Source organism: Alligator mississippiensis, chromosome 2 (assembly GCF_030867095.1).
Source record: "Alligator mississippiensis isolate rAllMis1 chromosome 2, rAllMis1, whole genome shotgun sequence".
Classification (NCBI taxonomy): Eukaryota; Metazoa; Chordata; order Crocodylia; family Alligatoridae; genus Alligator; species Alligator mississippiensis.
In genome coordinates, this window is record NC_081825.1 from 294,575,438 (window position 1) to 295,074,347 (window position 498,910).

The following is a 498,910-nucleotide window of genomic DNA, read 5'->3' on the forward strand; positions in this document are numbered from 1 at the left end:
TATTGGCAGTGAGGCTCACTGGAGCCCTGAATCAGCAAGGGACATAAGCCCATGCCTGACTTAAAGCATGAGAGCAGTCTTATTGACTTCAGTTGAAGCCAATGAGGTTACTCAACTTCAGCTGATGTCAGTGGGACCACTGATGTGTTATCATGCTGAACTGGGTCCTGGGTCATTGAACATAATCTTCCCATGACCTCCACCCAGTCATTCTTAGTCACCATGTTTCCATCAGGCTTTCCTGATTCTTGCCACCTGCTTGGCCCAGAACAGCTGTCTTCATCCCAAGCTGCTATTAGTCCATCCCTTAATCTAGTGCTACTAGGCATCAGCAAACAATGCACTATGGACTTTCTTCTGGGAAAGAGACAGGCTACTGCCTTCAAGCTGTATCTAACCTCCACCCGCTAGGGAAGGAGGACTCCTGAGGTTATTTCTGAACCAGCATCTCTGGTGTGATAACACCATCAACAAAGGCATCTAACAAATTCAGCTAACAGGTTCTTTCAAGCCACATATATATTGGAATATATATTCCAATAAACATAAAAAGCTGAAGATGAGCCATTAACTCGGATGGTGTTTTGTATTTCACAGACTTGGATCTGGTGCAGTAACTAAAGATCATGTTTTTTAATGCAAGGACCTTTCATTTTCACCGCTTCCTAGAGCACTCTAGACACCCGGGTGAAATCTAGACATTTTTTTAAGCCTTCAGTCATCTGTAGCCAGACATAAGAGGAGAGAACTAAAACCAATCCCTGCTCTCTTCCCATTGAGATCAGCTGGTCTCACTGTGATACTTTTGATTTTGTCTAGAAACCTATCTCTTCAGGATAATTTTTTTGAAGACAAAGTCTGTTTCCCGTTTGGTAGGTGACCTGTTTAATGTTTTCCCTGTGTCTGGGAACTCCTTAGTGTAATTAGCGACCTTTGAACTCCACAACTAATCCTGAGCTATTTTGTATTCCTTACTCATCTTTAAGGCTGGACCTTTCTTTTCTTTTGAGTCCGCTGCCACAATTAAAGAAGAAACAGCTGCATTTCAAAGGGATTCCGATTCCAGAAGCTTAATCGTGATTGACATGTTCTTATTCTAAGCTATAAGAAATTCTAAGAGTCCTTTCTTGGGTTAAAACTTCAATCATTTTCTAAAAAATTATCTCAATATGGATTTTATTCATTTGCTTTGATAACTATTCTTTGCAATTTTTTTAACTTGAAAGATGCTTTGAGTTGGCAATGAATATGAACTGTTTCCATTGAAAGACTGAATGGTGTCAGACGTATTCTAGATGCAAAAGTGGCGAAATTCCATTTAGTGTCAAAATCTGATTATGAAACCTGACGTTTGCCATGTAGCTAAACATTCTTCCGGGTGCCCGAAAGGTGAGAGAGGTAGAAAGTTTCTGAAAGTGAACCCCCTTGTTCTGAAGGTGATCATAAAACATATTCAAGGACTGTACATTTTAAATATTTTCCACAATTTTTAAAGCACAGGTTAAAAAAAAAATCCATAAAAATCCAAAAATCCTTGCTACAGCTATATTAAATAGCTTGCCTCCTGTACCATCTCTATTGCATGCTCTGCAAAAAAAAAAAGGGGGGGGGGCAATTTACTTGATTTTAAAATGCCATGTGCAATTGTACAAAAAGCATTGAACAGTACCCAGTGTCGGAAACTCTTAATGAGAATTGATTCTGGATTATAAGCATTGCGTCAGAAAAATGATGGAAGCCTGTTGCTTCCAATTTCTGAACTCTGCCTATCTCATTTATCTTAATATTAATTCAGGGACTTAGCAAGGCTAGCTTTAAAATAAAACTTTGGAATCATATATATATATATATATATATATTACCATAATAATCATTATATATAATATATAGATAATGTTCATTGTGTTAATCAGACTGATTTTGAGAGAACCTTTATTTATTCTAAATACAGATAGAGAGACTATATATGTACACACTTAATATTATATATAGTGTCTCTATATCTAGTTATATAGATCTATATGATTATATATATATAACTATATATATAGTTATATACCCAGAAGATATTAATATGTATGAAATTGTCATACAGGGCCCCACAAAGCAGCAGGTCCAGGATAGCTGTTTCTAAGACAAAGGTCAAATGAAAAAAAGGATGTTAATAAACAGCCCTCAGGTTTAAGGGACTTTTTTAAGGATTACATCTTAAATTCCAACAAATCAGATTTAGGAGTTACTACTGAAAGTGAAATTGATCCATCTCTCATCCAAACTTTGCAATACTTTACTGTTCTGACATCATTTAGATAGTTAGCTGTATTATCAGATTAGAAACCATTGTACAGGGCTGCTGAAAGGAAAAGGAGGCAAAAAGCTAAACACTGGATGAATTCTGAACCTTTTAACCTGGCTGAAGTACGTTGGTCCCTGTTATGCAAATACCTTCAATCCTCTGCTAAGTTCAGTGGAAATAATTTTCTTGAATGACAGGTTTATTCAGCAAGGATTCAGTTGGTGATTAATCCTCCTTTGATCTAGGGTATTTCACTTAACTACCAGTTACCTCGTTCTGACAAAGTGCAACTGAGATTAGGGAGATCACTAGAACACTACCAGGGTGTGCGTTTATTCTCCATAACCTTTCAAAGCAAGGGCCAAGAATGCAATCTATTTTCAGTATTTGAAGATGTAAAGTCCTGTCTTCTAAGTTAGAAAGTCAATTGAATACCAAATGAAGTTTGTTTCTTATATAATCGGACAAACAGCTCTTGCCTTTGACAACAAAGATTTTTGGAAACTTAGGTTTCTTCTGAACAAGACAGGCAAACTAGCTATGATTTTGGCTACATGCATTATGCCATGTTACATGTCACATGGAAAGCGTTTTGTCTTACAGCAGGAAATTGTTTCTATATTCCTACTCTATTCCTATGATATGCAATCCCAGTCCTCTACAGTTTCCAGTTTGTTACAGAATAGTGTGAGATATCTGTGAAAGAGTCACATTTTATAAAAATCTTTAGTAACCCCAAATTCTCCATCTTAAACTATTTAAACTATTTTTTTGCTTAGAAGGTTTCTTGGCTTGCATTGAAAAAAAAAATCCACCCAGATCTGTGCACACACAGTCATTGTTGTGTTAAGAACATGCACATTTCAATAATGTGTGCCATTAAATATTTTAAAAGGGAACTATACTGCAAGGCATTACAAAGCATTATTCCTTAAATCTTTTTGTCAAATCTAGTGCAACTGATCACTGATTGTCATTTCTCTGGAGCTATTTTTCTCCAATAGCCCTTTATCTTTCTCCCCTTCTGCTGATTTCTTATATCATTTTGTACATGTGTCATCAGCAAAGTGTTATGGAGATACAGATTGTATAGTAAAAAGGCCCTGATTAGCCAATGTGGATCTGAGAGCAGGATTGGAGATTAAGGCTGTATTTTGTAATGAAAGTAGAAAAGCAAAACAATCATAGTTACGACGTTTCAGTGGCAGTCACTGCCAGTAACTTCCATCCACTCTCTAAACATAAGGCTTTATAACTTAATAGCAATGAATGTTGGACATTTTAGCCTTGGAGAACACTTATTTACTCCAAATGTAGGCTTGATCTTTCAGCAGTTTAAGCACATGCTTAACTTTGCACTTTGGTGGTACCGCCTGCTGAAGTTTATGAGAAAATTAACAGAACCTCTGTTTGATCATTTTTAAAGTTCACAGAAAACCCTAAGAAAGTTTCTACAATACTAGTTTCTGCTTATATTACACTGCTGTAAAAAGTGTGCATTTTTAAATGTGAGGCTTGGCACATGCAGAAGAATGAACTGAAGTGTTGTATTTTTTCAGGTCCCTTCCTTAATTTTTTTCCAGTGCAAATTTCGAAAGGATTTCAGAAAACCAGTCTCCCTGCACACGCCTAGCAGCAGAAATGATATGATGGGTCCTGGAAGGCCCCATCACAGTCTATCAGGTCAATAATACACAAACTAAGAAGGATTTACACTGTAGACAGTAACAGCTTCTTAAGAGCCATTACAGTGTAGTGGGTTTAAAAAAGAAATCCCTTGTTAAGAAATGCCAAAATCTGGAGTTACACCATGGTTTGAAAAGGCTGGGAGGGAGATGTTAGGGTCTCGCTGGTATATAACGTTCCATGTATTCACTGTTCAAGTTAAAAAAAACCCCAAATGTGTGTATTAAAATGCGTTTATGTGTTGGGTAGAATGATTCCAGAAAAAAAACAGCTTCATAAAAATTATTTCAGCTGCATCAACACTTAGGGAGGGAAGAGGAGTTAAACCTAGAAAATAAGGCAGAAAATAAGCTTGTATAACATTATCACATAATAAATGTGACACACTGACCAAAAAAACCCCAAAACCCCTATCAACCCCATGTTGCTTAGCACACAGCATAGATGATTTTAGTGAATTAATGACCACATTCAAATAATGACTAGATTAAATAATAATACGTGTAGTTTGAAAAATAAAATTGGTTTTATGTATATGAATTATCCCAAATGCCAGAGCGGTGCCTTTGTCACATGAACAGCAAGCAAGGTGAAGTGGCTTTATTTGCAATCTTCAGATAAAAAAGATGCAGAAACATCTGATCTTGAAGAGCTGTACTCTTAACATTTTGGGCTGCTTTTCCACCAATGAAAACCACATTGAAACAATAATGAACCTCCAGGTAATATAGGATTATGGGTGATATTCTATATTTATTAAATTACCAGTTTATATCCCAATTGATTAGCTAAGACACTGTTTATTTTTTATGCCCTAAACACATTTAATGGAAATAAAAAATATAGCACAATGATTAGTGTGACGGTCTATTGCCTGTGCCAGTCTGCTAATTACACTTTCGTAAGACAGATCTTAAAGCATCTTTTTCACAGAGGTCACTCTTATAGGGTGTTAGAGCGCAAGGAGTCAACATACTGGTTTTAATGTAAGGATAATTTAGGAAAAGGGAAAACTTAAGTTAGTTTAGGAATAGTGTCTTTTCGCTCTACTCTTCAAAGGCCTTTTCTGCCCCCTGGTGGTGCTAGAAAAAAATATCCTCTTAAAAAAATGGTTACAGATGTGATCACTTCTTAAATTGTCACTTTTGTAATTTGTGTGACCATAGGGCCTCTGTTCTAGACCAGGATGCTCATGTGCTAGGCCAGGGGTGGGCAAGATGTGGCCCGTGGGCCAGATGCAGCTTGCCAGGCCATTCTGTCCGGCCCGTGGGGCCTCTAAAAATTTTAGAAAATTAATATTTATTTGCACCTGGCTGCCTGTCATGCGGCCCTCGATGGCTTGCCAAAACTCAGTAAGCGGCCCTCTGCCGGAAATAGTTGCCCGTCCCTGTGCTAGGCCCTGCACAAACAGAGCCCATTCTGTTTTCATTGCACGTCGAAGTTTCCAATTGAAGAACCGATAGTTGTTCATAGACAGCCAACAATCCTGTCTTGCCCAGGGCAGCTGTTCACTCCTGTGCTCTTTGTATGTTATTGGTGTGCCTGTTGCTCCTCAGGTGGAAAGGTGCTTCCTTAGACTATAGGAGGTATGGCTTGCTTAGCTTCAGGGTTCAGGGAAGGTGCAGAAAGGCCCCGAGTTAGCAAACATTCGTATGTGCTTAACTTTATTCCCTTGAACAGCCTCAGCAATTCACTTGCATAGAAAGGAAAAAGGTGGAATTCTTCTACGTCCCCATGTCCTGTCACCCTGGGCCACGCAAAGAGGATGTTCAAACAGACCTGCGTCAAAGAGACAGTGCTCTGACTAGAATAGGGGTGGGCAAAATGCAGCCCGTGGGCTAGATGTGGCCCACCAGGCCATTCTATCCGGCCCGCGGGCCCCTAAAAAATTGAGAAAATATTTATCTGCCCCTGGCTGCCTGTCATGCAGCCCTCGATGGCTTGCCAAAACTCAGTAAACAGTCCTCCACCTGAAATAATTGCCCACCTCGGACTAGAAGGCAATTGATATTATGCCAAAGTGTACGAAAGCTTTGGAAATGAGAGCAAGATTCCCATTCTCAAACTGCTCTGAATCCAAACCAGTCCTCCTATGCAAACTCACTAAAAACACAGGGCCTCAGAGATATTAGGCACTAGCTCCCAAGTTAACCCTCAAAGACCTTCCAAGTGACTTCAGGAGCAACATTTTCAATGGGGCTTGTGCTCCTAAGTCACTTAGGAGTTTTGAAAAGCCCTTTTATAGTTACATAAGTTTTAATTGTAAGCCCAAACTCTGGTTTTGTTTTCACCTGTTCAATGCAGGGAAAGGAGAAGGGGTGGATAACTTTAATTGGGGACATAACTCAAACATGATGTAAACAGGTACAGAATCTGACTGGTGTGACTGGGCCAGTAACTGGGCCAGTCTGCCCTGGAATCACTAAGAAACAATTTGCATGGATTTGATTTTATTTCTATTCTTTTTTGCCATTTTTATAAAATCATTTTTAAAAGAACTGTGCTTTAAACAAACTTAAAAGTTGCTCATTTTTTGTTATAGTTTTTTCAAGAACATGGCCCTGGTATAATGAATTCTAGAAGTCAGGCAAACTTAAAATGCCATTATTGTCTGATCTGTTTGAGGAGGGATGGCAATGCTGTTATCAAGGGGAATAAGGATGCTTTACATATAGTGCAGGAATGCCTCTGAAACAGTCAGTTATATATTTCTTCACCTTCTCAACAGGTGCAGCGTATCTGTTTCTGCAGCAGAGAGGAGCTGGTTTTCTCTGTGAAACCGTAGAACTGCATGTAGGCTTCTGGTGGCACTTCTGATTCAATTAACTTACTCAGTGGAACTGCCAAAAGAAACTAAATATGACGAGAACAAGAGAAATGACTGGGCCAAATTAATAGAACTAGATCCTTTTACAGGGTCTATAGCAATCCTGATCACAAACCTTGAAAAGCAAATTGGAACAAGCAAATTGGTGTTGAAAAATTCTTTCAGCACTATGCTGTTGCTACTCTGCTAGTCATTGCGGGAGTCAGAGGTTGAAAAATCCGGGTTTAGTATTAACAAAGGAGGCATTATTATGACTAACATTTAAATTCTATTTATTGAAGTGTTAGGGATTTATTAGCTGCATCTTCAAATGCACTGAACAGCATGTGGTATCCTGCAGAACTAATAACAGAAAAAAAGTATTTTATTTTGAAAACTATTTCTTCCCATTTCTAACCAAATGAAAGGCAGATCAGTATTTCAGATCGCACTTTGGACAAAGCTTTAGCAGCGTGTACTGTGAATGAAAGAGATTTTTTTTCCAAAGTAGAAATCAAGTTATCGTAAAAAAAAATCATATAATTTTTCCCCTCTGATTTTCTTTACATGGGCTTGCTGCAGTTGTTCTGCTGATCTTCTGCTTGGGAACTGGGCTACATAGCAAACAATCAGTTCAAAGAGATAAATCAAAGCCTTATATGGATGCAAACGAGTGTGTGAGCATTGTTTAAGTGGATGTGTAATTGAATATAGTGATCAAATATGCATGGGAAAACATCCTTAGTTAGCCTGTAGAAAGAATAATTACATGTTCATAGCTGCAATTTCCAGTGAACACTTTGACTGTAAATGAGCAGTAGGGGGGCATTGAAATGGAAGAGGGAAAAGAAGCAGCAAATCACACACACATCTAGAAGTGTCTTTCCACTCGTTTGTTTTCCCGATTTTATTTTACAGGTAATAACACTTGGCTACAGCCCATAGAATAAATGTGCCTGGGAAACATACTTTATGAGAAGCCCATTCAAATGGCTATTACTAATTCTGAAGTCTTAACTAGACTCTTAATAATGAAGACAACTCTGAACCCTTCATTGCCAGTTGTGGCTCTAGATAAACCTTCTGACTCCTGTTTCTGCCACGATGACAGGGTCCTGGGCAGGAGGCAAGTATACTAGCCAGATCTCCAGCTGCTAAACGGGCACAACTTCAGTGCTGTCAGCAGAAGCAGGAGTTTTCAGCTGGGTGGCAAGCTAGCCCGCTGGTATGTGAAGAGCGGGCCCTGGGTCTTGATACTTCACAGCTTCTCCAGCCCACGAAATGATTGATGTGGTATGACTGATTCTTTGTCAGCATGAATAGATTTCACTAGTGAGGATGGGTTTTGTAGCAACCTGCAGGGAACTTGTTAGCAGAGAGCTTGTTAACAGGTGGGAACAGGACTTGCAGGGAGGGCAGTTTGGAGGGTGATGCTAGTAAGCTTCCAGGAAGCTCCATGGACTCAGCACGATGTTCAAGAGCACTGAACATAATGTCCCACAGGCAGCACGGTACCTGGACTCCTGGCAGTCCCCGGGGCGAACTTTTAGTATCGGCCACCTGGTTCGCTCATGCCTGTGTCCAGCCCTGCCCACGGGGCTGGAAGCGGCAGCACTGCAAAAAGATCCACTCGATACAGTCCAAATGGAGCCCATTTCTTAATGCACAGTGCTCTGGGCATGAAACCATTCTAACTGGCAACAAGAGGTTTGAGAAACCTCTGGCATTTGTAGGCTGTGACCAGACCTCAAATTTACCAGGCCTGCCAGTAGCGCCCCCACACCCCCCCCGCGTGGCTGACATCCCCTGACCAGGAGCAGTATAGCTGCCCCATGCGCTGTGTCAGGCTCAAGCTAACTGGCACAGTCATCCAGAAGTGCTAACTAGCCTGCCCTCCAAGCTGCCCTGACACAAGTCTACTGCTTCCAGCTATGGGGCAGTCCATATTGCAGCGTAGCAGGACCCTGCTGCTGGGCAGCATAAGCATGTGGTCTAGGCTTAAGCCTTAAAGTGTCCTGCGATCTTTGTCCGTGCCTGTTAGACAGTAAGCCCTTTGGTGGCAGGGATGGTCTCTATTTTGTGCCTTGCGCAGCCCTTGAGTCCCTTGCGGGTACCCACCAAGCAATAGGAAGCACATACGTGTTGTACGCTTTTCTCAAAGAGGTGATTGTAAATGCATCTATGGCTCTGCATAATCTGGCAAATGCATTGCGATGCAAAATCCTTCTGCGTTCTCCATTCCCCGCCCCCATTCATTTGTGATGTCTCAAAGGCTTCACAAGGCAATGTAGTCTCTGTCAGTGGAAAGTAGCAGATTCTGGCTTAGACCTCGCTTCATTTTCTTCCTCACTATGTTTGCATCTCGGGGCAGCAAAACAGGGGAGTCATGTGAGGGTTGGTTGCAGTGCCCAGTCCTTGGGCTGGGTATATGCTGGCCTCAGCCCAAGCCCCACAGCAGAGTGGAGGTGAGCTGGGACCTTAGAGGTAGGCTGTATGCTGGGTGCTGACTGCTGGGCTTGGAGCATTGCCTGGAGCCTTGCATATCCCTGCCTTGGCCGATCTCTCTTGGTAAAGCACGTTGCACGTGGAAGTCTGACTCAACAGATGCGTGGGACTCCAAAAAACTACGCAAGTTGAAAAATGCTTTGGCTTCGCCTGGAGGTGCCATGGTAGAGGATAGTCCGTACCCAAACAGGATACAGTCCAAAGGTCCTGATGCGCTAGGAGTGGAAGCCTTCAGCCCTCAGAAGAAAGACCTGTGTTCCCTGAGCTTCACTGTCAAAAGCATGATCACACTGAGGAAAGAAGATCCAGGGAGATCCCAAAAAGATATTTAGGTGCCTACAACTAAGCAGTTATACTCACATTGATTTCAATAGGAGTTTAGGTTCCTTTGGCAGGCAGCTGCAACCAGGTCTGGCCCTAACTCCTTAGCTTCCTATTTGGGGCAGGGTTTAGATCCCATCACTCCATTCCCCTAAAGCAGTGGTTAATCTTTCTAGACTCAAGGCAGCCCTTGGAAAATGACACCTCGTTGTTTTCATTCATTTCTTGACTGTGGAAAAATAGTAGATTACATAAACATTAGGGCTGGAAGGGACTTCACGAGATCATCGGGTCCAGCCCCCTGTCCAAGGGGCAGAAGTCAGCTGGGGTCAGATGAGCCCAACAAGGTGAGCATCCAGGCATTTCTTGAATGTATCCAGAGTAGGTGCTTGCACCATTTCTGGGGGGGGTCTACACCAGACTCTGGAGACTCAGATGCTAAAGAAGTTTTTCCTTATGTCCAGTCTAAAACGGTCTTTAGAGCAATTTTTCTGTTGTATAGAACTCAGACCACAATGGGTCACAATGGTTTTGACACTGGATTCTGGTTTGGAACCTCTGGGCGCCTGTACCCGTACAGTGAGAGTGCTCTGACACACTGTAATTACAACGCATCGGAGCAGACTCAATTAATCGAGTCTGCTGGAGTGTGGCAATTACTGCGCTCCAGCAGACTCCAGCGTCATGTGTATCAGCATCGCTGTGCTGAAAAATGGCAGCAGGGAAACTTTCACTAAAGGTCAAACAATTTTGACTAAAGCTCAAATGGCTCAAACAAGCTTTAACTAAAGCTCGAACGGCCCCCACTGCCATTTTTCAGCACAGGATGCTGATACATGTGACGCTCCGGGCACTTTAATTAGAGTGGTTCTCGGAGCTGCTCTAATTAAAACACCCCCTACTGCCTCCCGGAGCATGTGTATAAATGGCCTCTGGGTCTGTCTTGTGAATCATGTGGAGGTGTTTGCATACCTAAGTGCTAATACTGTGCAGTACCCTTAAAAGGATCGGATGTGCCTTTGCCCCCTGACTGAGAATCACTGCCCTAAAAAAACTTCATTGGGTCTGAGCTCTGGGCCTTGATATGGGACTGTCTAAATCACATAAGATCTTAAAGAATAAGTGATGTTTTGTGAGCCTTCTTATCCCAGCATTTTTTTAAAACATTCAATATTTTCTAACATTTTTATTCCAACTTATTTTTAGCTTTTTTCACCCACAAAGGTACTGAAGCTGACATAATTACCACTTTGAATTCACCAGAGGCATGTATTTACCTATTTGTTAAAAGGCTTTTTCATGCTGCCATGCTGTTGCTGTGACAAGACGACTTTGAATGCACAGTAGGTAAAATAATATTGTATATTGCACAGCAACCCCAACAACTGAATGTTAATTTAACCAATAAAGTAACAGCATAGTAATTATAATAATCATCATTTCTTATCTCTTAACAGGGTTAAAAGTGGAATTCAGATTTGCCATGTAGTGTTCATTGGCTCAGAAATCACTACATAAAGCACTCAAAGCCATCATGCTCTTAGTGCTACTGGCGTCAGCTAATGCAGAAGTCAGGAGAGAAGTTAGATGGGGTCTCACCACCCACTCCTTTCTGCTCTAGCTCCTTTCTCCTCAGCCTCATGGTAGACCACCATTTCCCCAGGTGTGTGCAGGGAGGTTTTATATCCTATAATTTCTCCGGCAGCTGGCACCACAGCCCTCTACTCTGCACTACTAGGGATCTATCAAAAGCCTTCTTTACAGCAATGTGGCTTGCTCTGTGCGGGGTGGCCCTTTTAGGACATGGTGGGGTATGGTATAGATGTCCCTTTCAGTGACCTGCAAATCTGGAAGTGCTAGCTCAAGTGCTCTGTCCTGTGGGGAGATGCACTAAGGGAAAAGGCAGTGACTCCTTGCCAGGCTTGGAGTTATTGGCCCAGAAGAGCAGGGGATAGGTAAGACATTTGCTCCATCTTCAGCCAAGGAGTCTGCCTGTTCTCCCCATTCAGTCTGCCCCAGTTCTGGTTTTATAATAATAATAAAACAAAATCCACAGTTGAGATTTTTCAAAAACATTATATGGGTTTTAGTTCTCATTTGCCTGTGTGCCTAAATCCCCTTGTTTGGTCAAGATTTTCAGACCCACTTGCTTATTCTCCAAGGGGAAAAAAGGAAGGAAACTCCCCTGTCATCCTTGGAAAGGAGTTACTAAAATACTGCAGGCCGCATCTGTCGCTGCAGTCTGGAAAGGCATCTGCAAAGGAAGAAGACGTGAAGTGGAAGGGGAAGACGGACGGGGTAGGCGAGTCCATGGAGGTGGCAAATGAACGTGGAAATCATCGCCATGTTGAATTCGGCAAAAACATCTGTGCTAAGCAGCAAATCAGAGAGAATGTGAATCATGAAAGCTCTGGGTATGATGCTCTGAGACTATGCAGAAAAATCAGTCCATCTTGGGCTTTGGATGATTACCTGTCTGAGGTCTTGTGAATGCAGCATTCATTCCTGGCTGTGGCAGGGGGTCAGGCTAGATGATCTGTTCAGGTCCCTCCTGACCCTAGCTACTATGAAACTATGTCCTCTGCCTGTTGGAAGGGCTGGTCCCTGTGCCCAGCCTTGTGCTGTGGGTGCTGGACTTTGAAGGAGTTAAATCTGGAAAATATGCCAAGTCTTTTAACAGCAAAGCCCTGACTCAGCCGAGCTAAATGGGCTCGTTTTACTTCCATTATAAACGTGCCGGCCTGGGGTTTGGAAGGCCCCAGGTTCAGTTACCTGGGGTCACAGACTTTCTGAGGGTCTTTAGGCAAGTCACATCATTCCCAAATCCTCAAAGGTATGCAGGCATCTGATTCCAGTTGAAATAATATCCCTTTGGGGATCTCACCCTTGGCGCTGGGTATCCGTTTCCTTTCCCTCACAAGGAGGTTGTCAAACACTCCAGTGAGGAGGGATGGATAAGCTCCTCAGGTCTATTTTCTAATTTATATTCTATGTGCCTTCAATTGAAGATGCAGAGGGTATAAAAACAAAGCAACGTAGATTAGGAGCTGGATCCGATTTTTAACTCATTACCTAAGTGCAAAACGGGTCCAAGCTCATCTCTCCTGTAAGGCTGGGGCAACCCTCTCAAGGCAACTGCATCCCCTTAGATGGGAACAGAATTTTTTCCCCGGTTTTTCAAAGTGAGAAAATTGGTACGTTGGTTCACGGAGGTACATAGCAATCTCAGAAAGTCAGCCCCTATCCACAGGTGTGGCATGTTAGCATCTGAGCTACTATAGGATTTCCCAGGATGGCAGAAATGATAGCGTGTTAGGCAGTGTGGTACAGTTATGTCTTGGTACGTGTGGGCTTCCCATTCTCATTACAGCAACGCTTCCTAATCAGGGTCCCATGATGCCTTGGGGTGCCGTAATATCCTTTTAAGGGTGACCCTCAATATTAGCACTGTTCAGTGTGCAAACAGCTTCATATGATTCAAAGAATAAACCCAGAGATTTCAAACAGGAATTCATAGTGTTCAAAACAGTCTCCCCGCGGTGGTCTTTCTGAGTCCTTTGCAACAGAATTGCTCTATTCTTTTCCTGTAGTCCAAAAGGAGTGGAAGCAAACAACTGGCATTTTTCAAGTGCTGCCTTGAATCTAACGGGGAGTTCTTTAAATCTAAGAAGTTTGAGACGCGCTGTACTATGGCTGGCATGAACCAGGCCTGTGCGAAGTACCTAGTAGTCACTTCAGATTCAGATTTAGCTGATTCGGGAGACAGTGATTCAGTTCAGTGATTCAAATCACTGTCCCGAATCAATTCAGCTGAATCTGATACGGAGATTCGGCTGCTGCCGAATCTCTGAATCGTCCAGGCCCATCCCCCGCCCGATCTCCCAGGCTGGCAATGGCTGCCCTGCCCACCCCAGCTCCTGGCATTTGGGGGGAAAAAAGCCCTGACACCCTGGGTGCAGCCAGGCACGGGGCAATCCCCACTGCCCTCCGTTGCCCCACACTGCATGGGGGGCTCTGAATAAGCCCCACCCCCCATGGCTGCCCCGCCCACCACAGCTCCGGCTCTTTAAGAAAAAAAAAATCCTAGAAAACCCCCAGTCTCACTCTTCCTGCCAGCAAGGGGCAATCCCCGCTGCCCCCCCTGCTTCCCTCCGCTGCATGGGGGGATCTTCCACGGGCCCCTGAGGCCGCTGCAGGAGAGGTGAGTCCGGGGGTTTTCTCATTTTTTTTTTCTTAAAGGGCCAGAGCTGGGGCAGAAAGGGCAGCCGTGGGCGGGGGGGGCTAATGCAGAGCCCCCCATGCAGTGAGGGCAGTGGGGGGCAGAGGGGATTGCCCCCCGACCTGGCAGTACCCGGTGAGTCAGGGCTTTTTTTTAAAGTACCAGGAGCTGGGGTGGGCAGGGCAGCCAAGGGGCAGGGGCTGGGGGAGCAGGGAGGGGTAGGGGCTGCAGGGGTCTCCCCATGGTCCCCTCCCCCCTCTCTCAGCCCCCCCCGCCCAAGGTCGGCTGCAGGTCCCTGCTGCAGCCACTGGGGACTGCCCGAATCATCAAAGCTCTCCAAATCTTTTCCAAAGATTCAGAGAGCTTCAAATCGATTCGGACCTTTTAACGGGTCCCCTGATTCGATTCAGATTCGGAGATTCAGCCACCGAATCAGGTCAAATCTCCTCCGAATCAAATCACCACCCGGAGCTTCGCACAGCCCTAGCTTGAACCACATTCACCCCTAGTACAGAAGAAAGCAATTTGCACCAAGGCCCGCGGTCATTGTATCTACTTATGCTGAGACTGTTTTTACATTGCGAATGGCCCAGAATCACAGGTGAACTGCTTTTTATCCCATTTCCAAATTTATCCTGACTCTACAGCCCATATTTATTCTTTCTGGAGTTAGGGCAGGGGCTGTTCATTACAGAATTACCCGCTGCAGGTCTGTCTGCCTTGACCCTAATTAGCCAGTGTGCAAATGTAACTGGAACTCTTCTACCTTTTTCCAAGGTGGGGGGAGCCTCACCACTTCTGTGCGCCTGCTGGTGACCCCAGCCTCACCGAGAACATTTTGATGCTGCCTCTGACAGGCAGCGCTACACACATGGCGCATGGAGGGAAACGTTCATTGTTTCTCTCTCTCGTTGGCAAATGACACACTGTACATTATGGCAGCTAATGGTGAGAAAATGTAAATGTGACTCTCTCTAATTTTCTCTTCAGGTTAGAGGCATGTACATCACGGGGGCTAATTGTCAGAAACTTTAATTGTTACCCTATGAGCCCTGCTTTCCTTGTGTTTTAGTGGCACACTGTGTAGGGGCTAATAGTGAGAAAATTTGACTGCAGCTCCAGTACGCGCTCTTCATTAGGCTAATGGAACATTTTCCTCTCATTTTCTCCCTAGGGTGGCTGTAGGAGTACAACCTTATAATTGTTGCTCTTACTGTAATTGGCAGTAGTAGGAGTATATATAATCTCATTGTCTTTCCTATGTGGTGGTAGGTTTATTTATGACCTATTGACGATTCCCAGCCAGTGGCTGTAACTCAGTGAGCATAACATTAGCCTTCCCTCCTAGGAAAGTGAGGACTGCACAAAGGCTACTATTAACTGGAAAGAACATGAACTAGAGATGTCCCACAGCCACAAATGTTAACATTAGTAATAGCAAACAAAGGTGCCGTTGACCCTGACGGGTCACAGGCGTTTATTCGCTGTTGTAAACACCAACCTCCAACCTTTGTAGTAGCACTGGTTGGGACTCTGTTCTCTTCCTTACTGCACATTACTGTCAAAAACTGATGGACATGGCTTCTACGGAGTCACGCCAAGGGTGGCCTGGGTCCGATGTGTGCATCTGCCATCTTATATTGCATTGTGTTTGGAAAAAATGTCTAAGGTCTGGATTTAGCAGAGTGCTTATGCTCATGTTGAGCATCATCCATATTCTGCCTGGTATTAAAGGATGTGCTTAACTTGAAGCAGCCGCTGAAGTGCTTTGCTGAATTGGGACCTAAACGTATTGCAAAAGAAGGTAAGGATTGCTGTTCTGGAGCAGACCAAAAGTCCATTTAGCCTAGTCCCCTGTCTCTGACAGTGGCAAATATTGGATGCTTTAGAGAAAGAGGGCATGTGTCAAGTGACCTGTCCCTTCTTAGACCCTTCCAGTTATCATCAGTAGATTACATCTGTCACTCTTTTAATTAATAGCCCCTGAAGGATCATGCCTGAGGGAGAGGTTTAGGTCCAGGTAGAGCCTGGGTTTCCTGCATCCCAGGTGAGTGAGCTCATCACAGCTCCCTGCTGTTCTATTTACTTGCCACAGAAAGAGATGTGCTTTCAAAGCTGGAAAATTATGCCCCATAAACCATCCCTGTATCTTATCCCCCTCACCCACATTGAAGCAAGAAGCAGGTTCCTTATAGATGGCTCTCTGGAAATACAGCCAAATGGGCGTTTATAGACGTGCTTCAGGAGGTGGGGGTGCTTTAATTCGTGCAGCTCCGAGAACCGTGCTAAATAAAAGCGCCCAAAGTGTCAGGTGTCCCTGTGCTGAAAAATGGCAGTGGGGCGCTTTGAGCTAAAGCTCATCAAACAAGCTGTAGTTTAAAGCACCCCACCACCATTTTTCTGCACGGGGACACTGATACACATGACGCCGGAGTCTGATAGAGTGTGGTAATTGCCATACCCCAGCAGACTCGATTATAGACTCATAGAGTCAAAGGACCAGAAGGGACCTGTAAGATCATCGAGTCCAGTTCCCTGCCATGGGCAGGAGGTTATTGGGCTCAAACGAGCTCAACGAGGTACTTGTCCAGCCTCCTCTTAAACACCTCCAAGGATGGCGACTGCACCACCTCAGCTGGGAGCGTGTTCCAGATTCTAGATACCCTTACGGAAAAGAAGTTTTTCCTAACGTCCAACCTAAATCTTTCCTCAGTTAGCTTGTGCCCATTGGTCCTCATCCTCCCTGGGGGTGCCTTTCTGAAGAGTTGCTCCCCTAGATCTTGGTGTTCACCCTTGACATACTTGTAGGCAGCTATCAAGTCTTCTCTTGCTCAGACTGAACAAACCCAGTTCCCAGAGTCTCTCCTCACAAAGCCTCTCCCCCAGGCTCCTGATCATGCAGGTTGCCCTTCTCTGCACTCTTCCAGTTTATCCACATCCTTTCCGAAGTGCAGTGCCCAGAACTGGGCACAGTACTCCACATGAACGACGCGTGCCCCCGGAGGCTAGGGGGGCATGATAACTGCCCGCAGGTGGCAGCAGTGGCGGTGTGGAGGCGGCAAGCGGGGAGCTCCCGCAAGCAGCCACAGTGGTGTCAGTGATGAGGGGGGTGGTGAGCACCGACCAGCGATCACCTACAGACACCACCAGCAGTGGCGGTGGAGGCCAGCAGCTATTGGTGGCCACCCACAGATGCTGCCAGCAGTGGCAGCGGCAGCCAATTGCAGGGGGTACACTGCCAATCTCAGGGGGTACACGTGCACCCACGTGCACCCCCTATGCATCACCAATGGTACTCCAGCTGTGGCCTCACCATCGCCAAATAGAGAGGGAGAAGCACCCTGCTCTAATTACAGCACATCGGAGCAGCCTCCCTGCACGTATATAGGAGCCAATATGCCAGTCCTCTCTATCCTCCTTCACTGTCTTATAAGACAGCCTTTCTATCTGGGGACACTCTGGGTTGGTGCATTTTACTTCTAAGTCTCCTTTCTTCTTGCAGTCACTATTGGAAGAAGAATTCCTGTTGCTGTACAGGCCGGGCGGTCGGCACCCAGCACTGCATGTCATCCACATGGAAAAGCTTCACCTCTCAAGACACTATTAGACCCCAGATCTGCAAAGGCCTGTGCTTCAGCTGAACTTGAAGTTCTCATCCAGCTTATCTGTAGTGCTTTTCAGCAGTAGACTGCAGGAGCTTGATGAAGAAGGCCAGTTTCGTTATCCCCTGTTAGTTAAAGATGGAGAAACTGAGGCAGAGAGCATGGAAATGATTTGTATAAGGTCAGCTAGCAGCCTATTGCAAAGCTGGTGCTAGAAGCTGAGTATTCTGGGTCTCAGACCAGTGCCCTGCACATTAGGTTGTACAGCTTCTCCATATGATTGATGTCAGTGGAACCACCTGCCCAAAATCATGGGAGCCCATGCTGCAGGATCCGAGCCTTCGGCTAATATTGGCCCCATACATCAAATAAAGTTCTGCTGTGTTTCCACATCTCCTTCCCCAGGTCAGGACACTCGAAACAATGAGTGGAAAATCCCCACGTCTCCAAAATAAAATGCATAAAAGAGAGCGCTTGAAAAGCAAATCTCCCCCCTTCGTGTTGGTTTTTCTTTTTTTTCTTTTTTTCCCTCTTCTCCCTCAAGGTTTTAAAAGCAAAGAACACAACAACAACAAAAAGATAAGTTGACCCAGATTCCCCAGTCAGCAGAAATAATAAAATAGAGCCAAAGAACTAAAATAAAAGGATGCTTGCATTTTGTCTCCAGCCAGCAAACGACTTGTGCACTCCCCTACCAGGGTCCGGATCACCTTTGTCCTAGTTACTGATCAAGGGCATCTCTTCGCAGCAACGATTTTCTCTCGCTCAGGCATTCACCAGCTCTGCCCCAGAGTGTGACCCAGGTAATGAGCTTTGCTGTTTGCCAAATCATATGCAGTAGCTAGTCTGGGAGGCAAACCAGCTTTTCTGTGACACTGAAATGCTTTGAACTAGATGGGTTTTCTCAGGGTTGGCTAAAAGCATCATCGCCAATCTATACCAGGGCATATTTAGTACAATCCCCCTTGTCAGAAGTGCCATTCTACATGAGCGATATTTGAAGAGAAAAGAGAGGAGAAATACCCGCGGCCTTTGTGGAAACAGATTGAACTCACCGAGGTGCACGGGATCAAGGGAAGGGTTTTCCGAGCTGAGGCTCAGCTCAGCTGAGGCTGAGATTTTCAAAGGGGCTAAGCTGACATGTTGAACTGCAGTGAGAGCTGAAGGCCCAGCTCCCTTGGGCTCCTTTGAAAAGCAGAGTCTTCGAAGACTAGGGAGAGTGAGCCTGCTGGTAGGAAGAGCTACAGGGTACGTAGGACATTGTCCATCTGCTGCCGGAGACTGGTCGGGACTCAGCGAGAGATGAAAGGGCAAAATACACTTGGGCAGGTTGCAGGATGAAGAAAGTGTTCAGAGGCACCGAGCTCCAGCAACGCCTATTGACATGAATGGGGACATGAAACAGGTCCTCAAAGGTTAAAAATTGTCTTTGACTTCCAGTGGCAATGTTCAATGCCTTTGGAAAACTCCCTTTGAGTCACTGGAGAGGACACCTTCCAATGCCTTTTACAGGCACAATAAAAAAGCGTAAACCCGGGGTGTGATTGGGTTTAAAAGGGATAAAAGGGATGTTACAAGCAAGTGAATGAGGACAGAGAGGACTGGCCCATGGCTGTATTTCTAATGAGCTAGCTATGAGAAACCTGCTCTTGCTTTGATGTGAGCAAGTCGGAAAAGATATATGAATGGTTTATGGGTCACAATGTGTGATCATGCACCGTGCTTCCAGTTCCAGGGCTCCAGGCAGGTACCAAGGTTAGCCTATTTCAGGGGTGGGCAAAATGCGGCCCGCCAAGCCATTCTATCTGGCCCGTGGGACTCCTAAAAAATGTAGAAAATTAATATTTTATCTGCCCCTGGCTGCCTGTCATGCAGCCCTCGATGACTTGCCAAAACTCAGTAAGTGGCCCTCCGCCCAAAATATTTGCCCGCCCCTGGCCTATTTGGTTGCGACATAAGGCCCAATCTTGTTGGACTCAAGTTAGAAAACTCTTATTGGTGTCAGTTGTAGTTTGGCTGGCGTGAGAACTGTTTTTATTCGTGCCAGATAAAAGGGTGGCATGAATGTACAGGTAGCCTAGACTTCTGGACTAGGAAGAGTGATTTTTCTTATCTTTCGCTGCACACAGATGAGCTTATCAAAGCAAAGTAGGTCAAACCTATGATATCACCGTGTGACCTGTGTCAAAGGCATTGGAAAGTGTTTGCTATATGAAGACACCAAACTCCCAGCAAGTTTTTTTCCCTTTTTCTACACTCTGATATTGGGCCAAATCTTGCTCCCACGGAAGTCAATAGCAAAGCTCCTGTTGTCTTAAGCTTGGCCCATCTTTTTGAAGTCAGTGTAAGGATTGTCCGAGTAACCCTGTGGCAGGAGCTATTCTGCCTAGAAAGCAGGGATGCTACAGGAAAGGGAGGGGAACCCCACAGGTTACCTGACACTGGGTGCATCTACACAAGATGCTTAATGTGCAGTATCCAATAACACTGCACAGTAGCGTGCTGTGCAAAAACCGTGCTAATACGCAGTAATATTAGGCTACTGAGTGGTCAGCATCACAAAAAAACGGTGTGCAGATCCACTGTGCAGTAACTGTAGCTACTGCACATTTAGTTAGTACTTCGTTAAGCAAGTATTTAACTAAATGCGCAGTAACTACTTTGCATTAATTAATGTGTAAATGCACTCACTGAGAAGTGATGAGGAGGAAGCTTATTATTCTCTTTCTCTACCCAAGAGAGAGGACATGGTGTCCCTCATCACTGATTGACAAACTCTATCTCCAGAAGTCAATACCATATTTTCAGCAAGTTATACCCTAGAAAAAGACTAATTCTGTCCCCTTCCAGCTTCACTCAAAAGTGAAAATATCTTGCTGCCCTTTATAACATGTGCGTCAAACCGTGGCTGCATATATGCAGGCAGGTAGTCTAGGGCTGTGCAAAGCTTCGGTCCCCGATTCGATTCAGTGGAGATTCGGCCACCAAATTGGGCCGAATTGAATCTTCAGGTTTGGATTCAGCTGAATCGGATGCATCACAAACAGATCCAGGGAGGTGATCCTTCCCCTCTACGCGGCATTGGTCAGGCCGCAGTTGGAGAACTGCGTCCAGTTTTGGGTGCCGCACTTCAAGAAGGATGCTTCTGATTAATCAAATCACTGTCCCCGACTTGGAGAGAATCTGAATCAAATAGGGCCTGCTTTGCACACCCCTAGCAGGTACTAATGTCAGCTGCAAAGACCAAACCCAAGGCGCAGACATGCACAACAGCAGCAACACTGAAAGCAAAGAGGAGACAAGAAGACATCAACAGAACTGGGAGCAGAGTAAATATCAAAGAGAAAGGTTTCTGTAGAGCCTCTAGAGGCACACATATTGCCATTGGCAAAGACCAGGGGATTAAGCTTAAGAAATCAGCCATTTTGCAAACAGAAAGCCATCAAATAGTCAGTGTGCCAAGCCCCAGGGGCTACTGGGGCTTCCTGGCCTCTGGAGTATCCTTCTCTGCATTTCTATGCCAACAGAAATGTTTGAAAATCAGCCCGAGTCTTTTTAATGCATTAAGATCCCAAACACACAAGGCAGCAGCAGATGAAGCAAGTCATCAGCTTCCAGAAGAAACGTCATTTTTGGAATAAGACCTTGTAACAGGACGGTCTATTCCTTTACAAGGAAACAGCCCTGTTCAGATAGCCCAGCTGCAGGGCATTTGGACAGGCAGGGAGTGTCCTTCTAGGAGCTTTAAAAGCTCTCAGAAGAGGAACCAGAAGAGGAGGAAGCAAGCTATGAATACAACCACTTGCTACAAGAAGGAGCCAGGCTGCTGGGTAGGGAGCCAGAGCCAGGCAGCTCTTTGAATACCTGGGACAAGGCAAAAGGCTTTTGTTTTTTATGTTTCTTTATTGACATATTGGCATTGAGGGTTTGAAACAGGTTCCCCCCAGAGGTGGTACAGTCATCCACCCTAGCGATCTTCAAAAAATGTCTTGACGCCCATCTTGCAGAGGTCATTTGACCCCAGCGGTCTTTCCTGGCCAAGTGCAGGGGGGCTGGATCCAATGATCTGTAAGGTGCCTTCCAGCCCCTGACATCTATGAAACTATATTTCTTGCCTAAGGACTGAGTTACTGTGAGGACTTGCTGAGGAGCTCCTCAGGGAGCAGAAGCCTGCCTGCAAAAGCCAGCTAGCTAGTTAACCCATTTACAGATGCTCGCAGCGGATATAACTTGCTCTGCTGACCTCGGGGGAGTTGCATGCATTTCATCAGCAGCGGGCACGACCCGCTGAAGATAAATGTCTTCGGTAACACACAAATCCCGAGTAGTTCGAAAAGCAGCAAAAGCCTTGGATCCGTTCCCAAACGTGTGACTTGGAAAACACGCTGTCAGCAGACTCACAAGTGCCTGGATGTGCTAAATAAACTGTTGGGCAGCTGCAACATGGGTAGACTGTGATGTAAACTGCTACTACTTGGGGAAATAAAATCAGCTGGCAGCACGCACTACCCCCACACAGACGTGCCTGTTGATCGAGTAAAATGAATTACCTAGATCACCGTTCCAATGCAGTGCTTGTACTGAGAGTTATTCATACTTAACACAGAGCAAAAGCAAGGCTTTCTATTTCCATGATCTAGCCATGAGCACTAAAGACCCTTGTACACGTACTCGGCATTTAGTCACTAAAAATGTTCCTGGTTTAATTTTTCTTTCTTAGTTTAAGATGGCTAAATCAGTCATGGGGACGTGATTTACCACGTAAGGGCTATGACTAGTAAAAAGCGCTAGAGGGCATGCCAGAACAATTTTACCCTCATGCCTTTTCACTCCTACCTTATTTCAGGACAAGAAACGCCCAGCCACAGCACTTCTGCCACTCTCTTTTCCTGGGTGCAAGTTGTATGGGGCGCTCGGGGGGGGGGGCTGAGGTGCAAAATCTTTCCGTGCAAAGCTAACCCCCAAGCCCGGGTGCTCGGGTGCTTTTTTTTGGCACCAAACCTTTCTGTGTAAAGCCCTGCAGGGCTCCCCAAGTGTACGCAAGCATCTACTAAAGTTGGGTGGAGGGGGGGAACAGTTTGGGTGGCACACTGTTTCCACTGGGTGCAGGGTACCCTTCAGGCTACCCCCAAGTGTGCTCAAAGCATTGCCTCTCCCCTGGCTCCAGGGTCCCGATGGGTGTCACCCCCTGCCCTAACCCAGTGCCCCTCACTTTCCCTAGATGCAAGTTGCATGGGGCACTTTTTTTTGACCCCAAACATTTCCATGCAAAGCCCTACACATGTTGGCATGAAATTTCCATGCACTTACCAGGCTGGCACCAGACTGTCTGGGTTTTTTTTACACCAGAACAAGGCAGGTGGAGGGGGTGTCCAGCCCCTTGAGTCCCTATGAATTCATGGAGCAGTGACTGCCTGGGGTGCACACGTCGTAGACTTTTCAGGTGGATGCAAGATGGTAACACATCAAAGGCACAAGGACTCAGCCCTGCGGGATGCTTGCTCCTGGGTGGCACAGCACCTTTTCCGTAAGAGTGCAGCCTGCTGCTTGCTGCTCGTGTCGGGTGCAGTATTGCCTTCCAGTGCAGGATGAGGCAGCTTTTTGCGACACTCGAAAGAGGACACCCCGACCTATTTCACAACCAAGTGGGACGTTTACACACATAGGTAAGTGAGAACAAACACTTGGCTGTGCCCCAAGGGAGGGTGGCTTGCATTGTTTTCTTGATCTTTCATGTAAATGGGGTTTAACTGCCATGAATTGAAATTGCTAGGTACCCGTCATAGCAGGGCAATTTTCAAGTTGGGGGGCAGTAAACTTCCTCGCTACCCTACCTCCTTCTGCTCCCCCAACTCGCATACAGGAGGGCTACCCCCATTTCAGGGCTGGAAGGACTGTATGGTGGTTTTACAGTATAAATTTTTATGCTCTTAACTTCTCCCTCCCTCCTATTTCTAGTTCCCGAATGCTATGCTTTATATTATGCTACTACCGTTGGGCACAGCAGGCAAAAGAGATGAACACAAGCCTGGGAAAGCTGCCTGACACCACTTCCATCTCCAGAAAAAAGGATGGCAGTGTCACTGCCAGGTGCCTATTCAAGACTTTTAATATCCTTTTAGACTCCAAAAAAAGTCTATGGGAGTTCACCATTAGCCTCTCTCTGCCTCACTGTAGACAAGTCCTCATACTGTGTCAATACACGAGCAACTAAGCTTGCATTTTAAATAATCCCTTCATAATTTAAAAATTAATATTTCTGCTTCATATAGGAATATGCCAGTATTTATCAATGAATATCTTTTTTGTCCCTTTTTTGCCCTGCGTCTGAAAGCATGGCTACGTCCAGTGCAGAAATGACATCTGAATTGAAAAACATGTTCAACGTGTTAAAGTGTAGTGACCAAGTAAATTTTGAGGTGATGAATGCACTAGTAATGACATGGTACAATGTTTTAAAGAATTAAATCAGAAGGTTGATGTCATTTTGAGGGGGGATCAAAGGCTCAGACAGGAGTTTGTAACAGAGTTTCATGAATGCCGATGTACTGGGAGCAGCACTGAGAGTAGCCCACCTAAAAAAACCTCTCCAACCTCTTGCAAAGGAGAGCCGTGCCTCGTGTAGCTGCAAGAGGAGAGCCCCAAGGTGCTTCAGGGATGATGAGGAGGAGGAAGGGGATGCTGATGTGACCCAGGGAGGGTGCAGGAGGGGGGCATCTCATGGGAGAGCAGGTTCTCATGACTAGAGTTTTCTATGACCCCCCCAGGATTGGTATGCTTCTCTCTCCTTCATGTACTGCCAACCCAGTATTCACAAAACAGATTGCACTTCAATCTACCGCGGGCTGCGTGGGGGCTGTGAGACCCAAGTTAGGTTCACAGTCTCTCTCTCTTTTCTCTCTACGTACTTCAGGAATTTTTTCAAAATCTCTGATAACGGCATTGTTGGGGGGAACATGGGGGTGGGGGTGCCCCCCACCCCCAACTCTGGGCAGGAGCAGGGGAAAAGAAGTTTGGGGTCCGGGTGGAACGTGGCTGAGGCTGATAAGGACAGACAGAAGCAAGGTGCGTGCGAAACGGTGGAACATGGGTTGTTTTTGGAAATCGCATTTTTCATTAATTTAATATAAGCAATAAAATAATCAGTAAAAATTTGCAAGATTAGTACCTGGCGTCCAGTTGAATCAGTGCAGGAGAAATTAGATGAACTTCCATGGATCTCCGTGGATTTAGCAGTGAACCCAAGCAGCACCTGGTGGTGCAATAGTTGCAAAGCAGGGCAAAAAATCACGTTTTGGGGCATAAGTCAGATCCCCGTTACAAATTTTAAATGATAAAAATAACCCTCATGGAATAAAAGTAGAAGCTAAAAATAAAACACGTCAGCGGTGTTTTAAATTACCACGAAGAAAAAAACCCTAAAATGATCAAATGGGCTGATAACGTGGATACGCACATGCGATTTAGCTAGCTTAATGGTGATTTCTGTCACGTGGACACAGGAAAAGTGTAATGTGGTAACAGGAGAGGTGTAAAGTGGACAAGCGCCCTAAAAGTCTAACCTGGTGGCCTTTGGCTGATGGCATGAAGGGGCCATAAAGAAGTTATAATGATCCCCATGGAAAATCCCCCTTGTTCAAAAGTATGCACTGACCAGCACACAAGTCTACACTGCCTCTTCTTGCAGCCCCAGCAAAGGGTTGTGCTGGGGTTAAGGCCGACTCGTCATGGTACTCAGAGCTATGCAGCCCATAGGAGGCTGTGGAGAAGTTCCTACAAGTCAGAGCTGTCCTAGGACTGCTGCAACTTATGCTGGGGACCAGGCCAGCCATATAGGAGACACAAAGGAAGCCTAATATCAGCTGTCTCTCCTCCCCCTGCAAAGCCACCTGAAAGAGGTTAATGTACACAGGCCCAATCTTACAAGCATATAAGTGATAGATGAAATGCTTGCAGGATTTGTTCCATTCCCTCGGTGCTTCTGGTTTTCAAATCAAAAAGACTGCAATATTTGGAGGCTGAAGCAAGGCAGATTCAGACGAGAAATAGAGTGTAAAGTTTTAGCAGAGATGGAAATTCACTGCAAGAGATTACCCAAGGCTGCAGTGGATTCCCTATCACTTGAAGTCTTTAAATCAAGGCTTTCTGTCTTTCTCCAAGATAGCCTGTATTTTATGGGCTTGGTGTAGCAATTACCAGTACTATGTGAGATGCTACAGCTGGTGCTGTGTAGGAGGTTACACTAGATGCCCAGTGGTCCCTTTGTTCTTTACAGCCTATGGGGCTACGCACCTGACACTCCCAGCTTACAACCAGCTAACCCCTGGCAGCATGGTGGTCCGGTGTTAGGCGTACCCCCAGGGGTACACAGACAACCTGTCAGTGGTGCGCGTTAGCAGATTTATTATAATTACTTTATATGACAAAAATTTGCTGGTGGTACTTAAGGTTGAACTGGAACATTTGCTGGTGGTACTCAAGGTTGTATCATTTTAAATGGGTGGTGCGCAATCTGTCAGTTTGGGAACCACTGCATTCAACAATGCATGCGAGTGCCGCCGTGAAAGTCAGCCAGCCCTGCACGCTCACTCCCACTGTACACACTTCATTCCAAAAACATCACGTGGCTGCGCTTTGGTACATGCTCATCCTGCTGTCAGTCTCAGGCATGCTCATGAGAGCAAGGCTGGCTGCACCCAGAACAGGCTCCTTTGCGCCCAGAATCCCTAGGTACCTTATCTCTGCAAGGATGCCGATTTGTGAATGAGGCAGGGTAGACGGAGCCACAGCAACAGCTGTACAGGTGCCCTGAGACATTCCAGCTCTTTGCTGAGGTTTCCATTTCAAAGGAGGCTGCTTCTCTGATCAGCTGTGCAGGACCAGTGATGAGCTCCAACTGGGTGGAGAAGCAGCCGCCTTTAAAATAAAAGTTGCATCACAGAATGAAGCAGCTCCTTCCTAATTCAGGAACCCACTGCAAGCTAAGTGGGTTGCAAGCCATCCTGTGAGACATCCGGGTTCTTCTGTACCATCCTGCTGGGGGGCTGAAAGGCATTTTCAGCCTATGGCACTCAGGGAGTGCACAGGACTCGCTCTCCTAGCATTGTCCAACATGGTGTAGATGTGCCGTGAGAGTCAGCGTTACATTCAAGAGAATTCATCCTGGGCTCACGAGTGCAGGGCAAAAAGCAATGCCAGATAATCCACCAGGATTGTATGACTGACCCGTTCTCCATCCCCAGTTTAGTTAGAAAAGTCAGTTTGCTAATTGGGAGAAGTTTAATGAATTTTTGTTGTACCAAAAAAAAAAAAAAGTGATTACTTTATATTACCATTTGAGAAATTCATTACATTTATGTATTGTGTTTTCATGTAAATACCGCTGCCAAAATGTATTAGCAAAGAATACAATATTATGGTTCATGGTTCATGTAGTATATGAAAGGAATAATTGTATAACTAATCAGTGAAAACAAAGTAAATGTTCCTCTTGAGCTTCTACAATAAAAAAATGAATTAAAACTATTCAGGCTCAAAAATGCAAATATGGCAGGTTTCCCACTAGCAGGAAAATAAAAATTTAATATGTAGAAACCTTCTACAGGATCTAGAGTGCCTTGGATTTTTTTTAGCAATATCTTTGTGAGCCACTGGTACATTTATTGTTCAAATGCACTTTTAACTAAAGCTGTTTTGCAATAGTATCCAAAGTTTTGGAGTTTGCTTAAAAGTATAAAGCCAAACTATCTCAGTGGGATCTGTGAATAAAGAATACAAGCCAACACAACAAAGGCAACCTTGTAGGCTTTTTCCTGTCTCAGACAATAATGTGAGATTGTAGTGTATGCTGTTTTCAAAAGTAAATAGCCAACACTGATGTTTCTGATTTACAGAGTAAATCTCTGGGCCAACAGAAGCTAGGAGGGACCTGGAAATGGGCATTATTGCTGCACTGTGGAGGGAAAGCCTTGAAGCACTCCGTAACTGCCTCACTAAGAGACCTCAGGAGCTGTGCTGATGGGCCGGTCTGTGCAACTTAGCTGGCAAGTGGCATCTGGGGGGATAGTATCACTGCAGCTTTGCTTTTCCCCCAGGTGGGTCTTCCAAGGCTCTCTTGCCATTTTGATAATCATTGAGGAATGGAGTGTGTCTGTCTGCATTCAGGCTCACAAGTTCATGGAGGGTGCAAGGAGTTACCCACCTCAGCTTCTGAGATGAGGCCAGGAACAGGAAGTGTCAAATGGTGTGAAAAAAGGGAAGGGGGGAGGACTGATGTCTCCATGGAAAATGCAGTGCAGCTGATTGGAGAAGCAGCATGGTCTAGGAAACTGGGCATGAGAGTAGGAAGCAGAACCTCCTCAGTGCTAAACACAGCTCTGGTGCTGACTGGCTGTGTGGTCTTGGGCAAGTCCTAGGGTCTCAGCTTCCCTTTCTGTAAAACGTGGATCCCAATGCTGACCTACTTCACCAAGGCAAGGTGGATCCATTGATGCTTGTATGATGGTCATGTGTGTGTGCTAGGATCATAGAATTGAAGGACCAGAAGGGACCTGCAAGATCATCAAGTCCAGTCCCCTGCCATGGGAAGGAAGTTATTGGGCTCAAACGAGCTCAACAAGGCCTCGTTTATCTAGCCTCATCTTGAACACCTCCAAGGATCGCGACTGTACCACCTCCACTGGGGCATGTTCCAGATTCTGGAAAGCCTTATGGAAAAAAAAGGGTTTTTTCTTATGTCCAGCCTAAATTTCCCCTCAGTTAGCTTGTGCCTGTTGGTCCTCATCCTCCCTTGAGGTGACTTCTTGAAGAGTTGCTCCAGGATGTTGTTAGTCAACTCTCTATGGACTCCGCAGCACAGAAGGTACGGAAGAGCCTGGATGCACAACACACACCAGCGTAATCAGCTTTTGCACTAGTGTAAAAGAGAACCAGAGAGATGACAAACAGCCTTATGCCAGTATAACTTACTCAAATCTAGTCTAGAAGTATCCCAGGAGATAGGCCACTACTTGTTCTTCTGCCACCTAGCAGCAGTGCCTAGCATACACCTGGACTGTTGGTGCGTACTTTGTCAGATGTAGCCCTGGAGTAAAGGAAGAGCCAGTCCGTTCTCAAGAGAATCACTTTATTGGATGGTTAACATAAGTTTAACTACCTACAATTTGATTGGGCGTATATTAACGGAAGGGGTTGGTCATGAAGACCCTGCTGTGGTTGAAGGAATACCAGTAGTTTTGTTTATGGTCATATGGGTATTTTGCATCAGAAGAATTAAATTGCACCAGACTCTAAGTGCAGTACCAACCGCCCTGAGCTTGAGAAACGAGGCCAGCCACCTTCTGAGCCTTTCTCCAGCTTCGCCTAGTATGAAAAGGAAGGCTGATATAGCAACAGCAATACATTGAATGCCTTGCTTAAGACTTTTCTTCTTGATCCTGGGTTAGGTCTGGCTGGTAGAAGAGGGGTGTGATGAGCTCTTGGCACTGGTGGCACTCAGGCTGGAAGGTACATAACTATCGAAATCAGGGATGCTCAAACCCCAGCCTGAAGACCAAATCCAGCCTCTGGAGCCATAGCATCCAGCTCACAAGGCTCCCCAAAGGGCAGGAGATTTGACAGCAGGGGAGTGGTGGCAATGAATAATGCCACCCCATCCTCCCCACCACTTCCAAATTCCCAAACCCTGCAAAGCAGGGTGAGGGCCAGGCAACACCCCCTTCCCTATACACCTCTGGATCACAATTGGGTCATGCCCCCTCCTCCCACACAGCTGGATTGGAAAACACCCCCTCCCCTCCATGCAGCCACACCATGCCCACCTGCACACCTGGAAACACCCCCTCTGCCCATGCACCTGGCCATGCCCCCTTACCTCCACACAGCAGCATCTGGCCTACAGATGGACTAGGTGGGACCACCCATCTGGCCTGCAGAGCAAAAATGTTGAGCACCACTGCTCTAAATTGTTAGGAAAAATTCTGGAAAGCACACAAAATCTCCTGCTCAAAGTTACTGCAATGTCTAAGTTCCTTCATGTTCAACGGGAGTTGGGCATCTTGGAGGATCTGGGCTTAAGTGACTCAATCAGTCTCACTGTCTTTCTGGAAGAGGGCACCCGAAAGGGGCTTAGGCTTTGCAACAGCTAACTCACGGTGTCTTGAGCAACCTGTGGAGTTGCTCTGTATGGAGAGATTTAAGCTCTGTACTTCACAGATGTAAGACTGAATTTCACAGAACCCAGCAAGTCCATGAGGGATCTGCCAAGTTCGGTAGCAGGAAATGCTGAGAAGGGAGAGCTCCACCCTTAAAAGGTAGTAAATTATCTATTGCCACAGACATGGGCAGATCTAGGATTTTGAAAAGGGAGGTGCAGGGGGTGAGGTGCATCATCACCTATAACACAACGCATATTTTTCTCCAGTTAAAAAGGAACTAGAAGCTTCTCTAATATGCCAGGGGCCTAGGGCTATATTATTCAGTTTAAGATTGAAGCAAAAGCAAATATAACTTCACCGGAATGAATTGAAAACAATCTGCAGGGCTTTGAAATAGGAGCTTCTTTACCAGGACTGCGTAATTACAGCGTGTCAGAGCAGACTTGATTAATCAAGTCTGGTAATTACTTGATTAATGCATAGGGGGTAAAAAGAAGGTACTGGGTAATGTGGAGCCTCTGGAGGACACGCTAGGAAATCTGGTCGTCGCACCAGACAGCAAAGCTAACCTATTTAACAATTTCTTTGCCTCCATTTTTCTAACCAGGGACCGGGTCACCCCCCCCCCCCCAACCAGGACCCCCTCAGGCCCCGTGGGAGGTGCTGCCAGTCCCAGGGGTCATAAGGACCTAGTCAAGGAACTTCTGGATGGACTGGATGTATTTAAATCAGCAGGTCCTGATGACCTCCACCCCAGAGTGCCGAGGGAATTAGCAGAGGTCATTGCAGGACCCCTGGCATGGCTTTACAAGCACTCATGGTGCTCTGATATGGTGCCAGAGGATTGGAAAAGGGCCAATGTGGTTCTCATTTTCAAAAAAGGGAGGAAGGAGGACCCAGGAAACTATAGGCCAGTTAGTCTTACCTCGGTCCTGGGGAAACTTTTTGAGAGAATTATCCTGGCGCGTGTCCACAAGGGGCCAGCAGGGGAGGTTATGCTCAGGGGCAACCAACACGGGTTCATTAGAGGCAGGTCCTGTCAGACCAACCTGGTGGCCTTCTGACCAGGTCACAAAATCCTTAGACGCAGGTGTAGCAGTGGATGTAGTCTATCTGGACTTTAGGAAGGCCTTTGACACTGTCTCTCACCCCAGTCTCATTAAAAAATTAGGCGACTGTGGTGTTGATGCCTACACAGTCAAATGGGTCACTAGTTGGCTGGAGGGGCACACCCAGAGAGTGGTGGTGGACGGGTCCTATTCGACCCAGAGGGATGTGGGCAGTGGGGTCCCCCAAGGCTCAGTCCTCGGGCCTGCACTGTTCAACATGTTCATCAGCGACTTGGACAAGGGGGTAAAAAGCACCCTGTTCAAATTCGCAGACAACACTAAGATGTGGGGGGAAGCGGGCACGCTGGAAGGGAGGAATACACTGCAATCAGACCTAGACAGGTTACGGGGGTGGGCGGATGAGAACAGGATGGGTTTCAACACTGACAAGTGCAGGGTGCTGCACCTGGGGAGGAAGAACCAGCAGCAGACCTACAGGCTGGGGAACTCCCTTCTCATCAGTGCAGAGACAGAAAAGGATCTTGGAGTCATTATTGATGCCAAAATGAACATAGGCCAACAGTGTGGGGATGCGGTCAGGAAGGCCAACCATACCTTCTCATGCATTCACAGATGCATCTCGAGCAGGTCCAAGGAGGTGATCCTCCCCCTCTACGCGGCACTGGTCAGGCCACTGTTGGCGTACCGCGTCCAGTTCTGGGCGCCGCACTTCAAGAGGGATGTGAACAACATGGAGAGGGTCCAGAGGAGGACCACCTACATGATCAGGGGGCAGCAGGGCAGGCCCTACGAGGAGAGGATACAGGACCTGAACCTGTTCAGCCTTCACAAAGGGGGGACCTAGTGGCCGTTTACAAACTAGTCGGAGGGGACCAGCAGGCACTGGGGGAGTCCCTGTTCCCCCGAGCACTACCAGGAGTGACTAGAAATAACTGTCACAAGCTGGCAGAGGGTAGATTCAGGCTAGACATCAGTAGGCGCTACTTCACTGTCAGGGCAGCTAGGATCTGGAACCAACTTCCAAGGGAAGTGGTGCTCGCCCCTACCCTGGGAGTCTTCAGAAGGAGGCTAGATAAACACTTGGCTGGGGTCATTTGACCGCAGTACTCTTTCCTGCCATGGCAGGGGTCAGACTTGATGATCTGCTCAGGTCCCTTCCGACCCTACAACTATGAAACTATGAATTACCATGCTCCAGCAGACTCCAGTGTCATATATGTATCAGTGTTCCTGAGCTGCGAAATGGCAATAGGGGCACTTTAACTGAAGCTCATTTGACAAGCTTTAGTTAAAACACCCCTGCTGCCATTTTTCAGCACAGGGACACTGATACATGTGATGCCCCCCCCACCCTCTCACCAGTCCCGGGGCACGTGTATAAATGCCCTTTGCATGCAAAACATTTTGGAAATGGGCCTTTGTGGTTTGATTCCAGAATGCTCAGAAAGGATGAGTGACTTTCAATGCATTTCTTCAAGATGCCTGTTGTTTCTCAGTGCAGTAAGCACCCGTTCTCTCAAAATCAGGTCTCTTCAGGCACTTACAAACAGAATCAGTAGTCTGGAGTTGTAACACACCATTACATGTCTGTGCTGATTGATGACTGGAGGCCTAAAGTTATGCTTCAGCATTGATGTGCACACATGCCTCCATCTCCTGCTGCTTGAGTTGGTACCTGCTTAATCCACTTCACTGTCAACATTTGGGACAACTCTATGCCCAGAAACACACTTCACTTCTGCAGAATTGTGTGCAACAGCTGTGCTAAACTCTTAACTGGCCTTGGGCAAGTCAGAGCCTCTCCGAGGCTCTGGTTTAATCACCTGTAAATAGGGATGGAAATACTCCTCTGGCTTCTAAAGGGGAAAAAGTGCTACACAAGCACAATTCATTGGGATGAATGATTGATTGCAATAATTTATATAGATCATTATTGAAGAACATGTGCAAGTGTTAGCTTGATTTTTGGCATCTGCTCAATGAACCAAATCCAACGCAATTTTTTCTTCTTGCAGGTCGCAAAAGAGGCAGTACTGAGAGCAGACGTTTGCCAGTTTGATTCCCAGGTTGGACTATATGATTTCTTGAGGTCCCTTCCAGCCCTAATTCTCTATGAAATATGAACTGTCTACGACCTGTTTTGCTATGTAAAATGGCATCCCTCATACGCAGTTCTGCCCTTCGCCCACTAGAGTGTGCTTGCACTACAGTTTTGGGAAAATGCTGGCAAGGTGGTAGCAATCTGATAGGAACTTCATGGTAGGCCCCTATTCGTCTACCTTCTCTTCATATAGACTCCGATTGAGATGAGATGCTTTGAAATGTGCTCTTAGGATTTCATGTTTGGCACTTTCTTAAGAAACTTGCTGACTCAAGCCTCCCTAAATAATTGTCCGTGGGTGGGAATGCAGTATTAATAAACATCTAGGAGCCGAAATGCTTCTTTCGGTATTAACCCCTTCCAATCTTGTACCTCATTCCTTCCTCTTCTAAAAGTGCCTCCTCCCTTCTCATCTAGCAACCTGAACAGAGATGCTTCTACCTTCACTGTCCTCCCAACAGGCTGCCGGGGGGTTTCCTGTACACTGTAACATTGCCTTTCTGTGACCCAGTCTACTTCGTATCTTAAGATCCTTCGTTCTTCTTCACCAGATGGTGTGCAACTTCATCTCAAGTCCCACAAGCTTCTGATGCAATTTAGTTTGCAGTCTACAAACAGGGTGGCCACCTGGGTCATTTGGACAGCTCTGACTTTTGGCCTTTAAATCATGCCTTGCAAGGAGACTCACTTGACTGGATTTTCATTTTTGGTGTGTTGAGGGTTTGCCCCCTGTAGCAGGGTGGCCATGGTGCCTCCCTGTGGCCAAGCTAATCCTGCCCGTCCCTCCAGCTCTTCAGAGTACTCACTTTTGCTATCCTGTTTGCTATTCCCTAATGCAGATGTTATAGGGAGGCTGCTCCTGGATCTTGGAGTGATCCTGGTATTGCTGTCCATAGACCCCACCCCTTTCCTTACTTTGCCAAAACTTCAGTTCTCCTCATCACCGGACCCTCATCCTGCTGATAAAATTACTCATTGCCTAGCCCTACTTGTACCCTGCTGACACTAAGCTTGCCCTCTTTGCACTGATCTTGGCCCTAATCATGGCCCTCCTGGCCTAACTGTGCCTTAAGTGCTGTAGTCGCAGTCTCCAGACTCCCCCATAGCCATGTGCTTGCCTTGCAGGTCTTACTCCAATTCTGTCTAGCAGCTGAGGAATTGGCACTCCCTCTGGCCTGGGCATCAGCCCTCCTGGCCTCAGGCCCCTCTGCTGGATCTGCCCTCTGAACCCCTGGCCCTTGCAGGGCTCAAACACAAAGCACTCCTCAGGCATCCTGCATGTGGCCTACACACTTGCTACAGCCACAGCCCAGTCTTCCAGTTACTTAAACACAAAATACAGCCATAAGCCCATCACTCTAACACAGTCTTGCACCCCACCTTGGCTCTCTATGCACTGCAGGCCCCTCTCTGGGCTTCCCTGCAGCCAGGCCTACACATAGGAGCTCCTCTCCATCAGAGGATCAGGATCTAATTGCCTGCCTTGACTCAGGGCTGAGCTTTTATCTCCCTGAGCTCCTCCTATTTCCAGTCACATACCATCCCCCAGCTCCCTTACTTGATTGCAGAATGTAGCTAACTGCTAACCTACTTGCAGTTCTAAGATGAATGAAAAAAAAAAAAATCTGAGAGCTCTGTGGAAGATATCTGGGCACCCTATTCAGTTGGGCTATGAGTGGATGATCTCAAAGACCACTTGCCATCACTTCAAATATGGGCAATGTCAAACATTATCCATTGTCTATATATCTTTACCCATCCAGAAGCAATGGTTGATTTTTGTGTCAAAGGATTGAAGAAAGCAACAAAACGTGTGCAATTCTGAAGATGGAAAACAGTGTCCTTTGTAGCTGATAGCACCCCAATTAGTCATGAGAAAATCATCTCATGCTTTACCATGTGAAAGAACCACAACCAATCTTGCTGCGAACAAACTCATTTGCTGTACGACACAACGAAAGATGGATGGAAGCACATGAAGCACAATATGCAGAGTCTGATTATGGTGGAAATGTAGCTGAAAGCAGATTGTGGGGCAATATGTACCACCAGCTCTGTTCATTCTCCCCAGGAATAGAGTCATCCCAGGCAACTCTTGTTTTCTAGTCTCCTTATTGAGGCAGCAAGCGTGATACTATATCAAAATGGAGATGTATACGCATGTGAACCAGCATAGTATTCAGTTCATGTGGACAAGTACTTTCCCACAATATAAATGGGCACCTCCTTTTAATCAAAGAGAGATTACTCAATTATTCACAGCTGGAATATATCTTAACCTCATTTTTTTTTTAAACCCTCATTTTAGAAGCAGCTTCAGTTTTGTTGCATTACCATAGAAACGTGATGATGGCATAACCAAACAGATCATATACATATTCTCTCTGTGCCTTCAGCTCCCCATTGTAAGTAAGTTCTTCTGTCCATTTTTCTGACTCAGATAGTAGCTCAGTACTTTTTAAATTCACACAAAATGAATTACAGTATGTGCATGTGGGTGCAGGGGGGAACAGAATGTGATTTGGCTCTAATATTGAGGCATCATATCAAATTAAAGCAAGTTACTTGAACACTGGAATAAAGATGCGGTTGTTCAGCCAAGATGCTGGGGCAAATTTGTAGGGTACGTGCGTGATACATTCCTCTAGTGTTCAGTATCTAGCTGGGCTTGTCCATACCACAGCAGCAGCAAGTCTTGGAGAGAATAGGACTGAGCATGTCTCACCTGCTAGAGTTGGCTCGTGTGTGCCAGAACTGGATTTTCACCAGGCAGCCTGCTCTGCACTTGTCCCCCGTGCCTGTTCATGAGCCCTCAGTCTCAGGCATGTCTAACTGGGTCCAAGGGAAGAGCCTGGAGCACCTGCACAGATGAACTTCCACCTCTGGAGCAAGTTGGCAGGGCTTGTTCCCCAAGACCTGTTACAGCTGTGGTGTAGACAAGCCTTCTAGGAAGCACCAATTCCCTTCTCTGTAAGACCTCCCCACTGGAGCTGCTAATCTTAAGCTGTCTACCCCTCTAAGAATGATGTCACGTTGCCTACCAGGGCAAAGGTAACAAAATGCCACACTTCCACCCGAGCAGGTCACTACAGAGGCCAAGCTGGAACGCAGCAACCTAACTAGGGCAGGCACTGACTTGCTGGAGGTGGAAAAAATAGCAGCCGTCATCGCAGCCACACAGCTGGCCCTGCAGCATGGCAGCAGCCAGAGGTTGCTGCTGTCTTGGTGCGTCCCACTGCCCCAGGCACCCACCTGCTTTGTTATGCCTCTGGTGGAATGTATCCCCTGGGGCAGCCAGGTGCCTGTGGCAGGCCTCCACCTTCCTTTTCTTCCAGCCTCTGAGCAAATAAAGCAGGGTTGGATTTTAGGAGTCAGGAGAGAATCTCGCCAGCCCAGACCCAGGCTATCCAGTTCCATCAGGGTGTTGTTCACAATTAGCCATTTGTGCAGCGGCAACAGAAGCAGCATTAAAGCTACGTCCAGCTCTGAGTTCAATTTTTTTTTTAAAGGACGTTTTTTCTTGTCCCAAGTCAAATCAGCCAAATCAATTCCAAATCTGTGAGTCATTCAAGAACCAAATGTGGTTCTACTACCAGCAAACATTCTCCACCATCACCAGGGGCTTCAGATGTTTCCAAATCCTTTGCTGGGCATCCTATGTGCAGGCCCAAGCCCGAGGCTTGGGGTTCAGATGCCCCCTGATTTTCGCTTCCCTTCAGACATATGGCTGCAGAAGCAAGCTAGGAAGGAGTCTCCCATTTCCATAAAGTGGGCGTACAGCCAAGGTCTTCCCACTGGAAATGAAAGTGGGAAGTTAACTATTCGGGCTGTGAGAAATGGCACCGTTTCGTCTTCAGTTTCAACGGTTCGACGGTACAGCGTTCCCTTTCGAATTTCATTCTGATTCAAAACAGCTGTTTTGTTCCCTTCCATCGAAACAGAAAGGCTGTTTTGACGTTTCACTGGGGATGGGAAGTCAGCCCAGCTGGGCTGACTTCCCAACCCCAGTGCTAGGTTGCGCTGGGGGTGGGAAGTCAGCCCAGGTGGGCTGACTTCCCAACCCCCAGTGCTAGATCGCAGCGCCCCCCGCCCGATCGCAGCACTGAGGAGGGGAACAGAGCCTGGGTTCAGTTCCCTTCCCCTGTGCTGTTATCAGCTTCCTGCAGCCCGGCAGCAGTAGATGGGGAGAGCCAGGGCTACGCTCCCAGCTGGTGCTGGAGCGCAACCCTGGGTCTCCCCTGTCTCTCACCACCTCACTGCTGGCTTCAAAACTTAAAACTTTCAAAATGTTTCAACTAGCTTCATTTTGTTTTGAGGCTGTTTTGAAGCCCTTCATTTCGGTTCAATTTCACTGTTTTGAGCTCGAAATGAGTCAAAACAGTGTTGAATCAAAACAGCCAGCAAAATTTTGCACAGCCCTATTGTGCTGGAGAGATGCCTCCACAGGCTTTCAAAGGGGCGAAGGCAAGCTCTGCAGGTCCCAAACCCCAGAAACAGACCACCCATGCGGCGAACTCACCTCCTGCCGGCCCATCAGTGCAGGAGCCGGGACCGCAGCCGTGTGAGCTGGCATTATGCCAGCTGTTTAATCAGCTGTTCCCCATGCGGGGAACAGCTGGACCAATCGCAGCGGCTGTACCGGCCACTGCAGGGAAGTTTAAAAGCCTCAACAGACCCTGAGTGGAGGGGGAGCCAGAGGGAGAGAGAGTTGGTGGGCAGCATGCCAGACGTGCTGCGGCCCCTGCGGGGGAGAGGAACAACACCGGCAAGCAGGGCAGGGGAAATCTTCAAGCCCCCTGCCAGAGGCAGAGCAGGGGAAGCACTGCTGCTCCCTGTGGAAGGCAGACCAGGGGAAGCGTTCAAGCTCCCTGGAAGAGGTAGAGCAGGGGAGGCATTTGAGCCCTCTGTAGGAGGCTGGGGGAAAGAAGGTGGCTCCACATCCCTCTCCTCCCCAGGAGAATATTTCTTCTGAAGAAAACAGAAAAAAAAAGAGAGAAAAATCAAAGGGAGAAAGAAGGTTGGGGCATCAAGGCTGGAGGGACAAGAGCCGGCTGAGCCCACTCAGACGTGGGCCCCCTCACCTGAAGCAGGCTGCGGGCAAGCCCTGTGGGGCCAAAACCACCATCATACGATCACCAATCCGGTTGGCAAGTGGACAGGATGTAGGGGAGGCGGAGCCCTGTGGAACATTATGCCAAGCAATTGTGAGTACTGCCGTTGTCGGGAGGCCCTCCCAGGAAAATCTCCATTGAATCCCCTCTCTTGATAGCTTAACATCAAAGTCATGGCAGGTGAGCTGAGGGGAGAGGCTACATACCCGACAGGCTGTGCAACACATGAGGCCCCAGAGATCACACCTATTAACTATACATTACCTCTGCCTGGATACTACCCCTTGCCATAAAAGCAGTTGTCTGTCCCCTGCCAGTAGGAAAACCGCTTTAGTGGTCATGGTATTTCCCCTGCCAGGTAAGCTCTGACTTCAAGATCGTCAGCTCTATCACTAGGGACAAACATTTAAAAAGCCCGAGTCTGAATTGATTCAATATTTGCAGGTTAGTCTATCCTGGCTAAGCTACATCATTTTGTAAACTGTACAGACATCTCAAGCTATAAGCTGCGGGGCGCTAGAACAGCACTCCCTTCCCTTCCACAGCATGGAGCTGAGGTGGGGCGTGGCCAGGCCCTGGCAGGATGCTCTGATTAGCCCAGCAGAGACTTGATAACAGTGCTTATCACCTCTAACTCAGTGTTTATCACCCCATTAAGAAGGGACATTACCAGCTAAGCTACCTGTTGATTCTGCCTGTTGATTCTACTTGTTGACTAAGCACAGACCATCGCCAGCATGTGGCCTGCTAGCTAATACACAGACACCTCTCTGCAAGGCAGAGGGGAGGAGGGTATTCCTGCTTAGCAGGGAGTGGTAAGGAGGAGGAGAGGGAGCGGTCTGCAGTCTGTGTCAGAGCTCCAGCCAGGGAGCAAAGGGGAGGAGCCATCTCTGCTGTGGAGCAGAGAGTCCCACCCAGCCCAGAGAGGATGCTGGGATGTTGGGGGAGTCTAGTTTATTTTAAACCAGCAAGGGGTCTAGGACAGACATTGCAGTTTGATCCAAATCAGTTAAGTCTGATTCTACATTCAACCAGGTTTATCTCAAACTGGTTTCAGCCATTTTCAAACTGCACTGAACATCTGTTTCTGATCATTTAAACCAGTTTGTGTGTAATGTCTCTCCCTAGCCCAGGGCATTATTTCCCCCCCAGCAAAACTTATGTCTGGATCTGCTATGTGCCTGTCTTGCCCTAAACCTGCCTTCTGTTACTGGTGCACTCCCCAGCTAAGTACCAGGCTATACAGAGGCCCCTTGAATTAACAAAGAGAGGCCCTTGTAACCTGCTAGAAAACCATTGCTCTCTTAAAAAGGAGATTTGAGTCAGGGCAGAACCCAAGTAGTTTTTAATGTCTACATTGAGGGCAGTGCTGTAGCTCAGTTCCTTCTGATCTCATTTCAGCTCCTTCATTTGAATAAGCCCATGTTGCCATGATGCTCTGAATCATCTAGCACTGGCTATAGCCAGAGGCAGGAGACTAGATGTGATGGAGCAATGATTTGATACTGTATGGCAAATCAGAGCTTCAGCTTACATTCAGGCAGACAGTGCACTGAGGGCAAAACAGCTGCAAGGTCCTGCAGAAAGGCAAGCAACTCTCTTTCCCAGAGGAAAGATGGACATCAGCATGAGCCTCTTTGGGATCACTGTCTGGATGAGTGCTGCATTAAGGACTGAGAAAGTCATGGAAGTGACTGCCAGTCATTAGGGAGCACAGCAGATTCATAACAGCCCACTCAAAGTAATGGGAGTGGCTGGAAAACTGGATCCAGATTCAGAGCTGAACCTTCCTGTTTCCAGGGGTACTTGGTAGGGGTGCGTGAAACGGGACCTATTAGATTTGGATTTCACCCAAATCAAGGACAATGATTCGATTAGTTGATTTGGATCATTGTCCCTGATTCAATTCGGCTGAATCCGAATCTGAAGAGTCAATGCTGATTTAGAGAATCAGCAATTCGGACACAGACAGGGCTTTAAATGTTTTTTCTACATACCTCAAGGTAGCAGGTGGCTCGTGAATGCTGAGATGCTGGGGTGCATGGAGCGTTCCACAGGAGCGCAGTTGGGGGAAAGGGGGGAAGTAGACTAGAAGTGGTTATAGTTATAGTTATACGTATTTATAACCTGTAAATACTCACTTTAGTTCACTACCTTTATATATATATATCTCTATATTACATTTTGTACCTGGTTAAGACATCGCTTTCTGTCCCTCCTCTATTGACACATGATAGGTGGGAGTGACTGCAGTTTCCACCCCAGCACATGTGCCCTGCTGGCTTTTCCCTTCTATTGGGGAGGGGGGACACTCATTTTGGGGACACCCAGGTTACAAACATACATAGACTTCTGAATTAGAAGTGAAGGTCTCTTCACTTTTACAAATACAGAATAGTACAGACCTGTAATTTAGTCTTCAATCGTGGACTCCACACTGTAGAAAATCTAAATATTTTTACTTGCCTCTGAAAGGATGCAATAATGTTTTGCATTAATTTATTTTGCCAAAGATAAGCAGACTTTTTCTGTTAGTTGTAGGAGTAGTAGCTCTCCTGAGAAACGCAGACCTCAATTTGAAGGACTTTAAAGAAAGAATCTCCTGTCACCTAATACACTAAAGTTGTAAAGACAAGGCCACTTTCCATATATGACAATCACTGTAGATTTCCAATTTCATATTGACACAGGACCAAATCCATGATTCATTTCCAGAGTATTGAAATCCCTAGCATCAGGCAAAGTGGTGAGACAACACTTTTTGATAAGCTTGATGAGCTTTGTTTATCTTCCAACAAACTGTTGGTGATTAATGCATCTCATAAGTTTTCAGTCTTCAGCATGAGCTGATTGTAGGATCCCTTATTTGTCAGGAAGATGAGAATACTTTTAGTCAACTACCCCGTTGGAGTCTATTAGTAAGGACTTGTTGCCCGTAACCAGGCTGCCTTGTTACAGTCTTTTTCTTTACTTGGTTTTCAAGGAGTATCCTTCCTCCAAAGATGTGTTCTAAAGACTCATCTGCAAAGGGCAAACAATAGGTTGTTTACCAGCAAGCTGGAATATTAAACTAAAGACCTGAGTAAAGAAATAAAACAGCACCGACTAACAGAGAAAGCTAGAGATTAAAACTGCAAAAATAATTTACAAAATAGATGATTATAAATACTCAAGTTAGTGGCTAAATCTTTGAAAACAGAAACCAGGAAACAGTCATTATAAACCTCGGCAAGCCCCTCGCTCACAGGATTCTGAAGTTTTGTCTCATAGGCTGAAGGGCAAAGGAAAGATGGGTGAATAACCATGGAAACCAATATTGCACTGATGAGAAGATGCTGAGCATTTGGAGCAGAGACATGATAGCCAGGCTGTACCCAAATACGTTCCATGCTTGAATGCTCTTCTAGAACATACACATAGTAAAGCTGCTACCTAAAGCAAATAAGAAAAGGTGATACCAAAGCATTTGAATGGGTAGGCAGCAGGAGACCTGGTCCAATTTTTGTTTTGGAAAGAAATGAGTATATGTATCAAGACAGGGTGCAGGTGGGCCCTGAATGCAGGCTTTGTATAGCACACAGTCGTCAGCTGTCAGAGCTCAGTATTTCAAGGGAGCAGCTTACCATTTTGCTTTTAGAAGACTGTAGAAACATTGAATACCTAGGTTTAGTTTTGCCTTGCATGCTTATGGTTTGCACACCTGTGGTTTCTCCATCTTCACTGACTAAACCTATAAAAGTTGACATGTCCTAAAGCAGGGCTGTCCAACTGGTGGCCCACAAGGGTTTAATGTGTGCCCCTTTCCCCCCAGGGCACCTCTCTGCTGCAGCTGGGGTCTGTGGCCTCCCCCTCACTCCCTCAGCTTCTGCGTCCTGCTCCTACCCCAAGGGGCAGGCAATGCAGCCCATGGCACTGGGGCAGCCTGCAGCATGGTGCAGCAAAGGAGTTGAGGTGGGGGCTGCCCATGTGCATACGTGGTACAGCGTTGGAGGGCTGAGTCACCCACATGTGTGGTGCAGTGGGGTGAGGGTGCGGCCCAGAAGCCCATGGCTCACACTAATGCAGCCCCTGGGGTTTGCAGCCCCCACTGGAGTGGCCCGTGTGGCATGTGGCCTCCAGCTGCTTAGAAGTTGGACAGCTCTGCCCTAAAGCACCGTATGCAGATAGTAATTACCAGCACATTTCTGTCTTTGTAAATACAAAATGGTGGGTGAGATGCAAGGTCCCACATCAGGCCACCTTCTTCCCTCCCTCAAACCCAGAGGGGGAGTTGCGGGCTTGGGGCGCCTCATGCATACTCAGGACCATGCCACGCTGAATGCTGCTCCCCGCCCTCAGGAACTGCTCCGTTCCTGGGGCCCTTGTGGACCCACCACAGGGAATGGGTCCCAGACCACCCAGCCCCTCCCTGTCCTCCTGGGTCTTACACTCTGCAATGACTCATTCCACAGTAGCACTGACTCCCGTGCCTGGCCTCATGCTGTGGTTGAAGAACCAAGCCACCTCGTTGCAGCTCCCAGGGTCCTGGTCCTTCACGGACCCTCCGTGCAATGACTCATGCACCACAGTCCAGTCTCCTCCTGGGGTTGGAGACCCAAGCCGCCTCGCTGCAGCTCCCAGGGTCCCGGTCCCTCACGGACCCTCCATGCAGCGCCACCTGCGCTGTCTACTGCTTCCGTCCAGCGGCAGAATCTTTTGGGCTCTTCTGGGCAGCTGGATACACCCGTGGGCAGCTCTTCCAGCTCTTCTTGGTCCTGGGACCTCTTCCTTCATCTTCATCCCTCGCCGACTGCACCACATGCTCGACATGCAGCTGCTTATATCCCCTTCTGGGACTCCACCCCCACAATGAAAATGAACCAGTTAGGGAGGCTGCAACTGTAGTTCCCAATTAAGTCCGCTTCTCCCCCCACTTTGGAGTAGAGGGGGAGTGAATTCTCCTCTTGGCTCTTCCCCTGCCTGTCTCTGATTGGTGGGTTTTTCCCCACCAATCGAATTCGTGGTCTCCTAAGCCCGGAGAGCCAAGAGTAGCCTGGCGAGCCTGCCACATGTTCGTAAGAATGCACACAAAAATATATTTTCATATGTACTAATTAATATGTAAACAGAATGATGGAGAGAATGAGTATGTGTAGTGCCATTAGCGCTAAGAGTTTGGAATGGGCCCGTTAGTGACAGGCAAAGCCAAGGAGGTATTAGGCAATTCTCTCTCATCTGGAGAATAGCAGAAACTATAGTCTAACTTTGTTTCAATAACCGGTCAAAAGAGACGGCACAGAAAATATTCCTCTAAGGTAGGAATATACTGAGGAGTCATTACTACATGATCATTTGTTTGAAGTTTGCCACTGTCACATAATGGAGGTTTTTTATGTTGCCACATATGCATCATGTGTGTCCCTCTGCTATATAATGTCCTGATTATAATTAATGATCATCCACTGTTTCTGTGACCATGAAAAACTAGAAAGCTTAGCTGCAGGACTATTTACAAGAGTGTTATTTCTAATATCCACACCTGCCCAGGGCTTTTGCCAGGTTTCTTGTGTGATCATGTCAATTGCTATTAAAGTTTTAGTCACCATCCAAGAGTCCAGCATGAATCGAGTAAACTAGAAGTAAATGTTCAAGATCTAGATAGTGTCTAGATAGTGGTTTTCCACCTTTTTTCATTTGCAGACCCCTAAAAAGCTTCAAATGGAGGTGCAGACCCCTTTGAATTGTAAGTGTGGATATTCACATACTTTTGATTGATCATAGTCATCTTTTGTGGACCCCTTAGACCATGTTTGCAGACCCCTAGGGGTCCATGGACCACAGGTTAAAAACCTCTGATCTAGAAGATTGGAAGTACACAGTTAGTCAGAATTGTTTTTTTTTAGTTTTTGCAAAGTTGACATTTCATTGCATAAGACTCATAATATCCTCAACCTAGGTATCAATAAGATACTTATGCTCTTTCTCCATACATATGCAAAGTATTCAGGTGGAAAGCAGACAAAGGCTTAGTGTAAATATTAGAAAGTTCTGCCACCATAGCTAAATAGACACGGCATATGAAAAGGTCATACTCCATAAAGGACAAAGCTATGCTGACAAAACTCCCAGTGTGGACACACTTCTGCTGGCTAAGTTTGTGTTGCTTTGGGGAGCTGATGTAACTCTGGCAACAGAAAAAAAATCCTTCTGCTAGCCTACCACGTGTCTATACCAGAGCTCTGCTGCATAGCAGTACCAGCAGCAGTCCTAAAATGCAGACAAGTCCAAAGGGCGACACTGCTGTTTTGAAGAGCTTTAACAGTGCATCCCCAGGTAGTGCCAGTCAACGTCTGAATCCTATGGACTCAAGGTTTGCTTTTCACCCATCTAATATGCTGTCAGTAGTTGAGACTTCTATTAAGAAATATGCCAAGATCATAAGGCTATATTTCCTTACACCCCAGAAGTGTGTTTCTAACATCATCTTTGCTTCCAGGTTGCTGTGATGAAATATTTGCATTACTGCCTGGGCAGGATTAGGTTTTAGATACCAATACGGAAAGCACTGATAGATCATGCCAAACAAATTCTAATAACTTTGTTTTGCAATATCACACCATCCACAGTTTTGTGTACGCCTGGGTAAGAAAAGCAGCATTTATATTTTTTAAAACACTTATCGCCCAGCTGAGCATGAAATCACCTGCAAAAAATTCTACGGGAGTGGGAAAAAATAGAACAATTTTTGCCAGCCCTCCTCCCCTCTCCCCTCCCCTCCTCTCTCCCCAAACACACACCGTGGTACCAAGTAAGCTGAGGTCTAAACCTCCACGGGCACAGTAACCATAATTATTTACTACTTTTACAGGGCCACACAATTACATCTCTGCAATCTCAATAAAAGCTAATGGTGTGCCCTAGGGTCAGTGAGGGCAACTTCTGTCCAGCAAAATCATTATTAAGAATGATTAGAACTGGTCAAAAAAAGTTGTGCACAGTCCCATGAAGGCCTCTACAGAAGAAGACCAAAAAAAGTGTGATGAAGTTTCATGCCCAGGAGTCACAAGTAACTTCACCATGTATTCCCATTCACATATTTATCAAACAGCATCTTAAGAGTTTTAAAGGGGGGAGAGGGGGCTGTTCCATGCCTTGCACAATGGGACTTAAATCTCTGTGAATGTCCCTTGCTCCTCTGAAGCCTTCTAATTTGCAGTCTAAATTTATTCATAGCCAGTGTGTACCCATTTGTTCCTGTGCCAACATTGTCCTTTGGCTTAAATAGCTCTTCTCCCTCCATGGTGTTTACCTCCCACCCCCGCTGGTATGTCATCATGAGCAATTATATTCTCTCTCATTTTGCAAGGCTAAGCAAGCCAAGTTCTTTCATCTCCTTTCCTCTGATCTTTTTAGTAGTCCTGCTCGCTACCTGTCCTGGTTCAACTTCCCCCTTCCCAATCATGGGGTGGCCAGAACTACACTGAGTTTCATCCTGCTGGTTTCTGAAACAGGCAAATTGTTCTGCAAAGTTCAGCTGGATTGTTTTATTCAGTATATTTGTTTTTGGCTTTTGTGCTGCTTAAATATTTTTAACCCACTGTTTTTGTCTACAGCCAACTTGCACCACATGTGCCAAGCACTTCTCTCAGCTCTGACCTAGTCCATAGATGACTTTAGAGTACCGCTCCTCTGCTTATTTTTTCCAAGGGGGTGAACCTGCTCTATGAGATCAAAATTTAATGAATCAGTCATGGTAAAGTATTTTTCAGAGAGCTGGTGGTACGCAGACTTCAAATGCTTGTAATGAGAGTGAAATAAATTCTAATGCATAGGAGAAGTTGTAGAGTCGAGTGGAGAAAGCACTAAGGTCAGAAAGCTTGGGTCCAATTCCAGTGCTGTCCTGCCACTGCTGAGTGAATTTGGGCAACCCTCTTCCCATGTTGGTATCCCTGTGCCCTCTGCCCCCTGTTTTCTGCCTTCTCTCTTTGGATTGCAAGGCCTTCAGGGCAGACAGTGCCTCTTACTGTGAGACTGTACAGTGCCTCACACAGAGGGACCTCAATCTCAGTGATGCCCCTCTGTACCACTGCATTATAAATTAGAATATGGTCTTTGCAAGGCAATAGGAAAATGGCATGACTAATGACTATCTGTCATCTGGTTCATTTTTGAAACATTCTTGTATTGAGAGATTTTAAATAGCTTCCACTAAAAACAGGACACTGCCTATCTGTATTTCTTTCCCTTCCATAATTTTCATTCTCACAGACTCCAATATTATATGCTGATTCTATCTAGCAGAAGCACAGATGCAAATAAAATAATCTCAAAGATAACCTACTACAAAGGAAATGGTAATATTACTTCAGCTAGTCTTTTCATTTCCTAATGTTGGCTTTATGGGGGTTTAGAAAGCAAACCGGATGGCCTTCTAATCAGAGCAGAGTACCAGAAATTAGTTTAGCAGACTTCAGGACTGTATGAGGCATTCACTGTCCAGTGAGGATTCTATAAGAACAGACATCATGCTAGAGCTGGAGAAATAATGAAGCTTTCAATTTGGCTCTCAAAGCAAAAAAAAAAAAAAAAAAGTGTTAGGCGGGGGGAGGATCTTCCCTTTTTGATCAAAACAGCACAAAAAAAATCACTTTAGGTCACTCTGAAAGGTTCTGTTCCACTGAAAATGAAATGTTTTAATTTGGGGATTATCTGATTCTTTTCTTTAATTTTGGTCGTTTTTCAAAATGCAAAATGGAAAATTGAAAATCAAAATTCCTTCGTGAAACTATCAGGAAATATTTGGGGGACCTCAGAGAGTTGCAGCTCTGTTTAAGAAGAAATCATCTTATGGGAGAAATCTAAAAGAGAAGGAGATGGCAGGTCAGAAAGGAAGAGATTTTGTTCCATGCACAAGCATGGGAGTGCAAAAAAGGACACGAAGTCAGGAGTGAGAGGAGATAGAAGCTGCAAACATTTAACATACCCACTGGCAAGCCCTGTAGCAAAACCCCCAGTTTTTCTTTTTTTTTTTGTTTATTTTAAAATGCATTCCCTCCCCTTCCCCAACCATTTCTGACTTTTTCTCTCCCTCTCTAGTCCCTAGATAAGTATAAGTAAGCGAAGATGTAGGATAAGTTTTAACATTTTTATTCTGGTAGCAAGTTTTTGGTTTTGGATATCCAGTTTTATATTGTATTATTATTAGGTTTATATTGATTCTTGCTGTTGTATATTATATTATTATCATTTTCGTATTGATTTTTATTGTTTCATATGGATATTGTATGGTTTAGGCCTGTGTTTGTAAGTGAACCAAAGTCATGTCAAGTTTTCATTTTACTTGTCAAGCCTCCATCTTGTGTCCTCTGTGCGGGCATCCCATGTCGCCACTGTATGACTCACATACCCCTCCCATGTAAATTGGTTCCCGGATGAATGAGAGTGATTGGGAATGATTGAAATACAATGGTAGCAGGCCTCTACTGAATGGCCTGTAACGACCAGGCCATCACCTCACATTGATTCATCCAGGAACCACGGACCTTACCCAGGAACAGAGACAAGACCAGCATTTGAAAGACAAAAGACCCTGCAGAACCAGCAACTCTACCATTGTATCCCACCATTACAGACACCCGAAACTACACATCCCTGCATGGAGCACACATGCTCAGTACGCCAGGGGCTGACCCTTGCCTGGACATGCCTCCTGTCACTAGGGTCACACAAGGTCTGCCCCTATAAAGAGGCAGTGAAGACAGACCCAGTGGGACACCCTCGCCATCTGGACCAGCACCTCACCACACCACCGATCCACCCAGAGGCCCTGCTGGCGACCCCCTTCTGGACAACACCTACTGGACAAGGACCCCTTTCCAGCCTGGATAGGTAGCTATCACCCCCCCAACCTTTCAACCAAGGACTTGGACTCTGCTTCTCTTCCCTACGTGGACTCCAGCCCTTCCACTGAGTCTCTTTCTCCTGCTGCCGTTGTGAGTGCTTGTGTGTGTGTGTGTGTGTGTATGTGTGACCCAATAACTTCATAGGGCTGTGTAGTGCGTTGTCTGTGTAATAAACCTGTTATTTGGACCCCTAAGTTGGGTTTTGCTTTACTATGGTTTGGCCCTGCTCCAATCTCTGCCCCTCGCCCCTCTAACTTCTGTCTCATTTCTCCCTCTCCTGCTTCTGGCACACTGCCACCTCCAGCACCTGTCCTGAGCTCCTCTCTGCCTCCAAAACCCCTGTTTCTTTGCCACTGTCTTATCCCCACTGCCTTTTCCTTTTCCCCTGAGCAACCAGGTTTCTGCCTCAGTTTCTTTCCTGGCCGTCTCCTTCTTGCCATCACTTATCTACCCCCCCACAAATATTTCATCTGTCTGTCTCGGTTTCCAGCCCATCTACCTTAAGTAAACCCAAGCCTCAGATCTTCAGCCAGCTTCTCTGTAATCCACTGGTTCTAGTCCTGGTTCGGGCAACTTTCACTCCCTACACTTTAACTCTCTCTATCTCACCTGAACCTTCCCCCAGGTACCCCAAGCACACACATACATATCGTACCATCCAAGTTAGGAACTTACCTGCGTGTATGTGTAGGTGGGTTGTGTGTGTGTGAACTGGTGAGTGTGTATATATATATATCTATATATATATATATATGGCATTGTGTGCATGATATACAAATTAGTGATCTGTGTCTAACTTTTGCGATGTATAGTGCATGTGCTTGAATTGGTGATAAGTATTCATGTGCCTAAGCTGGTTTGGATGTGTATGTGCCTGTGCAGGTAGTGTGTGTGTGTATATGTGCAATTGTGTCACACCCTCCTGTCTAACAGCACAATATTGAGATCCTGAGAGTTGGCCTGACCTCACAGGGCAACAGCCCATGTGGTCAGGGGCCCCTGTACCTATACAGATGTCACTGGGCACAGAAGTCTATACTAGTGGACTTTCTCTGGGGAGGGAATAGGGGCTACAGGAGCAGCTGGGGAGGCAGACAGTTAAGAAGAATGTGGAGCATGAAGGGTCATATGACCCTAGACAGTGAAGGGCTGTGAGGAGCCTTAAAGGCATGAAGACAAAGAGCGTGATGTTGAAACACAAAAGAGGACTGTAAAGGGCCTGGCAAGTGAGGGGTATGAAGGCCTATGCAATAGGAAGCCTACAACCCTTCTTTGAGCAATAGATTTCTTATGAACGCAAATAAATTATGTTCAGTTTTAAAATATACTTAAAAAGCCATGGGAAGTAGGGCTGTGCGAAGCTTCGGTTGTTGATTCAATTCAGAGGAGATTCGACCCAATTCAGCAGCCAAATCTCCAAATCCAAATCGAATCAGGAGACCCATTAATTTTTCCAAATTGAATCAGAAGCCTCCAATTCGATTCGGAGAGATTTGACGATTCGGCCATAGACACAGCTTTATATGTTTTTTTTACATACCTTGAGGTATGTAGAAAAAACATATAAAGCTGTGTCTATGGCTGAGTCACTGATTCTCTGAATCACAATCCAATCTTCAGGTTCGGCTGAATCGAATCGAGACAGTGATCCGAATCAGCGAATCGAATCACTGTCCCCCAAATCGGGCCAAACCCAAATCCAAATCAAATACAGCCCGCTTTGCACACCCCTAATGGAAAACCAGGACTTTTCTCTTAACTGTAAAGATTTCCCACTCCGAGGGAAAGGTGTCTTTCTCCCATTCTTCTCAGCTGAGCACCACCCTTCAGTCAGAATACCTGACTGTGCACCATGTTGCATCTTTAAAACACTGCAGAAACAGTAGCTACTGAATCCTTCCCGTGTGCCTTTGAGGTATTATAAGGAGTCAGGTGTTATGACATGTCTTTCACAACGCCTTTGGATGCACCCAAGCACCTCGGGAGCTTTCTAAGCAAGTCCACAAACCACTTGCCCATCTACCTCTTGTTTTCTTGTTAGATCTCGGGTGGAAGAGGAAGCCCTAGAAACTGAAGTTGGAGGCAAAGGTGTTGATGTGGATTGTTTTAAAAGGCAGAAGGACGTAGGCCAAGAGCAGTCTAAATGAGCGGGATTAAAGGTGTCCTCCACAGGAATATACATTGATTTGCGCTTGAGGGTTTATTTTTTTTAATGTGTGAAGGAGGAGTAAAATGAGGTCACTTCCTTCTATTTTTCTGGTTTTAAATGTTAAATACTCACATCAAGATGGAAACAGATAGGTGTTCCTAAATCTGGACTCTTCTGGTGCTTTGTTTTTTACCCCAATACAACCAGTTGGGTTGGAGGAATTCAGAGATGGGCTTTGGGAAGAGTGGAGGATTCTGAGCAGATATCAACCTCTTGTATTTCTATGAACAGCCCCAGTCCTGGCTGGTTTAGAGAATATTCATGAAAAGTAGGTGCTCTCAAAGTCATTTAGGTGGTTTCAGAAGGCACTTTTAATGACTTATCTACATTACTTTTGTGCTGAGTCCACAACTGCCACCACAAAGACACAGCCAGGCCAAGCCTGGAAATGGGGAGATGTCGCTGGCTTAGAGAACGTATCCTAGTAGGTCTCACAGCACTTCTAGAAGATGTCCAGGCTTGGATTCTGGCAGGCTTCAAGGGGGAAGGAATTTCAAAGCTGACAACCTTCTCTGGGCTGGAAGAGGTTGAAAGGGTGATCTTATGTAAATCCAAAAAGTAAAAGCTGAGCAATGTAGAGGGAAGGGGATTCGGGGTCAGATTTTGAAGTTCTTTAGACTAGATATTGTGCTCGGTCACAGCCCTTGATGCTGCTTTAATGGGACAGTGGTGAGTTTGCAGGCATGGCAGGAATATGTCAAGGAGGAGGTCAGATTGTACTGTACTCAGGCTGATCCAGGGCCACGTAAGGGCTCCTACAGGACTGACAAAAGTTCAAGCAGCCCCTTAGCACCAGGGACTGTTCCAGCTCCTTACCAATAAATAGAGCTGGCCAGGGGATTCTTTAGAGACACCTTAGCTGCCCCCAACCAGCTGGGCCCCAGCAAACAGTGAACATGTTCATTGGCAAGAGCTAGAACAATGGATCTTCTCTGTCACTGAATTCTAGAGATCTGTAGGACTCTTTGTGCCCGCACAGATCTTTTTCTGTAACTGGGATGCTTGCAGAAGCTCATCACAACGATTTCATACATTCTTCTATACTATGGAGACAACTTCTTCTTGGTAATCATGAGAACCCCCACACACAGAGCCTCATTGGCTGGTGCTCACAAGGGCTTGCTCAAACCATTTTTGAAATATCTGGCAACAACAGAAAATAACTAAAGGCACAGACACATGGCACAATTACTACCAAGAAATATTTCGGGATTTTACTCTGTAGTAAGTATACAGTAAGCCATGGACACGTGGCTACGCTAGTCTGCAGGAGGTGCACTGTGCAAGCAGCTCCCCCATGACATTGAGTAGTGGAGGGAATGTAGGAGACACCCAACAGAGTAACCTTCCCACCTAGTAAAATTATAATAATACACATTTTTCCCCACGGGTTAACTTCTCCCTGGATTTATTATGTGAGAGGGTTGTGTATTGTCTGTCTGCTACACTTCTGCTCCATAGGGAAATCCATTTACTGTATAGTATATGTGTCGTGTGTAAGCACCAGAAGAGCCCAATCCTTCCATGAGTCCCATTCAGGAGGAGTTCTGTACCTCAGTTGACACTGTTAACTTCAGGGGTCTGTATCAATTTTGGATTCGGGGTCTACCATAAGGAAGTCATTTTACATCCTACTCGGGCACTGCTCCAAACAGAGATAAGGCACCCCCTGCATGTTTTCCTAGACACTGAGCACACCAGGTAACCAAACTTACCATTCAGAGTATAGAGAGTAAAGCAAATGTCTATGGTAAAAGTAAATGCTGCAGTCTATGTTCACTGTATTAATCATTGTTTATCACAGGACAGGCATTTTAAATACGTTCTTAGGTATTTTGTCATGTATTTTAATACCCTGGTATCCTGTCTTCTGTGCAGGCCGGGAGCGGTCCGAGGCTTTCGGGGGCGCGCGGCGGGCTGTGGCCAGCAGCCCTGGCACGTGGGTCAGGGAATTCGGCACGGCGGACTAGAATTAGGCACGGATGCGTAGTGGTTGATTAAAGATTATTTTACTTACACCGTAGATGGTCGCGGTGCAGGCAGGAAAAACGTCGCTTAAGTTGCAGTTACAAAACTCGCTCGAACAAGACCCGTAGAAAACTCGAGCCTCTTAAACCCGGAAAGAGCTCTGGATACACACACATGAAGTTTGTTAGGCTCTGTGGACTGAGCGCGCAGGGAAGGGTAAGTCGAGGGATCAGGCGGCGACGGGGAGAGGCTAGAGGTTGATCAGGCCCCTGTATCCTTCTTAAGGCACACGCTGGGTTTGTTAAGTTCCACAGCGCGCTTAGAGTTCTTCACGAGATGTGAAGTCCTCCTTCTCCTCCACCAGATGGTTGTGGAGTCCTCCAACTTGGGCGGAAACCGCTCAAGCCTCTTATACGGCTAGCAAGCCAACCGCTAGCCGCCACGTGGGAATAATTTAGAAACAGCCAATAGTGGGAAACAAATTTGCATGCAGGTGGCGGGAACTCCTTTGCACCGGGGTTTTCTCTATGCAACTGAGAATTGCACCGTGCAAAGAAAGCTCCTCGTGGCGGGAAATAATTCTGCAGTGCCGAAGCACACACAAAATCATACCCTTGGGTCATGACATCTTCTTTTGCTGAGCTGTGTAAAAATGATAGACCTTTAATAAATATTCCAAAATATTTTGCGAGAATGTTTGCACTGGTGTAGAGGAGACAAACAAAGTCTGCACATCATTTCAGTTAGGAAACTCTTGAAAGCATCATCATGATATTGGCTACCAATCACTGCCTCTCTAGAACTTCCACCTTTTGTGCAAACCTGGCAGTAAGTGATTTCTTTGCAGGGGTGGATATTGCAGCTTTAGAAATAACTTCTGAAACATTCGTTGGAAAGCCTGAATCTCCACGTAAGTGTTAAATACCTAGGAATTTGGCTAGTTTCTTTTCAGAATAACACAGGTCAGATTGAGACTTGAACACTGCACTTATGCAAGGGGTGTAAGGACTCCTCTTACCTGTGTGTGGGCTAGATCTGGGGTCTGGCCATCAGAGCTAGTCACCTGTTTGTTCCTGCTGCAGGTGAGACTGGGCTCCAGTGGGTGGAAAGTAGACAGAACTTGAGCTCCAGAGATAACACTCATTGGCTACGGTGGTTGAGTCTGCATGGGCAATTACAGTACTAATATACTGTCAGACAGCTGTAAATCACTACCCTTTGGCAGCAAAGAGGAAGAAGGAGAGGAGATGTAACTCAGGAGAAGCCTGGCTCTGACACACACAGGGTCCCGGGGGCTATTTCCACTTGGAGCGGTTTACTCAACACCAAACCCAGGGCTATAGTCAGAATCTAGCTGTGGTGTTTCTATTCCAAACATTGCTGTATTATCACCCAGCATTATCTTGTTACTTTTCTCATGTTTCTTGCAAAGTTTCAGCCGTTTTAAGGTATGCTAGAAAATATCCAATACAAACATGATGACTTTACTTCTTGAACAGATTTCTGTTTCACCTTTTTTTCCCTATGTGAGGCTTGCTAAGGGATTGTCTCCACAGGTGTGTTTTTCAATAACTTTTTTAAAACAAGTTTATTTTATCTGTGCTTTTTTTGTATTCACTTTCCACAAATATTCTAGTTAGTGCATTTGCTGCCTAGAGGATCTGCAGAAACACTGAACTGATGTTTGTGTTTGGGGATAAATGCAGAACATACATTCTAAGTTCATTAACACAAGTGTTCATCTCCAGCTCAGGACTGAAGGCTCAATCAGGGAAACAGAAACCTGTGAGTCCAAACAAATATCTTGAATATGTAATTTCTAATACTAAGTACTTGCCCTGACTGTATATGAATGAGTGACAGACAAGAAATTAGGCACAGAAATGATTTTGCAAACAAGTCTGAATAATGAACAAATGTAAGTCAATTACTACATTTATGAACAGAAAGTGAAGCAAGATTCATCCCATCAATAACTCATGATTTATTCACCGTGTTCCTTTTAGGTAATAATCAAGGATACTTCAGCAGCATGACTTGGATGAGACAGACAGGTCATGAACTATGTGATTTGGTAGTCTCTGAATATTCCTGTTTCTTTCAGAATCCTAGCATTTCCTCTTAAAGGAGAAATTATCATTCACTTCTAATGCGCGCACTAAAACATTATGTGAGTGCATGTTAAGAAATGTAACCAGTTGATTTTAGTTCAAAGCACTTTGGCTTGTCTTTACTTCTACACCAGAAAACAATTAACACTTGTGCCTAATCCAGATTGATTATTATATTGAAGTGATGTAAACTGTGTTTTGATTATCATTTCCCTGAACCTCATACCACCTCTTGTAGTGCTTAGGCTACTGTACAGAACTTTCTACGCTGTCTCACGGACATCCTTTCTTTTTACAGTGTCTGCTTTGACACTAGGCAGACAAATCATTGCTTGATTTGCTTTCAGTACCATATGCAGACTGTGCCAGCAGTTCTAGTTAGGAATTTGAATGCAGGAAGCTCTAGGTTCCTTGTAGGGTGGGGTCATTTCAAATATCTGACTGCTATATTCAACTGTACAATTAACAAGTTATGTCTTACAAGATTTATAAAGTCTTCCTATGTTCTGCTTCCAGCTGTATAATGGGTTTGTTATTTAAATAGGCAAAAAATCATGTCAGCTGTATCCATGATATTGAATATAAATTACTGGAAAATATGAGCCCAAGAGTAATTTAAATAAACAGATATTTGCATCCAAATATCTCCAAATATATATCTGTCAATGTGAATACTGAAAAGTCTAAAAGCAACAGTGTTTTTCATGCTCTTGCTTATCTTCTCTTCTCTCCAGAGTAGAAAGCAGGATCTTTTTTTAAAAATAAAGGACTCCCCAGCCCAAGAGAAAAAATGAGAGTTTTGGTTACTTCCCCATCTTCTTCTGTTGCTGAATATCTTACACAACAGAATTGATATCACAGCAGCAAACTGTGGGTGGACACTTCCTGTGTGAATATATATAGCTTCTGCTTGGCTAATAATGTTTAATTCAATTTTTATATGAGCTTTTGTGCACAGTTCTCAGGAAATCCTTGAAGAATAATAGGTGCATATATGGGAGAAAATAAGAAACGGAAAGAGATTCAAAAGAGCAAACCATTTGATGACAGAAACATATTTCTCCATTAAAGTTCACTGCAGATTGGAAGCTGTTAACAATAAAAAGATTGTAGCTTTAAAAAGATACGGCTTATTCCAGTCATTTCAGATGTGTTTGCCAGTTAATTCAATGGGCTTTAAACTGAGACTTGATTTCTAAGGTCTTTTTAAGAACCAAGTAAGGGCACCAGACTGCATATACAAAATGCAAAAGTGCTTTTATGCATTGTCAAGGATCTTTCTAAATGTCCTTTGACTAAAGTCATCCTGTCAGGCAGCAAAAATTTTCAGTAAAATATTTCTTGTACATTAAGCACAAGGAAAACTATACTCTTAATTTTGCTGAGCATAATAACAATGATATAGTTGCAAGGTTACTTTTATCATAACTACTCTTTGTCATTCATCTCTGATCATTTGAAAATCAGCTCTTGTTGCTATATACCGGGGTGTGTCACATATAAACCACAGGCTAGATCCAGCCCATGGAGATGGGTCATCTGGCCTTTGGGACTTCTTGCAGGCTGAACCACCCACCTCCGTGGGCTGGAATCAGCCCGTGGGGCTCATCACTGCAACAGCTGCAGTAGTGGCACTGTTAATCCCTGTGGCTACCGGAGCTGCTGTTCAGTGCAGTGCTGAAACCCAGGGAGTTAATGCTGCTTGCTTCTCCGCCCCCCACCACCTGCCATCAAAATCATTCCTGGCAACTAAGATCTGTGGCAGAAAAAAAGTGGGGGTTGAGCAGTATCAGCATTAACTCCCTGGGTTCCAAAGCCAGGCTGAAACAGCAGCTCTGGCAAATGCATTGATTAATGCTGCCCCGCACAGGTTGTCCAGCCCATGGGAAGCCCCACATTCTGTATCTGGCCTGTGAGAAGTGCCATGGTCCAGATTCAGCTCAAAGGGACAAATAAGTTTGACACCCCTGCTGTATACTTTCAGCCTTGGGTTTGAACCAAAGGAATTTTTTTTAAGTATTAAATATTCTGTAACCATTTCTAACCATTTCCTATTTAACTGAACAGCAACTTTGTGCATTAAGGAACAGGGACTTCTGTTGTGCAAGGAAATACTGATGATGGAGGCAGATCCCTGGGGGGTGTGGTGGTGCAGTTGCATTCTCTTTATTGCCAACAGCACCAGCCTTGGCAATCGGATGTGCATAGTGAACTCTTTGCAGCTGCCGCACCCTTTTTTCATCACTACTGCTCGCAGTTATTAAATCTTCAGATATCACATGATACAGGTAGGCCTCAATAATCTTTAGATGATATGGTCACATCTTTGTTCCGTTAAAGTCAATAGACATTGGGCTATTGGTTCAACAGAATCAGGATTTTGTCCTATGTGACTTTAAGGAGACAGTATTACCAATGTTATAAGGCTCTGATATGCTTTAATCCACGTGTAACTTTCAGTATGGGAGTTATTCCAGATGTAGTTTAAGTATTGGCCTTAATGATTAAAAATACGTTTATACATGCAGAGTAATAAGAAAAAATTACAGCGTTTGAAGTTGCCTGATTGCCAGAGGCCTGTTGGAGTGGCTGTATCTAGGTATCTTTTAATATCTACACAGTGCCTGAATGTAAAGCCTAGAGAATTACAAAACCAGGATTTCACAAATCCACAGAGCAGCACATCAAGCAACATTAATGCTGCAAATTTAAATGTGTGCAGTTTTTTAGTTTTTGCTTGGGACTGAACATGCATGTAAGAAAACATGGTCCCTTACTTCCTTCTGACTGAAGAGAACAATGATGGTAATGGTTTGAGTCAAAGGTAGCTCTTATTAAGTAGTATAATAAAAGATACAAAACAGCAATTCTCCGTTTGCCGTAGCTGTGGGAGAGGATATTTTATGTTTCTATTGGATCAAGCAAGAAACTACCTAGTCCCTGGCATTAATTAAACCAGTTTTAGGACTGCTCCAATAGATGTTCTGCTGCAACAGGCCCCTACAGGTCATTTTTTTAGTGGAGAATAGCAGGAGCACAGCAGTGATCTGGACATGTGCTCAGTCTCACCATGACACTTGAAAATATGAAGGGAAGTAGATATAGAACCAATTATGCCAGCAAATGTTATATAGGAAAATCTCACAGGAGCAGCATCAGTCCCACATGTCTAGATAAGCATTAACGATCATTTGCTTCAAGTGTGTAATGTTTAGTATAAGTATCAATTCCGTAGCATTCTTCTATCTCGGTACTCATTTTCCTGCAAAAAAAGTGTAGGTTACAGCATGACTAAGCTGATGTTATCTGTACCTAAATTTACAATAGAGCTTTGTACAAAATATACCCATCTATAATATGAAATTTACAGTTGACTACAACAGATAAATATATTGCTGCAATTTAAATAAGATTATGTGCAAGTTCCTTGAACTCCAGGCACTAAATTGCCCATCAGCTCAGTGAAACGAGCAGCCAGCAAAAGAGATTTTAAGGAGTATACTGTCCTTTGTTTAATAGCTGACTGTGCTAAATCTTATTTTAAACAGGTTTGTGCAGATGGACAATGAGTTTTTCAAAGGCCTTGATTGTTCGTCTATCTGTTGCCACTGATGTAACGGGCAGGTTTACCATTTCATTTAAGGAGAGCAAAACTAGGCCCACACTGCATCCTTTTGCAAATTCCACCAGAGAGTCATTTCTATAAAGTGGGAGATTTTTAATGTACACTGAGTTTGTAGGTGAGGAACATATTGTCTATTGTACCTTTTTCAGCAAATTAATGTAAAGGGTGCAGAGATTTAAAAGATTTTAAATTGTTTCAAATGCATTTTCTTTTGCTTTAGAATTGTAAAAGCATGCTGATTAACACGGCTGAACTCATTTGGGAACTGTTAATTGGCTTCATGTGAACAAAGTTTGTATTTGTATCTGATGCGTTTCATGTGGACATGTCTGTTTCACATGATGAAACAAAGCTGTGTACGTGGGTGTGGGTGTTAGTTATTGTGAGAAGATTAAGGAATTAACTTGCTCTAGTTAAAGTCCCTCCTTATGCAATACTGAGTACACCAAGCCATGAGGTAACAAGAAAACAGGTGGAGGAAAAAGCTGAATGTGAATTATTCATACTGCATTTTCATACCGTGTCAATAATTGGCTTTATTACATTAGTTGAGGTCTTAGCCACCTACTTTTCCTTCACAACAAATTATTGATTTTTCATGTACATCATCTCCACAGCTTCTTTTTTCCCCTTCCCTATTGCTTGTTGATAAAGTGGATGAATAAGAAGAGCTATTCCTGGTTCTTCACATGAAGTATGTGTCATTTTTAATCTGATCGCTCATCTTTCGCCTGATCATGGCTAGAGGCTGGCGGCAAATCATAGTGGCATTCTCGTCTAATAAAGTTAGTTTTTAATGGAACAGATTCACTACAAAATGCATTCTGACTAGGGTTGAAAGCTTACATAAGGCCCAAATGCAACAGAAACCCCAGGAGCATCCTTGCTTTCCTTCTTCAGCATCTACTAACTCAGAGGGGGCTGGTGTAGCCTGGGAGAGTGGAAAAAGCTAGTAGCAGTGCATTTTACAAGGGAGAAGTGTTGTCAGGCAGGAATGTTAATCTAGTAAAAGAGAGAGGTTGTCTGCTGTATAGTACAAGACCTAGGTATCAGCAGCAGCAGTCTCTACTGGGTTGTCAGGTTTTATGGACTACACCTCTTGCCCCTTCTTGAGGACCACAAGCGTTTCCTGCAACTGGGAATATCAGACTAATAAATCTGACAATAAGGCTAAAAGTATCCAACTTTGGTTCCCATGGAATCAGGTATAAAAGAAAAGCAAAGGAATGAACAATGTGCTGGCGAATTCACCCTTCGCAGAACTCTAGTTTTACTAGCCCTGCCAAACATCTTGTATTTTTCATTTCATTTCCATTTGGTGGTTTTAATACAGCCACCAAAGTGACAATGGCAGGTTTGCTGTGGTATTGATTATGAGACCAACACGTCCTTGTCTCATCTTCCCACAGTTTCCTGTCTGAGCAGAATGCTGACAATGATGTGAGCAGCCTTCTGGTAAAAAAAATAAGCTCCGTTTATAAAGATATGTCAACGCGGTTCAGATTTCACACACCAGAACGCTGTGTAACACTGCCCTCTTGTGATTTCTCTTGTTAAAGCAGTTACAGCATTTTTTCAATGACACTTGTAGAGCCCAATGTTAGACCTAAGGGCATTTGTACAGATCACATTTTTTGCCCTTTCTTGAAAGACCCCCTTTCTATAAAACACGTTTTAGAAGCACAAAGCCTACCATTTGGACAACTCATGCCCTGCTCTGTGATCTCCAATCAGATACTGAATAGGGCTGTGCAAAATTTGGCCGGCAGTTTCATTTCAATGCTGTTTTGACTCGTTTCAAAACAGCAAAATCAAAATGAAACAGAGAGATTCAAAACAGCTTCGAAACAACACAAGAGCAGTCAAAACGTTAAGAAATTTTTTAAATGTTTCGCGTTTCGAAGCTCAAGCTGGGCTTGCCTGCAGGGAAACAGAAACTAAAGTAAGGAGAGGGAGGATGGGGGAAGCGGGGGAAGGAGTGCTCTCATATTGACTGTGCAGCTGGCCAGTGACTGTCACTCTTCCCTGAGGTCTCTTCCAATCCTAGTGGTCTGGGGGGAGGGATGGAAAAACTGCATAAAAGGCAGCATTGTTTGAACTGCCCTGCTTTTTGCCTTGGTGCCAGTTGAGTGAGGGCACACCTTAACACACACACAGTGTCACCCACCCATGTCACGAGTTTTGCCTGTCAGCAGCTAGAGGTGCAGGGCCCCAGAACCCAGACTCCCCCTGCACCGATCTCCTTGACAGCTGGCAGGCTTTGTGGCCACAGCAGGGCCTAGCTGGCTTGCAGCTTTCACCCCACTGCGCCTTACCGTGTCACCCATGGCACGAGTTTTGCTTGTCCGCAGCTTGAGGTGCAGTTTCCCCCAAACCTCTGCACCTCTCCTTGAAACTTGGCAGGCTTCGTTGCCTCTGCAAGGGCTAGCACGCCTGCAGTTTTGACCCCGCTGTGGCTTAACACATACACGACATGAGTGTTTTGCTCTCAAGACTTTGAGGTGCAGTTTCCCTGAAACCCCTACACCTAGCTCCTTGAAACTTGGCAGGCTTCATGCCCTCAGAAGGGGCTACCTTTCCTGCAAGTTTCATTAAAATCAGGCCAGAAATGACAAAGTTATATACTGTTTTGAGCTTCCCCATTATAGCCTATCAGTGAAACGTCAAAAGAGCGGTGAAACCACGAAACTTTCAACACAACGAAATGGAACAGCAGTTTCGAATCTAAAAATTCAAAACGAAACAGTGTTCCATCGAACCGTCAAAACACAAGTTGAAAGGGACTGGTGCCATTTCACACAGCCCTATCAAAAAAGGAGCATTTGAGATATATGCACACACGCATACATATTTGCACTCATTTTGTTTTTATTGAATTCCTTACTTCCTACAGCTCTTACTTTCCATGGTATACAATTCCATGAAGACAGCTTTAGAAAGTGTTGTTTCAGGAGCTTAATTGCTGAAGCAGGTCCAGAAAGTCTAAATGTGCTTTTATACTTTTCTTTACTGTTTTATTAGAGGTAGGGAGCACTGGTTTTCAAAGTTCCTGAAGCCACTGAACCCTTTCATATCACTTCTGCTGAAGAGCCCCTACCCGAGCTCCACAGGCTGAGAACTGACACAGAGCCAAATGACTTGGCCCAACCACGGCACCACGGTCAGCTCCGCCACTACCTGCAACTTCTTTGTGGGATCCTTCTGTTCTACAGAACAGAGTTTGAAAACCACTGGTGTGGAGTACAGGAGTCAAGCAACTTAAATTTTATAGCATCCTTGTCAAAAACAATTTCTGAGAGACAAACAATAAATAGGTCTTACCTATGACAAAGATGATGTAGACGTAATATAACATTTCCAAAGGTGCATAAGTAAATTAGGCTGTGATGGGCCATAATTTCAAAGGTATTCATTCAGGCACCAATCTTAAAAATCTGGGCCTAAATCCTTCTCAGAAGTGGTTCAAGTATCTTGAAAACCTATGGAACTTAGGCTCCTAAATGGTTATGACTTTTTTTATAATGGTTCCCAAATCATTTAGGCATTTTTGAGGGGGGGGTTTACCCCGAACCATTAATTCCAAAGACGGTTTCAAAACATTACCTGAACTAGAAGATAAAGCAAAAAACACCATATCTTACCAGTTGCCTAAAGTTAAGGGTTTTTTCTTGTAGAGCAATGCTGACCACCTATTCCCTTCAAGTACTTTAGGAAGCAGGAGTGTACCACTTTTTGGAGATATCAGGAATGTCTGGGGGGGATGACAGCAGGATGCTTAGTTTAGTAGCAGCAGCAGTAGGAGTGTGGTAGCAGTAGGAGCATATATAATTCTTATTGGGTACATCAACACAGTTCCTGCTGGAGTCAACTGCTCCTGGGCACAGCATCTGCATGCGCACCCAGGATAGCAGCAATTTGAGCTGGGGTGGAGCAGGCCCCAGGCTGGCTGGGCTAACCAGGTGCAATTTATGCCCCCAGTCACTGTCTACACATGCATTTTGGCTCAGTAAATATTCTACTGTAAGATAGTACCGTCCCCAACAGTACTAGCCTACAGTGGAGTTAATTAATTTGCTGCATCCTATTACCAGCACGTGTAGACTGATGCTGTATATGGAGCTAATTAGCCAACTACAGTAGAGCGCACATGTAAATGCACCCATTGAGAGACCTGTAGCTATATATAGCTAGTGAACAAAGAAGTAGGAAGACAGTCTACAAGTGCATGGAGAAGGAGGCTTCTTGTAGGCTAACCCATGCGTCGCAAGAGATTGCAATAGAGGGCAAAGTGAGGCCATTCATGAAAAGGATAATCTTTTTCCCTGATCCACAAATTCCCCCTTCCTTTGTGAGAAGTTCTAGGCTTCTTTCCCCCACTGTGAGCTTTGTTTGGAGGTTGATTCTGTGTTTTATAAGAAAAACCAAAAGTGTTCTTTTTTCCAGTGTCACCATCAGAATTGAAATAATATTAATAAGTGCAACTTTTTTTCTTTTTTTCTGTTTTACACAAAGTGGAAGAATAATGACATTGGGGTTGAGAAACAGAGGAACTGAATAAAGTTATTTAGGAGTTCAAACAGCAGAGCCAATCTGTGACTGCCTTTTTGTAGGAGGTAAAAAGTGTTAATGCTGTGGGCTGGCATATAGGCTTCTCCACAAAGGAAGCTCATAGGCATTTCCACCCACTTCAAGGCTCTTTTATGGTGGCAGAATGGTGTAAAAGTTTATTAGTGTAACTGAAAAATGAGCTCTGAATTTCAGAGAGCAGAAGCAGCAGTTCAGTGCTTCCCACAAGACATCTTCAATGTGCTTAAATCTAGGAGAGAGAGAAGAGAGAGTTCATTTTTCAGACCATACATTTATTTTCCTCTGTGCTGAAAGTGCCAACAATAATGGTATCCATTCAGATCCAAAGGGATGATAATTATTTTGAAGTGGACACCTGTTCCTCATATATAATCCCTTTGAGAACAGAAATAACCTTCCTAATATATCTGAAAGTACCATTGCCATGTTCACACAGCCTGCAGAAGTCCCTTTCAAGATAAATACTAGAAGAAATAAAAGGGAGACTTCTCTGTAGGCACACTGCCTCAGTACTATGTCAACTAAAGTGTTTCTTTTCAGTGCAATTGATCTCATCCACACTGGCTGTATTTTTCTTTTTTTTTTTGTTACAACAATTTATAGTTTTATCTCTAGTAATGCGTGTGTGCTTTTTACGCACTTCAGATTTCTAAAAAGCAAGAAGCTCTCAATGAGGTAGGGAGCATTATATTTTATGATCTTTCACAGCAAATTTATGTGGGAGAGGAAAGTTGAACTTGTGGTTAAGGCACCGGTGAGATCTATTTAGTTTCTTGTTCTACTGCAGACATGTCTGACCTCGAACAACTCACTTGCTATTTCTCTGCCTCACTTCCCCAGCTCTGGTGATAATTCTGCTTCCTTTTGCCCCAGCCATTCTCTCTCTATGCAAACTTAAAGCCCTTTGGGACAGAGATTGTTTTTGTTTTTACATGCTTATACATTGACAGGGGCTCATTCTCATTACTATAGACCAAATAATAACATAAATAATACCAAGAAGACAAGGACAGTCACTGGATTAAAGGTAGGACTTTGTGAATTGTTTATTCATAACCATTGTCAGTAATAAGTCCTCACCTTAACTGGTGTTGAAAATGGTTTGGCGGCGAATATAGATGAGTCAAAACCATTTTCAGCATTATTGCTGAATAGATGAAACACATTATTGTCTGAGAATATGTTTCAGATGGTGCATTATTTTTTCCAGTAACAGCTAAATCATTTTCAACCTTGCTTGACAGCAACTGTCAACAATAGATTGCTTTTCTAACATGGCTGGGATTGCAACATTCAGAAATAAACATTCCCAATTCCACTCTTGCAAAATTGTAACTGTGAGTAAAATGTGTCCATTGGTACAATAAGACTTCTTTATACAATAGCTCAGTGTTTCTTTTTGTTCAAAGGGGTGAAATTCACCCCATCCGCATACAGTTGGGTATTTGGGCTCCATACAAGCACAATGCAAAGCAACTGTGAGATTTGAAAGGTCAGTGGTACTAGAGATAATATACGTTATTTTTTTTCTACAGGAAATCTAAAAATATATATTTAAATATAAATGAATATAGGTCCATTTTCATTCTTGAAGGTTTTCCATTATTCTCTGTGGTTAAAGAAACATTGAATCATTTGTTATAAATCTGGTATTTTATTTTTCTGAGAGCTCAGCAACTCAAAGACGGAAGCTTGAAGTACAGAGGGTTTTTTCCTAGTTAAGCAACCTGTTATGGCACATACAGCAATGACTAGTTTCCTTTAAAATCTAGACTTGTCATTTTCTCCAAAAAAATGACAGTACATGAAAATGAATGAGTTCTACATTCAACAGACCTGCATAGTCCCTTTTTTAATCTTCATGTCTCATGTATTTGAGGTAATCTTTAAAGGAACTCCTTGTTCTGAAGGATTGCTCTTAGTTTCTGAGCAGAATTTGAACTTTCAGTGATAGCTTCTTCCAACCTCCTTTGCTTGTATCCTCTCAAATTCTGTCACTTGCAAAAAACAGGCAGGGAAGTTGATTTCTATTTACATGCACTCTTTGAGGTTCCTCCACACGGCAGAGTTAAATGACTTTCTTTGAAACAACGACAAAGAAAGCTTACAACTGTCCCCACCCCACTGGAAGAAGGAGCGGTTTGGCTAGTATATTCCTTTGGTGGAATAATAACAATATTCATTCTTTCCGGCCAGCAGAAGAGCTGAGCTACTCTTAGTGATAACACATTACCAGCCGCAGGAGTTATCATGGCCACTCAAATGGCTTTGCAGAGCCCGATAAGGGTAATTAGCATCTTGTGGCCAGCTAGATATGATTGAATCCTACTAGGGAGTGTCCCAAGAGCAATGCTGCCAGTGTGCATCCCTGTTCCTAACACCAGTCCATTGAGTGACGGAGTGGCAAGGGAACAGGAGAGGCTGCAGATGCCAGCTATAAAAGTTTTACTGTTTTAATCCCAAATCCCACATGAGTTCTGTAAAGGGAGATCCTTCTGCCCAGCAGCAGGCAATACTGGAGTGTCAGTGGGCAAGTGTGGGTATGTTCACGTGGTATTATACAATGCGGTGATCCTCCACCACCTGGGATGCCCTGAGGTCCTTTCAAGCAGCAGTGGCCTTAGGCTTGTTGGGGCCCTGAGCAAGAGAGTCATTCGGGGCCCCTTACTGGCTTAATTTTGATGACCTATAAGCAAGTTGGACATTTGTTGCAAAAGTTTGGGGGCCTCTAAAGTGTGCCTTGCCGAAACCACCTTGCCCCATCGCTGCCCAAGTTCTTTGCAACAGACGGGCAAAGTCTTTTTCCAACGTGTTTTGAAATTTATTTTTGAGTTGCCAAAAAAAGCCCAGTGAACGCAAAAAGCTGGCATTTTCCTCATCTCCAACCCCGCGTCTCTCGAGTCTCAGGTGGGGAACCAGGGTGGTAACAGATCAGGGCCGGTCCAAGGGTAATTGGTGCCCTAGGCGAACTGTGTACCTCGACATCCCCACGCTTCAATAGAGGAAAAGAAGAAGTCTAGAATGAACTTTCACATGTGCTTATTTGATTTTCAAAATGAACAATAAAACAATAAAAACTAATTTTTGTTTTTAATTGTTTCACACTTTCCATGAACCCTAACACACTTATAACAGCTGGCCAGAGCTGTTACAGGCAATCCCCGCCTAACCCCGTTTCACTTCGCACTATTTCGCTGTAACGCTCGTTTGAAATCGATACCTGGTTCCACTTCGCGCTCGGCCAGTTTCGTTATAACGCTTGCGCTCGCCCTCTCGGGTCGTCAAATCCTGCCGGTTTCGCTTAACGCTCGTTTCACTGAACCCTCGGTTTTTCAGGAACCGATTCGGAGCGCTAAGCGGGGGACGCCTGTATTTAAAATAACGTTCCTGTTATTTTGTTCTGCGTCTCATTTTGGTGCCCCCCCACCCCAAATTTTGGTGAACGCTGCGTGCCCCTGGAGGCTAGGGGATGGTGAGCTCCTACAGGCGGCCACGGCGGTGTTGGCGACCACGGGAATGGCAGTCTGCAACCACCCGCAGACGCCACCGAAACCCTCTCAGCAGTGTTGGCGTGCCTTTTCGCAGGGGGTGCCCCGCCACGCCCAGGGGTGCCCGTGCACCCCCTACATGTCGCCAGTTTACCGATCCCGAAAGCTACCTCAGCACAAAGCCCTCAGGACCCCGTCTCACGGCCCCCAGCACCACGGCCGCGCTCGGCCGCCATTCTACGGACGGGTTGGCGACTGACTGGATTCCACCCTTATTCTCTGGGTCTAAAAACACGGGTGGGGGACGATCCCAGGGCCAGCTGCACTCACGTTGGCGGTGGGGCGGGGGTGACGGCCCCTTCCCCTTGCCTCTCCCGGAGGGGCTGAGGAGAACCCCGCGAGCGAGCGAGCGAAGGGTCCCGCCCCCACCTCCAGCGCGCGCGGCTCCTGATTGGCTGGCGCTGCCTCGCGCCACACCCCGCTCCCAACGGCTGCGCCCTGCCGCGCCTGCGCAGATCCCTCCCCTCCGCATTCTCCCGCGGCTCCCCTCGGCGCGTGTCCAGGGCCGGCCGCCAAGCGCAGCTGCGTCGCGACGCGCTGACAGGAAACCTGTCCGCGGGTCACGGCAGCGGCGGGCGCGCTTTACGGCCGCTGGATGAGTGGAGCGGGGAAGCCGCGGCGCTGAGGAGACGCGGGGGTGAGCGCGGCCGGGGGGCGGCGGCGGCGGCCGGGGGTGGGGGGAGGACGGGAGAGGGAGCGGCGCGGCCTACCTTTGTTCGCACCCCGGCCCGGCCTGACGCGCCGCCCCCCGGCCGCGGGCCGGTGTCTCCCGCAGGACATGGCCGAGGTACCGCCGGGGCCTAGCAGCGTCGTGGCGGTGGCGGCGCCGGGCGACGCGCTGTGCCCGCTGCCGGGCGGCGGCGGCGCGGGCGCGCAGGACGACGAGGCGGCGGAGGAGGAGGAGGAGGAGGAAGGCCCCGGCAAGGGGGGGCCGCCGCCGCCGCGGCTCCTGCACCCGCACCCGCCGCACCACAACCACCAGCTCAACGGCCTCCTCAGCCCCGAGCTGCGCCGCCTCCGCGCCTCCCTCAAGAGCAAGGTGCTGAGCGCCGAGGAGGGGCCCGTCGCCGCCGCCAACCACCTCCCCCCGCCGGGCAGGACTGCGCCCCCCGCCGTCGGGGCCGCCCGCAATGGACTGGCGGGGGGCAGCGGGCCCGAGGAGGAGGAGGGGGAGGAAGAAGAGCAGGAGGACGAGGCGGCGGAGGAGCCCCTGCTGCTTCTCACCCGGTCCTTAGCCGCCGGCTGCAGCTTGAAAGGCTCGGGGACGGACTCTCGGCCCGAGGAGGACCCCACGATAGGATACGTGCGCTACGAGTCCGAGCTGCAGATGCCCGATATCATGAGACTGATCACCAAAGATCTGTCTGAACCCTACTCCATTTACACATATAGGTATTTTATCCACAACTGGCCCCAGCTGTGCTTTTTGGTAAGTGCCGGGCGCGGCGGGGGAGGGGAAGGGAGCAGAGGCGAAGGGGAAACTCTTTTTCGGATGAGTCTACCGAGGCGCGCCTGCATTTTTTTTTTTTTTAGTCGCGCGCCCGGTCGGGTTCGAACCCGGGGTCTTGGAGCGCGTGGGTTACGGTCGCGTTTCTGACGTCGGCTTTGCGACCTGCGGCCGCTCACTTCGTCTCTTCCTATCTCGGTTTCCACCTTTGTGAAAATTGAAATAGCGCTTCGCCCACGTGCGTAAGTAAGGTAATGCCAGCATCGCCTTTGTAAAGCAGAACTAAGTCAGTCGCTTCGAACCGTCTGGGTTTGTTTTACGGATATAGCGGGGAGGGATGGGGGATCAGAGTTTTGCAGGTCTCGCGCTATTTGATTTGCCAGATTACTCTAAAATGCAGCTTATGCACAGCCGTATTTCTCGGTGCAGCACGCAGCAGGATGGCTGAAACCTAGGCAGTGTCATGCTGGGTTAGGATGGCTGTACTGTGCTAACAATGCATCTAATCTGGTATCTGGCCGACAGTTTTGCTCCAGTAGTCTGTTTGTCAGTGGCTGGCAATCTTTGTCTAAAAGAAGCAAGTTTTAAAGCTACTTTCATGGTGAAAAGTTTGGTGTTGCAGTCTATACGTGCGAACTTCCACACCTACATAAGCTGGCTAGGGAACCATACTTGCATGATTAGGCCTGCAGATATTTAGGTGCATATTTGAATTTTCTTTATGTGAGTTCTCACGTGTCTAAAAGCATACGTGGAGCTGTTTGGCACTTCCCTACTAACGGAGAGTTCACTACTTGATGCCTTAATCAAGACTGCATGCTTTTCCAGACAATACAAGCCCAACTTATTAGACTCAAAAAAGGGGTAATGGGTTGAAAAACGTAATGGTGAGGTATACAGGAGTTACATTTTTAAACTTTGTGTATGACTTCCATTTAACCTCTGTCACAACTTAACCGTCTGTCTCAGGGTTTCCAAAGCTGTGTGCACACCTTAGTCCTAAAAAAGGGAGTAGAGGTGGTTGTGGGGAGCTGTGTAAAACATATAAAGCTTTGCACAAACCAGACCCAACAAATGTAAAACCATAAGGGGAAGACAGGTTTATATTACGTGAACACTGACACTTGCTGTGGTGTTAAACGCTGGAACCGCAGTTGATGATCGGTTTGGTGTAGAATAGTACGAGAGCGATGGGCAGCAAGCTGCTGTAGCTGCTTATTGTAAAATCGTGTTAAGCCTCTACCTGGTGTGCATCTAGACTTGTCTTTATACCAAATAATCCCAGCCCTTTTTAAACCACTTGTGTGATATGAATTACAAATAATCTGTGTGCACACACGATACTGAGTTGGGACAGAGTCTATTTACAGATGTAAAAACCCCCCAAGAAAAGGTGCTTTAGTTAAAACTCGGCACATCCCTGCACTTTGCCCAGCACATGCCCAAAAGAGGCATTGCATTAGTTGGACCCGGGTCGCCCAACATCTGTATAGATCGGGTGCTTCAGCAGAACCTTTTTTGGCATTTTTATCTGATAGCTGATTGAATCAGCTATCAGATAAAAGTGCCAGAAAGCCCCACTAAAGCACCTGATCTCTATAGACGCTGTGGGACCAGGTCAAACCAGCATGCTTCCTCTTCCGGTAAAGCATGGTTCTGGATTTTTTTTTTCATGTCTGTCAGCAGCCTGGATGTCTCAGCTGTAATCAGTAAGGCCCAAAGGCACTGTTGAATACAGCGTAACCATATTAGATGCATCACTTAGTTTTTGTAGCTCAGTTCTTGGCGAAGAGTGATTTGGGAAGATCATTTTGTGAAAAGGACAATGGCATGCAGACCCAGTGATGTCTCAAAAAAATCCTAAAAATATAAAAATCTGGACAAATAATGTATGGTTTATATCAGCAGATTCAAAACCGGTGAATAGAGTGCTCTGAAATATAATGTATTCTAAGTAGTTTTGCAATATCTGTGGTGGTAGAAGCGAACTCAGATTTATCTTTCAGCAGTAATTTTTTTTCTTTTTCTTCTTTTAGTTTGAAGCCCTGAAAAAACCAAGAAGGCTTGATTACTTACATTGGCAATGTTAATGCAGATATCTCTTCTATATTTTCTGTCCCTGTGAGTCACAGAACAGTGTAAAACACATGGCTCATGTAAAAATCTTAACCTTCCCTGTCTAAGGGGTATATGGCTTCAGATGTAGTCTAAAGCAGAACTGAACTGAAAATATTGCTGTTATACAGCAGTGTTGTTTGATTAATAAAAAGGCCACAAATGTTGAAAAGGAACTTCTCAAAATTCAGGAAAAGGGTTATCTTAAGCTTCTCAATGTAATGAGTCCATATCTCATGTACAGCAGAGGTTCCAATATGCATTATTTGGTTTTTTTTAAAGAGGTCTTGAAGATTTGCTGTGCTGTAAAACTGTCCAGTACCAATATATACATAACTTTATTAGAAAATTTGAGACCTAGCAAGAACCTGTCAAATATTTGTTCCATGGGAGCAATTGGCATGAATGGTATCAGGGTGATGACAGAAAGAATGGTGAGCTGACCCCCCCGCATCAAAACATCCTGTCTAATGCCTCATTGCTTCAGTGTTTTTTCTACACGTGCAGCCAAATTCATGCTGCTAAGAAAGTGCCATAAGATACTGTACTGTTACAGCTCCTTTAAGATCACCCAAGTTAACTTCATTAAAAGTTGTCTAGGAATGCATTTGTCTGTGGTGAGTTGCTGGTATAAAGAACCCCTTTCATAAACAAAAGAGGTGGCTTTCATAATGTAAAGTGCTAACTTCATTTAAGAGCAGAATAGTACATTTTCCCTGAATTATCTGCAGTCGTTCCTTGCTTTCACCTAATCATTCTGAATGTGGTGGTATACTGCTCTTAAAGGAACAGCACTTTCTCAACAGGCCCTGTCTAGGAAGTGAGATGATTAATTGGAATACTTGGATAGCCTTGATGCAAAGGAAAATTTAATCTTGTTCTTGATTCATATTTAGAAGCAATTGACAATGGTGGGAAATCATCAGGAACTTTCAAGTTCCCCTGTTAGATTACAACTCTGCTGCTGAACTATTTCCCTCATTATATTTGAGTGGTGGATGTTTTAATTCACCAATAGTTCTGTCTAACATGCTGTTGCCTTGGCTGCATTGCCTGGGTTATTGCAAGACAAAATGCTAGGCCATTCCTATTACAGGATTCAGTCCCTAGTTGCAACTAGAAAACTCAATTTTGGCCATCTGTGAAAGAATAGTAATTCAAATTTAGATTCTTGTTCTTATCTTCACACATCCAATTTATCTTCAGTGCTGATAATTTTACAGATGAAGTATGAAAATTAATTGTCAAAGAACTGGTTGGCTTCCTTCCTTCCCCCTCCCCCCCCCCTTGGCCCTTCATGTTTTAATCAGAACAATAAGTTAATCCACCATGTTGAATTGTGAGTGTTTAAAAATATTCATCACTTCCTTGTAACTTTTTTTGTGGGGAGGGAGGGAGAGTTGCTTTTTATTGCCACTAATGGCTGATTTCAGGTGTTTGGGAAAGTGATTGCAAAGTATTTTATTCTGTAAGGTATACGTTTAGGAAGCCTTAATATAGGTCCAAATATTTGAAATTCAGCAATGGTACTTTCATAGAAGTAGATATCCATCTATCTTGGTTAGTCCTCCCTAACCACAATATATCAGTAAAAAACAGTATCCACATCTGTTATTTTTGGGTTCTTATCCTCTGTTGTTGCTAATCACAAAGTTGTGTTTACGCTATATACTGTACCTGTAACAAGTTCTAAAGAGAATGTCTCCATAATGCCAGGGAAGTGATTACTGGTATGGGATATAAATTTCAAATGACTACATTTTGAGATCCTATGATTGTAACTAATACCTTGCCCTTCTATATCACATTTCATTCAAGAATCTCAAAACACTCTTTGTATTAACCCTCATAAAACCTTTGGAAAGTATTATCATGCCTTATCAGTTTTGGGGGGAAACAGAAGTGTAGAAAATGAAGATGTAGGTATAGAAATTTTTAACGGAAAGACTTATTCTGTCTTTTGGAAATACTTGTGGTCCCCATCATTGTGTTATCCGTGCCTCACAATCTCTAATGTAGTTAGGCTTGCTTATGTTATTGTGAAAGAGGAATTACTGTTACTCCCATTTTACAGATGAGAACTGAGACATGTAGAGACTAAGGTGACTTATTCAAGCTCACAGCAGAAGTCTGTGACAGCTCCCAAGTCTCAGCCTAGTGCCCTAACAACCACTGCTTTTCCTCCCTTTGCACACTTGGAAACTTGATAGCTAGATGGGATCCAAAAGGTCCAGGTAGATCTGTTTCTATGATAACTTAGAATGGATTTAGATAGGTGGATAGTCTCTGTTGCATATTGTTCACTTAAAGGTACAAACCTTTCAGGGAATAGTATTAGTGACTGCATCTCTTTTTTTAACGGAGAAATATTTTTTGAAAAGTATTTCTAGCCTTTGGCCTCAGCAGTTAAAATTTACCTTACCTACTGAAACGAATATTAATCGCTTTGTTGTAAAAAGTGATGTTCTGGTTCTTGCGTGAACAGTGTTAAGGCAAGATTCAGACAATTCAGTAATAATTTTTTAAATATGCAGGTGAAGAGATTCTGCCTAATTTGTTTAAATATTTACAGTTTCTTACTTAAAATCCAAGTAACATACTTTAGTTCAGTTTAATCATTCTTCTGAGAATTTAGACAGATTCCAAAAAATAATCTCAAAGTATAAACACTTTATTAGAACTCATAATAAATAATACTTGTTTTTTGGTATCTTAGGGCCAGATCCTGGTAGTTCAGAGTAAGCTGTAATTACACATATGAAAGCAGAATTTGTATCTTAATGATCACTTCCCAAGTGGTGCTTACATAAAATTTATGCTTTTTCCCCTGTTTATTTTCTGATGTTTCACTTTCTCATTCAGAACACTTGGGAACTAAACTATCCACTTTACATGCTGGATTAGGTTTATATTCAGCTAAGGGGAAAAGAAACCAATAAGGGCTGGAGCCTGCAGTCCTTATGCAAATATTGTGCTGTGCCGTCGCAAGATCATTGGGTCCGGCCCAAGGGGCAAGAAGTCAGCTGGGGTCAAAGGATCCCAGCAAGATAAGCATCCAAATATTTCTTAAGAGTCCAGAGTAGGTGTTTGCACCACCTCTGGCGGGAGTCTATTCCAGGTTTGGGGGTTCAGACAGTAAAGAAGTTTTTCCTTATGTCAATATTTTGTTACTTACCACAGTTTTCTGGAAGTAACCACAATCAAACCTGATAAATAGTATTGCAAAGTTCTGTGTTATTTTTTTTCCCAGTAAAAAGTTTCAGTACATTTTTTAAGCAGAGGCAATGTTGGTATATGATCCATCATTCCTCTTCTCTCTTTCTCCCCCCCCCCCCCCACCCCTCCATTTATCTAAAATTTCACTTCTTACAATGCACACCAGGTATGTTATCTATGACATTCTCTGCCTGATTCCTGTGAGCAGCAGTTTGCACCATGTTCTCTTCAGGGAGGAGGACTATACTCTGTTCCTAAAGCATGGTGTGAGGTTACAGCTAGGTACTCTGCATAATTATAGCAGTGCTATTAAGAGTCTGATGGCGCTTCCAGTTTAACTCCCTGTATTTCTCAGGGCCTGAGCTGAGACATACAAAACTTGCCTTGGGCTGAAACTTGGCATACAAGATCTCAGTGTGGGTGGGGTTTTTTTTCTTTTAAAGAAATTGAAAGAAATCAACTCCATTTGCATTTCAAGGCAAACCAAAACAACTTGTAGGCTGACTGTTTCTCAACCCTAACCCACCCTCCTCTGTCCCTTTACCCCCTTCCCACTCTTTACACTAAGTCTGTTTAAACAATTTGTCTGGATTGCAGATTTGGGTACCGTAGAGAAAATTAATTCCTGCTTAATTTTAATTTATCAACCTCATTCTTTGCTAAATGCATTTTGGCCCAGTAGTAGTTGTCATTCAGAGTGAATATACTGCATATCCGTCTGTCCCACTGTTCACAGCAACATTTGGGTGTGTACAATTGTAAGCATTCTTTTTAAAACGTTTTTAATATTTCAAAGCAACTAAGTTACCATATGAGATCCTGGTTTCCTCTGTTTAAAAATCCCAAATTCTCTCATTAAAACCCACCAAATCTGCTTTTTTCCGTTACTAAAATGAAACGCCATTATATATATAGGTATCAGTTGAACACAATGTTTTATTTGTATATTTACAATTTTAAAGCAGTTTGGAAGCCTCCCAGTGCCTCAATCATTATAATAAAATAAATTCTAAATGCCTATATATTTTGGCGTTTGACATTGGTTTTCTTTATCATGGAAAATCGGAGCTCCTCCTGCTCCCTTTGCTTACTGGGACATGGGTCCAGCTGTGGTGGTCCTACCTGCTGCGTTGTGGCACTGAGCAACCCTGATATGCTGTTGCCCCTCACTCCCAACATGCAGTCCACTTCACTCCCCCTGGCCATGCTAGTGCCCTGCATTTCCAACCCACAGTCTCCTGCCCTGCTGGTGCCCCTGCTCCCAAGCCACAGGCCCCCACTCCCCCTGGTGCTCCCCAGTTCCAAGCCACGGCCTCCCCAGTCCTGCTGGTGCCCCTTCTTCTGACCCCCAGTCTCCTGCCCCACCCAGCCACATGTGAACACAGAATGGTCGTCTGTGGGGCTGGCCTTCAGCATGAGGTGCATGCAGTGCACCGTACATGGACGCACAGGCAGTGGCAGGGGTACAACATGCAGCTCCACACTGCAGGCTGGGGCTGGAGCTGCGGTGCAGAGGACAGCGCTGCAGTCCACAGCAGAAGCGTGAAGTGGAGTGTGGCTCTGATCCAGGCCATCCTGCCGGCAGCAGGAGGACAGTGAGGGGCTCTAGGCCCCATCCCAACCAGGCCAGAGTGCAGCAGTTGCGGTGGCCCCTGCAGGTGGTACAGAGCGAGTCCAGCCTCAGTGCAGGCTGGAACGAGGAGTACAGGAGGCCTGTGCCAGGCAGCCTAGCCATGGTCCTCCCTTTCCCCACTGATCCTCCCTACCTGGGCAATGTCTCCCAGCCACCCTGCCCCTGATAGCATAGGCAACGGCAACCAGTCCAGCTACCTAACTCCCCACTGCTCCTGAAGGACAACCCCCCTGCCCTCTTCCCCATACTGGAGGGGCAGGCACCGCCAGGTGGACCCCTCTGGCAACAGTGTGGAGCTGGGCTCGGCTTGCTGGCAGCACCAAGCACTGCCTCAGACTCCCCCCCCCCAGCTCCACCACAGCACCAGCACCCAAATACTTTCCCCCACCCTCCACACACACATCCCCTCAATGCATCACACCCCTCCCACCTACCCACACACATCCCCCAGACAGTCCCCAGTCCCTGGCCTTCCCCCAGCTCTTGCCCTGCCCTCTCCCAGAGATGCATACACATGGTGCCCCATGCCTCCAGTTGCCCTTCTACCACTCCCACCAGCCCCAAGCAAACCCTTGCAGGCTGGAAGGCTGCCAGCCTGCAAGGGGAAACCTGCCATTTCCCACAACTTTCTCCTTTAAGGAGGAAAGTCCATGGTTTTCCACAGCAAATGGGAAACCAGGATCCCTAGTTATCATGATTGCACTTCTCACTGTAGTGTAGTGTCACTGGGATTAACTGATGAATGAAACCTCTTAAATTCACTTGAAATGCATGGAACTACCTGAAAAAAATGGTTACATGCAATTAAAAGTGGGAATTTTAAAATATGAAAACACTAGAGATCATGAATTATTGGCTAAGTATAGACAGTCAGAAATCCCAAGGCTGAATTAATTCACTCTTTGCAGGTTTGTCTAAAATGTGTAGATTGAACCAAAAAACAAATGAATAGGCATTCACTTTTGATTCTGAAAATGTAGCTACATGCCTGCAGTGGCTCAGACCAGAAGCAGGGAGACACTAGTGCTTGGCTGGAGCAGACAGCTGGGGCCAAGGCTAACCTGCCCACCCTTCAAGGGAGAGTTTGCAGGAGAGCTGCAAAAGATCCTGGAATGCTGGGAGATTGTTAGTTAACTTGAATCTGGAGGGGATCTGGGACAGAAGTTCTATACACTAATTTAAACTAATTCAGTTAAGTCTGATATCCATCCATCCAGGTTTATCTTCATCCAGTTTGGCCATTTTGAAAGCGGTTTATGTGCGCTGAACTTCTGTTGTGTTATAAATTTGAACTGGTTTTGGATTACTTATACCGGTTTATACCGGTAACTTCTGTCCCTAGCCATCATGGTCTTGAAGTTAAAGATGCACTAAGATTTTAAGCTACATATCATCCATGATGACTTTCATAAGGCAAAATGGAAGTTGTCTACAAAAATAGGTTAAATTATTTCTTATATTCTTATCTTTACAAATGAGGCTACCTTGACTTTATTTTTAACATAAGTTTAAAAACCCCCTGCAAAAATAGGTGCTTCAAATGAATGTTTTTGTGTGTATAAAAAACAGGTTGAAACTCTGTCAGAAATGACTCAAAGATGTGGACCAGAAAAAATTACTAGAATTATATAAGGTTGTTACATTGTTTAAAAAATCATGTTATATCCAAAATACAGATAAGAAATTAAGGTTTGCTGGAATTCTATATACAGTTTCATAATGCAAACAAATAATTGTTACTTTTGTATATGCAAGTCTCATTTAAAATGCAAACAAATATTTGCTGGTTTTGCTCCCATTGTATATCACATGCTGAAAATATACACAGATATTTGTTTGTTTTTAAGGCCATGGTAGGTGAGGAGTGTGTAGGTGCCATTGTCTGCAAGTTGGATATGCACAAAAAGATGTTTCGCAGAGGTTATATAGCCATGTTAGCAGTGGATTCCAAATACAGAAGAAAAGGCATTGGTAAGCTATTTTATTTTCTTTTTAAAAGGGAAATAGCCCCGCTGAGATGCTTGTAAATTCTGGAGTAGATTGCTGCTGCAAAACATATTATCTCTATGTAGAGGTGAAAGAGGTTGTGGGAAAACAAGCAAGCGGTCTTTTTCTTGAATTAATTGAATATAACTTGATGTGTCTACATTTCCTAGTGCATCACAAATTGTATTTTACAACTTGCAATGGCTACTGTTAGCTAATGCCACTCTTCTTTTCATTAAAAGTGCAGCATTTTCTTTCCTGCTTATTTGAATTTTTTTTGTCGGTTATGAGAGACTGTTTAGGTATATGTTCTCTCTGGATTGACCATATACCTGAACAGTCTCCCCCTTCTCTCCCCCCTCTGTAAGACAAATTATCTTGCAAGAAAAATCTTATTTCTTTGGTGTCCCAAGAAACTATCTCTGAACACTTAATATGTGGCCTTTTAGGAGAGGAGTTATTGCACTCTTAAATTTCTGGATGTAAAATCTTGGAAGTATTGTATCAGGTTAATAAGAAAAGTGGCCACAAACCTCAATTTCCTCTGTAAATTATATTGCTACATAGCAGGAAAAAGAAAGTGCTTGTATTCTTGTGCATGCACACACCTGCCAATACCTTCCTTTCTACATGCGATCCAGGCAAGCCATTCCATTCCATTCCATTTTCTCTGGCTCCCCTCAGTCAGTTACCATCCCATGTGGATCCTTCACGTGGGCAATTACTGCATGCTTACTTAACAAAAACATTTCCAATTTTTTGTATCTGCTAGTCATACAGTTTTGGTACCAATTTTGGAAAATAAGCCTTCATGCCAAGAATTTCTTTCAGTATAACGCTGCAGTTCCCAAACTGACAGATTGCACATCACCAGTTCAAAACGATACAACCTTAAGTACCACCAGCAAATTTTTGTCATATAAAGTAATTATAATAAATCTGTTAAAGCGTACCCGTGACAGATTGTCTGCGTACCACTGGTGGTACCTCTGGCACTGATTGGGAACTGCTGATCTGCGGTATCTACACTTACTGAATTAGGTGTTGATCTGCCCATTTAAATAAGCCATCCTGAAATATATTATCCATATTGAAGCACCTGTTTAAGTAAAATGTAAATGTCAGCTTTTAAGGACAAGGATGTTCTATGCCATTAATTTGTAATGTATCAGATCCTCACTTTGCATGTTGTTAATTCCTGTTTTGTTTGTGAAGAACAGAAAATGAGTTATAGCTGGGAAAATACAAGGGAATGCAATAAGTATGGTGAAACTGCTACTCCTGTCCCCTTCACCACTCATAGAAAAAGAAGACAGTGTCACAAGTGATCAGACAATCTAGAGTTGCACTTTGCCAATATTTTGATTAAATTGGAGAACTTTAATAATAATAATTGGAGAACGCAATAAAATCTGAACACACTTCCAGATTTAGGAATCTGGAGCCAGCAATGGCTTCTGTTACAGGGTTTCTATAGAGCAGGGTAAAGAGGATACAGAGAAGTTGTCCTCACCCCCCTTGAGTATGGTCAGGTAGGAGACAACCATATTTTTAAGTTCTTAGGAGCACAAAGGAATGGCTACATGTGTTGTCTTCATGCCCACAAACATGGATGTTGGGATGGCTTTTTCCCTTCTCTTTCCCTCTGGTTGTCTGCTTCTGCGCTATCAAACTGTATTGGCTACATCTGGTTTTTTTAATAAAAACAAAACAAATTGGTGGTTTACTGTACTTTCCTCAGTAGCTCTCAGTGTAATGTCTCACAAAGAATGAGGCCACCCAAAAGATGCAGCTTCTTATCCTCAGCATGCTTCAGTCTTTGTATGACACACATTTATTGCTCTGTGTCTAGGTTAGTTGGCAACTGTTATGAGAGACTGTTAAATATATGGTCTCTCTGGATTGACCCCCCTCCCTCCTTCTTCTCCCCCCACTTTAAGACAAATTATCTTGCAAGAAAATGATTTTCTTCAGATAAGCTCAAGAGTGGCTTCCAAGCATAATTGCAACAAAAAGGAATTCATTTGGTCTTGGGATTCTTTGTCATGTAAAATGAGGGTATATTAAGCAAACATTAGAAGCCTGTTACGATGTTAAAGAAAGCAATCTTAACGCTCAAAATGAATTTTCATATGTCTTTACTGGCGATTTGAGTGCTCGAGCTTAAAAGCAGACAATGGATTTGCAGTGCATTTTTTAAGAGTTGTAAAAAATTACTATTATGTAGTATCTTGAGAGGGGTGGGCATGGGGTATGTGTTAGTTGCATATAAGCCTGCTTGAACTGGAATCTCTTGCATAATACATGTATTTTGCTTTTTTTTTTTTAATGTTTAAAATCTGTATTCCAGGTACAAACTTGGTTAAGAAAGCTATTTATGCCATGGTTGAAGGAGATTGTGACGAGGTAAGATTTTTATATCTAAAGTCTTTCTGAGAGAGTACTCTAGTGTTCTTTGCACTCATGGATTTATTTTATAGGCTTTCGGACATTTTATTTTGCTGTAAAGAACTTGTCTATATATTGTAGGAGCAAGAATAGCCTCAAAAAGGTAAACTAAATTATATTTCTGAAAATTATTAGTAAATATTAATGCAAAATGTCTAAACAGTTGAATATTTTGCTTCACTAAATAGCTGTCAGACTTCACTAGATGAAGCTTTCTAAAGCAATCCACGAATAAAGGCTACTGAATAATAAAAACTTGTTCTAGAATTTCTGGCTTGATTATTGCCCCTAATGCTTCATTGTATTCAGAATACATGAGGTTAAATGCTGAAATGGTACGTAGTGTAAGACTGGAATATGTTATTATCAGACTGTCATCAAATTATAAAAAAAAAATTAAAGCTCTGTCATATAACAGCATTATCACAATAGTAGCATGGTGTTATGTATGTGCATTGCTAATGAAGATTTGGGGTGGGGGGGGGGACAATTTCAGCATCGTAAAAATTAAATCTAAAGCTTAACATTCTTTTTTCCCCCCAACTGAATGAGAGCTTGCATTACTTCTTGAATATGTAGAAAGCTACTAGTATAGTCTGGATGTGATGCATGGAGGTGAAAATAACATTCCTCACAAACTACTCTATTTAGTCCAGTTAGCTATTCCACTGCTCTCTTGCATCTTCTCTGTAGCACTGAACCCTTAGCTTGTCTCCAGTTAGCCAGCCTTTTGTTTTGTAACCTGTGCCTCTACTGTTGCAGTATAAAGGTATCTTGGGGAACACTTCTAAACTACAACTTTCTTCAAATACATTTTCTAGGGCATGGTGTGTTCTTTCTCTCCGTGTACCATGTTATCCCATCCTTGAATCTATGCACAGGTGTCTGATTTCTTTCAGTAGCTTATTTAAACTTTGTCGTACTCTCCAGGACCCTGAATAGCTCCATAGTATTCATATCTCCTTTTTTGTACCACTTGCATGATTATAACTTTCATGCTCTGACACATACTGCAGCTTGGAAAACAATTTTCTTTTCCTGTAAAGCAGCTTCATGTGTTGTCTTACACCAGGGGTGTCAAACTTACTTATGGCCCCCCAGGCTGCATCCAGAGTTCAGGTCTTCTCATGAACTGGATCTGGAATGCAGAGTGCCTCACTGTCCAGATCTGATGGTGGTGCAAGGGTTAACACCGTTGTTGTTCGCCCCCCTGCCGCTGACATGGATCTCCTGTAGGGCTTCGTAACTAGAAAATGAGCAGTGCGCCACACCCTGAATTCCCAGCCCCGCTAGGAGCCCTGCAGGCCAGATCTTGGACAAGCCTGTCTTGGAGGATCCTGTCTGCTTGGAATCTGCTTCCTGATTCTGTCACTATATGTACTTTGACCTAGTTCAAATCCCTTTCAGTATTTCCTGACTTCTGGTCACTCTGCCATTGGTCATCTCTAGAGTGGCCTTGAATGTGTTAATCATTCACAAATAATTTAAAATATTGATATCCTGGCTCCCCAATCTTGCGATATCTGAGCACCTCACTATCTGTATTTTTTTTTCCCCTTGCAACACCACTGTGGCAGGAAGATACCATTATCCCTATGTTACAGACTGGAAACCAAGACACAGAAGTTGTGTTGGGCACCTTGTTGTTAACAATAAGACCTTTTTTTCCTTCAACTTGAAACTTATTTGTAAATTAGAGAAAATAAGACATGCATATAAGGGCATCATGTGACCTTTACCCTTGTAAACCCTGTTTGTCCATATTCAATTAGCCTTTTACTCTTTTCATTTCTGTATGTAAAATGTAATACAAATTGCCAGTTCCTTGGCTCGTGGACCCGGTAGATAGATGAGTGTGGAATATTAAAATCTAAATATAAATAAAATATTAAAAATGAGTACTGTCCCTGCTAAATGTCTCATTGTTGGGCTTCATCACGATTGATCTTTTTTTTTCTTTCACCATATACCCACTATCTCCAGCAATGTGGTAAACACATTTTCATATTTTCTTTTTCCTTGGCACCAATCTTACATTTTGGAGGTTCCTTCAAGCTTTTTGTGATGCAACAATATTGGCTTAACTGCTTGAACCTCCTAATAAATTGCAGAAGTCCTAGGGTATGGACGTTGGGTAACACTGAACTGTTCAAAGAATGTTACTGACTGGGAACCAGTTTGTAGTTGTCCTGGGTCAGAGGTGTGACATCTGTATACAACCAGTGGCTTTAAGTGGAAGTCATTTTTTAGGCACTGTTGTGCTAGCAAACTGCCACCAAAGGGTGGTAGTGAGTACCCAGCCCAATTGCAATTGTCTGCTCCCCCTTCTCACTAACACCGAGTTCAGTGAAGACCATTCCTGCATTTCACTGACATCTCCGTAGTGATACCGTAACTGGAGGTGCCAAGATTTATATGCTGGTGGGGGGGACTACCTGGACCTCTGCTTCTGCTTTCCATAGGGGTCTGAGTGCCTTGGGGGTATGTTTGGGGTCTCTGCATCTTGCTTTTAAAGGGACTTTCCTATAAAGTTGCTCAATTTACTTCCATAGCCTGTAATCAACAGTCTGTGATGTCCTAGGATGATTTGGGGGAGTGGTTAGGGTCAAGGGGGATGCTCAGGTAGGTAGGTAGGGGTTTTGCTTGAAAGCTGCTCAATTAACGCGCATTGGCAGCAGTTGCATAGGGATGTGTATGAAGGTTGGCACATCTTGGGCAAGATAGGTGGTGGGGGTGCAGTAAAGAGGGCAAGGAACAATTAAGAATTAACAGGCCACTTCACATTAACTGAGCATGGAATTGACAGCCATTCTCTGGTATTATCCACTGTACTATGGCTCAGTTCTTCCTCCCCCTGCAACTGGTGAATGTTTTCAGTTAAAGGTGCCATTGCCTACCAACCTTACAGCCTTCTGGAAACCCAGAAGCAGGCATCTAGGAAACCCACCCCATCCTAAATCAGGTTGGGACATTGCAGAGTGGGGGTCCATTGTCTGCAACTGAAAGACCTTGAGGAAAGTGTTCTCTTAAAGCTACAGTATAAGGCAGACACCATAGGCAGAACCTAGCCTTTGGCATGCAAAAAGCCAGGGGCCTGGGACCATAGACTTCAGTTAAGTAAATGCAATAGAGGTTGGCATGGTAGAGTTCTGGCTGTGTACTAAAGCAGCCAGCTGCTGTGAAAGGTTGTGGGGGGAGGGAGATGATAATGAGCAATGCAGGGTGGAGATGCCTGTAGGACCAGGCAGACACTAGTTATAGAAAGCTTGGTGTCCATACATAACATTGAACCAGTTCAAAATAACACTCAATTATCCAGGTACTTTTGAAAAATTCCAGGAGGTTTAAGTCATTCTACACTGGCTTATATGTCTGGTCGCTTGCAACTTAAACCTCATTTAAACAGATTGGTGCTATGTGTCCACACCCTTTATTCGTTGCTAGGGTTTGCAAAATCCAGGCAGCAACTCATTACTAGTGTCTGGTGTTTCCACTGATAAGCAAGGGAGCCCAGGTCGCAGATAATTTTAAGAAAAAAAATGAGATTTTAACCTTATATTTTATATATAGCCAGACAAGTATGAAAGTTGTACAGTATTGTGATTTGTCTTTTTCCATCTGTAGATAGCTCCAGTATCTCTACTACTATTTTTAGGTGTTCCTCCCTGCTACCCAAATTATAGCAAAATGAAATCAAAATAAATGCTCACTTTCAGTTGTTGCTGTTAATACACAGCGCATAGCAAGGAAGGACCCAACTTCTGATAAGTTCAGCTGTGCACTTGAAACATGTGTTAACTTTTTTGGAGACCCCTTTAAAACTTCTTAAAATTTGTGTTTTAACAAAAGTGAAAGAGCTGCCATGTTCCCAGTAATATTCTGGCAAGCATATACTAAATGTGAGAGGGAAGATCAACTTTTCCTGAAAAGCTGCACTGAGGCCCCCTCTACACCTTACAGGTATCACACAATTAACTGGCTAATTGCACAGTTGCCTTAAGACCAGCTACGTATGTAAAATAGCTATCATAATAAAAAGCCCCAACCAGTTATAAAGTTAGACCTCGGAAATGTTTATGAACTTTATAGCTGGTTGCTTTACACCTATAATTTGCACACATAGCAGGGTCTCCCTTTCAGCTGGGAGTCCCATGAGCTAACAGGGTTCCCAGCTTCGGGGATGCACCATGCCCAGCGCAAACCCCTGGGCCCAGTTGATTGCAGGAGCTATAATCCCCAGGGCCTAGGGATGTGTGAAACCCCTGGGTCCACACAGGCTGTCAGGACCAAGAGCCTTTTCTAGTACAAGATTCTTAGTCCCAGCTGTGCCTGGCCCCCAGACTAGGAGGTAATTGCGCAAAGGGGGCTCTCAGCCATGGGAGCCTCCTTCTGACTGATGCAGGGGGGAAGCCCAAGATCAGGCTTCCCTTATACTGGCAGTAAGGTGTGATTGGATCTAATGTGCGATCCCACAATTGCACTTTCTGTCGTGCACATGTAGAGGTGGCCTGAAGCGTCTAGCGTTCACAAAAACTTTTAGCCAGGGCCTGTTTTTGTCAGTGAGACTCCTTGGCATCATGCTGGGTGGGTAAAATCATTTTGGGGGGAGGGGAAGGGAAGTACACTTTTCTTTCTTTGAAGTAGTCCTGTTGAAAATAGTCAGAAATAATATCTATACAAATTTATAAACAGTACATCTTTGCTGTAGCTTTGGAGAAAGTCAGATCACTGAACTAGTAGAAGATACTGGCTAAGCACCTGGGACTAGTTTGTGGAAATGCTAAACAAGCATCTTACAGTAGTACTCTCTTCTGCTGGTTCAGAGAATATTTTCTTTGATTCATTTTATTCAGCTGGTTTAGCTCCAAGTGGAGAAACAAGTTTGGAGCTGAAAAAGTAGGAAGGCTTGATTTATCTCTTCAAACCTCTGAATGAAAACTAGGTGTGAGAAGAGGTGATTTAGCTGACCTAACATCTTAAAGACTATGGTAATTGGGAACTACAGATATTTCATTTTGTTTAATAAATCAGTTTAAAATGCTTAAACATTAATAGTAGGGCCGTGCGAAGCTTCAGGTGCTGATTCGATTCGGCCCGATTCAGTAGCTGAATCTCCAAATCCGAATCGAATCGTGGGACCAATAAAAAGGTTCAAATTGATTTGAAGCTCTCCGAATCTTCGGAAAAGATTTGGACAGCTTCTATGATTTGGTCAGTCCCCAGTCACTGCAGCAGGGAGCTGGAACCAGACTTGGAGCTGGTGGAGGGGGGCTGGAGAGGGCCGGAGGAGACCATGAGGGGACCCCTGCCAGGCCCCATCCCCTGTCTGCTCCCCCAGCCTCCCCCCAATGGCTGTCCCACCTGCCCCAGCTCCCAGCACTTTAAAACAAAGCCCCGATTCACTGGGTGCTGCTGTGCAGGGAGGCGATCCCCACTGCCCCCCACTACCCAATGCTGCATGGGGGGCTCTGCATGAGCCCCCTGACCCCAGGGTCCCCCATGGCTGCCCCACCCCAGCTCCGGCCCTTTAAAAAAAAAAAAAGAGCGAGAGAGAGAAACCCTGGACTAACCAGCTCCTGCAGTAGCCTCGGGGCTCCGGGGGGCTTGTGGAAGAGCCCCCCACATGGCACAGGGTAGCGAGGGGTAGCAGGGATTGCCCCCACCAGGCAGGAACCAGTAAGTGCAGGATTTTTTTTCGTTTTTTTTTCCTTGAAGGGCCGGAGCTGGGGGGCAGCAGGGATCGCCCCCCTGCCCAGCAGAAGCTGGTGAGTCAGCGCTTTTTTTTCCCAAAGTGCCGGGAGCAGGGGCAGCCATTGCCAGGGCTGGGAGAGGCAGCTGGGGATGGGCCTGGGTGATTCACCCAAATCAATTCAGGACAAGTGATTCAGTTCACCAAAATTGAATCACTGTCCCCCAAATTGGCCAAATTCGAAGCAACTACTAGCCGCTTCATACAGGCCCATTAAATAACATGGTTGATATCTAAGGAAGATTCTCTAACAAATAAAAGTTTTAAGATTTGGGGTTTTGTGTATTTTAACTGAATTCCAGTTTTCATCAAAATACAACTTGATGCAAGTAACAAAAATGATTAAGCTAATAATAAAAAAGTATCCTTTTCTATTGTAATAGAAAATGTCAAATTAATGCAACTAGGTTTGAACTATGTAATTAAGTGATTCTTTACTTGTACATTATCTTTCCAATTAGTAAATGTGTGCCAAATTTAGTGTAAAAGCTGTATTTATCAATGTATTTTAATGGCTATTGACCAACGAGAGTCAATATTTCTCGTAAGAAAATGCAGTGCAAATACGAGTTGGGGGGGGAAACCATAAAAATCAATCACATGATTAAAGCTGGTAATTAAAACTTACTTTGATTTAAGTCAGTCCACTTTGATGCCTACTGAATAAGAAAAAGCATAACCCTTTGCTGCTTTAACTGGGAATACAACTTTAATGACACATTAACATTTCTCTACTCTTGTCTGTTAGTGTCGTATATGCCTTGGTCTTGTTTCATTTTTTTGTATGTAGTAGAGGATGGATACGGTAGTATTTCAGATTGCTCAGAGGAAACTTGGTCTCAGAAACTTACTAAGTTGTTTGCCCCTGTACAGCAATATGGGCCATAAAGAGGCTGCATCTGGCTTGGAAAGGTCTGTCCGAGCCCAGAACAACCCAGAGGATCGGGAGGCATCAAGCTGTACTAAGCCACCCATCCCCTCCACAGCACGCTCCTCTGCAGCTGCCCCTGCTGCAGAAAGTGCTATCATAATCATTAATCCAGGCAGTATTGATGCAGGTAGACAGAGGCAGAGATTATTCTAGGTTATTAAAAGGATTACCAGGCGCGCTTGTACATGCAAAGCATACTGGTTGTGGGGGATTATAGGACATAAGTGAGTGAGATCACTGGACATATTGGGCTTGGTTTTGAAACGACGCACAGGAAGAGGAACAGTCTTTGCACAGCTGGGTCCATCTTTACATACAAGGATATATTTTAGCATCCATGAAAAAATCAGAGTTCAGGCAGGATGAAAGAGCTTTATTCCCCACAACATTTACAAGATATCAGTTCAGTGTTTAAAAAACTTTTCAACAATATGCCACATTTACTCAAATCCAAGATGGGTTTTTTTCCTTCCCATTCAGTGGAGGAGAGGGGAGCCCTCTGTCTTGGATTTGAATACAAGGCATGATGGGGGGTGGCAAGCAGCTGCTGCAGGAGCTCTGACTTTGGTACCAAGCCCAGGTTGGGGCCAGAGTCAGAACCACAGGAACCACCTGCTCCCCATCCCATCTACTTCTGCAGCCTCTTCCCCTGCCCAACCCCTATTACTGTCAGATGCTCCTCCAGCTCCAGCCCCATTCCTTCCAAGGGCATGGAGCACATGATAACTGTCCCCTGCCCAGCTAATCAACAGTGGTGACAGCTCCAGCTGCCACCTGGCAGGGGTTGCACTTCCATGTGCTCCATGCCCTGGTAGGGAACGGAACCAGAACAGTATTTGACAGTCGAGGGAAGAAGCAAGCACTGTGTGGGCGCAAGGGCAAGCAGTCTGCAAAGGGAAAGTGGGGTGGAATATGCAGAGGGCTGCCTTTCCAGTTGTAGCGGGGCAAGGGTGAATTTAAGATGACACTCCAGTAATTAGAATTAATACCTGGAAAATTATAACACGCGTATACATTTTCTATATAAAAAATCTAATTATTGAGAGGACATCTTAAATTCAAAGTCATCTTGGATTCAAGTAAATATGGTACTTGTTCATTTTCATGCTGTCGTTGATTGGTCTTCAAATATTAGCCTCCTATTGGACTGTCAGGAACGGCATTCCTGCATAATGCAGGGGACAGGGCTCCATCGGGGATTAACAAAACTGGGTTCTATTTTCGGATGCACCACTCGCTTGCTCTGTACTGATTACTTAATCCCTTTTCCTGCATCCATTTTCACCATTTGAGAAATATGGAGAAAAAATACTTGAATCCCAAGACTGCACAGCCATAAAAGAACCTAGACGCACCCAGACTGATGTCTGACGGCCTTTCTGAAAGGGCGCTAACATTCTTAAAATTTAAAGCTTATTAACTTACTTAATTTTGTCAGTAACTACTGCATTCATGTTATGAGGCGATTTATCTCTTTGTGTGATCAGACGAACACTTCTTTACATCACAAGACTTGATCTGTCTTTGCATTAAGCAGTACTGTGTTTTTATAATAGGGATCTCAAACTGTTAGTACATAGTTTCATCCTGAAAGCCAGTTCTTTGAATAATTGGGGTTTTGGCAAACCTGAATTTCAGCAGTTAAGTACTCCTTTAAATAGGTGACTTGCAAAAAGAGTGAAGAGCAATTTCCAAGGCCTTCCAGGCTAATAGCATGAACATGCAGGTTTGGAACTGGACACAGACATGTTATCTTACTCTACCAAGTTACTAAACTCTAATGAGGACGAATGCTGTTTGTAGACGAAGCTCAAGCAAGTTTCATTTTCAGTGCTAGTTTTGCCAGTCAGATTTCTTGCCCAGCATAAATGCTTTATTTTGATCTGAGCTGAGAAACAATTGTATCTTATTATGTAGGGGAAGAAAAAGCAACAGGACAAAAGTTGGAAGTCGGTTAATTTGAATTGATTAAAAAATGTAGGGCAAATTTGTTGAGTTAGAAGTCCTGATATTAGGATTCCAGTGAGGTAATGATGCATATTAAAAAACATAAACTCAATATCTAGTTCTTCACAGGAGGCAGAGAATCTGAATTAGCCCATTGCAAGAATATGGATACAACAAACTGACCTTTATATTTTAATCACCCTACTTTAAAAATAATAAATTTAAAAGATTTTGGTCTTTTTATATATTAATAAAATCTTATTTCAAGTTTCTTTAAAAAAATAATTTTAGCCTCTCCCTTTTCAGTTTTCCTGTTATGCATGTTCCATTGGTCTCTTAGAACCCCAAATCATTACATTTCTGGACATGATTTATCCATTGGGAGATTGATGTAGGGATGGATGGCTGGGATACGTGGTGAGGTTTTAGATTTGAATATGTAGTTTAAAGCGTGTAGAATTAATGGTATTTATTACACCTCTGTACATACATTTCAGAGATTGTAGTAGCTACATTTGAAGTAAATAAAAGGGGCTGGTCTAGTATTTTGGCCCTGTTGTGTTTGGGTTTTTTTCTTTTTGTTTCTACTGTACTACCTTGGGGGGGGGGGACACTGCTTGTTGCCATTTCTAACTATAGTAGGTATGAAATGCTACAGTTTAGAAATGTTAGCTGTGTCATGAGCTCGTTCTTGGCTCACTGCAAAAATTTAATTAAGGGTGTCTTTATTTTCTATTATCTTTTTATGTTATTGTCATCACTGTAGTATTGGGGGGATTGGGTTTTTTTGCATTTCATATGTGAAGTCGGGCACAGATTGATACATAGTGTAGTTGACCTGTTGATTCATCTTCATTCAGTGCATTCTTGAACCTGAACCACATTTGATGCCTAAATGTCCAGTCTAACACTAGAATTAAGTGAATAATGTATGTGTGTCAGTTTTACAAGGCTGGATTGGAGGGCCAGGTTTTTGTTCAGAAGAGCTGAAGAAGCAACACTGACTTCCAACTTTGTCCTGTTGCTATTCCTCCTACTGCCCACCCTGTGCCTGGGGCTGCCATGAGCTCTTATAGCTCATAGTGTAACTTGTACTTGGAGAACGTCACTAAATTTATACCTTGACTGTAACACCCATGACTGGTCCCTCTATTGCCAGTGCTTAGCAGGGTAGAAGGAAGAAGTGGGAGGGGGGGGGATGTTGTTCTCTTCTTCCAGACCCGTACTAGGAATAGCTGGGGGTAGTGTATGGCAAAATGTATGACACCCAGGGTTTTCCCCTTATAATACGAGAGCCTTTGTAAGGGCCTGAGCCTGCTTAGAATTTTGTTTTGAGTTTTCACAGTAAATGTTCATATAAATATTTATTCTAACAAATGTTCATGGAAAGCTAAATTTGGATATGTAGCCAAATCTGTGTAATTGCAAAGTAAAACTTGAGCAAACGGAAAAATGATTTTGCTCAGTTGTAAGTAGCTTATAACAGTTAAGTTATTCACCCGAGCAGCTGACTTAGTAATACACAGCTTGGGTCCTTAGCCGTTCAGCGGGGACATTCCAACTATCACATATTTGATTGAAGTAACGTTCAAGGCAGTCAGTGGCAATTTGACATAAGGTGAAATTTATTTGTACAAAGCATGAATCATTGTTGCATAACTGTTGAACTTAAAACTGTTTCTCTTTGTAGGAGTTATTAACAGGAAGAAAACATCGATTGCAAAATTGTTTTGATGATACAATAATTATAGGTGGCCAATTTAACGTAGAGCTTTAAATCTGATCAGATTGCTTTGTAAATATTTTTCTGCAACTATGTAAATCTCAAAAATGACTTGCCCTTTTCTTTTCTTTAAAGGTTGTCTTGGAAACAGAAATCACGAACAAGTCTGCTTTGAAACTTTATGAAAACCTTGGTTTTGTGCGGGATAAGAGGCTGTTCAGATACTATTTAAATGGAGTTGATGCACTGCGTCTTAAACTATGGCTGCGTTAAAAGAAACCACCACATCAAGCAACCAACTTCCCAACAGCGCAGAGTTGTCCTTTGCATGCATTGCAATTTGTACAGAATTGCTTTGCAGGTGGACTTAGTAATTTCCATGCAGCTCTTATCTGTCAGTGTCTCATTGAGTGTCGCACATATTTGTTGCACTTTGGCATGGCACATTTGTTCTGAATTAAACCAGATTGTTTCAAACTTCAAGTTCTTTTGGTACCAGCAGGACGTGCCAGTTGATAGCCAAGATACGTTCGTTCATTTGCAAGTCTACTGACTGTATTACATACACAGTGAACATTTTATCAAAGAACCTGTATGTGGAACACAGCGTTTGGTTCCAGAAAAAAAGCCAATGTAGATTGTAAAATTCTCTTAAGTATACTAACATTTCATACAAAACTTGCCATAGTTTTCTGGAAAAAAGGCTTCAATTTTAGGTTTTATTTTTCCATATTGAATTATCCATTCTTAAATATTGGTACCTCAGTGATTAGTGAATGAAAAAAAAATGTATTGTAGGGTGGGGTGTGTGTTACAATGAGTAACGGTAACAATTTAAATTGCGTCTGCCAGTGCCTGTATAGATAAGTATATTTGTCTTCACCTCTTAATTTTTTTGAGTGCATGCTTTTTTTTTTTTCTTTTACCTTTTTCGATTGTCTTTGCAAGAAAACTTTCTGCTTTTATTTAAATTCTGGATTTGATAATAAATTATTTTAGATTTTTATAATTTGGATATTTCTCCCAGACAAGGGTTTGGAAGGCCCTTCTTTTCTTATAGCAAGAAGTGTAAGCTATTTTGAAAACCTTGAGTAGCTGCTAAAAGAGAACCTGATGTTACCAGTAAATCTCTGCTGGTTTTGGATGCACTTTTTCTTTAAAAGTGAGGGACTTTTTACAAAAGAAAAAAAAAGAAAAGAAAAATAATGTAAATTGGTATGATTTTATTTAATCAAATTTATCACTCGGCACTCTGAAAAACAGCTGTTTTAAAATAGTTGGGACTTTTTTTTCCAGATTCATTTTGCTTTGCTTCAGTGTTCTAAAATGTTTCAATCTTCAGTTTTTTGGTCTTGGAAATAAATTTCAAGGTGCATTGTATCTATTTTTAGCTGCTCTCATTTTCTGTAAACTTACCTGAGTTAAGTTATCAGGGGATCCTTCTTTTTTCACTTCCCCCTATCCACAATAAGTTCAGCGGGGAAGGGACTTCCCTTTTTCAAAGTGGGCTTACACGGGTTTTACCAATAGCCATCTATTTATTCACCAGTTAGACTATGTCTACACTCTTGTGTGAACCTTGAGATATATAACTAGGTCTATAGATGAGCTGTTTTTCACTTTTGGGGGGTGGGAAAAAACACTGTGCTATTGGCTTGTTCATGTAACTGGAAGAACCTAGGTAACCCATGAAAAAGGCTGAACTCTCAATGAATCCGCTTTTCTGTACTGTGCATAATCCTCAAATTTGCCTTACTACACTGCGTCTGTTAGGGTTTGGTTTGAGTCATGTTTTTAATTGTTAATTACTGTACATTTACAAACCCTACCTCCAGTAACATTTGGAACAGGTCCCCTTGAAGGAAAACTGGATTTGAAGGAAAGTCAGCCTTATTTTGCACAGACCGAATGTTCACATGGTGATAAGCATTCCCCATGTTCTAACATTGTGAATTGTATTTGAAAATAAAGGTGTGAGTTTGTAATTTTAAATTGGCACTCCTGCGTTCTCTCCCTGGGGACACCATTAGTGTTTTTCATTTATCCACTTCTAAAACTTAATTTGGGGCTGTAAAATGGTGCCAGAATCCCAGCAAGATAAATAGAAGTAATCTGCTGTTCACGGAACAAACTCAACATGGTTCATGTCAGTGTTTCCACCTTGCAATGTAATTCAGACTTGTTCCAATTAGACAACCGTTAGGGATGAGTCTGTTGTCATCTCTCCTGTCTGTTGGTAGGTGCCAATTGTAGTTAAAATTTCAGCTCACATTAGTAAACTAAATCCTGACCATAGGCTAATTTCTCATAGGTGCTTTAGTGGCCTACGAAATGGAGATCTGTTCTGACTCATTTGAACCAGTGGTTCAGAAGAGAGTAATTCCACATCCTATTAAAAGCTGTTGTACATTGTACAAGGTCAAGTAATGGAAACTGCAAATGCAGTCTTTCTTTTGCTTCTCTTTTGGCTTTAACATCAGCATAAAAGTCTTCTATTGGTTAATATTAAAGCAGAGGGGCTTTCCAATTTCTTAAAAGCACATTAGAAACTAGCTTAATCTTTCATGTAGGTGGTGCCACAATTGTCACATTGTGCATGCTAAACTCAAATACAATTCCATCTGTTTAAAGCAAGAAGCAACTTTCACCATGCAAACTTTCAGGATACTGAGCAAAATGGGTGTGCCTTTCTTTTAAAAGAATAATGTCTACAAAATCCTAATATTGCTACTGTATAACACACAGTTCACCACCGAAGATACTGAAGCTGTACATGTTGTTGGTGTTCAGAGATACAGGTATATTCCTCACTTTGCTGCATGGGGTTGGATGTCACGGATGGATGTAATGTATTTTCAGCAGGATGAGAGCCTTGTGAAAGCTTAATTTGAATAGAATTTCAAACAGAATCTAGAAAAGTATCAGTCACTTTTCTTGTCTGTTGCTAAGACACATCCCCTTTTTTGCATTGACAAATCTGAACTATGGAGTTGGTATTAAGTTACTTTTATGTTTAACTTCTTTATGCAGCCCAAACACTGCTGTTGGCTGACATACATCAGAGTGGATGTTTGCATTACAATGTTTAAAACAAGAAGGGAGAGAAACCATCAGGTTCATCACTTTCAGAAAAAATAGGCATAATTTAATTGGCGTTAAGTAGTGCATCACAACTATTCTTCAGTGCACCGCAAGTCATCACAAAAACGGAGTGCTATGTTAAAAGGTTTTCAGGTCTTGTATAAACGTACCATAAATTATATTTGGAGTTTGGGTATCGGATGGGTATCTATAAAATATCAAGTGTATCTCAAAATATTGGACTGCTGTTTTGAGTGGATTATATTCTGTCCTTTTATCCTTTGGAGAGAATAAGAACATTGGGGTTATGAAATGTACAAGCTGTCTAAATAAGCTGCAGTCAAATAAAATATGGTTAAGTTGTTTACCTATTTCCTTTTAAATGCCCATGTTCTAATGATTACTTTCCTTGCCTGTAAATCCATACACAAATGATCTGCTTTGTCATCTAACGGAAGAATGGAAAAATATCAGTAAGGGAAAATGGTCTGATCTTTTTTTCCTTTATACAGCTATGTCATTGATTGATCACACTGAATGTCACGTGAACTTGATTTCCGCTGGTGTACTGAAGTATAATACCATTTACCCATGTATGCTGCCTGAGCCTGACCCTGCCAGTGGTTCAAAGGCCTCCTGTGAAGTAATGAATGCACTTTTTTCCCATTCAGGGAACCTGGAGAAGGCGACCATTTATAGCCTCTTCAAAGCCAGACTTCTGTTCTTCTATTGAAAGCACTTTTAGGTGCTTTTTAAAACTTTTTATAATTGAAGTCTTCAGTACTTTGCATTAGGTTTCTACTTAGCAAGACATGCGCAGGGCAGCTGTGATCAACATAAAGATTGCCTGAGAGAGCAGCCTCTTAATGACTTCCATTTAAGGTTTTTCCAGTTGGATTCAGCCCAGCTGGGTTATTTTGATGTTGGAGACAATGCAAAGAAACAGGGCAGGACAAAGCAGTTCTGAAAGATTTATTTTTATGTAGCATACCACAATGTTTTGTGGTTCTAATAGTGTTCCTTACATGTGTCTAGTACTGGAAGATATTGTATGTAAATGAAACACCCAGTTCACGCTGAAATTTCTGGCTGTTCTTTATCCTCTGTTAAAGCACCGTGGCAGAAACTGTACTAGTGCGTTTCTGCTGCTTTATTAGTAATTATTTAGTAACCTCTTGAATTCTGGTGGCAGTTTTAAATTCTGTTCCATGCTGCAATATAATTGCAGCAGAATAGTATGCAGTTAATGTGGGTAAGCCAAAAATAGGTTAGAGGTCTATCTAGCATTTGGGGTCTTTCAACGTAAGTCAGAAAAACTATCTGTCAGGTCCTAGTTTATTTGGATTAGATGATGATTTCCACTATTAGGCTTCAAAAATGCTATGTTTCTTTAAACTTTAAATTAATATTTGCTAAGCAGCTGAGTATTGAAAGCAAATGTAGATGGTCTTGATTTAGGAAACCTTTGTTTTACTTAAATCTGTAGCCCTGGGGGAGCATGAACTACCTCCATGCCTGTATAAATGCTGTGGATCAGGCAGTACAATCTGCAGCTCAGATCCTTTGAATTCCTGCAGGGCTGGTCAGCAGTTGTCACCTCTGCAAAATTCTCTTTGCCATCTCCCTGTTGTAGAAGGGCAAAATGTTAAGGCCTGTGTATTTATACAAGAGATCAGTTTAAGTGATCTGTTGCTCTCTCCTAGCCTCAAAATCTGAATTTCCTCCTACAGTGATCCTGCTAGGATGGAGCTTAGCCAGGCTTTAGGAGAAGTAGTGGTTTCTGCAGTCCTATCTCGTGTTACACAGCAGTAAAAAGTTCCCTGGGAGCTTTGTTACACAGATCTAACTTGTCTGTAGCTATAACAGGGAAGAGTGCACAGAGCCCTCAAAGAGAAGCACCACTTTGAAATACAAGGGAAGAACCCCAGCAGTAAGAGTCAGAAAAGACTCTGACCATGGAGGAGAACAGCTCTTGCTAAAGGAAGGTAGCTAAGGAATCAACTGGGTAAGCCTGGCTGTAATGGAGGCTGTGTTCATTTGGGGCCTCCCTGGAGGATTAAGGAACTTGAAGTAAAGGGGATTGGATTTGGGGGTGGGGGGGATTTAGGGAGAGAACTAGTGAACCTTTCAGGAGGAAATTGGCCCAACCAGGACAGACAAGGCTTAAAAGATACTAGGCAGAAAAGCCAAACTCAGCAAGCAGCATACCAGGGACTATACCTGCTGGCTAGACTCATAAGAATGAATTGCCATTTACTGGGTCAGGCCATAGGTCCACCTACCCACAGGTGTGGCTGCCTACAGTAAACTGCAAACAACTTACAGTGATAGTTCTGTAAAAAATCCTTAGGTTGCAGGAGAAAGCTCCAGATGTGGGACTGCATGAGCGTGCATTCAGTAGTAATACAGCGAGGAATCGTGTTGCCAGTGAAAGCAAGATCAGTAGCTGTTGCTTGAGGATAGCTGTCCCCTCTCAGTGGCGTTACATGGAGGATGGGTTCTTGTATAGAGACTCTGGAGCTGTGGAGTAAGAGAACAGATGAATTCAAGTTGTGCTCTTCTCCTTTGGGCAATGGGGACCTGGAAGATTCCTCAAGGATAATCGCATGGGATTGTCTTCACTTGTGGATTCTTCCTCAAACGCGTATGTCCTTGCCTTATGTCTAGTAGATCTTGGAAGAAGTACTGGTGATATTCAGCAGTCTGCCATGCAAGTACTGTACAATGGTATGAATGAACAAAGCTTTTCTTAAGCCTGCACCACCATGCAGTAGTTGACAGTCACTAATTCTACTGGCTAAGGGAAAATGCACAGCTGAAGCTTTTTCCCCGTGAGAAATTCATTGGATATCTGTTTGAATGTTGAAATATTACCCAAGAAAAGGAAAATATCTTGGGGGGGGGGGGGTCTTCTTGCCTGTTTCAACCACAAACACTACATAAGAACTGCCATTTATTGGGTTATGCCATAGGTCTGTCTTGTCCTGTATCCTGTGTCATGCTGTGGCAGAAAGTGGATGGTCAAAGGGAAAGTGAACAGGGAATGATTAGGGTTTTCGCCCTGTTCCTCTCCCACTTGCAGCCTCCAGCCTGTAAGTAACCCTTAGATCTTCTTGCTGTCTCGTGAGGACAGGAAAAAGATCTGACTCTTCTTACACATCTCTTCCCTGCTTAAAGGGTTGCTGCTTAAAGGGTTTTGTTTGATTGGATGTTCTGACTCTTAACAGCTGGAGGTAGGTCACTGGCTAACCCAACTAGTTTGATTTTTCACTGTTTTTATTCCCTCTAGGCCCCAGTTGAGACTTGTTCCTACAGTTCCTGGTGAGATAAAGCAGTTGTTTCTAGTTTAAAAAGAGGATTTTTTATTTAAATGAAACTATCAAAGATTATAATTTTGCAAAGAAAAAGGGGTCACAATTAAGGCTGGCTGGGGAAAAAGTTGGTTTTGTGAAATATGCTGAAGTTTAGGCAATTGGTATAGTGAGAGGTAAAGAGTACCTATTGCCTGAATTGCCAGCATCTCCGGGTTGGGGCCCTGTCCTGCAATGTAGGAGACCCAGGTTCAAGTCCCTACAGTGAATCTCCCATAAATCCTATCACAGACCTGACAACAGAGATGTCATGAGCTCCTTCAGTGCCTGGGGCAGTGAGGGGGGGTGGGATGCCAACCACTGAGGGGTAGGGAGTCTTACCTGCTCCAGCTCTCTGCAATGAAGGCTGCTGCTGCTACAGCAGCATTGACTTGAATGGCAGCAGCCCTATGGTGTGGGTTCCCTAGCACCCCATTCACGCCCCTCCCCCAGATATGCTATCGGGGGCAGGACTGCATCTGCACTCCTGGTGAGGGGGCACCATTGCACTTGTCCCACTCGTCTTCCATGCTTTCCCCTCCCCCCTGGGCTGATACACTGCTGGGTGCGGGGCTGTGCCTGTCTGGATCCTATGGTCAAGCAGCACTGCCTCTGCCTTGGCAAAAATTCCCAGGGGGAGGAGGGGGTTCTGGTACCCCCCTTATAGTCAGCACCTGGGGCTGGTGCCCTGTTCACCACCACCCCTCTATGCTACTGCCTGAGAAACTTTTCCAACAAAAAAACAGCAGGCAAAACATACCAGACCAGCACTAGTCAACAGTGTTTTCATGTAGAGCTGTAGAGCACCAGAGGAGTTGGTGGTGGTGAGAGGGACGCCGTGCTTCCTCTAGTACAGCTCGGCATCTTCATGGTTATATTTTGCTTTTATTTAGTGGATCAGCTTCATAGCTGTCACTGTTTGCTATAGCAGCCAGTGGGCATTGCAGTAGAAGCAGGGGGGTTGAGAAGGGACATGAAGGAAACCAAGATCATTGCAAAGGTGAGTTCAGTTCCTGCAACACTGGTTGTCCCCGTCGCTGAAGGAGGTGTGATTTGCATGGCCCATGTCATAGAGCAGCATCGTGATAAAATGCTCTCCTTCAAAACAGAATCAGGCAAGCCCTTCTCCGATATAATGCTGAAAATATGCATTCCGTCCTTAGGGAAAACTATTTCCCTACGTTCTTTCTAGCAAGCAAGCAGCTGGTCACATGTTCTTTGTAGCTTTCTCTCTCCAAAGTAGATGGGAGCAATGTCATGGGGCCTCCATGTAAATGAGAACTGAGATTTTGGCACTCATAAAAACCCTGTACTTGGGGCATCTGATGCGAATAGTGGAGGTGTCATTCCAGCATTCAATACCACTTGATTGATTTGAAGTCTTAAGAGCCTGTGGTGAGTGCTAATTATATTAAATGAAAGTCGACCACCCTTCAGACAAATTACAGGCTCTGTCCCACAAATGCTACATCTCAGGTTGATCCCTGCGTGTACATAGATCTCCACTGAAAACGCTGGGGCTGCCGGCATGAAGTCACTTATAGGTTTGGAATCTGAAACTCCATTTATTTATACAACATACCAAAAAAGGTGTTAGTGAATGAAAAAGTAATGCTTTGTAAACATATGTGTGCTTTATCCTCTGTATGATGCGCTAGGTTCATTTGAAGCCTCTGGGTTGGCCAGGAAGGGTAGCAGGCAGCTCTGTCAGTAAAGCCCAAGAAATGTATAAATGTATTTTTTTTTAATAAATTGAATTTTATAAATATAAAAGAGATGCTAATTCCCTGGTGCTTGCACTTGCTTAGCAGTTGCATTCACACTGTATTTGTGTCAACTTGTTAGTATCAGTCAGTTAATGTTGTGATAACACATTTTAGAGACAGATCTCAATTGCCTCTCGGTTGGCATGGTGCATATTTTTGCAGCTCAAAAACCATGTTGCTTGGTGCTTGTTAGCTGGACTTAATATCACGGAAAGTAAAACAAAGCTTAAACGGCAGTCAGTCCTTTTTCTGCCAGTGTGCACAGGACTTCTGGCTGCCTGAGCCTTGCACTCAATTAATTGCTCCCTTGGAGAGGGGGAAAAAGAGACGTCCTTGTTTCATTAGGGAAGCAGGACAGGAAAATACTAAAACAGAACTCTAATCGCCCTGTGTTCTTTTGCTTTATTGATATGAAAACTGAAGACCTGGCACTCTCTGGACCATAAAAGAAGTAGCAATTAATTGGAGTTCCATACATGAGCCAACAAGTGAGATAGGTATAATGCGCTAGCATATGTTTTAAGTTGTGCTCTTCGCTAACGCCCACTACGTATTCTCCAATAAAACACATCTTCTGCTGTGCTAGAACAAAATATTCTGAGAAGAATTTTATTAGAATGTAAACAGTCAAAATTTTGATGGTGATGCTCAGGTAGCTTTCAATTAAGGAGTTTTAAAAATTTGGGGGTGGGGGAAAGAAAAACTTTTAATATCCTTGCTAACTTCAGTTCTCTCGTTTCCAGCTCCTTGAAATGCTATTTTTCAACCAGCTGTGATAGCTTACTTAACGGATACTTGTCTTCTTTCTTTGTCAAGGTTAAAAGATGATTCCTTGGTTGGGTATCAAAACTTGCATTTGGAGATTCTTGTGAGCTTTATCCAGTTTGATAAAAGTTCTGGGCCCAAAGCTGCTCTTTAATACAAATAGTGTAGAGTAGGGCTGTGCAAAGTTTCAGTCCCTGATTCAATTCGGTGGAGATTTGGCCTGTTTTGGTGGCTGAATCTCCGAATCCAAATTGAACCACAGGACCCTTTAATCTCTCCAAATTGAATCGGATCCCTCTGAGTTGATTCGGAGAAATTTGGAAATATTTGGCGATTCGGACATAGACACAGCTTTAAATGTTTTTTTCTACATACCTCAAGGTACCAGGTGGTTCATGAATGCTGCGATGCTGGAGTGTATGGAGTATCCCACAGCAGCGCAGGGGTCTCCCCAGCGTGTTCAGCAGCAGACTCAGAAGTGGACCAGAAGCACTCCTGTTCCACTTCTGGGTCCGCTGAGGAATGTGCTGCACCCCCCCCAGCTCAGCAACTGGTGCCTCCTGGGTCCAAATCAGCATCGAATCTTCAGATCCTGATTTGGCCGAATTGAATCAGGGACAGTGATCCAAATCAAAGAATCGAATCCCTGTCCCTGATTCGTGCCGAATCCAAATCAAATTGGGCCTGCTTCGCACACCCCTAGTGTAGAGCACAGCAGAATTGCCCTGAGTATTTAAGATCAGCGTGTTGCCCCTACAGTACAGCTCTATGTCCTCTCGGGCCCTCTGGAAACCTCTTCATTTGTGCTCTTCAAAGCTGCCTATGGCATTGTGGAAGTGAGGCTGGCAGGAGCACAGTCGGTCTGTACTCTTCCCACTCATGGGAAAGCCTGGTATAACTGCCCATTAACTTCAAAGCTTGAAGACCCCACTTTAAGGCAGGCTGGGGAAGCAATTGCAGTCATCTTTCCAGAGGCAGCAGCACCTGGGAAATTTAGAAGCAGCAAAGACCCTTGGTGCAATTGAGGTCCAGGACTGAGATCTACAAGTTCAGCAAAGCAGAGAGGGCTCTTGCTACTTTGGGGGTGCCCCTGCACAGTGGGTTTCCCATGGAGGGAGGTGCCTGACTCCTTTGCTTCTTACATGAAAACAATATTTGACATAGAAAATTTAGCATATCTTAAAAGAATAGGTAACTGCTATTCCTATCCTCCGTCTGAGAACTCCCTTTTATGTGCCCCCGTTCATTCAGATTCATGTTAAACTGTGAGAAGGCAGAAAAGCATAATAAAACAGGAAGGATAAGAGCTCACCTGTGACCAATTCATGTGTGGCTCTTTTCACAATGGGCTTGAATGTTCATGATGGAAAGCAAGCAGGTGCAAGGCCTTGGTTCTCACTTCTGCTTGTTCTTCCCTTGATGTGCATTACCTAAGTACCCCTGGCTATAAAGAAACACACCCCAAGGATTCTGCTGCTTACTTATTACTCGATGTTCATAGATCTACATGGCGCTTTCCAATGCAGGCAAGGAGGGTATCTTTGCCCTGAACATCCTGCAGTCTAAATTAAGATGGGAACAAAACAGAGGTTGATGACATGGGTTGGTGTGGGGGAGGAAAGTTTGAGAGATGAGACCAGACAATGTCACTGAGAAGGGTGACGCGCACATCTGGGAAATGAGGAGTGATTTTGTATTTTTAAGAGGCTCTGGTACAGAGCTCTCCTTGAAATGGGTTTGGAGCAGAAATGGCTCAAAGGAGGCAGGAGGTGTGGGGTCAGGCTTGAAGTGCAAGATGAAAAAGAAGCCGTGGCGGTGACTTAGGAGGGGAGGGCACTTTTCCTAATAATGTGTGTGAGGAGGGGGCACATTCGCGACCAGTATCAGGTGAGTCATTGGTAGTGGTGGCAGTCCCTTGGAGTTGAGGACGATATCCATCAGGCTTGATGGGTCCTCAGGTAACCGAGGAGCCTGATTCTGGATACTAGGGTTGTGCGAGGCTTTGGACAGAGCTTCGGATTTGGAGAAGCTTTGGATGCTTCGGGGTCCGAAGTAGCATATCCGAGTCAAAGCGCTGGCCTTGTTAGGTTTCCCGAAGTGGTTCGGAGTTTCAGAAGCGCTTCAGATCCGCCTCAGAGATCCAGCCATAGGGAATGATGGGGAAACAATAAAATCTCTATTACGTTGTTGCTTTTTGTCCAATTTGGATGAAATTTTCAAATCCCAAACCCCTGCACCGATCTTCTTGAAACTTGGCAGGCTTTGTGGCCTTCAGTAAGAGCTACCATCCCTGCAGTTTTGACCCCCCTGTGTTGTAACACATAGACAGGACAGGAGTTTTGCTTTCAAGAATTTGGGGTACAGTTCCCCCCCAAACTCCTGCACTGATCTTCTTGAAACTTGGCAGGCTTCATGCACTCAGCAGAGGCTATCATCCCTGCAAGTTTCACCCAAATCAGACAAAACCCAACAAAGTTATAGGTATTTCATTGATTCCCCATTATACCCTACGGCTGGATCTCCGAGGCCGCTTCGGCCGGATCAAGGCGAAAACCCAGTCCGGAGCTCTGGATCGGATCATGGCCATCCGAAGCGGCTGGATCCGAAGCCGGATCGGATCACTGCTGACTCGTGCAGGCCTACTGGATACACCCGTTCTTTGGCAATGGGGGCAAGTTGTTGTGCGTGGGAGTATCAGGTGAGTAACGAGATGGAATCTCATTTAGATTATTTCCTAGTTCATTTCAGGCAGACCTCCTGGATGGTTTGTATATAACTGTGTTGTCTTAACTAATGTCAATTAAGTCTGCTGAAGATAAAGCGATGAGTGAAAACTAAAACCACCATTCTTAAACCTTGGGTCATACATCATTTATAGGATGTGTGCAGCTCATTTCCATAGGCCAGCCAACCCTATTTATTTATGAATAATGTTGTCTGTATTTAGAGTTCAAGGTAAAATTAAATTTTCTGCAATGTTATGGTACATTTGCTGAGTGCCAGCAAAGCTTTTGCTGTAGAGTCTGGGTGCTTCGGGAAAGCAAAATCCTCAGCTGGCATTGACTCCGGTGCAGAGATGCTAACATATACCAGCTGAAAAATCTCACCCCTTGAGAGAAACTTTCCATCCCTTCCACTGACCTGATGTACTGAGACTAATGGGGGCCAACCATTTTGGCAGGTGTGTCACAAATTAATCCCCATACCGTCCCTGCATGCCATTCCAGTCACCTTCCCCTGCCCAATCTGCTGCTCTGCTTTCTGTTTCCTGTCCTCTCCACCACTGTCTTGCCTGTCCCCTCCCTGACCCGCCATGTGCCAAACACAGAGGCTGTCCACACTACTTTTGACACCCTTGCCACAGGTTGGCCACCCCTTACCTAGACTATAGTATATACAACTGATGAATCTTTGCAGGATTAAGCTCCTAGATTGTATCATGGGAGAATGCATTTCCAGATATAAACTGGAAAAGAAATGCTACATCTAATGATAGGGCCCGAATATTCCTATTCAATAGCCAACAGATTCTTTCACCAAATGTGAGGCATCTCTGTAGTTCAGTGATTTCTATTAGACTGGGTATTGGTAAGATATTCTAGAAGAGATGGCCAGAAAAAGTTAGCTTGTGCTTTTTCAATCCAAGGTGATTTGGTTTAAATTCAAAAGAAAAGAAAGTAGGTCTGTAAATAAGGTTCTTTATTTCAAAAGGGAAAAAGAATGGTAAATTAAAGGTATCCAGGTTGTAGCCATATTGGTCTAGAGGCAAAAGGAATCAGGCCTCGTGGTAGAGGTGATATCTTTTATTAGACCAACTAGATTTTTGCAAAAAAAATTCTTTAAAGAATTACAATTGCAGTTAAAGAATTGTTTTGCAAAAATCTAGTTGGTCTAATAAAAGATACTATCTCTATCACAAGTCCTGATAAATTAAAGGAGCTAGTTGATAAAATCAGATGGACTAAGGCAACATGGACATTTCTTAAAGTCAAAGGTGCAGAAACTATGTGGAACTTTGTTCTCAAACAGGGGTGGTGGGGAAGCTTTTGGGGAGAGGGTTTCAGGCCTAATGGGATGAAACCACCGCATGTTAGAAATAAGTGGAATACCCACAGTGAGTAAAACAAGCCTTAGCAGCAAAGAACCTATCCTAGTCATCAAGATGTGTAGGGATACAGTGAGAATTACCAGAAGTCAAGCTGACTTTAAACCTTGCAAAGGAAATCAAAACAATAGCAAAACACTCTTCACCCATGTAAATAGAATAAAAAATAAAGAAGTGGACTATGGCAAGATTAAAGATAATCTGGATAGGACCTTAGAACTAAATTGCTTTGCCTTAGATTTTAGTGAGGATGAGGAGGAGGGTGAATGTATAGGTAAAGGTACAATGAGTAATGGGAATGAATGTCTGGAAATGGAAACTGCCACAAGAGAGGCAGAACTAAGACTCAAAGAGCACAATGTACTTGGGTCATTGGAATGGGATAACCTGCACCTCTGAAACCACCAGCACAAAAAGTCAACCACCCCATTAGAGACTGCAAGCCTCTGACAAGAGACTCCTGTGCTAGCCTGACCAGTCAGTCAGGTGACCAACAAAGGGGAAGAGCTGGTGGGCTTAAAGACTGGTCCCAGACAGCGAGCCCAGCTGGGGAGCCAGGACTGACCATCCTCATGAGGAAGAGGAAAGACACCCTATTGGAAGAAAGCAGGTTCTCTGAACAAATGGTGAGTAGATCTGAAGATGTGGGGATTTCCGTTGCAGTCGGTGGGTGGATTTTTTTTTCCTTTTGGAGCCCAAGTCGGTGATGTTTTGTGTACTAGGGTTTGTTAGTGACCCAGAGCGGAAAGGCAGTTCTGTTAATCTTTTGTTGACAACATACAGTAGACCAGGTGCAGCTATAAAAGGAGTTTGGGACCGGCTCTTGCTGGAGATGCACAGGTGGAAGTCCATCATGCCCCTAAAGAACTAAAGACCTCCAATATACCCTGACCCCACCCCCACCGTGGAGCCAAGAGGTAAGTGGAAACCACAGCGGGTAGGGAGCAGCAGCAACTGAACTGAGCCAAGGAGGGTCCTCCCAGCCCCCCCCACCCCCCCGGCTCCTACATAGCCTAGGCCCCCAGGGAGCTGCATGAACAGAGCGCACAAACAGGCACTCTCTGGGCCCAGCACCCAAGTTAGTGTGGGAGTTCACACCAAAGGGTGCATGGTAAGGGCATGAGGCTCCAGGCAGTGTACCCACAAACCTGGGTACTACACAGTAGCCAAGACTACACCGTAAAAGGGTGAGGACATGCCATACCCTGAAGATTCCCACCTCTCCCCCTGCTGGAGCTCCCCCTTCCCTACACCACTGAGGCCTCTACCCAGACAGAGCCCATGATACCATCCTCCACCCAGAAGGAGCCTATGGCTCCAGGCTATGGGGACTGCCTGACACAGCTGCCAGCGACTGGGAACAGGGGTCACACCCCTCCCCTGCTGCCAACAGTGCCAGCAGCAGTGTCTGCAGGAGGTCCCCACTCACCGCCACCACGCTCCCACTGCTCCCATCGCTGCCCAGCTGCCACGGGGGGCACGAGTCATTCATGGTCATGGGTACAGGAGGGATAGAAGAAGTAAACAGAAGACTCCGGAGATGGTGCTACCATGAGGGCTTTGGCTTCTTCAGTCATGGCATGCACCTCAGGAACTGCAGTCTGTTAGGAAGAGATGGCATCCACCTCAAACCAAAGGGGAAGAAGCTCTTTTTAGCTAGAATGGCAGACCTCCTGGATAGGGCTTTAAACTGAGATCGCAAGTATTGGAACAAGCCCGAGAAATGGCAACCTTGAAACCAGCATCCCTGGGTACAATAGGAAACATTTTCTGACACCAGCTAATGGACAAGCTATCCCACAGCTCACCAGGAAGCCTAGGGTCTCAAATGGCAGGTTTAATTGCCTGTACACTAAGACCAGAAGCATGGGGAACAAGCAGGAGGAACTGGGCCTCCTGCTAACTAACAACCAATACAACCTCATAGGGATTACGGCGACCTGGTAGGACTCCACCTATGACAGGACAACAGGCATAGGAGGATACACCCAGTATAGGAGGGATTGCATTGGGAAGAAAGGTGGAGGAGTTGCTCTCTACATGAAGGAACATTAAACCTCCCTAGAAGCAAAGGTTGGAAACAGGGAAGGGCAACTTGAGACCCTCTGAGTCGAGATACGGGGAGAGCATGAGAAGGGGATTTGACCACAGGAGTTTACTATAGACTTCCAAACCAAAAGGAAGAGCTTGACCAGGAATTCACTGGAGAACTGGCACAGGCTGCATGCTCTTGGAGCGTGGTTGTCATGTGTGACTTCAACTACCCAGACATCTCATGGGATAAGCACTCAGCAAGATCTGGTTGCTCACAAAGTTTCTTCTCTTGCATTGAGGATCTCTATCTAGCTCAAGAAGTCTACAGGCTGACCAGGTGCAAGGCACTCCTTGACTTGGTTCTGGCCAAAGGGGATGACCTAGGGAGCAATCTGAAGATAGAAGGGAAGCTGGGCAACAGTGACCATGAGATAATCACTTTCTCCATGCATCGTAAGTCAGGGAAATCAGCCAGTAGGTTAGAAATCCTTGATTTTAGGAAAACTGGCTTTCACAAGCTCAGGAGATTGGCTAGCAAGGCCCTGCAAGGCCATGGTCCGATGAGGAAGGGAGTACAAGGAGAGTGGTCATTCCTCAAGGAAGCAACCCTAATAGCTCAAAGGAAGTCCATTCCCTTCCTTATGAAAGGCAAGAAAATGGCTGGGAGACCCCCTTGGCTCAATAGGGAAGTCATGTACCTCCTGAAATCAAAATGAGAAGCCTGCAATGGAGGTCAGGATTAGCTACCAAACAGGAGTATACAGCAATAGCCTGCAGCTGTAGGGAGCTGATCAGGACAGCAAAAGCACAAACTGAATACAAACTGGCAACCGAAATCAAGCACAACAAAAAGTCCTTCTTTAGATATGTAGGCAGTAGGAGAAAAAATAAGGAAGGCATAGGGCCCCTGACGACTGAAATGGGACGACTCATAACCAACACTCAGGACAAAACCAAGCTCCTGAATGAATACTTCTTGTCAGTATTCCACCAATCCAAGGGTGTTAGCCTGCTTGACATGATGCAGGATGTCATGCCCCATAGTTGGCATAGATCTTGTGGGGGACCACCTACAAAGACTAAATATCTACAAGTCAGCAGGACCAGACGAACTACACCCGAGAGTGCTAAAAGAACTGGCCAATGTCATTGTGCAAGCTATGGCCAAGTTATTTGAAGATTTGTGGTGCTTGGGAGAGGTCCCAGAAGACTGGAAGAAGGCCAATGTGGTGCCTATCTTTGAGAAAGGGAGAAAGGAGGACCCTAGGAATTACAGGACAATAATTTTGACCTCAGTCCTGGGTAAAATCCTGGAAAAAATTATCAGAGTGTCCATCACTAACAGGCTAACAGAAGCTAGTATTCTGAAGGATAGCCAACATGGCTTCATTAGGGGCAAGTCATGCTAGAGCCAAACCAATCTCATCTCCTTCTATGATCAGGTAACTCACCACCTGAATAGGGGACATGAGGTTGTTGTCATATACTTGGATTTCAAAAAAGCCTTTGACTTGGTCTCCCATGATACGCTCATGGTTAAATTGGAAAATGTGACCTCAACTACTTTACAGTCCAGTGGCTAGGTAACTAGCTCCATGGTAGGACCTAGAGAGTACTGATAGACAGGACAGAGTCATCATGGTGGGAGGTGGCTAGTGGCATCCTTCAGGGCTCAGTACTCAGACCAGTGCTTTTCAACATGTTCATCAATAATTTGGATTCAGGCATTAAAAATGAACTGGCAAAGTTTGGTGACGACACCAAACTATGGGGGAGCATGGTCACACTCCAGGACAGGCTGGCACTATGGGTCAACCTGGACAGGCTTGCAAGGTGGGTTGACCTCAACCTGATGATGTTTAATATGGAGAAAAGCAAAGTGCTCCATCTGAGGAGAAGTAATCCACAACACACTTACAGGCTTGGCAGTGCTACGCTAGCCAGCACCACAACTGAATGAGACCTGGGTGTTGTGATAGACAACAAAATGAACACGAGTCACCAATGCGATGCTGTAGCTGGCAGAGCTAATCAAACACTGGCATGCATCTACCGAGGCATCTCGAGCAAGGCTAAGGATGTTATCCTCCTGCTCTACTAATCCTTGGTGAAATCACAGCTAGAATATTGCGTCCAGTTCTGGGCGTCACACTTCAGGAAGGATGTGGAGAAGCTTGAGAGAGTCCAAAGGAGAACCATGTGCATGATTAGAGGCCTGGAGACCAGGTCATATGAGGAGAGGCTGAAAGACTTGGGACCGTTCAGCTTGGAGAAGAGAAGAATCAGAGGGGACTTGGTGGCAGCCTATAAGTATATCAGAAGAGTACCTCAGAGCCTAGGGGAGCAACTTTTCACCAAGGCCCCTCAGGGGAGGACTAAGAATAATGAGCACAAGCTGATTGAAGATCAGCTCAGACTAGACATAAAAAAAACCCTTCTTTACAAGTCGAGTACCAAGGGTTTGAAACAGGTTCCCCCCAGAGGTGGGTACAGTGACCCGCCCTGGTGATCTTCAAAAAGCACCTTGATGCCTATCTCGCTGGGGTCATCTGATCCCAGCGGTCTTTCCTACCCAAGTGCAGGGGGGCTGGACCCAATTATTTGTAAGGTCCCTTCCAGCCCCTAACAACTATGAAACTGTGACTTGAGACTTCATGGCAATGTCTAGAAGCTGTACTCTCCAGTGATTGACCCTGGCAGGGTTGTGAGCCCACAGTAGAATAAAGTGTACTCACTCCAAGGTCTAACCTCTGATAGGATAAGAAAGGCAGGGAACCTGCCGGCCTAGCCCAAGGGTTAGTCTAATGTGTTGACTAGCTAAACAAAATGGGTCTGTGCATGAAGCAGAGCCGGCAGTGTGGAGAGCTGCCTCCAGCTGGTTAGTTGAAAGGGGAGAGAAGGGGTGTAGGGGGGCAGATCAATGACCTCCATGGTGAGGGAGGGGGCAGGGGCAGGGGCAGGCGCTGCCCAGCCAGGGCAGGCGGGGGGGAGGCTCGGGACAGAAGCGCAGCTTCTGGGGGGGCAGCTCCCACTGCTGCTTACACCCTGGGAGGACAGGGTGGGCATGTGCCCCCATATCTGCATGGGGCAAGGTGGGCGGCAGCTATGGGGGGAGCCAGTGCTGCATGGGGCTCTCGTTGCTGGTGGCTGGGCTCAGCGTGGGAGCCAGTGGCACAGGGAGGAGGATGCAGCCACCCCAAATTTCCCTGCAGCTCCACTCGCTCCCAGCCCCATGCCACCACAGCTGAATGCCCCACCTCCACCCAAGTGCCGGGAAAAGCCGGGGCTGTGCCAAGCGGTGGCACGGGGCTGGGAGCAGAGCAGTGGTGAAATATGGGGTGGCTGCAGCCTCCTCCCAGCACTGCCGGCACCCGCTCCGGGCCCAGCCACCAGTGATAAAAGCCCCCCGCAGCTGCAGCCTGCCCCATGCTGTGCGGATCCCATCCCCACTCTCCTGAGGTGCAAGCAGCGGTGGGAGTCGCCCCGCCAGGAGCTGCACCTCCATCCCACTGGGCAGCGCCTGCCCCTGCCCCCTCCTTCATCACAGGGGCATTGATCTGCACCCCTGCCCCCCCAATGCTTCTTCCCTCCCTGCTCCCATTCTACCGCAAGGCATTTACCATCTGGAGGCAGCTGTATCAGAAATAGGATCAGTATCAGTCAATATACCTCCTTAAAAATTGGCTATCGGTATTAGCCCCCAAAACCTCTATCGGTGCACCCCTAATTAAGAACATGATGGTACATGGCAGATGGGATAACATGCGGCAGGGTTTTTTACCCAATACTCGGTTGTTGACAAGGAACTAATTTTCTCAGCAAAGGAAATTCAGTTGATCCAGCCTATCTGACCTAAAGTATTTGATATGGTGCCACATGAGAAAGTTTTAATTGAAGCAATGAAGATGGCAATTAGGAAAGGGATTGTAAAATGATAAAGGATTGGCTACCAGGTGACAATAGATACTGTTGAAAGGGGAAATATTGGGTTGGAGGGAGATTGCCATTAGAGTTCCTCAGTGATGTATTTTGGGGCCTACCTTTGTTTAATACTTTCATTAATGACCTTAGCACAAACTGTAGGAGTGTGTTAATGACATTTGCTGATGACAAAGTTGAGAGGGATCATCAGTACCAAGGAGGATCCGGATATCACACAGGAAGGACTGGATGACTTTGAAGACTAAAGTAATAGGAATAGGATGAAATTTAATAGCACAAACTGCAAGGTGATACACCCAAGGATAAGAATCTTTGCCACAAGCTCAGGGCTTATCTGTTAAAATTGACAGAGGAAAAGGGAAGAAAGATCTGGAAAAAAAGTCCCTTAGCTGAGGACAGAATGACCAAGCCATAAACAAGATATGGTTGTAGAAAGGGCAAATGTGATCTTAGTATGCATCAGAAGCAGGAATCCTGGTTTTCTCTGATTACAAAAAATCCCCAATCTTCAGATTAAAAAAGTAACTCAAAATCCACAGTTTCCCATGAAACAGCGCTATCTAGCTTCCTGTCTTTCTATTAGTAGCATTTCCTTTTAATCATAGAAAAATGGATTTGGGGTTACTTTTTTTAATCTGAAAATTGGGGATTTTTTTTTTTTTTATCAGGGAAAACCAGGATCCCTTATCATAAGTGTTTTTTCTAGTGCTAACAGGACAGTACTGATGCCATGATATAAGGTGCTGGTGAGACTTTTCCTGGAATACTGCCTGCAGCTCTGGTTACCCATGTTCAATAAAGAGTGAATTTGTCTAGAGCAGGTTCAGAGAAGGGTGACTTGGGTGATGGGGAATGGAGAGCCTCTTTTATCAGAGAAGACTAAAGGCCACATCTACTCAATAAACTTCCCTGCTCAGTAGAGGTGCTTTCAGGTAGGTATGTTTTGCTCCAGGACTATCAAGTAACTATATCTGTGAGTGGCCTTTGATTCCTGCTCCACTAAAAGTTTCTAAAACAAACTGGCCAGCAGGGGAAACCACGTTTCTAGTTGGATGGAGCAGAGGGAGTCAACTGACTTCATGGTTTATTATTATCAACTCAGTTTCTACTAATCTCTTTACTCCATACGTGTTAACAATCTTTGATCTTCCTCTAATTGTAAGGAGTGGGGCGTAGGCCGTCTTGCCTAATGGTTAGGCCACTGGGGGGAGGGAAGGAGTTAAATCACAGACCAAGTCAAGTGGCAGAAACCAAGTTATTAGATCCAAAGGGACATCCAGGGGCAGAGTCCAAATCCCAGGCCAAGTCAAGGTTCAGGAGTCAGAAGCCAGTGCCAAAGTTGGGATGAGCCAGGAGCCAAGGGGCAGAGCCAAAGTGAGGGTGAGCCAAGAGTCAGAGACTGGGTTACCAAATACAAGGGGTGTTGGCAGTCAGCCCCCCAATAGACTCAGTTATATTTGTTTTTGCTTGGATCATAAACTAAATAATGCAGCCCGGGGCTCCTAACATATTAGCAAAGTCTCTAGTTTCTTTTTAATTGGAGAAAAATATGCATTGTGTTTTGAGACGATGTACCACATCCCCTGCACCCCTGGACATGGTCTAAGAAAAACTTGGCTTGTTTAGCTTAGTAAACCAAAGATAGAAAGGAGGTAGAAGGGTTTTTGTAAATGGAGCAGATAAACATCGCACAGGAAAAAGAGCTTTTAGCAGGGGACTTGGACAGGATAAATCCAAAGGTCCCTCTGAGTCTTGCATTCCTAAATCAGGCTAAGGAGATAGTAATGGAAACAGACTGAAGGAAAAGTAAGCTTAAAATGGCCTGACTCCTTTCACAGCACAACTAATAGAGCATGACTTGAGGCCAGATGAGGCCAGCTTGCACTCAGGTGTTTTTCTGCATGTGTTACCAGCATCCCAACAGTCCCCAAAATCTCCCACCCTGTTGTCACAGCCCCTTGCTCAAAATGCACTTCCCCAAATTATAGTTCCTTTTCTCAAATGAAGCAAACTGAGCACACGGCAACATGCTTTCTTACTGAACAGCAATTAACATAATCACTCATGCTGAAGTCTCATTCGTGAACGAGATGAAGTTTTACCCAGGAAACCTTAAACGATTCACCCTACTTGCCCCTGTGAAAGGGCATCTATTTGACTGATTGACACTTTTCTTGGGCATATGAGTGTTGTCTATCAGGCTAGTCTCTTTGAACGTGAATGAGAAAAGCCCACCAACCCTACTTCTAAAAATTCCACAAAGTCCTTTTTGCCTTGAAACTTTGAAACTATGGGCTAGCTTTTCACAAGGAAATAGTGAATTTTTTCATAGATTTCATAGACGTTAGGGCTAGATGGGACCTTGCGAGAACACCGGGTCCAGCCCCCTGCCCAAAGGGCAGGAAGTCAGCTGGGGTCACATGACCCCAGGAAAATAAGCATCTAGGCATTTCTTGGACGTATCCAGAGTAGGTGCTTGCACCACTGCTGGGGGGGAGTCTATTCCAGACTCTGGAGATTTGGACATTAAAGAAGTTTTGCCTTATGTTCAGTCTTCCAGCAGATACCTGATTTGAAACCCATTCAAGCAGCAATATTCTTAGGGGTATTATGCCCCACACTTTCTGATCATCAGATCCGACTCAAGTTTCTCAGGCAGGGGGAACCAGATTCATCAATCCTTCATAAAAATAGGATGGTGTACATTAGTGAAACCTTCTTCTCCCCTGGAATAAGTTCATAAAATGCTCACAAGGACATGTGGGGCATGAAGAAGAGAGAGGCTCTGCTTGTAAAATCCGTGGGATACTGCTGCAGCACAACAATTAATCAGGTAAAGTTGTTAGAATAAAGATAGCACGGGATAATGGCAATGGCAGGAAGGGAAGTGATCGCACAAGGTCACTCCCTAAAAGCATTTAAAGCAAGCTCCCCCTGCCGTCTCCGTCGTTCTAAGCATTTCGTCCGAGATCTCTTATCAGATGAGAAAATGGCTGGGTTTCTTGCTGAAGAGTGCTAATTGTCTGGGTAATGCACTTGTTTCATCCGGTGTTGGGTTACTGATGCTCTTTAAAAGGTGAGGACATTTTTTCATCACAAGTTAGAAGTTTGAAATTTATTAATTTGTTTGTTTGTTGAAACACAGTATCCCCCCTCCTCCCCCCCCTCGTTGGCCCTTTGTGGTATTCTCCCCTTCCATTAAAACAAAAAATAAGTAATTTTCAGTTTCTGCATTGATTGTTTTTTTACTAGGGCATAAAACATTTTGTCCTCCTGAGCAAGAACTTATTTCTTTCAAATCTACCAACTGGATGATTGTAAGTACAGGGCATATCCAGCACTCAAGTTTGATTTTTCTCTGGTATTCAAGGAAGCTAATATCACTGGATCATGATCATTTTTAGCATCATTAGGAAACAGTTAAAATGGAGCCAATTATATAGGCATTGTCCTAAGGAATTACATGTGCTCATTGGGTGCTATAGCACAGGAGTAACATTTCTAACAACATGCACTGCTAAGATTTTTTTTTAAACCCTCATTTGTGTCACTCTCTAATAGGAGACTGCAAATGTTTAGCATGATCTGCTATATAAGGGGAATTAGCTTTAGGAAAACACTCTCGTCAAAGTATTTGATATCTTTTGTTGAAGGAACTGTCCGAGTCGATTCAAATGCGTTACCAGTTCAAATGCTGTAAGCTCAACCAATTTCTTATACCTGTATTGCAAACGTTATTTTATGACCAACCTTCACATTTAATTCAAAAGCCAAGCAGCTTCAGTCAAAACACCAGAACAGCCCTCCCTCCAGAAATAGTCAGGTAAAATTGCTGAGTGGATTTGCCCAGCTAGAAAGTGGATTTACCCAGCTACATCGGCTAGAAAACCCAAGTTCTTAAAAGCAATAAATGAATGTTTCAAACCATCACAAATATTAACATTTCCTACATCAATACTAAATAGAAATAATGAAAAGAAATGTATCTTTCACCACATGCTCACCTTAATGCAGGACCCGAATACACACTTGGCAAAGTTAATAGGCTTTTGTGAGACAGAATTTTTTTCACGTTTGTCTTGGGAATTTCACTGGATTTTTTTTTTCTTACCCTTCATGGAGACAAATGAAATTACAGCCTGTAAAATGCAAACATGTGTTGGAGAAGTCACTGGTTAATTGAATTAAAGGAATGAGAGCGGCTGGCCAAGTTAACATTGGGTACCATTCATTTTCACTCGCAGCTCTGGACTTTGGGCACACATAAACACCACTATCCTGCTTGCAGTTCTCAAGTTAGCTCCCGTACCTCTGCAAGGAGGTGCCTTGTGCTGTGTAGACTCCAATACTATGTCCTTCGAAGCTGGGTTAGGGTTAGGTCTTCATGGTACTCCCTTGTGTCCATTCCTGCCTCCACTGAAGGTGCTAACAAAAGGACCGCAATACGCTGAGTATCACATTTCCAACTAGACTTTAGCTTGGAGAAAATTTGAAACGGGAAAGGAATAATGGGGAACCCATTTCTGAGTAGTGGAAACTTGAAGAAATACTAAATAAGTCAAAAACCAACCTAATATTGAATCAATGATTCCAAATTGCTTTAACTGAGTTCCTCTAGACTTTGCAGAAATATTCTCCTTTGCCTTTAAAATAACTGGCAGCTTTCAGGCCAAATCCATCTTTCCAGCTCCAGTTATAACAGGGCTTAATGATGGACGCTGGTTGCTTTACACTGAAGTGGTTACACTTGCGAGCAGCGCCTAGAAGTCTTACCTAGACTGGGGAGTTATTGTGCTAGACACCGCACGTAGGCAGATAAGAGACACTCCTCGCTCCCGGGAGTTAACAATGCAAGCTTGGAGCCAGCTACAAGGAAGGGAAGTAGCAAATAGCAGAAAAAAGAGGCTCCTCCTTCCTGTAATTAGGAACTATACCAGGTTTTCTGTCTTCAAAGCACTTTGCTAGCATTAACTGAGCTGCACAATGTCCCCCCGAGGTCGGTAATTAAGTATTATCTTCATTTCAAAGATGAAAAAAAACTAGAGTTGGCAATGTAACGTGCTCACAGAGACAGGGAAGAAGCATCAGAACTGGCACTCCAAGTCAACAATTCTGGCTCCTATTTCTGTGGTTAGGCAGCAAGACCAGGCTGTGGGCTTTTAGAAATGAAAAACAAGCCCTCCTGACATGTGATTTGGGGGGGTTAGGAACTATACAGAGTCTACAGTTGTAGACTTCCATCTTCCTGTCTGGTCCTGGATTTCTTGCCTGCAAGTAGAAGGTGGGATAGAAAATAAGAAAACTACATTGGTGTGTTGACATGGTAGAAAAATGGGAAATAAATGTTAAAAGGTTTGACATTTCCAAGGTATTTTTATTTACCCCCGTTTGAAATGGATGCACTTGGTTTTGTGTTTTACTGGGGGGATTCCCCCCTCCCCACCCAAATCTGCCACAATATGTATAAAAAATGACAGATACATCACATAATAATCACATGAAATTTTTCTCCTGTGAAACATTTTCAGTAACTATTTTAAAATATTCGGTTTATCAAAAATCAAGTATTTGGAAAATGAATTTTTTTTGAGAATTTAGACAGACAAAGTTCTTTGGGTGAATCAGATATCTTTTATTAGACCAACTTAAATAGTTGGAAAAAAAATTTCTTAGCAAGCACTTTTGGGTTTAAAAAACCCTTCATCAGGCTGAGGAAGCATCTGCAGTTGCTTCCTCAGCCTGACAAAGGGTTTTTAAACCCAAAAGCTTGGTAAGAAAATGTTTTCCAACTATTGAAGTTGGTCTAATGAAAGATATCAGATTCACCCAAAGAACCTTGTCTGCCTGTGTCCTTAGACCAACACGACTACAGCCTACACCCCTGTAACATGGAAAATTGAGAATTTAGATATTTTTTCCCCTGAAAATGTTGAGGATTTAAAATAAAGTGGTGATTTTTGTCAATGATTTTGAAAAAGCTTTTAAATACCACTCTAACAAAAATTTCTCACCTTTTCTCTTATTCAAAGGTCAAGCATGCAAATACATGTTGCACATCATCACCACCTACTGATTCTTCAGCTGACATTCACTTGTAGAAAAAAATGATGTGAGTTCATTTGGAAGCTAAGATATGCTCGCCGTGGCAATGTGAAGATGGCATAAATAGAACAAGAGTGCACCGTTTGCTTGAACTACAAACCTCTCTCATTTGGCTAGTATGAAAACTATGGACACTCTTTACTTTTCTCCTTGTGTCTTTCCAAGGCAGTAGCAGATAGAAAGCTTTGGTTAGTGTCTTACAGGCGTCTCAAAGCTCCAGTCAAATCCTCATGCATTAATGTGATTTAATTAATCACACCTAAATTTGATACTTGCATTTTCAGGTATCAAATTTAAGCACGATAATTTTGCCATTTTAAATGCACATTAAGGGTGTGCAAATGTGTAGACACAAGCCCGTAATGCGCATTGAATTAGGCTAATGCACATTAACATGTCTCATGTATACGTGCCCTAAGGCTTGTCTGCCCCTCCCAGTAGTGGTTGGAACTCACTTGGGAATTGCAGACCAGTCCTCCAGCAGCAATCCCACAATTCCCTTTCTGACTCCTGGCCTTACTGCACCCCACTTCCTATCTCTGCTGCCTATAACTGGATCTTAGTCCAAATGGAAAGACAAGTAGTTAGCAGATTAAATGCTAGAAGGTCCGGGCTTGAGGAACAAGAAGCAAAATGTGGACTCTTTGGTGAAGCCCACAGGGTAGATTGCAAAGAGCAATTCAGGCCAGTTAAATATCAGCATAGGTGCGTTGACCCTCTAACTTACTGTGTACCGCATTTCCTCTGCTCTCACCAAACACAGGAGGGAAGACGCTCAAGCTAGATGCATCTTAAAGAAATGTCACCTAAAGCATCTTGGTTCAAAGTCTTAGATGTATCAGAGCAATTCCCCAGCTCAGAAATAGAACAGACCCCGGCTCCTGAGAGTCTTCACTTTCTCAGCTTGACATGAAACAACCAGTTCTCTTTAGAATAAGAAAGATGAGCTTTCATAGAAAGCTGCTGACTTCAGGGTCTGGTGACTAGAAGGTGAAGTCCTCTGCTAATATCCCAGGAGCTACAAGAATTGAAACCAGCGGAGAATCTGGCCCTCTACTTATCTACTCATTATCCTGCGGCATGGCCTGAAGCAGTCGAGAGAGGACGGGGTTTTCGCTGAGTTCCAAAACACGTTGTGCGTTGCAACCCTTTCCATATGGGCCAGAGGCATGCAGGGGGAGTTGTCTGAAAGGGCACTTTGCCACCTTGTCCTACTTGCTGTCAAAACAGGTTTGGCAGGTAACTAGAGCTTCTCTGCAGAAATTTGCCTGACGAGACATTTCAACATTAAGTCAGTAGGTGGCAAAATCCTACAAGCCTTGTGCTCAGTTTGTAGCAAACCTATTCAGAAAGATCAGGGCAGGCAGCTCTGAAGTGTTGTAGAATTGGAAAAGAGGTTTCCCTTCCCAAAAATTCTCAACTGTGAATGGGGGGAAAAAAGGGGACACTTGCTTTCGATAAGGGGATTGCCCACAGTGGAGGTGTTGGTGCCTTCGTACCGGTGGTCACACTGGAAGGCTCCTGAACCTACTCCTGAAAGAAGGAGAGAGGCTGAGAGATGGTATATCTGCACCACAGCAGCAGCATGACCCAGCAAGGGAGGTCCCAAGTGCACTGTGCTCAGCAGCTCTGGCTTCTACACTCCAAATCTAGGAAAGCAACGGTAAAGAAATGCTGGGTGTCCTTTTGCAGCTGCTCTCAAGATCTCAGTCTCGATGTGCTTGAGAGCAGGGGCCTGGGAATGGCTCCAGAATGGCCTCACTCGCATATTTCTAGGCTTGGAGTATGCTTATGGGAGCAGGTGGGTGGAAAAGGGCTTACGGCTGTCCCAGTCTGGATACACTGTCACCACCATGTAGACTTGCCCACTCTCTTCCATGAACAGCTGAACAATTATTAAGTAAGAGAGAAACCATGCTTTCCCCTCCTCCTTTGTTTTTAGGTTATAGCTTGCCATGACACAGTATGTCCTATCAGAAGATCTCAAAGGGTTTATGAAGGTTACTCCCATAGGGGGAATATGGTACCTCCTCCTTCTCCCAGCATCACACAAGCAGAGGCAAGACAGAAGTACCTGAAACAGGGAAAACAGGTGTAGCAAAGTCCCATGCCACTTCAAACAGCTCTGCTACTTCTGTCCATGCCATGGGCTTCTCTGGTGGGTTCCCATACCCGCTGTACACAGAACAGAGCTCTCTTGAAGTGGCTCAGCCTCCGGAGGCAGATGTTAAGGGTTACCTATCCCAAAAGGTCTGCATAGGATCTTTAAGTAGTGAGTACAAGGGGGGTTGGGCTTGTTTTGAGCCTCCAGCTGTACTTTGGAGGTTTGGTGTAGGCAACCCCAGGACTCATGCTAATCTCTTTGGTCAGCACAAAGGTGCTGGGGTCTTCATGAGACCACACTGTCTCAGGAGGTTCCTGGTATTCCCTCCTCCCTGCCAGGATGGAAATAGCCCCGACAGATCATCTTTGCTGGGTATCACAAGGAAATTCAGAGTGGGAAACTAATGGCAAAGTGAAGGTTGAGATAGGTCAGAACTTGGCTGCCCTCTTTTCAAGCCAGAATCCCATTGATTGGGATGGGAGCAAGCAGCACAATAGCTTGGGCCCTAATGAGATATCGCCACAGGCAACCAACTGCATTGCTGCACCGTAGGTACAAATAGGACAAGACTGTTGTTGGCTCTTGCACGAATGTCTGGTGATATGTGAAGGCCGGTCATAGCTGGAATCCCTGTGCTTAGGTCTGCTCTCCACTGCATCCTCCCAAGGGTCCAGTCCTTCCTGGCAGGAAGAGTAATGTTGGTCCCATCCCACTGGATCATTGCACAGAATTGGGAGTAAGAGGCACCAGTCAGAGCTGTCTTCTCCTCCCCTCAGCAGCAGAGAGGATGTTTGGATGGGGGAAAAAGGAGAACAGGAAAGGTCCAAGAGCCCACATCCCTTAACACCTGCCCCACGCCCCTTCAGTGAATACCACCAGGTCCGCTCCCTTGTCTTCCTTTAATGGCTGCAACACTAGGGGATGGAGAAGGGAGAACCCTCATGGAGCTGCCAGGTGGCACCAGGAGAAAGTTTGGTTGTTTGTTTCCCAGGACAAAAGAAATCAAGCAACAGCACCATCCAGGGAGTCAAAGGAAGTTGCTGGAAGTTAGCAGAGAGTCAGGAAAGTGGCACTATCCAGGAAGTTCCCCTTCTCTTTTAAGACCTCTGACCTAGAAGTCAGGGTGCGTGAAGCTCCAGCAATTAGAGAATGAGTCGGCTGGGGGGGCAGAGAACAGATCTTGGGGTTGGGGTGCAAGGCTTGTGGCGCAGAGTTGATGTGGGAGGTTGGGTGCAGACATAGTGGATGCCAAAGGCAAAGTTGTTTTCCTTGCTCTAAATTGGTTACACAAATGGTTGCAGGTGTGTGCACACACATACATGTAGGCGTGTACATCGAGTATAGGCAGGGCAGTTCAAAACCCTTGTTATCGAGTGAAAGGCAAGGATTTCTCGGGGTGATATCTTTTATTGGACCAACTGCATGGTTGGGATAGGCTTAGAGACATAGTGTGAAGTCAAGTAGAAGCAGATTTGCACCTTTTAAATGAACTAAAGTAGATATATATAGCACAAGCTTGGGATAGATTTAGAGAAGCTTTCAAACACAGGGCATTATCAAGCAATTTTTATCTAGCATCTTCACAACATGTTTCCTGCCCTTCTATAGAAGATGCCATGCCAACGTTTTGAAAGAGAAGGGGAACTTCCTGGATAAGGCTGCTTTCCTAACCTCCGGCAACTTCCTTTGACTCCCCTGACGGCATGCCGTTGGTTGATTCCTCAAAGCCTTTTTATTCATTCTGGGAAACCAAACACAATTGCCTATCCCCACGCTGCAGTTATTTTAAGGAACTGGAAATCCAGAGGGCTTAGTCAGTGTTGATCCAGTGCCAGAGGCTGACACGTCGAGGCCTGAGGTATCTCTGCTTGATTTGAGGTTACATACACGTTACCTCCATTTGAGGTATGCTTGCCAAGCCCAATCTTTTTCAAAGGGATGATAATACTTTAATCTCCATTTACAGCCTGAAACACAGCTGTGCGGGTCAGCGTTTCCGATTTTTTTTTTTCTTTTATGCTTTCAGGATAAGGAGATTGCAGCAAGGTCAATTGTTCTACCACACACCTTCCAGGGCCCAGCTGAGATAAGAAGTTTAATAAAGCTTGTGACCACATTGTGGTTCCTTTGCCAAGTCTTTGATGATAACGGCTACATCTGTTTTCGATTGTGGAGTGTAATGGTGCCTGGTGTGGAGCCTTGTAGTTTCCCCTGTGTTCAGGCCTTGATATGTATCTAGAAGTGCAAACAGAGGGCGAGACCTGTACCTTTGCAGGAGAGAGCCCAGGAGGTTTTGGAAAGCACATTTATCCAGACTGTTTTGTGAGCCGCCGTTATGACACAGCTTCGGACTTCAATCAGAATTACTTTTTTATCTCCTTTCTTTCACAAGCACGGCTGAGCCATTTTTCATCTCCTTTAACAATAAAAGATATACTGCAACATCCCAGGTTTAAGACCCATTGAAACAACCTTTACATATTCATATAAAAATACACATGCTACGTCTATGGTTAAAGTTGACTACTTCCCATTATAAAACCCAGGTTTCAATTGCTTCTAGCTTTGCCCAAAAGTAACCATTTTGGCTTGGGAAATAATCAGGAAGGTGTCTGGGTCTCGTTTTGGCAAACGTCTGCTTTTTCTGAGAATGAGGTAGGGGAAAGATGTCATTTTGATCATGTTAAGAAGGTCGAGAACAGCGATCTCCAATCTCCAAGGACTAATAGGCAATGACACCGAACAACGATTCTGCATGTCCCGTAGGTGATTCTGCTCCCCATATTCATCTCAGGTTTTGAGTTTTTAATTTCTTGGGGGCCACACAACATTTGGGAGCCTCCTAGACCACCCGTGGGTAGTCTAGTACTGCACCAATGTGTCTGTTCTGAAATATGAACTGTAGATTGGTTCAGTCAATGATCAAAAAGATCATGGAGACTTGTGACTCGAGAATTACCCTTCTGGTAGGGAGGTGCTATTCCTAAGAAAATCCACCCAAACTCAGTCAAATTATAAACCTCCAAAAATCAGAGTTTGGTAGAAGTTTCTTAGAGACTGGTAACATTATTCCCCAGAGGTCATGTGTTAGCCATAGCTAATCCCAACATGGGCTCTGTGTAGAAATACATTTTAACCTGTTAAACATTTATTTTTTACTCTGTGAAATCTTTCCTCTGGTTCCTCCGGGTTTGGTAACCAGTCACCCTAGAAGACATTGTTTTGCAGCTTCAGATAACACAAATCACGTTGCAATCCATGGCATTTGTGATTATTACCAGTTAAACATCAACACATACCAACACTCACCACCATTACTTCCAATATACATGGATAAGCGCTGTTGCAGCCATGATGGTCCAGGGATAGGAGAGAAGCCAGATCTGTGAGTGGACATCATATCGTTCAATAACTTAACTTATTTAGTTGAGAGAGATGGCAGACAAGCTTTTGGGTTTCAAATGCCCTTCCTCAGGTCTGAGGAAGCAGTAGTCACAGTCCAAGCTAAGTACATGCTAAAACAATTGCCTTAGTTGGGCCTAATTATGTTAATGAAGTTGACCACTGAAAGAGAAGTGGGCAGCTTCCTTTGCCTCACAGATCATAACTTCCCCTTCACCTTTATTTCCCAGGTATAAATGGTACATGACACAAATAGTTAATGTTATCCATATGTAATAATAGATGATGACAATAGATCATAGAACAGATGTTATCTGTACAGAACAACAAGGTCAATTAAAAACTTATTGAAGTGCTCAGCGATGCAGTTCCCCCTCTTGCCTTCCTACAGGTGCTGGCTAGCAATGCTATTTACTACATAAATGGGTTTACATCCAATTTAACATTAAGATTGTACTTCAGTTTACAGGGGCAGATCAGGGCCGGGGGGAGGGTGCACTGGTGCACTTGCTTCCCGCTTTGATTCCTGCTCCACCCAAAGTTTCAAACCATCTGCCTAGCAGTGGCAGCAGCATTTCTACTCAGGCAGTGCTGAGGGAGTCAATTGATTTCATGACTCATTATAAGTGACCTGATCCCTACTAAACTCTTCATTCCACACGTGTTAATGACCTTCTCTTCTTTTTACTGCTCTTTGTGTTCCACCCGTCAAGCAGTCCTTTGTGCTGCAATGCTGTTCTCTGTTAGCTGCTCCTGGTCATGAAGCTCCTCTCTCACAGCCCTTAAGATTGTTTTTAACCCTTTCAATGAAGTTCTATGTGTTTATATTTGCTTCAATCCATCTTTAAGCCCCTGGCATATTAATAAAGCTTCCAATTTCTTTTTAACTAGAGAAAAATAAATGCTGTTTCATATGTGCTGATGCATTTCTGTCGTAGTAAATTTAGTTAAGGGGTGGGTGAATGGAAATAAAATGATCAGTGAGACACATAAGTAATACCTTTGCCCCACAGCAAGGCTTTAAATACAACACTCAACTTTCTCACTAGAAAGACAGTAAAGCACAGGAACAGGTTACTCAGAGAGGCGGTAGAGTCTCCATCCTTGGAGGTGTTTAAGACCCGGCTAGACAAAGCCTTGGCTGAAATGATGTCATTGGGGCTGGTCCTGCTTTGAGCAGGGGGTTGGACTAGATGTGACCTCCTGAGGTCCCTCCACCCCCCCACCCCCCAATTCTCTATGATTCTATGATTATGCTGTTAAAATTATGGACTAGTAGCAACCATCTGAAATCTGTATCTATTCAAAGCTAAAAGCTACTTTAAAGAATTTACTGTTGAGCTTCAGCTGACTTGCTTTCATTTTATTTTGCTTCACTTGTAGGAGAATCTATGTTCAACACCTAGTAATAAAGGGAATTTTTAATACCCAGTACCTGGAAAGCTGTTAGATGACATGGGAGTAAAATGAGCGGCAGTCTGCCATTTTAAAGGTTACACTGAATCGTACATATGAAAATGAAATGATCATTAGTATCAAAGGATTTGGCAGTGCTCAAATGAAAAAAAAAACCATGTTTTTGTATCAATAAGTATGTATCACATACAATAATTTGTATAAATTAATGTTATCATATATTTTTCCTCTCATAAAACCCATGAAGCGGATTGACTGTTTTAGGTATTCATATCCATCTGCAGCACTTTCAGATTCTGGCATCCTGACTATTGGAAAACGAATTGACGCTATCCAGGATAGATGGCATTTCCACCAATTATAGCTTAATTGTTGACAGATGGGAACACAGAAGGGAAATATGCGGCAATCATTCAGGGGACAGGTGTATTGTCAAGTGCCAGATCAATTGTTCCAGCCCATTAAATCATTGACCTTTCCTGTCTGTACTCAATATTAAATTCAAAGCCTTTGCAATGCTTTCTTGCACATGGTGGTTATGCAAGATCTGGAACGGATTCATAAGCATGTTTCTTAAATATATAATACAAGCGGAGAGTCATTTGCCACTAACTACCTTTACTGTTTATACAGTGCCGATCCCAAATTGATCTCATTGTTGTTGTTGTTCTTCTTTTTGTGGTTTGCTTGCCACTTCAGTGTTTGTGGATTTATATACACGGTAGGAACTTGTCCAGAAGCGACAGCAATAGTCTCCTTGAAGAATGCAGTTCCATGTATACACAGCAGACACAGGGAACTGCACAGGGAATGCAGTTCTGGCCCTGGGCTGGAAATCAAGATGAAAGAGTTTGATTTCAGGCTCTGCTACAGCTTTTCCGTATAATCCTGGGCAGGCCAGTGAGGCTGGGATTTCCGAGAAGGGCCTAAGGGACGCAAGGAAGCAGATCTCGCTGAAATCCAGTCAGCCTTGGTGTCTAACTACCTTAGGTTTCTGTGCAAATCTCTGCCTTCCCCTTCATCTATCTGAATTTCCCAAGGGAATAACAACACTGACCTACCTACAACAGACTGCAAGGATACATTCATTAGTTTGCAAAGCACTCAGAGAACACAGGGACAAGGACAGTGTAAGCAGATATAAAATAAATGCCCTAACGTGCAGAATAACAGAGGTCTCAAACTGCGGGCATGGAACGTGTCTGCAATGGTAGTTAGCTGTGCTTGCTTGAAATCCGTGTAGCCTCAGTCTTATGCTGGACTCTTGCTACATGGAGGAGGTGGTGATGCCACCCTCATATTTTTCTAAGCAGAGGTCGGTGCATCTGATGCCATCTTAGACACCAATCTGAATGCAGCTAAAATGACCAAAATCCAGCCCGGGGCCTTCAGATCTTGAACTACTTGGATGACCTGCCAGCAAGAGGAGGGAGGGGAGAGGGACTAATGAGAGTTATGTGACTGAGTGGCATGGTAAGGGTCAGCCTTGCACAGTTCCTCTTGTGTGCGCCCCTCCGTAAGAGGAAGGCGTATCAGAGGCAGGTTGGGGTCGAGGGGCTACTTGGAAGGGACGCAGAGAAGCAAGGAGCCATGCTCCTTAGTCTTGGGTCCCTTGAGCTGACAATCCAAATTCATGTCCTTTCTTAGCATCTGAGGATGTGAACTGTTGCTCATGGAAGCTTATGTATCCTTGATTCATTTAGTCTGTAAGGTGCACTTTTACCCCACCTGCTATCCGAACTCAGGCAAAGCTCCTGCTGAAGTCAGTAGGTGCTTTGCCTGTGTCAGGACTGCAGGTTTAGCCCTTTCAGTACTTGCCAGTGACATCCCCTTACCTATCTCATGCAGTATTATTAAAGTAGCTGCATGAAAAGTCACTTCAATCCAAGTGCAGTGTCATTTGCACTTGAATTCCTTGTATTTCTCTCCATAAAGCAGACTCAGCCTCGCAGCGTGGGTCCCCAGAGACTTATTCGAGAGAAGGGTAAGTTCTCTCCAGAGCTCGGTGAGATATTGTTTTGATGAATAATGTATTTGCAGAAAAATCAAGCTTCAGCAGGGACTGGACCCATTTGTGAGTTTGGATCAAATTTGGTAAATAATTTCAGCTTAAGAAAAGAGGGAATATTTAAAATGTAGAAGAAACATTTTGTTGTGACCTTTTCCCAGATGGAATGGTTCGTTTTGGAAATATGGATATGCTTTGTTTATACATTTTCTAAATGAAACCATTTCACTCCTGATACATTTAATTTAAAAATGGATTTAAATTACAAAAGAAAAGACTTTAAAAAAAAAAAAGGATTAATAACCCAACTAGGAAACAAAATATTTCATTCTGAGTCAAACAAAATGGTCTGTGTTGTTCCCAAATGAGATTTCTCAGTTATTTTGTTTTGCCAAAAAAAAAAAATTAAATCCATTTTGGTTTGGATCAAACTAATTTTCCCCCGTGATATCTTTTGGTTCAGCAACAGAACCATAAAAAAATCCATGATTTTGCATGTACTTATTTCCACATTGTTAAGATACTCATAAAAACCACATTTACTTCACAGGATAAGTCATGATTAATACCTTCAGTGTATCCAGCTAGGGGGTTTTAAAGCCTCGTGAGATAACTGCTGTCCCAGGGGATAGCTATGGTCCCATCCTGGCCCTTGGCGGTTAGAAGTGCTTATCAAAGAACTCATCAAAGAGAGAGATTCTCTCTGTCTTGGTCCTCACAAGCGCTGGTCTGTGATACAGCTTTCTCTCCCCGCTTTTCCAGTCCTCCGAGTCAGTGCTAGAGCTGTCCCAAAATAGCTCTTCTGCCGCCTGTTGCTTTAGGGACCACATTTCCACTTTACTGCTTTGCCTTAGATGAGATTCAAACATTTGGCGTTGCTCTAAGAATTCTCCATCCCAGGTAGTCCCTAAAAACAGAGAAACATCTTAATTATCCTAGCTTGCATATGCAATCACAGAGGCTTAGCAGATATTTGCTACAGGCTGATGGAATTGCATAAGATGGAAATCAGGCCCCATCAGGTCCTTCTTGCAAAGCCAAATGTTCTTGCTCTTTCCTCTCCTTATGACAGGAAGAAGTTTTAGTTTTAGTTTTCAGAGCCATTGTATGTAGGAAAAGGGTTGCATCTCCTTAAATTGTCCTGTAACAGCGCTCACTGTATTCTGGGTTTTGAGCAGTCACCAGAATCCAGTCAAAGCAGCTGTCTGCATGCAGCCTGCCTCCAATGTTTGCACGTAGTTAATAAATGCCGTTTTTTGGACCCAATGGTGCCCACGTGCTTTCCTCTGGTTGTCACAGTGCTAAGAGCATGGGACCCAACAGATCTCCTCTAGAATTATCCCAGGATTATAGCTCCAGACTTATTAGGCTATTTGTTTGCTTTGTTCATTGGACTTATTTTTAAAGGCAGAGATTTTAGACTTCTATATAAGATTTTTTTCTTATAGATAGACTTCTATCTATATATTTTTTTCTTTCCTGAAAGCCTGTTTTTTCCAATTAGCTTCTTGGGTTCAAGACTTTCCACAAAGCCTTAACCAAGCAAAGCACTTAATGGGTGTCTTTAACCATAAGCGTGTGAGTTGCAATAGGGAAGCCAAGCTCCTGGAGCAGCCCAGGGCACTAAACTTTCTGCAGGGTCAAGTCACACATGATCAGGTGAATAATTTTGAGCTATCCCATGTGACAAAGGGCATTGTGGTCTAGCAGATAAAGCACAAGTCTGGGAGTTAGGACTCCTGGGTTCTGCTGCTAAGAATCAGGCCTGTTTGAGGTCCATACAGCCCCCACTCTCCCCTTCCCATAGTGTCAAAGCACCTTATTATTTGTAATGTATTTATTCTCACAGTAGTCCCGCGTTATGACCCCCATTTCACAGATGGGGAAATGAAGGTTTGAAAAGACCATATGACTTACCCCAGGTTATTCAGGAAATCTATGGTAGGACAAGACCTGAACTCAGGTGTCCCAAATCCTAGATTAGTGTCCTATAAGCACTGAAACAGCAAGATTCAACTGAGACTTTAAAAAAAAATTCATTAGTGAAAAGCTGTAAGTGATAGCTGTTTTTATGCAGCATCAGGGTATCGGCAAGCAAGCAAATTGCGGGGACGTAAAAGTGGATGGGGAGGAGGTGAGCGACAGCAACTTCCTGGTAACCTCCTATGGGCCTGTTCTTACCCTGTGATAAGTAGCAACTAAGCTGCAGGAACGTACCTACCCCTCTGTGAACCAGGGCTAAGCTACCACAGTTAGCTTTTAGTTCTCATGAGATAAAAGCAGGCTCATGGACAGAGCAGCTGAAATGTAGTAAGTCCCCAGCTCCTTTTACCTCACTGCAATTCACTCAATTGTCCATGCCTTAACACCTAATTGGAGTAAATATGAAAATAGAGCCTTTGCCGCTGCTTGTGCTGTAGTGGGTCTTCACAGATCAAAAAGAGGAACACCAGCTTTACTTTTCCTATAAAAGAGTCTGGGACTCTGAAACATGAAGGCCCAGACAGCGAAACCAGGTTCTGCCCCCCAGCTATATCAGTGTGGGTGCATCTTCACGTGCACTTTACTGCAGAGTTGACTAAATAGCTCCGCAGTAAAGCAGCACCTTCTACACCTACCCAGTATTAGGGTGCAATAAATTAATTAACTCCACTGTAAGATAGTAGGGCTGTGCAAAGCTTCGGTCGCTGATTCAATTCGGCAGAGATTCGGCCCGATTCCGTGCTGAATCTCCAAATCCGAATTGAATCAGGAGACCCTTTAATCTCTCCAAATCGAATCAGAACCCTCTGAATCGATTCGGAAAGATTCCGCAATTCGGACATAGACACAGCTTTAAATGTTTTTTCTACACACCTCAAGGTACCAGGTGACTCATGATTGCTGCAATGCTGTGGCAGATGGAGCATCCCACAGGAGCACAGGGGGCTTCCCAGCACACTCGGCAGCAGACCTGGAAGTGGACTGCACTTCTGGTCCACTTCTGGGCTCACCAGGGAGCACATGGGGGGCCCCCTGCACCTCCCCTGCTCAGTGACTGGTGCCTCCTGGGTCTGGGGGGACACCCAGGGTCCCCCTGTGGCCGATCGCTGAGCTGGTGGGGAGCAGGGGGTTCCCCCAGTGCACTCCCCAGTGGTCCTGGAAGCGGACTGGAAGTACTGGAAGGGGAGATTATGCTTAGGGGCAACCAACACGGGTTCATTAGAGACAGGTCCTGTCAGACCAACCTGGTGGCCTTCTATGACCAGGTCACAAAATCCTGAGACACAGCGGTAGCAGTGGACATAGCCTTTCTGGACTTTAGGAAGGCCTTTGACACTGTCTCTCACCCAATTCTCATTCAAAAACTAGGGGACTGTGGCGTTGACACCTGCACAGTCAAATGGGTCGCTAACTGGCTGGAGGGCCGCACCCAGAGAGTGGTGGTGAACGGGTCATTTTTGACCTAGAGGGATGCGGGCAGTGGGGTCCCCCAGGGCTCGGTCCTCGGGCCCACACTGTTCAACATCTTCATCAGCGACTTGGACGAGGGGTAAATGTACCCTGTTCAAATTCGCAGACGACACTAAGATGTGGGGAGAAGTGGGCATGCTAGAAGGGAGGAACAGGCTGCAATCGGACCTAGACAGGTTACAGGGGTGGGCGGATGAGAACAGGATGGGTTTCAGCACTGACAAGTGCAAGGTGCTGCACCTGGGGAGGAAGAACCAGCAGCAGACCTACGGGCTGGGGAACTCCCTTCTCGTCAGTGCAGAGACAGAAAAGGATCTTGGAGTCATTATTGAGGCCAAAATGAACATGGGCCGACAGCGTGGGGACGTGGTCAGAAAGGCCAAATGTACCTTGTCATCCATCCACAGATGCATCTCAAGCAGGTCCAAGGAGGTGATTCTCCTCCTCTATGTGGCACTGGTCAGGCCGCAGTTGTAGTACTGAGTCCAGTTCTGGGTGCTGCACTTCAGGAGGGATGTGGACAGCATGGAGGGGGTCCAGAGGAGGGCCACTCGCATGGTCCAAGGACAGCGGGGCAGGCCCTACGAGGAAAGGCTAAGGGACCCGAACCTGTTCAGCTTCCACAAGAGAAGGCTGAGGGGGGATCTAGTAGCCGTTTACAAACTAGTCAGAGGGGACCAGCAGGCATTGGGGGAATCCCTGCTCCCCTGAGCACTCCCAGGAGTGACAAGGAATAACAGTCACAAGCTGGCAAAGGGTAGATTCAGCCTAGACATCAGGAGGCGCTACTTCACAGTCAGGGCGGCTAGGATCTGGAACCAACTGCCAAGTGAAGTGGTGCTGGCTCCTACCCTGGGGGTCTTTAAGAGGAGGCTGGATGAACACCTTGCCAGGGTCGTTTGACCCCAGTACTCTTTCCTGCCATGGCAGGGGGTTGGACTTGATGATCTGCTCAGGTCCCTTCCGACCCTACCAACTGTGAAACTATAAGACTACTTCTGGTGCACTTCTGGGTTCACTGCCAAGCATGCGGAGGGCCTGCCTGCGCTCCTGTGGGATGCTCCATCTGCCCCAGCATCACAGTGTTCACAATCTGCGCCTGGTACTTCGAGGTATGTAGAAAAACATTTAAAGCTGTGTCTATGGCTGAATCACTGATTCACCGAATCAGCATCAAATCTTCAGATTCGGATTCAGCTGAATCAAATCAGGGACAATGATCCAAATCAAGGAACCGAATCACTGTCCCTGATTCGGACCAAATCCGAATCGAATAGGGCCCGTTTTGTACATCCCTATAAGATAGTACTGTCTGGGACAAGTACTATCCTACAATGGAGTAATTTAGTGTGCCAAAACACACACGTAGACAGTGACCAGGGCTGGCTGAGGCATGAGGGTGCTACAATGCAGGGGCTGTCTCCTGCCCAAACCTACACTGTAGCACCCTCGTGCCCTAGCCAGCCCCTCTGCAGCATGTTGAGCCAGGGTGAAGCAGCTCTGACCTGGTGCAACGTGCTGTGTTCCCTGGCACATATATAAACGCTACACCTGGGAGCCATAAACTCCAGTGCAAACTGTGCCAGAGTTTATTGCTACGTGCTAATTGCATGTGTAGAGGCACCCTGTAAATCCCCAATTTTTCCAATGAAAACATTACTCCAGAGATCAGAATTCTGCCCAAAGGCACAGATTCGAAACACTGAGGCCGATTCACTCTAGCCTGTCTCCATTGGAGATCCTGGTTTATACCACTGAGAGCAAGAGCTAGATTTAATGGGGACAACGAAAGTGCTCAGAGGAAGTGGTTCAAAGTGAGCACCAATGAAGCAGAGAGGACAGGAGGCTTGCCCACAGGGTCTGTGTCTGAACAGCGAAGGTTGTTCCAGATGAAAAAGGTGATGAGTGGTAGGTTGCGGTGTATGCTGACAGGTGGCCCAAGAAGGGATGGCTCCCTGCATGAAGAGCACTGGGTTACATCACCTGCGCAGCGTGCCCAGAACACGCAGTGCAGTTCATTCACATTCTCCATCTCTGTAGAGAGTCAGCGTTCTGCTGTCTCAATGGCCTCTCTGCCCAACAGCCTCAATTTAGTGTTTTGCTTTGCTCTCCTCAGCTGACTCCTGCCTCAAGGCAAAATTTCAGGGCAGTCCATCAGGGGAAATGCAGAGCTCCTCTAGCTAGCCAAGTTGTCAAATATGTTCTTGCAGCAAACCAGTGGTACTTAACCTTTAGCCAGCAGGGCCATGTCATCCAGCCCTTGGGACTCCCCATGGATCCAGAAATTTGGCAGTGGGGGAGCAATGGCAGTATTAATTGCCACAGCTCTGAAAGCCATGGCAATTAGCATGGCCACCAGTCCCCCACCGCTATACTTTCCGACCCTGTGGGAAACTCTGCATGCCAGATGATATAGCCCTGTGCAGCAGATATCACCAGTGCATGGGGTTGTTCTGTGGCCTGATCCAGTATGCAGGGCTGGATGGGCATACAGGGTAAGACCATGGCGCACACAGCTGGCAGATGGGGTTAGACTGTTGCCAGAACTGATGCGTGAGGCCAAGCTGGCATGCCAGATCACATCCACACACTGACCCCATGCGCTAACCCCATGCTGGATCCAGCTCATAGACTGAGCCTTCTCCTGGGATCTGTCCTGCAGACTGACCCCACACCACTCATCTGGACTGCAGGGCCAGAAGGCTGAGCATCACTGCAGTAAGCTATTGTAAAGCCCTGAGCAATGCACTATGGCCGTGTTTAGGAATGCTGTGATTTTGGTTTCACTGTTGTGGAAGAAGGGAAAAATGGAGTTGAATCTCCATTGTGTGTAAAGGTGCAAAACATGTATTCAGCTTAGGCTATGGGAAAGTCAAAAAGACATGACCCAAAACTGCCAGACTAACACAGACAGCCCATCCTGTCCTAGTCTAGTAAAAAACAAAAACTTAGCACAAAAGTAACCACAAACCAGCCTGCTGAGTCAGCCCAAAAATGGAAGTGACCCCTGAGGTTACAAGTCAGAAGACCCTTAAAATCTGCTAACAAAAATAAATTGATGCTAACAAAAATAAATTGAAGACATGCGCATTACTAACAAAGTCATGGCAAATGCTGATTGGTATATGTCGTTGCTATGCTTATGATGTCATATTTTCTATATGAACTCGCCTCACCTGTTGTCCGGGGTCAGACCTCTTCACAATTCTCCAATTGTGTATGAGTCTGTCCAGAATGCATTCTCTAATAAACCAAGCTTCTGCTGACCTGACCTAAAGTTTGCTGCGTGTGTTTACCACGACACTGTAATACACTTATTCAGTAAAACCCACCTTGTGGGAGCACCCAAGAGGTCAATAAAAGCTGACAGCCTATTTGAGATATCATCTTCATTAAAGGTTTAACCAAAGTGCCGTAGAAGCCACACAGGTCCACTTTAAAATGGTTGCTTATGACAGTAAGTTGCATATAGGGAGGTGGCCTTACACCTCTAATTATAATATCTTTCACCAGCACTGTGCTGCTTCTGCTCCCACTGCCCTGCAGCGCAATGATATTCTTGGGTTTTTGAAGTTCTCCATCATCTTCCCCCACACACAGCAACTTTACACTATTGCTCTGTTGACTTCCCTGCAGCTACTCCTGATTTTCATCAGTGTAAGTGAGATCAGCATCCTGTCCAGTACCCTTTGATGAGCTAGATTCCAAGCACTCTGTGTTTTACAATGTCTTTCCCAAACTGTGTCAATGTATTTAAAAGAAGCTTTCAGTGTCCCAATGCACTAGCTCTTCTATGGATTACATAATATTCCTTCTCAAGTCGGAGCTATCTATAATACAGGAGCTCACTAGAGAGGTCTGTCATCTTTGAAAGATGAAATAGCTTTGAGTGGAAGCCAGATTTCAGATAACTGAAGTATCATTGTGCAATGGCTAGAAGCCACCCAACTAAGAAGATTCTTGCTTTAATTAGCACTCACCCAAGGGGATGGGAAAAGTGCTATGGTAGCTGAGTGGGCTTGGGACATTTGGAAGATGTTTCCATATAATGGCACTCAAAACACTGGACAAAATGTTGCCATAATCAAGTTGGTAATCTAAGTTATGAAGACTTTCACTGCACAGTCCCATGTGACAACAGATGACAATCAAGAGGGTGATAATACATACGAGTGTCATATTTTGGAATATGTTTCAGTAATTGAGCCAGGGAGTGAGCCATTTATTATTCATTGTCTGCTTCTAGCATCTGACCAAATAGGTTGTTGCCTGTGATGGCTCTTGCCCATGGGCAGACCTAGAATTTTGGAAAGGGGGGTGCAGATGGTGAGGAGCACAATCACATATTAAACGACACATATTTTTCTCCAGTTAAAAATAAACTAGAACTTTACTAATACACTGGGGACCCAGCACTGTATTGTGCAGGTTAAGGTTGAAGTGAAAACAAATATAATCATTGGAAATGAGTTAAAAACAACCTGCAGGGCTATGGAAAAGGAGCTTCTTAACCAGGAGCAGCGAACAGAGAGCTGAATGGCAGAACAAAAGACAAGTTTGATTGGTGGAACATAAGGCCATTAAAAAGAAGAAGGGGTTGTTAACAGCTGGGAATGACAAGTTTATTAGGGATCAGGTCAATTATAATGAGTCTTGAAGTCAATTGACTCCCTCAGAACTGCCTGAGTAGAAATGCTGCTGCCACTGCCAGTTGGCTCTAAACTTGGGGTAAGCCAGGAGCCAAAAGGGGTGGAAGTACACCAGTACACCCTGCCCTGGATCCACCTCTGCTCTTGCCTCTCTGAACCATAGTCTTGAATGTGCATCTTGCCCTGCCTTCCACCTAGCTTCAGACTAACATAGCTCCCTGGGCTTCTCTAGCAGAATTCCCTTTACTGTTGAACTGATTAACAGATGTACCCCAGCCAAGGTTTGCTCATCCTTCCAGATGCCCCAGGTGTGTGATCTATCTTTAGGCAACCAGCCATTTTCCTCCATGTAGAGCTCAAAAGACCCTTCCCTTCTGTTCCTCAGCACCAGATTCTAACTCACCTTAAGTTGGGCCTGACCCCTTCAGCACCTACTTACTTCCAGTTTTACCCCTCCAAAGTTAAGCGCATGCTTCAGTGTATTTCTGAGTCAGCCTGGGTGGCTCACTGCTCTACCTTGAGGAGAGCGTCTCCACTTCCTGCCAGCTATGGTTGGGTGCAAACAAAGGATAATGTTCATGGAAGGTTCCTGGGCACTGCAGCTCTGCAAAGGGAGGAAGCTTTACCCTCTAAAGGACTCAAGCCATGTCTATGCCACTTCCCCACCAGACCTGAAACCATGGCTGGGTAATCAGCCCTGCCCACTCACTCCCATGTGCAGCCCATGAGGTAACACATAGTTCACAGCAGCACTGAGACAGCCTGGGAGCAGCATGGGGGGCTGGGGCAGGTGCTGTACAGCTGGGGTGGGGCACAGGACTGAGCCGTGAGCGACTCGCTTGGGGGGGTGGCTCCTGCTGCTACATGCCCTCCAGGAGGGTATGGAGGAGATGTGCCTGGGATCTGTGTGGGGCAAGGCGGGCTTGGGCCGGAGCTGTGCCAGGCTCTTCCCAGCAGGGGGGCGGGGGGAGGCTGGGGCTGGACCAGGCTGCGCTTGGGGAGGGCAGCAGCTGTGCTAGGAAGGGGGCTATGTGGGGGGGCTATAGCCACCCCAAAAATTGCCGTAGCCCCCTACCTGTAGCCCCACTCCCAGTGCCACCATCGTCCATCCTGAGCACAGTGCGGCCCAGCCCCCACACTGGGAAGAGCCCGGCCCCTGCCCACAGCAGCAGCCTGTCCTCACCCCATTCACATATCCGGGGCACACGCCCCCCCATGCCTTCCTGGGAAGTGTGCAGTGGTGGGAGCTGCCATCACCTCCCCACACTGGGTGCACCCTGGACATGCCACTCACAGCTCCATCCTGCACCCCCCACTGGCTATGCAGGGCCTGCCCCTGCCCCACTCCCTCTCTCACCACTGTGGGGGGAAGATCGAGGCCCCAATGATGAGAGAGGGAGAGGGGCACAGGCAGGAGCAGGGGCTGGGTTGAGTGGGGCCTCAGCTAGGCCAGGTGGTGGGACAAGCAGAGGCCCAGGGGGCACGTGCCTCCTGATCTGTGTGCGGGCAGAGGCAGCTGCCGCTGAGCACTGGGCTTTGCTCCCTGCTGCAGCTGCACCATGCCCCCTGGGGGGACACACGTGGCATTGCACAGCTCTTGGGGCAATGGGGCAGTGTGCAGTGGCAGCTGTCTCTGCCCCATGCACTGATCAGGGCAGAGGGGGCATCTGCCCCCCAGGCCTCCACCTGTCCCACCACACGGCCTGGCCCCACTCACCCCAGGTCCTGCTCTTACCTATGCTCCGCTCTCTCCCTCACCACTGGACTCTTAATCTGCCCCTCCCCGCCCCCCTGGCCCTTTCCCCTCCCCCCAGCCCTTCCCCCACAGACTTACCTGCTGGGGGGCTGGGGCACATGCATTCAGCCCCCCTAAATAATTTTTCCTCCCTCTGCCTATGCTTAAGACTGCTCTGAGCCATCCATGTTGCCTTGGTGCCCAGGTTTGGTGCACACTGGGCACATGAACATGAGTCACTTTATTTGAGATTAAAGCAAATTACTGTGCAGTGTGGGTATCTACATGAGATGCTGTGCTATGCTGTAGTGACAAGCTACGTCGCTGTAGCTCACTGTTACAGCAATGTGGCATTGGGGGACACAAACCATGATGTTGATGGTACTGCACAGTAGCTCATTGCTACTGCAGAGTAGCATGGGAAAAAACCCATGCAGCATCGGGACTGTGCAGTAATGCCGGTTACTGTGCAGTCATTTAGTACTTGCTTAAACAAGTACTGAATGACTGCGCAGTAACAAATGCACAGTCCAGCGCATTTGTAGATGTGCCCAGTAAGCGTCACCGTCTACATGTGCTGATGCTTACTGCATAGTAATTTACTCTAATTATGAGTAAATTTGCTACCTGTAAACACAAGTAGCAAATTTACTCACAATTACTTACTGCACTGTACAGCACGTGTAGACCATGACTGGGAGCAAAAGTGGGAGATTGCTCCCTGCCCCTGGGATCTGCCTCCTGCCGGGATGGGTTCTGCCACCAGAGCCTAGGTGGGGACAATGTCCTTTTGCCCTGGCAGCAGGGAGCTCCAAGGCCCCACTCAGCAACTGCTAATTCGTCATGTTCCAGATGCTTTCACAGCAGTCTCATCTATCATTGCAAAGCTCCTTTCTCTCTCCCAGCAGAGCTAAGGGAACAAGAGCCCCAAGCATCCTCCAGAGTTCTCTCTCCCTCCTCCTGCTCAGCTTTCATCTTCATTCCTGTTCTCAGGTGCCCAGTCTGCCACTCCTACATAAAGGTGAGAGGGGGAGTGGTGTTGTGAAGCCACTTGTATCACCCTATATCCAGGTTCCTTGATTCGGCTTGTTCTGCATTCACAAATGGATCCCAGAAAGCTGCTGGGACCACCAGGGGAGAGGGTAAATCAGGCAATTATTTCATCTGGCGGGCCTCTTACCGAGTTTTGACAAACTTTTGAGGGCTGCATGGGTAGCCCTGCCTCTTGATAGGTGCCCCGCCCCTTGACAGGTGCCCCTGGTCACCATCTTGTGACCAAAAGTTCTGCCCTCTAACCCCTGACTTCTGCCACAAGAAGTTCCTCCTCTTTCCCCTGGAAATACTCCTTTCAGGAAGGGGTCTTGCCGTCTTGGAACCAGAAAAATGCCAAATTATATTCTAAAAATCAAGCATCTACAAAATTCATTCATTTTATTTCAAAAAATATTTTTGGCCTTACTTACATGTGTTTGCATAGTGTACATAGAGGTGATTGCACACTAGCTTAAAATAAAGTCTTACTCTTGTATATTGGGGAGGGGGCATAGGGGGTGGGTATAGGTTTGTGGGAGGCTGTGGGTGTGTGGGTATGTGGGGTGTGGGGTAGGGTGTGGGTGTGGGGTTTGTGGGGATGGATAGGTGTGGGGGGTGTGGGTGTGAGGTGAGGGAGCATGTGGGTGTGTGTGCGTATATGTTGGGTGTGGGTGGATATGGGGAATTGTGTGTAGGGAGAGGGTAGCTGGGGTGTGTGAGGGGGTGTGGGTGTCAGGGTCTGTGTGTATGGCAGTATGGGGGGGGTGGATGCATGTGTATGGTGGGTATGCATGTGGGACTCATCCTATGAACACACACACACATATATTCTGTCCCTCCCTCCCTCTCTCCCTCCCTGCACACTCTCTCTCTCTCTCTCTCTCTTTCTCTCCCACTCTCATTGCTTGGGTCCAGCAATGCAGCCAGGAGCCACGTGGTACTGGAGCAGCTGGTGGGCAGGCAGGGAAGTGCTGAAAGTGGTGGCAGGCAGGGGGCAGCGGCAGTGAGCGAGCATGTGGGAGCGCAGCAACAGCTGGGCAGGAGCACAGGGCCCACGCTGATGTCCTAGGGCCAGTGCTGGCAGGGCCCAGAGCAGGGCAGCAGGAGCACAGGGCTGGGCTGGGAGGGGCTCTATGAAGCCAGGTCCACTCCCCCCTGTTCCTGTTGGTGCAGCCCAGCCCAGCTCCATACAGCCCTGCCAGCTCATGCCCCACACTCCTGCCACCCCGCTCTGGGCCCTGCTGGCACTGGCCCCGGGACACCAATGCAGGCCCCATGCTCCTGTCCAGCTGTCATTGCACTCCCGCACAACCCCCATCTGCCACCATTTTCAGCACTTTCCTGCCCGCCATTGTGGCACTCCAGCTCCATGTGGTTCTCGCCTCCATGGCCATGACTGCAGGATTCAGCAGGAGCTGGCCTGGCTCTGAGGACTGCAGTGATTGACCACGGTCCTCCCCTGCCCCCCTCCTCCCACTCTTATCTGAGTTTCCCTCCCAGGCATAGGGAAGCAGGAACAGCCCCACAGTCCCAGGCGAGAAACCTGCTAGCCAGAGGCTACTAGTTGGGGGGTGGGGATTGAGGGGCTGGGCATTGCCAATGCATAGGGGATGCAAGTGGGTACACATGCACCCCCTGAGATTGGCGGTGCACGCTCTAACAGAAGTACTGCCAACACTGCCAGTGGCACCTGCAAGCAGTTGCCACACACTCCCCAATGCTGACACTGCTGCAGCGCCTGTGGGAGCTCCCTGCTCACCATCACCATGGCCCCACCACCAACACTGCCGCTGCCACCTGCGGGTGGCAGTGTACCCCCCCCCCCCAGCATCCGGAGGCATGCATTGTTCATGGGGCAGGGGGTGGTGCGGGATGGGGTAGAACTGGCGGGCATTGCTGTTGGGCTGCTGGGTCCTACTGCTGGCTTCCCCTGGGTCCTACTGCCCCTGGGTCCTGTCATCTTTGACAGGCAGCCAGGGATAGATAAATATTAATTTTCTAAAAATTTTAGGGGCTCCACTTGCTGAATAGAATGGCCTGGCAGGCTGGATCTGGCCCACAGGCCATATTTTGCCCACCCCTGGGGTAGATGTATCAGCAGGGAGGTTGCAGACAGCTTCCCATGTACATGGCCACTAGCAACTAATCACTGATCATACCCTGAGTGCTGGCAGCCTTCTCAATGCCTCTCATACCATCTGAAGCCTTGGTCAAGGGAGCCATGTGGCACAGACTTAAATTAGGAGCATGGGAAGGTAGAAACGCATAAGGGTGGGGCCTGCAAGATACACCAGAAATCCCCAGCGGGGAGGCAATGGTCTCCAAAAGAGCTCTGCTGCTCAGTGGGCAACCAGCTTTGACCTCAAAGCTACCAGCAGGTTTGAATTTTAGGACCATGGTCCCAAAGAATCCCGGAAAGAGAATGCTTGGCTGGATCCAAACCCAAATAGTCCCACTGTGCCAGGCAGGTTCCTAGTGACAAGACAGTGTGGCTCTTTCCGGTGTTACAGGAACGCAGCTATATTGCTGCCAGTTTGGGAGGAAGCCCCAGGCTCTGCATAGCCAAGTTCCCATGGTGTTTCTCCTGCCTCTCAACACAGCTAAGGAGCCCTCCTTGCTTCACAAAGAACAACAGGAAGTAATATTGTGACAAGTCTCTGCTCCAGTGGGGGACGAGTCATCCTTGTGGGAGCCAATGTTTGGCTGCTGCACTGGCAGGAAACTGACCCTGCCCCAAACCCAACCTTAAAGCCAGCAGGGCCGACAGTGGTATGCTGCCTGCATGTCTCCCAGGAAGCTTGCATGTTGTCCTGTGCCCCGCACCTGGCCTTGACTCTGGTCCCTTGTTCATTGGTGTCAGGCTTCTGACCCTTACCTTGCTCCTGGCTTTAGTTCTCAGCTCCTGACCCTGGTGTGATCTGTGGCTTCCTGACTCTGGCCTCCTGACACCGGTCTGTTCCTGACCACATCTTCTACACCCATTCATCAGTAGGATCACTGGCTCCAAACCCTAGCTGTGACCTTGTCTTGAGTCCCAACGCTAGACCCAAATTCCTGACCTGAGGCCTAAACACAAGGCTCAACTCCCCATGGCCCAGTTGTGGCAGGCATAGGCAACTGGATTTAGAAATCTGTGGAGTATCTGGGACTAGATTCTGCTCCCTGAAAGTTGGTTGCTTTGTCACTGCAGCTAGGCACTGAGGAGGAGGAGAAGGAGGTGAAAGAAAGATGGACCAGCAAAGGCTGATTAGCGGATGTAAGCAGTGAACAGACTAAAGGAAAGCAACCCAAAAGATCATTCCAATAACTCTTCAGACTCCCTGTTATACGGGCGTGCTTTCCCATCCCCTGACTGCTTTACTGCCCATAGAAAATGAGAGAAATGCAGAATACCTTGCAAAGCACAATGCAGAGAGGTGGAAAAGCCTGCTGCCATGCTCAGGCCACAAACAGGTACAGAATGGAGCCCCGTTCATTTCCCCTTATTTGTATCCTAACATTTTGAAGGGTTCCTCCCCATGCTGCATTTTTAGTCTCAGTTCCCTGAAGTTTGGGTTGAATTATTTCTGTAGACTTCACAGTCTGCAGCCCTGTTGCAATTTCAGTGGCTCTACAGAGGTCAGTGATACAATTCAGCTGAAGATTGGTCCAGGGGCTTAGCTTTGAGGTGGCCAACCTGCAGCATGGGTGCCTCAAGTGGCACCGGCAGCTTGTGTGTGTGGCATGTGGCGGATTAGGGAGCAGGTTGGCCACACCGCAGCAGACAGGACAGGGAGCAGAAAGCAGAGCAGCAAATCGAGCAGGAGAAGGGGACAGGAGTGGCACTCAAGGAGGGCATGGAGCTTAGGTCTAGCCCCCCACTGGTTTGGCGCACATGCTCAGATATTCACGTGAAAACAGCATGTGAAACTTTTACCATCCCTCAGGCGCTTTACACACCAGAGGTCCATGTTCTTCCACCAGGAAGGAACTTGGCCATTGCCCACAAAGCTAAGCCATTTTCTTTACTGATAAGTGGGTGCTTTGCTTTGTCTTCCCTCCTTGGGATGTCTTTCTGGTACAGCGAAGCGAGTGCCATGCTAGCTCAGTTCTGTGATGAAAGCAAAGCGAACCAAAGGTCTTTTAACAAGTAATGGATCGTCTTTATAAGCCAAAAGCTGTCATAGGGCTTTAGAGTTAAGAATATCTGACGGTGCCGCTGCATCACTCGTGTAGAGTGTTATCGGGCATAGTCCGTGGAGCCAGCCAACTTGTATCCAGGACACAACCCAAGAAGAGGGGGCACAGGAATTATATCACTCCTATAATCTCTGATTCCTTTGGGTGCTGCTGGTTGGTTTTAACCCTGGTCATAGAGTAAAGCAGCCTTGGAGCTGCTCTAATGTACACTGGCTTGGAAAAGCCCACCACATGCCATCACGCATGGTATGCATCGCTAGATTGCAAGCACTACGACCGACAGCATTAGCCCTTTCCTAGACATGTCTGCAACTTGCCATTAAGGTGGGAGGGCAAAGGAAGGAAAAAAGAAACCCTCAGCTGTCCTATTAGGGCAACTCTATGGTCCTTTGCATTGCCAGAGTGGCACAGAAAGGCTGTATTGGAACCAAAGCTCTGGCCGCTTAGCATTTGATGTCGTTGCTGCAGCATGTACTAGTATCTGTAAGGGAAGAAAGCACCCTGGATTTCAGTGTTTCCTCACATCTGTGTGAAAGAGGGGCCAGGCAAATACCATGAGGAGTCTCACTGCTGGCTCTCTCCAAAAGGGAAGAGTTTACACTCTGGACCTGGATTCCTAGAGAGGGCTTCAGGCTGAATGCCGAAGTCAGCAGATATCAACGCTGTATCCTTCACGATCCCTAACACCTCCACTCGGGGTCTCGCATGGATAATCCCTACTTTAAGCAGGCAGCACCAGGACAGGTGGCGAGACTGTGTGTACAGCTGTGGTGAGGACACAATGCAAACCCCTCCTGACAGCTTCAGCAGCCTGCCAGATGCTTTTTTCTCCCACAAAGCTGTGTAGGCCCTAAGCTCGGGCTCATGGTTCTCAAGAGGCACGTTCAGAAACCATTAGTATTGATATCTGCTGTCTTCCACCACTGAACACAGAGATCTTTGCCTTTCTGAGGCTTCCCAGCGCATTGCAAACCTACCGCATTTGGCTCTGCTTCCCTGACAGCCCTTTCAACCTCCATCTCCACAACGTGAGATGCCGGGAGACCGAACAGCTGCAGGTGTTTAGGGCTGGCAGTCACTGGCTTTCTCACAAGAAAGCTTATTTGACCGTGCTTAAAATGCTTGGTAGTTTTCAACAGAAAAGTGGCTTTACTTACTGTGGTCTTTGGTGTAAGCTTGAGCAGCCTCGACAGGGCCCCGGTCTTCGCTGTCAGAGCTATTGTTTCTCCAAATCCTCCCATGCACTTTCTCATGTTTCAGCTCTTCTGGTTTTTGTTTGAGTTTTGCTTCCCTGTGGTGCCCTCGCTTCATCTCTGCCTGGGTGGGCAAATGGTTCGATTTGGTATCAGCGGATTAAGTGGGTTCCAATGTTTAAACTCCGAATGGCAGAGGCTCAATTCTGCAAATCACTCACCCCTTGAGTAACCAGCAGGACTGAGGGTTGACAGCACCCCTTCAATGGAAGTATCGGTTGTTCCAAGTGCAGGCAAATCTCTTAAAATCAGGACTAATTACTGTGTTTTCTCACATACAAAGAACCGCTGCTGGGAGCCGAAGTGCGCATTATACATGAGAAATGTGGTAAGAGCAGTTTCTGCTGCTTGCCAGGCAAAAGCAAAAGTAAAATCTGCCTGTGATGTAAAAGGAGCAGAACAATAAGCAGGCTCAGCTCCCTAGCTGCTGCTACTCTGTGCCTTACTACGAGGAAAGGACTTTTCCCCCTTTATTCTGCCTTTCAGAAATAAGGTGCCTATCGTATTCTGGGGTGTGTTGTATGCAAAAAAATATGGTATTTAGCTTTTCTAGGAAATAAAAGCTGTATGGGGTCCCACAAAGCTGGGACACACCAGCAGGGGGGCTCAGTGACAATCTAACCTAAACAAAAAGCACCAAGAAATCTTTTCGGGTGTTGACATTTTCTCTACATTACTATTATATAATATCTATGTGCCCCCTTCCTTCTGCTTGGCTGAAGGTGCTGCACAGAAGAGGCTAGACTCCCCCATTTTACAGATGGAAAACTGAGTCCAAAACATTACTAAAGGTCAGAGCAGAGCTAGGAATGGGGCTTCGGTATGTGGAGCGCAGGTCAGCGTGCTACCCCTCCATACCACTCCCCCACCCTGGGCCTCACTATTTCTCATAAGGCCTAAGGACGGTTCATGCGAGGGAGGATGTAACAACTGCAGCAGCCACCATGGCTCATTACTTAGGGCCGGATCTGGGAACTTTGTGACCCTCTCCTAGTATTTGAGCTAAAAGAGCAGCTCCTGTAGCCACTCTGAATTAAAGAGCGATTTGGACGTGGGGCTCACACATCCAGAGGCAACACCATCTCCTTCCCTGCCCAATGGGTGTTTTTTGTAACTCAAAAATTAATCAGGGAATTTGACCCATGGGGTCAACTGAAACTGCATTTTCCAGAAAACAAACGATTAACAAGCAGAAAAACAGTCCGGGATTTAAGCTGGCATGTTCCCTACCAACAGCAGGAGACAGTTCGAGATGAACTGAAGCCTGTCAAGTGTCAGCACCACCCGATGCTGATAGCATGCAGTTATGGACATAATTGGACAAGACTCAAGACAATTGGGATAACCCAACCATGCGAGTTGCTGTTCAGGTACCAGGCATGGCTAGTGGAGGTGCCTGCTTCTGGGACAGAGGCTCTATGCTCAATGCTATCTGGAAACCACTCGTTCCACTTTCCCAGCCGAACACTGGGTGGCAGAGTGGTAACCAGGAAAGAGCAAAGTATGGAAAAATACACCAAAGACGGTGAGGATGGAAAGGCAACTCTTCAGGGAAGTGAAGAAAAGACAAGGGCTTGTATACAGACCCCAGCCAGCTTTTGACATGGTTGTCCAATAAGCATCCCTTATCTTGGTCTGAAGCCAGGCACTGCATCAGCTGAGCAACCTGCTGTATTGGCCTGCTTACAGCCTCATTAAACAGGCCTGGAGATTTTCAGTCTTGCTCTCTCTCTCCCTTTCAGATGCTGTAAAATCCAATGGGCACCTCTCCCCTACGTGGTGTCAGCCTCACCTCTTGTCGCTTGCGGTTCATTTCTAACATCTGCAGCTTGTGCAAGTGCTGTCGTCTTCCTGTGGCATGTGTCATGGCCTGTACCCTCTTCTCCCACTCCTTGCAAGGAATTAAAAAAAATACCATTAACAAGACAAAATAGTCTGCTAATTACTATAAAATCCATCCCCCATCCCTTCAATGCCTGAAGAGCATGCTTATCGGATATAGAGGAGTGTGGCTTCCTCAATATTGCCAGTTCTCACAATCTTCTTGCAATACTTTGGCACTTATCCTTACAACTCCAGCTGGTGGCATCTCATTATCACTGGAGGGCTTTTTTTATTTTGTTTTGGTTTTAAATGAGTATGTTTCTAACCCTCCTGGTTAGGGAGGAAAACTTGAAAATGTGACCCATAAACATACCTACACCACGTGGCAAATAAAAGAAGCCTTCAATGTATTTTATCAAATCTTGTCATTTTAAAGTCAACCTTATGAGTTTTTGCGGGGACAGATTCATCATGGCATAATGCTTGAGGTTGGCAAGACTGTTTTCTTGCTGTTCCATTATTGTGATATAGTCATTTCACTGTAGTTTATGTATGCTATAGCTGGATATGACTTTGCAGAGAAAGACATTGAGTCACCAGGAGCAAAACACCACTACCATTTCTGCATGCCTCGCTAGAGATTAGTGGGACCTGATTGTTCAAAGTACTGCCATAGCTATCAAAACCAATTGTTATAAATAAAAGAAGAGTTAAGTAGAATTAATCCTGTCGGCTGTACAATCCAGCCCTACCTCGTCAAAGTATGGTGTGAACTCTCACTGTCTACGGAAGTCAATTGCCATCACATGGAGGTCAAGGGACTTAGCACTTCTGCAAATTGGGCCTTAAGGTTTAGATCCTCAAAGCTATTTAAGGATACCTATACATGTGCCAGGTGTCTGCTCTGACACGTGCTAATTGGCATGCATTGAAGCAGACTGAGTTAATGGAGTCTGCTGGAGCGTGTTAATTAGTGCACTCCAGCGGCCCGTGTCATGTCTATTCAGCGTCCTCATGCTTCAAAATGGCAAAGGGGATGTTTTAATTAAAGCTCATCAAACGAGCTTTAGTTCAAGTGCCCCTGCTGACATTTTAAAGAGCAGGACACTGAATACATGTGATGCTGTGGGCACTTTAATTAGAGTGGCTCTCAGAGCTGATCTAATTAAAGTATCCATCCCTCCACCCCGGAGCACATGTACAGATGCCCCATGTGCCTAATTCCCACTTCGCTGACACCTTTCTGGGTTTGGGTGTGCAGAGCAGGAGTTGGTGAGTGGGACATTTCTCTTGGGGATGCCATAGAAATGGTCTAGATATGCTCTTTGGGTAGAAAAGCCACCCTCCTGTACTACCCTCCTGTTTTGAAGTTGCTAAAAGCAGGGCTTATCCAGAGCTCCCTGAAGTCAGTGGAAAACTCTCGTTGACTCTCGTTGGAGCTTTTAGATCGGTCCCTGTAATGAACTGAAGCACGATGTTTGGAAAGTGGCCCGCCGCTTGAATTTCCCAGGTGGTCGGCACCCCTGGAATGGGCCGATTTCCCCAGCGGTTCCCCCATGTTGCTGTGATACCCACCTTTGCTTTTTGTGCTGCTTCCTGCTCTTGCGGTCTCCAGCGTGCCTCTGAAGTGATCACTGGCGGCAGGTCAATAGGTTCAAGCTTCTACAAGCGCAATATTTATAAGGGTCAGACTTTCTCATTCCAGGCAATCATAAAACACCAAAGCCAAATGTAAACAGCCTCGACATCTCTCTCCAGCTCTGATTCTGGCAGCAGAGGCCCAGAGTAGACTCAGGAGACCTGCATCCTTGACAAATGCTCTCAGATCTTATGTGCATTTTGGATCACAGTAATAGTTGGAACACACTTGTGAAGGGCCATGGCTTTGTGAGCTGCCTGAACTGAGGAAATGCTCAAAATACAAGTTAAAGAGCATTTTGGCTGCCTTTTGGCTTCATTGCTGCAATAAAAGCTGGCTAATTCCTTACCCCATGGGGATTGGTAATGAGGACCGACTATGCAGAAGTGACTAATTATCAGTAGCCAGCCATTTTCAACTTCTTGTGAGATGTTTTCTGTATGCTCTATCCAGACACAACAAAGACTAATTTTCAACATTTATAATGAACCCAAAATACAGTACAAAAATGTTGTACTGTTGATGTTCCACCAATCGAGCTAGCCTTTGTTCTGCAATTGTGCTGTCTGTTAGCTGCTTTTGGTGATGAAGTTCCTTATTTCAAAGCCTGCAGGTTGCTTTAAACTCATTACAATTACGTTATATTTGTTTTTGCTTCAACCTTAAACTAAATAATACAGTGCTAGGCCCCCAGTGTATTAGTTTTGTTTCAAGTTATTTGTAACTGAAGACGTATATGCATTGTTTTATATATGATGATGGTCCTCACTATCTGCAACCGCCTTTTCAAACTTCTAGATCTGCCCATGTACATTTATGGGAATTGTAGGATGATTATTTTAAATCAAAGCTTAATGTACAAGATCTTGGGCAGTACACAATAGGATGCAGTATAACAAGGACATGTGCAGAGTGCTGCATCTTGGGTGCAAAAAATATCCAGCACACCTACTGGCTGGGAAGTGACCCTCAGCAGCACAGAAGCGGAAAGGGATCTCGGAGTCATAGCAGACTCCAAGATGAACATGAGTCATCAGTGTGATGAAATCATCAGCAAAGCTAACTGCACTTTATCGTGCATCAGCAGATGCAGGACAAACAGATCCAAGGAGGTGATCCCCCCCCACTTCTATGTGGCATTGGTCAGACTGTAGTTGGAGTACTGTGTCCAGTTTTGGGCACCATACTTCAAGAAGGATGTTGATAGACTCGAGAGGGTCCCGAGGAGGGCCACTCATATGGTTAGGGGCTTACAGGACAAGCCCTATGAGAAGAGACTGAGGGACCTAGACCTCCGCAAGAGAAGGCTGAGAAGTGATCTTGTGGCCACCTACAAATTCATTAGGGGGACCCAGCAAGGGATCAGAGATGCTCTGTTCACCAGGGCACCTCTTGGGGTAACAAGGAACAATGGTCACAAACTGACAGAGAGCAGATTTAGGCTGCATGTCAGGAAAAACTTCTTTACAATAAGGGTGGCCAAATCTTGTAATGGGCTTCCAAGGGAGGTGGTGCTCTCCCCTCCCTTGGGGGTCTTTAAGAGAAGGCTGGATAGGCATCTGGCTGGGGTCCCCAGAGCTCTTTCCTGCCTAGGCAGGGGGTCAGACTCAATGATCTGTTAAAGTCCTTTCCAACTCTAGCATCTATGAACCTATGAATCTATTAATCTCTTCACTGTAAAGTGCTCCCTACATAGGAAAGATATGGTTGTGAGGGAGTAAAATAATCAGTCCAATATTTTTGCTCTACACTCTCACATGAACTCATTGCCAGGATAAAAGATAATTCTGCAAAATGAAAGAGTTGATCATCTATGTCTTGTTGAGCCAAGAAAAGCTGAAGAGTATCCAGTGCTTTGAAAGCATCAGCTGGCTTGATGGGTGCTATGGAGGACACCAGTCTATGCTTTTTAGGCTGACTAATAATCCAGAGCAAATTCCAGTGTGATTTAGTATGCATCTGCATTTGGGAATGACTATTTACTCTTTAACAGGAGATGAATGAGCCAGTGTTTTGTATACAGATTAATAGGACTCTGACAGCAATTCAGTTCATCAGCTAATGGGACACTAGTGATAAGTTTTCCCAGTACCCAATTATTTTTTCCCACAATATTTGCTACTGATGACAATTTTCCAAGCACATTTGGTTCTTAAAGACATTTAATTAACGCTATAGAATGTGCTATTATCCAGCTGTTTGAGTATCCAAATACCTATCCTGGGTACAAAGAGGATTTAAAAGCTAAAGATTACTTCCTGGGCAGCTATAAATACGGAGTTAGTTTTTAAGGTATTAAGATACCTGCTTATCGTGTACCAAATGACAGAAGGATAATGAAATCCTCTATGGCTTGGGAACTCTTTGGAGGTATTTCTAGTGCTGGAATGCAATCTTACTCCCATAAAATCTCTCAATAACTGCAACCAGAAGAAAACTGGACTCACATTTAATACCAGACAGTAACCTCTGGGAGAATTAACACCATTTTGTCTTCCCGCCCCCTAAACCGTGACATTATTTTGGCCATAAGTTTTGAATCATGGCCAAGGACTAGGATTTTGAGCGGCATATAAGCAAATGGAGTAATCAAGGTACAGGTTTAAGTCTGTCACAACGCAAAACAGGAAATGCAAGGGGATGGGCCTGGGCAGGAGCAGACGTATCCTGCATATCAGTTGGAGGATTGGACCAAAAAAAATCTCATGAGGTTCGATAAGGACAAGTGAAAAGTCCTGCACTTAGGACAGAACAATCACATGCCCTGGTACAGCCGGGGGGCCGACTGGCTAAGCAGTGGATCTGCAGAAAAGGCCCTGGGGGTGACAGTGGACAAGAAACTGAATATGAGCCAAGAGTGTGCCCTTGTTGCCAAGAAGGTTAATGGCATCCTGGGATGCATTAGTAAAAGTGTTGCCAGCAGATGGAGGGAAGTGATTCTTCCCCTCTATTAGGCTAGGGTGAGGCCAGATCTAGAGTATTGTGTCCAGTTTTGGGCCCCCCACTACAGAAAGGATGCGGACAAATAGGAAAAAGTCTAGCAAAGGGCAATAACAATGGTTATGGGGATGGGGCACAGGACTTCTGAAGAGAGGCTGAGGGAACTGGATTTATTTAGTCCAGAGAAAAGAAGACTGAAGGGGGATTTAATAGCCACCTTCAGCTCCCTGAAGGTTGGTCCCAAAGAGGATGGAGCTGGGCTGTTCCCAGTGGGGGCAGATGACAGAACAAGAGCAATGGGCTCAAGCTGCAGCAAGGGAAGTTTAGGTTAGATATTAGGAAGAACTTTCTCAGGAGGAGGGTAGTAAAGCACTGGAACAGGTTACCCGGAGAGGTGGTGCAATCTCCATCCTCAGAAGTTTTAAAGCCCTGGCTAGACAAAGCGTTGGCTGGGATACTATAGTTAGGGCTGGTCCTGCTCTGAGCAGGGGGTTGGACTAGATGACCTCTTGAGGTCCCTTCCACCCTCATTTTCTATATTCTAAATCTCAGGATTAATCCACGATGCTTTGGTGTACCTATTATATCGCTTTTATGGCTCCTTCCAACCCATTAAAGGCGTATGATGGGTTTTGAATGTGGTCCTTTTCTTTTTGGGTCATACTCCTACAGCTTTCAATAGGCTTCAGATCAGCCCCATAGACATCTCCATTTTCATTTACACTGTTTCTGCTTTAGCAGGAAGTACTGGAGGAAATTGATAAACTAAATAGTGGCAAATTGCTAGGACTGGATGGTCTAGTTTATTCTCCGCAGAGCAGAGGGCGTGTTTTAATCTTGTATTTGACGTACAGATGCTTTTATTATTTAGGTTATTATGAGGTCCACCGTACCCTTCATATAAGGGAGGGGAAAGAAACAATTAAGCTTTTTTATGCAGACCAGTAGCTGAATAAATAGGGATCACCAACCAAAAAAAGGAATGAGCAAAGCTGTTTAGGACTTTAATTTTTGTGGGTGGGAAGGCCTGAGTGAATGTTATTTGAGTAGAGGGGAGGAGGGTGTATGTGTATGTATGCACGTGCATGCGGTGTGCATGAGTGTGTGTTTCTGAGAAAGTAAATATAAGTGTAAGTAAAAAATGGGAGTACATTCAAGAAAGACCTCGTTCCCCCAGCAATTCCACCACTGGCCTGAAACCTTTCACAAATCCTATATTTGTGCTTCACTGGTTGGATCCAAGGCAGTAACAGCATTTTGGTAACACCAGGGGCCCCCAGCCATGGTGAAGGCCCACGCTGTCAGTGCTGTAAAGACGTTGCGTGAGAACAGATGAAATGGAGATGAAAGAAACCAGCACCCTTGCAACCCAGCAAGACAAGGAGGGGAGGGGGTACCCTAAAGAAGTATCAGGTTTACACTCTGAATGGACAAGAGAAAAATATCCTTGTCACAAGTGGCAAATGGAGACTTGAAACACGGGGATCTCAAGGCAAACCTCTGCACACGGGACAAGATGCAAGTAGAGCTGAACTCAAACACATGCTTGGGGGCATACATGAATTAGGGCCTAACTAATGCACTCTTGGTCCCAAATAGCCAGGAGTGGAAAACTCAAGCACAACTCGGTGACTTGACACCCTCCCTGCCTTTCACAAGTTAGTTAGTCCCCATGGAAAAGCCTCCTAGGTTTTATCTTTCCTGGGTCTTGTGGTAGAAAGCTCACCCAGGGCCGACTACTCCCTTTATCATCCCAGCACCTGAAAAACTAATCAGAAGTTGGACTAATTTAAAAGATGACACTAGATGGCAGCAGCTGACACTGCAAATTACTGGCCAAGCTGTAAATCATTCACAGTGCCACAGAGGCAGTAAATAGGATGGCAGGCAAATAACTCTCTAATGTACTGGCTGCTCCCACAATGAGCTGGAGGGAGGGGAAAGCTTGGGGCTTGAAGCTAAAGTTTTCACTTTTTCTGCATGATTAGACAGGTGGGTGTCTTCCAGCACCTTTGGAAATTTCCAAAAGCTTTTCTCTGGAAACAGACGCCAGCAGGGATCTTCCGCTGCCTATTGAAAAGGAAGAAGCACTTCTAGCTCCATGTTGTTATGTAGCACTGAAAATGTTTCTGGGGAGGGTGGGGAGAAGTCACTGGCGCTTTGCTTTATATATAGTAGCTAGAAGCATCAGAAAGAGCCCATGGTCAGAGGAGCAAATCTTAAGTGAGAGTTATTGTTTAGTACTATTAATATAGATTTCATAGATGTCATAGACGTTAGGGCTGGAAGGGACCTCAGAAGATCATCGAGTCCAGCCCCCTGCCCAAAGGGCAGGAAGTCAGCTGGGGTCATAGGATCCCAGCAAGATAAGCATCCAGTTTGCTCTTGAAGGTGTTCAATGAAGGCGCTTGAACCACCTCCGGTGGCAGGCTGTTCCAGACCTTGGGGGCTCGGACAGTAAAGAAATTCTTCCTTATGTCCAGCCTGAAACGATCTTGAAGTAGTTTGTGACCATTCGACCTCGTCATCCCTGGGGGCGCTCTGGTGAACAAACCTTCCCCCAGATACTGGTGGTCACCCCTGATAAACTTGTAGGTGGCCATCAGATCACCCCTGAGCCTGCGCTTTTTCAGCCTAAAGAGCCCCAGGGCTCTCAGCCTGTCATCATAAGGTCTGTTTTCCTGACCTCTGATCATGCGCGTGGCTCTTCTCTGCACTCTCTCAAGCTTCTCCACATCCTTTTTGAATTGTGGAGCCCAAAACTGGACACAGTACTCCAGCTGCGGCCTCACTAAGGCCGAGTACAGGGGGAGAATGTTGTCCCGGGAGTTGCTTGAGAAGCATCTAGGAATATAAATAAATATAATGTGCTAATAGCAGAGGTTTAAAGGATTATGAACAGGGATCTGATCCACTCTGGCAGTTATTATCCACTAGGCTGCCTTTGATGGTGACCCCCGCTGCTGTCTCAGCCTTATCGGTTATCAGCACTATGTCGGGGGGAGATTGCTCCACATCTGCCCACTCTGATGCTTTCCTCTGAAGCATCTGTCGCCAGCCACTGTCAGAAACAGGACCAGCTGGACCACACCTCTTGTGCCAGTCAAGACTCATGCTCTCTGAAATGAAACCTTTTGTCTTCCCACTGTTTCCCTTCTCTATCTCCACTCAAGGTCCATTCTCCTTCCTCTCCTGCAGGAGCCCAATTTTGGTCTCCTCTTCACTTTTTCCATTGCCTTCTCCCTCTGAATCTCATTGTCCCTTAAGTCCTATTCCTCCTTTCTCTGATGCCACTAAGATCTGCCCTTCTCTTCACTGAATGTCTTGATAGCCTTTATCTTCATAACCACAAACCTCAACCTGGCCTCCCGAATTCTCAACTCTTACTATCCAGCCCATCCAAGGTGCTCTTGCCAGCCTCCTCTCGCACTGCTCCTCTTCCGTCACATCACATCCTTCTGGAAACTCTCTCTGGGCTACCTTCTAGTTACTACCTCAACATCAAATATCTTGGGCCCATCTCCAAGGTCTGCTCTATCTCCACCTGCTCTCATGTCCTCCTACTACACACATCCCAGCTCTACCCAGACCTTTCTTCTTGTTACTATCTCAGTTTCCCCTCACTCTCCCTTCATACTTCCTAGAAAATTGTTCCCTTTGCTAGCTTCAGTCTCCACATTAACCACTAATGCTTTCACCCTGCCATAGTCTTCCCAGTCATCTTTCCATCCCTCTTCCAGTGGCTTCTCCTTACTTCCTCTGTAATCTCCTCACCCTTCCTCTCTGTTAGCCCCTGGCCCATCTTGGTTTTACTTGCTGTGACATGACCTTGTGGGCAGGGCTGTGTTTTCAATGCATGTTTGTCCAGGGCTATTCAGATGCCCGGCATGACACAGATGACTGAAAGTAATCATCGTAAATACTGGCAATGGGGGACTGTACAGCCAGCTGTAGCTGCCCCTATGCGTGCAGCCAAGCCTGGCCCATTAGACATGGCTCAGCTGCAGTGGGAATTTAGTTTAGGACAACGGGAAAACATTTGGCAAGGGCTGGGAGGGGAGGGAAGGAGGAGGAAGGGCTTTTAGATGTTTCATGAAAGGTTGAAGGAATCAAATGCTCTTAGAAAATGCTCTTAGATGAATTCCACAGCTGTCTGCAAGCACCCCAGCCCAAAAACCTGGCTCTGTTATTTTAAGGGTATGAACAACCATTTAATTTGACCTAGTAGTGATTATCCTGAGGTTTGACCTGTATCAGAAGAGAAGCAGCAGTGTCATTCACACACGTTGCCCTTCCAAACTGCATCGCTACTCTTTTGCTAGTTGGTGGCCAGTGAAACTGGGTTGGCTCCTTCAAGTTTGGCAGATGTTTGCTCCATGCAGGTCCAAGGTAGAGCTGCTCTCCAAGCCTGGGGTGGTCAAGACCAGCATGGCCCTGGATGCAACTTGCAGCAACCACATGGCTGCTCTAAATTGCATGCAACTGCTAATGGACCCGAGAAACCAGTCTGCCTCCTGGGAATCACCAGAGCAGTGGGACACTCCAGCCAAACCCACCTACTCCGCTCTACCTAGGAGACCTGGGGGCTCCTACTCAGTTGTCCGCCCCCTGGGAACGCTTCTCAGCTAAGTAACTGAGCTGGGGCTGGGGCCCCTTTGGCCTGCCATAGCTGGCTCGTCATCACCGCGCTGTTGTGAGGCTAGAGGCAATGAGTCTCAAGAAGTTCAGTGGGCAGATCTTCCTTTTTTAAATGCTTATTGAATGCACAAGCACATGCCACTGATTTTAGCATCCCAGCAGTTCTCCGAGCCTGCTCTCCCCAGGCCCGTGAGGGGAGCAGAATTTGGCCCTTCAGAGAATCCATTTACATGTAGATTCTCGGGTTTTGTCCCTTCAAAGCCCAAATCGCCTTGAGTTGCAAAGTCTTCAGAATTGGGCCAAGAACAGAAAACAATTGGAGCAAACAGCATCAGGCAGGATGAGATCTAAAAGCAAATAAGAGAGGAGCCATATGAAAAGCAAGGGCTGGGAGAGCAGAGCCCTTCAAAGTGATCTTTGTCAGAGCAGCAGAAGGTTGCAGATGCAGTCCCCGTGGGCGCCTGAATTCACCGAGCTCTGTCACTTTGTCCACCTGGAGGTTCAGCGGAGACTGAAGGAGGCTGAGATGGAAAAGGAGGAAATTCCCTGTCCTTAGAGCTGCAGAGCCCCTGCTGAAGCCGGCAGCAGGACTCCCCTTGACTTCAATGGTGCAGGAGAGGATCCTGGGAGAAAGCAAACAAAAAAAGAGCAAGTTGTGCAGGAGGCTGATCTGCACTGTAGGCACAAAGCAAATGCTGCTCCTGCCTACTGCTGAGGCCATGCTTCGGGGTTCAGAGAGTCCAGAAAAGAGGACATTTGCCAAAACCCACTGAACTCATTGGGAGCTTTTCCACAGATAGCAGTGGGGCTTGGATCTGGCCTTTCAAATGCAAGAACCACTGAATGCAAGCAGAAGGCAGGGAGAAGCAATTACAAGGTCACAAGTCAAATAGCAATTTTTCCTCTTAAAAACAGTTTGCAGGTAAGGGGAAGAGGAGGGAAGAGTTCAGGGAGTTTTCAAAGCCAGCCAAGTACTAGATCAGGGATAGGAGGGGGACAGAATGATAATAAAGTGCAGTCAGTGGCCTCCTGCTCACTGTTTTTGATTTCTTTTAAGAACAGTCCAACCCTTGTAATTCAATTCCAATTAGGCTTGTGATCTGGGAATATGTGGTCTGAGCTACCCTTGTTTTTCATACTAGTATAAATTTGTCAGTCAAGAGAGTGTTTTTTTTACCCTGCATTGCTACATCCTCACCAAATGCAATTCCATGATACCAGTATCAATGTGTTTCACTTCCCATATAGGTACAAGTTAAACTGGGATATGCTACTTAAGGTTGGTTTAGTTAAACTAGCACACCTTTTGGGTTCAAGTACTCAGGCACTAAAAGAAAGTGCCCCGAGAGAAGAAACTTTTTGATAGCAATCTTACAGCAGATTGATTATTGCAGGTCATTTACCATGTGTCAGCTCAGCTGGGGGTGATGGGAAAAAAAACAGTGGAATGCTTTTTACATCCTTTATAATTAAGAGCTTGATCCCACAAACGTTTATGCCAGTGCATAATGTGGGTAATTAATTATAGGCCAGTTAGTTTGACATCATTTCTAGGCAAAATAACAGAAAAGCTGATACAGGATTAAATTAATTAAGAATGAAAGGCCTGGAATATAATTAATGCCACTCACTGTGGCTTTATGGAAAATAGGTCTTGTCTACTAAACCTGATTTCATTTTTTGATGAGCTTGCAAATTTGGTTACTGCAATCAAGGTGACTGCACAGATGTAATCTTGGTATATAAACCAACTGAAAGGCCTTTGACTTTGCGCCACACAGCAGTCTGATTAAGGCATTAGCACTACGCAGTATTACAGCACAGATTAAATGGTTTACCGATAAGTCTTAAGAAGTACTTGTTAATGGGCAATCATCATTCATCTGGCATGTTTCTAGGGGATTGGTACCAGGCCTAGTGCTATGCATGCTTTTCATCTATGGTCTGGAAATAGACATCTGTAAAATCACAGTAGAGAAAATGTGCAGATAGCAGAGACCAGGAGAGTGGTAAATACTACTGAGGACTGGGCTATTACGCAGAACGACCAGTATAGCTCTGAAAGCTGGCCTCAGTTAGAAATAATGAATATATCTTCAAGGCAAGGACATGCATCCAGGAAGAAAGAATGCAGACCGCGCCTGCAGAAATGGGGATGGGAGGCTGCAAGGCAGAGCCTGAAAAAAGATGGAGCTCACTGTAGTCAAGAAATGTAAGAATAACTGCCCGGTATGATGTTGTTGCAAAAAGGGTTAATAGGATCCTTGGCTGCATTGACAGTGGCACTGAGAGTAGGACTCGGGAAATGCCTTTATATATGATGTTGCTTTTTGGGGTGTCTGTGTGTAGCGTGTGAGTTCTCTTTGATTTACTGGATTCTCTGCATGTGTCTATCAAACAGCAAACTCCACTCTTTTCCCAAGGCTGGCCTGCTTGCCTTGCTGTCATTTTTTACCTTCATCTTGGACTGAAATAGCAAAGGGTAATGACACCAGTCTAACCATAGAGCACCATTTAAATCTTGTTGGTACTTTATTAGTCAACTGGAAGACTCTGACAAGGAGTTTGCTTTCTCCAAAAGACCGAGTTTGCTTACGTGTAGGGACCACTGTAATTCAGGCTCTGGCAAGGGGAAAAACAATCTCCCTGCAGGTTTGCTGGAGCCAATTTCAGGTATTTTTTCAGAGCGGGCTCTCCCATGCCTCTGATTGGCTGAGGGAGCCCACCATGGGGCTGATTACCATTGAATAGCAGCACATAGGCTGGTCTTCAGCTGTTTGAAGAAAAATAAAGCTCACCACTTATTAAACATATGGGGCTTCCACCGTAATTTTTTTAAACTTTTTTGCCCCAACCTTCCTCTCCTCTGCGGTTTCAGGCCATTTCCTGCAGCTTACAAGGGTTTGGGGGAAATGCTAAATTTCAGGCTACGTTTTCCTGAAATCCCCTAAAGCCGAATTACAGTGGTCCCTTCTTATGTGGCCAGGTAACCAAGCAGCAGGTCACATGAGTGGGGGATTTTGATGGTCTGATGAAGCTGACTGGGGCTGGTCCTGCTTTGAGCAGGGAGTTGGACTAAATGACCATCTGAGGTCCCTCCCAACCCTCATTTTCTATGATTCTGTGATCAGGAGGGTCACCTGACAGAGAAAGTTCATTAAAGGGAGAGCCTCTTACCAGCAACTTTATGGAGCAGAAGGAGGCGGCACATATTCAGAGGATAAGTTATATGCAGAACAAGGTGCAGGAGAAGGACCTTGGACCCTCAGATCCCAAAGAAAACTCAAGGCTAGCGAGGAAACTGAGGCAGGGGATGGTGCATAGGTTTGTTTGGTTGGTTGGGTTTTTTTTTTATCCAGATCAGTATATTTCTGATGCTGTTTAAAGACAGTTATCAGTTATCACACGAAACGCTTTGGCAAGAAATCTGCACCGGTTTGCTTCATCTGTCATGGGTTCCTGTTGTATTGTTTGTGGTCAGATACATAAACCAGTTGCATCTGTTAGATTCAAACAGCGCTCTCTCAAAATACTGTATTTATGGCCTATCACATGCACTCGTCCCCCAGCCTCCTCGATCAACCTTCCAAAATTGGGATACTTGTTATAAGTGGGAAAGCTGATTTTTCTGCCTGGGAATAAAAGCAGGGAAGACTGGAAACAAGCAGACACTGTGCTCAACTGCTGCTTCTCTGTGGCCCAAGCAAGCAGCAGGAGTCCTGTGTTGACCCTCTCACAGCTGCAGGAGCTACTGGCTGAACACTAGCTTGTGCCTAAAGCAGCGATTGAGCAAGTGAGCTGCTGCATGCAGTCTGCCGTACCTTGATGAGGCTGGCGCTGTAGAAGGCAACAGTTTAGGAACCATTTACAGTAAAGAAGCAACGGTCATGCTGCTGTCCTTGCAAAGGTCTGGGGCCCAGGCCACATCCTGCCACACCAGGAAGGCCCTACTGCCTCACCCAGACTGTCTCCTGAGATGCTGCACTTCACGGACACTGCGTTTCCAGGAGGATCTAATCGATGTCACGTAGTTGGCTGTGACTCTGGAAGGATCTTTTTCCTGCTTGCTGCTGTCCAGAAACAAGGTGCATGTCTTGTTTGAGGGTGTGCAATAGGCTAGAGGATATGGTAACCTTCTCTTTTGGCACTGAGGCAAGGTTTCACCAAATCGAACCAGCAGTGTAATAGCAATATACAGAGTCAAAGCTTTGGCTAATAAAATGGGAAAATGCAGAATCTAGCAGAACTTCTTTGTTTTGTTTTGTTTTGTTTATTGGGAGCTCTGGTAGCTTCAGAAATATTGAATTTGACTGCCGCGTGGCACCTTGCTTTCACTAGGGAAATTAAACTTGTTTTTACCGTTAAAAAAGGTCTTTGGGTTTGCACTGATTCTTAGTGAATCAAACAGTCCGCTTTCACAGAACACCAAAAAAGCAGTACAAGGACACCCTAAAGGTGTCCCTAAAGAGTTTCAGCATCGACCCAGAGTCATGGTAGCAAATCGCTCGCAACCAACAATCCTGGAGGTCCCAAATCCAAAACGGAGCATTGGCCTTTGAATAGCAATGCACGGTAGAAGCAATGAAGAAATATGCGGCCAGGAACTCGAAAACCTCCCTATCCAGTCCTCATCACTCTCCTGCCCCTGCTGCAGCAGATTGTTCAAAGCAAAGATCAGACTTACAAGTCACCTACATCCTCACATGACCTAGCCTCCACCCCACTTCGTTCTCTTCCCTTTCCCTTTTTTCTCCTTTTCTCTTTTATCCTTCTCTTTTTCTTTCCCACTTCTTTTCTCTCTTCTTCCCTCCCCTCCCCCCGCTGGATGCAGTCATCTTCACCCGTGAAGGACAAAGTGTGTATGAGTGTATGTATGTATGTATGTATATGTATGTGTGTATGTGTGTACATATGGATGGATGGATGGATGGATGGATGGATGGATGGATGGATGGATATGTGTGTGTGTGTGTATCTCTCTCTCTATATATACACATATATATGTATATATATATATATATAGATACACACACATACTTTTTGTATATATCTATATATATATTGATACACACACACATATATATATGTATGTATGTATGTATGTATATATATCTACACACACAGAGCTCTAATCCCAAAAAGGCAGGAAGGTTGGCCTGTGTAACTCGGGTACTAGCATGGAACTAATGGGGAAGTGCAGGACCTGGTTTCTGTTCCCACTTTAGCTCCTGCTTTAGGGCCTGACCGAGCAAGTCACTGATCACTAGTGACTCCGTTTCCAACGAGAAAATGGAGCTAGTGCATGGTGGCAAATTAGTGAAGGTGTCTCAGTACAGACGTGGACTGTACTGAGTTCAGTCCCATCTCTCCTACAAGTTTCTGGACTTGCAAGGGAGGCTACCCTCAGTCAGCCCAACTTTAAATGTGTATTTGATTGTTCATGCTGGGGAGTCAAGGGTACCTGGTCATGTTGCTGGCTGCAAGACTCTTTTGTGTGTTGTTGGCTACAGGAAATGGCTTGTCTTAACTACATAGGCCTGATGGGTCACTAGGCTTGGGATGGACTTCGGACTTTGACTTCCCTGCCCTGAGGGCAGGTGCTGAAATACTGCAGTGATGAGGCCACTTAAGAAGATGGACAGGAAAGGCATGCTAGTGGGCAGCATGAGGGCACCCCTCTTCCTGGGGTTAATCACTAGAAAATGACATGACCTTATACCCCAAGCAGCTCTGAGGGCCTATCTGATCGAGTGCAGGGGTGCAGACACTTGCAGAAGGACAGGTAGATAGAGGCAGCATGTTCTTATATAGACTGATCAGCAGCTTTTCAAAGTCTGGACAGTTTCTATTACACCAGTGTGAAGCAGAAGTAACTAAATCCCCAGAAGACAGTGGTATTATACTGTTATACAGCCAGATTAAAACCAAGTTCCATTTCTTTATAAAATAAAATAATTTTACACAAGGATGTTTTAACACACCAACCACTCACCATGAGGTAAAAGGGATGAGGCTTTACTAGGCCTCAACTTCTCTATCATAACTGCTTGTGTGTGCCCTCTTATCCCACAAAAAGTGGAGGTTAAACCCAATTTAACCCCTCCTTTACTGACTGCTGACATGGCTTCCACTTCACCATAGTTTTAGAGCATCTTCATGGGTAGTACAGTGAATCCCCGGCCCCTTTTATCAGGTGGTAGGTGTTGGCTAGAAAATGGTATTTAGAGGTTTGCTTTTGGGAACTGGCTTTTAGGTGAAGTAGATATGCATTAGAATAATGGTCTGAGGCAACAGCAAGGGTTAACTTATTTCTAAAAAAGCCTGTTTCTGAAAGTTTCCTCAAGGCCCACTGGTCTGATACAAACAAGCAGCGACACTCAGGCTGGGAAGTTGAAGGCATGTCCCACACTGTCCAATACATGAGATAAGGTGGCACCAGGTCACAGTGCCCAGCTGCAGAGCCCTTGGGATTTCTGGTTTTGGGGGAACAGACCAAATTAGGAGAAGATCAGTAAAGCCCAAATTGGGATGTGTGCATGTGATGAGTTTGTGAAACAAAGGATTATGCTGACAGGACAGAATGTGGACAGCATGATGACCACTGAGAGACCAATCAGCAATGGCCAAAAATGAAGTCATCAGGAGGGAAAAAGAATACAAAAGAAGGGATTTCAGAGCTGCAAAGTGTCCTCGAAAGGGGAACCGGAGGCCACCATGCACAGAGGTCATACCACCAACCCATCTCACCCACCCCAGTGAGGCGGGTAGGCCTCAACCTCCAACCTCCAAGCTGTTGACATCTGACATTCAAGAGAGAACCTCAGAGCAAAGCTCACGTACTGGCCAGATGTACCTTGACTCTGTGCAGCTCTAGGACTGGTAGGTATAGAATTGCTTGCATTATTCTTATCTGCTACCACTGTGTATCAATACAATGTGCCTATTATTGAATGGAAAGGTTGTGATCAGTCTGAGGGGTTTGGGTCCACCCAGAACAAGGTATGTGGGTCATAAATCCAGTGCCAACAGTGGGTTGTTCATATGTCTACCCCCCAAGAAGTAAGGGCCAATGCATCTCTGGGATATTATCTTGCCAATAATACTGCATTGTGATATCTTTCCTATGTGTGAATGCAGTTAAAACTCAATATACCCCCTTCATATGTTTACAGTTAAAATGGGAGGTTACCATTAAATCCAAGCATTTCCTTAGGAAGCCTTTAAAATTCATCTTACTTGAGGTCTTCGAGGGGGATGCTGTTTAATAATACTGGTTTCTCCCTTTTCCGGCATGATGTCAAAAGCCATGGGCCTCGGCACTTAAGGAAACAGAAAAGGAAAAGAAGCTTGAATAAAACAGCTTGAATTCAATATCATATTGATCATTAACATTTTGGTCATACTAAGTAAAAGCTTCATGATCTTCTAGTTACAGTTCTACCTGACTATCCTCCCAAAATCCCGCAGCACGTGGGGAAAAAAAAACACCTGCACTAGACAGTACAGCAGGTTGAGAACAGTCTCTAAATATTTGCTCACATTTTTCAGTCAATGTAGCCAATATTTGCATTCATTGTGTGTAAGTGCTTCTCACACAGGCATTGCTGCCCTCATCTTTTAGTGCTGCAAGTGAATGTGGAAAACTCTATTCACCCATAGTGGTGGAAACAACATTTAAGTATTCATATTCAAATATCTATGCTAGAAGGACTTCTCCACTCATTTGGGGAACAGAAATAAAGCCATGTAATCCTCTTGACCAATCACGGTTAGCCAAGGTCTCTATCCAATTCCTATCAAAGTCGTTCTATTGGTTTCAATAGGAATGAAATCAGCCTTGAAAAAGCAGTTCTCCAGGGAGTGGTCGTAGACATTTCTTAGGAACATTGGGTCTAAAGAAGATGTATTGTTCATTTATGAATAACAAATCCATTTGAGGAATCTGTGATCTGCTCACAGGTCTTATGTGACAGGGAAAGAGGCTTACATTTATTTGATAAATGATTCACTTAGCTCTGCTGGACGTGCATACAATGATTAACTACTGAATACGGGATTAAGTTCTAACAACTATTTAACAAATGAGGAAGTACATGCATTTGCTGATCTTAATAAGTTTTAGTTAGCAATTCTAAAACAGCTGACTTCCAAGAGAGAATGGTTAGCTGTTAGTAAGCACACACCAAAAAAGCCCTCTTACAAATGAAAAATTGGTACTCTGTTCTTAACTCTGCAGGGCAAGTTGGCACCCAAACTCTATCTAATAATTAATAAACTGCTGTTTTATATTTTACTTATTAAAATATTACTCACAGCATAACCGCAGTGCAGAGGTATGGGCTGGGGCTCAGGCGATGTGGGTTCTGTCCCATTTCTACCATTGATCTGACGTTGGAGAAACTTAACTCTTTATCCCTCTTCTATTATTATTTATTTGTACTCCTATAACCGCTAGGAGCCCTGCTTACAGGCCAGGCCCCCATTGTGCTAGGCACTGTACTAACACAGGAGGAAAAAGCAAGCCTAGGCACCAGAGCACTTACCACCTACGTCTATTTAGTGCGTGAGCTGCTTAGGAAAGGGACCATGCCTACATGTTTGGACAATACTGAACACAAACCCCCCAAATCTCAGTTTGGCTTCCTATGTAGAGCTATAACTCAAGGATTTTGCTTCAAGAAAATTGCAGATCCAAATTTAGGAAATCCCTAAGACTTTTTTTTCCCCTAGTTCTTTCATATTAACATACTTCGCTCAGTCACAGAAAGTCAAATTTAACCCAAGCTCAAACACCCCCCCCCCCAATACACTAAATAAGACCTTCTCTGCAGCTAGCATGCACTTATTTAGATGTGGCTCTGGCTAATTCATCATTCAAGTGTGATCCCTTCTCTTCTTATTTGAAAAACAGCACTGGTAATAACAAATGACATTTACGGAGACAATTTTTTAAAAACGACGCTCAATAAAAACCCAGTGCTTATCATCTGGCTGAACTGGAATGTTTATTTAAGTGCATTACTGTCATAAAGCACTCTAAATGTCAGGCTGTATATCCAGAGCTAATCTGTATTCAATCCAGACCCTTCTGCTCCTGAATTCAGGAGGTAGGGGGCATATTTGTTTTCATGGTAAGGTAGCGATCTGTATGAAAGATGTGAAGGAGAAACATCCAACTCCCAAGCCAAGTTGTACCAGTGATGGTTAGTTGAATCTCTGCAACTCACTTTTAGAAACCAGCTCCTGGGAGCTCTGTTTCATCTGAATTATTCTTCCACAGGTAAGTAATTCCCATAAGAATCACAGGAGCTCCCTCTCCTTTCTCATGATGTGTCAGGGTGAGGCCATTGTATGGTGTATTATTTAATTATGCAAGGCAATGCTCCCAGTTTTGCTCCATTATGTTGCACACCATGGGTTGCTCCCTAGCCAGTGTAAATCAGCTTAGCTCCATAATGACCCTCACTTCCTTTGTCAAGTGCTTTAAGATCTGCCGGGGCTGATTACTCATCATTACTCTGTCTTACACTAATGAGGATCTTGCCCCAAACCCTGATGTTAATTAACATCATTATTTCAGGATCTATGTGGATCATGCCATGATACACAGACATACACAATACAGATGCATGGTCTTGTGTTAAAGGCTTGCTATGGAAAGATACTTCAGGCCCCCTTCTGCAATTTGCATAGGTCGTCCCACTGAAGTCAAGGTGAATGGGACTATTTGGTGTGTCAAGATAGCTCACAGGAGCAAGTTGAGATATCTGATCTGGGCTGTTGAGATATGAGGCACTTCTCTAAAACAAACCAAGAACACAGCAATATTCAGGAAGTGGAAGAAACAGGCACGCTCGCGGAACAGCACAATTGCACACACCCAGGTCTGTCTAGCAACACCTTCTACCATTGGCTTTTAGGCAAAACTCAACCTCTCTCTTCAGAACCACCTTTGATTTTGGCAGTGAAAAGTGTTCCAACACCAAGTACAGAAGATGAGTCAATCCACTTGACCCTGGCTAACTCACCTGTGGAGCATCTCCCATACCACGTTTCTTTCAGAGGCGGGAGCTGTCTTCGAAACATGGGGCTTCTTTCCTCCATGGCTGCATATGAGCCCAAGCTCCTCTCTTCCAGAATGCCGGGAAATTGAGACAGGGTCGCAGAGCAAGGGGAGGCTGGCACAGCTTCTTTGGTTTGCACCGGTGCCACTTTTGTCACCTTGGGGCGTGTCTTGGAGTGGCTCAGGCCCATTTTACTGAGTTACAGCATTCAGTGGAAGAAACTGCTTCCCTGCAGTCGTCCTTGAACTTGTCCTCAACGCTGATCTGTGGCTTTCATGCTGCACCCGTGTTTGCAAAGCCTCTAGGCTCTTTCTAGGGCATCTAACCTGAACCAACACCACACACATTGCAGCCTGAGTGGCTGGTTACCTTGGATATTCCTCCACAAGCCCTTCCCTTCTAAGTCCAGATTTGGTGAGGCCAGTTAAACATTGACTGGACATGGTCACTCCCTAGAGGGGATGAGAGGTTGGCTGCTATTGAATATTAAGCAAATCCCGGACAGTCTGGGAGGGTAATACCAAATAACAAATTAGGCTTTTGGAAAGTTTTCCTTTTCCTCACCTTAACTATTTATGCCATAAAACACTTTTACTAAAGGCTCTTGCTTGGCTCCCCAGTGATCGACCTGAAGAGCTTTTCCTTTGCTTCTCTGCCTGGCTGCTTTGTAGAATCTGTGCTCTGATAAAGGCCGTTTGTCCCTGAAGTACTAGAGGAAACTTCAAGGAGCTTAGGAGATGCAACCTGTAATTGAAAAAGAAAAGAAAGGCTGGAGAAGAGCTGGAGTGACACTGTGCTGTGTGTGAAAAGCAAGACTCCTTCACTCCGGTGACCCTGGCTATATCGCTCTGCATCCAAGGGTGCATCTCCACTGCAATCCGAGTTAGCTTGAGCTGAACTAGCTCAGGTATGGGAAGCAGTTTTCTCTGACAAGGTGAATTACCCTGCATGAAGCTCCATGCTGCTGTGTTTCAACTGCTTCTAATCTATCAGCTGGCTCATTTCAAACCATCTCAGCTACCTCTACCCTATGCATGTTCAGAGGTGTCCTGAGAGTATATTTGGGATTGCTCAGACTTCCCTGAGCTTGCAGGAGGGTAACGCTGGGCAGACTACATGTGCACTTATGTCGCATTAAATTTACTGTGCAGTAAGTTACTACACAGTACGTGGAAATAGGCCAGTGTCTACACGTGCAGGTGTTAAAGTGTGTTAACACTGTGTGTGGTCTGACTTGGGACTAAACTTAGTCCCAAATCAGTCTGCACACACAGTGCTACTACGCAGTAAACATATACACATGCATTCTTGCGCAGTAACTAATCAGGCGTTAATTTGATACCTGCATCAAATTTACACCCAAGTTGGTATAAGTCACCATAGTTACTGCACAGTAAATATGCACGTGTAGATGTGTACCCATACTGTGCAATAATTTAGGTTACTGCGCAGTAAATGTGCATGTGTAGACATACCCATGGAGTAGAATTTGGTCCTAGGAAAGATTATCTTTCTGTTCACCCATTTTTCTTTTCCAGTCTCTGGGGATTCCCATACTAACCACAGCCTGGCTGACCCACCCTGAAAACATTTTCCACACTTCCAAGCGCTCACCCCACATTCTTCATTCAGTCCCTTCCCCGGGCCAAACTCTTTCTACACATCAGTGCAGGTTTTGCATAAAGAAGGACAGTATCCAAGTTTTCCATTACAGGAAAATCCCCTTGTAAATTGGCAGAAGTTGGTGATACTGAGTCTGAGTCATCACTGCAGGAATTGGGTGAAGCAGAACGCCCAGCCTTCTAACAGTAACTTGTATTTAGCCATTTTTCTGGTGTTTAGGATTACAATTAATTTTATCTATCTATCTATCTATCTATCTATCTATCTATCTATCTATCTATACAGATAGATAGATATTATATTATATATCCTACATATTACATATATCTAATATATATATAAAATATTACATAATATAATATATATATATATAATTACATATATCTAATATATGTAATATGTAGGACATGTAATCCTATCATATACATACAATATTTAGGATATATATAATATATGTAAGATGTATAATAGAATAGATACGTATGATATGATGGTAGAAAGTGAATAGATGATACAGTGAATTGTATGTAATATATGTAGTAATTAGGATATGTAATCCTATCTTATACCTATGACGATACGCAAAGAAACTTCTGTATAAGTCTAGATTCATCTTTTCAGCTCTGTGGGACAGATGAGTGGCGCATCGGCCTGATCCCATGCACTAAATCCAGCCATGTGCTGGTCCAACCTCGCACCCTGGCCCAACCCTGCTTGCTGGATCGGGCCACAGAGTAACCCCCACACACTAGCCCCCTAGCAATCTAGCATGCAGGAGTCATAGGGTTCCTCACAGGTATGCAAATTTGACAGCAGGGTGGTGGCAATTCATGTTGCCACTATTCCCCCCAGCGCCAAATTTGTAAACCCACGAGGAGCCCCATGGGCCAGATGACAGGGCTCTGTGGGATGGATCTGGCCTGTGGGCTGGAGGCTGAGCACCACTTGTCTACTAGGCTAATAGTGTTAGCATTATTTTACAGCATGAGTCTTGGGGTAGCTGGCAGGAAAGCAGATGAATAGAAAGCAACAAATAAAGGACATGTGTGTGTGTGTGTGTGTGTGTGTGTGTGTGTGTGTGTTTTGATTTTAGTTTCATTCTTTATAATTGCCCAGTTCAAGAGAAGAATTAAATGTACCTTTCTATTATAGGGGCAAATATGAACATCTAAGGGTGGAAACAGATGCTGCCTTTGTACCACCATAAAAAAATTGATGATGGCCCAGAGGCCAAGCAAACAGACATGCATGACTCTTGATGCATCATAGATAGTGGCTGTGGCAAAGGCGGTATCAATTTGTGCCACTATTTAGTGGCACATGGCTGTTTGCTTGATATGTGAGAGCGCTGGCGGCTTGGACCTAGCTGTGCTCTCCAGCCACCCCAGGTAGGTGCTCTGGGGGCTTTACAGACACAATCTTGTTCACGCCAGGAATTCCCAGGCAGGATCATGCCCCTCAAGCCCTGGGGATGCCTGCCCAATTTTCCCTGCTTACAGAGATGTTCTCCTGGGATCTCCAGGGCATATCTCAGTATATGGGGAAAGTCAGGCCAGGCACCCTAACCACTGGCTTAGACTCTCCTGCATTCTTCTCTGCATTTCATTGAAAAGCTGTGTTGCTAGATCGTTAGAAATAACTTCTTCACAGTAAGGGTTGCCAGAATCTGGAACGGGCTTCCAAGGGAGGTGGTGCTCTCCCCTACCTTGGGGGTCTTCAAGAGGAGACTGGGCAAGTACCTGGCTGGGTCATCTGACCCCAGCGCTCTTTCCTGCCCAGGGCAGGGGGTCGGACTCGATGACCTACTGGGGTCCCGTTCTGACCCTAACATCTATGAAGCTATGAATCTATACTCTCAGAAGCCATCCTTCTTTGAATCTGGGCCTGAAGTAATAAAATGCTATTATCTCTGTCAGGTAAGCAAGAGACAAAAGAATGGTAAGAAATGGGTCAGGAGCGAGGGGTCACCCTGACCAAACAGAAGTGTGATCTGGTTGGGAAGCAGTGCCCGGAGAAAGCAAGTGCGAGTGGGATGCATAGTATGAGCTCACAATGAAGTACTAGGGCTTCTGCTAAGGTTAAATGATGGCTTTTCCTCTTTGAACCTTTGGTGCAGAGCTGAAGCAGTGTTCACTAGCAAGAGGTGAGCAGAGATGATGCATTGTGGCCAGCGGCCGTTGATAGCTGAAGGACTCTGGTGAGAGCTTCCTTACCCAGTGGTCAATAGAAACTGCCTTCATATCAGCCAGTAGAGCTGCTGGGCTGGTCTACCTGACTGGCCTGGATTGGGCCCAGCAGGAAGAGGGAAATGACTGGTGCTAGAATGTGTTGCTTGATTCCCAACCACAAGGGAAGGATCCAGATTATTGCTGAGGTGCCTTAGGAGTGAGGGAGGGCCAAGACGTACTTCAGAGATGCAGCTGACTTTGTCATTGCCTGCTTTCCCAGGATAATACCTTGACTCTCTTTGTTCTGGCTCTAATAACGTTATCTCTGCTTCAGATCCCAGGACTCAGGGCTTATGAGCAAAAAGCAGTGCCTGGCAGGCAAGGTGCCCAGCAGAGGCAGTTTGGTTTTCCAGGTTTCTGGATGGCACGAGTTAGGTTTGCAGGAGCCCCTAGGTACTGGAATTCACCGTGGCCAGAAGCTGTATCTCAAATGATGTGGTAGAATATAAAGTCCTTTCTGTACTAGTAGGGAGACAGCACTGAGCTTCAGACAGGCCAGTTGTATTGTTTAGTATCCATACTTATACATTAAAACACGCTTTCTCGTTGTTTCAACCTCATCTTGACCTATTGATCCCTAAATCGCCTTGGATTTTCCTCCAGGAAATGCCCCTTCATTCTCTGTGCCTTCCTGCCACGTGCAGTGATCAGTGGGTCTTGTCAGCTGCTTCCCTTGTGGGCTGGAGGGGACTGGGGGTACAACACTCTTCAGAAGGGGCCTCCAGTTCGCAGCTAGGTTTTCCCCAGGCCTGGTTGGAAATGGTAGATGCCTACTGGGATTTTCACTTCACTTCCATTGACAATCAAAGCAATGAGTCCCACTGGAATTCAAAACACTCCAGCCCAGATCCTCAAAGGTGTAAATGCACTTAGGTAGCGGTCCCCTGAAAAACAAAGTACCTGGGAGGAGTGGGGGCTGTCTGCACTCGAGAAGGTTATTTTTGATCTGTTCAGCTTTAGGGCTTGCCAGAGGGTGTTTTTATTTCCACGAGCTGCTGTAGAGGGTATATATATGTGTGTGTGTGTGTGTGTGTGTGTGTGTGTGTGTGGTGAAATATGATGGATGACTAAAAAGGGGGATAAAAAGCCATTCAGGACACCCCAGGATTTCACTTTTGTTGGAGGTAGAGCAACTGCCAGTTTTGCATACCCCTGGGTCCTTGATTTAAGGTGCATCATTAAATTATAAGGAAGGCTGAGGCTGGATACTAAGAACTTTGACAAGCTTTGACAAGCTCAGGAAACTTGTTGGTGAGGCCCTAAGGGACCATGATCCAAAGGGGAGGGGAGTTCAGGATGAGTGGTTGCTCCTCAAGGGAGCGATCCTGGAAGCACAAGCAACATCTATCTCGTCTCAGAGGAAAGGCCCCCAAAGGGCACAGCAGCCCCCTTGGCTCTGCAAGGAACTTGTGGACCTCCTGGGTCTAAAAAGAAAGGCCTATAAAGGATGGAAGACTGGAACCACCTCAAAGGAGGAACACTCTGCACTGGTCCGGACCTGTAGGGAGCGAACCAGGAAAGCCAAGGCTGCGACTGAACTCCAACTGGCTACATGTATCCAAGACAATAAAAAGTCCTTTTTTAGATATGTGGGGAGCCAAAGGAAAAGCAAGGTTAACATTGGACCCCTGCTAAACCAAATGGGACAACTGACAACCGACTCCCAGGCAAAAAACAACCTGCTTAATGGGTATTTTGCATCGGTTTTTCACCAGCCCCAAGGGATAGCCCTGCCCAGTATGATACAGGACATCAAAAATTGTTATTCTGCATCAATGTAGACCATGTGAAGGAACACCTTGAGAGGCTGGACACCTTCAAGTCAGCTGGCCCGGACAGTTTACACCCCAGGGTACTTAAGAAGCTGACAGGCATCATAGCTCAGCCCCTGGCACGGATCTTCAAGAACTCCTGGCACTCAGGCAAAGTGCCTAAAGATTGGAAAAAAGGCCAATGTGGTGCCTATCTTCAAGAAAGGGAAGGAAGAAGATCTTGGGAACTATAGGCCTATCAGCTTGACCTCTATCCCCTGGAAGATCTTGGAAAAAATTACCAAAGAGACCATTCTTGACAAGCTGGCTGATGGCAACATCCTGAGGGATAGCCAGTGTGGGTTTGTTGTGAGTAGGTCTTGCCTGACCAATCTCATCTCCTTCTATGACCAGGTAACATATCACCTGGACAAAGGAGAAGAGATTGATGTCATATATATTGATTTTAAAAAAGCCTTCAGTCTGGTATCCCATGATCTCCTCATGGAAAACTTGGCCAACTGTGGCCTCGGCTACATCACAGTCCAATGGCTAGGGAATTGGCTCCAAGGTCAGACCCAGAGAGTGGTAATAGATGGAAGTAAATCACCGTGGTGCGCCATGACCAGTGGGGTCCCCCAGAGCTCTGTCCTTGGGCCTATTACTCTTTAACACCTTTATTAATGATGTAGACATAGGTATCAGAAGCGGACTGGCCAAGTTCACTGATGACACCAAACCTTGGGATAAAGCGTCCACAGCCAAGGACAGGAAGGTGATACAAGCTCAGAAAATGTGTGGAAGGAAACCTGATGGTGTTTAACACCCAAAAATGCAAAGTACTCCACCTTGGGGAAAAAAACCCACGGCACACTTATAGGCTTGGTAGTGCTATGCTTGCTAGCACCATGTCCAAAAGGGACGTGGGGGTCATGATTGACCACAAGATGAATATGAGCCACCAATGTGATGTTGCAGCTGGTAAAGTGAGCAAAACTGTGGCTTGCATCCATAGATGCTTCTCAAACAAATCCCAGGATGTCATCCTCCCACTGTACTTGGCCTTGGTGAGGCCACAGCTGGAGTACTGCATCCAATTCTGAGCTCCACAATTTAAAAGGATGTGGAGAAGCTTCAGAGAGTCCAGAGGAGAGCCACGTGCATGATCAGAGGACAGGAGAATAGGCCTTATGAAGAGAGGCTGTGAGCCATGGGACTCTTCAGCCTGGAAAAGCTCAGGCTAAGGGGGGACGTGGTGGCCACCTATAAGTATATAAGGGGTGCTCATCAGGATCTGGGGAACGCCTGTACACCAGTGCACCCCAAGGGATGACAAGGTCAAACAGTCACAAACTCCTCCGAGACCATTTCAGGCTGGACATAAGGAAGAACTTCTTTACTGTCCGAGCCCCCAAGGCCTGGAACTGACTGCCCCCAGAGGTGGTACAAGCACCTACTCTGGACTCCTTTAAGAGACATCTGGATGTTTACCTTGCTGAGATCCTTTGACCCCAGCTGACTTCCTGCGCCTAGGGCAGGGGGCTGGACTGGATGATCTTCCAAGGTCCCTTCCAGATCCTAATGTCTATGAAAACTATGAAATCTATTAAACTGTCTAGCTCAGAGGGGAGTTAAGCATAGGAGGAGATTATCCTGCTTAAAGCAGAGGGCTGGGCTAGATGACCTCCTGAGGGCCCTTCCATCTTTATAATTCTATAATACTTGTACCGTATTGAATTCAGGCATTAATACAAGCCAGGCAGTAATAAAGTCAACATCCAATGTGAATTAAGAGTAAATTAATTTAGAATTGAAATAAGACATCTGATATTCTCTAGGTCTGTAGAGCAAGTACTTTGAACATAAAATAATGAAGACCTGCTTGAAACTCATATGCAGCTCCTTGGCTGTTTACACCACAATACAGTGGTATTGAGACAGGTTGCCACAGCACCCTGGGGTGCTGTGAGATCTTTTTAAGGGTGCCCTGAGGTACAGCTCATTATTAGTTCTGTTAGGTGTGCAACCACTTAGACGTGATTCACGAGATAAACCCGGAGATTTCAAACAAGAATCCAGGAAATGTGACCCCTTGTGGTCTGAGTTCATTGCAACAAAAGACATACAAAAAACTAGAACTCTTGGTTCCAAAATGATACCTTTTATTAGACCAACTGGGAAATCACAAGAAAAATTAGTTCTAGTTTTTTTGTATGTCTTCTTGTCTCAGACCAAAACAGCTACCAAGTACACCCTTGCACGAAAGAATTGCTCTAGTATTTTTCCATAGTTAAGAAACAAGTGGAAACTAAGAGCTGGCATATTCTGAGGGTACCTTGAGTCTAAAAAAGGTTGAGAACCACCACCATAATAACTAGGTGAGACTTAAAAGAGAAAAAATAATCTCACCTGAGCTCCCGTCTGCAAGCAAAAGATTATTGTGTCTGGATCCACTATCTACCCGTTAGGCATAGTCTCTCATGTAAGAGCATAATGAGGATTGTCAATCTGCATTATTAAAAATGAAGGTTCAGATAAGTATGATTCTGGTCCCCTGTGCCTTCCTTTGTAGTTCTCTTGTAGTGCACGTCACTTGTTCGAAAATTAACACAGGAGGCACTAATTGCAGCAGCCCATTGTGTTGCAGAGTCATGCATTCTCCCTCATGTCTTGTGAAGGGATGTATATGAAATTCAGACACTTTCTTGTTAGCAAGGCTAAGAATATACGATGAATTAAGATGTGGATGCGACTACCCCTGCAACATCCGCTACAAAAAATAGCAGTGAGATGGCTTTATAATTAATCAATTATAAATATTTCTAATGAATTATTATTAATTCCTAATGAGTAAAACAAGAATAACCAGAATGATGCAAATGGGCTAAATTCTGTAGAGGGTTTGGTGGTTTTTTTAATGTGCATATTTCCATGAAACCCAAAAAGCGAAAAAGATATTCTAGTATGATTTCTTCAATTGGAAGTGCAGTACTACGGTTAATAAATTTCATTATTACACATCTGTAAACTCAAGCTGTATCAACACGATGCCTTTTCTCCCTCTGTTGTTTATTTCATATATTTGCAAGGGGAATACTTTTATACTAATAGTGGCCGAGTCTTTCTGCTATGCTGAAACAGTATAGTAAGTGTTGTCTTTTTCCTGAGCCTGCATTCTTGTATGGCTTATTCACTGCACGTCCTGTTTTCTTGCAAGAGAAAGGTTTGATGGGGTGCTCACGTGATGAGAAATCTGATAATGCTGCTGCCAGTTCGGCGCCTTGTTTGTAAAATTGTGTTTTCCATGGGCTACAAATGAAGTTGTGAAGCCAAAATACAATTATCCTACTGCTTCACTTGAAGGCTGAACATTTTATAAGAGAAATTCTAACAGACAACCACAATATAGAAGGCCTTGGAATTGTTAAACCCAATTGCCCAGTTAAAACAAATCTGCCAATTGATTTCTAAATGCATATAAAATAATAACTCACTCTCCTAATGGCTAAATGCTGTACTAGATGCTGTAGCTCTATTCTGTTACCTTGATTCAAGTCTATTACTATCGTTTTAAAAAGAGCTAAACTAAAAGTTAGGAATACAGACAAGCTTCAGGTCTTAAAGCGGCATGTGGTTTGGGATCTGCCTTAGTGCCTGAGTCACAGGTTTGCTATCACTATCTATCACAGACCAATCCAAAGTATCTTGACTTCAGTGGGAAACCTCTTATGACTCTAATAGTACCTCTAGAGATGACTGGATATGAAGCAGTTGCCATACCAGGAATGATTGGAAAGGTTCAGACCCTTTGGTTTGGAAGGGGGAAGACTGAGGGGGATATGACAGAGGTCTATAAAATCATGTAGGGTATGGATAAAGTGAATATGGGACATTTTTTCATCAGGTCCCAGGATACAGGAAATGTGGGAGGCACCCACTGAAATTGTCTAGAGGCAAGTTTAAAACAAAGAAAAGGAACTACTTTGCAATACAGTGAGAAATTAACTTGTGGAACTCATGGCCATAGTAAGCCATAGAGGCAGACAGTATAGCCAGGTTCTAGACGGGATTAGACAAAATCACAGAGGACAAGTCCATTGGGAGCTATTAAATAGAGCAGTCAGGGATGTATACTGTCCCTGGGGATATTCAGGCCTGGGGTTTTGTTTGCAATCCATCACCAGTTTTGAACATTCAGAATCTATTTTATGCTGGCCATCACTTTCCATGCATCTAAATTAGGTGTGGGTGATTATTTTGGTTGGAAGGTCACTTAATGAGTTTGGTGAGCTGTCGAGGGCCGCACACATAAAATTAATGGTGAAGATTGTAACGGGCCTGTGGCCATAACACCCCCTGGTGTCCATGCAGCCCTGCTCTAGCTCTTGCTCAGATGCAGCCCTTCCCTTTGATGGCTCGCCTGCCATGCCTTGTTCTTATTGAAGGTTATATAAGGAAGGCTGCCTGTGGGATCTGAGTGCACCAGAGCCTGTGCCTATCACCACTGGGCCAATCCTAGGTCCCCTCAGTCACCATCCTGCACCCCCACACTAGTATGCCCTCTCGGCCTGTCTGTACCTGTGCTGGGCACCCATGGGCTCCTTGCATGGTTCCATACCTCCCCTATACCATGCCCCATGCCTCATGGACATTCTCTCTCTATGATATTGTTTATTTATACGCTTAGTCCCCTTGGGCTCCCTAGGGTTGCCAACTCTGTTCGAATCTATTCCAGGAGGTTTCTGAAAGGCCAACGTGCCCATGACACAACGTGAATGTGCCTGCATGCTTGCGTATATCATTTATTGATTACAGTGCATAGATTTTACATCAGGAAGACAAATGCACATTACTCTTATATTTTAAAAACCCACTGAACTACTGTATAAATTGGTTTCAACATTTGGTATTCATTTTAATTAATGCCCTATCATTTATCTCCTGTGTGACTCTCAGCTGTCTCCTGGAGATTTACAGCTAATTCGTGGAGACTTTAGGGCAATCCTGGAGGGTTGGCAACCCTAGGGCTCCTGGACCCCTGGCTCTGCACACCGCCTCTTCTCTGGGCTCCCTTCTCCAGGCTCAGGGACCCTCTGGGGGTTCAAAATAAAACAAAGGCCACCTGCCTGTAAAACCCTGATTTCCTCTGCCCAGTGATTTGTCTCTGTTCCCAGGCCTGAAGGATTGTTTATACTTTCAGGAGCCCTGCTGCCAGGAGCTCTTCACCTTGTGGCTGCCAGGGAAAGACTGCCTGACCAGGTCAGGCTCTGGGCTTAGCTCTAGCCTCAGCCCTCTTCCCATCAGGTGAGTCACTCATTAGCTCCCTGCGCCACCTGCAAGCAACCCCACAGGCTGCTAGCTCCCTTAAAGGAGCAGGTACACCCCAGTGCCCTGCTACAAAGATTTCATTTTAACAAATTATAGATAAAAAACAAAAACAAAACATGTGCTGTAAAATACTTACTTTTATTTCAAAAAATAATTTTTGTCCTGATTTATGGGGTTTTTTGTATAGCTTATATAGAGGTGATGGTATAACAGCTCAAAATAGTCTTACTCTTGTCTATTGAAAGTTAGGTTAAAGAAAAACAAACTCAGTCACTCAATGGGAAGAATAAAGCCTCTGATGTGCATTAACCAGAGAATCAAAGTCAGGGACCATCTCCATTCTTGCAATGCATAGCACTGCTGCAAGGTGATCATTGTTCTTCGAAGATCTGTGTTTTGATTTATTGAATTTCATCACAGAAAATGTCTGCTCATACACGTACGTTGATGCAAACAGCACAACCATTTTCCAGGCATGAGACTTTGAAAAGTTCTGTTCACTGAGAGAGGCATAAAACCTAGGAAGTGGCACTGATTTGAATTGCTCTGCAAGCAATGCATCATATTGCAGGTCAATAAGCTCAAGTTGGAGGTCACGCAGAGCATTGTCAACGTTAGATGTGAACAGTGAGAAAACCCGAGATGGGTCATTTTCTCTCATTCAAAAATCCTTGAATTGTTGTGAAACTTTAGCATGCAAATTGAGTGGTGAAGACATGTATTTTTTCAGGTTTTGATCACAAATGGTAATCGGCCACAATATAGGAAAATAGGTGAACTCTTTGTTTCCTATTTAATGGGAGCAAAAGAGTAACTTTGTCATAAGTGACTTGACAGTGGGCATGTCTACACATGCATTTACGCTGGTTTAAATTTACTGTGCAGTAAGTTACTGAGCAGTAAGCAGGAATAGGCTGGCATCTACATGTGCAGGCATTAAAGCATATTAACTAAAGTTAGTCCCAAATCAGTCCACACACACAGCGCTACTGCTCAGTTAGGCATCTATGCGTGCATTACTGTCCAGTAACTAATCAGGCATAAATTTGATACCTGCATCATGATACCAAGTCAGTGTAAGTCACTATAGTTACTACTCAGTACAAGCATGCACATGTAGACGTGTGCTCATACGGAGCAGTAATTTCAGTTACTGCAAAGTAAATGCACACATGTAGACCCACCCAGTTAAATGTTCTTTAGCAAGTAGCCGCTTCCCTTGCAGTCTTGAATTCAGTTCATTTATGCAGCCCACGTTACCAACAGCAAATGCAAAATCAAAGAGCCAATCCTCAACGTTCAGCTGTGGGAAATCCAAATCTTATTCTTTCATGTTTAAAAATGGAGTCTATCTTACATTCAGCTTCACGCTTGCTCTCAAAATGCTGATTCCAATTGTATTCTTTGAACACTGCCACACTTTCTTTGCAAATTAAGCACACGGCTTTTCCATGCACATCAGTAAAAAAATATTTAGAAGACCATTCTTTGTTGAATATTTGGCATTCACTGTCAACCTTCCACATCTTTGATGAGCTCATTTCCAACTCAGGCTCTGGACATTTGGGGCAACCTACCGCAACTGCCTTCAGCACTGCCAGAAGCTCCTGAGCCACAAGCAGGCAGGGCACTGCCAACCTAGCCCAAACATGGCTTACGCAGGGCCTGCCGCACAGAGCCAGGCAGGTGAGCAGGCAGGAGTACTGCCTCCCAGGGTCCCCAGTGGTGCCAGCAGAGGCTGGAAGCATTGCCCATGCCACCCTCCTGCAGACTGGATAGAATCAATTGGCTGGCTGGATACACAGGCCATATTTTGTCCATCCCTGCTCTAAATCCAACTTACCCTCAATGGCCTGCCCACCACTGAGCCATAGAACTGTGCCTGGCCCTGTGTCTAGACATATATCAGGCACTCGTTAGAAAATTTCCCCTTCTTTGAAATAGTCCTTGCACTAACTGAAAAATAGTCACATAGCTTTATGACCATTGAAATTATCACATCACTCCCTGCCTTGCAGCTTAATTCATAACTGCTCTCACCTCCATGGTACCTGCTCTTGTGCAGAGCCTATTGGTTAATTATGGTTGATGCCAGGAAGGGTATGACAGGGAATGTATCACTCGAGAAATACCCTGTTCATATACTCTCCCTGTAGAGCATCTATTGATTGCCACTGTCAGAGACAGGCTATCGGTCTGACTGAGTATGGCACTTCCTATGTCCTGGCTTCTATTGCTGTGGGTGGCCAAGGTGATGGTTTTTATGCAAGTATATAACACAAAATGCAGGGATGCAGGACTGAATATAAGTGAGTCTTGTGGGATTGGCTTGGTGTGAAGAGGAGCATGTGACAGTGGGTTTGTATGGGAGAGAGAGGCTGGGAAGGTTGCTCCATAATAATATCTCATGTGTAAGACATAGAGCGGGACTGTGACCTTTCCTTGTGGTTTATTGGTAGTCTGTTCCACCCTAATTGATTTCCTCTCCATTACTGAGACTGTTTAGAGGGCACAGGTTAAGCTTCTGCTCCGGCAGCCTCAGGCCTCAGCCATGATTTGAATGCTAAAGCCTGCTGTCACTGAAGGCTTGCGCATGCCACCCTGGGAGATTGATACCAGGCCCGACTCTGCTGTCAGACACTGATAAGAAAATAGGCTCAGCACAAGAGCAGGTGGCACAGAGGTGAGAGGAATTGGGAATTCAGCTGGAAGAAAGGACATGATGTGACCATTTCAAAGGCTGTAAAGCTATTTGAACGTTCCTCAATTAGTGTCAGGCCTGTTTCAAAGTCGGGGAAATTTTCCAGTGAGTGCCTAATGGCTCTAGACCAGTGATTCCCAGCCAGCATGCCACAGCAGCCTGGGGTGCCTTGAGAGACTTTCAGTGGTGCATCAGTGTGTCACGCAACTTTAGCACTGTTGGGAGTGCAAGCATGATTCACATAATAAACTCATGGATTTCAAATAGGAATCTGCAGTGTCAAAACCATTCTGACCTGCCATGGTCTTTCTGAGCAATTTGCAACAAAAGGCTTACGCTAGTATTTTTCTGTAGTCAAAAACACAAGTGAAAACTAAGAGCTGGCATTTTCTGAGGGTTTCCTTGAGGCTATTCAGGGGATGGCTTGAATCTAAAAAAGCTGAGGGCCACCGTTCTAGACACAGGACCAGGCACACTTCCAAGGCTCAGTGGTGGGCAGACCAGGGAGGGGAAGTTGGATCTATAGGCATGGAAAGTGATGGCCAGTAGGCCTGTGTGAATAGGGAACTATTCAATTCGGGTTCAGATTCAGCCAACTCGGATGCCAGCGATTCAATTCAGAGCTCCGAATCAGTTTCCCACTTCAATTCGACTGAATTGGCTCCGAAGCTTCGGAGTCAATTCAGAGATTCGGCCATAGGGTATAATGGGGAATCAATGAAATATCTATAATGTTGTTGTTTTTTGTCCAATTTGGATGAAACTTGCAGGAGTGGTAGCCTCTACTGAGAGCATGAAGCCTGCCAAGTTTCAAGGAAATAGGTACAGGGGTTTGGGGAAAACTGCACCTCAAGCTGCTGACAGGCAAAGCTTGTGACGTAGATGACCCTATGTATGTTAAGGCACAGCGGGGTGAAAACTACAGGGATGGTAGCCCCTGCAGAGGACACAAAGCCTACCAAGTTCCAAGGGGATAGGTGCAGGGGTTTGGAGGAAACTGCACCTCAAGCTGCAGACAAGCAAAACTCGTGACACGGGTGACACCATGTGTGTTAAGGCACAGCAGGGTGACAGCTTCAGGGATGGTAGCCCCTGCTGTGGCCATGAAGCCTGCCAGCTGTCAAGGAGATCGGTGCAGGGGGAGTCTGGGTTCTGCGGCCCTGCACCTCTAGCTGCTGACAGGCAAAACTCGTGACATGGGTGCTTGTGCAACTGATTGTCTCTGTCTTGGGGCATGGTGGGGTGGAAACTACTGCAGGCCTGGCTGCTAAACCCTGCTGCAGTCACAAAGCCTGCCAGCTGTTAAGGAGATCGGTGCAGCGGGGTTCTGGGGCCCTGCGCCCCTAGCTGCTGACAGACAAAACTCATGACATGGATACTTGCGCAACTGACTGTCTCTGTCTTGGGGCAGTTGATTGTCTGTATTGATTATTTCCCTCCTTAGTCTGTGGTTTTGTACGTGTTAATCCTTGCTCATTAACTCGTTATCTAGTAGCTACTAGTTAGCTACTGTGTATTGAGTTGGTCCCTGAGTGAATCATGATTGATTGGTAACACAGCAGCTTAGCAGCCATGCCTGCAGTAAGAGCTACCATCCCTGCAGTTTTCACCCCACTGTGGCTTAACACACACATGACACGAGTTTTGCTTTCAGAACTTTGGGGTGCAGTTTCCCAGAAACCCCTGCACCTATCACCTTGAAATGCATCATGCTCTCAGCAGAGGCTATAAGCCCTGCAAGTTTCATCTGAATCAGCCAAAAAACAACAAAGTTATAGCTATTTCACTGATTCCCCATTATACCCTATGGCTAAATCTCCAAATCTTTTCCGAATCGATTCAGAAGCTCAAATTGATTCGGAAAGCCTAGAGCTTCCGGTGATTCGATTTGGATTCATAGATTCAGCCTGTGAATCATCCAAATCATCTCCAAATCCGAATCATGATCCAAAGCTTTGCACAGCCCTAACGGCCAGTATAAATAATGCAGAACCAGATTGAGCAACCCTGGAGATGTATTTTAAGCAAAACCACAGGCCTGAATACCTCTAGGGAGAGCTCAGACATGGCTCCAAAAATGTGTGTGATGCTGTGTTGTGTAGAAGCCTTGGCTTTGAGCTGATAAACAAAAGCACCCAAGAGCAGTGTGAAGATCATACCTAGGGAGCAGGAAGTGCACAGGATGAGAAATCAATGGTGTCAGATCTTAGGCCTAATTGGTGAACAAAACCTCTCTCTTTGTCTGCTGATTAAAATGAGCCTAGTGTATGCAGTTAGGACTGCACTTTTTTGCAGCACTGCTGTAAGCCTGATCAGGGGGTGGATCTGGGTGGGAGAGGGAGTGGGGGGTGTCAGGGATGCAGTTGCACCCCCCACACCCCTTTTTTAAAATCTTTAAAGCCAACTGCCTGGGAGGGGTAGTGGCATTTCTATTCAGGCAGTGCTGAGAGAGTCAATTGGCTTCATGACTCATTATCATCTCCCTGATCCCTACTTTGTCTCCACTCCACAGATGTTAATGACCCCCCAATCCTTTTAACAGTCATGAAGTTGCACTATTCAAACTATTCCTTCCTATGCAATTTTGCTGTCTGTGAGCCATTCCTTGTAATGTCTCTCTTCTCTAGCCCAGCAGACTGTTTTTAGCTCTAGCTAACAGCCTTCACTTAGGTATGATATTACCTCGGGTGTAGAAATGCCTGACAATGACACATTGGAGCTAGAGTCATGACAGTCAGGAAAGCTAGATTTTTCTTTCATGAATCTGAATAAGAGACATACATTTAACTATAATGACTACCAAACTAATGATGCAATAGCCTTTGACTATTTAGATGCTTTTTTGCCTAGTTTGTTGTGGTGTTTTACAAATTCTATATATGCCCTAGCAAATTAGTGCACATTTCAATAGTTATATATGTTTTTGCTTTGATCTTAAACTGAATAATATCGTGCCAGCACCTTGGCATATTAGTAAAGCTTATAGTTTCTCTTTAACTGGAAAAATATATATTGTGTTATACGTGATGACGCACCATACCACCCGCACCCCTCTTTTCAACATCCTAGATCTGCCCATGATCCTGAGACCAAAAAGGCAGTGAAAAAGCAATGTCTGAAGTAGCCCAGTGCTGCTGGCAGGTCTTTAAGTGGACCCCATCCATTCACCAGGCTGCAAGTCAGCATCAATGCCAGAAAATGATGCTATATTCTCTGTGTCTGCTGTTATCTTCCCTCCCTTCTTATGTGTCTGGATTTTCTTCAGGCAGGTAGGATCAGACTCCAAAAGCAGCAACACCTCTAGTACATCTCACTTTGTTATCCTGCCCGCAAATGTTTCCATCCTCAGTGCCCTCTAAAAGAGCCTCCACCTCCACCCCCTACTGAAAACTCTCTCCAGTTAAAGGGAAAGTGGATAAATTATGTTAACTGTTTCCGGCTTTCTCCGTGACTTTTGTAAAAGTTTGCTTTAGCAGTTTGTTTGCCAGGAAACTAAGCAGGCCACGGTTGGTTTTTGTACTCAGAAGCCCTTGTCTAACTCTGGAGTCTTTTAAGAAATGTTTGGAGTCTTATCTAGCTTGGATTCTATGACCCTAACTGACTTCCTGCCCTTCGGGTGGGGGGGCTGGACTCGATGATCTTCCAAGGTCCCTTCTAGCCCTAATGTCTATGAAACCTATGAACTGGTCAATGCTATGCAGGGATGAGGGGTGTTTAGACCTGTGAATTCCCAGGCTTATTTATTCCAGCAAAAAGCACAAAAGCTCTAAAGGGAACAGATGATCTTCCAAGTGCTCTCTCTCTCTCACTTCAGTGGGCCGTGGAGTAGGCCCTCCGTGGCTCTCTTAGATTTCATAGATTTTATAGATTTCTAGAGTCGGAAGGGACCTGGCAGATCATCGAGTCCGACCCCCTGCTCCAGGCAGGAAAGAGTGCTGGGGTTAGGTAATCACAGCCAGATGCCTGTCTAATCTCCTCTTGAACACCTCCAGGGTAGGGGAAAGCACCACCTCCCTTGGAAGCCCATCCAATATTTTGGCAAGCCTTACTGTAAAGAATTTATTCCTTATGTTCAATCTAAATCTATTCTCCTTCAGTTCATGGCCATTATTTCTGGTAACCTCGAGGGACGTCCTGGTAAACAGAGTGCCCCCTATTCCCTGCTGCTCCCCCCATCCCGATGAGTTTGTAGGCAGCCACAAGATCGCCTCTCAGCCTTCTCTTGTGGAGGCTGAAGAGATTCAGGTCCCTCAGTCTGTCTTCATAGGGTCTTACCTGCAGGCCCTCAATCATATGAGTAGCCCTTCTCTGAACGCTACTGAACCTAAATTGTTTGACAGTAGGTTCAGACTAGACATCAGGAAGCGCTGCTTCACAGTTAGGGCAGCTAGGATCTGGAACCAACTTCCAAGGGAGGTGGTGCTGGCTCCTACCTTGGGGGGGTCCTTAAGAGGAGGCTTGATAATTACCTAGCTGGAGTCATATAAGCCCAGTATTCCCTCCTGCCCAGGGCAGGGGGTCAGACTTGATGATGTACTTAGGTCCCTTCTGACCCTACATCTATGAATCTATGAACTCTCTCAAGGTTATCCACATCCCTCTTGAAGTGCGGCACCCAAAACTGGATGCAGTTCTCCATCTGCAGCCTCACCAGTGCTGCATAGAGAAGTATCACCTCCCTAGACCTGCTCATGATACTCCTGCTGATGCAAGAAAGAGTGTGGTTAGCCTTGCTTATGACCTTGTCGCACTGGCGACTCATGTTCATTTTTGCGTCAACCAGGACTCCGAGATGTCTTTCCACTGTTGCGGTGCTCATAATGGTGCCCCCCCAATCTAGAGATGTGTTGGAGAGTCTTTCTCCCCAGGTGCAACACCTTCCATCTATCCTTGTTGAATTGCATCCTATTCTGATCCGCCCACTTCCCCAGTCTGTCCAAATCTGCCTGAATTCACTCCCTGCCCTCCAGTGTGTTTACTATGCTCCATAGTTTAGTGTCATCTGTGAACTTGAACAAGGTGCTTTCAACACCATCGTCCAAATTGCTGATGAAGATATTGAACAGTACTGGTCCAAGGACCAAGCCTTGGGGGACACCACTGCCCACATCCCTTCAGGGAGAAACTTCCTATTCAGATTCATAGACGACGTACCAGGCCTGTAACACTGCACTTTCAGTGCAGGGACTCCTATTTTATCGGAGACCCACAAAAGGTTTGTAACATTGACTGTCATCTACTGGAGACTGGGTTGAACCCTTCTCCCCTTCTATTTTATGCATAACCTACCCAAGTTCAAGACCATTCCTGCCGAAAGGACAGGTTACTGCAGTAATTCACTATGGCCCCTGGCCATGAACATGTCTCATAAAAAAAATTACTTTGGAGCACCAGAATTTCCCATTGGGTTCCTTGTTTAATAGAGATGGAGATCCTCAACGAGCTGATGCTGTGGCTGAAGATGCTACAGTGTGGACTGGAGGTGCTTGGACTGTGTGCAAGTTGGCTTATTAAAAAGAGAGAGGTTATTTTAATATGTGGCTTTTTCACTAAACATATCACTTAAGGCAGAGCAATCAAGCAGGTTAGAAACCAGGTCAGGGTGGTTCCTGATCCATAGCTGCTGTTTATTATCCATTGATCCTTTCTCTTAGTAAAGTGGGCCCGTATTCACAAAGGTATTTTAGATGCCTAGCTGTTGAAAATGATAGGACTTAAGCACCTGAATACCTCTGAAAAGCTGGGCCTATATTCTCAAAACATTGCAGCAGAATAGGAGAGTAGGAGGTCAAATTTTCACGTGTGTGTGGTCAGAAGACAAGCCAGTTTATAAATAAAAAGTAAATTCATACAAGCTCTCCATATCAAGAAAGGCCCAGTGAAGTTAAAGGTCCCAGTCCTGCAGGATTGCTAATTCATGGCCATTTATCACGAGTCTCACTAGGTTTTCTAATTTCTTTAAGCCCCGGTTCCTCAAGCCATGTGATTATGAGGGACTCTTTGCTTTCATATGGAAAGGGAAAGTCTTTAGTCCTGAGCACTGTAGCAAAAAGCTTCAAAACATGAGCCTTATTGGCTCAAATACCAGCAGGAGACTAAAAGGACACCATTTTCATTTATATATATATATATATATATAAACAACCTCATGAGTTTTAATTCTAACTCTTAATGGTCTGGAACTTGACTTAGCAAACCTAAGTGTTAAAAAAAACCTAAGTGAGTGTGACCTCTGGTGCCTTTCAAGCAGCAATTGCAGCCGCAGAAGGAAGCCGAGGCAAAGACCAGGGCAGAAGCTTCAACATTTGGGAGAGTTGGAAAGACAACCAACACAGTTGGTCAGCCACCTTGATAAGAGCAGCCAGGCCCAGAGCCATGGCCAGGCTCCAGGACAGCAGCCCCATTCACCAGCAGAGGAGGGAAATACATCTGGGGAGGAAGCAGGCTGTCTAGGAAGGACAGCATTGTCAATGGCCTTAGCAGTCCGGCTTCTTCATGAGCCACTTTGCCTAATCCAGGGCTGGTGTGGCAGAGGCCAATACTGAGAGAAGGAGCTTTGGGTGGAGGACCTTAAAATGGAGCTCAGGCAATGGAAACTGGAAGAGTATGAGGTGTGAGTGAGGGAGACAAATCAGAGCTGGAGAAATCAAGGAACAATGGGGCATGTGAACCAGTAAGCAGTAACCAGCCTTCAAGGGGGCTTAGAGCCTAAATTAGGATGATCTATGCAACTACCCCTGCATGCTGCTTCTGAAAGCAAGTGGCATTAGCCAGAGATTTGCCCTCCAGACTGGCCATGGGGTCTTGCTTCCCTGCTGGGTCCTAAAGTCACGAGATGGAGGGGATGAAGTGGGCTAAGTTCAGAACTACGGCCAGGCTGAGCAGGTCCTACTGCTTATATTTGAACTGACTCCTGAGGGCCACAGGACAAAGCTTTGGGGCCCACGAAAGGCTTTAACATGCGACACCTCTGAATCCTCTGGATCCGAGCACAACCCACCCGCCGGCCGGTGAACTTGTGTACAATGGGTCTGGGTCAGAGTCCTTTAGGCAGGCAGCAGTGTAACTCAGAGGAAGCAACTGGGCACTGCATGTGTGCACGTGGGGAGGATGGAGGGGAGGTGGGGGCACAAAAACAGCAGGGAACAGCTGCAGGGAGAGTTCCCTATGGGAGACCAGGTCCCTTTACAGGGAACAGGTGCCTCCTGGAGAAACTGCATGTTGGAGGATCAGGAGACAGGAAGGAGGCATCAAGGTGTTTCCCAAGAGGTATCATTTGAGGCTGTATGCTTGGCCCATGAAATTTCTCTCTTGGGACATCAAGGGATTCAACACATCAAGAAGAGACTTCATTGCCCCTGCTCTGCCACCAGCTTTCAGCTGAGAGGCCTCCTCACTGACCAGGTGCCAGTCCTACTGTGCAAGAAATGCGGGGCCAGGCACGTCTAGGCCTCTGTAAATCACCTGCAGACCAAGGAGAGAATTACTGGGACTCTGAAAATGATGCTGGAGGCATTTCTGGATCAGCACCTGCAGAACTGAGATGAATACTTTCCCTACCTGTCTTTTGCTTTGAGCAAATTTCCCTCTGAATCACTTCCCCTGACATGGGAAGAGACAATGTGTGGGAGAAGAGATTAATGTCATATATCTTGACTTCAAAAAAGCCTTCGATCTGGTATCCCACGATCACCTCTTGGTGAAACTGGCCAATTGTGGCCTTGGGCCCACCACAATCCGCTGGCTGGGGAATTGGCTCCGTGGTCGGACCCAGAGGGTGGTGGTTGATGGAAGTCAATCATCATGGTGCCCAGTCACCAGTGGGGTCCCTCAAGGCTCTGTCCTTGGACCCATATTGTTCAACATCTTCATTAATAATGTGGACATTGGAGTCAGAAGCAGACTGGCCAAGTTCACTGATGACACCAAACTTTGGGGCAAAGCATCCACACCTGAAGACAGGCGGGTGATCCAGGCTGACCTTGACAAGCTCAGCAAATGGGCGGATGAGAACCTGATGGTGTTTAACACCGAAAAATGCAAGGTTCTCCACCTTGGGAGGAAAAACCTGCAGCATGCTTATAGGCTCGGCAGTGCTACGCTGGCTAGCACTACAAAAGAAAGAGACTTGGGGATCATCATTGACCACAAGATGAACATGAGCCTGCAATGCAATGCTGCAGCTAGTAAAGCGACCAAAACGCTGGCTTGCATCCATAGATGCTTCTCAAGCAAATCCCGGGACGTCATTCTCCCCTTGTACTCGGCCTTGGTGAGGCCGCAGCTGGAGTACTGCGTCCAGTTTTGGGCTCCACAATTCAAAAAGGATGTGGAGAAGCTTGAGAGAGTCCAGAGAAGAGCCACGCGCATGATCAGAGGTCAGGAAAACAGACCTTACAATGACAGGCTGAGAGCCCTGGGGCTCTTTAACCTGGAAAAGCACAGGCTCAGGAGTGATCTGGTGGCCACCTATAAGTTTATCAGAGGTGTTCACCAGGATCTGGGGGAACGTTTGTTCACCAGAGCGCCCCAAGGGATGATGAGGTCAAACGGTTATAAACTACTGCAAGACCGTTTCAGGCTGGACATAAGGAAGAATTCCTTTACTGTCCAAGCCCCCAAGGTCTGGAATAACCTGCCATCGGAGGTGGTTCAAGTGCCTTCGTTGAACACCTTCAAGAGTAAATTGGATGCTTATCTTGGTGGGATCCTATGACCCCCGCTGACTTCCTGCCCTTCAGGCAGGGGGCTGGACTCGATGATCTTCCGAGGTCCCTTCCAGCCCTAATGTCTATGAAATCTATGAAATCTCCAGGACCTGCTGAGGGAAGAATGGAAAAGGAAGGTCTTTTCTGAAGTAATGTCTATGGTGGAGTATATCATGCCTTGCTGTGTTGAAATCAAGTTCATGGGTTTAGCCAGAGAAGATGTAGGAAACAAAGGGTCTGTTTTGACCGTGCTGCATGTGCTGGGTCATACAGTATAGGGGGCCAGGTGGTGGTGCCCCTGCCAGAGCAGAGCAACAGGCTCCAGGCTGCCTGGGGTAGAGCCTTCAGGGTTGTCCAGCAGCTAAAGGACATGAACCATGGGCTACAGAGTCACATCAGTCACCACAGGATACCACTGTCTGATCAGATCACTTAACGCCTACACAGGGAGTCAGAGCTCAGAGAGATGCTGCACTGCTACAAGCAGGTAGTCCCTAGCAAGCCTGGGCACACTCACTTAGCTGTGTACCCAGTGAAGACAAGGTCCAAATCTCCTGTGAGCTGTTTTTCTGCCAGTCACTGAGGAAACAGCTCAAGACCCAGAAAGGAAAATCAAGGACATGCTGGCACTAAGCATGATCCGGCCCTGACAGAGTCCATGGGCATCACCTATGGTGCTGGTGCCCAAGGAGGGCTACACTCATGTTGTGTGTGGCCTACTGCACACTTAATGCTATCAGCAGGGCTTCTGCTTATCACTTGGGGGTGCCCTATGAACACTATGGATCTCACTAGGGGCTACAGGCAAGTGCCACTGGACCAGATGCCAGGCTTACATGAGCCTTCACCACCTCGGGAAAGCTTTTTGAGTTCCTGGTCTTACCATCTGGCCTAAAGAGGGTGTGAGCATCTGGCAGATCATTACTAAGGGAGTTGCTCTGTGTTGATGATGTTTCTATTCTTTTCTAGCATGTGTTGATGATGTTTCTATTTTCATCCAAACTGGGAAGAACATGCAACTTGGAGGGGACTTAACTGCCTTAAGGAAGCTGGACTGACCATAAGGGTAGAAGCATATAAAGAGGGGTTGGCAGCCATGTCACATCTAGGACACATCTGGGAATGGTCCCAGCCAACCAGAGCCTGCAGAAGTCAATGCTATTCAGGCCTAGTCTGGTCTCCAAATGAAGCAGCAAGAACAATACTTCAATGCGATGGTGGGATGTTATAGGAGGCTTGCACCCTGGTTTACCTCCATAGCTGTTCCTGTCACTGAGCTATAGCAAAAAGATAAGCCAGATAAGGTGGTCTGGACGGGAATTGCAAAAAGCCTTCTGCTGTTTAACCGCTCTGAGCCAAGGCACAGTGCTGGTGAACCGCTGACTTTGACAAACCACTTACACTCTTCACAGACACCTCAGAATAGGTCTGGGGGCCCCTTAATGAAGGCCAGTGCTAGCTGAGAGACACAGCCCATTATGTGATGCTGTAGTCAGAGCTGATTCTGTACCTGGAGATGCTGGGATAAGGAGTGGAGGCATGCGTGCTAGGTGCTGCTGGCCTATTAGAGAGAGATTTTTTTGGTTGGTTTTGGTTTATAACTTTTTTACTAACTGATGTTAGTAAAAAAGTTAGTAAAAAATGTTAAGATCGGCATAAGATAGTACCGTCCCCAACTGTACTATCTTACACCAGGGTAATTTACTGCAATTAAATGCATGTGTAGACTCTGACTGTGGGCTTAAATTGTGCCCCGTCAGCCCAGCCAGCTAAAGCCAGACCCTGCCTACCACCTAGCCACACAGCTCTGCACTTTCTGCACCCTTGTGTCCCAGCCAGCCCCTCAACCACCCCCCCAGGGTCTGGGGCTGACCCCCATACCTCATGCCAGTCTGGGCCTGCTCCACCTTGGCTCAAATTGCTGCTATCCTGGGCACAAATGTAGATGCACCCAGAAGTAGTTTACTCCAGCTCAAACTGCTCTGGAGTTTATTGCTTTGCATTAATTGCACATGTAGATGCATAGCACACTGCCTCAAACCTTGCTATTGCTTTTAACACCCAATGCTTTCTTCTTGACTAGAGATTATTAATGCCTCAATATCTGGGAGCTATTTGAGACACTCAGGACACATTTGGAGCTGGCTGAAGGGCTTGGATTACCATCAGTGTCTAAAAGCATTTGGGGAAGCAGCTTGACAATTCATCTAAAATTATGATAGTAAATAGAGCACAAGCCAATGTGTTTTTATTATAAAAAAATTATTGTAGCTATTTACACTGGTTCCTTTATAAGTGTATAAATGTAAACATTTATTATTGATGTATTTATCATTGATTTGTACAATTCATCCCCAGTTCAGAGCAATACTGTCATTTAGCATATCAGTAGCGAGAAAATTAAATTATATTCACAGAATATACATTCACGTGCAGTTAGAGGGTCACCAGCTTTACGCTAGTGGTATAGACACTGTCCCATTGGCTCTGCTTCTGCTCCTGGTATGCACGCTGGAGTCTGTGATGTCTTCTGCGTGGTCTTCGCTTTTCTTTTCCTTTAAGTTGTTGATGAATCTTAGGGTTATTTCATCCCACTCTTCAGGAAGCAGCATTAGCAAAAATCCAATGCAAATGATAATGGTAGCCCCCAGTCTTACGACACTGAAGATCACTTCATGCTTCAGGAGGTCCACAGCTACAGGGGGGAGAAAGGCAACGAAAGCAAAGACTGTAAAGTCATCTTGCGATGGTCTCATAGCCTACTAGGCTTCTATATTTCATACTAAATAGAATTGGAAACTCTCACTTCCTTCATGCTTTCTGTCCTAATGGAAATGTCTGCTGGGGAGCTATAAAGATTTATGGCTGGAGAGTAGAATTTATTTAAGCCTTGAATAAGGCTGAGTCACAATCTGGTCTTTGACTTCCATTTTTTTCCAAGTGAGACAGTCAGCTGTGCTCATAGGATCATAGGAAAGAAGGGCGGGAAGGGACCCACCAGGTCATCTCATCCTGGCCCTATGCTCAAGGCAGAATCATCCCTAATTAAGTCATTCCAGCCAAGTGTCTATCTAACCTGTTCTTGAAAATTTCCAGGGGTAAATCAGCAGCTTCTCTAGGTAGGCTGTTCCAATGCCTGACCACCCGCATAATCATAAAGCTCCTCCTAAGCATTAGCACTTTACAGATAGCATGTCCTTGTACCCAGGCTCAGCTGTACCACCAGCATTTGGGTCACAGACATGGAATCGAGGCTTTCCACCCCTGTCCACCAACTTCCCACCCCCCCAACAGGCAGCCTCCATAAGCACAGAGCTCAGCCCTCAGGCTACTTGATAAGCTCCTGCAAAATAATATATTTACTTTTTAATTACCCCAGTGGAAAGGACTAGAAAAAACTGCACTTGCAGAATTAAGTCTCTATTGTTATCAGCTTCACGTTTATTTAACTTGCCACTGAAAAAACCCTGGAAAAGAGCTTGAGAAGAAATAGGGCATGACGATGATCTTTACTCATTAACGGCACTAGGTGTACCTGCATTTCCAGGAACGCTGAGCACTGTCCCGATGGAAATCAGGATGGGGTACGTCAGCACAACTCCAACATTGACCAATATGTTGAACGCTGTCGAGACAGAGGACAAGGCACAAGAGTGTCAGAGACACAACTTCATAAAATGTCGTGAAATTACACCACTCGCTTTACTACGTTCTTACGCAGGACTGAGCCTGTATGTGCGGGAATGTGAAATGAATGGAGGGTCTGCACGAGGAAGAAGAAGAAGGTTGGGTATACAGATAGAAAATTCCAAGTGCACTAGTTTTCTATTCCAAAGCTTAAAGAAAAGCCATACAGACTTGCTTCCCTCCTCAAAAAACACCTTGTGCCCCATTTACAAAAGAAATTAGGATTGTTCTCCAATTGCACTCCCTCTCAGTTGCAATTCTGTGGTCTTGCTCTTCCGTGGGGGACTGAGCGAGCATCCCAGGGTGGGACCATCCTTGAAAGGACAGTATCAGCAAGCGGCACATACGCACCCCTGCCAGGGACATGGAGCCAGCCCTAGCTGTGCAAACAGAAGAGTCCTCTCCTCTGCAGGTTATGGGGAAGAGGGGAGAGCGGCACAGTAAGTAGAAAGGATATGAACTCCCCTTTCATGGGCTTTAAGACACTCAGGGACCAGAGGGACCCTTTTGAGGTGAACCATTGTCTATAAAACCAGTGTCCCAGCCTGAGATGTCCAAACTAAGCAGAAGCCTTTAAGCTACTTAGGCCAGATGCACAATGATACTTAGGCACCTAACTGTGATGGCATCGGTGAGCACAGGTACCCCAGCCAAATCCCCCTTCTCGACACCCCACCGCGGACACCCTCCTATGCTGGTTTCAGGGTAGAAAACTGCATGGATGGAGTGAGGCTGACTTTCTGCCTGCTCTGTGCAGCTGCTCCATTCTACCCTCATTTATATGTTCAACCATAGCTTTAGGTGATAAGTTATATCCACTTTAAGAATTCTCCTAAAGGGACCAGAGAATGGATGCAATTAGGTCCAGGGCAGGGAATGAAAGATAACCTGGCTCAAATCACCTCAGCCATCATGTCTGAATGCGTCTCTGAATGGCTGGGAAGCTCACCTAGACTTCTACAATAGTTTTTGAGAAGTGTTTCTAGACTACTTACAATGGAGATAGATAATCTGTTCAGCTATAAATTGATAGACACTTTAGTAATGGAAAGAGTCCTCTCACGCCTGGAGTATGAAGCATCTCTTGCTCCATTTCAACAGGTGTTTTCAAAAACTGAGCAGCAAGGGAGCTTTGAAAGAAGAAACTTCCTAAGCAAAGCAGAGAAGTTATATAGGGGACACAGGCAATACAGCCCTCTGAAGGTCATTTGTACAAAAGAAGAGAATATGGCATCTCAGCACTCAACACAGAGATGCCCCAGTTTAGCTGGTCTCTACATGTAAACCATAATTAATAGAGAAGGCTCAAAGAACAAATATTTGAATAACTAATCCAATGTGTGCTGTCATACCTAGTTTATTTTAAAGCAAACACATTGTGTAGGAAACAATAAGGTACCAGAATGGGGATGTTGGAACAAAACAGTGCAAACCTGTAAGACAGGGGTTGTCAACCCTTTTTAACAAGTGTACCCCTTCTGTCTCAAAGCTTCAGCTCATGTACCCCTTTATTTTAAAATTATTTGGGGGGGAAGAGGCTGAGCACATGTGTGCATGTCCCCCACAACCCACCTGCCCAGCAGGTAAGTCTATGAGAGGGGGTAAAGGGCCATGGGTGGAGGGCAGATCAAGGCCCCCGCAGTGAGGAAGGGAGTGCGGCACAGACGGGCAGGAGCCAGGCCGAGTTATGCGACAATCAGAGCCCGGGTGGCTCATCCAGGGATGCAGGGGGGCCTCCCACTGCTGCAAGCAGCCTGGCAGAGGACTGGGGGGCACATGCCCCCCCAAACCCCAATCTGTGCGCAGGGTGGAGGCAGTTGCCGCTGGGCTTTGCACACCTCTGCAGCTGCCCTAGGAGCGATGTAACGCCATGTGCATCCTGCTGCCAGTTGACAACCACTGCTGTAAGAGACCCAACCTTTTTTCTTTTGATGGGTTAAATTTTGTAATGCTTTTCCACTCAATTCTTTCCTAAAATACATTCATTGTTTTCCAGCATCCTGCACAGTAGATGCTTGTATAGAAAAGATTTCATTGATTTCATAGACATTAGGGCTGGAAGGGACCTTGGAAGATCATCGAGGCCAGCCCCCTGCCCCAGGGGCAGGAAGGCAGCAGGGATCACAGGATCCCAGCAAGATAGACTTCCAAATGTCTCTTGAAGGTGTTCAAAGTGGGTGCTTGAACCACCTCCAGCGGCAGCCTATTCCAAACCTTGGGGGCTCGGACAGTAAAGGCGTTCTTCCTCATGTCCAGCCTGAAACAGTCCTGGAGGATGTTATCTATGAAAGATCGCTGCTTTTGAAATGGTTAATGCAGCAGCTCTCAAATTCGTAAGCCTCAAGACACCCCTTGAAAAATGACAGCTCTTTGTTTTCACTCATTTCTTGACTATGGAAAAAAGAACAGTGATTTTTCAGTTGCAAATAGCTCAGAAAGAGCACAAGGGCCAAATGTTTTTGACACGATGGATTCCCATTTTATCCAGTGAATCTCACATAGGCGTTTGCACAACTAACTGCAAACATTGTGTTGCACCATGTGACACCCTTAAAAGGAGCTCACGGCACCCCAGGGTGCTGCGGTACTCCGGTTGAGAATCACTGGGCTGTAAGAAAGGGAATGGTCATGCTGGCGGCGGTTTATTTTGTGACAAATGCAAAACAACAAGAAGTGCTAGAGAAAATGAAGGCAACATTCAGCAAGTACCTAACCAGAGGCCGGCTACTCCACAAAGGTAACCCCACGGCACGGCAGAGAAGGGGGACCAATATTCCACCTTTGTAAAATACAGTATGACCGGGGTAAAGGAGATGAAAATTAGGTTGAAGAAGCCCAGCGTAGAGACAAAGTGAGCAGCTTCCCCGAAGTTCGCACTGCCGAGAAACATCTTGAACAAAACCTGCAGGGAAAAGGAAACGTATTAGCACAGTTACCTTCCACCCCATGCAAAGTTTTGCCATGCAAATTGCTCCCTGGGGACTAGGCAAAGCTTTGGGCATGGGAAAAGCAAACTCAACTGTGTAGCAGTGCAAGAGGTCTTCACTAAGGTTTCCACCCCAACAATGCCCTCCTGTGGGCTTGACACCAGGGAGGGATGACCTGACTTGTTCACATAAAACTCGGCCCTGGCTGCCCAAGTGAACACTTCTATTGCCTTCGGTGGGACTGTTGAGTAAGTGCTCAACCAGGGGAGACAGGGCTAAACGGTCCCACCCTATGCTAGAAGGACAGCCCTTATTCTAGCCAGCTTCTTGATGTACGCACGGTCAGTCCTTCCTGCTATTCTCTCCCCTGTTTGTCTCCTAGGAGTGAGCACTGTGCCATTGCCCATGCTTCCAGGACCCCAGTTCCTGGCCAGGCACTTAAATCACATCTGTCCTCACAGCACAAAGGAAGAATCACTGAAATCAAAGCTAACATATACTATGTCACAAGGAACAAATGCAAATAAGAGTCCCAGAGACTGCAAAGGTCACACGTGCAGTTACAGGGCTCAGCTCTGACCTCGCAAGGATACTCATCAGGAGCGACTGCACTGATTTCAACCGTGTCCTGCCAGTGCAAAGCTGATGTGTGAGGAACATGAAGTCCTCGTTGTTTCTGAAGTCACTGGTGTGCCAGGTTGTGTGAATCACAGTAACAATTGTCCCCACAAGATCCATTGCAACTAGTAAATATTCACAGAGAGGTATACCAAAGGCTGTAAGTAGGAGCCAGCTTTGGACCTCTCGTACAAAATGGATCCAAATTCTGCCTTAGTTTACAAATGCTGACCTCAGGGGCCCTGCATGCATCTGAAGCTGCACTTAATCCAATGCATTTCTGAAGGCGGAGACAGTACATCGAATTCACCCTTCCAAGCAAAGCCACTCGTTCCAAACCTTGGGCCAGAAGCCTCCCATCTCCCACACTCGATGCCTTTAATGCATATGCTGCATTCCTGGCCCGTGTGCTGATATGAACGGGAGTCCCAAGGCCAGAACGAGTGCGGAATATGCAATAGAGATCTGCAGTGCAGATCGGAGATGAGAAGTTTGCCACGACCAACAGAAACATGGCACTAGCTGCATTCAGCATTTTCTCATTGCTTTGTGTAACAAGCCCACTGCAAAAAGCATCAACTGCTTTGGCAAAAAAATGATGGACTCAGAAATGCTAATCTATTTGTCATACACTAATAGCAATTTCATTAAAGGTTCATAAAGCAAAACCACGCTGAACACTTGCCAGCCACAAACTAATTATCCCCGTAGTAACTTTTCTGACATGTCCAGCATGCTCTGAATGTAAATGATGCAACAAAGATGAATCTTATATATTTCACCGTGCTTTGCACGTGAGCGTTAATGAAATGTATGATCCATGGGATAATCGTCAGCTATTAACGAAAAAATTATGACCTACCTTATACAATGCGGATGTGGATGCAGAGCCAACAGCATATGCTACACCAATAATTGAATCACCATGGAAACCATCTGCATATGCCATCATAACAATTCCTGTGATGGCCATTATTGCTGCGACTATCTGTACAAGCAAAAGCAGAAGAAATTTCAAGCTCAGCACAACTTTATTGCTTGGAAAGACATCAGATGATCTCTGTGTGTTTTTATGACAGCTACCAGCTACTTTTCTCTAACTTTAATCCTTCTAGTTTCCTCTTAATAGGTGATTATGTTACTACCGGGAGGGATGTGAAATAGTAATGAAGGTGTATGTATCATGAGCAATATGGGTCTATAACATAGCAAATCCTCCTGGTGCCCATTGACAGAACTTTTATCTTAAATTATTTTTGCTTTAACATCCGCACTGCTGCAATAATCCCAAGGTAAGACATTTTAGCATTTCATTCTCTCTCTCTAACTAAACAAATGCTTTAACACAGTCCTTGATATGGGCTTGGGGTTTCAGGGCAACCAAGAGGGAATTATTAGGTGGCCAACTTTCCATGGAATCAAGTGTTTTATTCTGAAATACTGCTCTGTTTCCCCAGTTAGAGATGACCCAAGTTGTTTTGAACATCTCACATTTGGCTCATCTGAAAATTTGAGTCAGTATTTATTACTATTCTTCAAGTGTTAAACTTACACTGGAGCACAATGAATGTGGATTTTGCCTCGGTGGTCATGCCCTTCTTCCATTTGCAAAAATCTCCCACTATGTGTCTAATCGCCTTGACCAAAATTAGGTAAATAAGTGATACATAGTTAGCAAGTGATGAAGTAGTTAATTCATAGTTAATAAGTGGTCTGAATATTAAAGTTGCTTAGTCTTTGCAGCTTCCACTGATTTCAGTGAGCGTTACTGTTGCTTTATCTGAAAACTACATGGTTGTGTTTGAAAATGAGACGCCACTTGCATCATTTCACTCCGGTGGTAAATGCCATGAAACTAAAATATTCAGCACTTAGCAAAAAAAAAAAAAAAAAAAAAAAAAAAAAATGCCCACTGCACCAAAGATGTCAGTATTAAAACGCAACCTTTTGGCTTTTAGACCTTCCATTTGGAGGTATATTTTTGCTCCCAACTTTGTAGGCAAAAATCAGCTATTTTTTGTGTTTGCTAATTTGCATATCCCTGCCCCCTCTCAATCAGCAGATGGCTTGAAGCACCCTTGTAAAATCACGGTGGGGTGTTATTTGGCATAAAACGAACTGACTCCCTTAAAATAAGCTCCTGAGATTTGCTACTTCTAACTGGGAGCATCTACACGAGACATTTACTGTGCAGTTGACTAGTTAAGTAAATGACTCGGCATCTACACATGCACCCCTATTACGGCACACAGAAATAATTAACTCTGCGGCAGGGCAGTCTTGTAAAAGACAAGCACTACCCTGCTGCAGTTTTTTGTGCGCAGCCGTGCACATGTAGATACTGCCCTGGCTGGCTGGGGCACAGGGTCCTTCAGCGTGGGGCTAGCCGCGGAGATGGGGGAGCAGCCCTGGGCTGGCAGGCTGACTCCTAGGGTCCCCTGCCAGCCCAGGCTGCTCCAGCTGGGCTCCATGTGCTGTGCATGAATAAACTTCGGAGCAATACGTCCAGAGTTTCTTGCTTCAGCACGCACGTTCAAACGGCATGTCTGGGAGCAAAAAACTCCAAAGCAAGAAGCTCCAGAGTTTATTCGTGTGCTTTAGTTGCATGTGTAGACATGTCCACTGTGTATTAAACAGGCTGCATAAAACCGTTGCCACCATAAGCCTTGCCATGTCTTTATAAGAATGTTAAATAGCAATAACAACTCTGCTGTGTGGAACAAAGGATATCTTCCTGAATAAAAAAGCTTTAATATGCTTTGATGAATTTCAATTTTCAGCAATTAGACATAATTTCCTATGATCCTGTTCCTGTGATCCCGTAACTATTTCCAAAGAAGCTAACACTCTACATTTTCTGCTCATCTTGCAATTCCAATTTCAGTGAATTAAGTTATATGTAAATTGCTATACCAATTTAAAATCGCACATTAGACTTCCCAACCCTCTTTATGGAAGTAAAATGCTAATTTCCTCAGGCGTTCTTAACTCCAGGTGACATACTGCCAAAACAAAGCTACGTGCAGGATTTATTATGCAAAGCGGGCGCAGGGAACTGCACACAACCTGAAAGAAAAACAGCACGCTCAGTCGGCACTGGGCAGCATATGGGAAGCAATAGTGAATACTGGCAAGTGGCAATTCATCTTTACAGGAAAGACTGTTCCACTTGAGCCAAGTAGGACCTATGGTGTCTTATTACTGCAGTTACCCGACAGTCAGTACTGTGCACTACAGCCCAACGGAGAGTGGAAAAACCTAGGTATACAAGATGCACATTTCCAAATTGAGCATTACAGAACCACCAACAATATGTACAACATTAACAGCATTTCTCAGCTTTGGACATCAATAAATAATCCCCACAACAACCCTGTGAGGTAGGTGAGTGAGTTATAATTACTCCAATTATATTAGGAGGTGGGGGACAGACAGGAGCGAGAGGGCAGTTAGGTTCAGAAAAGCCAACTTGTAAAAGTGTTGCCTTCCTGCTTTGCTTGAATCAGGGTGACAGCTACAGAGCCAATGGTGCTGCCAATCTGAGCGTATCACCTGGTTTCTACTTTTGGTTGTCCCTCGGGAAGAGAATTGGTAACGAAGTTAACAGTGGAGTAATGTTAACTGCACCTTGCCTATTGCTTTAAACACCCTTGAACTGAGCCAGGTTTTCTGGTGAAGGAGCAGAGCCTGATGTTAATATGTCATCTACCGTTTGGAGGGGCTTGAAGGTAGGAGAAGAAAGAAAAAAAAAATATCAGCTACATTTTTACTTGTCAAATAAGTGAGTTTGATCCAGAGCCACTGACAGGTAATAACCATACAACCCCATGCTAGTGTTTTTATAGTGTATGTCTACACATTCATGAATGCACCGTAGTTACTGCACATTAAGTTTAGTACTTGCACAACCAAGGATTCAATCAATGTGCACTAACTGGTGCTACTGCGCAGTAGTGCCAGCGCACGGCTTTTTAGTGATGCTAACTGTGCAGTAGCCTAATACTGCTGCGCACTAGCATATCAGCACAGGTTTTCCCTCCAGGTTATTGCCAGTAGAATTAGGCTAATGTGCAGTTTGCGTCTCGTGTAGGGACATCCCAGCAATGGATGTATTGCTCCATCTCAGTTTGACACGCTCATATTTGCCAGAGGAACTGTGAGAAGGATTCAACATGGTTAGAAATGAGGAAATCAGGACTCTCAGGCTGGGATCACAGGTAACATTTTCAGGAGCTCCTGAATCACAGAGGAGACTAAGTTTCATTGAGATCCAAGGTGCCCCAAGGCCTGAGCCATGCATGCACTTGCTCTCAAGCAGCTCAGTCTTGACAGTGTGGAGCAATTGCAACTCCTCTGTGTTTTAGGCCCTGCCCCAGCCCATGTGCTCTGAGCACACCCAGACATCAGGCTGCACACAGACACGTGCAGGGGAAGCACAGACACTGCATTACACACGCACAAAGGGGGATGAAAGCAGGACCAGGACCCTGATGTGCACTCTGCCTGTTGCCTCTCTCATCATTAGGCTTGAGCATCACACTCAAACTTACACAGCAACTCTGCCCCTGGCTCGAGGACTACTCCACGTCCAGCGGACCAGCTGTAATAGAGCGAGCGCCTGCTCTCCCCACACCATCCCCAAGCTGCTATAGAGGGGGAGGCTAGGGCACGGTCATGGGAAATGTAGGTTTGAATCCCCTCAGACAGAAAAGGAAATTCAGCTTGCATCTCCCATATCTGGGGAGAGTGCTTGAAACACTGAAGTCATGGAAAGCAGGGCTGGAAGGGACCTCTGCACAGCAGGATCATCCCTATTCAAACCATCCCAGAAATGTCCTTGTCTAACCTATTTGTAAAACTACACAATCAACCATATTGCCCCAAGACACCAAATACTCTCTAAAGGCCATGCCCCCCACTACAGATAAAGGCTAACCTCCCCCGCAACAGTCTGTACCAATCTGACCATGGGGTAAAACTCCATCCTGATCCCCAATGTGACTGTCAGGCTGACCTTAAGCGGAGGGGCAAGACCCTTTAACCAGGAACCTGTGGGTTTATGTCCCAGCAGAAGCACTGGCACACCCCAGTCAAAATCCCCACCTTGCCTGCAGCCAATACCCAGGGTTTCTGAGGAAGGTGAAAAACAAACCTCTGACACCTGTAGCACCAGGAGAATAAAAAATTAAAAAAAAAAAAAATCCTTCCTGGCCCCAGGTGGCAACCAGCAAGATCCAGAAGCAAGGAGGAAACATAGATCAACCATACTTCATTCTGGTCTTCAACCGGGGGACAGCAAGCATGACTTCACACAGCACACCCTACCTGCACAGCCCTGGCTGTATTCCCTGCCCCATAAACGTATCCCAGCTGCTTCCACCTTCTTTCATACTTAAACCAACTGTGGAGCTCTTTCTTCTGAAGGGTATCACCGCCCCTGCCTATTTGATTGTTGGGGGGAAAGGGCTTCGGTGCCTCCTTTCATTTGAAGATTTAGGGCTGTGAATCTGGAGCGGGATGAAATGCCTCCCCACAGCCTAAAGTAAGGGCACCTGTTGCTTAGCAAGCGGTGGGATTTCAGACACATCACTCTCAGCACCACTTCTTCTTATCTAGCTTAGAAGGCCTCCTACTCAGCATGTTACCTGTTACAAATCCTACTCCTGAGTGTCCAACTCTTCCCATATATATATATATGGGGGAAAAATATACACACCTTTTCAGTTGTAAAAGCGAAGTGTGCTGCCAAGTTTAATCTAGAAAAATGTGTTCCCTGTGTATCAAAAGTTTGGGAAACACATCTATCTATCTAAGCATAGCCAAGGAACACATTTTTCTAAATTAAAATTGGCAGCACACTTCGTTTTTACAACTGAAAAGGTGTGTATATTTTTCCCCCATCCATATATGGGAAGAGTTGGACACTCAGGAGTAGGATTTGTAACAGGTAACATGCTGAGTAGGAGGCCTTCTAAGCTAGATAAGAAGTGTGCTGTGAGTGATGTGTCTGAAATCCCATTCTGATAACTGAGAAGGGGTGTGTGTGTGTGTGTGTGTGTGTGTGTGTGTGTGTGTGTGCGTGCGTGCGCACGCGCACGCTTTGGAATATGTTATATGCTTTGGAAAAAAAAACAACATTGTATAGGTGTGTGTGTGCATAGACACACACACACACGCACACACACACACACCCCCTATATAATATTTTTCTTTTCCAAAGTATATTCCTGCCAGAGGAAAGGGAATGAATGCTGAGATGTACTGCTAAAAAAAGGCACCAGAAACAACCCAAAAAAGGGTTGTGCCCTGCTCTTTCCACAGCCTGCCCCCTGCCAACCCCTGGTCTGTACCTCAGGGGCAAGGGCAACTCCCACTGTTGAGACTGCTCCTGCAGGGTCTCAAATGCTGGCAGCCACCCTTGCGGCGCCTCCTGCTAGCCCAGGGAGCACGGGAGAAGTGGAGGGGACAAGCTGAGCAGTAAAGTGTGGCCCCATCTATGTGTCCACCTGCCCGTCCACAGCCCAGAGTACTGCCGGGAGCACGGGCAGGGGCCAGCACAGCGGCTGCCTGGGGTGGGGAAGGGTGGGAGAAGGCAGCAGCGGCAGCTGTCGTCTCCAGAGGAGCAGCTGGAGGCACCACTGGAGCAGCTGGGTCAGGCACAGGTGCTGGGCAGGGGAGGAGAGCATTTACCTCCTCACACAAGCAGATCTCATGGCACACTTCCACTGCTCTCGTGCCACATCCAAGGGACTGGGATATCTGGCTCTACAAAGCAGTCCGCAGGCCTGAGTTGATTCCCAAGGGACTACTTTGTAGAGCCAGATAGCCCAGTCCCTTTATGGATCTAACCCAGCGTCACTACTGAAAATAAGATGGTGGGAACAATACAGGAAGTGGTTAAGGATCTGAAGATGGACAGAGCGTGCTTTCCAACAGCCACTGAAACGAACTGGAGTTAGGCACCTCCTTAGTTGTTTTTGAAAATCCCTCTACGCACTTAGCCCCCTGGTAGACGTTACACTTAAGACATGATTAGTCCGTTTATCACATTTTAAATAGTAACCCAGCTACACATCCTGGGAATTAATGTTGCTGGAAAAAGGGAAACCATCCATAAAAATATTACACAGAAAATGTGCAGTATTTTTGTAGCTGGTTTCCACTGTGCCTTAAATTGAACATGTGGCAGGATTAGGACCACACTGGGTCTCCAACCTCCCGGCTGGCCAACAATCAGCTGATTGCAACCGCACCAGGGCTCAAACTGGTGCTGGTGTGGTCTGCAGGGCCAGCCACCGATCAGCTGGTCATCAGTTGGCTCCAGGGACTGCAGTGGGGCCAATTCAAGCCCTGGTGCAGTCTCCAGAGCCAGCCAAAGATCAGCTGATTGTTGGCCGGCAGGGACCATGCTTGCACCAGCTGAAGCCCCAGTGAGGTCCTTGGATACAGCCAACAATCAGCTGATTGTCAGCCAGCTCTGGGGACCGCGCTGGGCTGGTTCAAGCATCGGTGCAAACCCAGAGCCAGACAACACTTGGCTGCTGGTTGGGTACCCAGCATACTTTTACACATGCTCTGGGGTGGGGCTTTATTTAGAGCAGCTCTGAGAGCTGCTCGAATTAAAGCACTGCAGTGTCTCATGTATCACCGTCCCCACGCTTATAAATGGCAGCAGGGGCGCTTGAATTAAAGCTCATCCAACGAGCTTTAATTCAAGTGCCCCTGCCGCCATGTTGAAGTGCGGGGATGCTGATGCATGAGATGAAGAGGCTGTTGGAGCGTGGTAATGCTCGTGCTCTAGCAGACTTTATCACATGTGATATGACGCGCTTTAATTACCGTGCATGAGAGCAGCCTCTGCGCTCATGTACAGGCACCTCCAGCTTTTCACTTGCTGGTGCAGGGGGAGTCCGGGAACATGACTGCAGTCTCCCTCTGCACAGGCAAGTAGAGTGTGATTGGGATCTGATCCCCAGTCCCAAAATTGTGCATCCTGCCACGCATGTGTGGCATGGCAGGAGGCACAATTGTCAGGATAGGGGATCAGATCCCATCATGCCTTTAACTGAATATCTGTCACAGTCTGAGCTAGACTGTTAGGTGGCTAAGAGCCTTTGGAAATTTGGCCGCTGATTCCTAAGGGATTTAGGAGTTTTCTGAAAATTGAGTATACATCTGTTTCTTCTGGACTGCCTTTCTCCTTGCAACACGATCAGGTGTCATCTATCAAGAGAAAAAGTCTGACTCACAAGGTACGTTGTTTCTTATCCTGATCCCTGAATCTGTGTTTCATTCCATCACGTAAAATGGTTGCTACTGTGCAAGAGTAAACCTCCAAGAAACAAAAACCTGCCACATAACTTCATAGGGTATAAAAGCAATGATTCCTGTAACAGTCATGCAATGCAGTGTACAAAAGCCAAAATACTGACAGCAATATTTCACACCAGATCTACATGTAAAAGGCATTTAGTAACAATGAACGGAACAATTCCTGAAATCTTCTTGAAAAGCGAAATGATGCCATTACTTAGCAGCAATAAACATGCAGAGAAACACTACACATTAATTTCCACTTATGCAAATACTTTCCTACTTGCTCGAGATGTGAAAGAATTTGGAATTTTTTCAACTCATTCCACAATAAACATGAAAAAAAAATATTAGCTGTCTAACCAATCCCCAGGTGAAAACAGAACCGGCTCTCAAACGAATGTGCTTCAAAAAGGAAACAAACAGTTGCACATTGTTTCATCTTGGGTGATAGATAGATAGATAGATAGATAGATAGATAGATAGATAGATAGATAGATAGATAGATAGATAGATAGATAGATAGATAGATAGATAGATAGATAGATAGATAGATAGATAGATAGATAGATAGATAGATAGATAGATAGATAGATGTTGTATTTTGTCATTGGTCCTTTGTGACATTGTAAACTTCCTCCCCACAAAATGAAACAAAACACGTCATAGTTATCATCCGTCTAAGGGCTCACATTAGTTACTAGCTCCCATTCCTTCTTACATTAAGATTCGTAGGGTAGGTCTACAGGCCCACCAAAGCAGCCAGCTCAAGAACCAGTAACAGAATACCCATGGCATTAAATCTCAGCACAGGTTAATTTATCCTGTTTCTTGGATGAGTTTTGATGGCCTGTGCTGGGCTCAGGGCCATCCCAGCTAGACTGTTCCCACTACCTGAGCTAACCTAGTTTAAAGCTAGCTAGGCATCTCTTCAATACACGGCAGTCAATGGGGCAAGTTCAGTACAGACATACCTTCAGAGAGTCTGGAGAATGATTCATCATAAAGCACAAGTAGAAAGGCACGTGTTTTTAGTCTGAGCTAGAAATACCATAATTATGACAGATCTTTAATGTCAATCAAAAACCTCATCAAAATGCTAGACAATATGCAGACATACTGCTATTTTAGAAGATGGCAGTGTAGCTTTGCACCACACCGACTAATCAAAGCAGATACGAGCTTCAAACAAACACGGTGAATTATGTCTCTATCCTGATATCTTATACAAATGTTCAGTGGTGTTATACCAGATTTGGCTTAGGAGCAGAATGAGGTCATATGAACCTGTTACCTCAATACTACATCAGTGCCTTTTCACTGATCTCAATGTGCTTCACAAAAGGGGGCATAGAAGACCTAAGAATTTCTGCTTCTTATATTCCTACGTATAGCTCCTACACCCCAAAGCACAGTTTCTGATAAACTCCATCACCATTCATACAGAGCCTTCTGCTCACTTCTTGAGCTCAGTCTTCCCCTTCATTTTATGAACCAGGTCATAACACTGACCCCATTCACCAGGTCTGGTCTCTTCTCCTTGCATCCTTTTTTTTCCTGAGTATGTCTGTATTCTTTTTCTCCCTTCTTCGATCCTTGGGGATAGCACATCATTTACTTCCCTTTCCTACATCTTTGAAGGAGCCGGCCTCACTTCCCTTTTCCCATTAGTTCTACCAAAGACATCTTCTGAGGGCTGAAGATCCAACTTGCCATCTCGCACCATCCTCCAGAAGCTGGGCCATCCCTTCTGGTAAAGCTGTTACACCTCTACTGAGCCTTCAGTGCTTTGCAGAGTCCACTCTTTTGTGCAGGAATAACCTTTACAGAGAGCAGCTTTGGTTTTCAGTCTTAGCCACACTGGCCATGACATACATGTCTACTGGCTGCCATTCTACATGGCTACATATACCATACACATTGGACTGATAGGCCATAAATTGTTCCTCATCATTGAATTTTGCACCATGAAACCTTATGCACGCTGTGTAATAGCATTTCAGGGCTGCCTTGCCCATTTATTATTACAACCGAAACAAAGATTCAAATACTGATATATTTCTAAGGGTGTGGACTACCTTCACGGTCATCTTGGCTACCTGTGGACAAAAAGGTTCACAATCCAAACCTATGTGATTTTTTGAGGGCCAGTTTTAAAATGTACCACACATTTCAGAAGGGCAATTCTTTGCTTCTAAAGAGGAGGCTACCTCACCTACACACAAACCTCATCTCCTGAGCTCTGGGATGAAGGAGACCTGACCTTGGAAAAGTGAATATCAGTATTTCATATTAGGTGCTGCTTCTGCAAAATGCATATTACAGCATTAGAGACAAGGACTTCTAAGCAGGCATTGGCTTATGCTGGCTTTAGAAGCCTGCATGCGTGTCCATCAGGCTATCTGGGTGCTGGCATATTGCAGCAAGGGTCTCATCGAAGCCAAGGGGAGCATTGCAGCCAACAGCGCTTGAAACAAAAAGTTACAATTCACGTACGAGGCTGGAAACCTTGTTATGGAGCTCAGTAGATAGCAATCAGAGCAAATTCCCATTTTAGAAGGAGAGATTGGCCAGGCAGAATTTCATCTACACCTGCTATTAATGCTATAAAGGCTTACTGTGCAGTATTTTACATGTGCACAGAGCCTACAGGGAGTCTTTAGGTGCTCCCTCTTGGGAGCAGATCTGCTCCCAATGGAGACAGCCAAGTACACAGCTTCTCCTACTCTGCTCTGGCTCCCTGCAGCAGCCAGGGAAAGCTCCTGGCTCCCTGGGGTGCAGGCCCAGAGCTGGTCCTGATGCCCACAGGGCCAGGAGAGCTCTGCTAGCTGCAGGGGCAGCTGTCTCCTGGCCCTCTGCACAAAGGAAAGGGTCTTGATGTACACAGGGCCTGAGCTCTCCCAGCCCTGTGCACATGGGGACAAGCCCCATGCCCAGCAGGGCATCTCCAAGCAGCCAGGGGCTGGCCAGGAGCGCTCCTCCTTCTGGGGCAACTCCCAGCCAGCCCCTGGCTCTGCAGGGAAACAGAGAGCTCCCCAGTCCCAGCGCTCCTCAAACCCCTGTGCCTGTGGGGAGCCAGGAGCTGAGCAGTGCCAGGACAAGGGAGCAGGCAGGAGGGCAGCAGAGAGCTACCCCATCCCAGCACTACTGGGCACCCAGCTCCTGGGGGAGCTGAGCAGTGCCATGACTGGGGGAGTTCCCCATCCCCTGGGGCTGACCAGGAGCAAAAATCTGCAGGTAGTTGCTAATTGTGCAGTAGACTAATTTACTGCACAGTAAATGATGCACACATGTAGATTACTGCTCAGGAGATTAAACTGCTGCGGAGTAAAGCATCTCGTGTAGACACCCACTAAGGAATACCATTGTCCATATGGAACCCAGCCGATTATTAGTAAGTACGGCAGTGAAACCAGCCTCCCACCTGAAACCAGCTGTCTGGGAGAACAAGCGCCCACCCCAGGTCCCCAAAGGTTTTTGTATTCAAAGATCAGCATTTGAATAAACTTCGGAGTGGAACACGAGCAAGGCTACAACCCTGCAAACATTGAGGCGCGTGCCGAATTCTAAGCATCAGAAACCACTAGGCCTTGTCACATATCTAGACTACATGGAAGTATTTGCAGCATTAGGTCCTGGCCTGAACTGTAGTCAACTCCATTCTGGGGAGACCTGGGAGGACACGGACAGCTGGCACGCTCCACTGAGCCGTGAGACACTCCTGGGTTTCCAGAAAAGCAAGAATGCTTCCACATGTGACACAAAGAGCACCCATAGGCCAAGTCACCCATGGAAGTTTTACCTGTTATACTCCAGTAGTTGCACCAGTGTCACTATGCCAGCAGAGTTCTGGCAGCATGTCCTCCCACAGAGGGAACAACGTGGGTAGCATTAACAGCCAGGCAACGCTGGCATGCCAGCCTGAACAACCAGGTGCCCGTTTATACCTGGGTTGATGAGAAACAGCCTTTGGCTTGAGCCGAGTTAGACTCAGATTCACACCTCTGGATGCCTTGATCAGGTCACCCATGGGCACTGTGAGATCTTTAAGGCAGAAGGAGCCAAGTGCAGGCTCAGGCTCCTCCCTAGCAGGTTGCTGCCTTGCCCCCTCTACAAAGAGGGAAGCACTGTAATAAATACATTCGTTTTGAAAATGGGGTGCTGCTCAATTCACAGAAGTTATTGGGGGGGGGGGGGGGGGCCTCAAATCAAACCAGGGATGCCTCGAGTCTCAACAGGTTGAGAACCACTGCCTTGACCTCTCTGCAACTGTAACACAAATACAGGGGTGGTAACTGCTTTATTTTGTTCTAGCTTAAACTAGTCCCCAAATAATGTCATCCATAGGAAAGTCACACATACTAGAGCATGATTCTCAACCGTGGTGTCGCAAGATGCCTTGAGGGATGCTGCAAGGCCCAGCCCGTGTGTGAAGAGTCAAGCACTCCCCTCTCCTGTGCAGCTCCCCATGCCTGCTGCAGTGTCTCACCAACCAGCAACGTCCCCAGCTGCTCGTCTCAGCCAGCTGCCAACTGCTGCCCTCCTCCACAGTTTGGCACCCCTCTGCTTTCTGCCCCTACCCTCTGACCTGTGCACTTTGCTATGGACAGACAAGCAGACAAGTGGATGGAGCTCCACTTTTCAGCCCAGTTCATCCCTGTGGCCTCTCCCACACTCCCAGAGCTAGTGGAGGGTGCTGCAGGGTCAGATGCCTCCAGATGCCAGCATACATGACCTCAGGGGAGTAGGTTCAACCACAAGAACTCGCCTTGCCCCCTTCTCCCCTAGGTATGGACTAGCAATGTGGAGAGGGAGCAGATGGTGGAAACAATGAGGCACAGCAGTGTGAGGTCCTGCTCCCACCATCCTCCTCTGGCACCAGTTAGATCAGTGTTCCTCAACCATTTTAGCCTCAAGGCCCCCTCCATGACTTTCCTGAATTTAGACACTAGCTCAGTAAATCTGAGCAGGCACCATGGGCTGCTGCTGAGTTCAGAACAGTTATGGAGGGCTGCCTTGAGGCTAAAAAAGTTAAGAACAACTGCACTGGAATAAGTGTCCACAAGGTACATCTATATGTACAATTAGGGTGAAAAAATAAACTCTGGTGCAGTTCACACCAGAGTTTATTTCTCCTGGACACAGTGTTTACATGTACACCCAGGACCACAGCACACGGAGCTGGGGCAGAGCAGCCCCGGCTGACAGGAGGTCCGGGGGGCCAGCCTCAGGCTCCGGGTAGTGGCGCTGGGTGGAAGAGGAGCTGGCTGGGGCACAAGGGTGCTACAGTGCAGGGCTAGCTGGCAGGCAGCCCCCACACTATACCACCCACATGCCCCAGCCAGCCCTGTCACTGTTTTCACGTGCGTTGAGGCAGTGCAAATTACTCCACAGTAAGATAGTCCTTGTCCTGGACAGTACCATTATACAGCTTTGGTAGCCGATTCAATTCAGAGGAGATTTGGCCCGATTTGGGGACTGAATCTCCAAATCTGAACTGAACTGGGAAACTAATTAAAAGCTCTGAATTGATTTGGAAAAGCTTTGGCCAATTTGGAGGTTTGGCCATTGACTAAACAGGAAGCTGACGGCTGCCACCAGCTGGTAAGTCTGCTGGGGTTGGGGGGATGGAAGGGACATGGGGGAGGGAGGGAGGGATTGGGGCTGGGACAAGCTGCCCAGCTGGGGCAGCAGGGTGTGGGACTCGGGGAGAGGGGCAAGGGAGCGGAGGCAAAGGATGTGGGTGCAGAAGCGCTGGGAGTGGGGGGTTCTGCCCTGCTGCTGCTTGCCCAGCCAGGGCCTGCAGGGGCAGGATGTGGGCACAGCTCGCTCCGAGCGGAAAGGGGCAAGTGGCAGCACGGCATAGCCCCTGCTCCCAGCACTGCCGCGCCTGCATCAGCACTGGGAGCATGGGCTCTGCCCTGCCACCACTTGTGAGCTGGGGCAGGGAGGCGGACACTGCCGCTGCTTGCCAGCCGGGGTGGAGGGGGGCACAGGATGCAGGTGCATCAGCACTGGGAGAAGGGGCTCTGCCCAGCCACTGCTTGCCAGTTGGGGCTGGGGAGCAGGTGCTACTGTCGCTTGCCAGCCGGGGCGGGGAGCGCAGGATGTGGGATGCGGGTGCAGCACCAATGGAAGCGGGGGCTATGCCCTGCTGCCACTTACCCATTTCCGGCCGGAGCGAGCCACACCCGCATCTGGCTCCCCCCCAGGCAAGTGGCAGCAGAGCATACCCTTCCGCCCGGAGTCAGCCACGCCCACATCCCCCCGGCCCTTTCTCTGAGTCCCTTGCCTACCTGCCCCGGAGCTGCTGCCTCTTGCAAGCTGGGGTGGAGGGTGCAGGCACCGCTCACTCCGTGAAGGGGGCAAGTGGCAGCAGGGCAAAGCCCCTGATCCCAGCTCTGCCACGCCCACATCCTAAGCCCCCCCTACCCGGCTGGCAAGTGGCACCAGAGCCCCCAGTCCCAGCACTGATGTGCCTAGAATGCAACCGGCAGCAGCAGGGCATAGCCTCCCTCCCAGCACTGCTGTGCCCAAATCAGTGCTAGGAGCAGGGGCTCTGCCCTGCTGACACTTGCCAGCCAGGGTGTGGGGGTGTAGGATAAGTGCTCCGAGTGCTGCCGTGCCCACATCCCGCACCTCCCCGCCCCCCCTCCCTAAGTCCTGTGCTGCCCCACCCCAGCTGGGCAGCTTGTCCTAGCCCCAGCCCCAATCCCTCCCTCCCCCATGGCCCTTCCATCCTCCCTCCCCCCAACCCCAACAGACTTATCAGCTGGAGGCAGCTGTCAGCTGCCTCTTTAGTGTATGGCCAAATCTCTGAAGTGGCACCGAATCGTTCAAATCAGATTTGGCCAAATCGAATCAGGACAGTGATCCAAATCTCCAGATCAAATCATTGTCCTCCAAATCGGCCAAATCCAAATCAAATACTTGCCACTTCACACAGGCCTATTCATTAATTTACTCCAACCTAATATGAGCACATGGGTAGATAGTGATGCTTTACTATGGAGCTAATTAGTCAACTGCAGTAAAGCTCATATGTAGATGCACCCACAGTCACTCTAATTATAGCAGGATAAGTATAGCAGTTTAACTGACCATTTTACCTTTGCTAGTACAACTTTTCTGCATAGATAAATGCTAACGCCATGTAATGCATCACGGAGCATCATGGCTAAGTTTATTAATCTGCCTGACTATTAAGACAGAATGCCCCAGGTTTGGGAGTTGGACTAGGTGACACTTGAGTTCCTTCAAACCCTATGTGTTTATTAAGCATTGTGTTTTGTAGCTGGGTACGGAAAGGTTATTGTGGGCATGGAAAGGTATTGGCTGGCCTGAGAATTTTTTTTTTTTTAATCTTGCACAGATTTCTCAGCCCCATATGCTCCAAAAATAAGTTTGTCAAAGGCATCACCAAAGGAAGTCAAACTGAACCCTTCTCCCCACATAAATCCCCAGCAAATGAGTAAAAAGACAGCTTAATACTACAGAAGATAAAAACATTATTTTGCAGCTGAGAGAGGCTTTGCATTTATCCGTGCAAGGGCTTTACAACTGTTTTCGTGAAGCCTGGACTCCATCGGGCAAAAGAAACATTTTGTGTGTAGTGGCCTTTCGTTTAGACCTAAACAACAGGGAAACAGTTGCGAGCTGCTAGATCTGCAGTGATCATGTCCCACATCCTGGAAACGTCGTGACCTGTATGTTAAAGGCTCTCTGAAATGTTCAATTTGTAACATTTTTCATTCATTGTTATATTTCTTGGAGGATCGAGATGAAAGAGATGAAGCACAAGTAATCATTTGCAATTCAAATGGCAACGTGACCCAGTAGCAATCTTTCCTTCAAACAGAAAGAAGCCAAATAGAAAAATCTGTTGCAGTTCCACTGACCCTTATTCAGGAAAGCACTTACAGGTGTGCTTCTCTGACTCTGAATCACCGAGACATAAACACATGGGTAAAGTTGAATATATACTTAACAAAGGTCCTGAATAAGTCTAGAGTAGAAATAGGGGACATAAAATGAAATAATTTAGCAGTAAGTTTAAAACTAACAAAAGAAGGTTCTTGTTCAGACAGAGAGCAATTAACTTGTGGAACTCACTGCCACAAGGTGTTACGGAGGCTGAAAGTTTAACTCAATTAAAAGAGGATCAGACACATTCATGAATGAAAGGTCCATCGGTAGGTATTGAACATGGTAGACAGGGATGCATCCTCTGAAACAGAACTTCTTAAACCTCTGAAGGCTGGAAGATGCAATAAGAGGAGCAGGGGCTGGAAAATTTGGGACATGATTCACCCTTCTCCTCAGTATTGACTTTCTGCCATTGCATGAGACAGGACACTGGGCCTGATGGACCTATGGTCTAACCCAGCAAATGTGCTTCTGACTTGTGCACATGCTTAAGTGTCTCACAAAATAGAGACTGTAGGTTCCAACCTAGAAAGACGTAAAACCATGCTTAACTTGATGCACTGTAGGTCTGTCCACTGACCCCAAATGGAAATGCTTGGTAGGCAAAGCATATGCAGGAAAGTCTTTGCAGGAGCAGAGCCTTTGTGTGCAGTGTTTGAAGGAAATGCCCAATACAATCAGTTGCGAATATAAAGCCTGCACAGAGTAGCCACATTTGCTGAGCACATTTTCACAAGAATTCATTGCACAGCAGCACTCACTGACAGTGGTGTCTATGGACATGTCTGTGGTTTCAAAGGGAGCGCCACAGTGAAGCAGAGCATGCCTGCACTATGCAGGCTGCTTCCCCAAAGGATGCAATGTAATGGCTTGGGTGCAACACTTGGTGTGCACCAACAAACATGCCCACAAGCATTTGGCACATGCCTCATGCTGCAATAAGAGTGACATTACATCCTTCTGGAGAGTAGCAGGTGTAATCAGGTATGTCATGCTCCACTGCAGGGGCCCCTAGCATGACTCTTTAATGGCAGAGGCATGCTCTACATGGCAACTGGTGATATGACTGCATCCCATGTAGACTTCTTTAAGATAGTTTTAATCTACCTACATCGAGTACGATAGCAGGATAGACACAGCATCACAGGCTTCAACATAGGCTGCCCAAAGCCATGGGTATTTAGAATACTTCAACACTGGGCGTGTCTACACAGGCACTTAACTGTGGAGTAGCCTAATCAGCTGTGGAGTAAAGTGTCACCATCTACACGGGTGACAGTATTATGCTGCAGTAAGATAGTACTGTCAGGGACAGCACTATCTTATGCCAGGGTAATTTACTAAGATTAAAGGTACGTGTAGATGCTGACCACGGGCATAAATTGTGCCCATCAATGACTGGTGCCTCTCGCAACTGGGGGGGGCACCCTGGCAGCAAGCGGGGACCGCCCACAGCCACTGCTGGCAGTGTTAGCAGCGGGGAGGAGGGCAAGCAGCAAGTGGTGACCACCCACATCCACCACGGACAATGTCAGCGGCGAAGGGGGCGGGTGCAGGAGGTAACGGCCCACAGAAGCCAGCAGCACCTTCAGCAGCCGCCAATCTCAGCGGGCGGCACATGCCCCCCCCATGTCTCCCTCTTCACATCACCTATGATTGTGCCCAATCAGCCTAGCCTGCCAGGAGCCAGACTCCTGCCCACTGCCTATACACACAGCTCCACACTTTCAGTACTCTTGTGCCCCAGCCAGCTCCTCCACCACCCAACACCGCTGCCCAGAGTCCAGGGCTGAGCAGCCCTAGCGTAAACTGCTCTGCCCCAGCTCAAATTGCTGCTGTCCCAGTGCACGTGTAGATATCTCACCCAGGGGTACTTTATTCATGTTCAAACTGCTCTGGAGTTTATTACTTCGAATTAACTGCACATGTAGATGCCCCCACTGATACTTAGGATCTCCTTCACCAGCCTGAGCCACATAAACAACCCACTCCCTATTTCTGCTACTTTGTGGCCTACAAAAAGCTATCCACATTGTTTCCTGTTCTTTGAGTGGAGCCTTTCAATTCACCTACTGGCTGACTAATTCTCTCCTGCACATGGCTTTACTAATGGGCAGTAGTAACAGGAAGGAGGATGCAGAGGGCTAGAAATCAGAAACAGGAAGATGTGGGATTGCTCCTAGTAGATCTCCTGTGCTCAAATGGCCAAGGAAGTGCCAAATACATTGAAAGGAGGGATAGGGTAGGGTAGGGTAGGAGTCTGGTTGGGCAGTACCGATTCCTCTGAAGTTCAGCAGTCTCTAGTGTCAGGCTGGGCTACAGCTAGGGTAGGTGGTTGGTAGGTACTGGCTTGCGGGCACCCTTAATGTTGACCCTAAGTGCTGCAGACATTAAGTATGTAGCTAACTTGTGCTGCCAGTGCATCTTCACTGATATCAATACATGGTCCAGCTAAACTCAACTAAGCTACATGGGGCTTTGTTACACATTAATTTTAACATGTGCTATATTTAAATTATAGTAAGCATTAATACTACTTGGATAGGGCTATGAGCAGTTGCATGCTAATGTTTACTACAATAATCGAAATAGAGATCGCAGCACTGCATGGGAGACTCTCAGCCCTGGGATCACAGGGAGTCTTGAACTGGCTCTGTGTCTAAGTGCTGATTTTCAGGTCTCAGCCCTGACAACACACCAGAGGGCTCAAGACCCCCTGATTTCCAGGTCTCAGCCCAGGGACCCGGTTGGAGATACCCATGAGGTCCTGGGGCTGGGCCTCACAATTGATCATATCATCTCCATGTATCAGTCCCATAATAAGCCAACACGTTACATAATACAATTGGGAAACAATCCTCCCTGGAAAAGGCATAACTTTACTATGATACCAGAGCCCTTAGCATGTGTTATCCAGAGTGAAAGTTCAGACACTAGCTTTTTAAGTGAAGTTAACACAGGCTGTGTGTAAGGCATAGCATAGGGATGTGAAAGGTTAAACAATCATTTAACGTTTAACCGATAAGTGCAGTGATAACTGGTTAGCTTACCGGTTATCCTTTAGCTCTGGGTGGGCGCAGTCTGGCAGGGAAGGTGGGAAGGGAAGCCCCGCGGTGCCCCAGCAGGAATCAGAAGGCAGCAGGGTGGCTAGGAAGGAAGAAGGAGTGAGGAGGAGGGGAGGAGGAGGGGACTACTACCCACAGCCTAAGAGGAAAACAGAGAGCAGCCTATGTAATGACTTATCAATTAAGCAATTAGCTGCTCCTTCACAGATGCTCCCTCCCTCCTGGCACAGGGCTTCACCAGGGCTGTGTTGTCTGGCTGGGCTTGCCCCCTCCCCATCTCTTCCCACAAAGGGCTCCGGGCAGCAGCTGTGTCATCCGTTAATTGTTTAACTGATATAATTAGAGGAGGTCAAACAAATATTTTTTTAAACAATATTTACATCCCTAGTGTAGCAAAGTCACAACCTCTGACTGCAGTGTAGACGCAGCCTCAGGCTCTTGAACAACCTCATGAGAGTTGCTGGGAGCAAAGACCTCCTGATCTGGGGGTGCAGAGTATTTTGCAAAAGCAGGCTGAGAATTTGTTAGTTCTTTATATTTCTGTCTCTTTATTTCTCAAACAACCTAATTATACTGCTGGCACAGTGTCTGGGGAGTGGAAGCACTGCAGACACTGCCAAAATGCAAAAGACTGGATGTGTGTTGGGACTTCTCACCGTCCTCTGTCACATTCGATTTCCCAGGCATTCACCTGCCTGATTATCAACATCATTAAAAATCTTCTCGTGGAAGTGGTGCTGGGAAATGGCATTAATTACCCCTTCAGTGTGGCACCATCAGAAATCTACCAGCTTCTACCAGTTAGTGGCAAAACCACCTCCTTTCATGTGCAATTGTTTGACATTCATTTCTTCAGTCGTGTATTGTCATGCAAATGGCACTGCATTTATAGCATTAATACCGCTGTGTATTTATAGCAAAGTTTGACACCGCTTCCCTCCCCTGGTCCTGTACTTCTTATTCCCTAGTAAAATGAAATAAATTATAAAAATCAAAACCAGCCATAACACATTTTCACGTGAAATTTCTTTATGCTGCCTTCTGCGGGGAATCTATCGATCGTATTTGCCCTTTGCGGTAACTAGAAAGGGGAATAGATTTTCTTGTAGAGTCAAAGAGCCGTTGGCACACCAAGGGTCCAACCCCTTCATGAATGCTGCTTCTAAAACATGCTTGTCCAATACTTATTCAGCCTCCTCTTGAAAGCCTCCAATAAAAGAGATGTCATGACTTCCCTGGGCTGTTTCTCCACTGCTTGACACTGCTAACAGTAAGGAGGTTTGTCCTGAGCTCTAGTCCAAATCTACCTTGCTGCAATTTCAAACCACTGCTTTGTGTCCTGCTCTCAGCTGCAAAAAAGAACAGTTATTCCCTCTCTTCTTTATAGCAGCCTTTCAAATATGCAAAGACTGCTATCGTGCTCCCCCGCTTACTCCCCTCTTCTTCATGGTAGACATGCCTGGGTCTCTCACCCTCTCCTTGTGCAGCCTTGCAACCCCGGTAGCATTGCTGCTGCCTACCCCTGGACCCTCTCTTGCTTCTCCATGTCATTCTTAAAGCATGGAGCCCAGAACCGCACCTAGTATTTTTGGATGAGGCCGCTTCATGCAGTTACCCCGATGTGCACAATGAAGCTAGGCTGCCCCAGGAGCAAACTACTGGAACTGCCTCACAAATGATTCCCTTTGAATTTCCCTCCATCTAGCTGTAGCCTATGTCTCCTGAAGCTGCTACTTGGTTATTTACAACTAGCTGCGACCTGCAAAGCACGTGCGATTAAATTTTTATTGCAAAAGTATTTCTTTAAATGCAGGATTTCTAGTTATCCTTTGACCGAATACTATAACGGAATCAAAATGTCTCACCCTTGAGAGGCACTGTCCCTGCCGCCCCCCTGCCATCTTCCCGGGGCAGCCAGCCCGTTCCCAGGCAGTCCCAGGCAGCGGGAAGACGGTGAGGATAGTGCATGGGGCGCTGGAAGCTGAGCTTCCCCAAGCACACCCGGGCTCCCAGCGTCCTGTGCACCACTGGATCCAGTGGGCTGCCTGCGAGCTGGGGTTGCACCCGCACAGCTAGCGCCCTGCCAGGACAGAAGTAAACTGGTGCCTACCCCATAGGGAATACTATCGGCTCACTCTTCCGTGCCACCTCGGAGGACAGCTGGTACACAAGTGGGTGGAGGGGCACAGCCAGGGGTCTACGTGTCCTTTGCCCACTCTCCACCCCACTGCCATACCACCAGCTCAATTCTTTCACACCTTCCTCCATATCCGAAAAGCAGCTTGCAACAGAGCCCCGCTTGTTCTTTGTGCTCGGAGAGGGATCTTTGCAGACGGGTTTTTTCCATGCTGCCCTCTGCAATCCCTTTCACAAACCCACTGCCACAACCCTGCTCTCTCTGCACTCCCATCTTCCCTGAAATCAGCCGAGTCATTCAACTCAGGTTGGGCACAACTGATGTTTCTTGATTTAATTTTTTTCAGTGGCACAGGTAATATTGATAACAACTGTATTTATTTTGGCCCTGATTAGACTTACTATTTGAATCCTTCACTTTAATCAGATGACTCACAGGTACAGGCTCAGGGGTGAAGACATCTTGCTAGCCAGGGGCGGGCAATTATTTTGGGCGGAGGGCCGCATACTGAGTTTTGGCAAGCCATCAAGGGCCGCATGACAGGCAGCCAGGGGCAGATAAATATTAATTTTCTCAATTTTTCAGGGGCCCCACGGGTCAGATAGAATGGGCGGGTGGGCCACATCTGGCCTGCGGGCCGCATTTTGCCCACCCTTGTGTCAGACACTCCAGAAGTGTGAGTTCAAGTCTCGCTCTAGGTTCATACCCCCCAGTCACCCCAGTTATAAATGGCAACCTAGTTATTTGAGCTGGAGAATTATTATAAAAGGCCTGTGCCCAATTTAGGTCCCACCTAATGCCTCTTTTTACTGGGAAATGCCAGTTTATTGTAAGTAAGAACATACAGTCTATTGGGAAAAGAAAAGAATAATATTAAATGCGGTCAATTTATTATCTACCCAGCAATGTAAGCAGAACCATTTTGAAAAGCACTTAGGGAATTATCACAAATGTAAAAATAAATCTGTAAAACAGCACGTTTCCCTTCACTGACTGTACTTCCGAATTCTACGCCCAAGTCCGAACAGCGTGACAGAGCCATTGAAAGCTTTTTTTTAGCTCAGTTGACTAATTCACCATCAGAGTATCGTAGTTGTCTTAAACTTTTCACCTCCTGTTATCCTGGAGCCTGAAATTCCTACTTGATCTTCAATCTTTGATTTGCAGCACATAGTTAATGAGAAATGATTCACAATGCATACATGATTGGCAGCATAATGGCTATCTTTAAATAATGGATTTCAGTTTGATTATGAAAATCAAGATGGTTGAAAATTATATAGATATATGTTATTACCCTTACGCCCATGAACCTGTCTTTCAGCACAATCCAAGAAAGCAAGAAGACAAATGCTTTGTTACAACAGAACAGGGCAGAGACGTCTGTGGCTGTCAACTTCTTTAAAGCCAGTAAATACAGGTAATTAGTCAAAGTCCACAGAATAGAAAAGGGAGCAGTCCTTTTAAGAAAGAGTTTCAACGTCAGACCATCTTCACCAAAAATCCGACTGCATTCCCTAAGAAAAGAAAACAGTTTTACACTCAGCTGGTATTTGCGTAAAGTTGGCTCGAGCAAGGAAAACAAGTTCTAGACTTTTATCACGTGCCAGGTTTAGTCATGGACATTTTTGAATAATCGGTACACCCCAAGAAAGGACTGTTTGCACACTGACAGGTTATATACAGACTGTAGCCTGTTTTCCTGGCTATTGAAAGCAGTGAAATATTACAGAAGCAACTTACCTGCTAGACCTACTCTCTATACAATAAATACATCAGAAAAGTACTGTCACATGCATAAGTCAGGGGTATCTATAATACTCAGAGCTTTTAAGCATCAGTCCCGTATATTCAAAGCGTAACACTGCAGTTCTTTTGGTGACTTGAAAAATTCCCGCTGCTTCTCCTTCTCTAAGGTGAGTCTCTTTCTTTTATTAACTGGGGCATAATATTCAGAAACACCCTGCTTTTCACTGTAATGCAAGTACTCTGAAATCTTGAAAGTGTTAACAACAGAGCATAATACTTCCAGACAGCTCATTGTAGGTACATGGAAACGTTCTCGCCATCAGTAAAACTGACCAAAAGGAAAAAAAAGCAAAGAACTGGTTTTGCAAAACAGAACACGCTTGATTTGGGGGGTCCACTATATGAAAAGCTGCATTCACTAGGATAAATGGAGACTTTTTTGCGGATAAAAATTGCAAACAAAATACAAGGCTTTGCAAATACTACATGGGAACTTGTAGCTTCATTCAGCTTTGAAGGAAGCTCTTGAGGCTGGTTCATATTGGGTGATGCAGGAATGTCAGTGCTTTTATAGACAACCTAAGTGACATTATTGAAAATGAATTCCTAGATTGGCTCAGAAGACTGCTTAAGTAGTTAAATATCCTGTTTGCTTAAAGGCAGATGACTGTATTGCCTTTGAACTTTCATGATCGTTCCTAAACCAGGTAAGCCTGTCGTTAGCAATTTTACTTTCTCTGTATTCTAGGTCTATAGGATTCTTTAACATCTTCAAAAGCGTACTGATGTCTGAACACAGCAGGCACTCTCATACTATTATATCATGGCATGCATTACCTCACCATTAAATAAATCATAAAGCTCCATTCCCATTTGCCCGGCCTCAGCTACCAAGACACTGGATCATCGTTAGTACACGGTAATATTAAAAGACTTAGACTAGTTTCTTGAGACCTTAAACTCACATTGTTCCAAACCCATCATGGTAATGCTTTGCAGACTTTATAGACACTGGATGTATGCAGGTTTTATTAGCAACTCAAGGGAAGGCGTTGTAATCAGGTTAAAATGATTGGTATGGTTAGAAGTAGCCAACTTTCCAAATATTTTTGGGGAATCTTTTAAATTATATTTTCGGACTTTTCCACATTTTTGCTTTTGCCAGGCAAAATTAAAATGGACTCCTCTTGTGTTTTTATAACCCGCTGTTAGTAAAACCATTCGGTCCTCAGTCAAACATTTCAGTTTCAAAAACCAAAACTAGAAACATTTGACTTGGCCACCGCTTGTATTACTGCAAGATATTAGTCACTATTACATTCTTTCGATTATTATTAATCATATTAATTTAGCCACTTGAATCTCTTTCTTTTTATCCTGCAGCTGTTACCTGCAGAGTGCACCAAATCCAATAATATGTTTCTGTTATTGGTTCTTAATATCCTGGCCATTAATGTGAGCGGTCCCTCTCTTAAAGGGACCTCATTGATCATTTAGGGGTTGCAAGGGATCTCATGGGTCATCTAGTCCAACCCCCTGAACAGATGTCCCTGGAAATGAAGCAAAGAGTAACAAAAGGCAAGCTTATTTCTTGTCGTGCTTTGAAGAACTCATTCACATCTTTTCTAACTCCTACTGCCTTGGGCTAAATGTCTCACAGAGGTGGGGTTTTTTTAATTTTGCATCATAAAGAAGTCCCACCAGTCTTCCACCTTATTGCCCTTCTTACTGCCTTTCTAATCTTGCCTCCAAAAGTTGTTGCTTTCTTCAATTCAATTTCTACTAACTGCAGTTGTTGCTGCAGCTAATAATCCACTGACATCACGATTTTTAGAGTCTGCCCATTTACAGGTCATTGTTACGTTGATCTCCCTAGAGGAAGACCTGCCATGATGTCACTTAAACTAATTTTTACCCAGGGGAGCACCTACCTTCAATTCCACTATTCACTCCCGCACACCATGGAGTCATCGCTCCCTTTCCAGCCTCTGAAACAAGCTGTTCCATAAAGCAGCAGGTTTTGGTAACAGTAAATTGCTTTTCCAAACAGTGTCCTGCTTCAACAAGTCAATGCCAGGCTACTGCAAGTCATTAAGAGCTCATTTAGTTCTATTGAATATCATTTTTCTTACAATGTAGTATCTTTTGCAGAGATCGGGTAAAATGCTAGCCTGCTGTGTGGAAAGAAACGGTTTTGTTTCCCACAATTTCTCCTATCGCGTATCCATAACAAAATGATCTCTGAGGATGCATGTAAACCCATGCTGAATTTTAATCATGTGCTTATGTCTCTTTGATTTCAATGGGAATTAAATGTGCTCAAATGCTTTTAGTGAATGAATAGGGATCAGCTCAGGCCTGCTGTTAAAGATGACCACACACTTAATTATTTTGCTCCAACTAGGGATGTAGCAGCTACACTTCTGTGGTATCCCTCATGCCAGGGAGGCAGACAATTAGACGCCTTGATTCCAACTTCACTGAAGGCCTGATGTTGCAGCACAGAAATCAAAGGGAGATTTGCCTCTGATCCGGTTCTAATACAGCCACAAACTCAATATGCCTCAACAGCATCCCTTCATTCCTTGTGTGGCTGAAACGAGACTCTCCCCTTGGTACCGTATTAAATATGAGGGTAGCCTGTGGGATTAGCCTGAGTTGGGATGGCACTATCCCAGCGCTGGTGCCACCAGCCTGTTAGGTAGGTGGTACAAAGCGGGTGCCAATGAAACCACCCACCCCCTCACATTACAGTATATCCCCTACGAGCCAGACAGATTACAGGAGAAGCTATTTCACGAATGTGTCGTGCAATGTGTCAGTTCTGGCCATCCTTCATCACTGGGGCACTGGATACCAGCAGAGGAAGCCAGAACCTGCAGCTAAAGAGAGGATCGCTGAAAGGAAGCTAGCCCTGAAAAGAAGGTGCTGGGAAAGGTGAGAAGGGACCGGAGGGTACCCTTTCTCAAAGGCCCCTGCGACTTCCCCAGGCAGGAAGACTAAGAGGTAAGCTGGAGAGTATCTGAGGGATGGACTCCAAAAGTCCAGTAAAGCAGATGTAGGTTGCTGGACGCATGGGACTTTGGGGACTATTAAAGGAGATGTTTCAGACTCCACAAATGCCTGGGATGCTCAATGCTGTCGGTGTTCTCCACCTTTAAGTCCCTGGAAATGCTGCGCGGGGGGGGTTGATTTATCCAAATTCTTGGGCAAGTAGACAAGTCTAGAGAAGCCCCACTTCCCCGCCACCTGGGGACAACTGCACATGTCGGTTAGACCTAGCGGAGGAAGGCAACCAAGCCAAGGGCAAAAGAAGGTATAAAATGGCCAGCCAAAAATGGATGGGAGCCTGGGACAGGGCATCAGAGAGGAGCAAAGAACTGATGGACTTGTCTGTGCTTTCCAGGATCCCGTGTGGCTGACGGGTAATGCCCAGTTAGCAAGTGTGTAGATAATAAGCATTGCTTTGTGATGTCTTCTCGGAGGCACGTCTATGCTAAGATAAGTAGCACTGTGCTTTTTGACCACTGGCTGGTCACAGTCCCCGAAACAGCAGAGACAAGGCAGACTTGCAAAGGTAATCCGAGTGCATCACAGGGGTCACCATATAATTAGGGTGATGGCTGGGGTGCGGAAACTGAGCGTGGTGCCCTGCACGAAGCCACGGGGGTGTCAGGACCTAGCTGGCAGCAAAATTGTGACACAGATCATCTCCAAAGGCAGGCACGGTCTATTTAAAGCCTGCCCTCTGGTAAAAATAGCAACTTCTGTTGTGCATGTAGCCCTCGGCCTTCGGCAGCGTGCCACATTCTCAGGAGTTCTGGCACCTCAGGCGATCATTTAGTCCGTGCCCTTGGAGCCTCCTAAATATTATGCATTGCAAAATATTATGCATTGCACATGATCCACTATGTGCTCATCCCTGCAGAGGAACCGGTTCACATGCTACTGACACACAGCAACCTCTGGAGTGTAACGCAGCAGCAGCTGCTTTTAAATTGCACTCGGCAGTACTGTATATAACTGATGTGAACAACAAATCCAATTAGGGGAAGTGCAGGCAGGGAGACTGTATCTAAAGCACCCAGGTTAGGATTTGCATAAGCCTGCAATTTTGTTGCTCTTTCAGGAAATTTCATGGATCTTCAATGGCCAAAAATTATCACCCCCCTTCTTCTGGGTCTCGTGGGCACAATGCCTCCAACACTACTCTGGGACACGGACCCAGAAGGCACAGAGGTGCTTAGGATGCAGAAAGATCACATTTATCCCAGGATAAACCATTTTATTCCAGAGCAAAGCGTGATCATACAGAGGTCCATATCCATTGTCCCAGGATAAATCATTAAAAAGTTCCTAGATAAGAGGTAGTAACAGTTTATCCCAGGATACTGAAAAAATTAATCTGCATTTTTATCCTGGGATTGAATCAAAGGCAGACGATAGGCACTGCAGTCAGCCACTCACTCAACCCTGATGAGAAGGGCAACGTGTGCATACACTAACCCTAGGGATCCTTTTGTTCTGGGACAAACATAGGCATCATTTATATCCAGGGATGAATGCAACATCTGTTCCTAGCCTTACTGATGGCAAGAGCCCTCAGTTCTTCCACGGAAGTACTGACTCAGCCTGACTTGGTTTTGACTGTGAGCCCTGAGAAGGCCACAACCTGCATGCGTTTATCCAAGACTTGGTGTAGAGGGTGAAGGTAATCGTGTGCCTAGCCCTCAGGCCAGAAGCGCTCCAGGGCTGTGACTTCAAGAAGGCAGATCCACAAGCATCCCTTCAGCAGAAGCTGCCCAAGAAGGGCACTGAATCTCTGCATCTCTTAACTGTCTTGCTCCTGCCTTCTCTCGGACCTGGCCCTGACAATCTGGGGGCTGCACCAGGATGAGAGTCCAGGCAACTTTCAGAAATCAGGATTTCTGTGGGCCTGTGCAGCACCCAAAGAGCCCTGGCAAGTCAAGGTTGAGCTGCTACAGCGAGAGCCGGCAGAGGAGTGTGCAGAAGCAAAGGGCACAAGACAGTGAGCGTGACAAACTCATTTCTTTGGAGCGCCGCTTCTGCTTGGACTGTTGCCCACAGCTCATTACCTTCCACTGTCCTTGTCACTAGAAATTCAAGACTTCCCAACAAATTCATCTCTCACTGGTGCCTGCAGCCATCAGCGTCTCTACTCCAGACCCCAAGGCTACTCCGAACCTGCTGCCTTTCTCTTCCCTCCTCGGCACAATAAATATCCCGCATTAAGTGCCTGAGGGAAAGCGCTCAAAGTCTGCAGTCTTTGCCAATAGGGAGCCAGGGCTTAAGAACTACTTAGAGGTATCCAAGTGCCGTGCAGCTATTTCATATTCCCAGCCTAGAGACCAGCTGCAACTATCGCTGCGTGCGGACTATTGGCAAGGGTGGGTTTTCTAATAACAAGCTTTCCAAGCATTAGCAGAGCTTGTTATTCAATTGTTAGGAGTTTTGCCTCAGTCCTTCATGTGCACTTTGAGTTCTGTCGCCGGTGACAACTTTTCATCTACAAATCGCAGGAATGTATTGAGATTTTTGTTAACGTTGTCTGCCTCGATAAAGCAAAAATTGGGAATTGAGTCAAAAGACAGGTGATGCCGGCAAGTCACTTCCAAGACCCCCTCCCCCCCAAAAATTTTTACTCTCAGTAGTAAACTCAGTGGACATAGTCTTTCTGGACTTCAGTAAGGCCTTTGACACTGTCTCCCACCCCATTCTCATCAAAAAAACTAGGTGACTGTGGCATTGATGCCTACACAGTCAGATGGATTGCAAATTGGCTGAAGGGTCATACTCAGAGGGGGGTGGTGGACGGGTCATATTCGACCTGGGGGGAAGCGGGCAGCCGAGTCCCCCAGGGCTCGGTCCTTGGGCCTGTGCTGTTCAATTTCTTTATCAGCGATTTGGATGATGGGGTGAAAAGCAACCTGTTCAAATTTGCTGATGATACCAAGATTTGGGGTGAGGTGGGCATGCTAGTAGGGAAGGACAGATTGTAGCATAACCTGGACAAGTTACAGGGGTGGGCTAACGAAAACAGGATGGGTTTCAATACTGACAAGTGCAGGGTGCTGCACTTGGGCAGCGGGAACCAGCAGCACACTTATAAGATGGGAAACTCCCTTCTTGAGAGCACGGAGGCAGAAAGGGATCTTGGAGTCATCATTGACTCCAAGATGAACATTGGCCGACAATGCGAGGTCACGGTCAGCAGGGCTAACCGTACCTTGTCGTGCATCCACAGGTGCATCTCAAGCAGGTCCAAGGAGGTGATCCTCCCCCTCTACGAGACACTGGTCAGGCCGCAGCTGGAGTACTGCATCCAGTTCTGGGCGCCGCACTTCAGGAGGGATGTGGACAACATGGAGAGGGTCCAGAGGAGGGCCACCCGCATGATCCGGGGACAGCAGGGCAGGCCCTACGAGGAGAGGCTACGGGACCTGAACCTGTTCAGCCTTCACAAGAGAAGGCTGAGGGGGGACCTGGTGGCCGTCTATAAACTCACCGGGGGGACCAGCAGGGTTTGGCAGAGACCCTGTTCCCCCTAGGACCCCCCAGGATAACAAGAAATAACGGCCACAAGTTGTTAGAGAGTAGATCCAGGCTAGACATCAGGAGGAGCTACTTCACAGTCAGGGCGGCTAGGATCTGGAACCAACTTCCAAGGGAAGTGGTACTGGCTCCTACCCTGGGGGCCTTTAAGAGGAGGCTTGATGCCTACCTGGCTGGGGTCATTTGAGCCCGGTTTTCTCTCCTGCCCAGGCAGGGGGTCGGACTTGAAGATCTACAAGGTCCCTTCCCACCCTACTTCTATGAATCTATGAATCAGGAAGGTGAGAAACATGAAAAGTTGGCATTTCAAAGCAGTTTTAATGACTAATTCATGCAGTCAATTGGTCCCAAAGCTTTTATCCTAGGAAAGACGACTTCTGAAGAAGCAGCAACACAGGCTGATTGGCTTTGAGCAGTCGGGGTGCTATAGGGAAAGGAGATGACACTGTCATTGTTTTTGGAAGATACTTTAGACCCTCATGTTTCATGTTCTGTGGGAGGTTCCCATTAGACAAAACAAGGCTCCTCTACTCCACCAGTGGATCACTCCCTATTCCAGAAACACAACCCCCCTGCTAAACACACAACTTCCCTAGGGAATCCCTATGGGCCAAATTTATTGAGACAAACAACTTAGGTTGCAAAAAACAAATCCAGAAAAGGAAAAAAAAAAAAAACAGATGGTAGAAAATCTTTGTGAAAACTCACTAACATGACTAATGCTTGGAGTAAACTATGGACTTTAAAAAATATATATTGCTATTTTCAGTTTCTTTCAATAATAACTTCTACCCCAAGAATACTGAAGAGACAAAGAGAAGTCAGGATTGTGTTATGGGCAGATTTTCAAGTACGTGCATTTCCCGGCACTCAGACAGATTTGGATTCAGCTCATTTATTCATTCAAACAACTGGGTGCTCCTGCAGTTTGGATGAATTGGTTACAGCTCTCAAGTGACCACCGCTAACAGTTACCACCTCTCTGGAACCCCAAGATGCAATAATCAGATGCAATCATTTCCCTGTATAGCTTAAATCACAAGACACCCAGAAACTAGGCAATATTCATTGGCCAATTTTAGTAGCAAACACTTCTGAAGATCCTGGTACCCAACCTGCCATTTGCACACTTTCAAGCCCCTGATTTGCCCACACTCATCTGGTCGTGGTGTACATATGGGTGCATACACCCAATGTGGGCTGTTGGACCTTTAAGGTGTGAAACTATCTTTTATCAATGGACCTTTTGTGAGTATGAATGAAAGCTCTCAATGAGCTAGTTACACTTAAGTCATGCATTTGAGGGAGATCCCTGGGTGATATTCTGTAAAGGAAAAATGTGTCAAGGTGGGCAATGATAGCCCTTCAGTGCACCGGGATGCTACATCGGATTTGGTGGGCAGAGGCATCAAATTCCAGCATCAAGAACTATTCAGGCTTATGGCAGAGGGCAGGGAGCAGATCTTATAAGGTGCTGAGAGCCCCTATAAAGTCCTGAACATCCTCCACTCCCATTAAAATCAGCAGGAAGTGACGGCTGTCACCACTCAGCAGTCGGTGCACATTCGCTTCTGAGATCCATAGGGCACGTCAGCACTGCCCAAGTATAGCGCTGTTGGGCACTGAAGTGAGACACATGGTACCATGTCAAGTCTGCTTCACATGCAGTAACCCCTGCCTGGAAGTAACGTGCCCAGCTTCATGCAGCGCTTAGGAAATTCAGAGGTTCCTGCTGGAGGGTCTTACTCTTTCACTAAAGGCCATAATCGCCATCAGATTTGGGCTCAGGAAGGCATTTTGCCCTTACGTCAGATTGGTAAGGACTGTGCAGGTTTTTGCCTTCCTTGGTACCATGAACCACGATCCACTTCCTAGGATCGTCTAATCATCTATAAACCTACCATCTGCTCATCGCTGGAGTAGCTGAACTTCAGCTGTGCCCTTGTCTCCCTTGTTTCTACCTCTGGCTGGCTGGAGGGAGTTTCTGGTCTTGTGCCTTGTAATTGTGTGTGAGGGTCTGAAGTGGTGATTTTGGGGGCTCCTTATGTAAACGGTTATCCACAAATACATAAGTACGTACTAGCCGACAAACTCTCCTGCGAGGCAGGACTTACTGGGCAGGTCCAGATGAGTGCATACCTGTGGTATGAAGCCTCACAGACCCATCCGTGGCACCACACACTGCACGTCACACATACAGGCAGTCCCCACGCTGCCCAAGGGGGCAGGCGGGTTGACACTGGGAGATCCTGCTGTCAAAAAACCCAGCCTGAAAAAGGCAGTATGTGCCACCCGCAACTTGAGCCTTGCTGACCAAAAACACACTCTGGCTGCTGGCCAGGATCTGCACCAGATCACCGCCGCTGCAACCCTAGGAGGCCCCAGGACCCCAGGTTAGGCTGCTGGGGCCAGCCCAGGTGCTGGTCTCAGCCTTCCCTACTCCACCTGGGGCAACTTGCCACGTGCACATACTGTGCACAATATTGTGCTGCTGCTGTTTTTCCCTGGGGAAAATCTGGGTGCGCACACTGGTGCAAACCCAGAACTGCACTGGTGGGCATGTGGATGCGCCCACTGGTGCATACCCAGAACTGCACTGGTGCGCATCCGGATGTGCCCACTGGTGCATACCCAGAACTGCACTAAATCAGCATACTACTTCTGGTTCAGGAGGCCATCCATGAGGAGAAAGCATGGTACATCTCACTGCAGCGCTCCCCCAGGCCAGGCTCAGGCAGTGTGGACACATCCATCATGTCTACATTCAGAGGACACCCATTATAGTCAACATCAACCAAACATCTTCCTTTTTTAGGGCTTGATCCCAAGCCCAGTGGAATCAAAGGAAAGACTTCCATTGGACTTTAGACTGGACCTAGAAAGGTCTATGATATAAATGAAGCAGGAAAACACTGTCTTTGTACAGTCTCAAGGCCACACTTCAGGCCACATATATGAACCTGGAGTGTGGGAGGGGTGGAAAGTCTTGCTAGAATTTGTGCTTTGAGGCCACATAAAGACTGCATTATTATTCGACATGGTCACAAAGGGTTATTCACATAATTTGGTGCTGGTGGAGATTTAATGAGATGATTAACTGCATTATGGAGGCTTAGTTTACACAGATAACCACCCAACATCTATCCTCACCTCCTTCCATTTGCTCTGCATTTGTCTAGTACTCCTGGATTGTGGCCTTTTTCTCAGCCTCACCCCCAGAATCAAAGCTGCTAGTGGTTAACGCTCTCCCAGACCACTCTGCTTTAGAAACAGCTTATTCATGCGCAAAGCCTTGGGGGCCTCGGAGCAGCAGTGACTTAAACACAACCCTCCATTCCAGATAAACTGTTTAGATAGAAATGATAACTTAGGGCCAAATTTAGACCTGGGCTCAGAGCAATTGCAGCTGAGGGAAGAATTTGGCTTCTATTCCCCAATGCTACTGCCCTTAAACAGAACTCCCACTGTTTTCAAAAGAAGCCTCCGTCTGACAGACGATGGGGCCAGGACTTGGAAATCAATCACACGTTGAATAATGGCTTATTCCACAGACGGCTGCGCTGAAGCCAGTGATGTTGTTTCTGGAGCAATCTGCTATTTATCAGGAGTTGGATTACCAGGATCTGGATCTTGTTTTTTAAAAATCCCACTAAGAGTGTTTTGAGCAAGACAATGTACCTTCATTTCAGTTCCTTGAGCAGTTAGACATTAACTGTCAAGGTGGTAACTCTGGGACTGCCACAGGAGGCTGTGAAATCTCCTTTGCTAAAGGTTTTCAGCAACTAGTTAAGCAAATATCTACCAAGAACAGTCTAGGAGAGCTTGGGTACTGCCTCAGTGCAGGGAGATGGACTAGATCATCTCTTGAAGTCTCTTTCAGTCCTACATTTTTATGGTTCCATACAGGGGTTACTGGACAGGAACAGTAGTTTACAGGACACTGCCTGAGCAGCCTAAAATTATAACTGCCGCTAAAGCCTGACGACAAGTCTGCTCCCAGCAAAAGCAACTCCCAGCAAGGGGCAGTATGCAGCTGCATGTTAAAAGAAGTAGAGCATAGGGAATGCCACTCTACAGGTTGCAATTCTTTCCTTGGATGTCCCAGCATAGGGGAAGGCAGCCATAGGTATGTGCCCCCCCTGCCAGACTATAAATTTTGCAAGGTAGAGCGCAGCAACTGCTCTGCCTCCATGCCAGTAGCTGGCATGCAGAAGGCAGGGACACAAGCAATCATCCTAGTGAGCACCTATGGCCACAGTCTTCTCCTAGGATGATATCTCGGCAGTTTTGAGCTAATTTAATATGGTTGAACTACATATTAAAGCTCCATTTATAACTAGTTGATAAAGGCAAGTGGGCACTTAACAGAAGCATGTTGCAGACAGGAGTAGAAGGTATTATACAGATGGCTACAAGAACTTCAATAGAAGGTATTAGCCACAGTTTATAACCATGACGAACCGACCTGCTGAACCCAACAACAAAAATCTATAAGAACTGATTAATCATTTATTTAAACATATATTAATAATCTATTCTCTCTTTAGAAGCTATTTAGGAAGGAGACTTTAATAGAAAGCTTGACCTTTACTCCATCTCATGACCCCAAGAGAAACCAAATGAATGTCTAAGAACAGGTATGTATTTGGGAGCCATGTTGGTCTGAGACAAAAAGAAATGCACAAATCTAGAACTCTTGGTTTAGAGATGATACCTTTTATTAGACCAATGAGGAAATCGCAAAAAAATTTAAAAAAATCTTTTTCTGCAAGCTTTCGGGCTTGAGCCCAAAAGCCTTTGAGACCAAAAGCTTGCAGAAAAAGATTTTTTTGTTTTGCAATTTCCAAGTTGGTCTAATAAAAAAGTATCATCTCTGAACCAAGAGTCCTAGATTTTTGCATTTAAGAAAAGATATGTCACTTGAGCCAGCAATTACTAAGCTATGCAAGGCAATATTACCACAATAAAGCATACCTGAACTTTTTGATTGGAGATTGCTTTTCCTGTGCTGTCGCAAGATGCCCAGAATAATAAATAGGGAAAAACATAATGTTCCAATTTGTTGAAAACCAAGTCATGAAAAATGGATAGTCAAAGTTCTTATATGTGATTTTCACAATCTGTGTGGTTCCAACCCAAGAAGACGAGACTGACAAGATGATCAGAAATCCCCAGACAATCTTCAGAAATGTAGATGTGCAAGACTGACACCGTGTCTGTGGCTTGTTTTCTTGGCTGTTGCCCTCAGGATGAGTTTGTGTCCCATCTTCTCCTGAAAATAAGGAAAAGGAGAGTTATATACATAATCAATCCACACCAAGGATTTGATCATTCTTCTCATAGTATTGATTTTCTTAGCACCCCTGGCTCCCTGACTGTAACACAATATACTAGGGGTGTGCGAAGCGGGCCCTATTCAATTTGGATTTGGCCTGAATCAGGGACAGTGATTCAATTTGTTGATTCGGATCACTGTCCCCCATTCGATTTGGCCAAATCTGAATCTGAAGATTCGATGCTGATTCAGAGAATCAGTGATTTGGCCATAGAGACAGCTTTAAATGTTTTTCTACATACCTTGAGGTACCAGCTCAGCTTGTGAACACTGCGATGCTGGGGTGCATGGAGTGTCCCATAGGAGTGCACGGGGGGCAGGGGCAGAAGGGGGGCACATGCTCAGTGACGAACCTAGAAGTGGACTGGAACTACTTCCAGTCCACTTCCAGGTCTGCTGCCGAGCATGCTGGAGGCCCCCCCCCACACACATATCTCTCCGGCTCAGCGATCGGCCATAGGGGGATCCCGGGTGCCCCCTCAGATCCAGGAGGCACCAGTCTCCGAGCCAGGGGGGCACAGGGGGGCAGCAGACCTGAAAGTGGACCGGAAGTGTTTCTGGTCCACTTCCGGGTCTGCTGCTGAGAGCGCTGGGGAGCCCCCTGAGCTACCATGGGACGCTCCATCCTCCCCAGCATCGCAGCATTCACGAGCTGCCTGCTACCTAGAGATATGTAGAAAAAACATTTAAAGCTGTGTCTATGTCCGAATCACTGAATCTTTCCAAATGTCTCTGAATCAATTCAGAGGGTTCTGATTCGATTTGGATAGATTAAAGGGTCCTCTGATTTGATTCGGATTTGAAGATTCGGCCACCAAATCGGGCCGAATCTCCACCACATCAAATCAGGGTCTGAAACTTTGCACAGCCCTACCGTATACCTCTCTCTCTAACTACCAAAAATAGAAAAGCTGCAAAGAAATATTTCAGGACAAATATGACAGTAGTTTCAAGGTGATGGAAATATAATACAAACACATTACAGTAAAGCAAGGTACCAAAACTATGGCTAAGCTCTTGCCCCTGTCTGGACCATCAGCCCTTCTCTTTTGTTAATCCAGATGTTCTGTATCCCTTGTTCGGAGCCAGCTGTGTTATAAAGTCAATGACTGTGCATGCTTGCACCATCCAAAGCTATGTGAGCCTACAGGTTTACAGTTTGGAACAAACCCTTACTATTCAGTATCTTCACTATAACTCAGGAGCTACCTTCTTATTAGTGAGCTCAGGAGAGAAAAAAATAGCGTAGTCATTTTATTTTTTAAAAGTTCACTACGTAATCCAAGGTAATCGATTTCTTAATTCAGACTTGCCTTTTTGTATCTTATTAAGTAACAATGGAAAAGCCGCAGAAACGTAGAACTATGGACAGGGCAAATAAACTGCTATCTATAAACCAAACAAGAAATTTGTATTGATCATCTCCTCCTCTAGTTGTTCTGAGAGCTTAAAAATAAGGAAAGAATTAGTGTAGTTACCGTCTACCTTGTTCTAATGGGCCAGTAGTGAGCTCTACCTGTGTCACCTCATTCGAATGCACTGCAGTGGTTTTGGTAGGAGAAACAAGGATAAATGTCAGTGCAACAACGCAGACTTGGACTTTACTGTTTTACCATCCAGGGGTCTGATCAGCAAAGGTTATTGCACCCCACAGGTATAGAGGCGTCCATTCAAGTTAATAGGGTTATGGACCAGCTGTGATGACTGGATAAGCATTTCAACATAACAGCAGGAGAGAAAAGAAAGCAGGTCCTGAAGACCTAAGCTTGACTTCCTTATTATGGAACGTACTGCCTCAAAAGCAGCAACGGAAACTTAGTGGACCAACTTAATAGAACTACATCAGAGATGGATTTGACCGAGGGAGCAATTATTTTAATTGCATTAGAGAAGGCATTATAAATCAAGAGCTTTATAATGATCTCTGTGTGGTTTCCTGAAGTAAGGTATAGTATTTTGCTGTTCTATTATTTGATAGTGAATAAGGATTTCATATAAAATTAGAGGTTTATTAAAAATAGGTAGACGAGATTCAGAGAGTGCTTTGAAGAGACACGCAGTCGCTTTCACTTCTTGTTGGCTGATGAATGAAAACAAGGCTTTTCATGGCACTAATGACTGACATCTACTGTTCAAATGGAAATTATAGTTTATTTGCAAACGAGAAATGCTTAAAAGAATGTTATGTAACATCCACTGTTGCAATTATTTGCAAAGCAGAGCTACCGTGCAATTAATCCTCCTTATTCCAATAGTACAGTAATCAAATAATGACAGAATGCTGAAACACCTTTGCATGCGCCCTATATTTTCCAATTACTAAATAACTATAATTATCATCACTGTGCGCAGCACTGGCATTAGCATTTGATTTGGATTTTCTCATCTTAGATTTGGATGTCACTAAAAGATACAGATCTCTATACTCCTCCTCAGTTTCAAATGCTACATGAGCCTCAGTGTGACTAATATGATAATGGTGGCATTTTCAGAAGTGCCAAAATGATGGAAGTAGCTTCTGTCAGTGGGATGTGCGCTCCTAAATCACTTGGGCGGTACTGAAAATCTCATCTGCAAATACACAGACCAAGACAAAGAACAAATTTTGAAGAATGAACCAAATTGCAGAGGTTGGGACTCCAAGTGCAATTATTCTATGCTAACAGGATGGAGGTCTTATATAGAGTCTACTTGCATCAGCTGTGAGGTTACAGGGTAGGCAATTATTTTGGCTGGAGGGCCACTTAGGGAATTTTAGTGAGCTGTTGTGGTCTAGGTGAGCCTTCCTCGCTCCCTCAACAGCTCACCAAAACTCCCTAAAGTAACTCCCAGGGTCATGCGGGAAGTAGATCGCGGCACTGACCTGGGCCCTGGCCCCATGCTGTCACTGCCCTGCAATCCCAGAGTCTCCAGGAAGACCAGCTGGGACCCACACTGGCAGGGTGCCCAGCCAGCTGGACGAGATGGGGCTGTGAGTGGACAGGAAGCCGCGTATGGGAGTGGTATGGGCGGGCAGGACTGGGGATTGGCATTGCAGGGCAGTTACAATGCAGGACCAGGGCCTGGGACAGAGCCATGATCTGCCCCTGCCCACACAACTGGCGCCCATTGCAAGGATGTGCGGGCAGCAGATTGTGGCTCTGCCCCAGCCCCAGTCTGTCACTGCCCTGTGATCCCAATCCCCAGCCCCACCTGCCTGTCTCACTCCCGGACAGGAAACACAGTCCAGCTGCCGTGCCACCCCAGCCCAGCTGTGCACCCAGGGACAGTGGGATTAGTTGCGTGTGCCATGGCCTGGGCTGCCCCCCATGCCTGGGCTGGGGGGAGGGTGGGGGGCAAGTGATCCACTGCAAGCCGGACAAAATGCCTTGGTGAGCCACATCCGGCCCTGGAGCCATATTTTATTCACTCCTGGGTTATGGCCAGGCATGGATGGAGAACTCAAACCTAAATCCTGGAAGTGAAGGGAAGCTACCACAAAACATATCAAACACATCAGGCAGAGAAACCAGCAAATAACATTTTATCAACACCAAAAAGATACAGCTTAAATTTAAAGCTAATTAGTGATGCGGCAATCAACCAGTTATGGTTATGGACCCAAATTTGGGGAATCCTCAAGAACAAAGGGAAAGGGAAAGAAGTGCGGCCAGAGATCCCTGGCATTCGGAGGTGCTGGCAGCCAGAAGTATCCAGGACTTCTGTCTCTAACTTGTCCCTGTTGTTAACACCACCTTCTCCTGAGATGCCATATTGGCAACATAACAACAGAAGAAGGGGTTTGTAAAGGTGGAATGGCTAACTTATATCCTTCTCTTTTAACACATCACTGTCTGGCGTCCATGCCCTAAAGGCACAGATGATAGCTGTAGCAGAAGCAGAGGATACCAGGCCTTCTTTCTGCATATTCTCTATCTACAGCTATACCACCCCTGTGCAGACACATATCTGCTCAAGGGAATCCTCTTCAGGCTTCAGAGCTGCGGGAGGGAGGCCCAGAATAGAAAGGGGATAGAAGCAGAAGTGAGAGGATGCACATTTCAAGGACAGTCAGGCACTCCAGATTCCCTAAGAGGACCAAAGTCTTCTCTTAAGAGAACTCAGGACTGATACCAATTTTGGTTTTACACCCATATCTGCATATATGGAGCGACCTCAGATTTACACCGATGTAAATGAGATCAGAATCAGACCCCTTGGGCCTGAAGTAGGATGCTACTCCCAACCCCACTTCTTGTCTTAGCATCTTTCGTGTATTCTTCCAGGACTCCCAGCTGTTCTCTCTGTAGCTCCCTGTTGAGAGCTTTTTTCCCCCAGTCTGTGCTCTCCTTCCACTGGACTCCCTCTGTTTATCCAGCTGTTGGTGACACTGAAATAGGCTGCCTCTTGCCCAGATTTGACAGTGGAGAAAAAGCAGAGGAGACTTATCTCCCACACTTTCAGTGCGGTTAGGAGATCCAGCCTGTCCCCCCTTTCCAGTTCCCTGACTGGTCTCCTCCTCCTCTTGCTAAAAGGTTCAGCCAGCAGACACACAACCTTGCCTTAGGCCAGTGGCTCTACTTGATCCCCCCGCCCCCATCAACGGAGGATGCTGATCTTCTCAGGAAGAGGCCAGAGGGCTCACCATACCTAGATGCTCACTTGAGCTACACTCCTGCAGTAAAGGGAAGGCTACTTTCCTGCTGTTTGCCCTGATGTCTTCCTCAGCAGCTGACTGATGATCTGGCCTGGGATTGATGGTCTTCCCTAGATAGCCTTCCACCTCTTGCTCTTTCTCTTTCTCTTCCTCTTCTTCAGAACATCCATGGTATGAAATGAGACTGCCAGTGGCTTTGAGAAGGAATAGAGCTGGCTTTAAGGGTCCCTGGGCTTTGGCCAGGCTGAAGCTGAGGAAACTCAACCACTTTGTAAGACTACCTGAGTGTTATCGTGATTCATCCTTAAGGGTCTTCTGAGCCTACTGGGCTTAAGCCTCCAACTTCTCAGACACTAAAGTATGGGTTCCTATTAGGGACCAGGCCTCTTTTTTCCCCCATCCATGCTTCCTTCCCTCCAAACCCCAACGTGCAACAGACAAAGGAAGAGCGTCTACGTGGCTTTGCTGCTCGCAGCACAAGAAACCAAGGTCAAAGCATTCGGATTCTGCATCTTTCAGACATGGATGGAAGTGGCCTTTGGCAGGCATCGTATTATGCCAGTGATGCGGCTGTCATGCCTACCTGATCTGCTTTGCCTCTCCACTCTGCTGTGCCGACAAACTCCAGAGGGGCTTCGACTCTGCAGCTCAAGAATGGGAGCAGCAGAATCCTCAACAACAGACAAAGGGGAGAGCTGCCTACTCATGCCACTGCGTGGGCTGGGGCACTTGCCTCCGGCTTTGCATCGGATGACAGATGATCGGGAGGCACCTGAGAAGAAAGAGTTTGCATCAGTGTGACTGTAAACTCCTGCAGGAAAAAGGCGCTCTGGGGGTTTTCAGACCCCTCGACAGGGAAATGCATACACACGTTTCATGGGGGAGGGAAGCACATTGCAATAATTGTGGCCTTGCCTGGCCAAAGAAAAAAAAACAATTCTTAACTCTTCCCTACCTTATACCTTACGATGATACCTTTATCCCACGGGAATAAGAGCCCTACACCGTAGTATATTCTTAGCTACCAGGTGCCATCCATTCGGGCTGCACAGTCAGTCAAAGGCATTTGTACTCACGTGGGCCCCTCCTGGGTGCTGGCACTGAAACAGGCAGCAGTAGAGGACACTATTTCCTCATGTGGCATTGGGAGGCAGTGCCTTGAGATGACTGTCTGCTGGTGTCACTCTTGATTGCTGTCCGAGAGGATAATTTCCTCTCCGTATCCTTCAGGATGTTTCACCCCCAGTGTGTGGGGTTCTTGACAATTGCAGGGAATGAGCTTGCGGCTCGTGATACCTCGGAGATGTGGATGACTTATGTAGCTGGAAGCGGTTCAGTTTTAAAGCTTCAGGGCACCAGAATGCCTTCTGGCATGCTAGGCTGGAGTCCCTGTGTCCTCAGGGAAGTCTCCTACTGCTGGGTGCAGACAACATCACAATGGAGTCGGTGCCTCTCGCCGGGGTTGGAAAAGAGGTGGAAGGTGGCAAGTAAGGCCCAGATCCATGAAACATTGGTGGCATGGGAAATTCAGTTTGCCGCTGAGGAAGACACCGTATTCTCTAAGCAAGAGCTCGAAGGAACGTGTTAACAGGCAGATGGCTGAGAAGGAGAGCATCCGCCCGGCCGTCTGAATCTGGCTGTCATCTATATGGTGAATATGGGGAGTGTCTCATACAGACTTGCAGATTTATTTTAGCCTGGAGGCTCCTCAGGGTTGTCAACAGACAAGCAACACGTAACAGTCTCCATCTCAATCACAGATCGTGGTATTTGGGTAGATTTAAGACATGCCTTTGGTGGGTAGTTGTGGCTGCACTGCACGCATTTGTGCCATCATTCATGCCCAGAGCAGGAGCCCCCAATTTTGCCATTACTGAAAGGGCCGTGGTATGACAATTATGCCAGCCTTCCTATTTGAATATATACAACCCACTAGTAAACTGCCAACAGTGCCACAATGCAACAGACTCACAGAAAAATATCTTCCTTTACCTAATCGGCACACAGCACTCTAGCAAGTAATTCCATGCCAATCAGGAACATCCAGACATGCAGATGCAGACAAATGCATGCAACAGGGCCCTTGCTTGACACAAGTTACACACTTATCTCATGGGTGAGCTGACTGTAGCACGCTTGGCAAATCTCAAGTCATGCTTATAGAATCACAGAAAATGAGGGCTGGAAGGGACCTTGGGAGGTCACATCTAGTCCAATTCCTTGCCCAAACCAGGATCATCCCCAGCTAGACGATCCCAGCCAAGGCTTTGTCTAGCCAGGTCTTAAAAACCTCCAAGGATGCTGTAGTGCCACTACTAACATACAGCAAAACACTGGTTATTTGTGCACAAACAGGTTCACAGCAGGTTGCTAAATGAGGGACACGCTGCTCAGCTGTTTGATGCAGCTTTTGCTTCAAAAGGCCCCATTTCTATGGTCAGCTGGAGCTTGGTAGTGCTCCCGTGCAGCTAGTCTGACTGGGGATGCTGCACCCGCCGAAACAGAAGCTGTAGGAATTAGCTGGAGCATCTCAGCAGCACTGTAAAGCTATTTGCTGCAGCTCTCCATGTACCTCTCCAGTTTTGTTGCAAATCCTCATCTTTGCAGTAGGCTAAAGAACCAAACCCTATGAAGCATCTAGTCCCTAATGCATAACACAGTAGAAAACAGTGCCAGAACTCATCATTGTGCTTTGTATGTAAAATCATGCCCAACCCTCCTCACTTGAGTTTGCAAGTTCAGCTATCATGCATTAGGCAAGCAATAGCAAGAACCATCGGCTACACCTTTAAAATGATGATCTTCCTCAAACACAACCTTCACAGATGTTAACCAGCCTTCCATTCCCCAAGTCTAGGTATCCGCGTTCTCGGCTGGAGAGTGAAACATAGGGCTCGGGACTGGAAGTGATCTCCTGGGTCACAGAGTCTGACCCCCTGCAGCCATGACATACAAACCCAGGACCTGTTTGAAAGGATCAAGTGGGAATTAACTGGCATTTAGGCCTTACACCGCTGCTTTGCCCCGAGGGCAACGTCACTTTGAAAATCTTCCCTGGAATCCAATATTCTCCAATACTTTTAAGAAGCCTCCAGTCTTTGTACTGTCCTCTTTTAATGGCCAGAACCACGATCGAAGCATAGCTTGGTGTCAACAACTCCTAGTTGCCTCGACTCTGACAACTACTCTTTTTCCTTCTCTGTAGCCCTGGCCAAGTCTCTTCACCTCTCCAGGCCTTCTCCTGCTCCTCTTCCTCATTTTACAAGTGGGGAGAATATTACTTTCCCCATGAGACAGTAACATTTTGTAAGCCACTTTGAAGATGAGCTGCCCTAAGTGCAAAGCACCACGACGGACCTGGACGTGTAGCCACTCAACACCCGACTCTATAACACTCGACTCTTCCAACACTCACACTTTGAACGCCATATGGCTAACCTGATAAATAATCCTGAGCCTACGTTTTCAGGAAGGCACTAGTGCTTTTCAGGCCCAGACCTTGAGGAACTTGGTTTTCAGAAATAACTCTTGGTTAACAAAACAAAACATTGGTTTTTAAGGGTGTCTTATTCAAAATCACTGGTCACTCTGGAAAATGTTGGCTGGGACTTTCTTTTTTTTTTTAAACCAGCTATGAAAAGGGGTATTCTGTAGAAGTACATCTCACAAAGGTATTTCCTAGACGGAGAGACTGATCACACCTCAATTCATGACCTCCTCTGTAATGCTAGACTGAGATGATTGCACTTGGCAGGAGCTTCACGAATGATCTCCAAGCAAAATCTTCACAAAATGTTTTCCCCCTTCACGCAGATGAAGTCCCTGATTATTTATATCCACCATAACAAAGCAGAGCCAATTTTTTTTCTGTGTGTTGAGAAGCTCAGCAGCTGAGACTGGAATTGCAGTGTAGGAGACCATATTTAATTTGAAGTCACTGTTTAATCTAGTGAAATCTTTCTGGACATTCAAGAGCAATTGGGTCACACAACAGTTTATTAACACTTCTTTATTATAGCCAGGAAGTCGCAGATTATGCTATTTCGTGCTGCTGGTTCTAAATATGTTTCAAGGATCTACTCTGACAGGAAAGTAAATATGCATGCCAGATAATTCATCTATACATACTGCTTCATTACTGGCAAGGGCAACAACTTGCAGTTTATACAACACACCAAGAAGGCTCTGAAAATAATTTTGGAGACTGCATACACCTGAGTGCACCCTGTTACCACTGGCTCACATGCGAGGGGTCAAAAGCAACGTTTGTATAGTTACTACTCTTTATTTTTTTTTTCAGAAGTAAAAACAGATAAGTCAGGCTGGAAGGGACTTCATGAGGTTACTTAGTCCAGCCTCCAGCTCCAGGCAGACTGTCCCAGGCTCAACCAACCCAGCGAAGCATCTGAAGACTACAACTTCTCTCAGTAGCCGGTTTCATTGCTTGGCCACCTTCATAGTCCACACATTCCTCTTAAACTCCAACATACATTTCCTCTGCTGCAGCTTGCTGTAGATTCCTCTGCATTCCTCTGCAATGCAATTCCTCTGCATTGTTTCTTGGCTCTGTCCTTTTTTAGTAGGCAACCATCGACCCTTCTGGATCACGGAGTATGCATGAGGGGTCACCAGGACCCTTGATGCATACGCTTAGGCAAGAGTATGGAGGAGTGGAGGCTGCCCAAACCTTCCATCCCTCCTTTAGACCATTGAGACATAATCCCCAAAGGCCAGACTGTGTTCAGACATTCGGTACCTCGATGGCCATAGTTATATGCACATCTGGGAATTGAACCTGGCTTTTGTGTGTGGCAGACAAGGCTTCTACCACTGAATTACAACCCAGGTGCCGGGAAAGAATCCATGGTGCACAAAGGGATTCATACTAGCATGATAAGACCCATGCTTCATGGCATTACATACAGAAAAAAAGACTATTTGTGGCTCTCAGGTACTAGATTATGGCTCAGGCTTTGCAGCTGTTGAGGAGCCTTGGTAGCTCCAGGATGAGATAGAAGCAGAGGCTGGCTGTCCTAACAAGCAAGTGGGTAGAGAGCTGAAGTCAGGGCTCGCTCCTCGCAGGCAGAGGCCAGAGCTTGCCAGGTACAAGTGGGGAATAAACTGTGCATCAAAAGAGAGCAACATGATCTACCATCCTCTGAGATCAGCCTGGAATGAGTGTAGCTTTAATAAGCAGCTATCCCCCAGCACACTACTATCCCCCACCTGCTTTGCACTGAACTCAGTCTGCCTCCCTAGGCACTTCTGTGGCTGACACAGCATCACCACTGCATCTTACAACACTCCTATGAAGCAATATCCCCATTTTGCACCTGGAGAACAGAGGCACATTGGGCGATTGTAGATGTGCAGGGAAGCTACTCCAATTAGGGCTAAGTTACACACAAGGAACTTGGGCCTCAGCTGGAAAGTCAGCTAAAGTCTCCTGGATCCTAAACCAGGGCCTTACCCATTACCCAAGCCTTCCTGCCTTGACTCTATTTAGCCCCAAGTGAATAGAGGTGGTTGACTCCTTTCACCTATACCTGTGAACACATAGGAAATCTTTCCTTTTTTTTCCCGTGGAGTATTCTGTTCAAGGTGACAAACCGACGTGCTGACCATTACCAGAGCTCCATGTCATTCTGGACCAGTATCCATCACACAACTGCGTTTTAGCTCAGCTCCCTGAGGAGACATCTTCAAATCTCCCTATTTCTTACGAGAGCTCCTCATGCAATCCCGTACATAACACACCTCATTGAGCATCTCTAAACATCTGACAAATTCATAGTTTCATAGTAGCTAGGGTCAGGGGGGACCTGAACAGATCATCTAGCCTGACCCCTGCCACAGGCAGGAATGAATGCTGGGTTCACAAGACCCCAGACAGGTGATCGTCCAACCTCCTCCTGAATTTGCCCAAGGTAGAGGCAAGGACCACTTCCCTGGGAAGTTGGTTCCAGATTTTGGCCACCCTAACTGTAAAATATTGTCTTCTGATCTCCAACCTAAAGCTATTCTCCATCAGTTTATGACCATTGTTCCTTGTCACCCCAGGTGGTGCTGGGGAGAAAAGGGCTCTGCCTATTTCCTGTTGATCTCCCCTGATGAGCTTGTAGGCAGCCACCAGGTCTTCCCTCAGCCTCCTCTTGCTGAGGCTGAACAGGTTCAGGTCCCTCAGTCTCTCCTCATAGGGCCTGTCCTGCTGCCCTCTCACCAAGCAGGTGGCCCTCCTCTGAACCCTCTCCAGGCTGGCCACATCCCTTTTCAAGTGCGGTGCCCAGTACTGGACACAGTACTCCAACTGCGGCCTGACCAAAGTTGCATAGAGGGGGAGTATCACCTCCTTGGACCTGCTCGAGATGCACCTTTGGATGCATGACAAGGTATGGCTGGCCTTGCTGGCTGCGGTCTGGCATTGGCGGCTCATGTTCATCTTGGAGTCAATAATGACTCCAAGATCCCTTTCCGCTTCTGTGCTTTCAAGAAGGGAACTCCCCAGCCTGTATGTGTGCTGTGGATTCCTTCTCCCAGGGTGCAGCACCCTGCATTTGTCTATGTTGAACCCCATCCTATTCTCATCTGCCCACTTTTGCTCAAATGCATTTAAGTCAGCCAGGCCTGATAAAACTCACCCCAGGGTACAGGAGGAACTGGCTGAAGACACTGCAGAGCCATTGCCTACAGTATTTGCAACTTATGGATGCTGGGTGAGATCCCAGAGGACTGGAAAAGGGCTAATACAATGGGCATCTTTAAAAAGGGAGAAAAGAGAAGGTCCTGGGGAATTATAGGCCTGACTTCAATACATGGGAAATAAGTAGAGCAAAATTATAAAACAATCTATTGGTAACTATCAGGACAAAGGGACAATCACTAGCAGCCAGTGTGCATTTTCTAGAAACAAATCATGTCGAACCAACTTGAGTTCCTTCTTTGACACAGGAACTGTTTGGGTGGCTAAGGGGAAACCAGTGGGCGTGCTACACTGGGATTTCGGTAAGACTTCTGACATGGTTCTGCATGCCAAACTGGAGAAAATGGGCTAGACAGAATCGCCATGAAGTGCATGCATAACTAACTGAATAACCACAAGCAAAGGTTAGCTATTAGCAGAGCAATGTCAGAGTGGCAGGAAGTCTCAAGTGGCTTCCACAGAGGTCTGCTTTGGGCCTGGTGCTGTTTAACATGCTTATTAATGTCTCGCATGCAGCAGACGACCCCAAACTGGGAGAGGCTGCAAATACTTTGTCAGAGAGGTTTAAAATTTAAAGGAAATTTGATAAACCGAGGCACTGGGCTACAGATGACAATGTCAAATTTAACAAAGACAAATGTACCATGTTACAACCAGGAAAGAGAAAAACACAGGCACAAATATAGATTTGGCAGTTGCTGGCCAGATAGTAGCAGTAGTAAGAAGGATCTGAGGGGTAAGGTGGATCACAAACTTAACACAAGTCAATAAGATTATACTGTCACTCCCCCCACAACTAAACAAAATACAGTATTTGAGTGCATTGATGTAAGACGCGTATACAAGAGATTGGAGGTGATAGTGCTACTCTGCTACTCAATTCAGTGCCAGGTAGGCCTCAGTTGGACTATTATGCTCAGCTCTGGATACCACATTATAAGAAGGTTGTATAGAAACCGGAAAGAATCCAGAGGCAAATGACAAAGACTGGAGTGGTTGGGATGCAAGCTGCATAAGAAAAGATGGAGAAAGCTAGGTTTGCTTGGTCTGGAGATGGAGAAGAGACAGAACAGGGTATGTGATATCCATTTTCCAATAGTTCAAAAATCACCATGAAGAGGATGAAGGGAAAAAAAAGTCCTCCCTCTCCACCTTGGGAAGAAAAACCTGCAGCATACTTATAGGCTTGGCAGTGCTACGCTAGCTAGCACTATGGACGAAAGGGACTTGGGGGTCATGATTGACCATAAGATGAACATGAGCCTGCAATGTGATGCTGCAGCTAGTAAAGCGACCAAAACGCTGGCTTGCATCCATAGATGCTTCTCAAGCAAATTCCAGGACGTCATTCTCCCCCTGTACTCGGCCTTGGTGAGGCCGCAGCTGGAGTACTGCGTCCAGTTTTGGGCTCCACAATTCAAAAAGGATGTGGGAGAAGCTTGAGAGAGTCCAGAGAAGAGCCACACGCATGATCAGAGGTCAGGAAAACAGACCTTATGACGAGAGGCTGAGAGCCATGGGGCTCTTCAGCCTGGAAAAGCTTAGACTCAGGGGTGATCTGGTGGATACCTATAAGTTTATCAGAGGTGCTCACCAGGATTTGGGGAAACGTCTGTTCACCAGAGCGCTCCAAGGGATGACAAGGTCGAATGGTCACAAACTCCTCCACGACCGTTTCAGGCTGGACATAAGGAAGAACTTCTTTACTGTCCAAGCCCCCAAGGTCTGGAATAGGCTGCTGCCAAAGGCAGTTCAAGCATCTACTTTGAATGCCTTCAAGACACATTTGGATGTTGATCTTGCTGGGATCCTATAACCCCAGCTGACTTCCCGCCCCTGGGGCAGGGGTTGGACTCGAAGATCTTCTGAGGTCCCTTCCAGCCCTAATAGCTATGAAATCTATGAAAAAAAGGGCAGAACACTATGCAATAGGTTTAAACTACAGCAAAGCAGATGTAGCTCAACTCTCAGGAAAAAAAAAGTTCTAATGCTAAGATCAGTAGGAGACAATGAAACAACCTGCCTACAGAAACCATGAAATCTCCCTCTTGGAAGAGGTAGGGTGGGCATCTGTCAGGAATGGCTAAGGAACAGAAAATCCCGAGTCTGTGCAGTGATGGACTAGACAACCGCGGTGGTCTAATCCAACTATATGACAGAAAAATAATGATTTCTAAACTCGGGACGACGACCCTCATATTTATTTCTACTGCAGGTTCAGAAGTTTTCCCTCCAAAATGCATGTGATTTTCCTCCAGAATCTCTCTATTGCCAATTATGCAAAGGAGAGAAGTTCAGGCAAGCACTGAAGCAAAAAGCTATATTCTGTCAAGTTCAGCTCAGTGAAAAGCAGCTTTTCACATGAGAACATGGATTTGCTAGAATGACATACACACTCTGTCTACCATTACTTTATGCAACGTGTCCACAATATTCCAGGTGAAGACTCACCAATGCCGAACACAGTGAAAAAAAATCATCAATGTCTGTAACTTGTACATAATGTGACTGTTAATACAGTCGAATATGCACTTCCATTTTTTTTCTTGCAACAACACTACATGGTTGGCTCATATCCAGCTTCTGCTCCACTATGACTCCAGATCCTGTTCTGCAGCCTAGCCAGTTGTTTCCCATTTTGATGTAGGTGTTAACTTTTCCACCCTACTTGTAATACTTTGTACTGGCCCTTATTGAAGTTCATCCTACTTATTTCAGACTCCCCCCACACCCCAGTTTATCAAGGCCACTTTAAATCCGAATCCTACCTACTATAAAGCATCTGCTACTCATCCAGCTTGATGTCATCCACAAACTTGCCAGATCTACAAGTGGTTAACAAAGTTATTCATGGGCCTGTATTCATAATACAGGTGATTAACAAAGATATTCATGGGCCCAGATTGACCTCTGAGGAACCCCACTTGATACCTTTTCCCAGTTTGACATTGAGGCATTGATGACTACTCTCTGAGCACGATGATCCAACTAATTATACCTTAGAGCAATTTCATCCAGACTGTACTTCCTTAGCTTATTTATGAAAACGTGGTGGGAGATAATGGAAAATTCCTAGCTAAAGTCCAGGTATGTCACAGTCACTACACTCATTCACATCGCCCGTTACTTGTCAGAGAGAAAAATCAGATTGGTAGACATGACATACTCTTAACACATCCATGTTGGCTGATACTATCACTTTGTTCTCGTCTTCCTTAGAAACTGATTGATTGATGGATGCCACGCTCCAGTGTCCTTTTAGGTATTTAAGTTAGACTGACTGGTCTGGTCTATTTTTCTCTGCGTCCTCTTCCATAAAGATGAACATTGGGAGTGACCTACTAAACAGGCAATACGCTGCATAGCCATGTCTCTCGTAGTTTCATAGCTGGTAGGGTCGGAAGGGACCTGATCAGATCATCAAGTCCGACCCCAAGTAGTTCATGTTTCTCGTAGTAAGATAGACTCGCCAACCCCAAATGCGAACAACTAAATATTTAAACAATAAATAACAACTGGGATTAACAAATAACAGAAGGAAGAATTGGGAGAGAGGATGTGGTTGGTGCCAAATTCAACAAGTCACATTCAATGAGATTGCTTTAAATTACCAGATCAACAGGAAATCCTTAGCCTTTCCCCATCTGCAATTTTAAGACATGTATTTGTATTATTGTGTTTTAATAGCTGTCTGCCAGTGCATGAAGGCCCACTTCAGGAGAAACGATGCTATTCTCCTTCGTGGAGGGAAGAACCTGACAGGGAACGCATGCAAAGGGACTCCCCATCCCTCTGCGCATCGGTAACTAAATCTGTCCTCGTTCACTGTTCGCTGCACTGCTGGGTTCCAAATTAGCTGAAACGACTCTTTAAAAAGATGTAAGCTTTATTGGAGACAGCAAAACAGTAATTGGAAAAGCAAACAGCGTATCCTAGATTTCTGCTTCTCTTCCCCGCCCCCCTCACTCCCACCCCGCAATATCTCTAACAGCAGGACACCTAGGTTAAATGTAATACACCCTGATTATTCACACACTTGGGTACTGTGCTGAGTCAAGGTTCAAGGCTGTTTGAGAGAGGCGGCTAGCCATGTTAGTCTGAAGCCAGGCAGGCGTCAGCGCAGGGTGGCATCGTTCTGAATGAGACTCGTTCAGAAAGGCGTAAGCTTTGGTAGGCAGCAGCCCACTTCATTAGCATGACGTGGTCGCATCTGAAGTGGGCCGTTGCCTATGAAAACTCATGCTTTCCTGAACAAATTGGTCTCTATGGTGCCGCCCTGCTCTGCCTTCTGCCAAAATCCGATGGTAAAGAAACCGAGCTTGAAATCTAAGAATGACTTTTATTTCCAGTTTTCCATAAGGACAGTTCTCCTCCAATTGGAGCTGCAGATCCCAGTTAAAGCTATGCCGCGCCAAAGGACAACTAAGGGTATCCAATTATAACGAACCAGAAAATAAACTTCTTTTGCTCCCACCCATTCATAACAATCTCAGAGTGGGTCATATGTTTCTCAAGTTGTGTGCGCCCATCATGAGTTTTGAAAGAGCAGAAAATAAAACCCCCTAAAACCCACAAGTTTTTCTTGGGGGAAATAAAAAAGCCCTTCTTTGGCCTTGAATTCATTATCTACACATGGATGGAATGGACTGACAATTAAGGAATAAATTAATGGAAATGTGTGACCGCAAAAGTCATTTCTGACCTGGCCCTAAGTTACTCGATTTCATTTTTCATTCGGTCATAATGAAAACGCATTTTCATTATGGCAGAATGAAAAATTGGCTAACACATTGGCAATTGAATTCAGATTTGAAACAGGGCCACGGCTCTATGACTTGGCTGCTGAAACAAAGCATTACTGATTTAAAGGCAGCAAAGACACTACTATATTTTGGCACGTGCTAAAATAGCTGCTCTTCCTCAATGGCACAAGTGAACTAATGGTTAAACATACAGTGTTAACTGGCAGGGAGTCTTTTTTTTTGGCTTCTTTTCATATCCAGGCATTCACACGCTTCCCCAAAGTGCAGTAAATTAAAGGTATATTTCCCTGTTCGCCCCTTGCTCATCTTAGCATGCAATTATTTGGATTCATATGAGTATGAGCTGCAGGAGGATTCTCCGCCGTGTGCTTCAATCTAAGGGCTAGATTGGGTCCTGGTAAAAGAACAGGGAGAAAAAAGACCCTTCCCTTCCCGTCTCCTCTGCAGTCACTTAGAAGTTGCTGGGACTGAAACACCGGGCAAATGGTTTTGGAAAAGCTGGAGCTGTGCAGAAAACACCACTGGGCAGACTACAATAAGGGGTACACAGCCATTGCTTCGCCTGCCCACTGGAAAGGGAGCAAGGCAGTAACAATTGACTCTCTCCTAGGGAAGAATCATGCCTGAAACCAGTAGAGAAACTCAGCATTACTGTGTAAATGGCTATTGATCCGTCTGGAACAATCGCTCTCCCCTTCTGGCTTTTAAACTCACTGAAGCACTAAATATAAAAATGCTGTGTGACATATTTTCATGCCAGCTGTGTCTGAGAGTTCGGCATGCGACAGTGCCTGCTTTAAAGAGGGAGGTCCCTGCACGCTTCCCCCAGTCTCGGCAGGCGCGTGAATCATAAGAGAGTTTATTAAAAATAAAACGGAGCGGGATTTATATTTCCATACCAGCGTGAGGCAAGGAAACAATTCTACAGGCAAGGTGGGCCAGCGAGAGGAATGCAATGCAATTCCCCTAGAGTCTTTGCAATAAGGCCAGCCTGGAGGTGCCTCTATTCACTAATGACTTCTTAAGAAGCCTGTCACTCTTACACGGCCAGCTGCCTCTCTGACTCATTCCTCTGCTCCCATTTTGCGTGCTATTGCAGCTCCCGGGAGGGAACCTCATGACCCTCCAAAGGGCCGCAGCTGCAGGACCCCGCAGACCACCGGCAAGTCATCCCCTTGGAAGCTGTGACCCATGGAGTCGCTGGGTAGTTTGTTCAAACACACAGTGCTGCTTGGCTCCTTTGCTTTACAACCAAACACAAGATGGAAGAGTAGAAATAAGATACCAAGCAGGCTTACAGGTATGTTGTAGCTCAGTAAGGGGCTTGCATTCCCAGGACAGGTCTCCCTTCCCACAACTGTCCCCTCCTCTAAAAGGTGGCATTTCTTTCCTCCCTCCCTCCCCAGGGTTTGAAATACACTCCGACTCGTGGGTGTGGGGGGTCTACGGCGGTGGAAGCCGAAAGGAGCCGAAAGGCATGGGGCAGGCCAAGGGTTCTTGTCTCTTTTGGTGGGGGAGGCTGCTCTCACCTCTTATGGGGGGCTCAGCCTTGCCCCGATACTTTGAACCCTGCCCCTCCCTCTCCCTTAAAATCCTCTTACAATCCTTTGGGTCTTTGGTCTATCCCATGTTTAGCATCAAGGCCGATCCCTGGACAAGCAAACCCGGTAAGGGTCACAAGCAGACCCTCCACCATCTCAAAGCACTAGCCAATGGGTGGATAGTGGAAGCCGTCATACACCTTCCTGCTTGTATGCTGTCAGCACTAGGTTGCCACCTGCTACACCTCGCACCGTTTAGACAAACAAGCAGACCGCATGTGATTCATTGTTACAGGGCAGTGCCAGGTCTTTCACAACTAGAAGAAGGCAACCATCCACATCTGTTATCTGTGCGTGACTATCATGCACGAGCCATTTTGCATGAACGAGCAAGACCACAAACATGACCTTGCCCCCTGAGATGCATCTGCCTTGCAAAGCCACTAGTGCAGACAGTTCGTTCTCTCCAGCTGGAAGAGCACATTAGAGAGGGGTACTAGTCTTACCGCTGGTGAAGGAAATGCTGCCGAAAGATGGTGGAACTGAAGTCCACTCCATAATGGGGCAGACTCTCGTTAACCCTGGCTGGCAGCCAGTCTAAGAGTGGAGCCCCAATAGACAAAAAATAAATGATCTCCTTTGCTCCGGCAGCTCCTGCGGCCAAGCTGGTTCCAAACACCTGCTTTTCCTTTGGATTAAACCAGCAAGACTCAGAGGGGAACACTCTTGCATAGGCAACAAAGTGTCTCCATATACACCGCACAGGCTACTGCACCCTGGAGAGGTCACTCCAGCTTTGCCTTCTCTTTCAAGTGAGGATTACATTCAGCAAGCTGACGTCTCACTCGGCATAATTATATTGTCTTGCAAGACAGACAGATGCCTACTCCTATCAGATCAGACGATTTAAAGCCTATCTGACTTTCAGATTTGATTTGCAAAAAGGACCTGCCTTGTTTGCAGTTGTGATTCACACAGCTGGGGGGGCTAGGGACACAGGCAACCACATCGTTCTGCATTCATTCTCTTCTCCACCTGCCTTCAAGCATTGCTTGGCATTGCTGTTGTATACACCTACAGGGTCTCTGATAAAAAAAGCATATACAGTAAAATCAAGACTGTTTCTAGGAGTATAGCCTGTTAAAATACAGTTTTTTATCTGCAACATTTGGATCTGAATCCAAGGTTCAGAGAGAAGATTCAATTCAGTGCTCAGTTCTGGGTTTCATCCTATTACTGCTATAAGGAACCGAGTCCTGCCCTCAGTTACGCTGGCATAAATCCAGAGTGAATCAACACAGGGCACAGAGAGACAACCAATTTACCACTGGAAAGAGGTGGAGGGACATACTGCTCCGAACTGTGCATCAGCTGATCCACTTTGACTTTTGTCTGCCAGCTTCTACCTTACAGCAAGCAAAGCAAAACTGGTAATTTTGCCCCCTTTCATTCCAGGGTAAATTGCTTCAGTTTAGCTTTGATTTACCTTAGGACAGAAGCAGACAGATATATTGTGGTTCATCTGAATTCCCAAAAGGGTGTAATCGTTCATCTCTCCAAACCTGTAGCTAGCCAAGTAACTCTGGATACGCGCTGGGGAGTCTACCAGCAGGCCATGGCCCACAAAATTAAGACCCAGCTACAAAATCCAACTACAGAACCAATTTTCAGTTCTGTTCAGATCCAGGTTTTGATTCAGGCTCATCTCTGGTTTTGTTTAATTAAAAAAAAAAAAAAAAATGGAAAATCACTCCAATCACTCCAGCTAAGAAATGTTAGTAATGTAGTATGCAGGCAGAGCTTTCTGCATATTTGAGGAATACATTTCTGTTTGTAACTAGTTAAAAATAATCTGGTCATCACGATTCAGGCTTTTGCAGGATGGTATATTTGAACACCCTCTTCTGAAGACACCCCAAACACCTACCCACCCAGAAAAATGCCTGTTATAGATGTATTACTCTTCACAGTAACATATTTTTTATTAGTTGTTTACTTGTCTGGAGGGTTTCACTTCTGAAGGAAGTGGGAAAGGCCGCGCTGTTTGTTTTATTTTCTAGGCAAAAAGCAACAGGATACCACAGATTGTAATGAAAAACAAATAGCTGGAAGAGAGTGCTTGGCACTGCTCTTCTGCACCATGATTAACTACCGTCAGGCACAGAGCTTGAAAAGCAGATTATTCTATTGTGCCCGACCACTGAGGCCCATCCACAATTCCCACCAATTATCCTTTCACCATCCGCAAGAACCACTCAGTTGAAAGTTAAAAGACTGCAACTTTATTCACAATGAACAAAGACAACACTATAATTGATACATGCCCTCATCTTCCTATTATGAAACAAAAGGAGGCAAGTCACCTGGTGGTTATCTTGGACAACTGGAATTTGAGTGACCTACGTTGCATTTACAGGTAACTTAGGTGCGTGATCTTGGGCAAGTCACTGCACAACCCTGCACCTACCTTGCACGGCCTGTAAAATAGGGATAATTAACTCATTAACTTTGCAATAAATGTAGACTGGCCACATGTACAAAGTAAGACCAGCCACACAGGCAAAGTAATTATCACACCATTAACTGGTGAATTGCACAATTAATTTAGACCAGCCACACTTGCAAAGCAATTATGACATGATAAAAGTGACTATCCAGCTATAAAAAGAGCCAACCAGCTACAAAGTTAGTGCCTGGAAATGTGTAACAACCAACAAACTGGTTTCTATCCAGCTTTAATATGAATGTGTAGCAAGACCCCAGTTCACAATCAAATAGGACTCAGCAGAACTGGCTGCTGAATAAAGCACGTGCAACGAAGTAAACAATATTTTTGTCTTACACCCTGAGAAATGAATACCTCATTCCACCTTGGCCCTGCTGTGAAGAAGACGGTCAACTTTTCTTAAATTGGTTTAGCTAATAAACTCTCCACCTGTTATGTCTAGGTTTTCACGTGAAAGCCTGGATCCCTGTGCATTCCCAAACCATGTGTGAAGAGACATCATCCTTTTTTTTGTAATCAGTTCCCCACTGAACTCCCAGACCAAAGATCATTGCTGCCCATTAAGAACATCCTTTGCATAGAAGTGTCCAAAAGGAGATCCCACACTGCCAAATTTGACACAGTATCACAATATATGATTATATCCATAGAGCAGGTCGCAAGGTCATAAAGCAGATCCTCAAGGACTCCATTTCTAAGCACTTAGAGAAGAAAGTGATCAGAAACAGTCAGCATGGATTCATGCCTGACCAACCTGATAGCCTTCTATGAAGAGATGACTAGTAGGGGTGTGCGAAACAGGCCATATTCAATTCAGATTTAGCCCAAATCAGGGACAGTGATTTGATTCATTGATTCAGATCACTGTCCCCAATTCGATTCGGTCGAATCCAAATCTGAAGATTTGATGCTGATTCGGAGAATCAGCAATTCGGCCATAGATACAGCTTTAAATGTTTTTTCTACGTACCTCAAGGTACCAGGCAGTTTGTGAATCCTGTGATGCTGGGGCGCATGGAGTGCAGGGGGGCTCCTGCGTGCTTGTCGGCAAACCCGGAATTGGTCCAGAAATACTTCCAATCCACTTTTGGGTCTACCGCTGAGCATGCATCTCAGCATTCACGAGCTGCCTGGTACCCTGAGGTATGTGGAAAAAACATTTAAAGCTGTGTATATGACCAAATCATCAAATCTTTTCAAATCTTTCTGAATCTCTCCGAATCGAATCGGAGGGTTCCAATTCAATTAGGAGAGATTAAAGGGTGTCCTGATTCGATTTGGAGATTCAGACACTGAATCTCCGCCAAATTGAATCAGGGATTGAAGCTTCATGCAGCCCTAACGACTTGTTCTGTGGATACAGAAGAAGCAGTGGACAGGGTATACCTTGACTTTAGCAAGGTTTTTTATAAGGTCTCCCACAGCATTCTTGCAAGCAAGCTAAGGAAGTATGGATTGAATGAATGGCCTCTAAAGTGGACAGAAAGCTGGCTGGAACAGCAGGCTCAACAGATAGTGATCAATGGCTCGACGTCTAGTCGGCAATCAGTATCAGATGGAGTACCCCAGGGGTCAGACCTGGGGCCATTTTAGTTCAATATCTTCATTAACGATCAGGAAGATGGGATGGAGTACACCATCAGCAAATTTGCAGATAACACAACTGGGGGGTAGTAGCAGATACACTGGAGGGTAGGGCTAGGATTCAGAGTAACCTAGACAAACTGGAGGACTGGACCAAAAGAAATCTCATGAGGTTCAACAAGTACAAGTGCAGAGTTCTGCACTTAGGACAGAACAATCCCATGCACCGGTGCAGGCTTGGGACAAACTAGCTAAGCAGCAGCTCTGCAGAAAAGGACCTGGGGGTGACAGTGGGCAAGAAGCTGGATATGAGACAACAGTGTGCCCTTGTTGCCAAGAAGGCTAACAGCATCCTGGGCCGCATTTGTAGGAACACTGCCAGCAGACTGAGGGAAGCAATTATTCTCCTCTGCTCTGCACTTGTGAGACCACACTTGGAGTCCTACGTCCAGTTTTGGGTCCCCCACCACAGAAATAATGTGGACAAGTTGGAGAGAGTCCAGCGGAGGGTAACGAAAATCATTAGAGGACTGGTTCTGAGAAGAGACTGAAGGAACGGGGCTTATTTATTTTGCAGAGGAGAAGACTGAGGAGGGATTTGATAGCAACCTTCAACTCCCTGCAGGGGGTTCCAAAGAGGATGGAGCTGGACTGTTCTCAGTGGTGGCAGATGACAGAACAAGGAGCAATGGTCCCAAGCTTCAACAAGGAAAGTTTAGGTTGGATATTAGAAAACGTTCTCTCACCAGGAGGGTGCTGAAGCATTTGAATGGGTTACCCAAAGATGTGATGGAATCTCCATCCTTGGAGGTTTTTAAGGCCTGGGTTGACAAACCCCTGGCTGGGATGATTTAGTTGGGGATAATCCTGCTTTGAGCAGGGGGTTGGACTATATATGACCTCCTGAGGTCCCTTCCAACCTTCATTTTCTGTGATTCTATGATCTAAGCGCACAGCACCCAATTCCCATATCCTGATTCCAGTGGTTCTTAGATTCAAGGCATCCTTGGAAAATGCCAGCTCTTAACTTTCACTCATTTCTTGACCACAGAAAAATCCCAGAGCATTTCTTTTGTTGCAAGGAACTCACAGTGATCACAAGTCCAAATATTTTGGACAGTATGGATTCCTCTTTGAAAACTCTGGGTTTATCTTGTGAATTATGTGTCAGTGTTTGCACACCTAACGGGACTAATCCTGCACACTGTGTTATCCTGGTTGAAAATCACTGCCTTACTCCATTGGGACTGTATGGATGTGAATAAAGGTTATCAAAATCTACTACTTCATGTCCCGCTTTTATGTCCAAGCTGGCTGATCATGCCAGATCTTATCTAAGAATAAAAGAGTACACTTATAAACTGTGCTGATAACGCGGCCTGGACAAGATTACAGCCACATCAGAGAACAGGATCAGAATCCAAAATGATCTTGATAAACTGGAGAAATTATCTGAAATCAAGATGAAAATTCAGTACAGAGAAGCATGGAGTGCTACACTTAAGAAAATAATCAAATGCGTAAATACAAAATGAAGACTAATTAGTTAGACCGCAGTGCATGAAAACAGATCTGGAGGTTATAGAGGACCATAAATCAAGTAAGAATTGACAATGTTATGCCATTTCAAGAGAGCAAATATCATCCTGGAATGTAGTAACAGGACTGTTGTAAGACACGACAGGCAATTATCCCACTCTACCTGGCATTGGAGAGACCTTGACTGAATAAGAGAGTGCAGTTGGGGCACCACATTTTAAGGAAGATAAAATGGAGAGAATCTAGACAACAGCAACAAAAATGACAAGTTGTTAAAAAAAACCCCAAACAGACCAGTGAGGAACGTTTGAAAGAACTGTGTTGATTTAGTCTAGAAAAGAAAAGAATAAGTAGGGACATAAAAATGGCTTTCCAATTTATAAGAGGTTATTATAAAGACACACACTGATCAAGGGCAGGGTAGGAACAAAAAAATCAGATCAATTTGCAACTAGGGAGATTCAGATTAGACCTTAGGAAAACTATCTACTGTAAGGGCAGAAAAACATTGGAACAAGCTACTTTGGGAGGTTGTGGAATTGCTTTGTATTGGATGTTTTAAAAGTACTGATTAGACAGACAGCAGAGATGATCTAGGTCAGGGGTGGGCAATTATTTTGGGCGGAGGGGTGCTTACTGAGTTTTAGCAAGCCAGCAAGGGCTGCATGATAGGCAGCCAGGGGTAGATAAATATTAATTTTCTCAATTTTTAGGGGACCTGTGGGCTGGATAGAATGGCTTGGTAGGCCACATCCAGCCCACAGGCCGCATTTTGCCCACCCCTGATCTAGGTATACTTGATTCTGTCTCAGAGCCTGGGATTGGCCTGGATCAAGTATGGCCAACCAGTGGCACGGGTACCACTAATGGTATGAACAGCCTGTATGTGTGGTACAGGTCAGGCAGGGAAGGGGACAGCAAAGTGGCAGATAGAGCAAGGAACGGAAAGCAAACAAACCAATTGGGAAAGTAGCAGAGGACTGGGAGCAGAAAGCAGAACAGCAGATTGGGCATGGGACAGGGAGCACTTGGGATGGATGTAGGGCTAATTTGTGGCAAGCCAGACAAAAATGTTGGCCCTCACTGCCCTAGATGACCTTCCATCCAAGACAAGGTCACTTCCAACCCTATGGTTCTATGATTCCATCATGCATTCAGCCTTTAAACACAGTCACAGTGAAGCACAACCACCTGCCTGTTTATCAACTAAGCTTTTAAACAATAAGGCTATGGACCAATTCACAAGGTAAGTTAGCATCACTCATGTGCAAGAGCTGGAAAGAATAGGAGTAAGTGCATGAAGCTCTAAGACTATGTATAAAGTGAGAAACCACAGATATCCCAAAGATGTTCACTAAAGCAGAGTAGACATGTGTTCAAACCAGTGTTGGCAAGGTCATAAATTAAGCTGCAGTCAAAAGAAAGAATAAGCATTTGTGGTTAAGTTACAAATTAAATGCATGGGCAGCTAATCTACAATATCCTATTAAGTGAAGGAATTGAGAATGAAAGAAAATGCAATTAAAAGTGAATGTGCAATGCATGTAATTTGCAAACTGTTAGAGGGATTAATGCCTTTATTCCTGGAAACACATGTTGTGAGAAGAGATGTTTTTGTGGGTGGGGGTGGGGGGGGGAGGGGGAAGCAATGTGGGCAGTTCAAACTCAGGCATCATTACCTTAAGTTAGTGCAAGGCAGCCACAGTATGGTTTGGAGAAGTCCTGTGGCTAGAGACAGACATTCAAAAAGCCTGAGCCTGAATTGATTCAATTTAGTCTAACCTGCCTAGGTTGAACTGATTAGTAAGTGACCAGGCATTCCCTCTGGACTGAGGAAATGTAGGCACGTGCCTGCAGTGGCTCAGGTTAGAAGCTGGGAGGTGCTAAAGCAGCCCTCCCTTCCCTTCCACAGTACTGAGCTGGGGGGGGAGGGGGGCATGGCCAGGCCCCAGCAGAATGCTCTGACTGGGGAGGGGTGTAAAACCCCACCCTGCCTGCACAGTCCCAGGCTTTTCCATGCTTGCTGCTCAAGGGAACGGAGTGTTGCCAGCCCCCAGCCCCTGGTTACCACTTTGAGGCAAAAGTGGGGTGTGCAGTGCATGCATCTGTTGATAATACTGAGAGCTTTTCAGTCTCCCTCTCCCTGCTTCTTCATACTGTCTGCAGCAAACCTGACAGGTGAGGGAGCTAGCAGGAAGCTGATAACGCAGCGTTTAGCAGCCTATCAAGAAAACAAAAGATTCTCTCATTAGTTCAAGCTCTTCTTAAACAGCTTTTTCCAAGGAAGGAATGGAAGGACATTACCAGCTGACCGGCTGATTAGCTCCAAAAAGCTGTAAGCGGACACTGTCCTGTCTGCCTTTGTCCTGTCCCAGGGAAATTGGAGACACACACATGCAGATACCTCTCAGCATTAGCTAGTATACCACATAACAGTTACAGTCTGTGGGGCTGGGGTCTGTGCTGTGGAAGATGGGGTGGAGGGGAGGGCGGGAAATCTCTGCTTGAGCAGCAAGTGGCGAGGCGGGGTGGGGAAGGGGGAAGCCAAGCAGACCCTGCTGTACCTTCAGTTTCTGCCAGAGCTCTGGCTAGGGAGCAGAAGAAGCAGAGGGGCAGGGCCAGCCCTGCTCTCTAGAGCAGACAGCCCAGCCCAGGGCTGCAAAGCATCTGGGATGCTGGGGAACTCTGGTTTAACTTAAACCAGGAAGGTTTCTGGGACAGACAATGCATAAACTGGTTTGACCCAAATCAGTTATGTCTGATACTACATTCAACCAGGTTTATCTTAGACCCGTTTTAGCCATTTTGAAACTGGTTTGTGTGCACTGAACTTATGTTCTGTTACAGGTTTAAACCAGTTCCTGATCACTTAAACCAGTTTATGCATAATGTCTGTCCCTAGCCTATGAGTCTAACGCCAGCTCTGATTGCAAGGATTTGCCCTATGCTCCTTTGCTCAGCACGGAGGCCTGGATAGGACTGTTGATCTAAGTTATGCCATTGCCCTTTCTGTAGTTTTGGATGCATTGATTATCTTACTGCTCATTTGCAGCCTCTACGAAAGTAAACTTGTAACCCCTTCCAAGTGTCCCTCGAAAACCACAGCAATACAAGATGTAGTAGTTTTACACAGAGGGCCGTGTTTTCCAAGAGACTAGGGAGAGATCTATACATAATGTGTGTGTGTGTGTGTGTGTGTGTGTGTGTGTGTGTTATGTGTGCACGCACACACATTTCATTTATAATACCTGATAATTCAGTCATGTGCTCCATATACCACATTCAAAGCCTCATAACACCTATACAAAGTAGGCTTACAGGTAAACATTATTCACTCTACGTAGATAGGGATGTTGAGAAACAAACTTTAAGCCACTTGCCCAAGACCACATAATCAACTGCAGATCCTTGATCCAAATCCAGGCTTCGCAACTCCTGGTCTCAGGCTCAAATTTGCCTCTGGGCATTTGGATGTGTAGTTCATGTACTACTAACCACAGGTGTAACAACTTACTTGCTGCATGCAACTGTAGTAACTATGTTTACAAATGCAAACACTTATGTTTTTGCACGTGCAAATGGAAGACATCCTGGTAACAATCTGGCCCTAAAGGTGTGCTCCCCATACGAACAGAGTTCATTCTGGAATGCATGTTTTCCACCTAAATCTTAATGTAAGTATGACATACAAACTGCCTGTGGGGATATTTAAATGAGACTCTTTATGCTGATGACAGTGGGCTTTAGATCAAGTTCCTTAATAGAAACAGGAGGAGACAGAGCTAGTAAAACACAAAAAACAGTATTCAAGTTCATGGTCTGTTATATTTAGCTCAACCTATATATAGTTCATATTTCTATTTTACATTTTGTGTCACGCCCTCTTAAAAGCTTGGAAATATTCTCTTTCCTCTCATAATTCTGGTCGTTTGCATTTAGCCAAAATGGGTTTTCCCCACTTTCACTTGAGCGAAGCTGAAACGAATGCTGCTGTTTCTATTTAAGCAGCAATAAAAAACTTCAATCGATATGACAATAAGACACTAAAAATAATTGCTGTGCACCAGTGGCAATGAAGGTATCACAGCAAAGCACTAGGAGAAATGTTTCTTAGCTCCTTCCTGCTGTGAGGCTGGTGGAGGAAGAATGAAGCGTATGTGCGGCTTCAGATTGTTTGTAAAGTTCTCTTTAGCTAGGAATGCTACATTTTAAGCAAGGGAGACCCTGGAGGGTTTATCCCACTCTCCTGTGGTCCTGAACCTTGAGTGGACAGATTTGTAAACATGGAGTTGGACTGGTTCAAATAAAATTAAACTCATCTGGGACCCACAAGGAGAGACCCAAACATGTGGGTTTAGCTCAGGGGTGGGCAATTATTTTGGGCGGAGGGCCGCTTACTGAGTTTTGGCAAGCCGTTGAGGGCCACATGACAGGCAGCCAGGGGAAGATAAATATTAAATTTCTAAATTTTTTAGGGGCCCCATGGGCCAGGTAGAATGGCCTGGAGGGCCGCATCCAGCCCGTGGGCCACATTTTGCCCACCCCTGGTTTAGCTCCAGAACTAACTCGTCAGAACTGGTCAGAACATGGAATTCCCATCCCATCTGAATGTCCACTATTCCAACCATTCATTTTGTCCTGAAACAGGCCAGGAAATCAAATATTTTTGCAGCATAAATGAGTTCTGAGAAAAAAAATGATTTAAAAACATAACCAAAATAAATAAGAATGCTTCAAACTAAAATTCCATCTCAAAACGCTGACATTTGAGAAGGTCAAGTTAGAATGCAGCCTTTTGATCTGAATTTCTCCACCTGAAAATGTTACCAAGAATCGATATTCTTCCATGACAAGTGACAGTTGGGAAAAACCTTCATATCTAGTTGTGAAGAATGTTAGAAGTTAGCCATCGATACCATCCTTTTTCAATTATTAATGGAAAGCCCTAAGAAATGTACGCTCAAGAACAAGGGGGTCTCTTTTCAGGCTCTACCTACCTGAAGAGTCCCTCTATCTGAACAACTTTAAGATTGGGCCTATGTGATTTATGTCCATATGACATATATTGTAAAAACAATGAAAAGGGTGATTTTTAGCAGCACCTACTGTCTGATGCCTATCACGAGTCACTTGTATAAGGGCTAGTGCAGTGGCTGTCAACCTTTCTAGACTCAAGGCACCACCCCTCCTCAGGCACCCTGCCATAACTTCTATGAATTGAGTGACACCCCATTTCAAAAACTGATTTATTACAGTACTTACCTCCTTGCAGTGGGGCCAGGCAGTGGGGGTGGGGGAACGGATAGGCAGGGCAAGCCTGAGCCTGCTCCTATCTACTTACCTCTCACACCTGGAGCCTAAGCCTTCCCTTATCTGTTTAGCTTCTCACACTTCCTATGACATCCTTCAATGGATCATGCACTGCCCCAACACCCTGGTTGAGAACCACTGGACTAGTGACATGGACAGATCCAGGAATTTGAATAGGGAGGCAAGGAAAATACCACTATTATCTCTCCCCTTCTTCTGGGGGCACAGCTGGTTCCAGAAGCAACTGCTAAGGACCTTTTAGGGTCCCCAAAGCAGGTAGAATCGTCCCTATACAACTCAGGACCTCCCCTACCTCCACAGAGGAGTAGCTGTATGAAGGGCCAGGCAGGGCTGGGGATGGTGGCATCAGTGAGCAATCCTCCCCTCCAGTGCCTGCTCCTGGACTGCAAGGGACATGCAGAGGGTGGGTAGGGAAGAGGAACGTCTGGAAGTCCACTTCTGCTGCTGTCTCCAGCTGACCTGGGAGGTGGGGGAAGCCCCAAGACAGCTTGAGTCCCCAGTCCAGGGAGCAGCTGCATGGGATGTTGGGTCCTTTGTGTTTCTCCTGCTGGCCTGAGGGATCCAGGTCATGGGAGCAGCTGTGCAGAGGGCTGGGCAGGGCTGGAATTGTTGGCATCAGCGGGCAATCCCCTGCTTGCAGGTGCTCCTGTTCACTGCTCACCCCCAAGGCATGCCCTGCAGTCTGGGAGCAAGCACTAGAAGATGAAGGTTGCCCACTAATGGTGAAGGGGGAGGGAGCCAGGACCTTTCCTGCCCAAGGCAGGGGGTCAGATTTGATGATCTGTTGAGGTCCCTTCCAACCCTAGCATCTTTGAATCTATGACATGGCACCCTGTGCAACCATTGCCACAGTCCCCAGGTGGAGCAAGCTTAAGGAGGTTCTGGTACATGCTCCACCTCAAAGTCACCTAGGAACAGCAGCAGGTAGGTCCACGTTTCCTTACCTGTTCCCCATTTGGTCCTCCCTGTCTGCCCCACTCCAGCCAGACCTCAGACACAGCAGAGGACCCAGGCATTCAGGGCCCGGGGGAAATGGAGCTACCAGCTGGTGACCTTCCCTGTAAACGCCTCAATCCGCCCCTGGCTAGCGGGATCTCTCAACACAAGCCATGAGGTCAAAAGCTGAGCAAGACTTAGCAAAGGAAAAGTCTCCCTTATGAATCACCTGTGTAATACAACTAACCCTATGCATCTTGTAGGTTCATTCCAAAAAAAAAAATCAAGGGGCAGGAGTGTTGCCAGCCCCCAGCCCCCTGCTAGCACTCTGAGGCAAGGGTGGGGAGCTGTGCAGTGCACGCATCTGTTGATGATACTGAGCTTTTCAATCTCCCTCTCCCTGCTTCTTCATACTGTCTGCAGCAAACTGACAGGTAAGCAAGCCAGCAGAGGGCTGATAACAGTGATTATAATTTCATCAACAAAACAATCTCCTCTCTCCATTAGTTCAAATTCTTAAACAGCCTACTGGCTGACCTGTTGATTAGCTCCAAATAACCCTAAGCAGTAACTGTTCTGTCTGCCTGTCCCAGTGAAATTGGAGAGAGACATACACACAGACACCTCTCAGCATTAGCTAGCATACCACGTGTCTAGGGTCCATGGGGCTGGGGTCCATGCTGTGGGAAATGGGAGGGAGTGGGGGATGCCTGCTTGAGCAGCTAGCCGCAAGGTGGGGTACGGCAGGGGGAACCCAGGCAGACCCTGCTGTGTCTGCAGTCTCTGGAGCTCCAGCCAGGGAGCAGAGGGGAGGGGCCAGCCTTGCTGTGGAGCAGAGAGCCCTGCCCTGCCCAGAGAACATAGATTCATAGATGTTAGGGTTGGAAGGGACCTCAACAGATCATCGAGTCTGACCCCCTGCATAAGCAGGAAAGAGTGCTGGGTCTAGATGACCCCAGCTAGATACTCATCTAACCTCCTCTTGAAGACCCCCAGGGTAGGGGAGAGCAACACCTCCCTTGGGAGCCCGTTCCACACCTTGGCCACTCGAACTGTGAAGAAGTTCTTCCTAATGTCCAATCTAAATCTGCTCTCTGCTAGCTTGTGGCCATTATTTCTTGTAACCCCGGGGGCGCCTTGGTGAATAAAGCCTCACCAATTCCCTTCTGTGCCCCCGTGATGAACTTATAGGCAGCCACAAGGTCGCCTCTCAACCTTCTCTTGCGGAGGCTGAAAAGGTCCAGTTTCTCTAGTCTCTCCTCGTAGGGCTTGGTCTGTAGGCCCTTAACCATACGAGTGGCCCTTCTCTGGACCCTCTCCAGGTTATCCACATCTCTCTTGAAGTGCGGCGCCCAGAATTGCACGCAGTACTCCAACTGCGGTCTGACCAGCGCCCGATAGAGGGGAAGTATCACCTCCTTGGATCTGTTCGTCATGCATCTGCTGATGCACGATAAAGTGCCATTGGCTTTTCTGATGACTTCGTCACACTGACGACTCATGTTCATCTTGGAGTCCACTAGGACTCCAAGATCCCTTCCCATACTGGGATGCTGAGGGACTCTGGTTTATCTTAAACCAGCAAGGGGTCTAGGACAGACATTGCATAAACTGGTTTGAACCATATTAGTTAAGTCTGATACTACATTCAGCCAGATTCATCTCAAACCGGTTTAAGCCATCTTCAAACTGGTTTATGTGCACTGAACACCTGTTCTGTTACAGGTTTAAGCCAGTTTCTGATCCCTTAAACCAGTTTGTGTGTAATGTCTGTCCCTAACCAAATAGTTATGTTAAATAATCACCATCTCAATTTATAACTTGATGCCAAGTTTTTTATATTCTATGTGAAATATTTCCTTTCTTGTATTTTTTTTCTTTTAAAATGAAGAAATTAGCCTACTTAACACCCAACACAATCTTTTTGGTGAGCTAGAATTTGTCTTTGTCCTGGAAGATGCACTCCAACTCACAGTCCTTTTCCATCTGTAGCTAGCACAATCTTATATAGCAACCTGCTAAAAAGTACCTTTTAATATTATGGTATTTTATTGGTATTAATAACACACACTCCAACAAGGATTGCAGACCCACTGTGCTGGACACAATCCATGTTTGCATGCACACACACTGAAAGACAATCTAGGCCTCTACTTCACAACCATGCCTAAGCACATGCTAATGAGTAATTAAGTACATGCTTACCCACTGCTGCAGTTCCCTGATGAGACATATAGTGCAAGAGTGTTTCCCACACTGCACCCAGGAGGCAGGATTGGTTCTTGGCTCTCTCCCCTGAGATCTCCATTCCCACCCTTTCCCACTCACGCATGCTGCGGAGGGGAATTAGCACTGGTCAGACCAGCATTAACCCTATGGCAGGTTGTCTCAGATTTAGGGCAGTGTCTTCAAAAGAATCCATTAGTTCTGGGTCCTCATTTGGCCTACATCAGGCACATCTTTTAGAGCTGCCCATCTCCCACAACCCCACTGCAGGTGATGAAGAGCTGCAACTTCCTTGATTACCTTTAATTTTTCAAACAGCATCTGTTCCCTGCTTTACCTCCTGGGCTCAGGAGGCCCCAGCCCCCACCTTCTGGTAGCATCTCTTCCGTGTGTTGCTGTGACATAGGAGATCCCATACACTTACTGTATGTGCGTGTGGGTGGGAGAGATTGCAGTAATTCAGGGCCTTTCATCCCATCTTTGATTGCCTTAGCTCCCCCGCTGGACTGGTCTTCCAAAGGCAACAATTCCTTGACCATTAAAGGGTTCCTGTGGGACTCTCTTCTGTCCCAAAATGTTCACATCACAGGGCAACCCCCTGTGAAATGTCATGCTGTCCAACAAAGAGAACATCCCTTTTAATTTCATCAGGTCAATGGAGGTCTTCTTTCCCTGGAGATCCTCATACAAAGAAGACAGTCCCAGACATGGCAATCAATATTAGAGGCTTTCATCACTGGTGCCAAACCTTCTCTTTAGAGGTGGGGTTTATGCAGAAAGTAATGACACATCACTTCTTTTGGGAGAGACATCTCGTTCCTCAGACTTTACAGGAAACAAGAACAAACTATGAGCTGGAATTCATGGAGGTGGTGGGGTAGCATTGGGAATTTGATTATTACCTCTGACTGGTTACTGCTCATGAAAGGTGCTGGACTCAGAAGCCACAAGCACTCCTGTGTCCACCTTCTCAGCAAAGAGATGCTGTCACAGTGATGTTTATATCTAATCACCAAGCAGTACCTGACCAGGAGGGAACCCCATGGGAGCAGTTCAGCCTCCATATTAATTCAGTTGTTGACCTATGTTGAGGAAGCCAACAGAGCTGCACTGATTACTACCAGCTGCTCTGGTGTTTTTGGCTTTCTATGTGGGACACCTCTCCACTAAGAACTCAAGGATAAGAAGGTTGTGCTGATGCTGTCCGGCTAGAAACTTGAATTTGTAACCTTCTTCCATGATAAGCTGTACCAAGAGTGCTTTGCTCCATTAGGATTCCTTGGCTATACTGGTTGAAGTCTTTGCAGACTTGTGGAACTGGCTACACACATTTCCATTCAATGTACGTACTGAGGTCTCCCATTTTAGTTTTGCTTCACTAATTTAGTACCTTTGTTCTTTCACTTGGCTGAAGCATCTGCCATGAGCCACCTCCTCCTAATCCACAAACTATCATTCTTGCTAAAACAGTTGGGTTTTCCCTTGCATGTGGAAGCAGAGCGTATGGACGTTCGACATTTTCAGCCTACCCATGGACAACAACTTAGTATGGGAATCAAGTTAAGACATGCCCATTTTATTGACTAGGTTAACTTTTAGCCACCCACCAACTGCCCCTTGCCCTGCACTTAATTTCAAAGATTTCATAGACATTAGGGCTGGAAGGGACCTCGTGAGATCGTCAGGTGCAGCCCCCTGCCCAAAGGGCAGGAAGTCAGCTGGGGTCAATTTTTATAAGCTCTTGGGGCCACAACTGTCTTTTGGCAGTGTTGGCACAAAGTTTAGTACAAGATCTGTAATGTTCCGGTCCCTGATGTAGTTCCTGCTGGTATCTCAATACAAATTATAGCACAACAGTAAACGATCTATACCAGCCCATAATGACGGTGAGTCAGCGCAGCTACCTGATTACAATTGAATGCTACCTCTTTCAAAGCAGACACTTACCAGCAGTTGAGCATATGACACAAAAAGTCAGCACCACTTTAAATCAGGACTCACAAGGCCACAGAGAAATTTGGCAGAAGAAGTGATCTCTGTCTGCTCTGTTGAATATCATCATAAAGAAAACACACCTCTTTCTAATAAGCCTGCAAAGGTATGGTGGAAAAACTAACACCGCCCACCTATTCCCAAGTCAAAGCAGAAGAGATTCACTGTAAAACAGTACCTCCCGGATAGGAAACCTATCGCCCCTCTAACTAAGCCGGTTGCATCTTCACAGACCACAGACCTTTGAGCCACATGATCAAGCTTTCTTGAGTAGTCGACTAGAGGATCTCAAAGTGCTCTAGCGCTCTTTTTATCCTTGATGTAATACAAAATTTAACACACAATACAAAGAGCAATTTCTCTGCTGCTCAGAGTCACGAAAACTGAAACAGAGACATAATGCATACTACAATATTACAGTGAGAATATTTCTAACATAACATATGTAGTAGAATAAGAATGCATTTCTGCCTTGGTCAACAACTTTTTAAAGTATTTTTTTTCTCCTCTTTGACATGTTTTAAATTCAGATTTGGTAAATCTGAAAAGTGCAGTTAAAGGCAGCGAATCCTACGAACACATTCTAAATTCAAATGCATCCGGAAATCAAACCATAGCGGAGGATTTTGCCAAACCTTTTCTTCCAGTCTTTGATTTATATCTGGGAGTATGTTACATATTCTACTTTCCAAGCTACCTGGCTATATCACCAGCCAACACATCATGACAATCTCTAATGCTGAGCGATACCGCTAGCTTCTTCAGCTGACACTTGCGTGTGATGTGAAGTCAGTCAGCAATGAGGAAGGAATGAAAATGAGCATCCCTGTTGCACTTTGCATCAGGTTGTCAACTTGCTTCAGAAAGATAAGAAACATTTCATCTCAGTTGCCGCTTTTGTGGCATTTGGATAATACAAAACTTCTCCAGGTCTAACGATAAAAACAAAAGGTGATCGCTTAGAGAAACTACTGCTATTGCTACTGTCTTCAGTTAAAGGACAGCAAACCTAGAAAGTGAGCAGCACGCCGTAAAACATTACTTTCTGTTTAAAACGGAGAAAGAAATCTCCGTGATATTTCAATGCCACGGACAACTGGGTAAGATTGCACTCAGCCAATTTTCTTCCTCTCTTTTTTTTTTTTAACAGTTAAAAAAAAAACAAAGCAAAATAACTTCGTTCAGTTCCGTCTCATTTTAATTTTTAGTTTCTTCATCCGAAATACAGAGGGGAAAATATTTCTTGGACTGCCTTCATTTTAAGAGAAAAAAAAATTAAACTAACTGCAAGAAATATTTAAATATTTAGTTACTTTGTAAATACATGAAAATGAGCATACATATATCTGGATTAGTTTGCTTGGAAAAGAACAAGAGTAACCCATAGATTAAACGGATCCCTAAGGTTAGAGATACAGTAAAAGAGCATTTACCATCTGATACAGGTGAATGTAATTCGGGAACATTGTAAGACGGTAGCGGTGCCACTCTTGCCGTATGTTTCTTCATCATTTGCAATTGTTCTCCTGCGTGTACGTTCGCTCCGTCTTTAGTCTCTGCATTGCTTTGGGTCCCCAGGACTGTAGCGAGCACCCGGCTATGGCTGGTGTCTCAATGTTATTCTGGAGATGCTGCAGTAAGCTATGAGTACTGATTTGCTGTTTCCCTGGGAAACCATTTGCAACACATTCAAACAATGCTTGACCTCTGCTAACACTTTTCTTTCATTCGATTGTTAAGCACAGCAGTTACAATATAAATATATTAACTAACGCTCTCCTTCAACCTTCGAGCACGGCAGCCTCTGCCTTAAGACGATGCCACATAAAATATCTTCTCGGTCTTCACAAAGCAGATGGGAAATTTCTCCGTGACAATGGAGAGGGAATTCTGCACTGCGAGGCTCTCATCCCCTACACTGTGACGATCTACATATGCTTAGAATAATTGTTGCAAGCAAACCAAACAATGTGCCTCCCAGAGCAGGCTGAAATCACGAAACCCCAGAGCAAGAGAGGACATAGCAACCAGCTTTCTAGGAGCTAGCGAAGCCCTAGTGACTGCGTGCATCTCAAACATATCATAGCACTCTTCAGAGTTGTCCCAAACACTGCACATAGACCCCACTTAGTCTAAATCCTTTCCTCCTCCTTCCTCAATCTGCCCTCTTTCTCTGGTGGGATATAACCACTCTACTTCTACGTTGTAAAGTAGAAGAAGTTCCCGGCTACGTGGGAGGAGGACCTAGGTACAGAAAGAGGTGAGAACTGCTGACCAAGGATGTCACATAGAAGGAGCAGGAATCAAGCATGATTTCGGTCAGTGGGGGCTAACCTTTTTGGCTGGTGTGCTACAAGGTAAGTCTTGCAACCTCCCCAAGTGCCACTCCAATGCTCTTTCCCTGCTTAAACTGTTGCTCTGCTTTCTGCTCCCTGCCTTGCACTCCCTTCCCAATCTGCTGCTCTGCTTTCTGCTCGCTGCTTGATGTATCACTGTGTTCCCTGCTCTCCTGCCCCCCAATCTGCCACATGTCACCCCCCCACTCACAGGGTGCCTGAGCTACCTATACAGAAGCACAGAAAAATAGGGTTGGAAGAGACCTCAGAAGATCATCTGGTCCAATGGCCTGATTGAGGCAGGATACTTCTTTTCCAAACCACCATTAGACAAATTATTGCCTAATCTGCATTTAAAATCTTCCAGAGACAGAAATTATACAACCTCTCTGTTTTGGTGGGAACAGGTCTTCCTAATACCCAACCTAAAATCTCTCCTTGAAACTTCAGCCCATTACTTTTTGTCCTGTCCTTTGTGACCCAGAGAATAAATGATTAGTAACCTCTTTCCAACAACATTTTTTGTATCTGGAGGCTCTTATCAAAATCCTCCCTCACCCTTATCATCTCTAGACTAAATAATCCTAATTCGTCCAAACTGTCCCCATGAGAACATTTGCTAGACCTTGCATCATTTTTGTTGCTTCCTCCTGGACTCGATCCAGTATCTCCAGGCCTGCTGTGGTGCCCCCCAAACTGTTCCCAGTATTACAGGCCAGGCCTCAACAGAACGAGATAGAACAAAGAATCACTTCTCATGATTTGCACACTCTCTCCTGTAAGTATACCCTAGCACAGTGGTGCTCAGCTTCCAGCCTGAGGACCAGATCTGGCCTGCAGAGCAGTGCCATCTGGCCGGCAGGGCTTCCCACAGGTCCAGAAATTTGGCAGTGAGGAGCGGTGGCAATTAACGCTGCAACTGCTCCCCCCACTGCCAAATCTCTAAGCCCCACAGATAGGGCCCTACCGGATTCTCAGCGGAAGTGGGCTGCACTGTGGCTCTTTTAATCTTGCAGGCTCACCGCGTGCCCCGCCGACCACTAATTGGTGGAGAGGCCCCACTTGCGGCTCGCTCCTGATCGACAGGGAAGCAAAAACCACGGGTTTAAATACGGTGCTGTTTTTGCCGCCTGCCACTGATTGGCTGAGGGGCCTGGGTGGCCCCGCTGCTTCCTGCTGACTGGCAGAGAGGCAAAAACAGCACCATGATTAAAACCGTGGTTTTCGTTTCCCTGCCGATCAGGAGTGAGCTGAAAGCAGGCGCCCCTCCGCCAGTCAGCAGTGGGGGTGCACGTGGGGGAATCTGCAAGATTAGAGGAGCCGCGGTACTGTCCACTTCCGCCGTGAATTCGGTAGGGCCTTACCCATGGAGGAAATGACGTGGCCCTTTGTGCTGGCATACTGGGCCAGGGCAGTGGGTCCAATTCAGTGCACACGGGGCTGAGGATGGGGCAGTGGGCCTGACCTGGCATGCACGGGGCTAGCGTTGGGGCTGGGGCCAGGGCAGTGGGCCTGATTAGGCGTGCATGGGGCTGGGGCAGAAGGCTGAATCCAGTGCACACAAAGCCAGGGCTCTGAGCCAGCATTTAGAGCTAAGGTAATGGACTGACCCCACACCACTCATCTGGCCCACAGCCACAAAAGATTGGGCACCGGTGCCCTAGTAAGTGTGCCACTAGCAAGTTTTTTTGCAAAAGTATTATGACATGGACTGACACACAGCTTGTGGTCCACTAAAACCCCTGAATTTTCCTCCTGCAACACTGCAGCTTGGCCAGTTGCTCCCCATTTTGTTTCCAGAGCATCTGACTGCTCCTTCAATGCAGTACTACACACTGGCCTTACTGAATTTCACCCTGACCATCCCATTTATTTCATCCTGTTTTGCCCTTGTACAAATTGGCTGTACCAGCCAGCATTAGCTATGGAGGTCAGTTCTCCCCCACATACCCTCTCACTCGGATGGGTGTTGTTGAGAAGTTCAGGACATAAGTAGCTGCTTAGTACATGACCACCCTCCATGGCTCTTGCACAGCTCTGCAGGCAGAGGTGCACCTAGGTGACTTTCATCCTGAATCCTAGACCCTGTGGCTTCTCCTTTTGACTGGCCCAGGTAAGACTCCCATGGTCGATGTCTGACGGCAGGAGAGGGAACCAGGATCTTTCCCCCAAGCTCACTCTTGAGCTGAGGGGGTGCGAGGAGGGTGTGCAAGGGCTGTTCCCTCCCTGCAGCAATAAGGAGCTAGGATAAGCAAAGGCGATGGGATCAAGGTCACAACCCCAGCTCCACCTTTGCATCTGCCTACAAGCATACTGGATGCACTAGGGCAGGGCTCACTAACATACCATTCAGCCTGCCATTCCTCCTGTAGCCTGGTGGATGATCAGAAGTTGGGGCCAGGGCTAATAAATCATGGCCTCCTACAGAGCTCAGGGTCCCTGGTGGAGACTGCTGACAGGAGCAGGGGACCAAGCAGGAGCCGTACAGATATACCCCTCGCTTGCCAGCTGCCACCCAATCCCCACCACTACCCTTGGACCTATGCCACTGCTGCTGCCCAACCTGTGCCACTGTTCCCAGACCCTTGCCACTGCTCGAACCCCGCCATTGCTCCTGGGCCTCTGCAGTCACTCCCAGCCCTCCATCGCTGGCCCCAGACCCCTGTCTCTACTACCAGACCTGCCACAGCTGCCACTGGGCCTACAGATTTGGCCCAGGAGAAGACCCCACCATCCAGATCCAGCCCAGGACCCAGGGTGATTTGACATCCCTGCACTAGAGGAACCAGGCTGCACCAACCTACACGCTGAAGCAACCTGTGCCAATTCTATACACTACAGGCTGCTGGTTTTCCACAACCTTCCTCTCGCAATGATGACAAGTGCCCCCCAAAATGCAAGGCAGTGCCTTTAGGGTGTGATCTTGCAAGGGACTTTTCCTTCTCCCATGCCAGTACCAACCATAGCTGAAATTCCTACACATTCCTGAATGCAAGGACAGCACTCTGCCAGTGCAAGCTACCTGGAAGATGAAGACAAGGGAGAAAGTTATGGCTGTCCCATCCTGGGGCCTGTATTTCTGGAGCTCTCCCAAGGGATGTGAGGCAGTAACGTAACTGAGAGGGGCAACCAGGACAGCAGTCCTGGGAACTGCCTTTGGAGGGGAAAGAGGCACAAAAACAGCACTTGGTACAATGGCAACTGGTGCCGGTTCATGCGTCTGGGCTGCCCCTGGGTCCAGAGCTGCCAGTGCCCAGCTATGCTTCTGGTATGCCCTCTCCATTACACTTCCTGTTTCTAATAGGCACAACAGATTCTCAACTGCGATCATGTCTCTCCCAAGGCTTTATGGTGCTTTGTACAGTACAGTACAGTACACTTATCCCTCGTCTCTAGCCAGATCTTCAGTACTTTGCAGAAACCGCTGCTCTGAAGTTAACTCTCTCCCCAATTTACAGAAGACTCTTATTCCCTCCAGAGTGCAGGAAGTCAGCAGACTTTGTGGTGGGCTAATTACGTGTCAAATTATTGTCAGCCATAGGAACATACAACCAACTACTGTTTGGTCCTTACACATTTGTATAACATAAAGTAGAGCATAGAGGTTGGTCTTGGAGCTTGCACCTAAATCTCTAGCAAACCTTAACTATAGCAACACTGCCAGAAGACTGGACGATGATGCAAGATGCAGCGTCCGACTTCCCAAGATATGAACAAACAAATTTGGCTATAGCTTTAATTTAAAGAAATAACTCAAGAGCCATATTCTAAGGCATAAGGAACCTTTTCAAATACCCAAAGAAGAGGATCTGATTCAGAAGACAGTTGTTTGCATTTCTATTTCCTTTCAAAAATAAAATGCTAACACACACATGTATGCACACACTTATGACGTAAAGCAAATTTGCAAATTTGAAATGGCTCAACCTCCCCAGCTGTTCAAGTCTGAGTTTGGGCCATCTGCTTGTTCCAGGTACAGAAAAGTGGTGGGTTTTAAATATGGAAATTTCTATGGTATAAGGTTTTCATGCTTCCTGCATGCTTTGCAGTTTTGTAACTACATTCTCACTCCATTGTGCAAAAGGTTAAGACTGCCTTGAACAAGAAGAAAAAAAAGTAGGTTTTGTCTTCCTACCCTGAAGTACAATCAGTCCAGGGCCACAAAAGCTATGTAAACATCTCAGTCTTATTATGGTACACAATTCCCATTCATTTCACATCAAGCTGAACTTTGTGGCTCTGAGCCTTGGCTATTGACTTCATGTTTGTGCAAGGAGCAGAGTGGGAAAACATGGCAGACATTTTCGAAATCCAAAATAAATGTACCAACTCTCAAGGGAAACTCAAGGTCAAGGTTTTCAGAAGGAAAGTATTGATTTTGGTTTCCTCAATTTTGGGACACTCAACAGCTTAAAAAAAACCTTTCTTTTAGAGAGTGACCGCTCAGAGCTGTGTGAAAATCAGGATCACTTAAGGCATCCCAAGTCTGGCACAAAGGGGCGATTGTACACATGACGGGGGTTTAGTCCTCAGAGCTTTTTTCTATGCCCCCTACATTGAAAAAATGGAGCACAGAATAAAACCCTGAGGAGTAAGCCATTTAAATTTTACTATCATGTTGCGGCGAAGGGCCTGATCCTTTTTATTTTTTTTTTTGGTCGGAGCTGGAGCCAGAGCCTGGCCATGTCTGGGTGGGTAAGGGGCGGAGATGGGGGTAGGAGTCAGCTGCCAGCAGGCCAAGTGTCCCCTGACCTGCGGGGGCCCCCTGTCCTTCCCTCTGCACTAGTGATGCCCTCCGGGGCAGACTGCTAGTGGGCTGGAAGCTGCCCTAGCTCAGAGGCAGCACCCAGCTGCATCCAACTTTTTTCTGAGCCCATTAGGGCTTCCAGCACCCTGTGCACTATTCCTGCCACCTTTCTGCCACCTGGGACCACTCGGTGGTGCGGGGAGGTGGCAGGAGGGCAGCTGGGAGTGCTGGCAGCTGGAGAAGGTGGCGGAAATAGTCCATGGGGCCACTGGAAGCCCACCGAGCCCGAGTTTCCCTGAGCCCACCTGGGCTTTCCAGCACCTTGTACACCATCCCCGCCACCTTCTCTGACTGCCAGCACACCCAGCTGCCCTCCTCCTACCTCCCCACACTGCTCCAGGAGCAAGCCAGCTCATTCCTGGGTGGTCCCAGGTGGCAGGAAGGTGGCAGGACAGTGCACAGGGCACTGGAAGCCCCGGCAAGCTCGGAAAAGAGTTGGATCTGGCTGGGTGCCGCCTCTGAGCTGAGGCAGCACCCGGCCCACTAGCATCGCATCTAGGCAGCCCCAGGTGGTGCTGCCACTGCAGAGCAAAGGACTGGGGCTCCTGCAGCTCAGGGGCCACTCAGCCCGCTGGCAGCTCGCCTCCCCCCCAGCCGCAGGAGAGGCAGGGAGGCTCCATAAAAATTAAATAAAAAAAAAAGATTGGGCCCCTCGCCGCTTTTGTCTTAGCAGGTGCCTGTGGCCACCAAGCACATGCTCAAGGAAGAAGCAGCAAGGGGCCCAATCCTTTTTTTGGCAAAGCCTGCCTGTCTCTTCCGTGGCTGGAGGCGAGCTGTCAGATTACAGGCCGCAATGTTACAAGCAAAACTAAACGGGGATGTCGTTTAGTTTGCAACATTGCAAACTCGTTTCAAACCCCCAAACCTCACACTCACATAATGTGTGACACTATTAAGCCATACAAAGGAAATTTTTGTCACGTATACATGGCGATGATCATCACATGTACAAGCACCCAAAAGCATCCACTGAAATCATCAGCTTGAAAATGCTGGCTGAATGACCTACAATTCGCAAAAAATTTTCCTTTCAGTGCTAGACATACATAACTACGTAAAATGCAAATCTCTCTGCTCACGCTATCCCCACGTGTTTGAGGATGCATGCAGTAAATTCTAACCAAGCCAGTGTCAAAGGGCATGCTAAGAAATTAAGCTCATATCCACAATGAAAGCAAACTGATTCATGTATTATCAGATATTAACTAAGGAATTCCTGCCAGATCCACCACCCATTGATGGTACTGCATGGGTAATCATGAAAGATGATTCTGTATTATTCTGTATTACCATGAACTATTCTATATTACCCTGTGGTCAAGGGTTTGGGTGATTATTTATCTAAGGGCATGGGCACACAACACCATTCCCATGAGATAAAAGGTAGAGGGAGATTCACCATGCAACAACTGCTCCACAGTAACTGCCCATGTGCATGCTCTTGCCGCACAGTAAGTGAAAGCCAACCTGCAGCAGCTGCTTAGGTCATTAGATGCCAACAACATGATGAACACTTTTAAGGCACTCTGGGCATCCGCCTTGAACAAAACATGAACGTAAGCCTCTGATGCAAGCCTAGATCCTGCTGGAAGAGATGGGCACACTGCAGTTGGGCTGGGCTGTATATTGTGCCTACCCACAGCCAGGGGGTCAAACCCACTTCCCCCCCATCACATAAACTCTCAGCAAGGAATGTCAAACCCCTGTCAAACATCCATTTGTCACCCTTCACTGAGCTGTGTCACTCAGGATAATGCTGTATAGCATACACGCTATCAAACAGTACTGTAATACAGCTGTGGAAATACATAAAGCACCATAAACTCACCATACCAAGAGCCAAATTGTATAGTGAAGGCAACTGGGAAGATGCCCATTGCACCAGTGGGCTTTAGATCAAGCTCCAAGTCTGACACAGGGAGTCTGGATGAGTCTGAATGCCGTTTTAATAGCAATAGCTATACGCAGTCCTCTTTGCATACATCCATTGGGGCTGACTGGTCAATCAGCTGCCAGTTCCTAGACTTATCAGGATGCGAGGCTTACACACGCTGTCATTTTGCTGGCTGTTTCAGGCTGAGCGTGAGTTTCAAGATGACAGGTTAAAGGACCATTATCAGTTCATTTTATGTTGCTGGAATACAAAACGGATGCAGGGCGCAAAGGAGAAAAAACCAAACTAAGCTCAGACAGAAGCAGAGGCGGCAAATAACGGATCCCAATTATTGGACGTCACTGAAGGCAAAAGTGAGCTAGTTTGGTTAGGTCCCTCCTAGGAAACCTGAAGCAGATTATGCACAGAAGAGATTTCAAAAGCGAGGACAAGTCGGCACTTAGTGCATGCTCAGCAGAAAGGCTCCCAAAGCCTGCCAGCACCAACCCACTCCCACCAGGCTCAGAGCCAAATCCCAAGGTCCCGACTCAGCAATGACTCCATTTAAGACTTTCAGCTCCTCTCATTTAGGCTCCCAACAGCAGAGACCTTTCCTTTCGCAGTCAGTAAAACTGATGTCAAACTGGTGCCAACTGCGCTTACATGCTAGTGCTGCAGCATACGGCCCTCTGCAGCCCCGCAAGCACCTTCCCCGCCACGCTCAGGTAGCCAATCCCACCTCCGACGGACGCGTGCCGTTTCCCCAGTGGGCTCTTTGCCAGCTGTCATTCACAGAGCACTGACTCTTAATTCTGCCTTTACTCAAACGGGCCAGCCATAGGGCTGATCCTACCAACACCTACTTAGCTGGTCGTACGGAGCCACACAAAAAGGCTGAACGGTGCAGCCCGGGGGGAACATCAGGCTCAGCTGCTGGCATGCCAGGCAGCAGAAAAGAGCCACGCTTGCTGAGCGACCACAGCATGTGCTGCAGGCAGTTCCCCTGCAGCAGCTGTGCTGCCTGAGCCAGAAGGGGCCAATGACAACATGGACCATGGCAGCTGGTGTTAGAGGGCACACTGCTCTCCAAGCAAGGCCACCCGGCAATACAGCAGCACCGGCTTGAAATGCCAGGCTGCAAAGCCAGGCCTTTCATTTAGGCTCTGGCTGCCCCATGCTCAGGTCCTGAGACACCCGAGTCCTGCTCCTGTCTCGCTTCAGCCTTACTCCAGGCCTGGGCCCCAGGACTTCACCTCAACCCTTCTGTGCACCTGGACTCCCCAGCTCCTGAGCTTTGGCCCGACCTGGATGATGAACATGGACATCATTTGGTAGCAGCGTACTGCTACATCAGGAGTGTACATCAAGGGCTTGATGAACAACTGGTCACCAGGGTGCCCTTGGGGAGAACCAGGAGCAATGGTCACAAACTCCTGGAAGACCCTTTCAGGCTCAACATTAGAAAAAACTTCTTCACAGTCAGGGTTTCCAGTCTGTGGAATAAGCTGCCTCCAGAGGTAGTGCAGTCGCCTACCCTGGAAATCTTCAGGAGGGGACTGGATGGTCACCTCGCTGGGGTCACTTGACCCCAGGTGTCTTTCCTGCTTGGTGCAGGAGGCCAGACCCGATGATCTTCCGAGATCCCTTCCAGCCCCTTACAATCTATGAATCTATGAATTATTTGGGATTAGACATGTGACTAACTACTCAGTGTTGAACCCTCTGGCGCAGCTGCAGCCACAGATCTGGATTGTACCTTCTACGAGACTGCTTGCACCCCCCTCCTTACAGCTGGGAGCCTTTTCCCGTGCCTTCAGCAGACTACTGATAAAACTCATACTCTGCTCAGCAAAGGCAGAGTAATTGCCAGCTCCGGGAAGAATCCAGTTGCCACAGAGGCTCCTGGTGCGCATGTAGCCTGGCATGAAGGTACTTGAACTCCATCACGGTGCTGGGCTCTAGAATGAGCTACAGGACACCAAGGAGAGGGAGAAGGGAAGGGGAAGGGAAGATCCTATGCTATTTAGTAGGCAATACAGTGATCTTAGATGCCTCAGTGTCAGAGGTGGTATTAACATTTTCAGTGCCCCCGTCTGGACCTGGGGGAAGGTCTGAGTGCCAGGGAGTGGGTGGGGTGGTGCTGAGCCATTGATGCCACAGTGCAGGCTCCCCACAAACCAGCTGTGTGAGCCCCCCAGGGGCACCATTCTGGTACCAAATCAATGCCCAAGGCTGGTACCCTGCTCACCCAGCCCTTCTTATGCGACCGGTGAACAGGATCCTGTTCCACCCCGGTGGAGCACCTGAAAATCTGCCAACGCGTCGACTGCCGTCACGCGCTGGCATCTGAGCCTGAGGTCGCACGGCGCTGTGAGGAGTCGCGCAAAGCTTTATCAGGGACCTGAGCAGGGTACAACAGGACAGTCTTTAGGCTGATAACGAGTGGAGCAGGATCTGGCCTGAGGAAAATAAAGAAAATTCAACAAACAAAATCATATCAAATAGAGCAGGTTTCCTCTGTAGCCGGGTTTTTAGCAGGTGCCACCTATGAATCCCTTTGCATCTGGATATCTGCAAGACACCAAAGGACTGGGACCAAGCAGATTTCGATCCTGCTCTGGGGAACCAAATAGTCAACATCTCCAGATCAGCCTGGCGGTGCCTTCCATGTGGACACTCAAACGCATTAGGTACCTGACTGTAAATTGAAGCAAAGCTGTCCATGTGTCATAAACCCACATGCAGCTCTCAGTGGAGAGTCTGGGAAATGAACTGTCTCCCAAACAGACAAAGATCATATAGGGCAGATCGGAGGAGACAGGGAATAATTAAAGATTGGGAGAAGATGGGGACCATCACATCGCTGCTACCAATGAAGTTCCCTGCTGCAGACCAGGGAAGAACTTCATTTTTAGGGTCCTTAACCTAGCCGCACCCGCGAGTATTCAGCCCATGTTTCATCAAGCCACATTAGCCCATTCCAAATTTTGAAAGAGAGGTTCTCTCTCAAGTCAGGGTGCCCATAATTTTTTGAAGCAGAGTCTAAAATCCCACCGGCATGGGTCAGTGCCAGGTGCAGACTTGTGTATGTACGAGTTAAGGATGTGTTTGCAGACTCAGCTCCACAGGCAATCTGACTGCCTAAAAGCAGGGATAAGCCTTAATTCAGAGTTAATTACTGGTGGCAGAGCAAAGGCCCATGTCCACCTGAGGAGTGACAGCCTATGTGAGTGTGGTGCCGAGTAGAGTTCATTGTGCTTTGCAAATTCAGGCCATGAGGACCATGTTTAATAAGAGCTCTATTCATCCGCTGGGAATACACAACACAACCTATTTCTAGGCTTCCCAACCGTACGGATGCATAATAGGATTAGCCGATGGTGCTGGCTAAACATTTCCAACTCGAGGACATTCACATGGTCTTCACAACTGTTGTGCAGGACACACTAAGTCGTCCAGGCTGCTCCTGGAGGGCTTAAAGTTTGATCGTGTCCCTTCAGATTTCTCCGACCATTGCCACAACTCCTGGAACACAGGGGGGACAGGCTATAAACTGGCATTGCCAAATGAAGTAGATTGGTTGTGAACAGCTGATCTGTGTCACCCATTGTCTTACAAGGGCAGGCCCCTGGTGCTCCCAGGCCTCAGGCGCTCAACCCTGTGGGACAACAGCAAACGGGGGAATGCCATGGTCACCACTTACAGATGCATGCCTGGGAATCCCCCAGCAAGGGATTCCCTGGGCATCCATATCATGCTGCTGTGTCCCGAGTCAGGAAATATCTCTACAAATGGGGGGATCCTGGGGGATGCCCCGAGTTGGAGTGAAGCAAAGTGATACATGCGCTTGGGGAATTCCCTCCTACAGGATTCCCAGGGTGCACCTCTGCAAACGGGGGACCACAGGCAGGCACTCCTGAGGCTTCAGGGGCTCAACCATAGGCACCCTGGGAATGGGAAATCCCTGAAGCACTGGGGACACCTGCCCAGAGTGGCTGGAGACCATGGGCAGCTCCAGGCTGCCCGCGCTCTTCCGCCTTAAAGCCAACAGATGTCCACCACAAAAGTGGCACAAATTGATACCACCTATTGTTGTGGCTACAATTTTGGACACTTGTGGCATGACAAGGGGCATGGACATCTGTTTGCTTAGGCTTTGTGCCATCATAAACATTTTTATGGTGGCACAAAGGCAACGTCTGTTTGCAGCCTGAGATGATGAAGTTCCCAGGAGCAGGATAGACAGACACTTGGCTGGGATAGTTTAGTCAGGGATGATCCTGCCTTGAGGAGGGGGCTGGACCAGTTGATCTCGTGAGGTGCCTTCCAGCCTGACTTTCCTATGATCCTATGATTTTCAAGCTGGCTCTTTGACTGTTGTAGAATCATGGGGTTTTCCAGATCCATTATCACTATTACGCACTGGATACCAGGAGCCTGTAACTATACCCAACAAAGCAAAGTTTCCACTCATTACACTGGCGCAAGATTACTGTATTAAATACCACACAGTGCTGCATAGGATGATCAGTACCGACAATCCCAAGCATTAAAAAATTCCCTCAAATAGTCCCAAAATCATGGGACTGCCTTTCTAGAGGTAAGAACTTTAAAACAATAAATGGGGTGGGTGCAGTCCTTTGCATTTGCTTTCTGATTTTATGGCTCTTCAGAGGCACATTTGCAAGCCTTATCCTACCAGAAGGACTATTAACTCACATTAAAAAAAAATTAAGCCTGAGTTTGTTATCTGTTCATATGACTGTCGGAACAGCAGTTTTAGGGAAAACAGCACAGATCATGGAAGTTGTGATAAATTCACAAGAATCAACAGTATTGGCTACAGAGCAGCGAACAGGACTTAAATTTTATTTTAATCTGAAATCATTATGAGGTAAGAAATACTTACCTGCTTGTGCAGATAACCATCCAAAATTGGTCCAAAATATTAATATTATAATAATATTAATCTGGCATATATAGCAATTCTCTCCCTAATTCAACTGATTGCACTGTCGATAACTGATTGTTTTCAGAGAAATGACAGTGAAACCAATCAAAACCAGATCTGTTTTCTGTCTCTTGACATCACCAAGTTTTCAGTTTTGAGAAAAGGATTTCAGACTGCAGAAGACCTGCAAAGTTCACCTTTAAAGGGAGCGGAAGAGAAACGGTTTCATAGTGAAATTTTTACACTCGTATTGAAGCCACTGCAATTGTGATGTTGTTGGCCTCAGAGCCCCTGCCAGGCTTAACTAAAAGCAAAGAGGCAGCGGATCACAAATCTCAGCTCCCAGGAAGTCCACTGACCAGGGATCCTAGTTTTCCATGGGGAAAAAAAAAAGCAGAAAATCTTTGTTTAAAATACACAAAAATCCAGTACCAGTATTACAGTACCAGTCAGCTACCCCAGGATAAAACTGAGTATGTGAGCAGATCCATAACACTTTCCAGGTAGTAGCCTTTCCACATACTAAAGCTAATGAACAACATTCAAGGGGTAACTTTACCTTGGATTCAAGTGATTCCCTGTACAGTGCGGCTGCACATTGCAAAGGCGTTTTCGCTACATAAACAGGTCACGTATCGCGACCTAAGCGTGTCTCGCCTTCAAGAATGTCCCAAGCTTAAAGGAAGATTGCAGATTATTAATATGAAGCAGGACCATTTACTAGTGCATTGGCAATGGCACACAGTGCAAGGATGTGTTTAAAAGACAGTCCCCTGCATCAACAAAGGATGCGTTATTAATTTTGAACATCCGCTATTCATTTCAAACGTACAATATCCAATCTTCAGACACAATACTCAAATTGGAAGCCTGACTGCTGTTACTTTTCACGGAAAGCTGTGTAGCTGTAATTGTATGTCAAATAATGGTATGCTTACCCAACATTTTATCAACAACACTCGCGTGAGTGAAATAGCCTGCCTACATTTCCTAATTCTGTAATTATGAAGTATGTCTCCTTCATCAGATGAGAGCATCTCTGTTGAAACGACTTCTATTCAGCGCCTGTCATCATGACAGCACTGCACATCAATGGTACAGCAAACCTCTTCCCATGTTGGAATACATATGAGCCACTCAAAAATTAATTAGGTAGCTGAGAGCTTTCTTTAGTGCCTTAGTAAACCACGATCCCAGATAAGAGATCCACAGCAGACTAGCTCCAAAGACTTATTACACCTGTGCCGCTTACTTTGGAAGTGCTTCTGAGAAAACCCTGGAAACCTGCAACTTCCAGCGTGCAACTCCCACCTTCAGTAGAGGGCACTGCAATGCCATTTTTCCTTGGATTGGAGAAAACATAACCCTCTCTTTACATTCAGACTCAAATCCAAACCAACCAATACGCCTCTACACAGGAATTGGGCAGAATTTAGGTGATTAAGTCACAAAAATCAATTCCAGATTCATTAGATATGGCTGCTTTGGACTGCAAAGGTCCTTAGGTGTCCTGACTTTGCACACTCAGAAGCAATCAGGATTGGTCACTGGGGCACCCAACTCCAGTCTGAACTTCACTGTGATCCAGATTGGTGTTGGGAGGTGCCGAAGCTCTGCCTAAAACCCCAATTCTGTGGGTGAGTGCAGAGTGGTGCTGGTTAGTGACAGCATGCCTGGAGCTCATTACAAGATACAGCCACTGGAAGAGGAGCCGAACTTCTGCACAGTAATCTAGTGGTTAGAGCACTCACCCAAGAAGTGAGACACTTGGGCTCTAGGCCTACCTCAACTTGAGGGAACTCAAACCCACATCTCCCACTTCCCAGAAGAGTGACTTTAACACCAATCTACTGGCTAGTCTGGGTTGGAGCACCCCTGATGTTGAAACTGGTAGCCGGGAGTGTAGGGTTCTTAGGGCCAGAAGCAGACCAAGCAAGATAAAACATGATCCAGGTTACCTGGCAAGGACAGCACTCCCCTGGGAGAAGGGAGCTGTGGGTGCTGGTGCCTGCTTCCAGGGTTATTTCTGCTTTTCAGTCAATAATTGTCTAATGTAAAATGTATAAACAGTGTAGGGAGCCCACAAAAGGGAGCATGGCTGTAGCCTACCTAGCAGGAGGGAAACAAGAGAAATAAAAGTCTAAGGCCTGCACCTTCCCAAGTAGAACTGTTAGGTCTGTGCTAATAGGGAACTATTCAATTCAGATTTGGCCAATTTGGATGCCAGCAATTTGATTCGGAGATCTGAAACACTTACAATTAAATTCGGCTGAATCGGCTTCGGAAGATTCAGAGCTGATTTGGAGAGATTCGGAGATTTGGCCATAGAGTATAATGGGGAATCAATGAAATATCTATAACTTTGTTGTTTTTTGTCTGATTTGGATTAAACTTGCAGGGATGGTAGCCTCTGCTGAGAGCATGAAGCCTGTCAAGCTTCAAGGTGATAGGTGCAGGGGTTTCTGGGAAACTGTACTTCAAAGTCCTGAAAGCAAAATTCAGGTCATGTGTATGTGTGTTATGCCACAGTGGGGTGAAAACTGCAGGGATGGTAGCTCTTGCTGAGGCCACAAAGCCTGCCAAGTTTCAAGGAGATAGGTGCAGGGGGAGCCTGGGGCCCTGCACCTCTGGCTGCTGACAGGCAAAACTCGTGACATGGGTGCTTGTGCAACTGTGTCTCTCTTGGGGTGCAGGGGGACAAAACTACTGCAGACCTGGCTGCTAGGCTGTCAGGGAGATAGGTACAGGGGAAGCCTGGGTTCTGGGCCTCTGTACCTCTGGCCACAGGCAGACAAAACTCATGACATGGGTGGGCAACACTGTGTGTGTGTTCAGGTGTACCCCTCCTGGTGCTGGGGCCTCTACACAACATGGCAGTGTGCCCCAGTGAGGGCTCCTCCTCCCCTACTGCCTTGGTTCAGTCCACCACTGTAAACGGCAGCAGGTCAAAATAACTTAGCTGGCCCAACACCAGCAGCATCAAAGGCAGCCAAACTGAACGTTCAGGCCCTTCTTTCCTCTCAAGTAGATGCACCTAGCACGTGTCTATTAGGTGTGCCCTCACTGTGAGACTGTGTGCGTGCATGCGCGTGTGCATGCGTGCGCGTGTGTGCACGTGTGCGTGCGTGCGTGCACGTGCATGTTCATTCACATGCCCTTCCTGGTGCTGAGGCCTCTGCACAACCCGGCAGCATGCCCCTTTGAGGCCTCCTTCTCCCCTACAGCCTCGTTCCAGTCCACCACTGTAAATGACAGCAGGTCAAAATAACGGAGGTGACTCGGCAGTCAGCACCAGCAGCATCTAAGGTAGCCAAACTGAACTGTCACAGAGCCTTTCTTTTTATAAAGGAATTGACAGCAAGAAGTAAAGATGTTGTGTTGGATACGTGTTACTCGTATCTTATGTTTATATGTTTATTATGGAAAAAAATGGAATAGTTAAAGAAATATATCTTAGGAAGCTTTCGGGTTGAAAAACCTTTGTCAGGCTGAGGAAGTACCTGTAGTTGGTGTGTCTCCTGGTCCTGGATGGAAGGAAGAGTAAAGAAGCCAGAGGCTGGCCTAGCGTGCAATGCAAGCAAGAAAGCCAGTCAGTGAAAATGGAATTTTCCACTGGAGAATAAACAGTCCTTTGAAAACTATAAGAAAATGCAAACGTTAAATGTCAAACAAAAAATCCCTTGAACCATAGAAATTTCAAATTCAGTAATATCCAGCCATTTCTGGATAATTCTCATCTAATCTTCACATAATCCTTTCTAATACCTTTCAGTGTAAATCTCTCTTACTCTCAACATTATATTAGCAAGACAATAAAGATAACGTAGCAAAGTCTACTGAGTGGCATTAAAGGATTAAAGGAGGATTAAGCAGTAATTACACAAAGAAATTTTGGTACCATACACTCACCGTAATTAGCTGGGTTTTTAATACTCTTCCAGGGTCAGGTGGTAGTACCATTACTCACTCTGAACGGTATGTTAGTTATAGCCTGGGGTTTGGGAGCAAGACAGTACTCTGTGAGCAAGGCTACTGCTGTCTAAGGGCTAGGGGCTAGCTTTCCAATGAGACAGGGAGCAGTGCTGGATACTGCTTCTCTGTTTCATGCTTATTGCCCGAATGAATGTGCTTGGCAAGGGAGATGGTGAAAGAGAAACCTGGGTTCTTCTGAATGGAACAGGCTTTGCCTTGCTTTACAGCTGGTCATTATCTTGCCCAATTTATAAAACTGCAATTCATGTAGACTCCCCAGGGGGAAGAGAAAAAAATTCTCTGCTCCAAACAGAGAACCTGCTCCCATACACTTCAGCCTCATTGCTGGAAACACTTCTGCAACCCCATCCACGCCTCTGTTTGTCTAGAGAAAGGGCAATAGCACACTCACAGCCACAAACACTCTAGCTCCATGTCAATCCTTCCTTCTTGAAAAGAAGCTCCCTTGTTGTTAGGTGCCATGGTATGTGTTCCCCAGGCAGACACCTTGGACCCTCATGCTGAGTCTCTCTCTCAACTGCTGTTTCATCAGTGCACAGCCACATCTATTTCACCCCGCTCCAAAGCTGCTGTCTACCGAACCTTTCTCTCTCTCAGTAAGGCCAGGGCTGGCCACCCAGTGCCATTATTGAACAACTGTTGCTGGTAACTGTCTGAATGGAATAGTTGTGTGTGTCTGTGTCTCTTATGTGTGTGTTTGTGTGTGTTTATATGGGTGGTGTGTCCAAACCTCTATGTCTAATTCATGTCATCAATAAACACAACATTTTGCCTTATCCCCCTTTATAAGGTCTTGCTCTTGATTTGGCAATTGGAATTCAAAGTAACCACACTCAATACAGCCACACTGGCTCCATTTAAAGAGAGGTCTGCAGAACTGAGCAGAGTTTCAGTCAATGGTATTGAAAAGGTCCAGAGGACACGACTCTACCTCGTATCCTGGACTCAGTCCAATTCCCATTGAAACCAGAAGCCTTTCTGTTGACTTCCTTGGCTGCTCAGCCCAGCTCATAGCATGCCACATATTGTATCATTCCTTCACATGCCCATACCTCCTCCTCACGTGATGCATTTCCATTCTGATGGACTGTCTCTGTGTGGGCTGGGAGGTACCTTAGATTTTCTTAAGTCACCTCAAGACCCATCAATGAGCTGTGATATAGATCATCCTCAAATTGGGGATTGCCACCAAGACTTGGGGAGCTCTTTGAAAAAAAACACCTGTTTGGAGTCACACTCTCCTCTTTCAACACAGGCCCTTAACCTTGAACGAATTGTACTCAGTGCTAAAATCAGGCCAATTAAGCATGATAGGGTGGGTATTGATCTGGAGGCATTTTGACTCATCAGCTATAATCAGACACTGCAGAAAGATGCTATTAAGATATCAGAGGTGCCCACCTCCCTCCTAGAGAACATGCTGCATCACTGCTGCTCTGTCCCAAAGCAATTAATTTAGCACAAAACATTCACAGTATGTCCTCTGTCTTGCACTTAATGGTGGGCTAATGCCATGTGTGAGACTCCAGCTCCCAGAGAGTCTAGTCTTATACCCAATTGTGCAAACAACACTCATTGTTTAACTTATGGGAAGGCAAATATCGATGGCCAGGTCAGACCAGAGCAGGGGTCCAGGCTATTGCCTGACAGCAACCAGTACCACAAAGGGGTGGATCCAGAGGGGGTGCAGTGATGTGACTGCACCCCTTTTTCAGATTGTAACACACTGCAGGAGCCTCTGGGGACTTTTTAAAGTCCCCAAAGCACATAAGAATCACCCCCTTCCCCTCCATACTCAGACGCACCTCCCCTTCCCCGACCTGCTCCTGTTGTTTCTCTCCTGTCTGCGGGTAGAGCAGGTGTGGGTAAAATACAGCCCGTTAGCCAGATCCGGTCCTCTAGACTGCTGCTGCCTATCTGTCAAAGACGACAGCCAGCCAGCAGCAGTAGGACCTGTGGGGAGCCTGTGGCAGGACACAGTGGCTGAGCAGCAAGGCCAGTCCGGCTCTACCCTGCCCCGAGCTCCCCACCCCGCTTCTACCCCCAGCCTCCAACCAGAAGCCTCTGCAGCTTCTGACCTCACAACCCTGGAGCTCTTCTCCACCTCCCTTTGTCTGACTGGAAAGTAAGTTAAGATCGGACAGAGGGAGAAACTGTTGCAAACTGCCCACAGCCAGGAGCCCCCTGGCGCTTGCTGGGCCAGGTTGAAGCCAGAATGGGAAGCAGTGGATGGGGGGGGGGGTGGAAGGAAGCAGCAGGGATGGGGGAACTGCGGGGAGTGGTGGAGGCTACAGCTTTAGCAACAGGGGCCACAGCAAGCGGCCATGGCAGCAGCGAGCGATGTGGAGTGGTGGGGAATACTGCAGTGGGGAGTGGTGGATGTTGTGGCAGCGATGCAGCAACAGTAAGGGCCACAGCACCAGGGAGTGGCAGGGGCCACAGCAGCAGTGAGCGCAGCAGCATGGGGAGCGGTGGGGGAAGTGGCAAGCAAGCGTGCAGGAGGGAAAGCAGAGGAATGGTGCTGCTGGGTTTTTTTTTTCCAGTTCCAAGATTGCAGCACCCTTCTGCCCAAAAGGTTTACGTCCAGGGCAAGGAAGTACTTGCCACTTTCAGTGGCAACTGTCCAGGGGTAGGGCTACCCATGCAACCCTCAACAGCTTCCCAAAATTTGGTAAGTGGCCCTCCACCCAAAATAATTGCCCACCCCTGGGGTAGAGGAAGCTTCAAGGGCAGGAGCAGCTTTGAAGTTTCCCTCCCCTAGGGAAAGCAGCAGAGGCAAGCAGGGGAGTGGGGGAACGGAGGGAAGGGGAGTTTAAACAAGTCCCTAGAGGCTCTTGTGGTGTTGTCTATCAGCACAGGTGGGTGGACGGATGAGCAGGGATGGGGAAGGGAGGCTGGGAGCAGGGGATGCACTCACACTTGCAGAGTGGGTGGCTGCTCACGCACTCCCCTTTGCCAAATCCTGGATCTGCCCCTGATAACACATACGGCTGCAGTGGGTTTCGGGGTATGGCTGAAACTAACCCCCTGCTGAAGGGAGATGGATCAGCACCCTGATGCAATAGGGTTTATATCCTACCCCCACAATCTCGCTGCCTGGAAACCACATAGGAAAAAGAAGCTGCTTTTCAGACAAACGTTTTGCAAACCAAAGGTCCCATCCATGCACTGGGGGCCAGAGCTCAGCAGCTCACCTGTGGGATCGCAAAAAAGCTGTGCCGCTCAGAGGTGTTGCACCCAGCACATGAAGGGCACGTTGCCCACTGTTCCCCTTTGTGGCCGGCTAGCTGCTGTCAAGAGAGCAAGGCACTGCAATGGCGCTTCCAGCGCAAGGTTGTTTGTCCTCGGCACGACTCTCTCTGCCAAGGCTGGTCACCATCTGCCCTTTAATATGCAGCCAGCGTGCTCTGCCTATTAGGAAGTTAGGGTGCCACAAGCTGGCAGATGGTCATGCTGCACCTCTTTTGCCAGCTCTGCTCAGGAGCCTTGCCTCCAGCAAAGACAACTGCTTGTGCCTCTGAGAGCTGGCACCCAACAACAGTGGCCTGGTCATGTTTGTGGCCAGACTGAGAACTCCAGCCAATTAAAAGCACAACAACAGAAAAAGGGTACTGGTACCTCCTATGCTGTAAGAGCAGAGGAAACTTTATGAAGAAGCTATGAGCTTCTATCCTCTGTATCAAACACAGGGGATGGAAAGTCCCCGAGTTTGGAGGAGATCACAAAGAGCAGCACCTTTACTGCAGCTGCCCTCCTGCCTCCGAGTCCCAGGGCTGGTGTGGCGTGACTTTGGGAGGGGCAGAGGAGGAGACAAGCAGGAGCCCCTGAATATGGCAATGTCTCCTTGGACATGGACTGTTACTCAACAGGAATTCACATGAGTAATAGCCGAAATTCCACCTTTGGTTTTTGGAGGGGGGAGGTATAGAGTTTCTGCCACCAGAGACTGGAGAAGTCCTACAGGAGCTGTGCTATCATGGGACAAAGGGAAGCCATTTGTGCAAGGGGCCAAGGGCCAGCGTCTCCACATTGTCACTGAGGACCTCGCTTGCTAGTTTAGCAGTCTGGGAAACAACCTGGGACACTTCATTCATGAAGGGGCTGGCAAGTGGGCCTGGCTTGGCATGGCCGTGCCTGGATCCTCTTATTCCTTCCCTCCCTCACCAAAGGTGAGGACTTGGATAAAAAGGATTTTGGGTTCCAGCTTCACCATCCCCACCCACGGTTTCTTGCTTGCAAAGGCAGATGAACACCCAGGAGGCTTAGCAAACTAACCACACAAGCCCCTCAGCACCTCTCCACTTACTGCACAGGCAGTGTGATTGCATGAAGTCAAATAAGCAATGCACTTACTCAAGAAAAACATTTATGTTCTTGTGGCTGCAAGCCGATGGATAAATCGGCCTGACGGGGTTCTGCTGTCCCTCTGGATTTATCTAGAGAACCCTTCCCCTTACGGACTGTCCCATGGTCCAGAGCACTGACCCCATTTATTGCCCTGCTCAGTTCAATATTTTCTTTCTCCCTTCTAAAGCAACCAGTTTAGAGTAGCCTCTCTCTCACTACTGCCATGGGGCCTGGGATGAAGGAGAACTAGTTAGCCTAAGTTTGAGTTGATTTCAAAGAACCACTAATGAGTGAAGGCTTCGCTCCTCTTGTTCTTTGATCTCTTCCCTCTCTTTTATATATTCCCCTGTCCCCTTCTCTTCCCATTATGGGAAGTTGGATGTTCAATACAATCCCCTACTCAGTGCCAAAAGCAGTAATGTTGACACTGAAGAACAAAGGCAGTGGTCCATCCACAGGCCCCAGCTAAGACTGGGATTTCAGCCACATTAGCAAATCAGTCTTTCAACTGGTTGCAATATAGTTTCAACTGGTTGCCCTCGTTTTTGGTTGGGCCAGCCCTGAGTTTGCTACAGGGTGCGCAAAGAGAAAGAAAAAGATATTCTGAATCATATCTGCATTCCCAATATTACGAGGCACAGGGAGTACCTAGACACAGAACGCATCAGAGCAGACTCAACTAATCGAGTTCTGATTAGAACACTAGCATCGCCTCAGCATCACATGCGTAAGCCCCTGCATGTTTAAAAATGGCCGCTGGGGCATTTTAACTAAAGCTTGTCAAATGAGTTTTAGTTAAAGCATCCCACCGCCATTTTTAAATGTGCAGGGGCTTAATACACATGACAGTGCAGTGCAGAGCAGCTCAGTGGCAATGTGTAGAGGGTGCATGAGGGTCCATGTGCTGAGAGTGCCAGTGCACCCCAGACCAACCACGCTCACCACTTAGGTGACAGGCAGGGGAGGCAGGCAGGAGCACCGGTGCCCCCCCTGCAAGCACCGTGGTGCTCCCAGAAGCGTCCGCAGTCACTTCCGGAAGTGGCTGCAGCGATTGGCTGCCCCACGACCAGCTGTCTCAGAATCAGCCGTGGAGGACCCCCTCCACCGTCAGCGAGACTGGCTGTGGGGGGACCCCCCCCCCCAGTTGCTGACTCGTTGCTGGGGGGGGGCATGTGCCCCCCCCCCAACTAAGACGGCTCCAGTTGCCTGTGGATGAGCTCTTTGGAAACACTCTAATTAAAATGCCCACCCCCCCCGTCCATCCGAGCCCACAAGCATGTATACAGATAGTCATGATGATGACATGTTGCAATGGCTACTTGATCTTACTACCTGGATGCTGTGTTCCCCTAAAGCAGTGTCTGCAGGGCCAGAAGAGTCATAACACAGCATGTTCCAGCTGTGCCCCCTCCAACTCCACCTCTTCAACAACCCCTCTGGCTAGAGACAGAGAGGATAACAACAGTGTAGCTCCAGCACTTGTTCTGCAAGGGATATCCATAAAGGTCATTTCCTGTCTGCGAGACTGATGTGGACTTGTGTTTCAAGACTTACAAAGGTTATTTTAATCCAGAGCAGAAGTTCACAACTTTCACAGGTCCATGGCAACAATATGAAGCAAGGAACCCAATGTGGTCAACATCTGGTTTTGCTCTCCCGTCAGCCTGAAAAAAATGTGTTTCTGTGGAAAGCAAAACTTACTGTGGCCACAAGCAACACTGACTGGAGCGTCTCCTGCATTAGGGACACACGCTACACATAAACCAGTGTAAGTGATCGGAAATCGGTTCAAATCTGTAACACAACAGAAGTTCAGTGCACATAAGCCGCTTTCAAAATCGCTGAATCTTGTTTAAGATAAATCTGGATGGATGTAGTATCAGACTGAGCTGATTTAGGTTAAATTGGCTTATTGAACTTCTGTCCCAGATCCCCTCCAGATTCAAGCCGTCTGCTCCAGCCACACAGAGAGCTATGCTCTAGCACCCCCCAGCTTCTGGCCTGCGCCACTGCAGGCATGTGGCTGCATTTCCAGAATCAGAAGTGAATGTCTGTTCACTTGCTTATTGGTTCAATCTACACAGCTTAGACTAAGCTACAAAGATTTAATTGATTCAGCCTCGGGCCTTTTGACTGTCTGTACTTAGCCCTGCTGTCCATCGAGTGTGGGTTGGAGACCTCTGGTCTACAGCAACGATTTGAACAACAGCTTTACAACAGTTGGCTTCTGCACTGGCTGATGACACTATGTTAGAAGCTCTGACATGGCTAATTATTATGATTTGCAAAATGCTGACAGTGAAGGGCCATGCTCCCAAGCAGATTATAAAGCAAGAAGCCAAATTCTGCCTTGATTTGCAGGCTACCTAATCCCACTGGTTATAGAAGAGTTGGCATCAATCGAGTTTAAGCCCATTTACCTCACAGGGTAAAAGCCCATGGTAGATGGAACGCACAGAAAATTCAGGATGACTTGCCCGCTCTTGTCTCAGAGAAGCTTAGAGAAAAAGAACATGATGCCAAGCATCTTGTTTTGGCTTAAGAGCATGCAGAAAACTTTAAGAAGAAAAAGCTGGCAGGTCTTGAGCCCAGACAGGGAATTGTTTTTGGACAAACACTGCATAAAAGCTCTTGTCCCCAGTATGGGACATTTTGTACTTGCAGTGCTGGGTAACACAGTGGAGCAACAGGGAGATGTTGTAGACACGATCAATATGTCACTGTGTTCTTTGCAGCTTTCATGCTTTTTGTAATTCTGCCTCCATGCTTCTCTCATTAGGGGCTCAATTTAATTACAAAGACTATGTCCTAAATGCAGCAGCAGAAGCCGCCAAAAATTCCCATTTGTCAGAAACACAGACACATTTTCCACCTTGGCTGGTCTCAGATGATGAGATTAAACTGGAGAGTGACACAAGTGGCCACCTTCCTAGATAGCCCTTTTGTCTCTCTCTCTCTCTCTACCCCTCCTTCTCTTCCACTCATTCAAATCCCTCCTCAGAGGACATGGTTTTCTGCAAAGCTCATTCAGGCAATTCATCGTCTAGGAAAAAAAAAAGGAAAGCCATTAAAGTAACTAAACATAATTCTGCACCATTTGGAGATATGGCCAGCCTGGCCATGCATTCATACTTCTGATCTATTTTTCCAGGCCCACTTTTTCCACCTCCTCTTCACACAACTCCCTGCATATGCAGTGAGGCAAGGAGTACTCACTCACACATAGGTTTGCAAGACCAGGCTTTTATCAAGCAACCTGCAGAAGGCAGGTGCTGTTAGCATCAAGCATATCGATGGTGTCTGGTACGTAACAGTAGGTTTGATGATGCCCTTTTCAGATTGGCACTGGCTTCTGTTGTCTATGTGAATTAACAACAGGTTTCTTTCTTTTGGGACTTTTTCTCAGGAGCCTACCCAGCTCCAACACGGTACAACAGATTAGATGTGTCAGAGGATAGGGAAGTGTCCATTTCTTTCCCATGAATGCAGGGAAGAGAGGTGGCTTGGAAGCCGTTTGGCTGGCACTTAGATATACGAGGATCCCCCACACTGGCACATTTGCCAGGACGCTCTACAGAGGCTTGAAGGCTCCTTTTGGCCCTGGGAGAGTAGCAATCTTCTGGCTAATGGGGGCCTGAACCATCCCATGGTGTATGAGATCATCTGTACAGTAATTTGCCCTCCCAAAGGCTCCTCCCCTGTACTAATGAAATGGTAGGCCGGAGTTCTGACCTACAGATATGCTGATATGATATAGCCCCTTTCAAGACATGAATTGTAATACAGCATTCAGTGGGTAATACTAACTAAGCACGCCTCACTAGACCAACATAAGACAAGCATTCACTGTTTTGTTTCCCTTACTGGAAGTGGTAAAAAACCAAAGAAAGGGCATCTGGCCAAGACAGCTGGCAAGAGTCAAGGGTGGATATGAGTCAGGGGGCCACTTGCCCAGGGACCGCCATGCTGAGACATACTACACAACAGTACCAGAATACAGGGACCTATACCAACCCTCCCCAGTAAAAGCTCTGGGTCTGTCCCCACGCAGAGTAAATGCACCATGTGGCCTTTCCATTGGAAGCCATCCTAGTCGAGCTGTTCAGCATGGAGGGAGCCCAGCATGCTGAAGAGATCTGCGCGCTAGCCCCTGCACTCCAGGGTCCTCATCAGAGCCACATGTTTCCAAGGGCATGTTTCTAGATATCATTAATATGATCTCCTCTTGGAGCCCAACGCTGCTCCCAGTCAAGGCGATGTCAAGATTGGATGGTGCCTGTCTTTTGACTCTGAAACAAAAGTTACATGGCTACATCGTACAAAAAAAACCCCATCCAGCCTCCGCACATCATCCATCTCCAGGGACGTCTGCTTGAGCAGCAGCCCTTTATATTTCCTTAAGCGTCAAATGTGAATTAAAGTTTAAAAATGTGTCTAATGCCTCGGACCCTCAGAGAAGTATTTTGTAGAAACGGATGTAAACACCGATTTGGGTTATTTTGAGGCTCTTTGCCATGTGCTTCTTCACAATTTTTTTTCTTCCTAATAAAACTTGGAGTCAGGTCGTCAAAAGGGGCTGGTAATTAAGCCATAGGGGGGAAAGTTGAAAGAAGTAGGCACGTTTCACGTGGAGACAAGGAAATTACAGGGAGACACTACAGCAGATTTCAACTATTTGGAAGGCTGCCATGAAGAGGAGACATTGTTCTTCCTGACCACAAAAGCCTGTCACATAGCAATGGGCTTTTATACTACAGCAGTGCAGGCTTAGATCAACCGAACTGGACAGTCCTCGAGGTCCGTTCCAAACCTTGGATCCTATGATGTAGGGCCCTAAATATAAATGCCCTGATTTTCAGAAGTCTGCAGCATCTGAAATTCCTACTGAAATCAAGGGAATCTGCAGTTCTCAGCACCTTGGAAATCATCCCACCCGCCTCCCAATGACAAAATATGGATTCAGGAGCCTACTGTTAAACACCCAGGTTTGAAAATCCAGACCCTAATTTTACCCTTTCATGACTTGTGTTTTATTTAATTTATATTATTTAATTTATTTCATTTGTTTCTCCCTAAAAATTAGAGAGACCATCGCAAGCATCTACCCGGGCACCTGAATGAAAGCTGAGAAGAAAGGACAGAGATGCAAAGAGGTGGTATGAGGAGCACTTTTCAAGGATAAAGCAAGAACAGAGCAGCAGGTTTCCAGGAGCAAATTCCCGCCCCTCAATTTATGCAGAGAACTGGGAATGTCAATAAATCCACCACCAATGCACAGGGCAGAGGAAAAGACTTGCAATGAGAGAGGCCAAAGAAACAGAGGAGCAACAAGCGGATGCAAAATGATGACAAGCGATACGTGAGCAACATGCCGATTCACAACCCAAGGCTGAGAGAACAGCAACGTGGAAATGAGAGAGAACGGGATTTTCAGGGTTTTGCCCCAAGTGTGATGAATGGACGGGATCAGCACGGTCACAATGCAATGAGCTAGCCATGGAAACATCCACAAAGTACAACACAATGGAGGGATTATCCTTCTCAGTGAAATGAATTTCAACTTGATTCATCAACATTTTAAAAGGTTAATAATTCCCAGGGAATACAGATTAGTGGACCCCTTCCAAGTACACACCAGCATTTATTTATTTAGATTAGGATCTCACACAGTCTCTACACATGCAGACAGACTCTGCATTTCATTATTAGCACCTTTCTGTCCAAGGATTTCAAAGCCATTTACAAATGGTACTTAACAAAGTTTGCATAATTGTGGGAGGCAGCTATTATTATTCCCATCTGACAGACAGACAAACCGAGAGAGACAAGTTAAGCAAGTTGGTGCTTGAAGGTGACCGCTGATTTGGGGTAACCTTTAGTGTGCTCAATTTGAGGCAAAAAGGAGGTACCCAACATAGTCACCATTCTTCAGAAATGGTGCCAAGGGAACTCACGGACGTTGGCGAGTTTAAAACCAGCAGAGTTTTTTTCTCTTTTGCTTTGCCGGAAGGTAAAATGCAAAGTCACTGACTTCGTGAACACAGCAGAGGCCTCCCCAATTCTATGTGAAGTACTTGTATGGCCTTCATTGCCACTATCATTCAGGCTCATCACGATTGATGTTTTTGTCACAAACCTCCTGTGACGTAGGCCAGCACTGTCACCCCCATTTTAGAGATGGAGAATTGAGGTATCATCATGACAGGCCCCCTCCAAAGAGACATTGGCTCTGCAGTGCTGAGGGTCACAAGAGCTAGGGGCCTAAACCTCAGAGGGAACCATCCCCCCCAACACACTTTGAGTTAGGCACCACGTGTTCCCATACAGTGCATGGTAGGTCCCCCAAAACGGGACTTACAACAGCCAGTAAGTACACTGTGCATCTCAGCCTGGAGCCCTCTCCCTGCAGCAAGCCACCTAAGCTGCCCTGTCCGAATCCAAGCAGGGAGTCAAGGAACCCCATGGCTTGCTGGATGCATCTCAGCTCAAGTTTCCAAATGGACCTGGTTGCCACCGGCAACATTAGCCAGAATTTGTATCATCTGGGAGGAGCTACCCAATGGCTCCACCCAGCAACATAATCCCCACCCTTCCCTCTGTTTAACAGAGACCAGGACTCAGCATATTGAGCATTAGGACTTGTTCTCCTCCATACACCAAACCGAGAAGACACATGTCTTTCTTAAGCCTTTCCAGCCATACGGCATCTGCAAAATGAACACTGTTGGTGTAATTTCTAGCTAATCATGAGCAACAAAAACAGCATGCACACACTAGCTAGGTAACTTCAGCCCTGCCCTACACTGTGGAATGACAATACACACATCAGATGCAGTCAGCTACCAAGATCTTCAACACTACACCAAGGTCCAGCTCCAGGAGAAATCTTCCACCGCCCCAAATCCCAACTCCATCAGAGACAAGTTTCCAGCTCATAACCTCCCTGCTTTTTCCCCTGGGGTCTTGTTCCACTCATGGGACTGCATGGAAGGGGTTTAAGGGATCAGAAACTGGTTTAAACCTGTAACAGAATAGATGTCCAGTACATATAAACCAATTTGAAAGTGGCTGAAACCAATTTCAGGTAAAACTGGTTGAATGTAGTATCAGACTTAATGGATTTGGGTCAAATTGGTTTATGCAATGTCTGTCCCAGACCCCTTAATGGCTTTAGCTAAACTAGACACCCCAGCATGCTCTCTGGACTGGGCAGGGCTCTCTGCTCCACAGTAGGGCTGGCCCCTCCCCCCTGCTCCATGGCTGCAGCTCTGGCAGAGACTGCAGGCACAGCAGGGTCTGCTGGCTTCCCCGTGCCCCCCTGCTCCCTCCCCTGCACCACCACCACTGGCTGCTTAAGCAGAGATCCCTTCCTCCTCTTTCCCACAGCACAGACCATAGCTGACATGTGGTATGCTAGCTAATACTGTGTAAGGCAAATAAGGCAGTGTCCGCTCAGGGCTTTTTGGAGGTAATCAACAGTTCAGACGGTAATGTCCCTGCATTCCTTCCTTTGGAAAAAGGTGTTTAAAAAGAGCTTGTAATGAGCAAGGCTTTGTTTTCTGATAGGGTGTTAAATGCTGATAAATGCTGTGTTATGAAGTGGGGGGGGGGGATCCCTCCCTAATGACAGTGTCCTGCCAGGGCCTAACCACACTCCCCTCTGCTCAGTCCTATACAAGGGAAGGGAGGGCTGCTCCAGCCTGAGCCCCCCGGCTTCTAGCTTGAGCCACTGCAGGCATGTGCCTGCATTTCTGGGATATCTGCCTGGTTACAAAACTGATTCAGGCTAGCTATGTTAGACTAACCTGCAAAGATTGAATCAATTCAGGCTCAGGCTTTTTGAATGTCTGTCCCTAGCTCAAAAGAACATTAGGCACTCAGGGAACTTCAGTGGTGAAAGGTTTAGGCATCTATAGGCTTAGAGAAGGGCTTGGGAGATGGCACTCTTGGATTTAATTCCACCTAAGTCCTGTTGGGATTTAGACCTATGCAGCGTACCAAAAGAAACAAAGAAAGTCTGTAACAGGGTAAAGAACTGAACTTCAGCCTCTCCCATCCCTTAACCCTGGCACCAGGCTCTCTCATGTAAAAGGGAGGTGATGCTTCCTTGCTCAGGAGAACAAAAAACAGGGAGACTTGCAGCAAGCTGTGACACTGCTCCTCTTCTGGTTGGGTATGATGATCAATTCTGCAGGCACAAGGTTGGATTTAAGGGCACTGATGGGTGAACGGAGTGAGGCAGAGACGTGCTGTGCCAGACCAGCTACCCATGCATTTTATACAGAGGTGGTGAAAACATGCTGCTTGTTTTTTGTGGGGAATTTCAATCCATTGCAATTAAAATTAAAATGTGCAGCCATAATCAAATGAAGCCTGAAGTTACATAGCAGTTATAACCATCCAGTGACACTCCATCACATGTACCTAACAACATCAAACAAGACTCTTCCTCCCACCTTTCAATACCCAGGACCTGGGATAGTAATAACCTTTAGCATCTCTATGGCTCCCCCTTGCATCACAAAAGTGTTGCTTATCTTCAAGGTGCATGTCCCTTGCCCTATGCTTGCATACATCATGCCTCCACACAGTCAGCCTCTTGCATCATTAAACATTATAACATACAAAGTCTGTGGCGAAGGCTGCAAGCACAGATTTTTCATGCATCGTGCTTGCATGCAGTCCTTCTCAGCCCACAGAATCATAAATCAGCGCCTCAAGGCATGGCCAAATGAGGAAGACAGCTTTGTGCCAAATGCGGTGGGGCAAACCCTGAGTTCGAACGCGTTTACATAAAGACAAGAAAAGCCTGCAGTGATGAAACTCCTCCATTCTGCACCTGATAAGGAGGCCAAGCTGCAGTACTCAGCGCATGCTGGAAGCCAAGTTTGGGAACTGGCATTTCTAACATTTTACAGGACTAAATTATTCATTTTCCAGATTAAGAACAAATTTAGTAAGCGTTAGGAACAAGTCCTGAGAGAAGAAGATCAAATATAGAGAGACACCCGAGCTCACTCATTCTCAGAAGCAGCAGCACCGTGAATGTTTTAAGATCCCTGCTTTTTGCAGCAGAGAACTGTCAGGTTGCCTGACTAGATTTATATTAAGACAATACATTTTCACCGACAGTCTCAAGATGATGCTTTTCACATGCTGGTTCCCCCTAATATCCCCTTGCAAATTCAGAGGAGATGAAGAACAATCTGATTCAGAGCCAGGTTGCATATATACACCAGATTTGCCCACTTCTTCTTGGCTTACATTACTGATTTAGCATTCGTTTTCTGCATTAAGTGGAAGCACCTTGTTGTTGGATGAAAGGAAGTGACAGAAAAATCTGAGATTCATAGGCTGCTCTGCCTCTATACTTCACAATATCTCTCTGATGGGTTGTGCCAGGTATTAGTCATCATATGATGAACTTAACTTAGTCACGTGGCCCTGCAGGTAATAAACCCCGTTTTGCAGTTTGGAAGTTCTCAAGGTGACCCCCCCATCACAGGCACAAGGGGAACTACGGATGGACATGCCAGAGGATAAGCCAACAGCTGGCAAAACAAGAGGTGGATTTTTAAAGTCCATTTCATCTTTCGTCTCCTCTGCTTGGAAGTTCAGGCATGGCTGTGGTGCTAGAGTGAGGCAAGAGGAGACAAGCCAGGAGCATCTCCTTTACCCACCCCATGGGCTTCCTTTCCACAGGGCCATATCTATGAGGACTAAGCCCACAAGGGATTGTACTGGCAGAATTGCTCCAGAGGCAGGGCACTGTCATGGTCAGACTGCCCAGCGCCCCAAGTAGATGATCTGCAGCACACTCGAGAGATCAGTGTGTCCCCAACCAAGAACCCTGTGCCTATTCATAGTATCAGAGAAAGTTAGGGTTAGAAGGGACCTCAGGAGGTCACCTAGTCCAACCCCCTTTCCACCAGCTCCTCACAGAGTTCCTGATGCTACCATCCTACAGTCACAAGGTGTAGAGAGGAGCTCTTTGCAGGGCTCCCACAGTTTCAAGGGGTCCCAATTGAACCCCGAGGCACTCTAAAAACAATGAGCCCAGAAGCATGAAGACAGGTCTACACACAGAGCTAAACTTGGCCTTAATGGGAAGGGAGGTCTGGATGAGCTGACAAGGAGGAACTACAAGCTGAAAGCAGAAGAAGGAAGGGAGCACTAGGGAGGAGGAGGAAGGGGAAATTGAGAAAGGACAAGACACTGAGGATTGGTAGGAACAACGCAGGAAAGGCAAAAGTGCAAGATGAGAGGTAACGGAGATCAGCGGGATGGAAAACCTTCCTGCTAGGAATGGGACTGGACTCTGCACTTACTGCACTCTTCAAGATAGTCTCTCTCTAAGAAGCCTTTGTCCTGCTGTTGTAGAAGTGGCTTTCACATGAGCTGCCATGCCCCCGTGTCTAGGGTGTCCTAGAGACAGCACTCTAGCTGCTTCTGGAAAAGGCTTGATGAGGAACGAAAGGGCTCCCTGCTTCTCTTCCATCGCCTCCAGGATCTCTGCCAAGGAGCACACACAGTTGGGTTAGCCTCTGATCTTAGCGGAGGGACCAAAGCACAGAATCTGTCCCGCTCCTCACGACAAGCATCCACACCCGCACTGAATCTGCCACCAGCACTTGAATGCCTGAATAATGCTAATATGACAAAAGCTGAGTAAGGAAAGATATTGTTCTCTTCTCAACCAAAGCAGTTTAAAAAATGCGCTCTGGATTTGTGTCCAAGTCGATTATGAGCAAGGGAACAGTTCCCATTCTCCAAGGAGAACTGGAGTAGTACTTTGCTCCATCAACAGTTCTCTCTGAACATACACGTCTGTCCTTGTGCATCTATAGTCTTTAAGAAAGGCTCGCGCTGCTCTGAACATGTCCCACGCAGGTAAATCAGATCTTTCACAGTCTAGGAGCAGCAGGTTCCTCTCTGAATGTAAAAATCCGGCAGAGTGAGAAAGGGCGATTTTTTGCAATTTAATTCAGAGGGTTTGCCAGACGACAAAGTTTCTGTTTCATCGGGGAGATGGGGGTGGAGGACATTTCAAAATCTGTTTTCATTCCAGTAGGAAAGAAAATGTAATTTTTTTATGAAACCACAACAGATGAACACAGCCTGCTGGTTCAAGCACAACCTTAAACTACATACCTAAGGGACCTTCTCCCTTGTGCCCCGTTACAGCCCCTAATGTCAGCCAAGAGCAACTTCCAGCTAATACCATCAGTCACCCAACTAGCTTGGCAAAAAAAAGTGGCAGGTTGTTCCTAGTAGCAATCCCTCAATCTACAGCATCTCTCCCTGAGCCTGAAAGTCTTCTGGAAACACTGTAAGACCTTCCTATTTGGGCAAATGTTTAGCAACCTAGGCTAGGCTGCAAAACTGTTTAGTGAGCTTTTGTTCCATATTATATCCCACTTGCTTTTATAGTTTCTTCCTATAACCCACCCTCAGCCTTTTGTTAAATGGCACTTAAATCTAACAGATCAATACAAACCTTGGGATATGGGAGACCTAGCTTCAAACCAGGAATCCCATCCTGGTCCTAAGAAACCTTGTTCAAAGTGAAACTTTTCCACACTAAAATAAAATAAAATAGGTTCCAAAACGTGGCATCTTTTCAACAAAAAATTAGCCAGAAAGTTTTCAATCAGCTCTAAGAATGATAACTTTGCAATAGTCCAAACTCTCAGTTTCCATGAGCCTCTTCAAGGCAACAAGAATATCACTTTTCCATTCGCTTAGCATCCATCCCTTTCTAAGGGAAACGCTGATGACTCTTCAAAGAACCGGACCTCCTGTGAAAATACGTCACCCCTCGGCCAAAGCCACAGCAGATTTTGGGCTACAGAAGCTACCTACCCAAAAGTACCCCGACCACTTCTCTAAGATGCAGTACTGGCATGCCTACACAGAGGCAGCCTGGTTGACCTGCTCTGAACTCCTTCCTCTCATTTTGGGATGAGGAACCCAGGCCCTGATCTTGCGTATGGGCACAGCCTGCCACCTGCATGGAGTACAGCCCGCACCTACACAGAGCTACCGGAGCTCAGCTAGGTTCTGCGTGGGCACAGGGGTCCCCGTGAAAAGATCTCGCCTTTGGAAATGAAGCACATGTCAAGAGACCCCCAGAGCCTGATGGCTCATGTATCTCGTGTAGGTGTCCCTTATCTTGAAATAAGAAAGGACACCCTTTCCTGGTGCTGCCTGGAGAAATGGCACAGCCATGTTTTAATGCAGAGGTCTACAAACCAGTGTAGTTGAAACAGCTCTTCCACAAACAAGGTGAACCCTTTGATGGTACTTCTCTCTCCTTACTTCACTCTTTTCAATGCTTTATTGATGATTTTTTACCAGACCTTTGTTCCTTCTTAGCAGTTTATTATGGCCCAAATCCACTGAAGTATAAATTTCCCAAATAATTCCTTTTGGGGCTGCCATGCTGGCTCTCAGCCCCGTGATGAATTTGTTGGGAAGGTTTTGGTTGTTTTTTTTAAATCCGACCAGTCATCTCTAATCAGAGTAAAAGATGATTTATTTTCTGTTGAGCCAGACTGAACAAGCTGTATTGCTAACTTCGCTCCCCCTCTTTTTTTTTTAAAGGAAATTCATAGGAATAATTCCAGTAAAGATGGACATTCAGTGTTCAACTGGCATCTTTAAAGGGAGCAGAAATAGCCCCTTTTATTACACAACATCAAGCAGCAGAGATGTCAAATACCAGCAGCAACATTAACTCTCTCCCCTCATGTATATTTATTATAGCTGTGTGTGATCCCAGAGCACAGAGCAAGGTGACACATTCCCAGGAAATATTATACAACAGGAAGGCAATGCATTTATTCTTCTGCTGCTACTCCTTCAGCAAAACTGTATGAATAATTGAAGTGTGACCAATTTTATGTTTGGACTGTACCTTTCCAGGCACCTTACATGTACACACGTTGCAGTTAGTATTACTGCATTTATGCTGTGTAATCATGCAAGAAAATAAGTGTGAAGGGACACGGCTAAGGTTTGCTTTGGGAATCTTAACTGAACTTCATGACTCCACTGCAATTAAAATCTCATCCTAGATCCTAGATTAACAGAGAGGGTTTGGGTTTTTTTCATTTATTTTAACAACAGTGGCTGTTTTTAATGGAATTTCTAGAATTCGGGTATTTATTTGTCTTTTTCCCTACTGGAAATGTTAACGGGTAATTTGAGCATTGCCAGAAAAGGTCTTACAGTCTTATAAACCCATGAATTACCCACACACCATGCTAAAATTCACTTCAGCATTTATCAGGTATTGAAAATCAAACTGTACATTTAGTTGCCCTTAGATCAAGGACTTTGATATGAATATTTATTAAATAAAAAACTGGGAAAACTGCTTTGTTTTGAAACTAAACGTGTGCGGATCACGTGGTATAGAGCTTGTGTACAACGTTCCTAAGAGAGCTGCTCACATGGCATTTATGTGTTTGGGTCAAAACTTGGAAGTGAATAATCCAAGCCAAACGTGGATGGGATTTTAAACCTTGTGCTTCTGGGCATATGATAATTTGTAATCTCAGCGATCAGGAAGAAACCTTATGTGGAGACAAAGTATCCCACATCTGTCTTTTGTGATGCTCTTAAAACTTCTGATAAAGAACTTTGCTGCTAGTCCCTGTCAGAGATGGGCAAATGGATGAGATAGGCTTTAGTTAAAGCAATTACAGGCCCTCAAGGCCTGTGAGACCAGAGAGCGAGAGAAGGAGACTAGGACCTGTTCTGGTCTGGATATTCCTATGCGCTTATGTCTATAAACCACCCAATTCCAGCCCAACCCACATTTAAGCCACATCTCTTGCAGGGTTGGGGGACTGACATATGCACAATTTATGGGATAATGGAGAGCAAGATCTAATCACACATCAGCTGCCCCATGCTCATAGCTCCTATGTACGCTCTTGCTCCACAGTAAGGGTACACCGAACCAGAGTAACTCTCCCATTTGCACTGAGGGCCAAGATACTGTAGTGCAGCTCCCACTCACTATAAGGTACCGACATGCTCATGGAGCAACTGATATGGGATAAATCTCCATCCTCTTCTACTCCACAATAAACTATTCATATGTTCACACCTTGGGTGACAGAACTTGCGACTCATGTTCAGATTAGTTCCTCTGACATCAGTGATTGCACCGCTATCTATATCTCCCTCTATCTTTCTATATATCTATATATCTATGATTTATAAAGTGCCTCTTACCACAGCTGGACAATTCAGTAAGAGTTCTCACGTGAGAAAAGATTACTTTTAACATATTACAGGATCTAGCTCTTCATTTGGGCACACAAATTACCAAACTGGGGGTCAGGTGGCCAGCTCTGCCCACTATGCTTCCTGGGATAACAACATTGCAGTCTGATGGAGAAATGCCTGGCTTGTGACACTGTGCCACTATTTAATACCCAGTGAAACAGGCCTTAGCCATCATAACTGGAATCGTATGGGACCATAAAAGAAAGAGGTGCCAATCAGCAATCTTAGAAGTCCAAGGAGGAACTTCTGCACGAAAAAGGTAGCATCTGAGAGTAGTCCATATCTGACTTTTGAGTTTAACGAGGGCAAATTTTAATGAATGAAGGAAAAGAGTATTCTTGCTTTGATTGTGTACTTACCTGCACCTGGTAGGAATCATTGCCATAACAATAATAATTATAATGATGATGATGATACTCTGGCTCTAATATAAACTGGCCTTTATGCCTCTATCTGAAGTCACTGTGGAGGTCTGCTGATAAATCATCTATTGATTTTTTCATACCTCATTAAAAAGAGAATTCCTGCCCTTATAATTACCATCTCCACGGCCAATTCACAGAGAAGATTGGTTATCTGCTTCCCCACATAATTCTCACAAAACCCACTGAGATCACATTAGCACTATTCTTCCCCCTGCGACAATGTACAATGTTAGTCATTTAAATCCTAAAAGGCCAAGGGGATTCTGCTGCGACCACTGCAGGGCCAGTATCAAAGGACTGCTCTTTCCTTGGAAATGTCTGCTAGTTCTGGGTTTAATCTACAGTACTCGAATGGGCTTAGTGATGCTGTTCCACTGAAACATTTATAGTATTACAACTGGACTATTTCCAGAGATGTCTACAGTCAAAATAGGATAACCCAACTGATCCCCATCTGCAAAGTGGGGATATTATTGTTTAACTACTTTATATGGGTGTCGTGAAGATTAGTTCACTCATGTCCACAAAAAGCTTTGAGATCCATCCCATACCCTGAAGGCCTCTTAGCCTGCCTAAAATAACTACAAGACCATGGACAGATCCCAAATTTCTGAACCACAGCGTATTGTGCAATTCATACATCATTCATCTATATCATCGTTACTCGCAACAATTTTACCTTCAACAACCGACACCTTTGCCAAGCCACGGCTAACACCCATGGGCACAAGGATGGCCCCCCAACATGCCAACTTTATGAGCCACCCTGACCAAGAGCTTTGAGAAATATGCACCACCAAACCTGAACAATACCTACACTACACAGATGATACTTTGATCACCAGGACTGAACATCTGGATAAACTTATGGATTTCCACAACTTCAATAACTACCACTCTTCCCTCAAATTCTTTCAAGAATACTCTAATACAGAGGCAGGCAATTTTTTTGGCTGGAGGGACACTAATGAGTTTTGGGGACCTGTCGAGAGCTACATCCATCTCTGCCTCTTGCTTTCTTCTCTGTCTCTCTCTGTCCTCTTCCCTCTCTCTGTCTCTCCCCCTCCCTCCTTGCCTCCACAACCCAGCCAAAGCTATACTTTGCCAGGAGCCCCAATGCTCAGCTGTGGATCCAGGCAGCACCTGCTTCCTGGGGGAAGGAGGGAAGAAGAGAGGGGGAGAGAGAGAGACCAGAAGAGACAGAGAGAGATGTTGCCTCCCACCTGGTGCAGCAGCAGCTCCTGCCTGTGTCCACAGCTGATGCTGCTGGCAGGTCCTGGGTTGGGGCTCTGGGAGGGAGCTTCCACCATGCTGGGAAGGCAACGGGTCAGTTGTGGATACTGGGCATGTTCTTCATCCGGACTCCTGAAACTGCCTGCTGCGTCCACAGCTGACGCCACCACCCACCCGCTGTAGGGGAAGCCCCGCTCAGGTCCACAGCTGAAGCCTGATGCTGCTGGGCCGAAGCAGTCCTGCCCACCCACCCACTCAGCACCATGTGGTAGCTGGAGCCACCAACCGCCCACAGGCCAGATCCAGTGAGTTAGTGGCCGTTCACCCACAGGCCAGATCGAATCTGCTGGCCAGTCGGATCCAGTCCGTGGGCCATATTATATACCAACATAATTTTTAAAATATTACTATCCACATGCAGAATGAAACCCTAAGAACAACTGTATACCAAATAAACCATGAACAACCACTTTCCTTCACAAAATTAGTGATCAACCCAAGCACACCAAGAAAATGGTAACGTATAGCAACACCTTCAAATACTACTTCATCTGCTCTGAAGACAATGCTCATGACACACACTAACTCCCCAATCTAAAATCCGTTTTTACTCAACAAGGGTGCCAAACCAGAGAAATAGACTACCTTGTTGAATGAGCCGTCCAAATATCCCACGCAAACCTACTCCAATACAAAAAAGTCTCCTTACCAGCCACGCCACCAAGTGTCACGTACCATCCCATACTGGAACGCGTAAGAAAGAACATCAAGCAATTACAACCTATAATCAAAGAGGATTACATCTTGAAAGAAATATTCCCAAAACCTTCTCCAGCTTTTAAACAACCCCCCAATCTTACTAAACTTATAATCAGAAGCAAAACCTTCCGCTGATCAACAAACACACAGCGGAACAAGACCGTACCTCAAAAATAAATACAAAATGTGACAACACTGTCACCACTGTCAACATGCCCCACAATAAAACCAACAGAATTCAAGGATACTACACATGCCTTATCGCAAAACATTATACACCTCATTTAAAGCACCGAGTGCATCAAAGCACAACGTGGGTGAAACTAAACAACCACCAGGCAGCAAAATGAACTCTCACAGAAAAATTAAGAAGGACTGAAACACCCAGTCACCAGTGGAAGAAAACTTTTCACAGATTAACCAGTCCATTTCTGATCTCATTGTCAAGGAAAATCTACATGTTACGTTTGGAAGAGGGGCCTGGAAACAAAAATTCATAACTTTCCTGGATACCAAAACCACATACTTCATATAGACAACACCTTAATGGCTTGTTACAGCCTGGCAAAAATATCTCCCAAATAGCCATGATTAGTCTAGTTAATTGGAGATAGTTTACCTCCCAATCACTTCACAAGTATGTGTGTCAATTAACTTTGGTAAATGAAGTAACCAAATCATAATTCAGTTTTCTGATGTAGCTGCAAAATTAATCTGAAAAAATATCAAAATACATCACTGCTTTAAAATGTAAAGCATGTCCCTTCTAAAGATGAAATTACATCCATCTGTGATTGTGAATAATATGTATTAAGGTTATATCAAACAACAAGAATGCACTTCTTGTAGAAAACAATGATTAAATTGAGGCTTCCTGGCCAGTGATTTAAATTATGATTGAAACCAATTTGATATAAATCAAATCCACCCTGATAAAAATAAACAATAATAACAGAACAAAATTGATCTGATCTTCAAACTAGCTGGTAATGAATGATTTGAACTAAATCAATGACATAAATCCTGAATGTATTAGTACTCAAAACAGTACTCAACATCTTATTAACAAAAAAGCAGGAGAGCTTTATTTTATTAGTTTTCAAGCCGTGAAATTTTTGGGAGCCAAATTCAACAAGGGAAGGCACGCTTGTAATGTCTGCCTTCTGATTTCCACAAGAAGTCATTTATATGCACCACTCCCTGCAGTCTCCTGCCTGGATTTGCCTCAATTCCCAGTCCTGAAGCCTGATTCACCACTGCTTTATACTTGGCATAATCATTTATCTCTGTGCAAAGGGTATGCACCAAAGCCATATTAGAAAGGAAGTACATTTTGCACTTACACGCTGGAGAGGTTTAATTAATGACACCAATACAGGGCAGGAAAGACTTAAGCCCCTCATCTCTTACATGTTGCTATCATTTAACCACCATTCCATAAAAACGGTGAAACCACGGCCCAGTTGAAATCCATGTAAGTTTTGAAACGGTCTTCTAGGCTAGGGACAGACATTCAAAAAGCCTGAGCCTAAATTGATTCACTCTTTGCAGGTTAGTCTAACCTGTGTAGCTTAAACTGATTAATAATTGGACAGACATTCTCTGTTAAATCAGGAAATGCCTGCAGTGGTTCAAGCCAGAAGCCGGAGGGTGCTAAAGCATGCCTGTCAGCTACTGCCAAAGGGAAGGGAAGAGAGACTCCCTCCAAGGCTCTCACCCCTCCGTTCTGGAGCAGAGGGAGCACATCCAGGCGCCAGCAGGGGCTAGCAGGACACACAAGATGCCAGCCACCAGCCAGGACAGGGACAGCTGCTGCCAGACTAAGGAGTGGGAATAGGGGAAAAGTCCTCTCTGCAGCAAGCATGTACTGAACATAGCAATTTGCAAAGCATACAATGCTGAACTACCAAAAATCTTTGCCTAAGCTAAGAAACAGCTCAATAAAACACAGCATAGTCTAACTTAAAATGTAAGCCAGGAAGACAAGAATTAATCTCACTAATCTTGAGGGCAGAGTGTCTCCTTACAGCCAGGCATTCAGAAAGACTTTATTTAGGCATGTAGCTCTCTGCATTCTTTGGTGAAGCTATCTGCAACTTTCCTTAACTACATCTCCAGCATGTGTGATGATTGCCAGATCTTTGCCAACACTTCCCACCTCTCAGTCTGGTCCTGCAGGGCTTAGCTCTGGGCTCGCAAGTGCAAGGCTTGGATCTGCACACAGGGGACTAGCTTCTCTCTCTCTCTCTCTCTCTCCCCCCCCACCCTCCACTCTCTCTCTCTCCCTCCTTCCCCCCCCCCCCCCAGACATGCTGGGGAATTAATCTCCTCCCAACCTGCAGAGACTGCGGCCAAACTCCTGGGGTGAAAGAGGAAGGCATTAACTCTGTCCCTGCCTGGCTGCAGGCAAGCCGTGGTCCCCAAGGTTTGCCAGTGACTGGGGTGGAAGAGGGGACAGAGGGAGGAATTTGCCTCAGGGGCCATGGCAGGCCAGCATCTGGCCACACCCTGCCCCTGGTCTGGCTAGACAGCAGAGGAGAGGGGCCAGGCAAGCTCACTGGAGCAGAGAACAAAGCCCTGCCCAGCCCAGACAGCATGCTGGGATGCTGGGAGAGTCTGATTTAATTTAAACCAGCAAGGGGACTGAGACAGACATTGCATAAACCAGTTTGAGCCAAATCAGTTAAGTCTGATCCTACATTCAACCAGGTTTATCTCACACTGGTTTCAGCCATTTTCAAATTGGTTTATGTGCACTGAATGTCTGTTCTGTTACCGGTTTAAACCAGTTTCTGATCACTTAAACTGGTTTATGTACAATTTCTGTCCCTAGCCCTAAAGATAGGATTTCATTCAGAAAGTCCTACTTCTTGCCAACCTGCCCCCTGTATGTTGCTCAGTCCTTGCAGGTGATATCAAAGTATTGGTAGTGGTTTAAACCGGTAACAGAACAGACGTTCAGAGCACATAAACCAGTTTGAAAATGGCCATGGTAGTAGTATCAAAGTATTGCTTGCAATACTTAGAAAAATAAATTAGCAGTGCCTCTCCATAATGACAACTAAGAACTCAGAACCACAGCACAAAGGGAAGGACATTGTACAGACTTTGTGCCTGAACAACATTTGTGCAATACATTATTATGAGTCCAGCTCATAGCTAACTAGATGTACATGCTTCTGATCACAGCTGGCCATAATCAGCAACGCTGGGATCTAAACTTGTCCATTCTTATTTTGTTTTTTTTCCATCTTTTGCCTATGAACCATAATAGCCAAAATTTCTGAGGGCAAGGACTATCAAGGCCAGACACGGTGGGACCCCGTTGTGCCACACACTGTGAATAAAAGAAGGTAGCCCCTGCCCTAGAGAGCTTGCAGTCTAAATAGATCTGACACACAAAGGGCCGGTAGAGGAAAGGAACAGTATCCCACTCTTGCAGATGGAGAGTTCATGTACTGAGAAATTAAGTCCCAGATACTAAAAGGGATTTGTCCGTGTAATTCACATTGACGTCAAAGGGAGTTAGGAGTTTGTTGTGTAAATACAGTTGAGAATCAGGGCCTAAGTGACTTGACCAGGGTTATTCAGGAAGTCCTGTACAAAGCTAAGCCAGCAATCTCTGTCCAGCGCCTTTCTCACAAGCCTTGCTCCCTCCAGCTTCGTGAATCAAACCAAAAAATTTAACACCCGAAGGAAATAGGTCCTCATAGTCAAGGGCAGAAGAAATAGTACCTCTGTTTAACCAAAGGACAGTGACATTTTGGTAGATGTTTAATAAATACCAAGTGTTAAGTGTGCAGAACAGATGGAACCACCTAACACAAGCCAAGCCCACCCAGAATCTGCACACTGCAGAAAACAGCAAAAACACATGGCATGAAAAAAAAGTACAACCCACATTTATGGCTGTAAAGTCCAAAGACAAGCATCCCAGTCTATGGCACCACTTGAAAGTTGGTGCTACCACACCCTGCAAAGAAGTGTAGGAACACCTGAAATGCACAGCTCCAAGCGGCCCATCTGAACAGAGTGGAAATCCTAAGAGCTCCAACCTCTGAACTTGCAAAGCGCTTCTCAGAGAAATTGTATGGATCAGGTACTACAAGATATATGATATTATATTACAGCAGTATTTTAGCATAGCATTATATTAACATAACACAACATATCATGTCTCTCCCAAAGGCACCTATGGCCAATATCAAGAGAAAAAGTGTGGATGTAGGTAACAAAAGCAAAAAATACAGGAAGGGGCTAGAGAACTATTTTTTTGCCAGTGTCTTTTATGGGCAGCACCAAAATATATGCTAGCCAATCCCAGTGCTTGAGAGAAGCATCAGGATTAACCAATGAGATTCCTTCTAACAAGACAAGTCCATTAAGAATAGCAGTACCTAGTGGCAGTCAGTAGCCCTCAGATCCCACCTAAATAAGCCTGTGCCAATCCTGGGGACAGAGACTCCTCCATCCAGTTCTGCCTGCTCAATCCCATTATTATCAATAGGGCTGCATTTTCATAACCAGGTGGAGCATTTGGCCCAGAGCTACTCTAAGATATTGCATCCCTGCAGTAATTATTTGAAAAACTCCTGAATACTTTACTCAGAAAATCTATGAATCTCAGACCAATTAAATAACATCTCTTGGCAGCAGAATTCCCACCTTTGGGTTCACAGATTTTTCTTTTCATCCATCAAGTTAAGTGGCTGTTCTTTTCCTTAGTGAATCAAGCCAAGTTTTACAGTCCAAAGATTAAAGGGAGTTAGCTAGCAATGTTATGCTGAAGTCGGGCAGAAGGCAGGACAGTGGTGCACCTTATAGAAACTGAATCAGAGATGCATATGCTTTTGTGAGCAGCAGCTCACTTCATCAGATGTTGAAAGTGATCTGATTGAGCTGTCGCTCATGAAAGTTTATGCATCAGTTAGTCTCAAAGGTGCACCTCTACCCTGCCTTCAGTCTAAAGACTAGTGTGAAACTTTAGAAGTGCCAGAAGATTCAATGACCAGTCACAACCAAGTGCTTCCCACAAACGTCCTGCAAAAATGGCCTGAGCTTTGGCACTGTTTTCTGTTGTGCCTCACAGCCAGAGAGGAATCATTGGCCCCTGGCAGATGTTACAGTTGTCCTGTGATTAATGCGTTAACCACATGATAAATTGTAACATGCCACACATTCAGGCAATTTACACAAGCCACAAAAATGGTGATCCAGACTTAAAGATTTTACCTGTAAAATGTAGAACATCCCTGCAGCTCATTTGTATCCACCTTTAATTGAATGTGCATTATGTTACATATAGCACAACAGCGCTTGGCCACATCCTCCAGCATCCCAGAGTGAACTGCTCGCTCTCCTCTCCTCAACTTTCTGCAAGGGGGACTCTGTGACTCTGCTGCCCCAGGGCCCAGAAGCAGGAGATACCATGACTCTCTGCCCCCTTCCCTTTTTTCAGTCAGACTTGAAGTCCACTTCTTTAAGAAGGCATTTAACACCTATAAGTTCATCACGGGGGCACAGAAGGGAATTGATGAGGTTTTATTCACCAAGGTGCCCCCGGGGGTTACAAGAAATAATGGCCACAAGCTAGCAGAGAGCAGATTTAGACTGGGCATTAGGAAGAACTTCTTCACAGTACGAGTGGCCAAGGTCTGGAACGGGCTCCCAAGGGAGGTGGTGCTCTCCCCTACCCTGGGGGTCTTCAAGAGGAGGTTAGATAGGCATCTAGCTGGGGTCATCTAGACCCAGCACTCTTTCCTGCTTATGCAGGGGGTCGGACTCGATGATCTATTGAGGTCCCTTCTGACCCTAGCATCTATGAATCTATGAATCTCTCCCCTGTGACAGCCAGAGTGCGAACAAACGCTTAAATAATATGATTTGCTTGTGTGACATGTGGGGAGATGGAGGAGAGGATTTGTCCATAAACTTGCAGGCAGGACAGGCACATATGGTCCCCTGGAGAGTAAGCCCTTCTGCTCCCCTCACCTCCCCACCCTTCACACTTGTCTTCCCTGATTTTCATATGCATCGAGGAGAAACTCCTTCACCCAGGGGGAGCCCAGCTGACTTTTCATTCCCAGCACAGCTGAAGGAGGGGATGACACTCCCTGCCACTAGCTCTCCAGCTCCTCTTGCTGGTGAGCACTGAAAGCCAATTCCAAAGGGGTTTTTCCTCTCCTCTGGATAGCTTGCCCTGTGAATACGACGTTTCCATGGCACTAGTGATATTATCTGTTGCTTGATGGAAATAACGTCTGCCAGGGGCCGTTTTGCCAGCGGCGCAAAAGGAAAGCGAGTAGGTCAAAATGCAAAATACACCCAATGCATATGTACAAATGCGAGAAGCACGGGGAATAAACAAGATGAGTTGGAAGCTGCAGCCTGTTAAAGAAACGATGATCTGATTGGCATCACAGAGACCTGGTGGGACAGCTCTTATAACTGGACTGTCAACATGGGGGCCGGGAAAATAGTGGTGGTGTTGCCTCGTATGTCAAAAACACATATGCTTGTTCCCCGATTCAGGAGGAAGAAGACAGCAAAGCAGAAAGCGTTTTGAGTGAAGATGAAAGGTGAAAGATGCAGCACCAATATAATGGTGGGGATTTATTATAGGACACTTTAACCACGAAGATGAGGTGAATGAGGCACTCTTCAAGCAGGTGACAAATCTATCCAAAGGCTGTGGAATGGCACTGATGAGAGACTTCAATTACCCAGGCATCTCCTGGAAGAATAATGCAGCCAAACATAAAATGTCAAGCCAGTTCCTAACTTGCGTGGACGACAGCTTTCTGTTCCAGAAAGTGGAAGAGACAATTAGGGGATCAAGGAAAGCATGAGGTTAGCAAAATTAGGAAGCTAGATTTCAAAAAAGGCAGATTTCATCCAGCTCATGAAGTTAATAAGCATGGTGTCATGGGAGGATAGACTGAACATGAGGGAGGTTTGGGAGCTTCTAAGGGCAACAGTATTGAAAGCCCAACACAAAACTGTCCTGACACAATGGAAGCATAAGAAGAATGGCAAGACACCAATGTGACTGCACAAGGAGCTTCTAAACTGCTTTAAATGCAAAAGGAAAGCATACAGGCAATGGAAGAATGGGCAGGTCACCAAGGAAGTGTACCAGGAAATAGCAAGAACCTGCAAGGACAAAGTCAGGAAAGCAAAGATAAAGAAGTTGCACCTGACCAAGGAGGTTAAGGACAACAAGAAGAGGTTCTGGTATGTTGGCCAGAAAAGAAGGACCAAGGAAACTGTAGGTCCCCTGTTAACAAGCCAGGAGGAACTACTAACTGAAGATGCAAAGGCAGATCTATTCAACTGCGACTTTGTCTCAGCCTTCACAAAAAAATTAAGCCAAAGCCAGACACCTAATAAGGATTATCTGGATAAGGAAGGGGACACGCTGAGGGAAGAGATAACAAAAGAGACCATCGGAGAGCTTTTGTTAGTTCTGAATTAATTCAAGTCAGGAGGGCCAGATGAACTTCATGCCAGGAGCCTGAAGGAACTGGCAGAGGAGATCTCAGAGCCCTTGACAATCATCTTCATGAAGACATGGGGCACGGGCCAGGTACCAGAGGTCTGGAAAAGGGCCAATGTGGTGCCCCTCTTTTAAAAAGGCAAGGAAGAGGACCTGGGAATTACAAACTAGTTAGCCTCACCTCAATACCTGGAAAGTTACTGGAGCATATCCTAAGGCCATTTGCAAGCATTTGGAGGAGGAAACGCTGATCACAAGCAGCCAGCATGGATTTAAGAAAAACAAATCATGTCAAACAAACTTTATCTTCCTTCTCTGACAAAAGTAATTACTCGGGTGGATGAAGGGAATGCCATGGATATGGAGTATCAGGACTTCAGCAAGGCTCCTGACAAGGTCCCACATGACCTCCTCATACACTAATTGCAGAAACGTGAGCTAGACAAAACGACTACAAGATGGATAGATAACTGGCTCAATGACTGCAAGCAAAGGGTAATTATTAACAGATCCATGTCATAATGGCAGAAGGTTTCAAGTGGAGTCCCCCAGTGCTGTTCAACATGTTTATTAACAAATTTGGATGCTGGCATAGAAAGCTTCATGAGCAAGTTTCCAGACAATACAAAACTGGGAAAGACTGTGAACATATTGGAGGAATGAGAGCGCAATTCAGAAGGATCTCAACAGATTGGAAAGTTGGGCTTGAGCTAACAGGATGACGTTCAATGCAAGCAAATGCAAGGTGCTACACCTAGGGAGGAATAATCAAAAACACAAATACAAAAGGGGTGACACCTGGCTGGATGGCAGCACTTTGGAAAAGGACTTGCGAGTCTTGGCAGATCACAGACTCAATATGAGTCTGCAGTTAAGCAGCTGCACAAAAGACAAATGCAGTTTTGGGATAGATCAATAGAAGGATTAGGTTCAAGACATGGGAGGTTATAGTGCCTCTGTACTCAGCACTGGTTAGGCCACATCTAGAATATGTGCAGTTCTGGGCCCCACATTTTAAAAAGGACATGGAGAAGTTAGAGAGGTGGGCAACAAAGATGTTTAGAAGGCAAGTCATGTGAGGGGAGGCTGAAGGAGCAAGGCATGTTCACCTTGTGGAAAAGGCATTTAAGAAGGGACATATATCAGTCTTCAAATACCTGATGGGCTGCCATAAAGAGGAGGGAAAGCGCCTTTTCTCTCTGGATGAAGAAGACACTCCCTAGGTGTAGAGGTCATTGTGGGATCCCTGGCATGGCTCTACGAGCACTCATGGTGCTCTGGTATGGTGCCAAAGGACTGGAAAAGGGCCAATGTGGCCCCCAGTTTCAAAAAAGGGAGGAAGGAGGACCCAAGAAACTATAGGCTGGTTAGTCTTACCTCGATCCTGGGTAAGCTTTTTGAGAGAATTATCCTGGCACATGTCCACGAGGGGCAGCAGGGGAGGTTATGCTTAGGGGCAATCAACATGGGTTCATTAGAGGCAGGTCCTGTCAAACCAACCTGGTGGCCTTCTATGACCAGGTCACAAAATCCTTAGACACAGGGGTAGGGGTGGAGGTAGTCTTTCTGGACTTTAGGAAAGCCTTCAACACTGTCTCTCACCCAATTCTCATTAAAAAACTAGGGGACTGTGGTGTCGACACCTACAGTCAGATGGGTCACTAACTGGCTGGAGGGCTGCACCCAGAGAGTGGTGGTGGACGGGTCATTTTTGACCTGGAGGGATGTGGGCAGTGGGGTCCCCCAGGGCTCGGTCCTCGGGCCCGCACTGTTCAACATCTTCATCAGCGACTTGGACGAGGGGGTACAAAGCACCCTATTCAAATTTGCTGATGAAACTAAGATGTGGGGAGAAGTAGGCACACTAGAAGGGAGGAATAGGCTGCAGTCAGACCTAGACAGGTTACAGGGGTGGGCGGTGTCATGACCCAAAGGTCTGATTTTTTTTGTGTGTGCTTCAGCACTAAGAATTATCCCCGCGGGTATACAGCTTCGTTGCACGGTGGAGTTCTGCTGCGCAGAGAACCCGTGTGCAGGGGAGTGTTCCCGCCACTTTGCAGCGATCTTTGCAGGGTGCATTTCCTTTGCAACACAGAAATGCACGGTGCAAAGAGTTCCCGCTCGTCGTATGCAAATTCGTGCCCCGCAATTGGCTAGTTCTAAATTATTCACACGTGGCGGCTAGCAATTGGCCTGCTAGCCGTATAAGAGGCTTGAGCAGTTTCCGCCCAAGCCAAAGAGGACTCCGCATCCATCTCGTGGGGACTCTGGGTGTGCGCGGCAGGGTAACAGAAACCCTGTGTGTCGCTCAGAGGAGTTTGGTGGCCTGATCCACCACCCACCTCTTCCCGTCTTCGAACGGAGCCTACTATAAGACGTATCGACGAGTTTAATGCGTGCTTGTCCTGGACATCCGGAGTTTTGTCTGAGTGGAGCCTAGCAAACTCCACGTGTGTTCGTGTTTTCTGTTGTAACCGCAACTCAAGCAAGTTCTCAGCCTGCACCACGACCATCTCGGTGTAAGTAAAACAATCTTAAAATCAACCGTTACATGTCTGTGCCTAATTCTAGCTCGGCGACCTCCCTCTCCGACCCAGCCTGCCCGGGCTGCTGGCCACAGCCCGCGTGCAGAGCAACGAAAAGGGCCCTGGGACTGACCCGGCCCGCACAGGCGGATGAGAACAGGATGGTTTTCAACACTGACAAGTGCAGGGTACTGCAGCTGGGGAGGAAGAACCAGCAGCAGACCTACAGGCTGGGGAACTCCCTTCTCATCCGGGCAGAGGCAGAAAAGGATCTTGAAGTCATTATTGATGCCAAAATGAACATGGGCCAATCGTGTGGGGACGTGGTCAGGAAGGTCAACCACAACTTGCCATGCATCCACAGATGCATCTCGAGCAGGTCCAAGGAGGTGATCCTCCCCCTCTACGCGGCACTGGTCAGGCCGCAGTTGGAGTACTGCGTCCAGTTCTGGGCACCGCACTTCAGGAGGGATGTGGACAGCATGGAGAGGGTCCAGAGGAGGGCCACCCACATGGTCCAGGGACAGCAGGGCAGGCCCTACAAGGAGAGGCTACGGGACCTGGACCTGTTCAGCCTCCACAAGAGAAGGCTGAGGGGGGATCTAGTGGCCATTTACAAACTAGTCAGGGGGGACCAGCAGGCACTGGGGGAGTCCCTGTTCCCCTGAGCACTACCAGGAGTGACAAGGAATAACAGTCACAAGCTGGCAGAGGGCAGATTCAGACTAGACATCTGAAGGCACTACTTCACAGTCAGGGCAGCTAGGATCTGGAACCAACTTCCAAGAGAAGTGGTGCTGGCTCCTACCCTGGGGGTCTTTAAGAGGAGGCTGGATGAACACCTTGCCAGGGTCGTTTGACCCCAGTACTCTTTCCTGTCATGGCAGGGGGTTGAACTTGATGATCTGCTCAGGTCCCTTCCGACCTGACCAACTATGAAACTATGAAGAAAGGATGCAGACCAATAACTTGAAGTTTCAGCAAAGTATGTCTCGATTGGACACTGAGAAAAAAATTGTTAGAACAGCGAGGCAGTGAAATAGATGCCTAGGGAAGTTATGGACTCTCCATCACTGCAGGTGTTCAAGAAGAGGTTGGACAGCCACTGGTTGGGATGATATGATTTAGGTGCAGCTATACCTACATCTTACCATGGGTATTTCCCATTCTTCTGGGCCATGGTGAATGCCCCTGTCTCCACCCCTACTATGCTACATGTGACAGCATGTTTTTAAGCCTTCTGTAGAGACATTGGGTGTTGGCTACAGTCAAGGCTGGGGATTTTGACTGGGCTGTACCGGTGCTCCTGCTAGGACCAAAGCTGGAGGTTCCTGGCTAGGTCTTTCCCCTCTGCTCAGGGTCAGACCAACCACCATATCTGGGGTCAGGAAGGAATTTTACCCCATGGTCAGATTGGTATGGACGATGGGGGGTTTTGTAGTGAGGGGCAATGGCCCTCTACCTGAGATCTCTTGAGCACATTTTGAAAACATTACATAAAAGCAGATTGGCTACCGTGGTTCCCCTGCTTTACCTGTGGCAGGTAAGGATGTAAGGTCTGTGTTGTATCAGGGTTGATTGTATTCTTATGTAGAGTTTAGATTACAGATTGTACGGGATGATTTGCATAGGGATGACCCTGCCTCAGGCAGAGGGTGGACTAGATGACCTCTGGAGGTCCCTTCCAGCCCCACTTCTCTAAGACTCTATGATTTCCACAGTATTCACTGTCCATTTATTTAAAAAGTAAATATGAGAGTGCAGCTGGGAACTTGCAGGCAAACTGGTTAATAAACCTCCCCGGTGAAGCCCAGTATGTTCTAATTCCTGTCTCCAAGGGAAAGGAAAAGTGAACAGCAAACAGCTACACTACCTAAAAATAAACAGAAATCATCAAACACGCAGCTGTCTTGTAGATGATTTGATTATGCAAATTAGGACCACGTCGCCTTCACCAGGGGTCAGAGAATTTCATAGGTCCTCCTGAGTATGTTTTATAGGCCAGGAGATTGCAAAGTGAACAGTGATTTGGGGTTTCCAACAGGAAGCAGATTAAAGAGCCTAAATTTAGGAAAGTAGAGAGCACCTGCCCTGTAAAAAAAAATGAAAAATGAAAAACAATCAAAAAACAGGCCTCAGCTCACAAAGCACCTGGAAAATCATGGCCATAACCCCTACCCACCATCCTGCATTTGAGAGGTTGCAATTAGTGCCTCTCCAGCCACGTAGGTACATGTGACTTATGTCCCCTGGTGTCTGCTTTCATTTAGCAGACATCAGCGGGTGTGAAGGCCAAAGACAGGTGCAGCAAGGGGCACTTTGGGACCCAGCAGAAGTGGGACCAGATTCCCAACTTGAAGCAAACTACATATTATGCAGATTCCTTGATCTTCAGCATCTGTCCCAGCCATGGAAAGCTTTAGGGGTGGAGGTAGGAGGGGGTGGGTAGCTTGTCGGCCTGTCTGATGTCTCCATCCTTAGCCTCTGGCATCCGCAGAAATCAGACAGGCTTGCGGAAAGCACCGACCTCAAGGAACCATTGCCTACAACGACAGCCCAGAGGATGATTTGGTTTGTGTTTCTTCTTTTCCAGGCAGAAGATCAGGGATTTTTGGACCAAAAACGCTACTGGTATAGGGGTCGGGGTTGTTAGGTGTGGATAATACAAGTTGACAAGAACAGCTGACAGGGAAGAGAGGGAGGAGGCTACACTTGAACTGCTTTGGAGAGAAGGGAACAGGAGGTGGACGGGCACGTAATGGGACTGAGGCTGGCAAGCCAAGGAGAGGTGATTGGCAGGGCGTGCGAGGCCGCAGCACTCCCAGGGCAGCTCTGCCCAGGCCAAGCTCAGGTTGACAGCGTCAGAGCTGACTCCTGATGCTTTCTGCTGTGCTCCCTTTCCCTGCTTCTTGTCTGTCAATGCTTCTGCCCTGTAATGAGGTTCTCGAGCCCAGGTGCCTCCAGTCAGACACCTCGATCCATATTTCAGCAGCTAAATCGAAATGAGCCTTTGCAAAGCACCGAGAGCTCTCTCTTGACTCCAGTCAAAGTCGGTCACCAGTGCAATGTGCAGCGGCTGTGAAAAATCAGACCCCTCCGATTTAGGTGCCTAAATAAGGATCCTGGAGCCTCACGTGGAAACTTCAGTCATGCCATTTGGGTCCCTTCCTGAATGGGGGAGGCAGCCTTGTGACAGAGGATGCAGAAAAGGTGCTCATCGCCCTTTTTAGCTCAGTCTTCACAGGCAAGGTCAGCTCCCAGAGTACAGCACTGGGCAGCACAGTTTGGGGAGGAGGTGAGCAGCCCTCAGCGGTGAAAGAACAGGTTAGGGACTGTTTAGAAAAGCTGGACATGTACAAGTGCACGAGGCCAAATGGGATGCACCCGAGGGTGCTGAGGGAGTTGGCTGATGTGACTGCAGAGCCACTGGCCATCATCTTTGAAGACTCATGGCTATCAGGAGAGGTCCCGGATGACTGGAAAAGGGCAAACATAGTGCCCATATTTAAGAAAGGGAAGAAGGAGGATCCAGGGAACTACAGACCAGTCAGCCTCACCTCAGTCCCTGGAAAAATCATGGAGCAGATTCTCAAGAAATCTATTTCTAAGGACTTGGAGGAGAAGAGGTGATTAGGAGAAGTCAGCATGGATTCACCATGGGGAAGCCATGCCTGACCAACCTGATTGCCTTCTATGACGAGGTGACTGGCAGTGTGGATGTGGGGAGACTGGTGATTTTAGCAAGGCTTTTGATTTTAGCAAAGCTTTTGATACAGTCTCTCACAACAGTCTCACAGGCAAGCTAAGGAAGTACAGGCTGGATGAATGGACTGTAAGTTGGATAGAAAACTGGCTGGGGCATGGGGCTCCGAGAGTAGTAATTAATGGCTTGATGTCTAGCTGGCAGCTGGTATCAAGTGGAGTGCCCCAGGGGTCAGTCCTGGGCCCAGTTTTGTTCAAGGTCTTCATCAGTGACCTGGAAGATGGCATAGAGAGCACCCTCAGCAAGTCTGCAGATGACACCACGCTGGGGGGAGTAGTAGATATACTGGAGGATAGGGCTAGGATTCTGAGTGACCTAGACAATTGGAGGATTGGGCCAAAAGAAATCTCATGAGGTTCAACAAGGACAAGTGCAAAGTCCTGCACTTAGGACAGAGAAATCCCATGTACCAGGACAGGCTGGGGGTGACTGGCTGGGCAGCTGCTGTGCAGAAAAGGCCCTGGGGGTCACAGTGGACAATAAGCTAGATATGAGCCAGCAGTGTGCCCTGGTTGCCAAGAAGGTTAACAGCAATACTGGGCTGCATTGGTAGATGTGTTGCCAGTATGTCAAGGGAAGTAATTATTCCCCTCTATTCAGCATTGGTGAGGCCACATCTGCAATACTATGTTCAGGTTTGGGCCCCCCACTACAGAAAGGATGTGGACAAATTGGAGAGAGTCCAGCGGAAGGGAACAAAAATGGTTTGGGGCCTGGGGGACATGATTTATAAGGAGAGGCTGAGGGAACTGGGCTTATTTAGTCTGGAGAAGAGAAGACTGAGGGGGAATTTAATAGCAGCCTTCAACTACCTGAAGGGGGGTTTGAAAGAGGATGGAGCTGGACTGTGCTCAGTGATGGCAGATGACTGAACAAGAAGCAGTGGGCTCAAGCTGCAGCAAGGGAAGTTGAGGTTAGATATTAGGAAAAATTCTCTCACTAGGAGGGTAGTAAAACACTACACAGGTTACCCAGAGAGGTGGTGCACTCTCCATCCTTGGAGGTTTTTAAGACCTGGCTAGACAAAGCTTTGGCTGGGATGATCAGGTTGGGGATGTTCCTGCTTTCAGCAGGGGGTTGGACGAGATCAGTGATTCTCAACCTTTTTTGTACCAAGACCCATTTATAAACATTGATGGCCAGTCCCAGCCCAGTGCCTCTCACGCCAGACCCGCTGCCCCCCAGCCCCAGGCCCCAGCATGTGGGGGATGGGGGACCCCAAGCATCTCCTGGCAGGCTGGAAGGGAAAAGACACAGTTTCCCACATTTTTCTCCTTTAAAGGAGAATCCATTTTTTAAAGTTTATTGATCCATTTTTTAATTCTGTTCACAACCCTTTCAGATATTCTTGTGACCCACTTTCGGGTCACGACCCCCGGGGTGAGAAAGGCTGGGATAGACGGCCTCCTGAAGTCCCTTCCAACCCTAACTTGCTCTGATTCTCTGACTTCATATTCTTTTGTACTGTGTGAAACCTCACCGTGCCTCTTCCTACGCAGGGGCCAGTCGCAGCACTCCTGCAGCTACTGCACAAGTCACCCTGCGATCCAACAGAGCGTGTACTCCATCATGATAATGGGGGGAGGAAAAAAACAGGTGAATAAAGAAAGATCCACCTGAGCCTAATGTGGTTATGCCACAGTCTGGAGCCAAGAGCCCACAAGGGAAAATGTTTGGGTTGGTATCACATGCAACCCCTTTGCCTCCCCAACTCAAATGACCAGGTGTCCCTTGACAGATGGGTTGACATGAGGCCACCTTTAGCATGCATCTCAGGCCATACTAGTGCTCCTTAACCCTTCGGTCACCCCACCCCATGGATTAGTGTTGAAGCAGGACCCATATATGTCTTCACTTCGGGAGCAGTAGGTAGTGGTTTTGATATATTAACATACTATGCAGTTTACAGCCAGGGGTTTCAAGCTCCTTCAAGCCAAGGCCTCTTCCCATCTACCTGGGACATCCCTACCTGTTTAGCAAGATGGGCAAGGAAGTTTGGTTACAAGCCCTTAATTTTTGGTGGCAACCCCCTGGTTACGAACCCATGTGGTTAGTCGTAGGAAGGGTATTGCCTGCATCGCTGCTTTTGGGGCTCCCAAACCATCCTGATACCTACATATAACCGAGCTCCCACAGCATCTGTGAGCAGATCTAGGGGACTTTCCTCACACATCTCCAAAGGCTTTGACTCAAAACCATCCACCAAGCAGCCACAATGACTAAAGAGGAGTGAGCTGAGACACCAAGCCAGTCTCAGCTGAGCCTGATCAGGATGACATTTGGGAACCAATTTCATTATCACGCTCAAAGAGTGCAAGGTGCTTTACAGAGTCTTGAAAAGACTTTGAGCACCACTCTCATTGACAATGTGGACCCGGAAACTTTAAGGCTACTTTACGTGAACAGAGCAATGTGAAGAGGATGCACTAACAATGAGAATTAGGATCAAAGTCTCTGCTTCACACACTTTCCAGTCTGGTTACAGAAGAAATGTAGCAAGTGAAGACAGGTGATGGTTGGAGGGTGGAAGAGGGAGAGCAAGAAGTTTATTGGTAAGTTAACACTGTAAATATATTGAGCTTTGCTTGCCTCATGGTCAAGATTTATAGAAAAAGAAATGTATTTTGTATTTATAAATAGCTATAAGCACACTACATGCGTGTAAATCTATTTCTATAGTTAAGTTGCACTTATTGCTGTTTCTCGGAGTGGTCATGCAAAAGACGTAAGTAGGGTTATAAGGAAGACATACGATGATGGAAAGGAAATGAAGTCACAAAGGCAACGGAAGAGGTGGGGGGGGGAAAGAGATGGTTGGCTGTGGGCAGGGTTATGCTGTAATATGCTGCTGGTCATTGACTGGGGCTAGCCAACTATCAAGTCTCTGCTTTACACCTCTTCACAGCTAACGCTATCCAGTAATACCCATGACTGAAGTAACTGTCTTGCCTGGAATAACCTCCAAAACCTAAGGAGATCTAAACTAAATGCATTAAGACAATTCCATCTGAACTTGCCGGGCCATTTATTACTGTTCCCAGGCATCCCCTTCTGCTAAGCACGATGCAAGTATTTATGTAGGGCTGGTTGGAGTCTTTTAGACTAACTGTATTTCTGTCAAAGAACATGATTTTGTCAAAGCTGAAATGTTTTAAAAAGACATATTGGTTTAAACAAACTTTTGGACAGGGAGGCTTCCGGGGTCCCAGGCTCAACAGCTGCATCCAAAGGGGAGGACCAAGCTTGAAAAGATCTTCCACAGCAATTGCACTTTGCAAAAATATTCAAAACGTTGTTGCAGCGCGGAACGAGAACAAACCGTCTCAAACCAGAACTGGCGCGCTGTGTTGTCCAGCTGTACAGTCAACAGATAAACAACCTCTCCTCTCTAGAGAAGAGGTTGTCAACCAAGGGTGTACCCCCGGGGGTACTTGAGAAGACCCTAGGGGATACACGCGGGTGGGAGGAGACAGAGTGCCGCTACGCACCATCCTGGCTGGATGCGGGGGAAGCTCGCATATGGCGGCTGCGCCGCTCCGTGTTCAGCTGCGTGCCACCCCCCCCCCACGTCCAGCCACTGGAGGTACGCTGCTCTGCGTCCAGCCACTGGGGGTACCCCGATCCAAAAAGGTTGAAAACTCCTGCTCTACAGCTTACAAACTTACTGTTTAGTGAGAAGTAAAAGGCAGGGTGAGGATTCGCCACATCCCAGTTGCTCCATGGAAACTGCCCGTGTGCCCAATCTTATCCTTTGGTAGATGAAAGCTAAATCATGGCAGCGTAGTTCTCAATGAAATAGGGTTAGACCACCATCACTAGCTTCCACTTATCCCAGGCTAACAGCATGCACCATGTTCAGACACAATTAAGTTCCACCTCCACCTTTTACTCCACTGTAAATAGTTCAACTGCAGACATCAGACGGACAAAAATGGAGAGTGGGATTTTTTTTTGGTTGGCATCACATATGAGAAAAGTTTTAAGGAAGGCTCTGACGGGCAGTGAGGGGTTGTGGGTATAGGGGTAGCTCCCATGTGTGAAGGGTAAAATGATTTAGCATGCTGAAAAAAATGGTACATGGGCAATTGTTGGCAGGACAAAGATGGCAATGGATACCACAGAGATGGGACAGGAATAGGCCAGGAAAGTCCGTAAAGTGAAGACAAGTCGTTTCTATTTGATGCGGAGGGAAAGACGGAGCCAGCAGAGGGACGCAAAGAGAGGGATGACGTGGTAGAATGAACAAGCCAGGAGAAAAAACTTTTGCAACAGCGTTTGAATGGCTGTAAGCTGAGAAAGATGGGCTTTGTCAAGACTAAGCTGCTCAGCCTTACTTAAAATATCTTTAATTTTAGCCACAGAAGATGCAAATGGATCAATGAACAGCCGCCGCCAGCAGATTTTCTTTTTCAGTCACTCCAGCCAAACAGCGCTGTGCTTGCCGAGCAATAACATTGATGAACTCTCGCGCCAGACTCTTCAGCCGTGACCAAGGTTAATGGAGCTCTGCACCACCGTTCAAGTGTTGCTTGCATTACTAGAACGGAAAGTTTATCCCCCTCAGCACTAGACTTTTCCATCTGTGCTTTCTCATTGCCAACAGTTCGTTTTTCCAAAAAGCAGAGGAAGATGCTATAATACAGCGAAGCAGGAATGAGCGACTGGGCTGCCTGGCTGCGTGAGGCTAATGCAGCCTCTGGCTACTGCTGAGTTTCTTGCACTTCGCTCCGAGACATCTAGCACTACTCTGTCACGGACAAGGATGCTGGGTTAGACAGAGCACAGGCCTGATCCAGTCTGGCTTGCTGGGCTGTTTAACCGGCGCTTAGACCTGTGCATGACCAGAGCTCCTACACAATAACACAACACAAAATAAATAATAATCCCTGGATTAAGGATTTCATGTCCTTTGGCCAGATTCTGCCCCTCATTTGGGCTGGTTTGTGCCTCTCCAATGGCACAAAGCCACCTAAAACCTGCTTTAAGGGAATCTTCAGGTGGCTAAGGCCACCTCTACATAAAGGACATGCTCTAGAGATAGGAGGTGCTCCTCTGTGCCTCATACTCTAGTGCAGGGGTCAACAACGTTTTTGGGCAGAGTGCCAAAAGCACCCACAACCTCAACTTGTAAGATGCTGGTCGGACAGTGGGGGAGCCATAAGCGGTCCAATCCTCGTCAGGGCAGGCCCCTTCCCTGCCGTCTGCCCCAAGGCGCATGTGCCAAGCAAAACGCCTTTGCGTGCCACACTCTGGCACCCATGCTGGAAGTTGCCTACCCCTGCTCCAGTGGCTCCCAGCTACCCAAAAAGCCCAAGGAGACCACTGGTAACCTGCATGAAGCACAACAGCCCAAAAGCCAGTCTGGTTTTTGTAAAAGGACCTGACCAGGAGCCATTCAGCCAGGATCGGGGAAGAGCAATGTGTGTGTGTGTGTGTGCATGCCTGTACTTGCGTTAATTCGGCCTTTCTCCTCTCACACGCTAGGCTGCATCTTATTTGATTAGGTAGTTCTCAATAAGGAATTTGAATGCCTTTGTTCTAGGTCTAAACTTTGCTATGTGGGGCTTTGCGGGGAAAGGAAAAATGATGATAAACTGAGGAGGACTCATGACGGGCTTGGAGAAAAACAAAAATAAATAAATAATACTTGTAAAATGAAAGCCATGACAGGCATAAGAGAGTAATCGCAGCTTCACATCACTGCCTCCTCAGACCTCAGCCTGCTTACAGGGAGAAGAGAAATCCATGGAGCGGAATGATGCACGATGGCGAAGGCCTCGGACTGTGGTCCACAGGAGCCGAGTTCAGGTCCTACTTCTGCTACAGACTCCCAGGGGACTAAGGGCAAATTCCTTGATCTCTCTATGCCTCCATTCCTACCTCTGAAAGCACAACGATTGAATTTTTCTTTTTCCCCTCATGTAACCTGTGTCATCCCTTTGAAATGCACATCTTTGAGATACAAATTGTCCCTTATGTACACAGTGGATGTGTTTACACATGCATTTGACCCGGGATCAGTTTACTCACAAGCAAACTACTCATGAGTAAATGCTCCCGGGCAGCCATCTACACATGCAGGGAAACAGGAGCAGATTTGCTGTTAATGGCAGCAAACTGCTCCTGCTTCCTGGGGCCCTGCAATGGGCCCCTGTTCTCACCACCTTATCTCCCAGCACCAGGTGCACAATCACAGGGCCAGAGCTGGGAGACCCTTATCTCCCAGTGCCATGCTCCCCAATCACAATGGCGGAGCAGGGGCTGGGAGAGAAGATTTCCCAGCCCCTGTTCCCTGATCGCAATCTCAGAGCAGGGGTCTTGGAGCTACCTGCTGCTGGGCAGAGGTACATAGTCCCTGCCCGGGCTCCAGTGGCAGAGCCCACCTTGGCAGCCAGCAACTCCCAGGGGCAGGGAGCAATCTCTAGCCCCCGGTGGACAGCTGGCCAGGAGCAGGCTTGCTCCTAGTCAGGCATCTGCACAAGTGCTACTGCACCATTACTAATCGAAAGTAAATTTGCTACTTGCCACTGTAGGTAGCAGGTTTACTGCAATTAGCCAGGTTTACTGAATAGTAAGCATGTGCATGTGTAGACGCACATCTTTACTGTGCAGTAAACTACACTATTGCGCAGTTAAGCATCTCATGGAGATGCGCTCAGTGTGTGTACTACACCTAGTACAACTGGGTTCAGATTTCAACAGCAGTCTCCGGGCTTCTGCCACATGAATAGTAACAAGTATCTACAACATCCACACAGTGCCCTAGGATCCAGTCCCATGAGGTCTCACAGACAGAAGTCAGCGCACTAATTAGAAAGACAGAGTTGGGATGGGCCTCCAGAGCCAAAATCTAGCCCTCCGTGTTCCGAGGCAGCCACTTCAAACCTTCACACACAACTACGAGGCTTGTACCCAAAGCACCCGACATCACGCTGGAGGTGAAAGCAGAAATGAATAATCATCACTTGGCTGTGCTGCATATGAAAACTGTGAACGCTTGGACAGTGTCTCTTGTACAGAAATGAAAGACAATGGCTGGGGCAAGACTGGATTGTGGTAACAAGACTGCCACAAGAAAATCAAACTCTGCTAATGGCTTACCCATTAGATGTTGAGACAGTGGAGTGCTTGCGGTACGCAATACGAGGCCCGTGCCATAAAATAATAAAAGTGAGGGTTAAAATTGTTACCAGAGACCTAACATGCTCATCACATGTGTATTTCCAAGCTATGAGAGCCAAAGGAAAAGCTGAGCCAGAGAAAGCAAGGTAACCACATGTGCAGTTCAATTGAAGTAAAGAAGACAAAAGACTAAATATGCATTTCAAGAGAAACTTGTAAAAGGTACAGGAAAGATGCCTTGTACATGACAAACACAACCTACTCGCATTTCTCCCAACAGGCATCCAATGTCTAAGTGTTACATACGTCTCAACCATTCAATGTATGTCTGGAATTCAGTAAACAGACCATCACTGGTACAAGCTACTGCAAATTTGCCCCATTAATATAAAAATATCCCAAAACAGGTCTGGCAACACCTCTAAACATCCTGTTGGACCACTTGGCTTTCTTATCACAATGCCATGTTCAAAGGCTTTCATTAAGGAGGGAAAAGAAAAGAGAGGAGTCTTGCAGCCAAATGGTGGTGGACCTGGCCAGCGGTGCAGCCTGTTGCACTTAGAAAGCAGGTTTTTAAACCTAGTGGTCTAAGAACTGACACAACACTCAGTTGATGAATAGCAGAAAGGCTTGCTTTAATAACTACTAACAAGCTACAAAACTAAATGACAGAAAAAGACTCTTTTCCAATATAAAATGAGCTATTAGTCCTTGTATTATCTTAGCTGCAAACAGACCTTTACCCAATGCAGGCAAGAAGCAGTTTGATACAGCCTCACAGCATGGATTCTCTGCTTATCAGCTGGGTGGCAGGATGGTCTTTCCTGGACTGCACACACCTTGCTGCCAGTTCTGTCTTGCTTTATAATATTTAATTGTATAGCTTCAAAGCATTTTTCCTTGATAGTTGGCCGATTAAAGTTGGAACAAAACAAGGAGGAAAAGGGTGACCACCATATTACATATCATATTACCTGTAAACTGACCTGTAATTGCAGGGGCTGCAGAAAAACACAAGTCTTTACACCTAGACCAGGGGCAGGCAATTATTTTGCGCGGAGGGCCACTTACCAAGTTTTGGCAAGCTTTCAAGAGCCAAATGGGTAGCCCCGCCCCTTGACAGGTGCCCCACCCCCTGACTGCCATCTTGGGACTGGAAGTCCCGCCCCCCAAACCCCAACCTTTGCCACCAGAAGTCCTTGCCCCAGAAATACTCCTTTCAGCAAGGGGTTTTGCCAGCTCAGAACCAGAAAAATACCAAATTATATTCTAAAAATCAAACGTCTACAACATTCATTAATTTGATTTCAAAAAATATTTTTGTCTTGATTTACCTGTGTTTGTGTAGTGTACATAGAGGTGGTTGCACAATAGCTTATAATGAAGTCTTACTCTTGTATACTGTGGGGGGTTGGACGCATGGGGGTTGGAATAGGTTTGTGGGGGGCTATGGGTGTGTGGGGGGATTTTGTGGGGGGTGGATAGGTGTGTCGGGTGTGGGAGCATGTGGGGGTGTGTGGATATGTGTGGTGTGGATGGAAAGGGTGACTGGGGTGGGAGGGAGTCTGGGTGTATGTGTATGGTGGGCTGTGCTTCTGGGACTCGCCCTACAAATACACACACACACACACACACACACACACATACTCCCTCTCCCTCCCTTTCTCATTGCACACACACACATGCACACACACACTGCTTCCTTCACCACACACACATGCATATGCACACTGTGCTTCCCTCACTACACTCTCTTTCCCCCTCCCTCATTGCACAGACGGCAGGACACACACCTCCCGCCCCTGGCCCCAGGGTACCAGTGCAGCCCCGCAGTCCAGCAATGCAGTCATGGGCCATGTGGTGCTGGAGGCCAGCCACATGCAGGGAAGCAGGGAAAGCTGCTGCAGACACAGACTTCCAGGTGGGGGAGGTAGGGGGAGAGGGATTTGGGAGTAGGGGGAGCCTTTCTCCTGAGTCCTGCTGGCTTCCCCTGGGTCCTACTGCCCCCATCTCCTGTCATCTTGGACAGGCAGCCAGGAACAGATAAATATTAATTTTCTAAACTTTTTAGGTGCCCTGCAGACCAGATAGAAAGGCCTGGTGGGCCAGATTCAGCCTGCAGGCTGTATTTTGCCGGCCCTGCACCTAGACAAATCCAAAAACAGGAACCAAGTGATTTAAAAATTGTAATATGGTGGTCACCCTTTTCCTCCCCGTTTTGTTCTGACTTTAATCAGCCAACTATCAAGGAAAAATGCTTTGAAGCTATACAATTGAACAGTATAAAGCAAGATAGAACTGCCAGCACGGTGTGTGCAGTCCAGGAAAGGCCATCCTGCCACCCAGCTCCTAAGACTACCCAGATCCATGCTGTGAGGCTGTACAAAACCTGCTTCCTGCCTGCATTGGGTAAAGGTCTGTTTGCAGCTAAGATTATACAAGGACTTATAGCTCGTTTTCTATTGGGAAAGAGTCTTTTTCTGTCGTTTAGTTTTGTAGCTTGTTGGTAGTTATTAAAACAGGCCTTTCTGCTATTCATCAACTGAGCTTTCTAAGTACAACAGGCTGCACCACTGGCCAGGTCCACCACCATTTGGCTGCAAGACTCTTCTCTTTTCTTTTTTTCCCTCTTTAATGAAAGTCTTTCAACATGGCATTGTGATAAGAAAGCCAAGTCCCACGTAAATTGTGGCAGGCCACAGGGACAAGCAAAGATGCCAGAGGTGGGATGCTTTCAAGTAAAGCTTGTGATTAAGAAGCTAAACATGCAGCTGATCAATGCTCCCAATTTAGCCTCTTAAATGAAATGGTAATGGAAAGCAGCCCAGCTGGCTCTGAAGTGTGGTACAGAGCAGCAGCCACAGGGGCTGATGCCATCTTTGAAGACAAGCCACCAGAGCAGCAAGCAGCATTTCAGAGAGAGGGTCCCTCTGCCCCCATGCACTTTTGAGACAGCTTGGGCTGCCTTGTTTTCCCTGGACACCTAATCAGCCATGGGGAAGAGAAAGCAGAACACCTGAGAGCAATCCCATCTCTGTGAGCTTGAATCCTCTCCTCCTGATGTAAATGGACCAAGTGGGCTCCAGTAAAAAGACAAAGGTTGGGCAGGCATTCAAAGAGGCTAACAGGGTAGGAAATAAGAATCAAGCTTACACATGAGACTGGTCAGCTAAAGGCTCCAAGACATCCTCCATGAAAAACACCTTAGCACAAAAACTTCGTGTTTGAAGTGCTATAGACATACTAAATCTCTCCTGGCATCATTTAGAGCAGGGAGAATAAACTGCCCACTCTTTCTATATCTTTCTTCCACGTATTTTTACTGAATTTAGAGTGAAAAAAAAAATCAATATTGCCCCAACATAACATGTTACTTATTAAAACCTGACTCCAGGCCTTATTTCAGCCATCGATAATGGGGCAAATTCAAAGCCTTTATTCAATTCTTACCCGAGGCCCCCGAGCCCAAGCTGCAACATCTTTTGGAAGCACAGCAAGACCTTCCTATTTGGGAGCGCATGTGGCAAACAAAATTAGGCCAAGATATTGGTTAGTGGGTCTGTGTTTTATTTTGATAGTCTTGTTGCCCTTTTAAGCTTTTTTCTCCTACTGTAAACTACCCTGAGCCTTTGTTGGGAAGGGCAGCATATAAATTGCAAAGATAAATAATAAATACTTAGTGATTGAGGAAATTTTTCAGAATCTGTCTCAAGAATCATGCAGTGAGATACTCCAAGCTCTGAGTGTGGGTGTACTAATTCACAGAGGTAGGATTGTAAAACACACAACCTGAGCATATTCTAGGTGTAAATTACTCTGCTAGGGCCTGTGTCCCATCATGAATCATGGCTTAAGTGCCACCCTGGATATTCCATATGCCATCTCTACAAAAATGACTGTAATCATTCTCTCCTCTGCAGGAAGAAACCTTAAATATACTGAACATGATATATTATCAACAAAAATGAATAGATAGAATACAGGCTCCTATGATATATAAACCATCATGATCTTTTGGCCCTAGGAGCATATCTGTGGTGGGCCAGTAGGGGGCGTCCCTGCACTGAACCACCTGCCTCACTGTGCCTGGTGAAAACCAAGCTTCAGATGCCTCCACAGGGGGACCAACTTCTGGCCAACCCCCTTCCTGGAGCACACCCACAGGCCTGGGGTAGCGCTGCCACCACCCGGGATATGGTCATTGCTCAGGCCCTGTGCCCCTGCGGTACACAGCCCTTGTAGAACTTGAGGGCACATGACTCACTGCAAGATCTTGGGGTGCTTCTTTTAACCTGAAGCACCGAAAGTAGCCTCACTTAGCCAGCTGAGCCATGGGAATAAAAAGACGTGTCCAATCCCTCTCCAGCGTGTACTACAAAGCTTGTTATAGCAGACAGCTTTACTGGGTAGAGAGGGTAGGCTTGGGGAGAGGTACAAGTCAGAGAGGTACCAAAAGAATACCTCTGAGCAAACAGAAGTAGCATTGTAGCCTTCTGACCAGCTTCTAGAACAGTGTTACTGCCTACATTTCAGGTAAGTTCATCTGGAGTCCGAAAGCACTGCAGAAGCCGGGTGCTTGCTCCACGTTCCCAAAATATGTCTCCTCCCCTTTCCTCATGGGGACCCTCTTACACACCTGTCATGACCTCATCACTAAGTTCCCATCAGAAGCAGCCCCATTGACTCCTGCCCGGTGCTTCCAAATGACATCACCTTCCCAGGTGAGGGGACTAGTCATGTGACCTGCAGTGGTGGGGAAACTGAGACAATGGGAGCAGGTCCCCCTTCCTTCAGCAATGTCTCCAGCCCAGGTCACAACTCGGGGTTAAATGAAACAAATGGGGGAAGGGCTGCCTGCTAACAGCAGCGAGGCAGATAGGAGGGGCAATTCCTCCTCAGATATAATACCGGCTCCTATAGTATATAAACCACCATAATATTTTGGTCCTAAGAGCATATCTAAAAATGTAGGGACACTTTGAAATCCTCAGGACAATGATTCTGGGACCATATCAGAGGATGGGACTGAAAGAGGCTTGGCTGGGTATCTGCAAGCCAACATCTCTCTTTCGAAGGGCTAGGCAGGGTGACTGATGCAGCCTGGCTGCCTTTCATCCACTTTCCCTAGGGAAAGAGCCTATAAAAAGAACACAAATCTAGAGCAAGACCTAAAATGAGGAGGCAACAGAAATTCATCTGCTGTACTCAAGCTAGAGGAAAGCAAACAACATGCTTTTTGGAAGAGATGAGCTCTTTTGGAAATCTGCCTTTGAGGTCTTTGAGGAGTTGAGATATTTCAACGATTCAGGCACAGTGGCTACAAAAACTAAACACGGGACACCTGGGAGGGAGAAGTGATTTCTAGTCAATCACTTCTCAGAAGGTAGATTTCTAGGTTGTCTCATGTGGTCCAATAAAGTACAAGTCTACTGATTTCAAAGGAGCTGCACCCATTTATATGAACTGGATCATCGAATCATAGGACTGGAAGGGAACTCAAGTGTCATCTGGTCCAACCCCCTGCGGAGAGGCAGGATTCGCTGTTCCTAAACCATCCCATACCAATGCCCATCCAGCAGCTGCTCAAAAACCTCCAAAAAAAGGTTTTACAACTTCCCTGAGCAGTTGATTGCATTGTCCAACCTGTTCCATTGTCCAATTTAGCCAAGGCCTGGTTACACTGCCTACATTAACAGAAAAGAGTGCAATTCCAGATAAAACCAGGAGGAAGGCTTACAGTGGTTCAGCATCTACAGGCTGAAGTTAGTCAACAGCTCATGACACTGGAGTCCAGATGACCTCCCTCTCATCAGGCAGCCTAGCCAAAGGGGAAGCAAAGGTGGAAAACCAGCCTCAGCTGAACGTGAGACTTCAGTTGCCTTCGCTGGAAGCCATGCACTTCCAAGGACAGAGTCTGACCCACAGCACAGCGCTGACAGTGTCCTTGACACCAGCCCAGCCTGAGCTTGTGCTAAACTTAGCATCTGCTGAATAGCAGCTATTTTTAAAATGGCTATTTTAAAAATAGGTCTGAAATACTACAGCTCTGGTCCCTCCTCTTTGACGATGCGAGCCAGAGTTTAAGTAACGATGATTTCTTCAAGTCATCTCCAGCAACAAAAGTATATTTCAGCAAAGAAAACCATCCACTTTCAGGAATGCTTGCTTTGCTAAGCCCGCTGAAGCAGGACATTTAATCAATCCATTTAACTGAAAGTGACGGGTTGCCTGCACATGCAAAATTGAAAGCTCTTTATTTTTAGGTGCGAGTGGTAGAAACTCAACCTGACAATGGAAAACATGAGAGTGATTTAATGACCATGCAGTTTGGCCAGGCCAGCAGTTCGCTGCCACCCCATCCAGCAAAGAAAAACATCTGCAACTGAGCTTCCTTGCAATAGTATTTAAAACCAGGAGTTTCCAACGTGCCACATGGCAGGCTTTAGGTCTAGTGATGATGGGGTGAACTACTGCTAGTTAGTGTAGCCCAGGCTGTGGCATGTGTGGCCGGTCCTGTTGCCCTCCGGTGCAGAAGTGCCGCCTGGCATGAAGCTCAGCCCATCCTATCCCCATGACTTGAAATACTGCTAGTATAGTTAAGAAATTGCTGTAAAAAGCAAAGTAAAATGCGTGGTGATGCTTGCTTTTTTCAGAAGGAGAGAGAGGGGAGAGAGGGGGAAAGGAATGAGATGAGGAAGATAGAGAAATATGGGCAAATGGTGGGTAAGCTGACATGACAGAAGGCCCCAGAGAGGAAGAGACAGAAAAGCGAAGAGATGAGAGATGCAGAGAGAAAGGAATGGGGAATGAGGAACAGAGGTGTGATGCCTGAGCACAGGAACCTGAGGTATTTCATTTGGGAAGCAGAGGGTCTGTAGGGCTGATGGAGGCAGTGAGCTCTCTGGGGACTGCTATGGATGGGGAAGGGAGCTCACTAGTGTCAGAACCTGGGAGCTTCTTCAACAGGGGTGAGAAAAACCCAGCCCACAGGCTGGACGCAGCCCGCCAAATGATTCCACCTGGGCCAGGAGGGTTTCCTCTGTCCCAACCCACCCGGCCCAGGTCAGGGACAGCCCAGGCTGTGGCACGTGTGGCCAGTCCTGTTGCCCTCAGGCATAGAAGTGCCGCCCGGCATGGAGCACAGCCCAACCCACCCCCACCCGCATGCGCGGCTCCCAGGAACCGCAGTCTGCAGGACCGGGTAGTGGGGTAGGGGCAGCGCAGCAGCTGGACTCGGCTTCCTGGGTGTCTCTGTCACCACCACTGGACCCAGCTCTGCTGCCCAGGCACTCCAGCCCATCTGCCCTGCACCCAGTGCGGGGGGCAACAAATGGGACCCCCGTGGGCAGGGCAAGCTCAACCAGGTGGAAGGGATGAGGCTGAGGGCAGGCGGGGAGCAGCATCCAGGAACAGGATGGGCAGGTGCAGCCAGGGCTAAGATTACAGGGGGGTGACAGCATGGGACTAGGGCCGTGATCTGCTCTGGCCCACACAAAACCGGCGCCTGCCGTGATCTGTTCCCCACAGATGTGATCCCCACACAGAACCAACACCTGTGGCAACATATGGGGAGTAGATCACGGCCCTGCCCCAAACTCTGACCTGCGCTGTCACCACCCACAATCCCAGCCCCTGTCCCACCCACCTGTCCCACTCCCGGCCCTCCAGCCCAAGTAATTGCCCACCCCTGTTCAACGAGTATAGGAACTCCCCTGACAGCCTTGCAGCCTTTAGTTTCTGGAGAAGAAGAGGTATTCACAGCCTCAACTCTGCCCCTTTCCCAATACAGCATTGAGGAAACCCCCCTGCAAACTTGCATCCAAGGAGCACGGGAAGGCAAAATACAGCTGGCGGAAGCAGTGAGCTAGTAACTGGGTTTGCCTGGGCCCTCTCTCTCCCTAGCACACCCAACAGAGTGAGAGCAGTAGGGAAGCCTTATGTGTTCTAGATACCAATAAGCAGCTTTTCTTGACAGCATGGCTTCATCTCACTCTTCACGGTTCCTATCCATAGGAAGTGAGCAGCGCTGCATCTCCAGGGCTGCTGTGACTCCACTTCTTATTGTCACTTTATATTTAGCCACAGAGCATCACACAACATGACATAATCAAACGTACCGTGACACGAAACAGCCTGCAAAGGAGACACTCAAAACCATTCTCCTAGATACAGCTGCACAGTAAGAAGTTCAGCCAAATCACTCCCAATCCACTACAAAACATCTCACTCAGCAGTGGTTCCAAGTGAGTTGGCTGGGAGTGCAACTCTAGACTGCAATATCATCCAAACCCCGCTCGTTTTTGGCAGCCTAAAAAAAAAACCCCAAAAAAGTTCAGAAAAATTAAACATAATTAGTTACTACTGATTGGACCAGCTACTGCCTAGCCCTAAAATTCCTCAATGCAGTAAGCAAGCAGTTATAAATCAGCTGTAACTTGTTAACTGAAGATATGGACGTGCAATACATTTGTGCTGGGGTACTGTGTCTTTGCACTTGTGCAAGAGTGAATTGGACACATGACATACGCCCCTGCACTACCATTACTCACCCTACTTGAGGTAAAAGGCCCCTCCGAAATCAAGAGTAACTGAATGCCAGAGTAAATTACACCAGTAAATGAATCATGTGTCCACAGCTCCATTCAGCCCTGTGTAACCTTGTCCCTGCTGCAAACATGCTATAATTACCGGCTTGTCCTCACCGTATGGTGAGATACTGCATCAGCACCTGATACAGGCAACCACCTGGCAGCGGCAGTGAGTGGAAGGTGAGTGAGTGGTAGGTCCACACCCCGAATATACTGCCCAACAGGACAGCCTGAACAAAGCCACGATGAGAACGGCATGCCTAGCCCAAAAATTCTTATGATTAGCAATGTGCCAGATAAGCGGCTGCAAAACAGGAGAGGAACGTGGGGGTGGCAACAGGGGCAAGTAGCATGGGGCCCAGGGCCAGGGCCAGCAGGGGCCTCTGCCCCAAACAGGGCAGCAGGGGCACAGGGCCTGGTGCCCAAAGTGGGGCAGCAGTAGTGCCAGTGCCCGGGCTGGCAAGTAGGGCCAGAGAGGCTGGCGGGCAGGCGAGGTGGGTGGGGAGAGGCGGCAGTAGTGAGAAGCAGCGAGCTGGGACCAGGCATGAGCATGGGACCTGTGCCAGTGCCCAAGGCCAGGGCTAGCGGGGGTCCAGAGCAGGGCGGCAGGAGCACGGGCCCAGGCTGGTACGTGGGGCTGGATCGCCAGCAGACGGGCGGAGGAGTGGGGAGAGGCAGCGGCAGGGCAGGCAGTAACCAGTTAATCTCTACTTACATTAATTTCTATGGGGAAATGGGTTAGTGCGGTTCCGCTTAACGCTCAGTTTTTCTGGAACCGATTAAGCGCTAAGCGGGGGTTGCCTGTACAGGTAAATCCCTCGAGAGACTGAATGTGTGTCCACGCCAGACACCTGTGTGACTTGCATCAGCCTACAAAATGACATTAGTTACACTGGTAAGTGTGTTGCAGGTCCACACCCCGAATATACTGCCCAACAGGACAGCCTGCACAAAGCCACAATGAGAACAGCATTGCCTAGCCCAAAAATTAGTATGATTAACAACGTGTGCTCCACGGACACAGATGTGTCCCTGGACCTTCACTTTCCAGAGGCCACAGCCAAGACTTTCCAAATGGCCTAGAGCTTCGGGCGGTCTTGCTCCTCAGAAGGTGGGTTCTCAGCATCTCCTCTCCCTTCATGTGATGCCTCAACCTTGGCCTCCAAAATCATTAGTCATTTCTGAAATGATGGCAGGAGGGTAGAAATTGCCTGCCCCCTTTAAGTGATGCAGGTTGTAGCCGTGTTGATCTAAGGACACAGGCAGACAAGGTTCTTTGGGTGAATCTGATATCTTTTATTAGACCAACTTCAATAGTCGGAAAAAAAAATTTTAAGCAAGCTTTTGGGTTCAAAAACTCTTCGTCGGGCTAAGGAAGTTTCAGCAGTTGGTGTGTGCTCTTCCTGGATGGAGTGAAAAGGGGACTTCCTGTCCCCTTTAACACACGCACTTTTCCTTCTGGCATTTAGCAGCCTTATTGTGGGGGACGGAGAAAGGGTCAAGACTGCTAAGTGGAAATCATCAGACAGCAGAATCACAACTGGCTTGTAAGCCCTTTTTTTGCTGCATGACGCTGCCTGGCCAGATGCCCCTGAAGGGGATTAGCTAGTAACGACCTCCTCTGGGAGACTGGCTGAGGAGTCCTGGCAAGTTACCAGTGGCTGAGGCACTGTCCTCCCTCATCCTGGCATCTCTGCACAATGCAGCACCCCGAGAACAGTGAGCCAGGAAGCTGCCACCCAGTTAGCAAGTAGCCCTGCAGATGAGACGTTCAGGTGCCGGAAAATCATGCTGGTCCGTGCCATGATCTGAAGCATTTTCAAGTACACTCCATGTGAAGGGTCCCTTGCCTTACCAGACGGCTGGAGGTCCACATTGGTCTCTAAAGGCCATGACCGGTCTGAGAGACTTTCAATGACATAGTAACTAATGGGTCTTTACGACCTGCAGGTTGTGTGATCTCTGCTGACGGGAAAACAGAGGCCTTGTGTACCGACTGGCCAAGAGGAAAGTCTGTGACACAACCCTTGCCAGAAATTTGGGGAGGGGGTAACTGGTCTTTGTGGTGTTGGAAAAAGTGTGTGCCAGTCATCACATACTTGCCTCAGTGGTACATTATTTAGCAACCTTAGTGGTACACCTCAGTGGCACGCGAGTACCAACCACCATACCAACTTAGAGGACAGAGCTCTGTAACAGTAACCACCCCACCATGCTCTTTTTCCATTCACCTGGTCAAGCGGTAAAATTAGGTCTCTTCAACTCACACAAGTCCTGGAGTTTGAGACTAGTCATTATGCTCCCCAGAGAAATCATACAGAATTTAAATTTGTTTTCATTTAATTTGCAATGATCCAAAACAGACCAAGAGGCCAGCATTTCTTTCAGGAGCAAAAGATAGAATAGAATAGCATTGCTTCTACATCTCCCATATTTAAAAGGGCCAAGAAACTTCTTGTTAGTTTCTCGAGAGACAGATCTCCAAGGATGGAAAGGAAAAAGGAGCTGCACTTGAATTGGTGGGGACAAACATTCAATGGTCTCTTGTATACAGTAGTGTGAAGGGCAGGTTCATGTTGCGTGTGAAAAATCAAAGCAAACAGCCCCCAAAATGCAAGGTAGAGGAGAGGAGACATAAGTGAAGCTGTTGATCATCATGGTCTGATTCCTCTGACACACCACCACCCTTCCTGCCTGGAGGCAGTGTGGAAAGACCCAGGTCTGTGCGTCTTCAAATGGGGCCAAAGGATTTCCCAGATTCTCCGGGTCTGCTGCTTGCCATTAGACATGCATTATGACTGTCCTTTATGAAATCTAGAAGAAACATTTCTGTAGAAAGCAGAAGCACCTTTGGGACTTTCAAGACTTCTAAGACTTTAAGAGCCTGTTAACTAAATAATTAATTTTCTTTAAGGGAAATCCCTGAATTTAGCTTGACTTGCAGCAAAAACAGCCAAATGCAAGATCCAGATGCACGCCCCAGGGACACAATAGCAACCAAAGAGCTAGCACAGTGGTTCCCAATCTGTGGTACGGGTACCACCAGTGGTACACAGACAACCTATCAGTGGTACACGTTAACAGATTGGTTATAATTACTTTATACGACAAAAATTTGCTAGCGGTACTTAAGGTTGTATTGTTTTAAATTGGTGGTGCACAATCTGTCAGAGTTTGGGAACTGCTGAGCTAGCAGATGTTTTAGACAGACTATTTAGGGACATCCTGATCCTCTTTCAAACCTTCAAGGCACTCCTGGGTGTTTATTTGGTCTTCTGTATCTTGATGGGAATTGAGACCAAGATGCTTCCTTATAACTTAAGTAAAATACTGCCAGGCCTAAGATTCTGGTAGTTCAAATGTCCAAGAGAGGGGGCCGGAAAAAGCCTTCAGGTCAAACATCTGCTATCCATGGGACTTCATGTTTCCACAGACAGGTGGTCCCCATCACCACCTGAAGGGAGGTTCCAAAGAGGATGGAGCTGGACTGTCCTCAGTGGTGGCAGATGATAGAAGAAGCAATGGTCTCAAGTTGCAGCAAGGGAAGTTGAGGTTAGATATTACGAAAAACTCTCTCACCGGGAAGGTAGTAAAGCAGTGGAACAGGTTACCCAGGTGGACTCTCCATCCTTGGAAGTTTTTAAGACTCGGCTAGACATAGCCTTGGCTGGGATGATCTAGTTGGGAATGGTGTTGCTTTGAGCAGGGGGTTGGATTAGATGTGACCTCCTGAGGTCCCTGCCAACCCTCACTTTCTATGATTCTATAATGCTTCGCCACCAGCTGATCATTTGCAACCATGAGTAAAAGCCAGTGAGAGGGGCACGGTAAAAAAATAATCCAAATCCTTCCTTAGAGACTTGGCAAGAGGAATCAGGATTCCTTGAATCCAGTGAAGCACATGGTGTTCCAGCCAAGTCTCACCGGGAGGAAGGGCTACTTTCTCTTTCTTTGGAAGTGCTGGATCCCAACTCAACTCACTCCTCATCAGGGATCCAGAAAGACACGTCACATGTTCCAGATGGGGCCACTGTCTATGAAAGTAGGTCAAAAAAAACCAAACTCGTGAACTTGTCTCCATGAATTATCACCTGCGAATGTTCAGCCAATCAAGTGATTTACACAGCAAAGAGACCCTTCCCTGGCTGCAGTGAGGATTAAACATTTAAAAACCTGGCTCTTTAAAAACTGGAAAGAGACAGACGGACAGACAGAGATACTTACAAGCACCCCTGTAAGTCTCCTGCTTGGCTGACTTGGTATCTCCATTTGGTAGCTCATCACCCAGAAAACCTGGGGAAGTCCTGAGCCCATTAGAGAGAGCCAGTACGGAGTTAAAGCGCTCATTATTTGCATTTGTGGATGGACCTAGACATGCCAACAAATATCAGCGCCCCACTGCACTAGGTGCTGTACTTAACAAGCGAATCGATGCCCTGAAGAACTTACAACTACACGGACAAGGAGAGCAAAAGAAAGTATTGTTCTCCTAGGACACAGGCCAGAGGGAGATGAAGCACGTGTCTACACTGTCTTCACATCCCTCTTGAGACTGCCCTGCCCATGTGTTCCTTCTCACCCCAAACCCACAACTGAAGTGATGACGACACTGCCAGAGCAGCGTCCACCACTGATCTCAAGAACAGCAGCACCCAGTCACCCTGAGCACATCCTCACTGCCGTACTTCCAGGGCTGCAGCAGAGAGCGGGGGAGTGGAGTGCGAGTGGGTACGGCTTACTGGTGCACAGCAGTCCTTAAAGTGGCACTGTGTCAATGTAGACAAACCCTAAGCAATTTGCCCAATGTCACACAGGTAGAGTAGGAAACTAAAACCAGATTCCCTGAGTCCCCATCCCCTGTGTGAACCAGGCTGCCCTTCCTTCCATAAAAGAAGATCTTGTATCAGCACGTTCATCTGAACCAAGTTGTCCTTCCTTCCATAAAAGAAGACCTTGTATCAGCACGTTCAAGATTTGGTGCTATTTCATAGTTCTACTTATAAGGACTGAGGAGACTAAAGAATAACCCTAATTTCTCTAATGATATTGCTCCATTTTTATTAGCAAATGTTGATTTTCTCTCTCTGCTCTGGAATTAAGAGACCATCAGCCTGGAACTTTCCGTTTTCATTTAATTGCCTGAATCCAGTCAATATTACTGATGATGCCAGCATACTTTAAGGAATAATCATGCGATTACCAAGGACTGTTAAAGTCATCAAGAGGAGCTGGCCTCTTAGTTAAATGGGGTCCTCATAAATTGGAGACATTCCCTGGATTATCATCTTTGGTCAAAAATGTTTGCACTTGAAAGGATTGATCTTTGCAAAATACAAACTTTGGGTCCAGGAGCGCTTTCTCCATAAGACTGTAAAAGAAGAAAACAAGCAGTCTCTCAGGCTAGCACAGAATAAATTACTAATGCCTAGAAATATTACATATGATATTGAGACGTTACTTTGGTTGGTCTGAACTAGGTGTGGAGGGGAATGTGTGTGTAAAATCTGTCCTTCTTTGTTTCCAAAATTAATACCCCATAAAATTCTGGTACCGCGGAGAGGAAGGAGGAGGAAACATAAGGAAGGCAGTGACTAATGTACCACAAACATGCCCCAGAATACACTACGCATCTTGCTTTTGAAAGACAGAATGAAGAACAAAAAAAATCTTTCCTCGTAGTAAGTAACTGAGTAGCAACCGCTAGAGAGCAGTCTGTTCCCTGGGGATTGCTGCAGCTTTTACTTCCAACTTCGCCAGGTAAGCAGCAAAATCTGTTCTTCCTGTATTTCTTGTGTATAATGTGTAGCTGATTTTGGGGGAGTGGGGTAGGTGCCTGTGGTATGCGAGGAAATATGGCATTACGCACCTGCGCCCTTTCTCTATGACCAGGTTTGCACCCCTAATTCTGATGTAAATCAACATTCACCTCTGGTCTCACCCACTGCCCACATCTGTTATGGATGCGAGCTGTCTTACCTGAGTCAACAAAGATGGTAATATTTCAGCCAACAGTATTTTTGCCAGCTCTGTAGGAATGAAAAGGACCTGTGGATCTACAGGACAGAATTCAAGCCAGGCCAGTGGAGCATGGCACATCATTCAACATCACACAACAGCCTTAGCACAACTGAAACAACAAGCAGAGTTTGGACAAGAAACTAAGCTCCTGGCCAGAGCAGGGCTGGAGCTGGAGCAGCAACTGCGAGTAATCAGCAGCCAGGAAGCTAAGAGTTGAGGGGCGGGGGGCTGGCAATGAGTGGGGTAGGCACCGGGGACATGGGTACCGCTGGGGGGAAGGGAAACAGATGTAGGGCGGTATAGCATGGGGGGCAGGTGCATGGAGGGCACGGGAGGCATGGGGGGCAGGTGCAGGGCAGACAAGTGGGGGAAGACAGGCAGCATGGGTCAAGGTGTGGGGGGCAAGGGGCAGGAGTCAAGACACTTGACACCCTCATCACCTGCCCCCTGCTACTGCTTAGTGTGGGGGATGAATCTGAGATGAGCCACCAATCATTGGATTCTATACATGGAAATTATAACAAACTTATAAGATTTCCCAAGTACAGAATCTAATTTTGGGAGTTGGCTGAAATTCAAAGTTGTCTTGGGTTCAGGTAATATGGTATGTACGGGACCTTCTATAAACAGCTATTTACAGTAAAGTAGCAGCAGTCTTGGTATTGTCCTTGCAAAAGTCTGGGGTCAAGCCTGGTTGTAGTCCTGCCACACCAGGAAGTTCCTGCTGCCTCACCCAGACTGTCTCCTGGGATGCCACACTTCCGGTATACTCTGTGTTTCTAAGATCTACTCTGCATCATGCAGTCGCCCATGTCTCTGGAAAAAGACATTTCTTTTCCATTCAGTCTTGCAAAAATAAGTTTTATTGGGGGGGGAGGGGGAGGGGAGTAGTATATGAGAAAATATGGTAATTAATAAAGAGCCCCAACAGAAGCCATATGAACATCTGCAGCTGGACTTTCCACCAAAGAATGGCCACAAGGGAAGTCGCCACCACCCCCCAGTGCTACTCCAATCCACTACCCTGCCCCATGTGCTACTCTGCTTCCTGCTCCCTGCCCTGTGCTGTCAGCCCAACCTGCTCTTCTGCTTTCCACTCCCTGCGTTATCTCCAGGGATCCTGGGTTTCTGTTTGAAAATGGTAGATTCTCTGATAAGCCCTGCAAAATCTCTTATTAAAACCCCCAACATCTGAATGATTAAAATGAAACACCACTATACATACACATATACACACACACACATATATATATATATATATATATATATATATACACACACACATATATATATATACACACACACCATATACACACACATATAGGTATCAGTTGGACACAATGTTTTATTGATATATTTACAATTTTAAAGCAGTTTGGAAGCCTACCAGTGCCTCAATCACTATAATAAAATAAATTGTAAATACCTATACATTTTGGTATTTGATTTTGGGTTTTTTGTCATGGAAAATCAGAGCTCCCCCTGCCCCCTTTGCTCACCAGGAGGTGGGTCCAGCTGCAGCTGTCCCTTCCCCCATTGCCACTGCTTTGTGGCACTGAGCAGCCACACCAGTGCCCTGCCCATCCCATTGCCCCTCACTCCTGACCCACAGCCCCTCCTCACCCCCAGCCCTGCTGGTGCCACTCACTCCCTACCCCCCAGCCCAACTGGTTCTCCTCATGCCCCACCTCCAGCCCCCTACTCCCCCAGCCCTGCCAGAGAGGGTCCCCAGCTGCCAGGGCTATGGGACCAGAGACCTAGGTCCACAACCCCCTGCACCCCCACAGCAGCACCCAAGCCCTGGCTGTTGCCTGTGGGAGGCAGCAGCTGCTGCAGTGGAGCGAAACACGGAGCCCGGCTCCCCCTCCTGCACAGGCGGCACAGCCAGAGTGAGTATATCGGGGGGGGGGGGGGGGGGGGGGGGGGGGGGGCAGATGCAAGCTGCCCACTGAGGGCTCAAGCTCCCTGCCTTACTGCCCTCATGCCAGGGCCTCTGTACCCCAGCGGGTGGGACCCACCATCGCAGGGCACAGCGGGGCCAGGCAGGAAAACTGCAGGCTGCCTCGTTGTCCATGCGCACATGCACATAGCACCCCCGCCCTGACCACCTTTCTCCCGCTCTCCCCAGCCCCTTGCAGGCAGGTACTCTGCCAGCCTGCAAGGGGAAACCCACCATTTTCCACGTTTTTCTCCTTACAGGAGAAAAATCCAGGTTTTTGTCCTTAAAAGAAGAAAATCCGGGTTTTACTGCATTTTTACCATGGCAAAAGGAAAACCCGGATCCCGGTTTCTCTCTCAGTGTTCCCCCTGCTCCTTCCCCAGTTGCCACATGCCACAGGCACAGGCTACTCATACCATTTGTGGCACGCATGCCACAGGCTGGCTTCTCTGCAGTAAGCCATTCCTGACACAACACACCTACATGTAAATCTAACAAGAGTAAACTCCAAAATCCATAGGACCAGACTATCCATCGTCTTTGCACCCTGCATAGTCGATCAGACTTTTGCAAAGAAGCTATAAAACTCCTATTGGATCAGAGCAGTAGCATTTTACACTCAGTTTGCTCGGGTTGGACTGACTCCATGAGGTGCAAGCAGGGGAAATTCAGTTCCTTTGAGGCAAATGAACAGCTTGGATTTAAAACATGAGGTGGGATTCAAAAGTGCAGGGGGAAGCTGGTGATCACGTTCCCAGCACAGACGTTCCCTCTATTAGGTTCTTCTATGCCCTGGGTCTGCAGGAAATCTTAATGATGTATCAGCCAAAATAAAAAACAGCTACAGGCTTAGCACATTTGTAACTTGCTGGGACTAGTTCTATCCTAGTGATTTCTGAATTATTTCACTCAATCGATAGCAAATGCGACTGTATCAGGACACAGCCAAAACAATAAGCACTTATCAAAAGAAGGCCACTGATGCTGTAGGAACTCGGGACTCTGCCTTCCCCAGCAAGTCAGGCTGCTAGCAGAAAGTATGGCTGGACTGAGTCTCAGGAGGGCCTATTGCAGATATAGTGGTTCAATCCGTGGTTCAGCCAACACAGTCCTTATGTCTATAAACCTGTGTCCTTCACCCAGCTCATTTCCTTTGACCAACAGTTCTCAACCACAGTGCTGCAGCACCCTGAAGTGCCTTGAGACCCTTTTGTGGCGGGCCAGTAGGGGGAGCTCCTGCGTTGAGCCTCTCACCTCACTACACCTGTCTACCTTCCGGACTTCATGTGTCTCTCCAGGGGCGCCTAAGCCTTAGCAGACCCCCTTTCGAGCCCCACCGCAGAGTCCGGAGGTAACGTGTGCTGCCACCACCCCGATAAGGGACTGTCTGGGTCTTGTGTCCTTGGGCAAACACAGGCCTAATAGTCCTATGGATACATGACCCAATACGAGAATTTGGGGCACTTCTTCAAGTCGGGGGCCAAAAAGGATAGTCTCCCTTAGTCTGCAGACCCAAGGGGCCTCCTGGGCATAATTAAACCCACCCCTCAATAAGTCTCCCACATTAGGTACAAAGGAGAACTTTATTAGTTACAGAGGGTAGGGTTAGAATAGGGTACAGGGTAGAGCAGTATCAGAGAAATCCCATCGAGCAAACTCCTGTGGCTGAGGTAGCCTTTGATCTTGCATCCGAGTTACTGCAAGCTATATATCTAGTTGGATCTCAGTTGGCTTACTCACAAGTATCATCCAGAGGCAGCTGGAGAATCCCTCTGGAGGCAGGCAGTTCCTTGATCATGAGTTTTGAGAGAGAGAGCAAGTTTCAGAGGGTCCAGCTCTTCTTTGTTCCTGAGTATCCCTCATGGCTGCTGCCCCCTCCCCCTGGCAGTCCTTAACTTATATAGCTCTTGTGACCTCATTTACCTGGTCCGATGGAGGCCAGCACCTGTTGGCTGTCAGCCAACCAATTTGAAATACATCACTAGTAGACTCATAGACTCTAGCCCACCAGGAAGGAAGCCCCTCACCCAAGTATGTGATGCCAGTCACGTAGGCAGAGGGAGCAGGTTTCCCCCTCCCTCAGGAACGTATCCAGCTCAGGTTACCCAAAGAGATAGGGTAAAGGTATGTATCCTCTGTTGGGCCCATTCTAATCAAAATTGTCACAGAGCAGAGTTTTTGGGGGAGAAACAAAGGTGGCTTTCTGCCACACCTTTCAAGAATGCTGTGGAGTGCCACACAATGTTAGCACTGTTAGGTGTGCAAACACAATGCACAAGATACACCCATAGGAATCCAGTGTTAAAAATACACTAATCTGTTGTGACCTTTCTGCGTTCTTTGCAACAGAAAAAGTCCCTCTATTACCTTTCCATAGTCAAAGAAGGACGACAGCTAAAAGCTGGCATTTCCTGAGGGCTGCCTTGAGTCTACTGAGGGGTGCCTCGAGTCTAACAAGGTTGAGAAGCACTGCCTTAGATGAAGCAGGCAGGAAACCGAAGAACGCACATGGCCACAGTGAAACACAAAATGGTTTTATTAGGCAAAAAACAATGCAGTTTAAAGCAGCAGTGGGCTGAAAACTGCGAGACATGATCGAGGCACCATAGAATGCACCGGTCTAGAGTAAGTGGAATTTAAATTCAAACCATCTCCGCAAGGTCAGGATCATTTTAAAAAAAGACCCTTGGCTTGCAGGTGTGCCGACTGTACAGGTCCTGTGTTGCTTGCCTGCTCAACTGTCCTATGCATAGGACTGAAAAGATACAGGTTAATTGCTTCTGAGTCACGGCAGCCAGTACATTTCTGCAAGATAAGAGAGGATGGAAGGAGGAAGGGGCAAGGCAGCTCTGCACACAGGCTACCTTTGGGAGGAAGCTATGGTTGCAGTTTGTTGTATTGTAGTTGTCTGCATTACTCAGAGCCAGCTCCCCAGAAGGGGGTTAATTTTCATGTAAATGTTATGGACACTATTTGGAGCAGGCTACATCTGCCCAGAGTCTGTTACAGAAATGGAACCAGTCCAAACCATTTGATGAGCCTTTGGTCATCCAGCTGAAAAGGTGAACCATACCGAGCTTGGGGTTTGCTTTTGCAAAGCCAACACACAGCTTCCTTCAGCCCTGTCTAGCTTGACGCTGATCTCACTGCCCTGCTTGCAGGCAGGTCTGCAGCAGGCTGCTTCAATCCAGCTGGCTCTGCTCCGTTACTTGACTGGAGAAGCCAACCATAGAGAAAATCTGCCGAATCCACACATCTCTCTTTTTTTTCCTATAAATTTAACTCTGGCCTTAAAGGAAAACTCCATAGCTTGTTAAAAAAAGAGGTTAGGGCCAATTCATGAAGTCTCCCCTCAGGCAAGAGTCCCTCTGAAGTTATGAGGCATTAGAGGACTGCCAATGATGCACCAGGAGGGGTATCCTGGATAATATAACCTAGCACTTACTCAAGCATAGCCACCTCCTTGATGATCCCAAACTCCATAGAAGAAAGTAGCTGTGTTGTAGCCAGCAAGAAGAAATGTAATTACCCTTGAGCATTGAACTGGGCCAGAAGTGGCATTCCTGTCCCCTGAAGCCTTCCCCACTCTGCTTTGGGATTAAACCGAGACCTGTCAGAATGAAACCCCAGAGAGAGAGGAAGAACCAACAGTGCAATGGTCCTGGTGATCCCCTGGGACACGCGAGACCGAGATGCAAGCCCCTGCTCCAGTGAACGGATCATCATTTACACAAAGTATAAAAGCTCTAACACTGGGGTTGGCAACCAATGGCCCATCCAGAGCGGTTGCAACTAGCCCAGAAAGGCCTGGGGAAGGATGGAACACAGCTCTGCCAGGCCGCCCACCCCTTCCCCGGTGCCCCCATCTACAGGCCTCCCTGTAGCTCTCTTGTATCTACACTTAGACCCCTGCCAGACATGCAGATAAAGGCACTTTGGGATCTGATGCAGGATCCCCACAATCATGCTTCCTGCCATGCCACACATGCATAGGAGGCCTGATTGTGGGACCGTGTATCAGATCCCATCGCACCTTATAGCCAGTACAGCCCAGGTGAGTGATCTCTCCTCTGAGACAAGGCTCCATGATCATGATCCCACGTTCCCTATGCAATGAATAGTGTGCTCCCACAGTTGGGACCCCCCTCAGCTGGTCCAGGCTCCCAGCCATGGGGTGCACCTGGCCACATATTCAATTAATGGCATGACAGGAACCCACCACAGTTATTTTGCATTTTTTGTGTAATAACTTTGTGGTTTATTCCTTGTTTCATAATGCCATTAATTGCTTTAACATGTGGCTGGGTCACAACTTAAGGGTGTCTATACACATGCTCCAGGGTGGGACTTTTAATCACAGCAGCTCCTGGACAACTGCTCTAATTAAAACACCACAGAGTCATGTGTATTAAGCCCCCGCATATTTAAAAATGGCAGCGGGACACTTTATGTAAAGCTCAGTCAACAAGGTTTAGTTAAAGTGCCCTACAGCCATTTAAATATGTGCAAGGGCTTAATACAGGTGACGCTGCAGTGCTCTAATTAGCACACCAAGGAGCACCTATATAGGCAGCCTAAGATGATTAACTAGTTAATCGCATCTTAAATGTAATGTGTGGCAGAAGCCTTAGTCTCACCACAGAATCTGACCCTCTCCACTGTTACTGAGGACATGGATCCACAATAACGATGACAAGCACAAGCAGCTTAGGCACTCTGGGGACAAAAGATCTGCGGCGCCTGGCAGGGGCAGATCACCAGTGGCAATCTGCAGCAGCAGCAGATGGTTGATCACTGATCTAACAGGAGAGACTGATCAAGGCCAGTTGCCCAACAGCCAAATGGCTGTGCCACTCACCTGGGATGCAGGAAACTGAGCTATGAACTGCCAGGGTCTCCCACAGCCCAGGTGAGTGATCTCTCCTCTGAGGCAAGGCCCTCATTCATTTTGACCAGGACTGGATACTGCTACTTACGTCCTTGTGAAACACTTTGGTTTCAGAGCCTCGATGTTTTCCAGCATTTGTTGGAAAACTCCCTACCTGTTCTACTTGTGAAGCTTCTTCTGAAACATAATAGAAGTTTAACTGCACTCAGATGTTCAAAAAGAAAAAAGATCAATATCACACAGGCTGCAAAAAACATTCTCTTGATATTTCAAAGAAAATTCTCCCCTTTAGCATTTCCACATTAGTGTACTACATCCTGCCAGGAAATGTAGCTCAAAGTAAAATGTGCCCTGAACATTTAGTGCTCTGACACCAATCTCACAAGCAAAGAATATCTTGAACTTAAGGAAGAAGCAGCATTCCTGACTGTATTATAAAGTACAAATGAGAGGACCTCGCTCTAAAAATCAACACATCAATTCCTGGCCTGTAACAGGCTCTCTCTCCACCCTGCTGTTCCAGAGCAACAAAGCAGTGGTAAAACTTCTCTGAAAGGATACTCCTAGATAATCTCATCCTAGGGGGAGCCACAACTGGTATAGAAAAGTTATGGACTCCACCATATCATCCCACTCAGGGAGAGATAGGGATGGGGGGGGTCCTAACACAAAATCACAAACCACTGTAATGTCAAGCAGCCCTGAGACAGCTCTAATTTATGCTGGAACCCAAATAACTCCTGGCTGTCCCAGGATCCATACAAAAGTTGTTTTTTTCATCATTAAAAGCACTTTAGCGCCATGACTTAAGGGTAAGTGCATGGCTTTACAGGACTTTAAAATGGGTACAGCACTTTAAATTAAGTGCTGTACCCATTAAATTTGAAGCTGTACCTATTAAATTTGAAGAGGTATTAAATTTGAAACGCTGTATTTTACAGCACTTAGCAACCAACAGTTCTCTAAATACCTTCTTTACGCTGGTCAAATTACTAGCAATTCCACCAGTATGCATTGGGCTTTGCAAGCTTGGTTAGTGTTCCCCAGCGCTGCCAGGGATAGCCTGGGAGCACTAGCCAAGCCTGCAAAAGCAGGCAATGTCCCCTGTTCCTGCCAGCTGCTTGAGACAGCAGTGATCAGGCCAGATGGGACTCGGGGGGTGATGGGGGAAGAGAGGGGAGGGTGCATCCTGGCTCCCAGAAAAATGGTTCGTTCTATAGCCAAAGGGGCTGACTCTGTGCTGGGAGCCCCCAGGCCCTGTGGAGCTCCTGCCAGTCCATTAGGCTGGTGGGTGCCCAGCAGGGCTTGCAGCCAGGGAAGGCTCTGGGCTGGGCAGCACTGGGAGTATAGGGGCTGGTTCAGCTCTGTGCGGCCCAGGCAGGAGGGAAGCACTGCGGGGTTGCGGACACATTCCCCCCAGCATGGTGCAGTTGGGAAGGGCGTCTGCAGTCCTGGATGAGTCAGGGAAGCATAGGGGCTCAGCACGTGGGGCAGACTCAAACACCCACAGACCACAGAGCCCCAGAGCAACCACAGCTGGGAGCCTGGCACAGCGCCCAGTGCTTGAGCACTGCCTGCAGGGATCCAGGGCTAGAATGGCACCTCATCCCACCCCCAGTCCTCCTATCCCACTTCTGCCAGCCCCCCTTTCCCTCTCTGTGCCCCTGCTGTTCCCCTGCTCTGTGCCCAGCACCACCTTCTTCCACTGGTCTGCTACCTCCCTTGGTGCATCTTCTGTGGGGCTCTTCCTCCCCTACACCCCACCCCTTTCTACTTGGTTGTTATGGTGGATCCAGGCAGTGCCTCCATGTAGTTGTAGGTCTCATCCTTCAGTTTGACAATGAAAGGCACTTCAGGGGTCTTGCTACAGTTCTGTCGCTCTCAGAAAATTGCAACACAACAAGAACTTAACGTAAAGGAGCACAGTCTGAGCAGTGGGCAGGGCAACACTGCCCACATGCCAAGCAGCTCGATTCTGAGCGTAGGAGACTGAGGACCCATCGCACCCTTTGTTGCTCTTTGGTGCATGGTTACCTTCTGGGCTGGCCAGCCTCTCACCACAGGTCCTTCCCGTTTGCCAGCAAGGCCAAGTATGCCAAGGCCCCAGGCTGCTCCACACTGCGACCGTTTGGGGTCTAGTGCCACGTCTGTCCCATCAGCGTGTTTTGGGAGCACGGCTGCACTGCTGGGGTGCATGGGATCCATGGGCTGCCCCTCTGGGGCTCACACTCATCCGGTGCCTGCAGAGCCCACTAGGCTGCACTCTCCCATCCCCACCTGACCTGCGGATTCCCAGGCAGTCACTTGGCCACAGCAGTGGGTGAGCTTGCCAGCATGCTGAGCCATCCATTGGCGGCATCAAGCAGCTTGGCGCTGCCCCCTGTCTTCAGTCCTCTGCAGGCTGATGGGTCCTTCTGGCTCAGTCTAGGCCGTGCAATCCTGGCATGCGTATCTGGCTCCCAGCCAGCTGTGAGGGGTGCACCCAGGTTTTCCCCGGTTGCCTCCTTGCTGAAGCGTGTGCACTCTGCTGCTCTAGGCCATTGGTGGAAGTGTTGGGCTTCTTCCAGGGGTGAAGAGTGCATCTGGCTCTGTCCCTGGAGTCCAGACACAACCTGTGTTTGCCTCAGTCTCCAGGCCCACTTTAAACACGTTGCCTTCAGGCCCCATGCCAATTAGAAGCAGGCCCTCTGGCCATGTAGTATCAGCTGCTTTACTCGTGGCCTGGCCACCTGGGCTGCAGAACTGAAGTAAACCAGGCAGGGGCCTGTCACAGCAGGGAGGCTCATGGCTCCCTCCACCACCACCACCAAACGCTGCACTTGTCTTTTTTAAGATCGCTTTAACTTTATAGTGTTATAAAAAGTGCTCTAAAATTACAGTGCTGTCAAATGTGCACAGAGCACTTCCATACGCTCCCCAGAGATCAAAGACAAAAGCAGCTTACTAACCCACCTCCCTTGGCTGCTCAGGGAAGAGCTCTGGGATACAGCCTTATATTACCAACCTGAATCTAAATTATAGTTTGACTTGAACTGTTTGAAAGCAGCATGGTGTCATCCTGATAAATTTCCTTATCTTGTCAATGCTTCTGCTTCGCCAGATACCAGTTTCACGCTCAGAGAAACTCCCAAGGAGACTGTTACTCCACAGGACATATAATCAGTCCCAAACATTCCTCCCGGCACAGCATTTAGCATATCTGACGCTTCTAACCAAGTTCAACTCCAGGGATTATTTAGCAGCCAAGGCGAGGTATAGTAAATCAGTGGAAAACCACCTCCCCAAAGGCCTCACCTGCTCCAGTCACACTACAACCCAATGAACAAGTAAAATTTTGGCTTTGATGATGAAATACAGTGTTTAAAACCCAAAAGACTCCATCCCCTCCACACCAGAGCCTTGGGTATTTGATACGGGGTGCTTGGTATTAAAAATACAAACAAAAACCATGTGGAACAAGCTGCTCGCTGCTTGGAACAAAAGGAAGACCGTACCTCAGAAGCACAGCCGAATGCAGGGATGCCAATTGTCCAATTGTGGCATAATGATTTGAGTCAATGATGAAACATCACAGAGAATGGTAAGTCCTTCACGACAACGCAACTCAACTAAGATCATCCATGGTCGGGCTAATTCCTCTGCAGCTAGCTGTGCCTGAAAGCCCACACTGCAAAATGACTAGCTGCATTAGGCAATTCAATTAGAAACTTCAAACCTGCGCTACCTGCAGCCTTCATGCCCTGATGTCCCAGCCAACCTGAACTAAAAGCAACACTGCCTTGAAGTGAAAATGAGCCTTCATTTGTCAGCTGCAAGGAGCATCAGAAGGAAAGAGATTGGCCTGAACTGCTAGGAATTCATACAGACTTAGCCTTAATTCTGCAAAAGCTGGTCCCTGCTGACCTTGAAGTCAATAGCAAAGTGTCCACTGACTTCAGTTGTACAGGATCAAGACATAAAAAAGTATCAGGAACAAATGAGTTGCTCTCCCACGCCAAAAGAACAAGTGAGAGAGGAGGGCAGACTGGGCTTGTGTCACTTTATAAAAATAACTCATTTCACCTCGGTCGCCACGTGACAAACAGATGCATAACAAGGCTCAGACACAGTGAGTGTGTTTGCACAAATTGCTTTGCTACGCAGTAGACTAATCTACTGTGCAGTAAAGCATCAACATCTACACAGGCGCACCATTTACTGTGCAATAAATTAGTCTACTGAGCAGTTAGCTACTACTTGTAAATACAGGTAATAAACTAACTGCACAGTAGATACTGCATAGTAGCACATGTGTAGACACTGACAAGGAGCAAATCTGCTCCTGGTCAGCCCCAACACGAGAGGACCACAGGGGACAGGGAACTTCCCCCATCCTGGAACTGCTCAGCTCCTGGCTCCCCTCCAGGAGCCAGGACCAAACAGTGCAGGGGATGGAGACCTCTCTGCTTCCCTGTGAAGCTGGGGGGCTAGCCAGGAGCTGTCCCGCTTCAGGGCAGCTCCCAGCCAGCTCTCAGCTGTGCGGGGAAGTGGGGCTTGTCCCCATGTGCATGGAGCTTGGAGAGCCTTGTTATAGCAGCTGTCTCCTGGCCCTGTGCACATCAGGACCCCTCCCTATATGTACAGGGCAAGAAGACAGCTGCCGTTACAGCTGGCAGAGCTCTCCTAGCCCAATGCACATTGGGACTGGCCTCATACTCCCTGCCAGCCCTAGGGCTACCACCCCGGGGCTGCTGCAGTGGGGCAGAGCAGTGCAGGAGCAGCCTTGTACTGGGAGCAGATTTGCTCCCAATAGGGAGCATATAGACATGGTCCCAGGGAAGGCTCACTGCACAGTATTTTACTGCGCAGTAAACCTTTATAGCATTTGTAGCACATCATCTCACAGCAATGTGACTATATAGCAAATAACATCCAATACAGCAGTCAATAATCCTGACAGGAATGTGTATGGAAGTTATGGTTCCTTCTCCATTTCCTCATGTTTTAACCAGCAAGAACCAAAACGAAGGTTGGAAATGGGCATTTAAGACATAACATTACAGATCAGGGCAGTCCAACTGGCAGCCATCAGGGCACATGTGGCCCACAAGGGGTTAAACTGCAGCCTCCAGGCTCCTGCCTGACTGCCAGTTCCCCCATCGCTCCAGCAGTCCTCCTCCAGGCTAACCCTCATTCCTCCAGCTCCTGCTTCCTGCCTTCACCCCAAGGAGAGGGGCAGTGCTGCACCACGGAGAGGCAAAGGTGAGCCTGAGGTGTGCAGTGCAGCAGGGGATGGGGGATTGGGTGGTTGCAGGCATGCAGGGCAGCGGTGGAGGAGGTTGCAAGTGCACAGTGCTGTGGTGGGCTGGGGGGCATCTGTGGGCTGTGCAGCCCAGGTGCAACATGCAGGCCCCAGCAGCCTGGAAGTTGGACAGCCCTATCACAGAAATACAGTGGTTACATTAAAAATATTAACAAAGTCTATTGAGAGACATTTCTAAACTGGCAAATGACACCGGATGTTTAGCTCCATGGGTAATTCTAAAAAGCAGCAACATTTTTCAAGTTAGTTGTGCATATCTCCTCTTTGGGGCAAGTCCATTTTTCAATGACAAGTTCAAAATCTTCCAGAAATAATATTTTACAGGAGGCTGATGGACTAAGACTAAGCTCACAAAGGCCAGGACTATTATATAAAGATAATCAATTTTGTTTAAAAACAAATCAGCTGAAGTTGGTAACTGTGAGGTATAAAGCTGGTTAGAGAAACTTGAAGAGACAGAGGCATCTCAGGTATTACTCTGGTATTAACTTCCCCTAAATTATCCCAATTATCCCACCTCTGCATTTAGTCCAATAAAATATAACACCCTAAGAAATCCTTGCCTCTTGCATAGTTCCTAGACATCATCACTCGAACAACTACTTTCGTAACTATTTTATTGAGCACTTAGTGCAATTTTACTTTTTCATTTCATTCAATAATTGTTCTGGTTTTACAATGCTCTGGCTATGGATGTGCAGCTCAACAAACCCCTCTTTCCAGTTTCTCAATTAATAGGGTTCTAAGTTTCCCTTTTAAGGATGCTAAATGGGGTTAAAATGTCTGGGGAACTGTTTCTCTTGTAAATTCTCTCTAGGTCTTGAGTCTGAGATTCCCAATCTCTGCAAGTGCTCTCAAGGCCCTTTCATGAGAAGTTACAAAAGAGATGAGTTCAATGAATGGTAGCTTTGAACACTTCTCCCTGGAGAGAAGTCAAATGCAGTCATGGTTCTTTGAGCTTGTAAGTACTGAATTCTCTGTTGTCTGGAGTCCATGCAGTGTACTCCATTTACACCCATATCAGATAGCTGCAAAATAGGCAAACTTCATAAAGCAATTCTGGTTCCCTTTGTTTTGCCTATTACTTGCATTGTAGCAAGCTCCAGTGATCTATATGTCGCTGAAGTACTTGCACCACTTAAGGGCATAGGAACCTTGTAACACAATCCTACTCCACTCAACTGCATAATCGGTGAAACTGACCAGGAGCCATCAATTTCAAGACTTCTTAAGTAACCCTGAACTAACCAAGTCCTGTCAGTTTCAAGGCTGGTGTTCGCAATGAAAGGTTCCCTAAGAAAGACGGTAAAGGAGTTCTAACGACGTGTGCTAAAAGCTTAGTGCAGGCTGCTCCTGTAGTTAGAGCATCGCTTACTTGTTTACTTTGAGTGGGAGTAAACTCATAATCCAGGGAAATACAGTCTTTTTTCAGTCCTGAAGCTGTTAACTTAAACAGAGTGCACTGTAAATCAAGGCTGGCTGTCTTCCGAAAAAATAGCATCCAGCTCCAGCACAAGTTATGAGCTTAATACAAAAGTCTTTTTATGAAATGTTGTGTCATGCACCAGGTCTGACTACATCATCAAAATGGTCCATTCAGACATTAACATCTTTGGGGCAGATCCCTAACTAGTGCTAATTTTCATAGCTATGAAACTTTTCAGCAAGTGAGATCTGCGTCTATGAGTCTGTTAGTCTCTCCCAGAATGATGATGACAATGATAACAAAGCTCTCCAAGGGTACAGAAAGGAGAAGAAAAGAAATGAACAAGAAGAATAAAATCCAATTTGATGCAGTAAAAATTGCCTAGTTCAGTGGTTCTCAACCTTTTTAGACTCAAGGCACCCCATAGAAAATGCCACCTCTTATTTTTCCCCTTTTTTTTTTTTTTTGACTACAGAAAAACACTGAACAATGAACCATAACAGGTCAGAATGTTTTTAGCATTATCAATTCCTATTGCAAACTCCAGGTTTATCTTGTGAATCAGTGATTTCACACTTAACAGGGCTAACATTATGCAAGGATCTCAAGGAACCAAAGGGTTGAGAATAACGGATCTAGATGCTCAATATAATGTCACTCTTCCTTTGGGTTTGTATGACAGCTAGCGCAATGTGAAAACAATCTTGATTGTTGCCTCTGCGTTCAACTTAAATACACAATAATCATAATCCCAACACCTCTATCAGGCAGAAACTGATGTCCATAGAATTTCAGACCGGTTCCTTGTTGGGGGAGAAATCAGGAACTCGGAGCCTGAGCACGATCTAAGTATAATTTATGTATTTGCGTATGCCAGTCCTGAACTGAGGTGGTCAAACAGCATACATGACAATTCTTTCTATCAGAAACCACAGCCCAAATCCAAAACTGAGGCCGAAGACTATTTCTCTTGTAACCAGGCAGGAGACGGTCGCTCTACCCAGAATCTTGTAACCCCAAACTAACACCACACAGCATGTCGTCCCAGCACTGACCATTTGCTCTCTTATTAAAACAGAGCTAGAAAGAAGTCATGTGAAACACCACCACCTAGTGGTCCCTGCCATAATATCATTAACGGTGGCAACGGTGACCTTATTTTGGCAACATTGGCCTTATTTTGTCCTGTGGCTCTGTAATCAAGCCACTACATTCTTCACTAGAATTACTTGTAGGGATGCGCTGGGGCAAGCTATTAGGAAAATCACTGCATCCGGTTTACTGCCATGGGAGAGCAGATTGTTACAGCTCAAAGATACTCACACCATTACAGCAGCCCCTTGAACTTTAGCTTCATTTCGTTCAGTTCGTGCTCAGACCTGAACAATGCTCTGGTTATCAGGCAGGAAGGGGTTCCCAGAAACACCAAGGAACAGCAGCAGAAACAGCAAAGTGGCTTTGCATTATCTCTGATACACGTTAGTGGCTGGGGGAGGTGAGCTGTCAAAGAGATGAGCTGCCTGTAGACAGGCATCATGAGATTCCCCCTTGCTCATAATTATGATGTAGTTTGCCTTTCTCTAGAACCGAGTTCCCCGGTGACCCGAATCTCCTGCAAGGCAATAATAGGGTTGCAAATTCTGTACATCTCATTCTTCTCCCATATGCCCTATGCAGGACAGTTTGAACCCCTTACTGCAACATGCTTTAATAGTATCTTATTTACTGGCATGTCCTCTTCAAGCTTCTCTAGAGACACTCAGCCCAGGAGACTTCATTAGCCCACTAGGAGCCAGATGTGCCAAAATGCTCAGCACCAGATTTTCAAGTAATCACACCCCAAAAGAGCTCGGCTTTTATTTAGTCACTTGATTGTCAATGGGGCTAAGCACCCAGTATTTGACAATCTACCTCGCATTACCAGATTTTGTTCCACAGAGCTCAGCACTCAATATGATTGGACTCTTTGGGAAAAGATAGCTGCTTACCATACTTTCTCAGATACCACATGCACTCAAGTAAGACATGCACCTTGTCTGGGGAAAATGAAGGAAACAAGCTTTTTTTTCTTTTAACCAAACTGTTCAGAATCAGCCCCTTGTTTAAAGATGCACACCCAATGTTCAATCACTACTTTTCGGGAATGCGGAGAGAGTCGTACATGAATAAATATGGTATTTTAATATCCAGATGAAAGCAGACATCTTCTAATATTTCACAGATTTCATAGACATTAGGACTGGAAGGGACCTTGGAAGATCATCGAGTCCAGCCCCCTGCCCCAGGGGCGGGAAGTCAGCTGGGGTTATACGATCCCAGCAAGATAAGCATCCAAATTTGTCTTGAAGGTGTTCAAAGTAGCATCAAATACTTGCATTCAAGTATGGCTGCCAAGCAATCTGGGATGTTTAGTTCCAATTTAAGCCTCGTATTCAAAGGTAGAGAAACCACTGCTGCGTATGTGAAGCCTGGTGTACCTCCGAGTGCCAGTCACCGAGCAAGAGATGAGCATCCCACACTGTTCTTCCTGACTGATTCCTCTGCTTTCTGTTCATATTGAACTATAATGTTCAAGAGCTGGCATCAGTGTAGCTGATATGAAAAAAACCCCACTTGAAATACTCAGTGTTTCCTTAATATACTCATGAATGTCTGAAGTGCTCTTCTTGTCATGGGCTAGGAGACTGGATTGTGATTCTACTCACCAGCATGTGTTTAAGAGAAAGGAAATATTTAAAAACTTCAAAGAGGAGAATGTGAAAAACACCCAGGAGAGCAATGTCTCCAGCATATCAGTTTGCAGCACCAGTCAGTCAATCTCAAGGGAAAAGGAGATGAGCTCCGGTAAGTCTCTGCTGGTGAACACAGGACTGGAAAACTGGGTTGCATGCCAAGTGGCTGACTTCGGGCCGGTTCAAGCCCATCATTAGTAACAATCCTTATCTATCTTTTGAACCAAACCATGACGAACAATCGAATCGCTTCCCCTTTTTCAAATGCCGGTTGGCAATATATTTCTTGCTGCAGATGTGCCTGCTGCTTTGGTTGAAAACAGAAAATAGGATTTATGAACAAAAACTGAGGGCGGTGGGAGGAAAGTTGGCAGCACCTGTAAAAAGGTGCAATATTAAACCAAGCAAACCTCAGGCTCCCCTGCAGCCTAGTGAAGCATTGTTTTTCATTCCTACACAGTGCCCTGTTTTCCTCGTTCAGGCTAGCCCAGAAACAAAAATATAACGAAGCTATTCTCAGGGCACCTCTGATCTGCCTGAAACCAGAAATTACTGAGACAGTTGTGAGGCTTCTAGGCTGCTTTTTCTCCCCAGTGCTTTGTACAGTACCCTGTTATTTCAGTGAAGAGGATTACGAGGGAATGCTGTGTGCTGAATGTGAAGGATGGCACCTCAGCGTTGTTTGTTAACCACAGAACTGCTCGGCTCGGCAAGGTCCAGATATCCAAGTATTAAAAATATAATGGCAAATTTGGGGCAATTATTTTATTTAAATACAAGGAGTGGGAGGGCAGGCAGAGAATGGTTACTTATTGACAGGAGATACAGAAAGCTCAAAATCTGAGATCCTTTCCCCTAAGTGCTCAAACAGGTATTTTTATTCATGGCTTTGGGTTGTTTTTTCTTTTGGGGGGGGGGGAGGGAGGGGTTGGGTTTTTTTGGTTTGTTTTTTTTTTGGGGGGGGGAGGGGGGGGTTGACCCTTCAGCAGTAGAGATAGCAAGGCTCAAAACCTACTGTCTTGAGCAGACAGTGGCAAGAACCCACATATATCATTGTGAAACTCTCAGCTTTCACTGAGGAAAAACGTACATTTCCAGCCCCCCGGGTTATGAAGAAAAGTTAGGAAATGCGAAAAGTAGGAAAAACCAGACAGCAGCTACAAAGATCCCAAACAAATCTTTGTAAGGCCTCTGGCACACATTCATTTCATGAGGCGATGGGATTTGATCCCCAATCCCAACGATCACACATCCTACCATGCCACGTGTAGCAGGAGATGCAATGTTGAGATCAGGGATCAGATCCCATTTGCACCATTACTACTTGCCAGTGCAGGGGGAGCCCAAAGTCATGGTCCTGGACTCCCCTTGCACTACCAAATTGAAAGCTGGGTGCCCTCAGCCCAGCACGAACCAGGAGATCCCAGGGATAGGATGGACAAATAACCGATTGTTGATCTTAGCCCTGGGACCACACCAGAGCAGGCTGGACACTGACTGCACCAGAATCCCCAACCGGTACGGTCCCAGGGCTGAAACTGTCAATCAGCTACCCTACCACTCGTTCAGTTTAAGGCAAGATGGGAACCAGCCACAAAGATATTACACATATTTTGTGGAATATTGCTTTGTGGCTGGTTCCTCATTTCATTGTGCCATGAATTGCCTGAATGTGTGGCCAGGTTACTAGTTATGGTTAATTGAATCTTAGGTGTAACATCTACCAGGGGCCTAAGACTTCATTATTTTTAAGCGATTTTCAATACACCTTGACACTTGACTCATTGCCAGTCCTTTGTCTCATCCTTTTCTTTCTTACATAATTTGTGTCTAATTCCCTAAAAAGGGAAATAACCACACATCCTAAACAGGGCAAAAGCGGGAACACAATAGAAACAAACTATACAATAAAAAGGAAAACAGTAAATTCAAAACCTTGAAAATTTTGCCTGGGAACACCGTTCAGCTTTTGCTCGAGTCTCAGAAACCTTAGAGCAGTAGTAAACATTTTCAGCAAGAAGCTAACATTCATCTCCATCATGATTCAATCAGGTACAGGTCTGATCTCCCGGTGACAAAGCCAACAGTGGGAGCACCAATAGCAGTTACTATCTGCTGTGATGCTCCAAAAAACAAATGGGAAAGAAAGAGATGCTGTATCATGTCAAATCAGAAAGGAAAATGCCTCTCGGAGTGCTTCCAGCTGTGATGATTCCCATTTCATCACCTTCACCAATAGCATTTTCTCAGTTATTCAGTGCCCTCACCAGCAAGCCTTTTCTGAGGGCACTGAAATCATTAGGAGTCACCAGGCTTTGGATTATACCCGAACAGCATCTATCACCATCCACATTGGGTGCCATTTGCTCCAAGCCCTGACTGTGATAGCTGGAGAGCTGCTCTGTAACAATTTATGAGTATTACATGTGGAGCTAGTTATTGAGATGTTTACTGTACAAATAAATTAATTCAGTTTAACGAAAGGGTGGCTGTAAGGAACAAAATCAGGAAGGGAAGAGGAGTAGCTCAAGACAAACTGCTTCTCAGCAAACACTTGTGAGTCATTAGATAATATCTAAAGTATTGAATCTGATGATTCTGCCCCCTTGAATCACTCCAGAGAAGATCAAGATAATTACAGCACTTGGAGAAGGGACTCCTTCACAAAAGGGATGGTGGCAGTTCAGGGCAACTAGAGTGATGCACAGATAATTGAAAGAGTTAGATCTGGCAAGGTTGCAATCTGAGGATAGTAGGACTTTAAGAAAGAAAGGTAGGTACCCCATGTTATAACAAGGGCACCTAACCCCTGTTACCCGTTCGAGTCAAGCAGCAGTGCCGAAGGGCTGCAGAGTTCCAGCCTGCAAACCGCAAAGCTCCAGGCTGCTGCTGAGGGAATGAAAACCCTATTAGGAGAGGGAGAAGCCAGGTGACCAGAAGGGTCAGACCCTAAGAGCTAAATGTCAGGATCTGTCATGGGCCAACCCCCACCTACCACATGTTCAACTTAAGGTGCAATACAAACAAGCCACAGAGATGTTCCACATTAGATGTAGAATAACTGTGGCTTCTTTACTGTATTGTCATGCCATAAATTAACGTGGCCAGGTTACTTTTTAAGATATGATTAGCAGATTAATCACATCTTAATTGTAACATGTGTGTAACAGGGTCCCGCTCTAGTGGTAGCCACGATACCCCTGGAACCCTCTCAGTCCTTATCATCTTCACTGTCTCTTGCTGTCTGTGGGCAAACTCCCTTTCTCCTTTCCTGCCACACCTTGATGTTAGTATGATTTTAGAAGATGGGAGGATACTCCAGGGCTTCCCATAAGATCTTACTCTCTACCGTATAGGTGACACCATTCATCACCTTAAGGGCTAATTACATGGGCTTTGTGTTACCCACTACCCGTGCCTCATGCATCCTGATCAACTCATAACCACCCCTACAGGCTATGGGCTCCTGCCTCTGTTCATACTTACACCAGCCCCTCTCTGGGCTATAGGCTCTCTGGCTCCCTGAGCTTTTGGCTGTGGCCCTCCTGGCCTTCAGTCTTTCTCAGCTCCTAGGCCAGCGGGAAACCACTGGGCTTTCCAGCCCCTCCAGTCTCTGACTGTGGCCCTTCTTGGCTTTGGCCTTCCCTGAGCCCTGGCCCCACTCCTAGGTCAATGAGACCTATGGGCCTTCTGGCCCTGCACTCTGTCTGAGTGGACCCTCTTGCCCTCTCTCCCTGGGCCAGTTGGGACCTCTTTACCTCCCCTTAGTCCCTTCCACAAACCACCAGTATTGCTTACCCCAGCTCAGATGTTAACCAGGAGCCCTGCTGCCCAGGAGCCCCCTCTCCATGGCCCTCAGTGCTAGACTGTCTGCCCAGCTCCAGCCTTACAGCTTGATAACCCAGCCTTATTATAGCTTGCTTGATAGCCTCATGTGACTCCTAATTGCTCCCTGGCACACACACATGATGCTTCCAGGCAGCCTGCCTTCTCTTAAAGTAGCAGGAGCACAAAGCCAGTGGCCTAAGGTAGCCCAAGGGAGATTGGCCTGGGATTGGCACAAGTCCCTTCGGATACTATTTCACCAGCATCAAAACATGGCCAGCAGCAATAACTAATATCATTCCTGTCTCAACATAAGCACCGCCTTCAAGCAAGAACTAATCAAAGGAGAGAAAATTATAACTTGGATAACTGGCCATTTATCTAGATAACAAACAATAGGAGAGTTTCACCTTTCACCCTCATCCACCAAAAGAAATATCCATATGCTGGGAGCTAGCAAAAGTGATTGCCTTTCACCTGAAACTATAAACTGGTTTTCAAATCACACCAAGCAACAATATTCCCTCCCAAGCGTAAAATCCCTCTCAGTATTGTTATGGTTCATATTTATGAAAGCTTAGTCATGTGCTTTCCTATAATCTAAGGGTATCATAGGAAAGCAGGGCTAGAAGGGATCTCCAAACAATCCTATATAAATCCATTGTATAACAAATTAGCAAAACTATACAATCAACCCTGACACAACCACAAGACATAACACCCAAACCTGCCACAGGTAAAGCAGCGGGACCACAGTGGCCAACATCTGCTGCTGCAAAGGTTGCTAATATATGCTCAAGAGACCAAAGAGGACCACATGCCTCCCCACTACAGAGAAAAGTGAAACCCCCCCCAGTCCACACCAATCTGACCACGAGGTAAAACTCCTTCCTGACCCCAAATATGGGGATGTCTGTCCATGAACCCCTTAAATAAGGAATCTCCAGGTTTAAGTCCCAGCAGGAGCACTGGCACACACCAGTCAAACTCCCCAGCCTAGCTTCAGCCAACTCCCAATGCTTCTGAGGAAGATAAAAAAAAATCCTGACATACATAGCAGTTGAAGGGGAAAAAATACTTTCCCAGGCCCACGTGGTGTGGCAACCTGCAAAGCCAAGAAGCATGGGAAATACCCATAGGTGAACATAGGCTAGCTACTCCTAGATCATCCCTCATTAAAGCTACACATCTCATTAGTGTTACAACTGAGGAGCCAAATGATTGCTTACCCCATAAGAGAAAGAGATTTATTTTCAGTCGTGTTTCTGGACTTGATGCCAACCGTGTCACCTTACTCACTAAGCAGCCATTGGCAGCAGCACCCGCCCCTGAAGGAATGGAGAGCCAAGTGGCATATTTGCTTGTGACTTAAATGCAAGTTTATTGATTATTGACTGTATACCAGCTTAAGCACATATTATTCATCACTGATGCCTTTCCTAGGTTCATAGCCTGCCTCGGTCAGCGCGGTCTGTTAGTCACTGATCACGTCTGCAACCTACAGAAGGATTCTCCTTGATTTCACTGGGCTTTGAAATAAGCCATATACAGTCAGCTGTTTTGGGGCTTCGTACTCCTGCAGTTCCACTGAAGTCACATGTCCCATCGTACACGAGAGCAGATTTGGGGGCTCTGGGCTCGTATACACGTGCAGGGAGGCTGCTCCAATGCACTGTACAGAGTGTCGGAGCAGACTTGGTTAATCAAGTCTGCTGGACCGTGGTAATCGCCACACTCCAACCGACTCCAGCGTCACTTGTATCAGCATCCCCACACTGAAAAATGGTGGTGGGGTGCTTTAGTTCAACGTGTCCGGCCACCATTTTTCAGCATGGGGACACTGATAAAAGTGATGCTCTCGGCACTTTTAATTAGCGCAGCTCTTGGCGCTGTGCTAATTAAAGCACACCCCTGCCTCCCTCTGTGACCACCATAGAAACAAATTGACTGAACAAATTAAGGTGGTGGATTGGATGAGAGGTGTGGCAAGGATTTTGAGAGGGATTTTGTTATATTGCTAACCTCTCTGCAAGAAGGATGCCATGCCAGCAGTGAGATCCTGCGAGGTGATCCAAATGCCAAGAAGGCATTCCAGCTGGTTTGGAAAGCTCCCAGCTGTGCGCCTTTGTGAGAAATCTGCCACTGGGTTCTCCATTCCTTCAGGGGTGGGTGCTACTGCCAATGGCTGCTTAGTGAGGCATCAAGTCCAGAAACAAGACTGAACATTAATATCTCTTTCTCTTAGGGGGTAAGCAATCATTTGGCTCCTCAACTGTAGGAGTCACAAGCAAGTCACAAGCAGTAGCCCGGAAAGTAGAATAATAATCTGTTTATCAAAGCCACTAACATTCAACTAGGCCACGAGTGAAAAACCGCTTTGTAGAAAGTATGCAACAACAACTAAAAGAAATAACGTTTCTGAAATTGTAAGAATTAAGTTGTAGGTAATCAGCTAGAAGTCAACTGAAATAGCAATGTGTTCTTGGAAATGGCCATGTTAAGCTGCAGAACTGTAGCTAAAGCAGGCCCCAAACCTGCTCCAGAGTGAGCGTTTGCAGATGCCGCACCTGGCTTAGTCAGCAAAGTAAAAGAAACAGAACATGGCAAGTCACATTCCCAGAAAGAGAGGGAAAGGCGTAAGAAGTCCTCTCTCCCAAAATTGAAGTTCACAAGGATACAGACCCCAGCTAATTGGCATCTTCTAAGTCCACAGAAAAAAACTGGTGGTTCAGTCCAGTTCCCAAAGTATCAGTAAAACAAAGACATTTGAACAACGCCGCATAGAATATTTATTTAAATAGGCATATATAAATAATGTGTGTACATAGGGGGAATTTTGAAAAGACCTCAGAAAAATTAAAACAACCCGCTGCCAGCCTGCATGCCACCTTCCTCCTCCCTCCTGCATCTCCCCCAGCTGGCATAGGTGAGAGTTTGTATTGTGCTGTTGGAGGTAGCTAGAGAGGCATAGAGACAAGCACTTCCTCTTCTGCCTTGGGGTGTCATCAGCAAAAGGTTATTGGAGGGTTGAGAGTGAAATTAGACCAGTGAGACTATTCCAGTCACAAACTGAAAGTTTTATTGGGCTACACAATGGCTTATTTACATCGACAAAGACAATGCTTATATAGCCTTGGATCCAAAGGAAGGGGGGCCTGCTGGCTGGACGTTGCTGCTCCTTTAGGGACTTTGGTTGATGTAGGTTTTCTTTCAGAGTTAAGGTCATAAATAATCACTAATGATCTGGATTCAGGCATCAGATGCAGAATGGCAAAGTTCGCGGACGACACTAAACTATGGGGGAAAACAGTCACACTGGAGAACAGGTTGGAGATACAGGCCAACTTGGACAGCTCGCAAAGTGGGTGGATCAAAACCTGATGGCATTTAATGCAGAGAAGTGCTCACTAGCACCACAACCGAAAGAGACCTGGGGGTCTTGATTGGCCACAAAATGAATATGAGCCACCAACGCGATGCCGTGGCCGGCAAAGCAAACCAAACTCTGGCATGCATCCACTGATGCATCTCAAGCAAAACCAGGGACATCAGCCTCCCACTCTACTCAGCCTTACTGAGGCCGCAGCTGGAGTACTGCATCCAGTTTTGGCCCCCCAGTTCAGGAGGACATGGATAAGCCTGAGAGAGTCCAGAGGAGAGCCACTCATATGATCGAAGGCCAAGAGAGCAAGCCTTACGGGGAGAGGCTGAGGGACATGGGACATTACAGGAAGAGGCTGAGGGACATGGGACATTTCAGCTTGGAGAAGAGAAGGCTCAGGGGGGACTTGGTGGCAGCCTATAAGTACATAAGGGGGGTGCACCAGGATCTGGGAGAACAGCTGTTCACCAGGGCTCCCCAAGGAATAACAAGGTCTAACGGCCACAAACTTCTGGAAGGCCAATTTAAACTGGACATAAGAAAAAACGTATTTATGGTCCGAGTGTTCAGGGTCTGGAACAGACTCTCCCCAGAGGTGGTGCAAGCACCTACTCCAGACTCCTTAAAATGGTGTTTGGATGCTTATCTTGAGGGGATCATTTGATCCCAGCTGACTTCCTGCCTATGGCAGGGGGGCTAGACTCAATCACACGAGGTCCCTTCCAGCCCCTAATGTCTATGAATCTATGAATCAGGGAAGTCTGATTTTATACAACTTGACCACAGATTACACACCTAATATAGGTTTTCCCTATTTAGTTACATTTTTGTGCTGAACCAATTGCTATTTATTTCCTTATATTATGAGGACACGTGAGTGTTATTTACAGCACACGCTCACTATGTTACACAATCCTACTTCCATAATTGTACTAAGCATATGAGATCATGGCTTCTACTTAAATCAAGCTAGAGCCAGGCCAGAACAAGGCCTACATTGCATGTACAGCCTACAAACCCATCTCTTGCCTCTTTATCTGACCTGGGTGGTAGTAATACTTTACCTGTTCAGAGGGAATAGAGGATCATTGGGAAATGTAATTGTATCTCAATTTGGTGTAAAAAAAGAGTAATCATTAAACAATCTGTAACTGTCCCTTTATTTGCATCTAAGCTTTCAAGAGAGTCCTGACCATAGACAGGCCGCAATCCTGTCTCTCTAAGTACCAAACAGCACTGGGGTTTTGGTAGCATTGCTGTTGACCTCAGCATCCCTTTAAACCTGTGCTTCCTTATAACCATGTGTACTGTGGATTCAGTGAGGCCATTCCACTTATTAAAATTAGGTGCAGACATAAGAGCTTTGCTGGATCGGGTCCAAGATGAGAACATAATTTAAATTAATCTAAGGTGTGTTATGCAAACTTTCCATCCATTACTGGCACCCATAAAAGCTAGTGAGATGCTTGCTCAAATCCAGCTAAGTGAAATCATCCAATTTCAAACACTCATGCAAGAGGCATGAACAAAATACAGCCAGTTCTCTTCACACCACGGGCCAGCACATTCCAGATCAGGAAGTACAGAGGACTGCACAGCACGACAACAATGTGTGCAACACCACTGGAGGAGGTCTATTCGGACCATACTGGAATCATTCCTAAAACCTTCCAGAGCTGCTAACCTATAAAGCACTTCAAAAATAAGCCCCCTGAAGTTCATTTCTCCCACTCCCGCCACCAATAAGAAAAGGCAAAGGCAGACAAAGAGACAAAGGCACTCTTCTGCAGTCTTGGATCCAAACTCTTTTGACATGCTGGTCAATGGGAAGAGACTGCAAAATTGCTATTCCTTTTAAGCCCATCCTTTTGTCACACACATTTGCAAGACAACACTAAAGACAGAAGTGAGAAGGGTGGCAGCTGGATTTTAACTTATGAACCAGAGGCAGTACCTCTTGTCGCTGGATTTCTTTCCCCAGCTTCATGCATTAAAAGCTGTCATGTCAGTACCGCACCCCAGACAACTTATGCCACTCCTGGATCCCTGGGCACTTTTCCGTACAAGGCAATTGGCTTTGAATACAGACACAGCAATAACACTTGACACCGCCGTCAGCGCTAACTCATATTCAAGTCACAGTACCCTGCAAAAGACTAATGTACTTTACAGCATGGGATCACTCTGTCACACCCAACATGCGATCCTTTCTGCGGTGCAACACTGCTGCAGGCAGCAGCCCTAAACAAGATTTGTTTAAGATGGGAATTGAAGGCCATTTTATTCAGGTGAAGCCAGAGGAGGGATTTGAGCTAGCAGATTGGAACCGTTGAGTTAGGAATATCATCCGTAAGGACTCCGGCAGTGAATTTTGAATCTATTTAGCTGAAAATGAAGCAGCACAAGGGAAAGCAGGCACTGCTGCTGTCCTGCTAGGGTAATGGACACATCCTTATGAGGCTCCATGTGGTAACGAGTTAGACTTGGGACCAGGTGGCATATATTCTGCTGAGATCGGATTTCCAAAATTGCTCGGCCGCCTGTTCAGCCTCCAAATGAAGCAGCCAAGACAATCAGCCCCCAAGAGTTCTCATCGTGGCCTGCCGGTAATTTATCCTTGCAACTCTCGGCTACAATGAATCCTGACTACAAAGCCAGAAGGCAAGCCAGTTAGACAAATGGAAACAAAACACTTAGGAAAAATAACACAGCAGTGTGGCAATAAGTCCAACCTATTATAATGATCATTCCCCAACGGTACACTTAGAACAATGAAATACAAACCCATGGCCCCCCAGAGTGAAGAGTTTCTAAAACCAACAGTTCTTTAATGAAAAGGATGCTGGGTTTAGATGCAATTCAATCCAAGCTGCATCGAGGTAAGCACACAAAGGTCATCTGTATTTTTAACCAGATTTTTTTTAATTTTATTTTATTTGCTGCTTGAGGCAGGAGCAAAACAATTAACAAGGCAGAGGCAAGGCTCCCCTTTGTGGCACGTTCTGTACCTGTTAAGGGAGGCGCTAAGCGTGGGGACGAAGGGCGAGTGAGCTCCATGCGAGACTTGCTAAGTGCAACTGTGCATTTCCATAAGACAATGGACAACAGGAGATAAATTGCATAGACCCCCCACGGTCAGAAGTACAGCTCAAAGGTGTACTTCTCCACCGCTCCCCCTGTGCTCTTGGGAGCAGTGCTTTGTGACAGGGCTTTAGCAAGGGTAGCACTCTACACCTTGCATCACCTTGGCTCAGCTGGCTGGCATGTGAAGCAGGGTAAAAATAATGCTCTGCCTGCTCTTCACCCACTCACTCCTCATCTGCTTAGAGCAGAAACACTGGCCTCCCTGGCCGTCCCCTCCCCAACGCTCCCACCACGCCTGGACCCAAAGCCCAAGGAATTGTAAGGCAGCCACCCATAGGGTACAAAGGGAAGGGTCTTACTGGATGGTTCATTAGTCAGGTGCCATCTGCCAGCAAATATCTGGAGTGGACATCTATTCCTAAAAGAGCACAGCGCAAACAGAAAGTCATACCGAATGGAGTGCGCTACCCTTTCTGTTTAACAATACGTTGGATTACTAAAACCTTGAGATTTTTTAAATCAATTGTTCCTCTTCTCTACCCCCTGCAGGCACACAAGCTCTGTTCAGCAGAGAAGTTGAACCAAAGCCAATCCATGCCACCGATTTCAGTAAGTTTAGCTTTCTGGTTCCCCCCAAAGCCCCTAGATGCACGTTCTTCAGACATGTGTATGCCCTGCACATATACCCAGCCGTGCCCTGCCATTCTCCCCCTGGGCTCTTGGGAGTAAGAGAGCGGGCACCCAAGAGGCTTTAATTTAAAACCACTGTGCAGCACAGTACACAGAGCTGCTGCGACGTTGCCACTAGGGTCCAGCCCCCAGGGAAAAATATGAACACACGCCAACTCCCGAAGCTGTCTTCACTCAAGTCCTTGCTCAGGCAAGGCCTGTCATTCTCTAAAGGATCGGGTAATGTTTCCATTGACTTAAGCACCACACTCAAATGTTCAGACTCACCTCCCAGATGTGTATTACCATTGGCAAGTTCATAAGATACACTGAGTGGCATGAGCACAGTCTGAAGTCCACCAAAGTCAACAGGAGGATTGAATGGACTTTGGTGGGCACTGGTTCAAGCTGTAAGCGCAGAGGAAAACCCTGCCCCAAACTGTATTACATGACCCAGGAGACCTTTTCCCAGTCCTATCACCTTCAAAGACAAAATCATGCAAAGCCGATTTTGAAACATTTAAAACTAAAAATCCTTCCAGGCCAGGATCAGAAACAAGAATTTTTTCTCCAAGATACTTTTTTTTCTTGACAAAGCCAAGGACAGCTGAGCAGAATAAAAGAGCCGACTCGGCTTCCATCATAACACCAGTACTGCAGCAGCTAGTGAGTGCTAATGGCAGAGCAAGACAGAAGTCATCTTTTACCCCTTGAAATGCCAACATGCAGAAAAATAAGCCTCCCAGGCCTTTAAAAACCAGCTTGTGTAAGCATTACTGTGAACTCTTTTGCCTACGTGGATCCTCTATTACAGCAGCAAAAGTCACAAGGACCAGCTTCTTGTACGGCTGTCAACACAATGGCCTTAAACAGAGATTAACAGGCAAAGATAAAATACAAGTTAAATGTGGCTGCTCTGGTTCTCTGCTCATCCGGATGTAAACCTTTGTGCTCTGGGGCATACGGCAACCTCTAACAAATGAGAGTTTGGAAAGAAACTTGCCTCAGGTTATTCCATCAATACCAGCGGCTGGGTTTCTTGCACACTCTTCTGAAGCATCTGGCCCTGATCACTCCCGGAGAGAGAGAGTATTGGACTACTGTAGACCAATCCAGTGCAACAACTGCTACTTTCCTTTGTAAATCAGGTATGACTTCATGGAAACCAACAGAATTGAGCTGGGGAAGAACTGAGGAGTGAATTGGACACGTGACTGTTTATTCCTTTGTTAAAGTTGTGGATTAAATCTAACACTAACAGGTGCATCTTTATAAACCTCTATAATTTTATTATATTTAAATTATGGAGCAATGCTAGCCATTTCAGCATTAAGCTTTGACATGCATGACAGGTATGTACTTCGAACTTCCTCGGAAAGGCTGTATCCCTCGTGAATTCTCCCCATATGCACTCATTCTCTACCTTAAACACAATTTTGTTTGCAGTGAGTTTGCTATAAATCAGATAAGATTCATAGATTCATAGATTGTAGAGTCGGAAGGGACCACAATGGATCATCGTGTCCTACCCCCTGCCCCTGGCAGGAAAGAGGACCGAGGTCAGATGACCCCAGCCAAGTGACTATCTAGCCTCTTCTTGAAGACCTCCAAGCTAGGTGAGAGCACCACCTCTGTTGGAAATCCATTCCAGATCCTGGCCACCCTTACTGTGAAAAATGTCTTCCTAATACCTAACCTAAATCCACTCTCAGCTACTTTACACCCGTTATTCCTAGTCACTTCTTGGGGCGCCCTAGTAAAAAGCGCTTCCCCTATTCCCTGTTGACCTCCCCTAATAAATGTATAGGCGGCCACAAGATCTCCCCTCAGCCGTCTCTTGTGAAGGCTGAAGAGATTCAGCTCTCTCAACCTCCCCCCATAGGGTCCATCACGAAGGCCACTAATCATGTGAGTGGCCTCCTCTGGACCCTCTCGAGATTCCCCACATCCCTCTTGAAGTGCGGTGCCCAAAACTGGACACAGTACTCCAACTGCGGCCTGACCAGTGCCACACAGAGGGGGGGCATCACCTCCTGTGATCTATTAGTCATGCACCTGCTAATACACAACAAGGTGCGATTGGCCTTGTTGATGGCCTCGTTACACTGGCGGCTCATGTTCATCTTGGAGTCAACTATGACTCCAAGATCCCTCTCTGCCTCCGAGGTGCTGAGAAGGACGCTCCCCAAACTATAGGTGTGCTGGGGGTTCCTCCTTCCCAGGTGGAGTACCTGACATTTATCCTTTATTAAATTGCATCCTATTTCTCTCTGCCCATTGATCCAACCTGTCCAGGTCAGCCTGAATCTGCTCCCTGCCCTCCGGTGTACTAACTGTGCCCCATAACTTGGTATCATCAGCGAACTTGGAGCGAACTCCATGCCCTCGTCCAAATTGCTGACAAAGATATTAAATAATATCGGTCCGAGGACCGAACCCTGAGGGACCCCACTGCTCACCTCCCTCCAGGCCGAAGGAACCATCCACCACCACTCTCTGGGTGCAGTCCCTAAGCCAGCTGGCCACCCACCTGACCATGTAGGCATCCACTCTGCAGTCTGCTAGCTTCCCAATGAGGATAGGGTGCAAAACTGTGTCAAAGGCCTTCCTAAAGTCCAGGAAGATGACATCAGCCTCGGCTCCCGCATCCAGGCAGTGTGTGACCTGATCATAGAAGGCTACAAGGTTTGTCAGGCAGGATCTACCTGTGACAAATCCGTGCTGGTTTCCCCTCAGCATCGTTTCCCCTGCTGGGCCTGCACAAATGTGTTCTTTGATTGTTTTCTCTAGCATTTTCCCAGGAATAGAGGTAAGACTGACTGGCCTAAAGTTACCCGGTTCATCCCTTCTCCCTTTCTTGAAAATGGGCACCACATTGGCCCTTCTCCAGCTCCCAGGGACCTGACCGGAGCACCACGAGTGCTCGAACAGCTGTGCCAGCGGCTCAGCTATGACACTGGCCAATTCTTTCAGCAGCCATGGATGGAGGTCATCCGGGCGTGCTGACTTGTACCCATCCAGCTCCTCCAGGAGCTCCTTAACTATTTCAGAACTAAAGTATAATAGAAATAAGAGACTTTTCCCCCATTTAGAAATACATTTGGAGTGTTCCTTCTCAAAAGAAACTAGTCTAGAAAATCCATGCGAATCTTATTTAGTTGTCCTAAATGAAACCAAGCACTGTGCTATCTTAAGAAATGCTTTCACGTGTCCTTTTTTCACTTCATGAAGACAATTTGTAGAAATTATTTCATAAATCTCTTCAGCAAATAATTCTTAGTCTGCAGATCATACACTGTGAATTTTCACAAGCCTCATTACCTTTGTTAAAAACATTTGGAAGTTGCCCAGAAGAGGACTTGTGTCTTAGTATTTGTAGCCGTCTCCTTTGGAGCTAGTCAGGATACAAAGGTAACTCAAGACCCCATTAGTCTCAAGTCACTTAGAATCACAGGATCATTGGGTGGGGAAAGGCCGGGAGGTCCTCAGGAGGTCATCTTGTCCAACTTCCCCGCTCAAAGCAGGATAATCCCATCCTTGTCTCAACCATCCCAAACAAGTGTTCATCTAACCTGCCCTTAACTTCCAAGGATGGAGATTTCTCAACCCTCCTTTGCAGGCTCCTTTTAAACATGCAAGAAGCCAGATTCATTCACTGCAAGGAAAGGCTCTGGCATTTCGAGAAAACACAGGTTTCCCTCGATTGATGTGGTACATACGTTCCCAGAGAATGGTGCATAAACTTAATTTGCATGAAGCAAACCCTCTTTACAATGTAACAAATAGGAATAGGTTCCCATGGTGGTGAGGGAGGGAGTGAGGCTGGGACTAGGGAAGGGGTGGAGGGAGAGGCGATGCTCCTGGGGCTGCACAAGGCAGCAAAGCAGAGGGAACAGAGCGGCACTCACCCCAGCCCTGGCTGCACTGGCTCTGGGAGCAGTCGACCCCAGCTGCCTACACCATGGCACAGCACAGCCCATGAGCTGGGGTGAGCCCAGGCACAGAGGGACAGGCAGAGCACAGTGTAACCCAGTGGTTAAAGGCTGCTGGTGCCAGCTGCTCCTGGGGTCACTGCAGCCAGGGCTGGGGTGAGTGGGGTAAAGACCCTTTCCCCTCCCCACACAGACTTATCTGTTGGGCAGGGGGGAGGCATCTATACTGATCGCGTAAGAGCAAATTTACCACTCATATAACGAATTATGAGTCCAAATATGCTCATTGCATAAGAGCGAATTCGCATACAAAGAACTCACATAAATTGAGGGAAACCTGCATCTCACCATTGGTGATGGCCCTTACAAAATAGACCCAAGTCCAGCCCAAGCATCTTACTGATTTCCAACCAGGATGGAAACAGGAAAGCAAGGGGTGCTAGAGAAATTGTGCTCGACTCTATCCGCAAGCGCTCTCCCAGAATCCCTTGCTGTCCGAGTCTCCTTAAAGGCCAGCAGAGGCCTTTTAGGGAAACAAGAAGAAAGCCCATCTCTCTTGCCTAAATTAAAGTTCTAGCACAAAAAAACCCTTAGAAAAATTATTCAGAAAAGAACAACATATATTGAATTTGACAGAATGACAAAAGGAGTGGGGGGAAAGGGAGAGACTGACGAGCATCACAGAGGAGCGTGGAATAAAGAACATCATCTGAAAGGAAACACAAGAGACATGGACCTGCATAATGCAAGCATCCATTAGGAAACCAAGACCATTTGTAGGATAACACGTACCGAGCAACACACAATAGCTTCAGACTTGGCTTTGGTGTGTGTCTATTTGAGGCACGAGAAGAATAAACTCTCTCTGGCTGCCCCCGAGAACGGCCAGCCAGCCTGGGCCCTCTATTTATTTCCGTGAGGAGGCAGGTGAAAGTTCAGAGGGAACTGGTGGCAGCATTTCAAGAACTGCAGATAAAATTGCAGCGGGACCCAGTGCGTGCGTGGGAATGGAGCCCCTGTGCTACATGAGTATACCCGAAAGCCCGTTTAAAAATATAAATAAAAAGAAATGCTGGTTATGGGGCTCAGAGACCTGAAGCGGAACAGCCTGTTCTCAGGAGCGGTCCTGTCTGAATTTTTCACAACTGCGCAGCCTAGTGAGCTGTCAAGCTGTCTCCTGGTGAAGAATGGGGTTGTGTCTGGCACAGGCGTTCTCAACACAGCAGGAATTAATGTTTCTGTTTGCACTGGCGTTGGTGTAAAACAGGAGCAACGCTGGTAAAGCTAGGGGGGCTCAACTCTTAGCTAGAACTAGCAAGCCAGCCAGACCCCCTAGAGGGCAGAAATCATGGGGTGCAGTGAGAAGCACAAGTAGCCTCATCTGCCCCATCGTCTAGAACTGCTCAGGAGCTAGCACATCCTGTGAGAGCAGCCTGCAAACTGCTCTACATTACCTCTCCTTTCCAGAGCCCCCAGTAAGCCTTGAGGGATGGATAACAGCCACGACAAAGTGCACACCAGCCGCACTCCCTACTCTGCCTCCTACCTAACGCTGTTCCTTTAAACTCTGTACCCAAAGGGAAGGGAGAAATTACTTCCAGAGCAAATTCCCAACGGTCCATTTCTATGTCCTTTGAGCCCTTAAAAGCAACAGAAAAATAATCCAAGGCACTCTGGAGAGTCAGCTACATGGATTTCACTGCATTGGGAGCCTTTCCCCAAATTACTGTTTCCTAATTTATCCTCCCCTTGTGTAGAATCTCTTCTCTGTACTTCATGCACCCACCGGGGGAAAAAGAAACAGAAAACCCAGTGGAGAAAGCTTGATGGTTTTAGTCTGTCTGTGCATTGGCCCCTGATCTTCACAGACAGCACCTAGAGAGCAAATGTTTGAGTCTACAGGTTAAAAAAATAAAGTTGTAGCTACCATAAAAAAATAGTAGTACACACTTCCCAATAGCTATACCTCATGGGAAATGACGGAAGCACCACAACACAAGACATTTAAAATATATTTGACCCATTCAGTCATGACCAACTGCTTGCCCAAGTCCCAAAAGGGTAGGAAAGCAACCCCAAAGGGGAAAGTGTTGGGGTTCCTAGTCCATAACCAAGATGCATATTGCAAGGTATAAGCTTAAAGACTAACACTATTGTACAACTGAAGAGCTGCGATTTGCCTTCTGTTGGCTGAACAGGGATGGAAACTGAAAGTGTGCATCCAACGCTCAGAGAATGAAAACCCACCCAGGAACGAAAGGAGACACAACATGCCACTTTCCTCCCAACTGCTTGGTTGAGGGAGCAGGATTTGCTCCACTTCCCATCGCAGAACACCTGATCCAGCACCCATGGACATCAACGGGAAGATTCCTGTTCTGCCTCCTCGGGCCGCTCTGCACGTGTAGCAGGCTTACCTTTTCGGAGCTTGGGTTGAGTCCCAGAATCGAGGGTCTGCTGTTTGATTGGTGGAGCCCACCCACCAATCCAGAGGCAGCACAAGGGAAGCAATGCCCCGCCCTTTTTCAAAGGGAGGGGGCAAGAAGCAGCTGGACCTGATTGAAGACTGCACTTTGCAGGTCTGGCAGACTTCAGGGGCGGGGCCGCCGGTGTAAATAAAAGTCCAGCGTGCTTAGCATGCTGGGCAGGTGCCGCGAGGGACTAAAGAAGAGCGGAGCCAAGAAAAGCTGGGGAGCTCTGCCCCAGCGGGCAGTAGGCCCAAGGCTCCTGAAGCTGCCACTGGAGGAGCAGCCTTGGGAGCGGTGCGAAACCGCTCGGGCTGTTGACGGCGCATGGGGACAGTGAGGGGAGACCTGGCCCTGCAAGCAGTGCGAGACCGCTCGGGCCCATCATGGTGTGCGGTTCAGTGCATGGAGCCCAGGCTTTAGGAGCTGCAAGCGGTGGCTCAAGGCTGCAACCCAGGCAGAGCCAGTGGGCCACATGGTGCATGGAGCAGCGCACAGGGCAAGGGCCTTGGGGGCCACAGTAAGGCAGCTCAGGCCCCATCTCCTGGCAAGCGGCCAGGTCCCACGGTGCACAGGGCGCTGCATGGGCCCAAACCTTAGGAGCCAGGGAGCAGCAGAGACTGCTTGCATTAGCCACCCGGCGTGAGGACGGCCAGCCGGAGCCTGAAGGGCCTGGCTTATGCTAAAAGAGCCCTCAGTGCTGAGCCAGGGAACGGGGAAATTGTAGTGCTGCAGCAGGAGGCCCAGCACCCAGGAGCCAGCAGCGGCGGTGCAACAGCTGAGAGGAGCTGAGCCCTCGGTGCCCAGTGCAGGGCACAGGATGGGGAGGAGCCCAGCAGTGTGGGGGAGGCCTGGAGAGGCACTCCAGCACAGGAGACGCATCGAGCTGCACCTGGACCACCGCCACCTGAGGGAGCATGAGCTATTGGGCCCTTGGGTCCCACAGCGGAAAGATGTTTGGGGCGGGCAAACCCGGAGAAGGGGCTGGGTGAGCAGCCCCCCGCCTAGCCAAGGCCCTAAGGGGCGGGGCCTCTGGTGCTTCCTGGACACCCCCCAAGGGCCCCCATTGGAAGGAGGACTATCTTCTGCCTTGGGTCAGGGACTATATTAAGGAATAGATGTTATTAATATTGTTCCTGTTGGCGCCTTATGTTTTGTAATTGAAATGTTGTATTGTGATGTTGTATTGTGTTGATGCTGCTGAAATTGTTTTATTGTGATGGATAAATTGTGTTATTTAGGGTTTGACCTTGGTTACTGGTTAATGTTCACTGTGTAAATATATGTATCTGATATTTAGTTTTATGTTTATGTATATTATAACTCAGTAAATTGTATATAGTTAAGAACTTTGGGCTTGGGCTAATTCTATAGAGGAAAGAGGGATCCGCTCGCAATTCTGGCATCCCTCTCACAGCACCCCCTCCTGCCTACCCATCCTATTCAACTGAGAATAGAGCACACTCTTGGGTGTACCCGGGTTACACACACTATATTGTAGAAGGCTGCATATAGCCTCAGAGATATAAGGCACGAGCATGGCTGCTGTAGTCAACACCATCCCCCTCACTCCTGGGCTCGGAAAGGATCCAAGGAAACGTTTGGAGAGCAGGATGGATGCCTGCCAGTAGGCAAGCTAATCCCTCTAAATTGTGATGGATGATAAACTACCAGAGCCACAGCCTGCACTCCATTACTCTCAGGACTGGAGCGATGTGAGCACCAGCGATCAGAACTTGGCTCAGGTTCCTGGCCTACTTCCACGGGTCTATCAGGCCAAAATTACACGAAGGTGGAACTGATGCTGACTGCACCTATCTCTAATTTAGGGTAACAGTCACAATGGGGATGTTGCGATTGTCCTTAAACAAAGCATTAAAACCCCCTGGAAATTAAGAGTTAAGATTACACTGAAAAAGGGAATGCAAACACATTACAGAAATACAGCTAGGCCACCTAAATAATCTTAACTCTGCCCTAGTCACAGCATGGAACAGCTGTATGATTAAAATAAAGATCTTGTTATGTTTGTAGTTCCAGATTAAATTCAACCAACTTTTAGAGACATTGGTTGAGGTGATATTGTTGCCGTGATGGTCCAGGAGATGCAAGAAGCAAGAATTCTTGTGGTGGCATCTTTTATTGCACCAACTATATGGTTGGTATAGACATAGGCAAGCTTTCAGGTACCACAATGCCCTTCCTCAAACCTCTCTTAGAGACACTGTCTTAGAGACAAAGTCTTTTAGAGACATTTAATTTTTAATTACAATATAGGGGTGAAATGCATATACATTCCCCTCTACACCATTACACTCAAATGACATTATGAAGAGCCACACTGAGCTCTACAGATGTATCAGAGTAGTTGAATCCCTAGGTTAAGTGCAAATTTCAACTCGACCTCAACTATGGAAGCAAGAATAATGCTTCCTTCATGCTGCACGGGGTTTTTTTCACCAGTGCTTATGGGATGTAGGGGCAAGATTGCACTGAAAGACAGTAGCTTGATCATTCCAGATACAAAAAGGGCACGTCTACACAAGATGCTTAATGTGCAGTAACCTAATAAAATGTGCAGTAGCGCATCACAGCGTGGACTGTGCTAATACACTACTGCTCAGTATTATTAGGCTACTGCACAGTAGCATCACTAAAAAGCCGTTTGCCAGAGCTACTGTGCAGTAACTCCAGTTACTGCACAATTAGTTAGTACTTCATTAAGCAAGTACTAAATTAAATGTGCAGTAACTACTGCACATTAATGAACATGTACACGTGCCCAAAATGTACCTGGAGATGAAAAAAGTACATACAGGGATTTTCAAAAGCAGGTTAGGTACCTAATTCCCACTGAATTCAGTACCTCTAGTCCCGTGGGTCTCAACGTATTTTGTACCAGGACCCATCTGTAAACATCAGTGGCCAGTCCCAACCCAATGCCCTTCACTCCCGACCTGCTGCCTCCAGGCCCCAACCCCACAGTGTGTGGGGCAGCGGGGGGCCCCAAGCAGCCCCTTGCAGGCTGGAACTGCCAGCCTGCAAGGGAAAACCCAGTTCCCCATGTTTTTCTTCTTGAAAGGAGAATCCATTTTTAAAAGTTTGCTGATCCATTTTTAAAGTTTGTTCATGACCCTTCCATATATTTTTGCAACCCACTTTTGGGTCGTAACCCATGGGTTGAGAAACGCAGCTCTAGTATATGCCTGATGGTTTGAATCCCAGATGGGTCCTGGAGCTTGACCTCCATTAACCTAGCAAAAGACTCATAGGGAATAGCTAAGGCCCTGGATTCCCTTCTCCTGACCCTAAGACAGTGTTTGCTGGCAGGAATATGAACTGCCTTCCCTTTAAGATAACATCATGGCACAGAGCAACCGCACTTCACCATCCAAGGTGGGGGTGGGAGGATGAATCCGCCCCGGTTGGTGAGCATCCTGGATGTGGGTTTGGTACGTTGCTCTCTAAGTACCAAAAGGCCTGGGTCCATCTACACCAGTATTTTAATGTCCACGGCTCCTCAAGTTATTCCACAGGATCCATAAGCAGTGAGACAGCCCCTGCTTTGCAGACCTTAAATAGATACCACAGGCAAATATTACCTACTTTCTGGGCAACCCCACTTCATAGCGGGCTAATCAAGAAATAAAAACCCTGGCTGGTTCTCACCCCACAACACTTCCCACCTAGGCCCTGACTAAGGGGAAATGGATGGGGGAAAGGCATGGAAGAGAACAGGTGGGACACTGGGATATATGCGTGGTTCTCTGCATTTGCAGCTCTGGGTTTGAGCTGCTCATTGCTTCGTTGGAGGGGGTTGGCTCACAAAGCACATCTCCCACCCAGCAAAATACACAACACAGGGTGATGCCGTTTGTATGTGCAGCTTGTGTGAACGGGTCGCAGCAGCACTACCCCACAGTAAGCACCAGGACGCAGCTGCTCTGAGGGGCAGACTGATGTCCTGAGCGCTTGTGAGGGGTGCAGCATGCTCTGGGAGCCAGCACGCAGGTCCCTTTCCCCTCTGGAGTCGCAGGCCAGAGGTACAGAGCAACCTCGGCACTCCACAGACGCACTGGAGCTGTGCTTAGCTGTCCTGCATGGGCTGCTTGAGAAGGGCCCCATGCCCACACACACCCCTTCCCCCTCCTCATGAGGGCCAAGAGAAAGATGGTGTAAGCTGGCACCTGGGGCTGCTCCAGCCCACAAGGCACCTGTGATCCACAGCCACACTGTGAATCAGGCCGGTGTTCAGCACCAGAAGCCAAGGTGAGTACAACAGCAGCGTTCGGCAGCCACTTGCACTGCTTGTTCCTGGAGATTTAGCCCCAGGGAGCCAGACCAGCTGCAGTTCCTTATTAAAAGGGAGCACTTTAAATTCAGATCCAGGATAGCAACCTGCATTAGATGTAGACAAAAGTTGTCGCAACCCCATCCTGTTTCGAAGGGCTGAGCTGCTCCCCTGAGTGCTTGGGAGCCAGGTCCACACACAAACCTGCCTCCGCCCAGCAGACTCAGCCTGGGGGGAGGCCGGGTTGTGGCCAACCCTTCCCCTGGCAGAGAGGACGTGGCTGAGCCCCAGTTGCTGGAACGGGGCCATGAGCAGCCAGTGCAGGGAAGCATGCCAGAGACTGGGCTGGCACAAGACTATTGTAGGGCTAAGGAGCTGGCATAGATGGTTCCTGTGACACCTCTCAGGCCAGTTACTTCCAGTGCAGGCTGACAGCTCCAAGGCTGTCTTGACATGACCTCCCTGACAAGTCCAGGGCAAGTGCTGACAAATAATGTCTATTTGTGCAATTAGGTAGCACAGGAGGCTGACAGGAAACCTGACCCAGCACCAGGCTCAGGCTCTCCTGAGACTGCGAGCAGAGCTGGGATCATGCTCCACAGTCCTGCCTACAGCATCTAACTGGCATGTACAACATGGTAGCCAGTGGGTGAGGCTTGTTTCTCAACGGTGGTCCTGGGCCCAGTGGGAAGGAGGCACAGGTCACTAAGATGACTTTGAACAGTACAAGTTGTAGCATGGGCCCCGATCCTGCTCCTATAGCAAAGCACCCATTGACCTCAACAGGAACAAACGTGTCCCCTGAGCAGGACAAGCAATAAAAGCAGGACACGTTTTACTTCCCACCCAAACGGGGCATGGTTGGTTCCTATGACCAGCAGAAACCTCCCTGCCTGGACCACTGTCCTCGGGTCAGCAAAACATGACTTTGAATTCGCCAAGGATCACGATTACTGAGCGCTCCACCAAAGCCTCCCATTATTATGCCGCTCTGTTGTTCCTTTTTAATGAAGTGTAGGTGGGGAGCTACATTTTAGGAGTAAAATGAGGTCCTGTGCTTTTGCCTCCTTCCCAGCTCCACCTCAGAGCAATCAAATTAGCGGCAATTTCGCTGTTCGTTAAAATAAAACTGTTTGGTTAAAAACAATGATCATTGCTCTAAACCGGCATGACTAATCCAGTGATGCAAACCCAGTGCAATCTACTTCATTACTGTTTTAATAAAAATGATTTCACGGTTTCTTTTTATCCTCCCACAGATGCCAGCCTTTCGGTGATTAGGGAGAGTGATGCCCAAGCCCATTCCATTAAACAGCCCAATTCACCAGACCTCTCTGATTTACCTATGCAATTCGGTCCTGTTGAACATCTCCTGGAAAAGGAAGAACACTTTTCAATTCTCATTGACTCGGCTATTTAGGCCCTTTGAGGATCGTGGCCTGGGATCAATTTTCTGCTGGTTTAACTGGCAAAAATGAATGGAGTGGCATAAGGAAAAGCTGCCCTGGCTAAAACAGGAAGGAATTTGCGCTTGTAAGACAGCTGTCAATCCCGCTGTCATGGCAAACACCACCTAAACATGGAAACTGGTAGGGAAAGCAGCCATATAGAAAATTAGGGTGGATAATATATACTTCCCACATGATATATTTAATCTTGGAGTACACATTCAGTTCATACTTCCATTATATGTCTTAAGCTAGTGAAGAAGGGGTTACAAGCCGCATGTTAGCTCAAGGTCTGGAGTGGTCTAGTCTGGCTGCATCAAGCTCAAAGCTTTCGCACCGATGAGCAGAAAGCACCACCTTTCAGAAAGCAACCTGACCGCCAGGAGGTAGGCACTACAGCAGGTACCAATACAGAGGAACGCACGCCTGGGAAAGACGTCCCTGCCTGTATGAGAACACATATCAGTGATGTGCTCTGCCCATCCCTGAAGAGCTCTGTTCATCTTTCATCACTAAACCACTGACGGTTTCTGTTCCCTGAACTCTTACATGAGTTCCCACGTACAAGCGAGCTAACTGATGGGCGTATTCCCGCCGGCCAAATACAAACTACAGTGGATGTGAGCTTGATGCGGATAAAACTTCCAGTGACTTTAACAAGAACATGGTTGGGATATACAGTTCTTTTACACTGAATATTTTGATAGTCATATTCTTTTTCTATACAGTAGGGTAATTTCTATACCAGACCTGACAAACGAGTTTGGCTTCAAGGCTTATGCAAGTGAGGAATATAGGTTCATCGTCTATGGAAGGTCATCTGCCTCCATTGATTAAAGCATCTTTCTGTCTAAGCCCCGGGGAATTAGTTTTTTAATTGATAAACTTAAGCCAGGGCCCACTGAGGTAATCACAATAGGAACTTTTCTCCCACCTAATCCTTTGCCAGCTGTTACCCTGATTATAAACCAGGCACCTAAATTGTAACTTTAGCACCCTTATGCATAGGGAACCAGCTCAGCTAACTTCAGCCTTGTGAGTAGTCACACTGGCTTTAATGCATTAGGGCTACCAAATCAGACCGTTAGATTGGACTTTCTTACAGTTCTACCAAAAAAGAGAAATAAACTGTTGAAGGAAGAACTGCATTTTTTTCCCAGACAGGTCATCATGAGCCTTACAAGCCTCATTTTGCAAGTTTTGGCTATAGAATAAACTCAAGACTTTGGACCTGTTGGATGCGGCCAGATGAGCACGCACATGTCTGTTGCCACGTTTCAAAGCAATTTGAGACACTGCAAGAGGAACATTGGGAACAAAAAAAATGTTCCCCAAGCTGCATATTTGCACCCCAGACTCTAAATTTGATACCAGGAAATCCCAGTATCAAATTAAAAAAAAAAAAAAATGCAGAAAAAAAAGCTGTGCAGGATGTGCTCCTGGAGCGTGCCCTGAAGCAATAGGAGGCTGGGTCCTCCAGAGATGCACTCTGGCACCTGACCAGGGCATCTCTATGCCTGCTTCCTTCCCCTGCTAGCCCAGCACACTGCCTCAGCGTAGTGGAGCAAATAGGAGTGGGGCAAGGCTGCAGCATGACCCAGACCCAGGCACCATCCCTGTTAAATAAGGACGTGGTAGGGACATGTGGGGCAGGAGGATGGTGGGGGATTGTGCATGTGGATGTGGGATGACTGTGAGAGTGTAGGGGGGCTCCTCAGGAGGGGTGGCTCCCCTGCCCACCTGCCCCCTGCAGGGTGCACAGCCCCCCTGCAGCAGCAGCGATGGCCGTTGGGCACTCGGGGCCTGCTGCTGGAAGAGCTCCCCGTGGCACAACGTGGCCCTAGCTGCCTGGGACCTGGTGCCGCCTGTGCCACATGGCACAGGCCCAACCCGGCCCAGGGGCATGCGCCTTTGGACAGCACCGGGTCACTCTTGCTGTGACCCAGGGCCCCCAACACCGCATGCAGAGGCCACATGCCAGACTGGGCCAGGTCTTGCCTCCAAGCGCCCTATGCACTGTCAGGCCAGGCTGGCTCCATGGAGGCAAGACCCAGCCTGGCCCAACGTGTGGCCCCTGTGTTAGGTGCCAGGGGCCCCAGGTGATAGCAAGAGTAGCCCAGTGCTTGCCCAAAGGTGCACTCCCCCGGGCTGAGTCAGGTCCACACCATGTGGCACAGGCAATGCTGGGTCTCAGGCAGCTGGCACCACGCCAAGGAGGGCTTGGCCAGTAGCAGGCCCTGTGGGGGACCCAACCTTCCTCTCCCCATCACACACAGTCCTCCCATACCCACAAACCCCCCCCAAACACCACACCCCCAAACCACCCCCACAAACCCCTCACCCATATACCCAGCCATAAACCCAAAACACCTGCAAAAGCCCCATACCCTCCCACAAACCCTACATCCACCCACAACCCTCCCCCCCCAAAATCCCCCCCCCCCCTCCCCGCTCAGAGCCACAAAGCAGCAGTTTGAACAGCTGCAGCTAGACTCATGTCCTGGTGCTGGGACAGAGCTGCTGCCAGGGGGGAGCTAGTGGGAGCACTGCAGGTCAAGAGTGAGGGGCACTGGAGGGGCCGTGGGTTGGGAATGAAGGGCAAGACCAGGGACAGGGCACCAGCATATCAGTGCTGCCCAGCATCCCACATCCTGGTGAGTGAAGAGGCAGGGCAGCTCTGATTTTTCTATGATAAAAAAAGCAAACACCAAAGTGATAGCTATTTAGAACTCATTTATTATGATGATAGGGGCACTGGTAGGCTTCCAAATTGCTTTAAAACTATATCAATAAAATATTGCCCAACTGATCTCTACATATAGTGGTGTTCCATTTGAATTGTGGAAGAACACAGATTTTGGATATTTTAATGATAGAATTTGGGTTTTTTAATCAGAGAATTTGCAATTTTTAAACAGGGAACACCAGGATTTCTGCTGGTGATGCAAGTGGCAAGACCCAGGCAGATAAGCCTGCCCAGGGCCATCGCTGGGCACTTAGCTGGAGGGCAGATGAGGGGGCTGACCTAGTCATTTGGGGCCAAAAGGACACGCTTTGACAGTTCAAAGTGGGCCACTGCAATGAGCACATTTTCTGGGAAATAGCTACCCAGATGGCAGAGCGCAGGCGTCAGAAGACATTACAGCAGTACCACATGAAGGCCAACTGCAGCCACGGCCCACTAGCAGCTGGCCCAGAGGTGCAGGCAGCTCTGCTACAGTACCCGTACCACGGCCCAGGCAGCCATGCAGTCCCCATCTGGGTCTGGCAGGTGTGCAGCCATGGGGTCACAGGTCCAAGAAGGCGGATGCTGTGGCAGGTGGCAGCAGGTCACGGCCAGGGAGCAGCCCCCACTGCGAGACTGCTGCAGTGGGTAGAGGGTGCAGGAGCCACTCTAGGTTAGGGCTGCTTCAACAGTCCAGCTGACACAAGAGGTAGAGTCCCCAGGTACCAACTGGCTGGGCCTCAGAAGCTCCTGAGGGCAAGTAGCCCTGACCTGCTCGCCAGGGCAGCTTTTCATACGGCTGGCACCACCACAGGTGCTGACCCCAGTCTCTAGCTCCCCCGGGCTGAAAATCCAGGAGGAGCTAGGCAGGGTCAATTTGCCCCAAGTGGCAAAATTTGCCCCACACCAAAGTGTATGTTCAGGCACGTGCGCTGAGGCACAAATCTCTGGCACAAATTTGTGCCGCTGCTATTTGAGCAGCTGCAAGTGCACGTGCCTGCATGTGTGGACACGCCCTTTAAGTCTACAAAGATATAAACTTGTATAACTTAAGAAAAACCCCAGGCAGATGAAGGCCTGGTCCCAACGTCCCATTGTGTCCTTTCAAAGGCAAAATCAGCTAAAGGGAAACCTTTAATGTGCTCGAAGTCTTGAGGTCAGAGTGATACAACTCAATTCTCCTCTTTTATACTAGTATAACTAGAATGAGAGCAGAAGTAAAGCTTACATCAAAGAAATAATCGATGGAAACCAAAGCAGGAGTCTTGATTTACTGCTGAATCTATCGTTTCCTTCTTTTGCCTTCTTTGGAAGTCACCTGCTTTATCTGTAGTTGGAAGGGCATGTATCATCTAGTGGATCTTCTAGGAGACAGAGTGAATTAATTCTGTCTGCGCGACATTGCCAGGAAGTCAAAGGGGTCAAAAGATTTACACCATGCCCACTACTCAAGTAGCTTACTCCATCATACTGGAAGGTGCAGGTGGGCTACTCAGAAGGGATGCTGCACCCTCTTATGTCAGCAAACCTCTTCATGGTTTCCAAATAGAAGCTGCAGATAATGTAACCCCTACTTGGCTGAAGGCAACATTTGTTCTTTTCTGTAAGAGGGCTGGGCAAAAACAGTGGAATAACTGCCGAGAAAATTCACATACATTTTTCTAGAAGTTATTTCACATGATTTCATACTACATCAAGTTGCAGGAGAGTGATTGTTTTGCACGGGTAGACATGGGAATGATGAAAAATCCTCTTGCTGTGAAAATCTCCATGTGTGATCTTTTAGCCAGTGTGGGTACCACATGTTTTATGTCAGCTCCGTGCAAACATTTAGCAAGGAGGAATAAGAGCAGGTGGCCACCTGATTTGATAGAATAAGCACCAGACCATGAAGGAAGAAGTCCTAAATTCTCAACCACTTTTGCTACTTTGCTGACCTAAATAGCCCAAATAATGATGTGTAACACTCTGCAAACCTTATTTAGCATCACAGCAGCCCTGAAATGCAGGTGCAGAGCACCGTCCCATTTTACAAATAGTATAAGCAAAGCAAAGCTCAAAGAAGCTCTGTGGTGGTGGACTGGTTTCTATGGACAGTGGACATTTGATTTCCCCAACGTTTGTTGCATTGTGTACCATGAGCCTGTCCTGCGACATTCTGTATCAGTTCTTCAATACCCATAACAGCTCCTGAAAAAATGTTATTGGGCTTCACTTTCTTATATCTTTTCCTTTTCGTAATAAAGTGATGGCTGAGGAGATTTGGGATGGCTCGGTCATGGCTTCGACTCATTCATTTTCGCCTCCAGCAGATGGAAGCAGTCCGCACACTGTCTGACAGTAAGCAGGAGGCAAGCGGGAGCTCAGGGTTTGTCCTAAGAAGTTGTTCTTTCTAGAATTGCATTTAATTTGATCCTTTCGTCACGTTGTTTGAAAAGGTGACTTTTGTTGTTTGTCATCGTCTCACTTTTTATTGTGAAGACATATTTGCGAAGCAAAGAGCAATCTGTCCCCTGACTCCCCCTGGAAACTATTTGGAGCTCATTTCCCCCATGCCTCTTCTTCAAGAAAGAAGAGAATGGGAGTGGGAGTGGGAGCAGCAGCTTGTGCACACAACATTATAGATTAGTCTCATTCTTAATTCTAGCATTTGTTCACCCTGCTGATCCAGAATTCCTAACATCTTGCAAATTATATTGGTGTCTGGGTGCCAGGGATCATGCTGATTCAAACATTTTGCCATAAAAGCTAATTTTATGATTAAACCTATAGTCCTTGGAGCCAGACTGTCTATAATGTTGTCATACTCACCTCATCGAGCTGCACACATCTGCCAACACTACCAGCACTTGTAGATACCCAAGTGTCCCATGGAAGCCAAGGCAAAGAGTCCTCTACTGGAATCCAAGGGCAATGACCACTGGGCCACAAAATCCAAGACAAAGCTTCCTGCTTGTTATGTCTGAAGAGCAGGGAGCGCCCAAACTCTGTCTCCCACCACAAACACAGAGTGCTATCTTGGGCAATCAGACGTGTCAGTCAGAGGCCGGCAACCCTCTGCCAGCGACTCTACAAAAGGAAATCACACAATGAATATGAAAGAAGTTGTAGGCTACCACCCATATGGAGAGATACAGAGGTAAGGTGCTAGCACTTGGTGTGTAGGGAACTGTACCTTTGAGAGGTATTACAACAACCAGCTGGAGGCCATTGTTGTCTGGTGCAAAGCCTTGTGGGACACAAAGAAAATCAGGCAGAAGGAAGGGTGACACCTTAGAGCAGGGGTAGGCAACCCCTGGCACGGGTGCCAGAGCATGGCACATGAAGGCATTTTGCTTTGCATGCACGCGTTGGGGCAGATGGCAGAGAAGGGGCCAGGGTTGCACTGCCACAACAAGAATCGGGCCCCTTGCAGCTCATCCCCTGTCTGCCACCAGCATGCCAACATCTTACAAATCGAGGTTGCAGGTGTTTTTGGCACTACCCAAAAATGTTGCCGACCCCTGCCTTAGAGACTTACTTGTTCCAAAAGGCATAAGCTTTCGTAGGCTTCAGCCTACTTCATCAGATTCTATGAATGGACTTGCAGAAGGCAAGAGTATTAAATAGAAAGAAAGAAAATAATTTAAATACGAAGGATAGGGAAAGGATAGGGAGAAGGGCCACTGATGAGAGAGGGAAAGGTGGATGGAAGAGATGAGAAGAGTTCAACAAAAGCAGTTAACCCATTGAGGGACATAAGAGTTATAAAATAAGGGTCACAATGCAGACACTGAACGAAGCAGCCTCCATAAGACTCCTGGCTCTGAGTGATTTCTGACCACCCCATGGTACCAGGAGTAAGGCAAACTAAGAAAACATCCAGATTAAAAGAATACACTATTTAAAACTCTAACAGAATTGGAACTTCCTGAAAATGGGGAAGACAATGGGAAGGGGTTTAAACAGCTATTTATTCTGCCTGGCACAGGTAAAAAGAGCTGCTTGCATGAAGCCAACTCTGGAAGCAGGAGCTATGTACAATACTATCATTAAAGTCCCTCCTATCCTGCTTTCACTTTTTTATGCAAAAAGAGGCAGAATACACTGAGGAAACGATGACACAACTATGCCTGATGCAGCATACTGGTGTCTCAGAGGAGCCCGGAGGGTCCACGGAAACAGGGCCCTTGAGAGACTAAATGTTTATATGGATTTGTATTTTGCTAGTGGTGATTAATAGATTAAAGGCTGTAACCTTGTTGTTACAGGTATGCTTGGCTGGAGCAGGGAGATGTGGGGAACTGTGCCGTTAAAAACGTTCTCACAAGAATCAGCTGGACCTGGCTTCGGTGTTGTGCAGAGGTTCAGGTCACACAATGCCCATCAGGTAGGACTCGGACATGACTTAAGCAGACATTTGTTAAGTTACTGGTCTCTAAACGGCACATAGCACCTGGGGTAAGTTAAGAAAACATCCCAAGTGGGAAAAAATGGGACAGCTGAAATCCCTGGCAAATAAGAACGCTGCAGAAACATGGAGAATAGTGGGTAAAAGCTTAAACAGCACTTGCCTCTGAATCTACAAGCTATGGGTGCCACCAAAAAAGAAAAGCAACCTCTATCATGAGCAGATAGACCCTGTATTACAAGGACTAATCAGAGCCACGAAAATACAACTGCCTCTCAAATCCTATGTCGCCAGGTCCTTCTCTTATCACGCACACATTAACGCTGTGGGCAAATTACTGTCAGGTGAGAACTGTGAAGTCTTTGCACTGGGAGAAGCGGCCATGCAGCCATCTGATACACACTCTATCAAATAGAGAGGCAACATCTACAGCAGACTTGAATTGATAACCACAGCTGCCTACAACCACAACACCCAAGGGAAAGAAATATGTTCAGTTGACCAAAACTCAAATTAAGCAGCATGGTCTCAGAGAGAAGGCACTGCAGTCAGATCTGAATTGTGTTTCGGGCTCTAATACTGATAGATTATGTAGAGTACGGTAGGATAGGATTGTGCAGCGTTGGTTAAGTCATGCCATGTTTTTGGCCCATTTCCACTCCTTTATCTGTCCCGCCTCAGCAATTTGGGGAAGACACTGCCTCTCATCTGTATATGTACAGCATCTTTACTACCTGATGACAGAAGGGGACCTTTAGGCATTATCATTATGCATATAACAATTCACCTTGCTAATTATAGGATCATCCATGCAAAAAAAAAAATCTCTGGACATCATTTTTCTTTTGTAAGTTACTAGTGAATGGCTTTTGAATTGCGTAAAATGAAAACTTCATTTTTTTTTTAACAAACACTTCTTGAGCTTCAGAGCATGAAATAAGTGAGCTCCATAGAGAATGGTATTTTTAGCTCCAAGATCACATGATGAAGCAATGGCTTCTGTCAGGATCATCAGTCTTGCAAATTTAAATTGATTGAAGTAATAAGAGTACTTGGCAAACATACCAATTTGAAATGTAGAAAGGCCCAAGACTTTCATCAGACAGCATGGAACAAGTGCAGACCCCTCTGTAAAATTCCTACATGGTTCATACTGTAAATGCCTAAGGAGGAAGCTTTTGACACACTCATAAAACATCTTTTCTTAACATGGTCTTAATCTTTTTAGATTCATCTACCAAATGAGATATTAACCTTCCTGCCGACATCCTGTCCTTCCTTTCCAAGTGCATACATAAATTAGTCTTGTTTTCATTAAAAACTAATTAATTCAGCATCACACAATAATTTCTACTACAAACAAACTGCAGGGTGTTGTGAGTTATGCTTGCATTGCTGTAACTGTGGACAGATGGGTTGGACAATGCATACATAAATGTGTTAAAATAAGGGTAAGGGTCTCAATTTACACTGAACAGAGGCAGGAGAGTCAGAGAGCAAGCAACGATACCCTCCAGGATCCTTTTTATTGAGGTTAGATATTGAAGGAAACCTCTTGAAGAACAATGATTTTGAATATAACAGAGGCCAGATCTTCAACTGGTGCAGACCAGCATCCCTGTTTTGGGAATGATTTATACCAGCTAAGTTTCTGCCCTATGTGCGTTATAGATGAGAGAGGGAAAGAGAGAGCGAGCGACTGCACCTGAGCGTCCTAGCTGAAAACAGTAGTGGGAATCAAGAATGCCCAGGAGAGAGGCAGGAAGAGAAGGAACTTAAAATAACTGAAAGGGATAATGACAGTCTATCTACATGTCCCAAGGTCAATGACATTACAAACAAAAAACAAACCACAACGACACCCTGCCAGTGAATTGGATTTTTAATTCCTTTCCATTTGAATGGTTCAGCCTGTTGATTATAGCACAGCAACCATAAGCAGGTTATTTTTTAAATACTTAGGCCTGACTTTCCTTTTCAAGACACCAAGCTATATCTGGAGTCATTCAAGCCAATGGAATTCCACTGGGGTAAAACAGGTAGAGGCAGAGCAGTTAAAGCATCTTGCTTTGGCACCATTATCTTCAGCACTTCAGGAGCCCTGGTGTGGTTTAAGACAGTATTCAGGGAGCCTGGATTGTCCTCCAAATAGCCAATAAGAACCATTCCCTTTCAAGGTGCCAGTCCCACCCCACACATCCAGCCAGGGGACTCCCCACAGTGGCTTCAAGTGCTGTGTAAAGTAATCCACTGCTTGGTTACCAGCCCATGTAGAAGAACTGATTCCCCTGGACAGTAACTAATTACTTCAGGTATTTCCATTTGAATACAATAGCCTCCAGGTTAAGAAATCTAAACTGCTATCTAGCAATACCCTTTGGGAGCCCAAACTAAGACGGAGATGAAGAAAAGAGCAATGAAAGGATGGCATTCAAGAAACAACATGGAACTGGTAGTTTGATATGGACTCGCACAGCCATATGTGAATCTGGCAAAAAATAATCTACCGAGATGTCCAACAGAAGACACCTGTTTAACCAGCAGTAAAAGGCATAATTAGTTCCAATGGATGGGAGCTAGACAACTTCAGGCTAGAAATAAGGTGCAGATTTCTAGCAGTGAACCAAATTACCATTGGCAGAAGTTACAAAGATGGATCCTTTTTACATCTAGAACAAATACCTCTCTCAAAGATAGGCCATGCTCAAACAAAAGTTACAAGCTCACTGAAGAACTGTTGTCCTGTCTTACATAGGAGGTCAGGATGAAAGGTCCCTTTCTGGTTTAAAAATGTCTGAATCACCCAAGGCTAAATCCCCAACATGTGCAGGCCATCAAAATGGCATGAAAGGTAGGAAATGCCATTTGAAGGGCTGAGGAAGACGGACTCTGACTGATTAGGATAATCAATTCATCACATATCTGCCATCGGTACCTCTATGACACTTTGCACAGTGATATCTAGTCTTCATACACTATAATTTATGCTCCACAGATGAGACTCCCAGACAAGGCTCCAAAGGGCTTCCACGGCTTCTGTCTTTCTGGCTGGCAAAACTCAGAGGAGATAAGTTGAGACTGGGCTACCTCACTGCTTCTGGTCCTTGCAACACCCCCCAATGCTGTCCCTTCCACCCCTCATGGAAGGTAGCCCTTCCTTTTGTTGGAGATTTGGTGTCTGAAGACTGCTAGGTTAATTTATGGTCAAGTAGTATATGATGTGTTTGACTGCTGTAACAAGGGACAGGACTTAAAGACCCAGAAGGTCCTGTCCAGCCCTATGTCCTAGGTTTCTAACTAATCAGTTCCTGATGGAACATTTCCACCAGCCATGCTTCAGTACTCTTATCTGAGGCTGGAAAGAAGGTGCCTTTGTCACCAGTTGCATCTGTTGTGGACGTGTGCACATGGTGAGCCTTAAGCTGCTGTGGAATCAAGTCCAAGTGGGGTTTCCATTTTATATGTCTGCTTTCACATTTCTTTTCCCTGTATTATGGAATCCACACTTGAAGAGGAGTTTCCAGAAGAGATCTTCACAGCTATGGAACTAAATAAGAGAACAGGAACTCCACGATGAAGCCTCCAAAGGGATGGCTCTGAGCAAGAGCGAGTCCCACGGAAAACCATACAGTTCTTAGAGAATCAATGGCTTTTGGGAAGCTCAGGCTTTGTTGGCTCCACATGGAGTCAACACCTGCTCCCCCCACATCCTCTTTGCAGGTGGATGAGCACAGGGGTGGGCACTCAGCAAGTGGAATTTCACAGAGCCCCCTAACCTAGGACAGGATACCCCACCTGGATGACTCTCTGGGCCTCGTTACAATTTATTACCAGGAGTATTACTGCTGTTAGGATGAGTTAATTCTAAGAGAAGACAATTACATAAAACATGAATATAGAGAGTTTTGTCAAAGAAAAGATACCCTTAGAGACTCAGAAAAGCTAGTGTTTCAGAAAAGAATGCTTTATAGTACGGAAGCACAAACCATTCCAAATACTTTCTAACTATATTTGTCTGAAGTAAAAGTGAGCCTTCAGCACTTCTCTTCATTACTGATATTCTAGAAGGCAGGGTAGAGGTGCATCTTATAGACTAACTGTATCATAAGCCTTCAAGAGCAACAGATTACTTCCTCAGATGCCATGAAAGGACATGCAGAGAACAGCATCTTTCCACAGTATCTAACAAAGTGAACTGTTGCTCATAAAAGCTTATGCAGCTCTGATTTCAGTTAGTCTATAAGATGCACCTCTACCCTGCCTTCTCCCTAACTTCACACTTACATGGCTAACTACATCTTTAATAATATTGTCTGCAACAATCATTAATTAAGAGGGTCAAAGTCATCCACAGAAATGTCTATTCACAGAGTGGGATAAGTGCAGGGTACTTTCAATTCCTTCTCTTAGCCCCTGTTGGATTAATTTCTCACATACAAAGAAATGCAGGACTTATTCCCACACATGTCTATAATATGCTTGAGTAGAAACCACCATTCAAATCCCACTGCGGAAAACCAGAATGCTGGTCTGGTATAATTTTTGCAATGTGCATTATTCATTAGCTATGGAAAGGGACAGGAACAAATCTTCACTGGAAATGACTTTTCACCACAATTAACACAACTTGAATTTGAAAATAAAATTGTGGCTTTTGAAGAGAATCACTTACCCAGTTCAGATGCAATTTCCAGGGACAGTTTTATAGCAATTTAAAGGCACAATTCAGTTCTTATATGCCTATACAGTTACAGAAAGACACTGCAACTGAATAAATATTACTACTGCAACATTGGCAGATCCAAAAAAAATAAAGTGGTCTGTGCAATGTTCTGTTCAAGTTAGCTTCGAGTAAGCCAAGAATAACACCTTAGGGTGCTGACAGATGTGCAGCTCCCCGCTGTAACTCACAGTGCTTTACAGGAAGAGCCATGAGTTACAGCAATCCCCCTGACCCAACAGACGTTTGCTGTTGGATCCAGGGTGTTGTGGGGAATCAAGCTCCAGTTTGGAGCAGCCGCCTCTCTCCCCTAGCCTTGCCTCTGCCTCCCAGCTGTCTTCAGGGGGAGATCCACCCACCCCACAAACCCCAGCCAGAGCTCCCTCCCCTCCCTTCTCCTCCCACTCTGAAGACAGCGCCGGAGGCAGGGCTCGGCTGCATCAGCCCAACCTGCTCATGGCAGAGACTGACAGAAGTTAATGATGGTGCTCCACTTTAGAGCGCCTTCAGCTGAACCCTCACGAAATGAGGGTTCAGACTGTCATGTGATCAGGCACTTCTAAAGCACTCTGCAACTGTGCACTTCTGTCAGGGCACAGCTGTACAGCGCTTCAAGGAGGCAATCGTACAACAAAATGTCATTTCTGTCACAGCCCTGAATGTGTGAGGATGTGCTGGTTCAGAGATGAGCTGGAGTTATAAAGGTGTACCTGATTTCATACTGTTTCTCACTGTGAGAAAAAAAAATTGCTTAATTGTGAGATGGGGGGATAAGCAAAGAATTTATTCAAATGGAAATGATGTTTTTTCTTTTTACAACCTACATTTAATAACTTCCAGGACTGTCTAGAGGAGCTCAGGCCAGGCTCTTGTGGTCAGATGCTCAAGTTCTACGCTATAAATAGATTCTAGCAGCTCTCCGAGAAAAGCATCAAGACACAAGAGTTATCAGGCACGGAGAGCACACAAAAAACTAAGCAGCCTGATCTTGATCCCTCTCACGTCAGATCTATACACGTGTACGCCCCTCTTGATTCACCCAGGTGTGACGGAGATCAGGATTGGGCCCTGGTGCTCATTTCTATTTTTTATCCTGGTGCTACATGATTAACAACACCTGGAACGTTTAAGATAAAGACAAGGACACACCACTGCTCTGCAGAGAACTAATGCAGCGAGGCTTGATTGCCTTGCCAGACAAAAGGAAACAACAGAAACAATGGTCTCAATCTCACAACCTGTTCTTCTGCAGTATCTAAATGCTAATCCTGCTGCTTTGTCAAATAACCCCAGGTTTAATATGCCATTTCTATTTTTTTGTCAAGGCAAACAAAACTTAAATGCATTATGAATGATCTCGCCTCCCTCTTTGTTTCTTTCAGTTTTACAAATGAGGATCTGGAACAGGAATTACTGGACAAGGCAAAAATCAATTACAGACAATATCCTGAGAGACAAGCAAGCCGCAAGCCAGCCCCAGCCAAGATCAAAATTAACTGACTCTATGCACCACCAACTTGCAGTCTATTTGCAAGCAGGCCCAAATCAAATGAAATGCACCAAACTGAAACAGGCTCATAGCCTGGTCATGGAGACCCAACTCAGGCACAACTCGAACTGAAATCAGTAGGAATTTCTGCCTGAGCCGGGACTGCAGTTTGGAACCTTAATTACAGCTGAACAAACGGTCCACAAAAAAACAATTCATTCAGCAAATTCAGTATGTCGCCTGTTCACTTCTTCCCCATTCAAAATGTTTTGCTCAGAATTTTATGCAGGCCAGTATCAGCTGATGTGTGGTTCCCAAACCCTTTAGTTGCAAGCCCAGGAGACTTAAGACTGTACATAAGGCACCAACTCCTAGGGTTATGTGATCAGCTCAGAATCTCAGCTTTCATTTACAAAGAAGTTAAATTTCTGGCCTTGGAAGTTGTAAACGAAATGGTGTCTCAAGTGTAACCAACAGGAAGTTACACCACTCTGCATCTGACAGGTGACAACTGCCCCATGGATCTCGCTGGGAATTTAACTCCTGGACCCTTTGCCAACCCCATCCCACCAGAAGCTGCATCCACAGGAGAAGGAGAAGTGTTCAGTGTACCCATCCTAGTCCATCCAGACACTTCCTGATATCTGATGAAGTGAGCTTCAGCCCATAAAAGCTTGTGCTATATATATTTCATTTGGTTAGCCTATAAAGCTAAGTACAGACAGTCAAAAAGCCCAAGGCTGAATCGATTCAGTCTTTGCAGGTTAGTCTAAGCTGCACAGATTAAACTGAGAAACAACTGGACACACATTTACCTTTGATTCCAGAAACACAACCACATGCCTGCAGTGGCTCAGGCCAGAAGCTGGGGCGGGTGCTTGACCACAGCTCTCTGGCACTTCCTCTTCCTGCTGCCCCTGAGGTCTCTGGGATTTGCAGTCCAGCAACACAGCAGCAGGACTCTGCAGGGTTGCTCATCACTTCCACTTCCTGCTTGCAGGTGCCTCTGGGATTTGTAGTCCACAGTGGCAGCCAGCAATAACTTTCAGTAAGTTTAGCAGGGAAGGTCAGCACTGTACTCAGGGGAACGGGGGTTTAACTGGGGAAAGGGGGGTTAACCCCCCTCCCTGACCCCAAACCCCAGGCAGGGTTTGTCTGGGGGGGTAGTCCCTGCCTGTCTCTCCCCCTGCCCCCCACAAACCTTTTCTGTTGGAGCAGACAGCACAGCACAGCCCAAAGCTGGAAAGCATGCTGGGGAACTGTGATTTAACCTGAACCAGGAAGGGGTCTGGGATAGAAGTTTCATAAACCGGTTTGACCCAAATCAGTTAAATCTGATACTACATTCAACCATGTTTATCTTAAACCAGTTTCAGCTATTTTGAAACTGGTTTATGTGCACTGAGCTTCTGTTCTGTTACAGGTTTAAATTAGTTTCTGATGACTTAAACCACTTTATGTGTAACTTCTGTCCCTAGCCTAAAATTGCCTATCTACACTGCCTACTGCCAGATACAGGACCCTGCATCACTGGCATCTGCAGCGCGCTCACTGGTGCCATGCTTGGGGGAGGGAGGAAGGCCCATGTTGCTAACCAGACCTCTCGGGAAGGCAGACCGCCTGCAATTCCAACTGGGCACTTGTGGAACAGGGAGGAAGGAGCTAAGTGCCCTGTGTCCCTGTACACCCTACAGCCCTGGATTGCCTTAATCAAATCCCTCGGCTCACCTAAACCATATGGTCCTGCCCCTGGTCTGTGATTGGACAGCATCCTTTAAAAACTACTTTATAAACCCTTCTGCACAAAACCAAGTCGATTCATTTTGCCTCGTGGGATTCAACCAACCCCCTAGCGCAGGCTCATAATTCATTTCCTGAGCCATTTCACCCTGGCGCAGCGAACAACACAAGCTCAGTGTATATTTTAAAACCCACCCAAAAGGCTTAAATGGAATTTAAGTGGCACCTAACCTTTACGCTGTCCCAGTACACTAGAACAGAGTTTCTCAACCTTTTAAGTAGCAAGTACCCGCTAACTTCCAAAAATTTTAATAAGTACCCCAACACTCAATTTTCCAGGGGATTTTATATTTACAGACTAATGTGTGCCGCATGTTGGAAGAAAGGCTGTGTATATAAGGCCACGATATGACAGATGTCTGATCTGGTATGGGTAGGGTTGCCACCTTTTACACCAGGGGTGCACAACTCAAGTATGTACCTGGGCTAGAGGTAATGAAGGCCAAAGATAGGAGGGCTAAACCCAGTGCCATGCAAAGTGCAGCATGCCAAATTATTACTAGGGTATTTAAAGTGCCACATCTTTTGCCATAGTTTTGGAAGTTTTGAAAAGAAAAAAGGGCAAGAGAGAGAAAGAAAGAGGAAAAGAGGGTGAGAAAGAGAGTGCTGGGATACCCACATATCCCCACGTACCCCCTGCCTATCTTGCGCACCCGCAGTTGTACGCATACCACAGGTTGAGAAACTATGCACTAGAAGAGATTCATCCTGTGCGATCTCCATGCGAAGATGGCTTCATTAGCATCAACTCTGGGAAAAACTCTGGGGGAAAAGATTATGAAAACAGACTAAATAAAGTTCTGTTTCAAATTCATGGACAGGTTTGCCAATAATTTTCCCTCCTGTCTCCCTGCCTCTGACTTTAATTTGCTCACAAATATACAGGGATAATTGAAATTCATTTTAATGAATTCAAAAAAGTTTTGAATAAAGGAATAAAAAGCTGTATTTTACATGAGTTTTGGCAGATGTTCAATTTGCTCCTACAGCATATTTCAAACAGTAAATAAATGGCTAAATCCTGCTTTCGATTTTAGTCATCATTTCTTGACCTCTCTGCATAGAGTCCAATTCGGAGCTTAATCTGGTCTCCATAGTGCATCTGTTGAAACAAGCTGTCCTGGGTCAGCTTTAGGTTGGATGACTGTTAGTCAGGTCTTGTCAGTCAGCCGGAAAGAGAATTCACCAAGGAAAGGAAAGCTGATGGGCAAATGCTAAGGCATTTATTCCCTTTGTTGCTGAAGACTCTTGGGTTGAGGGCTGAAGGCAGAGAATATGACCTGTGTGATTTATCATCAACACCTAGACCAACTTCTGTCATCCTTACTCACACAGTGTAGCAGCAATTAGAAGAGGAGGAAAAGCCAAGCGGCCGGCCCTTCCTCTTAATACACACGTATATTTTCCTTAAGCATTAGGAGTCTTTTTTGTGGTTTCATACCTGACCACTTTTCCTACAGTTACCAGAAAAGTCTCTGTAGCAATATAGTAATCATCACAAGCAGTTATGTTGGGTTGAGGAAAGAGTAGGCATAATGTATTCTAGTTGATCACTTTGCTAAGCTGGCGGGATGGGATCCACAAATACAACTGTCTTACTTCTTCAGGCCCATTCTCTCTTTGGGGAAGAGGCGGGTTTCAAGTCTCTTCCCAAAAGGATATAAGGCTGAGCTTTTTAAAACAAGCTAAGAGATTTAGGCACTTATCGTCCATTAATATGAATGGCTATCGCATGCCAAAAACATCCAGGTTACTTCAACAGTCTTTCCCCAAATCCGTTTGCAAAAGGCATGTCCATTTCAGCCATTGCTAACGTATGAATTGATTTATCGAGTTAAGACTATGAGGGACCATTACATCCCTAAATCGACCTCTTGCATAGCACAGACCATTACTTTCACCTCATTACCACAGTCTGGAACCCAATACCTTGCATTATGGTGTAACACGAGGCACAGTACCCTGCAGTGGAGCACCCAGATGTTGCTCTTTCCCCACTGTTTAGTAGAAAGTCTTTCAATAGACCACGGAGTTGAGCACTCTCAGTCGGGTCAGCCTTTACATGAAAGGCTTATTCAGAAAAAGTTTGCCAAGGATCAATGAGTTTGCCCAAGAAGCCTTTTGTGGGCAAATCAAAAGAACAACAGGGGACCTATGACCAGGGTTTGAAGCCATCTATCCCACCTGCTACTGATGAGCTTTTCACTTGCAGTTCAGTTCAGGTCTGTCAGTCGCTTGGATCAGCTCTGTAAGTTATTTATAAATACTTTATTTCCCCACATACAACACGTTCCCCAAATAAGATGCACGCCTTGTTTTTGAAAGGCAGAATGAAAGCAAAGAAAATCTTTCCTTGAGAGCCTCTGATGGGAGGGGAAGAGATAGTGTCCATAGCCAGCACCTAGGGAGCCGGTGTGCAGCACATTCAGGCTTAATTTTGCTTGCACCCAACAAGAGGCAGAAACTGCTATTACTACATCTCCTCATTTATAGTGCACACAACAACCTCCTGCAGCTGAATTTGGAAGGGGGCAAAAATGGTGTGTGCAGTATGCAAGAAATTACAGTATAACCTTAACATCATGTGCAGCCTTTTGCACTACCTGGCAGCTGGGTTAAATTATTAGATTACTTTTAATTAAATTAAATCATTGCATCTTCTCTTCCTTTGAAAAATTTCCTGATAAAGCCCCTTACAGTACATGTACACACACGAGAGGAGAAACGCTTCTCTACTGGTGTCAAGGTTCTTTGAGCGAATCTGATATCTTTTATTAGACCAACTTAAGTTGTAGGTTGTAACTTAAGTTGGTCTAATAAAAGATATCAGATTCACCCAAAGAACCTTGTCTGCCTGTGTCCTTAGACCAACACAGCTACAACCTACACCCCTGTCTCTATTGGTGTGGCCTGCAAGTGACTTCCTGCCTTCTGGAGCATCCGGCCACTCATGCCCCCTCCTCCCCAGGTACTCCCTCTTCACCAGGGACTGAGAAAGATGTAGAAGAAGGCTATTGCAGCAGCTTACATTACCCAAGGGTTCCTCTTACCTGGGGCATCCTCAAGAGACCAGTTTGACCTCTGTTATGCCAACGGGGCCCAATGGAGACTGGGTGCCTAAGTTTAAGCCTGCAGTAACTTTCATGTTTCTTGTTTTATGTAAATGATCTCGGAGCTTCTAAGATTGTCCTCAAGGTTGTACATCCCACCCATGTTCTATGCATTTGTGAAGTTTATTTCCTTAAGAGTGTCCCATTTTTGAAAGGTTAGATCTTTGCATCATTTCTACACAGTGCAATATAGCCGTTCAGATCTGGTGCTGTTACATAAAAGCATTTCACACCAGTGGAACCTGGATAGCTGACTAGATTTTGTAGGCCAGTGCTCACAGTTGAGATTTCTACAAAGCCCGTATGTTTCAAGTCCAAGGGAGGATAAAAACCCTCTGATTTGCTCACCTAAACACATGCACACACATGTATGTCTAGCTTCAGGTAAGGGCAGTCCAATGAAAGTGAGTTTTGGGGGAAAAAAGAAGGAACGAAGAATTCTGTCAATTTGTTGTAAACTGATCTGAAAGCATTTCAGACCAGTCAGGGCAGATGAGGACAAACTAAAGGGAAAAAAATTCTAGTTGAGAGAACAACTCACAAATAAAAATAGCAGCACTGGGTAAGAACAGTTCTTCAAAGAGATATCAGACTTTACATTAGTTTGTGCAGCAACAGCAACAAAAATACTTCATGTTGTTACATGGCTATATTAAAAATCATTATTTGTGCTTTAGAAACAACTTGCAGTACAACCAAAGGAAAACTTGCTTTGAATCCTAGCTGTAAAACCCTACAGCCTTTTCCCTGCTCACTCAGGTCAGAGCAATTCTAATTTTCCATGCAGGTCATAAATGCAGTAACTAGCAACCCTATGGACAGTGAGCATACCAAGATCCTAGCTAGGGACTGAATTCTTTAAATAAACAGACATGCTATCACTTCCTTATTGCTTTTTTTAAACTAAAAACTCAGAGCTATTCCAAGTATTACATTCACCGGTGTAGTATGGAAAAACTGTATGCTCTATAGAAAACATTTCTGATCTCCTTCATGTTTTAGTGTCTTCCTTCACATTTCTTTTAGGAGCCAAAGAGATGCCTGAAAGGACTGCACAGACCTTTATTTCAGTAATGTGCAAGATGAAACTCTTCCTTTTTATTCACGGGAGGCCATGGCATATTTGTGAGCCTAATAACATCTCTGCAAAATAGATAAAACATTAACTATTATCTCTACTTTGCACAGGCCAAGACATAGCGAGCCAATAAGCAAATGTTTGGTATTTCGCACATAAGAAATTAAACCTGGATTTATTATTTCAAATTAGTAGAGATGACAGACATGAATATTTTAAAAGAATTCCCGTATTCCTAATAAAACATACTTATTCACTGCACTTTATTAGCAATCAATCTGAAAGGGTTTGTGCCATCACATAAGAGAGTCTGGAACCTTTTATTGATACCTGTAATCCTATCAATTAACCTCTTACTGATCAACGTTAGGGCCTAAAGTTGAAAAATTTACATTGAAAGAGCATTATTGTTATTGGTATCCCAGCCCCTTGAAGTCCAGATACAATAAGAGAGAGAGACAACGTCCCAAAAAATACATAGTCAAAATAGGTAAAGGATGGGAGTCGGGGACAGAAAGAAAAGGACACAATCTAGGGAATGGTTCATCTAGATCCCACAGGCAGAAGTCCACCTATTTGACCAAACCAGCTGCCTGCTGCTCTGTTCCAGGGCATCTCACCGGGCCTCTGTTTCCCTGCCCCTTCACTGCCGTATGCCTTTCGCTCAAAATGCGAGGCCTGATTCTATATGTGGCTAGAGGATCTGCTTGGGCATCCGCTGCAGAATCACATCCAAAGGCGTGGCAGCCAACAGAAAAAAGAAAGCGAGAGCAGGCCTGTCTGTTGCATGATGGTGTGCCCAGGGGCAAATCTGGCAGGTTGCACCTCCCTTCAACAGTGTAGCTCCCCCACCAGCAGCTCCAGTTGTCTGTGGCCGCAGATGCCTGGGTCCTCTGCAATGTCCGAGGTGCAGCTGGAGCCCTGGGCTGGCAGGGGACACGTGGGGGGGACCAAGCAGGGAGCAGGGGAGAAAGTAAGGACCCACCTGTTGCTGCTGCTGTCAGGAAAGCCCCAGGCTGCTTTCTGTCCCACTCCAGTATGGGGTGCCAGGCTCAATAGCAGTAGCAGCAAGTGGGCCCCTGCTTCCTGTCCACTCCATGGGTTACCCCCACCAGCCTGGAGGCTCTAGTTGCAGGGAACAGCTCTGGGGGGTGCTAGGTAGGGCCAGAGATGATGGCAACAAAGGGTGGTCCCAACTAGTGGGGGTCATGTTGGGGAACCAGGCAGAGAGCAGATGCTGGAAGAGGGGACCTGCCTGTTGCCACTGTCCCCAACTGAGCTGACACCCCATACAACTACTTATCAAAGTCCCTAGTTGGAGTGGGACAAGAACAGCCTGAGGCTCCCCTTGCCCCTGGGTCAGATAGGGACAGCAGCAGGTGGCAGGTGGGTCCCCACTTCCTGATGCAAACCCTCAGCAAACCCTGCAACGCTGGTCACAACTCCCGCACCCCTCTTTTCGAAATCCAAGGCCCACCAGGAACTACAAGCCTCTCTCAGTGTTCAGTGAGAGGCCACTAAATGTACAACAACTAATTTTAAGGGACAAATCATGAGAAAAGAGGACAGAATTACTTCAATTGCTCCCTAAACATGTCCAAGGAGCCATGGGACACCTCCCAGAGAACCTCTGCCTGGAGATATACACAGACCAGGAAAAGAAAGACAGCCCCACAGTCACCCAGGTTCCTCCCAGCCAACATTTCCTTCCTGGTCTGGTGGAGGGACAGCTTAGCCAGGGCCAGGAGACTGACCAGAAGATCCTGGGACAGAAGTCTGGTTTAGGTGAAAGCAGTAGAAAGCTTCCTGCAAAGCATCCAAGGGAGAGGTGCAAAGTCTTTCTGGGACCCAACAGGTAACTCTTGGAGGAAACAAGCACCTAACTTCAGCAGGACAGCAGCATCTTCAAGGGGTAAACACCACGACCACTTTGTACAAACCGTTTGAGGAACTCGCATGCGGCAGACCTATAACTGGGATTCTCTTTGCTTTGAACCAACCCGTTTGCTTGCTCTCAGAACCTAAGAGTCTGCTGCAAAATATCATGAATTATAGAGTACGAATGATGTCAAACCCTGTTCTCTAAGGGAGGCGAGGGGCAGGAACCAGGATCCTAAAATATAGATGATACATATACGTTCTATAGAACAGATTATACCTATACATTTTATATATACACTATACATGAGGAATATACAGAAACCAATTTCTGCTCGCCATGTAAAAGGACCCAAGTGCAAAGGCACCAAATACATTTCCTGTTAGAGCTCCCTCCCCACCTGCATCCCCATCTGCATGATGTGCTCTCACCGACCGGAAAGAACAGAAAGGGAAAGGAACTGGAAAGGACAGGGGCTTAATGCACTGAAGAACACACGCCACAAATGCAATGGGCAGCCTGACATCAGACAGCCTCGATTCGTATCCTGGGCTTTATCCTATTTGTTGAGATCTGCCATTGAGCAAGCAAAGGAGATAAAGCTGAGAGGTGGAACCTCAGCTGAGTATCTCTGCATTGTCCCTGCCCCCCACCTATGCAAAGCTATTGGAAATGGCAGACTGAAGGCTGCTCAAGGCTTTCCAAGGGAGCGCAGGGCCTACCCACCCATCCCCACGTTGCAACAGGGCGTGTTCCCGCGAAGCCCACTCACCCACCCCTGCTCCAGGGGCACCAAATGCTGAAAGAACAGCAAAGGAGCTGCCACCGGAGCAGCACTGCCAGTAAGCCCACCCAGGACTGGGAGCCCAGGAGCCATGCTGGGCATGTCAGACAGCAGCTCCTTTGGCTGTTTAGATTTCAGTCCAGTCAGAGGGAGTGGACCCAGGCCTTTGATGCCAGCTGTGAAATGCCAGGATGTGGGGTACGCCAGGGCATAGATATGCCCGGGTGCAGCATTTCCCCTGGCCATACTTTGTGCCAGCCACACATGGGTGTACAGTTTAGGGACCACGACAGCAGCCCTACACCTCTGGAGAATCTCTCTACTCCCATAATCTGCTCTGTGGGACCAGATTGCACCACTCTTATTGGAGAAACCTGAAAAGGGACTGGGTTTGCTTTTGGCTACAGCCCAAACCCCTGTGTGAGCTTCATGAAACGAGGTGTGGGATGAGAATGGAAACCTGGATTGGATCATGCATCTGATCTCTGCCTTCCTGACTGTTCATTATTTATTCTGCCGGCACTTCCAAGGCCCCAGCTGAGACCTGGGCCCAATGCACACAGGGCAAACCCGTGGAACAGACAGCCTCTGCCCTTAAAGGCTTATCCCCTAAATAAACGGCTGGCTCCCCATCTTTGTACTGAGCCCCACTCAAACGTTAAGCCTCCCCTTCGCGTTGTTAGCATGCGAATACTTCTCCATAATGGTGCCAGATTTCTTTCCCCCGCTCCATTTCTAACAGGACAGATTTGTGGGCTGCACCTCACGTTTTGTTGCCAGAGCTCAGCTTATTGATAATTTTCAGTGCAGGAGAAGTCTTAGCTCTGCGTGTACAGACTAGGTAAATGACTCTATCAATATTTTATTGGAATAATCAAAGGGTCTCTTTTCAAAGGCACTCCTCTAAGTTACACTCATAAAATGCCTGTGGGCACCATCACTAGCAAGGCAGACACAACTGGGGTACTTTCAGGTACCTGCCTTGGTTCTGCGAGCTGGCACCGCTGATAGAGTTTATCCATCTCGACTGAATTTTCTGAATACCGTCCATGTGCAGATACCTTCTTCAATATGTCTTCTAGCTAGCAATTATCTAAACCCAAGAGCCCTGGTAAATTCACAGTTGGGAATGTCATTAAAGTCTTCTCCACACAGGGACACTCAGTCCAGTTAATATGAATTTATTTCTGAAGTGGATTCATTATGCTGCATGAACCTCTATGGGGACACCTGTATTCAGAGCTGAAGTGGACTTCATTCAATTTTGCTTACTTTATTTCCAAAGTGTAACATATACTCAGGCACTTCTGAAAACCCCACTAAGTGCTGTGCTGCACCACTACACACCTAAATATCTTTGAAAAAAAATGGTCCTTGGACCCTGCCGTGATGGGCAACATCATTACAATAAAACCTCAACAGATCGAAGAACCTGTTGATTCTACTACAAGACCGTTCAAATAAGCCCACAGCAGCTATTCAATGTAGCTTGTATTCATACTATCAGCTGGGTGATCAGCAGGGATCCGCATTTTCTGTTTTCTGCAGAAAATCGTGGATTTCCCCTTTAGAGGAGAAAATCACAGAAAACCACAGGTTTCTCCTTGCAGGCTGGCAGTTTCAGCCTGCAAGGGGCTGCTTGAGGCTGGAGGGAGCAGAAGGATGGTGATCAGACAGGGGATGCCACACGCACATGGCCAGCAATACAACCAGGCAGTGTGGTGGGGAGCAGCTCCCTGAAGGTAAGTCTATGGGGGGAATAGGTGTGGGGTGGGTGGGCAGAGGAAGATAGGGGATGTGTGGGGAGACATAGGCAACACAGGAGGGCGCAGGGAGGCATAGGTGACATGGGGAAGGGGCACATGCCCCCCCAGATTTCTGAGCCCACAGCAGGGCATTGGGCATGGGGCTGCAGCTGAGCTGGACCAGCACCAGGCAGGCACTGCCTCTACAGCCCAGCAGGTGGGACCTGGGTTGGGAGGAAGTGCCATGCCACCATGGCTGCCAAGGAGAGGCACCCCCTGCCCACCCAGCAGCAGTGGCAGGACACAGCTCTGTGCCGCCACTGCCACATCACCTCACCTTGACAGCCAGAGCAGAACAACTGGTGTGAGGCTCACAGCAGCAGTGGCAGCAGTGCAGAGTTGTGTCCTCCCGCTGTTGCCAGGTGGGCAGGGGGCGCCTCACTTTGGCAGCATGGCACTCCCTCCCACGCTGGGTCCTTCCCACTGGGCTGCCTAAGCAGCTCCTGCCCAGTGTCAATCTGGCCAGGCTGCAGCCCTGTGCCCCATGCCCCACCGTAAGTGCAGAAATCTGGGGGGGCACATGTCCCCTCATGCCCTCCCCACACATCTCCCATGGCATCACCTATGCCCACACCTCCCCTTCTCCACACACATACCACACACTGTGGGGCTGGGGCTGCAGGGGTTGAGAGTTGGGAGTGAGGGGCACCGGCAGGCCTGGAGAAGGTGAGGGACTGTGGGTTGGGAGCAAGGGACATGGGCAGGGGCAGGGCACCAGCATATCAGGGCTGCTCAGTGCCACAAAGCAGGTGGGGGGGGGCACACAGCTGCAGCTCAGTCTGTGTCCTGGTGAGCAAAGGGGGCAGGGGGAGCTCTGATCTTCCATGACAAATAAACTAAAATCAAACACCAAAATATATAGGTATTTAGAAGGTATTTTATCATCATGATTGAGGCACTGGTAGGCTTCCAAACTGCTTTAGAATTGTAAATATATCAATAAAACATCGTGTTCAATCGATACCTATATATATATATATATATATATATATATATATATATATATATATATATATATATATATATATATATATGTATAGTGGCGTTTCATTTTAATCACAGAAAAACACGGATTTGGGAGTTTTTAAATCAGAGAATTTGGGGGGAGGGGGTTTATTTAAAAAAATGGAATTTTTTTGACAGAGAAAACCAGGATCCCTGGTAATCAGACCAGCCAAGGGAGGGGTAGTGAAGGGTTAACCACATTCCAAAGTGCATTTCTATTCTACTCTTTTCATCCAGTCCCTGAAGAGACTGGATCCAGCCCACAACCTGGTCTGGATTTTACTAAAGGCATGCCGATCCCCTGTTATAGCCCCAAATTCTGTTTCCTACATTTTAGTAAGGGCCGCTTTATCCCTCGGCTGCCAGCTCCTATAGAAAACTGCATTAGATCCCAGGTGTGGGAAGGGGTTTGCTCTCCCCCCCCCCGTGCTGCAGCCTCTGGTCACCAAATTAGTGACTCTAAATTGTCCCTTGCTACATCCTTTAGAGGAGGCTGCATTTGAGGGAGGGGGGAGGACACAGATCAGTCCCTCTGCCCACAGCAATGCAGCACGGGATGGGCGGCCTGCAGCATGACCCAGGTAACAAGGGATGGCCCACGGTTAGTGAAAGCTTGGCAACCCCTAAACTAGAACGCTCCTATATGCCACTTGTATCTCTTCTACCAGCTTTGCTTGTACCATCCCACATGCTTTCCTTATCTATTAGACCAGAATGCATGGATTCTGTCCATCTCCAGGTAGTCTTGAATAAATTTCAGATGTCCTGATGCACTCTGGTGCTTTGCCCTGAACTTTAAAACGAGCAGGTTTTAACTCTGACTGCTCTTGGCCTGCCTTACGGCCTATACGTCAGACCTCTCAGGCGCGCACACGAATCCAGGCCAGTTGGAGAGTGACTGAGAGCTGTGACAATATGGCAGCCTAGATTCTCAGCGGATACGTGTCCCATTCACTGACAGCCTGGCTGGTAGAGCTCGTCAAAGCTTTTGAACAAACGGGACTTCATCAAAACAGAACCAAAAAAAAAAAAAAACCCAACCTGGCTTCTGTTGTTCTGTTGACATTTTCCAGTTTTCCCACAAAACCTGAAACTGGTTTTCAGACACCCCACAACTTTCTCTCCATTATTAGCTTTTCCCCCCAGCTTTTTTTTCTTTTCCAGCAGAAAGAAAAAAAGAGGAAGGAAGGAAGAAAAACTAAGACGACACCAAATGAAGCAAAAGCTTTTGGGGAAGGGAACTGGAGAAAAGGGAAAACTGGGAAGAAAAGTCTGAAATAAAAACAAGTCTTAAATTTCCAGGAAGTAGACCATTCCCCAACCTGCCCTCCTTGCCGACAGTCTCATGAGAGAGGCTGGGCACTGAGAACCAACTCGGTGCTTTCTCACACCCGGGCATGATGCCCCGCTCCCCCAGGGCAAGGTGCAGTCCCCTTGATGGAGACCTATGGAAAAGTCTGGATTCCCATTGCACGGAGAAGGGGGAGCCCTGGAAACAACCGGGCCTGCGTAACTTCAGGCTTTACTCCCATCTAATCTGTTGCACAAGAGGTTAACATTTTTGCCACCGTCCTTAAGCAGTACTATTCATGCACAATTACGGGGCATAATCGCAGGGCTTAAAATATGTATGCCAACTTCTGTCTAGTAAAGAACTAAAAATGGCTGAGCCTTAAATGTATGACAATGAAGGCTCATCAACAATATGTGCTAGAAAAAGGCATTTTAACAGAGGATGTAACATTTCAAACGCATCACGCTGGCTAGTGCAATCGGTTGGCTGTCCCAGAAAGCTCCAAGAGACAACATATGCACCATCCCTGTTTCTCACCCAGCTGTCTTATCTTATATAGACACAGTCACAAGAGAGCTCAGCGCTGTCCGCAGACGTTTGGCCTTATGATTCTCAGCAGCTAATGGATGCATGTGGCTAAATCCCTCTGAATCATGCTGAAAGCAGTCCTCTGCTGAATATTTTATACATACATATATATACATATACACACATATATACATATACACATTTTTTTTTTTAAACTGAGCTCCAAACCCTCTTCAGCCACCTCATTAATAATAATGGGAAGTATGCACCAAGCCTCATTGAAAATGTTCGTGAGAAGACTCCATCTCTGCAGAAGAGAGGTGGCTATGCAGCATCTTTCTTCAGCTGCAGGTTGTTCCAGCAATATTAACTTCAGTGCCATAAACAGTCACTTTCCGTAAAGCAATTTAGTTGTAGCACAAGCAGACCCAAGTCCATAAAACGGGAAGGAATAAAAATTTAAGTGCAAGTCGATTTATGCCTCCTGCTTCATTTGTCATTATGTTGCATGGAGAGAGGCCTATTCATTGTATAACCAGAAGCAGAGTGGAGTCATCTCAAGCACTGATCACCCCCCGGATCTGCTATCATCATCACCCATGGGCACAGCTGCCAGTGTTTTATCTAAAGAGCAAAGTAGTTAGGTGCTCGGTGAGACTGAAAGAGGAATGAGGGCTCTCAGAGCACCAGAAAAGGAGGGAAGGGGACACCAAGGGGACACTACTGCCCTAAGGCAGGGAGCAGAGAGAGGTCCCCTCACTTGATAGTGCAGGGGGGCTGTGCCCTGCCCTTTCTGTGTAGCTCTCACTCCCAAAGGATCTGGGAGAAAGACAAACTGGCTTCTCAGTCTCCCTCTCTGAATCTCACTGGTATCTGGCTGTTAGGGGTCTGGGCACCTCCAGAACAAGTGCAAGGCACTATAGCTAGAGCTGAGTCTCTGCAGCTGAGGACTTGAACAACTTTCATCCTGTATGGATGGGCCCAGAGGAGATCTGAAAACACCAATGGCACCGTGGACCACAGTGATCTTAAATAAGGGTTGATCCTAGATATGAAGAGTTGATCCTAAATATGTACAGGCTATAACCACCAGGCATGCCTATGGTATCAGCACTCAAACAAGATGCCTTACGAATTCAAACAGGGCACGTCACCAATAAGGAACTCAGCCGAGGTAGCATGCTAAGGGCTCTGCCGCTCCACCTTGGCCTGGGTAAGAGACCCACCTCCAAGTAAAAATGTGTGCGTCTACTCAGCCTGGCTGAGGGTCTGCAATAATATGCAACATCCTGCTTTTCAGCTTGGGATTGTCCATTGGGATCGACACCTAAGCACTAAAACGGGTTCTTCAAAGTCACCGCTCTGGAACAGCCTCTGCCACCAGAATAGAAAGAATGATCATGAACCAGCGTGAGGCCACATCATTATACAGAGGAAAAGCAAGCTCCTTGCAGAGAACAAGGAGCCTGGTTCTGTATCAGTACTGGAAAAAAATGTAGAGCTTGGAAATGCATCCCTTGTGAGCAGTACATCAGCAGAGTGCCATGGGGTCCAACAACGTTAAAAAGCAGACGCTCATAGGACAGGCTGGTTTAATGACGAGGGGCTAGGTTAGGCCTCAGGAGTTCCCATTTCAATTCCCTGCTCTTCCACAGACTTCTTATGTGGCCTTGGGTAGGTCACTTAGGTGCCCAAATGCCTTTGAGGATGTGCGACTAAATGCTGACTTAATACGGGGAGGCACATGAATGCCTTTGAGGATCTGGGTCTTAGTCTCTGTTTCTCATTCTGCCATGTGCAAAACAGAGATCATGGTATTTTCCTACCTAGCAGGGGTGTTATGACACTAGATACATTAAAAGTTGTAAGGCACTTAGATGTCATGGCATCTGACATTCACGGGTTTCAGGACAAGTTCCAGACACAAAGCAAATCTTGTGTGCTATCCTTGCCGCTCCGTCAAGTACGGTCGTTTCGCACTCGCTGGAATGTGCTGACACGTGTTTTCAGAGACGCTCCAATAGAGGACTGTGTGAAAACGCTGCTCTCTGGGGAGCTGATGGGGCCGCAAACAGAGCTATCAAGTTTGATAAGGGACAAGGATGACGTAGTCTTGGCTCCAGTTGCCGCATATGCACATGACAGGGAGATGGGAAGAGGAGTTTGGGATGCACTGTAAACTTGTCGGGTGTTTGGTTCTCTCCCCGACACCCAGTCCAATGAGGTCTGAGACCGGACACTGGAGGATCCTGGCCCTGGGTGATTCTAGACCAGCAGCTGGTAATCTTCTCAAGCCACAAGCCGGAGCGCCCGAGCTCTCATCCGATGTGGGCTGGGTGGCTTCTGCATGTTGCCCACCCCTGTTCTAGACAGTCTCTGCACACTAGCCTGTCAGGCCCCTGAATGGCAAGCCCCTGTTTGCACAGCTACTTCACACTATGCTTTCCTAAGGAAGCCAAATTTGAATGAATAATTCAACCGAGTGCCAAAAGAAAGTCAACAGAAAATAACTCAACCGAGTGCCAAGAGAAAGTCGACCCCTGCCTGAGACAGCCAGAGCCCTGTATCCTGCATCTCTAACCAGTGCAGAAATCCTCCCAAGCATTCAGAGAAGATCTGAAGTAAAAAGCCTTAGGACAAAACCCTTTAACCTGCAAAATCTATCAATGAGAGCCAGGGGAAAATAAATCAAGGTGTGAGGCCACTCGGGCAGCTTCTTACTGCAGTGACCACAGAATGGACCAGCGAGTACCACGCTAGCCTCGGACCGTGGAAACTGAGCTTCAAATTGACTCCGTCACCCAAGGTAAGTCACTCGGCCTCTCTGCACCTCACACTACCCATCTGTATTCAAAACAAGCAGGAATCTGGGGACCTACTTCCAAGGGAGTTGTAGGATAGATACCTTAAATGCTGTGAGGCACTCCACTGAAGGCAGCGAGATTCAAAAAGCATTAAAATACTCTAAAACAGAAGTGGAGATGTCCCTCCTGTGATTTATAACACGTGGAGCCTGACCTACAGCCCACAGAAGCTAACGGGACTCTGCCCTTAACTTCAGTGGGTTCTGGGTCAAGCCCACAGTGCTGCGAGTCACCTTTGATGTTTCAGGGACATACCGTATTTATAGCAAACAGCACCTTCCCTCGTTCAGCCTAAATGCTGGAGTGCGACTGGCAAGCTTGGCTGAGCAACGGAGCCAAAATGAGCTTTGCCTTTCAACATCCAGACAAACCCACTCATCTGATTGGAAACGTGGCAATAAAAGGAAGTATAAAAAAGAACGCCTGCAATGGATAAACCCATTTTATCAGCACTATTTGCCAATCAAAAGTGAAATCCTGGAAGTAGTAGTAACAAGGCTTTATTTGTTTGGCAGACGTACTTAAAGCCAGCAGCCTCTGCTGTTTTGAGGAACTTCAATCATCTAAAACCTGTAATAGTCTCTAGACTGCCACCCACAATCCTATCATTACTGTGTAAGCCAGATCCAGTAGGGGAACATTCATCACGGCAGAGACCCAACCCAAGCCACCCATACTGCTGACATCCCATTCAAACCCTGCTTTGAAGGTCCCATGCACAGAAGCGCATTTCTTCCTTAGCACGCAGAGCTGGTCCAGGTCTGTACTGAGAATAAGTTATCCAGTGAATTTGGCTCTCTCTTTTCAATTTACAAATTGGCCGTGCGGAGGCTGTGACTTTTACAGACGTTCTCAGTATTTATTGGTGTCCAACCGGAGTTTTACGTGAACAAATTCCAGCCTCTGGTTCTTTTGCCCTTGGTTGTTTCATATGGATCAAACTCTTTTTCCCACGTGAGCAGACAGCCAGAAAAGGATCAGCCATTCTCCACACGCTCACAAGGAAAAATGTTTGTCTGTGCAAACATTACTCAATAGATAATAAAAAGGGACACAGATCTGAGGGAGACAGAGATGCCCAGAAGTCAGCCCAGTGCCCTTGAATATTATCTCTTTCCTGGGCCAAGCAGCATGACCACATAGGAAGGAGGTATCTGGATGATATCCAGAGGAGCAGTGGAAGGAGAAGAGGGTGATGATTGATTATAGTGTCCACACTGTAATCAAGGGGGTGGCTACAGCTTGTGTAGATAGTCCCAGGATAGCTTTAAACTGGCTGCAAAACCCACCCAGGAGCATAGCTACACTCAGGTGTCTTAGCTTTCACTGGTTTCCATGCTGCCATGACCACACTGCTAGCAGCATCCAAGCTAGCTAATTTAAAACCATCTCAGTCACACTTTTGAGCATAGTGTAGACCTATCCTGGGTGACTGCATAGCACATCCCTGGAAACAAAGCAACAGGGGAAGGGGAGGGTGGAAATAGATAACAGGGAAGCATGTTCAGGAAGGAGGAGAAAAAAAATAAGCATAAGCGGAGAGGAAAGGGAAAGATAAACTGAAGATTATGCGCACAGAAAATGCTTTTAAAGGAAGCTAGAACTCCACAGATACTTCCCCAATATGACTAAGGCCGAACATGGGTGATGCAACCCATGCAACTGGGAATGGGGGCAGGCCCATAAGAGTTAGTCCATCAAGGTGTAGCACATACTGTGCAAAGGTGTGAAACCCCCTCTGCCCTGGTATTATACAGACCTATGAGCGCTATTAACCTCCAGGGCAAGACAGTATAACTCCAGGGTGTAACTCAGACAAGAGCAACTAAAATGAAAGGCCAGTCAGTTGATGGACTGAAATTAAGAAACCTGGACTCCTGGCTCCAATTCTGCACGACCCTACTGCTAACATTCCCCCCATGTCTCGGCAGACCTGCTCACAGGGGATAGCGCTGTTCAAAAGTATTTTGCAGGGGTGCCATTGGGTTTACTGAATTCAAATCTGGGAAGTAACCATTATTTAGGAAATAGGATGCCAGGGGGAGGGTCCACCTGGTTCTTCAGCCCAGTCCCTTGCTAACACAACCAGCCACATCCATAATCCCCTTTATAGCCTGATCAAGCCCTGCCTGAAAACTAGTAGGGATTTTTGCTCCCCCTACTCCTACTGCAGAGCCATACCTGAATTACACTCCCTCCAATGGTTAGAAGCCAACCTAATATTGCACCTAAAATTATTCATGATCAGTTCATCCTCCTTTGTTCTTGTGCCAACATTGTCCTTTAGCTGAGCTAGCTCTTCTCCTTACCCCCCCAGATGTATTTATCAGGGGGATATGAGCACTCTCTGTCATAGCTTTCCTGGGCTGAACAAGCCAAGCTCTTTTGTCCCCTCTTGCAAAACAGGCTTTCCATTCCCTCAGTCATCCTAGTCACCCATCTCTGCACTGCCTGCAGATTAAAGTTTCTTAACTATGAGTGGCCATATTATAAGCCAAGATAAGGGCCTATTTCCCTTCCATGCATGACTTTCAAACTCTTTGAAAGAGTGCTTTGGTCGAGAATTAACCCTAACCTGGAGCCCAGGCTTCCAGCAGACCAGGCAGGCTTTAGACCCAGGAGGAGCTGGTGTGATCAAGTCCTCACTCTCACCTCCTTTATTGAAGTGGGATTTAAAAGAAAACAGAAGGCCAGAGCAGCCTTTATTGATCTCCCTTCAGCTTATGACACAGTACAGATAAGGGGCCTTATGGGTCAATTGGTAAAGACTAACAGGTGCAAAAAGATCGGTACAAGACTGTTTTATATCTTGTCCAACCACAAGCTCAGAGTTTGCCTTGATGGTAAAATAAGAGGACCCAGATTTATCAACAACACTTTACCACAGGGCTCTGTTCTGGTACACCTCCTTTTCAGTTGGTACACACATGATAATCCCCATACAAAATCAAGAAAGTGTGTTTATGCTGACAATATTGCCATTCTAGCACAAGACTCTGATTTTAGCATTGCTGGAACAACAGTCAGTAATGATCTGACAAACTTAGAAGACTATCCTAATACATGGTTTTCCAAGCCCAACCCTGACAAAACAGTTTATTCCTTTTCTCGTCTCACTAACGCCCAGGTGACCGCCCAACTAAGAATCAGCTATGATGGAAACCTGGTCCACTATGAACCCAACCCAAATATTTAGGTGTCCACCTTGGCCATCATCTCACCTGTAGGTATCATTTACAAATAGCTAAGAACAAACTTGCCACATGTAATAACATCATCTCAAAACTGGCTGGTGAGTTGGGGAAGTGATGCTGAAGCTCTGAAAACATCAGCGCTGGGCCTCATTTATTCAGCAGCTGGGTACTACACCCCAGTTTGGGGAAGGCTCATTCATACCAGCCTGACTGCCTCAACTGAATGAAATAATGAGACTCATAACAGATACTTGCAGATCCACTCCTGTTCCCCGGTTGTCTGCTCCATCACATATCCTTCCTCCCGATCTTTGATGTAAATAGGCTACTTTAAGAGTCTACAAAAACATTTACATTCAATTCACAACCAATTTTTGAGGAAATGAATGACCCCTCTAGGCCACAGCTTAAATTGAGAAGGCCATTTTGGAGTGCAGGAAAAGAGCTGAATGATGAAAACTTTGACATCGAGGAAAAATGGTTCCAGCAATGAAACACAACTGACATCACTAATACATTTCTCATCACAAGACCCCGCATCTAAACCCCTGGCTTTGCTTTACCCAGGCGGAGCTGGACAACATTGGCCAGGGTTCGTACAACTACTTACTAAAAAAATGAAATTTTGTTAAAGACTCCAAGTGCAAGTGTGCAAAATCCAAACTATAGCACGTGTCATGGAGGAGTGTCCTATTCATCGTTTCAGTGGTTGCATTGAAGACCTCCACCAGGCTCCTGACAATGCTTTACCATGGATATCAAATCTAAAATTGTCACTCTAGCCTTATTCTTCCATGCCATGGTTTATAGGCTGTCTATAGGCTGTTCTGGCATTCGGTTGCTGTATTCCATATGAATAAATAAATAAGGGCTGAATCTTGTTAGCTGCTATACAGAGCTCTAGAGAGATAGCCCCTGCTCAAAGAGGCTATAGTTTTAAAGAGGCAAGACAGGCCAAGGAGCTTGTATTCATAGGCGCCAACTCTGTGGGTGCTCTGGGGCTCAAGCACCCACTGGGAAAAAAAAATAGTGGGTCCTCGGCACCCATGAGCCATGCGGCCACCGGTGCAGCAAGAAAAGAGTCTGGAGGCAATCCAGGAGAGGAGCACTCCTCGGGAGGCCGAGGATCACAAGCCAGGAGGAGCCTGCCCTCATTAGTTTGGGGCCAGACAGGAAATTTAAGAACAAGTTGGAAGACAGACCGGCATTCGGCTTCCCCCGGAGGAGGGAGAACACGGCAGCAGGGAGCTGTGCGACACGTGTGGAGATGCAGGGCCAAGATGGCCAAAAGGAGCCTCGGAGGAGCCAGGACGAGCCAGGCTAACCCAGGAACCAGAAAGCTAAGTGAAGTGGGCAGCTAGGATGCTAAGGGCCAGGTAGGCAGACCAGGGACCAGAAGGAGAAGAGATCCACCCCCCAAAGACCACTGGCACCCACCAGCAAAAACCAAAGTTGGTGCCTCTGCTCTTATTAAATTCACTTCAAAGATGGGGGGATGTAGATACAGAAAGATTAACCCCAGATCTTGAAAGGTACCTCACTCCCAGACACCTCAGTACCTTTAAGGATCTGGCCTAGAGTGCTGGAAATCAGGAGGGAAAGACCAGAATAGACCCCAGGTGCCTTGGCTTCCAAACTACCTGGCCATCTTCCTTTGAAATGCTTTGAAGGGCAGACGTGAAAGACGCTCCCTAGGTGTTATCATGAGTGGCACAGCATGCTCTGCAAGCCCAGTCTCCCATACCGCACGTGGTACTTTTGCACAGGTGCAGTGAGATTACCAAATTCAGCAGAAATGCAGCAATTCATACAAAACACAGCCTCGTTAGATTAAAAATTATGCGTGGAGCCCAGGCAGAAAGCAGTGGGTAAGGAATATTTATCGGGTTCCTTTCACTTGAAGAAAGACTTTCATAACTTACTTCCACTCATGGTGCTGGAGAGTTATTTACTTTTCACACCCTGAAAGACAGATAATAATCTCCTTCCTGAGAGAAGTACCCTATCCATCTTCCACCCCGCTACAGCAGCTTCTTTAAACTACTCTTTGAATCAAAGATTGCTTTTCTCTTTCATGCAAAGAAGAACACGTATAAATATCCCCCAGATATAGATGTTTACTCTAATGCGGTGCTGATGAAGGGGCATTAAGGATAACAGCTATACCGCTCACATATTTGGTACTGTGTTACCATCACTGGTGGGAGTTATAGGTTAGACCTCTGATCTCCAGGCCCAGCCCACAGAGCAAAGAAGATGCTCTAATAAAGCAGCTGGGATTTCCCTGGCCTGGGGAAACAGGGAGGAACTACGGCACAGGAATCTATCGGGCCGGGGTAGGGCACGTCGCCCAAGTACACTGCAATGCAAGAGCCTTCCAGCGGACCACATGCCTACCATGAATGCTTGCAACTGGCATACATTGGAGTAATCCCAAGAAAACTGTTCCAACATACATGAACACAGATATATGATAGAGTCACTAGCTGTCCCATGTTCAAAGGTAATCGTAAGCCACCCTTGTCCTCTCCCAGGTGCGAAACCAATGGCAGCTCAGCCTGACCAGCCTCATGTTCCACAGCAAAAAGCACCCCTCTTTACAAGCACATTTACAACACCCCACCCTGTCTGCATGCACTGGGTATGCATGCATTTCTGCATGCATTAGGTATGCACTGAGCAAGATGAAGGGCCCCACATATACTGCACTAGCAGGGTATTTTTCAGGAAACAGTCTTCACTGTCCTCCCTTGGAAGTGGTGACCCACCCAGAGGGCACGTCATTCAGCAAGCAGTGACATGTTCTTGTTTTGCCATGCAGCTCGTACTGCAGCAGAGCTGCCGACACAGTGCCTGGAGTAACTAGGAGAAAATCCATTCCGATTTCTTGCAGTTGGATCCTGCTCCATGACTACTTACTTTTTCTGTAGAGGGCTGAAGCGGCAGGTTGGAACTGGAGAGGCTCTGGCCTTTATGTGGGATGTGTCTAATCCCTTCCTCACTAAGCAAAACATTTATACCATACCTGCCACCTTTCAACACATGAATAACTCTCACTGGCTTCAAACGTGTTCCTAGTTAAGTGGGTGCCTGTGTTTTGCTGAACTGGGGCTGAAACGGTCAGTCACTAAAACTGGGAGCTATTCTATACGCTTAACACAAGATGGGACCTATTCGCTGCAGGCTCGGCACTGCACAGGGCTACATTCAGTGCTTCTTCCCAGCAGGTTACGGAGCCATTGTGCAGTTCTCCAGCTATGCAGGACAGGGAGCATGTCATACTCTGCATTCGCTGTCGAATTCAGTGGGGGAGATGCATTCTCCTACGACAAGAGGGTACCGCTGCTTCTGGGAAGACCAGGCAGCTCTCCCTCCCCATGAACCAGATGCAGTTAATCATGATGCAGTCGAGCCCAAATGGAAGATTGCCAAAAACATCTACTCACAACAAAGCCCCAGGTCATAATAATATGCAGCGTACGGGCTGATCTCAATCAGTGTCAAAGGTGCAGTCTACTGTTGCATCTCTGTTCTATCAGGCCAGGCCGGGGGCAGATCCAGGGGCTGGTGTTGCACCCACCCTTTGGCTGTATAGCACATATGCAGTGAGCTCTCTGAGCTGCGGCTGTCCCCCCATTTCCTCTGCCACTGAAATCGGCAGCGGGAAAGGAGGGGTGGGGTGAGTGGCAGTGGCATTCATCCCCTGGGCTCTACAAACCAGTGTGCTCAAGGAGTTCACTGTGCTGCAGAGAGGATGGGACGCATGCCATCAGCCTCCCTCCTGGATCCGCCCATGGCCTCCCCCACTATACAGGTTGTGCTGCAGAGCCGTCCTTGCACACCTAGTTATTGAAGTGTCATGGGATCACAGGGTTGGACAGGGCTTCAAGGGTCACCCAGTCTAACCCCCCGAACCGACGCAGGGTTTGCCGTTCCTAAACCATCCCAGACAGATGCCCATGCAGCCTCCTCTTGAACGCCTCCGCTCGGAAAGATTCAGCAACTTCCCTAGGCAGCTTGTTTCACTGTCCTTCTGCTTCTTTACAGATAGGAAGTGTTTCTTGAGATGTGATCTATCTCTGCTTTGCTGTAGTTAAAACCCATTGCCTCCTTTCTTGCCCTCTACAGCAAAGGATTTTTCTCCAGCTTCTTTATGGCAGCCTTTCCAATATTTGAAAACTGCTGTCATGTTCCCTCTAATGTCTTTTACTCCAAACAAAACATACCTAGTTCTTTCCACTTTTCCTCAAACGGCTTATTTTCCAACCCCTTTATCATCTTTATCAATCACCTCTGGATCCTCTCCAGTTTCTCTACCGAACACCAATAACCGCAATGAAAAATTGGACACCGTACTCCAGCTGAGGCCTAATCAATGGTGAGTATGATCCCACCGTTCCTACAAGCCGCTATCACAGACCAGGAGTCTATTGTGCCAGGTACAAAATTTAGAGCAAAAAACCCCCCAGAAAACTTACAATCTAAGGGTAAGACAAGACAACGAGTGGACATGGAGAAACAGATAAGAAAGTGATGTAGCTCATCATGATGGACAGCAGTCACAGCACATCAGCAGCCTAACTGTTGTTAAAGGGTTTTTTTAAGTAACATGACAAAGGAGAGATTAAAGGAGGGGCTGACAGAAGATGAAGGGAGCTTCTCCAAAGCATGAGGCAGCATGAAAGAAAACAGGAAGGTCTTTGTTTGAAGATCTCATAAGTGTACAGTGAAGGCTGGCATCACAGGCTGAACAGGCTTCTGTAAGGAATAAGGATTACAGACGGGGTAGGGATAGGCTATGGAGGGCTTTGGACATGAAGGTAAGCATCTGGAGTTGGGTGCGACAGAGAACGGGGAGTCAGTGGATGGGCACTCTGAAAGGGGACATGTGGTCAAAGTGACAGGCTAGCAAAATCCTCTTAGGACCCTGCTACACCTTCAAATTAAAGCTGAACAAAAAACAGTTAGATTTTCAAGAGCTGGTTGACTTTTTATAGCGGGAGAGCCATTTTATGTTATGACAAGTACTTTGCACGTGTGAGATTGACCAGTTAACGGTGTGATAATTACTTTGTACTTGTGGCCGGTCTTGCTTTGCACTTGTGGCCAATCTAAATTTATTGCATGATTAACCAGTTAATTGTGTAATATATGTAACATGTAGCAGGGGCCTTAGCAGCAGCAGCCTGGATGGTGATCAACCCAAAAACTGCATTTGTCAATGGAAGTATAAAAGACTGAGAGGATGAAAGCCTGGACCCAAGTCTGAGCTGCATAGACAGATACGGGGGAAAAAAGACCATTTCCTAGAGATATTGTGCAGAGATAAATCCGGTGTTCTTAAAAGTGAACCTGGAAAACCTAGCCAGAGTCCAGAGGTACTGCCCAAGCAGGAAGTCCAAGTCAAAGCCAATGCCCATGGTGTGGCTGTGAATGAGGGACAGGATGGGTCGTTGCCTAGAACAAGAAAAAGTGATCAAGAAAGGAGGAAGTATGGAAAGCCTAAGGTGAAGAAAGATTAAGAGCTCAGGTTAGCCTGTTGAACATGAGCCAACATAGTAGCTGGACATCAGCAAGATGTCAGAGAAACAGGCTGAGATTTTAGCTTGCACAGGAGCCAGGGCTATGAGATACAAGTTGTCCGAATAATACCGGTGGTAGAATTTGTGTTGGTGGATGAGATTACCCAGAGATAAGGCGCAGGGGGTGGAAGCGAAGGGGATCTAGGACAGTGCCCTGGTGAGGAGTGTCCTCCAAACACCTTATGGAAAGTGCCATTAGAGAAATAGGAGGAGATGAAGTCCCAGGCACCAGTGCCAACACAAGATATCGAGAAGAGCCTGCATTGGCTGTGTTGAAGGTGGCTGACACAACCAGGAGGATGAGAGTGGGCTTGTGCTAGGAAAAGGTCATCAGAGACTTTGGCCAAACACTTTCCTTGGAGTATAAAGGTGCTGGACTGGGGATGGTCTAGGCAGGAACTAGACAAGAGGCAGTGCCTGAAAACAGTGTGTCCAGTGAGCACGGAGATAAAAGGGAGATGGAGTGACAGCTGGAGGGTCAAGTGCAGTAAAGACGGCAGAGAGGGGCAAGAGAGGAGTGGTGTAGAAGAGTGAAGCATGCAGATCCATTACCAAATCACTGGAGGAAGGGAAAGCGTGAGCAGAGAGGAGACAAGAAGCCATCAATTAGGTGTTCCCTGGTCCTCACTTTTTCTTTCAGCCTGCAGCCAAATGAATTAACATACCAGGGAGCTTGTGAACTCTGCTGTACAGTTTAAACTGGGGAGGGAAGAGGTCAGGCTACACATTAACCAGTTTACACACAAGGAGAGATGGCAGGAGTCATCTTTGTAACGGCTCTGACCCTTGTTGGGCGCAGGTGGGGGGGAGACCAGCCTCTCCAATGCCCACATCACAAATCCCAGCTCTAAATGAGAACAATTACCTAGAAACCTAGATGAATAACTCACCTCTAATCTAGTATGTTTGGAAGGGCCTTCATGTCTAATAGCATATGTTATGTGATACATACCTTCTGCAAAATACCTTTATCATGGGCTGAAACACGTGTCTATAGTTAATCATTAAATACAGCACCAAGAGATATAAGTACAGATTTTTATTTCCATACCCCTGTTTTTTTTAAAACGGACAGCCAAAGAAAAGCACCTATTACTGTGAAGACTCGTGGGACTGTCATTATATATACCGGCATAAGTTTTAACATACGTGGACAGCCAGAGGAAAGGCATTTCCTAGAAGATACTGAGGCTGAGCCTTCTTGTAATATCAGCGATTGTATTAACCTGTTGACCTGCTTCACTGTATTTCACAGACATTGCATCTTTTTTGCTTTTTCCATCTTGCCAATGTTTCATATTGGAATGAGAAGTACGCTTTCATCCTCTACGAGATGAAATCCATTCCTTTCCAGCACACCAGCTGAAGCCCTAGGTGCTATCCAAATTTCACTTAAGCTTTTTGGCTGACTTATGACAAAATCCTGGCCCCACCGAAGTCAATTTAAAACTAATATTAATGTAATTCAGACTGACAGATTTCATACATTTAATGTCTGAATGTTAAAAGAGTTATAACTGCAGAGAGCAATGCAAAGGGATGCAATGCTATTAAAAACACTTTTTAAAAACTTCAGAAAAACATTATAATAAGATACGCTTTAACTTAAATGAAGTAGCAATAAAATCTCCCAGCCAAGAGCTTCAGAAGTGATTCGTGATTCTGGATGCTGCAGTGTACAGAGTCCCACACTGAGGCCCCTCAAAGGAGGGTGATTTTTCAGACAGTGCAAAGCACCAATCCTCCAAAAAAAAAAAAAAAAAAAAAAAATAGGCCCCTTTAAGAGGTCTCAAATCAGCACCCAGACCCTGAAGCAGCTAAAAAAAAAAATCACTAGTGACTTGCAGTATTGCTGCCTACAAGCATTACAGAAAACCCTTGATTCAGGCTCTAAAATCATCAGATTGGCATAAAAATCAAGAGATTTAAAAAAAAAAAAGAGAGAGAGAGAGAGACTGTCTTCTTTTTTTTTACCTGCAGGTTTTTGAGCATTTAGGCTGCATCTGAGTCCTATTTTCTCTCAACCAGGATGACCAGAAACTTATTTTGTCTTTCCAAATGATATCTGAGATTCTCACCTTCTTGCATTTTCCTAAGACTAATGGCTTAAGAAAAAAAAAAAAAAAAGCACCCATTATGGAGAGATGTGCAGTAAAATAACTCGTGTCGACACCACTGCAGCTTTTTAAATACGTAGCCTCCAGCTATGTTTAAGTAATTCAGAACATGTGCAGAGCGGTAGCATATTTAAAGCCTGCACTGAGAGCCATACAGGCAGCCCCCCTCCCATCCATGCAGTCGTCTCCTGACTTTAATACCGGAGCCTAATTCAATACTGCGTTTTAACAGGGAACGTGTGTCCTGTAGCAGGCAGAAGGATCCTGTTTTCCTACCGAAACAGAGGGCACGGTGGTGAAGCCTTCACCGCATCCTTACTCAGGCAAATTGCTCCAGCGATCTCCCCTGGAGCTTTCTCCGAGTGCAGGGCACGGGAGAAGGCACCCCTTGTACAGCCTGCACAGGTCGCCGACCTGAACCATCACGCTATCTTCCTGTAAAAGCCCTTTTTGAAGCGTCTTCCCAAGCGGTTCGTCAAGAAGCCACAGCCTAGTCCTCCAACCCCACCAGCTGGCCAACACATTTGAAAAGCCAATGCCACCCTGCAAACAGCTTAGTGCAGTAGCTGTATTCAAGCTGTTTCCCAGCTAAATCAAGGCTATTTGACGGCAAAGCTCTTTTTCCTCTTTCACACTGAGCAAAAAGCCTGCGTGTGTGTGTCAGTTGGTTAACAGAGCCTCAGTTTATTCTTACCATTACTGCTGGCTGGTTGCGTGGTCCCTCGCGATTCCACAGGGAGCTTAAACAGGCAGAGAAAACAGCCTGATCTCTTCTTCTGCTCACCTAAGTGTTTGGCTTTCGCGACCGCATTGCCCACTGCCTGGGTTTTGGTTTTTGTTGGGTTTTTTGGGTTTTTTAACTCTATGGGAGCTTATTGCACAAGCGCAATAATAATTGCTAAACAATAAAATCCTACTGCATCATTTTGCCCCAGCTGTAAAAATGAGTAATGGTTCATCTGATTAACTTCCTTTATTAAAAAGAAACGAACAGCCCAAGAGAACATCGGGACAGCAACAATTTCTCAGAGACCCGCTAATGCTTTCCCCGCTGCCAAAATCCCACTGTTCCTTATTAAAAACAACTTCAAAAGCAAAAAAATATTCCATTTCTCCAAAAAGCGCTTGCTTTCATTCCAGCTTTTGCAACTAAAACAAAAACAAACCACCCATCTCCAAAACCAGAGACGCTGCATGCTAAAGTAGCACAAAGTCACTCAGTAATTCCTTTTATTTTTTTTCCTTGAAAAGAATCTAACTTTGTATGATTCCTCTTGTATGGAAAATGACTATTTTAAAAGTCTCAGGTTAAAACAGCTATCAGAGATGAATGATCTGCATTAAAACTTTTCCCCGGTACCAAAGAACATATTAAATGATAAGACACTGCTAATTGTTGGGGGCTTGACTCTCCGGGCCGATGGTCCAGAGGCTCATGGCACCCTCCAGCAAAACCCCTGCGTTTCGCCTGAGTAAGGACTGTAGGATGGCTCCTGTAAACCTGGGGCCGAAAAGTTGTGCGATCACGTGCCTCTGCTTCCTCCTAAGCCAAGCGATCTCACCTGGGCCAAAGAGATCCTACAGTCAGCTGGTATCCAGCATGGATTTGTTGGAGCACATTAGAAAATGCATCCCAAATCCCTGAAGATTGGGGGGTTTTTTTGTTTTTTTAACCGAGCTTCATCTAATGTGCCAAGGAAGGGAAAAAAATCTCAGACTAGACCTGCCTGGAGCCCTGAGATCACAAAAATTGAGAGACACGGAGCTGGAAGGGACCTCCAGAAATCATCTACTCCCAGAGGCAGGATCATCCCTATCCAAACCCTGCTATACGAATGCATCATCTAAACTTCACATAAAATAGGGAAAGAGATGACTGGCTGCTCCTTTCATATCGTATAGGAAAGAAGAAGAAGAAAAAAGAATGGGTCGCAGACCCAGCTAGAAAACTAATCGCTGCGCAAAACCTGTGCGAGACAGGCGGGCAGGCTGGCGGCCGCTACCGGCGGCACAAATCTCCCCCCGCCCCAGCAATGCCAGGACCCAACTTCAGGAGGGTGCTGAGAACAGCAGCCTGGCTCAGGCCCGGGCATTGGGCACCTTCTTGGAGGAAAGGGGCTGAGCATCCCGGACCAGAGCATCCTAGCCCTGACAGGCTGGCGGGGGACAGGGACAGGGGGGGCAAACCCTGCTCAGCCCCAAGTCACCCTCCCTCTCTGGGCCCTGACAGCCCGGGCAGGACCAGCTGGGCGCCCGCTCCTTCACAAGCATCTTGCTGGGGAAAGAAAGACGTGGGAGCAGGCAGGGCATGGGGATGGCGGGGAGGGAGGAAGGGGCGCTTACTTTTCTGGCTGGAGTAGCCCGGGTAGTAGCCATAGTAGCCGGTGATGCGCAGGATGCGGTCCTCGATGGTGGCCACGCCGTTGGGCGCTGCCTTGACATCCATGCGGGGCGGGACGGGACGGGCGGCTCCGCCGCTTCTCCTGCCGCTGCTGCTGCTGCAGCCCCGCCGGCTGCTCCGGCTCCGCCGCGCCCCGCGCCCGCGCCCTCCCGCCCGCACGGCTCCGCCCCGCGCCCGCCCCGCCCCCGCCCCCGGCTCCTGGCGGCGGCGGGTACTGGGGGCAGGAGGACTGCGTGGGGGGTAGGAAGAGTGTGTGGGGGGCAAGAGGAGTGCATGGGGCAGAAGTGTGGGGCAGGAGGAGTACATGGGGTGCAGGAGGAGCGAGTGGGGCAGGAGGAGTGCAGGGGGACAGGAGCGGGGGCAGGAGGAGAGCGTGGGGCAGGAGTGGGGCAGAAGTGTGGGGCAGGAGGAGTGCGTGGGGCAGGAGTGGGGCAGAAGTGTGGGGCAGGAGGAGAGCGTGGGGCAGGAGTGGGGCAGAAGTGTGGGGCAGGAGGAGTGCGTGGGGGCAGAAGGAGTGTGTGGGGCAGGAGGAGTGCGTGGGGCAGGAGTGGGGGGCAGGAGGAGTGCGTGGGGCAGGAGCAGGGGCAGGAGGAGCGCGTGGGGCAGGAGTGGGGGGGCAGGAGGAGCGCGTGGGGCAGGAGTGGGGGGGCAGGAGGAGTGCGTGGGGGGCAGAAGGAGTGTGAGGCAGGAGTGGGGCAGAAGTGTGGGGCAGGAGGAGCGCGTGGGGCAGGGGCAGGAGGAGCGCGTGGGGCAGGAGGAGTGCGTGAGGCAGGAGCAGGGGCAGGAGGAGCACGTGGGGCAGGAGTGGGGGGCAGGAGGAGTGCGTGGGGGGCAGAAGGAGTGTGAGGCAGGAGTGGGGCAGAAGTGTGGGGCAGGAGGAGCGCGTGGGGCAGGGGCAGGAGGAGCGCGTGGGGCAGGAGGAGCGCGTGGGGCAGGAGCAGGGGCAGGAGGAGCACGTGGGGCAGGAGTGGGGGGCAGGAGGAGTGCGTGGGGACTCGTAGTAGAGATTATTGATACCTTTTATTAGACCAACAAGATTTTTGCAAAAAAAAAATTCTTGCAAAAAAATTGTCAAATCTTGGAATTAAAGATTTTTTTTTTTTGCAAAAAACCTTGTTGGTCTAATAAAAGGTATCATCTCTACTATGAGTCCTGGTTGCCAGGCCCTAGAAGTGGCACTTGGAGCAGAAGGTGGGGGGCAGTCGAGGTGGCCCCAGGCTCCTCGGACGGGGCAGGGCCCTCAAGCGGCTTCTCCTTCCTAATATGCCCTGAAGGCAAGGGGTCGCTCTCCTCCTCCCCCCTCCCTGCCCTTGGATGTAGGGACTCTTTCTTGCTGGTGCTGTGTGTGATGGCAAGAAGTTGTGCGAGAAGGGTGTCACTTGCTAGCTCAGCTCCCCACAGCCTCCAGAGGCCTGTCTGCACTGCCATATGGCAGGCAAGCACTCATCCTGCTTTTAGGGGCTCTATGAAAGCTGTGGGAGGGGAGCAAGAACTGTTGGGGCCTCGCCACAGAGCATCAGCTCTCCCCTCCACCGGGCATGTACAGGAGACTTCAGAGCCCTTGGCCTGTTTGTTTCATGTCTACGCTGGAGGGCTTGGTGCCATGCCCCAGTGATACTAAAGACCCTTTCCTTCAGCTCTTAGTCACTCTCATCCTCCAGCAGAGTCAGTGTAGAGGGAGGTAGAGCAGAAAAAGGACTGGACTTGTTACCAAATAACCAGATGAGTGATGGTAGGGGCTGGGGTTACCCTGGGCAGGGTAGAATTGTCCTTTGCCCCTTTTCCTCAGGTTAGGCTGAGGCAGAGCCTGAGAAAGGGAGGATGCAGCTTGCACCACCCAGGGACAACCCTGGGAGGCACTGAGACACTTGAGACCCAAAGCCCATCTAGCTCAGTGCCCTGCCTCCAGCAGGGGCAACTCGTGGCTGCTGTAGAGGTAGAGTATAAGAAAGAAAGTGTGTGCAGAGCGCCCCATCCCATGTCAGACCCTCCAAGCCACCACCAATCATAGGGTGAGCAATGTCCTGACTTCAGGGTTTGACTTTTGTCTGGCTTCAGCTTCCGGTGGAGAAAGATGGCCCAGACAGCATGAACCAAAGAGCCCTTCCTCTGCCGGGATTTCCTCCCTATAGAGGTACTGATACATGTAATCAAACCACCACTCAATCTGATAACTAATAAACTTAAGAAATGGATGTCAAAGTATTCTTTCCAGCCCTTGATTCATTTTTATAGGATCACAGAGTTGGAAAGGTCATTGTGTTCAGCCCCTGCACAGATACACAGGTCCTAGCCCATCAACAGTCACCTGCCCTGTCTCTTCTTGCAAACCTCCAAGGAGGAAAATGCCACCGTCCTTTCCTGCATCCATCCTGCTCTGTTCCTGCTTGAACAAGATGGCATACTTCTAATCCACCCATAAGCCCTTGCTCCTGTGGTCCCAGACCATGACATAAGTATTCAGAGTAGCCAGGCATGAAGGGAGGAATGGGGAAGACGGCTTTAATGTTCCCCTCTCCCAATGTTCCCCTGTGTGCACTTGAGAGCACAATACAGCCTTTTATAAGCATCGCGTCCTGTTGGTATTTCATGAGTTAACGCTTGTGCAGTGCTTTGAAGACCGAAATATTTCTGTTCATGAATACAGATCCAATAAATGCATTTAAGATCTTAAATACTCTTTTGATCTTGGTTCTTATCTCCTGTTGCTCTACAAGGGACTTTGGCTGATCACTAATGCTTTTAGGTGTTACACTAATAAATCAACTCGGATTCATTGAGAATACGGTTCAGTCAAGAATGGGAGAATAAATTTCATCCCTCAGTTTTTCATTCCCTCTGGCTGGCTAGCTGTGTAATTCCAGCCCACCTACAGTTACTATTTAACCTTGAGAGGTGCTGAGTCAACAGGAGTAGTGTGTGCTCCCAGGATCTGGTCCTGAGTCATTCTGCAATAGTGGAATTGCCTATTATAGGAACAGTCTGCGCAAAATCACTCGCACTGCATGTTGTTCGGAATCACTAAATAAATGACACGTTACTCTTTCCCCATTACTGCTCTAATGGGAGTTGATGTTACGAGAACATTATCAGCATTGATCTCAGTGTCAATGTCAACTTTCAAGACTTAAAAGTGCTCCTTTGGAGAAAAAAATAATTGATTTGGTTCATTTGAAGGTTAAACTAATATGCCCAGAAATAACTCTGAAGTTCAAATTGTTTCTAAGTCCCTTAGTTTTTGTTCAGTTATTTCATCTCCTCTTCCTTTTACCATTTATCTTTCAAGTGTATGCTGTGCATCTTTAAACATGTCCACACAATCATAGAAGCAAAGTCATTCTCAAATGACTGGCTATGGTTTCCGTTCAACATGACAATCTATAGTAGATACACAAAAGTACCTGTGCATCATTTGAGAAGTTATGGTCGATTTGGGAGGAAAAAACTGCAGCATCCTTATAAGCTCAGCAGTACTACGCTGACTAGCACTACTGATGAAAGGGACTTGGGGGTCATCACTGACCACAAGATGAACATGAGCCTTCAATGTGATGCTGTGGCTAGTAAAGCAAGCAAAACACTGGCTTGCATCCATAAATGCTTCTCAAGCAAATCCTGGGACATCATTCTCCCATTGTACTTGGCCTTGGTGAGGCCGCAGCTGGAGTACTGCGTCCAGTTTTGGGCTCCACAATTCAAAAAGGATGTGGAGAAGCTTGAGAGAGTCCAGAGAAGAGCCACGCGCATGATCAGAGGTCAGGAAAACAGACCTTATGATGACAGGCTGAGAGCCCTGGGGCTCTTCAGCCTGGAAAATCGCAGGCTCAGGGGCAATCTGATGGCCACCTGTACGTTTATCAGGGGTGTTCACTAGGATCTGGGGGAACAATTATTCACCAGAGCACCCCAAGGGATGACAAGGTTGAACGGTTATAAACTCCTGCAAGACCATTTCAAGTTGGACATAAGGAAGAATTTCGTTATTGTCCGAGCTCCCAAGGTATGGAGTAGTCTGCCATCAGAGGTGGTTCAAACACCTACTCTGAACGCCTTCAAGAGAAATTGGATGTTTATCTTGCTGGGATCCTATGACCCAAGCTGACTTCCTGTCCTTGGGGCGGGGGACTAGACTCGATGATCTTCTGAGGCCCCTTCCAGCCTGAATGTCTGTGAAATCTATGATTTCCACTTCATATTGCTCCTGAACTTTTTACTCTTCTGCCACCCTTTTTCCCCCCCCAAAATCCCCAAGCATATTACTTCTTATGCAAAAAAAAGTTATTTGAGATTATAGACATTGGTAGTTCCAGAACAAGTTGTATCGAGCACCCATTCAGTACTAAGAAACAGGTGTGCACAAAATTATATGCACATATGGACTGACTTGTTTCCTCTTTTTAAGTTAACAGTTGCAGGCAAGGTGAGCTGCTGCATAAATACGTTCAAGTAATTCTAGTTGGAGTGTTGTATTTCCATTGCTCCATGACTGCAAATGAAGGGTCAGTCTGCTTAAGCATTAAACAGGAGCTTAACTGGAACTATCCGTTCAACCCCCATAATGGGAAGCTCTCCCTGGTGAGAACAGTGGACAGACACCATCAACAGCCGTGGAATTGAAGCTGTAATTTTGAATAAAATTATGACTCTGGCCCCTATATTTGCAACATATCCTTCTGAGTGTGGGAACAGTGTGAGCAGCGGGTCTTGCCAAGTCTGCAGGCAGGCAGCTCGGTGCCTCTGTTGCTGCTCCCAGCTTTGCCAAGGTGGAAATTAACAGGAACCTTGTCAGTTTCAGGGAAGGGTATTTTTTTCCCCAACCCTGGGAACAGCGCTGCAATGTGAAGAGTCATCCAGTAGTGGCAGTTGTAACTTAGACGGATGGAGGCAAGCAGGGCACAGCCCCCAGGCACCAATTTAGTGTGGGTGCCATAATGGCAGCAATGATGGCAACCAGATGCGCAGACTCCAAGCTGATGCTGTAGTAGCAATAACCAGGGTGGGGAGACAATGCCACAGCAGCAGGTAAGACTCCTCCTCCACTCCCCACCCTTTGCTCTTGATAGCTCCTCCCCTTTAGCGCTCAGCAGCACCTGTCCTCCCACCACCCTGCCTGTTCTCCAGCACAAACCCTACTAGTTAGGTCCCTGAGGAGTAGGGCCCCACATGTGAATCGAGTTTAGAGTTTGAGTGGAGGGCAGGGCAGATTCTGTCTCAGGTCCCTAAGCCAAGAAGCATCAGTTTCTCTTGCTCCTGCTTTCATTTATTTAATAAAACTGGTTCCAGGTCTCAGCCAAGATCAGGCCTCCATTGTATCTAGCACTGTACAGACGTTTGGTAGGAGATAGCTCTTAAATCAAAGAGCTTACGAGACAGAGAGAGCAAAGATGCACTGAGAAGTGAAATAACTCACCTGAGGCCACACAGCAGTCCTGACAGGGCCCAGTTCTCCTGGCTTTATCCACAATGCCATCCTAACTTCTCCCTCAATTTCTTCCCTCGTCCACATAGTCAGAGAGGGGTGCAAAGCTGTTCAGATTTCCCTGCCTCCATGCTATCATTTTCCTTATATCTCTAGGACTCCGACTTCATGATGAGAAACAGCAACACTGAGGCTTAGGACAGGTGTAATACCCATGCATGGGTCTCTGGGTCACTCCTGCCTGACTTCCTTTGCTCCTCATGACCTGTACCATTCTTTTCTTTAATGCACCATGAAGAAAACACAGGAAGCTTTTATGTAGCAGTTACATTTTCTCTGTGCACAAAGCTAAATTATAAATCCATAAATCACTGAGAAAAGGGGAAAAATTGCATTGGATGAGACCAAATGAAAAATTTAAATGAAAAATAAATTACAGTGTGACCAACCTCATTAACCCCCACTATTCAACTTTCTATAAAAACACCGGGTGTTTTGCTTTAAGGTGCTATTGCAATTTGATATGAATAGCTAAAAAAAACCCAGCTCAGCATGAGCACCAGTTTCAAATCTTAAAAGGCTTTTTTATATGAAGGTTTTATACATACAGTATTGGGTCTCCTTTCATACCAGGGTGAGTCAATGGAGTTAGGGCAACTGGCATAAATATAAGAAAATCAGACCCACCAATTGAAAAAATAGCTTGGTTTATAAGGTGTGAAATGATCGAGAATCCATTAACTGCTGGCAAGGTAAAAGCTCACCAGGCAAACAAGCCTCCATTTTTTTTAGCTGTTTTTTTGTTATATACTAGATATGGAAAATGAAGCCAGCAGCTCCCTGTGATGATTGTGCTGGAAATTACCTGAAATTACCTGTGCTGAAAATTAGTAGGGTGCATCCACAAGTGTGCTTCACCACGGAGCTGACTAATTAGCTCTACATTAAAGCCCATCTACACACGTGCCCATATTAGGACACAGTAAATTAATTAACTTCACTGTAGGATAGTACTGCCCAGTGCAAGTACTATCCTACAGCGGAGCAGTTACGTGTGCTGAAATGCACATGCCGACGGTGACCGGGGCTAGCTGGGGCATGAGGGTGGTACTGTGCAGGGGCTATCCCTGCACTATAGCACCCTCATGCCCCAGCCAGCCCTTCTGCAGCATGTTGAGCCAGATCAGAGCAGCTCCAGGCTGGCACACTGACCCCCCCAGGCCTCTTGCCAGCTGGGGCTGCTCCCCCCCCCCAGCTCATAGTGCTGTGGTCCCAGGCACAAGTGAAAATGCAGCTTCTGGGAGCAATAAACTCCAGTGTAAACTGTGCTGGAATGTATTGCTATGTGCTAATTGCTCGTGTAGACGCACCCATAGGGATCAAAATCAACGTGCTGAGGACAGAACGCGGGGATGTATACTACACTGCATCCTGCAACGTGGGCAGATACCCTTTGATTCATGGCAACGCGGCACTGGAAGGTGTGCTGGAACATACGTCTCCCAAGATGTGGTACTGCTCCCCCAGACACAGGAAAAGGCAAGCTCCCAGGTCTCTAAATCTTTTCAGGTTGAAGCCAGTGGGAGAAGCAGATGCTCAAGACTTTACTCCCAAAAGGCCAAAGGATTCAGCTGTGCATTTAAGCCCAAAACTTCAGTTCCTTCCTGGAAACATGGGAAGTGTATCTGTAAAAACTGCACTTTGTTCCTGTCAGTACCTGGAGGTCTTTCAAGTCTCCCACTCATTGTTAGTGACAGAAACAACTGTTTCCTACTTGAGCCCATACAACCGCAGATGGCCAGACAGTCTCCTGTTCTGCATGGCATACTGCATACAGAATTACCCACAAAAGCCCCAGTTCTACACAGCACACAACACCTCCAGAGAGCTCTTGCTCCCTTGAAGTCAATGAAGTTAGGCCTATTTATACCAGCTAGGGAACTGGTCTTGTGACTCCAAATTTTGGGTCTGATCCAGCAAAGAGCTGAGGAGTCTCATTCCTGTTAACTACAGCAGGAAGCCAAAAACGTTTAGACCAACTGAGGTTTTTTATTATTAGCAGAGATGGTCCTGGCAAAAAAAGCACAGCTTGATTTTCAGATTCCAGCTTGAAGTTGTAGCACTGGCAAATGAAGGGGAAAAATTGTTATTGATGTGTGAAGATAATGCAGCATTCTCTAAATAAATCAGGGACCCTGAGATGATATTTCTACAGAGCCACTTTTCTGTTAACAGCTGCACTTAGAAACCAGGTTAGGATTCTTACCTCTGAACAACCTCCCATGCAAAGAGGACTCTGAGTCATTTAGATTCTTCTCTGTGACCATGAAATCCCATGCAGAGAGGCTCATTTTGATCTCTGCAGTGTCTTATTAGCTTCCCGGCACCTCCCCTCCGATCTCTCTCAAACTGGAGGCGGGTGCCACTTGAAGTCAAATAGGCCAGCGAAGTGGCGCCTTAAGTGCCTTGAGATGCGACTTCCAGGCCTGTGTAAAGATCAAACTTTATCTGCCTTGTAATCTCTCTCTACCCTAAGAAGTGTCCTCTTCCTGTGATCCTTTATGCTGAGAGTATTGATGACATTGTCAACAGCAGCCAGTTAGGCAGGACCCACCCTGAGCAACTCTTTCCCAAAGAGAAGCTTTTGATATCAGCTATTTATAAAAGTGTTTTTTGTCCAGCTAGCAAAGGCTGTCTCATCCACTAGTTCTAGAGTTATAAAGTTCCCTGACCGACATTCGGAAATAACCAAAATTCAGGAAAAAATGATAAATTATCAATTCATTTAATTGTCAACAATTAAGAACAGGATTAGCCTCATACTGGGAGCTCAGAGTTTGTTCTGCAAAGACTTATAAAATCCTGGGGCGCATCTACATGTCACCTTACGGTGATGTTGCTATGGTGCCATGCATTAGTACTTTAGGAAGTACTAAAGCACTGTGCAGTATGGGTGGTTACTGCACCGTGCGCGCAGTGCAATGTCCCCGTAGCAGTACGCTATATCAGGGGAGCGTAACACTACAGAGACATACCTGGCAGTCATATGTAGATCCATGTGATCGCTACATCACCATCGTGTGCCATACAGCAATGCAATGTGTTGCTGCATCGCTATAGGGCGACATGTAGATGCACCCCTGATCTCCTATTCATTAAGGGCTGATCCAAAGTCCTTTGACATCAAGGGGAAGACTTCCAATTGATTTCAGCGAGTTTTGGATTGGGATTTACAAACTATAAAAACTCCCACTGACACAATGTATATAACGGAAGAAACATTTAAAGAGAGATTCCCCTTGTGTGAAAGGGAGCTCCAGGTGAGTAGCCTGCCTTTGATTCTCATCATCTCTCTATGAGTTTGCATAGTGATTTCGTTTGAACTCTGCCTGATTAACAGAGCTTTATCTCCTCCTCCCACTCTGCTTAGTTTCTAATGCTGCAGCCCAAGTACCCAGCAAAAGTTGTCTCCCCTCCATACTCATTCAGCCAACAAAAGAGGCTCGGGGATGAAAAAAATAGAGATATATCCACCTCTTTAAGGCAGTCTTCAGAGAGGCTTCAGGAATATAAACCCAGGAGCACCTGTGCTCCTGCTCACACCAGCCTCGTGCTTCCCAGGTACTCCACACTGATGGATCCAAGGTGCGCAGAATAAAACTAAGAGGCTACCCCCTGGGACTGGGGCACTGGCCACCAGGGGAGAAAAGAGGCAGTTAGACGTATGAACCCAGCACCCTACCCCTAAACAAGTCACAATCCTGGTCATAGGCCTCCACAGGCCCTCTAGTGGTCGGCTTGCAGAGACTCTGTGAGTTTATTAAGAAAATGTGAAAATGAAAAGTTTGTACAACGCAAGGGGGTTGTGAGAAGCCTGGACCCCACACAAGGTAACCACATTGGTACATAACTGCAGGAGCATAAAACAGTCTTAGGCCTTTTGTTAAGCATACTGTGTATTTTTGCCCGGGATAAAGTGCTAACAGCCACTTGCCCCCTCAATCTTATCAAAAGTTTTTTGCACCTCTAGAGATAGCCACAGAGGGCTGCTGTCTATTAACCCTGGTGTTCTGCATCGGCTCTAAAGTGTAGACCTGCAGAAGCACGATAGACTCAAACAGGGAGGGTGCAGTGGTGCAGATGCTCCTATAATCTACACAGTTGAAGATTTTCAAAAGTGCCTAAGGGATTTAGGAGCTCATTGCATGTTTACCTGACACTAAGATAGCTGGCAGGGACTTCTCATTACGCTTATAATTCTGCATATTAAAAAGTACAATAGTAAATAAATGGCACTTTTGTAAATACTGCAATAATAATGATGATGGGTTGCAATAATAATGTACTGTAATAACATTGTTAAAACTGAATTTCCGATCGGTACATCTACTGCACAATTACGAGACTAAAATTACATTCACTAGGACCAACTTTAAAGTATCCTTAGTGGGTTTTAATGTCTAGTGTCTCTCTGGGAGCTCCTTCAGGTAAGTACTGTACCTGTATTTGGGATTGTGATAAAGAAAACCAAAACTGGTATCCCGCTCCCCCTGGTGGTCTAATTTTTCCCTGTGTCTCTGCACCAAATATTAAGCCGTCCCAGAGGTCCACTTTTCTATTTCTTGGCATCCTGAATCTGCTATCAGGAAAATAACATCTCTGCCCAACGGGTGAGGTTAGGAAGGGAAAAGACCCACTTCTATGACAGATTTTCTAATCAAAATCAAGAGTGCCCTGCCTGGCAGACTCCTAGACACAAACATCAGGCTGCTCACGATGTGCGTGTTCTCAGTCTTGTTCCACGCGGCAAAGACACGGACCTTCAAGAAGGCTGACACATGAAGGCTGCCGGCCCATGAAACTAAATGCTACCGAGAGCATTGCTTGCAGGCACCTGTCAAGACCGTGTCAGAAACAACCAGATTGGTGAGAAAGAAATGATCAGCAAACAGATTGGTGAGAAAGAGACCGTCATGGACACGGCACTGAGGAGGATGCTCCAGCTGTTTAGACACATCTGCCAGATGAAGGACAACTGCAGGCTAAAGGCCGTTAGTTCTTCAGCCTGGTAGGAAGCAGGAGACCAAGAGGCAGCCCACGCAGGGAGTGGCTAGAAAACATCGCAGAACTGCATGACACCATGCACTGAAGTGCAAGACAGAGCACAAAGGAGAGTTAGGAGAGGACCTTTAGCATTCATAGCATGGGGGATCTTCTGCAATTGTTAGGTTATATAAAACAGAAAGGAAGATCCTGAATGGTGGTGTATGTGCTGTAGTATCATCTTTGAATTTCCTACTGTTCCTGCTACCCAAATACATGTGCAAATAGTGTTTCTGTCTTGATAAGAATTTCAGAATTGACTAGTGCTACCCTGGCTCTTACAGCATAATTCCCTAACCAACTCGCTGGCTGCATCTCGCTGGCTGTTCCAAGGTCTGGAACGGGCTCCCAAGGGAGGTGGTGCTCTCCCCTACCCTGGGGGTCTTCAAGAGGAGGTTAGATATGCATCTAGCTGGGGTCATCTAGACCCAGCACTCTTTCCTGCCTATGCAGGGGGTCAGACTCGATGATCTATTGAGGTCCCTTCCGACCCTAACATCTATGAATCTATGAATCTACACAAGATGCTACATCGCTGTAGTGACAAACTACAGTGATGTAGCTCATCACTACAGCAACATAGCATCAGCAGGCACTAACCGTGATGCCAATGCTACTGAGCAGTAGGGTTGGAAACAACTCATGTGCCGCTGGGACTGCACGCTATCGGGGAGTACTGTGCAGTCATTGCTTTAGTACCAACTATGCAGTGGGGTGCACATGTAGACGCACCCACTGTTTCCATTTTATTTCCCCAGCACTCTAGATGTGATTCCTACAAACACATCATTTCCGTTCTTTTATTTGCGATGCTGCTTTATTTCAGAACGATAGGTGATGCTATCCAGAAAGTGCATCAAACCCATTCAGTTGGAAATTCCCATTCCAAGTATTACCAGGCGTTGTGAATAGAACGTTACACATCTAGAATGCCGTCTCCTTTTGGATGTGATATTTAAAAAACCTACTTGTAGTCAGTAAAAGATTTCAGGCACTGTTGGTAAAAGTAGGGGAGCTTTTTCCACTGTCCTCGTCTTATTCCAACTTGAATCTTTAAACAATGATTAAACAAAGGTCTGATCCTGACAGCTGAGGAGTACTCCCAGCCAACAATGAAGTCAGTGGGATATACAGATGTTCAGCAACTCCAGACGCTGAAACTTTGCTTAGTCTGGAATCGTTCTTAGAGACTATCATGACAAAAATCTTTCCCCTACTTGTTGCATCTTCATCGGAGAATACAGCATGGCTTCCTCCTTTAATGGCAGCTCATTTGGTTTGATTACATGAGTTCAAATTAGAAATGACCTGTAGGGTCAACAAGGAAATTAAAGCACAGTGCTTCTTGCAATGATACTATATATTGCCTGAGAATCGTTCCCATTTGCTCTTTAATGACAACATGGTCAAGAATTCAGATAAATAATATGTGATAGAGTGGCTGCCATTAAAATGTCACCATATACCAACATATGCTGCAGCACAAGGTGGTGTATGGAACGGTTTTGCTAACAACGTAAGAATTTTAATTCTAACAACAAGAAGTATCAAACCCACTATATGTAACAGAGTATCAGATCAGTGCCTTCTACAACAGGGGTTCCCAACTGTGGTATGCGTACCCCTGGGGTACAGAAGACATCTCTGGGGGGTATGTGGGAGAAATAGCGTAATGGCAGATTTTCATTATAATAATAACTGGCATTTACAGGGTTAAAATATAAAATGTATACTGGCAGGGGTATGCAGGCAGCTGGTAAATCTGCAAGGGGGTTCACAATAAGAAGTTTGGGAACCTCTGTCCTATAAAATGAATTATTGTGAACTGTAGCACTCTCTGCTTTTCAGTCTGGTATTGTAGCCATCTCTGAGAATATTTTTTCAGTTGCTAAGGGTGTTTAATATTATCCTTCTCTCTCTCTCTGTTTTAATCTTTATTTCTGTGACAATTCAGTATTTCCCTATACCCAGAAGAGGAAAAAGTTGTATAACCTTTGATACCATGATGAGGCCGCTGTTAGCAATGTTAATGTTTAATGGCAACCGTGGTATTTGGCTTGACTAAACTAGTGTTACAGTTCTGGAGCGGATTCCACCTGCTTTGCCAAGAGGAAGTGCTTTTATTACTAAAAAACCTCAATGAAGCTCAACCGAATTTACTCTACAGGGAAAGGAGCCGGTGGAACAGGCAGGGTCTTAAAGCTGCTCTTGTGTGTTTATTCTTTCAAGTGCAATATTGAATCGACACATTTGGTAGTGTAATTGCTAAAAGCAGCATCTTTGCTAATCCAGGAGAGGTGAGTATGAACACTGCTGAAATGTAGAGTACCAAATCATTCACAGCATTGTGTGTGAAGGATGTGAGTTTCCAGTCACTAAGTCAATAATAAATTACTTCCCTACCTGTTATTTGACTACAGTATAAATCAAATGAATCCACTGTAAAAAAATGCTGTGTATCTCAACATTGGCTGCTATTTTTTTATTTCTTTTATCAAAACTAGACTACAGTAATAAGGTGTTATGGTTGCAAGGTCAAGCACTGAAAAGTTCAGAAATGCCAGGTGTCAGGTTTGTCCGTGGGACCTTAATTCAGCTTCTTTATGCAAACATATAAGGATATAACTAATGCATGCTAATTCTTAAGTAGGATCCCTGTCTTGAGCATGGCACGGGGTGGACAGTGTTCACTAAATGAGTAACTATTCAGTATTCCTTTTCATATATGCTATAGTATCATCTTTGAACTTCCTACTGACCCTGTTACCCAAATGCATCTGCAAATAGAGTTTCTGTCTTGATCAGAATTTCAGAATTGACTAGCATTACCCTGACTCTTACAACGTAATTCCCTGACCAACTCACTGGGCGCATCTACACGAGATGCTACGTCCCTATAGTGACAAACTGCAGGGTCCTGGATTGTATATCATTCAATGCAGGGCCCTGGATGGTATTGCTTGCTCACCATCAAAAGTCTGCACTGAATATAGAATCTCCTATTAGGTTTTTCTATGATGCCCATCACAACAGAATCTGGGTTTCACAAACATGGATGAATTTGTTGTTAATATATTGCTGGGATATAAGACGGTGTTGGAGACGATGAAGAAAATGTATGTATCTATTTTTTTTTATTTGATTTATATGCTGCCCTTCCCAACAGGACAACCAGGACACGATTCTTCAGAGCATGAAGCCCTTTCTTCATAGCTTCAAAGTATAAATCCTAATGACTTCAGCTGTAACTGTGAATGTCCAGCATTTTAGCAGCCTTCTCAAGCTGGACACCCGGAAAAAGAGAAGTACAGCCAGTAGCCATCTCAGGAAAAGCTGGTTTTAAGTCATTTGTCCAGAATCCCCTGTCATGCCTCTGCTGCCTTACTGGAGTACACGTTTGTATTAAAGCACTCAAGTATGCTTTAACTCAGGGCAAAAATGTTTGCAGCAAATTCCCAGTTTCCTTAAGCCATAATAGTATGCTGGTCATATTCATCCTGTTCTTGCACCCTTTTCCTCTGAGAGTACAGTTGTTCCACACTATTGCTTAGAGGTATGGCAAGCAGGGAAAATGAAACAGAGAGGAGAAATATAAAGATATATGTATAACTGTTTGGATATTCTGTTAAAACACCCACAAGCTGTATTTACTTTCCATGGAGGATCTATTATGTCCTAAAAGGAATGCAGAAACAGATGACTGTATTGAATATCACCCCGTGTGAAACCAAAGCTCATAGTGTTACAATATTTAAGAGACTCTGGATTTCCTCCACCCCAGCCTCAGAGAACTCATGCCACCCCACAGCTTCTCACTTAGGAGCTGTGTGTTATGCCCTGATGCTGAAGGTACTTGCTGAGCCAGATGGGATGTCCTTTGGCAGCCGCGACAAAAACGCCCAGGCAGCACAGCAGACAAGGTTCTTTGGGTGAATCTGATATCTTTTATTAGACCAACAGCTCCACTCCACACTCTTACTTTGTTATTTAAATTAACAAGCTACAGATGAGCTCCTTCCCTGTACATCTAGAGGGTCCTGCCTTTGTCCATTCAAGCACAGAGAAGACTGATTGCAAACACCAGTTCAGATGTCCTTCTCCAAAGATCCTGGGTCCCATTTCCTCCAAGTTTGGCCCCAGGGCTACCTTCCCAGTATCCCAGACTCCAGTAATTCCCAGTGGACTTGTCTGCGGTACTATGGGAGGGCTGTCTTGACATCTTCAGCAGGGCTCTGAAAAACCAGCCTCGGGCTGGGAGGCCTCAGCTGTCCATCTTAGCACTCTTTACCCAGCTAGGAGGTATTTGAACACACACGTTCCCAGGTAGCTAACAGCCAAGTGGGCCTTTACAAAGGTTAAATTCCAGTCTCAAGTCCAAGCACAGTTTTTATGTCCCATACACATACCTCAAACAACATTAAATTGCCCCAAAGCCTAACATCCTCCGCAGGGGATTGAAGAAATGCCTGCTAAAGCCTGTGCCCCAAACTCAGACTTGCGTATCCCAGGACCCCTGCAAGTAACTCCGTTTTGAAACCACCTCTCCTTGCACCCTTCAAATATGGGCAGTGACTTAATGCCAGAATTGCCAAATGCACATAAGAGGAGCTGTTCCCATTCAGAAGAAAGGTTTGAAATGACTCTCTTCTTTGCGTGGCAGCAGTACAAGGAGGATGCCCATGAGAAGCCAGGGCACTCCAGAAACACAATCCAATCGACAAGGTGTGCTAGGAGTCAGTCCCAGGCACGTGCACTGTCTGTTCCTAGCTCCAGCGGTAGGGTTTACACTAACATATCTTCACCCTAAAGTTGCCTGAGTTATCCTTGCACCTTTCTTCAAACATCTTGAAGCTTACATGAACACCTCAGCTGTGCGTTTTAGTTCATATCAAGACACCTTCAATCCAACCGGACTTCTGTTCAAGTCAGCCTATAGTTAAGATGAAAGTTAAGCACACTCTGGTCCTGGCTTTCCTCCTCTGCCCTGCTTGGTCTGAGCTCTTGACCAACCCCAACCTCCCCCCGGGCTACCCTAGTCCAGTTCTTTTCCCTCCCAGGAAACTCTGGTTGATTACTCCGCATCCGCTGGGGTATTTCTCTTACCATGGGGCAAGAGAGAAGCCAACCTCAGCCCCGTTTAAGTCTTGTCTCACGCCCGAAGGACTCCCTCTTCCTGCAGCTCTTCTGCAAGTTGCTATGACTAATTCCAGGAAGAATTTGTCGCTAGCTGACACTGAGGAAGATCAAATCCAAGTAAACCATACAGATCCTTCAATTAACAACAGTACACCCGCTGAAGGACATGATGAGGGCTTCTGTCCTCACAGGACTTCGCCACGAGCAACTCTGGCCTCCTGAATGACCTCGGACAAGTCGCTTCACACTTCAGCTTCCTTACCTTCAATCCCTAGAAGGAATCATGGAGATACCGTAATCTATGCCAACCCTTGCTTAACACCATGGCCATGGGATTTTAGCTCCTGAGTCCTGCATTCCCCCAGCAGAACGATGGATCCCAGAACCATGTTTAGGAAGGTGTTGCCTCTCAACGTAAAGATTTCAGCAAATCCACCACATCTCTTGATAACTTGTTCCAATGGATAATTCCCCCACTTCTAAAAAAAAAAAAGTGCTTTATACTCGATTCAAATTTGCCATGCTTCCTTCCATCCTTCTTCCTTGAATATTCACAAACCAAGAACCCAAAATCTTATAGGCACATTAGAAAATATCCCAATCTGCTCCTCATTTTCACTCAAAGGTGACCCCCAATGGTTTCTTTTTTTACAGCCGCTTCAATTAGGTCTCCTCAGTTCCTTCCATGACGGAGACCTCTATTACTACAATAAAGCAAGCAGACGCACAACACAAGGAGGCTCAGAAGTGTTTGGACTAACCAGAAGATCCATTGGTTTATAGACTAAAATGACTAGCAGCATGATCACAGAGTTAACCAACACACATCTGTTCATTATGGACTAATGAGGCGCTCAGCGGGCCAGGTATCTCAGACAGCTTGCCGTGATGCTGTGTGGACAGGAAACAGGAGTAAAGAAGACACGATTGGGCTTCTATTCTCCAGTCCAGCTGCCTCGAACAGCACTTCAAATCCAGCTGACACTTCACATCTCCTGGGGAGAGAGAGTCACTTGCAAGATGCCACAGAGGCACTTAGCAGCCAGGTCATGAAGCTGCATTCATAATATCCCCCCCCGCAAAGAGACTGTCAGTTCCACTCTGCCAGCTGCAGGATGCATCCTGCAAGCATTAGATGCACACATCCACAAAAGGATAGAAAACAGTGGCCCAAGCAATGTCAGCCTGAAATAAAAAAAGAGGCACTTTCATCCCCTGCAAAGAAAGCTCTTCTGAGTAAGCACAATGAGCAAATAAAAGGCTAGCTTTGAGTTCCCCTCCTCCCGGCCAGGGTATTCAAAGGGCTCCCTGGAAAATATAGGACAGGAATGAACTTCATGTTGGTACACATTTGATGTTGCTCTCAAAGCAAGGCAGAGGATTTGCTTCTGCTTCTTCAAAACTAGCAATGTTCTTTGTAGAAGAAAGACTGTATGGAGAGAGGGAGGGACAGGGATGGGCTGTCATTTGGAGACGAGGCATAGCAGAGCGATTAGGACAGATCAAGGGGGATCTTTGTGATTCCTTTGTTATGTCCTGCACTGTCCTGGTTTGATTGCAAGCTCCCCGGGGTAGGCACCGAGGACTCCATCCTCAAAGGCTCTCGATGCCTCACATCTAGGCACCGCTCACTACCGAAATCCTCAGAGCTGAGGCAGCTCTCAGCCCCGCACACGGTGCCTGGGGAGTCAGGCACACAAGAAAGGGACCGCAGAAACCTGCTGAGCGGGGAGCACCTACATCAGAAAGATGCTTGACAGGAGGGAGATAAAAAGGAAAGGGTCAGGACTTGGGCAGCTGATCTGGCCGAGGAGGCGTCTCCTGACCACACAAGGCCCTGACCCATGAATCTTTTTCTGGCCAGGGAGCTATACACCTAGTTTTCCCATCTACATAACACCCCAGAGTAAGCGGCAGCTTAGAGGTTAGGCCCAAGAGGCCTGAGTTTAAATCATCTCTCCTCTTGACAGTCATGGGTTCACATCCATAACTTCCAAATCTCCCACGTCTCAGGGCAGAGTCCCTAATGACCCAAGTTAAGTGTCCTGGAGCAAGTCTCTCTCATTCCTCTTGCTGGAGTAGAAATAATTAAATTGTTTTAGTCGGGAGGAGGGAGAAAGACAATGGTCATTCAGTGGTTAAGGCACCCACTGAAGAAGTGGGGTCCAGTCCTGCTGCAATAAGTATACCAAAGTCTAAGGAGCTACACCAGCCAAGGATGTGGCCCACTATATTTCACTAGGTGTTTATTCAGCACGGAAAAGTGACTGGGGCTCCAGCCAGCTGAGGTCTTTTAAATAACCACGGCAGCACCTTGCTTGTAGAGAAAAGAGAAGAGTCCCATCAGACAAAGGTCACTTTTCAACTGCTGTTTTCATTGTGCCTATGAGAAAGGGAAGTCCAAGCCAGGAGGATCAGGGGTTCAGAGAAACTCTGAGAACGAATAGGTTCAGATATAGGATCAGATTTTCAGCAGCAAAAGCCAATGAAATAATGCCAATTTTCACTAAATGCGATGCAGCTCTGCATTTTGTCTATCTTTTGTCTACGACTGGAATTAAGAAGAGGGATCTTAAAATCTGCTCTGGATAGACAACAAAGATCTTGATGATTGCTTGTTTAATTACCTTTTTTGGTGGAAGGAAAAAGCGGACCCTTAAGCAGGGTCATGAGGATGACAAGGAGGTTGCATGGACTTCATTTAGTTTCCAGCCTGTCTCGAAAATCAGTGGTCCTGTTGAACAAAGCCCCATGGCAGAGAACTGCTGCGCAGAGTGAAAGTGTTCAGGAGACTGCGGAGAGGAGTGGTGCAGCCCTATCGTGGGAGACAAGAAAAATATAAAAATGATGTAGAGGAAAACAATACTGGAACAAAGAGAAACAAGAGAAATGGAGCTTTTCTAAACCCATTTTTTCTTTTTTCAGGCCAGCTTCCAAACTTCCACTTACACAGGACGAAAAAAATAAAACAAACTGTGAACACCACATACAGTCAAATAAAAGACATTTAAGGCATTAACATAGACAGGAACTTGACATGTTGTGCTTACACGGTGATTGTGCACGCTTCACTAGTTCAGCAAGTGTTGTCAGTACAGCTTCTTTGTACTGGATTTGCCAGCAGCCGTTTCTGAACTGTAGTTTCCACACCGTACAGGACTGACTAATATAAATATTGCATTAGGGTAGTAAATAATGACCAAATATCCTGCAATGCCCGATACTAGATTGCTGGTACTTTAATAAAAATTTCAGGATAGAAACGATGTTGGAAAATACTGTTGATTACTGAATTTCAGCTTGTAGGAGAATATCCAGAGGAAACAAAGCCAAGCATTGTCCTCCTAAGTAGATATTTCAACAGTACTTGAATGAGATTCTGAAGCGATCATAACGATTTTCACAAACTACCACTTTTACATTTGCAATTCAAATGCTCACAGGAAAGTTGGCTATCAAGCACTAAATATTCAAGCAGCTCAAAATACTGCTACACTCAAGTACAGCAAACTCAATAAGCAGTCTCAACAATATTCATGCCGGTCATGTTAGGAGAAACATTTAAGGAGAATACATTTATAAAAGAGAATTTTTACACCCGCTTATTAACAGATAAGTGTAGCAATTCATTGGGGAAGATGCAGGAATCCAAGTGTGCTGCTGCAGCTCTTGGTTGAATACAATTAACTTAGTAACAATATTAGATATAGCAGATCCATACTAAGTATGATCAGCTTATAGTTAACCCAAAGGGAGTGGTAAGAACACAGCACATCGATCATTGTTGCACATAATCCCTTCTGGGCAACAACTCTGAATACCTGATGCTAATTTCAGTTCCATTTTAAATGTTATGCTTATGCCTAGAATTAACTTAGTAACCACACACACACACACACACACACATATATATCTCGATCGATTGATCAATTGATCGAGATATATATATATCTCTATCTTATTGGTCGATATATATATATGATAGATAGAGATATCTATGTCTATACATATTTACGAATATATGTGTGTAGTTACTAGGTTAATTCTAGGCATACGCATAATGTTAAAATATATATACACATACACACACACATATATATATAATTAACTTAGTAACTACATATATATACTATATATACTAAAGTAATATATATATATGTAGTTACTAAGAAATGTATGTATGTATATATGTATGTGGGTCTAATGTATAGCTAGAAAAATAAAGGTTGGCTCAACTGTTCCTACACTACTTTTCACACTTTATGCGTATGTAAATGTAAACCAGGTCTTCAGCTGGGGTAAATCATCCTGATCCTATTCACGTCAGTAGAGCTTTGTAGATTTGCACCATCCCCTAGTCTATTTATTTTTACTGCTACTACAGCAGGGCATTGGTTGTGCCTGCCAGTTGAAGGGGAGAACCAGGTGGTGCAGGGGCTGATTGCAGGCTCTCCTGACTCAAAGAGGGCCAGGCTGGGGCTAGATAGGCCCGGTGCCTGAGCTGGTCAGGACACCTAGCCCTGAAAGCTTGAGGAGAGGAGTTCTCTGCAGCGGGGCAGGAGGACTCCTGAAGGACCTAAGAAGATCGGGGAAGCATAAAGACTTTGCAAGCCTGAGACCTACAGAATATTACCTGGGGCAGGAAAGATAAGGTCTGTGCAGGCAAGGGGCCTTTGTTTTACGTTGATAATGTTGTTTGAGTTACAAGCCTTGAGCCCTGCTGGAGACAGGCTCAAGGGCCGTAGAGAGTTCCCCAGCCCAGAGAAGGGGCTAAGTGGGAATACAAGGCGAGGGAGTAGTGCCTACCAGCCCAGAAAAGGGATGTGAGCATGGCACAGAAGGTGCCCAGCCCAGAGAAGGATTTGAACAATGGAGCGGAGTTCCCCAGCCCAGAGAAGGGGCTGAGTGCGGCACAAAAAGCTCCCCAGCCCAGAGAGTGACTGTAGGAGGGACTAGGGGTCTGAGGACCCAGAGATGGAGGGCAGAGAGAGACCCAGAGGGTCTGAGAGTCTTGAGATGGGATAATGGGAGTGGAAGTGGTAACACCTGCAAAGCTTGGGTTGTGGTGTAGGGGAGGAATGGAGCCACACAACTTGCCCTTCAGGCTATAGGTGCCCTGCAGGGGCACTGCCAGGCTGAGACCGCCTAGTTAGCTGATTGAGACTGGTGGGATCCAGGAGGGACCTGTTGAGGAGTTGATTGGACTCAGGCTCTCTCTCTAAGGCCCATTGGCAGGCTCCTTTACCTAACCTCAATAACAACAACGTGTGGCAGGTGAGCAATTAAGGGAGGGCAACCTTAGAGACAGCCACCAGCACGCATCACGGCTGCCCCTATGACTCAAACCTGCTTCAATTACACAAATGGAAATTTTAATAAATCTGACCTAGTGGATAGAGCAGTGGACAGGGCCTGGGTTTCATTCCCAGCTCTGCTGTGTCCTCTTTGGCAAGACCTTGTTCCATGCCTCAGTTTCTCCATCAATAAAATGGAGATAATGATACAGTCCTCTCTATAAAGCACTTGAAAACCTACTCCTGAAAAAGGCTATACAAGAGATGTGAATTATTATCAAGTATAATTCCCCTTTCACTGTACCATGAAGCAAATCTGACTCTACTTGGGTCAATGAAGTTACTAGGGGGTAAAACTAATGTACACGAGAGAAGAATCAGGCCACAGTGGCTTCCAAAAAGCAGGACATCAAAGATCTGATTGCAGTTTACAGGAAACAGACTAGAGTAAAGAATTTCTGCCTGTTCTGTTTTAGTATGATCATTGAGTTTGGACTCTGAAGCAATCACCTGAAACTGCAGTGCTCCCAACCAAATGAATTGACATTCAACACAGTCTTTTTTCCTCAAACTATGAAACAGAAAAAGAATGTAAAGCACTATCCATGGCCAGAAACACACTACTGCATGTCTTGCAAATATGGCTGCCTATATGCTTGGGAGTGGGGGTGGGGTGGGGGGGGTGATATTTTAATTAGGGTGGTTCCCGGAGAGCTGCTTTAAATAAAATGCCTCATCATCACATGTATTAAGCCCCCACAGGTTTAACATTGGCCACGGGATGCTTTACCTAAACCACATTCAACAAGGTTTAGGTAAAGTGCCCCGGCGGCACATTTTTAAATGCATGGGAGCTTATATAAATGATGGTGAGGTCACGCTGGAGCGTTCTAATTAGAATGCTGAGCAGACTTGATTAATTGAGTCTGCTCAGACACGTTCTAATTAGAACACAAATCAGCATGTGTATAGGCAGCCTAGGATATTAACTTGAAGGCAGTGTTAAGACTTGAGTTAAACTAATACAATTGCTATTAATGCCATGATCCCTGTATGGATATAGAGGCAAAGTGATCGTGCCAAATAAAAAGGGAAGGGATAGGCCCTGCTATGTGCCAGCCAAGCCAGAGAAACCAGTCCATCCTATGGGAAGTGGACTCTAAAGCAGGGAAGTCTACCCTTTAATGAAGCAACTGCTAAATTACTCTGGGTTAACTTCCATTGACAATGGGATAGTGTGAACACATGGAGAAGTTATCTTGGATCGGGTATTCTTCTAATCTGATATCACTTTGTTTCATCTGTCCTATTTTGTATCCCTCTCATCAGGGGTGAAACTCATAGCTGTGTGACCAGCTAGCACCAGGAACACGGGCCATTCAAGCTCTAGTTAAGTACTAAAGAGCCTGAGGAACTTATGGATCTGCACTGGGCTCTCTGTCCACAATGAACTTATCCCTTGATGTGTAGGTGTCAGGAACACCGTCTCAAATCCTGCAAGCTTTACCCATGCCCATGTTGCCATATGGAAGGAAAGGGGCCAGTATGTGCAATCTGTCTTAAACTTGTCCATTCATGAGACTGAAGTGATAGATTCAGTTCTCAGTTCTGGGGAGATGGTCCACAGTGCACAGTTCAGATGTGGATCTCGAGCATCTGGGATGGTTCAGACTCCAGAGCATCTCCACTTCACATCAAGCACAAGGCAGGGAAGAGATGCACCTTATAGACTAACCAGATCAAAGAGGCATACACTTTCATGCGCAAGAGCTCTGATGAAGTGAGTTAGGTTCATCTGTACCCTGCTTTCTGCCTGACTTCAGACTAATGCCGCTAACTACCTCTCTCTACTCCACACCATGTAACAGGAGTGCACCTCCCACTTCCTAGTTCTTTCAGACCCTGCCCTCCCCCAAACTCCTTCATGACTGGAGAGTTAGACTTGACCAAACTTGTGTGGCTCAGCAACCTGCCCCTTCCTCCCATTCTGCCTACTCGTGCCCAGTAAAACCCAATCTTTTGCCTCCTCCTAGTCAAGAGCATGTTCCTCACTTAAAAAGGAAATCTCGTTCTACCTTAGTCCCTGGAAGAAACAAGAAACCGGAAATGCTTGTAGGCACATTCTGCATCTTGGACACCTGTATCATTGCTATGGAGTATGTCGGTTTATTGGTGCCGCCTAGACATGACCTTCAAGAACTGCAAGAACAGACCAGCAAGCAAAACTGTCGGGCATACTCTGGTATAAATGAATGCCAGCCCCCCTCAAGCTAACAAAAATGAATGCCTGACTCCAAAATGGTGCAAAGTCAGCATTGGCAAACACAGTGACTGCAGCCAATGACTCCCCATCAGCAACAGATCTCTGAGACAGCTCGTTATGCCTTGTAAAAGATGGAAGGGCAACAGCTGTTGCTATGGGCAAACACATGAGGCAGAGATATTTAGTTATCTCCCTGACAGCTTCACAGATTTGGGATTGCAAGCTGCATGTCTGTCCCAAAGAGCAGAGATTACCTTTGACAGGCACCACAAGGAAACCATCAGGACAAGTCTGAGGCAGAGGCTCGCTATAGTGGAACAATGGGATGGGCAGATTCCACCACCCAGCTACAAAATCATAGAAGATCTAGCATGAGGATGTGGAATTGGAGTTGTCCAGAGCTGAGATCTGGAGTCCATCTTACTAAGCCGTAAATCAAGGCAAGTGTTTAGATGAGTGCCTAGCAGCAAGAGCATTTTAGACTCAGACAACTTCCCCCCGAGGCTGCTCTACAGCAAAGTAAGTGATCACTGTGCATACAGAGTAACCTTTGAAACCTGTGGAAAGGATGTGGGAAGATGGGCTTTGATAGTGCACGCAGTGTTTTCACAAAAGAGTTTAGTTTCTATGGAACTGCATTTTCAGTCGAAAAAGTTTCAGTTAAAACATTTTGATCCGTTCTAGAATTTAGGTTTCACAAAATCTCCCCTTGCAACCTAATAATAGACAACTGTTCACTGCCCAAAGCATACACAGCTGAGAGTGTCTTATCATCCTAGCGCTTACTAATTCACAACAGCCAGATAACCCCCGGCATTAGAGAACCTTGTTATGAAAAACCAGCACTGTGTCAACACTTCTTTCAGAGGGCTTATCCAAGCTTTCATGTCTCCTACACTTCCTCTCTACGGCAAGCATGAACACAATTTGAAGGTACAAAATGAAGAGCTGCATTTTACACAGAGAAACTTTAGCGTAGGTCCCTTGGGTTGGCCTTGCATAAAGGAGGCAGACCCACCCTGGATGATCATTTGAGGATTCCTATATCAAAGCTGGCGTGCCAATACCCACTCCCAACACCAACTGCAAGAGGTGTTTGTGTGCCCTCCAGACATAGGCCTGAAGTGGGACGGGATGGAGCTGGAACACACTGCCCCTGGCCACTGGGGGTGAGAAGAAGAGCCCATTGGGAGCTACTCTAGCATGGGTGACCAAAAGCTGTCTCTTGGGGCACCCTTGGTAGTCCTTACTCACCTGCGCAATCCTGTTGGTTCAGTGGAACTATCAGTGCAAGGATGCATTAGCCTTTGGTGCACAGTATGATCTCTTAGCACAAGAATGGCATATAAGAACCAGTAATGAGTTATATCAGTTGTACAGAGGCCCAGCCCAGACACAGGAAATCAGAGCACAGCTATAGTGGCTGGGCCATGCCGAAAGAATGGAAGCAATCCAGACATCAAAGAAAGTGTTCCTTGAGGTGCTGGAGGAGAGGTGATTCGGCAGTCGAGATGAAGATAGTGGGCTGATGTCATGTCAAACCTACAGAAATTAAATGTGGGTGACTGGAGCAAACAGCAGATGGGAATGGATGAGGATGGTGGCAGCCAAGCGTCTCTAGGGCCCATAGCAATGATTCTCAATCAGGGTGCCTTGAGATCCTTTCAAGGGTGTCACACGCTGTCAGGTTTACACATATAATTCACAAGATAAACCCAGAGATAGCAAATAGAAATCCATGGTTGTGGTCTTTCTAAGTTCTCTGCACCAGAAAAACTGCTCTATTATTTATTTATATGCACACAAAAAAAGAGTGAAAACTAAGAGCAGGTATTTTCCAAGGGGTGTCTCAAGTCTATCCAGGTGCATCTCAAGTCTAAAAAGGTTGAGAGCCACTGGCTTATAGTGTAAATTGTTATTATTTATTATTAAGAATTAGCCTCTCAGGTAGAGAAAAAGTCTTATGTAATTAAAATGCCCCAGGCTTTCAAATATTGAAACGTATGGAAATCTGATAAGCCCCTGGCAAGCCAGACCTTATGCTAACACAAAATGCTAACAGCTCTCTCCTACCTTGGGGGTCTTCAAGAGGAGGCTGGACAGATATTTGGCTGGGGTGTTATGGCCCCGGCACTCATCCCTGCCTGGGGCAGGGGGTTGGACCTGATGATCTGTTTAGGCCCCTTCTGACCCTAAGTACTATGAAACTATGAGAATAGATATCCATGTAACGGAGGGGACCACTGTTAGCTTCACACTCAATGCTGCACTTTTTTCCACTGAGGACCTGATCCAGCACCTACAAATGTCAATGTAAAAACTCCTGTTAAAGGCAGAGGAAGTTGGCTGAGACTTTTCACCAAGAGTTTAAACTTCTTTGCTTTATATAGATCTTAAGCACATTTCCAAAGGGAAAGGCAAGATTAATTGCTGTCTTTAACATCAACAGAAATGGGAGTCAGATAGAAGATACTGTAGACCTCTGCTAATGAAAATGAGGTTTATCTGCAAATACCCTTTAGAGCAGAGTTCAGCTGAGATCCTTAAGTAGAGTAACTCCTTAATATTTAATATAAATAGATTTTAATCACCAAGAAGCCTCTGGGGCTTACAACGAGTACTGCAGCTTAAAACACAGGAAGTGGGCTCATGTGTCTGCGACAAAGAACTACAGACCACCACGCTGCCTTCCACTATTAGACTGCTGTACAAACTTGGTCCAGTGACCCGTTTCAAGTTATTGGCCAAGAAGAGGAGGTTGTATTGATTCCAGTTGTCTCTGGTTCATGCCCAACATTTGGTTGCTTAAGACAGTCATTAAAATAAGTCATTGTGCTAGTTCATACACACACACACACACACACACACGCACACACACACGAACAACTGAGTGAGGATATTAATTATTAATTTGGAGAAGTAGTACCATAGATTAATTGAAGAAAGACTTCTGTGAATATTTAACAGCTTTCCATCCTAAAGCAATTCTACAGCAAGCTGTCACATAGATGGAAACCATCCATAACCAGTCCAACTAGGAATTAGACTGTGTACACTGGCAATGATTTGTTTTACCACAAAGCTGTGCCAGCCTGCCTGGAAAGTGAATGGGATATAATTTAAGTAAATACAGACCGAGATAAGGATGAGTGGAGGCACAGGTGAGATAAATAAGTCTGTTTTTCCCTGTAACGCTTGATAAACTGCTCCAGTTGGAACTGTAGAAGAAAAGCAAATAATTTATCCTGTTATGAAATTCTGCATTTTATATGAAAAAATAAAAAGGCAGGCAAAAAAGTATCTTTAATAATATGACCATGCACGTATGGAGCAAAACTCAGAAAGTCTCACCATGTTTTAATGATTGCAAGCAGAAACTTCTTTCACCGGGTCATCTCTAGGGACATATTCCAGGGAACCCTGAAGTCAATGGAAAGCTGCACACATTCCTCATATACCCAGCAAACAAATGCAGTCCTTCCTTAGGCACTTCTAAATAAACCCATACAATATTGGTACTTACCTGGGAATAAACACAGAACAGCCAACTCAATTTTGTTGCCAGTCTTGTGATATTTGGCAAGAATCGTAAAGCTCCACCTCCTGGAGGCACATGATTAGATTAAAATCTCAGTTTTTATATAAGGGAAAATAGGTTTCCAGCTTTCATAGCTGTGGAATAAAAAACCTTGAAGACATCACTGAGGTGGGCTCAAAAACCAGAAGGCAAATAAAAAAGGGCTGAAAAATGAGTGTGTGTGTGTGTGTTTAATGATCATGACTTGTGGGAAGATTTGCTCATGGCATTTAAACATCTGAGGTGGGCAGAACTCCAAACACGTACCGCTGTGACTGATCAGCTGGCCTGTTCTTGACCGCTTCCTAATTTTTAACGTCCCAGGTATACCTCAGATTGTCTTTTTTGCCAGTCCCATGCCTCGGATAGCACCTGTCCTATCCCTGAAACAAGCTTACACCTGTGATATGCCTGGAAGTGTCATTTTTAATTAGCTCCTTAACGCTACTCTGTGAGACAATATAAAGCTGCAAACAAAGCCTCCTTTTTCCATTGTGGATGGTAAGTATTAGATAGATCTGTATAGCCTGGCAGGCCGCATTTGGCCTGCGGTCCACATTTTGCCCACCCCTGATCTATCACCCGACCAGACATGGCCACAGGAGACACAACAGGCGCAGAGAGGCTGGGACCTTGCTCAGCCACGAGCACAGCCGAACCCTCCATTCTCCAGATCCCAGAGTCCTGTTAGAAGGGGAATGTAGTAGACGACTGTGCTGATAAATGCAGGGGGTAGCATCACACACAGCTCTGGTGGCAAACAAGACAAGACACCCCACTTGTTCCCTATAAAGACACGGGCTGAGTTATCTCTCTCCTTCCCCTCCTCTACAACCCGCACACAGGTTTCTCACAGGGCGGCCCAGAGTAGTACATGTCTCCAGGCTCCCTGCCAGCGCTGAGGCTTTTGTGAGCTTTTGTGAGCTCTGCATCAGTTCTTTAATTACGTAGAAAACTTAGCTCAGCATCCTTCCTTCATCAAAGCATTCTCCATCGTAAGGGGAAGGCTAAGGGACTCGCTCCTAGGCTCAGCCCTGCTCAAAGGGAGCCGTGGCTGTTTTTTCTCTTTTGCATTTTGTTGCTCCACTTCCAGCGCTGCTTTGTAATCGAGATGGAACAGAGCTTTATTTAGTCGGTGTCAGGCCTGAGTATGAGAGATTGGCTTGTGAACAGCTTAAAGGCTTGGAAAAAATGACCTATTGAAAACTCCCTCTGTTTGCCTGGAAACGAACAGGTAACCTATAATTCCCCTTTCTATAGGAACAAGCACAGTTTGCATTAGCAAGGATGCAGTGCTATTCTCCAAGAAGGCTCACACTCAATCATCCCTTACAGGCATCTCCTCTTGCCTTGACACACACACACACATATCACGCGTTACAATGTATGCGTACATAGGAAGGGCAAAAGGAGACCTGCAAATACTGAAGGGTTAGGTTCTGTTGCTCTTACTTCCATTGGATACCCCCTATACGAACAGCGTACTTGCAAACAACAGTGAAGCTCACCAAGTAAAGGATTTTTAATGGAAGTGACAGTGGAAGAATCCGGCTCTCAGGTAATTATGGAAATATATCATAGCTACAAGTTACTGTTGGAAGGAAGGTTAAAATTAAGTCATCCAAACTGATGCTGCCAGCAGCCATTTAGAGTAATTGCCGCTGTGCTAGAAAAAAACAGCCTCTGCTATTCAGCAACAGGTTCAGATGGTCATTCCTGTGCAAAACATACATACTGCTACAGTACAAAGGAAGGAGTATGGAAAAAATATGGCCTTATTCAGTGGCATCTGACTAAGCTGAACAACCAAAGCAGAGAGCACACTTCTGGGATATGCAGGAGGAAGCTTACAGTCATGTTCTAGCAGCTTCAGGTGCTGGACTGTCTCCTCTTTCTGGGGCTTTGCACACACTGACTGTACCATTCATAACAATGAGCCAGGGTCTTAACTGGTATTAGCTGGCATAGCTCCAATCCAGTCAATAGAGTTACACTGATTTAAGAGTGAAGGCATCATCTGAGCCATCCAATAGAGGCAACCATGCACTGCATATTGGGCGTGTCTACACATGCATTTAAGCATGACTGTGGCAGGGTACTGTTGGTGCCTGCCACTTTAAGAGCTGAGCCAAGCAGCCACCAGGTGCTTGATTGCATTTTAGATCTCTGACCACCTCTATAAATAGAGCTGGCAGGCAGGCAGGCACATTGCCTGGCTGCAAGGCTCCATGCAACATCCTGGAGGTAAGGGCAGGAGCTGTAGGGGATGGTTTGGAGACTCCTGGTCCTGGCCATGACCTAAAACTGCACCCTGCCAGGAGTGGGTGGCCTAGTGGGGCTCTCAGTGGTGCGGGAGTCCCCAGGAAATGCCAGGCCAGTTACCACCCTGGTGAAAAGCGGGTAGGGGTGCCTGAATAACCCCAGCCCTCACCTTTGGGTGGGTTACTTGTCATCGGAAGTAGTTGGGGCCAGGCGTGGCTGTGGCCACCTGAACCCTGTGGGGTGCAAGACCCTGAGGAGAGGTAGGTAGGGCCAGGCATGGCTACAGCCACCTGAGCCCACTGGGGAAGGAAGCCCCGTGGCCCCAGTGAGGGGGTGGTGTGGAGCCCCAGTGAGGGGGCAGAGATGAGGAGCCCCAGTGAGGGGAAAACCAGAGGGCTGCGATCCCAGTATCATTTGCCCAGTGAGGGGAGGCCAAGGGATGTCTTCGGATGCCTGAAGCTGCGGTTTGGGCCAGAGGCCAAGTAAGGGGGGCTCAGTCTGAGAGAGAGGGGGGAGTCCTGACCCCAGTAAGTCCTCCACCACTGGGTGGCTGAGAGTGGGTCTAAAGTAAGAGCTATAGTAGAGCACATTGACCTGCTGCTCCAGGGGTGGGGAGTACGAGTCCCTGTGAGACCCTGGAGCAGCAGGTCATTTTAGCAAAGGGGTATCTCATCTTGCCCACCACCCTGGACCCAGTCGTGGTGTGGGTTAAGAATGCCCCCGGTGAGGGGTGGCCCCAGAAAGAGGGCAGAGAGGAGGGGCCCTGGTGAGGGGGCAGGTGTGCAACCCCAGTGACGGGGAAACTAGACATCACGTATAAATTTATAGAGTTGCCCCGGGAGGGACCAGGGCAAGCTTAGACCTGGTCAGGTAATTGGCTGGCCACAACCCCAGTGAGGTTGTGGGAGAGACCCAAAAGATGGTACATCTACCACCCAAGATATGAGCTAGCTAAAGCCTATGGCCTAAGGGGCCTGTTCCAAGAGAAAGCAAGGCAGTATAAGTTGTTGATGCATGAAAGAGACCCTGTGAGGGAGGGTGGGTGGCGTGCCCAAAGGCAAGTGGGGAGACTAGCACTGTGGCTAGTCAGGGAGCCCCACTTTGCCACAATGACTAAATGTAATGTTCATTAAGCTAATAGTCATTCAGCAATTTTTGGCAGGTGTCTACACGTGCAGGGACTTGGCACTAAAGTTAGTGCCAAATCTCTGCAGCCCTGCCATGTGTCCCTAGTGGCTGGGCAGACCCAGCACTAAAGTTAGTGTCAGATTGCATCTACACATGCATTAATGTGCTTTAACCAACCATGCCTAAATTTGATACCTGCATTTGCAGGTATCAAATTTAGGTGTGATTAGCCTAATTTTGCCACTTTTAATGTGCATTAAAGGTGCTCACGTGCCCATAATGTGCATTAAATTAAACTAATGCGCATTAATGTGTCTCATGTAGATGCGCCCATTAGGTGCAAAAAGGACCATTAGAACATCTACTTCACTCCCAACCTTGCATACTAAGATCTGACCCAATATATTTAGGGGCTCCTAATAAGAGGGGAAACATGAAAATGTCAGATTTTTGGTCACTTTCTTGAAGCCAGCTTGAGAGGCATTAGTGTGCGTGTGCATGCGCACTCACGGATAACCAGGAATCCATCTTCATCTGTTCTCTATAACTCTTCTCACCATATTTCAACAGTGTCTCCTGCCACATCTCTACTTGTGTCCATTAAGTTCAGCAGAATCAGAGGGAAACCCTCCAGGACTACTTCAGAGTTTGTAAATCATGGGTTGTAACCAGAGGCTGTATGGCCACTGGATAAATGGTTTCATACTGCAAGACTGGTTGAACAAACTGCTTTGCTACAACAATGTATTTATGTTTAGTCCACATCTACACTGGTGCAATAGAAGCTGAATTTAGCCCCATTCATTATAAAACAGGGACAGGCACATTATCTGCCCCATCTAGCTGTTGTAGTCGTACCCATGAGTATACTATCTCTTCATTGTCCTCCAGTCTGAATAGCACTGGGCATGCGCTCTACAGACTAGAGCCTACTTCCATTAAAGCAAGAACAAAAATCCAATTGGCTTCAATGAGTGCATGATCTGACACTATTCTTTAGGAATTAAAGCTATCAGGAAAGTGTCTGCTGTCAGATGATCGTATGTAAGTGACAGCAGAATTTCATCTAAATGTCTAACACTAGCACTGAACATCATGTTTTTATTGATAATTCTGTCTCTTCCAGGTGGCATCAAGTGCATTATTGCATTTTTGAAAGTTAATTTTGCTCTCCAGGGACCCTGTTCTTCAAACAAACCATTAAGATAACTGTTCAAGCCTCAGTATAGTAGTGCATTCACTGTCCAGTTGTCAGAAGATTGTTGCATTCATGTGCATCTTACTGTGAACTAGGAAATGGATTTAAGTAATACATTTTGCAGCCTTTGCATTCATTTTGAAATGGTTTGGAACTCCTGATGTTTCTGTTGCATTAATTGGAAAGATAGGGGTCACAAAAATAATCTCTCAAATTTTCCACAGATGCTTCCATGGGGGCTGGGCTCAGCTGAGGATGGGACAAGGGCAGCAGGGATGGATGGGCCTCCCCTTCCCCATGCCATGACCCAGCAGGGTGGAGGGAACTACTCTCCAGCCACCCTGTTACCAATGTCCCCTCCCCAGTTAAGCCCAGCCCCAGCTCAGCCCAGCTGGCTCTGGAGCTTTCATACCCTGAACAGTGGAAAAAGAAGTGACAGGCAGAGGAGTCAGGGGAGTTGGGGGAAGAGGAAGGGAGGCTGAGCAGGAAGGAGAAAAAAGGGAGGATTTTCACCTGCTTTAGGGACTTAAATAAGTCCCCGGAGGCTCCTACACTGGTGGGGGCAGAGGAAGCTGGGAGCAGGTGCTGCAGCCATCCCTGCAGGGTGGGTTGCTGTTCCTGCACCCCCCTTTGGGAAATCCTAGATCTGTCCCTGCAGCTGATGTCCTTGACTGCACCACCCCCAGGAACTGACTGGATCCTCTGAACACTCCTGCAAGCTTGGGGCACGTATCTCCATTTTACAGAGAAGAAGCACAACATGTCTGAAATCATAGGGTGGAAAGGAACTGACAGAGGTGGCTAATCCAACCCCTTGCACAGATGCAGAATGCATAAGGTTGATTACTGACTTGCCCAAGATCACTCAGGGAACCTGTGGCTGATCTGCGCCTTCACCATGGCTCTCCAGCATCACAGTCCAGTATCCTCACTACTGGATTGCCCTTCCTTAGAGGAAGATCAATGAAGCTGGGCTTCATTTACCCTGGCTGAGGTTCTGGCCGTACCTCTGAACCATAACATGTCTCGTGCAAAAGGTTCCAGCTCTCCTCGGTTACAACGTGGGGCTCAGAAATGGTATGGAAGACCCCGCTCTGCCATCTGCCCTTCTTAGTTCAGGACTCAACTCTATGGCAGCATGTTAAACCCCCTGTTCAAAATACATGAGGACCCCTACATACCAGACCGCTACATAACAGCGCTCTGATGCCAGCATGACACAGATTATTGTTCTCATAATAATCTGCTGGGGATATTTTTTTGTTCCAAATTTGCATAGGACCTTCCACAATGCAGTGTAACCCATGACCAGGGCTTCAGAGCATGGGTAAATCATAATTACGATGATGAAGTTTCAGCAAAGGAGGTTTAGGCTACATACCAGGAAAGACTTCTTCACTGTTAGAAGAATGAGCCTAGGGAAGATGTCTGGAGGTCTCCACATCACTGGAGGTGTTCAAGAAGAGGTTGGACAGCCATTGGTCAGGGATGATCTAGGCATAACTATGCCTATGTTCTACTATGGGCATTTCCTGTGTTTCTGGGCTTTGCTGGCTGCCCCTGCCCATCCTTTCTTCTACATGTGTCAGGGCATTTTTAAGCCCCCCTCAAAGGCATTCGGTGTTGGCTACAGCCAAAGCTAGGGACTTTAACTGGGGTGTGCCAGTACTTCTGCTGGGACCAAAGCCAGAGGCTCCTGGCTAAATGGTCTTGCCCCTCCGCTCAGGGTCAAACCGATCACCACATTTGGGATCAGGAAGGAATTTTACCCCATAGTCAGATTTATATGAACTAATGAGGGGTTTGCCTTCCTCCATAGAGAGGGGCATGAACCTCTCCCTAGGATCTCTTGAGTACATAAGCAAATTAACACATGGGCCAGTGGGCCCTGGGCCCAAGGGCATCTGCCAGTTGGGGACCCCAGATGCCTGGGTTCCCTTGGGAGGTGGTGGGTTTCCCCTTGCATGCGGGCTGTATTCCAGTCTGCAAGGGGTCCTGCTTCAGGCTGCCAGGAGATGCAGGGGCAGCACCAGCCTCTTCCTAGTGGAGGGGCTGGGCTGGGGCTGAGCTTGACCAGGCCTGGAGTGTTGCATCTCTGTGGGCTGTAGGTGGGAGCAGCGCAGGTGGGTGACAGTGGCAGTGCTGGGAGGGATGGTTATGGGGGAGCTAGGGCAAATTTTGGAGTGGCTATATCCCACCAAACTTACCCTTAATGCCACCCCTGTTATGAGCACAGCCACATGTGCCCAGGAACACAGCTGGGCAGCCAGCTCCCTACAGGTAAGTTTAATGGAGGGGAAGGAGCGTGGGGGAGAGAAGGGGCTTGGGAGAGCAGATTGAGGCCCCCACAGAGAGGGAGGGAGTGGGGCAGGGGCATGGGACCCAGGGTGGGGAGTGGGACCAGGAGGCATTGGGGGACTGGAGGGAGAGAGAGTCCTGAGCCCACAGTGGGCAGCCTGAATCTGCTCTTGGTCTGCTGGGCTCTGTTCCGGCCGTGGCGGTGGGAGAGGGGGTGACAGGGATCAGGGAGGAGACAGGCATGTGCCACCCCACCCCTAACCAAGCCAAGTCCACCCAGCCTCCCCTGCGGGGCACAGAGGACCACCCCATCCTTGACAGAGGCAGCGCCAGGAGGGGAAGGGGCTCTTCCCCTCACTGGAGTTCAGCTCCCACGGAGGGAAGGGGGACTCCAATTTGTGTTTGCCCAGGGCCTCAATAAATCTTAATCCGCTTCTGCTTGAGTGTATGTTAATAAACTTTTAAAGAAGTAGGCATTGGCTGCTGTGGTTCCCCTACTTTAGCTATGGCAAGTTAGAGTGTTAGATCTATGTTGTGTCAGAGTTGATGGTAGTTTTATGTAGAGTTTAGATTATGGTTTGTATAGGGTGGGTTGAACAGGGATGATCCTGCCTTAGACAGGAGTCTGGACTAGATGTGACTTATGGAGGTCACTTTCAGCCCTGCTTGTCTATGATTCAATGATGATGATGATAATGATGATTCAATGATTCAATGTTGATGATGATGATGAATAGGGGAAAATGTGAAAGGCCCTTTTATCACACTGAGAAGTGAGGATTAGGAAGCAGCTTCTTCTCCTGCTCTTCTCTGGGCAGGAGAAGGTTAAAAAGAGACACAAGAAAATACATAGCCTGGTCATCACATATCCAGAACACCCGCCAGATCCTACTCAGTTGGATTGGGCTTGAATATCAGCCCAGAGGCCGAACTTTGGCCATGGAAAAATGAAGCTACTGCAACAGGCAATCAACTAGGTACCTTTTCAAATCCAGTCCCCTATGTGACATGTTTGCATAAATCCACAGTGCTCTTTCACTACCAAAAGACAGAGCACGACAAAACTCCTTGACATTATTAGCAGAGAACATGCTGCAAACCTATCCTATTGCTGAATGACAAGGCAGGGTTTCCACTTTTGCTCTTGCTTAGACCCTAACAAAGATCTCCTGGGAAAGTAAGAACCAAAAGTCTCTCAAGTTGCATGTTAAACTGCATTTTTGGAGCGCCCGCTGCCCCAAGCCCTGCTTCCTCTAATGAAAAGGCATTGGTTTTGTCTGTCCAGAATTAGGAACAATGGGGCATGTTGGATTCCAGCCATTCAGAAATAGGTTTTCTTTCCCTTATCCTTTTCTGTGGACAGCCAAGGACATCTAAGAGAAATTAAAATACAATCTATCTTCTCCTCTAAACTGGAGCTATTCCTGCACTTAATAATTCAGGGTATCCTGCAGTTCTCATCTGTCACAACATCTCTTCCCATCTCTGCCCCTTCCTCTCCTTGGTGCCATGTGTGGAGTGTAGTTCTTAAATCCATCTACTTTCCAGCCTGCCCCAGGGATACTATCCCATAACATCCTCCTACGTCTCCTTCAGCAGAGGGAACAAGAAGAGAACTGGGCAATCTATTCCCTCATTCAAAAAAAATAGCATCTGAGCAGGCTGCCTTGGAAGCAGTCACATACCCAGGGACATCACTCACTCCCAAGCAAGGATGCACCAGTGCTAAAACAGCCCACAACTATCTTCTTTCTTTCTTCTGGGATGTTCAGAGCCCTCCCTTAGATCAAACCTGGGCAGAGCATGCAGTGCTTCCTGCTGGTTGGGACTATAACGTACATGGGAAAAGATCCATGACTTTTCTGTGGGGAATTTAGAGGTGTTCTCAAAAAGCAGAGACATAAAGAATATAAAACCAAACACCTGCACTCAGTGCCACAGGTGGTCTACTGCACAGCGCATTTACAGCCTGGAAAATGTGGTGGCCTCTTAACTAGAGGGTCAGAGATGGCCATAATGATCCCTTATTCATAGATTCATAGATGTTAGGGTCGGAAGGGACCTCAATAGATCATCAAGTCCGACCCCCTGCATAAGCAGGAAAGAGTGCTGGGTCTAAATGACCCCAGCTAGATACTCGTCTAACCTCCTCTTGAAGACCCCCAGGGTAGGGGAGAGCACCACCTCCCTTGGGAGCCCGTTCCAGACCTTGGCCACTCGAACTGTGAAGAAGTTCTTCCTAATGTCCAGTCTAAATCTGCTCTCTGCTAGCTTGTGGCCATTGTTTCTTGTAACCCCCGGGGGCGCCTTGGTGAATAAATCCTCACCAATTCCCTTCTGTGCCCCCGTGATGAACTTATAGGCAGCCACAAGGTCGCCTCTCAACCTTCTCTTGCGGAGGCTGAAAAGGTCCAGTTTCTCTAGTCTCTCCTCGTAGGGCTTGGTCTGCAGGCCCTTGACCATACGAGTTGCCCTTCTCTGGACCCTCTCCAGGTTATCCGCATCCTTCTTGAAGTGTGGCGCCCAGTATTGCACGCAGTACTCCAACTGCGGTCTGACCAACGCCCTATAGAGGGGAAGTATCACCTCCCTGGACCTATTTGTCATGCATCTGCTGATGCACGATAAAGTGCCATTGGCTTTTCTGATGGCTTCGTCACACTGCCGGCTCATGTTCAACTTGGAGTCCACTAGGACTCCAAGATCCCTTTCCACCTCCGTGCCACCCAGCAGGTCATTCCCTAGGCTGTAGGTGTGCTGGACATTTTTCCTCCCTAGGTGCAGCACTTTGCATTTCTCCTTGTTGAACTGCATTCTGTTGTTTTCCGCCCACTTGTCCAGCCTATCCAGGTCTGCCTGCAGCTGTTCCCTGCCCTCCGGCGTGTCCACTTCTCCCCATAGCTTTGTGTCATCTGCAAACTTGGACAGAGTACATTTCACTCCCACGTCCAAGTCGCTGATGAAGACATTAAAGAGTATCGGTCCAAGGACCGAACCCTGCGGGACCCCACTGCCCACACCCTTCCAGGTCGAGACCGACCCATCTACCACGACTCTTTGGGTGCGACCCTCTAGCCAATTCGCCACCCACTGGACTGTGCAGTCATCCACATCACAGCCTCTTAATTTGTTCACCAGTATGGGGTGGGATACCGTATCGAAGGCCTTCCTGAAGTCCAGGTATACAACATCCACCCCTCCTCCTGTGTCCAGGCGTTTCGTAACCTGGTCATAGAAAGAGACTAGGTTGGTCAGGCACGATCTGCCCGCCACAAACCCGTGCTGGTTTCCCCTCAGCATAATTTGTCCTGCCGGGCTCTCACAAATGTGAGCCTTGATAATTTTTTCAAATACTCTACCAAGGATGGAGGTGAGACTGACCGGCCTATAGTTGCCCGGGTCCTCCTTCCTCCCCTTTTTGAAAATGGGGACCACGTTAGCCCTTTTCCAGTCCTCCGGGACTTGGCCCGTGCGCCACGAGCATTCGAATATTCCCGCCAGTGGCTCTGCAATGACGTCGGCCAGTGCCTTCAGCACCCTGGGATGGAGCCCATCCGGGCCTGCCGACTTAAAGGCATCCAGTTCTTCCAAATGACTCTGCACCACCTCAGGATCTATGCATGGAAGTCTGGCGCCTTGCTGCTGCCTCTCTACAACCCCAGTGAGAGACTTGTCGTGCCCCTCGCTTAGGAACACTGAGGCAAAGAACTCGTTGAGGAGTTCAGCCTTGTCCCCTCTATCTGTCACCAATTGCTTCTGCCCATTTAGCAGGGGTCCTATTCCTCCCTAGGCCTTCCTTTTACTCCCTATGTATCTATAAAGCAATTTCTTGTTGTCCTTTACTTGGGTTGCCATCCTCAGCTCCATGGTAGCTTTGGCCCGCCTAACTGCCTCCCTACAAGCACGAGCCTTTAAAGTTATAGATCTACTAACTTCACTGTTTATACCTGGTTAATGACCAATTCTGCCCTGCACAAGCCTTCAAAGGAGTTGAAAAGGTGCAAATCCAAGAATCTGTCCCAAGATTTAGCCCCTCCTTGGCTAAAGGGTTCTCCAAGGCAGATGGGAAACACTGACAACCTGCAACCGCTGTATCACAGAGGACTGCGCCAGAGATCCATAGGAGACCCAAAATGGAGAAGCAGATGCTGGTGATCAGTGAAGCCAGTAGAACGATGCTGATTGACACCAGCTGAACTTAATGCCCAGGGACTTTAACTTTCCAGATGTCAGCACTTATCTGCCCTCCCTGCTCATCCCTGAGCCAGGCATACAAATGCTGAGTGAAAAGTTCAGCTTTGCCATTGAAGTTCACTCCTGCCAGTTGGAGAAGTAATCCCAGAATAGGAACTTCCAGTGCACTGCGCTGAGCAAAGAAAAGCCTCCTGCTTACCTTTAAGTAGTCGGATTTCAGATTTCATGTCGCTGTTTCTCCTCTGAAAGGCAACAGCTAATACTAAGAGGTCAGGGGAGGGAGGGGGGCTTCAAAAGGAAGAGAGACAGACATAATCCTCCCATCTCATTCCAACTGCTGCTCGCAAGGAGTCTCCCGCTGCCTACACCTGTGATGTGCTATTACAGCTTATGAAAGGAAGAGAAAATGGTTGGGATAAGACACATCTGTGATGTCCTACAGTTTAATCCTTAGCTCTGTTACTGTTTTGAAATGGCACATCAGCTAAACAAAGATGACCCTGCATGCTTCCAAGTGGCACTCCAGGGGAACAACAGACCTCTTTTAAGAGCAATTAGATACATGCATGGGGTGTAGCTGTGTTGAAATGCTCAGTGTTGAAGATGTGGGCCAGCTGCTACTCAGCACCTAAACGTGGCAGTTAGTGATCCAGTGCTGATTTCTGCTAGATGGGGGTCTGGTCTGATGGATCACTTGTAACTAAGCAAATCAAAACAAGGTCCCAAAGGACCTGATGCAGCAGGGGACCCCTACACTGGAAGGCAGCAGGAGCTGTGTTGCAGGAGACAGACAGGGGAATACCACCTGCAGGAAGCAGAGCTGCAGGGCTGAGCACCTGATAAGAGGACTGAGATCCCTTGTGGCAGATTTTGGCATTGGCAGCACCTGGGCCCTGTTTTGCAGAGATCCAGGGCAGGTGACCAAAGGGGGAGGAGTCAGGGCCCATAGAAGCCCTAGCATGGGGCTGCGAGGTCAGTCTGATTCAGACTTCCATGAGTATGGGAGCTTTGCAAAGAGTGGGATACAGGGAGATAGAAGTTACATGGCTTGCTTCTGGTTGGGTTTATGTTAACTGCAAAGTTCAGGTAGCTTAAAAGGAGAGGAGGAGGCCATGGGGGGCCTGGGAGGCTTTCTGTTTTAGGAGGGGCTAAAGGCCAGACAGAGCCCAGCAAGGCTGGAGGTTGGTTCATGCCTGCAGAGAGGGGAGCTGAAGCCCAGACAAAGCCAGGGGCCCAGGTGAGAGAGAGACAAAGCCTTGCTCAGACAAGGGTGTGAGAACTGGGCAGAACGGCAGTCTGATGATGAGCAGGACAAAGCAAGGCATCAAAGGTCAAACTCCCGTTCCCTGAAGGCAGCCTCCTGAAATATATATAAATGTGAACATCAAGGCATGGCAGCCAAGAGGGCAAAGCCAAATTGGTGAACCAAAGGAGGAGGATGGGTGTAATGTGACCATGAGGGGGTGCCACAGCCACCCCTGGAGGTACACCTGATACACCTCAGTTGACCCTTACCTGAGGGAATTAGATTGATACTCCCCCTGTCAGCAGGTTATTCCATAATTAGCCATTCCTCTGAGCTCCCTGGTACCAAGCCAGGATGATTGGCTGGACAAACCATGTATCTGATCCAGGTCCTACACTCCAAGGTGTCTCTAAGAAAACACAAAGCATATCCCACTCATTTCTCTCTCATTAGTATCTAGGCCAAGTCTCGTTGATGGGTTTCTCTTGACTTGAGTGGGAGATGGATCACACCCCATCTCTCTGTTCTCAAGTATCTGATTGGTTTTCTTGCCCTGATGACATTGTGCTGTCACCCAAAAGAAGCAAGATCCTGTTGTCAGTCTTTAACTGCACAGAGGAGAGGCTCCACTGACTGGCCATTGCTGCCTATGGGAACATGCGCCAAGCATAAGACCTACAGTGGAAGCACCCGGGTTTCCAGTCCTGTGATGATCCAGAAGCAGATAAGATCTAAATCTACAACATTGGGACCAGCACACTTAAATCCCTGCTGGAAGAATAGCATATATCTAAAAGAAAAATACCGTGACCATTTTACCCTGCAGCTGCTGCAGACTCAGCCTAGTGAAACTTCAAGGAAATGTCAAGATAAACTGATGGGGAGAAGCATAGGATGTAATCAACTTGGATATGAAGATGATCTCCAGACCAGTATCCAGAAGGCAGTGATATGTATCCTATGGGTGATGAACACCTTCAGCCATCTCTGTCAGCAAGGTCAGGAGAGCATTAAACAGATACAGATGCAGTGTGCGCTTGGAAAACATGAAAGGCATAGATAAAAAGCATAAAAAGCAGCAAGAAGTGCAAATTGGCAGACCATCATCCCCCAACTGGCAGCTGGTACTGAAGGGCAGTAAAAGCGATCCAAAGAAAACTGCAGAAAGCAAGGACCTGGTATAATGAGTGGCCTTTAGGTTCCCTATAGGGATTAATAGAGAAAGCAAAGCTCATGGGTCCACTCATGGTACCTGATACTCCCTGGAGGTCAGACCCACCTACAGCACTCACCAACCACCCTCACTCCAGTCTCTTGCCTACTATGCCTTGGATGTTATCATTAAAATCTGGGTGAGACTGGGAGTAGCTTCTTTTGTACAATTTTGACTGCATCCTTGGGTTTCTCCTCCCCAAACTCAGTCCCAAACTATGCCTCTCTTCCCTTTCAAGGAGGTTCCACACCCCCCAGGTCTCAAACACTTGTTGGAGCTGCTGCCTTCCTAACTTTGGTCCATTTTTCTCTGGCTAAGCCCTCAGCCTAGGTCCACGGCCTTGGCCCTTCATGTCTCTGCCCAGAGCAGGTTGCGATCTGCAGAGAGCCCCTGGCACCCTGTTATGTGGCCACCAAACCTCCTTGCAGTCACAACCCAAACCACCAGACCCCTGAGTCTCCAGCCCCCAGCAGCTTCCAGCCCTCTGTTCGCTGACTCCCTCCAACTTCCCTGGATATCTGGGCTGATTGCATCCCCTGCCTTAGCAGCCTAGCCTCTCAGGAGTCCTTTCCACTCTCCAGCTCAGGGCCAGGCTGTCCCACCAGCTCTGGAGCTAGGCTTTAAGTATACTTGGCTACACCTCTTTCCAGTCATCTAACCTCTGACTGACACAGGGGGTTGTTTGACCATTGCTCCTACAGGAGTCTGCCCAGCCTGCTCCTACTGCAGTCTCCATCCTTGCCAAACACCGCCCCTGTAGCTCACTGCAAGGCATCTTGCCCCAGACAGCTGTCTGCAGCTCTTCTCTATATCTGCTCCTGTGCTGCATGCTTCTCTGAAACTGGCCCCTGTTTAGCTGCCCACACCACACTTCAGCCTTCTGATGCTGCCCTCTTCGCCTCCAAGTTGCAGGGGTTAGTGGACCCTGCAACACACACACACACACACAAAGCCAGTATCAGAGCAGGAAGTTGAAGCCATGTCACCCAAAACCCAGATCAATGCTCTAACCACTGGACCATCCTTCCTGTCCAGTGGGTCATGTTAAACTCGCTGCTTCTTGCTAATGGATCAATGGAAAATGAACTGAAATGTTCAGCATCAATGCAACAAAAGTCGTCAGTACCATGAGCAGGCCAGTGATGGAAGCACCTAAAGATTGATTTAGGATGCTAACTTCAAGCTCTCTTGTACAAAACACTTTTTTCATGAGTTTCAGACAGCATCAAAAACTTTTGGCAAGTTAAGCCCCCTCCCTCTCCTCTTCAGAGTTGACCTCTTCTCTGGCATGTACAGTAACTCCCCATCTGGCACTGACCAGGCAGGTGAACAGCTCTGATCCCTGATTCTGACCTGCACATGGTCCTATACTAGTGTGCAACCTCTCTGGTCTGATGAGACAGATGAGTGGCACGGGGCTGGTCTGTAGGTCAAATCCAACCTGGGGCTGGTCCCCAGGTCTGATCTGGTATGACCTGGTATGATCTGATGCTGATCATCTGGACTGCGGGGTTCCCAAGGCTCCAGAAATGTGGTGGTTGGGGAGCAGTGGCAGTGTTAACAGCTGTGGCTCCGGTCACAATGAATGCTGCTACCACTCCCCCACCGCCAAATTTCCAGACCTGTGTGCAGCCCCATAGGGCTGGATGACACGGCTCCATGGGCTGGAGGTTGGGCCCCACAGTACTATGTTTATTTGCCTGCATCCAGTGCTGATCCCCCACCAAAACTCATTTGTTTCGTCCATCATTTAGGTCTTGTCTTTAAACTTTAGGGGTGCTTACACAAGTAACATTTTTCACACAATCAAGCCCCTGAAAGCGCTCTACAGTCATGATGTAACACATGTGCTTTTAAAATGACCAGCTGCATGAAAAATTAACCCTGGTAAAAGGAGGTAATAGATTAAGGTGCTCTAAAGCAGAGCCCCTTAAGGAACTTGTGATCCCTCCCGGGATAATTTTGTGCTGGGGTAGGGCTGTCGGCAGGGGAAAGGGGAGGGAGCAGCCAGCACAATGCTGCCAGCTGTTTGGCCTGGCCACAGCTGGAGCAGGGGGGTGGTGTGGAACGAAGCCCCTTGACCTTGTGGGCCCCCCCCCGCTACCCCGGCTGGGGTACTGGGGCAAGCTGAGCCGGGCCCATGAAGTGAGGGGTCTCCATTCCACCCTATCCCCCCTCCAGATCTGCCACGGCAAAGCAGCTGGCAGCTCCATGCTGCCTGCTCCCTTTCCTGCTGACAACCCTGGAGCTGTGGGGCAGGAGAGGGTAGGGCTGGGCAGAGAGGTGGCCCGGCAGAGGTTGCTGGAGCACCCCTGCCTTCTGGCCAGAGCCGGTGCAGGCAGGCTGCAGCTCTTTCCCACCCACCCAACAGGTAGATGTCTGTTGGGTTGGTGGGGGACCCTACATCATGGTGCGCCATAAGTTAGAGCAGGGTCCTAAACATCTGTAGGCGCACCAAGGCTCAGATCTTCCAAACTTTGTAGGTGCCAAACACCCTCCCATTGATTTCCATGAAAAATCAGGTACTCGATCACCTTTGAAGTCCCTGGCCTAACCTCTCTGGGGCAACTGTTATTTATTCTGGGTTTGTACAGCACCGAGCACGACGGGTCCCAACCTGGTTATAGCTGGTAGGTCCTTTACTGTTTGAATTGCTTAAAAAACAACAACATCCTTAGAAAAATCCCACCCTTTCCAATCTCACAAAACAACACACCTTCAACCACAGAAGAAAAAAAAATACTCCTACTACATCCAGGTTTACAGTACTTTCTCTTTCTTGTATCCAAACCTGCATAACTTAAATGTTCCAGGGCAGCTGCACACATTTTTAAACAGTAAGCTAATTGCAAATCAAATTCTTCAATTAAATACCCTTTTGAATCAAGGTTTTATCATTGGCAAGCAGGCAAATCCTTTCATTATCGGTCTATTTTTAGTACCATTAAACCACATCTTTTTGTTTCAATTTTCACATAACCTTCTCTTCAGCTCCTTCTACTCAGCTTGTCAAGTGCAATAGATCCTTTAACAATATACTTCCATTATCCCTCCTCCTCTTTGCTAGCAATAAGAAAGGACTTGGGTGTGCGTGTGCAAGGTTGGCGGGTGTTTTTCCAGAACCTAATTCAATTACAAAAACCTGTAATTCCTGCTTTATTTAAACCTACTTGCAAAAGTCAGCTCCAGACACGTTCATTGTTATTTTTCCTTCATAAAACTGGCATGGGAGCTAAATAATTTCTCTGTTGCTCACAGGACATGGTCTAACCTCATATGGTCCCAACCAGATGGAAATCAGTGTCATTGCATTGGCGACAAAGGCGGGTGATTGATTTGCCACAGCTAACTACCCGACTCATCTGTCTCCACAAAATGAAGGTAGGTTATGAGACCTGTAATTCTGAATTTGATTAATCCTCCCTGTCAGTGTAGGAGTCTCGAGAGCGAGTGCTGAGGAAGGGCAGTTTGTGTCCCAAAGCTTGTCTAAGGTCTCTCTCCGCTACACAGTTAGTCCAATAAAAGCTATCGCCGAAAAATCCTTGCTTCTCGTATTAATCCTCCTTGCACAGAAACACAGGCACACACCGTTCAGTAAGGGTGTGCATCCTTTGATTCTCATTGGGATGAAGAAAGGTCAGGTTTTATACTGCCTTCTTTTACGATATCCATCTAAAAGGTTTGTCAGCCATTGCATTTCCTTTTCACTTACTCCGGGTATGGACAAACGCACCCCTTACAGACAGCTAAAAAGGTCATGGGCTTTAGGCCTGCCCTAATCCAGCAGGATTTGAACCAGCATCTCCTACTTCTCCTAGACCAGTTATTTTCAACCTCAGGAGACCCAAGCCTCCCCTTGTGAGACCCAAGGCACCCCTCAGAAAATGCCAGCTCTTTGCTTTCCTCATTTTTTTACTGTAGAAAAAAATACAAAAGCAATCCTTCTGTTGCAAAGACCTTCGAAAGACCACAACAGGGCAGACTGCTTCTGACACTGTGGATGCGTGTGTTTATCCTGTGCAGGTGTTTGCACACCTAACAGCAAACGGCACCCTGGAAAAGTCCTCGGAGCACCCCGGGGTGCCACAGCTCCCTGGTTGAGAATCGCTGCCCTGGGCCTTGTCTAGAGCATCTGAAGCCTCCGGCAGTTCAAAAAGTGGACTAGCCCTCAACTTAAATGCCATTTGCCTTCTCAGGTAGTCCAAGGGCTGCCCTCAAGTTAATGCCATGTGCTGCTATAACTTGAGCTAGAAAATGAATAACCCGTAAGCGGGGCGGGGGGCTGTAGCAGCTCAGATCTCCTCTGGATCTGTGGGTCAAGCGTAGAGAAGGGCTTACACCACCTCTCCTCCAGTGGGTTACATGAGGACTGTTCCTCTGAAATGACTCTTGTAGGAACTCAGCTGTAACATCACGTGTCATTAAAGCCCCATGGTTTCCCTCTGGCTGCAGCACCTTGCTGGAGAAAATGAGTCGTTCATCACAGTTTCACGTGTTTGACATAAAGGAACAAAAGCTGCCACTCCTGTCACTTTATGCTTACTACCAGGGCGTTGGAAAGCATCCCTGAGCTGAGCAGTCATTTAGCATCCAAGTCGATTACCCCTTGAGGAATAGATTAAGCCTCATCTGTTGCACTACGTCTGGCATCAAAAATGATTGTGCTTGTCACAGCAGGTGAAACCGTACCTTAGCTAAAACACCATCGCTCAAGCCACAAGCCAAGGCAGGAAGCTTGGACTGGGCAGGGGACAGCAATGACTGATGATGTTCTCTTGCAAGAAGCCTCCCTCTCTTGCTGTCAAGGACTCAAACCCTCTGGCATTTCTGCACCCAGGCAGACAGAGGCTGGGCCCTGCAGCTCGTCTGCATACGCTGCATCTCACCTTAAAATGCTACAATTTGCAGCAATTGTGGGTTGAGTTGCTCTGTTACGCTTCACAGGGCAGTTCTTCCCAAATGGGCCAGGGGGGCAGCAGCCATGGGCGGATGGAAAAGGAGGGTGCAGATGGTGCGGTACATCCTCACATACAACCAGGGATCCTGGTTTCTCCCGATTAAAAAAAAAAAAAAAAATCACAAATTCTCTGATAAAACCCCCCAAAATATGTGATTAAAATAAAAGCCTCTCCCACCCCCCACCATGCTGATGCCCCTCACAGCTCCCCCCCTGGCCCTGCTGGTGCCCCTCAACTCCCCCACAGCCCCCTGGTCCTGCTGGTGCTCCTCACTCCCCATCCACAGCTCCTGCTCCCCCAGCCCTGCTGGAGGGGGCCCCAGCTGCCAGGGCTACAGGGCTGGGGACCCAAGTCCAGTGGGTTCAACCCAGAGCAGCAGAGCAGAGCAGGGCCACGCAGGAAAGCTGCTTGCCACTGCAAGCTCCACGCTGCCCTGGCCAGGCGTCCCCTGCCCACATGGCAGCAGCAGGGGTGGTGGCATGGGGTTGTGTGCCGGGGACGTGTTGCCCGGGCAGCATGGAGCTCGCAGCGGTGAGCAGCTTTTCTGCACGGCCCCACTTTGCCCTGCAGCACCGGGTCACACCTGGTGGGCTGCGGAGGCCCTGGGGGAGGGCAGCAGGGCAGGAGCCCGAACCCGCAATGGGCAGCCCACCCCCACCCCTGCCCCACACACAGATCTGCGGGACACCTTTTTTTTTCCATGGGAAACAGAAAACCCGGATCCCTGCATATAACACAGTTGCATATCCTTATCGAGTTAAAAAGAAACTAGAAGCTTTATTAATAAGCTAGTGGCCTAGAGCTATATTCTTCAGTTTAAGATCAGAGCAAAAACAAACGTCAACCTATTAGAATGCAAATTATTTTGCTATATTATAGATTAAAAAACACAACAAACTAGGCAAAAAATGATCAAAATATGTTGTTTCATTAGTCCTGCAGTCATTAGAATTAAATGCACATCTCTTTTTTCAGATTTCATAAAACAAAATCTAGCCTTCTTGAGCAGCTTGACAGTACATCCAGTGCTTCACTGCAAGTTATTTCCACACCTGTGTTAATGTTTTTAATTAGAGCTAAAAACATTTTTCAGGACTCTGAAATACATTACCAGGAGAAGCCAACAAGGCAGCAAAATTTCAGAAACAAGGCTAACTTGCTTAGTTGAATGTCAAGACCATGAAAAAGGAGAGAGCAGGTTTTTAACACTTGTGGAATGAAGAGTTTAGAAGGAATCAGGTCGATAATAATGAGCCATAAAGTCAAGTGACTCCCTCAGCACGGCCTGTCTAGAAATGCTGGGCAGTTGGTTTTAAACTTTGGATGGAGCAGGAATCAAAGGGGGATACAAGTGCACCCCCCACCCAGATCCATCCCTGCCAGCAGCACCGGGTGATAAGAGATTAAAGGAAAAAGCCCCTAGAAAACCTCTACTTACTTTCCTAGAAGAAGGATCATCTCCCATAAAGAGACCACGAAGCAGCGGAGGCCGAGGTTTTTAAAGCTGCATAAGAAATGTGGATGAACAGCTCCAATTCAAATGAAATCTCTACCTATGTGAATAGTACTAGACGTTATTTTGCATGCAGTACACAACACCATTTAACCAAAATATTGGAAATAGGCCTAACTCAAACCCCACTATGAAAAAAGCTAGACTGGGGGTGGGGGGGTTGCTCACAAACCCATTCATTGCCCCCAACCACGGCTTCTTTGACCCAGCCCTCAGGGAAAACAGCCCGGAACTGCTGAAGTCACTTGGGTCTGTTAGCGTTAAGGCAGGGCCAGGGGAAGGAAGCAGTCTGCCCATGGTTGCTGGATCGCTGCCACTGTTTAACTGCAGCCGCATTTCGGAGGAGGGAGAACAGCCGGTTAGGAGCCTCTCACCTCTCAGTGCAGCGTGATTTGTTCATCCGCCCACCACGGTCAAAAAATACAACAGGGTCTGAGCTGGAGTCACTGATGGGAGTTGCAGGTGCTGAGTAATTTTCACCCACCGCACCGTGCGTCCCCCGCGCCACGCAGCCAGCTGCCCATGCTGCACTGCACCAGTGCCTCCGTGCCATGCAGGGTCCCCCAAACCCCCCAGCCAGCGACGCCCTCAGCATCATGGGCTGCCTCTCTGGCCCCAGGGGTGGGGGCAGGCAGTGGATGCTGGAGGCAGGAGGGGAAAGCCCAAAGACTCCAGCAGCAATGGTGGGGAGAGCAATGTGGGGGAGCCATGCCCAGACCAGGAGCCTGAGGGTCTCAGGCTAACCCCTCAGGGGTCCCGTATGGCTCACGGGCCACCAGTTGGCCAGCCCTGGCTTACAGGAACTGTAACTAAGGCATGGCATCTTGCTGCCGAGCGGCACACCCAGGCATACAAATTTCTTTGGTTTCCCACACAGGACTGTAACGTTTCCTCAGTCTCCGTTGTGCCTCTGCTGAGACAGGGAAGGACGCAGCGCCCTCAGCACCTTATCTGCACTCCCGTTATCGCTTGCAGAGGGAAGGCGCACAAGCAGCTACGCTAATGTTGATGTGCTCCCTGCTGACCCCTTCCCAGGGCTTCCTGCCACGTGCCCTGCACCAGGGCCCAGATGTATTTTGAGAGAGAAAACAGGCATTGTCCCCACCCTCCCTTTCTAATGTGGTTAAGGCTTGACGCATGCTCATCTCTAGCTTGCAGAGTATCGCAGTCCCCGGGAGTGCTCCTACACACACACACACACACGCACTCAGTGCTACACTACTAACACGATGCATGTGCTAAGGAGCGTCTCTGATGAAATCAGTGACATTAAACAGGGAAACAGCAAATCCCATCCCTGAGTTCGGTGACTGCAGTGAGGGGGAAACAGTTCCCCTATCCTGCTCTCAATGCACCAGGCCACGCTATGGGCCCGGCTCTCCCCTGAGCAGCAGGTAGAGACCAAGGTAACCCTCCCACCTGAGACGCAAGTGCTGTTCCATCAAGGGCAGCCCTTTGCACCCTCTCTACCAGCTTGCCTGTGCCCTCTGCCCAGTCTCTGCCAGCCTGCTCCCAGCCCTGCAAGCCACATAAGCTGTAAAGGCAAACCACTGCTCCGGTGAGATGCTGGAAGAAAGAACTTGAGTTTCTGGCATGCTGAGGCTTGGGGTGGGTTGCAAAGGGATTTCTAGCACAGCCCAGGAACAAACCAGCTGAGGAGCTGCAGCATCAGGCATTCAGCTCGCCGGGTTGGTAGCACAGACTTAGACTCGGGGCCTGCTCCACCCACCAGAAAAATCCCTCTCGGCCCCCAGAGGTGCAGTTCTGCGAGGAGCGCACAGAGGCATCGCAAGCAGCGTTGGCGAGCCGGGCAGCAGCAGCCACACCGGCAAATATTATTCTTGCGTCCATGCTACCAGGAGCCCATACTAATGAATTCCTTCCCCGCTCCCACCAGCCAGAATCAAGACTCAGGATCAACATGTCAGTGCAGGTGTAGGCTGCCCAGAGACAGCCCAGGCGCTTCACTGATGAATCAGTCTGGGCAGAGCAGCAGGCAGCAAGCATTGGCAGCTATTCATTTGCAGAAAAAAGCCAGGTCCTGCAGAGCACGGACTCCATTTGACAACAGGGTGGGTTTTTTCCCCCCCTTACATAACCTGATGAGAGGATACCAAAGGCTGCTGTCTTCAACCCAGCCAGGCTTTGTTCTCATCAGGCTGGAGGGGGTGGAAAAAAAATAATTTCTCATCTCTTGGCTGCGAGGGAAAAAAAAAAAGAAAATAACTTTCTAGCCGATTAAATCAGCAGTGAAATCCTTCACCTTGGTGACCAGAAATCGAAGTGGGAAGTAGCTGTACAGATGACCTGAAGAGGCGCCAAGGTTTCCTGTAATGGAGCGTGTGCCATTGCAAGGTGCTGGACACGCGCAGATTTGTGTTATAGTCAGACATCACTAGCAGCTGCTGCAGGCGAAGGTTCAGCCGCGGAGAAGGCTCTCTCAGGCAACTCCCTGCCTTCTTAAAGCTGAAGAAACTCAGCAAATCCCAGCTCAGTTAGCCCTTTTTTGGTCTGAGTGCTTTCAACTGGTAGGGCCTTATTCAATAGGGTTGGAGTGTTGCTGGAGCCATGGGGGTTCAATACAAGATACCACAAACCATGGCCTCAAGGACTTATGCAGTCACCCTTCCTGCCACACTATACACAGGCTTGATTAATTGAAGTCGGCTTCTCAAGCCATCCAGCAAAGGAGGCAGCGTTCGGGGCAAAGCCGGCCAACAATTTTTGGGGGCCCCATATCCATCAAAAAATGAAAATTGCGGTTAATTGTGATATAAACTTACTGAAATAAAATAGTCAGGGCCAGACTGCGTGCACGTAGGCTGCGCTGCGGGGTGTGGGCAGCACATGCTGGGGATGCTTGGGTTGGGCCGGGAGCGGAGCCTGGAGCTTCTCCCCAGCTCGGCCAGGAAGGGGCTGCCTGCCTGCATCGAACCCTTTAAACATGACGCAGGGGGCAAGCGGGGCACGGCCCCTTGGCTGCAGGGCCCCCTGCGGCCACAGCTTCCACAGGATAGGATGGGCCAGCCCTGGTATGGGGCCTCAGGAAGCTTTATCACTAGCTGAGATGGGGCACTGAGCAGCAACACAAGAGCTCTGACTTTGCTTCTTTGGCCTACAACTGACAAGGTCCATGGGAGCCGAGTGTCTCATTCCCTTAAGCTCTTTTGGAAATCCCAGCCCATTTCTTTAGCAAGGGAAACAAGGAGCACAAAAAACTGGAATCGAGACAATGATCCTTCCACTCCTAGGACACAGGTTTGAATCTAGCGCAAATCTAGCACATCACGGTAAGGGTTGCCAGAGTCTGGAACAGGCTTCCAAGGGAGGTGGCGCTCGCCCCTACCTTGGGGGTCTTCAAGAGAAGACTGGACAAGCACCTACCTGGGGTCATCTGACCCCAGCGCTCTTTCCTGCCCAGGGCAGGGGATCAGACTCGATGACCTACTGAGGTCCCTTCCGACCCTAGCGTCTATGAATCTATGAAGCACTAGCCAGATTGCATTGCCAGTTGACACTGCTGAGTTATGATGCACATTACAGTGGGTCCATCTACAAGTGCTATTAATGCTATAAAGGCTTACTGCACAGTAAAATACTGCACAGTAAGCCTCCCCTGGGAGGACATCTACACACGATCCCTATCGGAGCAAATTTGCTCCCAAGGGGAGCAGCCTGGTACAGGGCTGCTCTTACCCTGCTCTGGCCCCATGCAGCAGCCAGGGGTAGCTTCAGGCTCCTCCAGGGTGCTAGACCAGGGGTTTGCAGGAAGGTGGTGCAGTGGCAGCTGTCTCCTAGCTCTGTGCACATTAAGAGGGGTCCTGATGTACACAGGGCTGGGAAACAGCTGCTGCTGCAGAGCACTCCTGGCCCTGTGCACATGGGGGCAAGCCCCATGCCCAGCAGGGCTGCCCTGTGCAGCTGGGAGCTGTCCCACTTCTGGGGGAGCTGGGAGCTGAGCAGCCCCAGGACCACGGGCGTTCCCCATCTCTGTGGCCCCCTGGTGTTGGGGCTGACTGGGAGCAAATTTGCTCCCGGTCAGCATCTATATATGCGCTACTGCACAGTATCTACTGTGCAGTTAGTTTACTACCTTTATTTACAGGTAGTAGCTAACTGCACCATAGACTACTTTACTGTGCAGTAAATAGTGTGCAAGTGTAGAGGGTGACACTTTACTGCATGGTAGATTAGCCTACTGCACGGTAAGGCATCTTGTGTAGACATGCCCAGGTAGAAATGAAAGAATGTCATTCTTCGCCTCCCCCTGCCCTGAAGATCAAAGATCACAACTTTCTTCCTTCGGTGCAAGGACTGCCAGAGATCCCATTTGGGATCAGGTGGGGCAAGTGTCCTTGCTTTGAAGGACTACAACCCCCACCCCCCCAAACACAGAATCATGGCTGGACAGGCCCTCAGGGGGTCATCTAGTGTAACCCTCTCTCAAGGCAGGATCATCTGTTTCTAAATCATGCCAGCCAAATATTTGTCTGGCCTGCACTTAAAACTTCAGTGATGGAGATTCAACAGCCCTCCTAGGTAACCTCTTCTTTAACCACCCTCAGAGCTAGGAAGTTCCTCCTCATACCCAACCTAAGTAGCCCTTGTTGTAATTTAAGCCCACTACTTTTTGTCCTGTCCCCTCTGGAAACAAAACGACCCATCCTCTTTATAACAACCTTTTGTGTATTTGAAGACTATTACTAAATCCCCACTCAGTCATCTCGTCTCCAGTCTAAATAGTCCAAGTTCTTCCAACCTTTTCTTGTATGTCATGTTTTCTAGAGCTCTGCTCATTTCTCCTGCTCTCCTCTTGCAGGTCTCCAATTTGCCCATGCATTTCTTGGAGTGCGGTGCCCAAAACTGGGCGCAGTACTCCAGGTGAGGTTTTTTTGATGCTGAGGAGAAAAAGTCATTTCCTGCAACTTGGATGCCACACACCTGTTAATATATCCCAGTATTTTACTAGCTTCTCTGCAACGATGCTGCACTCTTGAGTTATTCAGCTTGCAGTCCCTTCTAACACTCAGGTCCTTTTCTGCAACACTGCAACCTCGCTGGTTATTCCCTGTTTGTATTTGTGTATTGGATTGTTCTATACTTTGCACTTGACCTGATTGAATTTCATACAATTAATTTCAAACAATTTCTCTAATCAATCAAGGACATTTTGAATCTTAATCCCATCCTCCAGAGTGCCTGCTACCCCACCCAGCTTGATGTCATCTGCAGATTCACTCAGTATGCATTCTGCTCCATCCTCCAAGTCATTAATAAAGATACTGAACAGCACCAGACCCAGGACAGACCCGTGGAAAACCCTGCTTCATATCTCTTCCAGTTATGCACCCAGGATACAGTAGTTTCCTCTAGATTGTATGTCTTTAGTTTACTAATAAGAATGCTGTGAAGACCATGTCAAAAGCCGGGCTTAAGATCAAGGTATATGACATGTATTACTTTGCCCCCATCCACAGAACCTTGTCACAGATGGAAAGCAGGCTGGTCAGGCCTGACTTGCTCTTAACAAATCTATCTTGGTGGCTTCTTATCACCTTGTTATCTTCTAGGTGAGTAGAAATAGATGCAATCTATTGATGATTACATCCTTGATGATGTAATCCATTATCATTGGGTCTTTGTACACGTGACAAAGGGCCCTCGCACACATGATGAAATTGCCCCTTTTAGTGGTTTAATTGCCCTTTTTAATTATTTCATTGTGTCACAGTGTACACGTGTGGCAGCGTATTTCAATTTAACTGACGTTTTATGTAGCCAAGCAAAACACATCCAACGTATTTATTTTGCTACGTAACAAATTACAGCAATACATTAGGAGATGGTGGCAGTGACAGTGCACGGGGCGCTGGAAACCCAGGTGTGCTTGGGGAAGCACGGACTGGGCAGGCTTCCAACACCCCATGCACCGTCCCTACCGCCTTCTCTGGCTGCCAGCTGCCCTCCTGCTGCCTTCCCGCAGTGCCCCAGGGGCAAGCCAACCCATTCCCGGGTGGTCCCAGGTATCAGGAAGGCAGCAGGGATGGTGCACGGAGCGCTGGAATCCCGCCAAGCCTGAGCTTCCCCGAGCAATCCCAGGCTTCCAGCATCATGTGCGCTGCTGGATTGGGCCGGGTGCTGCCTGCGAGCTGGGGCAGCACTCATGCAGCTAGCACCCCACCTGGGCAGCTCCAGGGGGCATCGCTACTGTGGAGGGAAGCACCGGGACCACCGCACAGCTCAGGGGCTGCACAACTTTGCAGAAGGTCACGTGGGCAAGCTCGGCCGAGGAAGAAAGAAAAGCAGCGAGGGGCCTTCCCCCACTCCCCACAGTGGAGCCTGCCTGCATCTCCTATGGCTGGGGAGCAAGCTGCTGGTGGGATGGGTGGCCCCCGAGCTCCATGGGGGTGGCTTCCCCCAGGACTGCCTGGGTAGGGTGCCACCCAGGGGGCACCACCACCATGGAAGGAAGCACTGGGACCCCCCACAGCCCAGGGGCCTCTCATCCCACCAGCAGCTCGCTCCCCAGCCATGGGAGACACCTGCAGGCTCCACTTTCTTCAGTAGAGCCTGCCTGCAGTGCAGGGCATGAGTTGAGAGGGGCCATCGCTGTTCTGTCACAGTGACAGCAGTCCCCAAATCGAAACGGTGGATTTTTAATTGACACAATTAAAAAACCACCAATTCAAAACCCACCGTTTCAACTTAGGGAGAACTAAACCCCCTGGCACGTGTACAAGCACCCTTTATGACAAATGCTTTTCCATTGAAGGCGAGGATGGGAACTCTGACAGCAGGCAGGACTCTGTATGGGTTGGTTACCTGTCTCCAGGCCCTATCTGAAAGGTGCTACAGAACTGATAAGACAGCAATAAGCTCTGTGGCAGATACTTGAACCACCCTAAGGAAATCAATAGAGAATTATATCCCTGACAAAGATTTCTGTAAAATGGCTTTAAAAAGAAATTACAGAGAGGCTATTACTATATTTTCTTGCACGCAACATGCCCCTGGATACAGTAAGTGCATGGTTTTCAAGGACCGTCCTTAGAAAAAAATATTCTTTGTAGAAACTGAGTAGCAGCAGTTAAGGAGCCAAGCCTGCTTGCCAGCCCTGTGCACTGGGTGGGGCCCGCAGATCAAGCCCATTACCAGCTAACCTGGGGCTCATGCCATCTGGTCCAGGGGCTCCCCGTGGGTCCAGAAATTTGGGGGTGGGGGGGAACGGTAGCAGCATTAATTGCCATGGCTCACAGAGTCAGAGCAATTAATGTAGACACTGCTCCCCCATGCCAAGTTTCCAGACCCACGAGGAGCCATTTTTCTCACATAATGAGCACACCCATTTTCACCAGCTGGTTTTGGGGAAAAACATGTGGGTTATACCGAAGAAAATGCAAGACAAGAAAATACAGTGCTTTCTATTAAATCCTGTACATTTCTAGGACAAGTCATATAAAAACCTGTTACATTCCTATAAAACCTATGGTTTCAACCCTCCTAGTGTTTCTACCAGCCTTTCCCAGGAGGGCAACTTGTCATAGCTCAGGTAGCAACATCCCTGGGAAGGCCAAAGATGGGTCCGTAGTGGAGAAGCCCTGTGCCACCGTTGTATCATATGAACAGACTCCAGGTTCGCTAAGCTGGCCCTTTACAAGAGTCCTCAAATAAATCATAAAAAACCAAGCAAAACAATTGTTTCTAACAATCTCTTTTAAGAAAAACAGAAGTGACTGCATCTCCAGCAGGTATTTTACTTTTAGGGCATTTCTGTACAGCCTAAGGGCCAGTTAGCTGCAGATTTCGAGCAAGTTGCTACTTTGGGTGTTATAAGACCGTATTATGAAAGGCTTCTTCCTGGGAGCTCCTGCTGCACTTTGAAGATATTTACAGCTTCACCAGGCCCTAGGCAACATTACTGCCGCCTGCAGTATCCTAATAGCCTTCCTGGAGATTTTACAAGCCTCCTGTGAAGCAGGCCAATAGGTAACACTCTGTAACTAGACCGGGGTGTTCAACCCCCAGCTTATGAGCCACATCTGGCTCATGGAGCCATGGCATCCAGTCCACGGAGCTTGCCAAGAGTTAGGAAATTTGGCATCAGGGGAGCAGTGGCCCCTCCCCACCCCCACACAGATGGATCACCGCCAGGTAACACTTCCCCGATCCACATGGCCAGATCAAGCCTCGTCGGACCTGCTCCATGTGCCAGATCAGGCCCACTGGCTGGATCCACTCCACGAAAGAACCAGGCGCCACCCACCTGGCCCAGGAGGCAAAAAGATTGAGCGCCACTGGGCTAGATGGTAAGGGCGAGAATATGATTTCAAATGTGGACGTGACGAGTGCGGGCGTGTAAGCTGCACCAAGCTGAGGGGAGCCCCAGCTGCTTTGCAACAAGGCCTGAGCAAAAGCTAGACAACAAATAGGTGGTTGGTAGACCAAGACCACTGCCCCCCATGGGACCATCAATGGGTATGATGACAGCCATAGTTTAGGTCCACCCTGAAGATGACCCTCAGCCAGCCCAAGCCACAAGAACCACCGTTCCTCTTTCTCTTTCTCTCTCTCTCTCTTCCCTTGCAGCCCGCACAAAGGCATCCCCATGGTGCTCCCTATTTGTGCCAACATGCAGAGGCTGCCAAATGCCTCCTCCCACAGGCCACATCCCCCTGTGGCAGGGCTTGGCCCCTGTCCCCAAGGAACAAAATCATAGAGAAGCAGGGCTGGAAGGGACCTCCAGAGGCCATCTAGTCCAACCCCCTGCCTGAGGCAGTATCATCCCTATCCAAACCATCATATACTGTACAACCAATCATCTAACATCTTAATAAAACTGCTTTCAATCCAGACACCACACAAGTCATAGCACCCTAACCCGCCACAGATAAAGCAGAAGGACTGCAGCAGCCAATGTCCTGTTTCTATAAATGGGTGTTAATATACATTGAAGAGATCTGTGACAGGATCTGGATCCAGAAGACTGCTGTGGCAGCCCCTAGCAGATATCCCAATCCCTGTCCTGCCCCTCTGGTCTCAGGCCACTGATGCTCTCCTGCCATGCCTTGATGTGGGAAGCTGCCCTCAGACATCAGAGTAAACTCTGGATGCTTTACTCACTTCACTCTGCCTTCCTCATCTCTGGGCAGCTGTACCCTGATCCCACCCCACCCGAGCAAGATGTTATACTTCGGGCTTTTCCCTCCCCTATGGATTCCCTGGCCCTGTATCACTTCCCTTCCTGTCTCTGGGCTTGACAGTCCTGCCTTGGGGTCATGTATCCTGGACCCTCTCATCCATCCTTCTCAGCCTGGGGGGAGGTGGGCAGTGGGGTCCCGCAGGGTTTGGTCCTCAGACCGGTATTATTTGATATCTTCATCAGCGATTTGGACGAGGGTGTGGAGAGCACTCTCTCCAAGTTCGCTGATGATACCAAGTTATGGGGCACAGTTAGTACACCGGAGGGCAGGGAACAGATTCAGGCTGACCTGGACAGGTTGGATCAATGGGCAGAGAGAAATAGGATGCAATTTAATAAAGATAAATGTAAGGTACTCCACCTGGGAAGGAGGAACCCCCAGCACACCTATAGGTTGGGGAGTGTCCTTCTCAGCAGCTCGGAGGCAGAGAGGGATCTTGGAGTCATAGTTGACTCCAAGATGAACATGAGCCGCCAGTGTAACGAGGCCATCAACAGGGCCAATCGCACCTTGTCGTGCATTAGCAGGTGAATGATTAATAGATCAAAGGAGGTGATGCCCCCCCTCTGTGTGGCACTGGTCAGGCCGCAGATGGAGTACTGTGTCCAGTTTTGGGCACCGCACTTCAAGAGGGATGTGGGGAATCTGGAGAGGGTCCAGAGGAGGGCCACTCGCATGATTAGTGGCCTTTGGGAAAGACCCTACGGGGGGAGGTTGAGAGAGCTGAATCAAGAGACGGCTGAGGGGAGATCTTGTGGCTGCCTATAAATTTATTAGGGGAGGTCAGCGGGGAATCGGGGAAGCACTGTTTACTAAGGCGCCCCAGGGAGTGACTAGGAATAACGGGTGTAAACTAGTTGAGAGTGGATTTAGGTTAGATATTAGGAAGCCATTTTTCACAGTAAGGGTGGCCAGGATCTGGAATGGACTTCCAAGAGAGGTGGTGCTCTCACCTAGCTTGGAGGTCTTGAAGAAGAGGCTAGATAGTCACCTGGCTGGGGTCATCTGACCTCGATCCTCTTTCCTGCCAGGGGCAGGGGGTCGGACACGATGATCCATTGTGGTCCCTTCCAACTCTACAATCTATGAATCTATGAATCCCCTAGCCCTGGCAAGAACCCCTGGGCCCTACTCATACAAACATGGCCCTATGGACCCTAATTGTGGCCCTTTAGGCCTTGACTGCTTTAAGGGGCCCTCTGAGCCCCTGACCCTTGCAGAGCTTGACTTCTGCCCCTGCAGTCCCTCCTTGGCCCAGACTTGCCGGGTACTCTCCACCTTGGCTTCAGCCTCCCTGGCCCATCAGGTCCTTGTCCCTAGCCAGAACCACTCTCTCCCTCTAATGCTGGACTTTTGGCCCTGCCTCTCTCTCCCCTCTGCCCCACACAGCCTCCTGGGTCCCAGATTTTTGCTGGGCTCTTTCCCTGGGCCCTAGCCTCTCCTACTACAGGTTGCCTCCCAGGCTCCCTGCCTGTGGCTTCCCAGTCATCTCAAATGGCCCGTCAGACTTCAATGCAACACAACACAACACCATGCAATGCAATGCAACGTGAAATCCCGCACCTCCTCCATCCTTCAGGGTCAGGGCCAGTCTGAGCCTCTGGCCCTGAGCTATGTATAGCCCTTCCTCCTCCTGGGCATATGACCTTTGATCTTCAGGGCCCAGCTCAGGGTTTTCCTCTTCGGCCCTAATTAACAAGCTTATTGCTCTGGCCTGCCTCTTAACTTCCTCTTACCTGCTGCCTCTCTCTCCTGGCAACACACTGAGTGCTTTGCAGCTAGCTTCTTTGTAGTGCTGCACTCCCTCACCTCTTGTAGCAGGGGTAGGGGGTCTCCTACTACAAGGTCCCAGGTAAAGGGCCATGCCCCTCGCTGCAGTGGAAGGCAAAACCCCTCACAGTTTGTACCCAAATGACCATTCCTTCCTGACCCCAAACATGGCATTGGTCTGACCCTGACTGGATGGTCAAGACCCTCTAGCCAGGAGCCTCTGCCTTTAAATCCCAGCAGGAGCACTGGCATAGCACAGTCAAAATCCCCAGCCTCAGCTGCCTGCCAACTAGCCCTGCGCGGGAGCACCTTTGTGCCCCAGCCAGCCCCTCCACAGCCCCTCCAGGCTGGCAGGCTAACTCCCAGGGCTGCCTGCCAGCCGGGGCTGCTTCACCCAATGCCTCTGAGGAAGGCTTACAAAGACCCTGAGACATGTAGCAGAAAGCACGTCTCCAGCAACAGAGGGCACCCTCCTACCTCCAAGGACAAGGCTCCCCGCACCTCAAGACTGGCCTCTACAAAAAATATATGTACAACCCTGCCTGCTGTCAGTGTAAAGCAGTCCATTGACAACCTTCCAGAGATGATTTGTGGGATGATAATATAAGAGAGAACATTAAGCTCATGATAACGATAGGTACCTATTTACTACTCACTGGGCGAGTCTACACAAGATGTTACTGTGGAGTTAACTAATTAGCTCCACAATAAATGTCTCAGCATCTACAGGTACGGGGCTATTAGGCTGGAGTAAACTGATAAACTTGTAAATACAAATACGATCTTGCTGCAGAGTTTTTTCATGCACAGCAGTGGATGTGTAGACACTGACGGGACTGGCTGGGGCACCAGGGTGCTTCAGCGCAGGGGCTGCCTGCCAACTAGCCCTGCACTGGAGCACCTTTGTGCCCCAGTCAGCCCCTCCACAGCCCCTCCAGGCTGGCAGGAAAACTCCCAGGGCTGCCTGCCAGCTGGGGCTGCTTCAACCTGGCTCCACGTGCTGTGCGTAAATAAAGTTGCTCCCAGGCACACGTTCAAGCAGCACAGCTAGAAGCAATAAACTCCAGCATAATAAACGCTGGAGTTTATTGCTCCACATTAACTGCACATATAGGCACACCCATTGAGCCTTCAATATACGTGAGTGATGATGAGAAATGCTGCCCTGATGAACACTGACAAATACACTAGTTGTACAGGATTTGGGGATGGGCCTGACACTGCTGAGCGTTCTGGATGGGGTTGTTCAAGATGCTCTACATCCATAACAGAGCTCCAGCTGCAATAATGACAGGAACAGCACTTTAAAACTTAACCTCGACCCGACTTTACAGCCTCCTGTCCTGATCAACGCATTCTGCTATTTTTCTCCCGGAAGCCTGGGTAGCAAAAATCTAAGGCAGCCAATTTGGTTGTCAGCATTAATGGACATAATATTTACTGCAAAGGATGGATCTAGCTGGAATAATGAGCCTGCACTGCAAATTGAGAATATAGCTTAATTGATCTCATCAGCGTGTTGATAGACTGGTGTTGTTTTCCTGGTCGAACGATGCTACAGGCATCTGGACAAAAAAAATGAGCTCACCTAAGAGCTTTCCTTGATTATGGATGTGTGTCAGTAACATGAAGCAACTGCTCAGGAATAATTCATCCCTCTCTTCCTCACAACAGCCTCTTTCTCAGAGCAATAAAACTCCACAACTCCAACTTTGGCTGGGGTGATATGACCCTGGCACCCATTCCTGCCTGGGGCATGATCTGTTTCTGATCTGCTTAGGTCCCTTCCGACCCTAAGCACTAGGATACTATGATAATCACTGCCTTTAAGGGGGCATTACTAAATTTGTCCTTGAGGGTGTGCGGGCCGGGAGTGGTCCGAGGCCCTTTTTTCGCGCGGTGGGCTGTGGCCAGCAGCCCGGACACGCAGAGTCGGGGAAGACAGGCGGCACGCTAGAATTAGGCACGGACGCTTAGTGGTTGATTTAAGATTATTTTACTTACACCGAAGATGGTCGCGGTGCAGGCAGGAAAACTTGCTTGAGTTGCGGTTACAAAACAAAACAAAACTCGAACCTGCAGAACGTGAGGGTACGTCGCAATGGGGTTTTGGCGACGGGAGATGAACAAAAACCTCAGGAGTACGTCGCAATGGGGTTTCGGCGACGGGAAGAAAAAAACTGCAGGACTCGAACCCCGGGTAGAGCTCTGGATTCACTCACACGAAGTTTGCTAGGCTCCGTGGAACTTTGCGCGCAGGGAAGGGTACATCGAGGGATCAGGCGGCGACGGGGAGAGGCGAGAGGTTGATCAGACCCCTATAGCCTTCTTGAGATACACGCTGGGTCCGATAGGCTCCTCAGCGCTTAGAGATCTTCACAAGACGTGAAGTTCTCCTCCTCCTGATAGTCGTGGAGTCCTCCAACTTGGGCGGAAACCACTCAAGCCTCTTATACGGCTAGCAAGCCAATCGCTAGCCGCCACGTAGGAATAATTTAGAACTGACCAATAGCGGGGCACGAATCTGAATACAAATGGCGGGAACTCCTTGCAACGTGCATTTCTCTGTTGCAATGAAGAAATGCACCCTGCAAAGAAAGCTACGAGTGGCGGGAAATAATTCAGCAGTGCCGAAGCACACACAAACAAAAATCACACCCTTGGGTTGTGACAGAGGGTTCAAAGAGTTAGATGCCTGGGGGACAGTGAGGCAATCTAGAGAGCCCAGGCACTGAGCAGGCAGCGGTCTAGAGCAAGCTAATAGGTGACATGCAGAATGGGGGATCTCCCACTCCCTCCCCAGAGCGTACACACCTGAGTCAGAGCTACACAGGACGCACTTCCAACCACTTGGGTTCGTGAAGCTGAACCACTTGGTAGCCAAGATGGCAATTACTACTGGGTCAGGAAGATAGTCAGTGAGAGCAAGCCTCGGTCTGCAGCCTACTGGTAGGACACTCAGGTGGGTGGAGGGCAGGCTGGGTTCTTCTCCCTGGACTGCTTATTGATTTTACATTAGACAGCCATTGGCTAACACACAGGAAGGGTCCCCCACACTAGTTACTGGAGCAGGGACAACTTGCAATTTGTTCTCTTTAGTTTAAGGCGGGGTACAGTTCCCAGTTGCTCAAAGTCCTCCCTCTTCTCTCATATTGGAGGTCTCTCCAAGGTCTGGAACCTCTCTTCCCAAGAAAGGAAGAAAAGGCCCTGCGGGTCACAGTGGACAATAACCTGGATATGAGCCAGCAGTGTGGCCTAGTTGCCAAGAAGGCTAATGGCATCCTGGGCTGCATTGGTAGGTGTGTTGCCAGTAGGTCAAGGGAAGTAATTACTCCCCTCTATTCTGCACTGGTGAGGCCACATCTGGAGTACTGTGTTCAGTTTTGGGCCCCCCACTGCAGAAAGGATGTGGACAAATTGGAGAGTCCAGTGGAGGGCGACAAAAATGGTTAGGGGACTGGGGGACACAATTTATAAGGAAAGGCTGGGGGAAATGAGTTTATTTACTCTAGAGAAGAGGAGACTGAGAGAAGACAGAATAGCAGTTTTCAACTACCTGAAGAGGGGCTTGAAAGAGGATGATGCTAGGCTATTCTCAGTGGTGGCAGATGACAGAACAAGGAGCAATGGGCTCAAGTTGCAGCAAGGGAGGTTTAGGTTAGATATTAGGGGGAATTTTCTCACTAGGAAGATAGTAAAACACTGAAACAGGTTACCCAGAGAGGTGGTGGCATCTCCATCCTTGGAGGTTTTCAAAACCCAGCTAGACAAAGCTCTGGCTGGGATGATCTAGTTGGGGCTGGTCCTGCAGAGTATGGGATTGGGCTAGATGTGACCTCCTGAGGTCCCTCATTTTCTATGGTTGTCTGAGTCTACGAAGGTGGCTCACCCAGCAAGGCCTCCTTCTCTTGAGAAGAGGAATTCAGTGTGCCTGGGTGAGCCTCACCTGTCTCTGCTTTTCCTGCTCTGTCTGCAGCTGGGCTGGCAGTGGACCCCCGTCTCAACTGGAGGTTGCTCAATTTCTCTGCCTTTCTGGTCATGAGGACTTCCAAGTCCTTCTCTTCCGAGAGAGCTGGGATAGGTCCAGACAGCCACCACTCCTCTCCTGATGCCGAAACTTCTCTTCTTTATCCCCGACCCCTCCATAGGCATTTCCATGGAACCACGGTTCTTTGGACGTTGTTTCACAGTCCCTGGTTCCAATCCCAACATGCCTGGGGACAAAGGACTTCCAGCTGCCATCTTATTAGCAGCCTTTTCCTTGTCATAGTCTGTGGGTGAGACATGAAAGCAGGAAATTATATCATTAAACCAGAAAAGAAATGGGTTTCCAAAGTAATCCAGAGCTCAGGTGAGGGCTGATCCCATTCTTCATCCTGCCACATTCATCTGTCTTAAAACAAGAAGCCAGCTAAGGATCCCTGCCTGTCAGACAGGGATTGTGCCCATATATATTTAATTCTGTAAGTCTAGTCCATTCTTCCCACGTGACGAGTGAAGTACAGAGTGGGTGTTTTCAAGGTGCTACTATGAACTCACTTAAAACATGACTGATTGTGAAGAAGAAAGCTACCCTGGTAGCCACTGAAAGCTCATTTTCTGCTGGCTGATGTACTGTGCTGTCCCTGCCACCACCTGCAATAGTAACCAAATGCCAGGTGCCTGATACTGCTGGTATTTCAGAGACTCCCCATTCATCACAACTCAATTCTTCCCCTTTGCATAGATTTGGAAAATAAGGTTCCCCTTTCTGCTCACCCTGATTTTCAGTAGTTTTATTATTATTTATTTATACTTTGTGCCTCCTGTAGCACAGCTTTTAAACATGAATCGTCTTAGACTAAGCCAGGGGTTGTCAACTTGGGGTACGTGGAGGCAGCACGGAGAAGCGGGAGTACTTGGGAAGTGGCAGCACAGGGGATGGGGCCCCCACTGTGTGCCGCCTCCCCATGCCCAAGTACTCCTGCTTCTCCGCATCACCCATAGGCAGCAGAAGGGGGAGCTAGTGAGGCTCAGACCCCCCAAATACAGGGCAGTGGTAGGTCCACAAGGCAGCCTGTCTGCGGGCTTCCTGTGCCTGGAGCAGGGGTGGGGAAGGACGCGCGTGCAGCGGTGACAGAGGGCGTGGGTCTAGAGGGCTGAGGCAGGTGCTTGGGGTGGGGCACGGGACTGAGCCATGAGTGACTTGTTCTGGGGGGCATGGCTCCTGCTGCTACATGCACCCTGCGAGGCATGGGGGGCATGTGCCCCTGGATCTGCGTGGGGCAGGGCAGGCTGCCACTGCGGGCTGGGGCTGAGGCTGCACCAGGCTGTTCCCGGCAAGGGGGCGCGGCCTGCGCTGGGGAGGGCAGCAGCAGCGGTGGGGTCCCATTCCCCAGGACCCCTGCACCTGCCATGCCAGGCAGCGCTGGCAGAGCGCAGCACACTCCCCACCAGTCGAAACTGGCATTGTAAAGTTGAAACAGGGTGTCAATTTATAAACGTTGTAAATGCAAAATGTTGTAACTCGAAATGTTGCAACTCGAAACATTGTAAGTTGAGGACTTCCTGTATCAGATCCAGTTTCTGGTTTGGTTTTGGTGGGAAGCTTTTCCTCCAAGTCTTGATAGACTCAGGTCCTTGTAATGGGATCTGACTGACTCGCACTTTTGGCAGCTGTACTTCTGCACATAGCACAAATTGGGGCCAGGGCAACAGAGGAAGTTAGGGAGACCAGGAAGCGTGATGCTGTAGAAACGTCTCTCTGGTAATGGAAGTGCACATTAACAGTAGGATGAAGTGAACAGGGCACATCTACCCATGCTGCCTTCTACTCCAAGGCTGCATTGAATGCTAGTCCATCCCACCCCAGACTTGTCCAGTGGTGGGATGACATAGTAACTTGAAGTAACTGGCAATGAAGTATGCAACTCCCTGGCTACCAAAGAAAACAGCCAGTCAGACAACACCTCATCCTTTGATTGTGCAGTGCCACCACCACTTTGCCCCCTTCTCTGTCTCTAGCACCTTAATGCTAGTACCAGCAAAAAAAAACTATGAACAGGGTGATAGACATGGTTATTTTCTAAGCCTGTAATCTGAGCTTTCAGTGCATTTTTGTTAGTAGTGGCTATTTAAATCCTAGCCAGGATAAGTCACTACAAGCCTGTTTAATTCTGCTCCCATCTTCCATTCCCCTGTTGGAAACCAACTTGAATCACTTGTGGAGGCAAAGAAAGAGTGCCAAAGCTTCCACCTCTAAGGGATGCCCAACAGCACATAATATCCTCTGCAACAATAATGGCACTGGCTGTAAGTCTCTTATTTATGATACAATTTCCCCTCCGTAACAAGGGTGGCAGCAGTATCTTACCTGGGTCCCATTTGGATGCTGCTTGTTCTGTTCCTTGGGCCCATCCCCAAACAGCCCAGGTCCTCTGACCTAAGGATGTTCTCCCATTACTCTGGCCATGTGGTCCGTTCTGGGCTCTGTCCCACTGACACCTGTATCCCCTCCAGTCCTGAGTCTAAAAAATTAAACGGTTTCACTTCAGGCAACACAGCAGACTCTGTGCTTAGGGAAGCACCAAGAACTCTGTCAGACTCCTCAGAGCAGGACAGGTGGATGGGTGCTTCCTGAGGCATTGCTAGTATTCAATTTGTGGACGGTACCCTCTAGGTTTTTATTCTCTCCCCATGCTGCCACCCTCTGAAAGATTCTCTCACAAAGAGGCTTATTCCCTGGGCATTTCCCAGAATTGCATTTTTTACCAAATTCACATCTGTTGTATCAGGGCCACAGCCCAGACATAGGCGAGCAGGTTTCAGGGGTTAACGGCACAGGCCTAAGAAATGTTGAGTTGAGGAGTCAAAAGTCAGGGGGGCACGTCTACATGTTCATTACTGCACCATAGTTACTGCACTTTAAGTTTAGTACTTGTATAACCAAGTATTAAATCAATGCGCGGTAAAAGCATCAGTGCATGGCTTTTTAGTGACACAAACTGCACAGTATCTGAATACTACTGTGCAGTAGCATATTAGAACAGTTTTTGCCCTGCACGTTACTGTGCAATGTTATTAGGCTACCGAGTAGTTAGTGTCTCGTATAGATGCGTCCAGGGAGTCCGAGACCCAGGCGGTCCAAACACTAGGGGCTAGGTAGGGATGGAAGCAGAAGCCAGGCAGCAGGAACCAAAGATTGGGAATCAAGAACCAGGACTAGGAAACCAGGAATCAAAAGCACTGGAGTGGCCAGAAAAAGAAGCTGTCTTATTACAAGTCCATAGAATATTTCAAGGGCTTCTGCTTAAATGCATAAGCCACAACCATTTTCATTCCATCCAGGAAGAGCACACACCAACTGCTGAAACTTCCTTAGCCTGACGAAGGGTTTTTGAACCCGAAAGCTTGCTTAATAACTATTCTCCAACTATTTGGGTTGGTCTAATAAAAGATATCAAATTCACCCAAGGAACCTTGTAAGCCACAACCAAGCACTTTAACAGGAACCAGCTGAGGGCCCTCAGGCAGCCGCAGTCTACACAAACTATCAGGGTCAGCTGGGGCTCCTGTGTCTGCCCACTGCCCAGACTCCTGACATGAGGGCAGCCAGCACCCTGGTGCGATCTCCTGGCCAGTTAGCAGCACACTAGGTCAATGTTCTCCAAAATGGCATTTTGTCAGGCTGCTCCAGTGACCCCAGCGGTGCAGAACTGGCTTTGTCCATCCTACTGACTCGGGGGTTAGCACTTGACTTCAAGCAAAATCCAGCTTTAAGCAGATTCCCTCAGCTAAGCAAGCCAGGTTCAACACACAGAAAAACCTGGGTAAAAGACTGCGTGTGCGTGTGCGTGGAGTAGAGGGGCATGTGTAGATGAAACGGGGCCCTAAATTGAAGCGGTGGGTTTTTTAAAACATTGGTACAGTTTAGGGCCCCTTAAACCCCGGTGTTGTGCACACACTCACTTACCTGCCTCTCCGGTGGTGGGCAAGCTGCCAGCAGATGGACCAGTCCCTGGGTTGCAGTGGGGGCTAGTGCTTCTTTCCATGGCAGTGGCAGCGCCCCCCAGGTGGCACCCGCCCGCAGGCCTCCAGCTTGGGTAGTCCCCGGGGGCACCACAGCTGTAGAAGGAAGCACTGGGCCCTGTGCAGCTCAGCCACGCAGGCAGGGTCCGGGGGGGGAAAAAAAGATCACCACTTTTATCTTTCTTGGGCAGAGCCTGCCTTCCCGAGCTGGTGCCAGGCTGGCTGCATGGGCTGCCTGCAGAGCCCCTGGGCTACACGAAGCCCGGTGCTTTGCTCCACAGCTGTAAGGCAGCAAACTAAAACTCCTTGGAGGAGTTTTAGTTTGCTGCGCCCCAAGTCATTTAAGGTGCATTACACCACCAAATTTGCTACAGCAGCTGGAATTACTGTGCAATCTGCTGCCAACGTGTGCAAACATCAACACCATTAAAGTGGTGCAAAAGCATTTCACCCACTTTAAAGCATTGTGCACACATGCCCCTCATTTCGTCTATGCACGGCCGAGGGCTCGAAGTTAAAATCCAGGCAACAGCCCAAGTCAAGTCTCAATGAGGAGAGATCCTCATCAGAAAAAATGCTCAACCCCACCTTTAATAGGCACCAGGCTTCTCTGTGTTCCCATGAGGTGGTTAATATTCTTCAGGAGATCAGAAAGATTACGGGTGATGTGTGACCTTTTCAGTGCCCTCAAGAGACAGGAGGAAACAGGAAGCGCTTAATTAAAACACTAAGTTGCACTTGTTTCCTTGCCAGACGAGGGTTGGCACTCTGAGGCTGTTATGCCGAACAAGCACAGCATTCACCTTCACGTTCAGAACTTGACAGCAACTTTATTCAGCTGCTTTGTTTGCAGGCGGCATAGGATCCCGGTGTCCGAAGGTGACTGAAGAAGAGAGTCAAGCAATATTCATGAATCCAATTATCCAGAGGTGATCACAACAAGAAGTTCTCTTACAACTGCGGGAGAGATTTCTCAGTGCTTCTGAGCAATAGTTTTCTTTCTGTTACATGGATGACACGAACATTAATGAAGAGCTCGTTGGATTCAGTCATGTAGAGTGTGCATCAGTGGAAGTAATTACCTTAGTAATTAAAAGACATATTACCATGTATTGACCCGAGGGTCAACAACTGTCATGGATGATGTTATGATTGTGCTGCGAACGCTGTCACTTGGAGGAAGAAAGCAGATTGCAACTGGAGCTACATATGCTCATTGCTCTGCTCTGGACCAGTCACCCTGGGGCACTATTAAAAATCCTATGCGTTAAGAGGTGCTCTTGAAACCTACAAAATCAGAAAAATAATTAAAAACCCCACATGCGACTGTATATTTCAGAGCACACAACCTTAAGAGTTAAAGTATAATCACCAGGCATCCATAACCTCTCTCCAACCAGGTGTCAAATCACTGGCTTTAGTTTCTGGAAACCACCTTGCATTGTGGATAACCGGGGATCTTAGACTGGTGATGTCACACTCTGGATGAGAAAAAAGTTTAACTTGCGCTTTGATTATGTCATCCTCTTCGGCAATTACTCGATTCCAGCATGATCTCTACCACGGCTCATGGATGGGTCTTGAAGTGACTTAAAATGATGTCTCAAGACCTAGCAAGACATTGATGGCTCTTGAGGTGACTCGATTTTTGAGCCACAGATCCCCTTTGCAGAAGTTGCAGGTCTGTCCACCGGGGATTATAGTTTCATTATGAATGAGGTCTAAAGTCCCTAATGTGGTAGACCGACCCACCAGCCAGAGCTCTGCAGGCACTGGCTTTTGAGAGCGATAGATTGACATCTTTGGAGTATAATACATTGCTCTCTTCAGTCCACCAGATCAAATTAAAGGCGGTGTGTGTTGTAGGACCAACGCCCCTGTAAGCTCTCCCTAAGTTAAGCCTAAAGGTAGTTGGAATGACTGAACTTCAAAGGAAGAAAGACGTTTGCAGGAAAAGGCAAGGAGAACGGGGGATCCAGCTACAACCACTCACATTCAGCAGAGAGATTGGATAGGTATAGACGCTTCCTAGTTGAATGAACATTGGACACTTTTGAAACCAATCTGAACAGAACAGCTGCAAAATCACTCAGAGACATCGAAGCTCACAACACAGCCCCGGACGTGACAAACACAAGGTCAGGTTAATGATTTCATGTGTGACAGGAGGATTTCTCCAGGCCCCATAGTCTCTCAGGCGCAGATCCAGATGTGGCACACATCCATGAACTCTCAGTCTAGCTGCCTGCCCACAAGGCCACACTGCTTTTCGAGACAAGCATGTCACCTCTCAGCCTTGTGCACACACCAAGTTTCACCATGTCAATCTGCAGGTGGGACTTTGAGTCCCACTGGTGAAATCAGTACCACTTTGGGGTCACATGCATTAAATCAGTGTGAGCTGCATTTGCCCTTGTAGCTCACCATGGAGCATTAACAGGGACAAGCTAAAACAATGGAGCCCATTTTGGACCCATCAAAACCAATCCAGGGAGGGGGTGAAAGAGGGAAAGGCAGAGGCCAGCAATGCCACTGCTGCCCACCGGCTGGCTCCTGGCCCAACAGAACCTCTCCAATCCACCCCAAATACTGCTTGCTTGCTCTCAGTCTCCCTCCACCTCTCTAAAATATAAAAAGAATTGCTGTACTGAGATCTCCTAGATTCATTCTTTGTCAACCTTGGAAAAATATGTGGTTGGCTGTTTCCTATTACAGTTCGAAAGGCAGCACACAGCGGAAAAGCATTGTCCATTGAGTCAGCACCCACGCTGTTTTCGTCCCTACATAGCTGTTAACAGCAGCAATGAAGGTCTGTTTTTGTTTGCAGCCATACGGGATCATGGAGCCCTACAGAACCATATGGGAAAACGCTCTTGGCTGCTATTAACCACCAAAGAGTTATGGGTCATATAAGCCATTTTGCTAGAGGGGGGGAATTTCATTGCAGAATTTCTATCTCCCTCCTAATTAAAGGAAAAAGCTTTGGACTTGGCAGTGGAGGAGATGGGAGACAACATGTTGCAGGCCATCATGAAGCAGGATGCGGGCAATCTGCCCTAACAGTTAAGACCATCCCCTACTTTGAAGGCCCAGGGGCAATATCAGGCAACATCAGTCCAGAGGGGGAAACCTTATTCCAACACTGCTAGGAGGCAGAAGCCAGAGGGATCAAGGCAAGAGCAGAGCACTAGGCTGGAAGCAAAGTCAGGGCGGAGACAGGAACCAGGGTAGGAGCTGGGAGACCACTCAAAACAGGAACCAGGGCAAAGCTCAAGGCAGGAACTAAGAGGCACCAGTAGCCAGCCATCAAGAGAGCAGGCATAACCATAGGCTTGTGGGACACTGAGCAGTTTGTAGTCCCCTGAGAGTGCCGGGCCTGTATCTTGCAGCTGGGTTGCCTGCAGCCAGGAGGAGCAGGAAGCACAGCTGGACCCAGTGAGGAATCAGGTGGCTCCAGGCCAACCTTGAGCTCTCTCCAGGCCCTGCCCAGCCCAGACTGAGACATCAGGGACAGGTCTAGATGAGTTAGCAGAGCCTCTTCTTGGAGGAAGTGCATGGAAATGCTTTCCTTTTAATCCTTGGCAGGACTGAACCCTACAATGAAAGACAGCCAGAGGACTTTTGTTCTAACACCAGGCTGCCCGGTGTGGGGGGTCAGAGCTACAATTGTTCAGATCCCACTGGCTATTTAATGAACGTTTGGTGGGATCTAAAAGGAAACTGAGCCCCTTTCCAGTGCCTGCAAATGCGGGATGCAGTTTCTGTGCTCCAGCTGCCTAATTACCAGGCCTATGTCATTTGTACCTCTAAACAGCCGTTATATGTTCATCCCTAATAGCACAAGGAATCTTCTTGTCATTTCATTTCATTATATTATATTATATTATATTATATTATATTATATTATATTATATTTCATAGATTTCATAGACATTAGGGGCTGGAAGAGACCTCATGAGATCATCAAGTCCAGCCCTCCCTGCCATATATACGTATAATATTACCCCTACACGTGTTGCTGAACAAAAACATATAAGAGTTTATTTTAACCTTAGCAATCCTATAACAAATCCTAATTAACCAGTCCCCCAACAACAGACTGTGGGCTTGACAGTGTCAGCTCAGGAGCTCCTGGTAACAACTTTGCTTAAAATGTTTTTTCCCCATGTTGGCCCAGTCCAAGGCACTTGTTTAATGGCCTTGCTGAAACAGCCTTCAGCTTCATTTCTGTTCACACCTAAGGGTAAAGTAGATTCGGTTCTTTCTCTTTTGGCACCACTGTGCCTTGATTGCCACACTGATTTTGTCTTCCTTCATCCCTTCATTTTCCACTTGTGGTAATATGCTTTATCTCAAGGGTAAGAACAAAGGCAATTCTGCCTTTGCTACTGCTTTCTGGCACTGCAGAAATCCAAGGGTGCCAGCCCTGCTTACCCTCACAAACAACCCACGCAAGGTAAATTGTGAATAGTGGCCTCAACAAAATGTCCTCCTGCGTAACCAGTGCTTTCTTATCAGGCCACCATCGCTTTCTCCAATGTTCACCACCTGGCGTGATGGGGAGCATGGTGAGTGCTCAACAAATTGCATTGATGGACTGGGCACAAGTGTACTCTGGCATAGATGACAAGTAGGCTGGATCGTGCTCTGGTATAGACAAGAAGTGGGCTGGGTTATCTCTTCCTTTAAATGCATTTATTGGGATTATCACAAGGAATAACTACAAGCCCTTTTGGCTTGATCTTACATAGGACAGGGTCTTGCAGTGAAAGAAGCCAGTGTACAAAGGCTGGAGTGAGGGTAAGGGAGCAGGGAAGGTGACCTGGGTTCAGTTGCTGATGGATGAGCTCCATGACTTCTGCAGCCTAATTCTCCGTCTAACAAAGTGAGAGTGATTGTAAGCCTTGTTTTCTCTGTTTGGGCCATTCAGCACAGCAGGAACTGCCTTTGGTGGTGTCCCGCAGACAGGAGCCCTGATCGGCCATGACACCTCTGGCTCTGACTGTAATTCGAACAAATAACGATAAAAGCTGTAGAACCGGACCAGGAGCACCCCGATTTGGTGTTCGTGAGAGGGCCTAGTAACACAGACTGGCCCGGAGCAGGAAACACATTACTTGGCCACTGTAACTCATGCTCAAGGTCACGCTGCCTCAGACTCATTCTCTGTCCATCCCTGCGCCAGTCACAGTAATGGAGGGCACGTGATTGCCTAGCGCAGTGCCCCATATAATGTCACCTGTGCCCATGGGCAGCCTCGCTTAGGCTTGTGAGGAAGCACAACCACCCTGAGCTTACCATGGGGTACTCTGCAAGGGGCAGCAGGCTCACGGTCTTTCTTAGCAGCAATCACCCACCAGCTAACTCCTGTGGTGGGGCAGGATCCCAGGCTTGCTCCCATGTCGTTCTGTTTTCCCTTCTTCCCCTGTCAAGCAGGAGCTCACATGGAGAAGCTGCAAAGGCACATCCTGGCCACAGAGATAAAGGAAATAAGTTACTTCAAGAAGGTGAGTGCAATACCAGTAGTGCTGTCCATGAGCTGAGGTATATTCAAGTTAACTGTGAAGGCCTTAAAAAGACTGGAAATTAAGTTATCCCTCCCATTCATCCCAACAGGTGACACATATGGACAGCAAGGATGACCTGAACAGTTCTCTCTCTCTCTCTCTCTCTGAGCTAGCTAGTTTAGGATTATAGGAAAGCAGGGCTGGAAGGCACCTCACAAAGTCATCTAGTCCAGCGCCCTGCTCAAGACAGGGTCATCCCTAACTCATCCATCCCAGCCAAGTGTCTGTCCAACCTGCTCTTGAAAACTTCCAAGGATGGAGATTCCACCATTTCTCTAGGCACCCTGTTCCAATGTGTGATCACCCTCCTAATCAGAAATGACCACCCCCTAATCTCCAGCCTAAATGTCCTCTGCTATAACTTGCTCCTAGTCCTGTCCCGTGTGGCCCACCGTGTTCTGTACATTTATCAGCAAATGCCTGGGGCATCGTTGTCATCTTTGTCATCATTGTTTTAAAATGCCATGTGTGTTCATTTGTAATTGGTTTCCAGTTTCCATCCTAATGCAACTTGACACAAATCCAGAATAACACAATTATCTCACAGTAAATTAGAAATAACTCATTCACCTTTTTCAAACATACTCAAAAATTAAGAATCTACATAAATGATGTACAGCTAGGTCACTGCTTAAATAAATGCATCTAGAGGAACAGTAAGTTTCTGGTTAGCAAAACAGAAATATCAGACTTAGTCTGAAAGCTATATTTAGTTGCAAATCAACGCTTTAACATGGTTATGCTGACTAATGAGAATGAGCTTTTCTTTAGGAAATTAACTAAAAAGTACAAATGCAAAATATCATTAAGATCAGTGATTTAAGCCCAGGTTTCTTACATTTTTAGATCAGTGCCCTAACTTACTTCGATGCAAATCAATGTATCCCCATCCAAGCTACAAACAAAAAAGAGAACAGCTGATTTCCCAGTCCCTTTGCATGTGAAATAGTGGCTGCTTTAATTCTCCTATGGAAATTATTAGTTTGGTTAAGAAGATCCCTGGATACGGTCACCTATTGGCAGATTTTTTTTTTTATGTTACCAATTACCAATTAGCTCTTTGTTTAGAAGCCTGATTAGGCCTTGGACTAACTGTGGTCAGGCCATGGTTAATAGTTCAGAATCTTTCCTTTTCATATCCCAATTTAACTTTAAAGACTTGTATTCATTGAAGCCAGGTCTGGAATCCAGGGCGCCCCTTCACCGGAGAACGCCTAAGCTCATTCTCTTTTGGGCCTGCTCCATATAAAACCCACCCATCAGCAGCATTTCCTACTGGCTAGTTTAGGTGGTTCCTTATCCAGTGGGTTTGCTGCTGTGGGCCCCAAGCATAGGCACCTTGCTCTCTTCATGGCCCATAGAGTGAACCTGAGCATCAAACTGAAGTCTGATTTTGCCAAGGATGGAGGTGAGACTGACTGGCCTATAGTTGCCCGGGTCCTCCTTCCTCCCCTTCTTGAAAATGGGGACTATGTTGGCCCTTTTCCAGTCCTCCGGGACTTGGCCCGTGTGCCACGAGTGTTCAAATATTCCCACCAGTGACTGTGCAATGATGTCGGCCAGTGTCTTCAGCACCCTCGGATGGAGCTCATCCGGGCCTGCTGACTTAAAGGCATCCAGTTCCTCCAAGTGACTCTGCACCATCTCAGGGTCTACGCATGGTAGTCTGGCGTCTTGCTGCTGCCTCTCTATAGGCAAGGATGCGCTAAAGGCACCGGGGGATAATGGGGTACTGCAAATGGGTTACTGGGATTCATTTTCTTTTCTGCTTGATCAACATCCAGACAGAAATGAGAGAGGAGAAGCTGTTGGCTCTATTTGCATGTGAGCGATTTGGGATTTTCCTCTCCAGGAAGCTCACTGAGCTCTTGATTTCCCTTTCGGTATCAGCCTCATAAATCTTAATACAATAAATAAAGACATTGCCAGGGAATTATGAGGAGCTTGTATTCCCTGCAGGTCCACAGACTGCCTAGGTAGGGAAACGAGGTAGCGATTTATAGCACATCACCCCAGGGAGGGATGTGTATGCCCAGCAGTTAGAAAAGTACATGCAGCATGCTTCAAATTAATGGGAAACAGGGAGAAATGGGGGTTCACCTTTTCCATGGCAAGGCAACTGTCATACTCATTTTGAACATAAATTGAAAAGAAGGGGGTCAGTCCCCTGTGGGTCCAAAGAGGGCTGTGAGCAGGGGTGGGGGTGTTTGATATCATCTTTTGTTGTTTTCAACAGTTTGTTAAAGGATCAACCCAACTTCCACTGTCTTACCCAGCACATTACCAACCTGCTGGGATTGCTCCCTCTGCCACAGATACAACACACAACCATTTAAAAGCCAAGACAGGAGCATGGATACTGAACCCCTTTGGAAATTGCAGGGAAATTTAGGTAAGCAACATGCAATGAACTGATGTGGAAGTGGCCCAGGGCATGATGTCTGTTTTTGCTGAAACAGCCTGGGACCTGTACAGGGACATTGTTAGACAGAGAAGCTGTGGGAAAATGCACATGGGCTAGGAGGCCCCCTGCAAACATGCATGGACTTGTTGCATTTTCGCATACAAATCAAGTGGCATGATGGGCAGATGCATAATTTTGAAAAGGGGTGTGCAGATAGTGAGGAGCATCATCACATATAAAACAACACTTATTTTTCTCCAGTTACAAATAAACTAGAAGCATTACTAATCTGTCAGGGGCCCAGCACTGTCTTATTCAATTTAAGATTGAAGCAAAGCTACTATAACTTCCTTGAAATGAGTTAAAAGGAATCCACAGGGCTGTGAAATAGGAGCCTCATGCCCAGGAACAGCAAAATTGCAGAACAAAGGCTAGCTTGATTGGTGGAACATCAAGACTATGAAAAAGGACAGAGGGTCGTTCACACTTGTGGAACGACAAGTTTAGAAAGGATCGGGTTGTTTATAATGACCCATAAAGTGGTTCCCTCAGCACTGCCTGACTAGAAATGCTGCTGCCACTGCCAGGCAGTTGGTTTTAAACTTTGGGTGGAGCGGGAATCAAAGGAGGTGTGCGAGTGCACCAGTGCACCCCCTCTGGATCCACCCAAGGGGCAGGTTACATAGAAGTAGCCCCACAATCCTATAACGACTTGCTCTGAGCACACAGGTGGAAAAGGTGCATACATGCACACAGGTATGGCACTGACAGTCAATATTTGTGCCTGGGCCCTTGTATATAAAAAAAACGCGCTAGGAACCGGAAACATATTCATACATCTTGGGCTCCAACAGAAGTGATATTGGTTGTGTGGACAGTCCCCTGAAAGCGCTCTACAGCTGTGCGCTGATAGAAGTGCATGGCTGTAGAGAGTTTTAAAAGTGCCCACTCGTGTGACAAATTAAGATGAAGGTGCTCTGAAGTGGAGTGCCTTCATTAACTTCTGTCTGTCCCTGCACACAATCCCAGCCCCATCCCCAGTGCTGGCTGCAGGAAGGGAGTGGGGAGAAGAGGGAGGGAGGAAGCTCTAGGCTGAGGATGACCCAGCCTGAGCTAAAGGGCGAGGGGGCTGGATTAGATCCCCCCACCCCGCCTCATGCTCCCCCCTATACCCTCCTCCTCCAGTTCACGCTGGGCAAACTCTAGCCTGGAGCTCCCTTCCCTCCCTTCTCCCCTCTCCCTTGCTGCAGAAAGCACAAGCTGGGGGGGGGGGGGGCAGGTCTAGGGGAGAAAGACTACAGGCAGACAGCTCCTCCTAGATTGGCTCCAAAGTGGAGCTCATCCCCCTCCCCTCCACCCTCTAACCCAACAGTGATTGTCTGTTGGAACAGGGTTGGGGGGAGGCTCTAAGGCTCTAACTCATGGCGCCTTCTGTGAAGCACCATGAGTTAGAGTGGGGAGCTGCACATCTGTCCGCACCACTCATGTGTAAGGCAGCAGCAGGCTCCCCACCACTGTTCTGGGTACTGCCTCTGAACACAGCACTGGAACAGGCCTCCTTGGTCCCTGCAGCCCAGTCCTCAGTATTCATAGAGATGTTAACTGAAGGAATCCCCCTCAACATGTCATATACCAAACCACTGTCACCTCTTGAGACACCGTTGTCCTTGGGGTGTCCCATCAGAATACAAATCAGGCCCAGTCCTACTTAGCATGAGACGTGTCATTATTGATGCCAAAATGAACATGGGCCAACAATGTGGGAACGCGGTCAGAAAGGCCAACCATACCTTGTCATGCATCCACAGGTGCATCAAGCAGGTCCAAGGAGGTGATCTTCCCCCTTTATGCGACACTGGTCAGGCCACAGTTGGAGTACTGCGTCCAGTTCTGGGCACCGCACTTGAAAAGGGATGTGGCCAGCCTGGAGAGGGTTCAGAGGAGGGCCACGCGCATGATCAGGGGTCAGCAGGGCAGGCCCTACGAGGAGAGGCTACGGGACCTGAACCTGTTCAGCCTCCACAAGAGAAGGCTGAGGGGGGATCTAGTGGCCATTTACAGACTAGTCAGGGAGGACCAGCAGACCCTGTTCCCCCAAGCCCTACCAGGAGTGACTAGAAATAATGGCCACAAGCTGGCAGAGGGTAGATTCAGACTAGACATCAGGAGGCGCTACTTCACTGTCAGGGTGGCTAGGATCTGGAACCAACTTCCAAGAGAAGAGGTGCTGGCTCCTACCCTGGGGGTCTTTAAGAGGAGGCTGGATGAACACCTTGCTGGGGTTGTTTGACCCCAGTACTCTTTCCTGCCATAGCAGGGGGTCAGACTTGATGATCTGCTCAGGTCCCTTCCGACCCGACCAACTGTGAAACTATGAAACTATGTGAGAAACTCTCCCACTAATAACCCTTTCTACTGGCAGGCCTCATGACCTCCCAGCCAGAAACCTCGCCTGGATTTAGTCTGCAGTAACCTCTCGGTAGGATGGACTCTGTCCCTCTGCAGAACCCCATGGAAGTCAGTGGTCCATAAGCAGGGAATATAGCTGCCACTGAGGGCCACATGAGAGCTGGCAACTTGCAAGACTATGTGGAGATAAGCTTCTTTTAACTTGACAATGTGTCCAGCAAGTGGCTCTGTACTGTTTATAGTGCATCAATGTTAAACAAACAAGTACATTAGAGCAAGTGGTGTCACTTCCCTTCGTAATGCACCTGGCCTGGGGAGGTCTCTGAGTGTCTCCTGCATGCAGGTGCCAAGAAGCATCAACCTTGTCACAGATGCTTCCAGCAAGCAGACAGGACATCCCATTCCTACAACCACAGGAAGCAATTTTGACCTAGGTTTCTTTCAAAGACTCTGTCCCGCTTAGCCGGGAAGAAGCAAGTCTCCAGAGGAGAGGCTGCAGTCAGAGCCAGGATGTGGCTTCTTGTACTTAAAGAAGCTTTTGTGCTTCTTTAAGTACCAACTAGGTCTGGTGTTCACTCTGGCGTCCCTATTTCTGTCCAATTTTAGCATCTCACTGCAAGCAACAAGCCCTGTAGGAGAGACAGGTTTGCTGGAAATCAGGCCAGGAAGTTTCCTTTCAAACAAAAATATACTCCCATGACCTGATGTGGATGTGCAAAGGTTGACACATCATGGAGTTCAGCATAGGTATTCCCACTACAGCAGATCTCTTTCCTCACCTAAATTTCTGCTCATCCTGTATGGCAGTGATTCTCAACTGGGGTGCTGCAGCACCCTGGCATTCCCTGAGATCCTTCTGGGGGCTCTGCAGGGTGCCATAAAATATTAGAGCTGTTATGTTAGACAACCTGCTACAGACCTCCACACCAAGGGGAAGAACTAGATTTGAGGCTCCTAAGGCAGCTCTCGGAGACCATAAAAACTAGGGAGGCGGTAGTCATGGGGGACCTAAACTACCCAGACATCTGCTGGGAGACGCAGACAGCAAAGTCCCACCGTTCACGCAGGTTCCTATCCTGTGTACAGGACCTCCATCTGACACAGGAGGTACATGGTCCCACTAGGGGGAATGCCATACTGGATCTGGTATTGGCAATGGGGGATGACATGGTAGGAGACCTACAGATCGGTGGTCACCTGGGGGACAGTGATCACCAAATAACAGAATTCACCATAAGATGTCGAGTGGGTAAGGTAACTAGTAGACTGAAAGTGCTAGACTTTAGGAAAGCTGATTTCAATGAACTCAGGTGTTTAGTCAAGGACGCACTGCAGAGTAAGAGTTTTGAAGAGATGGGAGCCCAGGAAGGGTGCTTGGTGGTACAGAAGCAGAAAGAGATCTTGGAGTCCAAGTGGACTCCAAGATGAACATGAGTCGGCAGTGTGACGAAGTCATCAGGAAAGCTAATGGCACTTTATCGTGCATCAGCAGATGCATGACAAACAGAACCAAGGAGGTGATACTTCCCCTCTATCGGGCGCTGGTCAGACTGCAGTTGGAGTACTGCATGCAATTTTGGGTGCCGCACTTCAAGAGGGATGTGGATAACCTGGAGAGGGTCCAGAGAAGGACCACTCATATGGTTAAGGGCTTGCAGGCCAAGCCCTACGAGGAGAGACTGGGGCACCTGGACCTCTTCAGCCTCCGCAAGCGAAGGTTGAGAGGCGACCTTGTGGCTGCCTATAAGTTTATCATGGGGGCACAGAAGGGAATTGGTGAGTATTTATTCACCAAGGCACCCCTGGGGGTTACAAGAAATAGTGGCCACAAGCTAGCAGACAGCAGATTGAGACTGGATATTAGGAAGAACTTCTTCACAGTTCGAGTGGCCAAGGTCTGGAACGGGCTCCCAAGGGAGGTGGTGCTCTCCCCTACCCTGGGGGTCTTCAAGAGGAGGTTAGATAGGCATCTAGCTGGGGTCATCTAGACCCAGCACTGTTTCCTGCCTATGCAGGGGGTCGGACTCGATGATCTATTGAGGTCCCTTCCGACCCTAGCATCTATGAATCTATGAATCTATGAATCTATGTTTGCAAACACCTACACATAGGTCACAAGACAAACCTAGAGATTTTATACACTTTTTCCATAGTCAAGGAACAAGAGACAGCTAAGAGCTGGCATTTTCTGAGGGGTACCTTGCGTATAACAAGGTTGAGAATCACTTTTATGTGGTATGTACACAGAAAACTGGTTATGAACATGATGCACATCAAGGGTAGTCTGGAAATGATCTTGGATGAGGGCCTCCTTACCTAGAAATAGAGACGCCTGTGCTTGGTCCAGTTGTAGACACTCGACAATGTTCTGTTGCCTTCAGTGGTGAGGGATCAGGTCAATAGTCATTATACGCACCATAAAACCATCACTTACAGTCACAGGGATACATGAGCATGTGAGACCAAAATGAAAAAACGATTGTTTTTGTCATGACCACTCAGGAGAACTGTGCCATTATAAATGATATTGTAAATGAGGCTGCATGAACTACTGCAGGCCTATACCACCAAGGGGTCAGGTCTGCTGTTGTCTTACCAGTACAACCTGCCATAGCAGAGAAGAAAAGCATGCAGTATGTTACAAGAAAAACCCGGTACATACCTGGGAAGATATGTAGGAATGCTGTAATTAAATTCATTAGTCAGCAAATTGTAAGTTGCATGGCACCAAATGTGACTGATCATGTGCTGCTAACAATGTAAGCTTGATGTAAGTGCTTCTAGTAGGAATATAACAAGTCCCGTACTGGGTCAGACTAATGGTTCATCTAGCCCAGCATCCTGTCTCCAAAATATATAGAAAGAGTAAATAGAAATGCACTTTGGATTTGTTTAACCCTGCACTATCCAGGCTGTTGGTCAATCTAATCACCCAGCTGACAGTATGAATAAAGGCCACACTGACTTTACACTCATTGAATAGCTGCTGCATGCTTATTCAGACTGTGTTGGAGCAGGACCTAACAGGTCCTTGAAGGCAATAACAAGGTCCTTGTTTGGTACAAAGCCATTGATTTCAAAAGAGTGACCTCAGTTTATACCAGATGAGCTTCTGACCCTCAGTGCATTAAAATCACATAGCATGTCCACCTTTGCAAAGTTCAGTGATTTAACTTCCACGACACTCCAGCAAGCTGGATACCTAATTATCATGGTGTCACTGGCAATTAGTGACAAGGCAGGCAGGCAGGCTGAGAGATCTTTATTAAGAGGCTAACTAGCCATTGTTACATGATGAAGTGTTATGCAAGAGCAGCCTGCGAGTCTCCTAATGCCACACTAAACTAACTCCCTCTTGAAACATGACCCTGCTTTTGCAGGCTCACTCGTAATTTTACAATCATTCTCCTTATTTTAAAGATGGTCAGCTTGAGACCTGACCAAAACAAAGAGGAATGCAGTAACACATGGTTTCTGATGTAGTAATTAGTCTAGAAGGCCACTTCAGCAACATTATATAGAATATGGGGAAATAAGGGGTGCCTTCATATGTGCTCAGTGGCGCATTTGAATTAGAGCGGCTCTCACTAATTACAATGCCCAGTGTCTTCTGTATTCAGTGTCCCACGTTTCAAAATGGTGGCAGGGGTGCTTTAACTAAAGTTCGTTCAACAAGCTTTAGTTAAAGTGCTCTTGCTGCCATTTTGAAAGACAAGATGCCGATACACGTGACGCTGCCATACACTGAAGCGTTCTGGTTAGAGTGCTCCTGCAGATTCGATTAATCAAGTTTGCTCCGATGCCTTCTAATCGGAATGCATCTGAGGGAGGATTTGATAATAGTCTCCAAACAGCTGTAGAGTGGTTATATAGGTGATGACAGATTATTCCGTGTGGCTGCAGGGGGGCAGAATAAGAGTATTGGTCTTAAATTGCAAGAAGAGAAATTTAGATTGGATATTAAGAAGAACTTTTAATGATGAGGGTGGTTGAGTATTGGAACAGGTGACTTAGGGAGGCAGGGCAGATAAACAGTTGTCTGGAATGGTTTAGACAGAGATGATCCTGCCTTCAGCAGGGGGTTGGACTAAATGGCCTGAGATCCCTTCCAGACAAATTTTTCTATGATTCTATGGGGTGTACCAGCCATCAATAGAGCTCCAATCAAATCATAGAGAGTTAGGGTTGAAGGGACCTCAGGAGGTCACATCTAGTCCAACCCCCTGCTCAAAGTACGACCATCCCCAACTAGATCATCCCAGTCAAGGCTTTGTCAAGCCAGGTTTTGAAAACCTCCAAGGATGGAGATGCCACCACCTCTCTGGGTAACCTGTTCCAGTGTTTTACTACCCTCCTGGTGAGAAAGTTATTCCTGATATCTAACCTAAACTTCCCTTGCTGCAACTTGAGCCCATTGCTCCTTGTTCTGTCATCTGCCACCACTGAGAACAGTCCAGCTCCATCCTCTTTGTAACCCCCCTTCAGGTAGCTGAAGGTTACTATTAAATCTCTTCTCAGTCTTCTCTTCTCTTAACTAAATAAGCCCAGTTCCCTCAGCCTCTTCTCATAAGTCATGTGCCCCAGCCCCTTCACATTGCTATCTGCTGCACTCTCTCCAATTTGTCCACATCCTTTCTGTAATGGGGGGCCCAAACCTGAACACAGTACTCTAGATGTGGCCTCACCAGAGCTGAATAGAGGGGAGGAATCACTTCTCTTGACCTGCTGCCAACCCTCCTACCAATACAGCACAGGATGCCATTAGCCTTCTTTGCAACCAGGGCACACTGTTGGCTCATATTCAGCTTATTGTCCACTGTCACCCCCAGGTCCTTTTCTGCAGAGCTGCTGCCCAGCCAGTCACCCCCAGCCTGTACCGGTGCATGGGATTGCTCCATCCTAAGTGCAGGACTTTGCACTTGACCTTGTTGAACCTCATGAGATTTCTTTTAGCCAAATCCTCCAATTTGCCTACGTCACTCTGAATCCTGGCCTTACTCTCCAGCATATCTACTACTCCCCCCAGCTTGGTGTCATCTGCAAACCTGCTGAGGGTGCACTCTATGCCATCTTCCAGGTCACTGATAAAGACATTGAACAAAACTGGGCCCAGGACTGACCCCTGGGGCACTCCACTTGATACCAGCTGCCAGCTAGACATCAAGCCATTGATTACTACTCTCTGAGCCTGATGCTCCAGCCAGTTTTCTATCCACCTTATAGTCCGTTCATCCAGCCTGTACTTCCTTAGCTTGCCTGTGAGATTTGTGGGAGTTGGTATCAAAAGCCTAGCTGAAATCAAGGTACGACATGCACTGGTTTCCCTGCATCCACAGAGCCAGTCATCTCATCATAGAAAGCAATCAGGTTGGTCAGGCATGACTTGCCCTCGGTGAATCTGTGCTGACTGCTCCTAATCACCTTCTTCTCCTCCAAGTGCTTCGAAATGGATTCTTTTAGGATCTCCTCTATGATTTTTCCGATGTCTGAGGTGAGGCTGACTGGTCTGTAGTTCCCTGGATCCTCCTCTTCCCCTTTCTTAAATATGGGCACTATGTTTGCCCTTTTCCAATCATCCAGGACCTCTCCTGATAGCCATGAGTTTTCAAAGATGATGGCCAGTGGCTCTTCAGTCACATCAGCCAACTCCCCCAGCACCGCTGGGTGCATCCCATCCAGCCCCATGGACTTGTACATGTCCAGCTTTTCTAAATAATCCCTAACCTGTTCTTTCACCACTGAGGGCTGCTCACCTCCTCCCCAAACTGTGCTGCCCAGTGCTGTACTCTGGGAGTTGACCTTGCCTGTGAAGACTGAGGTGAAAAAGGCATTGAGTGCTTCAGCCTTTTCTGCATCCTCTGCCACAAGGTTGCCACCCCCATTCAGTAAAGGACCTACACTTTTACTGACCTTCCTCTTGTTGCTGACATACTTGTAGAAACCCTTCTCACTTCCCTTCACATCCCTTGCTAGCTGCAACTCCAATTGTATTTGGCCTTCCTGACTTCATCCCTGCATGCCCGAGCAATACTCATATGCTCCTCTCTAGTTGTTTGCCCAAGTTTCCACTTATGAGCTTCCTTTTTGTGATTTAGCTTACTGAAGAGTTCCCTGCTAAGACAAGCTGGTTTTTCTGCCATACTTGCTAATCTTCCTCCGCATCAGGGTGGTTTGTCCCTGCACTCTCAATCAGGCTTCCTTAAAGTACAGCCAGCTCTCCTGGACTCCTCTCCCCCTCAGACTGGATTCCTAGGGAATCCTGCCTATGAGTTCCCTGAGTGAACCAAAGTTTGCTTTTCTGAAGTCATTGCTAGTAAAGCTGGCAGTGAATTTTCTTGTTTTCTCTTGGGGAAAAAAAAAATGACAAAATTGGAGAAAAAATATTTTGTGGTATTTTTTCTATAACATTTTTCAGGTTATTAAAAAAAAATCCAAAAGCATTAGAACAGATTTTTCCCAAGATTCTGAAAACTGCCACTTAAAATCCCTACAGGCAGTTTAGCCAAAATATTTTAGTTGTACTAAAAAAATGGAGGTTCCCTGTGTAAATGTTTTGATAAATAAACCATTTGCATTGGGAAAAAAAATGTTTTAGATGAAAAATGCTTAGGACCAGCTCTTTATTGTCAATTAAATCCCATAGAAGGTGAATGTAGGTGGGCACTGGGTAAACCTGAGCTATGACAATTTCCAATCCTAAGCACTCTCACCTATTTTTATGTGATCAAATAGCACATGCGCAATACCGGCTGTATGCTGGGGTGATGAACAGGTGAAGGTCTGGCTATCTGCCAGCCCCTGACACTGTGTGTGTAGTGAACACTTATGTATGCAACAGCAGACTCATTTAGAAACCAGTTTGCATATTTTTCTGTTCCCTTGGAAAAACTTCTGATTCCTCTTCTGTTTGCACAAAACTTTTGTCTTTCTCTTTATCACCATTCATGTGTGTGTTACTCACGCTAGATCTGTCTTCTTTATATAAGAATATAAGAAGTGCCATACTGGGTCAGATCAATGGTCCATCTAGCCCAGCATCTCATCTAGTCTCTATTCAAGCCTGGCTGTACTATCTGTTTCTATGACCTCCTGTGGCCAAGAGTTCCACAAATTAACTACATGCTTCATAAAAAAAGTACTTTTTTTTTAGTTTTAAACCTATCTCCTACT

The 498,910-nt window shown here is 46.6% G+C and overlaps 3 protein-coding genes and 2 long non-coding RNA genes across 12 annotated transcripts; 2 read left to right on the forward strand and 3 right to left on the reverse strand.

The window, feature by feature from the left end:
- Positions 1 to 64,683: 64,683 nt before the first annotated feature.
- On the reverse strand, positions 64,684 to 66,211 carry LOC106739046 (uncharacterized). 2 transcript variants are annotated; one of them, XR_001372230.3, is made up of 3 exons: positions 66,072 to 66,186; positions 65,474 to 65,620; positions 64,684 to 65,245 (listed from the first exon to the last, which is right to left on the reverse strand). It is a non-coding gene; the product is annotated as an uncharacterized LOC106739046 (long non-coding RNA). The 2 variants fall into 2 exon arrangements; XR_002087838.2 differs by lacking the exon at positions 64,684 to 65,245 and having other exon boundaries at positions 65,325 to 65,620; positions 66,072 to 66,211.
- Positions 66,212 to 66,349: 138 nt separating this feature from the next.
- On the forward strand, positions 66,350 to 92,460 carry NAA30 (N-alpha-acetyltransferase 30, NatC catalytic subunit). The gene is made up of 5 exons (XM_019479921.2): positions 66,350 to 66,438; positions 66,577 to 67,230; positions 76,060 to 76,183; positions 78,549 to 78,604; positions 89,132 to 92,460. The coding sequence occupies exons 2-5, from the start codon at positions 66,580 to 66,582 to the stop codon at positions 89,267 to 89,269; spliced, it is 969 nt and encodes a 322-aa protein (XP_019335466.2). The 5' UTR covers positions 66,350 to 66,438; positions 66,577 to 66,579; the 3' UTR covers positions 89,270 to 92,460.
- On the forward strand, positions 67,238 to 73,601 carry LOC132248863 (uncharacterized). Its single transcript, XR_009460319.1, has 2 exons — positions 67,238 to 67,499; positions 69,285 to 73,601. It is a non-coding gene; the product is annotated as an uncharacterized LOC132248863 (long non-coding RNA).
- Positions 92,461 to 119,371: 26,911 nt separating the features above from the next.
- On the reverse strand, positions 119,372 to 160,842 carry CCDC198 (coiled-coil domain containing 198). 3 transcript variants are annotated; one of them, XR_002087885.2, is made up of 7 exons: positions 160,442 to 160,842; positions 157,650 to 157,732; positions 142,772 to 142,858; positions 141,165 to 141,263; positions 139,277 to 139,436; positions 123,641 to 123,978; positions 119,372 to 121,892 (listed from the first exon to the last, which is right to left on the reverse strand). XR_002087885.2 is itself a non-coding variant. In XM_019480014.2 (6 exons), the coding sequence occupies exons 1-6, from the start codon at positions 160,665 to 160,667 to the stop codon at positions 123,731 to 123,733; spliced, it is 903 nt and encodes a 300-aa protein (XP_019335559.1). In that variant the 5' UTR covers positions 160,668 to 160,842; the 3' UTR covers positions 119,372 to 123,730. The 3 variants fall into 3 exon arrangements, 1 of the variants encoding a protein (XP_019335559.1); XR_002087884.2 differs by having other exon boundaries at positions 119,372 to 121,989; XM_019480014.2 differs by having other exon boundaries at positions 119,372 to 123,978.
- Positions 160,843 to 185,042: 24,200 nt separating this feature from the next.
- SLC35F4 (solute carrier family 35 member F4) lies at positions 185,043 to 415,669 on the reverse strand. Of its 5 annotated transcripts, none has more exons than XM_014598766.3 (8): positions 415,524 to 415,669; positions 230,366 to 230,554; positions 224,786 to 225,083; positions 212,787 to 213,006; positions 190,911 to 191,036; positions 189,213 to 189,405; positions 186,352 to 186,441; positions 185,043 to 185,511 (listed from the first exon to the last, which is right to left on the reverse strand). In XM_014598766.3, exons 1-8 carry the CDS (start codon positions 415,624 to 415,626, stop codon positions 185,270 to 185,272), a joined length of 1,461 nt encoding a protein of 486 aa, XP_014454252.1. In that variant the 5' UTR covers positions 415,627 to 415,669; the 3' UTR covers positions 185,043 to 185,269. The 5 variants fall into 5 exon arrangements, with proteins under 5 accessions (XP_014454252.1, XP_019335457.1, XP_019335458.1 ...); XM_019479912.2 differs by lacking the exon at positions 415,524 to 415,669 and adding an exon at positions 260,334 to 260,498; XM_019479913.2 differs by lacking the exon at positions 230,366 to 230,554.
- Positions 415,670 to 498,910: the final 83,241 nt, after the last annotated feature.

Excerpts from the sequence above, each read along its gene's own strand:
- SLC35F4 (XM_014598766.3), bottom strand. The coding sequence starts at position 415,626 with ATGGATGTCAAGGCAGCGCCCAACGGCGTGGCCACCATCGAGGACCGC. Across the intron at positions 186,442-189,212 it reads AGTAGCCGGCCTCTGGTTAG|CGTTCAACATATTGGTCAAT; the intron begins GTACTTGCTGAA and ends CTGTCTCGACAG. Across the intron at positions 185,512-186,351 it reads CAGCGTTCCTGGAAATGCAG|CTGTGGACCTCCTGAAGCAT; the intron begins GTACACCTAGTG and ends TCCCCCCTGTAG.
- NAA30 (XM_019479921.2), top strand. The coding sequence starts at position 66,580 with ATGGCCGAGGTACCGCCGGGGCCTAGCAGCGTCGTGGCGGTGGCGGCG. Across the intron at positions 76,184-78,548 it reads ATACAGAAGAAAAGGCATTG|GTACAAACTTGGTTAAGAAA; the intron begins GTAAGCTATTTT and ends TCTGTATTCCAG. Across the intron at positions 78,605-89,131 it reads TTGAAGGAGATTGTGACGAG|GTTGTCTTGGAAACAGAAAT; the intron begins GTAAGATTTTTA and ends TTTTCTTTAAAG.
- CCDC198 (XM_019480014.2), bottom strand. The coding sequence starts at position 160,667 with ATGGGCCTGAGCCACTCCAAGACACGCCCCAAGGTGACAAAAGTGGCA. Across the intron at positions 142,859-157,649 it reads ATCCCCCTCGAAGACCTCAA|AAGCTTGAACCTATTGACCT; the intron begins GTAAGATGAATT and ends TTGCGCTTGTAG. Across the intron at positions 141,264-142,771 it reads AAGCAGCACAAAAAGCAAAG|GAGTGGGAGAAGAGGGTACA; the intron begins GTGGGTATCACA and ends ATTCCTTGCAAG.